The sequence below is a fragment of the Brachionichthys hirsutus genome, chromosome 7 (genome assembly GCF_040956055.1).
Source record: "Brachionichthys hirsutus isolate HB-005 chromosome 7, CSIRO-AGI_Bhir_v1, whole genome shotgun sequence".
In the NCBI taxonomy this organism is placed as follows: domain Eukaryota; kingdom Metazoa; phylum Chordata; class Actinopteri; order Lophiiformes; family Brachionichthyidae; genus Brachionichthys; species Brachionichthys hirsutus.
The window spans coordinates 1,138,595-1,549,258 of NC_090903.1; the positions used below are offsets into that span (position 1 = coordinate 1,138,595).

Genomic DNA, 410,664 nt, shown 5'->3' on the forward strand with positions numbered 1-410,664 from the left:
CCTCCTCAAGTCTCTATCGAACTGCTGTGGAAGGAAACAAATCAGTTTCTTCAGCATTGAAAGGACGAGCTGAAAGTTCGTATGTTTGTATAATAATGTAGACTATAAATTAAAAGGTGAATTAAAATTATTTCTGGTAAAATTGGTTGTGCACCTTGACATGTATCATCATTGAGTCCAAGTAACATTTATTGTGTGGTGTGTGCCTCAACAGGAAATGATCCACAGTAACGCCTTTATCTATTGTCCATGGATTCAGCTACAAGCTAATGCTAACAAGGAATAGAAGTCTCCATACCCTGGACCCAGACCATCCCAGCAGAGCGAAGGCATAATGATCCATCGGTGGCGAGACCAAGTCCACCCGCACTGCCCGCCAGCCCCTGCTGTCCCATTCGTCTTTGTGGAGACCCTTGTCCACATGGCTGCTCTCCAGCCGCATGATCAGGAAGCACTTTGCAAACTGGTCCATGGCCGTGAACCTTTGACCGGGAGGGTTTGACGTGTTAAAGGTGGAGGGCTGGTAGTCACAGTAGAGTAGGATGCCCTGGTAGACAGAAAGAAGATGCTCTGTTTCTTGGTCACAATATAACCCACAAACTAAACATGAGAAATACATTCGAGTTTCAAGAAGAAACCTCTAGAAAGGTTTTGCGATTATGGCCAATGCTGCTAGTAATGATACTCGGTACAACTGTACGAGGTAAGGAAGGCGATCAGGGCTTTCGTAATGTGGTAAGTCCCCTGGAACGTCTGTCGAACACTCATTCCAGCCACTTTCAGTAAAATGAACACAATAAAAAAAAAAAAAAAAAAAACGGGAAGCATAAATATAGAATCAGTAAAGCTCTTAAGGCTACAATCTCACGTCGCCTCAAATGGCAATGATTAAAGTCTTTTCAGTCGCTCTTTAAAGGTGGGCAGTGAAGGGGACTGCCTGATGTGCGTTGGTCACAGAGAACTCTCTGTCCCCTCTGAACCGCCGCTTCGACCTCGAGACCTCGAGCAACGACTGATCTGGGGCGTCGACCCGGGATGTAGGGGTGAAGAAGCTCAGAGAGGTGCGAGGGGGCGAGATCATTTTAAAGTAATAAATCACTAATATCAGTAATTAAAGAAACATCGAACTCTTCTAAGATTCTGTGAGAGGGAGCAAACGCTTGGCATTTTAGCTTTAAAAGCACTAAATGAGCAAAAGTACAAGCAGCTAAAGCAGAAAAGCTACTCTGACAGACACACAAAACAGTTGCCAGATCTGCAAACAGGTCAAAACGTCCGGATACAGAGAGGAGACACGCGGCAACCGGCCGTGGTTGTGTGCAAGCCAGGGTTATAATAGTTTTGGATTTTTAATTATAGTTTAGTTTTAGTTAGTTTTGAATTTGTTTTCTCTAATTCAGTTAGTTTTAGTTAGTTTTTAGAGTGGATTTGTTAGTTTTTATTAGTTTTAGTTTTGTTTTTATTCGTTTAATTTAGTTTTTATTAGTTTTAGTTTTTCATACTTTGTGTTATTTGTCAGACGCAGGATTAAAAAATAATAAAATAATACAACTCAACAAAAGATAACATAAAATAATTTATATTTTATATATAACAGTCCGCAGCATAGCTGCTAACGTGCTACAATCTCGCAGTTAGCTTTCTTGTTTCTCTCCGTCGTAATAAACACATCCCACATGGGGCTGGAGCGCTCGGCGTTTCCTGCCGGCTTCCGTCGGTAGTGACGTCACCAACCCGATTCTCAACGAGCAGTGACGGGAACAGCCGGACGGAGCCGCTGGCTCACGTAAAACTCCTCGAGCAAAATAAATCAATTTCAAAATCGATAAAGACGAAAACGAAGGGATTAGTGTCTTTAATTTTTATTAGTTTTAGTTAGTTTTGTGAACGGACAATACCGTTTTAGTTAGTTTTAGTTTTCTCTTTTAATTTTAGTTTTTATTTAGTTCAGTTAACGAAAATGTTTTTTCAATTCTAGTTTTCGTTTTTTCGTTAGTTTTCGTTAACTATAATAACCCTGGTGCAAGCATCAGCAGCCGAGATCCTTCGTTGTTCGCACGCCGGATGGAAGAGTCCACGGGAGGAACAGGAAACATCTGCTGAAGACGAGGGAGAGGGAGTTCCCACCTACATGGCAGTCGAGACAAACAACGCTAACTATGATGCAGACTGTGAAAATACAGAGGTCCTCCCAGAGACTGCTGCTGATGCTGGACCGGTGCAGTCACGTCTGTATCGTACGCGTTCTGGGAGACAAGTCAAGCTTCCAGCTGGATACAGAGACTAAACGTAGATGTGTCACACAGTTTGAGTAAAACATGCTTAGGTTATGTTGTTAAGGACTCGAATATGGTGAATTTTTACCCTCGCCGAAGGGGAGGCGAGGGTATTGCAATTGGGTGCGTTTGTTTGTCTGTCCGAGCGCATAACTCAAAAACTAGGAACCCAATCGACTTGAAATTCTTACACAAGCAAGCTTCTGTCCGTGGCTCGGTCCTCCCCGAGAATGGCGTTGATCCGGATCTGGATCCAGATTCTAGAATTATTTTTACATCTGGAATTGTGCCTGTGCTGTAAACTGCCACTTTAAGAGGGAGGGACACGAATGGCATGATGGGAAAAAGAGTCCAGAAGGAGTCTTGTAGTACGTTCCGGAGCAGCAAGCTAGAGCAGGTTTGGCCCCTCTGATCCGGAAGCCCTGTTTACTGTCTCACAAGATCCAATAGTCTATTGGAGGCGGGGTCTGCAGTCTCTGATTGTCTTTCTAGTTTTTATTCGTTTTCTTTGTGGTAGTAAAGCACTGCTGTTTGTATTATAAGGTAGATGATAGAATGCAACACAAGGAGTTAGTTTTTGTGTGTTATTGAAATGAAATGAAATACTTTATTCATCATTATCTGTCCGACACACAATGAAATCGCGTTTTCACCCTAGAACAACGGGCCCCTTGAAACAACCACACACTAACACGTCATCAAAGGAGAGGGAGTAGAGCCGTTAGCGGGGACGGTGCCTTGCTCAAGGGCACCTCGGCAGTGCTCTGGAGGCTCCAGTCACCAACACACACTCCACATTCCGCCAGAGCTGGGACTCAAACCGGGGAAGCGGTGGACTTCTGCGCTTCCCAGCCCAGGGACCAGCCCAGGGACCAGCCCAGGGACCAGCCCAGGGACCAGCCCAGGGCCCCACCCAGGGCCCCACCCACTGAGCCACTGCCGCCCCTAAGTATTTGTAGTACTTAAGCTGTTTGAATGACTGGGTTGAAATGAACGAGGTTTAGGGTAAGTACAAGAAAACAAAAAAAGAACTTAAGAGGGATGTAATGTATTCTGTGAGTTTGTGTAGCGCCTGCCCAAATGTAAATGTGCTTCACGGAAGTCGGTGAATAAAGACGGGGTTGTTCAGTCTATAACGGTGTCCGAGTCACACGATATACGATAAACACTGTCCAGAGAACTCTTTCTTCCGTTTTTGTGCTTTGGGCATCAAACCAATAGCCTGCTGATTGCATGGGTTGGGGAGAAATCACATTTTGCTCATGTGTGTCCTCGATATTGTTTGAGCGCAAACAGAAATAGAACAACACGCAACAACTTACTTGCTGCGTCAGTCGATCAACAAGGTTGCGTAGCAGACTCTCCTCCTGCCCCAGTTCAGGCGTGGTCACGATGAAGTCCACATCGTGACCAAACTCCTTCCCCCTGTAGGTAAAGACATTGCGTTAAATGAGATCCACAGCAGGGCCTTGGTGCCCCCACCCTGAAAGCACTAGTGCTCCGCTGACACTGCGTGAGGCTGTGAACGCCTCATCGATTTGTAATCCTCCCCTCAACAAAACCGCTTTAAAACGTATCAGCTGTCCTCTCAATGAGGCTCATGTCGGGGGCGTTTCCCTCGGAGGTGGGTCACAGCTGCCCGCGAGTCCTGGAACTTCTGTTTTGCTGTGCATGACGGCGCTGAATGGATCGATTTCAAGAGATACACATGATGTGCATTTCAATTCTTTTACAAAAGATGTGGTCGAGAAAGACGAGGCAATAAGAGACTGCACGTCGTGCTGAAAATGAAAGCCATGCGCACGTTGGTGCTGAGCGTTTGGTCATCCGGGTCGCTCCGGTGGCCGTCCGCTGCTGCAGCAGAACCAGCTCCCAGAACTCCCAGAGTGGCGAGTCAGCACCGACAACCAATGCTTGTATTCCACGCTGTGAGAAGTGTGGAGCCATTCCGGGTTGCTCCTGATTTAATACGCATGTCAAAGTCAATTGTTGATCAAAAAATGAATGTAACCAAATTCTGTCAAACACAAACTATAATTTTCTAATGATAACCAAAACGAAAAGGTGGTCCAATACTCGGTGGCTGCTTTTAGTCTCGTAGCTTTTGTTTATTTGACAAAATAAAATACAAATAAAATACAGAGATGCAAAATTAAAAGCACCAAGGGCTCTTAGAAGGACCTGAATGGAAGACGGTGCACCTCATGTTTGGAGCAGGGTTAGCGCTGTCGCCTCGCAATAACAGGGAGCCAGGTTCGTATCCCAGCTGTGCTGAGTTTGGATGTTCTCCCCGTGTCTGCGTGGCTTTTATCCAGGTTCTCTGCTTTCCTCCAAAAACATGCAATTTCGGTGAATTGATTACTCCAAATCGTCCGTAGCGTGTGCGTGAATGGCTGTGGGTCTATGTGTGTGGGCCCGCGGTGCATTCTGGGTGGACCCCGCCTCTCGCCCACAGCAAGCTGGGATAGACTCCAGCAAGCAGAAGAAGATGGATGGACTGATACACACGCGCACACACACACACACACACACTACCGTTCAAAGGTTTGTGCATCCAGACAAACTACTTGAGATTTTTTTAATATATATTTTTTTCTCTACTGTGTGACAAAAGAGAATGTGACCATCTTTAAAAAATAAATAAATGCTGGACTACTTTAGCTAACATGTTAACACTGAAGTGAGGAGACACGTCTCGTACCTGCGAAAGCCACCCGTCAGTGTTAGCAGAGCGTCCGGTGTGATGGCGTGGACCGCTCGCTGGATCACGCTCGTCAGTGCTCGGGCCTCTGCTTGACTGACAGCCCTGGAGATGTCTCCATAATGCAGGAAGCCTGCAGGGAACAGGGGGCGTGGTCATTAGTGCCGGAGCGGCCATCCGTCACTGCTGTTTGCTGTGGGGGAAAGCGAGGCAGCGTGAATTAGAAGGACCATCTGCAGCAGACACTAGTGATGTGTGTGGCTGTGCACGTCTGCAGCAGACACTAGTGATGAGTGTGGCTGTGCACGTCTGCAGCAGACACTAGTGATGTGTGTGGCTGTGCACGTCTGCAGCAGACACTAGTGATGCGTGTGGCTGTGCACGTCTGCAGCAGACACTAGTGATGCGTGTGGCTGTGCACGTCTGCAGCAGACACTAGTGATGCGTGTGGCTGTGCACGTCTGCAGCAGACACTAGTGATGCGTGTGGCTGTGCACGTCTGCAGCAGACACTAGTGATGCGTGTGGCTGTGCACGTCTGCAGCAGACACTAGTGATGCGTGTGGCTGTGCACGTCTGCAGCAGACACTAGTGATGCGTGTGGCTGTGCACGCCTGCAGCAGACACTAGTGATGTGTGTGGCTGTGCACGTCTGCAGCAGACACCATTGATGCGTATGGCTGTGCACGGCTGCAGCAGACACTAGTGATGCGTGTGGCTGTGCACGTCTGCAGCAGACACCAGTGATGCGTGTGGCTGTGCACGTCTGCAGCAGACACTAGTGATGCGTGTGGCTGTGCACGTCTGCAGCAGACACTAGTGATGCGTGTGGCTGTGCACGTCTGCAGCAGACACTAGTGATGTGTGTGGCTGTGCACGTCTGCAGCAGACACTAGTGATGCGTGTGGCTGTGCACGGATGCAGCAGACACTAGTGATGCGTGTGGCTGTGCACGGCTGCAGCAGACACTAGTGATGCGTGTGGCTGTGCACGCCTGCAGCAGACACTAGTGATGCGTGTGGCTGTGCACGTCTGCAGCAGACACTAGTGATGCGTGTGGCTGTGCACGGCTGCAGCAGACACTAGTGATGCGTGTGGCTGTGCACGTCTGCATCAGACACTAGTGATGCGTGTGGCTGTGCACGTCTGCAGCAGACACTAGTGATGCGTGTGGCTGTGCACGTCTGCAGCAGACACTAGTGATGCGTGTGGCTGTGCACGTCTGCAGCAGACACTAGTGATGCGTGTGGCTGTGCACGGCTGCAGCAGACACTAGTGATGCGTGTGGCTGTGCACGTCTGCAGCAGACACTAGTGATGTGTATGGCTGTGCACGTCTGCAGCAGACACTAGTGATGCGTGTGGCTGTGCACGTCTGCAGCAGACACCATTGATGCGTATGGCTGTGCACGTCTGCAGCAGACACTAGTGATGTGTGTGGCTGTGCACGTCTGCAGCAGACACTAGTGATGTGTGTGGCTGTGCACGTCTGCAGCAGACACTAGTGATGCGTGTGGCTGTGCACGTCTGCAGCAGACACTAGTGATGTGTGTGGCTGTGCACGTCTGCAGCAGACACTAGTGATGCGTGTGGCTGTGCACGGCTGCAGCAGACACTAGTGATGCGTGTGGCTGTGCACGGCTGCAGCAGACACTAGTGATGCGTGTGGCTGTGCACGCCTGCAGCAGACACTAGTGATGCGTGTGGCTGTGCACGTCTGCAGCAGACACTAGTGATGTGTGTGGCTGTGCACGTCTGCAGCAGACACTAGTGATGCGTGTGGCTGTGCACGTCTGCAGCAGACACTAGTGATGCGTGTGGCTGTGCACGTCTGCAGCAGACACTAGTGATGCGTGTGGCTGTGCACGTCTGCAGCAGACACTAGTGATGCGTGTGGCTGTGCACGTCTGCAGCAGACACCATTGATGCGTATGGCTGTGCACGCCTGCAGCAGACACCATTGATGCGTATGGCTGTGCACGTCTGCAGCAGACACCAGTGATGCGTGTGGCTGTGCACGTCTGCAGCAGACACTAGTGATGCGTGTGGCTGTGCACGTCTGCAGCAGACACTAGTGATGTGTGTGGCTGTGCACGTCTGCAGCAGACACTAGTGATGCGTGTGGCTGTGCACGTCTGCAGCAGACACTAGTGATGCGTGTGGCTGTGCACGGCTGCAGCAGACACTAGTGATGCGTGTGGCTGTGCACGGCTGCAGCAGACACTAGTGATGCGTGTGGCTGTGCACGCCTGCAGCAGACACTAGTGATGCGTGTGGCTGTGCACGTCTGCAGCAGACACTAGTGATGCGTGTGGCTGTGCACGGCTGCAGCAGACACTAGTGATGCGTGTGGCTGTGCACGTCTGCATCAGACACTAGTGATGCGTGTGGCTGTGCACGTCTGCAGCAGACACTAGTGATGCGTGTGGCTGTGCACGTCTGCAGCAGACACTAGTGATGCGTGTGGCTGTGCACGTCTGCAGCAGACACTAGTGATGCGTGTGGCTGTGCACGGCTGCAGCAGACACTAGTGATGCGTGTGGCTGTGCACGTCTGCAGCAGACACTAGTGATGTGTATGGCTGTGCACGTCTGCAGCAGACACTAGTGATGCGTGTGGCTGTGCACGTCTGCAGCAGACACCATTGATGCGTATGGCTGTGCACGTCTGCAGCAGACACTAGTGATGCGTATGGCTGTGCACGTCTGCAGCAGACACTAGTGATGCGTATGGCTGTGCACGGCTGCAGCAGACACTAGTGATGCGTGTGGCTGTGCACGTCTGCAGCAGACACTAGTGATGTGTGTGGCTGTGCACGTCTGCAGCAGACACTAGTGATGCGTGTGGCTGTGCACGGCTGCAGCAGACACTAGTGATGCGTGTGGCTGTGCACGGCTGCAGCAGACACTAGTGATGCGTGTGGCTGTGCACGCCTGCAGCAGACACTAGTGATGCGTGTGGCTGTGCACGTCTGCAGCAGACACTAGTGATGTGTGTGGCTGTGCACGTCTGCAGCAGACACTAGTGATGCGTGTGGCTGTGCACGTCTGCAGCAGACACTAGTGATGCGTGTGGCTGTGCACGTCTGCAGCAGACACTAGTGATGCGTGTGGCTGTGCACGTCTGCAGCAGACACTAGTGATGCGTGTGGCTGTGCACGTCTGCAGCAGACACTAGTGATGCGTGTGGCTGTGCACGGCTGCAGCAGACACTAGTGATGCGTGTGGCTGTGCACGTCTGCAGCAGACACTAGTGATGCGTGTGGCTGTGCACGTCTGCAGCAGACACTAGTGATGCGTGTGGCTGTGCACGGCTGCAGCAGACACTAGTGATGCGTGTGGCTGTGCACGCCTGCAGCAGACACTAGTGATGTGTGTGGCTGTGCACGTCTGCAGCAGACACCATTGATGCGTATGGCTGTGCACGTCTGCAGCAGACACTAGTGATGTGTGTGGCTGTGCACGTCTGCAGCAGACACTAGTGATGCGTGTGGCTGTGCACGTCTGCAGCAGACACTAGTGATGCGTGTGGCTGTGCACGTCTGCAGCAGACACTAGTGATGCGTATGGCTGTGCACGTCTGCAGCAGACACTAGTGATGCGTATGGCTGTGCACGTCTGCAGCAGACACCATTGATGCGTATGGCTGTGCACGTCTGCAGCAGACACTAGTGATGCGTATGCCTGTGCACGTCTGCAGCAGACACTAGTGATGCGTATGGCTGTGCACGTCTGCAGCAGACACTAGTGATGCGTGTGGCTGTGCACGTCTGCAGCAGACACTAGTGATGCGTGTGGCTGTGCACGTCTGCAGCAGACACTAGTGATGTGTGTGGCTGTGCACGTCTGCAGCAGACACTAGTGATGCGTGTGGCTGTGCACGCCTGCAGCAGACACTAGTGATGTGTGTGGCTGTGCACGTCTGCAGCAGACACCATTGATGCGTATGGCTGTGCACGCCTGCAGCAGACACCATTGATGCGTATGGCTGTGCACGTCTGCAGCAGACACTAGTGATGCGTGTGGCTGTGCACGTCTGCAGCAGACACTAGTGATGTGTGTGGCTGTGCACGTCTGCAGCAGACACTAGTGATGTGTGTGGCTGTGCACGGCTGCAGCAGACACTAGTGATGTGTGTGGCTGTGCACGGCTGCAGCAGACACTGTAGATACAGTAGAACTGATGGCTCTGTTTTTGATTTCATTTGTTTCATTTTGTCTTTTCCTTCCTTCGGGACAGAAAGAGCTGCACCTCAAAATGATGGATGCCCAGAAATAATATGGCCATTCAATTGTAAAATAATATTTGTATTATTCTTTAATATCTAATTATTATTATTTCATTATAATTAAATACTTCATAATGTCGTTTTCCAGCAGAATGACTTGGTCTGTGGACCTGACTGGTTGGAGAGGTGCTGGTTTGCCACCTGAGTGCTGCCAAGGTGCCCCTGAGCAAGGAACCAAAGCTTAGAAGCTGCTCCCTGGGTGCCGCTACATAGCTTGTCCATGTCTCTCTCTCCATTCATTAATGGAGAGAGATTAATAAATCTCTCTCCATTAGGATTAATAAAGGGAACGTTCATTGTATTTCTGTGTGTGTGTGTGTGTGCGTGTGTGTGTGTGCGCTGGCAGGATCTAACAACAAAATATAGAACAGGAACAAGCCTTTTGCAACATGAAGCGTATTTTACACGCAGGCTCTGCATCACGCATTTGAAATGGTTTTCCTGGAGCCCTGTTGCTGTATCCATCCCAACGATCCTTACACGGACCAACACGTCTCCCCGGAGGCCCGAGGAGGCCCGAGGACGCTTCACGGGAACAGCAGGCGATGATCTCTACTACTGCTGCCTACTAGCTTGTGTTTTCAGTGTGAACACGCTCCTGCCCTGCCTGTAACAGGAACAGGGAGTCTCATGCAGGAATGAAAAGGTTGTGCACAAGCCCCCGGGAAAGGTGCTGCAAATGCAAACTCCACTAGAGCTTGGGGGGGGGTGCTGATGTACCATTTTGTTGCATCCGGTTGAGACGAATGCTGCTGTTGTCCAGAATGCTGCTGAAGGAGCGGAGTCCTCTGCGGAACCACTTCTCGGCCGTTTTCGGTCCCACCCCGAACACACTTGTGAACAGCTGGGAGGAAATGAGGTGAAACGCGCTCTGGAATGAGGTCTTCTCAGAAGGTATTCAAAGCAGCGAAGAGTTACTTCAGTGTCCTTGAGAAAGAGCACCGAGTTGTGTTCCAACGGCTCACCTTGAGCGTCTGATACCTCTCATCAGATCGGACCGTCTCCACTTCAACCGAACGGCCGTGTTGAAGAATCTCCTGGAAAGCATCACAGTGATCCATCAGCCCCAAATCAACAGGCTGCTCCAACTGCCATGAACCAATCAAAGAACAGCAAAGGAAGAGCTTGTTGGGCTCATGTTCCCAGTGTTTGGTGATTAAGGTGTGAAAGTTAAGCCTGAGATGAGGTCGTTAAATTCACTGCCAAAAACAGACCAAGAAGCCGAAACTCAAGAAACGGGAAATATTCCAATAAGTTTTTCTTATAGTGTCTTTCACTGGAGTGACATGAAGGAGGGGTGGACGGCTGGACCTCAGGACGCAAGAGAGAGACAGGGAGACAGTTTTCACTTCTCTACTTCTCTACTTTAAGGAGACATATTCTACCGTTTCTCCACAAGTTAACGCAGGTCCCAGACACTGACATGAAACAGATGCTGCAGGACAGCGTCCCTCATTTCTGTCTCAAACAGATGCTGCAGGACAGCGTCCCTCATTTCTGTCTCAAACAGATGCTGCAGGACAGCGTCCTTCTTTTCTGTCTCAAACAGATGCTGCAGGACAGCGTCCCTCATTTCTGTCTCAAACAGATGCTGCAGGACAGCGTCCCTCATGTCTGTCTCAAACAGATGCTGCAGGACAGCGTCCCTCATGTCTGTCTCAAACAGATGCTGCAGGACAGCGTCCCTCCTTTCTGTCTCAAACAGATGCTGCAGGACAGCGTCCCTGATGTCTGTCTCAAACAAATGCTGCAGGACAGCGTCCCTCATGTCTGTCTCAAACAAATGCTGCAGGACAGCGTCCCTCATGTCTGTCTCAAACAGATGCTGCAGGACAGCGTCCCTCATTTCTGTCTCAAACAGATGCTGCAGGACAGCGTCCCTCGTTTCTGTCTCAAACAGATGCTGCAGGACAGCGTCCCTCCTTTCTGTCTCAAACAGATGCTGCAGGACAGCGTCCCTCATTTCTGTCTCAAACCGCTCTGCCAGAAACGTTCTAAACCCGGAAGCAAAAGTACATTCATAGCGAGTACGTTACCATGGTAACCGTGAGGGACGTTTTTAGCACACAATAAACCATTTTTGCCAGATTCGTTTCATGCAGGAGACAGAGGGACTGTCTCTACACACACACACACACACACACGGCACGATGACGGAAATAATCTCAGGACGGAATAAAAACGCTTTGAATCATCCATCCATCTTCAAACCGATTATCCAGGGGGGGGTCGCGGGGGCAGCAGCCTGAGAGGAGCGGAGATACTCCGTACTCTGACGGAGAGTCCAGCCCCCCTACGGAGGAAGATCATTTCAGCCGCTTAGTCTCGTAACCACAGGAGAGGGTAGGAACGGAGATCGACCTGTAAATGGAGCGAGTCGGTGTCTGTCTCTGTCTATGTCTCTGTCTCTGTCTATGTCCCGCTCCACACAGCCGTCTCGTTCTGGTTGCTTCAGTGGCCAGCTGTGTTCTGGGCTTGACTTGGCGATGCCATCAGAGACCTTGCTCTGACCGACAACAAGGATCTTCACTATTCTCTAGTTTAAGATCACTCCAGTCCAGAAGCGGGAAGGGAATGTTGCATGAGATCCTGAAGTGTGTGACGGTGTGTGAGACGGGGTGTGGAGGTTGGATTTCTGTGGCTCCCAGTAGGAGTGGGAGGGAATGAAAAGGCAAAAAGAGCTTTAAAGAAGGGGGGAGTAGAAATGCACGCCCAGATTAGCAAGACAGAGGCAAAGGGAATAATCTGGGAAAAGGCTAGGTGGGATGGAACTTCACCTTGCAGAGAGGTACCAGGCAGGGCTTCCCACTCTCTCCTTTGTTATTTGCAATATTTATTGAACCTCTAGCAGCAGCAGTGCGGCAAAACACCAGGATCAAGGGAATCAACGCTGCGGTGTCAGAACACAAAATCAATTTATATGCTGATGACGTCTTGCTTTATTTGCAAGAACCCTCGGCTTCGCTGCAGGAAGTATTCAAGTTGATAGCTAAATGTTCACAACTTTCAGACTATTCCATCAATTGGACAAAATCAACATTACTTCCCATTACAGAAAAGTCATGGAACCCTGCAGACCAGGACCCAAACTACTCCTTTCCTACGGGCGATTTAAAATACCTGGGCATAAATATTTCACCTAAACTCTCTGAGTTAACCCGATTAAACTTCACCCCACTTCTGGATAAAATCAGCAGTGACCTGAAGCGTTGGAATAACCTCCCGATATCCCTTTTGGGAAGAATAGCCACCATCAAAATGAAAATTTTACCACAAATAAATTATTTATTTTCAATGATTCCGTTTAAACCAACTTCCAACTGCTTCCAGTCGTTGGATTCAGCCATCACTAAATTCTACTGGAAAAATAAAAAAGCAAGAATTAGTCTATCTACCATTCAGAGGAGTAAATCTAAAGGAGGCCTGGAAGCCCCAAATTTTATGAATTATTACCTGGCTAACCAGCTACAATATCTTGTACTATGGATGCACCCGAATAGAGACTCTAATTACTGGTTAGAATTGGAACAGAAGGACTGCGAGGATATTAGACTCGCAGATCTCCCCTTTATCACAACAACCATTAAACGGCATAACTGTTTTAAAAACCCGATGATTTCTTCCACCTTGTCCGCCTGGTGGAAAGCGTTAGAAGTTACAAATTCTAAACTGGAACCCTGCATGTTCTCTCCAATCTGGAATAACCCTGACTTTCAGGCTAGCAATCAACCTTTCCATGTAGGTATGTGGGAACAGAAGGGAATCTCTCAACTCCATCATCTCTTTCATGACAATACGTTTATGTCATCTACAAAATTGTTCCAAAAATATGAACTCGGAAGCGGAAATTTCCTTTACTATCTTCAGGTAATGAATACAATTAAGAAAAGAATTCCAACGCTCCGGGGCCCGCCTCAGCCACCTGTATTTGTTATGGAAGTCACAAAGATTTCCCCGACAGTTAAAAAGACCCTTTCTAAGATTTATAAACTCCTCTCAAGCACAGATACGTTACTTCTTCCCATCTCAAAATGGGAGACGGATCTGTCACGAACCTTAGATCATGACTTTTGGACACAAATCTGTGAAAATGCATTTAAAATGACAAAACACAGAAATCTTCAACTCATCCAGTATAAGATCCTTCATAGAACACACATTCAATATATGATGAAGAAAATGGGCTTCTCTGAATCTGACATCTGTTCTCAATGCTCCCAAAATACTGCTGACACTTATTTCCATGCCCTATGGTTGTGCTCACCCGTCCAGGATTTCTGGGTCGCAGTATCACATAGACTGTCGTCCATCTTGGATTGTACGTTCCCTTTATCTCCGATCACTTGTCTACTCGGTGACTTGGCAGAAATCGTTATTTCACAGAAACATACGCACCCCACACTCGCAGCCCTCGCCATCGCCAAGAAAACAATCCTCGTTAACTGGAAAAATAAACAGTCTTTAAACATCAACCATTGGTTGAATCTCCTCATAGAACACATATCAATGGAGAAAATCTCTGCTTCCAAAAAAATAAATAAAAAATATTTGAAATATTTTACAGAAAGTTGGTCTCCTTTTATTAAATCATTAAATATAAATATTGCAACCTGATTCTGCCTGCTAGCGAAAGCCACCACAACGATGTAAATGGTGATGCTGCTTACATGTTTGTTTTTTTGCATGACTCATCTTGTTTCTGTTTTCATTTAGGAACCCGGTTTCTGTCTCCAGGACCGAGTGGACCTCAGAAGTACATCACCTCCCAGCCATTCTAACTTTCTATGTTTCAGCTCCAGTCTCCAGCTCAATGTTCTTCACACAAGGATGGTTGATCTCCGGGGCTGTTGCATGCTGGGCTAACTCTTCAGGGGCTGTCCCCCGTGGCTTGATATGTGCAGCCCGGCCCCTCTGGTCTCTGCTGGGTGGCGCATGCGTCTCGGGCGGCCGCCGGTGTTCCCCTAGGTTCCCATACCAGGGTGCTGGCCTATGCGTTCGGGATGGCACTGAGCTGGCGCAGTCTGTCACTCCTCTGCTGGTGGTAGCGGCCCGGGTCCGGCTGGTGACCTAGGCGTGGCCATGGCCCCCTCACCTCCCCTCCCTCCTCTCTGACCTCTCTCCTCCGCCCTCCCCGTCCCCCGCTCACCCTCTTCTCCTTAGTCCCGTCTCCTGTCCTGCCTCCCCCCTCTCCCCTCTCCCTTCTCCTTCGCCTCCTCTTCCCTCCCCGCGTAGTCTTCCCCTTTAACACCTCTCCTATTCCGGCATCCTGCCTCCCGCCGGGGCCTCCTGGCGTTGGTGGGGTGTCGGGCCGGCCCCCTGGTTTGTGCCCCCGGCCTGTCTCTCGGACCTTCCCTCTGCCTGCCCCTTGTGTTCCGTCTGCCTGCCTGGATTCCCCGGTTTGTGACCCCTGCCTGTCTCTTGGACTTTCCTTGTGCCTGCCCCCTCTGAGCTGTCTGCCTGCCTGTCCTACACGCCAATAAAAGTCATTTTGTATTTCCACTCATCTGCCTCGCATTTGGGTCCTACCCTGCCCCAGGCCATGACAAAAATAGTCAATGCAGCTCTGCCCTCAGTCCCCTCAATCCCTGCATACCTGAATAAACACCTCCACAGATTTAGTGACACCCACAGCCACAACACTAGAGGGAGCTCAAACAACAACCTGATTACCCCCTCCTATAGGACTAACATGGGTAAATCATCTTTTTACAATACTGCCCCCTAAGGGTGGAACTGTTTGACTCCTGCCCTCAAAACATGCACCTCTTTGGCCTCCTTCAAAACGGCCCTAAAAATACACCTTTCAGGGGGACAGAAACGGAGATAGTCATCACGACTCTCTCCGGATCAACCCCCCCCCCCCCCCCTTTTTGAGTAATTTATTTTTATTTTATTGGTATTGTTAAATGTCGATGATTTATGTACGAAGGACTTTCAACGGAAACAAGACCGCAAGGGCTTTTTAGAAATGCTCCTCTTAGACAGGATGTTTGACTGTACTTGTACTGTAATACATGCTACTGTGTGACTGTACTTGTACTGTAATACATACTACGGTTTGACTGTACTTGTACTGTAATACATGCTACTGTGTGACTGTACTTGTACTGTAATAAATGCTACTGTTTGACTGTACTTGTACTGTAATACATGCTACTGTTTGACTTTATTCGTACTGTAACACATACTACTGTTTGGCTGTACTTGTACTGTAATACATACTACTGTTTGACTGTACTTGTACTGTAATACATGCTACTGTTTGACTTTATTCGTACTGTAACACATACTACTGTTTGGCTGTACTTGTACTGTAATACATGCTACTGTTTGACTGTACTTGTACTGTAACACATACTACTGTTTGGCTGTACTTGTACGCTAACATTCTATCTCATAAATATATTCATCATCATCATGGGGGGTTATGGATAGGGGTTGTGGTGTTACGGATAGGGGGTTAGGGTTAGATATAGGGGATGGGGGGGTTATGGATAGGGGTTGTGGTGTTACGGATAGGGGGTTAGGGTTCGGGGACCAACGGGTGTTTGGACTGCTTCAATTCAGGGCAAATATTGATTCCCATCTTATCATTTCAAAGCATGAAAGTTACTTACAAACATATAAAAGTTGTGTGTTGAGAGGTTATCCATCTAGTAAATGCATTATTTATTATTTGCATGTCCAGATGAATAATGAGCTAAACCGTTGCCTTACATCCATGACTGCTTTAGCGTGCTCCCCCAGGCAGGGCAGGTTGTGAGTGGCGTCCAGGCTTTGCACCACCCAGGGCAGGCTTTTCAGGACAGATGCAGCTCTCCTGAAGCCCAGGCACCGGCCATCCAATTCGTTGAATTCATAGCTCTCTGCCAGCACTTCAAAAGCATCCTAGAAGTGGAGATAGGCAGTAGCGGGTTAAAGGAGTACCTTTACAGCAAGAAGAAAAACAAATACCCACCTGTAAGGTATGGTGTACTACGCATTATGAGGTTATCTTAGTAAAGTACTGGAACAAAAGAAAGTGGGAATCCGAGCTCAGAGGTGTTTAATCCATTGACAGACGCTCTGACAAGTAGAGGAGTTCCTCTGGACATTCTTTGTCGCTCTGTCCTGTCTTTGTCCAGTCGGACATGCAACCTGTCCTTCTGGATGACTTGCTATCATCAATAGTTAATGATTACAGTAGATCCAATGAAGGAAAAAAAGGCTAACTTGACAAATGAGGAAATCATTTGTCAAGGATCTCAGAGCATTTTGGTGTCTTTCAATGCTTCGGTGTTAAAGCCCACGGCTTTACTACACTGAACAAAGATCTAAACTCCACACTTTAGTTCCTGCTCCCACTTTCCTTGAGCTGAACTCAAAGCTCTAAAATATTTTCGATACATAAAAGAGCATTTCTCTCAAAACATTTTTACAAATATGTCTAAATCTGTTTAAGTGAGCGCGTCTCCTTTGCAGAGATAATTCCTCCCACCTCACAGGTGGCGCTGATGAGACAACATGAATATCACACAGGTGTAGCCACAATGAAAGGGCACTCTGAAATCACCAATCACCCTGTGGAACTCCATATTTAACTTCTGTGTACGTAGAAGATTTATCATGAACACGTACAAACTGAAATCTATCAGATAAATATAATCTAAAGATCCTCTAACCGTGTAGAACCTGGACCTGTGGCCCTCAACACTGATGTCCATATCGCTAGCATTAGCATTTATAGTTTTTGTACACTGTACACTGAGTGTTAGGTTCTGTCCAAGGTTTCTGCCTGTTAAAGGGAAGTTTTTCTTGCCTCCGTCTCCAAAGTTCTTGCTCTTGTGGGTCAAGTTGGGTTCTGTCTTTCCCTGCTAATCCTTTAAAGTGCCTTGAGACGACTTCCTGTTGTTATCTGGTGCTGTAGAAATAAAACTGAATTGAACTGAATTCTCAGACTTCAATTTTAGTCGGTGGGCAAAGTTTCCATCACTGCCATCATGCCGTCTTTGAACTACTCCTGGGTTTTTTCCTGGTCTTTATGTGATGCCCATATTAACAGTTGCACATCCACTGATCCAGGCTCACGCATCAACGCTGCGTCTGTCTTGCAGCATTCTGCTCTAGCGTGTAATGCCTCTCAGGCTCTGCTTTATCTCCGTCAGTGATACCTGCTCCGTGTTCTTCTCCCTGCTATTTCTATTAATACAGACAAGGTGCAAAAATATGCAAAGCAGTGGTGGTATTCTAAACAGAAATGAAGAAAAACACAAATGCAACACAACATTGCATTTGTATTGAGAAAGGATGTTCAGGCAAATTTTCAGCAAACGCTTTTCTGTCTAATCAGGAAGCCGGAGAGGTGGCTGTCTGGGGATGGTGGCTTAATCACAGGGATAGAGGAATGCAGTGGGGGTGCTAAATATGGAGTTACTGCTGTGGAAAGAAGGGATTAAAAACACTGCGAAGCTGCTCTCCCAAGGTGAAAAGCGTGTGGGCATTCCCATCTCGACAGGCCGTCCATGAGGACCGCATGCATGCAAACCGCTGGAGGTGAATTTCAGTCTGGGTGTGAAGCCATTGCCCCCACTGGACATCGCTGGTAAGTAAAGGCCTTATGAAGCAGATGCTTTACAGATACGTCTGATAGAAACACATGAGCAGTCTCCAAACTCCCACACAAACACACTCTGAGGTCACGTCACAATACTTCACATCTCAGTCCTCTGCTCTCAAAACTGTGAGCCAGCATCAAGACCGCTTAGAGAGAAGAGCAGCGTGAATGTTCCTCTCTATGCGACACTTCCTGTTAATCATCGAAGTGAAATTAAACAAAGTCAACGACTGATTCCCATACCAACAACTTAATACTCTATGATTTGGTACAGCACTTGTTTAGTGTGTAACGTGTAACGTGTGATTTCCCGGAGACAAAAATGACGTCTTGAAGGATTGTTTTCCTCCAGAGCCCAAGAATATTCCGTCTCCACTTCGAGGTCCTGTCCCACCCCTCCCTGCTAAACTGCCCAGCAGATGGTGGAGGGACACGTCTATCTTTGCTCGTTAAAGGTGTCACGTCCGTCGGCAGTCTGGCCCTGCCATGCGGCGCCTCGAGGCCGTGCCAGCTGCAGACGCCACTCATTTGCAGGTTAATGTCTTTTTGTGAAACTTGTGGCTGGTGAGTGAAGCCAGGCATCTAATTAGAGCAGAACAGATTGGAGGCATTTCATGCTGCAAAGCCAGAGCTAGCGTCCCCGGTGGACAAACGCAAATTTGTGTCCAGAGGTTAAATAGCAGCGTCTTACTGTGAAGATCTTGTTGTTGTTTTCGGTGGTCGTCCGTCTCTGGCAGGCATATTGAGACACAGCAACCACAGCAGTGGGCTGAGAGTCGTCCAGCAATGCAGGCAGAATGTCCTGTGTGCAAAAATAACCACAAACATCAACACAAGCAAACCAACACGTCGCCTCACAGCTCTTTCATTCCTTTTGCTTTGACAAATTGCTGCTTGCTTCAATGTGCACATTTCTGTGAGACCACCTGATTAGCACAGAGCTAGCACACTCGTCTCAGTCTGGATCTGGTGGCCTCCGAGTCCATTGCGCTACTGCTACAAATCTGCTGATGTGGTACAACTAAAAATGTGAGCACATTGTTTTAGTTTGCCAATTGGTAATTATAAATATTTTATAATTTAAACATTTGTATTTTTGATACAATGTTATTCTACGGTCACTTGCTTGGTATGGACAAACTGATGAGCACAGAAGTCCAATAAAAGAACTCCACTTGTTTTCAGATCGGGGAGGCCAGTCATCCCAATCATTCCCCTAAAAGTCTCACTGTCATTGTCCATGTGAGAGTTGAAGTCCCCCAAAAGAACAATGGAGTCCCGGGTCTGAGCACCAGTAACCCTCCCAGGATCGCCAAGAAGGCCGGGAACTCTGTTCTGCCATTTGGCGCGTAGGTCAATACAACAGTGAGACACCTGTCCCCGAGCCGAAGATACAGGGAAGTGACTGTTTCGTTCACTGGAGTAAACTGGAACACATGGCGGTAGAGTTGTGGGGCTACAACCAAACCCCCCATGAGGCTGCCGCCTCTCACCACCGGCAACACCAGAGAAACGTAGAGTCCAGCCCCTCTCTAGGTGTTTGGCTCCAGGGCCCAAGCTGTGGGTGGAGGTGAGCCAGACTGTATCTCGACCATGGAACTCCAACCTTTTTCGTGACATGTGCCAGTTTACAGTACAGTAGTCCCTCGATATAATGCGGTTCATTTTCCGCAACTTCGCTGCTTCGCTGAGTTTTTTAGTGCAATTTCAGATTTTTTTTTTGCCTTGAAACGGCACGTTCAAGTCGAAGGGGCGCGGTCGGAGGAACTGTGAAATACGCGCGAGTCGCTATTAATCATTTCTCATGTGTTCAACCTCGTAGGTTGATCATTAAAATTAAATTTGTTATTTCTAAAAGCTATCATGTTTATTTGTTAAGCGTTTGTTTAATAGCGCTCTTATTCTCTGTGTAAAAAGAGGCTTTTATTTTGTAGGAGCATAAACGTCACGTCCCTTTTGGGTTTTGTTTCTTCCTGTTGATACATGTAGCCGCTGCCGTTCCGCTGTGCTAAGCTATCCAATAAAGCAGCATGAGAGGCTAAAGACAGCACGAGTAGAATATTTGTTCTTCTGCACTCCAAGCGGCTCTTTCCTCGACCTGCACGCCTTAACATTATTAACAGGAAAACGTTTACTGTACGTACTATATATTTATATTTCTCAAACAAATGTTTAGTTCTGAAAACAGGTTTTGATCTTTGGTTTCATTCTATAATACTGAAACAATCTATTTAGATTAATGCCTGACTGTTAAAGGTGTATAAAGTGTGTGGTGAGGGGTTTTACAGCCTTAAAACATTTATGTACATGTATAATGAAAATTCTACTCTGATTTAGACTGTGAGACCTTGACTAGCCACATGAAAGATAAACTTGGGCGTGATGTTACCTGTCAAAAGATAGAAACTGTCCAAAGCCGGTTCAGTTCATTTAAAATAACTGCAGAGTGCAAAGAAGTGGGTGAAATGTACGATCCAGAGCTGTGGCCTGAAGGCACTTTGGTGCGCCGATTCTATGAGACACGCAAACCCAAGCCTACAGTGGAGCCAACAGCAGTGAGGAATGTGCCTTTAATGGGGGCTGGGGTGCTTGACGCCCAGTGCTAGCCACAGTGATGGTGGTCAGAGTTGTGTCACACAACCCACGAGGCTTGCGCCTGGGACAGACTGCTGGGGACAGAGCGCATCGTGCTGTTGTTGACCAGCTACTCGAGGCTACAGACATTCTCTGCCTGCAAGAGACATTTTTAGCCAAACAGGACCTTGATAAACTTAATTCTGTCCACTGTGATTTTCATGGAGCAAGGGAGTCCACAACGGATTTAGGCACTAGAATGGTGCGTGGTAGAATACCTGGAGGTGTGGCCATTCTGTGGCGCAAGAAATATGACCCAATGATCAGTATTATCAGATTAGAGGTGGACTGGTGTATTGCAATTAAGGTTGTGCATGATATGAATGTTTTTATCAATGTAAATGTTTATACCCCATATGACTGCTATAAAAATGAAGATGAATATATGACTAGATTGGCATTTTTAAACTCATATATTAAGGAATGCACATATGCAAATATATTTGTGATGGGTGATTTGAATGCAAACATCTCTGATGACAAATCTCTCTTTGGTCAGCACTTGATGCAGTTCTGTCATGACAGTAAACTGGTTCTTTCCAGCATGAAGCTCCTGCCTGTAGATAGTTATACTTACGTCAGTGAAGCATGGCACACAACATCCTGCCTGGATCATACCATGAAAGTCTGGAAATAGTGGAGATTTTGTATGGGTTGACTACTACTGATCACTTACCTGTCTCTGTGACGATAAATGTTGAGAACTTACCTGTCTGCAGCGGTTCAACAGAAGATGGCGCCAACAGGGTCAAAATTAATTGGACTAAACTATCAAAAGAGGATGCCCTGTTTTATTGTGGGAAGACAGATGCTCTCTTAAGGGAAGTCCAGCTACCCATGGATGCTGTTTTATGTTCAAATATTAACTGTGATGATATCACTCACTGTAATGACCTATGTGAAATGTACGATAGTATAGTGAGTGCTATATATGAGGCCAGTAGACCTCTACACACTCACCCCAGAAAGGCTGGAGCAAGTATGTAGCTGACCATCAAGAAGCCGCTAATACAGCTCATAGGGCCTGGGTTATAGCTGGTAGACCCAGACAGGGGCCAGACTTCGGGCGTAAGAAACATACTCATGCTAGATATAAATATGCAGTGCGCTTTGTTGGGAAGCATGAGCAAGCCTTAAGAGCTCATTCTATGGCTGAAAGCTTGCTGGGTAACAATGTCACTGAGTTCTGGAAAGAAGTAAAAGCTATAAATAGGGTCAAAGCAGTACTGCCATGCCACATTGAGGGTGTATCTGGTGCATCTGGACAACATAGCAGAGCGTGGAGGCAGCACTATGCAGCTCTGTTTAATTGTATTAAAAGTGAGCCCTATTGTGTTGGAAAGTTAAATGAGGAAGTGATTCATTTTGCTCCCGACGAGGTTTATCATGCTATAGAGCAGCTAGCTGATAACAAAGCTAGTGGCTAGGATAACATCACTGCAGAGCATCTTAAGTTAGCCGGCCCCAGAGTAGCAGCACTGCTGTCCATCTGCCTCGCAGGGCTGATGACACATGGTATACTGCCTGAAACCATGGAAACCATGCTGACAGGGACATTAGTGCCTGTCATTAAGGACAAGGCAGGTAAAATAGAGAGTTTGAACGACTACAGACCCATCGCCTTAGCCAGTACTCTTTCTAAGGTGTTAGAAAAGATGTTACTAGATCGACTGAGTGAGTTCATCAACACCACAGACAATCAGTTTGGTTTTAAATCTAAGCACAGCACAGATCTATGTATCTCTGCCTTGAAAGAAGCTGTTGAATCCTACAGAAGGCAGGGCTCTACAATGATCAAAGGGTTTATTGATGCTTCCAAGGCATTTGACAGGGTGAATCACCATAACCTGTTTACTAAACTCAAGCTTAGGGGTGTGCCCGGATGCATCACACGTATCCTGGTTTACTGGTATGCCAAACAACATATGCAGGTTAAATGGGGAAGCAACCTATCCTCACCCTTCAGTACAGGCAATGGAGTACGGCAGGGGGGGCTTCTGTCTCCAGCCCTGTTTAACCTTTACATGGATAACCTGTCCAAGCAGTTGGGGAAGTGTAAGACAGGTTGTCTGATCGGGGACACTCGGTTAAACCATCTGATGTACGCAGACGACTTGGCAATTATGTCCCCCAGTACTGTTGGGTTCCAGCAGCTGTTGGGTGTCTGCTCCGAGTATGGGGTTGAGTTTGATGTACAGTACAATGCAAAGAAGAGTGTGGTGTTGATATGTAGGACCAAGGAGGATCAGAAGCTGCACTTTCCAATGTTTTACCTGTCGGGGCAATCCCTCTGTGTATCTACCTGTGTGAAATACCTTGGGCACATCATAACAGACAAGATGGAGGACGATGCTGACATGTGTAGGCAGAGACGGAAGTGAACATGCTAGTCCGTAAATTCCTTTATTGTTCTGAGGATGTGAAAGTGAGCTTGTTTCGGGCTTCCTGCACGCCTCTGTACGCGGCCCCATGATGGGTCCGCTACGAGAAGGGGACCCTGCAAAAACTCCAGGTAGCATATAATGACTGCCTGAGGATACTGCTGAGGAAGCCCAGGAGCAGCGGTGCTAGAAAGCTCTTTTGTGACTCAGGACTGAGCTCTCTACAGGCCCTCTTGAGGAACCTGATGCTTAAGTTCATGTCCCGACTTGATGGGTCCTGAAACAGGTGCAGCTCGGTCAGATATCAGTCATATCTCTGGAAACGTTGGTATTGGTGTCTGTTAAGACTCTCCTGAATAAGATGATGTTTTGCTGTGTTTTTGTGTTGTATGTTTTTACTATTGGGTCTAGAGCCTGTAATAAAGTTTATATATATAATAATTGTAAAAAAAATAAAAGTTACTACATTGTGGATTTCACTTATTGCGGGTTGTTTTTGGAACGTAACCCCCGCGGAAAATGAGGGACTACTGTATACTCAAGCCTAGAGAGCCAACACTTCTTTAAATGATCTGTTGTTACAGTATTTTTGCAGTATTTAAACTTAACTACCAAGTCCCTTACTTGATTGTTATATGTAATAGATCGATTGGCAAGTTGTATTTGCATGCTTTTATTTTACTCAATGGGGTTTTTGAACTGCTCTTCATCTGAGCCGTCACACAGGACCTGTTTGCCATGGGAGACCCTACCAGTAGCAGAAGGCCCCTGACGACAAACCCCTGGGATCATTCGGGCGCTCAAACCAACCACTATAAGTACCACTGCATACACACTCCTACTGTATACACAAATATAGTACTATATACATAGTACTGCATATATAACACTTCCTATATACCTCCACTTCCTGAGGGTGCTCAGGAGGAACCACCTGGAGGAGAAGCTGCTGGTGGCCTTCTACAGAGCCCCCTGGAGAGCATCCTGGGTACTGCATCACGGTGTGGTACTGCATCACGGTGTGGTACTGCATCACGGTGTGGTACTGCATCACGGTGTGACACTGCATCACGGTGTAGTACTGCATCACGGTGTAGTACTGCATCACGGTGTGGTACTGCATCACGGTGTAGTACTGCATCACGGTGTGGTACTGCATCACGGTGTAGTACTGCATCACGGTGTGGTACTGCATCACGGTGTGACACTGCATCACGGTGTAGTACTGCATCACGGTGTGATACTGCATCACGGTGTAGTACTGCATCACGGTGTGGTACTGCATCACGGTGTAGTACTGCATCACGGTGTGGTACTGCATCACGGTGTAGTACTGCATCACGGTGTAGTACTGCATCACGGTGTGGTACTGCATCACGGTGTAGTACTGCATCACGGTGTGATACTGCATCACGGTGTAGTACTGCATCACGGTGTGGTACTGCATCACGGTGTAGTACTGCATCACGGTGTGGTACTGCATCACGGTGTAGTACTGCATCACGGTGTGGTACTGCATCACGGTGTGGTACTGCATCACGGTGTAGTACTGCATCACGGTGTGGTACTGCATCACGGTGTGGTACTGCATCACGGTGTAGTACTGCATCACGGTGTAGTACTGCATCACGGTGTGGTACTGCATCACGGTGTAGTACTGCATCACGGTGTAGTACTGCATCACAGTGTGGTACTGCATCACGGTGTAGTACTGCATCACGGTGTAGTACTGCATCACGGTGTAGTACGCCGCAGCGGAGAGGAAAACCCTGCAGAGAGTGATCAACACAGCCCAGAAGATCACCGGCCTCTCTCTGCCCCCCCTGGACTGTATCACCGGCTGCTCTCTGCCCCCCCCCTGGACTGTATCTCCGGCTGCTCTCTGCCCCCCCCCTGGACTGTATCTCCGGCTGCTCTCTGCCCCCCCTGGACTGTATTTCCGGCTGCTCTCTGACCCCCCCCCTGGACTGTATCGCCGGCTGCTCTCTGCCCCCCCTGGACTGTATCACCGGCTGCTCTCTGCCCCCCCCCTGGACTGTATCACCGGCTGCTCTCTGCCCCCCCTGGACTGTATCACCGGCTGCTCTCTGCCCCCCCTGGACTGTATCTCCGGCTGCTCTCTGCCCCCCCCTGGACTGTATCTCCGGCTGCTCTCTGCCCCCCCCCCTGGACTGTATCTCCAGCTCTCGCTACCTCAGCAGAGCTACAAACATTGTTAGAGACTCCTCCCACCCTGGACACACCTTGTTCAACCTGTTGCCCTCAGGGTGGCGCTACAGGTTGAACAAGAGCAGGACCAACAGACTCAGGGACAGTTTTATACCGAGAGCCATCAGCGCTCTAAACACCGATCAGCAGCGCTCCTAATCTCATTGTGTATCCACTACACAAGGACAATAAAGGCTTTCTATTCTATAAACTTACTACAACATATACAGATATATTACTCCATACATCCTATTACATAAATACTACTTTATACATAACTCTATTAAATAGCTTGATAGACGTCTGTAAATTCTTCCCTTCATCTGTCCCACTATGGTTGGTTAGAGTGAGCACACCTTGATGATGTGTTTGCTGTCCACCGTGACAGGCCCCCCCTGCCTCATGCTGTCAGTGAACCAACTGATGTCCAATACATGCATGTTGGGAAGATTCTTGGGGGCACTCTCCTTGAGCCACGTCCAAAGAGATGAAGCCTGGCTGCCCTCCGACACCACATGAGTGACATCATCACTGTAAAGGGAGAGGAAAATGCTGTCAGGGGGGGTTATATTGGGTCCAAGCAAAGATCCGGGAGAATCCGGAGAGAACCCACGCAGATGTAGAGGCTTGGAAATAGCAAGGCATGGGTTAAAATATTATTTGATAAGATTGATTAAAAACAGACAACCCTACAATTTTATTTTCTGTGAATAGCGTTATTTTCATGTATTCATTCATTTGGTTCCCATACAAGCTCTTTGGAGTTGCATGTAATTCCTACGCCGTCCAGTAGATGGCGCATAGCGCGCACTGGTAGAGAGTAGCGAAGGCACCTGTAGAGGAAGAACTATATCCTGTGTGTGAAGTAAACGCAGCTAACTAGAGTGTATCTGTCTATTCTTTATCACCAGCAGGCTGATTACTTCACTCACGTATGCCCTCTGAACCCCAGAGGAGCAACACAGACACGGGGAGAACCCGGAGAGAACCCACGCAGACACGGGGAGAACCCGGAGAGAACCCACGCAGACACGGGGAGAACCCGGAGAGAACCCACGCAGACACGGGGAGAACCCGGAGAGAACCCACGCAGACACGGGGAGAACCCGGAGAGAACCCACGCAGACACGGGGAGAACCCGGGGAGAACCCACGCAGACACGGGGAGAACCCGGAGAGAACCCACGCAGACACGGGGAGAACCCGGAGAGAACCCACGCAGACACGGGGAGAACCCGGAGAGAACCCACGCAGACACGGGGAGAACCCGGAGAGAACCCACGCAGACACGGGGAGAACCCGGAGAGAACCCACGCAGACACGGGGAGAACCCGGAGAGAACCCACGCAGACACGGGGAGAACCCGGAGAGAACCCACGCAGACACGGGGAGAACCCAGAGAGAACCCACGCAGACACGGGGAGAACCCGGAGAGAACCCACGCAGACACGGGGAGAACCCGGAGAGAACCCACGCAGACACGGGGAGAACCCGGAGAGAACCCACGCAGACACGGGGGGAACCCGGAGAGAACCCACGCAGACACGGGGAGAACCCGGAGAGAACCCACGCAGTCACGGGGAGAACCCGGAGAGAACCCACACAGACACGGGGAGAACCCAGAGAGAACCCACGCAGACACGGGGAGAACCCGGAGAGAACCCACGCAGACACGGGGAGAACCCGGAGAGAACCCACGCAGACACGGGGAGAACCCAGAGAGAACCCACGCAGACACGGGGAGAACCCGGAGAGAACCCACGCAGTCACGGGGAGAACCCGGAGAGAACCCACACAGACACGGGGAGAACCCAGAGAGAACCCACGCAGACACGGGGAGAACCCGGAGAGAACCCACGCAGACACGGGGAGAACCTGCAGACTCCTCACAGAATGGCCACAAGCCGGAGACGAACCAGCAACCATCTCGCTGTGAGGCAACAGTGCTTACCACTGCGCCACCGGGCCGCCCCCCCACAGGAAGCTCTACAATGAAATTCTGCAACCAAGTACCAAGCAAATATTAAATGTAAAATACAATTCTGAAAGAGAAAATAAACTTTGTCAACACTCTGGAACAGCACTAGAATTGTTTGAAACATGGTGAATGTTCTGCACTTGTATAGAGCTTTTTCCACCACCTCGCATGGCGCATGGTGCATGACTGCTGCCATGCGAGGTGCTGCCAGACCCACTGGGAGCAGTTTGGGGTTCAGTGTCTTGCCCAAAGGCACTTCGACGTGCAGACAGTCAGAGCTGGGATTCAAACCACCGACCTTCTGATCACTGGACGACCCACTCTACCAACCGCCCTGGTTGAATTGAATCAGGGCGGTTGGTAGGGTGGGTCGTCATCGCTATGTTCTTTGTATTTTTGAATGTTTTTGTACAGTTTGAGCCTTTGATGCTAATTAGCAGCAGTTCCTCGGTAAGTTGCTGCAAAATAAGACAAACAGTAACGGAATCGTTCAAAATGCACCCAAGCTCAGCCTCCAGTTAGATCAGGTTAGATGTTCTCCGGGGGCCACGTCAGCATTACGGCTGCCCTCAAAGGGCCAGTTGTAAATGTAACTAAATGTAATGTAATGTAAATAAAATGTAACTACTCCTTAACATGCTGCTAAATAACTGTATTTACTACTACATACTTAATTAAATGGTAAATATTACATATGCAATTGCATAGTTCTAAAAATATATCGATACCTTACTGCTGTAAAAATATCCGCCGAGGTTATGTAATCGCCGGCGTCTGTCTGTAATTTGTTCTTCAATATCTCCATTGATTACTGACCGATATTTAGGGAATTTAACACAGTCATGTGGGGGGGGGGGGGGGGCTCTATCTCACCACTGAATATCATCTGGGTCGGATCCAGAATGGAGTCAGCAACAAATATTTAATTTTAACATTAAAACCATTTACAGATTAGAAATCAGTTACAAATACACATCAACTCTGATTCACTTTTACTTTTCAGCATTTTACTAAAACAAATGTCTGCACAAAGCTCTCGGGGGCCACAAAAAATGACGTGGGGGGGGGCCACATTGGCCCCCGGGCCTTGAGTTTGACACATATGGTCTAGAGAATACTATGGAAGATTTACAAAAGGAATCACTAGCAAGAGAGGCACAGGAGGCCAGGTCAGGAAGGAATGGACACAAGAGGAAGCCGGAAACAACGAGACACAGGTGATGATGATGAGGGCAGGGAGACGGTGGGGTGAGAACACACGAGAGACAGGAAGTCAGAAACATGTGACTGAGAGGACAGGACGGGTCATGACATATGAAAATAACTGCCACCCATCCCTCTCTTCTTCCTTCCTTCCATCCCTCCATCCATCCACCCACTTGTACACAGCCTCAATCAGCTCGTCTACAGTGACTTTATCCTGCTTGCGGGATGCGGGTATTTCTGGATCCCATCCCAGCTGACATACGGGTGAGAGGCGGGGTACACCCCGGATGCGTTGCCAGCGCTTCGCCAGGCCACACATAGACAGACAACCACTCTCACACACACACACACACTATGGACAATGTCGAGAAATCAATTCACCAAAGCTGCATGCTTTTGGAGGAAACCGGAGAACCTGGAGAGAACCCACAAAGTCCACTCAGAAGGGAATCAAACCCAGGACCTTCATTCTGTGAGCCACCATGCATGCAGGGTGTGTGTGTGTGTGTGTGTGTGTGTGTGTGTGTGCCAGCCATGCAGCACAGCGGCGATGGCAGCATTCCCAGAAACGCAGCTTGTTCACACTTAGCTTGATTCAATTGTTTGAAACAGGAAGTAGAACGGCTGACCTCAAACTGACAATCGAATATCAGCTGCAGTTTGATAGCAACACTTCCTGGATCCAGTCGTACACTGATCCCTCTGTATAGTAAGACACACACACACACACACACACACACACACTCACACCTAAAGTCCTCCCAGCCCCAAACACAAGGCAGACTATTAAGAGCAGGATGCTCCGTGGTCCGTCTGAAGCCTCGGGAGGGGGTGGAGTCACGCTGTGGCGTTACAGGCCGCGTTCCTAGAAGATGTGAAATAGAACCGACCTCTACGACCTCAGGCAACTCCGAGACACGAGGTCAAGCACAACCAACTCCAGGCACACGTGTGTGTGTGTGTGTGTGTGTCCTGAACTCTGTAATACTGAGGGAGAAGAAATACATTAATACAAATGAGCCTTTTCTAATGTCCTCCAGGGATTACACACGGCTCAGCAGCTAAAGGAGAACATCCACATCAGGAGGCTGAGCGTCAGGCTGGAGTACTCATTGAGCTAGCAGTCTTCACCACCTGCCCATCATAGGGGCAAACGTGTGCAGATCTACCCCATGGCCCTTTGTGGAAGGGTGAGTAATCCCCGACATCCCTGAGGCACCTATGAATAAGCTCATGTATCTTGATTACATGCTCCGTCCTCCTGCACCGCGTCTCGACGTTCCAGAGGTGTGACGCTGCAGCGAAGGCTCTAAGGCAGTGGTCCCCAACCAGCGGGCCGCGGCCCGGTACTGGTCCGTGGCAGGAAAAAGGTTGGGGACCACTGCTCTAAGGCCTTTCTGAGCTCCATTCAGACAATGGAAAAGAAATACCGAGCTTTTTCCAACCTGAGGACGTCTTGCACAATGAAACCCTTGGACCTGGCCAGCCGGGTCAGAAAGCTTCTCCTGCTGCGGCCCATCTTCCTCTCCACCAGGTACAGCCGCACGTCCCCAAACTTCACCTCCTCGCCTGCGGGGGCTGCAGCCTCCTCTGGTCGCGGCCTTTTTCTGAGCATCTCTCTGCAGGTAGAATCCAAAGTGATTCTGCTCCTCGACCCTGGAACGCACCCACGATGGTGGAGCTGGAGCCGCCCGTTTCTTTGTTTGGCTCGGTGTCAGATAGAGATGGGTTTGGGTTGGAGGCAGGAAAAAGGCTCTGGCAGCAGGTGCGGAGGATTTGGTGTTTACTAAAAGCCACCTGGCAAGATGAAACGACTGACAAGGGGAACGTCGCACGCTGCTGGCGTGTCTTCGGTCGCCGAGAGAGAGACGCAGCGGAGGGAAGTAAACGGCACCTGATGCAGCTCTAAGGTCCCCTTTAGGGGGGGGGGGGGGAACTCACCCTCTCATTATGTCCAGATCAAGTTTCCTCCACAGCTTTAATTATGGGATGCGTTTCCCCTGAGCGCCACGGCCTCTGTGCAGCTATTGTAATGGGAAAGCCAGGAACTCTGACGCCCCCCCCGCATGCAGCGCTCCATAAAGCTCGGTGGGGCCTTTAGACTGTTTCACTTCCCTGCTTCCAGCGGGATACTTGCAGCTTCAGCCGCTGCCTCGGGTTGAAACAATGGCTGGGAAGTCACTGCGCTGTAATAATGCTTCAGTCGACCGCGGAGGAGTGACGTGATGATCTGGACCGGGGGGGGGGGGGGGGGGGCATCATTATCCCCGTCCTCTGTCGGCCACACTGAGTTTATGACACTGTTCTCATTAGCGCAGGCTTCTGGTGGTCAACAGGTGTCACAGAGCAGACTGGACTCATGGACTATTTACCGCAGCCATCAATCAGCCTTATATCAGGACGCCGGCGCCCACTCAACCTCAGGCTCAGCGTACGCCCTGAGATAGATGCTAGCTACAGCGCTATGCTGCAGCGTACGCCCTGAGATAGATGCTATAGCTACAGCGCTAGGCTGCAGCGTACGCCCTGAGATAGATGCTAGCTACAGCGCTATGCTGCAGCGTACGCCCTGAGATAGATGCTAGCTACAGCGCTATGCTGCAGCGTACGCCCTGAGATAGATGCTATAGCTACAGCGCTAGGCTGCAGCGTACGCCCTGAGATAGATGCTAGCTACAGCGCTATGCTGCAGCGTACGCCCTGAGATAGATGCTAGCTACAGCGCTATGCTGCAGCGTACGCCCTGAGATAGATGCTAGCTACAGCGCTATGCTGCAGCGTACGCCCTGAGATAGATGCTAGCTACAGCAATATGCTGCAGCGTACGCCCTGAGATAGATGCTAGCTACAGCGCTATGCTGCAGCGTACGCCCTGAGATAGATGCTAGCTACAGCGCTATGCTGCAGCGTACGCCCTGAGATAGATGCTAGCTACAGCGCTATGCTGCAGCGTACGCCCTGAGATAGATGCTAGCTGCAGCGCTATGCTGCAGCGTACGCCCTGAGATAGATGCTATAGCTACAGCGCTATGCTGCAGCGTACGCCCTGAGATAGATGCTATAGCTACAGCGCTATGCTGCAGCGTACGCCCTGAGATAGATGCTATAGCTACAGCGCTTGGCTGCAGCGTACGCCCTGAGATAGATGCTATAGCTACAGCTCTATGCTGCAGCGTACGCCCTGAGATAGATGCTAGCTACAGCGCTAGGCTGCAGCGTACACCCTAAGATAGATGCTAGCTACAGCGCTATGATGTAGCTTACACCCTAAGATAGATGCTAGCTACAGCGCTAGGCTGCAGCGTGCGCCCTAAGATAGATGCTAGCTGCAGCGCTATGCTGCAGCGTACGCCCTGAGATAGATGCTAGCTACAGCGCTATGCTGCAGCGTACGCCCTGAGATAGATGCTAGCTACAGCGCTATGCTGCAGCGTACGCCCTGAGATAGATGCTAGCTACAGCGCTATGCTGCAGCGTACGCCCTAAGATAGATGCTATAGCTACAGCGCTATGCTGCAGCGTACGCCCTGAGATAGATGCTATAGCTACAGCGCTATGCTGCAGCGTACGCCCTGAGATAGATGCTATAGCTACAGCGCTATGCTGCAGCGTACGCCCTGAGATAGATGCTATAGCTACAGCGCTTGGCTGCAGCGTACGCCCTGAGATAGATGCTATAGCTACAGCTCTATGCTGCAGCGTACGCCCTGAGATAGATGCTAGCTACAGCGCTAGGCTGCAGCGTACACCCTAAGATAGATGCTAGCTACAGCGCTATGATGTAGCTTACACCCTAAGATAGATGCTAGCTACAGCGCTAGGCTGCAGCGTGCGCCCTAAGATAGATGCTAGCTACAGCGCTAGGCTGCAGCGTGCGCCCTAAGATAGATGCTAGCTACAGCGTACGCCCTAAGATAGATGCTAGCTACAGCGCTATGCTGTAGCTTACGCCCTAAGATAGATGCTAGCTACAGTGTTAGGCTGCAGCGTACGCCGTAAAATACACTAAGTTTTTTAAAAAAACAAATAAGTACAGAACACATCACAGAAACAGCAGGAGTGGATACACAGATGTGTATCAGCAGCAGTAAAACTAATATAATCACGCAGTGCAAACAGAACAGTGCACGTTACCGGTAGTAAAATGTTCATGAGTCTTACAGCCGAGGGGAAGAAGCTGTTCTTGTGGCGGGAGGTTTGCCCTGAGGCACGATTTCTTCCAGACGTGTTTCAGTAGATGATTACAGACCTACCAAACGACGAAGGATTGACTGGATGGTTTATTTACCTGTTTTGGGTTGATAAGGACCCAAAATTATCACAATCGTGTAGAAACATGGGAAAAGTGAGTTTTTCATAACATGTCCGCTTTACAGTTCATATAAATATACAGAAAGTGCCGCTAATTAAACGCAAGCTAAGGTGCAGCTGTAATATTAGCGTGTGCAGTATGTGTTCGGTTCACTTTTACAGTCAACCCCTGAATCTGAATGCCAGCGTGGCTTCTCTGCATCATACAGAAAGCATCGACTTGGACAGACAGTCCACGATGAGGAGGACCTGCAGGACAGCATGATCTCACAGACCCGTTGGTGCTGGTGCTGTTGGGTTTCAATCCTGCCTCACACAAGGGCAGGCTGTCGAAGTCAACATTTATGTTTGCCTCTGAAAGCCTTAAATCAGCCTTCGTTTTTGAAAGCATTTTTTACACAATATATCTGTTAATATGCTGTGCATTTATATACATTCTGTATTTCACTTTGTTTGGCAGTAACTTCTGTTCCGCATCTTGACGGTTCATTCCAAGCATGTTGACCATGTGGCGCTAAGCATGTCATCAAGCAACAGGCGGTAGCATATCCATTTCCTGTCTGGTGAATGTGGATCTCAGTCTGCAGCTCGGACGGATCGCGTACCTGATCAGGTGTGGCAGAATGCATCATTAGTGAGGAAAGTATTCATGTCATGATACGCGGTGAGGACCCAGTCATTGAAAAAATCCGTTTCATGTGGTGACATCAAGTGGTTTCTTATCTCAGCCTGTTTTCTTTCTTAGGATTGATGAAAGGCGCTGAAGGACCAGGAATGAGAGCGCCACCTGTGCATTTAAGGCGCGCTTTGTGTCCATGTGTCTCATGGCTTGTCAGAATCAGAATCAGAATCAGAATCAGAATCAGAATCAGAATCAGAAACAGAATCAGAATCAGAACCAGAAGGTGTTTATTGTCAGTGAGGGTTCACAGACTCGGAATGTTTCTCGGTAAAGTCGTGCTACATGTAACAGTAATGACAAAATACACAAAACATACAAGTACACACACATCACAAAACAGCAGCATCGGGAGTGGATACACAGATGTGTACTAGCAGCATTAAAACTAGCGTAATCACGCAGTGCAAACAGAACAGTGCCGGTTATCGTCGGCAGCTTGAGTTTCCTCAGCTGCCGCAGGAAGTACATCCTCTGCTGAGCCTTCTTGATGAGGGAGCTGATGGTCGGCTCCCACTTGAGGTCCCGGGTGATGGTGGTGCCCAGGAAGCGGAAAGAGTCCACGATGGAGATGGGGGTAGGGGAGTATGTGAGGGCGAGGGGGGACGGTGGGGCAGAGTGCGATAGGCCCCGCCCACCGTCGCATAGCAATGGTCCAGCGTGTTCTCCTCTCTGGTGGGGCCTTTAATAAACTGTCTGTATTTGGGAAGTTCCTGGCTCAGATCTCCCTTGTTAAAATCTCCACGGACATTAACAAGAGAATCAGGGAAATCCGTTTCCGCGAGCGCACGTTGAGCCTCGTGCACGTCGGTGGCCGGCGGGATGTAAACAGCTGCCAGGATGAACGGAGCGAACTCACGCGGGGAGTAAAATGTTTTACAGCGAATGAAGAGATATTCCAGAGCAGGAGAACGGTGTTGGGCGGTCGCAGTCACGTCGGAGCACCAGCCGTTGTTGCTGTAGAAACAGACTCCGCCGCCTTTTGGCCTTACCGGAGAGCAGCGGGTCACGATCCGCTCGTAAGAGGCGGAAGTCCTCCAGCTGGAGCGCGCAGTCCGGGGTCTGTCCGCAAAGCCACGTCTCCGTAAAGCACAAAACAGAAGAAGAGGAAAAGTCCTTATTTCTCCTCATCAGCAGCGCCAGCTCGTCCATCTTGTTGCTGAGAGAACGGACGCTGGAGAGGAATATTCCAGATTAGTCGACTAATACTTTATCTTGGCTTTACGGTGTTCAGGTCACTCTCAGGAGGTGTGACATGGGGTCACATGGGTACTAGGCGGGGAGGGCGCAGGGCAGGAGTGCGCCATTGCCCTCCTCCGCATCCCCCGTCCGGCCCCACCTGCCCCAAACGCACAACATACATTTGTGTATAGCACTGGGTGTTCACACACTCACGGTGTTGGGACAGTTCCCCAGTCTGGGATCTGGGGAACTATATTATAAACAGGGTATGGGGGGGTTCAAATGTATTTTTTTTGGCCTTAACGCGGCATGTGGGGCCTTGGCGGGCGGGTGGTTGTGGGGGGCGTGGTGTTGGTGCTGGTGGGACGCCGGGCCGGCCCACTGTGCCCCGTGCCGCTGCGCTGGCCTAGGTTTCGTCGGCTGTGTTGGTGACGGTCGCCCCCGGGCCCTGTGCTGGTTCTTCTGCGTGTGGCTCTGGGGGGGCCCCGGGGGTCGTTCTCGGGTTGCTGTGGCTGCTTGGGGTGATCTGGGGGCTCATGCTGCCATCGTTGGGTCCGGGGTGGCTGCCCCGTTCTTAGGTGGAGGTTTCACGCATGCCAGGTCCACCACTCCAGCACCAATCAAAACTCGATCTGAGAGTTAACTCCGCCCACAGATCTCTGAGTCAGTGGAGGTTGCTGGTTCAGTGTTTGTGGCTCTCACTATGCTCTCTCTCTTCTTCCTCAGATCTGTGTACTTGGTGATCCAGACTTTCCTCTAGAGACGAATGTGAACCTGGTGTATTGGGACAACTCTTGGTGATGATTGGATGGAAGGGGTAGAATTAAGGAGCACAAATAAATCCATTGCACTCTCTCCTCAGAACACTGTGTATTTGTCACTTTTTGTTTGTCCATGTTGTGTGTTCACTGCGGTGTGCACAGCCCTCTACGGCGGTAAGCAGGTAATAAAACCAATAAAATAGGAATAGGCTAGTCTGCCAAGAGGGCAGGTGACGGTCACAATCACTATAAGAATAAAAAGCACAGAATCTAGCAGAGACTGACGTTGTGTACGTTGTTACTCTGGAGCACGAATGCAGACAAGGTAAAAAAAAAGGAGGTGTGAGAGTCGTTGCTCGCTGCGACTATCAGTTCCTCTTCTGTTTTCATCAAACAGCCGTGGTCTCTGGCAGTGGATTGTTACTTCCTGCTGCAAGACGCTTCTGAAGCCGCAGGTTGAACGCCACAGCCCCGTTAGAGAGGAACAAAACAGTCGCTGGAATAACCTCTTCGTTCTCTTTCATGATTGTGCTTCCCACACAAAAACACTTTTTAGATGCTCAATGTTGTGTATTTAATGTAGATTTATTACGTTTGTTTTGATTTAGTTGTTATGTTATCTATTTTGTTTTTTAGCCAGGTTCAAATAAGAGTATCAAATGGATACTACGTTTTCTGAAGGGATAACGTTTTTGCTTTGTTACCTTAAATTATCTAAATTAGCACGTTAAGTAAGACGTTGTTTCTAAGCACATCTAGTACCCTGTTGCAGGGATCCACTTCCTGTCACTCATGACCAGGCAGTCAGGTTCATGGAGTCCGAGTCACACCGACTGAGCAGCATAGATCAGCGTTGCTCTCCAAGCCGCTCTGCAGTGGAAGCTCAGTAAGAGGTGAAATATGTACCGCTGTGTGTACATTTCCTTGACTAAATACGCGTTTTAATACTTTCATCTTTTGTTCAGAACCAGCTACTTATCACCGGTAACTGACACGAGCCTCTCTGTGTCTCCACTCAAAGCTCCTCTCCTCCAGAAGAGGGACAACCGGAGGAGGACGAAATGGACATCGGTGAGATGCTGCCATCTGCTGACGGTCAGCTGCTGTCTTGCTTTCATAGAGCCTGTGATGAAAAGTGAACCATCTGAACAGAACTGAACTGACCTGGAGAAACAAGGAACGCAGCAGCAGTCAGATAGACTCAGAGAATAGAGATAGAGTGGGTGAAGAACCTGTCGGACAGAATCCTCAAAGAAGCGTAAAAGGACGTCCATTCCAGAGGACTGCATTTTGCCGTCCCACCAAGACAGATCCCGGTGGTAGACCTCATCACAGCAACAGAATCAGCCATCCGTGATAACAAGCTCGGAGATACAGAAGCAGAACAACTCAGAATCACTGCTACAGCCTGCATCCAACCTTCTGTGAGGAGTTTGCATGTTCTACGTGTCTGCGTGGGTTCTCTCCGGGTTCTCTCCGGGTTCTCCGGCTTCCTCCCACCTCCAAAGACATGCAGCCTAGGCTGATTGGTGACACTAAATATTCCGTAGGTGTGAGTGTGTGTGTGGCTGGTTGTCTGTCTCTGTGTTGCCCTCCGATGGACTGGCGGCTTGTCCAGGGTGTCCCCTGCCTCTCGCCCATTGACTGCTGGGATTGGCTCCAGCTTGGCCCGCGACCCGATAGCGGAATAAGGGGTTGGGACAATGAATGAATGTAAATACACTTCAAATACCATGTGTAATTACTGTGTTTAATGCAGTGATGTCACAGCAGAAGCCTGTCTGTGTTACATTAGTATTATAAGTAGTAGTAGTTGTTATTGTATTAGTATTGGTAGTAGTAGTAGTTGTTCTATTAGTAGTGGTAGTAGTAGTTCTTGTTCTATTAGTAGTAGTAGTTGTAGTGGTAGTAGTGGTAGTAGTATTGGTGGTAGTAGTTGTTGTAGTAGTTGTGTTAGTAGTAGTTCTTGTTCTATTAGTAGTAGTAGTTGTAGTGGTAGTAGTGGTAGTAGTATTGGTGGTAGTAGTTGTTGTAGTAGTTGTGTTAGTAGTAGTTGTTTTAATGGTCGTAGTAGTAGTAGTTGTTATAGTGGTAGTTGTTGTTGCTGTAGTAGTTGTTTTAATGGTGGTAGTAGTAGCAGTAGTAGTTGTTGTTTTAATGGTGGTGGTAGTAGTAGTAGCAGTAGTAGTTGTTTTAATGGTAGTAGTAGTAGTAGTTGTTGTTTTAATGGTAGTAGTAGTAGCAGTAGTAGTTGTTTTAATGGTAGTAGTAGTAGTAGTTGTTGTTTTAATGGTAGTAGTAGTAGTAGTAGTAGTTGTTTTAATGGTAGTAGTAGTAGCAGTAGTAGTTGTTTTAATGGTAGTAGTAGTAGTAGTTGTTGTTTTAATGGTAGTAGTAGTAGTAGTAGTAGTAGTTTTAATGGTAGTAGTAGTAGTAGTTGTTGTTTTAATGGTAGTAGTAGTAGCAGTAGTAGTAGTTGTTTTAATGGTAGTAGTAGTAGTAGCAGTAGTAGTAGTTGTTTTAATGGTAGTAGTAGTAGTAGTTGTTGTTTTGATGGTAGTAGTAGTAGTAGTAGTAGTAGTTGTTGTTTTAATGGTGGTAGTAGTAGTAGCAGTAGTAGTTGTTTTAATGGTAGTAGTAGTAGTAGTTGTTGTTTTAATGATAGTAGTAGTAGCAGTAGTAGTTGTTTTAATGGTAGTAGTAGTAGTAGTTGTTGTTTTAATGGTAGTAGTAGTAGTAGTAGTAGTTGTTTTAATGGTAGTAGTAGTAGCAGTAGTAGTTGTTTTAATGGTAGTAGTAGTAGTAGTTGTTGTTTTAATGGTAGTAGTAGTAGTAGTAGTAGTAGTTTTAATGGTAGTAGTAGTAGTAGTTGTTGTTTTAATGGTAGTAGTAGTAGCAGTAGTAGTAGTTGTTTTAATGGTAGTAGTAGTAGTAGCAGTAGTAGTAGTTGTTTTAATGGTAGTAGTAGTAGTAGTTGTTGTTTTAATGGTAGTAGTAGTAGCAGTAGTAGTAGTTGTTTTAATGGTAGTAGTAGTAGTAGCAGTAGTAGTAGTTGTTTTAATGGTAGTAGTAGTAGTTGTTTTAATGGTAGTAGTAGTAGTAGTTGTTGTTTTAATGGTAGTAGTAGTAGCAGTAGTAGTAGTTGTTTTAATGGTAGTAGTAGTAGTAGTTGTTGTTTTAATGGTAGCAGTAGTAGTAGTTGTTTTAATGGTAGTAGTAGTAGCAGTAGTAGTAGTTGTTTTAATGGTAGTAGTAGTAGTTGTTTTAATGGTAGTAGTAGTAGTAGTTGTTGTTTTAATGGTAGTAGTAGTAGTTGTTTTAATGGTAGTAGTAGTAGTTGTTTTAATGGTAGTAGTAGTAGTAGTTGTTTTAATGGTAGTAGTAGTAGTAGCAGTAGTAGTAGTTGTTTTAATGGTAGTAGTAGTAGTAGTTGTTGTTTTAATGGTAGTAGTAGTAGTTGTTTTAATGGTAGTAGTAGTAGTTGTTTTAATGGTAGTAGTAGTAGTAGTTGTTTTAATGGTAGTAGTAGTAGTAGTTGTTGTTTTAATGGTAGTAGTAGTAGTTGTTGTTTTAATGGTAGTAGTAGTAGTAGCAGTAGTAGTAGTTGTTTTAATGGTAGTAGTAGTAGTAGTAGTAGTAGTTGTTTTAATGGTAGTAGTAGTAGTAGTAGTTGTTTTAATGGTAGTAGTAGTAGTTGTTTTAATGGTAGTAGTAGTAGTAGTAGTAGTAGTTGTTTTAATGGTAGTAGTAGTAGTAGTAGTTGTTTTAATGGTAGTAGTAGTAGCAGTAGTAGTTGTTTTAATGGTAGTAGTAGTAGTAGTTGTTGTTTTAATGGTAGTAGTAGTAGTAGTAGTAGTAGTTTTAATGGTAGTAGTAGTAGTAGTTGTTGTTTTAATGGTAGTAGTAGTAGCAGTAGTAGTAGTTGTTTTAATGGTAGTAGTAGTAGTAGTTGTTGTTTTAATGGTAGTAGTAGTAGCAGTAGTAGTAGTTGTTTTAATGGTAGTAGTAGTAGTAGCAGTAGTAGTAGTTGTTTTAATGGTAGTAGTAGTAGTTGTTTTAATGGTAGTAGTAGTAGTAGTTGTTGTTTTAATGGTAGTAGTAGTAGCAGTAGTAGTAGTTGTTTTAATGGTAGTAGTAGTAGTAGTTGTTGTTTTAATGGTAGTAGTAGTAGTTGTTTTAATGGTAGTAGTAGTAGTAGCAGTAGTACTAGTTGTTTTAATGGTAGTAGTAGTAGTAGCAGTAGTAGTAGTTGTTTTAATGGTAGTAGTAGTAGCAGTAGTAGTAGTTGTTTTAATGGTAGTAGTAGTAGTTGTTTTAATGGTAGTAGTAGTAGTAGTTGTTGTTTTAATGGTAGTAGTAGTAGTTGTTTTAATGGTAGTAGTAGTAGTTGTTTTAATGGTAGTAGTAGTAGTAGTTGTTGTTTTAATGGTAGTAGTAGTAGTTGTTTTAATGGTAGTAGTAGTAGTTGTTTTAATGGTAGTAGTAGTAGTAGTTGTTTTAATGGTAGTAGTAGTAGTAGCAGTAGTAGTAGTCGTTTTAATGGTAGTAGTAGTAGTAGTTGTTGTTTTAATGGTAGTAGTAGTAGCAGTAGTACTAGTTGTTTTAATGGTAGTAGTAGTAGTTGTTGTTTTAATGGTAGTAGTAGTAGTAGCAGTAGTAGTAGTTGTTTTAATGGTAGTAGTAGTAGTAGTAGTAGTTGTTGTTTTAATGGTAGTAGTAGTAGTAGTAGAAGTTGTTTTAATGGTAGTAGTAGTAGCAGTAGTAGTAGTTGTTTTAATGGTAGTAGTAGTAGTAGTAGTAGTAGTTGTTTTAATGGTAGTAGTAGTAGTAGTAGAAGTTGTTTTAATGGTAGTAGTAGTAGCAGTAGTACTAGTTGTTTTAATGGTAGTAGTAGTAGTTGTTGTTTTAATGGTAGTAGTAGTAGTAGCAGTAGTAGTAGTTGTTTTAATGGTAGTAGTAGTAGTAGTAGTAGTAGTTGTTTTAATGGTAGTAGTAGTAGTAGTAGAAGTTGTTTTAATGGTAGTAGTAGTAGTAGTAGTTGTTTTAATGGTAGTAGTAGTAGTAGTAGAAGTTGTTTTAATGGTAGTAGTAGTAGTAGTAGAAGTTGTTTTAATGGTAGTAGTAGTAGTTGTCTCTCTTAAAACAACAATATATATACACAGAGAGAATGAGACAGAGAATCAAGCAAACAGTGCAAATCAGCAACAGCAGCACAGCGGGACAGGAACAGAGCGTCCCCAGTGGGACAGGAACAGAGCGTCCCCAGTGGGACAGGCACAGAGCGTCCCCAGTGGGACAGGCTCAGAGCGTCCCCAGTGGGACAGGCACAGAGCGTCCCCAGTGGGACAGGCTCAGAGCGTCCCCAGTGGGACAGGCACAGAGCGTCCCCAGTGAGACAGGCACAGAGCGTCCCCAGTGGGACAGGCTCAGAGCGTCCCCAGTGGGACAGGCACAGAGCGTCCCCAGCGGGACAGGCACAGAGCGTCCCCAGCGGGACAGGCACAGAGCGTCCATTCCGAGTCCCAGATCGCTACGAGGGAACGACTGCTTTCACAGCTCGGGGGAAGAAGCTGTTCCTGAGCCTCGCTGTGCTGCTTCTTATTGTCCTGAACCGCCTCCCTGATGGGGGCGGGACAAACAGTCTGTGGCCCGGGTGGGTGGGGTCTGTGGGTGGGACAAACAGTCTGTGGCCCGGGTGGGTGGGGTCTGTGGGCGGGACAAGCAGTCTGTGGCCCGGGTGGGTGGGGTCTGTGGGCGGGACAAACAGTCTGTGGCCCGGGTGGGTGGGGTCTGTGGGCGGGACAAACAGTCTGTGGCCCGGGTGGGTGGGGTCTGTGGCGATGCGTCTGGCCCTCCTCTGGACTCTGGAGGTGTAAACAGAGTCCAGATCAGGCAGACGGTGACCCACAATCCCCTGAGCTGTCCTCACCACCCGGGATAGGTCCTTCCTGTCCTGCGCCGTGCAGCTGCCGTCCCACACGGTCGCACTGAGACACAGGATGCTCTCTATCGTGGCCCGGTAGAAGTCTTCAAGCAGCACAGAGGAGAGTCCAGCCCGCTTCAGCTTCCTGAGGAAGAAGAGCCGTTGCTGGGCCTTCTTCACCAGGTGTCTGGTGTTGAGTGTCCAGGAGAGGTCAGAGGAGATGTGGATGCCCAGGAATTTAATGTTCTCTATCTATTGTGTCAAAGGCTGCACTGAGATCTAATAAAATAAGCAGAGACAAGTCCATTATCAGACGCTATTAAAGGTCATTGGTGACTTTAACTAATGCTGTCTCTGTGCTATGATGAGCTCTGAAACACGACTGGAAAACCTCAAATAACTGATTGTCTTGTAAGAATTCACACAGCTGACTGGAAACTGCTTTCTCTAGAAGCTTTGACAGGAATGGAAGGTTTGAAATTGGCCGATAGTTAGCCGAGACATCAGGATTCAACGTTGGTTTTTTGAGAAGCGGTTTAATGACTGCTGTTTTAAAAGACTTGGGTACATAGCCTGTGAGTAAAGATAGATTAATTATATTTAGCAAAGAAATTCTAATTGAGGGGAAGACTTCTTTAAGCAGACTCGTTGGGACCGGGTCTAGGAGACAAGTGCACGGTTTAGATGAGGCAACAGCCACACTTAGTTGCTGCAAGTTAATGGGGGTGAAACTATCCAAGAAACTATCAAGAGTAACAGTCGTATCTCTACTTCCATCACTCAGGGAGGGGTCAATGCCACACGAAGGCAGACGCTGATGAGGGATGGATCCAGGATGTCATGGGCCAGGACCTACGAACAGTCCTCCGGCCCAAACCCATACGAGTCCAGTAGGTACTGAATATCTCTACCAAATTCCGGGGCTTAAGTTCAAGTTGGGGCAAAAATGAGATGTGATGAAGTCGTCTGCTCATTTCCATTCATAGTTTATTCTGAACAAGCGCGGTCCAGACATACGGTGGCAGATTAGGCCGAGTCTCCGTTTGGGTCATTTCATCGAGCAAAAATTATTGTTTTGATTGATTCGTAGTCCTTGGTCAGAAATGTATTTCAATATAGCCAATAATATATAAAGAGTATCTTTATCTTATCTATCAAACGTGAACTATTTTCCTCATTTATTAGGCCCGAGCGCCTATCCTAGGCGTAAGGGGCTATTGCTTTTGCAACGCAGAAGACGACAAGTTGACGAGCGCAGCTCGTCAACCCTCGGCATCCAACTTTGCCATGCTGTTGAGGACGACCAACACACTCACGCACACACACACCGACACTCAACAACACACACGCACACACACAGACATCCACAAACACGAGTTGACAAGCGCAGCGAGTCAACCGTCGGGCGACCAACACACCCACGCCCACACACACGACACTCAACAGCACACATACAGACATTCTTCTTCTTTCTTTCTTTGTTCTGCTGTTTAAACAGCAATTTGACCCCCTGAACATGCTCGAAAACTCAATAATCAATCCTTACTGTCTGACGTAGTCTCTGACAGGAGAAGGAGAATGGCTGGACATGTACTCCGGCTGCAAAGGGAGAGACCAGCAAGTGTGGCAATGCGGGGGAAAGAGGAAGCGAGGGAGGCCAAAAAATACGTGGCGACGGACAGCCAAGGAAGACCTAAGTGAGATGGGGGTCACCTGGCATGGAGCAAGAAGCACATGGGGGGGGGGGGCTCGTCACCCAATGTTCCAATAGGAACAGGAGGAACTAAGTCCAAGTAAGTAAGTCAAGGGAGATTATATAAACTACTAAGAAAAATACCCAACACTAGTTATTATATCAACTTTGTTTTAAACTCTTTTGTGACCGTTGAGAGGGGCAGAACTGCAGTAAAACCAACAACTGCAAGCTGCTCAGAACATGTAAAAAAGGGCTCTCAGCGGTTCCAGGACCAGGTCTTCCTCTAGAGGGCACTGTGAGGTCCCACTCAGAAAAACAGCCTTTGGACAAAATGCTCTTTCTGTAAAGGCCAGTAAGATCTGGAACAGTCTTCCGCTCGCCATCAGAGAGCGTCCCACATTACAAACCTTCAAAACTCACCTCAAGCAGTGGTTGAAGGTAAACCAGGCCTGTAACCACTAGCTCTAAACCTTTTAGTACTGCGCTGTGTTTTTAATTTAACCTCTTGTTCTGCCGAGGAACTGCGGATGTAAATTAGCATTTTTGCTAAAATACAGCATATTTACATCTATTAGATACGTCTGTATAGATGTTCATTAATGTGCACTGTCCCTATCAAATAAATTAATGAATAAATAAATAAATAAGTAACTAATGCAGCATTTTACAAAAACAAATGTCTGACCACAGCTCTCGTGGGCCACAGAAAATGATGTGGCGGGCCGGATTTGGCCCCCGGGCCTTGAGTTTGACACATATGCTCTAAATGGATAAAGTCGTACTTATCAAATAGGAAACAAGCCACTTTAGTCAATGGAATGCAGTCCTCTTGCTTGGATTGTCCGCTAGGGGTCCCCCAAGGATCGATCCTGGGGCCCATTTTATTTTCCCTCTTTATTAATGATATGCCAAATGTTTGAAAGGGTGTGGACATGCAGTTATATGCTGATGATGCAGTGATCTATACATGTACATCTGAAGAAGCAGCTCAAACTCTCACATCAGCCTTAACCCGCATTCAGAATTGCTGTATTCAATTAAATATACAGGAAACTGTCTGTTTCTCTCTAAAAATGCCTCCAATATTGATCCAATATGTATCATGGAGTTCAAGAACTGCACTTAGCAAAATAATTTAGACTAATTTAGCCAGAATACAAAGACTATTGTTGAGACTTCAAAAGTGCCAAGTGAATGTGCAGTATAAGCCAGGTATAGAAATGCTATATATATATATATATATATATCCAGACTTTATCTGCCTGTGTTAGACTCACCTGACAAAGATATTGTAGCGCAACTGCACATGGTAATGTCCAACTTCCCGGTGTCTCATGAAAAGTTACAACCGTTTAAGACGGAGACGGGAAAAGATGCAACCTTAAGCAAACCTTTTGAAGCAGTACTACAAGGTAGGCCAGAAACAAAACGTCAAGTTCCGAAGGAGATTCAAGCTTATTGGAACGACTTTCTCTTTTTAAAGGAGAAAGGCTGATAGTTCCTGCATCATTGAGAGCAGACGTGCTGTTACTCATTCACGAGGGACACTCGGGTACTGAAAGCTGCAGGCGCAGAGCAAGAGAAGTACTCTTTTGACCCGGCATGTCTCAGTTCAGTTCAGTTCAGACAACTTTATTTATCCCAAGGGGCAATTCAGGTTACGCAGCCTAGCAGACCATCCAAACATCCACAAACATAATAGATAAATAAAATGGAATAGATAAAGACACTCAGTATGTTGACAATGCTCAGTAATGATGATTATAATGTATATTTAGAAGAGTTTAACAGTAACGGTTAGTTCTCCTACAGGGGGCGATAAAGCGGCGGCCTGAGGGCAGTAAGGTAAACTTGGAGCTCAGGATGTGGTCATGTTGGGAGATTATACATTTGGCTTTATTGATTAACGGATTTGGTGAGCAGTTGTGACGTGTGCAGTACAAATCAGAACTACTACATCCGCACAGTGTATCGTATGCAGTTCAGACACCAGATGGACAGAAGTACAGGGGGAACCGAACGTGTTTGAGGTTGTAAGATAATCAAAATGTGACTCAGCAAGGTGTAGTTACCTGTGCTGGTCCTCACAATGAACCTGAAGTGAGTACTCCGCCTCTAACGTCATACACAGCTAGTGGTCGTGTAATAAGTAGACCAAAAAGGCTTGTTGAAGAATAGCAGGTTGTGTAGTTAGTTTAGCAATACACTAGATACATAGTATATAGGAGAGATAACTGTTTGGCCATTTGTCAATTTCTTTGTTTGGTGTGAAGGTCGTGTTATTGTAAAAAACAACAAGAGGAGATATCAGGATATGTAACGCTGTGATGTCATTATAAGCTGTGACCACCAGGCGGGGCTAGTCAATAAAGAACACCAGAGGTTTCTGTAACAAATGACTGTGTGGTGTCAATACAAACAGTATTGTGATTCGTAACCCTGTGTTTTATGTTCCCTATTGTTTAGGGACCTGTTGAGGGACAACAGACAGAAATTAGCCTTTGGCTATGATCTGGCATATTTACGTATGTTTATATGTTCATTAATTTGTACTGACCCTATTTAAATGAAATAAATACATAAAGATTCTCCATCACTCTGCTCTGTTGACCCGAGGTACCTGAAGTCCTCTCCCTTCTTTACGTCTCTTCCTTGTAGCTTCACTGTCCCCCCTGGGACCTTCTCATTTACACACATGTACTCTGTTTTACTGCTGCTCACCTTCATCCCTCTCTTTTCTAGAGCAGACCTCCACTTCTCTAGATTCTCCTCTACCTGCAGATCACAATGTCATCTGCAAACATCATATTCAGAGGAGCTTCCTGTCTCACCTCATCTGTTAGTCTCTCCATCACCATGGCAAACTCTACAGCTTCCTCTCCGAGACACTTCCACACCTGCACAGGTACGTCCTACGGTCCAACTGCCTTCCCATTCTTCATCACCTTCATCACCTTTCTAGCTTCACTCGTGCTAATCTTCATCACTTCCTGTTCCACAACAGGTTCCTCTACTCCCCTTTGTTCTCTCTCATCTTCCTCATTCATTAATTCCTCTAAATACTTCTTCCATCTTCCTACACACTACTGACCTCTGTTTGACCTTTGACCTCTCTACTCTTCATCACTCTAACATGCTGAACATCCTTCCTGTCTCTACTCTTCATCACTCTAACATGCTGAACATCCTTCCTGTCTCTACTCTTCATCACTCTAACATGCTGAACATCCTTCCTGTCTCTACTCTTCATCACTCTAACATGCTGAACACCCTTCCTGTCTCTACTCTTCATCACTCTAACATGCTGAACATCCTTCCTGTCTCTACTCTTCATCACTCTAACATGCTGAACATCCTTCCTGTCTCTACTCTTCATCACTCTAACATGCTGAACATCCTTCCTGTCTCTACTCTTCATCACTCTAACATGCTGAACATCCTTCCTGTCTCTACTCTTCATCACTCTAACATGCTGAACATCCTTCCTGTCTCTACTCTTCATCACTCTAACATGCTGAACATCCTTCCTGTCTCTACTCTTCATCACTCTAACATGCTGAACATCCTTCCTGTCTCTACTCTTCATCACTCTAACATGCTGAACATCCTTCCTGTCTCTACTCTTCATCACTCTAACATGCTGAACATCCTTCCTGTCTCTACTCTTCATCACTCTAACATGCTAACCTCTTTTCCTGTCTACACTTCTGCACTTCCTGGTTCCACCACCAGGTCTCCTTATCTCCTCTCCTTCCTGTCTCCCTGATCACCTGAGCTGTTGTATTCCAGTCTTCTGGAAGTCTCTCTTGTCCACCCAGAGTCTGTCTCACCTCTCCCTGAAAGACACTCAACACTCTTCATTCTTCAGCCTCCACCACTTTGTCCTCTGCTCTGCCTTCGTCCTCTTCATCTTCTTCACCTAACTTAACTTAACTTAACATAAATATGGTAAAGGTTTTTGCCAAATACCAATTTGGTAGAATTGCCCATGTATATAAATACTAAACTAAAATAATTGTACACTTTACCATTGTTGTTGAAAGTGTGAGACGCAGGTGGAGGAGAGGAGGAAGACTGTGAATACACTTCGGCTTCTCAGCTCCACGCCCGGTAGCAATGTCAACTTTATTGGGAGCCATAATGAGGGTCAATTTAAGAAAGAAAAGCACAAGAAATAAGGGTGGCGAGGTGGCGCAGTGGGTAGCACTGTCACCAAAGGTTACAGGTTCGACTCCTTTTCGTGTGGCGTTTTTATCTTCTCCCGAGTCTGCGTGGCTTTTCTCTGGTTTCCTCCAAAAACATGCTATTTTGGTGAATTGATCACCCCAAATTGTCCGTAGGTGTTTGTGCGTGCGATGCGCTGGCGATGCGCCGGCGGTGCGCCGGCGATGCGCCGGCGATGCGCCGGCGATGCGCCGCCGATGCGCCGCCGATGCGCCGCCGATGCGCCGCCGATGCGCCGCCGATGCGCCGCCGATGCGCCGCCGATGCGCCGCCGATGCGCCGCCGATGCGCCGCCGATGCGCCGCCGATGCGCCGCCGATGCGCCGCCGATGCGCCGCCGATGCGCTGGCGGTGCGCCGCCGATGCGCTGGCGATGCGCTGGCGATGCGCTGCGGATGCGCTGGCGATGCGCTGCCGATGCGCTGGCGGTGCATTCCGGGTGTATAGCGCCCGGCGACAGCCGCGACCCGCAGGGCTCAAAGAACACGCGTTAGAAGAAGAGAGCAGGAAGATGAACGGCGTGCGACAACGCACAGCTGAAGGTGGTGCCTTCGGGTGTCCGTCCGTACACCCAAGTCAAAAGAAAACCTTACAAGTGTTTGTAAATGTGGAGTTCACGGGCCGAGGAGTTTGAGAACCGAGGTTCCGCTGAATGTGTACTGCTCTGTATTGATTTCTTATCGATCGAGATGATAGCTGGAATAAGGTAAATAAGTAAAGGCTGCTCCCTGTAAGCCAGCGGTGCCCAAAGTGTTCCAGGGAGGGCCGAGACACTCCAGGTCTCCTTTCAGCCGATCTCACCATTAAGGAGGTGTTGATGATTAGAATCACCTGCTTTAGTAACCGGCTGGAAGGAACGCCTGCAGCGTCTCGGCCCTTCCTGGACCATTTCCCCCCCCCCCCGCTGTGAGCATTGGTCTCACCCGCTGCTCTGCCTCGCTCAGGTGAGTACGCCTAAGGCGTTCCATTTATCTGATGTAACACACGCTAATAGCTACTTCTGAGAGATGCTTCGTTAGATATTGCAGTGAGCTGCAAAACCTCCCCTCCCTGTTTGAGGTTTCCGTGAGAAGACGGGGCAGAGCCACACACGTGAGGGCTGTAACAATAAGGCACGAAAAGCTCCTCTCACCCTGAACACCCTCAGCTGCTCCCGGTTACTGAGCAGGCTAAGTCCTGCTCTTCATAAATCACTCCGTGAATCAATGGCAGCTCATTTACACAAGCCAATGCAATTTAAATGCATTTTAATAGCTGACCTTAAGAGTCACTTCTCTGCATTGGCTGCGATTTTTATTTGAAGCATGTTGATTTTAGGCTGCAGAGCAAACCTTGCATGCGAAGGTGTGTGCGTGCAAAGTCAGAATCTGCCGTGCATTGCGTGTTTCTGCTGCTACAATCTAGTCCATCCAGTTTGGTGTGCTCTATTCAGCCTAACACACACACACACACACGCACACACGCACCTCTACCTGCTGACAGAAAGGAATGTAAACTGTAAGGCCTGTCAATGACACAGACACACAGAGCAGAAGAAACTTTTATGAATGGCAAAAAGCTTCACAAACCATTCATAAATCCATCTGAATATACGAGAACGGAGCGAACCACAACCCGAACTGCGACGAATATGTTTTCATGTTGATCTCTTGTGTGGAATATCAACCTGAAGAAAAGTGTTTTTCTCCTGGAACGGTTGCAGCATGCCAGTTGAATGCTCGGTCTGTCTGTGGGAGCCAATCCAAATACAAAGAGGAAGTGCATGTTCCTCCAGCCTGTAAGCGTTACCGAAGGCAGGAGGTGCTCATCCGAATAATAATAATAATAATAAGTAGTAATAAGAGTCAGAAGTAATCCAGAGTAACAGGGAAACAATACCTTTTTTCTTTTTCCTGCATTCGTGCTCCAGAGTAACAACGTACACAACGTCAGTCTCTGCTAGATTCTGTGCTTTTTATTCTTATAGTGATTGTGACCGTCACCTGCCCTCTTGGCAGCCTAGCCTATTCCTATTTTATTGATTTTATTACCTGCTTACCGCCGTAGAGGGCTGTGCACACCGCAGTGAACACACAACATGGACAAACACAAAGTGACAAATACACAGTGTTCTGAGGAGAGAGTGCAATGGATTTATTTGTGCTCCTTAATTCTACCCCTTCATCCAATCATCACCAAGAGTTGTCCCAATACACCAGGTTCACATTCGTCTCTAGAGGAAAGTCTGGATCACCAAGTTCTCAGGAGATCTGAGGAAGAAGAGGGAGAGCATAGTGAGAGTCACAAACACTGACCCAGCAACCTCCACTGACTCAGAGACCTGTGGGCGGAGTTAACTCTCAGATCGAGTTTTGATTGGTGCTGGAGTGGTGGATCTGGCATGCGTGAAACCTCCACCTAAGAACGGGGCAGCCACCCCGGACCCAACAATGGCAACATGAGCCCCCAGATCACCCCAAGCAGCCACAGCAACCCAAGAACGACCCCCGGGGCCCCCCAGAGCCACACGCAGAAGAAACAGCCCAGGGCCCGGGAGCGACCCCCGGGGCCCCCCCAGAGCCACACGCAGAAGAACCAGCCCAGGAACCGGGAGCGACCCCCGGGGCCCCCCCAGAGCCACACGCAGAAGAACCAGCCCAGGACCCGGGAGCGATCTACACCAACACAGCCGACGAAACCAAGGCCAGCGCAGCGGCACGGGGCACAGCGGGCCGGCCCGGCGTCCCACCAGCACCCAACACCACGCCCCCCACAACCACCCGCCCAAATTTTCTGTTTGACTGAAACCCGGCTGGGTCCTGAAGTTTATTTCAGCTTAAATGAAGCCACGCCTCCCAGTTATGTTAACTCTCACATTTCTGGAGACGCCGGCCGAGGAGGTGGAGTCGGAGCCATCTATGACTCGGAGCTCCAGATTAAGCCTAAACCTAAATTAAACTATGCCTCCTTTGAGAGTCTTATTCTTAGTCTGTCACTGCGGCTCAGAGAAGCAGCGGAGGGTCATCAGCGGGTTCGTGGGAGCCGCTGTCCGCGGTGCTGAAGCTGGGTCACCCAACTTCACCTCAAACAGAAGAGAAGAGAAGAGAATGCAGCCTTGTGGGTAGTGCGGCTAGCAGGAGCTAATGTAGCAATAGCAGTTTCTCCCTTGTGCCGGGTTGGTGGGTGAGGAGAAGGAGAAGGAGAAGTTCTTACGCTCCACAGGTAGGAGGTGAGTTAGAGGAGAAGGAGAAGTTCTTACGCTCCACAGGTAGGAGGTGAGTTAGAGGAGAAGGAGAAGTTCTTACGCTCCACAGGTAGGAGGTGAGTTAGAGGAGAAGGAGAAGTTCTTACGCTCCACAGGTAGGAGGTGAGTTAGAGGAGGAGAAGTTCTCAGTGCTCTCAGCTAAACGAAGGCCGAACTATTGTCCTGCTGCATTCTGGGTATTCCGATTTCATTTTTAAACTTCCTCTTCTCAATGTTGAGGACATTCAAAAGTAATTGGAATGTAAAGATAGAATAATAACAATAGGTCTTCAGGTCTGCAGGGCTTGTTGTTTACCTGTAGATAAATGACGTCATGACTTGTTGTTTACCTGTAGATAAATGACGTCATGACCTGTGTTATGGTTGTGAGGCAGGTGAGAACGGTTGGGAATCAGCCCCACAGACACAATGAGGTGTCATCCTCATCCTCATGATCCGAGTCCACCACGCAGCTGATCGGATCGAACCGGATCGGACCGGGATCGGACCGGATCGGATCGGCTCGGATCGGATGCGCCCGCTGGCTGACTCAGCAGAAATGACGAGGAGCACCTGAGCTGAGGTTAAACCTGTGCTCAGCTGCAACATGTTGCCTTCAGAGGGAGGGATGAGCCGTGGGTCACACCCTCCACATCAAACCTGCCCACTGTGGCGCGGCGCGGGCGCGGCGCGGGCACGGCGCGGGCACGGCGGCGCAGACGCGGCGGGGTCGGGACCGCTTTGGATCTGCCCGCTGGGATTTAAAGTCTTCAGGAAGCTTCGTTCGTTTTTATTTGTCCTTTTCACCCGACTTATGTCTAAACGCAAACACTTTGCGCCATTAATGCGCCTCTCATCATCACCCCTGCGCGCCTCTCCGGGATCTCCACCATGGAGGCGCTCCCCGCGCTAACCCTCAGAACGCTGTCCCTGGCGTGCGTCCTGCTCATGCTCTCCCTCCACCTGTGGCGGTGGCTCCGGCGGGGGTCGACCCGCCGCCCGCCGGGACCGATCGCCTGGCCGGTCGTCGGGAACGCCGCGCAGATGGGGAACGCGCCGCACTTGTACTTTGAGCGCCTGGAGAGGAAATACGGGAGCGTGTTCCAAATCAAGCTGGGCTGCCGGTCCGTGGTGGTCCTGAACGGGGACTCCATCAAGCAGGCGCTGGTCAAGCAGGGGCGGGACTTCGCCGGCAGGCCGGACTTCCCCTCGTTCCGCGTCGTGGGGAACGGGGACAGCATCGCGTTCAACACCAGCTCGGACTGGTGGAAGACGCACCGGAAGATGGCCCAGTCCGCCGTGCGCATGTTCTCCACCGGGAACCTGCAGACCAAGAAGTCTTTCGAGCGCCACATCCTCTGCGAGATCAAAGAGCTGCTGGAGGTGTTCGTGCGCGAAACGGGGGCGCAGAAGTATTTCCAGCCCCTGACCTATCTGGTGGTGTCCACGGCCAACGTCATGAGCGCGGTGTGCTTCGGGAGGCGCTACCTGTACGACGACGAGGAGTTCCAGCAGGTTGTGGGCAGGAACGATCAGTTCACCCAGACGGTGGGGGCGGGGAGCGTGGTGGACGTGATGCCCTGGCTCCAGGGCTTCCCAAACCCCATCAAAACCATGTCCGACAACTTCCGGAGGCTCAACCTGGAGTTCAGCGACTTCATCCGGGGTAAGGTAGCTGAACACAGAGCCTCGTTCCGGTCCAGCACCATCAGGGACCTGACGGACGGCGTCATCGCGGCGCTGGAGCACCTGAGTGACAAGACGGGGCAGGTGTTCCACAAGGACTACGTGTCGCCTGCGGTGGGGGACGTGTTTGGAGCAAGTCAAGACACTCTGTCTACTGCCCTGCAGTGGATCATCCTCATAATGGTCAGGTAAGCAGCCTCACTCATATATACACACGTATATACACGTACACGGTACATATACACACACGCAGTGTCGATGTGAGCCAGGCCGGGTCTCACCTGTGACTGCAGGTATCCCGAGGTGCAGGCGCGTCTCCAGCGGGAGGTGGATCGGGTGGTGACACGCAGCCGGCTCCCCTCCATCGAGGATCAGGCGGAGCTGCCGTACGTCATGGCGTTCATCCATGAGGTGATGCGATACACCAGCTTTGTCCCGCTCACCATCCCCCACTCCACCACCACAGACACGTCCATCATGGGCTACACCGTTCCCAAGGACACCGTCATCTTCATCAACCAGTGGTCCGTTAACCATGACCCAGCCATGTGGTCCACGCCAGAGCTCTTTGACCCAGATCGTTTTCTGGATCAGGACGGAGCCCTGAACAAGGACGCCGCCAGTAACGTGGCCATCTTCTCTCTGGGGAAGCGGCGGTGCATCGGGGAAGACCTGTCCAAACTGCACCTCTTCCTCTTCACGTCCCTGATCAGCCACCAGTGCCACATCACCGTGGACCCATCCAGGCCACCCAAACTGGACTACAACTATGGTCTTACTCTGAAGCCTTGGGCCTACTACATCGCCGTGTCTCTGCGTGATGATATGACGCTGCTGGAAGCAGCCACCAGGGAGCTCCACTGAGGGGAGCGTCCGTCTGCTCACGCCTGTGGACGGGACATTTTGAGACCTCAGGTTAACTTTCTACCACTTATCAACGACTGACATATTTTTCAGTGTTATTGGGAACCATTGTTGCATGTGCTGAGCTCGAGACATGGAAGCCCAGCCCAACGCGTGACGTTAGCATGCTGCGCTGCCTCATTAAAGGGGAGGAGTTTGGGATGGACGTTAGGAGGAATCTCATGAGTGAAAAGTTGAACTCATTAAACGTGTAGAGCTGTCATTCTTTCAAGTAACATTTTCTTATCTTAAGAAAAGTATCTCCAAAATCCCAGATGTTCCCAAATTGTATTTCACCACCGCTCATTGCTGTTTGTTCATTTTGTTCATATTTAATATCAGAATGGCAGCAAGACCCAACAGACTATTAATTAAACCAACCTATCCTTCACTGTCCTTCTTATTGTCTCATCTCTAATCCTGTCCAATCTGGTCACTCCCAAGAAGAACCTCGGCATCTTCATCTCCTCCACTTCTAGCTCCGCCTGTCTTTAGCTCAGAGACACTGTCTCAAAGCCGTCCATCATGTCTGCTCTCCGTGTCTGCGTGGGTTCTCTCCGTGTCTGCGTGGGTTCTCTCCGTGTCTGCGTGGGTTCTCTCCATGTCTGCGCGGGTTCTCTCGAGTCTGCGCCCGTTATCTGTGTGTCTGCGGGGGTGCGCTCCGTGTCTACGCGGGTTCTCCAGTGTCTGCGCCGGTTATCTGTGTGTGAATGAATGAATATATTTATTAGATAGAATGTTAGAGTACAAGTACAGTCACACAGTAGCATGTATTACAGTACAAATAAAGTCAAGCATCCTGTCTAAGAGGAGCATTTCTAAAAAGCCCTTGCGGGCTTGTTTCCGTTGAAAGTCCTTCGTACATAAATCATCCACAATTAACAATACAAATTTGACAATACAAATAAAAATAAAACCAATATTCATAACTCAATTGATGCAAAGTAACATTAGAAAAACAAAAATAAAATGATTTTACACCGCCGATGCAAACTAACAATAAATCTAAAATAAATTACACCACTGATGCAGAACGACAATGAATGACAATAAATTACATAAATTACAATAAATTACTAAGGCAGTTAATATGTGCAACGTAGGCGGACAAAAAAAAGGGGGGGGGGGGGGGGGGGTTGATCCGGAGAGAGTCGTGATGACTATCTCCGTTTCTGTCCCCCTAAAAGGTGTATTTTTAGGGCCGTTTTGAAGGAGGCTAAAGAGGTGCATGTTTTGAGGGCAGGAGTCAAACAGTTCCACCCCTGGGGGGCAGTATTGTAAAAAGATTTTTTTTCATTCATTTTCTAACCGCTTATTCCGCTATCGGGTCGCGGGTCAAGCTGGAGCCAATCCCAGCAGTCAATGGGCGAGAGGCAGGGGACACCCTGGACAAGCCGCCAGTCCATCGCAGGGCAACACAGAGACAGACAACCAGCCACACACACACTCACACCTACGGGCAATTCAGCGTCACCAATCAGCCTAGGCTGCATGTTTCTGGAGGTGGGAGGAAGCCGGAGAACCCGGAGAGAACCCATGCAGACACGGGGAGAACCCGGAGAGAACCCACGCAGAACATGCAAACTCCTCACAGAATGGCCACGAGCTGGAGACGAACCTGCTACCATCTCGCTGTGAGGCAACAGTGCTTACCACTGCGCCACCGAGCCGCCTATTGTGAAAAGATGATTTACCCATGTTTGTCCTACAGGAGGGTGTAATCAGGTTGTTGTTTGAGCTCCCTCTAGTGGTGTGGCTGTGGGTGTCACTAAATCTGTGGAGGTGTTTATTCAGGTATGCAGGGATTGAGGGGACTGAGGGCAGAGCTGCATTGACTATTTTAAATGCCAATCCCATTTTGAGTTGTTTAACCCTGTCTTCTACCCTGAGCCATTTTAGGCTAGCAAAATGTCCAGGAAGTAGGTGGGTCATGGGCCCCAGATTGAGGAGTAGCCGAATCAGTTTGTTTTGGGAAGTTTGGAGCCTGGTTTTCAGGGACATTTTGATGTTGGAATACCAGGAGGTGCTAGCATAGTCAAAGAGGGGCTGAACGAGTGCTGCAGCAAGCGTCCGGAGAGCACTTGTGTTGTACTTTCAATCAATGGATGATAGATAGATAGATGGATAGATGATAGATATTGCATATTAAGCAGACACTAACTAAACTAATAGAAGTTATATTAGTAATCATTTGTCTCTTTGAAGTCAGTAAACAATCTGCCTGAACTCTGGGCTCGCTGCCATGTCAGGTGGCAGCGAGCAGGAAGAGCCCGTTTCTCGCCTGACAGGAAGTTCAGCCCACTTCCGTGAGTGCGTGCCGAACGCAGATGGAGCTGCACCAGGTGACTCCAGATCCGCCTGGCTGTGCTCCATTCTCACGTTTTACAGGTCACAGAGAAAACAGCGCTCCACCGAAACAATGAGCCGCAGCGGAGAGACCGTCAACAGACATGAGAGGAACGGCAGAGGATCTTTATTGATGCTCCTGCTTCAGGTGGACGAGTTTTAATGACAGACATCAGCAAAGCAAAGGTCCCTCAGATACCGCACGGACACTGGTGGACTCCGGGGAGGTCAGGACATCTGGCAGACAACAAGCACCAGCATCTGGTGGTCTGTATCTGGAAGTGCTGTCGCCTCCCAACAAGAAGGTTCTCGGTTTGATGCCTTCTGTGTGGAGTTTGTATGTTCTCTCCGTGTCTGTGTGGGGTTTCTCCGGTTTCCCCCAAAAACAAGCAGCTGAGGTGAATCGATGGCTCCAAATTGTCCCGTAACCTGCAAAGCGGATAAAGCAGCTCTAGACGAGACATTTGAGGTGGTGTCCAATTGAGTTAATCTAACCCGTGGTGAAATGCTACGTAAACATTACATTGTGAGATGGAAATCCCTGAAATCGACGGGAGGAGCAGAGCAGGGAATACGGGCTCCGGAAGAAGTGCCTCCTTTTCCTGTGATTCATACGAACGTGGAGAGCAAACAGTGTCTCAGGCAGCATCTAAAGGCGTTAGTCTCGTCTGCACTGCTTTGGTTTTGTTCCTGAAACTTGGCATCTTTTTACCTGCACAGGTGCATCAGCATCAGGTGTCACTCTCAGAATGTCATTGAAGTGCTTGTGTGTGAGCCTTGAACGCATTTTAGTTTTATTGATCATTACTGACTAAATGGGCGGCTCGGTGGCGCAGTGGTAAGCACTGTTGCCTCACAGCGAGATGGTCGCAGGTTCGTCTCTGGCTTGTGGCCATTCTGTGAGGGGTTTGCATGTTCTCCCCGTGTCTGCGTGGGTTCTCTCCGGGCTCTCCGGCTCCCTCCCACCGCCAAAAACATGCAGCCTAGGCTGATTGGTGACACTAAATTGTCCGTAGGTGTGAGTGTGTGTGTGGCTGGTTGTCTGTCTCTGTGTTGCCCTGCGATGGACTGGCGGCTTGTCCAGGGTGTACCCCGCCTCTCGCCCATTGACTGCTGGGATTGGCTCCGGCTTGGCCCGCGACCCGAAAGCGGAATAGGCGGTTAGAAAATGAAATGAAATGATGACTGACTGAATGTGTTCTCAAAGGTAGGTCGCCCCAAACGTGCACAGTTCTTTGCAGCAGGGCTGCTCGTTTGGGGTTCCTGCAATAGATCAATAGATACTGATCAAATGGGTCCAGCCCTACGGAGGCTAATCTGCCCTTCAGATCTGCGTCACATTGCAGATCAATTATTTCTAGCTGGATGTCGACACATCAGAAGCTTTACCTGTGAAAGGTGAGCAGAAACAGGAAGTTCTGTCTCAGGTTCACCAAATACCTGAAACGTCTCTCAGTCTGGTCTTTGTCCCGTTTCACACACGTCTCTCAGGCAGGGGACATGAGCAGGATCTCCCACAAAGTCAGCTACCATGTGCTGTTTGGTCTGTCTCAGTGATGTGTGTCTTCTACTCTGACCAAAACAATGCGCCCCCTAGCAGATAATTCTGGAAAAGCATTTACTGTAATTTAAATATATATTTAATTTTTTTCCAAAATTCATCCTGCGGGCCTGACAGAACCTCCTTGCGGCCCGGTTCCGGGACACCCCTGGTTTAGACTCTCTTCTTTTTTCTCCCCGTCTTCAGTTGCCATTGAACCCCCTGTTATGACAAAATCCCATGAGGTGTCCAGAGTTTTAGTTTTTCTTTCTGGTAGTGCAAAATGAAAAAATTCCCAACTGCAGCAGCTTTGTGACGACTTCAATGTAAAATAACGGGACAAAAAGTCGCTAAAAGATCACACATTCTAACAAGAATTAACAAATTTCTGCTTTTTCAACAGAAAGGTGACGTCTTTTCTCATCTACTGTCCAGCCAAGCCAAACAGGCTGTGTTCTTGACAAATACCTGTCTGGCGATAGTATGGCAACCAAGGTGATCAAAAAAGTCAATCAAAGAACAAGGTTTTTGGGCAGAATGTCTGCTTTTGTCTCCGGACGCTTGCTGGAGCCCTCGTTCAGCCCCTCTTTGACTATGCTAGCACCTCCTGGTATTCAAACATCAAAGTGTCCCTGAAAACCAGGCTCCAAACCTCCCAAAACAAACTGATTTGGCTACTCCTCAATCTGGGGCCCATGACCCACCTTCTTCCTGGACATTTTGCTAGCCTAAAATGGCTCAGGGTAGAAGACAGGGTTAAACAACTCAAAATGGGTTTGGCATTTAAAATAGTCAATGCAGCTCTGCCCTCAGTCCCCTCAATCCCTGCATACCTGAATAAACACCTCCACAGATTTAGTGACACCCACAGCCACAACACTAGAGGGAGCTCAAACAACAACCTGATTACCCCCTCCTATAGGACTAACATGGATAAATCATCTTTTTACAATACTGCCCCCCAAGGGCGGAACGGTTTGACTCCCGCCCTCAAAACATGCACCTCTTTGGCCTCCTTCAAAACGGCCCTAAAAATACACCTTTCAGGGGGACAGAAACGGAGATAGTCATCACGACTCTCTCCGGATCAAACCCCCCCCCCCCCCCTTTTTTTGTCCACCTACGTTGTCTTTTTTAATTTATTGTTATTTTGCATCAATTGAGTAATTACCCTCGCCAAAGGGAAGGCGAGGGTATTGCAATTGGGTCTGTTTGTTTGTTTGTCTGTCTGCTCACATAACTCAAAAACTAGCATCCCAATCGACTTGAAATTTTTACACAAGCAAGGTTCTGTCCGTGGCTCGGTCCTCCCCGAGAATGGCTTCGATCCGGATCTGGATCCAGATTCTAGAATTATTTTAATGATTCTTTAACATTACAAGATAGGGCACTTTTTAACATTTGTCTTCATTTTTTCAAAACATATGGCGGTATGGATCTGAAAAAAAATCAGACATAAGTACTCCTTAAAGGTCTATGACCATGACTAATTTCGTCCGGATCCGGATCACAATCCGGATCTGAGAGCTCATTTCCGTTCTAAAATCTGCATTAAAACCTCATTTTTGTAGCTAGAGACTTCACATTTGGTGTGAACACTCATAGTTCATTCTAGTTTCATGTATGTTACAGTTGTAGTTGAATTTTGTCCCGTTCCGGAGCAGCAAGCTAGAACAGGTTTGGCCCCTCTGATCCGGAAGCCCCGTTTACTGTCTCACAAGATCCAATAGTCTATTGGAGGCGGGGTCTGCAGTCTCTGATTGTTCATTCTAGTTTAATATTAGTTTTATCTTTATTGTTAAATGTCGATGGTTTATGTACGAAGGACTTTCAACGGAAACAAGACCGCAAGGGCTTTTTAGAAATGCTCCTCTTAGACAGGATGTTTGACTGTACTTGTACTGTAATACATGCTACTGTTTGACTGTACTTGTACTGCTATAACATTCTATCTAATAAATATATTCATCATCATCATCAAGAATAGAACGCCTTTATTGTCCTTGTATAGTGGCGACAATGAGATTAGGAGCGCTGCTCCGTCTGGTATTTAGTAACAATAAAGAGATAGGCTCGGCAAGTAGGCGGGGCTGTCAGTGATCCAATGGCAGAGCAGGAGACGGTGGCTGCCTTTCAGACCTTTGCGGAGGGAGATTAGATCGGTTTCATATGTAGAAATCGGCGCCGATCGTTTGCTGCATCCCCACGAAATACACGACCAATTTGATCAATAATTGGATAAAAGTTGGTTGCCCCTTCGGGCAGCCTGCATAAGTTAGTGACTGGCTGATATGAGCGCCGACATGCCCCAGGCAGCCGGGTGGACGCCTGTAACCCGGGTTTGGGCTTCCAAACGTCACGACCTGCGACCTTAACGGCTCCGACATCACATGTGGGACCTGCGTTGACACTCAGAACCAGCATGGATGCCTTCCAAACTGTGCTGGTGTTGCCACCTGTCCAGGCACTCTTTGCTTTGCTTTGACTTCATATTCCACAATGAGGTTCAGGAGCGATTCTGCCTCCGTCGGTCCACAAGAACCAGCCTGGCGCCAAGAGAGACAGAGCGTTCTGATTGGACAGGGCTTGGGGAACTACGCCGCCGCTTGGTTCGGGATGCTTAACAACGCATTTATGATGTGGTTTCATGTGGATGGAGTTTTTAAAAACAAGGTCGCTCCAAGCGGGGGGGGGGGGGGGGTTTACTTGTGTACACTGCCTCAGATACACGTGAACTGCGTCATGTTTAAGGGCTGCGCTCTGGTACAAATGAGCCATTGAAAAGAGAACTATAAAGGTCTCTGAGCTTGAATTCAACAAAACTGTAAATGAGTAGTTGCTTTCAAACCCTTTGAAATGGCGGTGCTACATATCTGCTCGCTTTTATGTATTGAACTACACAAATAAACATTTTGGGCCAATAATTTCTATTTCCCCTCTGGTGTTATGACATCATACTGATTATGTAATGAATAGACAATGCCCTTTTCAGGCAGCCGCCACTGCTCAGTGTGAAGTCATAGCCAGCCTCATCATGGGTTCCCGTCCCAACTCACACAACCTTGTACATAGTATTGATGATGGAAATGTCTCCACAAATCTGCAGATGGAGGAGACAGTCCATGATTTCAAAGATCTACTGGAAGTTTCTCAACATGCCAAACTGAACCTTCAATGCAGTCTGGCCAGCGCTGAGGAAAAAAGCAAAGGAGACCAAATCTGAAAGGTGCAGCCTCCAAATTCTTGATGAGTCGTATCTTTTAGGTCAGCATGCACAGACATCTAGATCAGATGCAATCACACATGGAGACACAAAATGTCCCTGCAAACAAATGGAACATGTTTACAGCTGTGGCTTTAATTTAATCAGGCAAAGAAAGATGGCCTTTTCTCCACTGTACAAACAAACACCTGTCATCATTCGAGAGGCAGCTTCGAGAGCGGCTATACTATGTGGGAAAAAAGGCTCGAACATGACTGGACTGGTAGGAGGTTTGACTGAATCTGGTCCAATAACAAAATCACAAATGTCCTGGCACAAACTCTGCAGCCTGGAGGAAAGGGTTAGAAAGGGTTAAAAGTCCACAGTCACTGATAATCAAGCAGGATGCTGCTTGTTACTTCAAAGGTTTGGGGTCACCCAGGTCATTTCATAGCTTCTCTAAGCAGCTAAACTGTGTTCAGCTCTGCTAGCATGATTTCTACTCATCGGCCTTCTGACGCAATGAGCGAACAGATTGTAGCATCAGAACCCTGCAGTGATGCTGCTGGAGATGGGCCTCGATACACCAACGTAGATGTTGCACCAACAACCAGACATCTGCAGCTAGTTTACCACGTTAGCAATGTAGAGAGTATTTCTGAGTAGTTTAAAGTTGGTCGGTGGCGCAGGTCGTCCTATGATCGAGAGGTTGGCGGTTCGATTCTGGGCTCTGGCACATTTGTGCACTGCCGTCGTGTCCTTGGGCAAGACACTTCACCCACATTGACTGTGTGAATGTAGTGAGCGAGTGAATGTCGGTGGAGGTCATGAGTGCCGATGCCGCAGATTGGCAGCCTCGCTCCCGTCAGTCTGCCCCTGGGCAGCTGTATCTGCCCCAAGCAGGGCAGATGTGGCTACAATAGTAGCTTCACCCCCACCAAGTACAGAGTGAATGAATGATGCACAATGTGAACCGTCTTTGAGTGTCCAGAAAAGCGCTAAATAAGACCAACGCATCATTACTATTGACATCTTTTTTTAAGTGACTCCAAACTTTTGAACGGTCGTGTCTGTCTCTAGTTCAAAAACAGTAACGTTTGATCACGTTTGCACATCACAAACATTGTCTGTCATAAATGGAAATTAAAGGAATACAGCAACACAAATAAATACAACAAGCAGACAACGGCAGCAGTGCAAATGTAATCAGACCATAAGCATCAACCGTTCATTCATAGAACTCGATTCTTACTTTGTACTTCCTTGTAATAGTCACATATACAGGTACGTACAAATTCACTTTAAACCCACTCTTCCAAAACTAAATCCTTGTTCTATTTCATAACTGATTAAGTGAGTTCAAACACAAACAAACAAAGTAGACAGGAATGCAGAAAAGCCTGTTGAAGCGTCGGGTTTACATCGTGATCAGAGGCATTCGTTAAACTAACGAGGCGAGAACCACACGCCTCCACCTGTCCAACAGGAAACGGATGAAAACACCGCGTGGGTCTATGTGCGTCACTCGTTGCACATATGTTGTGTAAAAGATCCTTCTATAAATAGTACCTTTAAAACGACAAAAGACCAATAAAAAGACATTTAAAATCTGCCTCTCAAACACTAAGCAGGAAATAAAGCATACAAATAAGTGCCTGGCATATAAATGCACATGAATTCAAAGTGTATTAAAATTTAAACGACCTCTAAATACCAACTATAACCTCTCTCGCTCACACACACACACATTCCAAAAGGAATGTCCTAGTGCTCTCGTCCCACTCCGAGCACTGGGCAGAGTATGTCCAGTTCCTTCTGGGCCTCTTCATCCTAATGAAAAGAGGATTCTTTTAGAATAAAATACTTCTTATTATTGTTAATGGATTCCAGAGAGACAGAACTTCTGCTGGAACTTGAGCAGGACATGAGCGAGCGCTACCTCTGTGGATGCAGCCTTCATTGAACAAGCAGATTCACACATCTTCCTGGCCTTGTGGTTCTGGCCCAGGTCTCTATAGCACTGCCAACAAAGTGTGCCGTCAATGCGCTGAACAGGATGACACAAAGCCAGACGCAGGTCATGCTCACCGACCTTCGCTAGAAACACACAGTTGAGTTTGGAATATCCTGGCTGGATCTCCTCGACCTGCACAAAGAAAAAACTAATCAGCATTTGAAGACAATTAGTATCTGTTTGCATGTTAGCCTACATCTTTATCAATAATATAAACTGAACATACATGAACAGTAATTTCAGCATTTGATTAAGATGTAGAAATATTTATTATTTTTTGTGGACTGTTCAAATTTGAGTCAAACTGCCCAATCACAGTACCTTGAGAAAATTCATCAACGCTTCTTCGATTGTAGCACTTGGAGGCTCTCCAAAGAGAGTAGCAGCGACTTTCCTCTCAAGCCATGTCAACTGAGACACCTGCAAAATAGTCCAACACCTCAAGTCGAGGGACAGCTCTGCACATAAAAAGCAGCACATCAAGCATCTCACAACAAATGACATCGGAAGAGGCGGAACCGCGAGAGGTCGACCCAAAAGCTCAACTGAAGCGGCCGAAAAAGCCGTTGGGAACAGAAATCATATTGCAACAAGAGTTTCCTCAGCATTTCTGCTTCAGGGAGGAAGCGGCTCGGTGGGTTCAAAAAGAAATAAAGAAGAGCAGAAAGAAATCAACTGGACTTGCTCAAGTTTGATTAAAGACTTTTCACCTTCATCCAAGAGGCTTCTTCAGTTCTGAGAGACTGGTAGAGAGTTTAGATACTTATACTACTCTTGGAGGGTCCAGATACTTAGGTCGCTTTCACACCGTCGCTGTTTGGTCCCCTTTAAACGGACCAGAGTTCATTTCCTCAGATGGTCCACTTCCTTTGGGAAGGTGTGAAAGCTCGTCCAAACTCTGGTCCGCCTGAAAACGGGGGTATCGATTCACGAGCAAGAGAAACCTGCTTTGTTTCGTTAGTTTCGTGAGCAGTGTGAAAGCTCACCGGAGGAAACGCAGGACCAAATGCACGTAGCGACGCTACGTATAGTGATGCTACACGTAGCGACGCTACGTATAGTGATGCTACGTATAGTGATGCTACGTATAGTGATGCTACGTATAGTGATGCTACGTATAGTGACGCTACACGTAGCGACGCTACGTATAGTGATGCTACGTATAGTGATGCTACGTATAGTGATGCTACGTATAGTGACGCTACACGTAGCGACGCTACGTATAGTGATGCTGCACGTAGCGACGCTACATATAGTGATGCTACGTATAGTGACGCTACACGTAGCGACGCTACGTATGGTGATGCTACATATAGTGACGCTACATGTAGTGACGCTACATGTAGTGACGCTACATGTAGTGACGCTACATGTAGTGACGCTACATATAGCGACGCTACATATAGTGATGCTACATATAGCGACGCTACATGCGTTATAATACTTTAATCTTTTGTTCAGAACCAGCTACGTATCACCGGTAACCGACACGACTTCTCCCTGCAGCTCCACGGAGCTTTAACACAGGCAAGCGTGAGCGTAGAAACTGGACGGTCATTGGATGAATGCTGGGCTTTGTCCCGCCCATCAGCATCTCTGGGGCATGGTGATTGGATGATCTGTCTGAGGCAGTGATTTTGATTGACAGTGAAATCAGCGAAGCATTTCCAAGCGTTTCATTCCGTTGTTCTGAACTGATCCGGAGACGTTACGGATCCCCAGAGACTTTGTGTTTGTTAGAAACGACTGGTGTTGTGTAACATTCATGATTTAGGCCAGAACAAAATGAGATTCCCTACTTGGATAAGCAGCAGCCGCCTGGCGCACTCCAAACCAAAACAAACATGGGAGAGGGCGGGACTTCCCCTTCTACTTTGTCCAATCGACGAGCGCCCCTTTCAGCCATGTGACGCTGCTCAGGAAATTTACTTTGTGTTAGAAACCACAGTGTGAACGCAGACCTTTCATAAATTATAAATGCAACAATGTTGGGACTTTCAGCTCCCCAATCGAACCGAGTCCTCTTGGGCCAGTGTGAAAACGAAATGACTTGTGCTGCAGTGGGTGGTGAGAATCAAAAGGATTCCCACCACCCACTGATACTGGTCGGTGTGTCAACCAACCTTAAGCAAGTCCAGCTGATTCTGTTTTTCTGTCTTCTTGAGCACAAATGAATGCATTTATCATTTACATACAGTAAATTATTAAAACTAGGGCTGGGGCACACACTACTACACTTTCTTCTTGTCCCGTGAGGGGTCGCCACAGCAAATAAATGTTCTCCACTTCACCCTGTCCTTTGCATCATGGCTGTCCTCACCACTGTCTTGTAGACCTGTCCCTTCGTCCTATCACAGAGCACACCTGATACTTTCCTCCCCCCGTTCCAGCCTGCCTGCACACAATTCTTCATGTGGGGCGACGGTGGCGCAGTGGTTGAGAGTGTCGTCCTACGACCGAGAGGTTGGCGGTTCGATACCCGGCTCAGGCACATGTGTACACTGTCGTTGTGTCCTTAGGCAGGACACTTCGCCCGCATTGCCCGGGCGCATGCGCACGCTGCGACCAGCAGCAGAGTGTAACTGCTGTAAGCCAAATCTACCTCTGGGTACCTGTTAAGACACCTCCTTTCCACATTCTCTCCATCACTCTGCTCTGTGTACCTGAAGTCCTCTCCCTTCTTTACATCTATTCCTTGTAGCTTCACTGTCCCCCCTGGGACCTTCTCATGTACTCTGTTTTACTCCTGCTCACCTTCATTCCTCTCTTTTCTAAAGCAGACCTCCACTTCTCTAGATTCTCCTCTACCTGCAGATCACAATGTCATCTGCAAACATCATATTCAGAGGAGCTTCCTGTCTCACCTCATCTGTTAGTCTGTCCATCACCATGGCAAACTCTACAGCTTCCTCTCCTAGACACTTCCACACCTGCACAGGTACGTCCTACGGTCCAACTGCCTTCCCATTCTTCATCACCTTTCTAACTTCACTCGTGCTAATCTTCATCACTTCCTGGTCCACAACAGGTTCCTCTACTTCCCTTTGTTCTCTCTCATTTTCCTCATTCAGGTTATTGTATGTCCTCTGTTTGACCTTTGACACCTACCTTTGCCTTGCGTCTCATCTCCCTGTACTCCTGTTTACTCTCTTCTGTCCTCTCAATGTCCCACTCCCTTCGTCCTCCTCTTCTTCTTCACCACTAGAGTAATCTTCCTCACCAGCAGCCTATGTTGGCTGGCTACAGTCTCTCCTACCACGACCTTACAGTCACCGACCCCCTTTAAACTGCTCCGTCTACACTAGATGTCGTACACCTGGTGCTCCTCCCTCCACTCTTGTAGGTCACCCTATGTTCTAGTCTCTTCTGGAAACAAGTGTCCCCCCCCCCACACACATGTTGTAAAGCTCTTTTTTTTTGTGACAGAATCGTATCATTAGTTTTTAACAAAAACGACTAGATCAAAATAAATTCTTAGTTGCATCAACAATAACTGCATGCACTGTAAAAAAAATAGAGTAGAAACAAAATCAGTAAAGGGAGGCAGGCCACAGATAGCTCAGCCACCATAAATATACTGTTGGTCTTTGTGGAGAGATGGATGAGATATGTGTATGTTGGTAGGAACACGTACAGCATAGCACCAGCGGCCCAACAAGTAGTAGGACATGGGGTCCTGTGGCTTTAGCTCGATGGCTTTATCCAAATGATCCTGGGAGGGAGACAGACAGACAGACTCACTGTACATTCATGGCATGGCTGCTGTTTCCACTGCTTGATGTTCTGATCTGATCCGTCCTGCTTCACCAACCCACAAGTATTTGACAAACACCTCTCACACACGCGATCTGGCTGCCACACACCCTCCCTCTCTCTTTTCCATTCTACCTGTCTCTATTCAGATGCGTTCTTATTTCTTTCCTCCCCAGCATCTCATCTCAAGGAGACAGAATGTTATGTGGGTGTTTGCCAACAACTTACCTTAAATATATATCCGTTCTTTATCTTGTTCTGTATAGTATCATATTCTGCCATAATTCCACACATGATGGCAAACCTGCAGAGAAATGTTTTTTGTTGTAAAGTTGTGTATAGATGTCTGATGTTTTCACTGTGTTCAAGAAGTCAGTGACCACCATCACTGCAGTACTTTGTCTGCTTTGTACTTAATTCAACATGAATTTTAGGAATCACACTGATAGCAACTATACAGAAGTCAAGTATTGACATTTGGCACTCAGTCACAATGAGAAACCTAACAAATAAATATTATCTATATAGAAATAAATTAAAATCTAAGTGATATCAAGACATTTCTTTTTTCTTCTCATGAAAAGCAGCTCGACTGCCTCTTTATTGTACAGGAATATAGAAAACAGCAACACTCCTCATTGGACAACATCTGCAGAGATCAATCACTGTGACACTGTGGGTGTGGAGAGGGGTGAGCTGATCAAAGCCTTTTCGTCACCAGGCCGCTGTAATCCTGCTTGTGTTCTGTCAGAGCCAAACAGAACCAGCTCAACAACTCCATGCATGACAATAGAGTCGATTATCAACCTCCGGCCTTGGGTGTCCTGGTACCACGTGCACTAATTGACAGCCATGTGATCAAACAAGGAGTTCGTTATGGACAAACTGTGACTAGCACAGAAGTCCAATACCAGAACACCACTCGCGTTCAGATCGGGGAGGCCGTTCATCCCAATCACCCCTCTGTCATTGTCTCTCCAACTTTCTACCTGTGTCTATCTCTCTTTGAGTCTTAGGTTCTATTCAAGGTTTCTGCCTTTTAAAGGGAAGTTTTTCCTGGCCTCTGTCTCCAAAGTGCTTGCTTTTGTCTGAAAAGTTGGGTTCTATAATTTCCTGCAGATCTTTCCCTGCAACACCTGTAAAGCGCCTTGAGATAACTTTCTGTTATGAGCTGGCACTATAGAAATAAAAATGTATCGAATTGAGGGACGGACACATACAAAGGTCAAGCAGTATGAAGGACTGCCACGTACAAAGGTCAACAAGCATGGACTGCCACGTACAAAGGTCAACAAGCATGAAGGACCGCCACGTACAAAGGTCAACAAGCATGAAGAACCGCCACGTACAAAGGTCAACAAGCATGAAGGACCGCCACATACAAAGGTCAACAAGCATGAAGGACTGCCACGTACAAAGGTCAACAAGCATGAAGGACTGCCACGTACAAAGGTCAACAAGCATGAAGGACTGCCACGTACAAAGGTCAGCAAGCATGAACTGCCACGTACAAAGGTCAACAAGCATGAAGGACTGCCACGTACAAAGGTCAACAAGCATGAAGGACTGCCACGTACAAAGGTCAACAAGCATGAAGGACTGCCACGTACAAAGGTCAACAAGCATGGACTGCCACGTACAAAGGTCAACAAGCATGAAGGACTGCCACGTACAAAGGTCAACAAGCATGGACTGCCACGTACAAAGGTCAACAAGCATGAAGGACTGCCACGTACAAAGGTCAACAAGCATGGACTGCCACGTACAAAGGTCAACAAGCATGAAGGACCGCCACGTACAAAGGTCAACAAGCATGAAGGACTGCCACGTACAAAGGTCAGCAAGCATGAAGGACCGCCACGTACAAAGGTCAACAAGCATGAAGGACTGCCACGTACAAAGGTCAACAAGCATGAAGGACCGCCACGTACAAAGGTCAACAAGCATGAAGGACTGCCACGTACAAAGGTCAGCAAGCATGGACTGCCACGTACAAAGGTCAACAAGCATGAAGGACCGCCACGTACAAAGGTCAACAAGCATGAAGGACTGCCACGTACAAAGGTCAACAAGCATGAAGGACCGCCACGTACAAAGGTCAACAAGCATGAAGGACTGCCACGTACAAAGGTCAGCAAGCATGGACTGCCACGTACAAAGGTCAACAAGCATGAAGGACCGCCACGTACAAAGGTCAACAAGCATGAAGGACCGCCACGTACAAAGGTCAACAAGCATGAAGGACTGCCACGTACAAAGGTCAACAAGCATGGACTGCCACGTACAAAGGTCAACAAGCATGAAGGACTGCCACGTACAAAGGTCAGCAAGGTTTATCCAAAGGTTCCTTCATTGTAGTTGTGTTATTCAAGTTGAATAATGTGTGCTGAGTAAGATTTGTTTCTCCAGTAGCTCCCAGACTTGAGGAGAGCGTCCTTCTTTGGGGCAACACCAGTATTACTTTACTTGATGACGTTTTGCTTTACAATTGAAATTACATCTTTAGTACCAGAGAGAGGTATATATATACTGTACTGGAAAATAAAGACTTCAGCTGACAATTTTTCAAGCTCTAACTGAACAAAAAAACATTGAAATGAAAAAGTATGCGTACATTGATATTTTTAATCTTCATAACTACTTAATTGAAGGGCAGTGTTGGAAATTTAAAGGATAAAACAATTATTAGATACATCATACATATGGCATGAGTGTTCTGTAGACAAAGACAGATGAGCTGTGTGTGAAATCACAACCCATAAAGAACTATGTTTGCTTCCTTAGGTTAATGCAGGGTGTGACCACACATCTACCGGTTGGCATTGATGAGTGGAAAGCTCCAGAAAATTACAGGGGCAGAGCTACTATCTGAGCTTTGAGCTTCTGAAGATACAACAACTCCGTTTGTCCACGACTGATTCCACAGTCTCTTGGTGAAGGCAGCAGAAAGAGAACCTCCTAACTGGATCTACACCGTCCACATGGTGATCTGGATCATCATTAAAAGGCTCTAGACTGTTCTTGGTATCTTTATACATGAAAAGTCAAAGTCAATCAGATTTTTGAACCAATAAATGGGTTTTCAGTGTTAAAATGTTATATTCTTTCCTGATTCCATTCTGCATCCGATCCCAATTCCATAAGCATTAGTCAATAATCAACCGAGATATTGAGGAATACATTTTGAATACATTGACTGCAATGTTACATAAAAATTCAAAGTGATCCATAATCCAGGATCTCTTGTGGACAATCACCAACATTTAATCGACTTTCATCTAAATCCGTCCAGACCTTTTTGAGTTATCTTGCGAACAGACAGACAGACAAACTCTGGCGATGACATAACCTCCGCCTCGCCTCGGCGAAGGTTATGCCTGAAATGTAATCATCCTTAAAAGGTTCTGCCATCTATTCTGTCAAAGGTTGATGCAATTCATTAAATGTGACGAGTGTTGAAATAAGGAGCATGATTAGGTGAGGTCTATGGGAGGTTGCTCAACATCCAGATTACCTCAACAAATATACTTACATCCCTCTGATTGGCCAAGTCAAACACTATTTAGTGGGCAGCAACTCCGACAATGTTTACTGGTTGTGTGTTGACTGAAAATTGGCCAGAGCCTCACATGTTTGGACCAGCTTTTAATAGTTTGGGTTTATCTCTGCGCTCGGTCTTCCAGTGTGGAGTTAAGTCTGGATTGAGTTTGTATTCATGATGTTATTTCATCTCCTCTCCTTATGTCAGATTTCCATTACAATGTTTGAGCATGGCATTTTGGTATTTTCATTGTTGGAGACAGCGCTGGGCTTTCAATGGAGAGGAGAAACAAGCAAGGGAAGGTAGTAGAAGTTGGGACATGACGATGTAAAGGTGGGTCTCGCCTGAGGGTTCAACATGGTGCTGTTTATTTTTTCCTTTCTTCCCCGAGTTAAAATACTACCTCTCTTTAAGTGTCTAGCTCAAGGGACGGAACATTTCAAGAGGAGGAACTGTGGGTGGTGGAAAACATGACAGACAGAAGATGACTGAAGGATAGACATTGTGCAAGGTCACTTCGTGTTTTTATAGTGGCTGAGGCGAGCCCCCCGCTGTACTGAGCAAAGACAAAACAGCCGAGTGCAGCTGCCACGCGGAAACAGATTGATTTCAGCCATCAACACCAAACATAGAACCCTCATTCACGACAAGGGGACACGGCAGGACACCAGGTCCTAACACAGAACCCTCATTCAGGACAAGGGGACACGGCAGGACACCAGGTCCTAACACAGAACCCTCATTCACGACAAGGGGACACGGCAGGACACCAGGTTCTAACACAGAACCCTCATTCACGACAAGGGGACACGGCAGGACACCAGGTTCTAACACAGAACCCTCATTCACGACAAGGGGACACGGCAGGACACCAGGTTCTAACACAGAACCCTCATTCACGACAAGAGGACACGGCAGGACACCAGGTTCTAACACAGAACCCTCATTCAGGACAAGGGGACACGGCAGGACACCAGGTTCTAACACAGAACCCTCATTCACGACAAGAGGACACGGCAGGACACCAGGTTCTAACACAGAACCCTCATTCAGGACAAGGGGACACAGCAGGACACCAGGTTCTAACACAGAACCCTCATTCACGACAAGAGGACACGGCAGGACACCAGGTTCTAACACAGAACTCTCATTCAGGACAAGGGGACACGGCAGGACACCAGGTTCTAACACAGAACCCTCATTCACGACAAGAGGACACAGCAGGACACCAGGTTCTAACACAGAACCCTCATTCAGGACAAGGGGACACGGCAGGACACCAGGTTCTAACACAGAACCCTCATTCACGACAAGAGGACACAGCAGGACACCAGGTTCTAACACAGAACCCTCATTCAGGACAAGGGGACACGGCAGGACACCAGGTTCTAACATAGGAAGAAAAAAGAGGAGGGACTCAAAGAACTCAAGGACAGCCTGTGCGTATGAGAACGTGTGCAGATTGACGACACGTAGCCGACAGCAGGGTGAAGTGTTTTCTCTGTATGGCATATGGGAATTGCGAGTCCAAAGGTTTACCCACCCCTGGGTTAACAGGAAGTGCTGCAACCTGCATCCAGTGACGCATCAAACAAGCCTCCGATCAGGAAGACGGTGAGGAACAAAATCAGAAGGATGCAAGACGGAGAAAAGAAAAACAAAGACGTTCTGCAAACACAGCAGAATGGGGTTCAGAAAGTTTTCTGATTCAAGTCAAACAATCAATGACTTTATAAATCTACTGTTTGTTACATATTAATATTCTCATCTGCCACAATAATGTAATGAATTTAGAATTTAAAAAATAGATTATTTCGATTAATCATTTATGATCTGTAATTAATCGCTCAAGTTTTATAATCGCTTGACAGCACTAGTGGCAAATACAAGAATACGATCACATCTCACAGCTGCCGGTACTAAACAATCACCGTCGCAAAAGCAAGCCATGTAAACACAATTTGTGTTTTATGACATATACCCAGGTCCAGCGGCGCGCTGAGCAGAGAACGCTTTAAAGAATATGCATATGCTGTAAAACGTGCAGGGATTTATAAAGGACAAGCAGTAGCGTGATACTTGAAATTGGAGATGTGTAAAACTGGTTTGGCACAACAGAGTTTGTGGGTCATGAAACTTTTAAGACTTGTGGAACATTCAGACAAAGGACTTGGTAAATATCCAATTATAGCTGCGTGCGAGGCCTTCAGCCAGCGAGGTCGCACCTTCCCAGGGACGCTGAGAATGACTGCGCTGCGTCAGTCAACAAGCTGTCTCACTGCGTAAATGTAACACACTACAACAATAACTGCGTTTGCTTTCGTGCAAGCAGCAGGTCATTCATGCAGAAGCAGATGAAGAGTCGAGCAGACGGAACACATAATAGTACCGTAGTAGACGACAGTCATCACCATTCTAGCCAGACAATTTCTACAGACACATTTTAGTTTAAAAAGTTACATTAAAACCCGTTTCCTCTTCTCGCTCCGCTGGCTCCACATTTCAAATTCAAGTTTCAGGAAATGTGGGGACTTTTACCAGGAACAGCTGATTCACCATATTTGTCTGACTCAATTCAATTCAGTTTTATTTCTATAGCGCCAGATCACAACAGGAAGTCGTCTCAAGGCACTTTACAGGATTAGCAGAGAAAGACAGAACCCAACTTGACCCACAAGAGCAAGAACTTTGGAGACGGAGGCAAGAAAAAACTCCCCTTTAACAGGCAGAAACCTTGGACAGAACCTAGGCTCATGGTGGACGGCCATCTGTCTGACCGGCTGCGTTGCGAGAGAGAGAGAGAGAGAGAGAGAGAGAGAGAGAATGACAGAGAGGGGAGGGGGGAATGACAGAGAGAGCGAGAAAGAATGACAGAGCGACAGAGACAGAGAGCAGACAACCGCATAATGTAACAGAGGCTGCTGAACGAGATACTGACTAAAGAGCTGCTACATAAAGCTATCAATGCTAATGCTAGCGATATGGACCTGTTCGATGAACCACAGTGAAAAAACAGAAATGTTGGGGTGACAGATCAGTCTCTGTAATCACACCCAGACTCTGGAACAAGCCCCCCCCCCCCCCTCATAAACACCTTCTCTCACCAGGATCTTTTGAAATCAAAGATTTTTAAAACGGCCTTTAACACCTCGCAGTGATGTCACATTTCTTCCAGTTTATTTTATAGACAGTATATAGGTGCCTACTTCTATATTTCTATTGCTGTCTCTACTTTATTTCATTGGTCTTAAATGATAGTTCTTAAGTTTGGCCACCCCCCTTTAAAGGGCTATACAAGTACATTTTGACTGATCAATTGACTGACTGATGTATTCATGGCTGGAATAGTGATGCCGATTGTACCAGATACAGCTTTAAAACCAATGCAACGCCAACGAAAGGATGCAGCACCACTTCCTGTCAGCTCCACGATTCAGTATTGAGCATGTGCGCCATCGTTGTAGAGGATTTGTTTTTTTAAATGGAAAATCAAGTTTCCCAACCGTATCTATTTATTTCCATTCATGACTTGTCCTTAATTAGTGTCCTGTGTAATTCAGATCATGTGCACCCTGATTCCTCTGTTCTCTGGAGAATGATTAGGGGCCCGTTGTACTCACTCGGGGGTGTTTGCAATGCAACATTTCATTTCAACATTTTTATTTGTACAAAACCCATAAAAAAACTGCAATTTCAACCAGGAAAATTCTGGTCCATGAAATATTCTTTAATTTTACACAATGATAAGTTGCCTTCAAAAAAACGTGCACTTAAAAGGTCTTACTGATAATGTGCAACTCAACTGCTTGTCCTGTACGTCTGTGCGGGAACAGGTCACCTTGGACACATTTACATTCCTACAAATCGTCTACTCTAATTGGTGAAAACAGAAAACGAGCGTCGTCCATCGAGGTTACTGTGTCGTTTACGCAGTGGGAAGCCAAACATCTGAGGAAGGTCTCAGATTACAGACTACGGTTTGATTTGATGCACATTTTGAAATTATTCTTAAGCTCAACCGCCGCCAAGGAGGTTCTGTTTTTGATGGCATTTGTCTGTTTGTTAGCAGGAATCTGGAAAAACCACTGGATGTATCTTGATGAATAGAACTCTGAAGATGTGTCTTGGTCTAACTTAGATCCCATTAAATTCCTGTATTTGACTGATTTACCTGTGAAATGACAGCTCTTCAGACGAGGTGTGAAAGTAGCTTTACCGAGCGACAGCCTGTGAGGAGACAACGGAAACCTACCACTGATGGCTCTCAGCACACGTCGGGTTCAGGCGCACCGCCTCCTCGCCAACCTTCTTCCCTACAAAGAAGAAACAAAAACAACATAAAATCAACACATGCACTACATCCTGCATGCTCTTGACCACATTACAAAGACAGTGTGGCTAAGAAGAGGCAAGATGCTGTGGTCATTGAGGCCACAAAATCAGATGTACATCAAATCAGATAACATCACACCATAGACCAATCAGCAGCAGCAATGAAGTGCAACCCAAGAGGGGGGCTCAGTTTCAAATCCCCCATCAGTCAGCGTAAAGTGTCTCATCGCATTTAAATATGATGTCTCTTGCTGCCAACAGGTTTGACACTGACCTGATAACAGGCAGTCCAATGGTGGAACGGGTACAGACAAGCAGGTCAATCGAGTCTGAACTACAATAGGATCGAAAAACAGGATTATGGTGCACAGACAAAGTTGATCCCAACTTTTGAAGAGCTTTTAGAAGGTCAAAGTTATACCTCGGGGTAGTGTTGTAGTCGAAACCCCACCAACGGAGACCAGGACATTACAGAGACTGGAGAGCATCGAGACCGAGACCTTTGGAGGTCGAAATCAAGACCAAGACCGAGAACTTTGGAGGTCGAGACCAAGACCTTTAGAGGGCGAGGCCGAGACCAAGACCTTTGGAGGGCGAGGCCGAGACCAAGACCTTTGGAGGGCGAGGCCGAGACCAAGACCTTTGGAGGCCGAGACCAAGACCTTTGGAGACCGAGGCCTTTGGAGGTTGAGACTGAGCCCGTATATATCAAAGAAAAGGTTGTTTTTTTTTTTTACATGATGATGAATATATATTTTTTTATTAGATAGAATGTTACAGTACAAGTACAGTCACACAGTAGCATGTATTACAGTACAAGTACAGTCACACAGTAGCATGTATTACAGTACAAGTACAGTCACACAGTAGCATGTATTACAGTACAAGTACAGTCAAACATCCTGTCTAAGAGGAGCATTTCTAAAAAGCCCTTGCGGTCTTGTTTCCATTGAAAGTCCTTCGTACATAAATCATCGACATTTAACAATACAAATAAAACTAATATTAAATTACTCAATTTTGAGTTGTTTAACCCTGTCTTCTACCCTGAGCCATTTTAGGTTAGCAAAATGTCCAGGAAGAAGGTGGGTCATGGGCCCCAGATTGAGGAGTAGCCCAATCAGTTTGTTTTGGGAAGTTTGGAACCTGGTTTTCAGGGACACTGGATGTTGGGATACCAGGAGGTGCTAGCATAAATTAACCAGGTAAGTTAATTGAGAATTAATTATCTTTTGCAATAACTTGAAACTTGTATTTATGCTGTATATATAATGAACAAATAAAAGAAAAAAAAAATCAGTGACACCCTGAAGTGGATACTGATTGGCTGTCATTGCGTTTGGGCTAGTTTAGCACGAGCTGATTGGCTCCCATTGTCGGTGGGCGGGATAAGGTGAGAAGCGGAGAGGAATGCGAAGCACCCAGTCATGAGTGCAGCTACAGCTAACGTTAGCAGCATAGGTATTAGCATCTTAGCGAGCCTTAGTGAAGCTCTTCTCCAAGCTAAACTGGAGGAGACGCCCCGCGTCTGCTCAGAGTAGCTGCTACGTCTCTGTAGCCTGCCACAAGAGATTGATTGATCAGTTCAGCACTTTATTCTGTGATGATGAACGACGGCGTTATTGATGTGCTAACTTCGAGCTCTGTGATTGATGGGTATGTGTTATTTTATATTATCCGAAGCAGAGGAAAAGCAACAAGTTCAGCGTTCAATACTTGTATTGATAAATAGTATCCGAAGTCTATTGGAGCAGCGTTAAGCCCAACAACAAACCTGCAGCCAAACACACCCGGGCTCAATCTAAATGGTCGACTCGGCACCGCGGGACATAAGGGAGTCTTCAATAATAATCAAAGCTAATGTGTGTGTCTGTCCTGCCTTCTCCACAGTGTATCTGTGCGTATTACTGCATCTTCTAGCACTTTTATTAGCAGTATGGTCTTTTTAAACTGAACCAATTCCAGAATAACAATAAATATTCTCTTCTGCACGCTAGGATCCTCTGCTTCCTGACAGGCTGCAATTTGGATGTGATTGGTTGCAGTGAGACGTGGCATGTACCTAAACAAAACATTAATAACAGTAAAATGGTATCAGGAGTTACCCGATCATTACCCTATTGTATCGTTTCTTGACTTTACCTTTGAGCCTTCTCGCACATGTCCTCAAATGAAAAGGAAAATACTAAATGAAGCTCCATGCGATGTCGAAGTGAAGTTATGGATCAGGATATACAACAGCACTGATGGTGAAGTTATGGATCAGGATATATAACAGCACTGATGGTGAAGTTATGGATCAGGATATATAACAGCACTGATGGTGAAGTTATGGATCAGGATATATAACAGCACTGATGGTGAAGTTATGGATCAGGATATATAACAGCACTGATGGTGAAGTTATGGATCAGGATATATAACAGCACTGATGGTGAAGTTATGGATCAGGATATACAACAGCACTGATGGTGAAGTTATGGATCAGGATATATAACAGCACTGATGGTGAAGTTATGGATCAGGATATATAACAGCACTGATGGTGAAGTTATGGATCAGGATATATAACAGCACTGATGGTGAAGTTATGGATCAGGATATATAACAGCACTGATGGTGAAGTTATGGATCAGGATATATAACAGCACTGATGGTGATTCCATCCAGCGGACTCTCCCTGTAAGGACTGTCTGCTGAACAACCACTCAAAACGCATGGCTCTCTCAGGGCATATTAAAATCTATTCAGCACAAAACTAGACTAATGATACATAAGAATCCCGAGCATTTATAATAAACATTAATACACTAATTCTAGAAACAAACTCACACACATTATTAGAAAGAGTAACCTCTCATAAATGCTGCACAGGATGACTAAGAAACAAAGTCTTAAACCGAGGCCAAAACACGCCTCTGCTCCCTGAAATGACGCAAACCTCGCAAATAAACTCAATTACTTTGTTGCCTCCGTCGGGGAAAACTAGCCAGTAAAATGAGCCAACCTCAGGGTGTCTCCTTTAGCACCTTTTATGAGGTAACTACTCTAACTCTTTATTTCTGAATCCACCTGACTGGAATCACTGTGAGCATGAGCAGCTCATATTCAGCTGGGAGTGATGAAACCTCAAGTGAAATCTTCAAACGCAGTGTTGATGGATAAAGTACAGTATTCTGATTCTGACAGTAGCGACACTCAACTCTGGCACGCCTGGCTAAGGAGGTAAAGAATCAGATTTAGTACATTACCAGCTTCCGCGTGGCTCTTCTTCTCCTCCAAAGTTGAGCTTGTGTCATGAACGTCACAGTAAGCTCGGGTCAGCCGCCAAAGAAACGCTGAGATCTGTCCAAACTACAGAATCACAGCAAAACGTTAAGACACAATGTTTAGCACTGGATTCCAGAATTGTTGTCACCTGTCAATCTTTGCATCTTTGCAGAGTCACACACCTCCTCTCTCTGTTCCAAAAGGATGTGGAGGCTTTCCCTTTTGTCAGAGTCAGTGCCCTTATGCAAACTGTCGGTCCTCTCGAGGAGGACAGACAGCCTGTCCACAGACCCTTCCCCACCGGTCTGTTCTGCATCACTCTGGTCTTCATCTTCAGAGTCTGTCAGTGCAGTCAAATACCTGAGCGCAGACAGAGTCACAGTGTGGGTCAAACACCCGTCGCTTCAATTAGCCGTCATCATGTCCAACTCCATCCATCCCTTTTCTTTCACCGCTTCATCGGTAACCGGGTCGTGCCGGAGCCTATCCCAGCAGTCTGCTGGCGAGAGGCAGGGTACACCCTGGACGAGCCGCCAGTTCATCGCAGGGCGATGGACAGACAGTCATTCATGCACACGCTCATGCCGACGGACAGCCCGGCGTAACAGTTGTCCTAAGGTGCATGTTTTCCCATCGAGTATCCCTCCTCACGCGCCGCTGAGGGAAACCCCTCCGCTGCAGAGGCTTTCACTTCCATCAAATCTTGCCTTAATCATTTTTACAAGCTTCGCTCTGCCAGCTGCTGATTCTAAAGGCTTGAACTGTTTACACACAGCTGACGCAGGGTTAGTGCGAGGGTGTTGAGAAATATTAGCTTTTAACTCATTGAGTGCCAGCCATTTTCAGCTCAGCTATATACTGAGTGCCCCAGTTTCTGCAAATTTTTCCTGATATTCCAAGCCCCACAGAATATTCTTTACTACGACTATGCATACACCGAAGGATTAAAGTCTCTTCTTTCATTAGAAACAACAATTGTGTTCCTACCATTTTCCGTTCTGGAGTTATTGGCCGCTGAAGAGAGGCAGATTTCAATGTCAGTGAATGTTTGGGTTTAAAAACAAACGTCTTTAGACGTCAATGGCACTCAGAGTCAAGAAACTCTTGATGTCTTCCATTTTCTCTAGAACACATGGAGATGTCTTTGTGAGTGAGGAGCACAATACCATTACGTGTTTTATGGCGCCCTTCCAACTAGAAAGTAAGTAGGTATGTGAAAACATCATCAGCTAACAACAAGGAAACGCAGCTCCTGGTATCGGTAAAAATGAAAGACACGGAGAAGGGTTCAAATACGAAAAGCCCAAATGATGCGTTGGCAGCAGCAGCATGTGCGTCATTGTTGGTTCAGGGAATATTTTCGGCAGTGAGCCATGGTTATGTGTCAGAGCGGGCCACAGACAGAAACAGTGTGGACCCCGGAGGCGACTTCCATGACTCCAACCCACAATATACACTGTGAAACCTGAGTTCTGCGTCTACAGGAGTAATATGGGATGCACTTCAATACATTTGAAGTGCATCAAGTTGCTTGAATTGTTTTTCAATCCTTGAACTACAATTTTTACAATCAAATAATACATTAAATTAAATAACATCAATAAATAAATAATAATCAATTAAAATTGATCAGCAACATTAACTCAGGACCACAAAATATAAAACACTTTAACCTACAAAACCAAAATGAAAAAATAATTGTGCTGATTTTCTTTTAGCAAAATAAGGAAGTCAACTCTTCCCTCGTCTCCCACCGGAGTCACGGTGACGCCAAGTGCTACGTACGCTACGTACGCTACGTACACTACGTACGCTACGTACGCTACGTACACTACGTACGCTACGTACGCTACGTACGCTACGTACGCTACGTACACTACGTACACTACGTACGCTACGTACACTACGTACGCTACGTACACTACGTACGTTACGTACACTACATACGCTACGTACACTACGTACGCTACGTACACTACGTACGCTACGTACACTACGTACGCTACGTACACTACGTACGTTACGTACACTACGTACGCTACGTACACTACATACACTACATACGCTACATACGCTACGTACACTACATACGCTACGTACACTACGTACGCTACGTACACTACGTACGCTACATACGTTACGTACACTACGTACGCTATGTACACTACATACACTACATACGCTACATACGCTACGTACACTACATATGCTACGTACACTACATACGCTACGTACACTACATACGCTACATACGCTACGTCATATTTCCTCGTCTTGGCTTTTGATTGACGATCCTTTGTTTTATCGTCTCCGTCTCTCTCCACGCTGTCTCTTGAGGGTTTGTTTACAACTTCTCTTCATATCGCCTGCTCTGTGCTGTGTGTGCGGCGCGCCACCACAGAGCTAATACTCCCTGCACTCACTCTGACAATCAGGGCGCCACTGCCAACTACTGGAGTGGATGTGCAATTACATTTTAATCTAGTACGGCAAAAAAAGAACGTTCTCCGCGGTCACAGGCGCCCCCCCCCCCCCGACATCGCACCGCGCCCCCCTAGGGGGTCGCGCCCCATTTGAGAACCACTGGACTAATGCAACACGAAATATTAATATGCTGCTGGTGCTACCATCTCAGAGGGCTCACTCTGTTCCACAGCATAACTCCAGATCTGATCAAAAGTAATAACAATAACGATCCATATATATGTGTCCTGATCGGGAGCTAACATCCAATTCCGATCCGAGTCCACAAGCTTGTGATCGGTTCCGATTTCCAATCACGAGATCAGATCATCCTCCTCCTCTCTACGTCCTTCCTACTTCGTCTCTCATTACATTGTAATAGACGGTGATGACCCACCCAAAAACGGCAGCACTGCCCCCAACAGGGCTGGATGTCGTCATTACAGTCTGGGAGAGGTCTGATATTCACTGAGGACATGCGCAAAAAACCTTCTTCTGCCCCACTCATGAAAAACGGTTTGGACCTCTTCTCTCGCTGCTGATGCACCAGTCTTCCTCCTCTTCGAGCCACAGTAACCCAGCAGCATCCCGTGGGTTAACACGGCTGCAGGCGGTTGTTGTTCCACCGATCCAGTATGAATTTCTTATTTACGTTGATTCGCTTGTTTGATTTTGCAATTTTTACGCCAGATGCCATCTTTGAGGCAACTCTCTGCATTTATCCGGGCTTGAGACCAGCACAAGGTCGAAACTAGCAATGCTACGATAGCTCCTGCTAACTACCACGAGACTGCATTAAACTAAATTACTCAAACAGGTTCTAATTTTGTGTTATTTTACTGGTACATTTTACCGAACGCTAGAAGGGTCGAGCTCAAAGCTTTACCAAGACCCAACAGTCCCATTTAATCCTTTTAGACCCTAATCTAAATTCCAGCAAGACAGAACGTGTCTTGATAGAATTTGTTCAGTACACAGTTTTGATAAGGAAAATAAAAAAATACTAAATCATGGGTCCATATTTTTATCCAGAGCTTTTCCAAAATTACTTTTGGCACATGTCACCCTCATATCCAGCATCATGGTAATTATTTTATGCAGTATCATAATGCAGTATTATTTATGCAGTTAAAGTTTGGTGTTGCTGGAAATGATCATTTGCCAAATATGCTCCCGATAAAAAAACTATTCCATATAGACAGCCCAATGATGAAATATCGATTAGTTTCAACACAACAATCAAATTAGGAAACAATTTGAGCGGAAGGATACGAAGCAGTGGTGGTCGTGGGTTCCAGAGGAAACGGCACATGGACGAGGGTAGTCAGTGGTAAAGATGCATATGCGCCATAATCAGCTCGATAAACGGCCCCGATAAAAGGCTTTCAATAACGGGCTACAGAGGTGTGAGCGTCTGGGACATGAACGATGGAGCAACATGGACCATGATGCTTTCTGGATAATGAAAAGAAGAAGCAGTAATGTCCTTGAGCTACAACATGGTGTGAATAAACTCAGTGGGAACTGTTCTAGGAATTACAAGTTCCTACAAGACACTTTAAAATGAGGCTTCTGACAGCTTGGCACGCAGACAGTGTGATTGATGGGTCTCCTTACCTGCAGCGAAGCCGTTCAGAGGAAGCTATTGTGACACATCGGGTGCGAATAAACAGCTGGAACTTTTAACCTTTCAGTGGCTGCGTGGCTCTACTCATCCCCTACTGCGACCTCTGGTCCATTACTTTGTCACTGTGTCACAGATTTACTGTTCTGCTCAAGTAATGCTTAATAACTGCTTGATCATTGACCAACAGTGACCAAGCTTAACTATCTGGGAGGTAGTAACACATATTTTAATGAAGAAGCTGCAGTGATGTGGCTACAACAACATTCTGTCTGTTGCAATCAGCGCTGGAGGCGTTTCCTGCTCGTGTGCATCTACCCTTCTTTACGACGGAGCAGGCCAATCTGTTTACAGCCCGACTAAATCTACTAAATCCTTCACAGATTTCAGTTCAGCACACTGCATTAAGCAGATGCAATTTATCAAATAGAGCTGAAAAAAAAACGTATTTTATAAATAAACATGTTGAACTACAATCTGTGTTTAGCACTAAGAAATGAATGCACGAATCGTACTAATCCTAACGGCACTCAAACAGCTTATCTTTAGAGAATCAGAACCAGAAGGTGCTTATTGTCAGTGAGGGTTCAGACTAGGAACGTTTCTCTGTGAAGTCGTGCTACATGTAACAGCAATGACAAAATACAAAAACCATACAAGTACAGACACATCAACAGCAGCAGGAGTGGATACACAGATGTGTATTAACAAACATGCAATAACTATTACTCAACCTGTAGCTTCCCAATCCTTAATGGGATATTGTGGGGAGATCATTTGGTCCAAAGGCATCCAAACATGACAAACAGATGCAAAGAACATTTTAAAGGGATTTACGTGCCTTTTAGGGTAAGGGATGTAGCTGTTCCTCCGGGGAACACTACGCGTTCCCCAAGGCGGTGGCTGTTCTTCACACGATGCCCCACTCTCTTTGTTAGAGCTCTAACAAAAAACAGGATGGCAGGAGGGGATATTTAACGTCTGAGAATTAAGTGCGTTTTTATGCAGAATTACTGGGGGTGTAACGGTACACTAAAATATAAATCTGGTTCGGTTCGGTTAATTTTCAGTACAAAAAAGTAGTTTTTTGTACCTTCAGGTAGCCCCCCTGAAGGCGGGCTACCCTATCATCGACCGCGGTAAATGCCAAAGCCCCGGCCGGCGCCTCTCACCAGCGGCAACCCCAGAGTGCTTAAATGCTTTAATGCTTTTCCAGAATTATCCGCTAGGGGGCGCACTGTTTTGGTCAGAGTAGAAGACACACATCACTGAGACAGACCAAACAGCACATGGTCGCTGACTCTGTGGGAGATCCTGCTCATGTCCCCTGCCTGAGAGACGTGCGTGAAATGGGACAAAGACCAGACTGAGAGACGTTTCAGGTATTTGGTGAACCTGAGACAGAACTTCCTGTTTCTGCTCACCTTTCACAGGTAAAGCTTCTGATGTGTCGACATCCAGCTAGAAATAATTGATCTGCAATGTGACGCAGATCTGAAGGGCAGATTAGCCTCCGTAGGTCTGGACCCATTTGATCAGTATCTATTGATCTATTGCAGGAACCCCAAATGAGCAGAACTGTGCACGTTTGGGACGACCTACCTTTGAGAACACATTCAGTCAGTAATGATCAATAAAACTAAAATGCGTTCAAGGCTCACACACAAGCACTTCAATGACATTCTGAGAGTGACACCTGATGCTGATGCACCTGTGCAGGTAAAAAGATGCCAAGTTTCAGGCCCAAAACCAAAGCAGTGCAGACGAGACTAACGCCTTTAGATGCTGCCTGAGACGCTGTTTGCACTGAAAGAACGCAGCTCTGTGAAGAAGAGTCCTTCCTGTGCTGATTTAATGTTAGTGAACAGCTTCAGGAGCAGAGAGCATGCTGGGATGCTGCTGTTCATGCAGCTCTGTGAAGAAGAGTCCTTCCTGTGCTGATTTAATGTTAGTGAGCTTCAGGAGCAGAGAGCATGCTGGGATGCTGCTGTTCATGCAGCTCTGTGAAGAAGAGTCCTTCCTGTGCTGATTTAATGTTAGTGAACAGCTTCAGGAGCAGAGAGCATGCTGGGATGCTGCTGTTCATGCAGCTCCATGCATGCTCAGCATGCATTGTGTGCGTGTTTCATGTATGAAGGTCACACAAGCTGAAGTTTACAGGACAGGTGAATACTTCCTTCCTTACACATTTAATAGTACTCTCTTTAGTTGTAAGCTGTAGGCAGGGATTCCATTTAGATTTGATATGCACATGTGTAAATGTTTAAAAAGCACTTTCTTTATGAGTCTCATTTCATCTTAAAGTGCGTTACTATATTTAAGTTCTGTGCCTTCGTACAATCAATGGGATCCGCTGCAACGCAGACGTGTGAATGATAAATAAATTACACGATTCTGTAAAGAAATCTGAGGTGTTTCATGAAATGTTTGGTAAAAGAATAGTTCATTAAATATCACGTTTTTCCTGATGTTTTTGTACTTCTTTATACTAAAACAAAGGAAAGACGTGACATTTTTGCTATTTATAGCTGAATATGCTACAATTTTAACGGTCCGGCCCACAAGACTCCAGGAGGGGGTCCCGGTGACCCGCGTCCGGGCGAGGAAAACTCTGGACCATTCATTTGTTTGATCATGGGGGGTTTGTGAGCTACCCTTTGTCTGGTCCCGCCCCTAGGACCTGTTTGACATGGGCGACCCTAGTAGGGGCATAAAGCCTCCGACACCTGAGCGCCGAGGATCACTGGGACACGCAAACCCCTCCACCACGGTAAGGGAGGGATCTTAGAATCACTTGTTGATAATATTATCCACACATTCAGTCAATGGCAGCCATTAAAGCTACAACATTCTGACTCACACCGATACCGTACGAAACAATAACATCAAGAAAAATCTGCTCACTAAATCTTTTTGTTTGAGGCTTCAGAATCAGTTTATTGCCATCGATTGATGATTGATGATTCACAGACGAGGATTTGTGTTGGTGTGATTGTGCAACAAAACGCAACTACAGCGCTATGCTATAGAGGGTATGCCATAAAATACACTTGTGTATATAATTACTACAGGCCTGTATAAATCTGGAAAATAAAACGTTTAACGCAGCCACCCAACCCGGCCGACAGTGTTAACACTTCTACTGCTCGGCCTTCACCACAGCGCAGGGCAGAGAGCAGCAGCAGCGTTTATCCATAATGAAGCTCATTAAATAAAAAGCACAAGAACGGCCACCATTTAAAAACGGGATTGTATGTACATGTGTGGTGGATTCATTTGACTATTTTTCTAATAACACAAACAAGATGCAGGTGTCTTGGAAGAAACATCAATATTGTCACCTGTTACATGCTGCTAAATTATTCATTCATTCGTGGATGCCTCTGAAACATCAAAGAGCAACCAGTCAAAAGGCTAACTCAGAGGGTGAACAGTCAGAATCCGAGTCAGGATCCGAGTCAGGCGTGAGGTGTTCAGCCCTCTGGACACGACTCGTTTTCTCTCGCTGTCTTTATCGTCTCTTCGACCGGGTGGCAATCTTTAAACTCTATAAACTACAAAACTTTGAATGGAAACAAACCCAAGAATGTGGCTCGGGCTGAAGTGGGAGGTGTCTGCCATCTGCTGGTGTAAAGTAGTAACTGCATAACTGTATTCAATACTGTTCTATATCCAACTTGCACACAGTTAAAAATGACTATTAAGATAGGCAGCTCAGTGTGTGAGTGCAAGTGCGGCTTAGGTCCGCGCCCCTCCACCGGAGAGAGAGCGAGTGAGAGAGAGAGAGAGAGAGAGAGAGCGCCAGAGATGTGTGCGAGAGTTGCGAGGCTGAAATACGTAACCGTGTACATAAAGCCTGAGCTACTCAGCTAGTCTGGCGTGTCCCTTTAGCAGTGCTACCCTTTCGTTTAACCCCGGAGGAAGAAGCAGCCTTCCGCCCTGGAGAGGGGAGATCTCCCCCCGTGTCTCCCAACCACGGTTCAGAGACATCTAGAACAGTAGTGAACAGTCACCAGGGCGCTAATCGGCTCCTCGTTACCGAGGATTGCCGACAGACTCGCTCATAGTGACCCCCTTTGGTTGGTACGGTCATAGAGATGCCACATTCTAGTATTTTACTAAATAACTGAATATCATGTGTCTTAAAGCTCACCCTCCTTCACTCTCTGCTTCCTCTGAGCTCAGGCTCCAGACTCTGGCAGTGGCAGCGGGGCCCGCAGCCCTCTTCCTTCGGGTTGGAGTGGTCCTGTGGAGAGGGCTGGCCCGACGCGCCTCACGACGTCCACTCAGCTCGTCCCTGACATGGTCCTGCAGTGCTGGAAGAGCGTTCTTCAATGATTTCATCTCATCCTTCAGCTCAGACACACATTGGATCAGGGCCTCAAGACGCTGCAGCACCTCGGCCTGACCCGTCTGCAGGCAGGGACCGTCAACCACCACAACGCCGGCGCTCTGCTCATCGGCGTGATTGAGGGACAACCCTGGCCCTAAGACTTTTCGTCTTGACCCAAAGCCCCGATAAAGTGCCACAGCCAAACTGATACCGGCCACTCCAGCCAAAGCTCCCAGAACCAGCACCTTGCCCTCTGCCTGGGACATCCTGCAGGGACAGAAAGAAAACCCAGACTAATGATTTTTGAATTTGAATGGTATAGTAACGTTTAAGGTCACCATTACCAATAAATCCAAGTGTTTTGATTTTGATGTTGGAAATGCATCGAAAATAGTTGCCCAGGGGAGAGCAACCCCCCTCTAGCTCTCTATCACTGTCCATGTGAGCCGTCTTGGTTGACGTGCCTCTGTAACATCGCATGGCATTATGGGACGGTGCTTCTGCATTGGCAGACTAGGATGGTGGTTTTCCCTTCTCAAGAAGGGGGACAGGAGGGTGTGCTTCAAACACAGGGGCGTCAGGTTTCTTAGCCTCCCAGGGAAAGTCTATTCCAGGGTGCTGTAGAGGAAATTAGGGTTAGGGTTAGATCGCATCCCTCGTGGTATCTTGTGGGGGGGGGTGCTTCGGGAGTCTGGGGTCCGGGGGCTTTGCTTCGGGCTGTCTGGTCCATCTACATCCTCAACCACACCAGCCTAAGCAGGGAAGCCCAGACTTCCCTCTCCCCGGCCACGTCTTCCAGCTCTTCCTGGGAAGATCCCGAGGCGTTCCCAGGCCAGCCGAGAGACAGTCTTCCAGTGTGTCCTGGGTCTTCCCCGTGGTCCCCTACAGGTGAGGGCATGTCCCACCTGTATGAGGCCACAGAGAGGCACCCAGGAGGCATCCTAAATAGGTGTCTGAGCCGCCTCATCTGGCTCCTCTCAACGCGGAGGAGCAGCGGCTCTACTCCGAGCTCCTCCCGGATGACTGAGCTTCTCACCCGATCTCTAAGGGAGAGCCCCGCCCCCCTACGGAGGAAGTTCATTTCAGCCGCTTGTACCCGCGATCTTGTTCTTTCGGTCACTACCCAAAGCTCGTGACCGTAGGTGAGGGTAGGAACGGAGACCGACCGACAGGTGAGGGTAGGAACGGAGACCGACCGGCAGGTGAGGGTAGGAACGGAGATCGACCCCCAGGTGAGGGTAGGAACGGAGATCGACCCCCAGGTGAGGGTAGGAACGGAGACCGACCAGCAGGTGAGGGTAGGAACGGAGATCGACCGGCAGGTGAGGGTAGGAACGGAGATCGACCGACAGGTGAGGGTAGGAACGGAGATCGACCCCCAGGTGAGGGTAGGAACGGAGATCGACCGGCAGGTGAGGGTATGAACGGAGACCGACCGGCAGGTGAGGGGAGGAACGGAGACCGACCGACAGGTGAGGGTAGGAACGGAGATCGACCGGCAGGTGAGGGTAGGAACGGAGATCGACCCCCAGGTGAGGGTAGGAACGGAGATCGACCGACAGGTGAGGGTAGGAACGGAGACCGACCAGCAGGTGAGGGTAGGAACGGAGATCGACCCCCAGGTGAGGGTAGGAACGGAGATCGACCGGCAGGTGAGGGTATGAACGGAGACCGACCAGCAGGTGAGGGTAGGAACGAAGATCGACCGGTAAATCGAGAGCTTCGCCTTTCGGCTCAGCTCTCTCTTCACCATGACGGATCTGTGCAGAGTCCGCATCACTGCAGACGCTGCACCGATCCGTCTGTCGATCTCTCGCTCCATTCTTCCCTCACTCGTGAACAAGACCCCGAGGTACTTGAACTCCTCCACTTGGGGCAGGATCTCCTCCCCGACCTGGAGGGTGCACTCCACCCTTTTCCGACTGAGAACCATGGCCTCGGATTTGGAGGTGCTGATTCTCATCCCGGCCGCTTCACATGCGGCTGCGAACCGATCCAGTGAGAGCTGGAGGGCGTGGCCTGATGAAGCCAACAGGATCACATGAGGATCACATGAGGATCACATGATCTCATGAATGACGACGGTGAGGAAGGAATTACTCGCACAAGAAGAAGAAGATTCAGAAAATGAAGAAGAGTTATTGGGCGGAGTCGTTCAGGAGTGAATCAATTGTAAATCCATGCCTGCTATAACAGCAGCGGACCACTAGATGTCCCCAGCAGGACCTTTAGTCGAGGCTTTGGAGATTGGAATCTTTATTCGGAAGCTTCCCAAGGCTTCATCCTTGGGGAGATGGGGACTCGCGTGGGGACTCTGTCTGTCCCCTGCTGCAGAACTCTGTCTGTCCCCTGCTTCAGAACTCTGTCTGTCCCCTGCTTCAGAACTCTGTATGTCCCCTGCTTCAGAACTCTGTATGTCCCCTGCTTCAGAACTCTGTATGTCCCCTGCTTCAGAACTCTCTGTCTGTCCCGGCTGCAGAACTCTCTGTCTGTCCCCTGCTTCAGAATTCTGTCTGTCCCCTGCTGCAGAACTCTCTGTCTGTCCCCTGCTGCAGAACTCTCTGTCTGTCCCCTGCTGCAGAACTCTGTCTGTCCCCTGCTTCAGAACTCTGTCTGTCCCCTGCTGCAGAACTCTGTCTGTCCCCTGCTGCAGAACTCTCTGTCTGTCCCCTGCTGCAGAACTCTGTATGTCCCCTGCTGCAGAACTCTGTATGTCCCCTGCTGCAGAACTCTCTGTCTGTCCCCTGCTGCAGAACTCTGTCTGTCCCCTGCTTCAGAACTGTGTCTGTCCCCTGCTTCAGAACTCTGTCTGTCCCCTGCTTCAGAACTCTGTCTGTCCCCTGCTGCAGAACTCTCTGTCTGTCCCCTGCTGCAGAACTCTGTATGTCCCCTGCTGCAGAACTCTGTATGTCCCCTGCTGCAGAACTCTCTGTCTGTCCCCTGCTGCAGAACTCTGTCTGTCCCCTGCTTCAGAACTGTGTCTGTCCCCTGCTTCAGAACTCTGTCTGTCCCCTGCTTCAGAACTCTGTCTGTCCCCTGCTGCAGAACTCTGTCTGTCCCCTGCTTCAGAACTCTGTATGTCCCCTGCTGCAGAACTCTCTGTCTGTCCCCTGCTGCAGAACTCTCTGTCTGTCCCGGCTGCAGAACTCTCTGTCTGTCCCCTGCTTCAGAACTCTGTCTGTCCCCTGCTGCAGAACTCTCTGTCTGTCCCCTGCTGCAGAACTCTCTGTCTGTCCCCTGCTGCAGAACTGTGTCTGTCCCCTGCTTCAGAACTCTGTCTGTCCCCTGCTTCAGAACTCTGGTAACATCGGAGTTCTGGAGGGGAATGTCCCCACGCGAGTCCCCATCTCCCCAAGGATGAAGCCTTGGGAAGCTTCCGAATAAAGATTCCAATCCCCAAAGCCTCGACTAAAGGTCCTGCTGGGGACATCTAGTGGTCCGCTGCTGTTATAGCAGGCATGGATTCACAATTGATTCACTCCTGTCTGCTGCAGAACTGATCGTCTTCACGGAAACAGAATCGATGGCTGATCAGCGTCTCCGTGGAAACGTTCTAATCCCGTATTCAGAGTGGCCGGTTGACCGAGCGCGTCCTCCGCGGGGGGGGGGGGGGGGGGGGCTGTTTAGATGTCTGTCTTGTTGCTAGCTAAAAGTGGTAACCGTGGAGATAAAACCCGAAACAAAGTCTCCCGTCATCGAGTACTAGTACTACTGTAAAGTACTACCTTTACCTCAGACCACAGGATGGACACACGGTCTCCGGGCGTGGACTCCGACGGGACAGGTGAGACAGCCGACACTGGTGCAACCCTCAAAACACGCCGTGTGGCGTCCGGCGGCGGAATAAAGGTTCCGGGTCTTTTTCTGTTTTATTACTGCATGAATACTAGTGATGAATACTCTCTCTGGATTGTATTCATCACTAGTATTATTACAGCATGAATACTAGTGATGGATACTCTCTCTGGATTGTATTCATCACTAGTATTATTACAGCATGAATACTAGTGATGGATACTCTCTCTGGATTGTATTCATCACTAGTATTATTACAGCATGAATACTAGTGATGGATACGCTCTCTGGATTGTATTCATCACTAGTATTATTACAGCATGAATACTAGTGATGAATACTCTCTCTGGATTGTATTCATCACTAGTATTATTACAGCATGAATACTAGTGATGAATACTCTCTCTGGATTGTATTCATCACTAGTATTATTACAGCATGACTACTAGTGATGAATACTCTCTCTGGATTGTATTCACCACTAGTATTATTACAGCATGAATACTAGTGATGAATACTCTCTCTGGATTGTATTCACCACTAGTATTATTACAGCATGAATACTAGTGATGAATACTCTCTCTGGATTGTATTCATCACTAGTATTATTACAGCATGAATACTAGTGATGAATACTCTCTCTGGATTGTATTCATCACTAGTATTATTACAGCATGAATACTAGTGATGAATACTCTCTCTGGATTGTATTCATCACTAGTATTATTACAGCATGACTCAGCAGTCAGTGAGTTCAAGGCAAGGAGCTCACATAGAGGTCATAAAGGGACCGACAGTCTTCTGTCTCATCAATAGCAACTTATTTTGTGTTAAAGATATAAACTATTCATGTGTAGTAGTATAATAGTACACATCTATTAGCTTTCTCTATCAAGGCCTACCTGTTCTTCGGTCCAGAGCGTCCCGCTGGAACCGTGACTGTTATCAGCCTTGGACCTGCCGTGATTAACGGGGGCGTCTTATTCCGTCGAACCAACCCGTGTTTGTTTATTTAGACACGAGCTGGTGATTTCTGTCAGCCTATAATGCCAACGCAGGGCGTTCAGTTCAACTCAGTTTTATTTCTGTAGCACAGATCACAACAGGAAGTTGTCTCAAGGAAAGACAGAACCCAACTTGACTTGGTCAGGATAATATAAATGAGAAAAAAAAATTTTTTTTAATTAAATTAAATTAAACTAACAATAGTTATAATTCATAGCCCCAACGGGCGCCCTTTCCTCATGCTCTGCCTAGAAAATAAAAAACAAACAAATACAGAAAAAAATAAAAAACAACCCCCCCCCCCCCCCCCCCCCCCGTTGTTTGTCATTCTTGGTATGACCTGAAACACAATGCCTTGACCATCCAAGGAGAGGGGGGGGAGGGGGCGATCTATCAGTGCGCACCTCAGCTAGACCGTGACGGTTGCTGCTGCAGAGAGGAGCTTCTCCAAACTAAAGCTTATAAAAACTTACCTGAGATCCACGATGTCACAAGAGCGTCTCAATGGACTTGCTTTAATAAGCATAAATCATGAGCTTTCAAGACAGGTATCATTTGATGATACCATCGATGCCTTTGCCGCAAGGAAGTCCAGACGTGTAACATTTTAAATGTAAGCTATAATGCAAAATTATTTGCTCTGTATCTGTTTTGCATTGTTTGTGTGGAAGCTGTCAGGACTTTTAATTTCCTCTTAATCTGAACAGTAACCCTGTTTTATTTCTGTTTATTTATTTTATTTTATTATTTGTATTGTATAGCGTGTGCTAGTTGTTTTGAAGAATAATTAAACTTTTAAGGTCCGTCATATGGCTGTTATTAATGTTTTATATATATAATGTTTGCCGTGTATGGGGGGGGGGGGGGGGGGGGGTTGCAAAATCATAATCTCGCCTAGGGCACCAAAATGGCTAGGGCCGTGTCTGTCAGTGTGAAGGCTTGTGTGTCCCGGTGACTGGTCCAAGATGAACCCCGCCTCCCACCCATTCTCAGCTGTGATAGGCTCCAGGCCCACGGGACCAGGAAATGAGATGCAGGCGAAGTCATGAGAATCATTATACAGTCAAATAAATGCTCAAACACGCCCCGTTATTTAACTGTGTGTTTGAGCATGAGTAACTAAACCCTACTTCAACATAGGCCCCGTTAATGTACCGCAGGAATACCCCATCAGGCGGTCCTCAGTTGTGTGTAACAAAAACACCAAGTGATCAGAGAATGTAATATAAAAGGCTTTAGAGAATGAAGACAGGCCTGAACCATGTTGAAGATCAAAGAGAAACACAGATCACACCAATGGATCACACGAGGACAGGCGCAGCATCGTCCCCACCCAATCGGGTTGTCTCCTGTCTGTTCACCAGGACAAGATGCAAATAGAACTGAAACAACTTCAAAGCAAAGTGTGTTTGGGGTGGCTCCGCCTCTCGCCCACGACGAGCCGGGAAAGGCTCCAGCGTCTCCCGGGACCCACAAATGGACGGACGGACGGACGGACGGATGTTTCAATACAAACATGACTTTGCTTTTATTGATTTATTTTTATTTTTTTGCTTTTGCCAATTGTTATTTGTCATTGTGACTTAATAGAGATTCATGACAACTATGATCCACAGAGTAAATTCAATTAAATTGTATTTCTATAGCTCCAGGGGAGGGAGAGAGAGAGAGAGAGAGAGAGAGAGAGAGAGAAGGGGCGGAGTGACTGGCTTCAGAATGGGATCAGAACTGAGAACCAGCTGTCCAGCAGACACCGGGGGCAGAGCAGTGGCGACATGCCTGAGCGCTAACAGAGCCTTCAGGAGGGCAACGGAAGAACCCGCGAGGAAGGAGCAGCACCTCCTCATCATCGTATCTGAGGTGGGTGGGACCAGCAGCATGTTTCATTTCACACTGAGCGGTTCCAGGAGCCGGGCCTGGAGCCGGGCCTGGAGCCGGGCCTGGAGCCGGGCCTGGAGCCGGGACTGGAAGACATGCTTCAGCAACACGTTCTCCACGGCAGACGCCGTCAGTGTGCCGGTCCTCGCCGGCGGCATGCGCCCCTGAGCTCCTCGGATCCGCCCGGCTCTCCTCTACGGAGGAGTTTCTGCCCAGACTCTGGGAGGACGGCGTTTTATCTGTGGACATTCCCGTTTCCTGCTCCTCTCTGCCAAGGATAACTCTGGCGAGTGCCGGTGATGATTGCGGGTATCTCGAGGGGAATGAGCAAGAATAAATACTCCACCCTGCCAGGCCCAGAAAAACCGGGCCTTTGCCTGTAATTGAGTTTCCAGTGGATTCTTTGGGGCGGCCATTGCCCTCTGTGGCATTTGCTTTTTATAACCGTCCCACAGAGGGGGTCTCGCTGCTATTCGGGGGGGTGACAGAAGTCAGAGCCGTGCTTAGACGTTAGAAGTACAGTTTGGAATGTGGAATAACTTTCACTGGGAGTATCTTTGAAGAGGCGGCGGGAGGAGTGGAAGATGGCTCCGCCCACTGCAGATGTTATAGCAACCGTTACAGTTTAGCTTAGCACAGCTAAATGCCAGCACAGTCACCCCTCCAGGAGGAACGTGCACAGATGCACAGTTCTATTTTAAAGATGGGGAAAGTCACATGGAGGCGCCTTCTGAACAGCTGCTCTCATCATAGAGTGCTTTGAGGGGGGCGAGCACGTGTCCAGGCTCCGCCTCTCAGAATGTACCGGCCCATTTATATTACGCGTACGTTCAGAAATACCCAGGCCGATCGGGGGCAGTTTTAGTTTAGTTACTAGATACCATCTGCCCCCCACAGTCCAACTTTCATCACCTCAGTCCCTCATCCAAGCGTGAAACGATGACGCAACGATCCCCTTTAAAGGCGGGGGGCGCTCCGGAGCGCTGCTAGCCAGAGAGCTCTGACCCAGCGACGCCGTTTCCCTTGCTATGCTTGGACCGCTGCCCAGGCAACGACTTTAGGAAGGAAGGTGCCATCAAGGCTGACCGTGCTCGCCCCTCTCCCAAAGGGGGCTGCAGGTCTGGCCTGGAGACCAGAAGGTCATGAACTATTACCGGCCTGCAAAGTCACGAGGATCAACACGGAGGTCCTGAGCTCTGCTCAGTGACTCAGTCCATCTGGACTTACTTAAGCGGAATAAATCATACGCCCATGTCGGTCGGCTGGTCGGTTGGCTGGTCGGTTGGCTGGTTGGTTGGCTGGTCGGTTGGCTGGTCGATTGGCTGGCTGGTTGGTTGGTTGGTTGGCTGGTTGGTGGGCTGGTCGGTTGGCTGGTCGGTTGGCTGGTTGGTTGGCTGGTTGGTGGGCTGGTCGGTTGGCTGGTCGGTTGGCTGGTCGGTTGGCTGGTCGGTTGGCTGGTCTATTGGCTGGCTGGTTGGTTGGTTGGTTGGCTGGTTGGTGGGCTGGTTGGTTGGCTGGTCGGTTGGCTGGTCGGTTGGCTGGTCGATTGGCTGGTCGGTTGGCTGGTTGGTTGGCTGGTCGGTTGGCTGGTCGGTTGGCTGGTCGGTTGGCTGGTTGGTGGGCTGGTTGGTTGGCTGGTCGGTTGGCTGGTTGGTTGGCTGGTTGGTTGGCTGGTCGGTTGGCTGGTCGGTTGGCTGGTCGGTTGGCTGGTTGGTCAGAGTATTTGACGTCGCTGTACAGAATGTACTGCAGTGAACGTAGTGGTGGGGCGGAGCCTGGGGTAGGACAGTCGGCTCTATAGCGTCTCATTCCAGCTAGCGTAGATAGCGTAGAGTCCGTCCTAATTCTGCAGCTGTCGTTGGAGAAGACTGCCGGAGGGATACAGACAATAATGATTCATTCCTATCTATGTGTGTTTGATGGGTACTAAATGTGCTTGTAACTGCAACTTGCTATAGACGCTTAGCGTAGCAGCCTGTTAGTGCCATGCTAGCCATGCTAGCTTTCAACATGCTAGCCGTGTTCTGCATCTCTGTTTGCCATGGCTTAAATAGCCCTGCAGTTTCTATGAGGGTTACGGAGAAGATCTTTGTATTTCACGTCCTACACAGTTAACACCGAGGCCCAGGGGGCTGCGTGAGGTCATATGAGGTCATAGAGGTCATAGAGGTCAGATGAGGTTAGATGAGGTCATATGAGGTTAAATGAGGTCAGATGAGGCTGCATGAGGCTTTCTATTGAGTGACTGTTGGTTTCTGTCGGATGTCTCTCTGCTCCCGTTGGTTTCTGTCAGATGTCTCTCTGCTCCTGTTGGTTTCTGTTGGATGTCTCTCTGCTCCCGTTGGTTTCTGTCGGATGTCTCTCTGCTCCCGTTGGTTTCTGTCGGATGTCTCTCTGCTCCTGTTGGTTTCTGTTGGATGTCTCTCTGCTCCCGTTGGTTTCTGTTGGATGTCTCTCTGCTCCCGTTGGTTTCTGTTGGATGTTTCTTTGCTCCTGTTGGTTTCTGTCGGATGTCTCTCTGCTCCCGTTGGTTTTTGTCGGATGTCTCTGCTCCCATTGGTTTCTGTTGGATGTCTCTCTGCCCCCGTTGGTTTCTGTCGGTGGGCTGCAGATGGAATGTGTAGCAGACGCTCTGACAGTCGCTGCTGCTTCACTCGCAAGTAAATATGTCTATAAATGGGCAAGCGAGCCTCACTGCTGCACAGCACTCTCTCTCTCTCTCTAGCACTCTCTCCTTCCCTCTAGAGCGCTCTCTCACTCTCTCTCTCTCTCTCTCTCTTTCTAGCTCTCTCTCTCTCTCTCTCTCTCTCTAGCGCTCTCTCTTTCTCTCTCATGCTCTCTTTCTAGTACTCTCTCGCTAGCGCTCTCTTGCTCTCTTTCTCTCTCTCTCTTACTCTCTTTCTCCCTCTCTCTCTTGCTCTCTCTCGCTGTCTCTCTCTCTCTAGCTCGCTACCTCTCTCTCTCTTGCTCTCTCTCGCTGTCTTTCTATCTCTCTCTCTCTCTTACTCTCTCTCTCTCTACCTCTCTCGCTCTCTCTCTCTTCCTCTGAACTCCCAACCCAGCGGTCGTGTTCTGAGAATAAGGGTCTTTTGCTCTTCCAGATCCAGAGTCTGGACTTGTGCTGGTCGGCAGATATCTATTGAACTATTCTCCAGAAAATGTATCTGTGCTTGTTTCACTTTAGAAGAACATTCCTGAAGAACATTCCTGAAGAACATTCCTGACCTATTTGTCTCTGATTTCAGGAACGTGGACGTTTGATCATCCCTGCTCCTTATTGGAATCCTTTTTCGCGATCAATGCTGCAATTACTGAGAACATTTTTGCGTCCTGAAGGCCCATTTTTTGGAGGATGTAACAGAGTTCCTCGGCGTCTCTGTCCGGGGCACCTGAGATCTCTTCCACAGACACAGTGATGCCAGCGAAAGCTCCGATCTACCTGAAAGCCACCAGCAGCAAAAAGGGAAAGAAATGTCGCCTCAGAGATATTCTGTCCCCAGACATGATCAGTCCACCACTGGGGGACTTTCGCCACACTATCCACATTGGCAAAGGCGGGGAGGGCGATGCCTTCGGTGATATGTCTTTTCTTCAAGGGAGGTATGAACTCCTTCCTGGAAAGGGAGACGTCCTCCCTCATTACGACATCCAAAGTGACTTCCTGAGAGCCGACAGCGCTGGTGACGCTTCGCTTGTTGAGACCCCGTCTCCAGTGCTCAAAAATGCCATTTCCCTCCCAACTATTGGTGGCTGCCAGGCCCTGACGCTCCCCCTGATGCCCTCGTCGGTGTTCTCCATGCCGCCAGAACCCATGGCGGACATCACCAGGGCCACAGCTCACATGAAAGCTGCCGGCCCAGAGGAGGTAGACATCCTGCTGTTGCACTCCATGGATGTCTTCAGCGGTGAGCCTTCATCCTCAGCAGATCTTCAGTCAAGGCCAGACGTCCTCCTGGATTTGCTGGAGAGCACAGACATGTCCAATCCCAGAGCCATTTCAAAAGCCAACAAAATGTACAAATGTGAAGCCAGGTTGGACGAGCCATTGTCCTACTGCGTCAATGGTCACAACAAGGGTGCCATGGAAACCAACGGAAGCCTGACAAGCAACAGCAGCAGTGACAGCTGGAACAGCTGGAATGGTAAAGGTCCCTTACGCAACAATAGCTGCAGCAGCAGGCCTCTCAGAGGTCACGGACTCTTAAACGGAGAGCTGGCCGTAGGGTTCAAGCGGCAGCTCGCCATGTGCAGTGGAGAGTGGGTGGACCGGGACCGGGACCAGGGGGTGCAGGAGGGACGCAGCTGTCATTTTCAGGCTAGCTTTTCCAAAGAGAAGAGCAGATGCCAGGATTCCCTTGCCCAGATTACGGGGTCATTCCTCTCCCTTGAACTTGATCTGGGTCCATCCATCCTGGATGAGGTGCTCAACATCATGGATAAAACCGCAGTGAAGAGCTGGCCTTGAGCTGCGAGCAGGAGCCCCAGCAGGAGCCCCAGCAAGAGCCCCAGCAGGAGCCCAAGCAGGAGCCCCAGCAAGAGGCCCAGCAGGAGCCCCAGCAGGAGCCCAAGCAGGAGCCCCAGCAGGAGCCCCAGCAGGAGCCCCAGCAGGAGCCCCAGCGAGAGGCCCAGCAAGAGCCCCAGCAGGAGCCCAAGCAGGAGCCCCAGCAAGAGGCCCAGCAGGAGCCCCAGCAGGAGCCCCAGCAAGAGGCCCAGCAGGAGCCCCAGCAGGAGCCCAAGCAGGAGCCCCAGCAAGAGGCCCAGCAGGAACCCCAGCAGGAGCCCCAGCAAGAGCCCCAGCAGGAGCCCAAGCAGGAGCCCAAGCAGGAGCCCCAGCAGGAGCCCCAGCAGGAGCCCCAGCAGGAGCCCCAGCAGGAGCCCCAGCAGGAGCCCCAGCAGGAGTCCCAGATGCGTGTCTGAGATCCTGATGTTTCTGATGTTCCTGATGTTCCCGATGTTCCCGATGTTCCTGATGTTCCTGATGTTCCCGATGTTTCCGATGTTCCTGATGTTCCTGATGTCCCCGATGTTCCCGATGTTCCTGATGTTCCCGATGTTCCCGATGTTTCTGATGTTCCTGATGTTCCCGATGTTGCCGATGTTCCTGATGTTCCTGATGTTCCCACCACACACATGATGGATGGATTATTACAGTCTTTGTTTCTCTGGGAATTGTTGAACTTCTGAGACTTGAAGCGTTTTTAACGAGACATTCTCATTTTGTCATTTCAAACAACCGAACGCTACTTATTTGTGTTTTTACATCCTAAGAACAAATAAATGGATTTTGTCTTTCGGCTTCTTGTGGGTAATGTCTCTCTCTCTCCAGCACTCTCTCTAGTGCTCTCTCTCTCACCCTCGACCTCTGAACGCATCGCTCAGTCTTTATTTCAAGCGCTACTTGTTAAAAAGCACAATCTTTTAATAAGATAGTCCATGAATGCTTCATCGATGATGACAGTGATTGTTGTTTTTCACTGCAGCTTCAAGAGGAAGGTGACACTAATAATTATGTCATGCTACTTAGCAAAGCAAACGTTAATCATATCCGACAATCCGACGCAAGCCGCTGCAAATCGCACAGTCCTACGAGCACGAGGAAGCACCCGAGAGGGTTCATTCCAGAATGGAGAGGATGAGGGGAGGACTAATGCTGGAGGTCAGCGGTCCAATCCCACAGGAAGGCCAGCAGAACGGATTCCCTCTCTCCCGTCTGACATTCCTGGCATTCCGCGTTCCTGCCATGCTGTGGGAGCGTCAGCAGCCCTCCTCTGCCCAACCAGGCGCCGGCTCCATCTGCTTGCATGAGGAGAGGACGGGCCTGTGGAATGCAGACCCCCCCCCCCAACAGATTAAGTGAAGGGAGTCTAGGAGACAAAGTCACAGTAAGGGTAAGTCACCTCCAGAAGACTAAAGTCCTAACATCCAGAATCAATTCTGATCATTTTATTCATCTAATTTCACTTTTATTATCGAGCAGAATTCCTCAGAGGCCTAAGAAAGTCCGTAAAGCAGAAGATGTGAGAGGAGACTGGAACAGTTCCCTAGACGAAGGTGGAAGGAAGGTGCAGCGTTAGTGCTGGGAGTGTGGCGGTACCGATCTGAGACCGTTGCCGTGGAGATGGTTCCCGTCCCCGCGCCTGCAGAGTTCCGTCGTCGAACCCATGGCAGCCTTCTTCTTGACAGACCGCAAGCAAACCCCTTTGAACATGAAACATGTTGGGTAACACATTCAGGTGTTTGTCGGGAGCTGTTGGACACAGAATACAAGGAAATATAAAGATCCAGTACTCAACGGATGTTAAACTGCTCCCATGTTCCCCTCAGCACTGCAGGCGAAGTACAGAAAGACGTTTTGGTGTGAGAGCAACCAGTTCGCTCTGCACTGGTCCTTTAAAGAGGCCTGTCAGGTGTGGACAGGTGACGGGGGTCCCAGCATCTCGCCGTGACCCCCACAGACTCCCAGACAGAACAATGTCCCACTCCCAGTCATATTTATCAGCTTATTTGAACCTCTTTTGTGATCAATAAGTGTCACACTTCTAAAACCATTGAGCGGTTAAACTGGTGGAACTGGATTTGGAATCTCTCCTGCATGAGGTGGGGGAGGAGGTATTTGTTTGTTTAGTAGTTTACAAAATTACAAATAACAGCCAACTGGTTTCTCCAAAATATGTTGAAGCCAGTCGAGGAGGAAAATGTTCAATCTGGAGCGGGTCCAAGGCGCCTTTCTAACCCCACCTCTGGAGCGGGTCCAAGGCGCCTTTCTAACCCCACCTCTGGAGCGGGTCCAAGGCGCCTTTCTAACCCCACCTCCTCGCTCCACTGGCGACATCGTCAGCGCACACATGACGCCCAACACTCAAAAGTGGATGAGTCGTCGGTTTATTCATTCATCATTCATTTGTATTTGTATCGTGCATTTCATACACGGCTGGAGCTCGATGTGCTTTACAGAAAACTAGAGTTACAATTAAGAACAAATAAAGTTGGAAAAAAGAATCTAGAAAATTAGAGCAAAACCAGCAACAAAAGATACAAAATGAGTAGTGTAAAAATAGTAATTTATAATAAAAGGATGAATAAAATATTACGTTTAAGAATTCACCCACCAGCATGTAAAAAGGTACGTTTTTAACCTGCGTTCAAAGTCACCGGGAAGCCTCGCGGTGAATCACCATTTCGCCGTTTTACCTCTGGGCTCAACTATCTGACCTGAGTCGATCGATCTCAGAGCTCTGCTGGGTTTATGTTCAGTTAACATGTCATTACTGTTGGGCCTAAACCATTTAATGCCTGATAGACCAGAAACAAAACCTGACTGGGAGCCGGTGTAAAGACTTCAGAACTGGAACGATATGTTCAGATCCCTTTGTTCTGGTCAACACTCGAGCTGTTTAATGCTCTTATGGGAGAGTCCAGTCAGAAGACCATGACAGTCGTCGAGTCTACTTCTCTTGGTCTGTTTTAGACATGAATTGGATTGTAGTCCCCTGGGGACAGTGCCAGGTAGATCTGTGCGTCATTAGCATAGGTATGATAGTTAGCATTTGAGTCCTGGATAATTTGACCCAAAGGCAGCATAAGCTAAACAGAAGTGGTCCGAGAACTGACCCTTGGGGAATTCCATGTGCTATAGCTACTTGATTGGATTTTCAATGGTCACAAAATGGTCACTTCCAATGGTCACAAAATAACTCTAGTTGTATAAGCCTATTCCTGCTATTGGTATTGGTATGATCTAATCACGTATTCATTTATATTTACATTAATGAGATATTCATATGAATTATTTTTTGCACCTAACCCTGTCCCAGCTGGAGGCGGGCCTCGGCTTGTCCATGCACTAACTTCTCCTGTCTCAGCTCATTCCGGTCACCTGTGCTCCTCGTCTCTCATCAGCCCTGACACTACATATACTCGGCTCTAGGGCTGGAACGGTACACTAAAATTTCATTTAGGTTCGGTTCGTTATATTTTCGATACAAAAAAGGCAGAAAAAATAACTTAAAATGCTTTTATTTCAAAAAATGCAAACAATAGAATTTGTATAAATAAATAAAATCGACACATTTGGTTGATATTTCAAATACATTAGACTGAGTTTTTAAAACTATTGTATTGTAACAATTTAAAAAATCTTAATAAAATTATAAATAAACAAGTTAAAACTGTAAACTTGGCAGCAACAGCCTGCTAAGTGGATTCTAACTGGGATTGTCTTCCTTTGGAACCGTCCTGTTCGTTCTGACCACCCGGTTGGTGACCTCGGTCTCACTGCCTGCCCCCCATCTGGATTTGTCTGCTGTTTTGGACTGACTACCCGGTTTCTGATAATAAAGCTCAGTTATTGGATTTATCCTCTTCTGTTGTGCAATTGGGTTTTTACCTGCCTTGGTCTGTGACAATACCAATTACGGGCTTCTTTTACCAGAACTGCAGCCATATTTTAATTACCCTGTCTCTGTTTGCAATGCATTCTGGGATTTGTCTACCACGACCCTCTACTCCTCTACTTTGATTCTGCATCTGAAAACACTTCATTTGGAAGCCCAGCTGAAGGGCTGCATGACCACAACCGTTCCATCCCCGACAAGACACCCGAAAAGCTTCCCCACACAGGAAGAAGTCAAATGGGCTGGGACTGCTACATCGCCTCATACATGCTACATACGTGTATACAAAGGGAAGTATGTGAACCGAACCGAGTCAATGCCCTAGAGGTGATGGCAATCCGGGTGGGGCAGACAATCATGCCTACAAAATAATACAGAGACCACAGAATGACAGGAAACATGAACTTTGGGTGCTTGAGGGCATCAGAACCAATATATTGCTCCCCATAGGTTAGAACTAGCGCACACAGCAGCAGCAGCCAAGATGAACAGCTGTTGCTTCAAGGGTGGAGTACGCCCCCCCCCCCCCCCCCCCAGCAGATCAGGCTCCTTGGTTTCCTGAGCTCAGGTGAATAAGCTTTGGCCCAAAGGAAGCATCGCTCAGACCCAGCCTGCCTTGCCGTCCTTCCTGATCTGCTCACAGGTTGGTGAAGGAGCCCCTCCCATCTGGACCTCAGCAGAGGACTGGGAATCTTTCATATGTTGCTTCCGTGCTGGCTGCCCTCGATGGAGGCAGCAAGGGCATGAGCACCTGGATAAACCCCCGACCGTCTCCACCTGCTTTACATTTACGGCGCAAGCAGAACCTCAGACCGGGCCTGAGGGCAAGATCTGAGAATGGGGGTGGCTTTTCTTAGAAATGTTATTCATCATTTCTCCTGTAACAAATTGGAAGGCTGTTATTTAATTGGGAGCCCGAGCTGTGTTGAGCAAGTTACTCAAGATCAGTAATATATTACTTATTACTAATTACTTGCTGAAAAAAGTAATTACATTACTTTACTTATTCCTCCCTGCCAAAAGTAACTAGTTACATATTACTTTAAGTTACTTTTTTCTTCTCGCCCTCAATAATTTCCTCCTTTCTCCCCTAAAGTCTCACTTTGCATGTTCAACATTAGAAGATGTTTATTCTCCTCTTTTCTACATTTTAACTTCTCATTGTTGGTTTAACTCCAAACAGGTTCCTGAACACACGACATGATGAGACCTGAACACACGACATGATGAGACCTGAAGACACAACATGAGACCTGAACACACGACATGATGAGACCTGAACACACGACATGATGAGACCTGAACACACGACATGATGAGACCTGAACACACGACATGAGACCTGAACACACGACATGATGAGACCTGAACACACAACATGATGAGACCTGAACACACGACATGATGAGACCTGAACACACGACATGATGAGACCTGAACACACGACATGAGACCTGAACACACGACATGATGAGACCTGAACACACGACATGAGACCTGAACACACGACATGATGAGTCCTGAACACACGACATGATGAGACCTGAACACACGACATGAGACCTGAACACACGACATGAGACCTGAACACACAACATGATGAGACCTGAACACACGACACGATGAGACCTGAACACACGACATGATGAGACCTGAACACACGACATGAGACCTGAACACACGACATGATGAGACCTGAACACACGACATGATGAGACCTGAACACACAACATGATGAGACCTGAACACACGACATGAGACCTGAACACACGACATGATGAGACCTGAACACACGACATGATGAGACCTGAACACACGACATGACGAGACCTGAACGCACGGCACGATGAGACCTGAACACACGACAAGACGAGACCTGAACACACGACATGAGACCTGAACACACGACATAAGACCTGAACACACAACATGATGAGACGTGAACGCAAGACATGATGAGACCTGAACACACGACATGAGACCTGAACACACGACATGATGAGACCTGAACACACGACATGAGACCTGAACACACAACATGATGAGTCCTGAACACACGACATGATGAGACCTGAAGACACAACATGATGAGACCTGAACACACGACATGAGACCTGAACACACGACATGATGAGACCTGAACACACGACATGATGAGACCTGAACACACGACATGATGAGACCTGAACACACGACATGATGAGACCTGAACACACGACATGATGAGACCTGAACACACGACACGATGAGACCTGAACACACGACATGATGAGACCTGAACACACGACATGATGAGACCTGAACACACGACATGAGACCTGAACACACGACATGATGAGACCTGAACACACGACATGAGACCTGAACACACGACATGATGAGACCTGAACACACAACATGATGAGACCTGAACACACGACATGAGACCTGAACACACGACATGATGAGACCTGAACACACGACATGATGAGACCTGAACACACGACATGACGAGACCTGAACGCACGGCACGATGAGACCTGAACACATGACAAGACGAGACCTGAACACACGACATGAGACCTGAACACACGACATAAGACCTGAACACACAACATGATGAGACGTGAACGCAAGACATGATGAGACCTGAACACACGACATGAGACCTGAACACACGACATGATGAGACCTGAACACACGACATGAGACCTGAACACACAACATGATGAGTCCTGAACACACGACATGATGAGACCTGAAGACACAACATGATGAGACCTGAACACACGACATGAGACCTGAACACACGACATGATGAGACCTGAACACACGACATGATGAGACCTGAACACATGACATGATGAGACCTGAACACACGACATGATGAGACCTGAACACACGACACGATGAGACCTGAACACACGGCACGATGAGACCTGAACACACGACAAGATGAGACCTGAACACACGACATGAGACCTGAACACACGACATAAGACCTGAACACACGACATGATGAGACGTGAACACACGCCACGATGAGACCTGAACACACGACATGAGTCCTGAGCACACGACACGATGAGTTATGGTTATGGTTAGGTTAAGGTTTAGGTTATGGAGAGAATAATCCAGGAGCAAATCAATCGCTACCTCGCCGAGCATAACCTGCTCTTTGAATTCCAATCGGGCTTCAGAACATCCCACTCCACTGACACATGTCTCATACATCTGACCGACTACATCAAGCGTGAAGTAGACTCGGGCAAATACTGCGGCATGGTCATGCTGGACCTCCAGAAGGCCTTTGGCACCGTTAACCATTCAATCCTATTGAATAAACTAAGGGCGATTGGTTTTGATAGCACATCAACAAACTGGATGAAATCGTACCTTGAGGGACGAGAACAAATGGTGGACATACACGGAACCTTGTCCTCGTCCCTCCCGGTGAGCTGTGGGGTTCCTCAAGGCAGCATTCTAGGGCCGTTACTGTTCCTCCTATACATTAACGACATGAATGCTGCCTGTAACTGCAAATTGTTCCTGTTTGCTGATGACTCAGCACTCCTGATTTTGGGAGAGGACAAAGTGCAGGTTGAGGAAGCTCTCAGCTCTGAGGTCACCAGAATCCGTACTTGGCTTACGGATAACAAACTGTCACTACATCTTGGTAAAACCAAATCTATTCTTTTTGGGTCTAAACACTCTCTACGTGAGATAAATGTTAATGATTTCAAGGTCACAGTCGATAATACAGTAATCTCGAGCAGAGAAGAGGTTACCTATTTGGGCTGTGTTCTTGACAAATACCTGTCTGGTGATAGTATGGCAACTAAGGTGATCAAAAAAGTCAATCAGAGAACAAGATTTTTGGGCAGAATGTCTGCTTTTGTCAACAGAAGTGCTCTCCGGACTCTTGCTGGAGCCCTAAAAGGATTTCTGGGGAAACTGACAGACAAAGAGTGGGATGGTCCGTGTGACGCCCACTAAGTGTGGTCACATACTTTTGTTTTTGTTTAACAATTCGAACTGCAGATATTTGGTGGTGGGGTTTAAGGTGCAGCACCTATCCGTCACCACAAGATGGAGGCTCCGGTTTGTGAGGTGAGGTTTTGGGGCGCTGGTTTCGTGCTTCCGGTCAGGCGACGAGCAGAGGCAAGACGCCGGAATAGCCTCTGTCTCCGTCTCATTCTGTTGAATATTTGCAGGTTTGTTGAGTTCCACAAACATCACAAATGAGCTCAGATGAAGCCCACAGCATGTACCGCCGTTGGTAATACGTCATGGTTAATGGTCGAGTCTGTTTTGTTGTCGAAATACAAGTTTTAATTTTGCTTAAACAAGCTAATACCTCGTGCTAGTTGTTAGCCATTAGTAACATGCCCAGAGAGGACTGTACCCGCTAGCTTAAACATGCTAATGTTTCACGCTAGTTTGGTAGCCTTTGATTAAATTAATCTTGTGATTATTTAGCTATTTCAGCTCACGATATAATGTACTTATTTCCTTCGTCCTTTATATTGTTGGTTTGGTTAATAAATGTAGTTTTATTTAGATACAGTAGTACCTCAGCTTACGAATGTCTCTACATCCGAAAGTTTCAGGTTACGAAGTATCTGAATGGGAAAATATTGCCTCTCGTTACGAAGGCGTTTCAGGATACGAAGTCAAAAATAGCTGCTCGTAGCTGCTCTGCCATTGGCTATCGCCTAAAATCTGCCTGGCAACCCGTTGCGTATGCGTGTATCCCAGCATGCTATTCGTGTCCCCCTCGTGTCACCCGGAAAAAGTGTTGACAAGTCGGGCTATTGCTCATTATGATGACGTCTGCCTCGCACATTTCCGACGGATTGTCAAAAGCCGGCAAAAGCAGACGTCATTGGATCAGTTTTTCAAGAAACGCGAGGCAGAAAACACCGCAAAGGACCAGTAAACAAAGAGGACAAAAAGTAACAGCTAACAGGTAGATTAATATTTTAAAAAAATATCATACTTTTGCGGGGCTTGGAACGGATTAGTGCATTTACATTCAAAATGCGTCTCTACTTACGAAGTTTTCACGTTACGAAGCTACTCCCAGAACGGATTAAATTCGTAAGTAGAGGTACCACTGTATATAAATTGGTTAAATATATAAAAGTGAAGTCTAGGGCCAGACTTGCATTGACAATGTCAAATTGACATTTAGAGGTAACAAACCAAACGTTAGTCAAACAATCAGTGTATTAATGTGTAAGAGGATTGGATTGTTTAGTTAAGAATTCGTGACTGTTTGTCAGACCTCATACCTGTCAACCTCCATGGCCTTACAAAATAAAAAATAATCGTACACCATATTTTTTTTCAAAATGCGTTTATTTATGTGCATAGTTGGACATTATGATACAGTTTAACATTTGATATTTTACACTTGTTTTGTTCTATTCTTCTATACACACGAAGTACATGCTTAATAAATTATGTAAAGGAGCAAAATGAGCATCCATTGATCGATAGTTTGAGACGTCTACGTTTTTGGCGTGGCTCTTTGTATCAAAATGCGTATTTAAATCATAGAAACCGGAGGCAGCTATTTTCACGTCTTTTTTGCAAGCAAAACAAAGCGAATATTCCACACCTTAATTCGAAGCTTGTATCAATCCCTCGTATCGTCCTAACATTTGCTCCCACTCTGTGATGTTTGCCTCTTCCATTTAACTTAATTCAGGTTTGGACATCGCGACTTGATTGTATCCAAAAAATAGTTTAAAACCACGTTGTACTGTGCTTCCGCTCTGTTCAGTGATCGGAATGATGCAATTTGAAATACCGAGGCGGCACACGCATGCGGACAGTAGGAATACGGAATGGAGGCTAGCGCGGCAAACTCGTTCGATTTGCCGTTTCTTGCTATTCGGTGCATACCGGACGGTGCTGTAACGGTTCACGTTCTGACAGTGTTCGTAATTCCTACTCTGCAAAGAGTCAGTGAAGGCATCCATGGAGGAGGGGTGTGTGTGTGTGTGTGAGTCCTGCGAGGAGGGTTCTGTTAGCGGCCGGGTTACGGCCGACAGTGACCGATTTACCGTAATAAAACGCTTGCTGCGAGAACATCTCGTCCTTATTTCAGCGCCTGACGGACGCTACAGTACCCATCACTTACAAATTTGTGTTTCTCGGTACAGATTTTCTTCTACGCCGTCCACGTCTTAAAATGCATAAAAAACGTACTTTGTACGGCAAAAACATACTGGTTGACAGGTATGAGACCTGGATGTAAAAATCCTTACGATTGAAAATTGTATGTTTTATGTATAATTACATAAGTAAAAGTGAGTCGATGAGCAGAGAGCCAAGACGCCAGAATAACCTTTGTCTCTGTCTCATTCTTTTGAATATTTGCAGACACAATCCCTCCAATCCTTCCCCAAATAAATATTCTAAACTGGCAGCAGTGGTCAACCGGCCCGACACCTGCTACATCTGCAGTCAGGGACCGGTGATAAGAAGACTGAAGGACGTCTTCTGGATATGGGCTCTGATATAAAGTCGTGGCTGACTCAGTGTATCAAACAGTTCTGGAACAAGCTCCAAAAATGTGTGATAAAATCACAATGACATCACAAAGGTCAGGGACCAGCCTTGTTGATTTAGAGGAAGTCCAAGAAGCGCTGGATGAAGTCCTCCCACCGGTCCTGGCCTCAACAATGGGCGTTCCAGAGGTGGTTGAGATATTGACTCCATACGAGATATCACGTCTGGTGTCCAAAGAAGTGATGAAGAGCTTAAGCAGCAGCCCCAAAGAAGCTGCAAACAGCGGGCAGGAGGCAGCAGAAGGTCCCAGCGGCACGCAGGTCTCCATCATGCGGCACTTCAGAAAGCTCCTGCAGAGATTTGCTCAGAAGAGTCGCAAATTTCTTTGCTGGAAGAAAGAGGAAGAGTCGGCAGCGAAGGACCTCGTCTCTCCGGAAGGATCTGAGCCTGAGGACTCCATGATGGGAGATCTGATCCCTTCAGAATCTACCATCAACAATGCCGTCGATAAAGCTGTCCTGGCGATCCAAAAACATTACGAGAACAAGGACAAGATCGCCAGTGAACCCACAGAAGGCGAGAAGGAAATTCCTTCAGAGATACCAGAGGCCCCTGCCATCATGGAAGGGGGGGTGCCTTTGGTACCTGAGGAGGTGGAAGATCTCACCACAGCAAGGGTCTGTGGTCCAGAAGACAGGAGCAATGTCCGAACTGCATCGTCGCCGGAAGGCTTGGAGAAGCAGTGTCGCTGGATCGTCACGGTGCTTCTCTCAAGGATCTTCCAGGGCAAGAGCATTCCTGTAACGGACATGATGGAGATCAAGGACATGATGACGAGTGTGCTTGTCTCCAGTATCCAGGAGTCGTCCATCACTCTGGAGATGGACACGAAGCAGGTCGAGAAGCTCGCCAGACGTGTCCTTAAGAAGTTATGCAAACTGATGGGCAACCATTTGACAGTTTGCATGAACATGATGGGGAAGAGGACGGGAATTTATAAGATCGTCATCGACACCCTGATCAGATGTCTGGAGAAGAGAAGGAGACCGAACCCATTTGTTCGGGTCATTCGGTCTGTTTGTGGCCTCTTTCGCAGGTCCAAGAGCTCCAAAGGGCCATCCAAGTCCTGATGAGACGTTTGTGGCGTGTGCCCCCGCTTCCCCGGCTTGCAGGTCATAGGTGTTGCAGCGCCTAGGACAGCTGGCTATGGGTGAGAGGCGGGGTGCACCCTGAACAAGTCGCCAGGGCACTGATACCGGACTGACTACAGATGAGTCCTTGTGGAGACTCTCCTCTGACCTCCCATTCTCTCTCTCAACACAGCCAGTCAGACAGATGGCCGTCCCCATGAGCTTAGGTTCTGTCCAAGGTTTCTGCCTGTTAAAGGGCAGTTTTTCCTTGCCTCCGTTGCCAAAGTGCTTGCTCTTGTGGGTCAAGTTGGGTTCTGTCGTTTCCACGTAACGATCATCCCTGGCTGTCTCCCAAAGACAGGTCTCCTGAGGTTCCAAACTTCATTTATTACAAAATACAACAAAATTACACTCAATAAAACACGCGCATCTGGGTAAAACAATCCCGCCAAAGCGGTCAAAACCTGCATGCCCTTCCGGGTCAATACCTGTGTACCGCCCGATTGGCCCTGCCTTACTTTCTGGCACAGCGCCACACAGTGCACAACACAGGAAACGCATTCCATCACGCATTTGGCTTCTATACTCTAGCCTATTCTTATTCCTGCTATATCCTATACTGAGCTTCTTAATCTCCCCCTTCAGTCTCTCCCACCACCTCCCTATGTCCTCCTCATACATGACCTCACCCTTTCTCAATCGTATACATCCTCTCACACGCTCCTTATACTTTTCATCCTTCAACATCATTCCATTCATACACCAGACTCCTCCCCCTCTACTCTCACGTCCCCGCCCCAAGCTAAAACCCAACACCATGTGATCGCTCAGTGCATTCATTTTGTACTCAATTTTCCCTATTTCCCCTTCTATGCTCCTCGTGCGCAGTACAAAGTCTATCCTGCTCTGCCTCAACCCACCTTGCACCACCTGTGCCCTCGAAAACTCCCTCCCCTTCGGGTTCCTCTCCCTCCACACATCAACCAGATCATTCACTCTCATCACTTCATTCAGCACGCCTCTCGTGGAATCACTCCTGAAGTCCACACTCGCACACGCATCCAGTCTCCCCCTCCACACATTAAAATCACCCACAATCATACAATTCTCTCCACACATCCCTCCCAGTCTCTCAAAAAAGCCTCTCCTCACTTTCTCCTCATTCGGCGCGTACACATTCACCAGCTTGTACTCCCTGCCCATGTACTCAAAGGTGATCCCGATCGCTCTCCCGTCACCGTCATCCACGCATTTGTTCACCCTCTCAATAACCCCCCTCTTTACCAAAATCGCTACCCCTCACCCCCCCAGTTGTTTACAAACATTTCTCCCATCCATTCCCTTTCAGCCTCCCTCGCGCACTCCCCATCCCAGTGAGTTTCTTGTAAACAGATGATGTCACTTGCGCACATGCTTATGGCTCGGTACCGCCTCTCCCTCCCTCTCAGCCCATTCCCGTTGAAAGAAGATATTGTTAATGTAACTGGATGATTGGGGTTAATTGGGCAGGCAGGTGTGGGAGGGAGCACCTGTGGCCCATTTACCACTGATTGGGGAGGGGGGGGGCGTATATAGGTGCTTCCCCTCCCTCGTTCCAGCGTCCTCCTTTACGTTTTCCCCGTCTCGAAGGCAGGCCGGTCGTAGGCTGTCACTGCTTGTCTCTCCTTTTCCTCTGTTAGTTTTGTTCGTAAATTGTTTTAAGGATGTTTTTAGAGTGTTAATAAATGTTTTGAATTGTTGAATGCCGTGCTGGTCATCACCGTGAGCGGACCTGTGGGTGGGGAAACCCGCTAAAACGAGCTGGGAACCAAAGGAACAAATTAAATAGATCTTCCGGTTGAACGTCCTGAAGTGGCGTTGTCGGCTTTGGCAGCAATCGTTTGGCCCCGTATGCCCAACGCTACATTAACATCACGTGAAAACAAAATAAAAAACTAAACCTCACGGTGCCGGTTTGAGCTTGCATCGAGCCTTATTCCTTCCCCTGCTGCCCAGCGGTCTCTTCCTGCTCGTCCTGACGTCCTCCGTGTCGTCTTCCCCGCTGTCCGTTATGTCTGAACACTCAGCGCGGCCGTCCTTCTCCTTGTCCCGTGGGGTAGACCTCGTACTCATCAGTGTCCTTTTTTCCTCTCCTCCAACCCTCGCGCCGCTGCTCCGCTTCTCCGTCTCCAGCGCGCCATCGCGCTCTCACCCGCACCGCCGTCTCCCTCTCTCCGCTTTGCCACCTCTCCTCCTCTCCTCTCCTCTGCTCCTCCGTCCTCTCTCGCCAGTCCTTCACTCCCGCCCCTCCTCCGTCGTCTCCTCTCTCCTCTCCGCTCACTTCCCCGTCCTCCTCCATCTGCTCAACTCCTCCTTCGTCAGCTACCTCTGCCGCTTGCTCCTCTCTGCTGTCCTGCTCCGCGCCTTCTCCTTCTCCCTCTCTCTCTCGCCGCCCCCTCTCCTCGCCACAGTCCCGTGCGTAATGGCCGGTCCGGCCGCACCGAAAGCACTTAAACTCAGGGCAGTCCCTGAAGATGTGCCCCGGCTTGATGCAGAGTCTGCACACCCGTGCCTGTCGGTCGTGAATCACCCTAAAGTGCTCTGTGCCTCCCAGCGTGTTGAATTTTGTTGAATACGGCAGCGATCTCACTTCCTCGGTGAACTTTACGCGGAGGAAGCGCGTGCCGTCCGCCACCTCCGTTCCCGGCCACATCCTCCGCTTGATCGCGGACACCGGCTTCACCCCCCACTCCGTCAGCTTGTCCCGTATCTGCTGGTCCGTGACGTACACCGGTAGGTTTAGAAAGGACACCACCATCACGCTGCTGTTAATCTCCTGCCCCGTCACCGTCACGCTGCCGCACATGAGCCCGTCCAATACAGAGTTCTTCCCCTCCGCCGTCGCCATCGTGAGCTCAAACTTTCCGGGCCATCTCTGCCGACACCCCTCAACCACCCCGCACTCACTCCTCACCGCCTTCAACAAATCCATCACCGTGACACCCTCCTCTCCCTCCACGATTGCGAGCACCGTCAGATCTTTGTGATAGCGCTCCTCGCCAGATGTTTGTCCGTTACGCATGCCTTCGTCTGCGTCATTCCGTTTATCCCCCATGCTGACAGTCCGAGTTGAATCCGCCCCTAACACCAACAGGTGCCAGGGGGGGCCGAAAACAACACAAATATAAGTTGTTTCTCAAATAAAACAATTTTGGTATTAGGAAGTTAAACTTCCAGCGCCCCGTCACTCCTGTCAGTCTGCTTGCTCGCACACACACACGCCCCCTTCGCTGCGCACGCGCACTCGGTCCCGTTCAGAGTGGACCCTCTCCAAAAGGATTCAAAGTCGCAGAAAGGAATCGAACCCAGAACCTTCCTGCTGTTAAGCAACAGCACTGACCGCTACGCCACTAACACTGGACAAATACCTGAGGAGTCGTCCCAGGAGCTTAGCGCACTTGCTGAGCTTCTCTTCCTGCTTAGCAATGCTAGCCCCGCCTTCACTGCGATCCAGCCAATAGAACGCGGAGATACTGTCAATGAGGAGGAGTGCTAGAGTGGGCTTCGATGAGAAGGTGGTCTCCAGGAAGTGGAGGGTGAGGAGGAGCTGGGAGGAGGAGGAGCAGTGGACGACCAGGAGGCGGGACAGACTTGAACGTAGCACCATCTCATCTGAGCTGACTGAGGGAGAGCCGGTCGAGCGAGCTACACAGAGAGGGAGAGAGAGAGAGAGAGAGAGCTGAGATCCTCGTATGCAAGCAGCGCCCTCTAGAGGCTGCAGAGCTCACCTGCAGCCAAACATCCATTCATTATCAACAGATGATCAATCATGCGAGGTCACGTGACGTCCTTCATCCTCGGGGAACAGACGCGCCTCCAGACGAGCAAACAGCTGCAGACACACAGCCGATCAGCGGTCACACCCCAGCACGCGCGCGCACGCACGCACGCGCTCACGCGCACGCACGCACGGCACGAGCACACGCCTTTCTTTTTAAACTACTTTTAAACGTTGGGGATGCTGCTGCTAAAGTCAGTCCGTGAAGGCCGGCTCTGGTCTGCTGATGATGACGATGATGAAGATGATAGGGTGGGTTATTTAGACTTGCAGTCATCGATAATAATAAAACACTTTAATATCTGCTGTATTGATCATTGCAAGTAACTGATCAAGCCAAAGTACGTGAAGAAATACGTTTAAAGCTATAAAGCTAGCATGTTTCTCAGCACCGTCAAGCGATGACGTAACTAAAAAGCGGTTTATCTCCGGTTCGACGAGACTGCAGCGGTGAACACACCGGTACTCTGATTACTTCCGGGGGGTAAAGTAACGTGTAACGGTCTGACCTGAACGCCACTCTGTCATTCCACTCGAGCTTCGCCTTCAAACCTCGAAGCGAAGCCGCGTCAGTCCACTTCCGGGTTCTTCCGTTTTTACCGCCGAAGCAGAGGAGCAGCATGATTGGATGACACGTTTCATCCGAGGCCTCTTCAGCTCTGATTGGCTGTTGGGGTTCCGTCCCGCCTTAACGGGCGTTACCGTAATGACTGCGACGCGCGCGGCCACATTCTTTAAACTACTGTATTGGGACGCTGCGATGAAATATAAACGTTATCCTACGACTTATTAAAACACGAAACATATTAAAGGTGAGAACATTTATTTTACGGAGGAAAACAAGTAATTAAAAAGTACAAAAAAAGTACAAAAAAAGCTTCACGTAGTAAAAATATCTGTAAACGAACTCGCCCACGTTGATGACGTCAGAGGCAGGCTGGTCAGTTTATTTCTGTTGAACAATAAATACACATTTCTTCCTGACACTAAATCAACCATCGAGTACCAAGGGGCTTCTGTCACAGATTGAAAATACGATAGAAAATATATAAATACATGAAAATAACCATTTTGTGTTTGCAGTGTTTGGGTTCTGAGCTGCAGACAGCAGCTTCACTCGTCTTAAACTGATAAGAAACAAATACTATCAGTGCAAAATGATCATCTGTTCAATAAATCCTCCTCTCGAGGATCGTCATGAGCAACTACAGCTCCCACAATGCTTTGAGGGATGTAAACAATGTAGAATGGTTCCATGTACTCATTAAATACTGCCATTTGAAATACAACCTCAGAGGAATGTGAACAGACCCAAAGAGGACAAACAGAACCTTTGACCCATTCATAAATAATCAACCAATCACAGGCGCTGTAGTCGGACGCAGCAGGGACAGACGGCCCGTCTGCCTCGCAGCGGTATCGTCTGAGGCTCCACCCCCAGCTTGGCTCTTCTTCTGTGGTTTTCTGCCCTGTTGAAATTCCCTGACTCTCTCCTGATTGGTTGTTAATGAGCCATGTGACAGCTCTGACTCCAGAAGGTATCTGATTGGTGGACCCACCTTCTTCCTCCTCGGCCTCTGAGGCCCTGTCACCTCCTCCTTCACCTGCGTCTGAGGAGTGGTCACATGGGCGCTCGGTGGCCAATCGCAGAAAAGCAAAGGAAGATGGGGGGACTCAGAAGCTGAGGTGGAAGCACCAGGAGGAGGAGGAGGAGGAGCAGGGCGATGTCACGGCTGGAGCTGTCAGTGAGGAGGAGGTGCACCTGCTGTGTGACACTGGATTTTAATCAGCTGCGTCAGCATCACTTGCAGGTCTCTGTAACCATAGAAACGGGGTCAGATGCCGAGCTGAATGGGAACGTCGTTAGCTGCTGCGTTAACCGGATGCTAAAATTAAAATCCAATTATTAGTTTGCAGCTTTTTACGAAACAAAGTTACACAAATTCACATCCAGGTCAAAACCATCAACAGGAAACGGTTTGGTGTGGCTTCCTGAGGGACAATAAACCGACCAATCACAACAGCTTCAGACGTAAACACTGGCGACGCTCGTCCCGTCTGTGTCGGCAGGATTTATGAGCTACACTCACCTCAAGAGCAACAGAACCGGAAGACTGATGAGGGGAGGAGGGAGGGAGAGAGGAAGGGGTAGCAGAGAGAGAGAGGGAGAGGTAGCAGAGAGACAGAGGGAGAGAGAGGGTGAGGTAGCAGAGAGAGAGAGGTAGCAGAGAGGGAGAGAGGTAACAGAGAGAGAGAGGTAGCAGAGAGAGAGAGAGGTAACAGAGAGAGGGAGAGGTAGCAGAGAGAGGGAGAGGTAACAGAGAGAGAGAGGTAGCAGAGAGAGAGAGAGGTAACAGAGAGAGAGAGGTAGCAGAGAGAGGGAGAGGTAGCAGAGAGAGAGAGAGGTAGCAGAGAGAGGGAGAGGTAACAGAGAGAGAGAGGTAGCAGAGAGAGAGAGAGGTAACAGAGAGAGAGAGAGGAAGGGAGAGGGTGAGGTAGCAGAGAGAGAGAGAGGTAGCAGAGAGAGGGAGAGGTAGGAGAGAGAGAGAGGTAGCAGAGAGAGAAAGGTAGCAGAGAGAGAGAGAGGTAGCAGAGAGAGGGAGAGGTAGGAGAGAGAGAGAGGTAGCAGAGAGAGAGAGGTAGCAGAGAGAGAGAGAGGTAGCAGAGAGAGAGAGAGGTAGCGGAGAGAGGGAGAGGTAGGAGAGAGAGAGAGGTAGCAGAGAGAGAGAGGTAGCAGAGAGAGAGAGAGGTAGCAGAGAGAGGGAGAGGTAGGAGAGAGAGAGAGGTAGCAGAGAGAGAGAGGTAGCAGAGAGAGAGAGAGGTAGCAGAGAGAGAGAGAGGTAGCAGAGAGAGGGAGAGGTAGGAGAGAGAGAGAGGTAGCAGAGAGAGAAAGGTAGCAGAGAGAGAGAGGTAGCAGAGAGAGGGAGAGGTAGGAGAGAGAGAGAGGTAGCAGAGAGAGAGAGGTAGCAGAGAGAGAGAGAGGTAGCAGAGAGAGAGAGAGGTAGCGGAGAGAGGGAGAGGTAGGAGAGAGAGAGAGGTAGCAGAGAGAGAGAGGTAGCAGAGAGAGAGAGAGGTAGCAGAGAGAGGGAGAGGTAGGAGAGAGAGAGAGGTAGCAGAGAGAGAGAGGTAGCAGAGAGAGAGAGAGAGGTAGCAGAGAGAGGGAGAGGTAGATCCCTGCTTGGTGGATCCGAGCAGCAGAAGGTAAACTTCTCTTTCATCTGTTCTGTTCTTCATTTAAAGTCGTTTCCATGACGATCATCGAGGTTCGTCCTTCAGGTTCGCTGCAGGCGAGACGATCACCTTGACTGCCCTGAGGGCGGAGGAGGAGGAGTCCGTTTGGGTCTGGACCAGGGGTGGGCAAACTTTTTGACATGCGGGCCACATTGGGTTTGAAATTTTGACAGAGGGGCCGGGCCAGGAGCTTTTGGATGAGTGTTTGGCCCAGATATACTAAAGCGCTGCGTGTAGTGTGCAAACCTCATAGCACAGTACACACACAGATAAATGTACAACCCGCTTTACTAACAGTGTGTACGAAGGACTGCGTCTTTCAAATGTGCAAAATAGCCCTAATCCAGGTAGTACGTTTGTCTCAATGAATATGCAAGATGCAGCATTTACACATATTTTGGCACAACAGTGTGAGGAGAAATGTAAATAGATTAAAATAGAACAACAGTGTGAGGAGAAATGTAAATAGATTAAAATAGAACAACAGTGTGAGGAGAAATGTAAATAGATTAAAATAGCACAACGGTGTGAGGAGAAATGTAAATAGATTAAAATAGCAATGACACTGATCTGTCAAACCTGGTGGTTGCATCTGTTTTTAATAAATTTCACTTGAAGGCGTAAAGTTAAATAAACCAACATTTATTGAAAAAAGATGATCACTTTCAACATTCAAAACATATCAAAACACAAAATACTAAATCTCAATCATTCCTGCTGCACTCATTGTTGTTCCACTGCTGTGCATAAATGTGCACTTCATTAAAAGACGCACGTTCAAACTTTCCAGATGCATTTTCTTTCACAACAGAACATACAAACTCACCAATTTCAGTGGGAACAGTGTTATTGGTCTCCCTTTTTTGCCAGTGCATCAAAGTCTGGAGTTATTTTTGCTGTTCTATTCTCAGGATAGATCTGAGATGTTGGTCCGTTAACTTGGATCTGTGACGGGCTTTATTGATCATGACGCTGAACGTCTGCTCACACACGGAGGTCGAGCCAAACAACACCAGCACCTTCTGTGCCGTCCTCCGGAGGTTTGGAAACGTGGCTTCGTTAAGTGAGGCATAAAAGTCATTCATGTTAAGAGACTTGAACTTATCCTTTGAGGCGGAGTCGGACTGAAGATCGATCAGTTCCAGCTGCAGCTCATGCGGTGCGGTTTCAGGGTCTTGTGACGGGACGGGACACCAGCAATGGGGGAAACAAAACTAAAAGCAGAGCAATACGCTACAAGCCACCGATGGTCAGTTATGATTTTGAATTTTTTGGCCATTGGACAAGTTCGGCGGGCCGTATTGAAAAGCATAACAGGCCATGGTTTGCCCATGTCTGGTCTGGACGGTGGTCCTGTTAGCGGCCGCGGGCCACCTGGTGGCAGGACGCTGAACTTCTTCTAATAACGCTAACAAGGGTCCGATCGGCCCGGCCGCGGCGCCACGCCTCGTTGGTCCTGCAGGTTTCACCCTGAAACGGGAGGACGAGCAGAAAGTTTCGCGAGAAGCTCCGTCCGTTGCCACGGCAACGAGTATGTGTGAAACACAAAGTGATGATGAGTGGGAGGTTAAACCCTCAGGATTGCCTCACAGGACGGAGGCTTCGTATCCTCATTATCAGGAAGCATCATGAGGTCGTCCAGTCCTGGTTCTGAACCGGTTCTGGTTCCGTATAAATGATTGATTTCCTTCAACTCAGGCGTCTGATTGGCTTCCATCCCAATGACGACATGAAATCTTCATCCTCTCCGAGTCACTGCCATCGTCTTCCTCTTCTGGGAGTCAGATTGAAAACGATGTCGTCTCTGAAGCATCTCTAAAGAAGCGATTCGGGCCGACCAATCGGAGGGCTGTAATGTGTCACATGGCCTTTAGGACCTGCTGTACCTGCTTTTACCTGCAGTGGAGGCGGTGCTAAAGGAAACCTGCGACTTTTAACGGAGAGGAAAACCGTTTCCAATCAGAGGCTTTGGCAACGGCGCCCAGATCCCGCTGGGATCAATAAAGTGTTCTGATACGGATATCATCATAGTTACTATCGTTCATAGTTACTATCGTTCATAGTTACTATCGTTCATAGTTACTATTGTTCAAAGTTACTATCGTTCATAGTTACTATCGTTCATAGTTACTATCGTTCATAGTTACTATCGTTCATAGTTACTATAGTTCCTAGTTACTATCGTTCCTAGTTACTATCGTTCCTAGTTACTATCGTTCATAGTTACTATTGTACATAGTTACTATAGTTCATAGTTACTATCGTTCATAGTTACTATAGTTCATAGTTACTATAGTTCATAGTTACTATAGTTCATAGTTACTATCGTTCATAGTTACTATAGTTCATAGTTACTATAGTTAATAGTTATGGTCCTATCATTCATAGTTACTATCGTTCATAGTTAAAATAGTTCATAGTTACTATCGTTCATAGTTACTATCGTTCATAGTTAAAATAGTTCATAGTTACTATCGTTCATAGTTACTATTGTTCATAGTTACTATCGTTCATAGTTACTATTGTTCATAGTTACTATCGTTCATAGTTACTATAGTTCATAGTTACTATAGTTCATAGTTACTATCGTTCATAGTTACTATCGTTCATAGTTACTATAGTTCATAGTTACTATCGTTCATAGTTACTATCGTACATAATTACTATCGTTCATAGTTACTATAGTTCATAGTTACTATTGTTCATAGTTACTATCGTTCATAGTTACTATTGTTCATAGTTACTATAGTTCATAGTTGCTATCGATCATAGTTAATATAGTTCATAGTTACTATCGTTCATAGTTACTATCGTTCATAGTTACTATCGTACATAATTACTATCGTTCATAGTTACTATAGTTCATAGTTACTATAGTTCATAGTTACGGTAATATCGTTCATAGTTACTATCGTTCATAGTTACTATAGTTCATAGTTACTATTGTTTCTGTTTTTCTTTTCTTTATACAGCAGCATTGTAGAGTTTGCACTGCTGTTTTAATACGCAGCAAGCAGGAGTTGGTCCTAATCTGAGTCATCAAACACATGCTGGCCAAAGGTTGGGAGAGGGATGTTCAAAATCGAGGGTGGGATGCCAAGAAGTGGGCATGGAAGGTCAACAACAATGGAAGGTGCAAAGTTGATAGTTGGGGGTGTCAGATTGGAAGCTGAATTTGCAAGACCACTTCTTGAGGGTTTGGTCTCTTCAGGGCTGTCCTCACACACTCTCTTCTGCCTCGGCTGATGTTCGTCTTCAGTTTCGTCTTCCCTGTTGCGCTTCGTGCCTCTTTTCTGAGGAAGTTCTTCCAGGAGTCCGACAGCTTTGGGCTCCTGAGGGGAGTCGCCAGAAACAGCAGCAACAAGCTGGTCAAGAAAGCCATCAGTATTGTAAAGGAATGCGAAAGCTTGTGACTTGTTAGGGAAGAGATCAAGAAGTTCCTGCGGGAAGACTTCAAGAAGATCCGGAGGGAAGAGGTTATCATCTTCAGCCTCTTCTTCATCGACCATGGATTCAGGGCTGTCCTCACACACTCTCTTCTGCCTCGGCTCACATTCGTCTTCGGTTTCGTCTTCCCTGCTGCGCTTCGTGCCTCTTTTCTGAGGAAGATCTTCCAGGAGTGTAACAGCTTGGGGATCCTGAGGGGATTCATCTGGACCATCAGCAGCAAACTTGTCATGGTGAGGTTGCTGCTCAACAATTGAGGGTCCGAAGTTGATATTTAGGGGTGCCAGATTGGAAGCTGAATTTGCAAGACCACTTGTTGAGGGTTTGTTCTCTTCAGGGCTGTCCTCACACACTCTCTTCTGCCTCGGCTCACATTCGTCTTCGGTTTCGTCTTCCCTGCTGCGCTTCGTGCCTCTTTTCTGAGGAAGATCTTCCAGGAGTGTAACAGCTTGGGGATCCTGAGGGGATTCATCTGGACCATCAGCAGCAAACTTGTCATGGTGAGGCTGCTGCTCAACAATTGAGGGTCCGAAGTTGATATTTAGGGGTGCCAGATTGGAAGCTGAATTTGCAAGACCACTTGTTGAGGGTTTGGTCTCTTCAGGGCTGTCCTCACACACTCTCTTCTGCCTCGGCTGACGTTCGTCTTCAGTTTCGTCTTCCCTGCTGCGCTTCGTGCCTCTTTTCTGAGGAAGATCTTCCAGGAGTCCGACAGCTTTGGGCTCCTGAGGGGAGTCGCCAGAAACAGCAGCAACAAGCTGGTCAAGAAAGCCATCAGTATTGTAAAGGAATGTGAAAGCTTGTGACTCGTTAGGGAAGAGATCAAGAAGTTCCTGCGGGAAGACTTCAAGAAGATCCGGAGGGAAGAGGTTATCATCTTCAGCCTCTTCTTCATTGATCATGGATTCAAATCCTTCCTCTGTGCTTTCAAAAGGATTGTCAAAAACTTCTATGTCTGCATCATAACTTCCCTCATCAATGTAGAAAAGCTCATCTAATTGTGGAGGATCTTGAACAGGAAGCATAGGGAGCATGCCTGGAGGGACAAAAAAAAAAGCAGATGTATTTATTAACAAAAAAATAGGAAATATTTAGGATTAACTAAGCATCAATATGAATGTGCATCGTGAAAATGTGCATATAATGTGCATATCACTAAGCAACTGACACAAAAGTCATCTTCTATATAGTTCCTCTGCCCCTGTATTTTGGTGGATATTATTGGATGCGACCTTCGTGTGTAACTTGAATGATACCCGTTATTTACTTAATACTTCTCACCGTATTGAGAGAAATGTCATTGTAAAGATAAAATGGGAGGCTAGTGTTCAAACACAAAACCGACATATCCTACTGCTTCAGTGGTTGCACGGAAATTCCCTACACTAATCAAGAGAAGTCGTTGCCATTTCCTCTCGAACGCACTCGCCAAGGATGTACCCTAACGCCGTTGTTATTTGCACTTGCCCTGGAGCCATTAGCAATTAGCGTAGCAGAAAACCAATTCAATCAGACCTATCTCTATTGGAATACACCATAAGATATCACTCTATGCGTTGCAATTTTTGTGTGTGACCCTGAGCATTCTGTCCCACATTTACTGGAAAGTAGTCAACTCTTTCGGGGCTGTATCCGGATATACTATAAACTGGCAGAAGAGTGAACTCGTAGCATTTGGAGCTGATGTGGATCCTGTTTTTATAGATTCCACTCAATTGAAAATGTCAAACACTGCTAAATATTTAGGAATAAAAATCACAAAAAATTCTAAATTGCTTTTTCAAGATAATTTAAAGGAAAGACGAGATGCTTTGGGGAAAAAAAGTCGATAAATGGAGAATTAGTTAGTGTTGATTTTACAGACGTAATGAGAAATGAACAGAAGGCCTTTTAATTTCAGAATAAAAATGTCTCACCTTCTTGAACATTGACAAAATGCTGTTCGTCTATTGGCTGCAGCCATTCCTCGTCTTCGCATGGTATGTTGGGGCTCATTTTACTTGCTGATAAAGAAGGATCCCAAACCAAAAGCAACAGCTCTCTGTGCTCAGCGGTGTTGTAAATATACCCTTGAACGAGCACCATCAAAACTTTTTACTTTGATCACTATTTAACACCACAAATGCTTTGAACTCTCCCCACAGCTTTGAAATGTGAAAAAGAAGTTGTGATTGGTGGATTGTTGTTATGACAAATTTATTAGCACCCATTTCCAAATTACAAGGGATTATTCAATTTTTCTGCTTCTTCCTCTTTACTCCTCCTTTCTTCTCGGTTTCACCAAAGGATTTCACCGCATTCAGATCAGTATTCTGTTGTTGGACTTCTGTGCTAGTCACAGATTATCCATAACTTTCAATGGTTGTGAAAACAGTACAATGTTACAATTCAACAACCTATTAAACTTTCTTACGCATTCTTTTGAAACATCAATATTTGATGCCGTTCAGCTTAATGGAGCGTCTTGATGTGACAGTTATGAGGACATGAAGTCCTTCCTTACATCACAGATGCTTTTGGACTTTGTGCTGGCGACATTCTTGATGGTGCTTTTCCTCCTGAGGCCAAAGGACACTTGAAATGCAGACTTATCAGGCCAGAGGACACTTGTACCGTCAGCCCTCGGTACACTTCGGAGGGAATGTGCACCAGTCTGTCATGGCTCAGACATGTCATGGAATGCAATCTAATACATTTGTTCCAGTGTTTGATGACAGTGGATCGTTCTTGAAGCCACGGGCCCGTGCACCCACCATGTATCAGTTAACCCAATGTGATGCTTTATATGTGATTAATCTATGTGTGTCTATTACAAAGTATGTAGCGATAAAGAAACTAAGCGTGTTCAAGCAACCTGTGTATTGTGAGCGTGCTGCATAACTCAAATATCTAACAGTCCCCCTGCTCAGGTGGCCCGAACAGGTCACCTCACTAATGTAGGGAATTTCCGTATTTAGATGGGATTCCACAAAGTAATTACATGCCGACACCACTAGGAACGCACTACACTTTTGTTATTGTAATGACTGATTTCAATTGAACGCATCACAACAGTGATGTCACACAACACAGATAAACATGGGATTAGATTGGCTGGGGCGGGACCCCCACCTGGAGGGGGCCAGACTCATGGACATTGAAAGATGCGGACGCAGAGGGCGGCCCTTTGTTCGGACCTGAGACTCACACACGGAGCAGGATTGAATCTCAGCGCTGATACCTGAACCAACTTGTATTGATCTGCATATTATATAAATATCTTAATCATGACCCAAATCCTCTTTATTGACCACGCACCCACACGGAGAAGAAGAACCGGGGAGGGTTAAGGTAAACTCTAACACTAACCTATATGTGACGGCAAGATCCGTGGTGCCCTCCCCCCCAAGGGCGTTAGCGCGGACCCCAAACCAGGGCAGTGGAGAGTGTGCAGACAAAATGGAAATCAACAGTGACTTGTTCATAGCGTAAAGGTGGGAGCTAATCCCCCCTACGGGCCTCAAAGGGGACCATGGGAAGCTTGCATAGCAAGGAGCTGTGGTAACTAATACAGACCACCAACAATAATACCGCCACAATCCGTCACATCAGCAAAGAGCACACAGTTATCAACAACACCCCCCCCCCCCAAGCAAACAGCATTATCATGTATTAGCATTAACACCAAAAAGCGTGAAATGTAGACCCCAGCCCTAGGTGTGAGGTAGGGTGACCAGATCATCACCAGACAAATGTGGGACAGCGGGTCTGTATCAGTGGGACAAAGGAGGGACACTTCCTAGATGCCAAACAATGATATTATATCCAGACATGTGATATATTTTGTGTAATTAAGTGTCCCTCAGTATAAATTAAGTTTTGCATTTAAAGAACAACGCATTTGACTTTTTCCGAAGTCCATCCATCCATCTTCTTCCGCTTATCCGGGGCCGGGTCGCGGGAGCAGCAGCCTAAGCAGGGAAATCCAGACTTCCCTCTCCCCGGCCACTTCCTCTAGCTCTTCCGGGGGGATCCCAAGGCGTTCCCAGGCCAGCCAAGAGACATAGTCTCTCCAGCGTGTCCTGGGTCTTACCCGTGGTCTCCTTCCGGTGGGACGTGCCCTGAACACCTCACCAGGGAGGCGTTCAGGAGGCATCCTAAATAGGTGTCCGAGCCACCTCATCTGGCCCCTCTCAACGCGGAGAAGCAGCGGCTCTACTCCGAGCTCCTCCCGGATGACTGAGCTTCTCACCCTTCTCTAAGGGAGAGCCCAGCCACCCTACGGAGGAAGCTCATTTCAGCCACATGTACCCGAGATCTTGTTCTTTCGGTCACTACCCAAAGCTCGTGACCATCGGTGAGGGTAGGAACGGAGATTGACCGGTAAATTGAGAGCTTCGCCTTTCAACTTAGCTCTCTCTTCACCATGACAGATCTGTGCAGGGTCCGCATCACTGCAGACGCTGCACCGATCCGTCTGTCAATCTCTCGCTCCATTCTTCCCTCACTCGTGAACAAGACCCCGAGGTACTTGAACTCCTCCACTCAGGGCAGGATCTCTTCCCCGACCTGGAGGGTGCACTCCACCCTTTTCCGGCTGAGAACCATGGCCTCGGATTTGGAGGTGCTGATTCTCATCCCGGCCGCTTCGCATGCGGCTGCGAACCAATCCAGTGAGAGCTGGAGGGCACGGCCTGATGAAGCCAACAGGATCACATCGTCTGCAAAAAGCAGCGATCCAATCCTGAGGTCACCAAACCGAACCCCCTCAACGCCCTGGCTGCACCTAGAAATTCTGTCCATAAAAGTTACGAACAGAATCGGTGACAAAGGGCAGCCCTGGCGGAGTCCAACCCGCACTGGAAATAGGTCCGACTTATTGCCAGCAATGCGGACCAAGCTCTGGCACCGGTCATATAGGGAGCGGACACCCCGTATGAGGGGGTCCGACACCCCATACTCCTGAAGCACGCCCCACAGGACTCCCCGAGGGACACGGTCAAATGCCTTCTCCAAATCCACAAAACACATGTGGACTGGTTGGGCAAACTCCCATGCACCCTCAAGGACCCTGCCGAGGGTGTAGAGCTGGTTCACAGTTCCACGGCCAGGATGAAAACCACATTGCTCCTCCTGAATCCAAGGTTCGACTATCCGGCGGACCCTCCTCTCCAGTACCCCTGAATAGACCTTACCGGGGAGGCTGAGGAGTGTGATCCCTCTGTAGTTGGAACACACCCTCCGGTCCCCCTTTTTATAAAGAGGGACCACCACCCCGGCCTGCCAATCCAGAGGCACTGCCCCCGATGTCCATGCAATGTTGCAGAGTCGTGTCAACCATGACAGCGCTACAACATCCAGAGCCTTAAGGGACTCCGGGCGGATCTCATCCACCCCTGGGGCCTTGCCACCGAGGAGCTTTTTAACTACCTCGGCAACCTCGGCCCCAGAGATAGAGGAGCTCACCCCCAAGTCCCCAGGCCCTGCTTCCTCACTGGAAGGCATGTCGGTGGGATTGAGGAGGTCTTCGAAGTAGTCCCTCCACCAATCTACGACGTCTCGAGTCAAGGTCAGCAGCGCACCATCCCCACCATACACAATGTTGACCGTGCACTGCTTCCCCCCTCCTGAGACGCCGGATGGTGGTCCAGAACCTCTTCGAAGCCGTCCGGAAGTCATTTTCCATGGCCTCACCGAACTCCTTCCATGCCCAGGTTTTTGCCTCAGCAACCGCGGAAGCTGCGCCCCGCTTGGTCGGTTGGTACCTGTCAGCTGCCTCCGGAGTCCCACAGGCCAAAAGGGCCTGATAGGACTCCTTCTTCAGCTTGACGGCATCCCTCACCACCGGTGTCCACCAAGAGGTCTTGGGATTGCCGCCACGACAGGCACCGACCACCTTACGGCCACAGCACCGATCGGCCGCTTCAACAATGGAGGCACGAAACATAGTCCACTCGGACTCAAAGTCCCCTGCCTCCCCCGGTACATGGTCGAAGCTCTCCTGGAGGTGGGAGTTAAAACTCCTTCTGACAGGAGATTCTGCCAGACGTTCCCAACAGACCCTCACAATAGGTTTGGGCCTGCCAGGTCTGTCCGGCATCCTCCCCCACCATCGGAGTTGGCTTACCACCAGGTGATGGTCGGTTGACAGCTCCGCCCCTCTCTTCACCCGATTGTCCAAGACATGCGGCCGCAAGTCCGGTGAGACAACTACAAAGTCAATCATCGAACTGCGGCCTAGAGGTCCTGGTGCCAAGTGCACATATGGACACCCTTATGCTTGAACATGGTGTTTGTTATGGACAATCTGTGACGAGCACAGAAGTCAATAACAAAACACCACTCGGATTCCGATCAGGGGGGCCATTCCTCCCAATCACACCCCTTCAGGTCTCACTGTCATTGCCAACATGGGCGTTGAAGTCCCCCAACAGAACGAGGGAATCCCCAGAAGGAGCACTCTCCAGTACCCCCTCCAAGGACTCCAAAAAGGGTGGATACTCTGAACTGCTGTTTGGACCATAGGCACAAACAACAGTCAGGATCCGTCCCCCCACCCGAAGGCGGAGGGAAGCTACCCTCTTGTTTATTGGAGTAAACTCCAACATACAGGCACTGAGCCGGAGGGCAATAAGTATTGCCACCCCTGCCCGGCGCCTCTCACCAGTGGCAACTCCAGAGTGGAAGAGAGTCCAACCCCTCTCAAGAAGAGTGGTTCCGGAGCCCTTGCTGTGTGTCGAGGTGAGGCCAACTATATCCAGTCGGAACTTCTCAACCTCGCACACCAGCTCAGGCTTCTTCCCCGCCAGAGAGGTGACGTTCCACGTCCCTAGAGCTAGTTTCTGGGGCCGAGGGTCGGACCGCCAAGGTCCCTGCCGCCCAGCTCACATCGCACCCGACCCCTCTGGTCCCTCCTATGGGTGGTGAGCCCACAGGAGTTTTTTTCTTTTTTTTTTTCTTTTTTTTCCGAAGTCTTTTATTTATAAAACCTCTTGAAAAAACATGTAAATAAATATTCCACAAAGAATGGGGCTATCAGTTGTTTTTATTGTTTGTAATCTTGTGTTGTTTTAACAGGTACAATTATATATAAAACTAATGTAAACAGTAGGTCTCCCATCCCCAGTCAGAACCGCTGCTGCAGGATGATTTCAGAACGGGCTGAGAATCCCCTTGAGTTGCTTCTACCAGGAATAAACCTGTTCCCGGTCACCGGTTTAGGAGCAGCTACGTTCTTTAGCGGATTGTTCCATATTTTAGTGGATTGATCCATGTTTTAGGGCAGTGGTCCCCAACCACCGGGCCGCGGCCCGGTACCGGTCCCTGAGGCATTTGTTACCGGGCCGCACAGAAAGAATAAATAATGTATACAATTTCCGTTGTATCGATTATTAAAATTAAAATTTTGAAAAACGACCAGATTTTTGCCAACATAACATTTACCTGTGAATTTTCATGCTTTACGAGATACATTACTCAAAACAGACGTGAACTAGCGAAAATTAAATTCAAAAACAAAGGTCTTTGGAGAGCTTCTTTGCAAAAGGGAAAGTCCAATTGACACCAAATTCCTGAGTGGAACTTGACAGCACTCTGGCTGGGCTGAGTCAGCAGCCTGATAATGATTCCCTGAATCATTCAGACGACATATAAACCTGTATGACGAGTGTCTCAGCTGAGCATTAAGGGTGTTAACCCCTACCCCACAGAACATCTCACTGGCACTGGACCATCTGGGCTTCCTGAGAAGTATCCGCATGCAGTCATTGTACGCAACCTTTAATTAACTTCTGTAGGCTGGCCTATTTGTACCTGACCCACAAGGGGGCAGTATAGAGCGTAGTACAGGGGTGGGCAAACTTTTTGACGTGCGGGCCACATTGGGTTTGAAATTTTGCCCGAGGGGCCGGGCCAGGAGCATTTGGATGAGTGTTTGGCCCAGATATACTAAAGCGCTGCGTGTAGTGTGCAAACCTCATAGCACAGTAAACACACAGATAAATGTACAACCCGCTTTACTAACAGTGTGTACAAAGGACTGCGTCTTTCAAATGTGCAAAATAGCCTTTATCCAGGTAGTACGTTTGTCTCAATGAATATGCAAGATGCAGCATTTACACATATTTTGGCACAACGGTGTGAGGAGAAATGTAAATAGATTAAAATAGCAATGACATTGTGATCTGTCAAACCTGGTGATTGCATCTGTTTTTAATAAATTTTACTTGAACACGTAAATAAATCAACATTTATTGAAAAAAGATGATCACTTTCAACATTCAAAACATATCAAAACACGAAATACTAAATCTCAATCATTTCTGCTGCACTCATTGTTGTTCCACTGCTGTGCGTAAATGCGCACTTCATTAAAAGAACGGGATTTATTGATCATGACGCTGAACGTCTGCTCACACACGTAGGTCGAGCCAAACAGCAGCATATTCTGTGCCGTCCTCCGGAGGTTTGGAAACGTTGCTTCGTTAAGTGAGGCATGAAAGTCATTCAGGTTAAGAGACTTGAACTTATCCTTTGAGGCGGAGTCGGACTGAAGATCGATCAGTTCCAACTGCAGCTCCTGCGGTGCGGTTTCAGGGTCTTGTGACGGGACGGGACACCAGCTGAAGTGATGCGTCAATTTTTTTTAAATCAGAGAAGCGACGGCAGAACTCCCGTTCTTGCATTGATTGCTTGCTGGCGTAGTTTGCATGCTTTGTGGCAAAGTGACGGCTGATATTATATTCTTTAAAACCCGCAACGGCTTCTTGGCATATCAGACATGCAGCCGTAGATCGGATTTCGGTGAAAAGAAATCTTGTTGTCCGCTCTTTATTAAACACTCGGCCCTCACCGTCTACTTTGCTTTTCTTTGATCCGCTCATTTCTACAGACGGGGTCAGAGAGTAATGGGGAAAAAGAAACTAATGCAAATGTAACCGGGTGATTGGAGTTAATTGGGCAGGCAGGTGTGGGAGGGAGCACCTGTGGCCCATTCACCACTGATTGGGGGGGGGGGGGCGTATATAGGTGCTTCCCCTCCCTCGTTCCAAGTCCTCATTTTGTGTTTCCCCGTCTCGAAGGCAGGTTGGCCGTACAGACTGTCACTGCCGTGTCTCTCCTTTTCTTTTGTTAGTTTTGTTTTTAGAGTGTAAATAAATGTTTTGAATTCCTAATGCTGTGCTGGTCATCCCTGTGAGCGGACCTGCGGGTGGGGAAACCCGCTAAAGCGAGCTGGGGACCAAAAGGAAAAACTATATCTTTGGGGGCAGGTCCTAAAGTGGCGTTGTTGGCGACCGTCGATTAGCCCCGTATTCACCACGTCACACAAAGAATAAGTCGCTACACGCCACCGCGGTTGTCAGTGCGCCATCTGCTGGTGAAACACGGGTATTGCAGGGACAAAATGAAAGTTATGATTTTGAATTTTTTGGTAATTGGACAAGTTCGGCGGGCCGTATTGAAAAGCATAACGGGCCGTGGTTTGCCCATGTCTGGCGTAGTACAATCAGCCCTGAAGAGGGTGACCTTAACCTCTTCAGAGCAGAAACTACATCTCCTCCTCAGCATGTTGGCCTGCACGTGCAGCACACGCTGCTGTCTATATCATCATCATCATCATCATCATCATCACCTCGTCAGCATACATAGAATTAATAATCAGGGCGTCACCAAAAATACATCCAGTATTAATGTTGTGTAGGAATTAAAGCAGGGGTTCTCAAATAGTGGGGCGCGGACGATGCCAGGGGGGGGGGGCGCGTATAACCATCTGAGGAGCATGTTTTTCTTTTGCTGGTGTACAAGAGTGTAATTGTACATACACTACTAATATTTCAAAATGTATTTATGTAATTTGATTTAGTTGCCTGGCATTTGTATTTTATTTAATTGCCCTGTATTTTGGTTTAGTCCTCTGCCCTTTTCTTCTCTGGTTTTGGTTTAGTCCTCCGACCTTCTTTGGTTTTCTGGAGGCTCTGCTATAAAAACTCGGGCCCCGCCCCTTCCGCTTCCTCTCATGAACACCTCATGTTGAGGAAGGTAGGCTATTTTAGTATCTGTTGTTATCGTCTATTTTAAAGTTATTTTTATCTTCATTTTAGCATTTATTTGTATCCTATGTTGTGATTAACTATATATTTTACTGTTATGTTTGTCAATTTTGTGTATGTTTCATAGATTGGAGCTGGATGACTTTTGGGGCTAATTTTATTTTATCCTACTTTTATATCCTGCCAGGTATGTTTATTTTCTCATTGTGGCTCTCATGAACACCTCATGTTGAGGAAGATTGGGGCTGGATGACTTTTGGGGATAATTTTATTTTATCCTACTTTTATATCCTGCCAGAAATAAATGGGTGTCGCCCCCCCAAGATCCCACTGTGTCCCGAGTCCACTTTCTCCACCACGACAGAGCAAATAAGACACAACGCAGAAGTAAACCACACTGGTTACACCTGCACCATCCTGGGCCACCTAGAGGAAGTACAAGCGGTGTATCCAGTTCCGGTTCAAAGCCCTGTAAACATATCTGAGAAGCCTGATGGTGGCAGTGGTATTGAGGTCCAGGTAAATGAAGTTACCACCAACACCCAGTCTCAGACTAAGCCATCTCAGTGGGATCCCCCGGTTAAACTTGATCATCTCAGTCCCGACCAGCAAGTAGTGGCCCATGGTGTTAAGCTCACCCCTCACAAGTGTGATGTGTTTAAGAGGCAGGTTTGGTTCCTTGGACGGATGGTGTCAGAGCAGGGGTACACAATGGATCCCGCCGAAATAGCTCCTTTCCAGGCGCTCAAAGAGAAACCTCCAAAAACTGTAGGTGAGCTAAGCCGAGTCATGGGTTTCCTATCATACTACTGGTCGTACATTCCAAATTTCTCTAAGATTGCCATGCCGCTTTACCAGCTCCTAAAACTGCCCCTTGATCAGCCGCCACCACCGATGTGCAGAACAAAGAGTAAAAAGGTTGATGCAAAACACAAAGGGCGACCACCCCCTCGCACACCTATAGAATGGACTGAGAGTTGCCAAGGGATTCTGAACCAGCTCACAGACTGTTTAACAGAGCCACCCATCTTGGGGTATCCAGATTTCACACAGCCATTTATACTCCACTGTGATGCCTCTCAAGATGGCCTAGGAGCCGTATTGTACCAGCACCAAGCAGGCAAACTGAGAGTAATGGCCTACAGCTCACGCACACTCACACCCCCGGAAAAGAACTATCACATGCATTCTGGAAAGCTAGAATTATTAGCTTTGAAGTGGGCGATATGTGAATGCTTTCGTGACTATCTATATTATGCCTCTCATTTTATTGTTTACACAGACAATAACCCCTTAACGTACATTCTCACCACGGCAAAACTAAATGCTACAGGCCACCGCTGGGTAGGGGAACTGGCCGACTTCAATTTCACAATCAGATACAGGCCTGGAAAAAGAAATGCCGATGCAGATGGCCTATCCAGGTTGCCTCTTGATATAAACCAGTACATGGCACAGTGCATGGCTGAGGTGAAACAGGATGTCATGAAAGCAGCTGCTGACAGTGTTTGTTTGCAGAAAAGGAGCACAGGTCCAGAGAACTACATCATCAGTGAGAATGCCATCAGTCTCGTCCAAGATCCTGTGCCCCCACCAGACAAGACTCTCACGCAAGCTGAAATCAGGGCCAGCCAAGAAAAGGACTCTGTCATTGGGCCGGTCCTGCGCTGCAAAATCTGTGAGTACCAACCCAAAGGCCAAGTTTTAAGAAAAGAACCACCAGATGTAAAAATACTATTGAGACAGTGGAAGAAACTCCATTTGAATGAGGATGGTGTCCTTTACCGGCGAGTCAATGATCGAGACCAGCTCCTCCTCCCAAAAGAACATCGCAACACTGTTTTTAGAGAACTGCACAAAGAGATGGGTCACCTTGGGGCAGAAAGGACTTTGGGACTGATAAGAGACAGATTATACTGGCCAAGAATGCAAAAAGATGTGGAACATTTTGTGATGCATGCTTGTGAGTGTCTGAAAAGGAAACGCCCCAATAGAGCAAACAAAGCCCCGCTGACGTCGATTACCACAACTTACCCATTTGAACTTGTGTCAATTGACTTTTTGCATTTGGAGACGTGCAAACATGGGTATGAATATATCCTGGTGGTAATGGATCATTTTACCCGCTTTGCAGAAACATTTGCGACGAAAAACAAGTCAGCGAAGACTGTGGTGGACAAAATCTTTAATCACTTCGCGTTAAAATATGGTTTTCCAGTGAGAATCCACCACGACATGGGCCGAGAATTTGAAAACCAACTGTTTGCTCAGCTTCAGAAAGTCAGTGGTCTCCGTGGCTCCCATACAACACCGTACCATCCGCAGGGGAACGGGCAAGTGGAGCGTTTCAACAGGACCCTGCTCTCCATGTTGAGAACCCTCACGAAGAGTGAAAAAGCGGACTGGAAAGAGTCACTGGCAAAGGTCGTACATGCTTATAACTGCACTAAGAGTGAAGCTACTGGGTTCTCTCCATACTACCTGCTTTTTTGCCGCACTCCGAGACTCCCAATAGACATCCTGTTCAACCTGCCCGACCGGGAACAACAAGGCAGCTACGAAGAGTATGTACAAAAGTGGCGGACGCAGATGAGCGAAGCCTATCAGATTGCGTCAAAAGCAGCGCGGAAAGAAGCTCTAAGGGGCAAACACTACTATGATCAAAAGGCATATGGTGTCCAGCTGTATCCAGGAAACAGAGTACTCCGCAACGTCAGAGAGAGAGGAGGGCCCGGAAAAATCCGCTCATACTGCGAAGATGCTGTGTACGAGATAGTTGCCCAGAAACGTCCTGACCTGCCTGTTTATGAAATAAAACCAGAGCAAGGAGGTAAAAGCCGTACAGTACACAGAAACCTGCTCCTCCCATGTGACAACTGACCTGTTGAAAAACATACCGACAATCAGCAGACCCAACACAAGTACTAACAATGTACTAACCAGGCCCGTGCCCGCTTGGCTTCCAAGATCTGATGAGATTGGGCACTCCCAGGCAGGTATGGCCGTGAGCTGGAGTACCGTATAGAAAACAAAGTAAATATAGATTTGTCACAATTTTAAACAACTTCAGCAACAAAGGCAACTTTCTTTAACCAGACAACGACAACACATTTTTACACAATCAGTCGTCAAGCCCTGAATTCCATGATCGCATTCATCCCAGGTAGATTTTTTTTTCTTTAAATCCAAAATTCTGACCAATTTAAAAGCTCACAGCACCTGGTATTCCAAGTGAGTCTCCCGCACATGTACTAACCAGGCCCGTGCCCGCTTGGCTTCCAAGATCTGATGAGATTGGGCACCCCCAGGCAGGTACGGCCGCGAGCTGAACGGCTGTGTAGAAAACATGGTATTTATAGATTTATCACAATTTTCAACAACTTCAGCAACAAATGCAACTTTCTTTAACCAGACAACTAAAACACATTTTTATACAATCAGTCATCAAGTCCTGAATTCCATGATCGCATTCATCCCAGGTGGTTTTTTTTTTTTAAATCCAAAATTCTGACCAATTTAAAAGCTCACAGCACCTGGTATTCCAAGTGAGTCTCCTGCACATGTTCTAACCAGGCCCACACCCGCCTGGCTTCCAAGATCTGATGAGATTGGACACTCCCAGGCAGGTATGGCCGTGAGCTGGAGTACGTTATAGAAAACATAGTATATATAGATTTGTCACAATTTTAAACAACTTCAGCAACAAAGGCAACTTTCTTTAACCAGACAACTAAAACACATTTTTCTACAATCAGTCGTCAAGTCCTGAATTCCATGATCGCACTCATCCCAGGTAGATTTTTTTTTTTAAATCCAAAATTCTGACCAATTTAAAAGCTCACAGCACCTGGTATTCCAAGTGAGTCTCCTGCACATGTACCAGCCAGGCCCGCGCCTGCTTGGCTTCCAAGATCTGACGAGATTGGGCACTCCCAGGCAGGTATGGCCGTGAGCTGGGGTACGGTATAGAAAACATAGTATATATAGATTTGTCACAATTTTAAACAACTTCAGCAACAAAGGCAACTTTCTTTAACCAGACAACTAAAACACATTTTTCTACAATCAGTCGTCAAGTCCTGAATTCCATGATCGCATTCATCCCAGGTAGATTTTTTTTCTGTCAATTCAAAATTCTGACCAATTTAAAAGCTCACAGCACCTGGTATTCCAAGTGAGTCTCCTGCACATGTACTAACCAGGCCCGTGCCTGCTTGGCTTCCAAGACCTGACGAGATTGGGCACTCCCAGGCAGGTATGGCCGTGAGCTGGGGTACGGTATAGAAAACATAGTATATATAGATTTGTCACAATTTTAAACAACTTCAGCAACAAAGGCAACTTTCTTTAACCAGACAACTAAAACACATTTTTCTACAATCAGTCATCAAGTCCTGAACTCCATGATCGCATTCATCCCAGGTAGATTTTTTTTCTGTCAATTCAAAATTCTGACCAATTTAAAAGCTCACAGCACCTGGTATTCCAAGTGAGTCTCCTGCACATGTACTAACCAGGCCCGTGCCTGCTTGGCTTCCAAGATCTGACGAGATTGGGCACTCCCAGGCAGGTATGGCCGTGAGCTGGAGTACGGTATAGAAAACATAGTATATATAGATTTGTCACAATTTTAAACAACTTCAGCAACAAAGGCAACTTTCTTTTACCAGACAACTAAAACACATTTTTCTACAATCAGTCGTCAAGTCCTGAATTCCATGATCGCATTCATCCCAGGTAGATTTTCTTTCTGTCAATTCAAAATTCTGACCAATTTAAAAGCTCACAGCACCTGGTATCCCAAGTGAGCCTCCTGCACATGTACTAACCAGGCCCGTGCCTGCTAGGCTTCCAAGATCTGATGAGATTGGGCACTCCCAGGCAGGTATGGCCGTGAGCTAGAGCACGGCATAGAAAACATAGTATATATAGATTTGTCACAATTTTAAACAACTTCAGCAACAAAGGCAACTTTCTTTAACCAGACAACGACAACACATTTTTCTACAATCAGTCGTCAAGTCCTGAATTCCATGATCGCATTCATCCCAGGTAGATTTTTGACCAATTTAAAAGCTCACAGCACCTGGCATTCCAAGTGAGTCTCCCGCACATGTACTAACCAGGCCCGTGCCTGCTTGGCTTCCAAGATCTGACGAGATTGGGCACTCCCAGGCAGGTATGGCCGTGAGCTGGAGTACGGTATAGAAAACATAGTATATATAGATTTGTCACAATTTTAAACAACTTCAGCAACAAAGGCAACTTTCTTTTACCAGACAACTAAAACACATTTTTCTACAATCAGTCGTCAAGTCCTGAATTCCATGATCGCATTCATCCCAGGTAGATTTTCTTTCTGTCAATTCAAAATTCTGACCAATTTAAAAGCTCACAGCACCTGGTATCCCAAGTGAGCCTCCTGCACATGTACTAACCAGGCCCGTGCCTGCTAGGCTTCCAAGATCTGATGAGATTGGGCACTCCCAGGCAGGTATGGCCGTGAGCTAGAGCACGGCATAGAAAACATAGTATATATAGATTTGTCACAATTTTAAACAACTTCAGCAACAAAGGCAACTTTCTTTAACCAGACAACGACAACACATTTTTCTACAATCAGTCGTCAAGTCCTGAATTCCATGATCGCATTCATCCCAGGTAGATTTTTGACCAATTTAAAAGCTCACAGCACCTGGCATTCCAAGTGAGTCTCCCGCACATGTACTAACCAGGCCCGTGCCTGCTTGGCTTCCAAGATCTGATGAGATTGGGCACTCCCAGGCAGGTATGGCCGTGAGCCGGAGTACAGTATAGAAACATAGTATATATAGATTTGTCACAATTTTAAACAACTTCAGCAACAAAGGCAACTTTCTTTAACCAGACAACTAAAACACATTTTTCTACAATCAGTCGTCAAGTCCTGAATTCCATGATTGTATTCATCCCAGGAAGATTTTTTTCTTTAAATTCAAAATTCTGACCAATTTAAAAGCTCACAGCACCTGGTATCCCAAGTGAGTCTCCCGCACATGTACTAACCAGGCCCGTGCCTGCTTGGCTTCCAAGATCTGATGAGATTGGGCACTGCCAGGCAGGTATGGCCGCAAGCCGGAGTACGGTATAGAAAACATAGTATATATAGATTTGTCACAATTTTAAACAACTTCAGCAACAAAGTCAACTTTCTTTAACCAGACAACTAAAACACATTTTTCTACAATCAGTCGTCAAGTCCTGAATTCCATGATCGCATTCATCCCAGGTAGATTTTTTTTCTGTCAATTCAAAATTCTGACCAATTTAAAAGCTCACAGCACCTGGTATTCCAGGTGAGTCTCCTGCGCATGTACTAACCAGGCCCGTGCCTGCTTGGCTTCCAAGACCTGATGAGATTGGGCACTCCCAGGTAGGTATGGCCGTGAGCTAGAGGGCGTCATAGAAAACATAGTATATATAGATTTGTCACAATTTTAAACAACTTCAGCAACAAAGGCAACTTTCTTTAACCAGACAACGACAACACATTTTTATACAATCAGTTGTCAAGTCTTGAATTCCATGATCGCATTCATCCCAGGTAGATTTTTTTTCTTTAAATCCAAAATTCTGACCAATTTAAAAGCTCACAGCACCTGGTATCCCAAGTGAGTCTCCTGCACATGTACTAACCAGGCCCATGCCTGCTTGGCTTCCAAGACCTGATGAGATTGGGCACTCCCAGGTAGGTATGGCCGTGAGCTTGAGGGCGTCATAGAAAACATAGTATATATAGATTTGTCACAATTTTAAACAACTTCAGCAACAAAGGCAACTTTCTTTAACCAGACAACGACAACACATTTTTATACAATTAGTCGTCAAGTCCTGAATTCCATGATCGCATTCATCCCAGGTAGATTTTTTTTCTGTCAATTCAAAATTCTGACCAATTTAAAAGCTCACAGCACCTGGTATTCCAAGTGAGTCTCCTGCGCATGTACTAACCAGGCCCATGCCTGCTTGGCTTCCAAGATCTGATGAGATTGGGCACTCCCAGGCAGGTATGGCCGTGAGCCGGAGCACAGTATAGAAAACATAGTATATATAGATTTGTCACAATTTTAAACAACTTCAGCAACAAAGGCAACTTTCTTTAACCAGACAACTAAAACACATTTTTCTACAATCAGTCGTCAAGTCCTGAATTCCATGATCGCATTCATCCCAGGTAGATTTTTTTCTTTAAATCCAAAATTCTGACCAATTTAAAAGCTTGCAGCACCTGGTATTCCAAGTGAGTCTCCTGCACATGTACCAACCAGGCACATGCCCGCTTGGCTTCCAAGATCTGATGAGATTGGGTACTCCCAGGCAGGTATGGCCGTGAGCCGGAGCACAGTATAGAAAACATAGTATATATAGATTTGTCACAATTTTAAACAACTTCAGCAACAAAGGCAACTTTCTTTAACCAGACAACTAAAACACATTTTTCTACAATCAGTCGTCAAGTCCTGAATTCCATGATCGCATTCATCCCAGGTAGATTTTTTTCTTTAAATTCAAAATTCTGACCAATTTAAAAGCTCACAGCACCTGGTATTCCAAGTGAGTCTCCTGCACATGTACTAACCAGGCCCGTGCCTGCTTGGCTTCCAAGATCTGACGAGATTGGGCACTCCCAGGCAGGTATGGCCGTGAGCTGGAGTACGGTATAGAAAACATAGTATATATAGATTTGTCACAATTTTAAACAACTTCAGCAACAAAGGCAACTTTCTTTTACCAGACAACTAAAACACATTTTTCTACAATCAGTCGTCAAGTCCTGAATTCCATGATCGCATTCATCCCAGGTAGATTTTTTTTCTGTCAATTCAAAATTCTGACCAATTTAAAAGCTCGCAGCACCTGGTATCCCAAGTGAGCCTCCTGCACATGTACTAACCAGGCCCGTGCCTGCTAGGCTTCCAAGATCTGATGAGATTGGGCACTCCCAGGCAGGTATGGCCGTGAGCTAGAGCACGGCATAGAAAACATAGTATATATAGATTTGTCACAATTTTAAACAACTTCAGCAACAAAGGCAACTTTCTTTAACCAGACAACGACAACACATTTTTCTACAATCAGTCGTCAAGTCCTGAATTCCATGATCGCATTCATCCCAGGTGGATTTTTGACCAATTTAAAAGCTCACAGCACCTGGCATTCCAAGTGAGTCTCCCGCACATGTACTAACCAGGCCCGTGCCTGCTTGGCTTCCAAGATCTGATGAGATTGGGCACTCCCAGGCAGGTATGGCCGTGAGCCGGAGTACAGTATAGAAACATAGTATATATAGATTTATCACAATTTTAAACAACTTCAGCAACAAAGGCAACTTTCTTTAACCAGACAACTAAAACACATTTTTCTACAATCAGTCATCAAGTCCTGAATTCCATGATTGCATTCATCCCAGGAAGATTTTTTTCTTTAAATTCAAAATTCTGACCAATTTAAAAGCTCACAGCACCTGGTATTCCAAGTGAGTCTCCCGCACATGTACTAACCAGGCCCGTGCCTGCTTGGCTTCCAAGATCTGATGAGATTGGGCACTCCCAGGCAGGTATGGCCGCAAGCTGGAGTACAGTATAGAAAACATAGTATATATAGATTTGTCACAATTTTAAACAACTTCAGCAACAAAGGCAACTTTCTTTAACCAGACAACTAAAACACATTTTTCTACAATCAGTCGTCAAGTCCTGAATTCCATGATCGCATTCATCCCAGGTAGATTTTTTTTCTGTCAATTCAAAATTCTGACCAATTTAAAAGCTCACAGCACCTGGTATTCCAGGTGAGTCTCCTGCGCATGTACTAACCAGGCCCGTGCCTGCTTGGCTTCCAAGATCTGATGAGATTGGGCACTCCCAGGCAGGTATGGCCGTGAGCTAGAGGGCGTCATAGAAAACATAGTATATATAGATTTGTCACAATTTTAAACAACTTCAGCAACAAAGGCAACTTTCTTTAACCAGACAACAACAACACATTTTTATACAATTAGTCGTCAAGTCCTGAATTCCATGATCGCATTCATCCCAGGTAGATTTTTTTTCTGTCAATTCAAAATTCTGACCAATTTAAAAGCTCACAGCACCTGGTATTCCAAGTGAGTCTCCTGCGCATGTACTAACCAGGCCCATGCCTGCTTGGCTTCCAAGATCTGATGAGATTGGGCACTCCCAGGCAGGTATGGCCGTGAGCCGGAGCACAGCATAGAAAACATAGTATATATAGATTTGTCACAATTTTAAACAACTTCAGCAACAAAGGCAACTTTCTTTAACCAGACAACTAAAACACATTTTTCTACAATCAGTCGTCAAGTCCTGAATTCCATGATCGCATTCATCCCAGGTAGATTTTTTTCTTTAAATCCAAAATTCTGACCAATTTAAAAGCTTGCAGCACCTGGTATTCCAAGTGAGTCTCCTGCACATGTACCAACCAGGCACATGCCCGCTTGGCTTCCAAGATCTGATGAGATTGGGTACTCCCAGGCAGGTATGGCCGTGAGCCGGAGCACAGTATAGAAAACATAGTATATATAGATTTGTCACAATTTTAAACAACTTCAGCAACAAAGGCAACTTTCTTTAACCAGACAACTAAAACACATTTTTCTACAATCAGTCGTCAAGTCCTGAATTCCATGATCGCATTCATCCCAGGTAGATTTTTTTCTTTAAATTCAAAATTCTGACCAATTTAAAAGCTCACAGCACCTGGTATTCCAAGTGAGTCTCCCGCACATGTACTAACCAGGCCCGTGCCCGCTTGGCTTCCAAGATCTGATGAGATTGGGCACTCCCAGGCAGGTATGGCCGTGAGCTGGAGTACAGTATAGAAAACATAGTATATATAGATTTGTCACAATTTTAAACAACTTCAGCAACAAAGGCAACTTTCTTTAACCAGACAACTAAAACACATTTTTCTACAATAAGTTGTCAAGTCCTGAATTCCATGATCGCATTCATCCCAGGAAGATTTTTTCCTTTAAATTCAAAATTCTGACCAATTTAAAAGCTCACAGCACCTGGTATTCCAAGTGAGTCTCCTGCACATGTACTAACCAGGCCCGTGCCTGCTTGGCTTCCAAGATCTGATGAGATTGGGCACTCCCAGGCAGGTATGGCCGTGAGCTAGAGCACATCATAGAAAACATAGTATATATAGATTTGTCACAATTTTAAACAACTTCAGCAACAAAGGCAACTTTCTTTAACAAGACAAGTACAACACATTTTTATACAATCAGTCGTCAAGTCCTGAATTCCATGATCACATTCATCCCAGGTAGATTTTTTTTCTTTAAATTCAAAATTCTGACCAATTTAAAAGCTCGCAGCACCCGGTATTCCAAGTGAGTCTCCTGCACATGCACTAACCAGGCCCATGCCCGCTTGGCTTCCAAGATTTGATGAGATTGGGCACTCCCAGGCAGGTATGGCCGTGAGCTGGAGTACAGTATAGAAAACATAGTATATATAGATTTGTCACAATTTTAAACAACTTCAGCAACAAAGGCAACTTTCTTTAACCAGACACCTAAAACACATTTTTCTACAATCAGTTGTCAAGTCCTGAATTCCATGATCGCATTCATCCCAGGAAGATTTTTTTCTTTAAATTCAAAATTCTGACCAATTTAAAAGCTCACAGCACCTGGTATTCCAAGTGAGTCTCCTGCACATGTACTAACCAGGCCCGTGCCTGCTTGGCTTCCAAGATCTGGCGAGATTGGGCACTCTCAGGCGGGTATGGCCGTGAGCTGGAGTACAGTATAGAAAACATAGTATATATAGATTTGTCACAATTTTAAACAACTTCAGCAACAAAGGCAACTTTCTTTAAGCAGACAACTAAAACACATTTTTCTACAATCAGTCGTCAAGTCCTGAATTCCATGATTGCATTCATCCCAGGAAGATTTTTTTCTTTAAATTCAAAATTCTGACCAATTTAAAAGCTCACAGCACCTGGTATTCCAAGTGAGTCTCCCGCACATGTACTAACCAGGCCCGTGCCTGCTTGGCTTCCAAGATCTGATGAGATTGGGCACTCCCAGGCAGGTGTGGCCGTGAGCCGGAGTACAGTATAGAAACATAGTATATATAGATTTGTCACAATTTTAAACAACTTCAGCAACAAAGGCAACTTTCTTTAACCAGACAACTAAAACACATTTTTCTACAATCAGTTGTCAAGTCCTGAATTCCATGATCGCATTCATCCCAGGAAGATTTTTTTCTTTAAATTCAAAATTCTGACCAATTTAAAAGCTCACAGCACCTGGTATTCCAAGTGAGTCTCCTGCACATGTACCAACCAGGCACATGCCCGCTTGGCTTCCAAGATCTGATGAGATTGGGTACTCCCAGGCAGGTATGGCCGTGAGCCGGAGCACAGTATAGAAAACATAGTATATATAGATTTGTCACAATTTTAAACAACTTCAGCAACAAAGGCAACTTTCTTTAACCAGACAACTAAAACACATTTTTCTACAATCAGTCGTCAAGTCCTGAATTCCATGATCGCATTCATCCCAGGTAGATTTTTTTTCTGTCAATTCAAAATTCTGACCAATTTAAAAGCTCACAGCACCTGGTATTCCAGGTGAGTCTCCTGCGCATGTACTAACCAGGCCCGTGCCTGCCTGGCTTCCAAGATCTGACGAGATTGGGCACTCACAGGCAGGTATGGCTGTGAGCTGGAGTACAGTATAGAAAACATAGTATATATAGATTTGTCACAATTTTAAACAACTTCAGCAACAAAGGCAACTTTCTTTAACCAGACAACGACAACACATTTTTATACAATCAGTTGTCAAGTCTTGAATTCCATGATCGCATTCATCCCAGGTAGATTTTTTTTCTTTAAATCCAAAATTCTGACCAATTTAAAAGCTCACAGCACCTGGTATCCCAAGTGAGTCTCCTGCACATGTACTAACCAGGCCCATGCCTGCTTGGCTTCCAAGACCTGATGAGATTGGGCACTCCCAGGTAGGTATGGCCGTGAGCTAGAAGGCGTCATAGAAAACATAGTATATATAGATTTGTCACAATTTTAAACAACTTCAGCAACAAAGGCAACTTTCTTTAACCAGACAACGACAACACATTTTTATACAATTAGTCGTCAAGTCCTGAATTCCATGATCGCATTCATCCCAGGTAGATTTTTTTTCTGTCAATTCAAAATTCTGACCAATTTAAAAGCTCACAGCACCTGGTATTCCAAGTGAGTCTCCCACACATGTACTAACCAGGCCCGTGCCCGCTTGGCTTCCAAGATCTGATGAGATTGGGCACTCCCAGGCAGGTATGGCCGTGAGCTGGAGTACAGTATAGAAAACATAGTATATATAGATTTGTCACAATTTTAAACAACTTCAGCAACAAAGGCAACTTTCTTTAACCAGACAACTAAAACACATTTTTCTACAATCAGTTGTCAAGTCCTGAATTCCATGATCGCATTCATCCCAGGAAGATTTTTTCCTTTAAATTCAAAATTCTGACCAATTTAAAAGCTCACAGCACCTGGTATTCCAAGTGAGTCTCCTGCACATGTACTAACCAGGCCCGTGCCTGCTTGGCTTCCAAGATCTGGCGAGATTGGGCACTCCCAGGCAGGTATGGCCATGAGCTAGAGCACATCATAGAAAACATAGTATATATAGATTTGTCACAATTTTAAACAACTTCAGCAACAAAGGCAACTTTCTTTAACCAGACAACTAAAACACATTTTTCTACAATCAGTCATCAAGTCCTAAACTCCATGATCGCATTCATCCCAGGTAGATTTTTTTTCTGTCAATTCAAAATTCTGACCAATTTAAAAGCTCACAGCACCTGGTATTCCAAGTGAGTCTCCTGCACATGTACTAACCAGGCCCGTGCCTGCTTGGCTTCCAAGATCTGACGAGATTGGGCACTCCCAGGCAGGTATGGCCGTGAGCTGGAGTACGGTATAGAAAACATAGTATATATAGATTTGTCACAATTTTAAACAACTTCAGCAACAAAGGCAACTTTCTTTTACCAGACAACTAAAACACATTTTTCTACAATCAGTCGTCAAGTCCTGAATTCCATGATCGCATTCATCCCAGGTAGATTTTTTTTCTGTCAATTCAAAATTCTGACCAATTTAAAAGCTCGCAGCACCTGGTATCCCAAGTGAGCCTCCTGCACATGTACTAACCAGGCCCGTGCCTGCTCGGCTTCCAAGATCTGATGAGATTGGGCACTCCCAGGCAGGTATGGCCGTGAGCTAGAGCACGGCATAGAAAACATAGTATATATAGATTTGTCACAATTCTAAACAACTTCAGCAACAAAGGCAACTTTCTTTAACCAGACAACGACAACACATTTTTCTACAATCAGTCGTCAAGTCCTGAATTCCATGATCGCATTCATCCCAGGTGGATTTTTGACCAATTTAAAAGCTCACAGCACCTGGCATTCCAAGTGAGTCTCCCGCACATGTACTAACCAGGCCCGTGCCTGCTTGGCTTCCAAGATCTGATGAGATTGGGCACTCCCAGGCAGGTATGGCCGTGAGCCGGAGTACAGTATAGAAACATAGTATATATAGATTTATCACAATTTTAAACAACTTCAGCAACAAAGGCAACTTTCTTTAACCAGACAACTAAAACACATTTTTCTACAATCAGTCGTCAAGTCCTGAATTCCATGATTGCATTCATCCCAGGAAGATTTTTTTCTTTAAATTCAAAATTCTGACCAATTTAAAAGCTCACAGCACCTGGTATTCCAAGTGAGTCTCCCGCACATGTACTAACCAGGCCCGTGCCTGCTTGGCTTCCAAGATCTGATGAGATTGGGCACTCCCAGGCAGGTATGGCCGCAAGCTGGAGTACAGTATAGAAAACATAGTATATATAGATTTGTCACAATTTTAAACAACTTCAGCAACAAAGGCAACTTTCTTTAACCAGACAACTAAAACACATTTTTCTACAATCAGTCGTCAAGTCCTGAATTCCATGATCGCATTCATCCCAGGTAGATTTTTTTTCTGTCAATTCAAAATTCTGACCAATTTAAAAGCTCACAGCACCTGGTATTCCAGGTGAGTCTCCTGCGCATGTACTAACCAGGCCCGTGCCTGCTTGGCTTCCAAGATCTGATGAGATTGGGCACTCCCAGGCAGGTATGGCCGTGAGCTAGAGGGCGTCATAGAAAACATAGTATATATAGATTTGTCACAATTTTAAACAACTTCAGCAACAAAGGCAACTTTCTTTAACCAGACAACAACAACACATTTTTATACAATTAGTCGTCAAGTCCTGAATTCCATGATCGCATTCATCCCAGGTAGATTTTTTTTCTGTCAATTCAAAATTCTGACCAATTTAAAAGCTCACAGCACCTGGTATTCCAAGTGAGTCTCCTGCGCATGTACTAACCAGGCCCATGCCTGCTTGGCTTCCAAGATCTGATGAGATTGGGCACTCCCAGGCAGGTATGGCCGTGAGCCAGAGCACAGCATAGAAAACATAGTATATATAGATTTGTCACAATTTTAAACAACTTCAGCAACAAAGGCAACTTTCTTTAACCAGACAACTAAAACACATTTTTCTACAATCAGTCGTCAAGTCCTGAATTCCATGATCGCATTCATCCCAGGTAGATTTTTTTCTTTAAATCCAAAATTCTGACCAATTTAAAAGCTTGCAGCACCTGGTATTCCAAGTGAGTCTCCTGCACATGTACCAACCAGGCACATGCCCGCTTGGCTTCCAAGATCTGATGAGATTGGGTACTCCCAGGCAGGTATGGCCGTGAGCCGGAGCACAGTATAGAAAACATAGTATATATAGATTTGTCACAATTTTAAACAACTTCAGCAACAAAGGCAACTTTCTTTAACCAGACAACTAAAACACATTTTTCTACAATCAGTCGTCAAGTCCTGAATTCCATGATCGCATTCATCCCAGGTAGATTTTTTTCTTTAAATTCAAAATTCTGACCAATTTAAAAGCTCACAGCACCTGGTATTCCAAGTGAGTCTCCCGCACATGTACTAACCAGGCCCGTGCCCGCTTGGCTTCCAAGATCTGATGAGATTGGGCACTCCCAGGCAGGTATGGCCGTGAGCTGGAGTACAGTATAGAAAACATAGTATATATAGATTTGTCACAATTTTAAACAACTTCAGCAACAAAGGCAACTTTCTTTAACCAGACAACTAAAACACATTTTTCTACAATCAGTTGTCAAGTCCTGAATTCCATGATCGCATTCATCCCAGGAAGATTTTTTCCTTTAAATTCAAAATTCTGACCAATTTAAAAGCTCACAGCACCTGGTATTCCAAGTGAGTCTCCTGCACATGTACTAACCAGGCCCGTGCCTGCTTGGCTTCCAAGATCTGATGAGATTGGGCACTCCCAGGCAGGTATGGCCGTGAGCTAGAGCACATCATAGAAAACATAGTATATATAGATTTGTCACAATTTTAAACAACTTCAGCAACAAAGGCAACTTTCTTTAACAAGACAAGTACAACACATTTTTATACAATCAGTCGTCAAGTCCTGAATTCCATGATCACATTCATCCCAGGTAGATTTTTTTTCTTTAAATTCAAAATTCTGACCAATTTAAAAGCTCGCAGCACCTGGTATTCCAAGTGAGTCTCCTGCACATGCACTAACCAGGCCCATGCCTGCTTGGCTTCCAAGATTTGATGAGATTGGGCACTCCCAGGCAGGTATGGCCGTGAGCTGGAGTACAGTATAGAAAACATAGTATATATAGATTTGTCACAATTTTAAACAACTTCAGCAACAAAGGCAACTTTCTTTAACCAGACACCTAAAACACATTTTTCTACAATCAGTTGTCAAGTCCTGAATTCCATGATCGCATTCATCCCAGGAAGATTTTTTTCTTTAAATTCAAAATTCTGACCAATTTAAAAGCTCACAGCACCTGGTATTCCAAGTGAGTCTCCTGCACATGTACTAACCAGGCCCGTGCCTGCTTGGCTTCCAAGATCTGGCGAGATTGGGCACTCTCAGGCGGGTATGGCCGTGAGCTGGAGTACAGTATAGAAAACATAGTATATATAGATTTGTCACAATTTTAAACAACTTCAGCAACAAAGGCAACTTTCTTTAAGCAGACAACTAAAACACATTTTTCTACAATCAGTCGTCAAGTCCTGAATTCCATGATTGCATTCATCCCAGGAAGATTTTTTTCTTTAAATTCAAAATTCTGACCAATTTAAAAGCTCACAGCACCTGGTATTCCAAGTGAGTCTCCCACACATGTACTAACCAGGCCCGTGCCTGCTTGGCTTCCAAGATCTGATGAGATTGGGCACTCCCAGGCAGGTGTGGCCGTGAGCCGGAGTACAGTATAGAAACATAGTATATATAGATTTGTCACAATTTTAAACAACTTCAGCAACAAAGGCAACTTTCTTTAACCAGACAACTAAAACACATTTTTCTACAATCAGTTGTCAAGTCCTGAATTCCATGATCGCATTCATCCCAGGAAGATTTTTTTCTTTAAATTCAAAATTCTGACCAATTTAAAAGCTCACAGCACCTGGTATTCCAAGTGAGTCTCCTGCACATGTACCAACCAGGCACATGCCCGCTTGGCTTCCAAGATCTGATGAGATTGGGTACTCCCAGGCAGGTATGGCCGTGAGCCGGAGCACAGTATAGAAAACATAGTATATATAGATTTGTCACAATTTTAAACAACTTCAGCAACAAAGGCAACTTTCTTTAACCAGACAACTAAAACACATTTTTCTACAATCAGTCGTCAAGTCCTGAATTCCATGATCGCATTCATCCCAGGTAGATTTTTTTCTTTAAATTCAAAATTCTGACCAATTTAAAAGCTCACAGCACCTGGTATTCCAAGTGAGTCTCCCGCACATGTACTAACCAGGCCCGTGCCCGCTTGGCTTCCAAGATCTGATGAGATTGGGCACTCCCAGGCAGGTATGGCCGTGAGCTGGAGTACAGTATAGAAAACATAGTATATATAGATTTGTCACAATTTTAAACAACTTCAGCAACAAAGGCAACTTTCTTTAACCAGACAACTAAAACACATTTTTCTACAATCAGTTGTCAAGTCCTGAATTCCATGATCGCATTCATCCCAGGAAGATTTTTTCCTTTAAATTCAAAATTCTGACCAATTTAAAAGCTCACAGCACCTGGTATTCCAAGTGAGTCTCCTGCACATGTACTAACCAGGCCCGTGCCTGCTTGGCTTCCAAGATCTGATGAGATTGGGCACTCCCAGGCAGGTATGGCCGTGAGCTAGAGCACACCATAGAAAACATAGTATATATAGATTTGTCACAATTTTAAACAACTTCAGCAACAAAGGCAACTTTCTTTAACAAGACAAGTACAACACATTTTTATACAATCAGTCGTCAAGTCCTGAATTCCATGATCACATTCATCCCAGGTAGATTTTTATTCTTTAAATTCAAAATTCTGACCAATTTAAAAGCTCGCAGCACCTGGTATTCCAAGTGAGTCTCCTGCACATGCACTAACCAGGCCCATGCCTGCTTGGCTTCCAAGATTTGATGAGATTGGGCACTCCCAGGCAGGTATGGCCGTGAGCTGGAGTACAGTATAGAAAACATAGTATATATAGATTTGTCACAATTTTAAACAACTTCAGCAACAAAGGCAACTTTCTTTAACCAGACACCTAAAACACATTTTTCTACAATCAGTTGTCAAGTCCTGAATTCCATGATCGCATTCATCCCAGGAAGATTTTTTTCTTTAAATTCAAAATTCTGACCAATTTAAAAGCTCACAGCACCTGGTATTCCAAGTGAGTCTCCTGCACATGTACTAACCAGGCCCGTGCCTGTTTGGCTTCCAAGATCTGGCGAGATTGGGCACTCTCAGGCGGGTATGGCCGTGAGCTGGAGTACAGTATAGAAAACATAGTATATATAGATTTGTCACAATTTTAAACAACTTCAGCAACAAAGGCAACTTTCTTTAAGCAGACAACTAAAACACATTTTTCTACAATCAGTCGTCAAGTCCTGAATTCCATGATTGCATTCATCCCAGGAAGATTTTTTTCCTTAAATTCAAAATTCTGACCAATTTAAAAGCTCACAGCACCTGGTATTCCAAGTGAGTCTCCCGCACATGTACTAACCAGGCCCGTGCCTGCTTGGCTTCCAAGATCTGATGAGATTGGGCACTCCCAGGCAGGTGTGGCCGTGAGCCGGAGTACAGTATAGAAACATAGTATATATAGATTTGTCACAATTTTAAACAACTTCAGCAACAAAGGCAACTTTCTTTAACCAGACAACTAAAACACATTTTTCTACAATCAGTTGTCAAGTCCTGAATTCCATGATCGCATTCATCCCAGGAAGATTTTTTTCTTTAAATTCAAAATTCTGACCAATTTAAAAGCTCACAGCACCTGGTATTCCAAGTGAGTCTCCTGCACATGTACTAACCAGGCCCATGCCTGCTTGGCTTCCAAGATCTGGCGAGATTGGGCACTCTCAGGCGGGTATGGCCGTGAGCGGGAGTACGGTATAGAAAACATAGTATATATAGATTTGTCACAATTTTAAACAACTTCAGCAACAAAGGCAACTTTCTTTAACCAGACAACTAAAACACATTTTTCTACAATCAGTCGTCAAGTCCTGAATTCCATGATTGCATTCATTCCAGGAAGATTTTTTTCTTTAAATTCAAAATTCTGACCAATTTAAAAGCTCACAGCACCTGGTATTCCAAGTGAGTCTCCCGCACATGTACTAACCAGGCCCGTGCCTACTTGGCTTCCAAGATCTGATGAGATTGGGCACTCCCAGGCAGGTGTGGCCGTGAGCCGGAGTACAGTATAGAAACATAGTATATATAGATTTGTCACAATTTTAAACAACTTCAGCAACAAAGGCAACTTTCTTTAACCAGACAACTAAAACACATTTTTCTACAATCAGTCGTCAAGTCCTGAATTCCATGATTGCATTCAACCCAGGAAGATTTTTTTCTTTAAATTCAAAATTCTGACCAATTTAAAAGCTCACAGCACCTGGTATTCCAAGTGAGTCTCCCACACATGTACTAACCAGGCCCATGCCTGCTTGGCTTCCAAGATCTGATGAGATTGGGCACTCCCAGGCAGGTATGGCCTTGAGCTGGAGTACAGCATAGAAAACATAGTATATATAGATTTGTCACAATTTTAAACAACTTCAGCAACAAAGGCAACTTTCTTTAACCAGACAACTAAAACACATTTTTCTACAATCAGTCGTCAAGTCCTGAATTCCATGATCGCATTCATCCCAGGTAGATTTTTTTTCTGTCAATTCAAAATTCTGACCAATTTAAAAGCTCACAGCACCTGGTATTCCAAGTGAGTCTCCTGCGCACGTACTAACCAGGCCCGCGGCTGCCTGGCTTCCAAGATCTGACGAGATTGGGCACTCCCAGGCAGGTATGGCCGTGAGCTGGAGTACAGTATAGAAAACATAGTATATATAGATTTGTCACAATTTTAAACAACTTCAGCAACAAAGGCAACTTTCTTTAACCAGACAACTAAAACACATTTTTCTACAATCAGTTGTCAAGTCCTGAATTCCATGATCGCATTCATCCCAGGAAGATTTTTTTCTTTTAATTCAAAATTCTGACCAATTTAAAAGCTCACAGCACCTGGTATTCCAAGTGAGTCTCCTGCACATGTACTAACCAGGCCCGTGCCTGATTGGCTTCCAAGATCTGACGAGATTGGGCACTCTCAGGCGGGTATGGCCGTGAGCCAGAGCACAGCATAGAAAACATAGTATATATAGATTTGTCACAATTTTAAACAACTTCAGCAACAAAGGCAACTTTCTTTAACCAGACAACTAAAACACATTTTTCTACAATCAGTCGTCAAGTCCTGAATTCCATGATCGCATTCATCCCAGGTAGATTTTTTTCTTTAAATCCAAAATTCTGACCAATTTAAAAGCTTGCAGCACCTGGTATTCCAAGTGAGTCTCCTGCACATGTACCAACCAGGCACATGCCCGCTTGGCTTCCAAGATCTGATGAGATTGGGTACTCCCAGGCAGGTATGGCCGTGAGCCGGAGCACACCAGTATAGAAAACATAGTATATATAGATTTGTCACAATTTTAAACAACTTCAGCAACAAAGGCAACTTTCTTTAACCAGACAACTAAAACACATTTTTCTACAATCAGTTGTCAAGTCCTGAATTCCATGATCGCATTCATCCCAGGAAGATTTTTTCCTTTAAATTCAAAATTCTGACCAATTTAAAAGCTCACAGCACCTGGTATTCCAAGTGAGTCTCCTGCACATGTACTAACCAGGCCCGTGCCTGCTTGGCTTCCAAGATCTGATGAGATTGGGCACTCCCAGGCAGGTATGGCCGTGAGCTAGAGCACATCATAGAAAACATAGTATATATAGATTTGTCACAATTTTAAACAACTTCAGCAACAAAGGCAACTTTCTTTAACAAGACAAGTACAACACATTTTTATACAATCAGTCGTCAAGTCCTGAATTCCATGATCACATTCATCCCAGGTAGATTTTTTTTCTTTAAATTCAAAATTCTGACCAATTTAAAAGCTCGCAGCACCTGGTATTCCAAGTGAGTCTCCTGCACATGCACTAACCAGGCCCATGCCTGCTTGGCTTCCAAGATTTGATGAGATTGGGCACTCCCAGGCAGGTATGGCCGTGAGCTGGAGTACAGTATAGAAAACATAGTATATATAGATTTGTCACAATTTTAAACAACTTCAGCAACAAAGGCAACTTTCTTTAACCAGACACCTAAAACACATTTTTCTACAATCAGTTGTCAAGTCCTGAATTCCATGATCGCATTCATCCCAGGAAGATTTTTTTCTTTAAATTCAAAATTCTGACCAATTTAAAAGCTCACAGCACCTGGTATTCCAAGTGAGTCTCCTGCACATGTACTAACCAGGCCCGTGCCTGCTTGGCTTCCAAGATCTGGCGAGATTGGGCACTCTCAGGCGGGTATGGCCGTGAGCTGGAGTACAGTATAGAAAACATAGTATATATAGATTTGTCACAATTTTAAACAACTTCAGCAACAAAGGCAACTTTCTTTAAGCAGACAACTAAAACACATTTTTCTACAATCAGTCGTCAAGTCCTGAATTCCATGATTGCATTCATCCCAGGAAGATTTTTTTCTTTAAATTCAAAATTCTGACCAATTTAAAAGCTCACAGCACCTGGTATTCCAAGTGAGTCTCCCACACATGTACTAACCAGGCCTGTGCCTGCTTGGCTTCCAAGATCTGATGAGATTGGGCACTCCCAGGCAGGTGTGGCCGTGAGCCGGAGTACAGTATAGAAACATAGTATATATAGATTTGTCACAATTTTAAACAACTTCAGCAACAAAGGCAACTTTCTTTAACCAGACAACTAAAACACATTTTTCTACAATCAGTTGTCAAGTCCTGAATTCCATGATCGCATTCATCCCAGGAAGATTTTTTTCTTTAAATTCAAAATTCTGACCAATTTAAAAGCTCACAGCACCTGGTATTCCAAGTGAGTCTCCTGCACATGTACCAACCAGGCACATGCCCGCTTGGCTTCCAAGATCTGATGAGATTGGGTACTCCCAGGCAGGTATGGCCGTGAGCCGGAGCACAGTATAGAAAACATAGTATATATAGATTTGTCACAATTTTAAACAACTTCAGCAACAAAGGCAACTTTCTTTAACCAGACAACTAAAACACATTTTTCTACAATCAGTCGTCAAGTCCTGAATTCCATGATCGCATTCATCCCAGGTAGATTTTTTTCTTTAAATTCAAAATTCTGACCAATTTAAAAGCTCACAGCACCTGGTATTCCAAGTGAGTCTCCCGCACATGTACTAACCAGGCCCGTGCCCGCTTGGCTTCCAAGATCTGATGAGATTGGGCACTCCCAGGCAGGTATGGCCGTGAGCTGGAGTACAGTATAGAAAACATAGTATATATAGATTTGTCACAATTTTAAACAACTTCAGCAACAAAGGCAACTTTCTTTAACCAGACAACTAAAACACATTTTTCTACAATCAGTTGTCAAGTCCTGAATTCCATGATCGCATTCATCCCAGGAAGATTTTTTCCTTTAAATTCAAAATTCTGACCAATTTAAAAGCTCACAGCACCTGGTATTCCAAGTGAGTCTCCTGCACATGTACTAACCAGGCCCGTGCCTGCTTGGCTTCCAAGATCTGATGAGATTGGGCACTCCCAGGCAGGTATGGCCGTGAGCTAGAGCACACCATAGAAAACATAGTATATATAGATTTGTCACAATTTTAAACAACTTCAGCAACAAAGGCAACTTTCTTTAACAAGACAAGTACAACACATTTTTATACAATCAGTCGTCAAGTCCTGAATTCCATGATCACATTCATCCCAGGTAGATTTTTATTCTTTAAATTCAAAATTCTGACCAATTTAAAAGCTCGCAGCACCTGGTATTCCAAGTGAGTCTCCTGCACATGCACTAACCAGGCCCATGCCTGCTTGGCTTCCAAGATTTGATGAGATTGGGCACTCCCAGGCAGGTATGGCCGTGAGCTGGAGTACAGTATAGAAAACATAGTATATATAGATTTGTCACAATTTTAAACAACTTCAGCAACAAAGGCAACTTTCTTTAACCAGACACCTAAAACACATTTTTCTACAATCAGTTGTCAAGTCCTGAATTCCATGATCGCATTCATCCCAGGAAGATTTTTTTCTTTAAATTCAAAATTCTGACCAATTTAAAAGCTCACAGCACCTGGTATTCCAAGTGAGTCTCCTGCACATGTACTAACCAGGCCCGTGCCTGTTTGGCTTCCAAGATCTGGCGAGATTGGGCACTCTCAGGCGGGTATGGCCGTGAGCTGGAGTACAGTATAGAAAACATAGTATATATAGATTTGTCACAATTTTAAACAACTTCAGCAACAAAGGCAACTTTCTTTAACCAGACAACTAAAACACATTTTTCTACAATCAGTCGTCAAGTCCTGAATTCCATGATCGCATTCATCCCAGGTAGATTTTTTTCTTTAAATTCAAAATTCTGACCAATTTAAAAGCTCACAGCACCTGGTATTCCAAGTGAGTCTCCCGCACATGTACTAACCAGGCCCGTGCCCGCTTGGCTTCCAAGATCTGATGAGATTGGGCACTCCCAGGCAGGTATGGCCGTGAGCTGGAGTACAGTATAGAAAACATAGTATATATAGATTTGTCACAATTTTAAACAACTTCAGCAACAAAGGCAACTTTCTTTAACCAGACAACTAAAACACATTTTTCTACAATCAGTTGTCAAGTCCTGAATTCCATGATCGCATTCATCCCAGGAAGATTTTTTCCTTTAAATTCAAAATTCTGACCAATTTAAAAGCTCACAGCACCTGGTATTCCAAGTGAGTCTCCTGCACATGTACTAACCAGGCCCGTGCCTGCTTGGCTTCCAAGATCTGATGAGATTGGGCACTCCCAGGCAGGTATGGCCGTGAGCTAGAGCACACCATAGAAAACATAGTATATATAGATTTGTCACAATTTTAAACAACTTCAGCAACAAAGGCAACTTTCTTTAACAAGACAAGTACAACACATTTTTATACAATCAGTCGTCAAGTCCTGAATTCCATGATCACATTCATCCCAGGTAGATTTTTATTCTTTAAATTCAAAATTCTGACCAATTTAAAAGCTCGCAGCACCTGGTATTCCAAGTGAGTCTCCTGCACATGCACTAACCAGGCCCATGCCTGCTTGGCTTCCAAGATTTGATGAGATTGGGCACTCCCAGGCAGGTATGGCCGTGAGCTGGAGTACAGTATAGAAAACATAGTATATATAGATTTGTCACAATTTTAAACAACTTCAGCAACAAAGGCAACTTTCTTTAACCAGACACCTAAAACACATTTTTCTACAATCAGTTGTCAAGTCCTGAATTCCATGATCGCATTCATCCCAGGAAGATTTTTTTCTTTAAATTCAAAATTCTGACCAATTTAAAAGCTCACAGCACCTGGTATTCCAAGTGAGTCTCCTGCACATGTACTAACCAGGCCCGTGCCTGTTTGGCTTCCAAGATCTGGCGAGATTGGGCACTCTCAGGCGGGTATGGCCGTGAGCTGGAGTACAGTATAGAAAACATAGTATATATAGATTTGTCACAATTTTAAACAACTTCAGCAACAAAGGCAACTTTCTTTAAGCAGACAACTAAAACACATTTTTCTACAATCAGTCGTCAAGTCCTGAATTCCATGATTGCATTCATCCCAGGAAGATTTTTTTCCTTAAATTCAAAATTCTGACCAATTTAAAAGCTCACAGCACCTGGTATTCCAAGTGAGTCTCCCGCACATGTACTAACCAGGCCCGTGCCTGCTTGGCTTCCAAGATCTGATGAGATTGGGCACTCCCAGGCAGGTGTGGCCGTGAGCCGGAGTACAGTATAGAAACATAGTATATATAGATTTGTCACAATTTTAAACAACTTCAGCAACAAAGGCAACTTTCTTTAACCAGACAACTAAAACACATTTTTCTACAATCAGTTGTCAAGTCCTGAATTCCATGATCGCATTCATCCCAGGAAGATTTTTTTCTTTAAATTCAAAATTCTGACCAATTTAAAAGCTCACAGCACCTGGTATTCCAAGTGAGTCTCCTGCACATGTACTAACCAGGCCCATGCCTGCTTGGCTTCCAAGATCTGGCGAGATTGGGCACTCTCAGGCGGGTATGGCCGTGAGCGGGAGTACGGTATAGAAAACATAGTATATATAGATTTGTCACAATTTTAAACAACTTCAGCAACAAAGGCAACTTTCTTTAACCAGACAACTAAAACACATTTTTCTACAATCAGTCGTCAAGTCCTGAATTCCATGATTGCATTCATTCCAGGAAGATTTTTTTCTTTAAATTCAAAATTCTGACCAATTTAAAAGCTCACAGCACCTGGTATTCCAAGTGAGTCTCCCGCACATGTACTAACCAGGCCCGTGCCTACTTGGCTTCCAAGATCTGATGAGATTGGGCACTCCCAGGCAGGTGTGGCCGTGAGCCGGAGTACAGTATAGAAACATAGTATATATAGATTTGTCACAATTTTAAACAACTTCAGCAACAAAGGCAACTTTCTTTAACCAGACAACTAAAACACATTTTTCTACAATCAGTCGTCAAGTCCTGAATTCCATGATTGCATTCAACCCAGGAAGATTTTTTTCTTTAAATTCAAAATTCTGACCAATTTAAAAGCTCACAGCACCTGGTATTCCAAGTGAGTCTCCCACACATGTACTAACCAGGCCCATGCCTGCTTGGCTTCCAAGATCTGATGAGATTGGGCACTCCCAGGCAGGTATGGCCTTGAGCTGGAGTACAGCATAGAAAACATAGTATATATAGATTTGTCACAATTTTAAACAACTTCAGCAACAAAGGCAACTTTCTTTAACCAGACAACTAAAACACATTTTTCTACAATCAGTCGTCAAGTCCTGAATTCCATGATCGCATTCATCCCAGGTAGATTTTTTTTCTGTCAATTCAAAATTCTGACCAATTTAAAAGCTCACAGCACCTGGTATTCCAAGTGAGTCTCCTGCGCACGTACTAACCAGGCCCGCGGCTGCCTGGCTTCCAAGATCTGACGAGATTGGGCACTCCCAGGCAGGTATGGCCGTGAGCTGGAGTACAGTATAGAAAACATAGTATATATAGATTTGTCACAATTTTAAACAACTTCAGCAACAAAGGCAACTTTCTTTAACCAGACAACTAAAACACATTTTTCTACAATCAGTTGTCAAGTCCTGAATTCCATGATCGCATTCATCCCAGGAAGATTTTTTTCTTTTAATTCAAAATTCTGACCAATTTAAAAGCTCACAGCACCTGGTATTCCAAGTGAGTCTCCTGCACATGTACTAACCAGGCCCGTGCCTGATTGGCTTCCAAGATCTGACGAGATTGGGCACTCTCAGGCGGGTATGGCCGTGAGCCAGAGCACAGCATAGAAAACATAGTATATATAGATTTGTCACAATTTTAAACAACTTCAGCAACAAAGGCAACTTTCTTTAACCAGACAACTAAAACACATTTTTCTACAATCAGTCGTCAAGTCCTGAATTCCATGATCGCATTCATCCCAGGTAGATTTTTTTCTTTAAATCCAAAATTCTGACCAATTTAAAAGCTTGCAGCACCTGGTATTCCAAGTGAGTCTCCTGCACATGTACCAACCAGGCACATGCCCGCTTGGCTTCCAAGATCTGATGAGATTGGGTACTCCCAGGCAGGTATGGCCGTGAGCCGGAGCACACCAGTATAGAAAACATAGTATATATAGATTTGTCACAATTTTAAACAACTTCAGCAACAAAGGCAACTTTCTTTAACCAGACAACTAAAACACATTTTTCTACAATCAGTTGTCAAGTCCTGAATTCCATGATCGCATTCATCCCAGGAAGATTTTTTCCTTTAAATTCAAAATTCTGACCAATTTAAAAGCTCACAGCACCTGGTATTCCAAGTGAGTCTCCTGCACATGTACTAACCAGGCCCGTGCCTGCTTGGCTTCCAAGATCTGATGAGATTGGGCACTCCCAGGCAGGTATGGCCGTGAGCTAGAGCACATCATAGAAAACATAGTATATATAGATTTGTCACAATTTTAAACAACTTCAGCAACAAAGGCAACTTTCTTTAACAAGACAAGTACAACACATTTTTATACAATCAGTCGTCAAGTCCTGAATTCCATGATCACATTCATCCCAGGTAGATTTTTTTTCTTTAAATTCAAAATTCTGACCAATTTAAAAGCTCGCAGCACCTGGTATTCCAAGTGAGTCTCCTGCACATGCACTAACCAGGCCCATGCCTGCTTGGCTTCCAAGATTTGATGAGATTGGGCACTCCCAGGCAGGTATGGCCGTGAGCTGGAGTACAGTATAGAAAACATAGTATATATAGATTTGTCACAATTTTAAACAACTTCAGCAACAAAGGCAACTTTCTTTAACCAGACACCTAAAACACATTTTTCTACAATCAGTTGTCAAGTCCTGAATTCCATGATCGCATTCATCCCAGGAAGATTTTTTTCTTTAAATTCAAAATTCTGACCAATTTAAAAGCTCACAGCACCTGGTATTCCAAGTGAGTCTCCTGCACATGTACTAACCAGGCCCGTGCCTGCTTGGCTTCCAAGATCTGGCGAGATTGGGCACTCTCAGGCGGGTATGGCCGTGAGCTGGAGTACAGTATAGAAAACATAGTATATATAGATTTGTCACAATTTTAAACAACTTCAGCAACAAAGGCAACTTTCTTTAAGCAGACAACTAAAACACATTTTTCTACAATCAGTCGTCAAGTCCTGAATTCCATGATTGCATTCATCCCAGGAAGATTTTTTTCTTTAAATTCAAAATTCTGACCAATTTAAAAGCTCACAGCACCTGGTATTCCAAGTGAGTCTCCCACACATGTACTAACCAGGCCTGTGCCTGCTTGGCTTCCAAGATCTGATGAGATTGGGCACTCCCAGGCAGGTGTGGCCGTGAGCCGGAGTACAGTATAGAAACATAGTATATATAGATTTGTCACAATTTTAAACAACTTCAGCAACAAAGGCAACTTTCTTTAACCAGACAACTAAAACACATTTTTCTACAATCAGTTGTCAAGTCCTGAATTCCATGATCGCATTCATCCCAGGAAGATTTTTTTCTTTAAATTCAAAATTCTGACCAATTTAAAAGCTCACAGCACCTGGTATTCCAAGTGAGTCTCCTGCACATGTACCAACCAGGCACATGCCCGCTTGGCTTCCAAGATCTGATGAGATTGGGTACTCCCAGGCAGGTGTGGCCGTGAGCCGGAGTACAGTATAGAAACATAGTATATATAGATTTGTCACAATTTTAAACAACTTCAGCAACAAAGGCAACTTTCTTTAACCAGACAACTAAAACACATTTTTCTACAATCAGTTGTCAAGTCCTGAATTCCATGATCGCATTCATCCCAGGAAGATTTTTTTCTTTAAATTCAAAATTCTGACCAATTTAAAAGCTCACAGCACCTGGTATTCCAAGTGAGTCTCCTGCACATGTACTAACCAGGCCCATGCCTGCTTGGCTTCCAAGATCTGGCGAGATTGGGCACTCTCAGGCGGGTATGGCCGTGAGCGGGAGTACGGTATAGAAAACATAGTATATATAGATTTGTCACAATTTTAAACAACTTCAGCAACAAAGGCAACTTTCTTTAACCAGACAACTAAAACACATTTTTCTACAATCAGTCGTCAAGTCCTGAATTCCATGATTGCATTCATTCCAGGAAGATTTTTTTCTTTAAATTCAAAATTCTGACCAATTTAAAAGCTCACAGCACCTGGTATTCCAAGTGAGTCTCCCGCACATGTACTAACCAGGCCCGTGCCTACTTGGCTTCCAAGATCTGATGAGATTGGGCACTCCCAGGCAGGTGTGGCCGTGAGCCGGAGTACAGTATAGAAACATAGTATATATAGATTTGTCACAATTTTAAACAACTTCAGCAACAAAGGCAACTTTCTTTAACCAGACAACTAAAACACATTTTTCTACAATCAGTCGTCAAGTCCTGAATTCCATGATTGCATTCAACCCAGGAAGATTTTTTTCTTTAAATTCAAAATTCTGACCAATTTAAAAGCTCACAGCACCTGGTATTCCAAGTGAGTCTCCCACACATGTACTAACCAGGCCCATGCCTGCTTGGCTTCCAAGATCTGATGAGATTGGGCACTCCCAGGCAGGTATGGCCTTGAGCTGGAGTACAGCATAGAAAACATAGTATATATAGATTTGTCACAATTTTAAACAACTTCAGCAACAAAGGCAACTTTCTTTAACCAGACAACTAAAACACATTTTTCTACAATCAGTCGTCAAGTCCTGAATTCCATGATCGCATTCATCCCAGGTAGATTTTTTTTCTGTCAATTCAAAATTCTGACCAATTTAAAAGCTCACAGCACCTGGTATTCCAAGTGAGTCTCCTGCGCACGTACTAACCAGGCCCGCGGCTGCCTGGCTTCCAAGATCTGACGAGATTGGGCACTCCCAGGCAGGTATGGCCGTGAGCTGGAGTACAGTATAGAAAACATAGTATATATAGATTTGTCACAATTTTAAACAACTTCAGCAACAAAGGCAACTTTCTTTAACCAGACAACTAAAACACATTTTTCTACAATCAGTTGTCAAGTCCTGAATTCCATGATCGCATTCATCCCAGGAAGATTTTTTTCTTTTAATTCAAAATTCTGACCAATTTAAAAGCTCACAGCACCTGGTATTCCAAGTGAGTCTCCTGCACATGTACTAACCAGGCCCGTGCCTGATTGGCTTCCAAGATCTGACGAGATTGGGCACTCTCAGGCGGGTATGGCCGTGAGCCAGAGCACAGCATAGAAAACATAGTATATATAGATTTGTCACAATTTTAAACAACTTCAGCAACAAAGGCAACTTTCTTTAACCAGACAACTAAAACACATTTTTCTACAATCAGTCGTCAAGTCCTGAATTCCATGATCGCATTCATCCCAGGTAGATTTTTTTCTTTAAATCCAAAATTCTGACCAATTTAAAAGCTTGCAGCACCTGGTATTCCAAGTGAGTCTCCTGCACATGTACCAACCAGGCACATGCCCGCTTGGCTTCCAAGATCTGATGAGATTGGGTACTCCCAGGCAGGTATGGCCGTGAGCCGGAGCACACCAGTATAGAAAACATAGTATATATAGATTTGTCACAATTTTAAACAACTTCAGCAACAAAGGCAACTTTCTTTAACCAGACAACTAAAACACATTTTTCTACAATCAGTTGTCAAGTCCTGAATTCCATGATCGCATTCATCCCAGGAAGATTTTTTCCTTTAAATTCAAAATTCTGACCAATTTAAAAGCTCACAGCACCTGGTATTCCAAGTGAGTCTCCTGCACATGTACTAACCAGGCCCGTGCCTGCTTGGCTTCCAAGATCTGATGAGATTGGGCACTCCCAGGCAGGTATGGCCGTGAGCTAGAGCACATCATAGAAAACATAGTATATATAGATTTGTCACAATTTTAAACAACTTCAGCAACAAAGGCAACTTTCTTTAACAAGACAAGTACAACACATTTTTATACAATCAGTCGTCAAGTCCTGAATTCCATGATCACATTCATCCCAGGTAGATTTTTTTTCTTTAAATTCAAAATTCTGACCAATTTAAAAGCTCGCAGCACCTGGTATTCCAAGTGAGTCTCCTGCACATGCACTAACCAGGCCCATGCCTGCTTGGCTTCCAAGATTTGATGAGATTGGGCACTCCCAGGCAGGTATGGCCGTGAGCTGGAGTACAGTATAGAAAACATAGTATATATAGATTTGTCACAATTTTAAACAACTTCAGCAACAAAGGCAACTTTCTTTAACCAGACACCTAAAACACATTTTTCTACAATCAGTTGTCAAGTCCTGAATTCCATGATCGCATTCATCCCAGGAAGATTTTTTTCTTTAAATTCAAAATTCTGACCAATTTAAAAGCTCACAGCACCTGGTATTCCAAGTGAGTCTCCTGCACATGTACTAACCAGGCCCGTGCCTGCTTGGCTTCCAAGATCTGGCGAGATTGGGCACTCTCAGGCGGGTATGGCCGTGAGCTGGAGTACAGTATAGAAAACATAGTATATATAGATTTGTCACAATTTTAAACAACTTCAGCAACAAAGGCAACTTTCTTTAAGCAGACAACTAAAACACATTTTTCTACAATCAGTCGTCAAGTCCTGAATTCCATGATTGCATTCATCCCAGGAAGATTTTTTTCTTTAAATTCAAAATTCTGACCAATTTAAAAGCTCACAGCACCTGGTATTCCAAGTGAGTCTCCCACACATGTACTAACCAGGCCTGTGCCTGCTTGGCTTCCAAGATCTGATGAGATTGGGCACTCCCAGGCAGGTGTGGCCGTGAGCCGGAGTACAGTATAGAAACATAGTATATATAGATTTGTCACAATTTTAAACAACTTCAGCAACAAAGGCAACTTTCTTTAACCAGACAACTAAAACACATTTTTCTACAATCAGTTGTCAAGTCCTGAATTCCATGATCGCATTCATCCCAGGAAGATTTTTTTCTTTAAATTCAAAATTCTGACCAATTTAAAAGCTCACAGCACCTGGTATTCCAAGTGAGTCTCCTGCACATGTACCAACCAGGCACATGCCCGCTTGGCTTCCAAGATCTGATGAGATTGGGTACTCCCAGGCAGGTATGGCCGTGAGCCGGAGCACAGTATAGAAAACATAGTATATATAGATTTGTCACAATTTTAAACAACTTCAGCAACAAAGGCAACTTTCTTTAACCAGACAACTAAAACACATTTTTCTACAATCAGTCGTCAAGTCCTGAATTCCATGATCGCATTCATCCCAGGTAGATTTTTTTCTTTAAATTCAAAATTCTGACCAATTTAAAAGCTCACAGCACCTGGTATTCCAAGTGAGTCTCCCGCACATGTACTAACCAGGCCCGTGCCCGCTTGGCTTCCAAGATCTGATGAGATTGGGCACTCCCAGGCAGGTATGGCCGTGAGCTGGAGTACAGTATAGAAAACATAGTATATATAGATTTGTCACAATTTTAAACAACTTCAGCAACAAAGGCAACTTTCTTTAACCAGACAACTAAAACACATTTTTCTACAATCAGTTGTCAAGTCCTGAATTCCATGATCGCATTCATCCCAGGAAGATTTTTTCCTTTAAATTCAAAATTCTGACCAATTTAAAAGCTCACAGCACCTGGTATTCCAAGTGAGTCTCCTGCACATGTACTAACCAGGCCCGTGCCTGCTTGGCTTCCAAGATCTGATGAGATTGGGCACTCCCAGGCAGGTATGGCCGTGAGCTAGAGCACACCATAGAAAACATAGTATATATAGATTTGTCACAATTTTAAACAACTTCAGCAACAAAGGCAACTTTCTTTAACAAGACAAGTACAACACATTTTTATACAATCAGTCGTCAAGTCCTGAATTCCATGATCACATTCATCCCAGGTAGATTTTTATTCTTTAAATTCAAAATTCTGACCAATTTAAAAGCTCGCAGCACCTGGTATTCCAAGTGAGTCTCCTGCACATGCACTAACCAGGCCCATGCCTGCTTGGCTTCCAAGATTTGATGAGATTGGGCACTCCCAGGCAGGTATGGCCGTGAGCTGGAGTACAGTATAGAAAACATAGTATATATAGATTTGTCACAATTTTAAACAACTTCAGCAACAAAGGCAACTTTCTTTAACCAGACACCTAAAACACATTTTTCTACAATCAGTTGTCAAGTCCTGAATTCCATGATCGCATTCATCCCAGGAAGATTTTTTTCTTTAAATTCAAAATTCTGACCAATTTAAAAGCTCACAGCACCTGGTATTCCAAGTGAGTCTCCTGCACATGTACTAACCAGGCCCGTGCCTGTTTGGCTTCCAAGATCTGGCGAGATTGGGCACTCTCAGGCGGGTATGGCCGTGAGCTGGAGTACAGTATAGAAAACATAGTATATATAGATTTGTCACAATTTTAAACAACTTCAGCAACAAAGGCAACTTTCTTTAAGCAGACAACTAAAACACATTTTTCTACAATCAGTCGTCAAGTCCTGAATTCCATGATTGCATTCATCCCAGGAAGATTTTTTTCCTTAAATTCAAAATTCTGACCAATTTAAAAGCTCACAGCACCTGGTATTCCAAGTGAGTCTCCCGCACATGTACTAACCAGGCCCGTGCCTGCTTGGCTTCCAAGATCTGATGAGATTGGGCACTCCCAGGCAGGTGTGGCCGTGAGCCGGAGTACAGTATAGAAACATAGTATATATAGATTTGTCACAATTTTAAACAACTTCAGCAACAAAGGCAACTTTCTTTAACCAGACAACTAAAACACATTTTTCTACAATCAGTTGTCAAGTCCTGAATTCTATGATCGCATTCATCCCAGGAAGATTTTTTTCTTTAAATTCAAAATTCTGACCAATTTAAAAGCTCACAGCACCTGGTATTCCAAGTGAGTCTCCTGCACATGTACTAACCAGGCCCATGCCTGCTTGGCTTCCAAGATCTGGCGAGATTGGGCACTCTCAGGCGGGTATGGCCGTGAGCGGGAGTACGGTATAGAAAACATAGTATATATAGATTTGTCACAATTTTAAACAACTTCAGCAACAAAGGCAACTTTCTTTAACCAGACAACTAAAACACATTTTTCTACAATCAGTCGTCAAGTCCTGAATTCCATGATTGCATTCATTCCAGGAAGATTTTTTTCTTTAAATTCAAAATTCTGACCAATTTAAAAGCTCACAGCACCTGGTATTCCAAGTGAGTCTCCCGCACATGTACTAACCAGGCCCGTGCCTACTTGGCTTCCAAGATCTGATGAGATTGGGCACTCCCAGGCAGGTGTGGCCGTGAGCCGGAGTACAGTATAGAAACATAGTATATATAGATTTGTCACAATTTTAAACAACTTCAGCAACAAAGGCAACTTTCTTTAACCAGACAACTAAAACACATTTTTCTACAATCAGTCGTCAAGTCCTGAATTCCATGATTGCATTCAACCCAGGAAGATTTTTTTCTTTAAATTCAAAATTCTGACCAATTTAAAAGCTCACAGCACCTGGTATTCCAAGTGAGTCTCCCACACATGTACTAACCAGGCCCATGCCTGCTTGGCTTCCAAGATCTGATGAGATTGGGCACTCCCAGGCAGGTATGGCCTTGAGCTGGAGTACAGCATAGAAAACATAGTATATACAGATTTGTCACAATTTTAAACAACTTCAGCAACAAAGGCAACTTTCTTTAACCAGACAACTAAAACACATTTTTCTACAATCAGTCGTCAAGTCCTGAATTCCATGATCGCATTCATCCCAGGTAGATTTTTTTTCTGTCAATTCAAAATTCTGACCAATTTAAAAGCTCACAGCACCTGGTATTCCAAGTGAGTCTCCTGCACATGTACTAACCAGGCCCGTGCCTGTTTGGCTTCCAAGATCTGGCGAGATTGGGCACTCTCAGGCGGGTATGGCCGTGAGCTGGAGTACAGTATAGAAAACATAGTATATATAGATTTGTCACAATTTTAAACAACTTCAGCAACAAAGGCAACTTTCTTTAAGCAGACAACTAAAACACATTTTTCTACAATCAGTCGTCAAGTCCTGAATTCCATGATTGCATTCATCCCAGGAAGATTTTTTTCCTTAAATTCAAAATTCTGACCAATTTAAAAGCTCACAGCACCTGGTATTCCAAGTGAGTCTCCCGCACATGTACTAACCAGGCCCGTGCCTGCTTGGCTTCCAAGATCTGATGAGATTGGGCACTCCCAGGCAGGTGTGGCCGTGAGCCGGAGTACAGTATAGAAACATAGTATATATAGATTTGTCACAATTTTAAACAACTTCAGCAACAAAGGCAACTTTCTTTAACCAGACAACTAAAACACATTTTTCTACAATCAGTTGTCAAGTCCTGAATTCCATGATCGCATTCATCCCAGGAAGATTTTTTTCTTTAAATTCAAAATTCTGACCAATTTAAAAGCTCACAGCACCTGGTATTCCAAGTGAGTCTCCTGCACATGTACTAACCAGGCCCATGCCTGCTTGGCTTCCAAGATCTGGCGAGATTGGGCACTCTCAGGCGGGTATGGCCGTGAGCGGGAGTACGGTATAGAAAACATAGTATATATAGATTTGTCACAATTTTAAACAACTTCAGCAACAAAGGCAACTTTCTTTAACCAGACAACTAAAACACATTTTTCTACAATCAGTCGTCAAGTCCTGAATTCCATGATTGCATTCATTCCAGGAAGATTTTTTTCTTTAAATTCAAAATTCTGACCAATTTAAAAGCTCACAGCACCTGGTATTCCAAGTGAGTCTCCCGCACATGTACTAACCAGGCCCGTGCCTACTTGGCTTCCAAGATCTGATGAGATTGGGCACTCCCAGGCAGGTGTGGCCGTGAGCCGGAGTACAGTATAGAAACATAGTATATATAGATTTGTCACAATTTTAAACAACTTCAGCAACAAAGGCAACTTTCTTTAACCAGACAACTAAAACACATTTTTCTACAATCAGTCGTCAAGTCCTGAATTCCATGATTGCATTCAACCCAGGAAGATTTTTTTCTTTAAATTCAAAATTCTGACCAATTTAAAAGCTCACAGCACCTGGTATTCCAAGTGAGTCTCCCACACATGTACTAACCAGGCCCATGCCTGCTTGGCTTCCAAGATCTGATGAGATTGGGCACTCCCAGGCAGGTATGGCCTTGAGCTGGAGTACAGCATAGAAAACATAGTATATATAGATTTGTCACAATTTTAAACAACTTCAGCAACAAAGGCAACTTTCTTTAACCAGACAACTAAAACACATTTTTCTACAATCAGTCGTCAAGTCCTGAATTCCATGATCGCATTCATCCCAGGTAGATTTTTTTTCTGTCAATTCAAAATTCTGACCAATTTAAAAGCTCACAGCACCTGGTATTCCAAGTGAGTCTCCTGCGCACGTACTAACCAGGCCCGCGGCTGCCTGGCTTCCAAGATCTGACGAGATTGGGCACTCCCAGGCAGGTATGGCCGTGAGCTGGAGTACAGTATAGAAAACATAGTATATATAGATTTGTCACAATTTTAAACAACTTCAGCAACAAAGGCAACTTTCTTTAACCAGACAACTAAAACACATTTTTCTACAATCAGTTGTCAAGTCCTGAATTCCATGATCGCATTCATCCCAGGAAGATTTTTTTCTTTTAATTCAAAATTCTGACCAATTTAAAAGCTCACAGCACCTGGTATTCCAAGTGAGTCTCCTGCACATGTACTAACCAGGCCCGTGCCTGCTTGGCTTCCAAGATCTGACGAGATTGGGCACTCTCAGGCGGGTATGGCCGTGAGCTGGAGTACGGTATAGAAAACATAGTATATATAGATTTGTCACAATTTTAAACAACTTCAGCAACAAAGGCAACTTTCTTTAACCAGACAACTAAAACACATTTTTCTACAATCAGTCGTCAAGTCCTGAATTCCATGATTGCATTCATCCCAGGAAGATTTTTTTCTTTAAATTCAAAATTCTGACCAATTTAAAAGCTCACAGCACCTGGTATTCCAAGTGAGTCTCCCGCACATGTACTAACCAGGCCCATGCCTGCTTGGCTTCCAAGATCTGATGAGATTGGGCACTCCCAGGCAGGCATGGCCGTGAGCCAGAGCACGTCATAGAAAACATAGTATATATAGATTTGTCACAATTTTAAACAACTTCAGCAACAAAGGCAACTTTCTTTAACCAGACAACTAAAACACATTCTTCTACAATCAGTCGTCAAGTCCTGAATTCCATGATCGCATTCATCCCAGGTAGATTTTTTTTCTGTCAATTCAAAATTCTGACCAATTTGAAAGCTCACAGCACCTGGTATTCCAAGTGAGTCTCCTGCGCATGTACTAACCAGGCCCGTGCCTGCTTGGCTTCCAAGATCTGACGAGTTTGGGCACTCCCAGGCAGGTATGGCCGTGAGCTGGAGTACAGTATAGAAAACATAGTATATATAGATTTGTCACAATTTTAAACAACTTCAGCAACAAAGGCAACTTTCTTTAACCAGACAACGACAACACATTTTTATACAATCAGTCGTCAAGTCCTGAATTCCATGATCGCATTCATCCCAGGTAGATTTTTTTTCTGTCAATTCAAAATTCTGACCAATTTAAAAGCTCACAGCACCTGGTATTCCAAGTGAGTCTCCTGCGCATGTACTAACCAGGCCCGTGCCTGCTTGGCTTCCAAGATCTGACGAGTTTGGGCACTCCCAGGCAGGTATGGCCGTGAGCTGGAGTACAGTATAGAAAACATAGTATATATAGATTTGTCACAATTTTAAACAACTTCAGCAACAAAGGCAACTTTCTTTAACCAGACAACTAAAACACATTTTTCTACAATCAGTTGTCAAGTCCTGAATTCCATGATCGCATTCATCCCAGGAAGATTTTTTCCTTTAAATTCAAAATTCTGACCAATTTAAAAGCTCACAGCACCTGGTATTCCAAGTGAGTCTCCTGCACATGTACTAACCAGGCCCGTGCCTGCTTGGCTTCCAAGATCTGATGAGATTGGGCACTCCCAGGCAGGTACGGCCGTGAGCTAGAGCACATCATAGAAAACATAGTATATATAGATTTGTCACAATTTTAAACAACTTCAGCAACAAAGGCAACTTTCTTTAACAAGACAAGTACAACACATTTTTATACAATCAGTCGTCAAGTCCTGAATTCCATGATCACATTCATCCCAGGTAGATTTTTTTTCTTTAAATTCAAAATTCTGACCAATTTAAAAGCTCACAGCACCTGGTATTCCAAGTGAGTCTCCTGCACATGCACTAACCAGGCCCATGCCTGCTTGGCTTCCAAGATCTGATGAGATTGGGCACTCCCAGGCAGGTATGGCCGTGAGCTGGAGTACAGCATAGAAAACATAGTATATATAGATTTGTCACAATTTTAAACAACTTCAGCAACAAAGGCAACTTTCTTTAACCAGACACCTAAAACACATTTTTCTACAATCAGTCGTCAAGTCCTGAATTCCATGATTGCATTCATCCCAGGAAGATTTTTTTCTTTAAATTCAAGATTCTGACCAATTTAAAAGCTCACAGCACCTGGTATTCCAAGTGAGTCTCCCGCACATGTACTAACCAGGCCCGTGCCTACTTGGCTTCCAAGATCTGATGAGATTGGGCACTCCCAGGCAGGTGTGGCCGTGAGCCGGAGTACGGTATAGAAACATAGTATATATAGATTTGTCACAATTTTAAACAACTTCAGCAACAAAGGCAACTTTCTTTAACCAGACAACTAAAACACATTTTTCTACAATCAGTTGTCAAGTCCTGAATTCCATTATCGCATTCATCCCAGGAAGATTTTTTTCTTTCAATTCAAAATTCTGACCAATTTAAAAGCTCACAGCACCTGGTATTCCAAGTGAGTCCAGCACCTGGTATTCCAAGTGAGTCTCCTGCACATGTACTAACCAGGCCCGTGCCTGCTTGGCTTCCAAGATCTGGCGAGATTGGGCACTCTCAGGCGGGTATGGCCGTGAGCTGGAGTACGGTATAGAAAACATAGTATATATAGATTTGTCACAATTTTAAACAACTTCAGCAACAAAGGCAACTTTCTTTAACCAGACAACTAAAACACATTTTTCTACAATCAGTCGTCAAGTCCTGAATTCCATGATTGCATTCATTCCAGGAAGATTTTTTTCTTTAAATTCAAAATTCTGACCAATTTAAAAGCTCACAGCACCTGGTATTCCAAGTGAGTCTCCCACACATGTACTAACCAGGCCCGTGCCTACTTGGCTTCCAAGATCTGATGAGATTGGGCACTCCCAGGCAGGTGTGGCCGTGAGCCGGAGTACAGTATAGAAACATAGTATATATAGATTTGTCACAATTTTAAACAACTTCAGCAACAAAGGCAACTTTCTTTAACCAGACAACTAAAACACATTTTTCTACAATCAGTCGTCAAGTCCTGAATTCCATGATTGCATTCAACCCAGGAAGATTTTTTTCTTTAAATTCAAAATTCTGACCAATTTAAAAGCTCACAGCACCTGGTATTCCAAGTGAGTCTCCCGCACATGTACCAACCAGGCCCATGCCTGCTTGGCTTCCAAGATCTGATGAGATTGGGCACTCCCAGGCAGGTATGGCCTTGAGCTGGAGTACAGCATAGAAAACATAGTATATATAGATTTGTCACAATTTTAAACAACTTCAGCAACAAAGGCAACTTTCTTTAACCAGACAACTAAAACACATTTTTCTACAATCAGTCGTCAAGTCCTGAATTCCATGATCGCATTCATCCCAGGTAGATTTTTTTTCTGTCAATTCAAAATTCTGACCAATTTAAAAGCTCACAGCACCTGGTATTCCAAGTGAGTCTCCTGCGCACGTACTAACCAGGCCCGCGGCTGCCTGGCTTCCAAGATCTGACGAGATTGGGCACTCCCAGGCAGGTATGGCCGTGAGCTGGAGTACAGTATAGAAAACATAGTATATATAGATTTGTCACAATTTTAAACAACTTCAGCAACAAAGGCAACTTTCTTTAACCAGACAACTAAAACACATTTTTCTACAATCAGTTGTCAAGTCCTGAATTCCATGATCGCATTCATCCCAGGAAGATTTTTTTCTTTAAATTCAAAATTCTGACCAATTTAAAAGCTCACAGCACCTGGTATTCCAAGTGAGTCTCCTGCACATGTACTAACCAGGCCCGTGCCTGCTTGGCTTCCAAGATCTGACGAGATTGGGCACTCTCAGGCGGGTATGGCCGTGAGCTGGAGTACGGTATAGAAAACATAGTATATATAGATTTGTCACAATTTTAAACAACTTCAGCAACAAAGGCAACTTTCTTTAACCAGACAACTAAAACACATTTTTCTACAATCAGTCGTCAAGTCCTGAATTCCATGATTGCATTCATTCCAGGAAGATATTTTTCTTTAAATTCAAAATTCTGACCAATTTAAAAGCTCACAGCACCTGGTATTCCAAGTGAGTCTCCCGCACATGTACTAACCAGGCCCGTGCCTACTTGGCTTCCAAGATCTGATGAGATTGGGCACTCCCAGGCAGGTGTGGCCGTGAGCCGGAGTACAGTATAGAAACATAGTATATATAGATTTGTCACAATTTTAAACAACTTCAGCAACAAAGGCAACTTTCTTTAACCAGACAACTAAAACACATTTTTCTACAATCAGTCGTCAAGTCCTGAATTCCATGATTGCATTCAACCCAGGAAGATTTTTTTCTTTAAATTCAAAATTCTGACCAATTTAAAAGCTCACAGCACCTGGTATTCCAAGTGAGTCTCCCGCACATGTACCAACCAGGCCCATGCCTGCTTGGCTTCCAAGATCTGATGAGATTGGGCACTCCCAGGCAGGTATGGCCTTGAGCTGGAGTACAGCATAGAAAACATAGTATATATAGATTTGTCACAATTTTAAACAACTTCAGCAACAAAGGCAACTTTCTTTAACCAGACAACGACAACACATTTTTATACAATCAGTCGTCAAGTCCTGAATTCCATGATCGCATTCATCCCAGGTAGATTTTTTTTCTGTCAATTCAAAATTCTGACCAATTTAAAAGCTCACAGCACCTGGTATTCCAAGTGAGTCTCCTGCGCATGTACTAACCAGGCCCGTGCCTGCTTGGCTTCCAAGATCTGACGAGTTTGGGCACTCCCAGGCAGGTATGGCCGTGAGCTGGAGTACAGTATAGAAAACATAGTATATATAGATTTGTCACAATTTTAAACAACTTCAGCAACAAAGGCAACTTTCTTTAACCAGACAACTAAAACACATTTTTCTACAATCAGTTGTCAAGTCCTGAATTCCATGATCGCATTCATCCCAGGAAGATTTTTTCCTTTAAATTCAAAATTCTGACCAATTTAAAAGCTCACAGCACCTGGTATTCCAAGTGAGTCTCCTGCACATGTACTAACCAGGCCCGTGCCTGCTTGGCTTCCAAGATCTGATGAGATTGGGCACTCCCAGGCAGGTATGGCCGTGAGCTAGAGCACATCATAGAAAACATAGTATATATAGATTTGTCACAATTTTAAACAACTTCAGCAACAAAGGCAACTTTCTTTAACAAGACAAGTACAACACATTTTTATACAATCAGTCGTCAAGTCCTGAATTCCATGATCACATTCATCCCAGGTAGATTTTTTTTCTTTAAATTCAAAATTCTGACCAATTTAAAAGCTCACAGCACCTGGTATTCCAAGTGAGTCTCCTGCACATGCACTAACCAGGCCCATGCCTGCTTGGCTTCCAAGATCTGATGAGATTGGGCACTCCCAGGCAGGTATGGCCGTGAGCTGGAGTACAGCATAGAAAACATAGTATATATAGATTTGTCACAATTTTAAACAACTTCAGCAACAAAGGCAACTTTCTTTAACCAGACACCTAAAACACATTTTTCTACAATCAGTCGTCAAGTCCTGAATTCCATGATCGCATTCATCCCAGGAAGATTTTTTTCTTTAAATTCAAAATTCTGACCAATTTAAAAGCTCACAGCACCTGGTATTCCAAGTGAGTCTCCTGCACATGTACTAACCAGGCCCGTGCCTGCTTGGCTTCCAAGATCTGGCGAGATTGGGCACTCTCAGACGGGTATGGCCGTGAGCTGGAGTACGGTATAGAAAACATAGTATATATAGATTTGTCACAATTTTAAACAACTTCAGCAACAAAGGCAACTTTCTTTAACCAGACAACTAAAACACATTTTTCTACAATCAGTCGTCAAGTCCTGAATTCCATGATTGCATTCATCCCAGGAAGATTTTTTTCTTTAAATTCAAGATTCTGACCAATTTAAAAGCTCACAGCACCTGGTATTCCAAGTGAGTCTCCCGCACATGTACTAACCAGGCCCGTGCCTACTTGGCTTCCAAGATCTGATGAGATTGGGCACTCCCAGGCAGGTGTGGCCGTGAGCCGGAGTACGGTATAGAAACATAGTATATATAGATTTGTCACAATTTTAAACAACTTCAGCAACAAAGGCAACTTTCTTTAACCAGACAACTAAAACACATTTTTCTACAATCAGTTGTCAAGTCCTGAATTCCATTATCGCATTCATCCCAGGAAGATTTTTTTCTTTCAATTCAAAATTCTGACCAATTTAAAAGCTCACAGCACCTGGTATTCCAAGTGAGTCCAGCACCTGGTATTCCAAGTGAGTCTCCTGCACATGTACTAACCAGGCCCGTGCCTGCTTGGCTTCCAAGATCCGGCGAGATTGGGCACTCTCAGGCGGGTATGGCCGTGAGCTGGAGTACGGTATAGAAAACATAGTATATATAGATTTGTCACAATTTTAAACAACTTCAGCAACAAAGGCAACTTTCTTTAACCAGACAACTAAAACACATTTTTCTACAATCAGTCGTCAAGTCCTGAATTCCATGATTGCATTCATTCCAGGAAGATTTTTTTCTTTAAATTCAAAATTCTGACCAATTTAAAAGCTCACAGCACCTGGTATTCCAAGTGAGTCTCCCGCACATGTACTAACCAGGCCCGTGCCTACTTGGCTTCCAAGATCTGATGAGATTGGGCACTCCCAGGCAGGTGTGGCCGTGAGCCGGAGTACAGTATAGAAACATAGTATATATAGATTTGTCACAATTTTAAACAACTTCAGCAACAAAGGCAACTTTCTTTAACCAGACAACTAAAACACATTTTTCTACAATCAGTCGTCAAGTCCTGAATTCCATGATTGCATTCAACCCAGGAAGATTTTTTTCTTTAAATTCAAAATTCTGACCAATTTAAAAGCTCACAGCACCTGGTATTCCAAGTGAGTCTCCCGCACATGTACCAACCAGGCCCATGCCTGCTTGGCTTCCAAGATCTGATGAGATTGGGCACTCCCAGGCAGGTATGGCCTTGAGCTGGAGTACAGCATAGAAAACATAGTATATATAGATTTGTCACAATTTTAAACAACTTCAGCAACAAAGGCAACTTTCTTTAACCAGACAACTAAAACACATTTTTCTACAATCAGTCGTCAAGTCCTGAATTCCATGATCGCATTCATCCCAGGTAGATTTTTTTTCTGTCAATTCAAAATTCTGACCAATTTAAAAGCTCACAGCACCTGGTATTCCAAGTGAGTCTCCTGCGCACGTACTAACCAGGCCCGCGGCTGCCTGGCTTCCAAGATCTGACGAGATTGGGCACTCCCAGGCAGGTATGGCCGTGAGCTGGAGTACAGTATAGAAAACATAGTATATATAGATTTGTCACAATTTTAAACAACTTCAGCAACAAAGGCAACTTTCTTTAACCAGACAACTAAAACACATTTTTCTACAATCAGTTGTCAAGTCCTGAATTCCATGATCGCATTCATCCCAGGAAGATTTTTTTCTTTAAATTCAAAATTCTGACCAATTTAAAAGCTCACAGCACCTGGTATTCCAAGTGAGTCTCCTGCACATGTACTAACCAGGCCCGTGCCTGCTTGGCTTCCAAGATCTGACGAGATTGGGCACTCTCAGGCGGGTATGGCCGTGAGCTGGAGTACGGTATAGAAAACATAGTATATATAGATTTGTCACAATTTTAAACAACTTCAGCAACAAAGGCAACTTTCTTTAACCAGACAACTAAAACACATTTTTCTACAATCAGTCGTCAAGTCCTGAATTCCATGATTGCATTCATTCCAGGAAGATATTTTTCTTTAAATTCAAAATTCTGACCAATTTAAAAGCTCACAGCACCTGGTATTCCAAGTGAGTCTCCCGCACATGTACTAACCAGGCCCGTGCCTACTTGGCTTCCAAGATCTGATGAGATTGGGCACTCCCAGGCAGGTGTGGCCGTGAGCCGGAGTACAGTATAGAAACATAGTATATATAGATTTGTCACAATTTTAAACAACTTCAGCAACAAAGGCAACTTTCTTTAACCAGACAACTAAAACACATTTTTCTACAATCAGTCGTCAAGTCCTGAATTCCATGATTGCATTCAACCCAGGAAGATTTTTTTCTTTAAATTCAAAATTCTGACCAATTTAAAAGCTCACAGCACCTGGTATTCCAAGTGAGTCTCCCGCACATGTACCAACCAGGCCCATGCCTGCTTGGCTTCCAAGATCTGATGAGATTGGGCACTCCCAGGCAGGTATGGCCTTGAGCTGGAGTACAGCATAGAAAACATAGTATATATAGATTTGTCACAATTTTAAACAACTTCAGCAACAAAGGCAACTTTCTTTAACCAGACAACTAAAACACATTTTTCTACAATCAGTCGTCAAGTCCTGAATTCCATGATCGCATTCATCCCAGGTAGATTTTTTTTCTGTCAATTCAAAATTCTGACCAATTTAAAAGCTCACAGCACCTGGTATTCCAAGTGAGTCTCCTGCGCACGTACTAACCAGGCCCGCGGCTGCCTGGCTTCCAAGATCTGACGAGATTGGGCACTCCCAGGCAGGTATGGCCGTGAGCTGGAGTACAGTATAGAAAACATAGTATATATAGATTTGTCACAATTTTAAACAACTTCAGCAACAAAGGCAACTTTCTTTAACCAGACAACTAAAACACATTTTTCTACAATCAGTTGTCAAGTCCTGAATTCCATGATTGCATTCATCCCAGGAAGATTTTTTTCTTTAAATTCAAAATTCTGACCAATTTAAAAGCTCACAGCACCTGGTATTCCAAGTGAGTCTCCTGCACATGTACTAACCAGGCCCGTGCCTGCTTGGCTTCCAAGATCTGACGAGATTGGGCACTCTCAGGCGGGTATGGCCGTGAGCTGGAGTACGGTATAGAAAACATAGTATATATAGATTTGTCACAATTTTAAACAACTTCAGCAACAAAGGCAACTTTCTTTAACCAGACAACTAAAACACATTTTTCTACAATCAGTCGTCAAGTCCTGAATTCCATGATTGCATTCATTCCAGGAAGATATTTTTCTTTAAATTCAAAATTCTGACCAATTTAAAAGCTCACAGCACCTGGTATTCCAAGTGAGTCTCCCGCACATGTACTAACCAGGCCCGTGCCTACTTGGCTTCCAAGATCTGATGAGATTGGGCACTCCCAGGCAGGTGTGGCCGTGAGCCGGAGTACAGTATAGAAACATAGTATATATAGATTTGTCACAATTTTAAACAACTTCAGCAACAAAGGCAACTTTCTTTAACCAGACAACTAAAACACATTTTTCTACAATCAGTCGTCAAGTCCTGAATTCCATGATTGCATTCAACCCAGGAAGATTTTTTTCTTTAAATTCAAAATTCTGACCAATTTAAAAGCTCACAGCACCTGGTATTCCAAGTGAGTCTCCCGCACATGTACCAACCAGGCCCATGCCTGCTTGGCTTCCAAGATCTGATGAGATTGGGCACTCCCAGGCAGGTATGGCCTTGAGCTGGAGTACAGCATAGAAAACATAGTATATATAGATTTGTCACAATTTTAAACAACTTCAGCAACAAAGGCAACTTTCTTTAACCAGACAACTAAAACACATTTTTCTACAATCAGTCGTCAAGTCCTGAATTCCATGATCGCATTCATCCCAGGTAGATTTTTTTTCTGTCAATTCAAAATTCTGACCAATTTAAAAGCTCACAGCACCTGGTATTCCAAGTGAGTCTCCTGCGCACGTACTAACCAGGCCCGCGGCTGCCTGGCTTCCAAGATCTGACGAGATTGGGCACTCCCAGGCAGGTATGGCCGTGAGCTGGAGTACAGTATAGAAAACATAGTATATATAGATTTGTCACAATTTTAAACAACTTCAGCAACAAAGGCAACTTTCTTTAACCAGACAACTAAAACACATTTTTCTACAATCAGTTGTCAAGTCCTGAATTCCATGATCGCATTCATCCCAGGAAGATTTTTTTCTTTAAATTCAAAATTCTGACCAATTTAAAAGCTCACAGCACCTGGTATTCCAAGTGAGTCTCCTGCACATGTACTAACCAGGCCCGTGCCTGCTTGGCTTCCAAGATCTGACGAGATTGGGCACTCTCAGGCGGGTATGGCCGTGAGCTGGAGTACGGTATAGAAAACATAGTATATATAGATTTGTCACAATTTTAAACAACTTCAGCAACAAAGGCAACTTTCTTTAACCAGACAACTAAAACACATTTTTCTACAATCAGTCGTCAAGTCCTGAATTCCATGATTGCATTCATCCCAGGAAGATTTTTTTCTTTAAATTCAAAATTCTGACCAATTTAAAAGCTCACAGCACCTGGTATTCCAAGTGAGTCTCCCGCACATGTACTAACCAGGCCCATGCCTGCTCGGCTTCCAAGATCTGATGAGATTGGGCACTCCCAGGCAGGCATGGCCGTGAGCCAGAGCACGTCATAGAAAACATAGTATATATAGATTTGTCACAATTTTAAACAACTTCAGCAACAAAGGCAACTTTCTTTAACCAGACAACTAAAACACATTTTTCTACAATCAGTCGTCAAGTCCTGAATTCCATGATCGCATTCATCCCAGGTAGATTTTTTTTCTGTCAATTCAAAATTCTGACCAATTTGAAAGCTCACAGCACCTGGTATTCCAAGTGAGTCTCCTGCGCATGTACTAACCAGGCCCGTGCCTGCTTGGCTTCCAAGATCTGACGAGTTTGGGCACTCCCAGGCAGGTATGGCCGTGAGCTGGAGTACAGTATAGAAAACATAGTATATATAGATTTGTCACAATTTTAAACAACTTCAGCAACAAAGGCAACTTTCTTTAACCAGACAACGACAACACATTTTTATACAATCAGTCGTCAAGTCTTGAATTCCATGATCGCATTCATCCCAGGTAGATTTTTTTTCTTTAAATCCAAAATTCTGACCAATTTAAAAGCTCACAGCACCTGGTATCCCAAGTGAGTCTCCTGCACATGTACTAACCAGGCCCATGCCTGCTTGGCTTCCAAGATCTGATGGGATTGGGCACTCCCAGGCAGGTATGGCCGTGAGCTAGAGCACATCATAGAAAACATAGTATATATAGATTTGTCACAATTTTAAACAACTTCAGCAACAAAGGCAACTTTCTTTAACCAGACAACTAAAACACATTTTTCTACAATCAGTCGTCAAGTCCTGAATTCCATGATCGCATTCATCCCAGGTAGATTTTTTTTCTGTCAATTCAAAATTCTGACCAATTTGAAAGCTCACAGCACCTGGTATTCCAAGTGAGTCTCCTGCGCATGTACTAACCAGGCCCGTGCCTGCTTGGCTTCCAAGATCTGACGAGTTTGGGCACTCCCAGGCAGGTATGGCCGTGAGCTGGAGTACAGTATAGAAAACATAGTATATATAGATTTGTCACAATTTTAAACAACTTCAGCAACAAAGGCAACTTTCTTTAACCAGACAACGACAACACATTTTTATACAATCAGTCGTCAAGTCTTGAATTCCATGATCGCATTCATCCCAGGTAGATTTTTTTTCTTTAAATCCAAAATTCTGACCAATTTAAAAGCTCACAGCACCTGGTATTCCAAGTGAGTCTCCTGCGCATGTACTAACCAGGCCCGCGCCTGCTTGGCTTCCAAGATCTGACGAGATTGGGCACTCTCAGGCGGGTATGGCCGTGAGCTGGAGTACAGCATAGAAAACATAGTATATATAGATTTGTCACAATTTTAAACAACTTCAGCAACAAAGGCAACTTTCTTTAACCAGACAACTAAAACACATTTTTCTACAATCAGTCGTCAAGTCCTGAATTCCATGATCGCATTCATCCCAGGTAGATTTTTTTTCTGTCAATTCAAAATTCTGACCAATTTAAAAGCTCACAGCACCTGGTATTCCAAGTGAGTCTCCTGCGCACGTACTAACCAGGCCCATGCCTGCTTGGCTTCCAAGATCTGATGACATTGGGCACTCCCAGGCAGGTATGGCCGTGAGCTGGAGTACAGTATAGAAAACATAGTATATATAGATTTGTCACAATTTTAAACAACTTCAGCAACAAAGGCAACTTTCTTTAACCAGACAACTAAAACACATTTTTCTACAATCAGTCGTCAAGTCCTGAATTCCATGATTGCATTCATCCCAGGAAGATTTTTTTCTTTAAATTCAAAATTCTGACCAATTTAAAAGCTCACAGCACCTGGTATTCCAAGTGAGTCTCCCGCACATGTACTAACCAGGCCCGTGCCTGCTTGGCTTCCAACATCTGATGAGATTGGGCACTCCCAGGCAGGTATGGCCGTGAGCTGGAGTACAGTATAGAAAACATAGTATATATAGATTTGTCACAATTTTAAACAACTTCAGCAACAAAGGCAACTTTCTTTAACCAGACAACGACAACACATTTTTATACAATTAGTCGTCAAGTCCTGAATTCCATGATCGCATTCATCCCAGGTAGATTTTTTTTCTGTCAATTCAAAATTCTGACCAATTTAAAAGCTCACAGCACCTGGTATTCCAAGTGAGTCTCCTGCGCATGTACTAACCAGGCCCATGCCTGCTTGGCTTCCAAGATCTGATGAGATTGGGCACTCCCAGGCAGGTATGGCCGTGAGCCGGAGCACAGTATAGAAAACATAGTATATATAGATTTGTCACAATTTTAAACAACTTCAGCAACAAAGGCAACTTTCTTTAACCAGACAACTAAAACACATTTTTCTACAATCAGTCGTCAAGTCCTGAATTCCATGATCGCATTCATCACAGGTAGATTTTTTTCTTTAAATTCAAAATTCTGACCAATTTAAAAGCTCACAGCACCTGGTATTCCAAGTGAGTCTCCCGCACATGTACTAACCAGGCCCGTGCCCGCTTGGCTTCCAAGATCTGATGAGATTGGGCACTCCCAGGCAGGTATGGCCGTGAGCTGGAGTACAGTATAGAAAACATAGTATATATAGATTTGTCACAATTTTAAACAACTTCAGCAACAAAGGCAACTTTCTTTAACCAGACAACTAAAACACATTTTTCTACAATCAGTTGTCAAGTCCTGAATTCCATGATCGCATTCATCCCAGGAAGATTTTTTCCTTTAAATTCAAAATTCTGACCAATTTAAAAGCTCACAGCACCTGGTATTCCAAGTGAGTCTCCTGCACATGTACTAACCAGGCCCGTGCCTGCTTGGCTTCCAAGATCTGATGAGATTGGGCACTCCCAGGCAGGTATGGCCGTGAGCTAGAGCACATCATAGAAAACATAGTATATATAGATTTGTCACAATTTTAAACAACTTCAGCAACAAAGGCAACTTTCTTTAACAAGACAAGTACAACACATTTTTATACAATCAGTCGTCAAGTCCTGAATTCCATGATCACATTCATCCCAGGTAGATTTTTTTTCTTTAAATTCAAAATTCTGACCAATTTAAAAGCTCACAGCACCTGGTATTCCAAGTGAGTCTCCTGCACATGCACTAACCAGGCCCATGCCTGCTTGGCTTCCAAGATCTGATGAGATTGGGCACTCCCAGGCAGGTATGGCCGTGAGCTGGAGTACAGTATAGAAAACATAGTATATATAGATTTGTCACAATTTTAAACAACTTCAGCAACAAAGGCAACTTTCTTTAACCAGACACCTAAAACACATTTTTCTACAATCAGTCGTCAAGTCCTGAATTCCATGATCGCATTCATCCCAGGAAGATTTTTTTCTTTAAATTCAAAATTCTGACCAATTTAAAAGCTCACAGCACCTGGTATTCAAAGTGAGTCTCCTGCACATGTACTAACCAGGCCCGTGCCTGCTTGGCTTCCAAGATCTGGCGAGATTGGGCACTCTCAGACGGGTATGGCCGTGAGCTGGAGTACGGTATAGAAAACATAGTATATATAGATTTGTCACAATTTTAAACAACTTCAGCAACAAAGGCAACTTTCTTTAACCAGACAACTAAAACACATTTTTCTACAATCAGTCGTCAAGTCCTGAATTCCATGATTGCATTCATCCCAGGAAGATTTTTTTCTTTAAATTCAAAATTCTGACCAATTTAAAAGCTCACAGCACCTGGTATTCCAAGTGAGTCCAGCACCTGGTATTCCAAGTGAGTCTCCTGCACATGTACTAACCAGGCCCGTGCCTGCTTGGCTTCCAAGATCTGGCGAGATTGGGCACTCTCAGGCGGGTATGGCCGTGAGCTGGAGTACGGTATAGAAAACATAGTATATATAGATTTGTCACAATTTTAAACAACTTCAGCAACAAAGGCAACTTTCTTTAACCAGACAACTAAAACACATTTTTCTACAATCAGTCGTCAAGTCCTGAATTCCATGATTGCATTCATTCCAGGAAGATTTTTTTCTTTAAATTCAAAATTCTGACCAATTTAAAAGCTCACAGCACCTGGTATTCCAAGTGAGTCTCCCGCACATGTACTAACCAGGCCCGTGCCTACTTGGCTTCCAAGATCTGATGAGATTGGGCACTCCCAGGCAGGTGTGGCCGTGAGCCGGAGTACAGTATAGAAACATAGTATATATAGATTTGTCACAATTTTAAACAACTTCAGCAACAAAGGCAACTTTCTTTAACCAGACAACTAAAACACATTTTTCTACAATCAGTCGTCAAGTCCTGAATTCCATGATTGCATTCAACCCAGGAAGATTTTTTTCTTTAAATTCAAAATTCTGACCAATTTAAAAGCTCACAGCACCTGGTATTCCAAGTGAGTCTCCCGCACATGTACCAACCAGGCCCATGCCTGCTTGGCTTCCAAGATCTGATGAGATTGGGCACTCCCAGGCAGGTATGGCCTTGAGCTGGAGTACAGCATAGAAAACATAGTATATATAGATTTGTCACAATTTTAAACAACTTCAGCAACAAAGGCAACTTTCTTTAACCAGACAACTAAAACACATTTTTCTACAATCAGTCGTCAAGTCCTGAATTCCATGATCGCATTCATCCCAGGTAGATTTTTTTTCTGTCAATTCAAAATTCTGACCAATTTAAAAGCTCACAGCACCTGGTATTCCAAGTGAGTCTCCTGCGCACGTACTAACCAGGCCCGCGGCTGCCTGGCTTCCAAGATCTGACGAGATTGGGCACTCCCAGGCAGGTATGGCCGTGAGCTGGAGTACAGTATAGAAAACATAGTATATATAGATTTGTCACAATTTTAAACAACTTCAGCAACAAAGGCAACTTTCTTTAACCAGACAACTAAAACACATTTTTCTACAATCAGTTGTCAAGTCCTGAATTCCATGATCGCATTCATCCCAGGAAGATTTTTTTCTTTAAATTCAAAATTCTGACCAATTTAAAAGCTCACAGCACCTGGTATTCCAAGTGAGTCTCCTGCACATGTACTAACCAGGCCCGTGCCTGCTTGGCTTCCAAGATCTGACGAGATTGGGCACTCTCAGGCGGGTATGGCCGTGAGCTGGAGTACGGTATAGAAAACATAGTATATATAGATTTGTCACAATTTTAAACAACTTCAGCAACAAAGGCAACTTTCTTTAACCAGACAACTAAAACACATTTTTCTACAATCAGTCGTCAAGTCCTGAATTCCATGATTGCATTCATCCCAGGAAGATTTTTTTCTTTAAATTCAAAATTCTGACCAATTTAAAAGCTCACAGCACCTGGTATTCCAAGTGAGTCTCCCGCACATGTACTAACCAGGCCCATGCCTGCTCGGCTTCCAAGATCTGATGAGATTGGGCACTCCCAGGCAGGCATGGCCGTGAGCCAGAGCACGTCATAGAAAACATAGTATATATAGATTTGTCACAATTTTAAACAACTTCAGCAACAAAGGCAACTTTCTTTAACCAGACAACTAAAACACATTTTTCTACAATCAGTCGTCAAGTCCTGAATTCCATGATCGCATTCATCCCAGGTAGATTTTTTTTCTGTCAATTCAAAATTCTGACCAATTTGAAAGCTCACAGCACCTGGTATTCCAAGTGAGTCTCCTGCGCATGTACTAACCAGGCCCGTGCCTGCTTGGCTTCCAAGATCTGACGAGTTTGGGCACTCCCAGGCAGGTATGGCCGTGAGCTGGAGTACAGTATAGAAAACATAGTATATATAGATTTGTCACAATTTTAAACAACTTCAGCAACAAAGGCAACTTTCTTTAACCAGACAACGACAACACATTTTTATACAATCAGTCGTCAAGTCTTGAATTCCATGATCGCATTCATCCCAGGTAGATTTTTTTTCTTTAAATCCAAAATTCTGACCAATTTAAAAGCTCACAGCACCTGGTATCCCAAGTGAGTCTCCTGCACATGTACTAACCAGGCCCATGCCTGCTTGGCTTCCAAGATCTGATGGGATTGGGCACTCCCAGGCAGGTATGGCCGTGAGCTAGAGCACGTCATAGAAAACATAGTATATATAGATTTGTCACAATTTTAAACAACTTCAGCAACAAAGGCAACTTTCTTTAACCAGACAACTAAAACACATTTTTCTACAATCAGTCGACAAGTCCTGAATTCCATGATCGCATTCATCCCAGGTAGATTTTTTTTCTGTCAATTCAAAATTCTGACCAATTTGAAAACTCACAGCATCTGGTATTCCAAGCAAGTCTCCTGCACATGTACTAACCAGGCCCGTGCCTGCTTGGCTTCCAAGATCTGATGACATTGGGCACTCCCAGGCAGGTATGGCCGTGAGCTGGAGTACAGTATAGAAAACATAGTATATATAGATTTGTCACAATTTTAAACAACTTCAGCAACAAAGGCAACTTTCTTTAACCAGACAACTAAAACACATTTTTCTACAATCAGTCGTCAAGTCCTGAATTCCATGATTGCATTCATCCCAGGAAGATTTTTTTCTTTAAATTCAAAATTCTGACCAATTTAAAAGCTCACAGCACCTGGTATTTCAAGTGAGTCTCCCGCACATGTACTAACCAGGCCCGTGCCTGCTTGGCTTCCAAGATCTGATGACATTGGGCACTCCCAGGCAGGTATGGCCGTGAGCTGGAGTACAGTATAGAAAACATAGTATATATAGATTTGTCACAATTTTAAACAACTTCAGCAACAAAGGCAACTTTCTTTAACCAGACAACTAAAACACATTTTTCTACAATCAGTCGTCAAGTCCTGAATTCCATGATTGCATTCATCCCAGGAAGATTTTTTTCTTTAAATTCAAAATTCTGACCAATTTAAAAGCTCACAGCACCTGGTATCCCAAGTGAGTCTCCTGCACATGTACTAACCAGGCCCATGCCTGCTTGGCTTCCAAGATCTGATGAGATTGGGCACTCCCAGGCAGGTATGGCCGTGAGCTGGAGTACGGTATAGAAAACATAGTATATATAGATTTGTCACAATTTTAAACAACTTCAGCAACAAAGGCAACTTTCTTTAACCAGACAACTAAAACACATTTTTCTACAATCAGCCGTCAAGTCCTGAATTCCATGATCGCATTCATCCCAGGTAGATTTTTTTTCTGTCAATTCAAAATTCTGACCAATTTAAAAGCTCACAGCACCTGGTATTCCAAGTGAGTCTCCTGCGCATGTACTAACCAGGCCCGCGCCTGCTTGGCTTCCAAGATCTGACGAGATTGGGCACTCCCAGGCAGGTATGGCCGTGAGCTGGAGTACAGTATAGAAAACATAGTATATATAGATTTGTCACAATTTTAAACAACTTCAGCAACAAAGGCAACTTTCTTTAACCAGACAACTAAAACACATTTTTCTACAATCAGCCGTCAAGTCCTGAATTCCATGATCGCATTCATCCCAGGTAGATTTTTTTTCTGTCAATTCAAAATTCTGACCAATTTAAAAGCTCACAGCACCTGGTATTCCAAGTGAGTCTCCTGCGCATGTACTAACCAGGCCCGCGCCTGCTTGGCTTCCAAGATCTGACGAGATTGGGCACTCCCAGGCAGGTATGGCCGTGAGCTGGAGTACAGTATAGAAAACATAGTATATATAGATTTGTCACAATTTTAAACAACTTCAGCAACAAAGGCAACTTTCTTTAACCAGACAACTAAAACACATTTTTCTACAATCAGTTGTCAAGTCCTGAATTCCATGATCGCATTCATCCCAGGAAGATTTTTTTCTTTTAATTCAAAATTCTGACCAATTTAAAAGCTCACAGCACCTGGTATTCCAAGTGAGTCTCCTGCACATGTACTAACCAGGCCCGTGCCTGCTTGGCTTCCAAGATCTGACGAGATTGGGCACTCTCAGGCGGGTATGGCCGTGAGCTGGAGTATGGTATAGAAAACATAGTATATATAGATTTGTCACAATTTTAAACAACTTCAGCAACAAAGGCAACTTTCTTTAACCAGACAACTAAAACACATTTTTCTACAATCAGTCGTCAAGTCCTGAATTCCATGATCGCATTCATCCCAGGTAGATTTTTTTTCTGTCAATTCAAAATTCTGACCAATTTGAAAACTCACAGCATCTGGTATTCCAAGCGAGTCTCCTGCACATGTACTAACCAGGCCCGTGCCTGCTTGGCTTCCAAGATCTGATGACATTGGGCACTCCCAGGCAGGTATGGCCATGAGCTGGAGTACAGTATAGAAAACATAGTATATATAGATTTGTCACAATTTTAAACAACTTCAGCAACAAAGGCAACTTTCTTTAACCAGACAACGACAACACATTTTTATACAATCAGTCGTCAAGTCCTGAATTCCATGATCGCATTCATCCCAGGTAGATTTTTTTTCTGTCAATTCAAAATTCTGACCAATTTAAAAGCTCACAGCACCTGGTATTCCAAGTGAGTCTCCTGCGCATGTACTAACCAGGCCCGTGCCTGCTTGGCTTCCAAGATCTGACGAGTTTGGGCACTCCCAGGCAGGTATGGCCGTGAGCTGGAGTACAGTATAGAAAACATAGTATATATAGATTTGTCACAATTTTAAACAACTTCAGCAACAAAGGCAACTTTCTTTAACCAGACAACGACAACACATTTTTATACAATCAGTCGTCAAGTCTTGAATTCCATGATCGCATTCATCCCAGGTAGATTTTTTTTCTTTAAATCCAAAATTCTGACCAATTTAAAAGCTCACAGCACCTGGTATCCCAAGTGAGTCTCCTGCACATGTACTAACCAGGCCCATGCCTGCTCGGCTTCCAAGATCTGATGGGATTGGGCACTCCCAGGCAGGTATGGCCGTGAGCTAGAGCACGTCATAGAAAACATAGTATATATAGATTTGTCACAATTTTAAACAACTTCAGCAACAAATGCAACTTTCTTTAACCAGACAACTAAAACACATTTTTCTACAATCAGTCGTCAAGTCCTGAATTCCATGATCGCATTCATCCCAGGTAGATTTTGTTTCTGTCAATTCAAAATTCTGACCAATTTGAAAACTCACAGCATCTGGTATTCCAAGCGAGTCTCCTGCACATGTACTAACCAGGCCCATGCCTGCTTGGCTTCCAAGATCTGATGACATTGGGCACTCCCAGGCAGGTATGGCCGTGAGCTGGAGTACAGTATAGAAAACATAGTATATATAGATTTGTCACAATTTTAAACAACTTCAGCAACAAAGGCAACTTTCTTTAACCAGACAACTAAAACACATTTTTCTACAATCAGTCGTCAAGTCCTGAATTCCATGATTGCATTCATCCCAGGAAGATTTTTTTCTTTAAATTCAAAATTCTGACCAATTTAAAAGCTCACAGCACCTGGTATCCCAAGTGAGTCTCCCGCACATGTACTAACCAGGCCCATGCCTGCTTGGCTTCCAAGATCTGATGAGATTGGGCACTCCCAGGCAGGTATGGCCGTGAGCTGGAGTACGGTATAGAAAACATAGTATATATAGATTTGTCACAATTTTAAACAACTTCAGCAACAAAGGCAACTTTCTTTAACCAGACAACTAAAACACATTTTTCTACAATCAGCCGTCAAGTCCTGAATTCCATGATCGCATTCATCCCAGGTAGATTTTTTTTCTGTCAATTCAAAATTCTGACCAATTTAAAAGCTCACAGCACCTGGTATTCCAAGTGAGTCTCCTGCGCATGTACTAACCAGGCCCGTGCCTGCTTGGCTTCCAAGATCTGACGAGTTTGGGCACTCCCAGGTAGGTATGGCCGTGAGCTGGAGTACAGTATAGAAAACATAGTATATATAGATTTGTCACAATTTTAAACAACTTCAGCAACAAAGGCAACTTTCTTTAACCAGACAACGACAACACATTTTTATACAATCAGTCGTCAAGTCTTGAATTCCATGATCGCATTCATCCCAGGTAGATTTTTTTTCTTTAAATCCAAAATTCTGACCAATTTAAAAGCTCACAGCACCTGGTATCCCAAGTGAGTCTCCTGCACATGTACTAACCAGGCCCATGCCTGCTTGGCTTCCAAGATCTGATGGGATTGGGCACTCCCAGGCAGGTATGGCCGTGAGCTAGAGCACGTCATAGAAAACATAGTATATATAGATTTGTCACAATTTTAAACAACTTCAGCAACAAAGGCAACTTTCTTTAACCAGACAACTAAAACACATTTTTCTACAATCAGTCGTCAAGTCCTGAATTCCATGATCGCATTCATCCCAGGTAGATTTTTTTTCTGTCAATTCAAAATTCTGACCAATTTGAAAACTCACAGCATCTGGTATTCCAAGCGAGTCTCCTGCACATGTACTAACCAGGCCCGTGCCTGCTTGGCTTCCAAGATCTGATGACATTGGGCACTCCCAGGCAGGTATGGCCGTGAGCTGGAGTACAGTATAGAAAACATAGTATATATAGATTTGTCACAATTTTAAACAACTTCAGCAACAAAGGCAACTTTCTTTAACCAGACAACTAAAACACATTTTTCTACAATCAGTCGTCAAGTCCTGAATTCCATGATTGCATTCATCCCAGGAAGATTTTTTTCTTTAAATTCAAAATTCTGACCAATTTAAAAGCTCACAGCACCTGGTATCCCAAGTGAGTCTCCCGCACATGTACTAACCAGGCCCATGCCTGCTTGGCTTCCAAAATCTGATGAGATTGGGCACTCCCAGGCAGGTATGGCCGTGAGCTGGAGTACGGTATAGAAAACATAGTATATATAGATTTGTCACAATTTTAAACAACTTCAGCAACAAAGGCAACTTTCTTTAACCAGACAACTAAAACACATTTTTCTACAATCAGCCGTCAAGTCCTGAATTCCATGATCGCATTCATCCCAGGTAGATTTTTTTTCTGTCAATTCAAAATTCTGACCAATTTAAAAGCTCACAGCACCTGGTATTCCAAGTGAGTCTCCTGCGCATGTACTAACCAGGCCCGTGCCTGCTTGGCTTCCAAGATCTGACGAGTTTGGGCACTCCCAGGCAGGTATGGCCGTGAGCTGGAGTACAGTATAGAAAACATAGTATATATAGATTTGTCACAATTTTAAACAACTTCAGCAACAAAGGCAACTTTCTTTAACCAGACAACGACAACACATTTTTATACAATCAGTCGTCAAGTCTTGAATTCCATGATCGCATTCATCCCAGGTAGATTTTTTTTCTTTAAATCCAAAATTCTGACCAATTTAAAAGCTCACAGCACCTGGTATCCCAAGTGAGTCTCCTGCACATGTACTAACCAGGCCCATGCCTGCTTGGCTTCCAAGACCTGATGGGATTGGGCACTCCCAGGCAGGTATGGCCGTGAGCTAGAGCACGTCATAGAAAACATAGTATATATAGATTTGTCACAATTTTAAACAACTTCAGCAACAAAGGCAACTTTCTTTAACCAGACAACTAAAACACATTTTTCTACAATCAGTCGTCAAGTCCTGAATTCCATGATCGCATTCATCCCAGGTAGATTTTTTTTCTGTCAATTCAAAATTCTGACCAATTTGAAAACTCACAGCATCTGGTATTCCAAGCGAGTCTCCTGCACATGTACTAACCAGGCCCGTGCCTGCTTGGCTTCCAAGATCTGATGACATTGGGCACTCCCAGGCAGGTATGGCCGTGAGCTGGAGTACAGTATAGAAAACATAGTATATATAGATTTGTCACAATTTTAAACAACTTCAGCAACAAAGGCAACTTTCTTTAACCAGACAACTAAAACACATTTTTCTACAATCAGTCGTCAAGTCCTGAATTCCATGATTGCATTCATCCCAGGAAGATTTTTTTCTTTAAATTCAAAATTCTGACCAATTTAAAAGCTCACAGCACCTGGTATTCCAAGTGAGTCTCCCGCACATGTACTAACCAGGCCCATGCCTGCTTGGCTTCCAAGATCTGATGAGATTGGGCACTCCCAGGCAGGTATGGCCGTGAGCTGGAGTACGGTATAGAAAACATAGTATATATAGATTTGTCACAATTTTAAACAACTTCAGCAACAAAGGCAACTTTCTTTAACCAGACAACTAAAACACATTTTTCTACAATCAGCCGTCAAGTCCTGAATTCCATGATCGCATTCATCCCAGGTAGATTTTTTTTCTGTCAATTCAAAATTCTGACCAATTTAAAAGCTCACAGCACCTGGTATTCCAAGTGAGTCTCCTGCGCATGTACTAACCAGGCCCGTGCCTGCTTGGCTTCCAAGATCTGACGAGTTTGGGCACTCCCAGGCAGGTATGGCTGTGAGCTGGAGTACAGTATAGAAAACATAGTATATATAGATTTGTCACAATTTTAAACAACTTCAGCAACAAAGGCAACTTTCTTTAACCAGACAACGACAACACATTTTTATACAATCAGTCGTCAAGTCTTGAATTCCATGATCGCATTCATCGCAGGTAGATTTTTTTTCTTTAAATCCAAAATTCTGACCAATTTAAAAGCTCACAGCACCTGGTATTCCAAGTGAGTCTCCCGCACATGTACTAACCAGGCCCATGCCTGCTCGGCTTCCAAGATCTGATGAGATTGGGCACTCCCAGGCAGGCATGGCCGTGAGCCAGAGCACGTCATAGAAAACATAGTATATATAGATTTGTCACAATTTTAAACAACTTCAGCAACAAAGGCAACTTTCTTTAACCAGACAACTAAAACACATTTTTCTACAATCAGTCGTCAAGTCCTGAATTCCATGATCGCATTCATCCCAGGTAGATTTTTTTTCTGTCAATTCAAAATTCTGACCAATTTGAAAGCTCACAGCACCTGGTATTCCAAGTGAGTCTCCTGCGCATGTACTAACCAGGCCCGTGCCTGCTTGGCTTCCAAGATCTGACGAGTTTGGGCACTCCCAGGCAGGTATGGCCGTGAGCTGGAGTACAGTATAGAAAACATAGTATATATAGATTTGTCACAATTTTAAACAACTTCAGCAACAAAGGCAACTTTCTTTAACCAGACAACGACAACACATTTTTATACAATCAGTCGTCAAGTCTTGAATTCCATGATCGCATTCATCCCAGGTAGATTTTTTTTCTTTAAATCCAAAATTCTGACCAATTTAAAAGCTCACAGCACCTGGTATCCCAAGTGAGTCTCCTGCACATGTACTAACCAGGCCCATGCCTGCTTGGCTTCCAAGATCTGATGGGATTGGGCACTCCCAGGCAGGTATGGCCGTGAGCTAGAGCACGTCATAGAAAACATAGTATATATAGATTTGTCACAATTTTAAACAACTTCAGCAACAAAGGCAACTTTCTTTAACCAGACAACTAAAACACATTTTTCTACAATCAGTCGTCAAGTCCTGAATTCCATGATCGCATTCATCCCAGGTAGATTTTTTTTCTGTCAATTCAAAATTCTGACCAATTTGAAAACTCACAGCATCTGGTATTCCAAGCGAGTCTCCTGCACATGTACTAACCAGGCCCGTGCCTGCTTGGCTTCCAAGATCTGATGACATTGGGCACTCCCAGGCAGGTATGGCCGTGAGCTGGAGTACAGTATAGAAAACATAGTATATATAGATTTGTCACAATTTTAAACAACTTCAGCAACAAAGGCAACTTTCTTTAACCAGACAACTAAAACACATTTTTCTACAATCAGTCGTCAAGTCCTGAATTCCATGATTGCATTCATCCCAGGAAGATTTTTTTCTTTAAATTCAAAATTCTGACCAATTTAAAAGCTCACAGCACCTGGTATTTCAAGTGAGTCTCCCACACATGTACTAACCAGGCCCGTGCCTGCTTGGCTTCCAAGATCTGATGACATTGGGCACTCCCAGGCAGGTATGGCCGTGAGCTGGAGTACAGTATAGAAAACATAGTATATATAGATTTGTCACAATTTTAAACAACTTCAGCAACAAAGGCAACTTTCTTTAACCAGACAACTAAAACACATTTTTCTACAATCAGTCGTCAAGTCCTGAATTCCATGATTGCATTCATCCCAGGAAGATTTTTTTCTTTAAATTCAAAATTCTGACCAATTTAAAAGCTCACAGCACCTGGTATCCCAAGTGAGTCTCCTGCACATGTACTAACCAGGCCCATGCCTGCTTGGCTTCCAAGATCTGATGAGATTGGGCACTCCCAGGCAGGTATGGCCGTGAGCTGGAGTACGGTATAGAAAACATAGTATATATAGATTTGTCACAATTTTAAACAACTTCAGCAACAAAGGCAACTTTCTTTAACCAGACAACTAAAACACATTTTTCTACAATCAGCCGTCAAGTCCTGAATTCCATGATCGCATTCATCCCAGGTAGATTTTTTTTCTGTCAATTCAAAATTCTGACCAATTTAAAAGCTCACAGCACCTGGTATTCCAAGTGAGTCTCCTGCGCATGTACTAACCAGGCCCGCGCCTGCTTGGCTTCCAAGATCTGACGAGATTGGGCACTCCCAGGCAGGTATGGCCGTGAGCTGGAGTACAGTATAGAAAACATAGTATATATAGATTTGTCACAATTTTAAACAACTTCAGCAACAAAGGCAACTTTCTTTAACCAGACAACTAAAACACATTTTTCTACAATCAGCCGTCAAGTCCTGAATTCCATGATCGCATTCATCCCAGGTAGATTTTTTTTCTGTCAATTCAAAATTCTGACCAATTTAAAAGCTCACAGCACCTGGTATTCCAAGTGAGTCTCCTGCGCATGTACTAACCAGGCCCGCGCCTGCTTGGCTTCCAAGATCTGACGAGATTGGGCACTCCCAGGCAGGTATGGCCGTGAGCTAGAGCACGTCATAGAAAACATAGTATATATAGATTTGTCACAATTTTAAACAACTTCAGCAACAAATGCAACTTTCTTTAACCAGACAACTAAAACACATTTTTCTACAATCAGTCGTCAAGTCCTGAATTCCATGATCGCATTCATCCCAGGTAGATTTTGTTTCTGTCAATTCAAAATTCTGACCAATTTGAAAACTCACAGCATCTGGTATTCCAAGCGAGTCTCCTGCACATGTACTAACCAGGCCCGTGCCTGCTTGGCTTCCAAGATCTGATGACATTGGGCACTCCCAGGCAGGTATGGCCGTGAGCTGGAGTACAGTATAGAAAACATAGTATATATAGATTTGTCACAATTTTAAACAACTTCAGCAACAAAGGCAACTTTCTTTAACCAGACAACTAAAACACATTTTTCTACAATCAGTCGTCAAGTCCTGAATTCCATGATTGCATTCATCCCAGGAAGATTTTTTTCTTTAAATTCAAAATTCTGACCAATTTAAAAGCTCACAGCACCTGGTATCCCAAGTGAGTCTCCCGCACATGTACTAACCAGGCCCATGCCTGCTTGGCTTCCAAGATCTGATGAGATTGGGCACTCCCAGGCAGGTATGGCCGTGAGCTGGAGTACGGTATAGAAAACATAGTATATATAGATTTGTCACAATTTTAAACAACTTCAGCAACAAAGGCAACTTTCTTTAACCAGACAACTAAAACACATTTTTCTACAATCAGCCGTCAAGTCCTGAATTCCATGATCGCATTCATCCCAGGTAGATTTTTTTTCTGTCAATTCAAAATTCTGACCAATTTAAAAGCTCACAGCACCTGGTATTCCAAGTGAGTCTCCTGCGCATGTACTAACCAGGCCCGTGCCTGCTTGGCTTCCAAGATCTGACGAGTTTGGGCACTCCCAGGTAGGTATGGCCGTGAGCTGGAGTACAGTATAGAAAACATAGTATATATAGATTTGTCACAATTTTAAACAACTTCAGCAACAAAGGCAACTTTCTTTAACCAGACAACGACAACACATTTTTATACAATCAGTCGTCAAGTCTTGAATTCCATGATCGCATTCATCCCAGGTAGATTTTTTTTCTTTAAATCCAAAATTCTGACCAATTTAAAAGCTCACAGCACCTGGTATCCCAAGTGAGTCTCCTGCACATGTACTAACCAGGCCCATGCCTGCTTGGCTTCCAAGATCTGATGGGACTGGGCACTCCCAGGCAGGTATGGCCGTGAGCTAGAGCACGTCATAGAAAACATAGTATATATAGATTTGTCACAATTTTAAACAACTTCAGCAACAAAGGCAACTTTCTTTAACCAGACAACTAAAACACATTTTTCTACAATCAGTCGTCAAGTCCTGAATTCCATGATCGCATTCATCCCAGGTAGATTTTTTTTCTGTCAATTCAAAATTCTGACCAATTTGAAAACTCACAGCATCTGGTATTCCAAGCGAGTCTCCTGCACATGTACTAACCAGGCCCGTGCCTGCTTGGCTTCCAAGATCTGATGACATTGGGCACTCCCAGGCAGGTATGGCCGTGAGCTGGAGTACAGTATAGAAAACATAGTATATATAGATTTGTCACAATTTTAAACAACTTCAGCAACAAAGGCAACTTTCTTTAACCAGACAACTAAAACACATTTTTCTACAATCAGTCGTCAAGTCCTGAATTCCATGATTGCATTCATCCCAGGAAGATTTTTTTCTTTAAATTCAAAATTCTGACCAATTTAAAAGCTCACAGCACCTGGTATCCCAAGTGAGTCTCCCGCACATGTACTAACCAGGCCCATGCCTGCTTGGCTTCCAAAATCTGATGAGATTGGGCACTCCCAGGCAGGTATGGCCGTGAGCTGGAGTACGGTATAGAAAACATAGTATATATAGATTTGTCACAATTTTAAACAACTTCAGCAACAAAGGCAACTTTCTTTAACCAGACAACTAAAACACATTTTTCTACAATCAGCCGTCAAGTCCTGAATTCCATGATCGCATTCATCCCAGGTAGATTTTTTTTCTGTCAATTCAAAATTCTGACCAATTTAAAAGCTCACAGCACCTGGTATTCCAAGTGAGTCTCCTGCGCATGTACTAACCAGGCCCGTGCCTGCTTGGCTTCCAAGATCTGACGAGTTTGGGCACTCCCAGGCAGGTATGGCCGTGAGCTGGAGTACAGTATAGAAAACATAGTATATATAGATTTGTCACAATTTTAAACAACTTCAGCAACAAAGGCAACTTTCTTTAACCAGACAACGACAACACATTTTTATACAATCAGTCGTCAAGTCTTGAATTCCATGATCGCATTCATCCCAGGTAGATTTTTTTTCTTTAAATCCAAAATTCTGACCAATTTAAAAGCTCACAGCACCTGGTATCCCAAGTGAGTCTCCTGCACATGTACTAACCAGGCCCATGCCTGCTTGGCTTCCAAGATCTGATGGGATTGGGCACTCCCAGGCAGGTATGGCCGTGAGCTAGAGCACGTCATAGAAAACATAGTATATATAGATTTGTCACAATTTTAAACAACTTCAGCAACAAAGGCAACTTTCTTTAACCAGACAACTAAAACACATTTTTCTACAATCAGTCGTCAAGTCCTGAATTCCATGATCGCATTCATCCCAGGTAGATTTTTTTTCTGTCAATTCAAAATTCTGACCAATTTGAAAACTCACAGCATCTGGTATTCCAAGCGAGTCTCCTGCACATGTACTAACCAGGCCCGTGCCTGCTTGGCTTCCAAGATCTGATGACATTGGGCACTCCCAGGCAGGTATGGCCGTGAGCTGGAGTACAGTATAGAAAACATAGTATATATAGATTTGTCACAATTTTAAACAACTTCAGCAACAAAGGCAACTTTCTTTAACCAGACAACTAAAACACATTTTTCTACAATCAGTCGTCAAGTCCTGAATTCCATGATTGCATTCATCCCAGGAAGATTTTTTTCTTTAAATTCAAAATTCTGACCAATTTAAAAGCTCACAGCACCTGGTATTCCAAGTGAGTCTCCCGCACATGTACTAACCAGGCCCATGCCTGCTTGGCTTCCAAGATCTGATGAGATTGGGCACTCCCAGGCAGGTATGGCCGTGAGCTGGAGTACGGTATAGAAAACATAGTATATATAGATTTGTCACAATTTTAAACAACTTCAGCAACAAAGGCAACTTTCTTTAACCAGACAACTAAAACACATTTTTCTACAATCAGCCGTCAAGTCCTGAATTCCATGATCGCATTCATCCCAGGTAGATTTTTTTTCTGTCAATTCAAAATTCTGACCAATTTAAAAGCTCACAGCACCTGGTATTCCAAGTGAGTCTCCTGCGCATGTACTAACCAGGCCCGTGCCTGCTTGGCTTCCAAGATCTGACGAGTTTGGGCACTCCCAGGCAGGTATGGCTGTGAGCTGGAGTACAGTATAGAAAACATAGTATATATAGATTTGTCACAATTTTAAACAACTTCAGCAACAAAGGCAACTTTCTTTAACCAGACAACGACAACACATTTTTATACAATCAGTCGTCAAGTCTTGAATTCCATGATCGCATTCATCGCAGGTAGATTTTTTTTCTTTAAATCCAAAATTCTGACCAATTTAAAAGCTCACAGCACCTGGTATTCCAAGTGAGTCTCCCGCACATGTACTAACCAGGCCCATGCCTGCTCGGCTTCCAAGATCTGATGAGATTGGGCACTCCCAGGCAGGCATGGCCGTGAGCCAGAGCACGTCATAGAAAACATAGTATATATAGATTTGTCACAATTTTAAACAACTTCAGCAACAAAGGCAACTTTCTTTAACCAGACAACTAAAACACATTTTTCTACAATCAGTCGTCAAGTCCTGAATTCCATGATCGCATTCATCCCAGGTAGATTTTTTTTCTGTCAATTCAAAATTCTGACCAATTTGAAAGCTCACAGCACCTGGTATTCCAAGTGAGTCTCCTGCGCATGTACTAACCAGGCCCGTGCCTGCTTGGCTTCCAAGATCTGACGAGTTTGGGCACTCCCAGGCAGGTATGGCCGTGAGCTGGAGTACAGTATAGAAAACATAGTATATATAGATTTGTCACAATTTTAAACAACTTCAGCAACAAAGGCAACTTTCTTTAACCAGACAACGACAACACATTTTTATACAATCAGTCGTCAAGTCTTGAATTCCATGATCGCATTCATCCCAGGTAGATTTTTTTTCTTTAAATCCAAAATTCTGACCAATTTAAAAGCTCACAGCACCTGGTATCCCAAGTGAGTCTCCTGCACATGTACTAACCAGGCCCATGCCTGCTTGGCTTCCAAGATCTGATGGGATTGGGCACTCCCAGGCAGGTATGGCCGTGAGCTAGAGCACGTCATAGAAAACATAGTATATATAGATTTGTCACAATTTTAAACAACTTCAGCAACAAAGGCAACTTTCTTTAACCAGACAACTAAAACACATTTTTCTACAATCAGTCGTCAAGTCCTGAATTCCATGATCGCATTCATCCCAGGTAGATTTTTTTTCTGTCAATTCAAAATTCTGACCAATTTGAAAACTCACAGCATCTGGTATTCCAAGCGAGTCTCCTGCACATGTACTAACCAGGCCCGTGCCTGCTTGGCTTCCAAGATCTGATGACATTGGGCACTCCCAGGCAGGTATGGCCGTGAGCTGGAGTACAGTATAGAAAACATAGTATATATAGATTTGTCACAATTTTAAACAACTTCAGCAACAAAGGCAACTTTCTTTAACCAGACAACTAAAACACATTTTTCTACAATCAGTCGTCAAGTCCTGAATTCCATGATTGCATTCATCCCAGGAAGATTTTTTTCTTTAAATTCAAAATTCTGACCAATTTAAAAGCTCACAGCACCTGGTATTTCAAGTGAGTCTCCCGCACATGTACTAACCAGGCCCGTGCCTGCTTGGCTTCCAAGATCTGATGACATTGGGCACTCCCAGGCAGGTATGGCCGTGAGCTGGAGTACAGTATAGAAAACATAGTATATATAGATTTGTCACAATTTTAAACAACTTCAGCAACAAAGGCAACTTTCTTTAACCAGACAACTAAAACACATTTTTCTACAATCAGTCGTCAAGTCCTGAATTCCATGATTGCATTCATCCCAGGAAGATTTTTTTCTTTAAATTCAAAATTCTGACCAATTTAAAAGCTCACAGCACCTGGTATCCCAAGTGAGTCTCCTGCACATGTACTAACCAGGCCCATGCCTGCTTGGCTTCCAAGATCTGATGAGATTGGGCACTCCCAGGCAGGTATGGCCGTGAGCTGGAGTACGGTATAGAAAACATAGTATATATAGATTTGTCACAATTTTAAACAACTTCAGCAACAAAGGCAACTTTCTTTAACCAGACAACTAAAACACATTTTTCTACAATCAGCCGTCAAGTCCTGAATTCCATGATCGCATTCATCCCAGGTAGATTTTTTTTCTGTCAATTCAAAATTCTGACCAATTTAAAAGCTCACAGCACCTGGTATTCCAAGTGAGTCTCCTGCGCATGTACTAACCAGGCCCGCGCCTGCTTGGCTTCCAAGATCTGACGAGATTGGGCACTCCCAGGCAGGTATGGCCGTGAGCTGGAGTACGGTATAGAAAACATAGTATATATAGATTTGTCACAATTTTAAACAACTTCAGCAACAAAGGCAACTTTCTTTAACCAGACAACTAAAACACATTTTTCTACAATCAGCCGTCAAGTCCTGAATTCCATGATCGCATTCATCCCAGGTAGATTTTTTTTCTGTCAATTCAAAATTCTGACCAATTTAAAAGCTCACAGCACCTGGTATTCCAAGTGAGTCTCCTGCGCATGTACTAACCAGGCCCGCGCCTGCTTGGCTTCCAAGATCTGACGAGATTGGGCACTCCCAGGCAGGTATGGCCGTGAGCTGGAGTACAGTATAGAAAACATAGTATATATAGATTTGTCACAATTTTAAACAACTTCAGCAACAAAGGCAACTTTCTTTAACCAGACAACTAAAACACATTTTTCTACAATCAGTCGTCAAGTCCTGAATTCCATGATCGCATTCATCCCAGGTAGATTTTTTTTCTGTCAATTCAAAATTCTGACCAATTTGAAAACTCACAGCATCTGGTATTCCAAGCGAGTCTCCTGCACATGTACTAACCAGGCCCGTGCCTGCTTGGCTTCCAAGATCTGATGACATTGGGCACTCCCAGGCAGGTATGGCCATGAGCTGGAGTACAGTATAGAAAACATAGTATATATAGATTTGTCACAATTTTAAACAACTTCAGCAACAAAGGCAACTTTCTTTAACCAGACAACGACAACACATTTTTATACAATCAGTCGTCAAGTCCTGAATTCCATGATCGCATTCATCCCAGGTAGATTTTTTTTCTGTCAATTCAAAATTCTGACCAATTTAAAAGCTCACAGCACCTGGTATTCCAAGTGAGTCTCCTGCGCATGTACTAACCAGGCCCGTGCCTGCTTGGCTTCCAAGATCTGACGAGTTCGGGCACTCCCAGGCAGGTATGGCCGTGAGCTGGAGTACAGTATAGAAAACATAGTATATATAGATTTGTCACAATTTTAAACAACTTCAGCAACAAAGGCAACTTTCTTTAACCAGACAACGACAACACATTTTTATACAATCAGTCGTCAAGTCTTGAATTCCATGATCGCATTCATCCCAGGTAGATTTTTTTTCTTTAAATCCAAAATTCTGACCAATTTAAAAGCTCACAGCACCTGGTATCCCAAGTGAGTCTCCTGCACATGTACTAACCAGGCCCATGCCTGCTTGGCTTCCAAGATCTGATGGGATTGGGCACTCCCAGGCAGGTATGGCCGTGAGCTAGAGCACGTCATAGAAAACATAGTATATATAGATTTGTCACAATTTTAAACAACTTCAGCAACAAATGCAACTTTCTTTAACCAGACAACTAAAACACATTTTTCTACAATCAGTCGTCAAGTCCTGAATTCCATGATCGCATTCATCCCAGGTAGATTTTTTTTCTGTCAATTCAAAATTCTGACCAATTTGAAAACTCACAGCATCTGGTATTCCAAGCGAGTCTCCTGCACATGTACTAACCAGGCCCGTGCCTGCTTGGCTTCCAAGATCTGACGACATTGGGCACTCCCAGGCAGGTATGGCCGTGAGCTGGAGTACAGCATAGAAAACATAGTATATATAGATTTGTCACAATTTTAAACAACTTCAGCAACAAAGGCAACTTTCTTTAACCAGACAACTAAAACACATTTTTCTACAATCAGTCGTCAAGTCCTGAATTCCATGATTGCATTCATCCCAGGAAGATTTTTTTCTTTAAATTCAAAATTCTGACCAATTTAAAAGCTCACAGCACCTGGTATCCCAAGTGAGTCTCCCGCACATGTACTAACCAGGCCCATGCCTGCTTGGCTTCCAAGATCTGATGAGATTGGGCACTCCCAGGCAGGTATGGCCGTGAGCTGGAGTACGGTATAGAAAACATAGTATATATAGATTTGTCACAATTTTAAACAACTTCAGCAACAAAGGCAACTTTCTTTAACCAGACAACTAAAACACATTTTTCTACAATCAGCCGTCAAGTCCTGAATTCCATTATCGCATTCATCCCAGGTAGATTTTTTTTCTGTCAATTCAAAATTCTGACCAATTTAAAAGCTCACAGCACCTGGTATTCCAAGTGAGTCTCCTGCGCATGTACTAACCAGGCCCGTGCCTGCTTGGCTTCCAAGATCTGACGAGTTTGGGCACTCCCAGGCAGGTATGGCCGTGAGCTGGAGTACAGTATAGAAAACATAGTATATATAGATTTGTCACAATTTTAAACAACTTCAGCAACAAAGGCAACTTTCTTTAACCAGACAACGACAACACATTTTTATACAATCAGTCGTCAAGTCTTGAATTCCATGATCGCATTCATCCCAGGTAGATTTTTTTTCTTTAAATCCAAAATTCTGACCAATTTAAAAGCTCACAGCACCTGGTATCCCAAGTGAGTCTCCTGCACATGTACTAACCAGGCCCATGCCTGCTTGGCTTCCAAGATCTGATGGGATTGGGCACTCCCAGGCAGGTATGGCCGTGAGCTAGAGCACGTCATAGAAAACATAGTATATATAGATTTGTCACAATTTTAAACAACTTCAGCAACAAAGGCAACTTTCTTTAACCAGACAACTAAAACACATTTTTCTACAATCAGTCGTCAAGTCCTGAATTCCATGATCGCATTCATCCCAGGTAGATTTTTTTTCTGTCAATTCAAAATTCTGACCAATTTGAAAACTCACAGCATCTGGTATTCCAAGCGAGTCTCCTGCACATGTACTAACCAGGCCCGTGCCTGCTTGGCTTCCAAGATCTGATGACATTGGGCACTCCCAGGCAGGTATGGCCGTGAGCTGGAGTACAGTATAGAAAACATAGTATATATAGATTTGTCACAATTTTAAACAACTTCAGCAACAAAGGCAACTTTCTTTAACCAGACAACTAAAACACATTTTTCTACAATCAGTCGTCAAGTCCTGAATTCCATGATTGCATTCATCCCAGGAAGATTTTTTTCTTTAAATTCAAAATTCTGACCAATTTAAAAGCTCACAGCACCTGGTATCCCAAGTGAGTCTCCCGCACATGTACTAACCAGGCCCATGCCTGCTTGGCTTCCAAAATCTGATGAGATTGGGCACTCCCAGGCAGGTATGGCCGTGAGCTGGAGTACGGTATAGAAAACATAGTATATATAGATTTGTCACAATTTTAAACAACTTCAGCAACAAAGGCAACTTTCTTTAACCAGACAACTAAAACACATTTTTCTACAATCAGCCGTCAAGTCCTGAATTCCATGATCGCATTCATCCCAGGTAGATTTTTTTTCTGTCAATTCAAAATTCTGACCAATTTAAAAGCTCACAGCACCTGGTATTCCAAGTGAGTCTCCTGCGCATGTACTAACCAGGCCCGTGCCTGCTTGGCTTCCAAGATCTGACGAGTTTGGGCACTCCCAGGCAGGTATGGCCGTGAGCTGGAGTACAGTATAGAAAACATAGTATATATAGATTTGTCACAATTTTAAACAACTTCAGCAACAAAGGCAACTTTCTTTAACCAGACAACGACAACACATTTTTATACAATCAGTCGTCAAGTCTTGAATTCCATGATCGCATTCATCCCAGGTAGATTTTTTTTCTTTAAATCCAAAATTCTGACCAATTTAAAAGCTCACAGCACCTGGTATCCCAAGTGAGTCTCCTGCACATGTACTAACCAGGCCCATGCCTGCTTGGCTTCCAAGATCTGATGGGATTGGGCACTCCCAGGCAGGTATGGCCGTGAGCTAGAGCACGTCATAGAAAACATAGTATATATAGATTTGTCACAATTTTAAACAACTTCAGCAACAAAGGCAACTTTCTTTAACCAGACAACTAAAACACATTTTTCTACAATCAGTCGTCAAGTCCTGAATTCCATGATCGCATTCATCCCAGGTAGATTTTTTTTCTGTCAATTCAAAATTCTGACCAATTTGAAAACTCACAGCATCTGGTATTCCAAGCGAGTCTCCTGCACATGTACTAACCAGGCCCGTGCCTGCTTGGCTTCCAAGATCTGATGACATTGGGCACTCCCAGGCAGGTATGGCCGTGAGCTGGAGTACAGTATAGAAAACATAGTATATATAGATTTGTCACAATTTTAAACAACTTCAGCAACAAAGGCAACTTTCTTTAACCAGACAACTAAAACACATTTTTCTACAATCAGTCGTCAAGTCCTGAATTCCATGATTGCATTCATCCCAGGAAGATTTTTTTCTTTAAATTCAAAATTCTGACCAATTTAAAAGCTCACAGCACCTGGTATTCCAAGTGAGTCTCCCGCACATGTACTAACCAGGCCCATGCCTGCTTGGCTTCCAAGATCTGATGAGATTGGGCACTCCCAGGCAGGTATGGCCGTGAGCTGGAGTACGGTATAGAAAACATAGTATATATAGATTTGTCACAATTTTAAACAACTTCAGCAACAAAGGCAACTTTCTTTAACCAGACAACTAAAACACATTTTTCTACAATCAGCCGTCAAGTCCTGAATTCCATGATCGCATTCATCCCAGGTAGATTTTTTTTCTGTCAATTCAAAATTCTGACCAATTTAAAAGCTCACAGCACCTGGTATTCCAAGTGAGTCTCCTGCGCATGTACTAACCAGGCCCGTGCCTGCTTGGCTTCCAAGATCTGACGAGTTTGGGCACTCCCAGGCAGGTATGGCTGTGAGCTGGAGTACAGTATAGAAAACATAGTATATATAGATTTGTCACAATTTTAAACAACTTCAGCAACAAAGGCAACTTTCTTTAACCAGACAACGACAACACATTTTTATACAATCAGTCGTCAAGTCTTGAATTCCATGATCGCATTCATCCCAGGTAGATTTTTTTTCTTTAAATCCAAAATTCTGACCAATTTAAAAGCTCACAGCACCTGGTATCCCAAGTGAGTCTCCTGCACATGTACTAACCAGGCCCATGCCTGCTTGGCTTCCAAGATCTGATGGGATTGGGCACTCCCAGGCAGGTATGGCCGTGAGCTAGAGCACATCATAGAAAACATAGTATATATAGATTTGTCACAATTTTAAACAACTTCAGCAACAAAGGCAACTTTCTTTAACCAGACAACTAAAACACATTTTTCTACAATCAGTCGTCAAGTCCTGAATTCCATGATCGCATTCATCCCAGGTAGATTTTTTTTCTGTCAATTCAAAATTCTGACCAATTTGAAAACTCACAGCATCTGGTATTCCAAGCGAGTCTCCTGCACATGTACTAACCAGGCCCGTGCCTGCTTGGCTTCCAAGATCTGATGACATTGGGCACTCCCAGGCAGGTATGGCCGTGAGCTGGAGTACAGTATAGAAAACATAGTATATATAGATTTGTCACAATTTTAAACAACTTCAGCAACAAAGGCAACTTTCTTTAACCAGACAACTAAAACACATTTTTCTACAATCAGTCGTCAAGTCCTGAATTCCATGATTGCATTCATCCCAGGAAGATTTTTTTCTTTAAATTCAAAATTCTGACCAATTTAAAAGCTCACAGCACCTGGTATTTCAAGTGAGTCTCCCGCACATGTACTAACCAGGCCCATGCCTGCTTGGCTTCCAAGATCTGATGAGATTGGGCACTCCCAGGCAGGTATGGCCGTGAGCTGGAGTACGGTATAGAAAACATAGTATATATAGATTTGTCACAATTTTAAACAACTTCAGCAACAAAGGCAACTTTCTTTAACCAGACAACTAAAACACATTTTTCTACAATCAGCCGTCAAGTCCTGAATTCCATGATCGCATTCATCCCAGGTAGATTTTTTTTCTGTCAATTCAAAATTCTGACCAATTTAAAAGCTCACAGCACCTGGTATTCCAAGTGAGTCTCCTGCACATGTACTAACCAGGCCCGCGCCTGCTTGGCTTCCAGGATCTGACGAGATTGGGCACTCCCAGGCAGGTATGGCCGTGAGCTGGAGTACAGTATAGAAAACATAGTATATATAGATTTGTCACAATTTTAAACAACTTCAGCAACAAAGGCAACTTTCTTTAACCAGACAACTAAAACACATTTTTCTACAATCAGCCGTCAAGTCCTGAATTCCATGATCGCATTCATCCCAGGTAGATTTTTTTTCTGTCAATTCAAAATTCTGACCAATTTAAAAGCTCACAGCACCTGGTATTCCAAGTGAGTCTCCTGCACATGTACTAACCAGGCCCGCGCCTGCTTGGCTTCCAAGATCTGACGAGATTGGGCACTCCCAGGCAGGTATGGCCGTGAGCTGGAGTACAGTATAGAAAACATAGTATATATAGATTTGTCACAATTTTAAACAACTTCAGCAACAAAGGCAACTTTCTTTAACCAGACAACTAAAACACATTTTTCTACAATCAGCCGTCAAGTCCTGAATTCCATGATCGCATTCATCCCAGGTAGATTTTTTTTCTGTCAATTCAAAATTCTGACCAATTTAAAAGCTCACAGCACCTGGTATTCCAAGTGAGTCTCCTGCGCATGTACTAACCAGGCCCGTGCCTGCTTGGCTTCCAAGATCTGACGAGTTTGGGCACTCCCAGGCAGGTATGGCCGTGAGCTGGAGCACAGTATAGAAAACATAGTATATATAGATTTGTCACAATTTTAAACAACTTCAGCAACAAAGGCAACTTTCTTTAACCAGACAACGACAACACATTTTTATACAATCAGTCGTCAAGTCTTGAATTCCATGATCGCATTCATCCCAGGTAGATTTTTTTTCTTTAAATCCAAAATTCTGACCAATTTAAAAGCTCACAGCACCTGGTATCCCAAGTGAGTCTCCTGCACATGTACTAACCAGGCCCATGCCTGCTTGGCTTCCAAGATCTGATGGGATTGGGCACTCCCAGGCAGGTATGGCCGTGAGCTAGAGCACGTCATAGAAAACATAGTATATATAGATTTGTCACAATTTTAAACAACTTCAGCAACAAAGGCAACTTTCTTTAACCAGACAACTAAAACACATTTTTCTACAATCAGTCGTCAAGTCCTGAATTCCATGATCGCATTCATCCCAGGTAGATTTTTTTTCTGTCAATTCAAAATTCTGACCAATTTGAAAACTCACAGCATCTGGTATTCCAAGCGAGTCTCCTGCACATGTACTAACCAGGCCCGTGCCTGCTTGGCTTCCAAGATCTGATGACATTGGGCACTCCCAGGCAGGTATGGCCGTGAGCTGGAGTACAGTATAGAAAACATAGTATATATAGATTTGTCACAATTTTAAACAACTTCAGCAACAAAGGCAACTTTCTTTAACCAGACAACTAAAACACATTTTTCTACAATCAGTCGTCAAGTCCTGAATTCCATGATTGCATTCATCCCAGGAAGATTTTTTTCTTTAAATTCAAAATTCTGACCAATTTAAAAGCTCACAGCACCTGGTATTCCAAGTGAGTCTCCCGCACATGTACTAACCAGGCCCATGCCTGCTTGGCTTCCAAGATCTGATGAGATTGGGCACTCCCAGGCAGGTATGGCCGTGAGCTGGAGTACGGTATAGAAAACATAGTATATATAGATTTGTCACAATTTTAAACAACTTCAGCAACAAAGGCAACTTTCTTTAACCAGACAACTAAAACACATTTTTCTACAATCAGCCGTCAAGTCCTGAATTCCATGATCGCATTCATCCCAGGTAGATTTTTTTTCTGTCAATTCAAAATTCTGACCAATTTAAAAGCTCACAGCACCTGGTATTCCAAGTGAGTCTCCTGCGCATGTACTAACCAGGCCCGTGCCTGCTTGGCTTCCAAGATCTGACGAGTTTGGGCACTCCCAGGCAGGTATGGCCGTGAGCTGGAGTACAGTATAGAAAACATAGTATATATAGATTTGTCACAATTTTAAACAACTTCAGCAACAAAGGCAACTTTCTTTAACCAGACAACGACAACACATTTTTATACAATCAGTCGTCAAGTCTTGAATTCCATGATCGCATTCATCCCAGGTAGATTTTTTTTCTTTAAATCCAAAATTCTGACCAATTTAAAAGCTCACAGCACCTGGTATCCCAAGTGAGTCTCCTGCACATGTACTAACCAGGCCCATGCCTGCTTGGCTTCCAAGATCTGATGGGATTGGGCACTCCCAGGCAGGTATGGCCGTGAGCTAGAGCACATCATAGAAAACATAGTATATATAGATTTGTCACACTTTTAAACAACTTCAGCAACAAAGGCAACTTTCTTTAACCAGACAACTAAAACACATTTTTCTACAATCAGTCGTCAAGTCCTGAATTCCATGATCGCATTCATCCCAGGTAGATTTTTTTTCTGTCAATTCAAAATTCTGACCAATTTAAAAGCTCACAGCACCTGGTATTCCAAGTGAGTCTCCTGCACATGTACTAACCAGGCCCGTGCCTGCTTGGCTTCCAAGATCTGACGAGTTTGGGCACTCCCAGGCAGGTATGGCCGTGAGCTGGAGTACAGTATAGAAAACATAGTATATATAGATTTGTCACAATTTTAAACAACTTCAGCAACAAAGGCAACTTTCTTTAACCAGACAACTAAAACACATTTTTCTACAATCAGCCGTCAAGTCCTGAATTCCATGATCGCATTCATCCCAGGTAGATTTTTTTTCTGTCAATTCAAAATTCTGACCAATTTAAAAGCTCACAGCACCTGGTATTCCAGGTGAGTCTCCTGCACATGTACTAACCAGGCCCGTGCCTGCTTGGCTTCCAAGACCTGATGAGATTGGGCACTCCCAGGTAGGTATGGCCGTGAGCTAGAGGGCGTCATAGAAAACATAGTATATATAGATTTGTCACAATTTTAAACAACTTCAGCAACAAAGGCAACTTTCTTTAACCAGACAACGACAACACATTTTTATACAATCAGTTGTCAAGTCTTGAATTCCATGATCGCATTCATCCCAGGTAGATTTTTTTTCTTTAAATCCAAAATTCTGACCAATTTAAAAGCTCACAGCACCTGGTATCCCAAGTGAGTCTCCTGCACATGTACTAACCAGGCCCATGCCTGCTTGGCTTCCAAGACCTGATGAGATTGGGCACTCCCAGGTAGGTATGGCCGTGAGCTAGAGGGCGTCATAGAAAACATAGTATATATAGATTTGTCACAATTTTAAACAACTTCAGCAACAAAGGCAACTTTCTTTAACCAGACAACGACAACACATTTTTATACAATTAGTCGTCAAGTCCTGAATTCCATGATCGCATTCATCCCAGGTAGATTTTTTTTCTGTCAATTCAAAATTCTGACCAATTTAAAAGCTCACAGCACCTGGTATTCCAAGTGAGTCTCCTGCGCATGTACTAACCAGGCCCATGCCTGCTTGGCTTCCAAGATCTGATGAGATTGGGCACTCCCAGGCAGGTATGGCCGTGAGCCGGAGCACAGTATAGAAAACATAGTATATATAGATTTGTCACAATTTTAAACAACTTCAGCAACAAAGGCAACTTTCTTTAACCAGACAACTAAAACACATTTTTCTACAATCAGTCGTCAAGTCCTGAATTCCATGATCGCATTCATCCCAGGTAGATTTTTTTCTTTAAATCCAAAATTCTGACCAATTTAAAAGCTTGCAGCACCTGGTATTCCAAGTGAGTCTCCTGCACATGTACCAACCAGGCACATGCCCGCTTGGCTTCCAAGATCTGATGAGATTGGGTACTCCCAGGCAGGTATGGCCGTGAGCCGGAGCACAGTATAGAAAACATAGTATATATAGATTTGTCACAATTTTAAACAACTTCAGCAACAAAGGCAACTTTCTTTAACCAGACAACTAAAACACATTTTTCTACAATCAGTCGTCAAGTCCTGAATTCCATGATCGCATTCATCCCAGGTAGATTTTTTTCTTTAAATTCAAAATTCTGACCAATTTAAAAGCTCACAGCACCTGGTATTCCAAGTGAGTCTCCCACACATGTACTAACCAGGCCCGTGCCCGCTTGGCTTCCAAGATCTGATGAGATTGGGCACTCCCAGGCAGGTATGGCCGTGAGCTGGAGTACAGTATAGAAAACATAGTATATATAGATTTGTCACAATTTTAAACAACTTCAGCAACAAAGGCAACTTTCTTTAACCAGACAACTAAAACACATTTTTCTACAATCAGTTGTCAAGTCCTGAATTCCATGATCGCATTCATCCCAGGAAGATTTTTTCCTTTAAATTCAAAATTCTGACCAATTTAAAAGCTCACAGCACCTGGTATTCCAAGTGAGTCTCCTGCACATGTACTAACCAGGCCCGTGCCTGCTTGGCTTCCAAGATCTGGCGAGATTGGGCACTCCCAGGCAGGTATGGCCATGAGCTAGAGCACATCATAGAAAACATAGTATATATAGATTTGTCACAATTTTAAACAACTTCAGCAACAAAGGCAACTTTCTTTAACCAGACAACTAAAACACATTTTTCTACAATCAGTCATCAAGTCCTAAACTCCATGATCGCATTCATCCCAGGTAGATTTTTTTTCTGTCAATTCAAAATTCTGACCAATTTAAAAGCTCACAGCACCTGGTATTCCAAGTGAGTCTCCTGCACATGTACTAACCAGGCCCGTGCCTGCTTGGCTTCCAAGATCTGGCGAGATTGGGCACTCCCAGGCAGGTATGGCCGTGAGCTGGAGTACAGTATAGAAAACATAGTATATATAGATTTGTCACAATTTTAAACAACTTCAGCAACAAAGGCAACTTTCTTTAACCAGACAACTAAAACACATTTTTCTACAATAAGTTGTCAAGTCCTGAATTCCATGATCGCATTCATCCCAGGAAGATTTTTTCCTTTAAATTCAAAATTCTGACCAATTTAAAAGCTCACAGCACCTGGTATTCCAAGCGAGTCTCCTGCACATGTACTAACCAGGCCCGTGCCTGCTTGGCTTCCAAGATCTGACGAGATTGGGCACTCCCAGGCAGGTATGGCCGTGAGCTGGAGTACGGTATAGAAAACATAGTATATATAGATTTGTCACAATTTTAAACAACTTCAGCAACAAAGGCAACTTTCTTTTACCAGACAACTAAAACACATTTTTCTACAATCAGTCGTCAAGTCCTGAATTCCATGATCGCATTCATCCCAGGTAGATTTTTTTTCTGTCAATTCAAAATTCTGACCAATTTAAAAGCTCGCAGCACCTGGTATCCCAAGTGAGCCTCCTGCACATGTACTAACCAGGCCCGTGCCTGCTAGGCTTCCAAGATCTGATGAGATTGGGCACTCCCAGGCAGGTATGGCCGTGAGCTAGAGCACGGCATAGAAAACATAGTATATATAGATTTGTCACAATTCTAAACAACTTCAGCAACAAAGGCAACTTTCTTTAACCAGACAACGACAACACATTTTTCTACAATCAGTCGTCAAGTCCTGAATTCCATGATCGCATTCATCCCAGGTGGATTTTTGACCAATTTAAAAGCTCACAGCACCTGGCATTCCAAGTGAGTCTCCCGCACATGTACTAACCAGGCCCGTGCCTGCTTGGCTTCCAAGATCTGATGAGATTGGGCACTCCCAGGCAGGTATGGCCGTGAGCCGGAGTACAGTATAGAAACATAGTATATATAGATTTATCACAATTTTAAACAACTTCAGCAACAAAGGCAACTTTCTTTAACCAGACAACTAAAACACATTTTTCTACAATCAGTCGTCAAGTCCTGAATTCCATGATTGCATTCATCCCAGGAAGATTTTTTTCTTTAAATTCAAAATTCTGACCAATTTAAAAGCTCACAGCACCTGGTATTCCAAGTGAGTCTCCCGCACATGTACTAACCAGGCCCGTGCCTGCTTGGCTTCCAAGATCTGATGAGATTGGGCACTCCCAGGCAGGTATGGCCGCAAGCTGGAGTACAGTATAGAAAACATAGTATATATAGATTTGTCACAATTTTAAACAACTTCAGCAACAAAGGCAACTTTCTTTAACCAGACAACTAAAACACATTTTTCTACAATCAGTCGTCAAGTCCTGAATTCCATGATCGCATTCATCCCAGGTAGATTTTTTTTCTGTCAATTCAAAATTCTGACCAATTTAAAAGCTCACAGCACCTGGTATTCCAGGTGAGTCTCCTGCGCATGTACTAACCAGGCCCGTGCCTGCTTGGCTTCCAAGATCTGATGAGATTGGGCACTCCCAGGCAGGTATGGCCGTGAGCTAGAGGGCGTCATAGAAAACATAGTATATATAGATTTGTCACAATTTTAAACAACTTCAGCAACAAAGGCAACTTTCTTTAACCAGACAACAACAACACATTTTTATACAATTAGTCGTCAAGTCCTGAATTCCATGATCGCATTCATCCCAGGTAGATTTTTTTTCTGTCAATTCAAAATTCTGACCAATTTAAAAGCTCACAGCACCTGGTATTCCAAGTGAGTCTCCTGCGCATGTACTAACCAGGCCCATGCCTGCTTGGCTTCCAAGATCTGATGAGATTGGGCACTCCCAGGCAGGTATGGCCGTGAGCCAGAGCACAGCATAGAAAACATAGTATATATAGATTTGTCACAATTTTAAACAACTTCAGCAACAAAGGCAACTTTCTTTAACCAGACAACTAAAACACATTTTTCTACAATCAGTCGTCAAGTCCTGAATTCCATGATCGCATTCATCCCAGGTAGATTTTTTTCTTTAAATCCAAAATTCTGACCAATTTAAAAGCTTGCAGCACCTGGTATTCCAAGTGAGTCTCCTGCACATGTACCAACCAGGCACATGCCCGCTTGGCTTCCAAGATCTGATGAGATTGGGTACTCCCAGGCAGGTATGGCCGTGAGCCGGAGCACAGTATAGAAAACATAGTATATATAGATTTGTCACAATTTTAAACAACTTCAGCAACAAAGGCAACTTTCTTTAACCAGACAACTAAAACACATTTTTCTACAATCAGTCGTCAAGTCCTGAATTCCATGATCGCATTCATCCCAGGTAGATTTTTTTCTTTAAATTCAAAATTCTGACCAATTTAAAAGCTCACAGCACCTGGTATTCCAAGTGAGTCTCCCGCACATGTACTAACCAGGCCCGTGCCCGCTTGGCTTCCAAGATCTGATGAGATTGGGCACTCCCAGGCAGGTATGGCCGTGAGCTGGAGTACAGTATAGAAAACATAGTATATATAGATTTGTCACAATTTTAAACAACTTCAGCAACAAAGGCAACTTTCTTTAACCAGACAACTAAAACACATTTTTCTACAATCAGTTGTCAAGTCCTGAATTCCATGATCGCATTCATCCCAGGAAGATTTTTTCCTTTAAATTCAAAATTCTGACCAATTTAAAAGCTCACAGCACCTGGTATTCCAAGTGAGTCTCCTGCACATGTACTAACCAGGCCCGTGCCTGCTTGGCTTCCAAGATCTGATGAGATTGGGCACTCCCAGGCAGGTATGGCCGTGAGCTAGAGCACATCATAGAAAACATAGTATATATAGATTTGTCACAATTTTAAACAACTTCAGCAACAAAGGCAACTTTCTTTAACAAGACAAGTACAACACATTTTTATACAATCAGTCGTCAAGTCCTGAATTCCATGATCACATTCATCCCAGGTAGATTTTTTTTCTTTAAATTCAAAATTCTGACCAATTTAAAAGCTCGCAGCACCTGGTATTCCAAGTGAGTCTCCTGCACATGCACTAACCAGGCCCATGCCTGCTTGGCTTCCAAGATTTGATGAGATTGGGCACTCCCAGGCAGGTATGGCCGTGAGCTGGAGTACAGTATAGAAAACATAGTATATATAGATTTGTCACAATTTTAAACAACTTCAGCAACAAAGGCAACTTTCTTTAACCAGACACCTAAAACACATTTTTCTACAATCAGTTGTCAAGTCCTGAATTCCATGATCGCATTCATCCCAGGAAGATTTTTTTCTTTAAATTCAAAATTCTGACCAATTTAAAAGCTCACAGCACCTGGTATTCCAAGTGAGTCTCCTGCACATGTACTAACCAGGCCCGTGCCTGCTTGGCTTCCAAGATCTGGCGAGATTGGGCACTCTCAGGCGGGTATGGCCGCGAGCTGGAGTACAGTATAGAAAACATAGTATATATAGATTTGTCACAATTTTAAACAACTTCAGCAACAAAGGCAACTTTCTTTAAGCAGACAACTAAAACACATTTTTCTACAATCAGTCGTCAAGTCCTGAATTCCATGATTGCATTCATCCCAGGAAGATTTTTTTCTTTAAATTCAAAATTCTGACCAATTTAAAAGCTCACAGCACCTGGTATTCCAAGTGAGTCTCCCACACATGTACTAACCAGGCCCGTGCCTGCTTGGCTTCCAAGATCTGATGAGATTGGGCACTCCCAGGCAGGTGTGGCCGTGAGCCGGAGTACAGTATAGAAACATAGTATATATAGATTTGTCACAATTTTAAACAACTTCAGCAACAAAGGCAACTTTCTTTAACCAGACAACTAAAACACATTTTTCTACAATCAGTTGTCAAGTCCTGAATTCCATGATCGCATTCATCCCAGGAAGATTTTTTTCTTTAAATTCAAAATTCTGACCAATTTAAAAGCTCACAGCACCTGGTATTCCAAGTGAGTCTCCTGCACATGTACCAACCAGGCACATGCCCGCTTGGCTTCCAAGATCTGATGAGATTGGGTACTCCCAGGCAGGTATGGCCGTGAGCCGGAGCACAGTATAGAAAACATAGTATATATAGATTTGTCACAATTTTAAACAACTTCAGCAACAAAGGCAACTTTCTTTAACCAGACAACTAAAACACATTTTTCTACAATCAGTCGTCAAGTCCTGAATTCCATGATCGCATTCATCCCAGGTAGATTTTTTTCTTTAAATTCAAAATTCTGACCAATTTAAAAGCTCACAGCACCTGGTATTCCAAGTGAGTCTCCCGCACATGTACTAACCAGGCCCGTGCCCGCTTGGCTTCCAAGATCTGATGAGATTGGGCACTCCCAGGCAGGTATGGCCGTGAGCTGGAGTACAGTATAGAAAACATAGTATATATAGATTTGTCACAATTTTAAACAACTTCAGCAACAAAGGCAACTTTCTTTAACCAGACAACTAAAACACATTTTTCTACAATCAGTTGTCAAGTCCTGAATTCCATGATCGCATTCATCCCAGGAAGATTTTTTCCTTTAAATTCAAAATTCTGACCAATTTAAAAGCTCACAGCACCTGGTATTCCAAGTGAGTCTCCTGCACATGTACTAACCAGGCCCGTGCCTGCTTGGCTTCCAAGATCTGATGAGATTGGGCACTCCCAGGCAGGTATGGCCGTGAGCTAGAGCACACCATAGAAAACATAGTATATATAGATTTGTCACAATTTTAAACAACTTCAGCAACAAAGGCAACTTTCTTTAACAAGACAAGTACAACACATTTTTATACAATCAGTCGTCAAGTCCTGAATTCCATGATCACATTCATCCCAGGTAGATTTTTTTTCTTTAAATTCAAAATTCTGACCAATTTAAAAGCTCGCAGCACCTGGTATTCCAAGTGAGTCTCCTGCACATGCACTAACCAGGCCCATGCCTGCTTGGCTTCCAAGATTTGATGAGATTGGGCACTCCCAGGCAGGTATGGCCGTGAGCTGGAGTACAGTATAGAAAACATAGTATATATAGATTTGTCACAATTTTAAACAACTTCAGCAACAAAGGCAACTTTCTTTAACCAGACACCTAAAACACATTTTTCTACAATCAGTTGTCAAGTCCTGAATTCCATGATCGCATTCATCCCAGGAAGATTTTTTTCTTTAAATTCAAAATTCTGACCAATTTAAAAGCTCACAGCACCTGGTATTCCAAGTGAGTCTCCTGCACATGTACTAACCAGGCCCGCGCCTGTTTGGCTTCCAAGATCTGGCGAGATTGGGCACTCTCAGGCGGGTATGGCCGTGAGCTGGAGTACAGTATAGAAAACATAGTATATATAGATTTGTCACAATTTTAAACAACTTCAGCAACAAAGGCAACTTTCTTTAAGCAGACAACTAAAACACATTTTTCTACAATCAGTCGTCAAGTCCTGAATTCCATGATTGCATTCATCCCAGGAAGATTTTTTTCCTTAAATTCAAAATTCTGACCAATTTAAAAGCTCACAGCACCTGGTATTCCAAGTGAGTCTCCCGCACATGTACTAACCAGGCCCGTGCCTGCTTGGCTTCCAAGATCTGATGAGATTGGGCACTCCCAGGCAGGTGTGGCCGTGAGCCGGAGTACAGTATAGAAACATAGTATATATAGATTTGTCACAATTTTAAACAACTTCAGCAACAAAGGCAACTTTCTTTAACCAGACAACTAAAACACATTTTTCTACAATCAGTTGTCAAGTCCTGAATTCCATGATCGCATTCATCCCAGGAAGATTTTTTTCTTTAAATTCAAAATTCTGACCAATTTAAAAGCTCACAGCACCTGGTATTCCAAGTGAGTCTCCTGCACATGTACTAACCAGGCCCATGCCTGCTTGGCTTCCAAGATCTGGCGAGATTGGGCACTCTCAGGCGGGTATGGCCGTGAGCGGGAGTACGGTATAGAAAACATAGTATATATAGATTTGTCACAATTTTAAACAACTTCAGCAACAAAGGCAACTTTCTTTAACCAGACAACTAAAACACATTTTTCTACAATCAGTTGTCAAGTCCTGAATTCCATGATCGCATTCATCCCAGGAAGATTTTTTCCTTTAAATTCAAAATTCTGACCAATTTAAAAGCTCACAGCACCTGGTATTCCAAGTGAGTCTCCTGCACATGTACTAACCAGGCCCGTGCCTGCTTGGCTTCCAAGATCTGATGAGATTGGGCACTCCCAGGCAGGTATGGCCGTGAGCTAGAGCACATCATAGAAAACATAGTATATATAGATTTGTCACAATTTTAAACAACTTCAGCAACAAAGGCAACTTTCTTTAACAAGACAAGTACAACACATTTTTATACAATCAGTCGTCAAGTCCTGAATTCCATGATCACATTCATCCCAGGTAGATTTTTTTTCTTTAAATTCAAAATTCTGACCAATTTAAAAGCTCACAGCACCTGGTATTCCAAGTGAGTCTCCTGCACATGCACTAACCAGGCCCATGCCTGCTTGGCTTCCAAGATCTGATGAGATTGGGCACTCCCAGGCAGGTATGGCCGTGAGCTGGAGTACAGTATAGAAAACATAGTATATATAGATTTGTCACAATTTTAAACAACTTCAGCAACAAAGGCAACTTTCTTTAACCAGACACCTAAAACACATTTTTCTACAATCAGTCGTCAAGTCCTGAATTCCATGATCGCATTCATCCCAGGAAGATTTTTTTCTTTAAATTCAAAATTCTGACCAATTTAAAAGCTCACAGCACCTGGTATTCGAAGTGGGTCTCCTGCACATGTACTAACCAGGCCCGTGCCTGCTTGGCTTCCAAGATCTGGCGAGATTGGGCACTCTCAGACGGGTATGGCCGTGAGCTGGAGTACGGTATAGAAAACATAGTATATATAGATTTGTCACAATTTTAAACAACTTCAGCAACAAAGGCAACTTTCTTTAACCAGACAACTAAAACACATTTTTCTACAATCAGTCGTCAAGTCCTGAATTCCATGATTGCATTCATCCCAGGAAGATTTTTTTCTTTAAATTCAAAATTCTGACCAATTTAAAAGCTCACAGCACCTGGTATTCCAAGTGAGTCTCCCGCACATGTACTAACCAGGCCCGTGCCTACTTGGCTTCCAAGATCTGATGAGATTGGGCACTCCCAGGCAGGTGTGGCCGTGAGCCGGAGTACGGTATAGAAACATAGTATATATAGATTTGTCACAATTTTAAACAACTTCAGCAACAAAGGCAACTTTCTTTAACCAGACAACTAAAACACATTTTTCTACAATCAGTTGTCAAGTCCTGAATTCCATTATCGCATTCATCCCAGGAAGATTTTTTTCTTTCAATTCAAAATTCTGACCAATTTAAAAGCTCACAGCACCTGGTATTCCAAGTGAGTCCAGCACCTGGTATTCCAAGTGAGTCTCCTGCACACGTACTAACCAGGCCCGTGCCTGCTTGGCTTCCAAGATCTGGCGAGATTGGGCACTCTCAGGCGGGTATGGCCGTGAGCTGGAGTACGGTATAGAAAACATAGTATATATAGATTTGTCACAATTTTAAACAACTTCAGCAACAAAGGCAACTTTCTTTAACCAGACAACTAAAACACATTTTTCTACAATCAGTCGTCAAGTCCTGAATTCCATGATTGCATTCATTCCAGGAAGATTTTTTTCTTTAAATTCAAAATTCTGACCAATTTAAAAGCTCACAGCACCTGGTATTCCAAGTGAGTCTCCCGCACATGTACTAACCAGGCCCGTGCCTACTTGGCTTCCAAGATCTGATGAGATTGGGCACTCCCAGGCGGGTGTGGCCGTGAGCCGGAGTACAGTATAGAAACATAGTATATATAGATTTGTCACAATTTTAAACAACTTCAGCAACAAAGGCAACTTTCTTTAACCAGACAACTAAAACACATTTTTCTACAATCAGTCGTCAAGTCCTGAATTCCATGATTGCATTCAACCCAGGAAGATTTTTTTCTTTAAATTCAAAATTCTGACCAATTTAAAAGCTCACAGCACCTGGTATTCCAAGTGAGTCTCCCGCACATGTACCAACCAGGCCCATGCCTGCTTGGCTTCCAAGATCTGATGAGATTGGGCACTCCCAGGCAGGTATGGCCTTGAGCTGGAGTACAGCATAGAAAACATAGTATATATAGATTTGTCACAATTTTAAACAACTTCAGCAACAAAGGCAACTTTCTTTAACCAGACAACTAAAACACATTTTTCTACAATCAGTCGTCAAGTCCTGAATTCCATGATCGCATTCATCCCAGGTAGATTTTTTTTCTGTCAATTCAAAATTCTGACCAATTTAAAAGCTCACAGCACCTGGTATTCCAAGTGAGTCTCCTGCGCACGTACTAACCAGGCCCGCGGCTGCCTGGCTTCCAAGATCTGACGAGATTGGGCACTCCCAGGCAGGTATGGCCGTGAGCTGGAGTACAGTATAGAAAACATAGTATATATAGATTTGTCACAATTTTAAACAACTTCAGCAACAAAGGCAACTTTCTTTAACCAGACAACTAAAACACATTTTTCTACAATCAGTCGTCAAGTCCTGAATTCCATGATTGCATTCAACCCAGGAAGATTTTTTTCTTTAAATTCAAAATTCTGACCAATTTAAAAGCTCACAGCACCTGGTATTCCAAGTGAGTCTCCCGCACATGTACCAACCAGGCCCATGCCTGCTTGGCTTCCAAGATCTGATGAGATTGGGCACTCCCAGGCAGGTATGGCCTTGAGCTGGAGTACAGCATAGAAAACATAGTATATATAGATTTGTCACAATTTTAAACAACTTCAGCAACAAAGGCAACTTTCTTTAACCAGACAACTAAAACACATTTTTCTACAATCAGTCGTCAAGTCCTGAATTCCATGATCGCATTCATCCCAGGTAGATTTTTTTTCTGTCAATTCAAAATTCTGACCAATTTAAAAGCTCACAGCACCTGGTATTCCAAGTGAGTCTCCTGCGCACGTACTAACCAGGCCCGCGGCTGCCTGGCTTCCAAGATCTGACGAGATTGGGCACTCCCAGGCAGGTATGGCCGTGAGCTGGAGTACAGTATAGAAAACATAGTATATATAGATTTGTCACAATTTTAAACAACTTCAGCAACAAAGGCAACTTTCTTTAACCAGACAACTAAAACACATTTTTCTACAATCAGTTGTCAAGTCCTGAATTCCATGATCGCATTCATCCCAGGAAGATTTTTTTCTTTAAATTCAAAATTCTGACCAATTTAAAAGCTCACAGCACCTGGTATTCCAAGTGAGTCTCCTGCACATGTACTAACCAGGCCCGTGCCTGCTTGGCTTCCAAGATCTGACGAGATTGGGCACTCTCAGGCGGGTATGGCCGTGAGCTGGAGTACGGTATAGAAAACATAGTATATATAGATTTGTCACAATTTTAAACAACTTCAGCAACAAAGGCAACTTTCTTTAACCAGACAACTAAAACACATTTTTCTACAATCAGTCGTCAAGTCCTGAATTCCATGATTGCATTCATTCCAGGAAGATTTTTTTCTTTAAATTCAAAATTCTGACCAATTTAAAAGCTCACAGCACCTGGTATTCCAAGTGAGTCTCCCGCACATGTACTAACCAGGCCCGTGCCTACTTGGCTTCCAAGATCTGATGAGATTGGGCACTCCCAGGCAGGTGTGGCCGTGAGCCGGAGTACAGTATAGAAACATAGTATATATAGATTTGTCACAATTTTAAACAACTTCAGCAACAAAGGCAACTTTCTTTAACCAGACAACTAAAACACATTTTTCTACAATCAGTCGTCAAGTCCTGAATTCCATGATTGCATTCAACCCAGGAAGATTTTTTTCTTTAAATTCAAAATTCTGACCAATTTAAAAGCTCACAGCACCTGGTATTCCAAGTGAGTCTCCCGCACATGTACCAACCAGGCCCATGCCTGCTTGGCTTCCAAGATCTGATGAGATTGGGCACTCCCAGGCAGGTATGGCCTTGAGCTGGAGTACAGCATAGAAAACATAGTATATATAGATTTGTCACAATTTTAAACAACTTCAGCAACAAAGGCAACTTTCTTTAACCAGACAACTAAAACACATTTTTCTACAATCAGTCGTCAAGTCCTGAATTCCATGATCGCATTCATCCCAGGTAGATTTTTTTTCTGTCAATTCAAAATTCTGACCAATTTAAAAGCTCACAGCACCTGGTATTCCAAGTGAGTCTCCTGCGCACGTACTAACCAGGCCCGCGGCTGCCTGGCTTCCAAGATCTGACGAGATTGGGCACTCCCAGGCAGGTATGGCCGTGAGCTGGAGTACAGTATAGAAAACATAGTATATATAGATTTGTCACAATTTTAAACAACTTCAGCAACAAAGGCAACTTTCTTTAACCAGACAACTAAAACACATTTTTCTACAATCAGTTGTCAAGTCCTGAATTCCATGATCGCATTCATCCCAGGAAGATTTTTTTCTTTAAATTCAAAATTCTGACCAATTTAAAAGCTCACAGCACCTGGTATTCCAAGTGAGTCTCCTGCACATGTACTAACCAGGCCCGTGCCTGCTTGGCTTCCAAGATCTGACGAGATTGGGCACTCTCAGGCAGGTATGGCCGTGAGCTGGAGTACGGTATAGAAAACATAGTATATATAGATTTGTCACAATTTTAAACAACTTCAGCAACAAAGGCAACTTTCTTTAACCAGACAACTAAAACACATTTTTCTACAATCAGTCGTCAAGTCCTGAATTCCATGATTGCATTCATCCCAGGAAGATTTTTTTCTTTAAATTCAAAATTCTGACCAATTTAAAAGCTCACAGCACCTGGTATTCCAAGTGAGTCTCCCGCACATGTACTAACCAGGCCCATGCCTGCTCGGCTTCCAAGATCTGATGAGATTGGGCACTCCCAGGCAGGCATGGCCGTGAGCCAGAGCACGTCATAGAAAACATAGTATATATAGATTTGTCACAATTTTAAACAACTTCAGCAACAAAGGCAACTTTCTTTAACCAGACAACTAAAACACATTTTTCTACAATCAGTCGTCAAGTCCTGAATTCCATGATCGCATTCATCCCAGGTAGATTTTTTTTCTGTCAATTCAAAATTCTGACCAATTTGAAAGCTCACAGCACCTGGTATTCCAAGTGAGTCTCCTGCGCATGTACTAACCAGGCCCTTGCCTGCTTGGCTTCCAAGATCTGACGAGTTTGGGCACTCCCAGGCAGGTATGGCCGTGAGCTGGAGTACAGTATAGAAAACATAGTATATATAGATTTGTCACAATTTTAAACAACTTCAGCAACAAAGGCAACTTTCTTTAACCAGACAACGACAACACATTTTTATACAATCAGTCGTCAAGTCTTGAATTCCATGATCGCATTCATCCCAGGTAGATTTTTTTTCTTTAAATCCAAAATTCTGACCAATTTAAAAGCTCACAGCACCTGGTATCCCAAGTGAGTCTCCTGCACATGTACTAACCAGGCCCATGCCTGCTTGGCTTCCAAGATCTGATGGGATTGGGCACTCCCAGGCAGGTATGGCCGTGAGCTAGAGCACGTCATAGAAAACATAGTATATATAGATTTGTCACAATTTTAAACAACTTCAGCAACAAAGGCAACTTTCTTTAACCAGACAACTAAAACACATTTTTCTACAATCAGTCGTCAAGTCCTGAATTCCATGATCGCATTCATCCCAGGTAGATTTTTTTTCTGTCAATTCAAAATTCTGACCAATTTGAAAGCTCACAGCACCTGGTATTCCAAGTGAGTCTCCTGCGCATGTACTAACCAGGCCCATGCCTGCTTGGCTTCCAAGATCTGACGAGTTTGGGCACTCCCAGGCAGGTATGGCCGTGAGCTGGAGTACAGTATAGAAAACATAGTATATATAGATTTGTCACAATTTTAAACAACTTCAGCAACAAAGGCAACTTTCTTTAACCAGACAACGACAACACATTTTTATACAATCAGTCGTCAAGTCTTGAATTCCATGATCGCATTCATCCCAGGTAGATTTTTTTTCTTTAAATCCAAAATTCTGACCAATTTAAAAGCTCACAGCACCTGGTATCCCAAGTGAGTCTCCTGCACATGTACTAACCAGGCCCATGCCTGCTTGGCTTCCAAGATCTGATGGGATTGGGCACTCCCAGGCAGGTATGGCTGTGAGCTAGAGCACGTCATAGAAAACATAGTATATATAGATTTGTCACAATTTTAAACAACTTCAGCAACAAAGGCAACTTTCTTTAACCAGACAACTAAAACACATTTTTCTACAATCAGTCGTCAAGTCCTGAATTCCATGATCGCATTCATCCCAGGTAGATTTTTTTTCTGTCAATTCAAAATTCTGACCAATTTGAAAGCTCACAGCACCTGGTATTCCAAGTGAGTCTCCTGCGCATGTACTAACCAGGCCCGTGCCTGCTTGGCTTCCAAGATCTGACGAGTTTGGGCACTCCCAGGCAGGTATGGCCGTGAGCTGGAGTACGGTATAGAAAACATAGTATATATAGATTTGTCACAATTTTAAACAACTTCAGCAACAAAGGCAACTTTCTTTAACCAGACAACGACAACACATTTTTATACAATCAGTCGTCAAGTCTTGAATTCCATGATCGCATTCATCCCAGGTAGATTTTTTTTCTTTAAATCCAAAATTCTGACCAATTTAAAAGCTCACAGCACCTGGTATCCCAAGTGAGTCTCCTGCACATGTACTAACCAGGCCCATGCCTGCTTGGCTTCCAAGATCTGATGGGATTGGGCACTCCCAGGCAGGTATGGCCGTGAGCTAGAGCACGTCATAGAAAACATAGTATATATAGATTTGTCACAATTTTAAACAACTTCAGCAACAAAGGCAACTTTCTTTAACCAGACAACTAAAACACATTTTTCTACAATCAGTCGTCAAGTCCTGAATTCCATGATCGCATTCATCCCAGGTAGATTTTTTTTCTGTCAATTCAAAATTCTGACCAATTTGAAAACTCACAGCATCTGGTATTCCAAGCGAGTCTCCTGCACATGTACTAACCAGGCCCGTGCCTGCTTGGCTTCCAAGATCTGATGACATTGGGCACTCCCAGGCAGGTATGGCCGTGAGCTGGAGTACAGTATAGAAAACATAGTATATATAGATTTGTCACAATTTTAAACAACTTCAGCAACAAAGGCAACTTTCTTTAACCAGACAACTAAAACACATTTTTCTACAATCAGTCGTCAAGTCCTGAATTCCATGATTGCATTCATTCCAGGAAGATATTTTTCTTTAAATTCAAAATTCTGACCAATTTAAAAGCTCACAGCACCTGGTATTCCAAGTGAGTCTCCCGCACATGTACTAACCAGGCCCATGCCTGCTCGGCTTCCAAGATCTGATGAGATTGGGCACTCCCAGGCAGGCATGGCCGTGAGCCAGAGCACGTCATAGAAAACATAGTATATATAGATTTGTCACAATTTTAAACAACTTCAGCAACAAAGGCAACTTTCTTTAACCAGACAACTAAAACACATTTTTCTACAATCAGTCGTCAAGTCCTGAATTCCATGATCGCATTCATCCCAGGTAGATTTTTTTTCTGTCAATTCAAAATTCTGACCAATTTGAAAGCTCACAGCACCTGGTATTCCAAGTGAGTCTCCTGCGCATGTACTAACCAGGCCCTTGCCTGCTTGGCTTCCAAGATCTGACGAGTTTGGGCACTCCCAGGCAGGTATGGCCGTGAGCTGGAGTACAGTATAGAAAACATAGTATATATAGATTTGTCACAATTTTAAACAACTTCAGCAACAAAGGCAACTTTCTTTAACCAGACAACGACAACACATTTTTATACAATCAGTCGTCAAGTCTTGAATTCCATGATCGCATTCATCCCAGGTAGATTTTTTTTCTTTAAATCCAAAATTCTGACCAATTTAAAAGCTCACAGCACCTGGTATCCCAAGTGAGTCTCCTGCACATGTACTAACCAGGCCCATGCCTGCTTGGCTTCCAAGATCTGATGGGATTGGGCACTCCCAGGCAGGTATGGCCGTGAGCTAGAGCACGTCATAGAAAACATAGTATATATAGATTTGTCACAATTTTAAACAACTTCAGCAACAAAGGCAACTTTCTTTAACCAGACAACTAAAACACATTTTTCTACAATCAGTCGTCAAGTCCTGAATTCCATGATCGCATTCATCCCAGGTAGATTTTTTTTCTGTCAATTCAAAATTCTGACCAATTTGAAAGCTCACAGCACCTGGTATTCCAAGTGAGTCTCCTGCGCATGTACTAACCAGGCCCATGCCTGCTTGGCTTCCAAGATCTGACGAGTTTGGGCACTCCCAGGCAGGTATGGCCGTGAGCTGGAGTACAGTATAGAAAACATAGTATATATAGATTTGTCACAATTTTAAACAACTTCAGCAACAAAGGCAACTTTCTTTAACCAGACAACGACAACACATTTTTATACAATCAGTCGTCAAGTCTTGAATTCCATGATCGCATTCATCCCAGGTAGATTTTTTTTCTTTAAATCCAAAATTCTGACCAATTTAAAAGCTCACAGCACCTGGTATCCCAAGTGAGTCTCCTGCACATGTACTAACCAGGCCCATGCCTGCTTGGCTTCCAAGATCTGATGGGATTGGGCACTCCCAGGCAGGTATGGCTGTGAGCTAGAGCACGTCATAGAAAACATAGTATATATAGATTTGTCACAATTTTAAACAACTTCAGCAACAAAGGCAACTTTCTTTAACCAGACAACTAAAACACATTTTTCTACAATCAGTCGTCAAGTCCTGAATTCCATGATCGCATTCATCCCAGGTAGATTTTTTTTCTGTCAATTCAAAATTCTGACCAATTTGAAAGCTCACAGCACCTGGTATTCCAAGTGAGTCTCCTGCGCATGTACTAACCAGGCCCGTGCCTGCTTGGCTTCCAAGATCTGACGAGTTTGGGCACTCCCAGGCAGGTATGGCCGTGAGCTGGAGTACGGTATAGAAAACATAGTATATATAGATTTGTCACAATTTTAAACAACTTCAGCAACAAAGGCAACTTTCTTTAACCAGACAACGACAACACATTTTTATACAATCAGTCGTCAAGTCTTGAATTCCATGATCGCATTCATCCCAGGTAGATTTTTTTTCTTTAAATCCAAAATTCTGACCAATTTAAAAGCTCACAGCACCTGGTATCCCAAGTGAGTCTCCTGCACATGTACTAACCAGGCCCATGCCTGCTTGGCTTCCAAGATCTGATGGGATTGGGCACTCCCAGGCAGGTATGGCCGTGAGCTAGAGCACGTCATAGAAAACATAGTATATATAGATTTGTCACAATTTTAAACAACTTCAGCAACAAAGGCAACTTTCTTTAACCAGACAACTAAAACACATTTTTCTACAATCAGTCGTCAAGTCCTGAATTCCATGATCGCATTCATCCCAGGTAGATTTTTTTTCTGTCAATTCAAAATTCTGACCAATTTGAAAACTCACAGCATCTGGTATTCCAAGCGAGTCTCCTGCACATGTACTAACCAGGCCCGTGCCTGCTTGGCTTCCAAGATCTGATGACATTGGGCACTCCCAGGCAGGTATGGCCGTGAGCTGGAGTACAGTATAGAAAACATAGTATATATAGATTTGTCACAATTTTAAACAACTTCAGCAACAAAGGCAACTTTCTTTAACCAGACAACTAAAACACATTTTTCTACAATCAGTCGTCAAGTCCTGAATTCCATGATTGCATTCATCCCAGGAAGATTTTTTTCTTTAAATTCAAAATTCTGACCAATTTAAAAGCTCACAGCACCTGGTATTTCAAGTGAGTCTCCCGCACATGTACTAACCAGGCCCATGCCTGCTTGGCTTCCAAGATCTGATGAGATTGGGCACTCCCAGGCAGGTATGGCCGTGAGCTGGAGTACGGTATAGAAAACATAGTATATATAGATTTGTCACAATTTTAAACAACTTCAGCAACAAAGGCAACTTTCTTTAACCAGACAACTAAAACACATTTTTCTACAATCAGTCGTCAAGTCCTGAATTCCATGATTGCATTCATCCCAGGAAGATTTTTTTCTTTAAATTCAAAATTCTGACCAATTTAAAAGCTCACAGCACCTGGTATTCCAAGTGAGTCTCCCGCACATGTACTAACCAGGCCCATGCCTGCTTGGCTTCCAAGATCTGATGAGATTGGGCACTCCCAGGCAGGCATGGCCGTGAGCCAGAGCACGTCATAGAAAACATAGTATATATAGATTTGTCACAATTTTAAACAACTTCAGCAACAAAGGCAACTTTCTTTAACCAGACAACTAAAACACATTTTTCTACAATCAGTCGTCAAGTCCTGAATTCCATGATCGCATTCATCCCAGGTAGATTTTTTTTCTGTCAATTCAAAATTCTGACCAATTTGAAAGCTCACAGCACCTGGTATTCCAAGTGAGTCTCCTGCGCATGTACTAACCAGGCCCGTGCCTGCTTGGCTTCCAAGATCTGACGAGTTTGGGCACTCCCAGGCAGGTATGGCCGTGAGCTGGAGTACAGTATAGAAAACATAGTATATATAGATTTGTCACAATTTTAAACAACTTCAGCAACAAAGGCAACTTTCTTTAACCAGACAACGACAACACATTTTTATACAATCAGTCGTCAAGTCCTGAATTCCATGATCGCATTCATCCCAGGTAGATTTTTTTTCTGTCAATTCAAAATTCTGACCAATTTAAAAGCTCACAGCACCTGGTATTCCAAGTGAGTCTCCTGCGCATGTACTAACCAGGCCCGTGCCTGCTTGGCTTCCAAGATCTGACGAGTTTGGGCACTCCCAGGCAGGTATGGCCGTGAGCTGGAGTACAGTATAGAAAACATAGTATATATAGATTTGTCACAATTTTAAACAACTTCAGCAACAAAGGCAACTTTCTTTAACCAGACAACTAAAACACATTTTTCTACAATCAGTTGTCAAGTCCTGAATTCCATGATCGCATTCATCCCAGGAAGATTTTTTCCTTTAAATTCAAAATTCTGACCAATTTAAAAGCTCACAGCACCTGGTATTCCAAGTGAGTCTCCTGCACATGTACTAACCAGGCCCGTGCCTGCTTGGCTTCCAAGATCTGATGAGATTGGGCACTCCCAGGCAGGTATGGCCGTGAGCTAGAGCACATCATAGAAAACATAGTATATATAGATTTGTCACAATTTTAAACAACTTCAGCAACAAAGGCAACTTTCTTTAACAAGACAAGTACAACACATTTTTATACAATCAGTCGTCAAGTCCTGAATTCCATGATCACATTCATCCCAGGTAGATTTTTTTTCTTTAAATTCAAAATTCTGACCAATTTAAAAGCTCACAGCACCTGGTATTCCAAGCGAGTCTCCTGCACATGCACTAACCAGGCCCATGCCTGCTTGGCTTCCAAGATCTGATGAGATTGGGCACTCCCAGGCAGGTATGGCCGTGAGCTGGAGTACAGTATAGAAAACATAGTATATATAGATTTGTCACAATTTTAAACAACTTCAGCAACAAAGGCAACTTTCTTTAACCAGACACCTAAAACACATTTTTCTACAATCAGTCGTCAAGTCCTGAATTCCATGATCGCATTCATCCCAGGAAGATTTTTTTCTTTAAATTCAAAATTCTGACCAATTTAAAAGCTCACAGCACCTGGTATTCGAAGTGAGTCTCCTGCACATGTACTAACCAGGCCCGTGCCTGCTTGGCTTCCAAGATCTGGCGAGATTGGGCACTCTCAGACGGGTATGGCCGTGAGCTGGAGTACGGTATAGAAAACATAGTATATATAGATTTGTCACAATTTTAAACAACTTCAGCAACAAAGGCAACTTTCTTTAACCAGACAACTAAAACACATTTTTCTACAATCAGTCGTCAAGTCCTGAATTCCATGATTGCATTCATCCCAGGAAGATTTTTTTCTTTAAATTCAAAATTCTGACCAATTTAAAAGCTCACAGCACCTGGTATTCCAAGTGAGTCTCCCGCACATGTACTAACCAGGCCCGTGCCTACTTGGCTTCCAAGATCTGATGAGATTGGGCACTCCCAGGCAGGTGTGGCCGTGAGCCGGAGTACAGTATAGAAACATAGTATATATAGATTTGTCACAATTTTAAACAACTTCAGCAACAAAGGCAACTTTCTTTAACCAGACAACTAAAACACATTTTTCTACAATCAGTTGTCAAGTCCTGAATTCCATTATCGCATTCATCCCAGGAAGATTTTTTTCTTTCAATTCAAAATTCTGACCAATTTAAAAGCTCACAGCACCTGGTATTCCAAGTGAGTCCAGCACCTGGTATTCCAAGTGAGTCTCCTGCACACGTACTAACCAGGCCCGTGCCTGCTTGGCTTCCAAGATCTGGCGAGATTGGGCACTCTCAGGCGGGTATGGCCGTGAGCTGGAGTACGGTATAGAAAACATAGTATATATAGATTTGTCACAATTTTAAACAACTTCAGCAACAAAGGCAACTTTCTTTAACCAGACAACTAAAACACATTTTTCTACAATCAGTCGTCAAGTCCTGAATTCCATGATTGCATTCATTCCAGGAAGATTTTTTTCTTTAAATTCAAAATTCTGACCAATTTAAAAGCTCACAGCACCTGGTATTCCAAGTGAGTCTCCCGCACATGTACTAACCAGGCCCGTGCCTACTTGGCTTCCAAGATCTGATGAGATTGGGCACTCCCAGGCGGGTGTGGCCGTGAGCCGGAGTACAGTATAGAAACATAGTATATATAGATTTGTCACAATTTTAAACAACTTCAGCAACAAAGGCAACTTTCTTTAACCAGACAACTAAAACACATTTTTCTACAATCAGTCGTCAAGTCCTGAATTCCATGATTGCATTCAACCCAGGAAGATTTTTTTCTTTAAATTCAAAATTCTGACCAATTTAAAAGCTCACAGCACCTGGTATTCCAAGTGAGTCTCCCGCACATGTACCAACCAGGCCCATGCCTGCTTGGCTTCCAAGATCTGATGAGATTGGGCACTCCCAGGCAGGTATGGCCTTGAGCTGGAGTACAGCATAGAAAACATAGTATATATAGATTTGTCACAATTTTAAACAACTTCAGCAACAAAGGCAACTTTCTTTAACCAGACAACTAAAACACATTTTTCTACAATCAGTCGTCAAGTCCTGAATTCCATGATCGCATTCATCCCAGGTAGATTTTTTTTCTGTCAATTCAAAATTCTGACCAATTTAAAAGCTCACAGCACCTGGTATTCCAAGTGAGTCTCCTGCGCACGTACTAACCAGGCCCGCGGCTGCCTGGCTTCCAAGATCTGACGAGATTGGGCACTCCCAGGCAGGTATGGCCGTGAGCTGGAGTACAGTATAGAAAACATAGTATATATAGATTTGTCACAATTTTAAACAACTTCAGCAACAAAGGCAACTTTCTTTAACCAGACAACTAAAACACATTTTTCTACAATCAGTTGTCAAGTCCTGAATTCCATGATCGCATTCATCCCAGGAAGATTTTTTTCTTTAAATTCAAAATTCTGACCAATTTAAAAGCTCACAGCACCTGGTATTCCAAGTGAGTCTCCTGCACATGTACTAACCAGGCCCGTGCCTGCTTGGCTTCCAAGATCTGACGAGATTGGGCACTCTCAGGCGGGTATGGCCGTGAGCTGGAGTACGGTATAGAAAACATAGTATATATAGATTTGTCACAATTTTAAACAACTTCAGCAACAAAGGCAACTTTCTTTAACCAGACAACTAAAACACATTTTTCTACAATCAGTCGTCAAGTCCTGAATTCCATGATTGCATTCATTCCAGGAAGATTTTTTTCTTTAAATTCAAAATTCTGACCAATTTAAAAGCTCACAGCACCTGGTATTCCAAGTGAGTCTCCCGCACATGTACTAACCAGGCCCGTGCCTACTTGGCTTCCAAGATCTGATGAGATTGGGCACTCCCAGGCAGGTGTGGCCGTGAGCCGGAGTACAGTATAGAAACATAGTATATATAGATTTGTCACAATTTTAAACAACTTCAGCAACAAAGGCAACTTTCTTTAACCAGACAACTAAAACACATTTTTCTACAATCAGTCGTCAAGTCCTGAATTCCATGATTGCATTCAACCCAGGAAGATTTTTTTCTTTAAATTCAAAATTCTGACCAATTTAAAAGCTCACAGCACCTGGTATTCCAAGTGAGTCTCCCGCACATGTACCAACCAGGCCCATGCCTGCTTGGCTTCCAAGATCTGATGAGATTGGGCACTCCCAGGCAGGTATGGCCGTGAGCTGGAGTACAGTATAGAAAACATAGTATATATAGATTTGTCACAATTTTAAACAACTTCAGCAACAAAGGCAACTTTCTTTAACCAGACAACTAAAACACATTTTTCTACAATCAGTTGTCAAGTCCTGAATTCCATGATCGCATTCATCCCAGGAAGATTTTTTTCTTTAAATTCAAAATTCTGACCAATTTAAAAGCTCACAGCACCTGGTATTCCAAGTGAGTCTCCTGCACATGTACTAACCAGGCCCGTGCCTGCTTGGCTTCCAAGATCTGACGAGATTGGGCACTCTCAGGCGGGTATGGCCGTGAGCTGGAGTACGGTATAGAAAACATAGTATATATAGATTTGTCACAATTTTAAACAACTTCAGCAACAAAGGCAACTTTCTTTAACCAGACAACTAAAACACATTTTTCTACAATCAGTCGTCAAGTCCTGAATTCCATGATTGCATTCATCCCAGGAAGATTTTTTTCTTTAAATTCAAAATTCTGACCAATTTAAAAGCTCACAGCACCTGGTATTCCAAGTGAGTCTCCCGCACATGTACTAACCAGGCCCATGCCTGCTCGGCTTCCAAGATCTGATGAGATTGGGCACTCCCAGGCAGGCATGGCCGTGAGCCAGAGCACGTCATAGAAAACATAGTATATATAGATTTGTCACAATTTTAAACAACTTCAGCAACAAAGGCAACTTTCTTTAACCAGACAACTAAAACACATTTTTCTACAATCAGTCGTCAAGTCCTGAATTCCATGATCGCATTCATCCCAGGTAGATTTTTTTTGTCAATTCAAAATTCTGACCAATTTGAAAGCTCACAGCACCTGGTATTCCAAGTGAGTCTCCTGCGCATGTACTAACCAGGCCCGTGCCTGCTTGGCTTCCAAGATCTGACGAGTTTGGGCACTCCCAGGCAGGTATGGCCGTGAGCTGGAGTACAGTATAGAAAACATAGTATATATAGATTTGTCACAATTTTAAACAACTTCAGCAACAAAGGCAACTTTCTTTAACCAGACAACGACAACACATTTTTATACAATCAGTCGTCAAGTCTTGAATTCCATGATCGCATTCATCCCAGGTAGATTTTTTTTCTTTAAATCCAAAATTCTGACCAATTTAAAAGCTCACAGCACCTGGTATCCCAAGTGAGTCTCCTGCACATGTACTAACCAGGCCCATGCCTGCTTGGCTTCCAAGATCTGATGGGATTGGGCACTCCCAGGCAGGTATGGCCGTGAGCTAGAGCACGTCATAGAAAACATAGTATATATAGATTTGTCACAATTTTAAACAACTTCAGCAACAAAGGCAACTTTCTTTAACCAGACAACTAAAACACATTTTTCTACAATCAGTCGTCAAGTCCTGAATTCCATGATCGCATTCATCCCAGGTAGATTTTTTTTCTGTCAATTCAAAATTCTGACCAATTTGAAAGCTCACAGCACCTGGTATTCCAAGTGAGTCTCCTGCGCATGTACTAACCAGGCCCGTGCCTGCTTGGCTTCCAAGATCTGACGAGTTTGGGCACTCCCAGGCAGGTATGGCCGTGAGCTGGAGTACAGTATAGAAAACATAGTATATATAGATTTGTCACAATTTTAAACAACTTCAGCAACAAAGGCAACTTTCTTTAACCAGACAACGACAACACATTTTTATACAATCAGTCGTCAAGTCTTGAATTCCATGATCGCATTCATCCCAGGTAGATTTTTTTTCTTTAAATCCAAAATTCTGACCAATTTAAAAGCTCACAGCACCTGGTATCCCAAGTGAGTCTCCTGCACATGTACTAACCAGGCCCATGCCTGCTTGGCTTCCAAGATCTGATGGGATTGGGCACTCCCAGGCAGGTATGGCCGTGAGCTAGAGCACGTCATAGAAAACATAGTATATATAGATTTGTCACAATTTTAAACAACTTCAGCAACAAAGGCAACTTTCTTTAACCAGACAACTAAAACACATTTTTCTACAATCAGTCGTCAAGTCCTGAATTCCATGATCGCATTCATCCCAGGTAGATTTTTTTTCTGTCAATTCAAAATTCTGACCAATTTGAAAGCTCACAGCACCTGGTATTCCAAGTGAGTCTCCTGCGCATGTACTAACCAGGCCCGTGCCTGCTTGGCTTCCAAGATCTGACGAGTTTGGGCACTCCCAGGCAGGTATGGCCGTGAGCTGGAGTACGGTATAGAAAACATAGTATATATAGATTTGTCACAATTTTAAACAACTTCAGCAACAAAGGCAACTTTCTTTAACCAGACAACGACAACACATTTTTATACAATCAGTCGTCAAGTCTTGAATTCCATGATCGCATTCATCCCAGGTAGATTTTTTTTCTTTAAATCCAAAATTCTGACCAATTTAAAAGCTCACAGCACCTGGTATCCCAAGTGAGTCTCCTGCACATGTACTAACCAGGCCCATGCCTGCTTGGCTTCCAAGATCTGATGGGATTGGGCACTCCCAGGCAGGTATGGCCGTGAGCTAGAGCACGTCATAGAAAACATAGTATATATAGATTTGTCACAATTTTAAACAACTTCAGCAACAAAGGCAACTTTCTTTAACCAGACAACTAAAACACATTTTTCTACAATCAGTCGTCAAGTCCTGAATTCCATGATCGCATTCATCCCAGGTAGATTTTTTTTCTGTCAATTCAAAATTCTGACCAATTTGAAAACTCACAGCATCTGGTATTCCAAGCGAGTCTCCTGCACATGTACTAACCAGGCCCGTGCCTGCTTGGCTTCCAAGATCTGATGACATTGGGCACTCCCAGGCAGGTATGGCCGTGAGCTGGAGTACAGTATAGAAAACATAGTATATATAGATTTGTCACAATTTTAAACAACTTCAGCAACAAAGGCAACTTTCTTTAACCAGACAACTAAAACACATTTTTCTACAATCAGTCGTCAAGTCCTGAATTCCATGATTGCATTCATCCCAGGAAGATTTTTTTCTTTAAATTCAAAATTCTGACCAATTTAAAAGCTCACAGCACCTGGTATTTCAAGTGAGTCTCCCGCACATGTACTAACCAGGCCCATGCCTGCTTGGCTTCCAAGATCTGATGAGATTGGGCACTCCCAGGCAGGTATGGCCGTGAGCTGGAGTACGGTATAGAAAACATAGTATATATAGATTTGTCACAATTTTAAACAACTTCAGCAACAAAGGCAACTTTCTTTAACCAGACAACTAAAACACATTTTTCTACAATCAGCCGTCAAGTCCTGAATTCCATGATCGCATTCATCCCAGGTAGATTTTTTTTCTGTCAATTCAAAATTCTGACCAATTTAAAAGCTCACAGCACCTGGTATTCCAAGTGAGTCTCCTGCGCATGTACTAACCAGGCCCGCGCCTGCTTGGCTTCCAAGATCTGACAAGATTGGGCACTCTCAGGCGGGTATGGCCGTGAGCTGGAGTACAGCATAGAAAACATAGTATATATAGATTTGTCACAATTTTAAACAACTTCAGCAACAAAGGCAACTTTCTTTAACCAGACAACTAAAACACATTTTTCTACAATCAGTCGTCAAGTCCTGAATTCCATGATCGCATTCATCCCAGGTAGATTTTTTTTCTGTCAATTCAAAATTCTGACCAATTTAAAAGCTCACAGCACCTGGTATTCCAAGTGAGTCTCCTGCGCACGTACTAACCAGGCCCATGCCTGCTTGGCTTCCAAGATCTGATGACATTGGGCACTCCCAGGCAGGTATGGCCGTGAGCTGGAGTACAGTATAGAAAACATAGTATATATAGATTTGTCACAATTTTAAACAACTTCAGCAACAAAGGCAACTTTCTTTAACCAGACAACTAAAACACATTTTTCTACAATCAGTCGTCAAGTCCTGAATTCCATGATTGCATTCATCCCAGGAAGATTTTTTTCTTTAAATTCAAAATTCTGACCAATTTAAAAGCTCACAGCACCTGGTATTCCAAGTGAGTCTCCCGCACATGTACTAACCAGGCCCGTGCCTGCTTGGCTTCCAACATCTGATGAGATTGGGCACTCCCAGGCAGGTATGGCCGTGAGCTGGAGTACAGTATAGAAAACATAGTATATATAGATTTGTCACAATTTTAAACAACTTCAGCAACAAAGGCAACTTTCTTTAACCAGACAACGACAACACATTTTTATACAATTAGTCGTCAAGTCCTGAATTCCATGATCGCATTCATCCCAGGTAGATTTTTTTTCTGTCAATTCAAAATTCTGACCAATTTAAAAGCTCACAGCACCTGGTATTCCAAGTGAGTCTCCTGCGCATGTACTAACCAGGCCCATGCCTGCTTGGCTTCCAAGATCTGATGAGATTGGGCACTCCCAGGCAGGTATGGCCGTGAGCCGGAGCACAGTATAGAAAACATAGTATATATAGATTTGTCACAATTTTAAACAACTTCAGCAACAAAGGCAACTTTCTTTAACCAGACAACTAAAACACATTTTTCTACAATCAGTCGTCAAGTCCTGAATTCCATGATCGCATTCATCACAGGTAGATTTTTTTCTTTAAATTCAAAATTCTGACCAATTTAAAAGCTCACAGCACCTGGTATTCCAAGTGAGTCTCCCGCACATGTACTAACCAGGCCCGTGCCCGCTTGGCTTCCAAGATCTGATGAGATTGGGCACTCCCAGGCAGGTATGGCCGTGAGCTGGAGTACAGTATAGAAAACATAGTATATATAGATTTGTCACAATTTTAAACAACTTCAGCAACAAAGGCAACTTTCTTTAACCAGACAACTAAAACACATTTTTCTACAATCAGTTGTCAAGTCCTGAATTCCATGATCGCATTCATCCCAGGAAGATTTTTTCCTTTAAATTCAAAATTCTGACCAATTTAAAAGCTCACAGCACCTGGTATTCCAAGTGAGTCTCCTGCACATGTACTAACCAGGCCCGTGCCTGCTTGGCTTCCAAGATCTGATGAGATTGGGCACTCCCAGGCAGGTATGGCCGTGAGCTAGAGCACATCATAGAAAACATAGTATATATAGATTTGTCACAATTTTAAACAACTTCAGCAACAAAGGCAACTTTCTTTAACAAGACAAGTACAACACATTTTTATACAATCAGTCGTCAAGTCCTGAATTCCATGATCACATTCATCCCAGGTAGATTTTTTTTCTTTAAATTCAAAATTCTGACCAATTTAAAAGCTCACAGCACCTGGTATTCCAAGTGAGTCTCCTGCACATGCACTAACCAGGCCCATGCCTGCTTGGCTTCCAAGATCTGATGAGATTGGGCACTCCCAGGCAGGTATGGCCGTGAGCTGGAGTACAGTATAGAAAACATAGTATATATAGATTTGTCACAATTTTAAACAACTTCAGCAACAAAGGCAACTTTCTTTAACCAGACACCTAAAACACATTTTTCTACAATCAGTCGTCAAGTCCTGAATTCCATGATCGCATTCATCCCAGGAAGATTTTTTTCTTTAAATTCAAAATTCTGACCAATTTAAAAGCTCACAGCACCTGGTATTCGAAGTGAGTCTCCTGCACATGTACTAACCAGGCCCGTGCCTGCTTGGCTTCCAAGATCTGGCGAGATTGGGCACTCTCAGACGGGTATGGCCGTGAGCTGGAGTACGGTATAGAAAACATAGTATATATAGATTTGTCACAATTTTAAACAACTTCAGCAACAAAGGCAACTTTCTTTAACCAGACAACTAAAACACATTTTTCTACAATCAGTCGTCAAGTCCTGAATTCCATGATTGCATTCATCCCAGGAAGATTTTTTTCTTTAAATTCAAAATTCTGACCAATTTAAAAGCTCACAGCACCTGGTATTCCAAGTGAGTCTCCCGCACATGTACTAACCAGGCCCGTGCCTACTTGGCTTCCAAGATCTGATGAGATTGGGCACTCCCAGGCAGGTGTGGCCGTGAGCCGGAGTACAGTATAGAAACATAGTATATATAGATTTGTCACAATTTTAAACAACTTCAGCAACAAAGGCAACTTTCTTTAACCAGACAACTAAAACACATTTTTCTACAATCAGTTGTCAAGTCCTGAATTCCATTATCGCATTCATCCCAGGAAGATTTTTTTCTTTCAATTCAAAATTCTGACCAATTTAAAAGCTCACAGCACCTGGTATTCCAAGTGAGTCCAGCACCTGGTATTCCAAGTGAGTCTCCTGCACACGTACTAACCAGGCCCGTGCCTGCTTGGCTTCCAAGATCTGGCGAGATTGGGCACTCTCAGGCGGGTATGGCCGTGAGCTGGAGTACGGTATAGAAAACATAGTATATATAGATTTGTCACAATTTTAAACAACTTCAGCAACAAAGGCAACTTTCTTTAACCAGACAACTAAAACACATTTTTCTACAATCAGTCGTCAAGTCCTGAATTCCATGATTGCATTCATTCCAGGAAGATTTTTTTCTTTAAATTCAAAATTCTGACCAATTTAAAAGCTCACAGCACCTGGTATTCCAAGTGAGTCTCCCGCACATGTACTAACCAGGCCCGTGCCTACTTGGCTTCCAAGATCTGATGAGATTGGGCACTCCCAGGCGGGTGTGGCCGTGAGCCGGAGTACAGTATAGAAACATAGTATATATAGATTTGTCACAATTTTAAACAACTTCAGCAACAAAGGCAACTTTCTTTAACCAGACAACTAAAACACATTTTTCTACAATCAGTCGTCAAGTCCTGAATTCCATGATTGCATTCAACCCAGGAAGATTTTTTTCTTTAAATTCAAAATTCTGACCAATTTAAAAGCTCACAGCACCTGGTATTCCAAGTGAGTCTCCCGCACATGTACCAACCAGGCCCATGCCTGCTTGGCTTCCAAGATCTGATGAGATTGGGCACTCCCAGGCAGGTATGGCCTTGAGCTGGAGTACAGCATAGAAAACATAGTATATATAGATTTGTCACAATTTTAAACAACTTCAGCAACAAAGGCAACTTTCTTTAACCAGACAACTAAAACACATTTTTCTACAATCAGTCGTCAAGTCCTGAATTCCATGATCGCATTCATCCCAGGTAGATTTTTTTTCTGTCAATTCAAAATTCTGACCAATTTAAAAGCTCACAGCACCTGGTATTCCAAGTGAGTCTCCTGCGCACGTACTAACCAGGCCCGCGGCTGCCTGGCTTCCAAGATCTGACGAGATTGGGCACTCCCAGGCAGGTATGGCCGTGAGCTGGAGTACAGTATAGAAAACATAGTATATATAGATTTGTCACAATTTTAAACAACTTCAGCAACAAAGGCAACTTTCTTTAACCAGACAACTAAAACACATTTTTCTACAATCAGTTGTCAAGTCCTGAATTCCATGATCGCATTCATCCCAGGAAGATTTTTTTCTTTAAATTCAAAATTCTGACCAATTTAAAAGCTCACAGCACCTGGTATTCCAAGTGAGTCTCCTGCACATGTACTAACCAGGCCCGTGCCTGCTTGGCTTCCAAGATCTGACGAGATTGGGCACTCTCAGGCGGGTATGGCCGTGAGCTGGAGTACGGTATAGAAAACATAGTATATATAGATTTGTCACAATTTTAAACAACTTCAGCAACAAAGGCAACTTTCTTTAACCAGACAACTAAAACACATTTTTCTACAATCAGTCGTCAAGTCCTGAATTCCATGATTGCATTCATTCCAGGAAGATTTTTTTCTTTAAATTCAAAATTCTGACCAATTTAAAAGCTCACAGCACCTGGTATTCCAAGTGAGTCTCCCGCACATGTACTAACCAGGCCCGTGCCTACTTGGCTTCCAAGATCTGATGAGATTGGGCACTCCCAGGCAGGTGTGGCCGTGAGCCGGAGTACAGTATAGAAACATAGTATATATAGATTTGTCACAATTTTAAACAACTTCAGCAACAAAGGCAACTTTCTTTAACCAGACAACTAAAACACATTTTTCTACAATCAGTCGTCAAGTCCTGAATTCCATGATTGCATTCAACCCAGGAAGATTTTTTTCTTTAAATTCAAAATTCTGACCAATTTAAAAGCTCACAGCACCTGGTATTCCAAGTGAGTCTCCCGCACATGTACCAACCAGGCCCATGCCTGCTTGGCTTCCAAGATCTGATGAGATTGGGCACTCCCAGGCAGGTATGGCCGTGAGCTGGAGTACAGTATAGAAAACATAGTATATATAGATTTGTCACAATTTTAAACAACTTCAGCAACAAAGGCAACTTTCTTTAACCAGACAACTAAAACACATTTTTCTACAATCAGTTGTCAAGTCCTGAATTCCATGATCGCATTCATCCCAGGAAGATTTTTTTCTTTAAATTCAAAATTCTGACCAATTTAAAAGCTCACAGCACCTGGTATTCCAAGTGAGTCTCCTGCACATGTACTAACCAGGCCCGTGCCTGCTTGGCTTCCAAGATCTGACGAGATTGGGCACTCTCAGGCGGGTATGGCCGTGAGCTGGAGTACGGTATAGAAAACATAGTATATATAGATTTGTCACAATTTTAAACAACTTCAGCAACAAAGGCAACTTTCTTTAACCAGACAACTAAAACACATTTTTCTACAATCAGTCGTCAAGTCCTGAATTCCATGATTGCATTCATCCCAGGAAGATTTTTTTCTTTAAATTCAAAATTCTGACCAATTTAAAAGCTCACAGCACCTGGTATTCCAAGTGAGTCTCCCGCACATGTACTAACCAGGCCCATGCCTGCTCGGCTTCCAAGATCTGATGAGATTGGGCACTCCCAGGCAGGCATGGCCGTGAGCCAGAGCACGTCATAGAAAACATAGTATATATAGATTTGTCACAATTTTAAACAACTTCAGCAACAAAGGCAACTTTCTTTAACCAGACAACTAAAACACATTTTTCTACAATCAGTCGTCAAGTCCTGAATTCCATGATCGCATTCATCCCAGGTAGATTTTTTTTGTCAATTCAAAATTCTGACCAATTTGAAAGCTCACAGCACCTGGTATTCCAAGTGAGTCTCCTGCGCATGTACTAACCAGGCCCGTGCCTGCTTGGCTTCCAAGATCTGACGAGTTTGGGCACTCCCAGGCAGGTATGGCCGTGAGCTGGAGTACAGTATAGAAAACATAGTATATATAGATTTGTCACAATTTTAAACAACTTCAGCAACAAAGGCAACTTTCTTTAACCAGACAACGACAACACATTTTTATACAATCAGTCGTCAAGTCTTGAATTCCATGATCGCATTCATCCCAGGTAGATTTTTTTTCTTTAAATCCAAAATTCTGACCAATTTAAAAGCTCACAGCACCTGGTATCCCAAGTGAGTCTCCTGCACATGTACTAACCAGGCCCATGCCTGCTTGGCTTCCAAGATCTGATGGGATTGGGCACTCCCAGGCAGGTATGGCCGTGAGCTAGAGCACGTCATAGAAAACATAGTATATATAGATTTGTCACAATTTTAAACAACTTCAGCAACAAAGGCAACTTTCTTTAACCAGACAACTAAAACACATTTTTCTACAATCAGTCGTCAAGTCCTGAATTCCATGATCGCATTCATCCCAGGTAGATTTTTTTTCTGTCAATTCAAAATTCTGACCAATTTGAAAGCTCACAGCACCTGGTATTCCAAGTGAGTCTCCTGCGCATGTACTAACCAGGCCCGTGCCTGCTTGGCTTCCAAGATCTGACGAGTTTGGGCACTCCCAGGCAGGTATGGCCGTGAGCTGGAGTACAGTATAGAAAACATAGTATATATAGATTTGTCACAATTTTAAACAACTTCAGCAACAAAGGCAACTTTCTTTAACCAGACAACGACAACACATTTTTATACAATCAGTCGTCAAGTCTTGAATTCCATGATCGCATTCATCCCAGGTAGATTTTTTTTCTTTAAATCCAAAATTCTGACCAATTTAAAAGCTCACAGCACCTGGTATCCCAAGTGAGTCTCCTGCACATGTACTAACCAGGCCCATGCCTGCTTGGCTTCCAAGATCTGATGGGATTGGGCACTCCCAGGCAGGTATGGCCGTGAGCTAGAGCACGTCATAGAAAACATAGTATATATAGATTTGTCACAATTTTAAACAACTTCAGCAACAAAGGCAACTTTCTTTAACCAGACAACTAAAACACATTTTTCTACAATCAGTCGTCAAGTCCTGAATTCCATGATCGCATTCATCCCAGGTAGATTTTTTTTCTGTCAATTCAAAATTCTGACCAATTTGAAAGCTCACAGCACCTGGTATTCCAAGTGAGTCTCCTGCGCATGTACTAACCAGGCCCGTGCCTGCTTGGCTTCCAAGATCTGATGACATTGGGCACTCCCAGGCAGGTATGGCCGTGAGCTGGAGTACAGTATAGAAAACATAGTATATATAGATTTGTCACAATTTTAAACAACTTCAGCAACAAAGGCAACTTTCTTTAACCAGACAACTAAAACACATTTTTCTACAATCAGTCGTCAAGTCCTGAATTCCATGATTGCATTCATCCCAGGAAGATTTTTTTCTTTAAATTCAAAATTCTGACCAATTTAAAAGCTCACAGCACCTGGTATTTCAAGTGAGTCTCCCGCACATGTACTAACCAGGCCCATGCCTGCTTGGCTTCCAAGATCTGATGAGATTGGGCACTCCCAGGCAGGTATGGCCGTGAGCTGGAGTACGGTATAGAAAACATAGTATATATAGATTTGTCACAATTTTAAACAACTTCAGCAACAAAGGCAACTTTCTTTAACCAGACAACTAAAACACATTTTTCTACAATCAGCCGTCAAGTCCTGAATTCCATGATCGCATTCATCCCAGGTAGATTTTTTTTCTGTCAATTCAAAATTCTGACCAATTTAAAAGCTCACAGCACCTGGTATTCCAAGTGAGTCTCCTGCGCATGTACTAACCAGGCCCGCGCCTGCTTGGCTTCCAAGATCTGACAAGATTGGGCACTCTCAGGCGGGTATGGCCGTGAGCTGGAGTACAGCATAGAAAACATAGTATATATAGATTTGTCACAATTTTAAACAACTTCAGCAACAAAGGCAACTTTCTTTAACCAGACAACTAAAACACATTTTTCTACAATCAGTCGTCAAGTCCTGAATTCCATGATCGCATTCATCCCAGGTAGATTTTTTTTCTGTCAATTCAAAATTCTGACCAATTTAAAAGCTCACAGCACCTGGTATTCCAAGTGAGTCTCCTGCGCACGTACTAACCAGGCCCATGCCTGCTTGGCTTCCAAGATCTGATGACATTGGGCACTCCCAGGCAGGTATGGCCGTGAGCTGGAGTACAGTATAGAAAACATAGTATATATAGATTTGTCACAATTTTAAACAACTTCAGCAACAAAGGCAACTTTCTTTAACCAGACAACTAAAACACATTTTTCTACAATCAGTCGTCAAGTCCTGAATTCCATGATTGCATTCATCCCAGGAAGATTTTTTTCTTTAAATTCAAAATTCTGACCAATTTAAAAGCTCACAGCACCTGGTATTCCAAGTGAGTCTCCCGCACATGTACTAACCAGGCCCGTGCCTGCTTGGCTTCCAACATCTGATGAGATTGGGCACTCCCAGGCAGGTATGGCCGTGAGCTGGAGTACAGTATAGAAAACATAGTATATATAGATTTGTCACAATTTTAAACAACTTCAGCAACAAAGGCAACTTTCTTTAACCAGACAACGACAACACATTTTTATACAATTAGTCGTCAAGTCCTGAATTCCATGATCGCATTCATCCCAGGTAGATTTTTTTTCTGTCAATTCAAAATTCTGACCAATTTAAAAGCTCACAGCACCTGGTATTCCAAGTGAGTCTCCTGCGCATGTACTAACCAGGCCCATGCCTGCTTGGCTTCCAAGATCTGATGAGATTGGGCACTCCCAGGCAGGTATGGCCGTGAGCCGGAGCACAGTATAGAAAACATAGTATATATAGATTTGTCACAATTTTAAACAACTTCAGCAACAAAGGCAACTTTCTTTAACCAGACAACTAAAACACATTTTTCTACAATCAGTCGTCAAGTCCTGAATTCCATGATCGCATTCATCACAGGTAGATTTTTTTCTTTAAATTCAAAATTCTGACCAATTTAAAAGCTCACAGCACCTGGTATTCCAAGTGAGTCTCCCGCACATGTACTAACCAGGCCCGTGCCCGCTTGGCTTCCAAGATCTGATGAGATTGGGCACTCCCAGGCAGGTATGGCCGTGAGCTGGAGTACAGTATAGAAAACATAGTATATATAGATTTGTCACAATTTTAAACAACTTCAGCAACAAAGGCAACTTTCTTTAACCAGACAACTAAAACACATTTTTCTACAATCAGTTGTCAAGTCCTGAATTCCATGATCGCATTCATCCCAGGAAGATTTTTTCCTTTAAATTCAAAATTCTGACCAATTTAAAAGCTCACAGCACCTGGTATTCCAAGTGAGTCTCCTGCACATGTACTAACCAGGCCCGTGCCTGCTTGGCTTCCAAGATCTGATGAGATTGGGCACTCCCAGGCAGGTATGGCCGTGAGCTAGAGCACATCATAGAAAACATAGTATATATAGATTTGTCACAATTTTAAACAACTTCAGCAACAAAGGCAACTTTCTTTAACAAGACAAGTACAACACATTTTTATACAATCAGTCGTCAAGTCCTGAATTCCATGATCACATTCATCCCAGGTAGATTTTTTTTCTTTAAATTCAAAATTCTGACCAATTTAAAAGCTCACAGCACCTGGTATTCCAAGTGAGTCTCCTGCACATGCACTAACCAGGCCCATGCCTGCTTGGCTTCCAAGATCTGATGAGATTGGGCACTCCCAGGCAGGTATGGCCGTGAGCTGGAGTACAGTATAGAAAACATAGTATATATAGATTTGTCACAATTTTAAACAACTTCAGCAACAAAGGCAACTTTCTTTAACCAGACACCTAAAACACATTTTTCTACAATCAGTCGTCAAGTCCTGAATTCCATGATCGCATTCATCCCAGGAAGATTTTTTTCTTTAAATTCAAAATTCTGACCAATTTAAAAGCTCACAGCACCTGGTATTCGAAGTGAGTCTCCTGCACATGTACTAACCAGGCCCGTGCCTGCTTGGCTTCCAAGATCTGGCGAGATTGGGCACTCTCAGACGGGTATGGCCGTGAGCTGGAGTACGGTATAGAAAACATAGTATATATAGATTTGTCACAATTTTAAACAACTTCAGCAACAAAGGCAACTTTCTTTAACCAGACAACTAAAACACATTTTTCTACAATCAGTCGTCAAGTCCTGAATTCCATGATTGCATTCATCCCAGGAAGATTTTTTTCTTTAAATTCAAAATTCTGACCAATTTAAAAGCTCACAGCACCTGGTATTCCAAGTGAGTCTCCCGCACATGTACTAACCAGGCCCGTGCCTACTTGGCCTCCAAGATCTGATGAGATTGGGCACTCCCAGGCAGGTGTGGCCGTGAGCCGGAGTACGGTATAGAAACATAGTATATATAGATTTGTCACAATTTTAAACAACTTCAGCAACAAAGGCAACTTTCTTTAACCAGACAACTAAAACACATTTTTCTACAATCAGTTGTCAAGTCCTGAATTCCATTATCGCATTCATCCCAGGAAGATTTTTTTCTTTAAATTCAAAATTCTGACCAATTTAAAAGCTCACAGCACCTGGTATTCCAAGTGAGTCCAGCACCTGGTATTCCAAGTGAGTCTCCTGCACATGTACTAACCAGGCCCGTGCCTGCTTGGCTTCCAAGATCTGGCGAGATTGGGCACTCTCAGGCGGGTATGGCCGTGAGCTGGAGTACGGTATAGAAAACATAGTATATATAGATTTGTCACAATTTTAAACAACTTCAGCAACAAAGGCAACTTTCTTTAACCAGACAACTAAAACACATTTTTCTACAATCAGTCGTCAAGTCCTGAATTCCATGATTGCATTCATTCCAGGAAGATTTTTTTCTTTAAATTCAAAATTCTGACCAATTTAAAAGCTCACAGCACCTGGTACTCCAAGTGAGTCTCCCGCACATGTACTAACCAGGCCCGTGCCTACTTGGCTTCCAAGATCTGATGAGATTGGGCACTCCCAGGCAGGTGTGGCCGTGAGCCGGAGTACAGTATAGAAACATAGTATATATAGATTTGTCACAATTTTAAACAACTTCAGCAACAAAGGCAACTTTCTTTAACCAGACAACTAAAACACATTTTTCTACAATCAGTCGTCATGTCCTGAATTCCATGATTGCATTCAACCCAGGAAGATTTTTTTCTTTAAATTCAAAATTCTGACCAATTTAAAAGCTCACAGCACCTGGTATTCCAAGTGAGTCTCCCGCACATGTACCAACCAGGCCCATGCCTGCTTGGCTTCCAAGATCTGATGAGATTGGGCACTCCCAGGCAGGTATGGCCTTGAGCTGGAGTACAGCATAGAAAACATAGTATAATATAGATTTGTCACAATTTTAAACAACTTCAGCAACAAAGGCAACTTTCTTTAACCAGACAACTAAAACACATTTTTCTACAATCAGTCGTCAAGTCCTGAATTCCATGATCGCATTCATCCCAGGTAGATTTTTTTTCTGTCAATTCAAAATTCTGACCAATTTAAAAGCTCACAGCACCTGGTATTCCAAGTGCGTCTCCTGCGCACGTACTAGCCAGGCCCGCGGCTGCCTGGCTTCCAAGATCTGACGAGATTGGGCACTCCCAGGCAGGTATGGCCGTGGGCTGGAGTACAGTATAGAAAACATAGTATATATAGATTTGTCACAATTTTAAACAACTTCAGCAACAAAGGCAACTTTCTTTAACCAGACAACTAAAACACATTTTTCTACAATCAGTTGTCAAGTCCTGAATTCCATGATCGCATTCATCCCAGGAAGATTTTTTTCTTTAAATTCAAAATTCTGACCAATTTAAAAGCTCACAGCACCTGGTATTCCAAGTGAGTCTCCTGCACATGTACTAACCAGGCCCGTGCCTGCTTGGCTTCCAAGATCTGACGAGATTGGGCACTCTCAGGCGGGTATGGCCGTGAGCTGGAGTATGGTATAGAAAACATAGTATATATAGATTTGTCACAATTTTAAACAACTTCAGCAACAAAGGCAACTTTCTTTAACCAGACAACTAAAACACATTTTTCTACAATCAGTCGTCAAGTCCTGAATTCCATGATTGCATTCATCCCAGGAAGATTTTTTTCTTTAAATTCAAAATTCTGACCAATTTAAAAGCTCACAGCACCTGGTATTCCAAGTGAGTCTCCCGCACATGTACTAACCAGGCCCATGCCTGCTCGGCTTCCAAGATCTGATGAGATTGGGCACTCCCAGGCAGGCATGGCCGTGAGCCAGAGCACGTCATAGAAAACATAGTATATATAGATTTGTCACAATTTTAAACAACTTCAGCAACAAAGGCAACTTTCTTTAACCAGACAACTAAAACACATTTTTCTACAATCAGTCGTCAAGTCCTGAATTCCATGATCGCATTCATCCCAGGTAGATTTTTTTTCTGTCAATTCAAAATTCTGACCAATTTGAAAGCTCACAGCACCTGGTATTCCAAGTGAGTCTCCTGCGCATGTACTAACCAGGCCCGTGCCTGCTTGGCTTCCAAGATCTGACGAGTTTGGGCACTCCCAGGCAGGTATGGCCGTGAGCTGGAGTACAGTATAGAAAACATAGTATATATAGATTTGTCACAATTTTAAACAACTTCAGCAACAAAGGCAACTTTCTTTAACCAGACAACGACAACACATTTTTATACAATCAGTCGTCAAGTCTTGAATTCCATGATCGCATTCATCCCAGGTAGATTTTTTTTCTTTAAATCCAAAATTCTGACCAATTTAAAAGCTCACAGCACCTGGTATCCCAAGTGAGTCTCCTGCACATGTACTAACCAGGCCCATGCCTGCTTGGCTTCCAAGATCTGATGGGATTGGGCACTCCCAGGCAGGTATGGCCGTGAGCTAGAGCACGTCATAGAAAACATAGTATATATAGATTTGTCACAATTTTAAACAACTTCAGCAACAAAGGCAACTTTCTTTAACCAGACAACTAAAACACATTTTTCTACAATCAGTCGTCAAGTCCTGAATTCCATGATCGCATTCATCCCAGGTAGATTTTTTTTCTGTCAATTCAAAATTCTGACCAATTTGAAAACTCACAGCATCTGGTATTCCAAGCGAGTCTCCTGCACATGTACTAACCAGGCCCGTGCCTGCTTGGCTTCCAAGATCTGATGACATTGGGCACTCCCAGGCAGGTATGGCCGTGAGCTGGAGTACAGTATAGAAAACATAGTATATATAGATTTGTCACAATTTTAAACAACTTCAGCAACAAAGGCAACTTTCTTTAACCAGACAACTAAAACACATTTTTCTACAATCAGTCGTCAAGTCCTGAATTCCATGATTGCATTCATCCCAGGAAGATTTTTTTCTTTAAATTCAAAATTCTGACCAATTTAAAAGCTCACAGCACCTGGTATTTCAAGTGAGTCTCCCGCACATGTACTAACCAGGCCCGTGCCTGCTTGGCTTCCAAGATCTGATGACATTGGGCACTCCCAGGCAGGTATGGCCGTGAGCTGGAGTACAGTATAGAAAACATAGTATATATAGATTTGTCACAATTTTAAACAACTTCAGCAACAAAGGCAACTTTCTTTAACCAGACAACTAAAACACATTTTTCTACAATCAGTCGTCAAGTCCTGAATTCCATGATTGCATTCATCCCAGGAAGATTTTTTTCTTTAAATTCAAAATTCTGACCAATTTAAAAGCTCACAGCACCTGGTATCCCAAGTGAGTCTCCTGCACATGTACTAACCAGGCCCATGCCTGCTTGGCTTCCAAGATCTGATGAGATTGGGCACTCCCAGGCAGGTATGGCCGTGAGCTGGAGTACGGTATAGAAAACATAGTATATATAGATTTGTCACAATTTTAAACAACTTCAGCAACAAAGGCAACTTTCTTTAACCAGACAACTAAAACACATTTTTCTACAATCAGCCGTCAAGTCCTGAATTCCATGATCGCATTCATCCCAGGTAGATTTTTTTTCTGTCAATTCAAAATTCTGACCAATTTAAAAGCTCACAGCACCTGGTATTCCAAGTGAGTCTCCTGCGCATGTACTAACCAGGCCCGCGCCTGCTTGGCTTCCAAGATCTGACGAGATTGGGCACTCCCAGGCAGGTATGGCCGTGAGCTGGAGTACAGTATAGAAAACATAGTATATATAGATTTGTCACAATTTTAAACAACTTCAGCAACAAAGGCAACTTTCTTTAACCAGACAACTAAAACACATTTTTCTACAATCAGCCGTCAAGTCCTGAATTCCATGATCGCATTCATCCCAGGTAGATTTTTTTTCTGTCAATTCAAAATTCTGACCAATTTAAAAGCTCACAGCACCTGGTATTCCAAGTGAGTCTCCTGCGCATGTACTAACCAGGCCCGCGCCTGCTTGGCTTCCAAGATCTGACGAGATTGGGCACTCCCAGGCAGGTATGGCCGTGAGCTGGAGTACAGTATAGAAAACATAGTATATATAGATTTGTCACAATTTTAAACAACTTCAGCAACAAAGGCAACTTTCTTTAACCAGACAACTAAAACACATTTTTCTACAATCAGTTGTCAAGTCCTGAATTCCATGATCGCATTCATCCCAGGAAGATTTTTTTCTTTAAATTCAAAATTCTGACCAATTTAAAAGCTCACAGCACCTGGTATTCCAAGTGAGTCTCCTGCACATGTACTAACCAGGCCCGTGCCCGCTTGGCTTCCAAGATCTGACGAGATTGGGCACTCTCAGGCGGGTATGGCCGTGAGCTGGAGTACGGTATAGAAAACATAGTATATATAGATTTGTCACAATTTTAAACAACTTCAGCAACAAAGGCAACTTTCTTTAACCAGACAACTAAAACACATTTTTCTACAATCAGTCGTCAAGTCCTGAATTCCATGATCGCATTCATCCCAGGTAGATTTTTTTTCTGTCAATTCAAAATTCTGACCAATTTGAAAACTCACAGCATCTGGTATTCCAAGCGAGTCTCCTGCACATGTACTAACCAGGCCCGTGCCTGCTTGGCTTCCAAGATCTGATGACATTGGGCACTCCCAGGCAGGTATGGCCATGAGCTGGAGTACAGTATAGAAAACATAGTATATATAGATTTGTCACAATTTTAAACAACTTCAGCAACAAAGGCAACTTTCTTTAACCAGACAACGACAACACATTTTTATACAATCAGTCGTCAAGTCCTGAATTCCATGATCGCATTCATCCCAGGTAGATTTTTTTTCTGTCAATTCAAAATTCTGACCAATTTAAAAGCTCACAGCACCTGGTATTCCAAGTGAGTCTCCTGCGCATGTACTAACCAGGCCCGTGCCTGCTTGGCTTCCAAGATCTGACGAGTTTGGGCACTCCCAGGCAGGTATGGCCGTGAGCTGGAGTACAGTATAGAAAACATAGTATATATAGATTTGTCACAATTTTAAACAACTTCAGCAACAAAGGCAACTTTCTTTAACCAGACAACGACAACACATTTTTATACAATCAGTCGTCAAGTCTTGAATTCCATGATCGCATTCATCCCAGGTAGATTTTTTTTCTTTAAATCCAAAATTCTGACCAATTTAAAAGCTCACAGCACCTGGTATCCCAAGTGAGTCTCCTGCACATGTACTAACCAGGCCCATGCCTGCTTGGCTTCCAAGATCTGATGGGATTGGGCACTCCCAGGCAGGTATGGCCGTGAGCTAGAGCACGTCATAGAAAACATAGTATATATAGATTTGTCACAATTTTAAACAACTTCAGCAACAAATGCAACTTTCTTTAACCAGACAACTAAAACACATTTTTCTACAATCAGTCGTCAAGTCCTGAATTCCATGATCGCATTCATCCCAGGTAGATTTTTTTTCTGTCAATTCAAAATTCTGACCAATTTGAAAACTCACAGCATCTGGTATTCCAAGCGAGTCTCCTGCACATGTACTAACCAGGCCCGTGCCTGCTTGGCTTCCAAGATCTGATGACATTGGGCACTCCCAGGCAGGTATGGCCGTGAGCTGGAGTACAGTATAGAAAACATAGTATATATAGATTTGTCACAATTTTAAACAACTTCAGCAACAAAGGCAACTTTCTTTAACCAGACAACGACAACACATTTTTATACAATCAGCCGTCAAGTCCTGAATTCCATGATCGCATTCATCCCAGGTAGATTTTTTTTCTGTCAATTCAAAATTCTGACCAATTTAAAAGCTCACAGCACCTGGTATTCCAAGTGAGTCTCCTGCGCATGTACTAACCAGGCCCGTGCCTGCTTGGCTTCCAAGATCTGACGAGTTTGGGCACTCCCAGGCAGGTATGGCCGTGAGCTGGAGTACAGTATAGAAAACATAGTATATATAGATTTGTCACAATTTTAAACAACTTCAGCAACAAAGGCAACTTTCTTTAACCAGACAACGACAACACATTTTTATACAATCAGTCGTCAAGTCTTGAATGCCATGATCGCATTCATCCCAGGTAGATTTTTTTTCTTTAAATCCAAAATTCTGACCAATTTAAAAGCTCACAGCACCTGGTATCCCAAGTGAGTCTCCTGCACACGTACTAACCAGGCCCATGCCTGCTTGGCTTCCAAGATCTGATGGGATTGGGCACTCCCAGGCAGGTATGGCCGTGAGCTAGAGCACGTCATAGAAAACATAGTATATATAGATTTGTCACAATTTTAAACAACTTCAGCAACAAAGGCAACTTTCTTTAACCAGACAACTAAAACACATTTTTCTACAATCAGTCGTCAAGTCCTGAATTCCATGATCGCATTCATCCCAGGTAGATTTTTTTTCTGTCAATTCAAAATTCTGACCAATTTGAAAACTCACAGCATCTGGTATTCCAAGCGAGTCTCCTGCACATGTACTAACCAGGCCCGTGCCTGCTTGGCTTCCAAGATCTGATGACATTGGGCACTCCCAGGCAGGTATGGCCGTGAGCTGGAGTACAGTATAGAAAACATAGTATATATAGATTTGTCACAATTTTAAACAACTTCAGCAACAAAGGCAACTTTCTTTAACCAGACAACTAAAACACATTTTTCTACAATCAGTCGTCAAGTCCTGAATTCCATGATTGCATTCATCCCAGGAAGATTTTTTTCTTTAAATTCAAAATTCTGACCAATTTAAAAGCTCACAGCACCTGGTATCCCAAGTGAGTCTCCCGCACATGTACTAACCAGGCCCATGCCTGCTTGGCTTCCAAAATCTGATGAGATTGGGCACTCCCAGGCAGGTATGGCCGTGAGCTGGAGTACGGTATAGAAAACATAGTATATATAGATTTGTCACAATTTTAAACAACTTCAGCAACAAAGGCAACTTTCTTTAACCAGACAACTAAAACACATTTTTCTACAATCAGCCGTCAAGTCCTGAATTCCATGATCGCATTCATCCCAGGTAGATTTTTTTTCTGTCAATTCAAAATTCTGACCAATTTAAAAGCTCACAGCACCTGGTATTCCAAGTGAGTCTCCTGCGCATGTACTAACCAGGCCCGTGCCTGCTTGGCTTCCAAGATCTGACGAGTTTGGGCACTCCCAGGCAGGTATGGCCGTGAGCTGGAGTACAGTATAGAAAACATAGTATATATAGATTTGTCACAATTTTAAACAACTTCAGCAACAAAGGCAACTTTCTTTAACCAGACAACGACAACACATTTTTATACAATCGGTCGTCAAGTCTTGAATTCCATGATCGCATTCATCCCAGGTAGATTTTTTTTCTTTAAATCCAAAATTCTGACCAATTTAAAAGCTCACAGCACCTGGTATCCCAAGTGAGTCTCCTGCACATGTACTAACCAGGCCCATGCCTGCTTGGCTTCCAAGATCTGATGGGATTGGGCACTCCCAGGCAGGTATGGCCGTGAGCTAGAGCACGTCATAGAAAACATAGTATATATAGATTTGTCACAATTTTAAACAACTTCAGCAACAAAGGCAACTTTCTTTAACCAGACAACTAAAACACATTTTTCTACAATCAGTCGTCAAGTCCTGAATTCCATGATCGCATTCATCCCAGGTAGATTTTTTTTCTGTCAATTCAAAATTCTGACCAATTTGAAAACTCACAGCATCTGGTATTCCAAGCGAGTCTCCTGCACATGTACTAACCAGGCCCGTGCCTGCTTGGCTTCCAAGATCTGATGACATTGGGCACTCCCAGGCAGGTATGGCCGTGAGCTGGAGTACAGTATAGAAAACATAGTATATATAGATTTGTCACAATTTTAAACAACTTCAGCAACAAAGGCAACTTTCTTTAACCAGACAACTAAAACACATTTTTCTACAATCAGTCGTCAAGTCCTGAATTCCATGATTGCATTCATCCGAGGAAGATTTTTTTCTTTAAATTCAAAATTCTGACCAATTTAAAAGCTCACAGCACCTGGTATTCCAAGTGAGTCTCCCGCACATGTACTAACCAGGCCCATGCCTGCTTGGCTTCCAAGATCTGATGAGATTGGGCACTCCCAGGCAGGTATGGCCGTGAGCTGGAGTACGGTATAGAAAACATAGTATATATAGATTTGTCACAATTTTAAACAACTTCAGCAACAAAGGCAACTTTCTTTAACCAGACAACTAAAACACATTTTTCTACAATCAGCCGTCAAGTCCTGAATTCCATGATCGCATTCATCCCAGGTAGATTTTTTTTCTGTCAATTCAAAATTCTGACCAATTTAAAAGCTCACAGCACCTGGTATTCCAAGTGAGTCTCCTGCGCATGTACTAACCAGGCCCGTGCCTGCTTGGCTTCCAAGATCTGACGAGTTTGGGCACTCCCAGGCAGGTATGGCTGTGAGCTGGAGTACAGTATAGAAAACATAGTATATATAGATTTGTCACAATTTTAAACAACTTCAGCAACAAAGGCAACTTTCTTTAACCAGACAACGACAACACATTTTTATACAATCAGTCGTCAAGTCTTGAATTCCATGATCGCATTCATCCCAGGTAGATTTTTTTTCTTTAAATCCAAAATTCTGACCAATTTAAAAGCTCACAGCACCTGGTATTCCAAGTGAGTCTCCCGCACATGTACTAACCAGGCCCATGCCTGCTCGGCTTCCAAGATCTGATGAGATTGGGCACTCCCAGGCAGGCATGGCCGTGAGCCAGAGCACGTCATAGAAAACATAGTATATATAGATTTGTCACAATTTTAAACAACTTCAGCAACAAAGGCAACTTTCTTTAACCAGACAACTAAAACACATTTTTCTACAATCAGTCGTCAAGTCCTGAATTCCATGATCGCATTCATCCCAGGTAGATTTTTTTTCTGTCAATTCAAAATTCTGACCAATTTGAAAGCTCACAGCACCTGGTATTCCAAGTGAGTCTCCTGCACATGTACTAACCAGGCCCGTGCCTGCTTGGCTTCCAAGATCTGACGAGTTTGGGCACTCCCAGGCAGGTATGGCCGTGAGCTGGAGTACAGTATAGAAAACATAGTATATATAGATTTGTCACAATTTTAAACAACTTCAGCAACAAAGGCAACTTTCTTTAACCAGACAACGACAACACATTTTTATACAATCAGTCGTCAAGTCTTGAATTCCATGATCGCATTCATCCCAGGTAGATTTTTTTTCTTTAAATCCAAAATTCTGACCAATTTAAAAGCTCACAGCACCTGGTATCCCAAGTGAGTCTCCTGCACATGTACTAACCAGGCCCATGCCTGCTTGGCTTCCAAGATCTGATGGGATTGGGCACTCCCAGGCAGGTATGGCCGTGAGCTAGAGCACGTCATAGAAAACATAGTATATATAGATTTGTCACAATTTTAAACAACTTCAGCAACAAAGGCAACTTTCTTTAACCAGACAACTAAAACACATTTTTCTACAATCAGTCGTCAAGTCCTGAATTCCATGATCGCATTCATCCCAGGTAGATTTTTTTTCTGTCAATTCAAAATTCTGACCAATTTGAAAACTCACAGCATCTGGTATTCCAAGCGAGTCTCCTGCACATGTACTAACCAGGCCCGTGCCTGCTTGGCTTCCAAGATCTGATGACATTGGGCACTCCCAGGCAGGTATGGCCGTGAGCTGGAGTACAGTATAGAAAACATAGTATATATAGATTTGTCACAATTTTAAACAACTTCAGCAACAAAGGCAACTTTCTTTAACCAGACAACTAAAACACATTTTTCTACAATCAGTCGTCAAGTCCTGAATTCCATGATTGCATTCATCCCAGGAAGATTTTTTTCTTTAAATTCAAAATTCTGACCAATTTAAAAGCTCACAGCACCTGGTATTTCAAGTGAGTCTCCCGCACATGTACTAACCAGGCCCGTGCCTGCTTGGCTTCCAAGATCTGATGACATTGGGCACTCCCAGGCAGGTATGGCCGTGAGCTGGAGTACAGTATAGAAAACATAGTATATATAGATTTGTCACAATTTTAAACAACTTCAGCAACAAAGGCAACTTTCTTTAACCAGACAACTAAAACACATTTTTCTACAATCAGTCGTCAAGTCCTGAATTCCATGATTGCATTCATCCCAGGAAGATTTTTTTCTTTAAATTCAAAATTCTGACCAATTTAAAAGCTCACAGCACCTGGTATCCCAAGTGAGTCTCCTGCACATGTACTAACCAGGCCCATGCCTGCTTGGCTTCCAAGATCTGATGAGATTGGGCACTCCCAGGCAGGTATGGCCGTGAGCTGGAGTACGGTATAGAAAACATAGTATATATAGATTTGTCACAATTTTAAACAACTTCAGCAACAAAGGCAACTTTCTTTAACCAGACAACTAAAACACATTTTTCTACAATCAGCCGTCAAGTCCTGAATTCCATGATCGCATTCATCCCAGGTAGATTTTTTTTCTGTCAATTCAAAATTCTGACCAATTTAAAAGCTCACAGCACCTGGTATTCCAAGTGAGTCTCCTGCGCATGTACTAACCAGGCCCGCGCCTGCTTGGCTTCCAAGATCTGACGAGATTGGGCACTCCCAGGCAGGTATGGCCGTGAGCTGGAGTACAGTATAGAAAACATAGTATATATAGATTTGTCACAATTTTAAACAACTTCAGCAACAAAGGCAACTTTCTTTAACCAGACAACTAAAACACATTTTTCTACAATCAGTTGTCAAGTCCTGAATTCCATGATCGCATTCATCCCAGGAAGATTTTTTTCTTTAAATTCAAAATTCTGACCAATTTAAAAGCTCACAGCACCTGGTATTCCAAGTGAGTCTCCTGCACATGTACTAACCAGGCCCGTGCCTGCTTGGCTTCCAAGATCTGACGAGATTGGGCACTCTCAGGCGGGTATGGCCGTGAGCTGGAGTACGGTATAGAAAACATAGTATATATAGATTTGTCACAATTTTAAACAACTTCAGCAACAAAGGCAACTTTCTTTAACCAGACAACTAAAACACATTTTTCTACAATCAGTCGTCAAGTCCTGAATTCCATGATCGCATTCATCCCAGGTAGATTTTTTTTCTGTCAATTCAAAATTCTGACCAATTTAAAAGCTCACAGCACCTGGTATTCCAAGTGAGTCTCCTGCGCACGTACTAACCAGGCCCATGCCTGCTTGGCTTCCAAGATCTGATGACATTGGGCACTCCCAGGCAGGTATGGCCGTGAGCTGGAGTACAGTATAGAAAACATAGTATATATAGATTTGTCACAATTTTAAACAACTTCAGCAACAAAGGCAACTTTCTTTAACCAGACAACTAAAACACATTTTTCTACAATCAGTCGTCAAGTCCTGAATTCCATGATTGCATTCATCCCAGGAAGATTTTTTTCTTTAAATTCAAAATTCTGACCAATTTAAAAGCTCACAGCACCTGGTATCCCAAGTGAGTCTCCCGCACATGTACTAACCAGGCCCATGCCTGCTTGGCTTCCAAAATCTGATGAGATTGGGCACTCCCAGGCAGGTATGGCCGTGAGCTGGAGTACGGTATAGAAAACATAGTATATATAGATTTGTCACAATTTTAAACAACTTCAGCAACAAAGGCAACTTTCTTTAACCAGACAACTAAAACACATTTTTCTACAATCAGCCGTCAAGTCCTGAATTCCATGATCGCATTCATCCCAGGTAGATTTTTTTTCTGTCAATTCAAAATTCTGACCAATTTAAAAGCTCACAGCACCTGGTATTCCAAGTGAGTCTCCTGCGCATGTACTAACCAGGCCCGTGCCTGCTTGGCTTCCAAGATCTGACGAGTTTGGGCACTCCCAGGCAGGTATGGCCGTGAGCTGGAGTACAGTATAGAAAACATAGTATATATAGATTTGTCACAATTTTAAACAACTTCAGCAACAAAGGCAACTTTCTTTAACCAGACAACGACAACACATTTTTATACAATCAGTCGTCAAGTCTTGAATTCCATGATCGCATTCATCCCAGGTAGATTTTTTTTCTTTAAATCCAAAATTCTGACCAATTTAAAAGCTCACAGCACCTGGTATCCCAAGTGAGTCTCCTGCACATGTACTAACCAGGCCCATGCCTGCTTGGCTTCCAAGATCTGATGGGATTGGGCACTCCCAGGCAGGTATGGCCGTGAGCTAGAGCACGTCATAGAAAACATAGTATATATAGATTTGTCACAATTTTAAACAACTTCAGCAACAAAGGCAACTTTCTTTAACCAGACAACTAAAACACATTTTTCTACAATCAGTCGTCAAGTCCTGAATTCCATGATCGCATTCATCCCAGGTAGATTTTTTTTCTGTCAATTCAAAATTCTGACCAATTTGAAAACTCACAGCATCTGGTATTCCAAGCGAGTCTCCTGCACATGTACTAACCAGGCCCGTGCCTGCTTGGCTTCCAAGATCTGATGACATTGGGCACTCCCAGGCAGGTATGGCCGTGAGCTGGAGTACAGTATAGAAAACATAGTATATATAGATTTGTCACAATTTTAAACAACTTCAGCAACAAAGGCAACTTTCTTTAACCAGACAACTAAAACACATTTTTCTACAATCAGTCGTCAAGTCCTGAATTCCATGATTGCATTCATCCCAGGAAGATTTTTTTCTTTAAATTCAAAATTCTGACCAATTTAAAAGCTCACAGCACCTGGTATTCCAAGTGAGTCTCCCGCACATGTACTAACCAGGCCCATGCCTGCTTGGCTTCCAAGATCTGATGAGATTGGGCACTCCCAGGCAGGTATGGCCGTGAGCTGGAGTACGGTATAGAAAACATAGTATATATAGATTTGTCACAATTTTAAACAACTTCAGCAACAAAGGCAACTTTCTTTAACCAGACAACTAAAACACATTTTTCTACAATCAGCCGTCAAGTCCTGAATTCCATGATCGCATTCATCCCAGGTAGATTTTTTTTCTGTCAATTCAAAATTCTGACCAATTTAAAAGCTCACAGCACCTGGTATTCCAAGTGAGTCTCCTGCGCATGTACTAACCAGGCCCATGCCTGCTCGGCTTCCAAGATCTGATGAGATTGGGCACTCCCAGGCAGGTATGGCCGTGAGCTGGAGTATGGTATAGAAAACATAGTATATATAGATTTGTCACAATTTTAAACAACTTCAGCAACAAAGGCAACTTTCTTTAACCAGACAACTAAAACACATTTTTCTACAATCAGTTGTCAAGTCCTGAATTCCATGATCGCATTCATCCCAGGAAGATTTTTTTCTTTAAATTCAAAATTCTGACCAATTTAAAAGCTCACAGCACCTGGTATTCCAAGTGAGTCTCCTGCACATGTACTAACCAGGCCCGTGCCTGCTTGGCTTCCAAGATCTGACGAGATTGGGCACTCTCAGGCGGGTATGGCCGTGAGCTGGAGTACGGTATAGAAAACATAGTATATATAGATTTGTCACAATTTTAAACAACTTCAGCAACAAAGGCAACTTTCTTTAACCAGACAACTAAAACACATTTTTCTACAATCAGTCGTCAAGTCCTGAATTCCATGATCGCATTCATCCCAGGTAGATTTTTTTTCTGTCAATTCAAAATTCTGACCAATTTGAAAACTCACAGCATCTGGTATTCCAAGCGGGTCTCCTGCACATGTACTAACCAGGCCCGTGCCTGCTTGGCTTCCAAGATCTGATGACATTGGGCACTCCCAGGCAGGTATGGCCATGAGCTGGAGTACAGTATAGAAAACATAGTATATATAGATTTGTCACAATTTTAAACAACTTCAGCAACAAAGGCAACTTTCTTTAACCAGACAACGACAACACATTTTTATACAATCAGTCGTCAAGTCCTGAATTCCATGATCGCATTCATCCCAGGTAGATTTTTTTTCTGTCAATTCAAAATTCTGACCAATTTAAAAGCTCACAGCACCTGGTATTCCAAGTGAGTCTCCTGCGCATGTACTAACCAGGCCCGTGCCTGCTTGGCTTCCAAGATCTGACGAGTTTGGGCACTCCCAGGCAGGTATAGCCGTGAGCTGGAGTACAGTATAGAAAACATAGTATATATAGATTTGTCACAATTTTAAACAACTTCAGCAACAAAGGCAACTTTCTTTAACCAGACAACGACAACACATTTTTATACAATCAGTCGTCAAGTCTTGAATTCCATGATCGCATTCATCCCAGGTAGATTTTTTTTCTTTAAATCCAAAATTCTGACCAATTTAAAAGCTCACAGCACCTGGTATCCCAAGTGAGTCTCCTGCACATGTACTAACCAGGCCCATGCCTGCTTGGCTTCCAAGATCTGATGGGATTGGGCACTCCCAGGCAGGTATGGCCGTGAGCTAGAGCACGTCATAGAAAACATAGTATATATAGATTTGTCACAATTTTAAACAACTTCAGCAACAAATGCAACTTTCTTTAACCAGACAACTAAAACACATTTTTCTACAATCAGTCGTCAAGTCCTGAATTCCATGATCGCATTCATCCCAGGTAGATTTTTTTTCTGTCAATTCAAAATTCTGACCAATTTGAAAACTCACAGCATCTGGTATTCCAAGCGAGTCTCCTGCACATGTACTAACCAGGCCCGTGCCTGCTTGGCTTCCAAGATCTGATGACATTGGGCACTCCCAGGCAGGTATGGCCGTGAGCTGGAGTACAGTATAGAAAACATAGTATATATAGATTTGTCACAATTTTAAACAACTTCAGCAACAAAGGCAACTTTCTTTAACCAGACAACTAAAACACATTTTTCTACAATCAGTCGTCAAGTCCTGAATTCCATGATTGCATTCATCCCAGGAAGATTTTTTTCTTTAAATTCAAAATTCTGACCAATTTAAAAGCTCACAGCACCTGGTATCCCAAGTGAGTCTCCCACACATGTACTAACCAGGCCCATGCCTGCTTGGCTTCCAAGATCTGATGAGATTGGGCACTCCCAGGCAGGTATGGCCGTGAGCTGGAGTACGGTATAGAAAACATAGTATATATAGATTTGTCACAATTTTAAACAACTTCAGCAACAAAGGCAACTTTCTTTAACCAGACAACTAAAACACATTTTTCTACAATCAGCCGTCAAGTCCTGAATTCCATTATCGCATTCATCCCAGGTAGATTTTTTTTCTGTCAATTCAAAATTCTGACCAATTTAAAAGCTCACAGCACCTGGTATTCCAAGTGAGTCTCCTGCGCATGTACTAACCAGGCCCGTGCCTGCTTGGCTTCCAAGATCTGACGAGTTTGGGCACTCCCAGGCAGGTATGGCCGTGAGCTGGAGTACAGTATAGAAAACATAGTATATATAGATTTGTCACAATTTTAAACAACTTCAGCAACAAAGGCAACTTTCTTTAACCAGACAACGACAACACATTTTTATACAATCAGTCGTCAAGTCTTGAATTCCATGATCGCATTCATCCCAGGTAGATTTTTTTTCTTTAAATCCAAAATTCTGACCAATTTAAAAGCTCACAGCACCTGGTATCCCAAGTGAGTCTCCTGCACATGTACTAACCAGGCCCATGCCTGCTTGGCTTCCAAGATCTGATGAGATTGGGCACTCCCAGGCAGGTATGGCCGTGAGCTAGAGCACGTCATAGAAAACATAGTATATATAGATTTGTCACAATTTTAAACAACTTCAGCAACAAAGGCAACTTTCTTTAACCAGACAACTAAAACACATTTTTCTACAATCAGTCGTCAAGTCCTGAATTCCATGATCGCATTCATCCCAGGTAGATTTTTTTTCTGTCAATTCAAAATTCTGACCAATTTGAAAACTCACAGCATCTGGTATTCCAAGCGAGTCTCCTGCACATGTACTAACCAGGCCCGTGCCTGCTTGGCTTCCAAGATCTGATGACATTGGGCACTCCCAGGCAGGTATGGCCGTGAGCTGGAGTACAGTATAGAAAACATAGTATATATAGATTTGTCACAATTTTAAACAACTTCAGCAACAAAGGCAACTTTCTTTAACCAGACAACTAAAACACATTTTTCTACAATCAGTCGTCAAGTCCTGAATTCCATGATTGCATTCATCCCAGGAAGATTTTTTTCTTTAAATTCAAAATTCTGACCAATTTAAAAGCTCACAGCACCTGGTATCCCAAGTGAGTCTCTGTCGGGGTAATTCCCTGACACACTGTAAGAAATAATTTAAACGCGCACAAAATGAATCAGGCAGACAAACGTTGATACTTTACCGGTAAGGGGGACCTTGCTCGCCCAGCAGCTGCGATCAAGAGACCTCCTTCCGGGCCCTCAGAGACCTTTTATTCACACAGTAAAAGTAGGTGGTTCCCAAGTATTTAAATAGATCCCTACCCCCTAAGGACAAAGGGAATGTTTCCTATGGGAAAACCTCGTGGCCTCCGCCATCTTAACAAGTTTACAATGAAAATAAAACAATAACTCTAACATTTCCCTCCTGGAATTTTCATTTCACATGGCCTAATATTTATACTGTAACATCCTTATCTCTATGGTTACTACAAAACATTCGGTGTTAACTAAACATGCTTCAAACACTATACTAGAACTAAACTATCAGAAAACAATGATAAAAAAGAATCAGTACAATCAAAAACAATACCTGAGTTATTACATTCATAACCGGAGTTCTTACAATCATACCTGAATCAGGGCGGAAAGCGAAAAACCCGTATTTGCAGATTTCTTTCAAACGGGAAAATTCTTTCCGAACCCAGCTGCATCTGCGATTATCTTTAAAGACACCTAATACAGGATATGAAACACTCTCATGGTTATATCTTGATACACATTTCAAACATCATATTCATCCTCATCTTCGACTTCTCTTGTAGCTAACAATACAGCATACTCCTCTCGCATTGCTACGTTAAGAGCTTCACACTTCTCAGTCATCATTACATTTGTCACAGCATTTACCATCCTCGTTACCATTGCTCTCAAACAGGGAAGAATACAAACGGAAAAAACAAAGAATAAAATCAATACAAAAATGAATGGCATCAAAATTTTTAACAGAACACTTTTCCATGATCCGAGTGTTAGCCATTCGAATGGGTCGAATCCTTTATTTACAAAGTCCTGACTCTGAGCATTACGGATGTTCTTCATGGTTTGGATAGCTTCAGCAATTACCTGTCCGTCACCAGCATTATCAGGAATGTAAGTGCAGCACGAGTCGTTTAACAAAGCACAAACTCCTCCTTGTGCTGCGGTCATTAAGTCGAGAACCATCCTGTTTTGCAAAACCATCAGACGCACGCTGTTCATCTCCTCATCATTAGCTTCCCAAGCTTTAATGCTGGCATTTATAAATAGTCCAATTCTGTAATCCATTGTTTCTACTCTTAACATTATCTTTCCTACCCCTAAATTTGGAAAAAGTGAAAGGATTAGTTTGTTGCTGGTGCTCCACAGTTTAAACTCGTCTGGAACATTTGAACCCCAAATTGAATCGTGCGATGTCACAGCTGGTACAGAGAATGCTCTTCTCTTCCGACTTTTAGAATTAAAAGCTGAGATTACTTTATGACGTTCTTCTAGTCACACATCTCTAGACAAACATTCAAACAGATTACACTTTGGAATATGCAAACTGTTCTTGGTGTTAGGTCAGTCTCGTTCTCGTTCCTTGTCCATCAGCAAATCTTCTTGAAAGTGATTCAGCTTCACTGTCAGTGTTCTTGTCCTGCGTTACACTGTGAGGGTCTCTTCCTCACGGATCTTAAAATGAGTGTGATTCAATCTCTCACCACCTCTCTCTGATCAGACTTCCTGTCTGCATCTCTGGATCAGTTCGGCAAGAGACGTTTCCTCCTGCAGTGCAACGGATGGATTCAGGAAGAACTCTGGATGTTCACGTCTCGTTGGTGTCGTCAGCATGACCCTGAGTGGTCCTCCGTTCCTCGGTCCGGACCGTCTGCTGCTTCCTGATGGTTTCCATGAAGACAACACCAAACACGCTTAGTAGATTCGCCCTCCTGTCGGGACAAAGAAAAACTTCGGCAGATCATTTGCTCTCTGGACATCGTTCAGAAAGAGTGTGCTTCATCTTTTCACTCAACGCTTCCTCTTCACCAAATCGATGTACTGCATGCAGGCTTTTGGTTTCTTCCGTGCATTGGCCAAACCTCATCCTAGCCTTCTCTACACTAGCCTAGCGCTCTGATATACAGTGACATCTGATCTGCGTGTTGTTTCACATCTTACCACCTGATTCACAAAATCATCACCGTTATAACTAGTTATTATGGCTACTGGAACAGCATTTAGTGATTCTACACACATACATACAGCAAACAATTTTTTTTTTAGTATTATTTCTATTCTTCCAGAGTAATTATTGAAACCGTATGTGGTGAAATATTGGTTCACCAAGTTTACCATCCCTCCTTTTGAGACATGTGTAACACCATGACTCAATATTGCTGCCCATCTGTAAAGTGATTTCGGAAGAATAGGTTTATTTTCAGGTGACATAAATACTTCTTCAATAATTTTTGCCCCTTTATTTTCCCACAATTTTTGTTCAGTCTTTGGCGCTGTGGATTGCATATCAACAAGAATGATTTTATCAATTACCTCATCATCCAAAAGACACTGATCCTCAGGAAACATTTTTAATGCTGCTTGTTTAGCCGCTTTGTCAGCTAACCTGTTTCCTGCAGACACGGGATCCGTTCCTGTGGTGTGGGCTGCACATTTACATACAGCCACTGCTTTTGGTAACTGAATTACTTTTAACAGCTGATTTAAAAGATCAGAATGTGTCACCGGTTTACCCATTGCAGTTTTCATACCTCTATTCTGCCAATGCTGCGCAAACACATGTAAAGAAGCAAATGCATATTGTGAGTCCGTGTAAATTGTCACCCTTTTATTTTTGAACATTTTGCATGCTTCAATCAACGCCGTCAATTCTGCTGCTTGAGCAGAATAATGTTTAGGTAATGGTTCAGCTTTCAATACCTTGGTTTGTGAAACAATAGCATAGCCAGTTGCATTCGTCCCATCTGGGTTTTTCTTTGATGAACCATCTACATAGACTATTTCTGAGTCTGATATGGGTACATTTTTCAAATCCGACCTTGGCAAGACTGTGTGCTGAGTTTCCTCAACACAGTCATGTTTTTCTCCATCCTCCTCAGTCGGCATCAATGTTGCTGGATTTAACACTGTACAACGCTTTACTTCCAAATTGGGTTGTGAAAGTAACACATTTAAACACATCAGATGTCTTGCTGGAGACAGAAATGACATTTTTGTTTGTAAAAGCAAGATTGAAACCGAGTGAGGAACAAGGAGTGTCAGATCATGAAACAACACCACCTCAGCAGATGATTGTACTGCCATTGCAGCCGCTATTACTGCACGAACGCAAACGGGTGTAGCTGCTGCTACCGCGTCGAGTTTTGTGGAATAAAAAGCAACTGGTCTCAACTTATCCCCATGTTTTTGCAAAAGCACTGATGCCATGTACCTGTCTTTACAATCTACAGTTTGTACAAAAGGTTTGTCATAGTCTGGAAGAGCCAGCACTGACGTTCCCACTAAACACTGTTTCAAATTGCAAAATTCGTCCTCAGCGTCTTTTGTCCACTTTATTTTGTCAGTCATCGTCATCGGTGTACCATAAATCAATTCTTGCAGCAAAGCTGATCTTTCTGCATAGTTTGGAACCCAGGCTCTGCAATAATTACAAAGACCTAAAAAAGACATCATCTGTTTTTTTGTCAAAGGTTTTGGCGCTGACAAAATGGCTGCTTTCCTGTCGCTATTTATGTGTCTTCCTTGTGCGGATAAAATGTGACCTAAATAGGACACTTGCTCTGCACAGATCTGCAGCTTTTTAGGATTTACCTTGTTACCTGTTTCGGCCAAATATTGCAATAATGCAATGGTGTCAATTCTACACTGCTCTTCTGTCTCCGACGCTAAAAGAATGTCATCTACATAGACGAGAATTTGTGAACCTTTAGGTGGAACAAAAGATGCAAGGCAGTTTCTTATAGCTTGTGAAAAAATTGTTGGACTTTCACAATAACCCTGAGGTAAACGTGTGTAGGTGTACCTCTTTCCTTCAAAAGTGAATGCAAACCAAAATTGACTGTCTTTATGAATTGGAATTGAAAAGAATGCATTACTCAAATCCACTACAGTGAAAACCTTCGCTTTTGGGTTTAAATCATTCAGCAATGTGTGTGGATCTGGAACTACTGGTGCTCTTTGAATCACTACTGCATTTACTGCTTGCAAATCTTGTACCATCCGCCAGCCGGTGGATGGTGGTGCCTTTCTCACTGGAAAAATAGGTGTGTTACATGGTGAATCAGGACACTCAACTAACACCCCAGACTGAAGTAATTCTTTAATTACTGGTCTAATTCCTTCAATCGCATCTGGTTTAAGAGGATATTGCTTTCTACATGGCCTGTATTCTGTTTTTGGTCTAATAACAACAGGTTGGCTATTTTTTAAAAGTCCTACATCTGTTGGACTCTTTGTCCACAAAGTGGATGGCAATGTTTTTAGCAACGCTTCACTTTCCTCTGATAACAGTGCTAGTCATTCAGATTCTTGTTCCACGAGATGGACAGTAGGGGTCGCCCTTGCTATCCATCCCAGGTTGAATTTCCACCATTTTGTGGAAGGACTGAAAAGAGATCCATCACCTTGTTTTTTCCAATCTCTAACGCTTGCTGCTCTGGTTGCCAGATTACCCAAATCATTCCATTCTATCATGGTTGTTTTTGCTAATGATATGTGTGGAACTTGCCACTGTGTCATCAAATTGTTTGCTTCTGAACCTAAAGTAACCAAGGCAAAAGCAGTGGATCTCTTGTCAGTGACCAATTCAGAAAGAATCATCGTCTGCGGACCAAGTCTATTGAACACTTCATCATATTTTGGATCTGTGCCTGGAGTGTCTTTATTTCTTAATGTCACATGTAAATCCTCTGTGGTCATTACATGTTGTTCATCAGATAAGAAAGTTGTAGCTTTTTGTAGCAAAGCATCTGTTGTTTTAGCCGGTGAATTTGAATTCAAATCTAGAGTCCAGTGATAATGAGGAATATACGGCGAACACTGTACAAACAGGTCACTGGGATCCTCCAAACGCAACACTTTCATCATCCCATTACAACCCGGTGCCACAGCTAGCCGCATAGACCACATTTCCTCTCTGCCTAACAGATTAAAAGGACAGTTAGATGCTAAAACTACAGTGGTTGTTGTTCTGATTCCTGTCTCAGGATCCTGTAGTAACAATGGTTGTGACATAAATTGTTTTTCAATTTGCCCGTTTGCTGATCTGACCTGAATCACGTCGCGTGATGTTTTAACTCCAGGAACTGATTGTTTTAGAACTGTCTTGCAGGCACCTGTATCACACAGAAACACGACGGGTTTTCCCTTTACAAAGAGAGTCACTACTGGTTTATCTTGAGTCTCAGAAATCATGAGATGTTCCAAATTAAGAATTAATTCACCGTCTGTTTCATCCGTTGTTTCATGTGTGAGTGCAGCTGGCTGCGAGACCTCCTGCTTTTCTTTTGGGCTGGCTAGTCATGCTGAAAAGTTCCTTCCATCATTTCTTCTTGCATGACAGGTTCTTGCATTATGTCCTCTTTGGTTGCAGTTCCAGCACCTGTTGTCTTCTTCTGGATTCCTTTCTCTCCAACTTGCTTCTCGTCCATCTTGTCTCCGACCTCTTCCACGACTGCGACCTCGTCCTCGGTCTCGTCTGTCGTGTCCTCCAAAATAATACACTTCCTCTGCATCCTCTTCAACTTCTTGCCAGAACACGTCATTCTTCACTCTTGTCTTCTTCTTGTTGGCAGTCACTTTTTCAGCATGAATAGCCCAAGTCATGAACTGACTTATAGTTTGAGTCGCCATCCCTACATTATTTTTTGTTAACCAGTGTCCGATTTCTGTTTTGCAATTCTGGAGAATAGCATTTTTTAGCTGCTGTTGAAACGGTCCCTGCTCATTATTATCATTGTTAAGGCCACTATTCTGAGCAAAAACCTTTTCCATTCTGTAACGGAAATCTTCCACAGATTCATCATCTTTTTGTTTAGTTTGACTTATCACGCTGTAATCTGCTCTCTTTCTGAACTGCTCTCTTATTTGATTTTCTAGAATCCGAATTCGCTGTTGTAGCTCATGGCTTCTAGCTGGTAATGGCTGTCCATCATCAGTGGGATCCCAATTTCCTCTAATCTTGTGCCAATCTTTTCCCAGGGCTGCCATGAAAGATTGTTGCACCTCAATGCCATTAAGCCAATATGACTCTACGATTTGACGCATTCCCTCCAAGAATCCTTCAGCGTCTTCTTTCGGAGAGGGGATGCCTTCTACAGTTTTTTTTACATCTGTTGCGGTCCATGTCCTATAGACTCTCATTATTCTATCACCAGGATTATGTCCATCCCATGCTGGATTGGGCACTTCTATAAGTGGGTGCAAATCAAATGTTGCCTTTATTCTATCTCCCTCGTCTTCCTCATCTTCTCCGGAGTCCCTTTTAAAGTTACACTTCTGCTCTCTCTTAGATTTTTCATTTGAACGCAGATCATACCCGTTTTGCTGTTTAATCTGATCCTGCACTTCCTCATTTATTTGCTTATATATAGGTGGGGGAGTTGACTGTCCCCCCGCAGCTCCTTCAAATGGCGGAGACGAAGCCTGCAGTCTTCGCCTCGCCCCTCCCTCATTATCTTCCTGACGAACATAATTAATGTCTTTTTGGTCTTCACCTTTTTTGTTGTTTTTTGAATTTACCAACCCTTCTCTTCTGTTAAGCGCCTCAGTAATCCACAATTCTAAGTGGTGCAAACCTTCAACTTCCTCCCTCTCTGGATCATTTTTAGTTCTAACCTTCATGCGAACCCGCAGCTCCCTCAACGGTTCTACCTTTAAATGACCAGTGAATCCATAAGTTGCTTTCCAGTGTTTAACATGCTCAGAAGAAGCAGGGTAGCGATAATTCATGTATTTTTCATCCCCTGTTGGGATCTGTTGCTCGCTAACAACAGGCTCTTTTTCTTTTTTCCCGTTACAAATCCCCATTATGCTAACTACAGAGTGTGGTTTATCAAAATACAAAGTTCTCACGGACCAATATTCAGATTCTGAACAGCAAGCTAGCCAGATGAGGCCTCAAATTCAGCCTTTCACCGGAGCTTTTGCTCAGAACTAAAATTGTTTTCGATGTAATTGATAACCACCTAGATTCCTCATAAGCCAAAACAATATCAATAGCAGATCAGATCAGACAGATGCACCAATAATGTTCAGACTTCACTCACACAAAACACGTGTGCACACACATACACCCACGCTACTTGTCGTTACACTCAATGGCCATGCTCGATTTAGGACTCCGTTCTACGCGGTCCAAGGCTTATTATACTTTAATAACCTGCTTCCTGCCTGTCTGTTTTCAGAGCAGGGGGATTAAGAAGAATCCGCGTCCTGCCTGCTCTAAGAACAGCCGAGATTTATGACCGCTACGGATCAAGGGCTTATTCGCTGATAACCCGGATTTAAGAAATCTCCACCAATTTCTATGGCTAGCGTAAACGCCACCAGTTTTAGGATCTAGTGACCCAAGGGGTATTCGACGATAACCTAATTACACTTCCACAGATAACGTTTAAGACGAAACCCGTCTACGTAACCGACAAGCACGCGCCGCGCGCGCGACCTAAAACGTGCGTTCACAGCACCAACACACACACACACACACAAGTTTGTCTTACCTTTTTTTAAAAGGTGCGCAGGATTGCTGTTCGGCCTCGTCAAACCATCCGTCGCCGAACCGAAAGAGGAAGGCTGGCCAGCGAAGAAGTTGCTCCACCGGACTTTAGATTCACTCCGTCGGAGCGCGTGCACGTTCAGTTTCCTCGCCGCGGCTCGAAGACGTCGGTTATATTGAGCACCGGCACGTCGAAGGACCAATTTATGTCGGGGTAATTCCCTGACACACTGTAAGAAATAATTTAAACGCACACAAAATGAATCAGGCAGACAAACGTTGATACTTTACCGGTAAGGGGGACCTTGCTCGCCCAGCAGCTGCGATCAAGAGACCTCCTTCCGGGCCCTCAGAGACCTTTTATTCACACAGTAAAAGTAGGTGGTTCCCAAGTATTTAAATAGATCCCTACCCCCTAAGGACAAAGGGAATGTTTCCTATGGGAAAACCTCGTGGCCTCCGCCATCTTAACAAGTTTACAATGAAAATAAAACAATAACTCTAACAGTCTCCCGCACATGTACTAACCAGGCCCATGCCTGCTTGGCTTCCAAGATCTGATGAGATTGGGCACTCCCAGGCAGGTATGGCCGTGAGCTGGAGTACGGTATAGAAAACATAGTATATATAGATTTGTCACAATTTTAAACAACTTCAGCAACAAAGGCAACTTTCTTTAACCAGACAACTAAAACACATTTTTCTACAATCAGCCGTCAAGTCCTGAATTCCATTATCGCATTCATCCCAGGTAGATTTTTTTTCTGTCAATTCAAAATTCTGACCAATTTAAAAGCTCACAGCACCTGGTATTCCAAGTGAGTCTCCTGCGCATGTACTAACCAGGCCCGTGCCTGCTTGGCTTCCAAGATCTGACGAGTTTGGGCACTCCCAGGCAGGTATGGCCGTGAGCTGGAGTACAGTATAGAAAACATAGTATATATAGATTTGTCACAATTTTAAACAACTTCAGCAACAAAGGCAACTTTCTTTAACCAGACAACGACAACACATTTTTATACAATCAGTCGTCAAGTCTTGAATTCCATGATCGCATTCATCCCAGGTAGATTTTTTTTCTTTAAATCCAAAATTCTGACCAATTTAAAAGCTCACAGCACCTGGTATCCCAAGTGAGTCTCCTGCACATGTACTAACCAGGCCCATGCCTGCTTGGCTTCCAAGATCTGATGAGATTGGGCACTCCCAGGCAGGTATGGCCGTGAGCTAGAGCACGTCATAGAAAACATAGTATATATAGATTTGTCACAATTTTAAACAACTTCAGCAACAAAGGCAACTTTCTTTAACCAGACAACTAAAACACATTTTTCTACAATCAGTCGTCAAGTCCTGAATTCCATGATCGCATTCATCCCAGGTAGATTTTCTTTCTGTCAATTCAAAATTCTGACCAATTTGAAAACTCACAGCATCTGGTATTCCAAGCGAGTCTCCTGCACATGTACTAACCAGGCCCGTGCCTGCTTGGCTTCCAAGATCTGATGACATTGGGCACTCCCAGGCAGGTATGGCCGTGAGCTGGAGTACAGTATAGAAAACATAGTATATATAGATTTGTCACAATTTTAAACAACTTCAGCAACAAAGGCAACTTTCTTTAACCAGACAACTAAAACACATTTTTCTACAATCAGTTGTCAAGTCCTGAATTCCATGATCGCATTCATCCCAGGAAGATTTTTTTCTTTAAATTCAAAATTCTGACCAATTTAAAAGCTCACAGCACCTGGTATTCCAAGTGAGTCTCCTGCACATGTACTAACCAGGCCCGTGCCTGCCTGGCTTCCAAGATCTGACGAGATTGGGCACTCTCAGGCGGGTATGGCCGTGAGCTGGAGTACGGTATCGAAAACATAGTATATATAGATTGGTCACAATTTTAAACAACTTCAGCAACAAAGGCAACTTTCTTTAACCAGACAACGACAACACATTTTTATACAATCAGTCGTCAAGTCTTGAATTCCATGATCGCATTCATCCCAGGTAGATTTTTTTTCTTTAAATCCAAAATTCTGACCAATTTAAAAGCTCACAGCACCTGGTATCCCAAGTGAGTCTCCTGCACATGTACTAACCAGGCCCATGCCTGCTTGGCTTCCAAGACCTGACGAGATTGGGCACTCCCAGGCAGGTATGGCCGTGAGCTAGAGCACGTCATAGAAAACATAGTATATATAGATTTGTCACAATTTTAAACAACTTCAGCAACAAAGGCAACTTTCTTTAACCAGACAACGACAACACATTTTTATACAATCAGTCGTCAAGTCCTGAATTCCATGATCGCATTCATCCCAGGTAGATTTTTTTTCTGTCAATTCAAAATTCTGACCAATTTAAAAGCTCACAGCACCCGGTATTCCAAGTGAGTCTCCTGCGCATGTACTAACCAGGCCCGTGCCTGCTTGGCTTCCAAGATCTGACGAGTTTGGGCACTCCCAGGCAGGTATGGCCGTGAGCTGGAGTACAGTACAGAAAACATAGTATATATAGATTTGTCACAATTTTAAACAACTTCAGCAACAAAGGCAACTTTCTTTAACCAGACAACGACAACACATTTTTATACAATCAGTCGTCAAGTCTTGAATTCCATGATCGCATTCATCCCAGGTAGATTTTTTTTCTTTAAATCCAAAATTCTGACCAATTTAAAAGCTCACAGCACCTGGTATCCCAAGTGAGTCTCCTGCACATGTACTAACCAGGCCCATGCCTGCTTGGCTTCCAAGATCTGATGAGATTGGGCACTCCCAGGCAGGCATGGCCGTGAGCTAGAGCACGTCATAGAAAACATAGTATATATAGATTTGTCACAATTTTAAACAACTTCAGCAACAAAGGCAACTTTCTTTAACCAGACAACTAAAACACATTTTTCTACAATCAGTCGTCAAGTCCTGAATTCCATGATCGCATTCATCCCAGGTAGATTTTTTTTCTGTCAATTCAAAATTCTTACCAATTTGAAAACCCACAGCATCTGGTATTCCAAGCGAGTCTCCTGCACATGTACTAACCAGGCCCGTGCCTGCTTGGCTTCCAAGATCTGATGACATTGGGCACTCCCAGGCAGGTATGGCCGTGAGCTGGAGTACAGTATAGAAAACATAGTATATATAGATTTGTCACAATTTTAAACAACTTCAGCAACAAAGGCAACTTTCTTTAACCAGACAACGACAACACATTTTTATACAATCAGTCGTCAAGTCTTGAATTCCATGATCGCATTCATCCCAGGTAGATTTTTTTTCTTTAAATCCAAAATTCTGACCAATTTAAAAGCTCACAGCACCTGGTATCCCAAGTGAGTCTCCTGCACATGTACTAACCAGGCCCATGCCTGCTTGGCTTCCAAGATCTGATGAGATTGGGCACTGCCAGGCAGGTATGGCCGTGAGCTAGAGCACGTCATAGAAAACATAGTATATATAGATTTGTCACAATTTTAAACAACTTCAGCAACAAAGGCAACTTTCTTTAACCAGACAACTAAAACACATTTTTTTACAATCAGTCGTCAAGTCTTGAATTCCATGATCGCATTCATCCCAGGTAGATTTTTTTTTCTGTCAATTCAAAATTCTGACCACTTTGAAAACTCACAGCATCTGGTATTCCTAGCGAGTCTCCTGCACATGTACTAACCAGGCCCGTGCCTGCTTGGCTTCCAAGATCTGATGACATTGGGCACTCCCAGGCAGGTATGGCCGTGAGCTGGAGTACAGTATAGAAAACATAGTATATATAGATTTGTCACAATTTTAAACAACTTCAGCAACAAAGGCAACTTTCTTTAACCAGACAACTAAAACACATTTTTCTACAATCAGTTGTCAAGTCCTGAATTCCATGATCGCATTCATCCCAGGAAGATTTTTTTCTTTAAATTCAAAATTCTGACCAATTTAAAAGCTCACAGCACCTGGTATTCCAAGTGAGTCTCCTGCACATGTACTAACCAGGCCCGTGCCTGCCTGGCTTCCAAGACCTGACGAGATTGGGCACTTTCAGGCGGGTATGGCCGTGAGCTGGAGTACGGTATAGAAAACATAGTATATATAGATTTGTCACAATTTTAAACAACTTCAGCAACAAAGGCAACTTTCTTTAACCAGACAACTAAAACACATTTTTCTACAATCAGTCGTCAAGTCCTGAATTCCATGATTGCATTCATCCCAGGAAGATTTTTTTCTTTAAATTCAAAATTCTGACCAATTTAAAAGCTCACAGCACCTGGTATTCCAAGTGAGTCTCCCGCACATGTACTAACCAGGCCCGTGCCTGCTCGGCTTCCAAGATCTGATGAGATTGGGCACTCCCAGGCAGGTATGGCCGTGAGCTAGAGCATGTCATAGAAAACATAGTATATATAGATTTGTCACAATTTTAAACAACTCCAGCAACAAAGGCAACTTTCTTTAACAAGACAAGTACAACACATTTTTATACAATCAGTCGTCAAGTCCTGAATTCCATGATCACATTCATCCCAGGTAGATTTTTTTTCTTTAAATTCAAAATTCTGACCAATTTAAAAGCTCACAGCACCTGGTATTCCAAGTGAGTCTCCTGCACATGTACTAACCAGGCCCATGCCCGCTTGGCTTCCAAGATCTGATGAGATTGGGCACTCCCAGGCAGGTATGGCCGTGAGCTGGAGTACAGTATAGAAAACATAGTATATATAGATTTGTCACAATTTTAAACAACTTCAGCAACAAAGGCCACTTTCTTTAACCAGACAACTAAAACACATTTTTCTACAATCAGTCGTCAAGTCCTGAATTCCATGATCGCATTCATCCCAGGTAGATTTTTTTTCTGTCAATTCAAAATTCTGACCAATTTGAAAACTCACAGCATCTGGTATTCCAAGCGAGTCTCCTGCACATGTACTAACCAGGCCCGTGCCTGCTTGGCTTCCAAGATCTGATGACATTGGGCACTCCCAGGCAGGTATGGCCGTGAGCTGGAGTACAGTATAGAAAACATAGTATATATAGATTTGTCACAATTTTAAACAACTTCAGCAACAAAGGCAACTTTCTTTAACCAGACAACTAAAACACATTTTTCTACAATCAGTTGTCAAGTCCTGAATTCCATGATCGCATTCATCCCAGGAAGATTTTTTTCTTTAAATTCAAAATTCTGACCAATTTAAAAGCTCACAGCACCTGGTATTCCAAGTGAGTCTCCTGCGCATGTACTAACCAGGCCCGTGCCTGCCTGGCTTCCAAGATCTGACGAGATTGGGCACTCTCAGGCGGGTATGGCCGTGAGCTGGAGTACGGTATCGAAAACATAGTATATATAGATTTGTCACAATTTTAAACAACTTCAGCAACAAAGGCAACTTTCTTTAACCAGACAACTAAAACACATTTTTCTACAATCAGTCGTCAAGTCCTGAATTCCATGATTGCATTCATCCCAGGAAGATTTTTTTCTTTAAATTCAAAATTCTGACCAATTTAAAAGCTCACAGCACCTGGTATTCCAAGTGAGTCTCCCGCACATGTACTAACCAGGCCCGTGCCCGCTTGGCTTCCAAGATCTGATGAGATTGGGCACTCCCAGGCAGGTATGGCCGTGAGCTAGAGCATGTCATAGAAAACATAGTATATATAGATTTGTCACAATTTTAAACAACTTCAGCAACAAAGGCAACTTTCTTTAACCAGACAACTAAAACACATTTTTCTACAATCAGTCGTCAAGTCCTGAATTCCATGATCGCATTCATCCCAGGAAGATTTTTTTTCTTTAAATTCAAAATTCTGACCAATTTAAAAGCTCACAGCACCTGGTATTCCAAGTGAGTCTCCTGCACATGTACTAGCCAGGCCCATGCCTGCTTGGCTTCCAAGATCTGATGAGATTGGGCACTCCCAGGCAGGTATGGCCGTGAGCCGGAGCACAGTATAGAAAACATAGTATATATAGATTTGTCACAATTTTAAACAACTTCAGCAACAAAGGCAACTTTCTTTAACCAGACAACTAAAACACATTTTTCTACAATCAGTCGTCAAGTCCTGAATTCCATGATTGCATTCATCCCAGGAAGATTTTTTTCTTTAAATTCAAAATTCTGACCAATTTAAAAGCTCACAGCACCTGGTATTCCAAGTGAGTCTCCCGCACATGTACTAATCAGGCCCGTGCCTGCTTGGCTTCCAAGATCTGATGAGATTGGGCACTCCCAGGCAGGTATGGCCGTGAGCCGGAGTACAGTATAGAAACATAGTATATACAGATTTGTCACAATTTTAAACAACTTCAGCAACAAAGACAACTTTCTTTAACCAGACAACTAAAACACATTTTTCTACAATCAGTCGTCAAGTCCTGAATTCCATGATTGCATTCATCCCAGGAAGATTTTTTTCTTTAAATTCAAAATTCTGACCAATTTAAAAGCTCACAGCACCTGGTATTCCAAGTGAGTCTCCCGCACATGTACTAACCAGGCCCATGCCTGCTTGGCTTCCAAGATCTGATGAGATTGGGCACTCCCAGGCAGGTATGGCCGTGAGCTGGAGTACAGTATAGAAAACATAGTATATATAGATTTGTCACAATTTTAAACAACTTCAGCAACAAAGGCAACTTTCTTTAACCAGACAACTAAAACACATTTTTCTACAATCAGTCGTCAAGTCCTGAATTCCATGATCGCATTCATCCCAGGTAGATTTTTTTTCTGTCAATTCAAAATTCTGACCAATTTAAAAGCTCACAGCACCTGGTATTCCAAGTGAGTCTCCCGCACATGTACTAACCAGGCCCGTGCCTGCTTGGCTTCCAAGATCTGATGAGATTGGGCACTCCCAGGCAGGTATGGCCGTGAGCTGGAGTACAGTATAGAAAACATAGTATATATAGATTTGTCACAATTTTAAACAACTTCAGCAACAAAGGCAACTTTCTTTAACCAGACAACTAAAACACATTTTTCTACAATCAGTTGTCAAGTCCTGAATTCCATGATTGCATTCATCCCAGGAAGATTTTTTTCTTTAAATTCAAAATTCTGACCAATTTAAAAGCTCACAGCACCTGGTATTCCAAGTGAGTCTCCCGCACATGTACTAACCAGGCCCGTGCCCGCTTGGCTTCCAAGATCTGATGAGATTGGGCACTCCCAGGCAGGTATGGCCGTGAGCTGGAGCACAGTATAGAAAACATAGTATATATAGATTTGTCACAATTTTAAACAACTTCAGCAACAAAGGCAACTTTCTTTAACCAGACAACTAAAACACATTTTTCTACAATCAGTTGTCAAGTCCTGAATTCCATGATCGCATTCATCCCAGGAAGATTTTTTTCTTTAAATTCAAAATTCTGACCAATTTAAAAGCTCACAGCACCTGGTATTCCAAGTGAGTCTCCTGCACATGTACTAACCAGGCCCGTGCCTGCTTGGCTTCCAAGATCTGACGAGATTGGGCACTCCCAGGCAGGTATGGCCGCGAGCTAGAGCACGTCATAGAAAACATAGTATATATAGATTTGTCACAATTTTAAACAACTTCAGCAACAAAGGCAACTTTCTTTAACCAGACAAGTACAACACATTTTTATACAATCAGTCGTCAAGTCCTGAATTCCATGATCACATTCATCTCAGGTAGATTTTTTTTCTTTAAATTCAAAATTCTGACCCATTTAAAAGCTCACAGCACCTGGTATTCCAAGTGAGTCTCCTGCACATGTACTAACCAGGCCCATGCCTGCTTGGCTTCCAAGATCTGATGAGATTGGGCACTCCCAGGCAGGTATGGCCGTGAGCTGGAGTACAGTATAGAAAACATAGTATATATAGATTTGTCACAATTTTAAACAACTTCAGCAACAAAGGCAACTTTCTTTAACCAGACAACTAAAACACATTTTTCTACAATCAGTTGTCAAGTCCTGAATTCCATGATCGCATTCATCCCAGGAAGATTTTTTTCTTTAAATTCAAAATTCTGACCAATTTAAAAGCTCACAGCACCTGGTATTCCAAGTGAGTCTCCTGCACATGTACTAACCAGGCCCGTGCCTGCTTGGCTTCCAAGATCTGACGAGATTGGGCACTCTCAGGCGGGTATGGCCGTGAGCTGGAGTACAGTATAGAAAACATAGTATATATAGATTTGTCACAATTTTAAACAACTTCAGCAACAAAGGCAACTTTCTTTAACCAGACAACTAAAACACATTTTTCTACAATCAGTTGTCAAGTCCTAAATTCCATGATTGCATTCATCCCAGGAAGATTTTTTTCTTTAAATTCAAAATTCTGACCAATTTAAAAGCTCACAGCACCTGGTATTCCAAGTGAGTCTCCCGCACATGTACTAACCAGGCCCGTGCCTGCTTGGCTTCCAAGATCTGATGAGATTGGGCACTCCCAGGCAGGTATGGCCGTGAGCTAGAGCGTGTCATAGAAAACATAGTATATATAGATTTGTCACAATTTTAAACAACTTCAGCAACAAAGGCAACTTTCTCTAACAAGACAAGTACAACACATTTTTATACAATCAGTCGTCAAGTCCTGAATTCCATGATCACATTCATCCCAGGTAGATTTTTTTTCTGTCAATTCAAAATTCTGACCAATTTAAGAGCTCACAGCACCTGGTATTCCAAGGGAGTCTCCTGCACATGTACTAACCAGGCCCACGCCTGCTTGGCTTCCAAGATCTGATGAGATTGGGCACTCCCAGGCAGGTATGGCCGTGAGCTGGAGTACAGTATAGAAAACATAGTATATATAGATTTGTCACAATTTTAAACAACTTCAGCAACAAAGGCAACTTTCTTTAACCAGACAACTAAAACACATTTTTCTACAATCAGTTGTCAAGTCCTGAATTCCATGATCGCATTCATCCCAGGAAGATTTTTTTCTTTAAATTCAAAATTCTGACCAATTTAAAAGCTCACAGCACCTGGTATTCCAAGTGAGCCTCCTGCACATGTACTAACCAGGCCCGTGCCTGCTTGGCTTCCAAGATCTGACGAGATTGGGCACTCTCAGGCGGGTATGGCCGTGAGCTGGAGTACGGTATAGAAAACATAGTATATATAGATTTGTCACAATTTTAAACAACTTCAGCAACAAAGGCAACTTTCTTTAACCAGACAACTAAAACACATTTTTCTACAATCAGTCGTCAAGTCCTGAATTCCATGATTGCATTCATCCCAGGAAGATTTTTTTCTTTAAATTCAAAATTCTGACCAATTTAAAAGCTCACAGCACCTGGTATTCCAAGTGAGTCTCCCGCACATGTACTAACCAGACCCGTGCCTGCTTGGCTTCCAAGATCTGATGAGATTGGGCACTCCCAGGCAGGTATGGCCGTGAGCCAGAGTACAGTATAGAAACATAGTATATATAGATTTGTCACAATTTTAAACAACTTCAGCAACAAAGGCAACTTTCTTTAACCAGACAACTAAAACACATTTTTCTACAATCAGTCGTCAAGTCCTGAATTCCATGATTGCATTCATCCCAGGAAGATTTTTTTCTTTAAATTCAAAATTCTGACCAATTTAAAAGCTCACAGCACCTGGTATTCCAAGTGAGTCTCCTGCACATGTACTAACCAGGCCCGTGCCTGCTTGGCTTCCAAGATCTGACGAGATTGGGCACTCTCAGGCGGGTATGGCCCTGAGCTGGAGCATGGTATAGAAAACATAGTATATATAGATTTGTCACAATTTTAAACAACTTCAGCAACAAAGGCAACTTTCTTTAACCAGACAACTAAAACACATTTTTCTACAATCAGTCGTCAAGTCCTGAATTCCATGATTGCATTCATCCCAGGAAGATTTTTTTCTTTAAATTCAAAATTCTGACCAATTTAAAAGCTCACAGCACCTGGTATTCCAAGTGAGTCTCCCGCACATGTGCTAACCAGGCCCGTGCCTGCTTGGCTTCCAAGATCTGACGAGATTGGGCACTCTCAGGCGGGTATGGCCGTGAGCTGGAGTACGGTATAGAAAACATAGTATATATAGATTTGTCACAATTTTAAACAACTTCAGCAACAAAGGCAACTTTCTTTAACCAGACAACTAAAACACATTTTTCTACAATCAGTCGTCAAGTCCTGAATTCCATGATCGCATTCATCCCAGGAAGATTTTTTTCTTTAAATTCAAAATTCTGACCAATTTAAAAGCTCACAGCAACTGGTATTCCAAGCGAGTCTCCCGCACATGTACTAACCAGGCCCGTGCCTGCTTGGCTTCCAAGATCTGACGAGATTGGGCACTCCCAGGCAGGTATGGCCGTGAGCTGGAGTACAGTATAGAAAACATAGTATATATAGATTTGTCACAATTTTAAACAACTTCAGCAACAAAGGCAACTTTCTTTAACCAGACAACGACAACACATTTTTATACAATCAGTCGTCAAGTCTTGAATTCCATGATCGCATTCATCCCAGGTAGATTTTTTTTCTTTAAATCCAAAATTCTGACCAATTTAAAAGCTCACAGCACCTGGTATCCCAAGTGAGTCTCCTGCACATGTACTAACCAGGGCCATGCCTGCTTGGCTCCCAAGATCTGATGAGATTGGGCACTCCCAGGCAGGTATGGCCATGAGCCAGAGCATGTCATAGAAAACATAGTATATATAGATTTGTCACAATTTTAAACAACTTCAGCAACAAAGGCAACTTTCTTTAACCAGACAACTAAAACACATTTTTCTACAATCAGTCGTCAAGTCCTGAATTCCATGATCGCATTCATCCCAGGTAGATTTTTTTTCTGTCAATTCAAAATTCTGACCAACTTGAAAACTCACAGCATCTGGTATTCCAAGCGAGTCTCCTGCACATGTACTAACCAGGCCCGTGCCTGCTTGGCTTCCAAGATCTGATGACATTGGGCACTCCCAGGCAGGTATGGCCGTGAGCTGGAGTACAGTATAGAAAACATAGTATATATAGATTTGTCACAATTTTAAACAACTTCAGCAACAAAGGCAACTTTCTTTAACCAGACAACTAAAACACATTTTTCTACAATCAGTTGTCAAGTCCTGAATTCCATGATCGCATTCATCCCAGGAAGATTTTTTTCTTTAAATTCAAAATTCTGACCAATTTAAAAGCTCACAGCACCTGGTATTCCAAGTGAGTCTCCTGCACATGTACTAACCAGGCCCGTGCCTGCTTGGCTTCCAAGATCTGACGAGATTGGGCACTCTCAGGCGGGTATGGCCGTGAGCTGGAGTACGGTATAGAAAACATAGTATATATAGATTTGTCACAATTTTAAACAACTTCAGCAACAAAGGCAACTTTCTTTAACCAGACAACTAAAACACATTTTTCTACAATCAGTCGTCAAGTCCTGAATTCCATGATCGCATTCATCCCAGGAAGATTTTTTTCTTTAAATTCAAAATTCTGACCAATTTAAAAGCTCACAGCACCTGGTATTCCAAGTGAGTCTCCTGCGCACGTGCTAACCAGGCCCGCGCCTGCTTGGCTTCCAAGATCTGATGAGACTGGGCACTCCCAGGCAGGTATGGCTGCGAGCTAGAGCACATCATAGAAGACATAGTATATATAGATTTGTCACAATTTTAAACAACTTCAGCAACAAAGGCAACTTTCTTTAACAAGACAAGTACAACACATTTTTATACAATCAGTCGTCAAGTCCTGAATTCCATGATCACATTCATCCCAGGTAGATTTTTTTTCTTTAAATTCAAAATTCTGACCAATTTAAAAGCTCACAGCACCTGGTATTCCGAGTGAGTCTCCCGCACATGTACTAACCAGGCCCGTGCCCGCTTGGCTTCCAAGATCCGATGAGATTGGGCACTCCCAGGCATGGAATTGCCGTGAGCTGGAGTACAGTATAGAAAACATAGTATATATAGATTTGTCACAATTTTAAACAACTTCAGCAACAAAGGCAACTTTCTTTAACCAGACAACTAAAACACATTTTTCTACAATCAGTCGTCAAGTCCTGAATTCCATGATCGCATTCATCCCAGGAAGATTTTTTTCTTTAAATTCAAAATTCTGACCAATTTAAAAGCTCACAGCACCTGGTATTCCAAGTGAGTCTCCTGCGCACGTGCTAACCAGGCCCGCGCCTGCTTGGCTTCCAAGATCTGATGAGACTGGGCACTCCCAGGCAGGTATGGCTGCGAGCTAGAGCACATCATAGAAGACATAGTATATATAGATTTGTCACAATTTTAAACAACTTCAGCAACAAAGGCAACTTTCTTTAACAAGACAAGTACAACACATTTTTATACAATCAGTCGTCAAGTCCTGAATTCCATGATCACATTCATCCCAGGTAGATTTTTTTTCTTTAAATTCAAAATTCTGACCAATTTAAAAGCTCACAGCACCTGGTATTCCGAGTGAGTCTCCCGCACATGTACTAACCAGGCCCGTGCCCGCTTGGCTTCCAAGATCCGATGAGATTGGGCACTCCCAGGCATGGAATTGCCGTGAGCTGGAGTACAGTATAGAAAACATAGTATATATAGATTTGTCACAATTTTAAACAACTTCAGCAACAAAGGCAACTTTCTTTAACCAGACAACTAAAACACATTTTTCTACAATCAGTCGTCAAGTCCTGAATTCCATGATCGCATTCATCCCAGGAAGATTTTTTTCTTTAAATTCAAAATTCTGACCAATTTAAAAGCTCACAGCACCTGGTATTCCAAGTGAGTCTCCTGCACATGTACTAACCAGGCCCGTGCCTGCTTGGCCTCCAAGATCTGACGAGATTGGGCACTCTCAGGCGGGTACGGCCGTGAGCTGGAGTACGGTATAGAAAACATAGTATATATAGATTTGTCACAATTTTAAACAACTTCAGCAACAAAGGCAACTTTCTTTAACCAGACAACTAAAACACATTTTTCTACAATCAGTCGTCAAGTCCTGAATTCCATGATTGCATTCATCCCAGGAAGATTTTTTTCTTTAAATTCAAAATTCTGACCAATTTAAAAGCTCACAGCACCTGGTATTCCAAGTGAGTCTCCCGCACATGTACTAACCAGGCCCGTGCCCGCTTGGCTTCCAAGATCTGATGAGATTGGGCACTCCCAGGTAGGTATGGCCGTGAGCTGGAGTACAGTATAGAAAACATAGTATATATAGATTTGTCACAATTTTAAACAACTTCAGCAACAAAGGCAACTTTCTTTAACCAGACAACTAAAACACATTTTTATACAATCAGTCGTCAAGTCCTGAATTCCATGATCACATTCATCCCAGGTAGATTTTTTTTCTTTAAATTCAAAATTCTGACCAATTTAAAAGCTCACAGCACCTGGTATTCCAAGTGAGTCTCCTGCACATGTACTAACCAGGCCCATGCCTGCCTGGCTTCCAAGATCTGATGAGATTGGGCACTCCCAGGCAGGCATGGCCGTGAGCTGGAGTACAGTATAGAAAACATAGTATATATAGATTTGTCACAATTTTAAACAACTTCAGCAACAAAGGCAACTTTCTTTAACCAGACAACTAAAACACATTTTTCTACAATCAGTTGTCAAGTCCTGAATTCCATGATCGCATTCATCCCAGGAAGATTTTTTTCTTTAAATTCAAAATTCTGACCAATTTAAAAGCTCACAGCACCTGGTATTCCAAGTGAGTCTCCTGCACATGTACTAACCAGGCCCGTGCCTGCTTGGCTTCCAAGATCTGACGAGATTGGGCACTCTCAGGCGGGTATGGCCGTGAGCTGGAGTACGGTATAGAAAACATAGTATATATAGATTTGTCACAATTTTAAACAACTTCAGCAACAAAGGCAACTTTCTTTAACCAGACAACTAAAACACATTTTTCTACAATCAGTCGTCAAGTCCTGAATTCCATGATCGCATTCATCCCAGGAAGATTTTTTTCTTTAAATTCAAAATTCTGACCAATTTAAAAGCTCACAGCACCTGGTATTCCAAGTGAGTCTCCTGCGCACGTGCTAACCAGGCCCGCGCCTGCTTGGCTTCCAAGATCTGATGAGACTGGGCACTCCCAGGCAGGTATGGCCGCGAGCTAGAGCACATCATAGAAGACATAGTATATATAGATTTGTCACAATTTTAAACAACTTCAGCAACAAAGGCAACTTTCTTTAACAAGACAAGTACAACACATTTTTATACAATCAGTCGTCAAGTCCTGAATTCCATGATCACATTCATCCCAGGTAGATTTTTTTTCTTTAAATTCAAAATTCTGACCAATTTAAAAGCTCACAGCACCTGGTATTCCAAGTGAGTCTCCTGCACATGTACTAACCAGGCCCATGCCTGCCTGGCTTCCAAGATCTGATGAGATTGGGCACTCCCAGGCAGGCATGGCCGTGAGCTGGAGTACAGTATAGAAAACATAGTATATATAGATTTGTCACAATTTTAAACAACTTCAGCAACAAAGGCAACTTTCTTTAACCAGACAACTAAAACACATTTTTCTACAATCAGTTGTCAAGTCCTGAATTCCATGATCGCATTCATCCCAGGAAGATTTTTTTCTTTAAATTCAAAATTCTGACCAATTTAAAAGCTCACAGCACCTGGTATTCCAAGTGAGTCTCCTGCACATGTACTAACCAGGCCCGTGCCTGCTTGGCTTCCAAGATCTGACGAGATTGGGCACTCTCAGGCGGGTATGGCCGCGAGCTGGAGTACGGTATAGAAAACATAGTATATATAGATTTGTCACAATTTTAAACAACTTCAGCAACAAAGGCAACTTTCTTTAACCAGACAACTAAAACACATTTTTCTACAATCAGTCGTCAAGTCCTGAATTCCATGATTGCATTCATCCCAGGAATATTTTTTTCTTTAAATTCAAAATTCTGACCAATTTAAAAGCTCACAGCACCTGGTATTCCAAGTGAGTCTCCCGCACATGTACTAACCATGCCCGTGCCTGCTTGGCTTCCAAGATCTGATGACATTGGGCACTCCCAGGCAGGTATGGCCGTGAGCCGGAGCACAGTATAGAAACATAGTATATATAGATTTGTCACAATTTTAAACAACTTCAGCAACAAAGGCAACTTTCTTTAACCAGACAACTAAAACACATTTTTCTACAATCAGTCGTCAAGTCCTGAATTCAATGATTGCATTCATCCCAGGAAGATTTTTTTCTTTAAATTCAAAATTCTGACCAATTTAAAAGCTCACAGCACCTGGTATTCCAAGTGAGTCTCCTGCACACGTACTAACCAGGCCCGTGCCTGCTCGGCTTCCAAGATCTGACGAGATTGGGCACTCTCAGGCGGGTATGGCCGTGAGCTGGAGTACGGTATAGAAAACATAGTATATATAGATTTGTCACAATTTTAAACAACTTCAGCAACAAAGGCAACTTTCTTTAACCAGACAACTAAAACACATTTTTCTACAATCAGTCGTCAAGTCCTGAATTCCATGATTGCATTCATCCCAGGAAGATTTTTTTCTTTAAATTCAAAATTCTGACCAATTTAAAAGCTCACAGCACCTGGTGTTCCAAGTGAGTCTCCCGCACATGTACTAACCAGGCCCGTGCCTGCTCGGCTTCCAAGATCTGACGAGACTGGGCACTCTCAGGCGGGTATGGCCGTGAGCTGGAGTACGGTATAGAAAACATAGTATATATAGATTTGTCACAATTTTAAACAACTTCAGCAACAAAGGCAACTTTCTTTAACCAGACAACTAAAACACATTTTTCTACAATCAGTCGTCAAGTCCTGAATTCCATGATTGCATTCATCCCAGGAAGATTTTTTTCTTTAAATTCAAAATTCTGACCAATTTAAAAGCTCACAGCACCTGGTGTTCCAAGTGAGTCTCCTGCGCACGTACTAACCAGGCCCGCGCCTGCTTGGCTTCCAAGATCTGACGAGATTGGGCACTCCCAGGCAGGTATGGCCGTGAGCTGGAGTACAGCATAGAAAACATAGTATATATAGATTTGTCACAATTTTAAACAACTTCAGCAACAAAGGCAACTTTCTTTAACCAGACAACTAAAACACATTTTTCTACAATCAGTTGTCAAGTCCTGAATTCCATGATCGCATTCATCCCAGGAAGATTTTTTTCTTTAAATTCAAAATTCTGACCAATTTAAAAGCTCACAGCACCTGGTATTCCAAGTGAGTCTCCTGCACATGTACCAACCAGGCCCGTGCCTGCTCGGCTTTCAAGATCTGACGAGATTGGGCACTCTCAGGCGGGTATGGCCGTGAGCTGGAGTACGGTATAGAAAACATAGTATATATAGATTTGTCACAATTTTAAACAACTTCAGCAACAAAGGCAACTTTCTTTAACCATACAACTAAAACACATTTTTCTACAATCAGTCGTCAAGTCCTGAATTCCATGATTGCATTCATCCCAGGAAGATTTTTTTCTTTAAATTCAAAATTCTGACCAATTTAAAAGCTCACAGCACCTGGTATTCCAAGTGAGTCTCCCGCACATGTACTAACCAGGCCCGTGCCTGCTTGGCTTCCAAGATCTGATGAGATTGGGCACTCCCAGGCAGGTATGGCCGTGAGCTGGAGTACAGTATAGAAAACATAGTATATATAGATTTGTCACAATTTTAAACAACTTCAGCAACAAAGGCAACTTTCTTTAACCAGACAACTAAAACACATTTTTCTACAATCAGTTGTCAAGTCCTGAATTCCATGATTGCATTCATCCCAGGAAGATGTTTTTCTTTAAATTCAAAATTCTGACCAATTTAAAAGCTCACAGCACCTGGTGTTCCAAGTGAGTCTCCCGCACATGTACTAACCAGGCCCGTGCCTGCTCGGCTTCCAAGATCTGACGAGACTGGGCACTCTCAGGCGGGTATGGCCGTGAGCTGGAGTACGGTATAGAAAACATAGTATATATAGATTTGTCACAATTTTAAACAACTTCAGCAACAAAGGCAACTTTCTTTAACCAGACAACTAAAACACATTTTTCTACAATCAGTCGTCAAGTCCTGAATTCCATGATTGCATTCATCCCAGGAAGATTTTTTTCTTTAAATTCAAAATTCTGACCAATTTAAAAGCTCACAGCACCTGGTGTTCCAAGTGAGTCTCCTGCGCACGTACTAACCAGGCCCGCGCCTGCTTGGCTTCCAAGATCTGACGAGATTGGGCACTCCCAGGCAGGTATGGCCGTGAGCTGGAGTACAGTATAGAAAACATAGTATATATAGATTTGTCACAATTTTAAACAACTTCAGCAACAAAGGCAACTTTCTTTAACCAGACAACTAAAACACATTTTTCTACAATCAGTTGTCAAGTCCTGAATTCCATGATCGCATTCATCCCAGGAAGATTTTTTTCTTTAAATTCAAAATTCTGACCAATTTAAAAGCTCACAGCACCTGGTATTCCAGGTGAGTCTCCTGCACATGTACTAACCAGGCCCGTGCCTGCTCGGCTTTCAAGATCTGACGAGATTGGGCACTCTCAGGCGGGTATGGCCGTGAGCTGGAGTACGGTATAGAAAACATAGTATATATAGATTTGTCACAATTTTAAACAACTTCAGCAACAAAGGCAACTTTCTTTAACCATACAACTAAAACACATTTTTCTACAATCAGTCGTCAAGTCCTGAATTCCATGATTGCATTCATCCCAGGAAGATTTTTTTCTTTAAATTCAAAATTCTGACCAATTTAAAAGCTCACAGCACCTGGTATTCCAAGTGAGTCTCCCGCACATGTACTAACCAGGCCCGTGCCTGCTTGGCTTCCGAGATCTGATGAGATTGGGCACTCCCAGGCAGGTATGGCCGTGAGCTGGAGTACAGTATAGAAAACATAGTATATATAGATTTGTCACAATTTTAAACAACTTCAGCAACAAAGGCAACTTTCTTTAACCAGACAACTAAAACACATTTTTCTACAATCAGTTGTCAAGTCCTGAATTCCATGATCGCATTCATCCCAGGCAGATTTTTTTCTTTAAATTCAAAATTCTGACCAATTTAAAAGCTCACAGCACCTGGTATTCCAAGTGAGTCTCCTGCACATGTACTAGCCAGGCCCGTGCCTGCTTGGCTTCCAAGATCTGACGAGATTGGGCACTCTCAGGTGGGTATGGCCGCGAGCTGGAGTACGGTATAGAAAACATAGTATATATAGATTTGTCACAATTTTAAACAACTTCAGCAACAAAGGCAACTTTCTTTAACCAGACAACTAAAACACATTTTTCTACAATCAGTCGTCAAGTCCTGAATTCCATGATTGCATTCATCCCAGGAAGATTTTTTTCTTTAAATTCAAAATTCTGACCAATTTAAAAGCTCACAGCACCTGGTATTCCAAGTGAGTCTCCCGCACATGTACTAACCATGCCCGTGCCTGCTTGGCTTCCAAGATCTGATGAGATTGGGCACTCCCAGGCAGGTATGGCCGTGAGCCGGAGTACAGTATAGAAACATAGTATATATAGATTTGTCACAATTTTAAACAACTTCAGCAACAAAGGCCACTTTCTTTAACCAGACAACTAAAACACATTTTTCTACAATCAGTCGTCAAGTCCTGAATTCAATGATTGCATTCATCCCAGGAAGATTTTTTTCTTTAAATTCAAAATTCTGACCAATTTAAAAGCTCACAGCACCTGGTATTCCAAGTGAGTCTCCTGCACATGTACTAACCAGGCCCGTGCCTGCTTTGCTTCCAAGATCCGACGAGATTGGGCACTCTCAGGCGGGTATGGCCGTGAGCTGGAGTACGGTATAGAAAACATAGTATATATAGATTTGTCACAATTTTAAACAACTTCAGCAACAAAGGCAACTTTCTTTAACCAGACAACTAAAACACATTTTTCTACAATCAGTCGTCAAGTCCTGAATTCCATGATTGCATTCATCCCAGGAAGATTTTTTTCTTTAAATTCAAAATTCTGACCAATTTAAAAGCTCACAGCACCTGGTATTCCAAGTGAGTCTCCCGCACATGTACTAGCCAGGCCCGTGCCCGCTTGGCTTCCAAGATCTGATGAGATTGGGCACTCCCAGGTAGGTATGGCCGTGAGCTGGAGTACAGTATAGAAAACATAGTATATATAGATTTGTCACAATTTTAAACAACTTCAGCAACAAAGGCAACTTTCTTTAACCAGACAACTAAAACACATTTTTCTACAATCAGTTGTCAAGTCCTGAATTCCATGATCGCATTCATCCCAGGAAGATTTCTTTCTTTAAATTCAAAATTCTGACCAATTTAAAAGCTCACAGCACCTGGTATTCCAAGTGAGTCTCCTGCACATGTACTAACCAGGCCCGTGCCTGCTTGGCTTCCAAGATCTGATGAGACTGGGCACTCCCAGGCAGGTATGGCCGCGAGCTAGAGCACGTCATAGAAAACATAGTATATATAGATTTGTCACAATTTTAAACAACTTCAGCAACAAAGGCAACTTTCTTTAACCAGACAACTAAAACACATTTTTCTACAATCAGTCGTCAAGTCCTGAATTCAATGATTGCATTCATCCCAGGAAGATTTTTTTCTTTAAATTCAAAATTCTGACCAATTTAAAAGCTCACAGCACCTGGTATTCCAAGTGAGTCTCCCGCACATGTACTAACCAGGCCCGTGCCTGCCTGGCTTCCAAGATCTGATGAGATTGGGCACTCCCAGGCAGGTATGGCCGTGAGCTGGAGTACAGTATAGAAAACATAGTATATATAGATTTGTCACAATTTTAAACAACTTCAGCAACAAAGGCAACTTTCTTTAACCAGACAACTAAAACACATTTTTCTACAATCAGTCGTCAAGTCCTGAATTCCATGATCGCATTCATCCCAGGTAGATTTTTTTCTGTCAATTCAAAATTCTGACCAATTTAAAAGCTCACAGCACCTGGTGTTCCAAGTGAGTCTCCTGCGCACGTACTAACCAGGCCCGCGCCTGCTTGGCTTCCAAGATCTGACGAGATTGGGCACTCCCAGGCAGGTATGGCCGTGAGCTGGAGCAGAGTATAGAAAACATAGTATATATAGATTTGTCACAATTTTAAACAACTTCAGCAACAAAGGCAACTTTCTTTAACCAGACAACTAAAACACATTTTTCTACAATCAGTTGTCAAGTCCTGAATTCCATGATCGCATTCATCCCAGGAAGATTTTTTTCTTTAAATTCAAAATTCTGACCAATTTAAAAGCTCACAGCACCTGGTATTCCAAGTGAGTCTCCTGCACATGTACTAACCAGGCCCATGCCTGCCTGGCTTCCAAGATCTGATGAGATTGGGCACTCCCAGGCAGGCATGGCCGTGAGCTGGAGTACAGTATAGAAAACATAGTATATATAGATTTGTCACAATTTTAAACAACTTCAGCAACAAAGGCAACTTTCTTTAACCAGACAACTAAAACACATTTTTCTACAATCAGTTGTCAAGTCCTGAATTCCATGATCGCATTCATCCCAGGTAGATTTTTTTCTGTCAATTCAAAATTCTGACCAATTTAAAAGCTCACAGCACCTGGTGTTCCAAGTGAGTCTCCTGCGCACGTACTAACCAGGCCCGCGCCTGCTTGGCTTCCAAGATCTGACGAGATTGGGCACTCCCAGGCAGGTATGGCCGTGAGCTGGAGCAGAGTATAGAAAACATAGTATATATAGATTTGTCACAATTTTAAACAACTTCAGCAACAAAGGCAACTTTCTTTAACCAGACAACTAAAACACATTTTTCTACAATCAGTTGTCAAGTCCTGAATTCCATGATCGCATTCATCCCAGGAAGATTTTTTTCTTTAAATTCAAAATTCTGACCAATTTAAAAGCTCACAGCACCTGGTATTCCAAGTGAGTCTCCTGCACATGTACTAACCAGGCCCATGCCTGCCTGGCTTCCAAGATCTGATGAGATTGGGCACTCCCAGGCAGGCATGGCCGTGAGCTGGAGTACAGTATAGAAAACATAGTATATATAGATTTGTCACAATTTTAAACAACTTCAGCAACAAAGGCAACTTTCTTTAACCAGACAACTAAAACACATTTTTCTACAATCAGTTGTCAAGTCCTGAATTCCATGATCGCATTCATCCCAGGAAGATTTTTTTCTTTAAATTCAAAATTCTGACCAATTTAAAAGCTCACAGCACCTGGCATTCCAAGTGAGTCTCCTGCACATGTACTAACCAGGCCCGTGCCTGCTTGGCTTCCAAGATCTGACGAGATTGGGCACTCTCAGGCGGGTATGGCCGTGAGCTGGAGTACGGTATAGAAAACATAGTATATATAGATTTGTCACAATTTTAAACAACTTCAGCAACAAAGGCAACTTTCTTTAACCAGACAACTAAAACACATTTTTCTACAATCAGTCGTCAAGTCCTGAATTCCATGATTGCATTCATCCCAGGAAGATTTTTTTCTTTAAATTCAAAATTCTGACCAATTTAAAAGCTCACAGCACCTGGTATTCCAAGTGAGTCTCCCGCACATGTACTAACCATGCCCGTGCCTGCTTGGCTTCCAAGATCTGATGAGATTGGGCACTCCCAGGCAGGTATGGCCGTGAGCCGGAGTACAGTATAGAAACATAGTATATATAGATTTGTCACAATTTTAAACAACTTCAGCAACAAAGGCAACTTTCTTTAACCAGACAACTAAAACACATTTTTCTACAATCAGTCGTCAAGTCCTGAATTCAATGATTGCATTCATCCCAGGAAGATTTTTTTCTTTAAATTCAAAATTCTGACCAATTTAAAAGCTCACAGCACCTGGTATTCCAAGTGAGTCTCCCGCACATGTACTAACCAGGCCCGTGCCTGCCTGGCTTCCAAGATCTGATGAGATTGGGCACTCCCAGGCAGGTATGGCCGTGAGCTGGAGTACAGTATAGAAAACATAGTATATATAGATTTGTCACAATTTTAAACAACTTCAGCAACAAAGGCAACTTTCTTTAACCAGACAACTAAAACACATTTTTCTACAATCAGTCGTCAAGTCCTGAATTCCATGATCGCATTCATCCCAGGTAGATTTTTTTCTGTCAATTCAAAATTCTGACCAATTTAAAAGCTCACAGCACCTGGTGTTCCAAGTGAGTCTCCTGCGCACGTACTAACCAGGCCCGCGCCTGCTTGGCTTCCAAGATCTGACGAGATTGGGCACTCCCAGGCAGGTATGGCCGTGAGCTGGAGCAGAGTATAGAAAACATAGTATATATAGATTTGTCACAATTTTAAACAACTTCAGCAACAAAGGCAACTTTCTTTAACCAGACAACTAAAACACATTTTTCTACAATCAGTTGTCAAGTCCTGAATTCCATGATCGCATTCATCCCAGGAAGATTTTTTTCTTTAAATTCAAAATTCTGACCAATTTAAAAGCTCACAGCACCTGGTATTCCAAGTGAGTCTCCTGCACATGTACTAACCAGGCCCATGCCTGCCTGGCTTCCAAGATCTGATGAGATTGGGCACTCCCAGGCAGGCATGGCCGTGAGCTGGAGTACAGTATAGAAAACATAGTATATATAGATTTGTCACAATTTTAAACAACTTCAGCAACAAAGGCAACTTTCTTTAACCAGACAACTAAAACACATTTTTCTACAATCAGTTGTCAAGTCCTGAATTCCATGATCGCATTCATCCCAGGAAGATTTTTTTCTTTAAATTCAAAATTCTGACCAATTTAAAAGCTCACAGCACCTGGCATTCCAAGTGAGTCTCCTGCACATGTACTAACCAGGCCCGTGCCTGCTTGGCTTCCAAGATCTGACGAGATTGGGCACTCTCAGGCGGGTATGGCCGTGAGCTGGAGTACGGTATAGAAAACATAGTATATATAGATTTGTCACAATTTTAAACAACTTCAGCAACAAAGGCAACTTTCTTTAACCAGACAACTAAAACACATTTTTCTACAATCAGTCGTCAAGTCCTGAATTCCATGATTGCATTCATCCCAGGAAGATTTTTTTCTTTAAATTCAAAATTCTGACCAATTTAAAAGCTCACAGCACCTGGTATTCCAAGTGAGTCTCCCGCACATGTACTAACCATGCCCGTGCCTGCTTGGCTTCCAAGATCTAATGAGATTGGGCACTCCCAGGTAGGTATGGCCGTGAGCTGGAGTACAGCATAGAAAACATAGTATATATAGATTTGTCACAATTTTAAACAACTTCAGCAACAAAGGCAACTTTCTTTAACCAGACAACTAAAACACATTTTTCTACAATCAGTTGTCAAGTCCTGAATTCCATGATCGCATTCATCCCAGGAAGATTTTTTTCTTTAAATTCAAAATTCTGACCAATTTAAAAGCTCACAGCACCTGGTATTCCAAGTGAGTCTCCTGCACATGTACTAACCAGGCCCGTGCCTGCTTGGCTTCCAAGATCTGATGAGACTGGGCACTCCCAGGCAGGTATGGCCGCGAGCTAGAGCACGTCATAGAAAACATAGTATATATAGATTTGTCACAATTTTAAACAACTTCAGCAACAAAGGCAACTTTCTTTAACCAGACAACTAAAACACATTTTTCTACAATCAGTCGTCAAGTCCTGAATTCCATGATCACATTCATCCCAGGTAGATTTTTTTTCTTTAAATTCAAAATTCTGACCAATTTAAACGCTCACAGCACCTGGTATTCCAAGTGAGTCTCCTGCACATGTACTAACCAGGCCCATGCCTGCCTGGCTTCCAAGATCTGATGAGATTGGGCACTCCCAGGCAGGCATGGCCGTGAGCTGGAGTACAGTATAGAAAACATAGTATATATAGATTTGTCACAATTTTAAACAACTTCAGCAACAAAGGCAACTTTCTTTAACCAGACAACTAAAACACATTTTTCTACAATCAGTCGTCAAGTCCTGAATTCCATGATTGCATTCATCCCAGGAAGATTTTTTTCTTTAAATTCAAAATTCTGACCAATTTAAAAGCTCACAGCACCTGGTATTCCAAGTGAGTCTCCCGCACATGTACTAACCATGCCCGTGCCTGCTTGGCTTCCAAGATCTGATGAGATTGGGCACTCCCAGGCAGGTATGGCCGTGAGCCGGAGTACAGTATAGAAACATAGTATATATAGATTTGTCACAATTTTAAACAACTTCAGCAACAAAGGCAACTTTCTTTAACCAGACAACTAAAACACATTTTTCTACAATCAGTCGTCAAGTCCTGAATTCAATGATTGCATTCATCCCAGGAAGATTTTTTTCTTTAAATTCAAAATTCTGACCAATTTAAAAGCTCACAGCACCTGGTATTCCAAGTGAGTCTCCCGCACATGTACTAACCAGGCCCGTGCCTGCCTGGCTTCCAAGATCTGATGAGATTGGGCACTCCCAGGCAGGTATGGCCGTGAGCCGGAGTACAGTATAGAAACATAGTATATATAGATTTGTCACAATTTTAAACAACTTCAGCAACAAAGGCAACTTTCTTTAACCAGACAACTAAAACACATTTTTCTACAATCAGTCGTCAAGTCCTGAATTCAATGATTGCATTCATCCCAGGAAGATTTTTTTCTTTAAATTCAAAATTCTGACCAATTTAAAAGCTCACAGCACCTGGTATTCCAAGTGAGTCTCCCGCACATGTACTAACCAGGCCCGTGCCTGCCTGGCTTCCAAGATCTGATGAGATTGGGCACTCCCAGGCAGGTATGGCCGTGAGCTGGAGTACAGTATAGAAAACATAGTATATATAGATTTGTCACAATTTTAAACAACTTCAGCAACAAAGGCAACTTTCTTTAACCAGACAACTAAAACACATTTTTCTACAATCAGTCGTCAAGTCCTGAATTCCATGATCGCATTCATCCCAGGTAGATTTTTTTCTGTCAATTCAAAATTCTGACCAATTTAAAAGCTCACAGCACCTGGCATTCCAAGTGAGTCTCCTGCACATGTACTAACCAGGCCCGTGCCTGCTTGGCTTCCAAGATCTGACGAGATTGGGCACTCTCAGGCGGGTATGGCCGTGAGCTGGAGTACGGTATAGAAAACATAGTATATATAGATTTGTCACAATTTTAAACAACTTCAGCAACAAAGGCAACTTTCTTTAACCAGACAACTAAAACACATTTTTCTACAATCAGTCGTCAAGTCCTGAATTCCATGATTGCATTCATCCCAGGAAGATTTTTTTCTTTAAATTCAAAATTCTGACCAATTTAAAAGCTCACAGCACCTGGTATTCCAAGTGAGTCTCCCGCACATGTACTAACCATGCCCGTGCCTGCTTGGCTTCCAAGATCTGATGAGATTGGGCACTCCCAGGCAGGTATGGCCGTGAGCCGGAGTACAGTATAGAAACATAGTATATATAGATTTGTCACAATTTTAAACAACTTCAGCAACAAAGGCAACTTTCTTTAACCAGACAACTAAAACACATTTTTCTACAATCAGTCGTCAAGTCCTGAATTCAATGATTGCATTCATCCCAGGAAGATTTTTTTCTTTAAATTCAAAATTCTGACCAATTTAAAAGCTCACAGCACCTGGTATTCCAAGTGAGTCTCCCGCACATGTACTAACCAGGCCCGTGCCTGCCTGGCTTCCAAGATCTGATGAGATTGGGCACTCCCAGGCAGGTATGGCCGTGAGCTGGAGTACAGTATAGAAAACATAGTATATATAGATTTGTCACAATTTTAAACAACTTCAGCAACAAAGGCAACTTTCTTTAACCAGACAACTAAAACACATTTTTCTACAATCAGTCGTCAAGTCCTGAATTCCATGATCGCATTCATCCCAGGTAGATTTTTTTCTGTCAATTCAAAATTCTGACCAATTTAAAAGCTCACAGCACCTGGTGTTCCAAGTGAGTCTCCTGCGCACGTACTAACCAGGCCCGCGCCTGCTTGGCTTCCAAGATCTGACGAGATTGGGCACTCCCAGGCAGGTATGGCCGTGAGCTGGAGCAGAGTATAGAAAACATAGTATATATAGATTTGTCACAATTTTAAACAACTTCAGCAACAAAGGCAACTTTCTTTAACCAGACAACTAAAACACATTTTTCTACAATCAGTTGTCAAGTCCTGAATTCCATGATCGCATTCATCCCAGGAAGATTTTTTTCTTTAAATTCAAAATTCTGACCAATTTAAAAGCTCACAGCACCTGGTATTCCAAGTGAGTCTCCTGCACATGTACTAACCAGGCCCATGCCTGCCTGGCTTCCAAGATCTGATGAGATTGGGCACTCCCAGGCAGGCATGGCCGTGAGCTGGAGTACAGTATAGAAAACATAGTATATATAGATTTGTCACAATTTTAAACAACTTCAGCAACAAAGGCAACTTTCTTTAACCAGACAACTAAAACACATTTTTCTACAATCAGTTGTCAAGTCCTGAATTCCATGATCGCATTCATCCCAGGAAGATTTTTTTCTTTAAATTCAAAATTCTGACCAATTTAAAAGCTCACAGCACCTGGCATTCCAAGTGAGTCTCCTGCACATGTACTAACCAGGCCCGTGCCTGCTTGGCTTCCAAGATCTGACGAGATTGGGCACTCTCAGGCGGGTATGGCCGTGAGCTGGAGTACGGTATAGAAAACATAGTATATATAGATTTGTCACAATTTTAAACAACTTCAGCAACAAAGGCAACTTTCTTTAACCAGACAACTAAAACACATTTTTCTACAATCAGTCGTCAAGTCCTGAATTCCATGATTGCATTCATCCCAGGAAGATTTTTTTCTTTAAATTCAAAATTCTGACCAATTTAAAAGCTCACAGCACCTGGTATTCCAAGTGAGTCTCCCGCACATGTACTAACCATGCCCGTGCCTGCTTGGCTTCCAAGATCTGATGAGATTGGGCACTCCCAGGTAGGTATGGCCGTGAGCTGGAGTACAGCATAGAAAACATAGTATATATAGATTTGTCACAATTTTAAACAACTTCAGCAACAAAGGCAACTTTCTTTAACCAGACAACTAAAACACATTTTTCTACAATCAGTTGTCAAGTCCTGAATTCCATGATCGCATTCATCCCAGGCAGATTTTTTTCTTTAAATTCAAAATTCTGACCAATTTAAAAGCTCACAGCACCTGGTATTCCAAGTGAGTCTCCTGCACATGTACTAGCCAGGCCCGTGCCTGCTTGGCTTCCAAGATCTGACGAGATTGGGCACTCTCAGGTGGGTATGGCCGCGAGCTGGAGTACGGTATAGAAAACATAGTATATATAGATTTGTCACAATTTTAAACAACTTCAGCAACAAAGGCAACTTTCTTTAACCAGACAACTAAAACACATTTTTCTACAATCAGTCGTCAAGTCCTGAATTCCATGATTGCATTCATCCCAGGAAGATTTTTTTCTTTAAATTCAAAATTCTGACCAATTTAAAAGCTCACAGCACCTGGTATTCCAAGTGAGTCTCCCGCACATGTACTAACCATGCCCGTGCCTGCTTGGCTTCCAAGATCTGATGAGATTGGGCACTCCCAGGCAGGTATGGCCGTGAGCCGGAGTACAGTATAGAAACATAGTATATATAGATTTGTCACAATTTTAAACAACTTCAGCAACAAAGGCCACTTTCTTTAACCAGACAACTAAAACACATTTTTCTACAATCAGTCGTCAAGTCCTGAATTCAATGATTGCATTCATCCCAGGAAGATTTTTTTCTTTAAATTCAAAATTCTGACCAATTTAAAAGCTCACAGCACCTGGTATTCCAAGTGAGTCTCCTGCACATGTACTAACCAGGCCCGTGCCTGCTTTGCTTCCAAGATCCGACGAGATTGGGCACTCTCAGGCGGGTATGGCCGTGAGCTGGAGTACGGTATAGAAAACATAGTATATATAGATTTGTCACAATTTTAAACAACTTCAGCAACAAAGGCAACTTTCTTTAACCAGACAACTAAAACACATTTTTCTACAATCAGTCGTCAAGTCCTGAATTCCATGATTGCATTCATCCCAGGAAGATTTTTTTCTTTAAATTCAAAATTCTGACCAATTTAAAAGCTCACAGCACCTGGTATTCCAAGTGAGTCTCCCGCACATGTACTAGCCAGGCCCGTGCCCGCTTGGCTTCCAAGATCTGATGAGATTGGGCACTCCCAGGTAGGTATGGCCGTGAGCTGGAGTACAGTATAGAAAACATAGTATATATAGATTTGTCACAATTTTAAACAACTTCAGCAACAAAGGCAACTTTCTTTAACCAGACAACTAAAACACATTTTTCTACAATCAGTTGTCAAGTCCTGAATTCCATGATCGCATTCATCCCAGGAAGATTTCTTTCTTTAAATTCAAAATTCTGACCAATTTAAAAGCTCACAGCACCTGGTATTCCAAGTGAGTCTCCTGCACATGTACTAACCAGGCCCGTGCCTGCTTGGCTTCCAAGATCTGATGAGACTGGGCACTCCCAGGCAGGTATGGCCGCGAGCTAGAGCACGTCATAGAAAACATAGTATATATAGATTTGTCACAATTTTAAACAACTTCAGCAACAAAGGCAACTTTCTTTAACCAGACAACTAAAACACATTTTTCTACAATCAGTCGTCAAGTCCTGAATTCAATGATTGCATTCATCCCAGGAAGATTTTTTTCTTTAAATTCAAAATTCTGACCAATTTAAAAGCTCACAGCACCTGGTATTCCAAGTGAGTCTCCCGCACATGTACTAACCAGGCCCGTGCCTGCCTGGCTTCCAAGATCTGATGAGATTGGGCACTCCCAGGCAGGTATGGCCGTGAGCTGGAGTACAGTATAGAAAACATAGTATATATAGATTTGTCACAATTTTAAACAACTTCAGCAACAAAGGCAACTTTCTTTAACCAGACAACTAAAACACATTTTTCTACAATCAGTCGTCAAGTCCTGAATTCCATGATCGCATTCATCCCAGGTAGATTTTTTTCTGTCAATTCAAAATTCTGACCAATTTAAAAGCTCACAGCACCTGGTGTTCCAAGTGAGTCTCCTGCGCACGTACTAACCAGGCCCGCGCCTGCTTGGCTTCCAAGATCTGACGAGATTGGGCACTCCCAGGCAGGTATGGCCGTGAGCTGGAGCAGAGTATAGAAAACATAGTATATATAGATTTGTCACAATTTTAAACAACTTCAGCAACAAAGGCAACTTTCTTTAACCAGACAACTAAAACACATTTTTCTACAATCAGTTGTCAAGTCCTGAATTCCATGATCGCATTCATCCCAGGAAGATTTTTTTCTTTAAATTCAAAATTCTGACCAATTTAAAAGCTCACAGCACCTGGTATTCCAAGTGAGTCTCCTGCACATGTACTAACCAGGCCCATGCCTGCCTGGCTTCCAAGATCTGATGAGATTGGGCACTCCCAGGCAGGCATGGCCGTGAGCTGGAGTACAGTATAGAAAACATAGTATATATAGATTTGTCACAATTTTAAACAACTTCAGCAACAAAGGCAACTTTCTTTAACCAGACAACTAAAACACATTTTTCTACAATCAGTTGTCAAGTCCTGAATTCCATGATCGCATTCATCCCAGGTAGATTTTTTTCTGTCAATTCAAAATTCTGACCAATTTAAAAGCTCACAGCACCTGGTGTTCCAAGTGAGTCTCCTGCGCACGTACTAACCAGGCCCGCGCCTGCTTGGCTTCCAAGATCTGACGAGATTGGGCACTCCCAGGCAGGTATGGCCGTGAGCTGGAGCAGAGTATAGAAAACATAGTATATATAGATTTGTCACAATTTTAAACAACTTCAGCAACAAAGGCAACTTTCTTTAACCAGACAACTAAAACACATTTTTCTACAATCAGTTGTCAAGTCCTGAATTCCATGATCGCATTCATCCCAGGAAGATTTTTTTCTTTAAATTCAAAATTCTGACCAATTTAAAAGCTCACAGCACCTGGTATTCCAAGTGAGTCTCCTGCACATGTACTAACCAGGCCCATGCCTGCCTGGCTTCCAAGATCTGATGAGATTGGGCACTCCCAGGCAGGCATGGCCGTGAGCTGGAGTACAGTATAGAAAACATAGTATATATAGATTTGTCACAATTTTAAACAACTTCAGCAACAAAGGCAACTTTCTTTAACCAGACAACTAAAACACATTTTTCTACAATCAGTTGTCAAGTCCTGAATTCCATGATCGCATTCATCCCAGGAAGATTTTTTTCTTTAAATTCAAAATTCTGACCAATTTAAAAGCTCACAGCACCTGGCATTCCAAGTGAGTCTCCTGCACATGTACTAACCAGGCCCGTGCCTGCTTGGCTTCCAAGATCTGACGAGATTGGGCACTCTCAGGCGGGTATGGCCGTGAGCTGGAGTACGGTATAGAAAACATAGTATATATAGATTTGTCACAATTTTAAACAACTTCAGCAACAAAGGCAACTTTCTTTAACCAGACAACTAAAACACATTTTTCTACAATCAGTCGTCAAGTCCTGAATTCCATGATTGCATTCATCCCAGGAAGATTTTTTTCTTTAAATTCAAAATTCTGACCAATTTAAAAGCTCACAGCACCTGGTATTCCAAGTGAGTCTCCCGCACATGTACTAACCATGCCCGTGCCTGCTTGGCTTCCAAGATCTGATGAGATTGGGCACTCCCAGGCAGGTATGGCCGTGAGCCGGAGTACAGTATAGAAACATAGTATATATAGATTTGTCACAATTTTAAACAACTTCAGCAACAAAGGCAACTTTCTTTAACCAGACAACTAAAACACATTTTTCTACAATCAGTCGTCAAGTCCTGAATTCAATGATTGCATTCATCCCAGGAAGATTTTTTTCTTTAAATTCAAAATTCTGACCAATTTAAAAGCTCACAGCACCTGGTATTCCAAGTGAGTCTCCCGCACATGTACTAACCAGGCCCGTGCCTGCCTGGCTTCCAAGATCTGATGAGATTGGGCACTCCCAGGCAGGTATGGCCGTGAGCTGGAGTACAGTATAGAAAACATAGTATATATAGATTTGTCACAATTTTAAACAACTTCAGCAACAAAGGCAACTTTCTTTAACCAGACAACTAAAACACATTTTTCTACAATCAGTCGTCAAGTCCTGAATTCCATGATCGCATTCATCCCAGGTAGATTTTTTTCTGTCAATTCAAAATTCTGACCAATTTAAAAGCTCACAGCACCTGGTGTTCCAAGTGAGTCTCCTGCGCACGTACTAACCAGGCCCGCGCCTGCTTGGCTTCCAAGATCTGACGAGATTGGGCACTCCCAGGCAGGTATGGCCGTGAGCTGGAGCAGAGTATAGAAAACATAGTATATATAGATTTGTCACAATTTTAAACAACTTCAGCAACAAAGGCAACTTTCTTTAACCAGACAACTAAAACACATTTTTCTACAATCAGTTGTCAAGTCCTGAATTCCATGATCGCATTCATCCCAGGAAGATTTTTTTCTTTAAATTCAAAATTCTGACCAATTTAAAAGCTCACAGCACCTGGTATTCCAAGTGAGTCTCCTGCACATGTACTAACCAGGCCCATGCCTGCCTGGCTTCCAAGATCTGATGAGATTGGGCACTCCCAGGCAGGCATGGCCGTGAGCTGGAGTACAGTATAGAAAACATAGTATATATAGATTTGTCACAATTTTAAACAACTTCAGCAACAAAGGCAACTTTCTTTAACCAGACAACTAAAACACATTTTTCTACAATCAGTTGTCAAGTCCTGAATTCCATGATCGCATTCATCCCAGGAAGATTTTTTTCTTTAAATTCAAAATTCTGACCAATTTAAAAGCTCACAGCACCTGGCATTCCAAGTGAGTCTCCTGCACATGTACTAACCAGGCCCGTGCCTGCTTGGCTTCCAAGATCTGACGAGATTGGGCACTCTCAGGCGGGTATGGCCGTGAGCTGGAGTACGGTATAGAAAACATAGTATATATAGATTTGTCACAATTTTAAACAACTTCAGCAACAAAGGCAACTTTCTTTAACCAGACAACTAAAACACATTTTTCTACAATCAGTCGTCAAGTCCTGAATTCCATGATTGCATTCATCCCAGGAAGATTTTTTTCTTTAAATTCAAAATTCTGACCAATTTAAAAGCTCACAGCACCTGGTATTCCAAGTGAGTCTCCCGCACATGTACTAACCATGCCCGTGCCTGCTTGGCTTCCAAGATCTAATGAGATTGGGCACTCCCAGGTAGGTATGGCCGTGAGCTGGAGTACAGCATAGAAAACATAGTATATATAGATTTGTCACAATTTTAAACAACTTCAGCAACAAAGGCAACTTTCTTTAACCAGACAACTAAAACACATTTTTCTACAATCAGTTGTCAAGTCCTGAATTCCATGATCGCATTCATCCCAGGAAGATTTTTTTCTTTAAATTCAAAATTCTGACCAATTTAAAAGCTCACAGCACCTGGTATTCCAAGTGAGTCTCCTGCACATGTACTAACCAGGCCCGTGCCTGCTTGGCTTCCAAGATCTGATGAGACTGGGCACTCCCAGGCAGGTATGGCCGCGAGCTAGAGCACGTCATAGAAAACATAGTATATATAGATTTGTCACAATTTTAAACAACTTCAGCAACAAAGGCAACTTTCTTTAACCAGACAACTAAAACACATTTTTCTACAATCAGTCGTCAAGTCCTGAATTCCATGATCACATTCATCCCAGGTAGATTTTTTTTCTTTAAATTCAAAATTCTGACCAATTTAAACGCTCACAGCACCTGGTATTCCAAGTGAGTCTCCTGCACATGTACTAACCAGGCCCATGCCTGCCTGGCTTCCAAGATCTGATGAGATTGGGCACTCCCAGGCAGGCATGGCCGTGAGCTGGAGTACAGTATAGAAAACATAGTATATATAGATTTGTCACAATTTTAAACAACTTCAGCAACAAAGGCAACTTTCTTTAACCAGACAACTAAAACACATTTTTCTACAATCAGTCGTCAAGTCCTGAATTCCATGATTGCATTCATCCCAGGAAGATTTTTTTCTTTAAATTCAAAATTCTGACCAATTTAAAAGCTCACAGCACCTGGTATTCCAAGTGAGTCTCCCGCACATGTACTAACCATGCCCGTGCCTGCTTGGCTTCCAAGATCTGATGAGATTGGGCACTCCCAGGCAGGTATGGCCGTGAGCCGGAGTACAGTATAGAAACATAGTATATATAGATTTGTCACAATTTTAAACAACTTCAGCAACAAAGGCAACTTTCTTTAACCAGACAACTAAAACACATTTTTCTACAATCAGTCGTCAAGTCCTGAATTCAATGATTGCATTCATCCCAGGAAGATTTTTTTCTTTAAATTCAAAATTCTGACCAATTTAAAAGCTCACAGCACCTGGTATTCCAAGTGAGTCTCCCGCACATGTACTAACCAGGCCCGTGCCTGCCTGGCTTCCAAGATCTGATGAGATTGGGCACTCCCAGGCAGGTATGGCCGTGAGCTGGAGTACAGTATAGAAAACATAGTATATATAGATTTGTCACAATTTTAAACAACTTCAGCAACAAAGGCAACTTTCTTTAACCAGACAACTAAAACACATTTTTCTACAATCAGTCGTCAAGTCCTGAATTCCATGATCGCATTCATCCCAGGTAGATTTTTTTCTGTCAATTCAAAATTCTGACCAATTTAAAAGCTCACAGCACCTGGCATTCCAAGTGAGTCTCCTGCACATGTACTAACCAGGCCCGTGCCTGCTTGGCTTCCAAGATCTGACGAGATTGGGCACTCTCAGGCGGGTATGGCCGTGAGCTGGAGTACGGTATAGAAAACATAGTATATATAGATTTGTCACAATTTTAAACAACTTCAGCAACAAAGGCAACTTTCTTTAACCAGACAACTAAAACACATTTTTCTACAATCAGTCGTCAAGTCCTGAATTCCATGATTGCATTCATCCCAGGAAGATTTTTTTCTTTAAATTCAAAATTCTGACCAATTTAAAAGCTCACAGCACCTGGTATTCCAAGTGAGTCTCCCGCACATGTACTAACCATGCCCGTGCCTGCTTGGCTTCCAAGATCTGATGAGATTGGGCACTCCCAGGCAGGTATGGCCGTGAGCCGGAGTACAGTATAGAAACATAGTATATATAGATTTGTCACAATTTTAAACAACTTCAGCAACAAAGGCAACTTTCTTTAACCAGACAACTAAAACACATTTTTCTACAATCAGTCGTCAAGTCCTGAATTCAATGATTGCATTCATCCCAGGAAGATTTTTTTCTTTAAATTCAAAATTCTGACCAATTTAAAAGCTCACAGCACCTGGTATTCCAAGTGAGTCTCCCGCACATGTACTAACCAGGCCCGTGCCTGCCTGGCTTCCAAGATCTGATGAGATTGGGCACTCCCAGGCAGGTATGGCCGTGAGCTGGAGTACAGTATAGAAAACATAGTATATATAGATTTGTCACAATTTTAAACAACTTCAGCAACAAAGGCAACTTTCTTTAACCAGACAACTAAAACACATTTTTCTACAATCAGTCGTCAAGTCCTGAATTCCATGATCGCATTCATCCCAGGTAGATTTTTTTCTGTCAATTCAAAATTCTGACCAATTTAAAAGCTCACAGCACCTGGTGTTCCAAGTGAGTCTCCTGCGCACGTACTAACCAGGCCCGCGCCTGCTTGGCTTCCAAGATCTGACGAGATTGGGCACTCCCAGGCAGGTATGGCCGTGAGCTGGAGCAGAGTATAGAAAACATAGTATATATAGATTTGTCACAATTTTAAACAACTTCAGCAACAAAGGCAACTTTCTTTAACCAGACAACTAAAACACATTTTTCTACAATCAGTTGTCAAGTCCTGAATTCCATGATCGCATTCATCCCAGGAAGATTTTTTTCTTTAAATTCAAAATTCTGACCAATTTAAAAGCTCACAGCACCTGGTATTCCAAGTGAGTCTCCTGCACATGTACTAACCAGGCCCATGCCTGCCTGGCTTCCAAGATCTGATGAGATTGGGCACTCCCAGGCAGGCATGGCCGTGAGCTGGAGTACAGTATAGAAAACATAGTATATATAGATTTGTCACAATTTTAAACAACTTCAGCAACAAAGGCAACTTTCTTTAACCAGACAACTAAAACACATTTTTCTACAATCAGTTGTCAAGTCCTGAATTCCATGATCGCATTCATCCCAGGAAGATTTTTTTCTTTAAATTCAAAATTCTGACCAATTTAAAAGCTCACAGCACCTGGCATTCCAAGTGAGTCTCCTGCACATGTACTAACCAGGCCCGTGCCTGCTTGGCTTCCAAGATCTGACGAGATTGGGCACTCTCAGGCGGGTATGGCCGTGAGCTGGAGTACGGTATAGAAAACATAGTATATATAGATTTGTCACAATTTTAAACAACTTCAGCAACAAAGGCAACTTTCTTTAACCAGACAACTAAAACACATTTTTCTACAATCAGTCGTCAAGTCCTGAATTCCATGATTGCATTCATCCCAGGAAGATTTTTTTCTTTAAATTCAAAATTCTGACCAATTTAAAAGCTCACAGCACCTGGTATTCCAAGTGAGTCTCCCGCACATGTACTAACCATGCCCGTGCCTGCTTGGCTTCCAAGATCTGATGAGATTGGGCACTCCCAGGTAGGTATGGCCGTGAGCTGGAGTACAGCATAGAAAACATAGTATATATAGATTTGTCACAATTTTAAACAACTTCAGCAACAAAGGCAACTTTCTTTAACCAGACAACTAAAACACATTTTTCTACAATCAGTTGTCAAGTCCTGAATTCCATGATCGCATTCATCCCAGGAAGATGTTTTTCTTTAAATTCAAAATTCTGACCAATTTAAAAGCTCACAGCACCTGGTATTCCAAGTGAGTCTCCTGCACATGTACTAACCAGGCCCGTGCCTGCTTGGCTTCCAAGATCTGATGAGACTGGGCACTCCCAGGCAGGTATGGCCGCGAGCTAGAGCACGTCATAGAAAACATAGTATATATAGATTTGTCACAATTTTAAACAACTTCAGCAACAAAGGCAACTTTCTTTAACCAGACAACTAAAACACATTTTTCTACAATCAGTCGTCAAGTCCTGAATTCCATGATCACATTCATCCCAGGTAGATTTTTTTTCTTTAAATTCAAAATTCTGACCAATTTAAACGCTCACAGCACCTGGTATTCCAAGTGAGTCTCCTGCACATGTACTAACCAGGCCCATGCCTGCCTGGCTTCCAAGATCTGATGAGATTGGGCACTCCCAGGCAGGCATGGCCGTGAGCTGGAGTACAGTATAGAAAACATAGTATATATAGATTTGTCACAATTTTAAACAACTTCAGCAACAAAGGCAACTTTCTTTAACCAGACAACTAAAACACATTTTTCTACAATCAGTCGTCAAGTCCTGAATTCCATGATCGCATTCATCCCAGGTAGATTTTTTTCTGTCAATTCAAAATTCTGACCAATTTAAAAGCTCACAGCACCTGGTGTTTCAAGTGAGTCTCCTGCGCACGTACTAACCAGGCCCGCGCCTGCTTGGCTTCCAAGATCTGACGAGATTGGGCACTCCCAGGCAGGTATGGCCGTGAGCTGGAGCAGAGTATAGAAAACATAGTATATATAGATTTGTCACAATTTTAAACAACTTCAGCAACAAAGGCAACTTTCTTTAACCAGACAACTAAAACACATTTTTCTACAATCAGTTGTCAAGTCCTGAATTCCATGATCGCATTCATCCCAGGAAGATTTTTTTCTTTAAATTCAAAATTCTGACCAATTTAAAAGCTCACAGCACCTGGTATTCCAAGTGAGTCTCCTGCACATGTACTAACCAGGCCCGTGCCTGCTTGGCTTCCAAGATCTGATGAGACTGGGCACTCCCAGGCAGGTATGGCCGCGAGCTAGAGCACGTCATAGAAAACATAGTATATATAGATTTGTCACAATTTTAAACAACTTCAGCAACAAAGGCAACTTTCTTTAACCAGACAACTAAAACACATTTTTCTACAATCAGTCGTCAAGTCCTGAATTCCATGATCACATTCATCCCAGGTAGATTTTTTTTCTTTAAATTCAAAATTCTGACCAATTTAAACGCTCACAGCACCTGGTATTCCAAGTGAGTCTCCTGCACATGTACTAACCAGGCCCATGCCTGCCTGGCTTCCAAGATCTGATGAGATTGGGCACTCCCAGGCAGGCATGGCCGTGAGCTGGAGTACAGTATAGAAAACATAGTATATATAGATTTGTCACAATTTTAAACAACTTCAGCAACAAAGGCAACTTTCTTTAACCAGACAACTAAAACACATTTTTCTACAATCAGTCGTCAAGTCCTGAATTCCATGATCGCATTCATCCCAGGTAGATTTTTTTCTGTCAATTCAAAATTCTGACCAATTTAAAAGCTCACAGCACCTGGTGTTCCAAGTGAGTCTCCTGCGCACGTACTAACCAGGCCCGCGCCTGCTTGGCTTCCAAGATCTGACGAGATTGGGCACTCCCAGGCAGGTATGGCCGTGAGCTGGAGCAGAGTATAGAAAACATAGTATATATAGATTTGTCACAATTTTAAACAACTTCAGCAACAAAGGCAACTTTCTTTAACCAGACAACTAAAACACATTTTTCTACAATCAGTTGTCAAGTCCTGAATTCCATGATCGCATTCATCCCAGGAAGATTTTTTTCTTTAAATTCAAAATTCTGACCAATTTAAAAGCTCACAGCACCTGGTATTCCAAGTGAGTCTCCTGCACATGTACTAACCAGGCCCATGCCTGCCTGGCTTCCAAGATCTGATGAGATTGGGCACTCCCAGGCAGGCATGGCCGTGAGCTGGAGTACAGTATAGAAAACATAGTATATATAGATTTGTCACAATTTTAAACAACTTCAGCAACAAAGGCAACTTTCTTTAACCAGACAACTAAAACACATTTTTCTACAATCAGTTGTCAAGTCCTGAATTCCATGATCGCATTCATCCCAGGAAGATTTTTTTCTTTAAATTCAAAATTCTGACCAATTTAAAAGCTCACAGCACCTGGCATTCCAAGTGAGTCTCCTGCACATGTACTAACCAGGCCCGTGCCTGCTTGGCTTCCAAGATCTGACGAGATTGGGCACTCTCAGGCGGGTATGGCCGTGAGCTGGAGTACGGTATAGAAAACATAGTATATATAGATTTGTCACAATTTTAAACAACTTCAGCAACAAAGGCAACTTTCTTTAACCAGACAACTAAAACACATTTTTCTACAATCAGTCGTCAAGTCCTGAATTCCATGATTGCATTCATCCCAGGAAGATTTTTTTCTTTAAATTCAAAATTCTGACCAATTTAAAAGCTCACAGCACCTGGTATTCCAAGTGAGTCTCCCGCACATGTACTAACCATGCCCGTGCCTGCTTGGCTTCCAAGATCTGATGAGATTGGGCACTCCCAGGCAGGTATGGCCGTGAGCCGGAGTACAGTATAGAAACATAGTATATATAGATTTGTCACAATTTTAAACAACTTCAGCAACAAAGGCAACTTTCTTTAACCAGACAACTAAAACACATTTTTCTACAATCAGTCGTCAAGTCCTGAATTCAATGATTGCATTCATCCCAGGAAGATGTTTTTCTTTAAATTCAAAATTCTGACCAATTTAAAAGCTCACAGCACCTGGTATTCCAAGTGAGTCTCCCGCACATGTACTAACCAGGCCCGTGCCTGCCTGGCTTCCAAGATCTGATGAGATTGGGCACTCCCAGGCAGGTATGGCCGTGAGCTGGAGTACAGTATAGAAAACATAGTATATATAGATTTGTCACAATTTTAAACAACTTCAGCAACAAAGGCAACTTTCTTTAACCAGACAACTAAAACACATTTTTCTACAATCAGTCGTCAAGTCCTGAATTCCATGATCGCATTCATCCCAGGTAGATTTTTTTCTGTCAATTCAAAATTCTGACCAATTTAAAAGCTCACAGCACCTGGTGTTCCAAGTGAGTCTCCTGCGCACGTACTAACCAGGCCCGCGCCTGCTTGGCTTCCAAGATCTGACGAGATTGGGCACTCCCAGGCAGGTATGGCCGTGAGCTGGAGCAGAGTATAGAAAACATAGTATATATAGATTTGTCACAATTTTAAACAACTTCAGCAACAAAGGCAACTTTCTTTAACCAGACAACTAAAACACATTTTTCTACAATCAGTTGTCAAGTCCTGAATTCCATGATCGCATTCATCCCAGGAAGATTTTTTTCTTTAAATTCAAAATTCTGACCAATTTAAAAGCTCACAGCACCTGGTATTCCAAGTGAGTCTCCTGCACATGTACTAACCAGGCCCATGCCTGCCTGGCTTCCAAGATCTGATGAGATTGGGCACTCCCAGGCAGGCATGGCCGTGAGCTGGAGTACAGTATAGAAAACATAGTATATATAGATTTGTCACAATTTTAAACAACTTCAGCAACAAAGGCAACTTTCTTTAACCAGACAACTAAAACACATTTTTCTACAATCAGTTGTCAAGTCCTGAATTCCATGATCGCATTCATCCCAGGAAGATTTTTTTCTTTAAATTCAAAATTCTGACCAATTTAAAAGCTCACAGCACCTGGCATTCCAAGTGAGTCTCCTGCACATGTACTAACCAGGCCCGTGCCTGCTTGGCTTCCAAGATCTGACGAGATTGGGCACTCTCAGGCGGGTATGGCCGTGAGCTGGAGTACGGTATAGAAAACATAGTATATATAGATTTGTCACAATTTTAAACAACTTCAGCAACAAAGGCAACTTTCTTTAACCAGACAACTAAAACACATTTTTCTACAATCAGTCGTCAAGTCCTGAATTCCATGATTGCATTCATCCCAGGAAGATTTTTTTCTTTAAATTCAAAATTCTGACCAATTTAAAAGCTCACAGCACCTGGTATTCCAAGTGAGTCTCCCGCACATGTACTAACCATGCCCGTGCCTGCTTGGCTTCCAAGATCTGATGAGATTGGGCACTCCCAGGTAGGTATGGCCGTGAGCTGGAGTACAGCATAGAAAACATAGTATATATAGATTTGTCACAATTTTAAACAACTTCAGCAACAAAGGCAACTTTCTTTAACCAGACAACTAAAACACATTTTTCTACAATCAGTTGTCAAGTCCTGAATTCCATGATCGCATTCATCCCAGGAAGATTTTTTTCTTTAAATTCAAAATTCTGACCAATTTAAAAGCTCACAGCACCTGGTATTCCAAGTGAGTCTCCTGCACATGTACTAACCAGGCCCGTGCCTGCTTGGCTTCCAAGATCTGATGAGACTGGGCACTCCCAGGCAGGTATGGCCGCGAGCTAGAGCACGTCATAGAAAACATAGTATATATAGATTTGTCACAATTTTAAACAACTTCAGCAACAAAGGCAACTTTCTTTAACCAGACAACTAAAACACATTTTTCTACAATCAGTCGTCAAGTCCTGAATTCCATGATCACATTCATCCCAGGTAGATTTTTTTTCTTTAAATTCAAAATTCTGACCAATTTAAACGCTCACAGCACCTGGTATTCCAAGTGAGTCTCCTGCACATGTACTAACCAGGCCCATGCCTGCCTGGCTTCCAAGATCTGATGAGATTGGGCACTCCCAGGCAGGCATGGCCGTGAGCTGGAGTACAGTATAGAAAACATAGTATATATAGATTTGTCACAATTTTAAACAACTTCAGCAACAAAGGCAACTTTCTTTAACCAGACAACTAAAACACATTTTTCTACAATCAGTCGTCAAGTCCTGAATTCCATGATTGCATTCATCCCAGGAAGATTTTTTTCTTTAAATTCAAAATTCTGACCAATTTAAAAGCTCACAGCACCTGGTATTCCAAGTGAGTCTCCCGCACATGTACTAACCATGCCCGTGCCTGCTTGGCTTCCAAGATCTGATGAGATTGGGCACTCCCAGGCAGGTATGGCCGTGAGCCGGAGTACAGTATAGAAACATAGTATATATAGATTTGTCACAATTTTAAACAACTTCAGCAACAAAGGCAACTTTCTTTAACCAGACAACTAAAACACATTTTTCTACAATCAGTCGTCAAGTCCTGAATTCAATGATTGCATTCATCCCAGGAAGATTTTTTTCTTTAAATTCAAAATTCTGACCAATTTAAAAGCTCACAGCACCTGGTATTCCAAGTGAGTCTCCCGCACATGTACTAACCAGGCCCGTGCCTGCCTGGCTTCCAAGATCTGATGAGATTGGGCACTCCCAGGCAGGTATGGCCGTGAGCTGGAGTACAGTATAGAAAACATAGTATATATAGATTTGTCACAATTTTAAACAACTTCAGCAACAAAGGCAACTTTCTTTAACCAGACAACTAAAACACATTTTTCTACAATCAGTCGTCAAGTCCTGAATTCCATGATCGCATTCATCCCAGGTAGATTTTTTTCTGTCAATTCAAAATTCTGACCAATTTAAAAGCTCACAGCACCTGGCATTCCAAGTGAGTCTCCTGCACATGTACTAACCAGGCCCGTGCCTGCTTGGCTTCCAAGATCTGACGAGATTGGGCACTCTCAGGCGGGTATGGCCGTGAGCTGGAGTACGGTATAGAAAACATAGTATATATAGATTTGTCACAATTTTAAACAACTTCAGCAACAAAGGCAACTTTCTTTAACCAGACAACTAAAACACATTTTTCTACAATCAGTCGTCAAGTCCTGAATTCCATGATTGCATTCATCCCAGGAAGATTTTTTTCTTTAAATTCAAAATTCTGACCAATTTAAAAGCTCACAGCACCTGGTATTCCAAGTGAGTCTCCCGCACATGTACTAACCATGCCCGTGCCTGCTTGGCTTCCAAGATCTGATGAGATTGGGCACTCCCAGGCAGGTATGGCCGTGAGCCGGAGTACAGTATAGAAACATAGTATATATAGATTTGTCACAATTTTAAACAACTTCAGCAACAAAGGCAACTTTCTTTAACCAGACAACTAAAACACATTTTTCTACAATCAGTCGTCAAGTCCTGAATTCAATGATTGCATTCATCCCAGGAAGATTTTTTTCTGCAAATTCAAAATTCTGACCAATTTAAAAGCTCACAGCACCTGGTATTCCAAGTGAGTCTCCCGCACATGTACTAACCAGGCCCGTGCCTGCCTGGCTTCCAAGATCTGATGAGATTGGGCACTCCCAGGCAGGTATGGCCGTGAGCTGGAGTACAGTATAGAAAACATAGTATATATAGATTTGTCACAATTTTAAACAACTTCAGCAACAAAGGCAACTTTCTTTAACCAGACAACTAAAACACATTTTTCTACAATCAGTCGTCAAGTCCTGAATTCCATGATCGCATTCATCCCAGGTAGATTTTTTTCTGTCAATTCAAAATTCTGACCAATTTAAAAGCTCACAGCACCTGGTGTTCCAAGTGAGTCTCCTGCGCACGTACTAACCAGGCCCGCGCCTGCTTGGCTTCCAAGATCTGACGAGATTGGGCACTCCCAGGCAGGTATGGCCGTGAGCTGGAGCAGAGTATAGAAAACATAGTATATATAGATTTGTCACAATTTTAAACAACTTCAGCAACAAAGGCAACTTTCTTTAACCAGACAACTAAAACACATTTTTCTACAATCAGTTGTCAAGTCCTGAATTCCATGATCGCATTCATCCCAGGAAGATTTTTTTCTTTAAATTCAAAATTCTGACCAATTTAAAAGCTCACAGCACCTGGTATTCCAAGTGAGTCTCCTGCACACGTACTAACCAGGCCCATGCCTGCCTGGCTTCCAAGATCTGATGAGATTGGGCACTCCCAGGCAGGCATGGCCGTGAGCTGGAGTACAGTATAGAAAACATAGTATATATAGATTTGTCACAATTTTAAACAACTTCAGCAACAAAGGCAACTTTCTTTAACCAGACAACTAAAACACATTTTTCTACAATCAGTTGTCAAGTCCTGAATTCCATGATCGCATTCATCCCAGGAAGATTTTTTTCTTTAAATTCAAAATTCTGACCAATTTAAAAGCTCACAGCACCTGGCATTCCAAGTGAGTCTCCTGCACATGTACTAACCAGGCCCGTGCCTGCTTGGCTTCCAAGATCTGACGAGATTGGGCACTCTCAGGCGGGTATGGCCGTGAGCTGGAGTACGGTATAGAAAACATAGTATATATAGATTTGTCACAATTTTAAACAACTTCAGCAACAAAGGCAACTTTCTTTAACCAGACAACTAAAACACATTTTTCTACAATCAGTCGTCAAGTCCTGAATTCCATGATTGCATTCATCCCAGGAAGATTTTTTTCTTTAAATTCAAAATTCTGACCAATTTAAAAGCTCACAGCACCTGGTATTCCAAGTGAGTCTCCCGCACATGTACTAACCATGCCCGTGCCTGCTTGGCTTCCAAGATCTGATGAGATTGGGCACTCCCAGGTAGGTATGGCCGTGAGCTGGAGTACAGCATAGAAAACATAGTATATATAGATTTGTCACAATTTTAAACAACTTCAGCAACAAAGGCAACTTTCTTTAACCAGACAACTAAAACACATTTTTCTACAATCAGTTGTCAAGTCCTGAATTCCATGATCGCATTCATCCCAGGAAGATTTTTTTCTTTAAATTCAAAATTCTGACCAATTTAAAAGCTCACAGCACCTGGTATTCCAAGTGAGTCTCCTGCACATGTACTAACCAGGCCCGTGCCTGCTTGGCTTCCAAGATCTGATGAGACTGGGCACTCCCAGGCAGGTATGGCCGCGAGCTAGAGCACGTCATAGAAAACATAGTATATATAGATTTGTCACAATTTTAAACAACTTCAGCAACAAAGGCAACTTTCTTTAACCAGACAACTAAAACACATTTTTCTACAATCAGTCGTCAAGTCCTGAATTCCATGATCACATTCATCCCAGGTAGATTTTTTTTCTTTAAATTCAAAATTCTGACCAATTTAAACGCTCACAGCACCTGGTATTCCAAGTGAGTCTCCTGCACATGTACTAACCAGGCCCATGCCTGCCTGGCTTCCAAGATCTGATGAGATTGGGCACTCCCAGGCAGGCATGGCCGTGAGCTGGAGTACAGTATAGAAAACATAGTATATATAGATTTGTCACAATTTTAAACAACTTCAGCAACAAAGGCAACTTTCTTTAACCAGACAACTAAAACACATTTTTCTACAATCAGTCGTCAAGTCCTGAATTCCATGATCGCATTCATCCCAGGTAGATTTTTTTCTGTCAATTCAAAATTCTGACCAATTTAAAAGCTCACAGCACCTGGTGTTCCAAGTGAGTCTCCTGCGCACGTACTAACCAGGCCCGCGCCTGCTTGGCTTCCAAGATCTGACGAGATTGGGCACTCCCAGGCAGGTATGGCCGTGAGCTGGAGCAGAGTATAGAAAACATAGTATATATAGATTTGTCACAATTTTAAACAACTTCAGCAACAAAGGCAACTTTCTTTAACCAGACAACTAAAACACATTTTTCTACAATCAGTTGTCAAGTCCTGAATTCCATGATCGCATTCATCCCAGGAAGATTTTTTTCTTTAAATTCAAAATTCTGACCAATTTAAAAGCTCACAGCACCTGGTATTCCAAGTGAGTCTCCTGCACATGTACTAACCAGGCCCATGCCTGCCTGGCTTCCAAGATCTGATGAGATTGGGCACTCCCAGGCAGGCATGGCCGTGAGCTAGAGTACAGTATAGAAAACATAGTATATATAGATTTGTCACAATTTTAAACAACTTCAGCAACAAAGGCAACTTTCTTTAACCAGACAACTAAAACACATTTTTCTACAATCAGTTGTCAAGTCCTGAATTCCATGATCGCATTCATCCCAGGAAGATTTTTTTCTTTAAATTCAAAATTCTGACCAATTTAAAAGCTCACAGCACCTGGCATTCCAAGTGAGTCTCCTGCACATGTACTAACCAGGCCCGTGCCTGCTTGGCTTCCAAGATCTGACGAGATTGGGCACTCTCAGGCGGGTATGGCCGTGAGCTGGAGTACGGTATAGAAAACATAGTATATATAGATTTGTCACAATTTTAAACAACTTCAGCAACAAAGGCAACTTTCTTTAACCAGACAACTAAAACACATTTTTCTACAATCAGTCGTCAAGTCCTGAATTCCATGATTGCATTCATCCCAGGAAGATTCTTTTCTTTAAATTCAAAATTCTGACCAATTTAAAAGCTCACAGCACCTGGTATTCCAAGTGAGTCTCCCGCACATGTACTAACCATGCCCCTGCCTGCTTGGCTTCCAAGATCTGATGAGATTGGGCACTCCCAGGCAGGTATGGCCGTGAGCCGGAGTACAGTATAGAAACATAGTATATATAGATTTGTCACAATTTTAAACAACTTCAGCAACAAAGGCAACTTTCTTTAACCAGACAACTAAAACACATTTTTCTACAATCAGTCGTCAAGTCCTGAATTCAATGATTGCATTCATCCCAGGAAGATTTTTTTCTTTAAATTCAAAATTCTGACCAATTTAAAAGCTCACAGCACCTGGTATTCCAAGTGAGTCTCCCGCACATGTACTAACCAGGCCCGTGCCTGCCTGGCTTCCAAGATCTGATGAGATTGGGCACTCCCAGGCAGGTATGGCCGTGAGCTGGAGTACAGTATAGAAAACATAGTATATATAGATTTGTCACAATTTTAAACAACTTCAGCAACAAAGGCAACTTTCTTTAACCAGACAACTAAAACACATTTTTCTACAATCAGTCGTCAAGTCCTGAATTCCATGATCGCATTCATCCCAGGTAGATTTTTTTCTGTCAATTCAAAATTCTGACCAATTTAAAAGCTCACAGCACCTGGTGTTCCAAGTGAGTCTCCTGCGCACGTACTAACCAGGCCCGCGCCTGCTTGGCTTCCAAGATCTGACGAGATTGGGCACTCCCAGGCAGGTATGGCCGTGAGCTGGAGCAGAGTATAGAAAACATAGTATATATAGATTTGTCACAATTTTAAACAACTTCAGCAACAAAGGCAACTTTCTTTAACCAGACAACTAAAACACATTTTTCTACAATCAGTTGTCAAGTCCTGAATTCCATGATCGCATTCATCCCAGGAAGATTTTTTTCTTTAAATTCAAAATTCTGACCAATTTAAAAGCTCACAGCACCTGGTATTCCAAGTGAGTCTCCTGCACATGTACTGACCAGGCCCGTGCCTGCTCGGCTTGCAAGATCTGACGAGATTGGGCACTCTCAGGCGGGTATGGCCGTGAGCTGGAGTACGGTATAGAAAACATAGTATATATAGATTTGTCACAATTTTAAACAACTTCAGCAACAAAGGCAACTTTCTTTAACCAGACAACTAAAACACATTTTTCTACAATCAGTCGTCAAGTCCTGAATTCCATGATTGCATTCATCCCAGGAAGATTTTTTTCTTTAAATTCAAAATTCTGACCAATTTAAAAGCTCACAGCACCTGGTATTCCAAGTGAGTCTCCTGCACATGTACTAACCAGGCCCATGCCTGCTTGGCTTCCAAGATCTGATGAGATTGGGCACTCCCAGGCAGGTATGGCCGTGAGCTGGAGTACAGTATAGAAAACATGGTATATATAGATTTGTCACAATTTTAAACAACTTCAGCAACAAAGGCAACTTTCTTTAACCAGACAACTAAAACACATTTTTCTACAATCAGTTGTCAAGTCCTGAATTCCATGATCGCATTCATCCCAGGAAGATTTTTTTCTTTAAATTCAAAATTCTGACCAATTTAAAAGCTCACAGCACCTGGTATTCCAAGTGAGTCTCCTGCACATGTACTAACCAGGCCCGTGCCTGCTTGGCTTCCAAGATCTGACAAGATTGGGCACTCTCAGGCGGGTATGGCCGTGAGCTGGAGTACGGTATAGAAAACATAGTATATATAGATTTGTCACAATTTTAAACAACTTCAGCAACAAAGGCAACTTTCTTTAACCAGACAACTAAAACACATTTTTCTACAATCAGTCGTCAAGTCCTGAATTCCATGATTGCATTCATCCCAGGAAGATTTTTTTCTTTAAATTCAAAATTCTGACCAATTTAAAAGCTCACAGCACCTGGTATTCCAAGTGAGTCTCCCGCACATGTACTAACCATGCCCGTGCCTGCTTGGCTTCCAAGATCTGATGAGATTGGGCACTCCCAGGCAGGTATGGCCGTGAGCTAGAGCATGTCATAGAAAACATAGTATATATAGATTTGTCACAATTTTAAACAACTTCAGCAACAAAGGCAACTTTCTTTAACAAGACAAGTACAACACATTTTTATACAATCAGTCGTCAAGTCCTGAATTCCATGATCACATTCATCCCAGGTAGATTTTTTTTCTTTAAATTCAAAATTCTGACCAATTTAAAAGCTCACAGCACCTGGTATTCCAAGTGAGTCCCCTGCACATGTACTAACCAGGCCCATGCCTGCTTGGCTTCCAAGATCTGATGAGATTGGGCACTCCCAGGCAGGTATGGCCGTGAGCTGGAGTACAGTATAGAAAACATAGTATATATAGATTTGTCACAATTTTAAACAACTTCAGCAACAAAGGCAACTTTCTTTAACCAGACAACTAAAACACATTTTTCTACAATCAGTTGTCAAGTCCTGAATTCCATGATCGCATTCATCCCAGGAAGATTTTTTTCTTTAAATTCAAAATTCTGACCAATTTAAAAGCTCACAGCACCTGGTATTCCAAGTGAGTCTCCTGCACATGTACTAACCAGGCCCGTGCCTGCCTGGCTTCCAAGATCTGATGAGATTGGGCACTCTCAGGCGGGTATGGCCGTGAGCTGGAGTACGGTATAGAAAACATAGTATATATAGATTTGTCACAATTTTAAACAACTTCAGCAACAAAGGCAACTTTCTTTAACCAGACAACTAAAACACATTTTTCTACAATCAGTCGTCAAGTCCTGAATTCCATGATTGCATTCATCCCAGGAAGATTTTTTTCTTTAAATTCAAAATTCTGACCAATTTAAAAGCTCGCAGCACCTGGTATTCCAAGTGAGTCTCCCGCACATGTACTAACCATGCCCGTGCCTGCTTGGCTTCCAAGATCTGATGAGATTGGGCACTCCCAGGCAGGTATGGCCGTGAGCCGGAGCACAGTATAGAAACATAGTATATATAGATTTGTCACAATTTTAAACAACTTCAGCAACAAAGGCAACTTTCTTTAACCAGACAACTAAAACACATTTTTCTACAATCAGTCGTCAAGTCCTGAATTCCATGATCGCATTCATCCCAGGTAGATTTTTTTTCTGTCAATTCAAAATTCTGACCAATTTAAAAGCTCACAGCACCTGGTGTTCCAAGTGAGTCTCCTGCGCACGTACTAACCAGGCCCGCGCCTGCTTGGCTTCCAAGATCTGACGAGATTGGGCACTCCCAGGCAGGTATGGCCGTGAGCTGGAGTACAGTATAGAAAACATAGTATATATAGATTTGTCACAATTTTAAACAACTTCAGCAACAAAGGCAACTTTCTTTAACCAGACAACTAAAACACATTTTTCTACAATCAGTTGTCAAGTCCTGAATTCCATGATCGCATTCATCCCAGGAAGATTTTTTTCTTTAAATTCAAAATTCTGACCAATTTAAAAGCTCACAGCACCTGGTATTCCAAGTGAGTCTCCTGCACATGTACTAACCAGGCCCGTGCCTGCTCGGCTTCCAAGATCTGATGAGATTGGGCACTCTCAGGCGGGTATGGCCGTGAGCTGGAGTACGGTATAGAAAACATATTATATATAGATTTGTCACAATTTTAAACAACTTCAGCAACAAAGGCAACTTTCTTTAACCAGACAACTAAAACACATTTTTCTACAATCAGTCGTCAAGTCCTGAATTCCATGATTGCATTCATCCCAGGAAGATTTTTTTCTTTAAATTCAAAATTCTGACCAATTTAAAAGCTCACAGCACCTGGTATTCCAAGTGAGTCTCCCGCACATGTACTAACCAGGCCCCTGCCTGCTTGGCTTCCAAGATCTGATGAGATTGGGCACTCCCAGGCAGGTATGGCCGTGAGCTGGAGTACAGTATAGAAAACATAGTATATATAGATTTGTCACAATTTTAAACAACTTCAGCAACAAAGGCAACTTTCTTTAACCAGACAACTAAAACACATTTTTCTACAATCAGTTGTCAAGTCCTGAATTCCATGATCGCATTCATCCCAGGAAGATTTTTTTCTTTAAATTCAAAATTCTGACCAATTTAAAAGCTCACAGCACCTGGTATTCCAAGCGAGTCTCCTGCACATGTACTAACCAGGCCCGTGCCTGCTCGGCTTCCAAGATCTGACGAGATTGGGCACTCTCAGGCGGGTATGGCCGTGAGCTGGAGTACGGTATAGAAAACATAGTATATATAGATTTGTCACAATTTTAAACAACTTCAGCAACAAAGGCAACTTTCTTTAACCAGACAACTAAAACACATTTTTCTACAATCAGTCGTCAAGTCCTGAATTCCATGATCGCATTCATCCCAGGTAGATTTCTTTTCTGTCAATTCAAAATTCTGACCAATTTAAAAGCTCACAGCACCTGGTGTTCCAAGTGAGTCTCCTGCGCACGTACTAACCAGGCCCGCGCCTGCTTGGCTTCCAAGATCTGACGAGATTGGGCACTCCCAGGCAGGTATGGCCGTGAGCTGGAGTACAGTATAGAAAACATAGTATATATAGATTTGTCACAATTTTAAACAACTTCAGCAACAAAGGCAACTTTCTTTAACCAGACAACTAAAACACATTTTTCTACAATCAGTTGTCAAGTCCTGAATTCCATGATCGCATTCATCCCAGGAAGATTTTTTTCTTTAAATTCAAGATTCTGACCAATTTAAAAGCTCACAGCACCTGGTATTCCAAGTGAGTCTCCTGCACATGTACTAGCCAGGCCCGTGCCTGCTTGGCTTCCAAGATCTGACGAGATTGGGCACTCTCAGGTGGGTATGGCCGCGAGCTGGAGTACGGTATAGAAAACATAGTATATATAGATTTGTCACAATTTTAAACAACTTCAGCAACAAAGGCAACTTTCTTTAACCAGACAACTAAAACACATTTTTCTACAATCAGTCGTCAAGTCCTGAATTCCATGATTGCATTCATCCCAGGAAGATTTTTTTCTTTAAATTCAAAATTCTGACCAATTTAAAAGCTCACAGCACCTGGTATTCCAAGTGAGTCTCCCGCACATGTACTAACCATGCCCGTGCCTGCTTGGCTTCCAAGATCTGATGAGATTGGGCACTCCCAGGCAGGTATGGCCGTGAGCCGGAGTACAGCATAGAAACATAGTATATATAGATTTGTCACAATTTTAAACAACTTCAGCAACAAAGGCAACTTTCTTTAACCAGACAACTAAAACACATTTTTCTACAATCAGTCGTCAAGTCCTGAATTCAATGATTGCATTCATCCCAGGAAGATTTTTTTCTTTAAATTCAAAATTCTGACCAATTTAAAAGCTCACAGCACCTGGTATTGCAAGTGAGTCTCCCGCACATGTACTAAGCAGGCCCGTGCCTGCCTGGCTTCCAAGATCTGATGAGATTGGGCACTCCCAGGCAGGTATGGCCGTGAGCTGGAGCACAGTATAGAAAACATAGTATATATAGATTTGTCACAATTTTAAACAACTTCAGCAACAAAGGCAACTTTCTTTAACCAGACAACTAAAACACATTTTTCTACAATCAGTTGTCAAGTCCTGAATTCCATGATCGCATTCATCCCAGGAAGATTTTTTTCTTTAAATTCAAAATTCTGACCAATTTAAAAGCTCACAGCACCTGGTATTCCAAGTGAGTCTCCTGCACATGTACTAACCAGGCCCGTGCCTGCTCGGCTTCCAAGATCTGACGAGATTGGGCACTCTCAGGCGGGTATGGCCGTGAGCTGGAGTACGGTATAGAAAACATAGTATATATAGATTTGTCACAATTTTAAACAACTTCAGCAACAAAGGCAACTTTCTTTAACCAGACAACTAAAACACATTTTTCTACAATCAGTCGTCAAGTCCTGAATTCCATGATTGCATTCATCCCAGGAAGATTTTTTTCTTTAAATTCAAAATTCTGACCAATTTAAAAGCTCACGGGACCTGGTATTCCAAGTGAGTCTCCTTCACATGGACCAACCAGGCCCGTGCCCGCTTGGCTTCCAAGATCTGACGAGATTGGGCACTCCCAGGCAGGTATGGCTGTGAGCTGGAGTACAGCATAGAAAACATAGTATATATAGATTTGTCACAATTTTAAACAACTTCAGCAACAAAGGCAACTTTCTTTAACCAGACAACTAAAACACATTTTTCTACAATCAGTCGTCAAGTCCTGAATTCCATGATCGCATTCATCCCAGGTAGATTTTTTTTCTTTAAATCCAAAATTCTGACCAATTTAAAAGCTCACAGCACCTGGTATTCCAAGTGAGTCTCCTGCACATGTACTGACCAGGCCCACGCCTGCTCGGCCTCCAAGATCTGATGAGATTGGGCACTCCCAGGCAGGTATGGCCGTGAGCTGGGGTACAGTATAGAAAACATAGTATATATAGATTTGTCACAATTTTAAACAACTTCAGCAACAAAGGCAACTTTCTTTAACCAGACAACTAAAACACATTTTTCTACAATCAGTCGTCAAGTCCTGAATTCCATGATCGCATTCATCCCAGGTAGATTTTTTTCTTTAAATCCAAAACTCTGACCAATTTAAAAGCTCACAGCACCTGGTACTCCAAGTGAGTCTCCCGCACACGCACTAACCAAGCCCATGCCTGCTTGGCTTCCAAGATCTGACGAGATTGGGCACTCCCAGGTAGGTATGGCCGTGAGCCGGAGTACAGCATAGAAAACATAGTATATATAGATTTGTCACAATTTTAAACAACTTCAGCAACAAAGGCAACTTTCTTTAACCAGACAACTAAAGCACATTTTTCTACAATCAGTCGTCAAGTCCTGAATTCCATGATCGCATTCATCCCAGGTAGATTTTTTTTCTGTCAATTCAAAATTCTGACCAATTGAAAAGCTCACAGCACCTGGTAATCCAAGCGAGTCTCCTGCACATGTACTCACCAGGCCCATGCCTGCTTGGCTTCCAAGATCTGACGAGACTGGGCACTCCCAGGCAGGTATGGCTGTGAGCTGGAGTACAGTATAGAAAACATAGTATATATAGATTTGTCACAATTTTAAACAACTTCAGCAACAAAGGCAACTTTCTTTAACCAGACAACTAAAACACATTTTTCTACAATCAGTCGTCAAGTCCTGAATTCCATGATCGCATTCATCCCAGGTAGATTTTTTTCTTTAAATCCAAAATTCTGACCAATTTAAAAGCTCACAGCACCCGGTATTCCAAGTGAGTCTCCTGCACACGTACTAACCAGGCCCACGCCTGCTTGGCTTCCAAGATCTGATGAGATTGGGCACTCCCAGGCAGGTGTGGCCGTGAGCTGAGTGCCTACATAGAAAACATGGTATTTATAGATTTGTCACAATTTTAAACAACTTCAGCAACAAAGGCAACTTTCTTTAACCAGACAACTAAAACACATTTTTCTACAATCAGTCGTCAAGTCCTGAATTCCATGATCGCATTCATCCCAGGTAGATTTTTTTTCTTTAAATCCAAAATTCTGACAAATTTAAAAGCTCACAGCACCTGGTATTCCAAGTGAGTCTCCTGCACATGTACTGACCAGGCCCACGCCTGCTTGGCCTCCAAGATCTGATGAGATTGGGCACTCCCAGGCAGGTATGGCCGTGAGCCGGAGCACGGTATAGAAAACATAGTATATATAGATTTGTCACAATTTTAAACAACTTCAGCAACAAAGGCAACTTTCTGTAACCAGACAACTAAAACACATTTTTCTACAATCAGACGTCAAGTCCTGAATTCCATGATCGCATTTATCCCAGGTAGATTTTTTTCTTTAAATCCAAAATTCTGACCAATTTAAAAGCTCACAGCACCCGGTATTCCAAGTGAGTCTCCTGCACATGTACTAACCAGGCCCATGCCCGCTTGGTTTCCAAGATCTGATGAGATTGGGCACTCCCAGGCAGGTATGGCCGTGAGCCGGAGCACAGTATAGAAAACATAGTATATATAGATTTGTCACAATTTTAAACAACTTCAGCAACAAAGGCAACTTTCTTTAACCAGACAACTAAAACACATTTTTCTACAATCAGTCGTCAAGTCCTGAATTCCATGATCGCATTCATCCCAGGTAGATTTTTTTCTTTAAATCCAAAATTCTGACCAATTTAAAAGCTCAAGGGACCTGGTATTCCAAGTGAGTCTCCTTCACATGTACCAACCAGGCCCGTGCCCGCTTGGCTTCCAAGATCTGACGAGATTGGGCACTCCCAGGCAGGTATGGCTGTGAGCTGGAGTACAGCATAGAAAACATAGTATATATAGATTTGTCACAATTTTAAACAACTTCAGCAACAAAGGCAACTTTCTTTAACCAGACAACTAAAACACATTTTTCTACAATCAGTCGTCAAGTCCTGAATTCCATGATCGCATTCATCCCAGGTAGATTTTTTTTCTTTAAATCCAAAATTCTGACCAATTTAAAAGCTCACAGCACCTGGTATTCCAAGTGAGTCTCCTGCACATGTGCTGACCAGGCCCGCACCTGCTCGGCCTCCAAGATCTGATGAGACTGGGCACTCCCAGGCAGGTATGGCCGTGAGCTGGGGTACAGTATAGAAAACATAGTATATATAGATTTGTCACAATTTTAAACAACTTCAGCAACAAAGGCAACTTTCTTTAACCAGACAACTAAAACACATTTTTCTACAATCAGTCGTTAAGTCCTGAATTCCATGATCGCATTCATCCCAGGTAGATTTTTTTTCTGTCAATTCAAAATTCTGACCAATTTAAAAGCTCACCGGACCTGGTGTTCCAAGTGGGTCTCCTGCACATGTACTAACCAGCCCCATGCCTGCTTGGCTTCCAAGATCTGACGAGATTGGGCACTCCCAGGCAGGTATGGCCGCGAGCCGGAGTACAGTATAGAAAACATAGTATATATAGATTTGTCACAATTTTAAACAACTTCAGCAACAAAGGCAACTTTCTTTAACCAGACAACTAAAACACATTTTTCTACAATCAGTTGTCAAGTCCTGAATTCCATGATCGCATTCATCCCAGGAAGATTTTTTTCTTTAAATTCAAAATTCTGACCAATTTAAAAGCTCACAGCACCTGGTATTCCAAGTGAGTCTCCTGCACATGTACTGACCAGGCCCACACCTGCTTGGCTTCCAAGATCTGATGAGATTGGGCACTCCCAGGCAGGTATGGCCGTGAGCTGAACGAGTATATAGAAAACATGGTATTTATAGATTTGTCCAATTTTCAACAACTTCAGCAACAAATGCAACTTTCTTTAACCAGACAACTAAAACACATTTTTCTACAATCAGTCGTCAAGTCCTGAATTCCATGATCGCATTCATCCCAGGTAGATTTTTTTTCTGTCAATTCAAAATTCTGACCAATTTAAAAGCTCACAGCACCTGGTATTCCAAGTGAGTCCCCTGCAAATGTACTAACCAGGCCCACGCCTGCTTGGCTTCCAAGATCCGACGAGATTGGGCACTCCCAGGCAGGTATGGCCGTGAGCTGGAACGCAGCATAGAAAACATAGTATATATAGATTTGTCACAATTTTAAACAACTTCAGCATCAAAGGCAACTTTCTTTAACCAGACAACTAAAACACATTTTTCTACAATCAGTCGTCAAGTCCTGAATTCCATGATCGCATTCATCCCAGGTAGATTTTTTTCTTTAAATCCAAAACTCTGACCAATTTAAAGGCTCACAGCACCTGGTATTCCAAGTGAGTCTCCTGCACACATACTAACCAGGCCCATGCCTGCTTGGCTTCCAAGATCTGATGAGATTGGGCAGTCCCAGGCAGGTATGGCCGTGAGCCGGAGCGCGGTATAGAAAACATAGTATATATAGATTTGTCACAATTTTAAACAACTTCAGCAACAAAGGTAACTTTCTTTAACCAGACAACTAAAACACATTTTTCTACAATCAGTCGTCAAGTCCTGAATTCCATGATCGCATTCATCCCAGGTAGATTTTTTTCTTTAAATCCAAAATTCTGACCAATTTAAAAGCTCACAGCACCCGGTATTCCAAGTGAGTCTCCTGCACACGTACTAACCAGGCCCATGCCTGCTTGGCTTCCAAGATCTGATGGGATTGGGCACTCCCAGGCAGGTGTGGCCGTGAGCTGAGTGCCTACATAGAAAACATGGTATTTATAGATTTGTCACAATTTTAAACAACTTCAGCAACAAAGGCAACTTTCTTTAACCAGACAACTAAAACACATTTTTCTACAATCAGTCGTCAAGTCCTGAATTCCATGATCGCATTCATCCCAGGTAGATTTGTTTTCTTTAAATCCAAAATTCTGACCAATTTAAAAGCTCACAGCACCCGGTATTCCAAGTGAGTCTCCTGCACATGTACTAACCAGGCCCATGCCCGCTTGGCTTCCAAGATCTGATGAGATTGGGCACTCCCAGGCAGGTATGGCCGTGAGCCGGAGCACAGTATAGAAAACATAGTATATATAGATTTGTCACAATTTTAAACAACTTCAGCAACAAAGGCAACTTTCTTTAACCAGACAACTAAAACACATTTTTCTACAATCAGTCGTCAAGTCCTGAATTCCATGATCGCATTCATTCCAGGTAGATTTTTTTCTTTAAATCCAAAACTCTGACCAATTTAAAAGCTCACAGCACCTGGTATTCCAAGTGAGTCTCCTGCACATGTACCAACCAGGCCCGTGCCCGCTTGGCTTCCAAGATCTGACGAGATTGGGCACTCCCAGGCAGGTATGGCTGTGAGCTGGAGTACAGCATAGAAAACATAGTATATATAGATTTGTCACAATTTTAAACAACTTCAGCAACAAAGGCAACTTTCTTTAACCAGACAACAAAAACACATTTTTCTACAATCAGTCGTCAAGTCCTGAATTCCATGATCGCATTCATCCCAGGTAGATTTTTTTTCTTTAAATCCAAAATTCTGACCAATTTAAAAGCTCACAGCACCTGGTATTCCAAGTGAGTCTCCTGCACTTATACTGACCAGGCCCACGCCTGCTCAGCCTCCAAGATCTGATGAGACTGGGCACTCCCAGGCAGGTATGGCCGTGAGCTGGGGTACAGTATAGAAAACATAGTATATATAGATTTGTCACAATTTTAAACAACTTCAGCAACAAAGGCAACTTTCTTTAACCAGACAACTAAAACACATTTTTCTACAATCAGTCGTCAAGTCCTGAATTCCATGATCGCATTCATCCCAGGAAGATTTTTTTCTTTAAATTCAAAATTCTGACCAATTTAAAAGCTCACAGCACCTGGTATTCCAAGTGAGTCTCCTGCACATGTACTGACCAGGCCCACACCTGCTTGGCTTCCAAGATCTGATGAGATTGGGCACTCCCAGGCAGGTATGGCCGTGAGCTGAACGACTATATAGAAAACATGGTATTTATAGATTTGTCCAATTTTCAACAACTTCAGCAACAAATGCAACTTTCTTTAACCAGACAACTAAAACACATTTTTCTACAATCAGTCGTCAAGTCCTGAATTCCATGATCGCATTCATCCCAGGTAGATTTTTTTTCTGTCAATTCAAAATTCTGACCAATTTAAAAGCTCACAGCACCTGGTATTCCAAGTGAGTCCCCTGCAAATGTACTAACCAGGCCCACGCCTGCTTGGCTTCCAAGATCCGACGAGATTGGGCACTCCCAGGCAGGTATGGCCGTGAGCTGGAACACAGCATAGAAAACATAGTATATATAGATTTGTCACAATTTTAAACAACTTCAGCATCAAAGGCAACTTTCTTTAACCAGACAACTAAAACACATTTTTCTACAATCAGTCGTCAAGTCCTGAATTCCATGATCGCATTCATCCCAGGTAGATTTTTTTCTTTAAATCCAAAACTCTGACCAATTTAAAAGCTCACAGCACCTGGTATTCCAAGTGAGTCTCCTGCACACGTACTAACCAGGCCCATGCCTGCTTGGCTTCCAAGATCTGATGAGATTGGGCACTCCCAGGCAGGTATGGCCGTGAGCCGGAGCGCGGTATAGAAAACATAGTATATATAGATTTGTCACAATTTTAAACAACTTCAGCAACAAAGGTAACTTTCTTTAACCAGACAACTAAAACACATTTTTCTACAATCAGTCGTCAAGTCCTGAATTCCATGATCGCATTCATCCCAGGTAGATTTGTTTTCTTTAAATCCAAAATTCTGACCAATTTAAAAGCTCACAGCACCCGGTATTCCAAGTGAGTCTCCTGCACATGTACTAACCAGGCCCATGCCCGCTTGGCTTCCAAGATCTGATGAGATTGGGCACTCCCAGGCAGGTATGGCCGTGAGCCGGAGCACAGTATAGAAAACATAGTATATATAGATTTGTCACAATTTTAAACAACTTCAGCAACAAAGGCAACTTTCTTTAACCAGACAACTAAAACACATTTTTCTACAATCAGTCGTCAAGTCCTGAATTCCATGATCGCATTCATTCCAGGTAGATTTTTTTCTTTAAATCCAAAACTCTGACCAATTTAAAAGCTCACAGCACCTGGTATTCCAAGTGAGTCTCCTGCACATGTACCAACCAGGCCCGTGCCCGCTTGGCTTCCAAGATCTGACGAGATTGGGCACTCCCAGGCAGGTATGGCCGTGAGCTGGGGTACAGTATAGAAAACATAGTATATATAGATTTGTCACAATTTTAAACAACTTCAGCAACAAAGGCAACTTTCTTTAACCAGACAACTAAAACACATTTTTCTACAATCAGTCGTCAAGTCCTGAATTCCATGATCGCATTCATCCCAGGTAGATTTTTTTCTTTAAATCCAAAATTCTGACCAATTTAAAAGCTCACAGCACCTGGTATTCCAAGTGAGTCTCCTGCACTTGTACTGACCAGGCCCACGCCTGCTCAGCCTCCAAGATCTGATGAGATTGAGCACTCCCAGGCAGGTATGGCCGTGAGCTGGGGTACAGTATAGAAAACATAGTATATATAGATTTGTCACAATTTTAAACAACTTCAGCAACAAAGGCAACTTTCTTTAACCAGACAACTAAAACACATTTTTCTACAATCAGTCGTCAAGTCCTGAATTCCATGATCGCATTCATCCCAGGAAGATTTTTTTCTTTAAATTCAAAATTCTGACCAATTTAAAAGCTCACAGCACCTGGTATTCCAAGTGAGTCTCCTGCACATGTACTGACCAGGCCCACACCTGCTTGGCTTCCAAGATCTGATGAGATTGGGCACTCCCAGGCAGGTATGGCCATGAGCTGAACGAGTATATAGAAAACATGGTATTTATAGATTTGTCCAATTTTCAACAACTTCAGCAACAAATGCAACTTTCTTTAACCAGACAACTAAAACACATTTTTCTACAATCAGTCGTCAAGTCCTGAATTCCATGATCGCATTCATCCCAGGTAGATTTTTTTTCTGTCAATTCAAAATTCTGACCAATTTAAAAGCTCACAGCACCTGGTATTCCAAGTGAGTCCCCTGCAAATGTACTAACCAGGCCCATGCCTGCTTGGCTTCCAAGATCTGATGAGATTGGGCACTCCCAGGCAGGTATGGCCGTGAGCCGGAGCGCGGTATAGAAAACATAGTATATATAGATTTGTCACAATTTTAAACAACTTCAGCAACAAAGGTAACTTTCTTTAACCAGACAACTAAAACACATTTTTCTACAATCAGTCGTCAAGTCCTGAATTCCATGATCGCATTCATCCCAGGTAGATTTTTTTCTTTAAATCCAAAATTCTGACCAATTTAAAAGCTCACAGCACCCGGTATTCCAAGTGAGTCTCCTGCACACGTACTAACCAGGCCCATGCCTGCTTGGCTTCCAAGATCTGATGAGATTGGGCACTCCCAGGCAGGTGTGGCCGTGAGCTGAGTGCCTACATAGAAAACATGGTATTTATAGATTTGTCACAATTTTAAACAACTTCAGCAACAAAGGCAACTTTCTTTAACCAGACAACTAAAACACATTTTTCTACAATCAGTCGTCAAGTCCTGAATTCCATGATCGCATTCATCCCAGGTAGATTTGTTTTCTTTAAATCCAAAATTCTGACCAATTTAAAAGCTCACAGCACCCGGTATTCCAAGTGAGTCTCCTGCACATGTACTAACCAGGCCCATGCCCGCTTGGCTTCCAAGATCTGATGAGATTGGGCACTCCCAGGCAGGTATGGCCGTGAGCCGGAGCACAGTATAGAAAACATAGTATATATAGATTTGTCACAATTTTAAACAACTTCAGCAACAAAGGCAACTTTCTTTAACCAGACAACTAAAACACATTTTTCTACAATCAGTCGTCAAGTCCTGAATTCCATGATCGCATTCATTCCAGGTAGATTTTTTTCTTTAAATCCAAAACTCTGACCAATTTAAAAGCTCACAGCACCTGGTATTCCAAGTGAGTCTCCTGCACATGTACCAACCAGGCCCGTGCCCGCTTGGCTTCCAAGATCTGACGAGATTGGGCACTCCCAGGCAGGTATGGCTGTGAGCTGGAGTACAGCATAGAAAACATAGTATATATAGATTTGTCACAATTTTAAACAACTTCAGCAACAAAGGCAACTTTCTTTAACCAGACAACTAAAACACATTTTTCTACAATCAGTCGTCAAGTCCTGAATTCCATGATCGCATTCATCCCAGGAAGATTTTTTTCTTTAAATTCAAAATTCTGACCAATTTAAAAGCTCACAGCACCTGGTATTCCAAGTGAGTCTCCTGCACATGTACTGACCAGGCCCACACCTGCTTGGCTTCCAAGATCTGATGAGATTGGGCACTCCCAGGCAGGTATGGCCGTGAGCTGAACGACTATATAGAAAACATGGTATTTATAGATTTGTCCAATTTTCAACAACTTCAGCAACAAATGCAACTTTCTTTAACCAGACAACTAAAACACATTTTTCTACAATCAGTCGTCAAGTCCTGAATTCCATGATCGCATTCATCCCAGGTAGATTTTTTTTCTGTCAATTCAAAATTCTGACCAATTTAAAAGCTCACAGCACCTGGTATTCCAAGTGAGTCCCCTGCAAATGTACTAACCAGGCCCACGCCTGCTTGGCTTCCAAGATCCGACGAGATTGGGCACTCCCAGGCAGGTATGGCCGTGAGCTGGAATGCAGCATAGAAAACATAGTATATATAGATTTGTCACAATTTTAAACAACTTCAGCATCAAAGGCAACTTTCTTTAACCAGACAACTAAAACACATTTTTTTACAATCAGTCGTCAAGTCCTGAATTCCATGATCGCATTCATCCCAGGAAGATTTTTTTCTTTAAATTCAAAATTCTCACCAATTTAAAAGCTCACAGCACCTGGTACTCCAAGTGAGTCTCCTGCACATGTACTAACCAGGCCCATGCCTGCTTGGCTTCCAAGGTCTGATGAGATTGGGCACTCCCAGGCAGGTATGGCCGTGAGCTGAACGACTATATAGAAAACATGGTATTTATAGATTTGTCCAATTTTCAACAACTTCAGCAACAAATGCAACTTTCTTTAACCAGACAACTAAATCACATTTTTCTACAATCAGTCGTCAAGTCCTGAATTCCATGATCGCATTCATCCCAGGTAGATTTTTTTTCTTTAAATCCAAAATTCTGACCAATTTAAAAGCTCACAGCACCTGGTATTCCAAGTGAGTCTCCTGCACATGTACTGACCAGGCCCACGCCTGCTTAGCCTCCAAGATCTGATGAGATTGGGCACTCCCAGGCAGGTATGGCCGTGAGCCGGAGCACAGTATAGAAAACATAGTATATATAGATTTGTCACAATTTTAAACAACTTCAGCAACAAAGGCAACTTTCTTTAACCAGACAACTAAAACACATTTTTCTACAATCAGTCGTCAAGTCCTGAATTCCATGATCGCATTCATCCCAGGTAGATTTTTTTTCTGTCAATTCAAAATTCTGACCAATTTAAAAGCTCACGGCACCTGGTATTCCAAGTGAGTCCCCTGCACATGTACTGACCAGGCCCGTGCCCGCTTGGCTTCCAAGATCTGACGAGATTGGGCACTCCCAGGCAGGTATGGCTGTGAGCTGGAGTACAGCATAGAAAACATAGTATATATAGATTTGTCACAATTTTAAACAACTTCAGCAACAAAGGCAACTTTCTTTAACCAGACAACAAAAACACATTTTTCTACAATCAGTCGTCAAGTCCTGAATTCCATGATCGCATTCATCCCAGGTAGATTTTTTTTCTTTAAATCGAAAATTCTGACCAATTTAAAAGCTCACAGCACCTGGTATTCCAAGTGAGTCTCCTGCACTTGTACTGACCAGGCCCACGCCTGCTCAGCCTCCAAGATCTGATGAGATTGGGCACTCCCAGGCAGGTATGGCCGTGAGCTGGGGTACAGTATAGAAAACATAGTATATATAGATTTGTCACAATTTTAAACAACTTCAGCAACAAAGGCAACTTTCTTTAACCAGACAACTAAAACACATTTTTCTACAATCAGTCGTCAAGTCCTGAATTCCATGATCGCATTCATTCCAGGAAGATTTTTTTCTTTAAATTCAAAATTCTGACCAATTTAAAAGCTCACAGCACCTGGTATTCCAAGTGAGTCTCCTGCACATGTACTGACCAGGCCCACACCTGCTTGGCTTCCAAGATCTGATGAGATTGGGCACTCCCAGGCAGGTATGGCCATGAGCTGAACGAGTATATAGAAAACATGGTATTTATAGATTTGTCCAATTTTCAACAACTTCAGCAACAAATGCAACTTTCTTTAACCAGACAACTAAAACACATTTTTCTACAATCAGTCGTCAAGTCCTGAATTCCATGATCGCATTCATCCCAGGTAGATTTTTTTTCTGTCAATTCAAAATTCTGACCAATTTAAAAGCTCACAGCACCTGGTATTCCAAGTGAGTCCCCTGCAAATGTACTAACCAGGCCCATGCCTGCTTGGCTTCCAAGATCTGATGAGATTGGGCACTCCCAGGCAGGTATGGCCGTGAGCCGGAGCGCGGTATAGAAAACATAGTATATATAGATTTGTCACAATTTTAAACAACTTCAGCAACAAAGGCAACTTTCTTTAACCAGACAACTAAAACACATTTTTCTACAATCAGTCGTCAAGTCCTGAATTCCATGATCGCATTCATCCCAGGTAGATTTTTTTCTTTAAATCCAAAATTCTGACCAATTTAAAAGCTCACAGCACCCGGTATTCCAAGTGAGTCTCCTGCACACGTACTAACCAGGCCCATGCCTGCTTGGCTTCCAAGATCTGATGAGATTGGGCACTCCCAGGCAGGTGTGGCCGTGAGCTGAGTGCCTACATAGAAAACATGGTATTTATAGATTTGTCACAATTTTAAACAACTTCAGCAACAAAGGCAACTTTCTTTAACCAGACAACTAAAACACATTTTTCTACAATCAGTCGTCAAGTCCTGAATTCCATGATCGCATTCATCCCAGGTAGATTTGTTTTCTTTAAATCCAAAATTCTGACCAATTTAAAAGCTCACAGCACCCGGTATTCCAAGTGAGTCTCCTGCACATGTACTAACCAGGCCCATGCCCGCTTGGCTTCCAAGATCTGATGAGATTGGGCACTCCCAGGCAGGTATGGCCGTGAGCCGGAGCACAGTATAGAAAACATAGTATATATAGATTTGTCACAATTTTAAACAACTTCAGCAACAAAGGCAACTTTCTTTAACCAGACAACTAAAACACATTTTTCTACAATCAGTCGTCAAGTCCTGAATTCCATGATCGCATTCATCCCAGGTAGATTTTTTTTCTTTAAATCCAAAATTCTGACCAATTTAAAAGCTCACAGCACCTGGTATTCCAAGTGAGTCTCCTGCACATGTACTGACCAGGCCCACGCCTGCTTAGCCTCCAAGATCTGATGAGATTGGGCACTCCCAGGCAGGTATGGCCGTGAGCCGGAGCACAGTATAGAAAACATAGTATATATAGATTTGTCACAATTTTAAACAACTTCAGCAACAAAGGCAACTTTCTGTAACCAGACAACTAAAACACATTTTTCTACAATCAGTCGTCAAGTCCTGAATTCCATGATCGCATTTATCCCAGGTAGATTTTTTTCTTTAAATCCAAAATTCTGACCAATTTAAAAGCTCACGGGACCTGGTATTCCAAGTGAGTCTCCTTCACATGTACCAACCAGGCCCGTGCCCGCTTGGCTTCCAAGATCTGACGAGATTGGGCACTCCCAGGCAGGTATGGCTGTGAGCTGGAGTACAGCATAGAAAACATAGTATATATAGATTTGTCACAATTTTAAACAACTTCAGCAACAAAGGCAACTTTCTTTAACCAGACAACTAAAACACATTTTTCTACAATCAGTCGTCAAGTCCTGAATTCCATGATCGCATTCATCCCAGGTAGATTTTTTTTCTTTAAATCCAAAATTCTGACCAATTTAAGAGCTCACAGCACCTGGTATTCCAAGCGAGTCTCCTGCACATGTACTGACCAGGCCCACGCCTGCTCGGCCTCCAAGATCTGATGAGATTGGGCACTCCCAGGCAGGTATGGCCGTGAGCTGGGGTACAGTATAGAAAACATAGTATATATAGATTTGTCACAATTTTAAACAACTTCAGCAACAAAGGCAACTTTCTTTAACCAGACAACTAAAACACATTTTTCTACAATCAGTCGTCAAGTCCTGAATTCCATGATCGCATTTATCCCAGGTAGATTTTTTTCTTTAAATCCAAAATTCTGACCAATTTAAAAGCACACAGCACCCGGTATTCCAAGTGAGTCTCCTGCACATGTACTAACCAGGCCCATGCCCGCTTGGCTTCCAAGATCTGATGAGATTGGGCACTCCCAGGCAGGTATGGCCGTGAGCCGGAGCACAGTATAGAAAACATAGTATATATAGATTTGTCACAATTTTAAACAACTTCAGCAACAAAGGCAACTTTCTTTAACCAGACAACTAAAACACATTTTTCTACAATCAGTCGTCAAGTCCTGAATTCCATGATCGCATTCATCCCAGGTAGATTTTTTTTCTGTCAATTCAAAATTCTGACCAATTTAAAAGCTCACGGCACCTGGTATTCCAAGTGAGTCTCCTGCACATGTACTGACCAGGCCCACGCCTGCTTGGCTTCCAAGATCTGACGAGATTGGGCACTCCCAGGCAGGTATGGCCGTGAGCCGGAGTACAGTATAGAAAACATAGTATATATAGATTTGTCACAATTTTAAACAACTTCAGCAACAAAGGCAACTTTCTTTAACCAGACAACTAAAACACATTTTTCTACAATCAGTCGTCAAGTCCTGAATTCCATGATCGCATTCATCCCAGGAAGATTTTTTTCTTTAAATTCAAAATTCTGACCAATTTAAAAGCTCACAGCACCTGGCATTCCAAGTGAGTCTCCCGCACATGTACTGACCAGGCCCACACCTGCTCGGCTTCCAAGATCCGATGAGATTGGTCACTCCCAGGCAGGTATGGCCGTGAGCTGAATGGCTATATAGAAAACATGGTATTTATAGATTTGTCCAATTTTCAACAACTTCAGCAACAAAGGCAACTTTCTGTAACCAGACAACTAAAACACATTTTTCTACAATCAGTCGTCAAGTCCTGAATTCCATGATCGCATTCATCCCAGGTAGATTTTTTTTCTTTAAATCCAAAATTCTGACCAATTTAAAAGCTCACAGCACCTGGTATTCCAAGTGAGTCTCCTGCACATGTACTAACCAGGCCCACGCCTGCTTGGCCTCCAAGATCTGATGAGATTGGGCACTCCCAGGCAGGTATGGCCGTGAGCCGGAGCACAGTATAGAAAACATAGTATATATAGATTTGTCACAATTTTAAACAACTTCAGCAACAAAGGCAACTTTCTGTAACCAGACAACTAAAACACATTTTTCTACAATCAGTCGTTAAGTCCTGAATTCCATGATCGCATTCATCCCAGGTAGATTTTTTTTCTGTCAATTCAAAATTCTGACCAATTTAAAAGCTCACGGCACCTGGTATTCCAAGCGAGTCTCCTGCACATGTACTAGCCAGGCCCATGCCTGCTTGGCTTCCAAGATCTGACGAGATTGGGCACTCCCAGGCAGGTATGGCCGTGAGCCAGAGTACAGCGTAGAAAACATAGTATATATAGATTTGTCACAATTTTAAACAACTTCAGCAACAAAGGCAACTTTCTTTAACCAGACAACTAAAACACATTTTTCTACAATCAGTCGTCAAGTCCTGAATTCCATGATTGCATTCATCCCAGGTAGATTTTTTTTCTGTCAATTCAAAATTCTGACCAATTTAAAAGCTCACAGCACCTGGTATTCCAAGTGAGTCTCCTGCACATGTACTGACCAGGCCCACACCTGCTTGGCTTCCAAGATCTGATGAGATTGGGCACTCCCAGGCAGGTATGGCCGTGAGCCAGAGTACAGTATAGAAAACATAGTATATATAGATTTGTCACAATTTTAAACAACTTCAGCAACAAAGGCAACTTTCTTTAACCAGACAACTAAAACACATTTTTCTACAATCAGTCGTCAAGTCCTGAATTCCATGATCACATTCATCCCAGGAAGATTTTTTTCTTTAAATTCAAAATTCTGACCAATTTAAAAGCTCACAGCACCTGGTATTCCAAGTGAGTCTCCTGCACATGCACTAACCAGGCCCATGCCTGCCTGGCTTCCAAGATCTGATGAGATTGGGCACTCCCAGGCAGGTATGGCCGTGAGCCGGAGTACAGTATAGAAAACATAGTATATATAGATTTGTCACAATTTTAAACAACTTCAGCAACAAAGGCAACTTTCTTTAACCAGACAACTAAAACACATTTCTCTACAATCAGTCGTCAAGTCCTGAATTCCATGATCGCATTCATCCCAGGTAGATTTTTTTTCTGTCAATTCAAAATTCTGACCAATTTAAAAGCTCACAGCACCTGGTATTCCAAGTGAGTCTCCTGCACATGTACTGACCAGGCCCACACCTGCTTGGCTTCCAAGATCTGATGAGATTGGGCACTCCCAGGCAGGTATGGCCGTGAGCTGAACAACTATATAGAAAACATGGTATTTATAGATTTGTCCAATTTTCAACAACTTCAGCAACAAATGCAACTTTCTTTAACCAGACAACTAAAACACATTTTTCTACAATCAGTCGTCAAGTCCTGAATTCCATGATCGCATTCATCCCAGGTAGATTTTCTTTCTGTCAATTCAAAATTCTGACCAATTTAAAAGCTCACAGCACCTGGTATTCCAAGTGAGTCTCCTGCAAATGTACTAACCAGGCCCACGCCTGCTTGGCTTCCAAGATCCGACGAGATTGGGCACTCCCAGGCAGGTATGGCCGTGAGCTGGAATGCAGCATAGAAAACATAGTATATATAGATTTGTCACAATTTTAAACAACTTCAGCATCAAAGGCAACTTTCTTTAACCAGACAACTAAAACACATTTTTTTACAATCAGTCGTCAAGTCCTGAATTCCATGATCGCATTCATCCCAGGAAGATTTTTTTCTTTAAATTCAAAATTCGCACCAATTTAAAAGCTCACAGCACCTGGTACTCCAAGTGAGTCTCCTGCACATGTACTAACCAGGCCCATGCCTGCTTGGCTTCCAAGGTCTGATGAGATTGGGCACTCCCAGGCAGGTATGGCCGTGAGCTGAACGACTATATAGAAAACATGGTATTTATAGATTTGTCCAATTTTCAACAACTTCAGCAACAAATGCAACTTTCTTTAACCAGACAACTAAAACACATTTTTCTACAATCAGTCGTCAAGTCCTGAATTCCATGATCGCATTCATCCCAGGTAGATTTTTTTCTTTAAATCCAAAACTCTGACCAATTTAAAAGCTCACAGCACCCGGTATTCCAAGTGAGTCTCCTGCACATGTACTAACCAGGCCCATGCCTGCTTGGCTTCCAAGATATGATGAGATTGGGCACTCCCAGGCAGGTGTGGCCGTGAGCTGAGTGCCTACATAGAAAACATGGTATTTATAGATTTGTCACAATTTTAAACAACTTCAGCAACAAAGGCAACTTTCTTTAACCAGACAACTAAATCACATTTTTCTACAATCAGTCGTCAAGTCCTGAATTCCATGATCGCATTCATCCCAGGTAGATTTTTTTTCTTTAAATCCAAAATTCTGACCAATTTAAAAGCTCACAGCACCTGGTATTCCAAGTGAGTCTCCTGCACATGTACTGACCAGGCCCACGCCTGCTTAGCCTCCAAGATCTGATGAGATTGGGCACTCCCAGGCAGGTATGGCCGTGAGCCGGAGCACAGTATAGAAAACATAGTATATATAGATTTGTCACAATTTTAAACAACTTCAGCAACAAAGGCAACTTTCTGTAACCAGACAACTAAAACACATTTTTCTACAATCAGTCGTCAAGTCCTGAATTCCATGATCGCATTTATCCCAGGTAGATTTTTTTCTTTAAATCCAAAATTCTGACCAATTTAAAAGCTCACGGGACCTGGTATTCCAAGTGAGTCTCCTTCACATGTACCAACCAGGCCCGTGCCCACTTGGCTTCCAAGATCTGACGAGATTGGGCACTCCCAGGCAGGTATGGCTGTGAGCTGGAGTACAGCATAGAAAACATAGTATATATAGATTTGTCACAATTTTAAACAACTTCAGCAACAAAGGCAACTTTCTTTAACCAGACAACTAAAACACATTTTTCTACAATCAGTCGTCAAGTCCTGAATTCCATGATCGCATTCATCCCAGGTAGATTTTTTTTCTTTAAATCCAAAATTCTGACCAATTTAAGAGCTCACAGCACCTGGTATTCCAAGCGAGTCTCCTGCACATGTACTGACCAGGCCCACGCCTGCTTGGCTTCCAAGATCTGACGAGATTGGGCACTCCCAGGCAGGTATGGCTGTGAGCTGGAGTACAGCATAGAAAACATAGTATATATAGATTTGTCACAATTTTAAACAACTTCAGCAACAAAGGCAACTTTCTTTAACCAGACAACTAAAACACATTTTTCTACAATCAGTCGTCAAGTCCTGAATTCCATGATCGCATTCATCCCAGGTAGATTTTTTTTCTTTAAATCCAAAATTCTGACCAATTTAAGAGCTCACAGCACCTGGTATTCCAAGCGAGTCTCCTGCACATGTACTGACCAGGCCCACGCCTGCTCGGCCTCCAAGATCTGATGAGATTGGGCACTCCCAGGCAGGTATGGCCGTGAGCTGGGGTACAGTATAGAAAACATAGTATATATAGATTTGTCACAATTTTAAACAACTTCAGCAACAAAGGCAACTTTCTTTAACCAGACAACTAAAACACATTTTTCTACAATCAGTCGTCAAGTCCTGAATTCCATGATCGCATTCATCCCAGGTAGATTTTTTTTCTGTCAATTCAAAATTCTGACCAATTTAAAAGCTCACGGCACCTGGTATTCCAAGTGAGTCTCCTGCACATGTACTGACCAGGCCCATGCCTGCTTGGCTTCCAAGATCTGACAAGATTGGGCACTCCCAGGCAGGTATGGCCGTGAGCCGGAGTACAGTATAGAAAACATAGTATATATAGATTTGTCACAATTTTAAACAACTTCAGCAACAAAGGCAACTTTCTTTAACCAGACAACTAAAACACATTTTTCTACAATCAGTCGTCAAGTCCTGAATTCCATGATCGCATTCATCCCAGGAAGATTTTTTTCTTTAAATTCAAAATTCTGACCAATTTAAAAGCTCACAGCACCTGGCATTCCAAGTGAGTCTCCCGCACATGTACTGACCAGGCCCACACCTGCTCGGCTTCCAAGATCCGATGAGATTGGTCACTCCCAGGCAGGTATGGCCGTGAGCTGAATGACTATATAGAAAACATGGTATTTATAGATTTGTCCAATTTTCAACAACTTCAGCAACAAAGGCAACTTTCTGTAACCAGACAACTAAAACACATTTTTCTACAATCAGTCGTCAAGTCCTGAATTCCATGATCGCATTCATCCCAGGTAGATTTTTTTTCTTTAAATCCAAAATTCTGACCAATTTAAAAGCTCACAGCACCTGGTATTCCAAGTGAGTCTCCTGCACATGTACTAACCAGGCCCACGCCTGCTTGGCCTCCAAGATCTGATGAGATTGGGCACTCCCAGGCAGGTATGGCCGTGAGCCGGAGCACAGTATAGAAAACATAGTATATATAGATTTGTCACAATTTTAAACAACTTCAGCAACAAAGGCAACTTTCTGTAACCAGACAACTAAAACACATTTTTCTACAATCAGTCGTTAAGTCCTGAATTCCATGATCGCATTCATCCCAGGTAGATTTTTTTTCTGTCAATTCAAAATTCTGACCAATTTAAAAGCTCACGGCACCTGGTATTCCAAGCGAGTCTCCTGCACATGTACTAACCAGGCCCATGCCTGCTTGGCTCCCAAGATCTGACGAGATTGGGCACTCCCAGGCAGGTATGGCCGTGAGCCAGAGTACAGCGTAGAAAACATAGTATATATAGATTTGTCACAATTTTAAACAACTTCAGCAACAAAGGCAACTTTCTTTAACCAGACAACTAAAACACATTTTTCTACAATCAGTCGTCAAGTCCTGAATTCCATGATTGCATTCATCCCAGGTAGATTTTTTTTCTGTCAATTCAAAATTCTGACCAATTTAAAAGCTCACAGCACCTGGTATTCCAAGTGAGTCTCCTGCACATGTACTGACCAGGCCCACACCTGCTTGGCTTCCAAGATCTGATGAGATTGGGCACTCCCAGGCAGGTATGGCCGTGAGCCAGAGTACAGTATAGAAAACATAGTATATATAGATTTGTCACAATTTTAAACAACTTCAGCAACAAAGGCAACTTTCTTTAACCAGACAACAAAAACACATTTTTCTACAATCAGTCGTCAAGTCCTGAATTCCATGATCACATTCATCCCAGGAAGATTTTTTTCTTTAAATTCAAAATTCTGACCAATTTAAAAGCTCACAGCACCTGGTATTCCAAGTGAGTCTCCTGCACATGCACTAACCAGGCCCATGCTTGCCTGGCTTCCAAGATCTCATGAGATTGGGCACTCCCAGGCAGGTATGGCCGTGAGCCGGAGTACAGTATAGAAAACATAGTATATATAGATTTGTCACAATTTTAAACAACTTCAGCAACAAAGGCAACTTTCTTTAACCAGACAACTAAAACACATTTCTCTACAATCAGTCGTCAAGTCCTGAATTCCATGATCGCATTCATCCCAGGTAGATTTTTTTTCTGTCAATTCAAAATTCTGACCAATTTAAAAGCTCACAGCACCTGGTATTCCAAGTGAGTCTCCTGCAAATGTACTAACCAGGCCCACGCCTGCTTGGCTTCCAAGACCCGACGAGATTGGGCACTCCCAGGCAGGTATGGCTGTGAGCTGGAATACAGCATAGAAAACATAGTATATATAGATTTGTCACAATTTTAAACAACTTCAGCAACAAAGGCAACTTTCTTTAACCAGACAACTAAAACACATTTTTCTACAATCAGTCGTCAAGTCCTGAATTCCATGATCGCATTCATCCCAGGAAGATTTTTTTCTTTAAATTCAAAATTCTGACCAATTTAAAAGCTCACAGCACCTGGTATTCCAAGTGAGTCTCCTGCACATGTACTAACCAGGCCCGTGCCTGCTTGGCTTCCAAGATCTGATGAGATTGGGCACTCCCAGGCAGGTATGGCCGTGAGCCGGAGCACAGTATAGAAAACATAGTATATATAGATTTGTCACAATTTTAAACAACTTCAGCAACAAAGGCAACTTTCTTTAACCAGACAACTAAAACACATTTTTCTACAATCAGTCGTCAAGTCCTGAATTCCATGATCGCATTCATCCCAGGTAGATTTTTTTCTTTAAATCCAAAATTCTGACCAATTTAAAAGCTTGCAGCACCTGGTATTCCAAGTGAGTCTCCTGCACATGTACCAACCAGGCACATGCCCGCTTGGCTTCCAAGATCTGATGAGATTGGGTACTCCCAGGCAGGTATGGCCGTGAGCCGGAGCACAGTATAGAAAACATAGTATATATAGATTTGTCACAATTTTAAACAACTTCAGCAACAAAGGCAACTTTCTTTAACCAGACAACTAAAACACATTTTTCTACAATCAGTCGTCAAGTCCTGAATTCCATGATCGCATTCATCCCAGGTAGATTTTTTTCTTTAAATCCAAAATTCTGACCAATTTAAAAGCTTGTAGCACCTGGTATTCCAAGTGAGTCTCCTGCACATGTACTGACCAGGCCCGTGCCTGCTTGGCTTCCAAGATCCGACGAGACTGGGCACTCCCAGGCAGGTATGGCCGTGAGCTGAGTGACCACATAGAAAACATAGTATATATAGATTTGTCACAATTTTAAACAACTTCAGCAACAAAGGCAACTTTCTTTAACCAGACAACTAAAACACATTTTTCTACAATCAGTCGTCAAGTCCTGAATTCCATGATCGCATTCATCCCAGGTAGATTTTTTTTCTGTCAATCCAAAATTCTGACCAATTTAAAAGCTCACAGCACCTGGTATTCCAAGTGAGTCTCCACTAGAATAGACTCCAAACAAAAACCAGTAATATCTGCATTAACTCATGTGGTTCACTCCAGACTGACAGGTTGTTGGTCGCTAATTGTTTTAACAGCTTTTTCACCACTGTTGCCCCCTGTTGGTCAGCAAACTCCCCCCGCATTCAGGTCTGTACGGTTCTGACCATACCCAAACTCACTATGAGAAGCTAGGTGCTAAAAAGGACACTTTCTCTTTCACACCTGTCACTACTGTTGATGTGCTAAAAAACTAATTGCCCTTCGACCTAACAAGGCCACAGGCCTCGACAACATACCCACCCAGTTCCTCAGAGACGCAGCTGTCTCTATCGCCCCCGTGGTAACCCATTTGACAAATTTATCCATCAATCAGTGCCACGTCCCACAGGAACTCAAGACGGCGCGGGTTATCCCTCTGTATAAAAAAGGAAACAAATTAGAACCTGGCAACTACCGCCCTGTTTCCATCCTTTGCTCCATCTCAAAGGTTATGGAGAGAATAATCCAGGAGCAAATCAACCGCTACCTCGCCGAGCATAACCTCCTCTTTGAATTCCAATCGGGCTTCAGAACATCCCACTCCACTGACACATGCCTTATATATCTGACCGACTACATCAAGCGTGAAGTAGACTCGGGCAAATACTGCGGCATGGTCATGCTGGACCTCCAGAAGGCCTTTGACACCGTTAACCATTCAATCCTATTGAATAAACTAGGGGCGATTGGTTTTGATAGCACATCAACAAACTGGATGAAATCGTACCTAGAGCAGAGCCATTTTGGTGCCCTAGGCAAAATTATGATTTTGTGCCCCCCATACACGGCAAACATTATATATATAAAACATTAATAACAACAGCCATATGGCAGACCTTAAAAGTTTAATTATTCTTCAAAACAACTAGCACACTCTATACAATACAAATAATAATAAAATAAAATAAATAAATAAATAAATAAACAGAAATAAAACAGGGATACTGTTCAGATTAAGAGGAAATTAAAAGTCCTGACAGCTTCCACACAAACAATGCAAAACAGATACATAGCAAATAATTTTGCCATGATAGCTTACATTTAAAATGTTACACGTCTGGACTTCCTTGCAGCAAAGGCATCGATGTACAAATGATACCTGTCTTGAAAGCTCATGATTTATGCTTATTAAAGCAAGTCCATTGAGACGCTCTTGTGACATCGTGGATCTCAGCTAAGTTTTTATAAGCTTTAGTTTGGAGAAGCTCCTCTCTGCAGCAGCAACTGTCACGGTCGAGCTGAGGTGCGCACTGATAAATCGCCCCCTCCCCCCTCTCCTTGGATGGTCAAGGCATTGTGTTTCAGGTCATACCAAGAATGACAAACAACGGGGGGGGGGGGGGTTGTTTTTAATTTTTTCTGTATTTGTTTGTTTTTATTTTCTAGGCAGAGCATGAGGAAAGGGCACCCGTTGGGGCTATAAATTATAACTATTATTAGTTTATTTTATTTTCTATTTTTTTTTAATTTCTTTTAATTTTTTTTTTCGAGACTTGGAGTGGCGCCCCCTCCAGCTGGTGGCGCCCTAGGCAACCGCCTAGTTCGCCTATGCCTAGAGCCGGTTCTGACCTAGAGGGACGAGAACAAATGGTGGACATAAACGGAACCTTGTCCTCGTCCCTCCCTGTGAGCTGTGGGGTTCCTCAAGGCAGCATTCTGGGGCCGTTACTGTTCCTCCTATAAATTATCGACATGAATGCTGCCTGTAACTGCAAATTGTTCCTGTTTGCTGATGACTCAGCACTCCTGATTTCTGGAGAGGACAAAGTGCAGGTTGAGGAAGCTCTCAGCTCTGAGGTCACCAAAATCCGTACTTGGCATACCGATAACAAACTGTCACTACATCTTGGTAAAACCGAATCTATTCTTTTTGGGTCAAGACACTCTCTAAGTGAGATAAATGTTAATGATTTCAAGGTCACAGTCGATAATACAGTAATCTCGAGCAAAGAAGAGATTACCTATTTGGGCTGTGTTCTTGACAAATACCTGTCTGGTGATAGTATGGAAACTAAGGTGATCAAAAAAGTCAATCAGAGAACAAGATTTTTGGGCAGAATGTCTGCTTTTGTCAACAAAAGTGCTCTCCGGATGCTTGCTGGAGCCCTCGTTCAGCCCCTCTTTGACTATGCTAGCACCTCCTGGTATTCCAACATCAAAATGTCCCTGAAAACCAGGCTCCAAACCTCCCAAAACAAACTGATTCGGCTACTCCTCAATCTGGGGCCCATGACCCACCTACTTCCTGGACATTTTGCTAGCCTAAAATGGCTCAGGGTAGAAGACAGGGTTAAACAACTCAAAATGGGATTGGCATTTAAAATAGTCAATGCAGCTCTGCCCTCAGTCCCCTCAATCCCTGCATACCTGAATAAACACCTCCACAGATTTAGTGACACCCACAGCCACAACACTAGAGGGAGCTCAAACAACAACCTGATTACCCCCTCCTACAGGACCAACATGGGTAAATCATCTTTTTACAATACTGCCCCCCAAGGGTGGAATGGTTTGACTCCTGCCCTCAAAACATGCACCTCTTTGGCCTCCTTCAAAACGGCCCTAAAAATACACCTTTCAGGGGGGCAGAAACGGAGATAGTCATCACGACTCTCTCTGGATCAACCCCCCCTCCACCCCCTTTTTTGTCCACCTACGTTGCACATATTAAGTGTCTTTGTAATTTATTATTATTTTAATTTATTGTAATTTATGTAATTTATTTTCATTTTGCATCTGTGGTGTAATTTATTTCAAATTTATTTTTAGTTTGCATCTGTGGTGTAAAATTATTTTTATTTTTCTAATGTTATTTTGCATCAATTGAGTAATTTAATATTGGTTTTAGTTTTATTTGTATTGTTAAATGTCAACGATTTATGTACTAAGGACTTTCAACGGAAACAAGACCGCAAGGGCTTTTTTGAAATGCTCCTCTTAGACAGGATGTTTGACTGTACTTGTACTGTAATACATGCTACTGTGTGACTGTACTTGTACTCTAACATTCTATCTAATAAATATATTCATCATCATCCCACCTCTACACTAAACTCTCCTGTTACTCCTACTGCACACTTCACTGCTGTCCTACATGTCCTGCATACTTCTCTGCCACCCCAGACTTCCTCATGCAATACAACAGTACCTCATGCAGTACTACAGTACCTCATGCAGTACCACAGTTCCTCTCTGGACACCCTGTCCTAGGCTTTCTCTAGATCTACAAAGACACAATGCAGCTCCTTCTGACCTTCCCTGTACTTCTCCATTGCTAGCCTCAATGCTAACATCGCGTCTGTGGTACTTTTCATCAGCATGAAGCAATACTGCTGCTCACAAATACTCACTTCTGTCCTTAGTCTAGCCTCAAACACCTTTTCCCATAACTTCATCGTATCTCATCAGCTTTATCTCTCTATACAACTCTGTGTGTCTCCCTTCTTGGAAATGGACACCAGAACACTTCTCCTCCGTCAGATGACCTCTGTTTGACCTTTGACCTCGACCTTTGCCTTGCATCTCGTCTCCCTATACTCCTGTCTACTCTCTTCTGTCCTCTCAATGTCCCACTTCTTCATTGTTAACCCTCTGGATGCTGCTGGGGGTCGTCGTTAACCCTCTGGACGCTGCTGGGGGTCGTCGTTAACCCTCTGGATGCTGCTGGGGGTCGTCGTTAACCCTCTGGATGCTGCTTGGGGTCGTCGTTAACCCTCTGGACGCTGCTGGGGGTTGTCGTTAACCCTCTGGACGCTGCTGGGGGTCGTCGTTAACCCTCTGGACGCTGCTGGGGGTCGTCGTTAACCCTCTGGACGCTGCTGGGGGTCGTCGTTAACCCTCTGGATGCTGCTGGGGGTCGTCGTTAACCCTCTGGATGCTGCTTGGGGTCGTCGTTAACCCTCTGGACGCTGCTGGGGGTTGTCGTTAACCCTCTGGACGCTGCTGGGGGTCGTCGTTAACCCTCTGGACGCTGCTGGGGGTCGTCGTTAACCCTCTGGATGCTGCTGGGGGTCGTCGTTAACCCACGGGACGCTACTGGGGGTCGTCGTTAACCCTCTGGATGCTGCTGGGGGTTGTCGTTAACCCTCGGGACGCTGCTGGGGGTCGTCGTTAACCCTCTGGACGCTGCTGGGGGTCGTCGTTAACCCTCTGGATGCTGCTGGGGGTCGTCGTTAACCCTCTGGACGCTGCTGGGGGTCGTCGTTAACCCTCTGTACGCTGCTGGGGGTCGTCGTTAACCCGGGCCCCGACCAATCCGGTATGACTTTCTTATTTAAGGTTGAATTAATGTTTAAATCAGCAACGATTTGGCCCCGATGCCGTTCCGGATGCAACCCTCTGCATTTATCCGGGCTGGGAACCGGCTCAAGGGAGAAACTAGCAATGCTACGCTAGCTTCTGCTAACAGCACATCCCATGCTACCCAATTCTCAATGTTTCCAGCATCATTAGGAAAATGGAAATTTATCTCATGAGCCTAAGTTGGTGTTTATTTTGAAGAACGTTCCACTTTGGTGACGTCTTCTTTCTCCTGCAGTATTTCAGCAGCATCTGCCACATCATTGAGAACCACGGGAGGAACCTTCTGGTGCTGGTCGACAGCCAGAGTCACACCAAGGATGCCACCAGACTGCACTACCTGCTGACGCCCTGAGTGGGACTCAACGTGGTCAAGTTTGTGTGGAATAGCATGGGCGGGGTTTTCAACGTTGTTTTTCTGTCTCCAGTTTTACAGTGTATTAAAATGAACCTCCTTAAGTTTCTTTGTGTCCACGGTTGCAGATCCTGGTGGAACAGGACACGGGTCCCTCTCAACTTCATAAAATATGAACTTGTACTGTCCTAAATAAATACATCTATGCATTTAATTATTTTTTTAATTCTATGTATTTATTTTTGTTCTACTTGGAATAAAACAAATTAAAGTGATGCATCCATGGGAATATTGTGAATATTATTCAAATAAAAGTATTTTCAAATGCTGCATAACGTCATTCATTTATTCTGTGGTCAGCAGGTAACGTTTTAATACTCAAAACGTTCTCGCCTAAATCTGGATGAGATACACGGTTCTACATCTGTACATCATCTACATCACGCACACACACACGCGCGCGCACACACACGCACACACACACACACACACACGCACGCGCACACACACGCGCACACACACACACGCGCACACACACACACACGCACGCGCGCACACACACACACACGCGCACACACACACACACACGCACACACACGCACACACACACGCACACACACACACGCGCACACACACACACACACGCGCACACACACGCACACACACACACGCGCACACACACACACACGCGCACACACACACACACGCACACACACGCGCACACACACGCGCGCACACACACACACACACACACACGCACACACACACGCACACACACACACGCGCACACACACACACACACGCGCACACACACACACACACGCGCACACACACGCACACACACACACGCGCACACACACACACACGCGCACACACACACACACGCACACACACGCGCACACACACGCGCACACACACGCGCACACACACACACACACACACACCCCTCCCCGCTGTTCTGGGAACAGGGATTATGGCTTCATCAGGTTGAGATTGTCAAAAGCTCCGGCCGAAGGCGACGTAACGGAAACATAAATCCGCCGTTCAGAGTGCAAGTAAAAGACGAGTTTATCATTTCAGGTCCGACGAGGAGACAAGAACATATACCTTACTAAATAATATACATCAAAGACTTTAAGCAGAACTGGTCCAACGAAGCGGTAATAAATAGACGTGCTGAGTGCTGGGTTCAAACACACAGTTCTGGTTCCGGTTCGAGAACCTTCACTACGCAGCCCGACCCGACACCCTGATCCAGGAAGGGTTCCAGCCAGTTCATCTTGGGCTCCACAGCGGGCCTGAGACCCGAGAGGCTGGGAGTCACAGCTTCCGTTCTCCTTTGGTTCTGATCCGTTCCAGTCTGTGACGTCTCAGATTTCAGTCTGGCGACTTCCACTCCATCAGATGTCGCTGCCGATGGAGAGTCCACGCTTCCCGACTCGTCAAGACCCGGCCGCAAAACCAGCAGCGAAAGCGGGCCGCGGCGGCGCCGCCCGGAGAGCGCCTCCCCACGACTTCATACTTCTTCCCGCTCAGCCTGCGGAGCTTCAGCTTCAGCAGGAAGCGCTCCTGCACGCCGTTCTCGCTGCGCCCCGTGGAACCCGGCAGGACGTCTGCTGGCGCCGCCGCCTCGGCTGAGAGCGCGCTGGCGGTTCTCCGTGAGAGCACCACCCGCTGCACCGCCCCCCTGTACCTGCTGATGACCTCCATGATCCGGGCGACCTCGGGGACGTCGGCGTCCGGATGGTTCAGAACCACGACCGGCTGCTGTCCCGCCGGACGCTTCACCCGCTGGTACGGGTCCACGGCCACGAGCTTCAGGGTCCTCTCCAGGGCCTTGGGGGCTGGTTGCCACGGACACCCAGCGGGCGCTGGGGGGGGGCTGCGGAGGTGTGTCCCCCCCACCCCCCCCACACTCGGGTTGGGAAGGAGTGGAAGGTTCGAGTCTTCAGAGTTTCTCTGACCTGAAAAAACGTAACATTTAGATTCATTTCAAAACCGAACATTTAAATATGCCCCCCTACCTTCAGTGTGGGCCTCAGGGGGCGGGCCCTCGTTGGCCACGCCCCCCAGGACGACTGCCCCAGCAGCTGAGCCACTGAAGCCCCGGAGTGGCTCTTCTTGGCGTGATGATGTCACGCTCTTGGCCACGCCTCCGTCCGTCCCGTCGGGCCTGGCTGGCGGTGTGGAGGCGGGGTCAGTGCAGTGGAGAATGCGTGCCACCCCCTCCCCCGCCGCGCCGCCACACATGGCGCCCCCTCCGGAGGGAGACAAAGCGCTTTGAGGACCCCGCTGCTTCGATCCGACCTTTCCTCCTCGCTTTGGGGTTTTGGTTGTTGGTCCGACCCTGTGAATGGATTCCTGCTCGTTGCCGTCCCTTTTCCACCTCGCCTCGGGGGGGCGCTGGATCCGATCCCCCCGTTCACGGGTGCGTCCCGGAGACTCTCTCTGGACTGGACCGGAGACGTCCCTTTCTAGCTTTGGTGCACTTGCAGGATGGTTCAGGTCTGCCGGGCGTCCGTTTCGCTCAGCGCTTTGCCGGGACCACGCCTCCTTGGTCACGGCGTACGTTGCCACGGTGATCATGGTCGAGGTCTCGCTGCTCTCCGACCTCGGGAGACAATTGAAGTCTTTCACGAGGACGCTTTGAAGCGCCTCGGCCCACCCGTGGTCCCCCGTGTCTGCAGTCACCAGGAACCGCCGCGCCTCCTCCAGCGTTCGCTGCGGGTTCGACAAGGGGCAGTATCTATCCCAGAGCCCCGCCCCCGGCAGAGACAGGCCGTCTTCGCTCAGCCGGGACACGTCCCCAACTGCACTCGTCATTGTTGGACCTGGATCAGCTGGCTTCCTCTCCATGGCCTTCATCTCGCTGGTCTTCCTCGTCTTCCTCTGGTCACCGTCTTTAACGCGTTTCTTCATCGAGGACTTCTGAGAGGCCTCGTGGTCAGAGCGCCGACCCGACGCCGGGGGGGCCGCGTTCTGCCTGAGCTCCCTCACGCCCCCCGTGGAGAACCTCTGGCACGCTCTACAGGAGTACGAGTCCCCTGGGCGTGACGTGTCGCCAGGTGGGCGCTGGGCGGCGTCCGTGCGTTTCAGGACGTGAACCTGAAGGGAGGAGAACTCGTGCGTTCTAAAAGTGCACGTGTGGCAGGAGACGGCCAGCGGGCGCCCTTCGTGTTTGTCCTCTGAATGTGTCCCAATGTCCAGGCCGTCCCGGCCCTGGGGGCATGCGAGCCTGAGCGTGGCGGTGCTGTCGTCCTCCGAGGACGGCGCCGGCTGTGCTCGGGTCACGCCCCTCTTATCTGCTCTGGGCCTCGCTTATCTTCCCGCTGCACAGCAGGGGGCTGAGCGGCCGGCCTCCTGGCACGCCAAGCCCCCGTCCCCTTGGTGACGTCCCATTTGTTACCTGCCTGACAGGGAACCGGTCCGATCTCCGGATCCAGATTCTCCAGGTTCCTGAAAGTCCACAAAAGAGTTGAATGAGCAGCGGCTTCAGGTCCGAGGACGAAGCGCTCGCTGGACGGCTCCGCTAGCAGGACCACAGAAGAACTGCTGGATGGGTCTGGATGAGTAGAACTCTGGAGACGGGTCTGACTTAGGTCCATTAAGTTCGGAGAGGGACCCGGATCCCGTCTGGGTACAAAAACATCTGGATTCTCCCATTTACTATAATGGAGGCTTTAAAAAAATAATATCTTGTAATATCTGCATTAAATTCAGTCACCAAGAATCAGAGTCATAAAGGGGTCCGACCTGAACCACCATGGAACACGGTCTGGTTCTGATCCAGAATGAGGTCAGGAACAAATATTACATTTTAACATTAAACCATTTATGGATTCAAGAATCAGTTAAAAATAAAATCAGCTCTGGTTCACTTTTACTTTTCATGTTGGTGTATAAAGATACCAGAACAATCTAGAACCTTCTGGTGCCGATCCAGATCACCGTGTGGACGGTGGAGATCCAGTTAGGAGGGGAACGAGCTGCTTGGGGGAGGTCGAAGCCCCCCTAAAATAGGTCCAACGACGCCACTGTCTGTGAGTGAGTTCTAGTTTTATAATTTGACAGTCGATCCGTAAAGCGTCCTCAGTCCCAGCTCCTCCTCCTCCTGCTCCTCCTCCTCCTGCTCCTCCTCCTCCTCATCCTGCTCCTGCTCCTGCTCCTCCTCCTGCTCCTCCTTCTCCTGCTCCTCCTCCTGCTCCTCCTCCTGCTCCTCCTTCTCCTGCTCCTCCTCCTGCTCCTCCTCCTGCTCCTCCTTCTCCTGCTCCTCCTCCTGCTCCTCCTCCTGCTCCTCCTCCTCCTGCTCCTCCTCCTGCTCCTCCTTCTCCTGCTCCTCCTCCTGCTCCTCCTCCTGCTCCTCCTTCTCCTGCTCCTCCTCCTGCTCCTCCTGACAGCCCACCTGTTGCTGGCTGGACGCGGGAGCAACAACTCCATGCAGACACACCTGGCTCAAACACCTGAACGCCTGACAGCGACGCATCCGTTCCGCGTTCGAGTCCCGCAGCACCGGGGACCAGTTTGCTTTGAGCCTGTTTGTGGCAGCGCCGCCATCAAGCGCAGCGCAGCGCGGCGCGGCAGAGCGACGCGTCGCAGCGTTTATTACCTGAAGTGACGCGGCGCGGCGGAGCGATGCGTCGCAGCGTTTATTACCTGAAGTGACGCGGCGCGGCGCGGCGGAGCGACGCGTCGCAGCGTTTATTACCTGAAGTGACGCGGCGCGGCGCGGCGCGGCGCGGCGCGGCAAAGGCGAACAACTTGAAGTGCAGCGGAGACGAAGTTCCGCCCGAACCGGACTTCACCTGCGCGCCGCGTCCAACATCACGGGAGCGCGCGCTGCTCCGGGTTTACCTTCTTCCGCGGAGCCTGACAGCTCAGCGAGCGGCTGCCATGATGCTTCATCCGGGGACTTCAGCCCGAGCCGCTTTAGCCTTTAGCCTTTAGCCTCCTCCGCCGGCCCTCGTCACGTGACTCCTGAACCGCAGCATGCATAAAGTATATATAAAGTACACAGCACTGTATCTGTCCCACAGTACAATGCAGCACCTTAAAGTATATATAAAGTACACAGAAACTGTCCCACAGTACAATGCAGCATATTAAAGTATATATAAAGTACACAGCACTGTATCTGTCCCACAGTACAATGCAGCATCTTAAAGTATATATAAAGTACACAGTAACTGTCCCACAGTACAATGCAGCATATTAAAGTATATATAAAGTACACAGCACTGTATCTGTCCCACAGTACAATGCAGCATCTTAAAGTATATATAAAGTACACAGTAACTGTCCCACAGTACAATGCAGCATCTTAAAGTATATATAAAGTACACAGCAACTGTCCCACAGTACAATGCAGCATCTTAAAGTATATATAAAGTACACAGAAACTGCATCTGTCCCACAGTACAATGCAGCATCTAAAAGTATATATAAAGTACACAGAAACTGTCCCACAGTACAATGCAGCATCTTAAAGTATATATAAAGTACACAGAAACTGTCCCACAGTACAATGCAGCATCTTAAAGTATATATAAAGTACACAGCAACTGTCCCACAGTACAATGCAGCACCTTAAAGTATATATAAAGTACACAGAAACTGTCCCACAGTACAATGCAGCATCTTAAAGTATATATAAAGTACACAGAAACTGCATCTGTCCCACAGTACAATGCAGCACCTTAAAGTATATATAAAGTACACAGAAACTGTCCCACAGTACAATGCAGCATCTTAAAGTATATATAAAGTACACAGAAACTGTCCCACAGTACAATGCAGTATCTTAAAGTATATATAAAGTACACAGAAACTGTCCCACAGTACAATGCAGCATCTTAAAGTATATATAAAGTACACAGAAACTGTCCCACAGTACAATGCAGCATCTTAAAGTATATATAAAGTACACAGCACTGTATCTGTCCCACAGTACAATGCAGCATCTTAAAGTATATATAAAGTACACAGTAACTGCATCTGCCCCACAGTACAATGCAGCACCTTAAAGTATATATAAAGTACACAGTACACGCTGCCTGGATGCGTCTTGGCCGATTGAGGACAGAAACAGACCTGCAGGTCCCATAAACCGGCTGATTGATTACCGGTCTTCACATCTCTGCCCCCCCCCCCCCATCCAGCGGGGGTCTGTGTGGACTTTGGGTTCTCCCCGTGTCTGATTGGGTTCTCTCCAGGTTCTCCTCTCCGGGTCCAGATCTACAGCACGACATGATGATTTCATTCTACGTTTGATAAGAAGACTAAAAAACAGCCTGAGGAATCCGTCAATAGCTGTTTGACCGACGGGGACGAGACAGCGTACAGGTCAACCTGACACCGAATGTCCACAAGACAAAGGAACTGATCATGGACTTCAGGGAGGACAGGCCAGCCCCCGCCCCCCCCGTCATCGATGGAGCACGTGTGGACAGAGTCTCCACCTTCAGGTTTCTGGGGGCCCACATCTCCAGCTCCTTGTCCTGGTCCAACACCAAGACCTCGGTGAAGAAGAGAAGAAGAGGCTCCACCCCCTCCGGGCCCTCAGGAGGAGCAACTTGGACCAGAAGCTGCTGCTGGCCTTCAGTGTTCAGTGGAGAGTGTACTGACTTACTGCCTGGGGGTCTGGTACACACACACAGTACACAGTACAGAGTACACACAGTACAGAGTACACAGTACACTAGCTCCACTGTGGAGAAGAGGAAGTCAGTGCAGAGGGTCGTCAACACGGCCCAGAAAATCATCGGGGGCCCTCTGCCCTCCGTGGAGGACATCGCCAAATCTGCCTAAACAGATCCAGGGCCATCACAGGAGACCCCCCCCCCCCCCGCCCATCACCGGAGACCCCCCCACCCATCACAGGAGACACCCGCCCATCACCGGAGACCCCCCCGCCCATCACAGGAGACCCCTCACGCCCCGCCCATCACAGGAGACCCCCCCGCCCATCACCGGAGACCCCCCCACCCATCACAGGAGACCCCCCCCACCCCGCCCCGCCCATCACCGGAGACCCCCCCCCCCCCCCCCCATCACCGGAGACCCCTCACCCCCCCTTCACTATTTATTGTACTTGTGCCGAGCCTACTTAATTTTATTGCATCACTGTGTGAAATGATAATAAAGTGCTCTTCTATTCTATTCTACTCTAAAACTCTAAATTTGTATTTAAACTCTATTTTTTAAGAACAATGAAATGTAATTCCATGAAACAAGAAAGCAAGTTATTGATGCTGAAGCACAAAGAGAAGACCGACTATATTTAATAACTAATAATAATATAGTTATTTATCTGTGATCAGCTCTTTGTTCTGGCTGCATGTTGGACAATGTCCTCCGTCCTCAGGTGGGACGAGAGACAGACTCCGAGCAAACTTGAGTTCAGAAAACGTTTGGATCCACCAAGAGTCCAGTATCTATGACGTCATAGTGCACGGATTCTGATTGGTTCCGGGGGGACGTTCCGTGGAGCCAAACGGACTTTAACATTCGTCCCGCAGTTCCAGCTCGTATGACGTCACTTAAAACAGATTCCACGCGGACCTCCCGCGGCTTCTTCCCCATTGGCTGTCCGTGAAGCGTTCACGGAACCTCACCGGCGGCACCGCGGAGTTCGGGCGACTCGTTTACTTCCGGGAGGCTGTCGGGCGGTGCGAGCCGCAGCGCGCGCGCACCGACACGGCGCCGGTTCGCAGACATGGAGCTGGACGAGCAGTGGTGGAAAGGACACCTCGCTGCGGACATCTACCGGGCGCTGCGACGCAAAGTGAGTGACGTCACGGCCCCGCCGCGTTACACGCCGTCCCGCGTCAATGAGGTTTAAAGAAGTGCATCAGATCAGGAGACGTTTCGGACCCGCAATAGAGCTTCTAGAGACGCATACCTGCAGCCCTCACGCTCACCTCACCCACGGCTCACCCCGCTATCACCCGCCTCACCCCTCTATCACCCGCCTCACCACTCTATCACCCGTCTCACCCCTCTATCACCTGACTCACCCCTCTATCACCCGTCTCACCCCTCCATCACCCGCCTCACCCCTCTATCACCCGCCTCACCCCTCTATCACCCGCCTCACCCCTCCATCACCCGCCTCACCCCTCCATCACCCGACTCACCACTCTATCACCCGCCTCACCCCTCTATCACCCGTCTCACCACTCTATCACCCGTCTCACCCCTCTATCACCGGCCTCACCCCTCTATCACCCGTCTCACCACTCTATCACCCGTCTCACCCCTCTATCACCCGTCTCACCCCTCCATCACCCGCCTCACCACTCTATCACCCGTCTCACCACTCTATCACCCGTCTCACCCCTCTATCACCCGTCTCACCCCTCTATCACCCGACTCACCACTCTATCACCCGTCTCACCCCTCTATCACCCGTCTCACCCCTCTATCACCCGTCTCACCCCTCTATCACCCGTCTCACCACTCTATCACCCGTCTCACCCCTCTATCACCCGTCTCACCCCTCTAGTCGACAGAGACTTTGCATCATTCGGGAAAATGATGACGAAAAATAGCACTATCTCTCTGCAGGGGATGGATCTCATCCACTTGGATGGGTGAGGCATGGGTGAGTCCTTGGTGAGGTCTTGGTGAGGCTAATTAAATGGCAGTGCGGTGGACTCTTCCTCCCCTGAGCAGGAATTAGACGGCACACTCGTCTTCCTTTACTATGCACATGTGATTATAACCCTGCTCCCAGACGAGCTGACCGAGAGACACAGGTGAAGCCGTAACCTGTGACGCACCTGATGGTCCAGCTTCTTGTGTCGTCGCATTCTTTTATCAGTCTTAATCTGGAAAATGTTCTTTAAACAGCCCCCCCCCCCCCAGCGGTCACCAGTAACCAGTGGAGCCCGTAGAGCCAAAGACCGCACCTTCCCTGGTACAGGACCAGTGGACTGGACAAGTCCTTTGTCCCTCAGGACATCATTCTGTACAACTGCTCAATTGAGGGGAGGAGTAACAGGGGGGGGGGAGGCAGTAGCTAATAGCCAATAGAGTATATAACTGTGTACAACATACATACCCATTTATTTATTGCGAGAGTGTATGCGTATTTATGTTTCGATAACTGTGCTGCTAACTGATGCTGCTGGAACCTTGATTTCCTTGGAGGAGTCTTACCAAGGGATTAACAAAGATCCAGCTAGCTAGTTAGCTAGTTAGCTATTTGTCTGCTATTTGTACCACGAGATCTGAAACCCAACGTGTCGTCCAACAGGAGCTCACGCTGCCGTCCTACGCAGGCCAGTCCCCTAAGCTCAACTTGAGGCGCTACTTTGCAGACCTTGTGGCCATCGTCAGCAACCGCTTCAGGCTGTGTCCTGCAGCCAGACACCTCGCTGTGTACCTGCTGGACCTGTTCATGGACCGCTACGATGTCACGGTGCAACAGCTCCACATGGTCTCGTTCTCATGTCTGCTTCTGGCCAGTAAGTTCTGGACTGAGCTCATGCTGTGTAACGTGACTGTTTGGTCTCCTGGTGTGACCCTTTACCCCTCACTGCAGGCAAATTTGAGGAAAGGGAGGACCGGGTGCCCAAGCTGGAGAACCTGAACAGCCTGGCCTGCATGAGCTCCATGAACCTGGTCCTGACGAAGCAGGGGTTGCTTCACATGGAGCTGATCTTACTGGAAACCTTCCAGTGGAACTTGTACCTCCCTACAGCTGCTCATTTCATAGAATACTACCTGTCCACTGCTGTCCATGAGGGAGACCTTCATGACGGCTGGCCAATGGCCTGCTTGCAGAAGACCAAACTGTACATGGCAAAGTACGCTGACTACTTCCTGGAGGTTTCCTTACAAGGTACACTTTGTTTCACAAGAAGGTGTGACCTCAACAAAATCACAGCAGGTGGTCACATGGAGGTCTTTGGCACCTTGAGAAATGCTTCACTTTTCTCATTCATTGTGTTCATGTGATGTGAGAGACGGGGACTTTGACATCAGACGGCCCTTGTCTCTCTCTGCAACTGGGCTGGACCCAACCGTCCCTCTGGTCTCATCCTCCATCCTCAGGGCTGTTACTGCAGCAGCAGAAGCGGTGGGGCAACAAGCGTCCCGTTTCAGTGATGCCTGAAGCAGGCTGGGTGGCGGCTCGGGCCTTACCTCACGACAGCTTAGTCTTCTGTAAACTACGATACTACGGTGGAAGGACTGTGCCTATCTCTGGCTGTATCCGTCCATCCATCCGTCCGTGTGATCTTCTGGGGGCTGCAGGTGTAGTTCGGGTGTGACCTGCTCCATCCTCTGAGTAGAAGCGGGGGCCGGAGAGAGTTGATGTAGGTCACATGTGTCAAACCTGTCCAGTGGAGGGCCGAGACACTCCAGGTTTTCTTTCCAACCATCTCTCCAGCAGCTGATCTCACTAATGAGTTCCTCTCTCAAATCGGAGGTGTTGATAATTACAATCACCTGCTTCATTGGCCGGCTGGAAGGAAAACCTGTCTCAGCCCTCCACCGGACGGGTTTGACACCCCTGATGTAGGTGAGGTCTTGGGTAGCAACTACAGCTAAGACCACTGCATACGGTCAAAAGCACGGCTTCCTTGAGTTGAGGCAGGATTTCCCTGGAGATATAATTTGGCAGCAGCTTGCCATGTACGAGTCACACCTATAGTAGTAGACTGAATGTAGTTTATGCTGAGAGCAGCAGGGACAGCCGTCGGATGCAGGGAGGACCGCTGAGATGTGCATTTTAAAAACCGTATGACCTTCCATAAGTTATGAAATATCTAACTACATCAGAATCAGAAGTAATTTGTCAATGAGGGTTCACAGATTAGGACTTTTTCTCGGTGAAGTCTTGCAACATGTAACAGTAATGACAATAATAGATGCTAGCTACAGCGCTAGGCTGTAGCGTACGCCCTAGATTAGATGAAGTTACAAAGAACATACGAGTACAGAACACATCACAAAAACAGCAGCATCAGGAGTGGATACACAGATGTGTATTAACAGCAGTAAAACTAGTGTAATCACACAGTGCAAACAGAACAGTGCAAGTTACCGGTAGTAAAATGTTCATGAGTCTTACAGCCGAGGGGAAGAAGCTGTTCTTGTGGCGGGAGGTTCTGGTCCGGATGGACCGTAGCCTCCTGCCTGAGGGGAGAGGGTCAAAGAGTCCATGTCCAGGGTGAGAAGGGTCGGCTGTGATCCGACCTGCACGCCTCCGAGTCCTGGAGACATGCAGGTCCTGGAGCGATGGCAGCTTGCAGCCGATCACCTTCTCCGCAGCACGTACAATGCGCTGCAGTCTGTGTCTGTCCCTGGTGGTGGCGCCAGCGTACCACACGGTGATGGAGGAGGTGAGGACGGACTCCACGATGGAGGTGTAGAACTGCACCAACATCTGGGTCGGCAGCTTGAGTTTCCTCAGCTGCCGCAGGAAGTACATCCTCTGCTGAGCCTTCTTGATGAGGGAGCTGATGGTCGGCTCCCACTTGAGGTCCCGGGTGATGGTGGTGCCCAGGAAGCGGAAAGAGTCCACGATGGAGATGGGGGTAGGGGAGTCTGTGAGGGCGAGGGGGGACGGTGGGGCTGTGAGAGGGCTGGGGAGGTGGGGGGGAGTGTGTCTGGAGGCCTTTGATGAGGTGCCCTCCCTGTTGTGGGGTGACTGGAGAGTCCTGGGGGCGCGGTGGAGGGCTGGGCGATTGAAGCGGCAGCAATGCATGTTCAAATGTTTTACATTACGTTATGTAAACGGTTTGTTGGGTGTATTTCTACGGGGCGTGACGCAGGACGCTGCAGCTGAACTGCAGAGCGCCACGTTTCTCCAGCACAAATCCTGGTCTGATATCCGGCCATCATCAGGGGCTCTCTGCTGCACGCTGGGTAACCCACGCCGGGTCTGGACTGCAGTCGTGCGCACAATGTGGCTTCATTGTGAAGGAAGCAAGCCCTTCTGAACTCTTCCCGTCTTTTGCTTCCACTGTTCCAGCGGTTCTTTCAAACATGTTGCTACTCTCAAATTTAAAATTGGCAGGTTACTAAAAAACAATCATGTTCTCAGTGATATTTCCCATTGTCCCAATGTCTTTGGCTTCGACGTGGGGGACAGAATGAGGACGTATGGTGCCCTAGTGGAGGACAGCCGGATTCCTGGTCCACTGCTTCTCGTGATGGACGACTGTTTTCTCTCTCCTCTCAGATCATGTGTTTCTGTGTTTTGCTCCATCGCTGGTGGCTGCGTCATGCGTCGCCACCTCCCGTCTCACCCTCCACCTGTCCCCAACATGGCCGCCCAGGCTACATCGACTAACAGGCTACACATGGGAGAACCTGGTCGTGTGTGCTGAGAAGCTCCTCGTGTATGTATCTGTCTGTACACGCACACGCCACTGTTAAACACTCGATGTCCTGCACGCCACACTTTCACAGCAGAGGACGCATATCACCTGGTCTCCTCTTGAAATGAATCCAGAATCCTTTGTCCGACTATGTTGGACCGAACGACTGGAACCTGGTTTACTCGCCATGCTAACAATGCTGCTAAGCTAGTCGACTGAACTCTTAACTCTTTGCTAATTTTGCCCTATTTTCCAAGGCCTACACAATATTGTGTACAATGACTATGTACACAAGACTAATGTCTCTTCTTTCATCAGAAACACAAACTGCGTTCCTTCCGTTTTCCATTCACACCAAATTCGTGAAAAAAAGAAAACACTGATTTCACCAAAATCTGCGTTTTCCAACAGAAAACGGAGAAAACTAGCTTTTTGTTCAGAGACACATTTCTGGCTGATAGATTTCATTATTTATAATTTTTTTATTATTGCTTTCGTGACATCACACATCAACAGTTGTTTACTTCTAGATAACAACAACACTTAGCACATTTATTTACGAACAATACATCAACTGCACAGCCCGCTTCGGCAGCGCTCGACTCTTCAACTCCGTGATTCCACCGTGATCGTCAGCTTCGTTTTGAAGAACTGAAACAGAAACGGTTGCTTTCTTCTTCTTACTGTGACTCAAGCGCCACCGTATCAGCAGCTTATAGTTCTTAGATCGCTTCCGCGCTGCCATTAACCCTCCACGCGGTGACGCGCTGAATCACATCCGGGCACTTTAATTAGCATGTGAGAACATTAGTGTGCTGCATTTCTTGTGAGGTGTTAAATATGATCACATCTAATATTTCTTTGCCTCTTAATATTCCCTGCGCGCCGACATCGATGCCGTGGCGTCGCGTCTCAGGTTGCCGAGCCCTGCGCTAACAGGGCCTGTTTCCGTCTGTCCAGCGCTCATGACAGTGACGTCAAAGAGGCCAACAAGCAGAAGTGCCAGCAGCCCGGTCCGCAGCAGCAGGTCCAGTCAATGTACCACAGTTCAGCCCAGTACCTTCAGCGGCCCAGCATGCAGCAGCCGGGCCTGGGGGCTGCCTCCGAGCTCAGCCACTCCGCCAGCCTGCAGGCCCCAACTGGCGCCCAGTATCCCGGCTCACAGGCCATCGCTACCTCCATGGACCCAAAGTCCAGCAGGGCTTACCAAGTCAGCTTGCACTACTCGTGTGCTGCTCCGTGCCTCGGCAGATGATGGAATGATCTGCTTCCCGACAGCGTAACAGACCATCCTACAGGCAGACCAACGCTTTTAATTTGAAGGAACATGGTGAGATCGGTGCAGCACTTTGGACCACAAGCGCTACGCAATGTGCACTGGCCTTCATTTCCTGACGTGTGCATTAGGAAACTGTTTGATTTAAGGTTTGAAGTATGAATGTTGTGAAGCGGCTGGAGGCAGTTTCAGCCTCTCCAACCACTGATGTTATAATTTAGCTGCAGACCCAAAGTCTAACTCGGAGGTAGAAACGGCACTCGGGCCCAGCGCTGTGGCCTTCGTCAAAGTCAAAGCGCCATTTAGTTTTGTGTTCGAAATAAGGCAGCACAGTTTGTGCTGTTATTCTGTTTGGTTTGCTTTTTTGTTGAATAGCATTTGTAATGTGAGAAAAGAAAAAGTACTTCTCTAAATGCGAGTTTAGGATTCCTGTCAGTGCTGTGCACATTGGTAGTTTTAAATAAACATGATCTGTGTTGAACTGAGATGTTCGTGTTACTTTCTGTAATACTGCCAAAAATAATCTAATTAGTAGAATGAAATCTAGAGACATGGGTGACTATGGATGGAGTGAAAAAACAAGCTAATTTAAAGACTCCATGAAAAGACTATAAAGTAATGCAGCCACCGCTGGCGCACTCCAAAACAAACATGGGAGAGGGCGGGACTTCCCCTTCTACCTTGTCCAATCGACTAGCGCCATTTTCAGCCACGCGACGCTGCTCTGAAAGTTCACTTTGCAAAGAAATCAGTGTGAAAGCGGACCTTTCAACTAATTATAAATGCAAGAATTTGCTCCCATTCGAACCGAGTCCTCTTGGTGCAGTGTGAAAATGGCCTCACACCGCCGCTGTTTGCTCCCCTTTAAATGGACCAGAGTTCCTTTTCTCAGATCCGCTCCATTTGGGTTGGTGTGAAAGCGATCTGGACTCTGGAGAGGATCGAAAAAGTCCGCATGAAAACGTGGGTCTCGGTTCCCTTGCAAGAGAACCCTGCTCCGTTCCGTGAGCAGTGTGAAAGCTCACTGGAGCAAACGCAGGACTAAACGTACGTAGTGACGCTACGCGGTGCATCTCCGGTAGAGGAAGTACAGCGAGTACTCCAAGCTGCTCTGCAGGGGAAGCTCAGTTACCAGAAAAAACACAAGTGGTGAAATATGTAATGCTGTGTGTAGATTTCATTAACTAACTAGAAAACGACAATCAGAGACTGCAGACCCCGCCTCCGAAAGACTATTGGATCTTGTGAGACAGTAAACAGGGCTTCCGGATCAGAGGGGCCAAACCTGCTCTAGCTTGCTGCTCCGGAATGTACTACAAGCCATCTTCTGGACTCTTTTTCCCATCATGCCATTCGTGTCCCTCCCTCTTAAAGTGGCAGTTTACAGCACAGGCACAATTCCAGATGTAAAAATAATTCTAGAATCTGGATCCAGATCCGGATCAACGCCATTCTCGGGGAGGACCGAGCCACGGACAGAACCTTGCTTGTGTAAAAATTTCAAGTCGATTGGGTTACTAGTTTTTGAGTTATGCGCTCGGACAGACAAACGCACCCAATTGCAATACCCTCGCTTCCGCTTCGGCGAGGGTAAATATGCGTTATAATACTTTAATCTTTTGTTCAGAACCAGCTACGTATCACCGGTAACCGACACGATTTCTCCCCGCAGCTCCATGGAGCTCTAACCGAGGCAAGCGTTAGCGTAGAAACTGGACGGTCATTGGATGAATGCTGGGCTTTGTCCCGCCCATCAGCATCTCTGGGGCATGGTGATTGGATGATCTGTCAGAGGCCTCTGTGATTGACAGTAAAACAAGCAAATCAGCGATCTTGAAGCATAAAAAGTATGTTTTTAATTCCATTGTTCTGAACTGACCCGGAGACTTTACGGATCCCCACTGACTTTGTATTTGTTAAAAACGACTAGACGGACCGGAGACGCTGGGCCCTCTGCTCCTTGGTCCCATCTTCTGTCCTGCCTCCCCCTCTCCCCTCTCCCCGCCTCTCCTCTTCAGGCATCCTGCCTCCCGCCGGGGCCTCACGGCTGCCTCTCCTTCCTGGGGTCTGAATTATGGGGGCTGGGTGGGATGCATCAGGGGCGGTGCTCGATCCTGGCTCTATGCATGGTTGGGCCTTCTGGCACCTGTGGGTGGGATGGTTGAGGTTGGGGGCACTATGGTCAGGCTCCCTCCCCCCGCCTGGTTGGTCGGGTCCTTGTGTACCGCGCCTCTTAACGCACCACCTTAGCACAACACAGCACTTTTGTGAATACACACATAGGGTGCTTGGGGGGCCTGGTGCCGGGGGGCGGTCCACAATTTTTGGCCTTGGCACGGCATGCGGGGCCTTGGCGGGCTGGGCTTGGGGCTCAGGATTGGTGGGCCGGCCTTTTGCTCCCTCCTCTCCGTCCCAGGGAATAATACTCTCCCCCCAAATGGCTGGATATGGGTCAGGTTGAGCTGAAGCCCCTGCGTTGCCTACGCCCATTCCCCAGATGAAAAGGTGAATCTTAACGGAAACTATTTAATTCTGCCTTTTTATTATATAATTTAAATTAGAAAATATATTTTTGGAATATTGGCTGAAACAGAATTAATAAATAAAGATATAAAACTTTTTTATTTATTACTTTTGCACAAGTGTATTGTGTATATGTATTTTTCTTCTAATGCTGCACTGTTTCAACACATTTTTCTCTGTTGTATTTATATTTATTTATGTAGAGAACAAAAAAATAAATGTTTTCCCTTTGAGAACTCCTGATCTTTCACTCTTTTCCCTCAATAGCATTTGTTATTTCCGTGTTTCAATCAGCCGTTTTAGCAGCATCAATCCGTAGCAGGTGAACCTTGTATTCAAAAGTATATTTCTATGCACCTTCTGTGCAGCTGACTCAGTGACTCAAATGACTCGATTCACTTTAGTGAGTGACTCATTTAAACTCGATTCAGTAAAAAGAATCGGGTTTACCATCACGACTTTGAACTCTGACCCGTCACCCAGGACCTGTTCGGCCACTCAAACTCCCCCCAAACGATAAGCTGGCAGTTCAAGGGGGAGAACATAATAATAAATGAATAAATAAAAGCTCCGCTGGAGGAATTCTTCGGAGTGACGCTGCAGCCACGTCGGAAACATCGAACCAAACATTACTGACCATTTCTTTCCCCTTCCCCTTCCTTCCGCTTCTAACGTGCATTTTCATTGGCTCTCACAGATACCTGCAGCCAATCAGCCTCCGCCTGTCATGGAGGAAGGAATAAATGCAAGATGGCTCCTCATATAAAAACAGTCATCTGGGATGCCCTCATCGTGCGACTAAATAACTCTTTACACGTTATTCGGTTAACATATTTATCCTCGACGGCTTCTGAGGGTTAGCTTTAGCTGTAGTTTGACGTGCGGCTGGTCTTTGGGAGTTTCTTTAAGAGAAGATACCGAAGAGAATAAGGTGGACTGTCTCTGCTCGGCAGGCAGAGTCGGGGCGGCCAGGATCACCACTGGGCCTCGGCTAGCTAGCGGTTGTTGCTAAATAGCTAATGACTTCAGTTATCTTCGGCATTGTGACGCTAGCAGCAGAGAGAGCACAGCCTCAGAATACTGTCTTCCTGCTGCGGGACGTGAGCAGTCATTCCGTCGCCGGTCATGGCTGTTTCAAGGTAAGATCATCTTGGGTTCACTCGGTTTAATCTGCACGGGGTTTCTAAAGAATTAGCCATTAAACCCGCTAATCCCTAAGAGCATTCCTTTTGGCAAAGCTATGGCGGCGACCGGCTGAAGTCAACCAGCTAGCTAACTAGTTGTAGCATTGTGGTGTAAGGCTAACGTGAAGTCTACCAGCTAGCTGTAACATTGTGGTATGGTGTAAGGCTAACGTGAAGTCAACTAGCTAGCTGTAACATTGTGGTATGGTGTAGGGCTAACGTGAAGTCAACTAGCTAGCTGTAACATTGTGGTGTGGTTTAAGGCTAACGTGAAGTCTACCAGCTAGCTGTAGCATTGTGGTATGGTGTAAGGCTAACGTGAAGTCTACCAGCTAGCTGTAGCATTGTGGTATGGTGTAAGGCTAACGTGAAGTCTACCAGCTAGCTGTAGCATTGTGGTATGGTGTAAGGCTAAAGTGAAGTCAACTAGCTAGCTGTAACGTTGTGGTGTGGTTTAAGGCTAACGTGAAGTCTACCAGCTAGCTGTAGCATTGTGGTATGGTGTAAGGCTAACGTGAAGTCTACCAGCTAGCTAACCAGCGGTAACGTTGTGGTGAAAGGCTAACTGTGCAGTAGACGTGTCTGCAGTTCTGCTGAGGTATTGCTGGTACCTGGGCTCAGGCTCTTACTATAATCTGCTCTACTTTATTTATACGTTGCCTGTGACCTCAACACAACGTGTTTGTGCACAGCCAAACATCGGTCATCAATAATGTCAAATATTTAGTCCGTGTAGGTGTGGGAATGGGGTACAACATGGGGGCGGTGTGGGAATGGGGTAGGACGTGGTGACGGTGTGGGAATGGGGTACAACATGGGGACGGTGTGGGAATGGGGTACGACGCGGGGACGGTGTGGGAATGGGGTACGACGCGGGGACGGTGTGGGAATGGGGTACAACATGGGGACGGTGTGGGAATGGGGTACGACGCGGGGACGGTGTGGGAATGGGGTACGACGCGGGGACGGTGTGGGAATGGGGTACGACGCGGGGACGGTGTGGGAATGGGGTACGACGCGGGGACGGTGTGGGAATGGGGTACGACGCGGGGGCGGTGTGGGAATGGGGTACGACGCGGGGACGGTGTGGGAATGGGGTACGACGCGGGGGCGGTGTGGGAATGGGGTACGACGTGGGGACGGTGTGGGAATGGGGTACGACATGGGGGCGGTGTGGGAATGGGGTACGACGCGGGGGCGGTGTGGGAATGGGGTACGACGCGGGGGCGGTGTGGGAATGGGGTACGACGTGGGGACGGTGTGGGAATGGGGTACGACATGGGGGCGGTGTGGGAATGGGGTACGACGCGGGGGCGGTGTGGGAATGGGGTACGACGCGGGGGCGGTGTGGGAATGGGGTACGACGCGGGGACGGTGTGGGAATGGGGTACAACATGGTGATGCCACCAATAGAAAACTGGTTTAATACAGATCTTGAGTTACTGAATAGACTTCTTGTCTTTAAAGGAATGGAAATGATGCTCTATAAAACATCTGCTGGTAGACGCATGATTCCAGATGTTGGGATGGGTCGAGGTAATGGTGGTCTCGTGAGACCAGGATGAACTGAGTCGTGGCGATGTCACCGTCCCTACTTCCAGAGGCTGCTGACAAACCGGAGGTTCAGGAATCTGGTTTGACATTGTTAGAAAGTTTCTGTTGTTGATGCTCTCTGTGGGGCAGGTGGAGGTAAATACTCGGGTCGGGGTTGGGTTCGGTCCACTTCTGTACCGTTTGGTTATATTTGATGCGTCTTTCTCATTAAATGTATTACTAGCGTGAGCTAAAGGCAAGTGGAGAAATCCAAAGTTGTTGACAGAAAATGTGGAGAAGTTCATCTCTGCAGCCAAAAACGTTCAGCTTGAATAGCTAGTAGTAGTACTAGTGGTAGTGGTAGTTACATTTGTCATATTCAGGCTGTTGCTGCTAAGTGTTCAAAGTTTACAGTTTTAACTACTTAAAATTTTCAAATTGTTACAATACAATAGTTTTAAAAACTCAAATGTATTTGAAATATCACCCAAATGGTTCGCTTTTATTTATTTATACAAGTTCTATTGTTTGCATTTTTTAAATGAAAGGATTTTAAGTTATTTTCTTTCTGCCTTTTTCGTACCAAAAATGAGCCGAACTGAAATGGCATTTTAGTACGGTTACATCGCTGAACTCGATGGAACCGCCTAAAGAACCTTTACTGCCATTTCTGCAACTCATTGGAGAGGGACCTTGTCTACGTGGAGACAAAGCCGCTGTTCTGGCCTGGTAGGCTAGTGGGCTGGTGGGCCGGTGGGCTGGTGGGCTGGTAGGCTGGTGGCCTGGTGGGCTGGTAGGCTGGTAGGCTGGTGGCCTGGTAGGCTGGTGGGCTGGTGGCCTGGGCAGCATGATGGAGAACGTTCACTAGATGCCCCTCGGCGTTGGGTTGGGCTGATGAATCCATCAGAGCGTTGGATCGTCGACGCCTTTTGATTCTCTCTATCTTGTAACGTTTGGACAGTAAAATGTCCTCGTGGGGATTCAACAGACGCTTGAAGGTTCTGGCTGATTCACGAGTCTTAAAGCTCTGAGGTGCCCCCCCCCCCCTTGTCGTTTGCCCCTCCAGGCTGGATCGCTTGTTCATCCTGCTGGACACCGGAACGACGCCGGTAACCAGGAAAGCAGCGGCCCAGCAGCTCGGGGAAGTGGTCAAGCTGCATCCACAGGAGCTCCACAACCTCTCGTCAAAGGTGTCTGACTGCTTTGTCCAAACGGGGGGGGCGTCGAGGTCCTGTAGATTCTGTGGCTGTTTCCTCCTCCTCCCTCCGCTGTAACGGCCTACTTCCTGTCCATGCAAGGTGCTGACCTACCTGAGGAGCCCCAACTGGGACTCCCGTATTGCTGCGGGTCAAGCTGTGGAGGCCATCGTGAGGAATATTCCTGAGTGGGACCCCACCCCCACGCCGACGGAAGGTGAGCCCCCAGATCGATTCACGCGGCACTGGATGGGTTACAGAATCTATCAATATTTCTTTTGCACTAAAATGATTGAGATTTTTTTTAACTCACTCAATGCCAGCAGGTTTTGCTCCTTTTTTCAAGACCCCCAGAATGTTTAGTCCTGACGAGTCAAACAAGGAACGTACCAGAGGAAAGATTAAAGTCTCCTCTTTCATCAGAACGGCATTGAATGAGTTAATAGATCCCGTCTGTTAAATGTAGTTGCATAATTGTTTGGGAAGGATGGGCTAACGCTAACGCAGCTAACGCCACTGCTTCCTCGTTACACGGTATCTCCGAAGGGAAGCACGTTTGAGTTTTTATTCTTTGCATTCATGCCCACTGCCACCGGGTCACGCACACACACGCACACACACACACGCGCACGCACGCACGCACGCACACACAGACGCAGACATGCTGTCAGTAACTGATAACTGCAGAGAGTCGCGTCAGGAACGGCATCCGGTGAAAAACAAGCTAATGCTGGCGTGGGTTAACCCACGGGACGCTGGATTACTGTGGGTCGAAGACAGAGATGAAGAGGGGGAAGACGGGTGCATGTTCATCATGTTAGAGTGATGAAGAGTAGAGACAGGGACTATATCGGTAGAAGGATGCTGAGGATGGAACTGCCAGGGAACAGGACTAGAGGACGACCCAGGAGAAAGACATGGACGTAGTGAGGGGGGACATGAGGGTGGCTGGTGTTGGGGAGGACGATGCGAAGGACAGGACTAGAGGACGACCCAGGAGAAGAGACATGGACGTAGTGAGGGGGGACATGAGGGTGGCTGGTGTTGGGGAGGACGATGCGAAGGACAGGACTAGAGGACGACCCAGGAGACGAGACATGGACGTAGTGAGGGAGGACATGAGGGTGGCTGGTGTTGGGGAGGACGATGCAAAGGACAGGGCTGGAGGACGACCCAGGAGAAGAGACGTGGACGTAGTGAGGGGGGACATGAGGGTGGCTGGTGTTGGGGAGGACGATGCAAAGGACAGGACTAGAGGACGACCCAGGAGAAGAGATGTGGACGTAGTGAGGGGGGACATGAGGGTGGCTGGTGTTGGGGAGGACGACGCAAAGGACAGGACTAGAGGACGACCCAGGAGAAGAGACATGGACGTAGTGAGGGGGGACATGAGGGTGGCTGGTGTTGGGGAGGACGATGCGAAGGACAGGACTAGAGGACGACCCAGGAGAAGAGACATGGACGTAGTGAGGGGGGACATGAGGGTGGCTGGTGTTGGGGAGGACGATGCGAAGGACAGGACTAGAGGACGACCCAGGAGACGAGACATGGACGTAGTGAGGGAGGACATGAGGGTGGCTGGTGTTGGGGAGGACGATGCAAAGGACAGGGCTGGAGGACGACCCAGGAGAAGAGACGTGGATGTAGTGAGGGGGGACATGAGGGTGGCTGGTGTTGGGGAGGACGATCCAAAGGACAGGGCTGGAGGACGACCCAGGAGAAGAGACATGGACGTAGTGAGGGAGGACATGAGGGTGGCTGGTGTTGGGGAGGACGATGCAAAGGACAGGACTAGAGGACGACCCAGGAGAAGAGACATGGACGTAGTGAGGGAGGACATGAGGGTGGCTGGTGTTGGGGAGGACGATGCAAAGGACAGCGTTTCAGGCAGTCTGCGTTGTGAACATTGATTTCTACCGTGTTCATCGAGGGGTTAATGACTGCACCGTGTTTGTCTGCTGTTGGACCACAGTGGGGTTGTCCAACACGTCGGTGGGACATGAAGTGGTTCTCGTCGCTTCCACGACTGAACCCACGGGACTGTTTGCTTCCTGTAGAGTCCTGTGAGGACGAGTCTCCTGAAGACTCGTCCTGTGACCGGTTGACCTTCTACCACTTTGACATCTCCCGCCTGCTCAAGCACGGGGCGTCTCTCCTGGGGTCTGCGGGGGCGGAGTTTGAGCTGCAGGATGATAAAACTGGTAGGTGACATATCAGTCCAGACCCTCTCCGGGTCGCATGCGCGTAATAACCCCCCCCCCCCCCCGACTGTGGGTTGTTTTCAGGAGAAATGGACCCAAAGGAACGTCTGGCCCGACAAAGAAGGCTTCTCCAGAAGAAGCTGGGTCTGGACATGGGAGCTGCTCTCGGCATGGACACGGAGGAGCTGTTCAATGATGAGGACCTGGACTGTGGGCTGGGAGGACAGGCGAGCAAAGCCCCCACTGGGGGCGGCTCCCGCAGCCACACGGTGGGTCGTCCGGTCCTGGACTCCGGTCCTGGACTCCGGTCCTGGGCTCGATCGTTGAATCGTCCTTTCCCATATAAAAATCACTGAATGAATCCGTTCCGGCATCGAGAAACACTCAAATCAACGTTAATAACGAGGGAAACGCGTTTTAGTACACAATGTGGTTTTATGAGTTTTACCTTCGAGACAGACGATGGTGCTAACAGCGGTGAGGGGGGGGTTGTACACTATGGGGACACTTTATGCAGCACCGGTAATTGTACCTTACACGTACTCTTACATAAACTTTTGATCCATCACAGATTATAAGGAATACTCACAGATACCATCTGCAAGGTACTCGCGCCTCGAAGCAGAATACTGGCTCGGGTGTCTCGGTGTTGCCGTGTCCCTCTGGTCCCTCCTCAACGCCACACCTGTGTCTCTCGTCTCTCAGCCCCTCCAGGCCGCTGAGCTGATTGACTCGGAGTTCCGGCCAGGCATGAGCAGTCGTCAGAAGAACAAGGCCAAGAGGATGGCCAAGCTGGTGGCCAAGCAACGATCCAGAGACATGGATCCCAACGAGAAGAGGTGAGCGTCCAACGCGTCCAAGTGGACAGGACGCCTTTATGCTCGGTTAATAATCCAAGCTTTGTGCTCTCCGCCGTTCAGTAACGACAGCTTTGAGGGTGAGCCTGAAGAGAAACGGAGGAAAACCACCAATATCGTTATTGATCAGCCAGCAACAGAGAATAAAGTCTTAATCGACAATGTTCCGGAGTCCCCGAGTGTCCTGGAGGAGGTAAGAGACTGTCATTGCTGTCGGGCTGTGGACATGCTCGCGTAGATCCAGTTCCGACTCATCTGAGGTGTCGGCGTTCTTCTGCAAGGGAAGTTCGGCTTCCCCTGAAACGCCGATGTAGGCCGAGTTGGAGCTGAAGCGGGTCGCCCGACTCCGTTTTGGTCCATTCTCAAACTCTCCTGTAGAAGCCGAGGCTCCGTTCACTTCAACGGGACTGCGTGGAAGTCTTTCTGATTGTCATTGGATCAATGCCCCAGCGGGTGGGCCCGGGCGCTGGTCTCCCGCATGATGACTGGAGGATCGGTTGAGGGTTTGAATCCTTTCTGATCTGCGTTGGGACCGCAGGCCTGCTGTGCGTTTGCATGTTTGAGTGGAGTTGAAAGAACTGCGAGTCATTTCTCGGCGAGGTTTCCGACCCGCTTCCGCGTACCTTAAACACACTCGCCGTTTCAGCCCAACATAATTCCACCGTTGCCTTGCTGGCGTTTAACATCGGTGACTCTCCCCTCTGACGGGCCATCGCCGGTGTTCTTGTGAAGTCACCGGAGTCTTTGATTGGTGGTTGGTTCGGCAACCCCTGAGCAGATTTCCGTTAGACTTGGTTGGAGGGTCAGTCAGGGGCCAGAACAGACTTCAGTCCAGTCTGGGGTGTCGATCCAGGATTAGTTTGTTTGTTTTTACAAAGTGCAAGATGTAGCATTTCTCTAGATCTTCGTTACTTCAGGAATAACGATGGGTCGAGATTTAAAACTCTGATTTGTTTGAGTGAATCCCAATGAAACTGTTGGTAGAGCAGGTGGTTGAGCGGGTCGTCCTATGATCGAGAGGTTGGCGGTTCGATTCCCTGGTCCGGCATGTGTGTTCACTGTCGTTGTGTCCATGGGCAAGACACTTCACCCACATTGCCTGTGTGAATGTGGTGAGCGAGTGAATGTCGGTGGAGGTCAGGAGGGCCGATGGTGCTTCTCTGTCTGCCCCGGGGCAGCGGTGGCTACAACGGTAGCTTCACCCCCACCAAGTATCGAGTGAATGAATAATGTAAAGCGTCTGAGTGTCCAGAACAGCGCTCTATAAGACCAACGCATTATTATTGTTGTTACCGAGTGGCATTGTGGGTAATGACGTGTCCTTTGTCCTGGCTTCTCATTTAGACAAGCGAGTGGCCCCTGGAGAGCTTCTGTGAGGAGCTTTGCAACGACCTCTTCAATCCCTCATGGGAGGTAAACACTCAGCAACCTTTAGTTACATTACACACACACCTTTAGTTACATTACACACGCACCTTTAGTTACATTACACACGCAACCTTTAGTTACATTACACTCAGCAACCTTTAGTTACATTACACACGCAACCTTTAGTTACGTTACACTCAGCAACCTTTAGTTACATTACACACACACCTTTAGTTACATTACACACGCACCTTTAGTTACATTACACACGCACCTTTAGTTACATTACACACGCAACCTTTAGTTATATTACACTCAGCAACCTTTAGTTACATTACACACGCACCTTTAGTTACATTACACTCAGCAACCTTTAGTTACATTACACTCAGCAACCTTTAGTTACATTACACACACACCTTTAGTTACATTACACACGCAACCTTTAGTTACATTACACACGCACCTTTAGTTACATTACACACACACCTTTAGTTACATTACACACGCACCTTTAGTTACATTACACACGCAACCTTTAGTTACATTACACTCAGCAACCTTTAGTTACATTACACACGCAACCTTTAGTTACGTTACACTCAGCAACCTTTAGTTACATTACACACACACCTTTAGTTACATTACACACGCACCTTTAGTTACATTACACACGCACCTTTAGTTACATTACACACGCAACCTTTAGTTACATTACACTCAGCAACCTTTAGTTACATTACACACGCACCTTTAGTTACATTACACACGCAACCTTTAGTTACATTACACTCAGCAACCTTTAGTTACATTACACTCAGCAACCTTTAGTTACATTACACTCAGCAACCTTTAGTTACATTACACACGCACCTTTAGTTACATTACACACGCACACCTTTAGTTACATTACACACACACCTTTAGTTACATTACACACACACCTTTAGTTACATTACACACACACCTTTAGTTACATTACACACGCACACCTTTAGTTACATTACACACACACCTTTAGTTACATTACACACACACCTTTAGTTACATTACACACGCACCTTTAGTTACATTACATACGCACCTTTAGTTACATTACACACGCACCTTTAGTTACATTACACACGCACCTTTAGTTACATTACACACGCACCTTTAGTTACATTACACACGCACCTTTAGTTACATTACACACGCACCTTTAGTTACATTACACACGCACCTTTGGTTACATTACACACACACCTTTAGTTACATTACACACGCACCTTTAGTTACATTACACACGCACCTTTAGTTACATTACACACGCACCTTTAGTTACATTACACACGCACCTTTAGTTACATTACACACACACCTTTGGTTACATTACACACACACCTTTAGTTACATTACACACGCACCTTTAGTTACATTACACACGCACCTTTAGTTACATTACACACGCACCTTTAGTTACATTACACACGCACCTTTAGTTACATTACACACGCAACCTTTAGTTACATTACACACGCACCTTTAGTTACATTACACTCAGCAACCTTTAGTTGCATTACACACACACCTTTAGTTACATTACACTCAGCAACCTTTAGTTGCATTACACACACACCTTTAGTTACATTACACACACGCAACCTTTAGTTACATTGCACACGCAACCTTTAGTTACAGGGCGTGTGTGTGCACGGCACGCAGTCGAATGAGCCACTGGCGTCTTACTGGTCTTTCCTACGCCTGAAGGTTCGTCATGGTGCAGGAACTGGTCTAAGGGAAATCCTCAAGTCCCACGGTGCTGGGGGGGGGAAGCTGCTGGGGAGCACTGCAGAGCAGGTACGCCCCCACCAGCGTCCCTCGCATGTCTGAGAGCTCTCTGAGAGCTCGCCGAGCGCTCAGCGGCTGCTCTTGTGCTGCAGATGTTGCGGCAGCATCAGGAGTGGATCGAGGACCTCGTCATCCGGCTGCTTTGCGTCTTCGCTCTGGACCGCTTTGGAGACTTCGTGTCCGATGAGGTAGGTCTGGAGAACCGAGGATCCAGCCCGCTGCCCCCTTACTGTGAGGCCACAGCGCTAACCACTCCACCACCGCGCTGCCTGAATGAGTTCAAAAACGTAGTAGAACCTTTTTGTGCTGGTGTCATTCCAGCATGTCTGCTCTTGTTCCTGGTGTAGCTCCTCCCTCTGACCTCATTCATCACCACTGGCTGTTCCAGTGGTGGCCCAGTGGTGGCGCTGTGGCCTCACAGCAAGGTCACAGCTTTGAATCCAACTTCCTTTCTGTGAGGAGTTGGCATGTTCTCCCCGTGTCTGCGTGGGTTCTCTACGGGTTCTCCCCGTGTCTGCGTGGGTTCTCTACGGGTTCTCCCGTGTCTGCGTGGGTTCTCTCCGGGTTCTCCCCGTGTCTGCGTGGGTTCTCTACAGGTTCTCCCCGTGTCTGCGTGGGTTCTCCCCGTGTCTGTGTGGGTTCTCCCCGTGTCTGCGTGGGTTCTCTACGGGTTCTCCCCGTGTCTGCGTGGGTTCTCCCCGTGTCTGTGTGGGTTCTCTACGGGTTCTCCGGCTTCCTTCACCACCAAAAACATGCAGCTTAGGTGAACTGGCGGCTTGTCCAGGGTGTTCCCCGCCTCTCGCTCACTGACTGCTGGGATAGGCTCCAGCATGACCCGTGACCCGGTAACGGGAAAATGAATGTTCCGGGATGAAGGCAGCAACTTCTGGGGTTCTAACAGCCAATCAGAGCAGAGCAGAAAGCGCCTCTCAGCACCTGAGGGATTGATCCGCCGCCCGCTTGCAGTGACTTGGTACGGAATCAATGATCGGGTCTGAAGACGGCATCAATAACACGGTCAGGTTGTTCACGCAGCTTCCCCGGTTTGTAGTCCTGAAGATGTTTGCCTTTCTCGTTCAAGCATTTGTTCTACTTCTTGATCAAGCTGTGGTAAAACCATCGGCGACTGTAAGGGTGCGTTCCCACTGCGCCAAGAGGACTCGGTTTCTTTGGGAGCAAATTCCTGCATTTATAATTCGCTGAAAGGTCTGCGTTCACACTGCGCCAAGAGGACTCGGTTCCTTTGGGAGCAAATTCCTGCATTTATAATTCGCTGAAAGGTCTGCGTTCACACTGTGATTTCTTCACGGAACGAACTTCCTGAGCAGCGTCGCGTGGCTGAAAGGGCGCTCGTCGATTGGACAAAGCAGGAGGGGAAGTCCCGCCCTCTCCCATGTTTTTTTTTTTGAGTGCGCCGTTACGGCTGCTGCTCCTTTAGGGAGGGACTGTCATTGAGTTCTGGCCTAAATCATAAATGTTACACAACGCTAGTCGTTTTTAACAAACACAAAGTCTCTGGGATCCGTAAAGTCTCCGGATATTATAACGCATATTTAGTTAATGAATTCTACACACAGCAGTGCATATTTCACCACTTTTATTTTTTTTGGAGCGGCTTGGAGTACTCGCTGTACTTCCTCTTCCGGAGACGCACCGCGTAGCGTCACTACGTACGTTGCTCCGTCCTTTGCTCCGCCGAAGCGGACTTTTTTGATCCTCTCCAGAGTCCGGATGCGCGTTCCCACTGGCCCAAACGGAGCGGATTATCCGAGAAAAGGAACTCTGGTCCGTTTAGAAGGGAGCAAACTGCGCAGTGGGAACGCACCCTGAGTACAGTGGAACCTCGGTTCTCCAACTGAGTCGAAATGCCTCAGAAGTCCAACAAATGTTCTGATTCTGAACACACGAGAGGAGCCGAGGTGAGTGAAGGCGGAGTCTGACCCGGGTAGGGTTCGGGGCCGAGTACTTGTTTTGTCTCTTAGTCATGGATCTAAAGAAAGGCAGCAGTAAAAGTACTGGAACAGAAAAGAGGAAAGCAGAGAGAACATCTGTTGAACTGACGTCTGGGATCTCACGGCAGGACGGGGTGCAGAAATCAGAGATTTAGACTTTACTGTAGAAAACGGAGCTCAAACCCAGGAGGACCGTTACCCGGTCGTTTCATGGAGGACTCCCCCCCCCTCCCCCTCCCTCCCGACAGACTTGTTGGATTTACTTTTATTCTGCTTTTGTTTTTCCTGCCGTTCACACTTCTTCGTGTTTCCTGTTTGTCGGTGACCTCGTGGCAGAGCAGAAGGAGACGCCGGCTCACTTTCAGACCTTTGAAGTAGATGAGATCGCTTTCAGACGTGGGAATCCCTCGTCTTTCCGCCGTGCCCACGTTGTTGTCGTTGTTGTTGTTGTTGTTGTCGTTGAAAGTACGGTTGTTTGACTCTTGTTTTTAAGATGGCTCTGTTTTGGGTTAGCCGGACGGATTACGGTCAACGCCGTAGCGTTCCGAACCCAGCCCGCTCTGACTCGCTGCTCTACGGCCGAGTCTTGATGCTCTCCTTCTCCTCGACCGTGTCCAGGTCGTGGCCCCCGTCAGGGAGACGTGTGCCCAGGCCCTCGGTGTGGCCCTTCGCCACATGAAGGAAGTTGCTGTTTCCATGACCGTTGACGTCCTGCTGAAGCTGCTCGAAGACGACCAGTGGGAAGCCCGCCATGGCGGCCTGCTCGGGATCAAGTACGCGCTGGCTGTCCGGCAGGTACCGCCATAAGCTGTCCCGTTAGCCGTAGCGTAGCAAGTGTTTGATTTGAGCGGCGTGCACACAGGAAGGGTGGGGGCTCTGTTCGGATGGACATGTGTCTGTCTCGTAGGACCTGATCTCCGTTCTGCTGCCCCGGGTGCTCCCTGCCGTCACCGGGGGCCTGCAGGACCTGGACGACGACGTCAGGGCGGTGGCCGCCTCGGCCCTCATCCCCGTGGTGGCCGGCTTGGTCCAGCTGCTGCCCAGTAAGGTCAGCAGGCTCACCCAGACGTTGCCTTTGTGCCGCTTTGTTTCACCAGGTGAAGCCGAGTGACGTCACACAGGATTCAAAAGACGTGTAATCCAACGCGGGGACGTCGTTAAACGCGAGTTAAAAACAAACGCCAGGTTAGAACACGGGGGCAATGCCCCACGGACGGGTGGAGAAAGGCGACGCCTACAGGAAGTCATCCTGCAGATTGTTCTGGATTAGCACGTCTTGGATTTAGTGAACTCAATCTCGTGGTGGTGTCAGTAAAAGTATAAAAAGCAAAGCGCAGCCCCCCCACACGAGACCCGATGGTGCCTTTCAGGTTCCCTTCATCGTCAACACGCTTTGGGATGCGCTGTTGGACCTGGATGACCTCACTGCTTCGACCAATAGCATCATGACGCTGCTGTCCTCGCTGCTCGTCTACCCGCAGGTTCGCCAGTGCAGGTGAGTCCCGGGGAGCGTGACGGGCCGGACGGAGGCGGGGTCTGTTTCTATTGATCAGAACTAGAGTCCAGCCGCTCCTCTGGCTGCTGGCATCGTGCGTTCCGCGGCGTTGCAGCACGGCCCTTTCCCGGGACGCGTGTTCTTCCCGTCTTGGTCTCTGTCCCAGCATGCAGCAGTCACTAACGGTCCTGGTCCCTCGCGTCTGGCCGTTCTTGAGACACACCATATCGTCGGTGAGGCGGGCGGCGCTGGAAACGCTCTTCACGCTGCTGTCTAAAGCCGACCAGGTGGAGTGTTTGGTCCCCGTGTTTCTGTCGGTGACGTTGTTCTTGTAGCGCCGCCTGACGGCCGGTTCTCTGTTCCACAGTGCGTACACAAGAGGGAGCCCTGCCCCCCCCCGAGCTGCTCGCTGTGGATCAACCCCATCCTGCAGGATATGCTCCGACACATCTTCCAGGCCTGCATCCTGGAGAGCAGCGAGGAGATCCTTGAGCTGGTCCAGAAGGTGCGTTGTCTGGGTCACGCTAGCCCCATCGGCGCCGGCGAGGCTCTCCGGCTGATCCTGATCCTGATCCGTGTGCAGGTCTGGATGGAGCTGCTGGCCCGGGCCCCCCAGCAGTACGTGGTAGCAGCCAGCTGTCCCTGGATGGGGGCCTGGCTCTGCCTCATGATGCAGGCCTCCCAGATTCCCATAGACCTGAACATGCTGCTCGAAGTGAAGACCCGCTCCAAGGTACCGCGCTTGATTCATGACGGGGGGGGGGGGGGGGGGCAGCCTCCTTCTGGCGCTGATGTTAGTGAGTGAACGTTGAGGGAAGTCCCTCAGGAGGGCTACAGATCCATACACAGCTCAGGGACCTCACTGGGGTTGCTAGGCGACAGCAGTGGCGTGGAGGAGGAGCTAAGAGTCCAGAAGAGAAGTTCAGCCCGATCAGGAAGGGATAAATGCAGAGTAGCAGCTGTGTCTGAGTCGAGCTTTATTGATGATTGATAGAGACCTTTGATCTGTGGTCCTTTAATATCAGGCTTGTGTTGATGCGGCAGGATAAATCTGCTACAAAGGCACGTCAGGCGACCAATCAGGTGAAGGAAACGGTCCAGGAATACATGGCGGGCGCCGAGACGGTGGCGGAGGAGCCGGCGACGCGGGACTACGTCGTGATTCGTGCTCGCCTCACGGCTGCCAAGTAGGCGTCGCAAGCAGGAAGTAGTTTCTCTCCGTAAAGCGCTCCAGGTCGACCAATGAGCTTCGTCGCTCCGCTCTGACCCCCCCCCCAGGTTGCTGGGGGCTCTGTGTCGGTGCATCTGTGACCCTCAGCTCAACGCCGTGTCTCAGGACATCCGACCCGCTGAGTCTCTGGGTCAGCTGCTGCTGTTCCACCTCAACTCCAAGTCGGCCCTGCAGCGCGTCTCCGTGGCGCTGGTTCTCTGTGAGTGGGCTGCGCTGCGGAAGGTGAGCCGACGGGGGCGTGGCCTCCCCTGCGTTATAATAGCAGCACGTCTATTACGGTCAAACTGGCCTAGCTCCGCTTTGGACGGGTTGTCTGAGGAGGCGAGGAACGTTTCTCGTTTCTCAAATCAACTGTTATAATTGCTGTTTTGTGTTTTGTATTTGATTAACTGTTAAAAGAATAATGTTTTTGGGACCCCAGGAAGATTAGCAACCGCGTTGGTGGAAGCTAACGCGGATCTTCCATAAATAAACCAGTAGACTGAGGTACAGATTTTCCCATTTACTTATAATTGAGGCTTTTTCTCAAACTCATATCTTGTAAAACCTGCAATAAATTCGCTCCACCATGGAACGTGTCTTCTGGTTCTGATCCAGAATGAGGTCAGGAACAAATATTACATTTGGACATTAAACTCCATTAGGGAAGGTTGCTATGGCGACTGTTGCTGCAGGTTGATTTCTGCCCTGCACAGCTGGAGGCGTCGTTGAACTGAACGTTCCACGTCTCACCTGATCAGCTGCTGCCTCTCTGCACGGTTCTCTGCCAGAACCTCGACCCTGGTTCCTCGGTACTTTCAGGTTCTACGTGTCCTCCTGTATTCCCTTGTTCTATTTTTAATACCTGAGGAAACGGGTCCAGGTGAAATCGGGGTGAACCTTCACAACGAAGCGATTTGGTTTCTGGACCCTTTCATAATGTCTCCGATGAGGAGGTTCTGTTTCTGCTGGTCTTCACGGAGACTCTGTGGAGTCGGTAGAGCACAAACGGCTTTGTTGCATCTTCAGAAGCTCTGGATTTAGATCCAGAGGAACCCCCCACTGCTGAAAGTGTAACCCTAAACTACTGACATCGATGCGAGTCCAATATCTAGAGGAACCTCCGACTGGAGAACGTGAATGAAGACGTTGTTCGGTGTGAATAACGGCGCGGTTCTGGTTCTGGTTCTGAGCTCCGAGTGCTTTTCTCATTGTAGCGTTTCACAGAGCCGGACGTTGAGGGGTTAATCGGGCTGCTTCCGTTCCAGGATTGCGAGGCGGTGTCGGCGATGGTGCTGCCCCGCCTGCTGGCCGTTCTGTCCGAGCAGCTGTACTACGACGAGATCGCCATCCCCTTCACGCGCATGCAGAACGAGTGCAAGCAGCTCGTTGCGCTGCTGGCCGAGTCCAACGCGGACCTGCAGCGCCTCGACTGCAGCGTCTTTACCATCGATCAAGCTACCGACCTGGTGAGTGCAGCCCGCCCCGCCCCGCCCCGCCCCGTCGCTCGCCCTAAACCTGAATGACACGAGAGAGATGATTCCCTTTAAGACGTTCACGGTGTCTAAGATGCTTTCTGAGACGGGATCCGTCTCAATATCCTGCCGACTGTTTCTATCAATCAATTGTGCTGCTGTTGTGTTGCCACGGCGATCACATAAAGCAGCATGCTAGGTGCTATTGTAGCATGTAGCGTAAGATGATCCCACAAGAGGACATTTGTATGCTCCAGATAAACGTGCTGATTGTGAAGGCTGGTTATTGAGTGTCCTGACTGGCTTGCAGTCTGTTCTGATTGTGAAGGCTGATTATTGAGTGTCCTGACTGGCTTGCAGCCTGTTCTGATTGTGAAGGCTGATTATTGAGTGTCCTGACTGGCTTGCAGCCTGTTCTGATTGTGAAGGCTGATTATTGAGTGTCCTGACTGGCTTGCGGTCTGTTCTGATTGTGAAGGCTGATTATTGAGTGTCCTGACTGGCTTGCAGCCTGTTCTGATTGTGAAGGCTGATTATTGAGTGTCCTGACTGGCTTGCAGCCTGTTCTGTTGTGAACACGAGGACTGGATGTGCTTTGTCCATCTGTCCCAGTAACGGTGCGTAGTTTGAATCCCGGGTTCTGCCTCTGTCCCCTAGGTGACCACCCTCTTCGCGGAGTCGACGGCGGGCCTGGACGTGACCTCCGACCCGTGGCAGGCCCTGGACGGCAAACGGCAGCAGGCTCAGGCGACGGTGACGGAGACCGGCGCCGAGTGGCAGCAGCTGCACCTGCGGGTCCACATGGTGGCCGCCTGCGCCGTGGTCAACCTGCAGGCGCTCCCCGACAAGCTCAACCCGCTGGTCAGGCCTCTGATGGAGGCCGTGAGGCGGGAGGAGAACGCGCTGCTCCAGGGCCACGCGGCCGCCTTCGTAGCCAAGCTGCTGCAGCAGTGCTCCGTGCGCTCGCCGTGCCCCAACCCCAAAATCATTAAGAACCTCTGCGCCTCGGCCTGCGTCGACTCGGTGGCCACGCCCTCGGCGGCTTGCCCGGTGCCCCCCACGCAGGAAACCGCTAAAGGTCAGTCTTTAGGTCGGTGTTCAGCACTGAGGTGGACGCCTTCACGCCATTGGCTGTCTCTCTGATGCCGTCAGGCGGTGGATTGGAGAAAGACGGCATGCATCACATGGTCAACAAAACCCGGGGGATCATAACCCTGTACCGGCACCAAAGAGCAGCGTTCGTCATCACCAGTAAGAGGGGGCCGGCCCCCAAAGCACCGAAGATGCCCCCCACGGACCTTCCTCCGGGCAGCACCATCAGCAGCGATAACGACGAGGTACTGCTGCGTTCCCGCTTCCTGTCCGTCAGCAGGTCGGACGTCTTTGTCCAACGGCGTGTCTGTTCCAGGGCAAGAAGCCGCTTCTGATCCAGAGACGGGGGGCGGAGTTCTGCCTCACCACCGTCGCCAGGTACTTCGGTGCGGACCTCGCCGAGTCTCTGCCGTACCTGTGGGAGAACACGGTGGGACCGCTGAGAGCCGCGGTGACCCAGGGCCAGCGTATCGGTATGTGGGCCGGGGGACCGGCGCCGGGACCTGTTAGTGGTGGATTCTCCTGCACCGACTCTACCTCGACGACTCGGAGCACCTTGGAATCAAAGCCATTGATCTGTTGCAGAGAGGGTTAGCTCGCATTCACGTTGGGTCGGCCATCGGTGCCGGCAAACTACAAACACCGAAACGCAAAACCGTAGAGTCAAGAAACGCGTTGTTTTTGTGCAGAATGCTGTTTTAAGGGTACTTGATGCACTGATTTTAGGCTTTACTACTGTATCGTGTGTAAACAGTACCCACTCAGTATTGATGCCGTGCAAAGTACACAGAGCAGGTTTTCCACTACTTTTTCTGGATCTTTTTGCAGATGTGTTTTGCGTTTCGGCCATCGGTGTGTGATTTAAGTCCTCAGAAACACACGAGCGTTGCTTTAGTGCTTTAGACTTGAAAGCTGTTCACACATCTGGAAGCAGCTGGATGGAAGGCCAGCTCAGTGACTCTAAAACAGGGGTGGGCAAACTTTTTGACTCGCGGGCCACAATAGGTTCTAAAATTTGACAGAGGGGCCGGACCAAGAACAGATGGATGGAGTGTTTGTGTGAGCTAATATAAATGACACATGAAAGCTATTGCATTAAAGGATTTGGCCTTTTACAGGTAGCATTACAGAGAAAATGTCAAATGAATGAGGTTTAATTATAATACAATTTTATTTAGTGATATAATTTGGACAAGTTTGGCGGGCCGGATTAAAAAGACCAACGGGCCGCATATGGCCCCCGGGCCTGGGTTTGCCCATGCCTGCTCTAAAAGGTAGTCGCCACGCAACCCCTAATTCACTAATCAATACAGTGATCCCATTCCTATCGGGATGATTGCCTTTCAAAACCCACTCAGCTGGGGAAACTCGTGAAGTAGAGGCGGGGCCACTGTTAGGCCGCTGTAAGCGGCATCGATGGCGCCGTGCCCGACGCCATCCTCGGACTACCGGAGCACGCGTTGACCCGTCTCGACCCCGCGTAGACGCAGGCTAAGCGTGCTAAAGTCTGCGCTAGTGAGGCTGTGGAGCTTGTTGGAAGTCGAGGAGGCCGATAACCGATATTCATTCGCAGTAAAAGTTAAAATATTGGCATCAAAATTTAGAATAATGCAAAGTCAAACAAAAGTAAACAAACAACTCAATAGTTAATTAATTAATCACATCAGCCGTCGGATTAATAAAAAAGGCTGATGCCGAATATCAGCCGTTTAGAGAATGACGGGGGTCACGAAAACAGAATATTGGAAATTTAACATTTATTATTTACCACAAAATATCACGATATAGCGAAAATATCACAAGATCAGATAAAGTCCCGATGTACTGATGGAGCAAGAGGAGAATGGCTAGTGGGCCAGCTCGCCTGACCTGAACCCTGTGGAGAATCTGTGGCGTCAAGAGGAAGATGAGGGACTCGGAGCCCACAATATAGACGAGATGAAGGTGGCTGTCAAAGCAGCCGCTCCACAGGGCGCAGTGATTCGTACCCTCGGGGCGCCGGCCTCGGGGTGCCGGCCTCGGGGCGCCGGCCTCGGGGCGCCGGCCTCGGGGCGACGGCCTCGGGGCGACGGCCTCGGGGTGATGGTTTTCGATCTCACGGTGGAACCTCGGTTCTCCAACAGGATTCGTTCCGTGACGATGTTTGAAAACCGAAACTCTATTTCCCATCATAAATAATATGAACTAGATGAATCCGTTCCTACGCAGCAGATAAATGTCCGTTTCCATGGCTACAGGTATATTAATGTGTAACTATGTGTATCTAAACAGAAAACACATAAGTGTGAGTAGTACGAAAAACAAAATCTTTGTAAGGTAATTAAACACAATTTTGTATCATTCACCATTTTGGCTGCGGCGTCGGGAGGGAGGGGGAGGGGCAGAAGGAAGGGGGAGTGGTTATTCCTTTGAAAGAGTCCTCCTCCGTGAAAGGACTGGTTAACTGTCCTGGGTTTGTTTCCTTCTCTAGCGCAGTTTTCTTGACGAGTCTAAATCGCTGATCTCTCGGATCCAGAGAGGCAGCGAACGAGAACGTCGTGAAACGTCTTCACCGTCGTTCTCCTGCTTCAGGTCGGCTAGACTCCGCCTTCGTTCGCGTGTCTCCGGTTCACCTCGGCTGCTCTGTTCTAACGTCCAGAACCGAGGTTCCACTGTAAATCCTGTTTGATTGTTGAAATATTTTGAGACGTATTTTTCATTTTCATGAGCCATGATTCTGGAAATTTAAAAAAAGCTTGAAATGTTTCAATTTATCTCTAATAAGTTTCATAGTTAGAATTAAATCGCTTAAAACCCTTTTCCGTGATATTAAAAAAATAAATAAAATAATTCTAGATGTACCTGCGCGCTATAATTTCTCTCAAAAGTAGTCTGCTGACGAGCAATCCCTTGTACTTGTACACATTGTAGGTCAACGCACTCTTCCACAAGTTGTCCCCAAACTACACCAAGCTAATGATGCTAATTCAGTTTTGTAGTTTTGTGATTCCAGGACGCTGCTCTCATTGAGGTAGCTCGATGGAGAGCGGACGTCCCAATCTCACGTGACCTTCGGCCGACGCCGACGTGCTCCTTGTTGTGTGTGAGGTGGCGTGTGCGTTTGACCCTGAGGTCACTGACGCTAATGAGCGCATGGTCCTTCGGCCTGAGCTTCAGGAGACGTCTGCCCTGTGCTCTCCGTCCACACGCTGTCTCCTGTGTGTCCCAGAGAGGCAGGTCCAGCTGGACAGAGGCGACGCTGCAGCTCAGGAACTGGTCAACTCCCTCCAGGTGCTGGAAGTCATGGCTGGAGCCATGGACGCGGCGCTCAGCCCGCTGGTGAGACCGCTTCCTGAAGTCTCATTGCTGATCAGAGATCTGCTGACCTTAAACGTGACGTTGTTCGTTGGGCTGTCTCTAAATGGACCTCTCTCTCTCTGTCCAGCTGATGGAGCACCTGCCCCATCTGTTCACCTGCCTGCAGCACCCGTACACTGCAGTGCGTCACATGGCGGCGCGCTGTGTGGGCGTGTTCAGTAGGATAGCCACGCTGGAGACCATGAACCGCTTCCTGGAGTGTGTGCTCCCCTGGCTGGCTGCCATTGAAGACTGCACCAAACAGGAAGGCGCCGTCGAGGCGTTGGCCTGTATCCTCCGACTTCCTGTGTTTGATGGGCCGCTTGAGACGAGTGGGCGTGGCTGCAGCGGGGGAGCCGAACCCGTGCTGCCGCCTGCGGCGTTGTGTCCTTGACTCGCGTCCCCTCAGGTGTCATGGAGCAGCTGGACGTGGACATTGTCCCCTACATCGTGCTGCTGGTCGTGCCGGTGCTGGGCTGCATGAGTGACCCCAGCGACAGCATCCGCTTCATGGCCACGCAGTGCTTTGCCACGCTCATCCGCCTGCTGCCCCTGGAGGTAGGGGCAGCCCGACCGGCTTCAGGGTACCCGACCGTGCATCACAACCGCTAAAACCAACTGTTGATCATTAGGCAGGGATCCCGGACCCTCCAGCTATGTCCGCTTACCTGGTCCTGCAGAAGGCCAGAGAACGCCACTTCCTGGAACAACTACTGGACGGCAAAAAGCTGGAGCGCTACAAGATCCCTGTGCCTATTAAGGCTGAGCTCAGGAAGTACCAGCAGGTGAGCCGTCTCTGCAGGGCGTGTCCGAGCTCTGTTGCTGCACACAGAGGCGACTGTCACTGACCTCTGAGTGCTGCGGGCGGTAGGGGGCGTGGCTCGTTCACCGTTGGCGGTGCAGAAGGACGATGGGGCTGTGCTCGTCCTTGTTCCTCCTCACACATGGAGAACTGCGTCTTCGTCTTCTTGCAGGACGGAGTGAACTGGCTGTCCTTCCTGAACAAGTACAAACTGCATGGGATCTTGTGTGATGACATGGGCCTCGGCAAGACGCTGCAGTCCATCTGCATTCTGGCCGGAGACCATTACCAGAGGTACGAACGGCACGGGCTCCGGGGTGGCGCACAAAGACTCTGAGGTAGCGTGCACGTTAACCAGCAGTAGCTCGGTCCATAGGGACCGGTTCACCTCCTCGTCACGGGTTCAGGTGCCCTGGAGCAAGGCACCGGACAAAGTGCAGGCTGCCCTGCGGTAGAGAAGGACCACATAATGCTGATTGAAAGACTCTGTCGCCATAGCGATAGCCACCCTGTCCACTCCAATGCCAGTCCAGGAAGAGATGCCTCTCTTCGTGAGCTGAGGGATCCGTTTCGTCTTCAGGCTCTGGTCTGGTGGTCCTGGGTGAACCCCGCAGTCTACTGGTCCTTCAGGCGGGGTATATATATTAACCCTGATCCACAGGGGCCGCCCTAGAGGGGGGGTCTCCTCCCGTAAACACACGCAATAGGGTGGCGTGTCGTCCTCCGGCAGCAGGCCCTCAGGCCCCGGTGGCTTTGTCGGGGACCTACGGGTGTGTCACTTGCCTAAAGACGTTTGAAACGGTGGAGGCTCTGGAGTTGCACCAGCCCAGGTGCGTTCGTGCCGTCAGGGTAGCCTTTGAAGTGCTGAGGCAGCAGGTTGGGGTTCAGCACCCGTCACACCGACTGGGACTAGAACTTCAGACCCAGACCGCGGCCGGTCTATCTCGAGTTCGCATCATTACTGTCTGAAACACGTTGCGGTTGAACGTCTTGCTGACGTGTTGACTGTCCTGCAACAGAGACTTCATAACGCACCTGTGGGAGGCTGAATGGACGCCTCGGTGAACGTGGTGCTGGTCCACCCTGAGCGCTGTAATCGGGGTGGGGGGGGGTTCCTCTTCACTCACCGTTGGAACAGGCCATCTTTGCTGAACTGAACTCGGCCTCCGTGTTGTCTCTGCAGGGCTCAGACCAAAGCCCCGGACTGCGTCCTCATGCCGTCTCTGGTGGTGTGTCCTCCCACGCTGACGGGCCACTGGGTCGACGAGGTCGGCAAGTTCTGCTCCAAAGAGTTCCTCAGCCCGCTGCATTACACCGGACCGCCGGCGGAGCGCATACGGTGAGGCTCGTTTGCCGCGGTGTGAAGCTTGACAGGAAATGAACAGCTTTGTAATCGTGGGCGAGGGGACCAGCCCGCCGTCCTGGGACACATCGCCCCCCCCTGGTTCCTCAGAGCAGAGCATGGATAACGGGAAGTGTAATATCTCACACATGCTTTGTAGGATGCATCTCGGCATGTTCTTAAATGAAGTCCTAGATTTCCGTGTTTGTGTTCCCCTTTCTGGTTCTGGTCCTGGTTATTCCCCTGCTGGCTTGGGTTATTCCCCTTTCTGGTCCTGGTTAGTCCCCTTTCTGGTTGTTCCCCTGCTGCTTGGGTTATTCCCCTTTCTGGTTATTCCACCTCTTGGCTTGGGTTATTCCCCTTTCTGGTTCTGGTTCTGGTTATTCCCCTTTCTGGTTCTGGTCCTGGTTATTCCCCTTTCTGGTTGTTCCCCTTCTGGCTTGGGTTATTCCCCTTTCTGGTTCTGGTCCTGGTTAGTCCCCTTTCTGGTTGTTCCCCTTCCGGCTTGGGTTATTCCCCTTTCTAGTTCTGGTTATTCCCCTTTCTGGTTGTTCCCCTTCTGGCTTGGGTTCATGTTCCTGCTGATGGGTTGAGCCTCTCTTCTGCTCCAGGTTGCAGCATCAAGTAAAGAAACACAATCTGATCGTAGCATCCTACGATGTTGTACGGAATGACATCGACTTTTTCAGGTGCGTGTCCGACATCGGTCTTCGTGTCTTGGGGGCATCGTTTGGTTTTTTAATTTTTGTCTTCTCCAGAAACATCAAATTTAATTACTGTATCCTTGACGAGGGTCACGTGATCAAGAATGGGAAGACCAAACTGTCAAAAGCCATTAAGCAGTTGGCTGCCAACTTCCGACTCATCCTGTCGGGGACGCCCATACAGGTACGTCGCCATGGTGACGGTTGGTCTGTGGAGTGTTGCCTTGTTGAGTGTTCTGTTTCACCCGTCTCCAGAATAATGTCCTGGAGCTCTGGTCGTTGTTTGACTTCCTAATGCCGGGCTTCCTCGGGACGGAGCGCCAGTTTGCTGCTCGCTATGGAAAACCAATCTTGGCTAGTCGTGATGCCAAAAGTTCTTCGCGGGAGCAAGAGGCAGGTACGTGGGCTCCCCGTCTTCTCCTTCCTCCTGGAATAGTTCCCGATGTCGTTTCACATTCAGACGGGGACTGTGGTCGGTGTTGATTTGTCCCCCTAGGCGTCCTGGCGATGGAGGCGCTTCACCGACAGGTGCTTCCGTTCCTTCTGAGGAGGATGAAAGACGATGTCCTGCAAGATCTTCCACCCAAGATAATTCAGGACTATTACTGCAGCCTGAGTCCTCTGCAGGTACTCCGCCCCGCCAGGGTGGCTAAAAAGTACTCGGGTGGAATGACGACATTTACTTCCAGATGCAACCAGTCCAGATGGCCGTCCACCATGAGCCTTAGGTTCTGTCCAAGGTTTCTGCCTGTTCAGGGAAGTGCTTCCTTGCGTCCGTCTCCAAAGTTCCTGCTCCTGTGGGTGAAGTTGGGTTCTGTCTGTCCCTGAGGCTACTTCCTAAAGACGGCCCCCTGCCGTGACGGTCAGGGGAGTCCCACTCGGCCACGCCCTTTTATTGGTCCCCTGTTCAGGGGTTGAACTGGGACCTTGCAATGATGACGGACGTGAGCAGACTCTTCGTCTCTGCCCAGGTCCACCAGCCGAAGCCAGATGTTTTATTTGTTCCATGATCCGCCCTTGTTCAGAGTCAACCTGCCGGTACCTTGTGGGCAGGTGTCGGCTTTAAGCACCGCCCACTTCCTGTTTAACCCACTGTAAAGGCATTTTACTCTGGCGTGCACTAAAACCTTTCCGAACGCCGGAACCTGAATGCATCCGGTTACTTTCTGCAGGTTCAGCTTTATGAAGACTTCGCAAAGTCCCGGGCCAAGGTCGGTGTGGAGGACAGCGTCTCTGCTGCGTCCACCGTGGAGGAGGACAAGCCTAAACTGAAGGCCACCGGCCATGTCTTCCAGGTACAGCGCACAGATCCCACCACGCTGCAGCGTGTTTGTGTGATCGCTGGGTTCCGTGTGTCCTCCTGTGAGACGGCCTCTGTGTCCACAGGCCCTGCAGTACCTGCGGAAGCTGTGCAACCATCCCAGCCTGGTCCTGACCGCGCAGCATCCCGAGTACCAGCGAGTCGCCGAGCAGCTGGCCCAACAGAACTCCAGCCTGAGGGACATCCAGCACGCGCCCAAACTGTCTGCCCTGAAGCAGGTGAGGGCCGGCGTCTCGGGGCCGGCGTCTCGGGGCCGGCGTCTCGGGGGCCGGCGTCTCCGGCCGTAGCGCTCGCGTCTCCGCCGTCTGTCTCGTGCCGTAGCGCTCGTGTCTTGTCTGTTTCCAGTTGCTGCTGGATTGCGGTCTCGGAGACGGCGGCGTCTCAGAAGGCGGGACCGCGGCGGTGGTGGCTCAGCATCGCGTGCTAATTTTCTGCCAGTTAAAGAGCATGCTGGACATTGTGGAGCAGGACCTGCTGAAGCCCAAACTGTCCTCCGTCACCTACCTGAGGCTGGACGGCAGCGTGCCGGCCGGCCTGCGCCACGCCATCGTGTCCAGGTCGGTGGATTTGGGACGCGTCTTCCAGCACGGCGCCTACTAGCTGCCGCCTCCTGCCACTGCTTGTCCTCCCTCAGGTTTAACAACGACCCCTCCATCGACGTGCTGCTGCTCACCACCCATGTCGGGGGTCTGGGTCTGAACCTGACGGGGGCGGACACCGTGGTGTTCGTGGAACATGACTGGAATCCCATGAGGGACCTGCAGGCCATGGACCGCGCCCACAGGATAGGACAGGTACCGCTCGGACCGCGCCCGGTGTCTGTTTAGCGGTCCGGTCTGTGTGACCCCAAGGAGCCACCGTACTTCATGCCCTGCAGTTCAAACGGACGCCGGAATACTGCAGCGGAGTATATTTGACGTTTGTAATGTACTTGCTGTGGTATCTGCGGCTGCAGCGCTGCACCGATGCGTCCCGCGTGTTGGACGCGTGACGCCAGTGTTTGTCTCTGCAGAAACGGGTCGTGAACGTGTACCGGCTGATCACGCGCGGAACGCTGGAAGAGAAGATCATGGGTCTGCAGAAGTTCAAGATGAGCATCGCCAACACGGTCATCAGCCAAGACAACGCCAGCCTGCAGAGCATGGGCACGGAGCAGGTCCTCAACCTGTTCACCCTGGACAAGGTGAGACCCCGGGGGGGCCCCCTGGAGCCCCCCCCGCGCTGCTGAGCATCTTGTCCTGTGTTTCAGGGTGAGACGGAAGAGACCTCGCCGGCGACCTCGGAGAAAGCCTCCATGAAGTGTGTGCTGGAAGGCCTGGGGGAGCTGTGGGACCAGCAGCAGTACGACACCGAGTACAACCTGGACAGCTTCATGCACTCCCTGAAGTAGCGCTGCCCCCCCCCCCCCAGGGGGAGCTGTGGGACCAGCAGCAGTACGACACCGAGTACAACCTGGACAGCTTCATGCACTCCCTGAAGTAGCGCTGCCCCCCCCCCAGGGGGAGCTGTGGGACCAGCAGCAGTACGACACCGAGTACAACCTGGACAGCTTCATGCACTCCCTGAAGTAGCGCTGCCCCCCCCCCGGCCAGAGGCCGCCCTGCTGGTTGCTGGTTGCAGGGCGTCTTCAGAGCTGAAGCGCCGCTGAGCGTAACCATGGCGACGCACGCGTTACACCCGCGTCGTTCGGGATTGTCCCTCCCCAACGACGCCTTTTTAAAACCCCCCTCCCCCCCTCCATCCACGGACACGTCCCGTTTAAGCACAACAAAGGGACGCCAGGACGATTGATGAGCTCGCTGGACAGCAGCTTTCATCGGGCCACGCCCCCTGACCTCCGGGAGCGTCCACCCCCCCGGATGGTGCGCATCATGTCCAGCTTCGCCACACGGGTGGAGGGACGGCGAAGCGGCGTTGGACTGCACTCGGGGCTCCTGAAACTTGCCGCAAGTGTTTTAAAAAGGACAGATTGTACATATTTCTGTAGTTTTTGTTCATGATTGTGGGATTCTAATAAATTCTGCAGCTCTTTTGAATGATGTGTCTCCACCCTGGATGTCCCCCTAAGACATGGTGGACTGGAATATATCAATGAGTATGTATATTGCAATGTTGGCGCAGTACAAGTACAGTCACACAGTAGCATGTATTACAGTACAAGTACAGTCAAACATCCTGTCTAAGAGGAGCATTTCTAAAAAGCCCTTGCGGTGATTTACCCATGTTAGTCCTGTAGGAGGGGGTAATCAGGTTGTTGTTTGAGCTCCCTCTAGTGTTGTGGCTGTGGGTGTCACTAAATCTGTGGAGGTGTTTATTCAGGTATGCAGGGATTGAGGGGACTGAGGGCAGAGCTGCATTGACTATTTTAAATGCCAATCCCATTTTGAGTTGTTTAACCCTGTCTTCTACCCTGAGCCATTTTAGGCTAGCAAAATGTCCAGGAAGAAGGTGGGTCATGGGCCCCAGATTGAGGAGTAGCCGAATCAGTTTGTTTTGGGAAGTTTGGAGCCTGGTTTTCAGGGACACTTTGATGTTGGAATACCAGGAGGTGCTAGCATAGTCAAAGAGGGGCTGAACCAGTGATAAACTTTCTTTTATCCATTCTTCATCCATCCGTTCACGTTCTTCTCCTAAAGCTCTTCTATTATGCTCTGTGTGCTTCAAACACGCTGCAGGTCCCAACAATTAGCGCGGTCACAGGGAAAACGTGGACTGGAGTTTCAGTGATGTGGGCATTCTCTATAGGAACAGGTGGAACGGGTTCTCTACCTTGCGTCATGAAGTGAGGGGAAACAGATCCATGATCAGATTTAAGTCAGGTTACATGTTTATTTAAACTCATGTCAGCATTTTTTGCACACTGAAAAAGATATATAGATTTATATATAAAATAGAAATTAGGTTTATATATATCCATCCATCCATTTTCTACCGCTTATCCGGGGGGGTCGCGGGGGCAGCAGCCTAAGCAGGGAAACCCAGACTTCCCTCTCCCCGGCCACTTCCTCTAGCTCTTCCGGGGGGATCCCGAGGCGTTCCCAGGTCAGCCGAGAGACATAGTCTCTCCAGCGTGTCCTGGGTCTTCCTCGTGGTCTCCTCCCGGTGGGACGTGCCCTGAACACCTCACCAGGGAGGCGTTCAGGAGGCATCCTGAACAGATGCACCTCATCTGGCTCCTCTCAACGCGGAGGAGCAGCGGCTCTACTCCGAGCTCCTCCCGGATGACTGAGCTTCTCACCCTATCTCTAAGGGAGAGCCCAGCCCCCCTACGGAGGAAGCTCATTTCAGCCGCTTGTACCCGGGATCTCGTTCTTTCGGTCACTACCCAAAGCTCGTGACCACAGGTGAGGGTAGGAACGGAGATCGACCAGCAGGTGAGGGTAGGAACGGAGATCGACCGGTAAATCGAGAGCTTCGCCTTTCGGCTCAGCTCTCTCTTCACCATGACGGATCGGTGCAGAGTCCGCATCACTGCAGACGCTGCACCGATCCGTCTGTCGATCTCTCGCTCCATTCTTCCCTCACTCGTGAACAAGACCCCGAGGTACTTGAACTCCTCCACTTGGGGCAGGATCTCCTCCCCGACCTGGAGGGTGCACTCCACCCTTTTCCGACTGAGAACCATGGCCTCGGATTTGGAGGTGCTGATTCTCATCCCGGCCGCTTCACATGCGGCTGCGAACCGATCCAGTGAGAGCTGGAGGGCACGGCCTGATGAAGCCAACAGGATCACATCGTCTGCAAACAGCAGCGATCCAATCCTGAGGTCACCAAACCGAACCCCCTCAACACCCTGGCTGCACCTAGAAATTCTGTCCATAAAGGTTATGAACAGAATCGTTGACAAAGGGCAGCCCTGGCGGAGTCCAACCCGCACTGGAAATAGGTCCGACTTATTGCCAGCAATGCGGACCAAGCTCTGGCACCGGTCATATACGGAGCGGACACCCCAAATGAGGGGGTCCGACACCCCATACTCCCGGAGCACCCCCCACAGGACTCCCCGAGGGACACGGTCGAATGCCTTCTCCAAATCCACAAAACACATGTGGACTGGTTGGGCAAACTCCCATGCACCCTCAAGGACCCTGCCGAGGGTGTAGAGCTGGTCCATAGCTCCACGGCCAGGACGAAAACCACATTGCTCCTCCTGAATCCGAGGTTTGACTATCCGGCGGACCCTCCTCTCCAGTACCCCTGAATAGACCTTACCAGGGAGGCTGAGGAGTGTGATCCCTCTGTAGTTGGAACACACCCTCTGGTCCCCCTTCTTATAAAGAGGGACCACCACCCCGGTCTGCCAATCCAGAGGCACTGCCCCCGATGACCATGCAATGTTGCAGAGTCGTGTCAACCATGACAGCCCTACAACATCCAGAGCCTTAAGGGACTCCGGGCGGATCTCATCCACCCCTGGGGCCTTGCCACCGAGGAGCTTTTTGACTACCTCGGCAACCTCGGCCCCAGAGATAGAGGAGCTCACCCCCGAGTCCCCAGGCCCTGCTTCCTCACTGGAAGGCATGTCGGTGGGATTGAGGAGGTCTTCAAAGTAGTCCCTCCACCGATCTACGACGTCTCGAGTCGAGGTCAGCAGCGCACCATCCCCACCATACACAGTGTTGACTGTGCACTGCTTCCCCCTCCTGAGATGCCGGATGGTGGCCCAGAACCTCTTCGAAGCCGTCCGGAAGTCGTTTTCCATGGCCTCACCGAACTCCTCCCATGCCCGGGTTTTTGCCTCAGCAACCGCGGTAGCTGCACTCCGCTTGGTCTGTCGGTACCTGTCAGCCGCCTCCGGAGTCCCACAGGCCAAAAGGACCTGGTTGGACTCCTTCTTCAGCTTGACGGCATCCCTCACCACCGGTGTCCACCAAGAGGTCTTGGGATTGCCGCCACGACAGGCACCGACCACCTTACGGCCACAGCACCGATCGGCCGCTTCAACAATGGAGGCACGAAACATAGTCCACTCGGACTCGATGTCCCCTGCCTCCGCCGGTACATGGTCGAAGTTCTCCCGGAGGTGGGAGTTAAAACTCCTTCTGACAGGAGATTCTGCCAGACGTTCCCAACAGACCCTCACAATACGTTTGGGCCTACCAGGTCTGTCCGGCATCCTCCCCCACCATCGGAGTTGGCTCACCACCAGGTGATGGTCGGTTGACAGCTCCGCCCCTCTCTTCACCCGAATGTCCAAGACATGCGGCCGCAAGTCCGGTGAGACGACTACAAAGTCGATCATCGAACTGCGGCCTAGGGTGTCCTGGTGCCAAGTGCACATATGGACACCCTTATGCTTGAACGTGGTGTTCGTTATGGACAATCTGTGACGAGCACAGAAGTCCAATAACAAAACACCGCTCGGATTCCGATCAGGGGGGCCATTCCTCCCAATCACACCCCTCCAGGTCTCACTTTCATTGCCAACATGGGCGTTGAAGTCCCCCAACAGAACGAGGGAATCCCCAGAAGGAGCACTCTCCAGTACCCCCTCCAGGGACTCCAAAAAGGGTGGATACTCTGAACTGCTGTTTGGACCATAGGCACAAACAACAGTCAGGTTCCGTCCCCCCGCCCGAAGGCGGAGGGAAGCTACCCTCTCATTTATTGGCGTAAACTCCAACATACAGGCACTGAGCCGGGGGGCAATAAGTATTGCCACCCCTGCCCGGCGCCTCTCACCAGTGGCAACTCCAGAGTGGAAGAGAGTCCAACCCCTCTCAAGAAGGGTGGTTCCGGAGCCCTTGCTGTGTGTCGAGGTGAGGCCAACTATGTCCAGTCGGAACTTCTCAACCTCGCACACCAGCTCAGGCTCCTTCCCCGCCAGAGAGGTGACGTTCCACGTCCCTAGAGCTAGTTTCTGGAGCCGAGGGTCGGACCGCCAAGGTCCCCGCCTTTGGCTGCTGCCCAGCTCACATCGCACCCGACCCCTCTGGTCCCTCCTATGGGTGGTGAGCCCACGGGAGGAAGGTCCCACGTAGCTTCTTCGGGCTATGCCCAACCGGGCTCCATGGGTGAAGACCCGGCCAGGCGCTCGCCATCGTGCCCCACCCCCAGGCCTGGCTCCAGGAGGGGGCCCCGGTGACCCGCGTCCGGGCAAGGGAAGCCCAGGACCAATTTTTTTTATTCGTCATGAGGGTTTTTTGAACCACCCTTTGTCTGGTCCCTCCCCTAGGACCTGTTTGCCATGGGTGACCCTACCAGGGGCATATAGCCCCGGACAACTGAGCTCCTAGGATCACTGGGACACGCAAACCCCTCCACCACGATAAGGTGGCAGCTCAGGGAATATATATATATATATATTATAAAACAACCCAAAATGACTCAGGTGGGCTGAAGCCCCCCTAGAATAGGCCTAACGACACCACTGCCCCGGAGCATCTGTCAGGGGTAAAACTGGCCTCTGAAATAACTGCTGCTCCAGCCAAGGGTGCTGCTGAAGATCCTCCAGGGTGGCCTGCCTCCCAGAGTTCCCACTGAAACAGGTATTCCTGAAGTCCTGGCACTCTGAGGTTGAGAGGGAACAGAAAGCGTAGATGTGGTTGAGACCAGCGAGAGCGACGTCATCATGATGACCTGATACATTTACGGTTCGTATGTTGTCTTACCCTCGGTCATGTTGTTATACATGCTGCTGATGGACGAGTCATCTATGCACGTCTCCAAGTCCAACATGGTGTCGTCAAGGACCTCGCCTAACTGCCTGACGGTCCAGAACGTGGCCGTGTCTGCCATCGTTGTGCGGTTATCTGGAAGGTGCGGAGACGGACGATGTGGACAGATGGATGGACAGCAAGAGGAGACGATGGATGATTTAGCAGTCAGCAAACGTCCAATAAACCGTGTCTTACCCACGAAGGCGCTGCAGCCGAAATCAATGAGTCTCACGCGAGGGCCACCGGCCCGGGGCTCGACAAGGATGTTGTCCGTTTTGATGTCGAAGTGGACAACACCCTTTGACTGCATTTCAATGGCAGCGGCCACCAGCTGCCTCATGATGTCCTGAGGTGAGAATGGACAAAGGGAAGATTCGGGTGAGGGAAGAAGGGGGCGTGCTGCGTTTGCACTTTGATTTGAACATAGATGTGACGGTTTAAGGGAGGTTTGAGGAAAGGTTTAGCCTTACCTGAGCCTGATGTTCTGCGAGAGGTTTCTCTGCGTAGGCCATCAAGGTCTGGCAGGGCTCCGGTCGCTCTATGACCAGGATCACCTGGTCATCCAGGCGGAACCAGTCGATCAGCATCACACACGGTGATTTCCCCACTGATGCCGACCCGCCTGCCAGTCGCTGCATGATCAGCACCTCCGACGGAACATTCTTTATGAACTAGGGGGAGAAAATGACTCATAATTAGCATAAACGTGCAGATGTAGTTCTGTGTGGTCCCAACCAGCAGCACAGTGAAACGGATTCACACATGCTAAAGAAATAGCATAAGTTAGCATGCTAAAAACCATGTTGCTGAGGAACTTCAGAACGGCGCAGCGGCCGCTGTGTTGAGGCGAACCCAAGTAGAAATGTTCACCTTGTGACGATGCAGCGCTACTGAACATGTGCTATTGTTAGCTGTAGCTGCTGCTACAGGAGACACTGAACACTCCTCAGGTTTAAGGTACAGAGAAGTTAGGATTTAGTTAGTACTGAAATAATTCAGTCACTGTGTTGTTAACAGCATGAAGACATTTAACATTACTTACGAAGTTTGTTAACATCTTGTCCCGATGGATGTGTTTGATGGCCACCTAAGAGACAGAATGAACAGTTTGTTAAACTGTAAACGGAGGGATTAATATGTGTGTGTGCGTGCGTGCGTGTGCGTGTGCGTGTGCGTGTGTGTGTGTGGGTGTGGGTGTGCGTGTGCATGTTCATACTTACTGGCAAGTTATCAGAGCGACGATGGCCAGCAAAGACCCGTCCAAACTCTCCACCACCGAGGAACTTTAGCTGCAGGTATTTTGACTCAAAGTCTTCTACACACACAAAGAGAGAAATGTTTACGTGTGGAGAACAAATCATCGTCTTCGCATTCACCCACGGCTGAAACCGCGGGTTACTGAATTTACATTTTATTAACGTCTACTGTTTTGCATTCTAGAAGTGTGAAAATGGTAAATTATTTAATTAGTTTCCTTCTCGTTGTAAAAAAAGAGCATTTTTATTCGGAACAAAGAAACGGGGGGTTTGACATGTCGTGTTGAGAAAGTGTTGCTAACGTGGTAAGTGTGTAGCCCGGAGCTCGTCTGTGTTCACATCCAAATAAAAGCTGTTCTTTAAAACGGTCAGCTCACCTCTGCTGGAAATGCTTGAGGAGGACTCTTTCTCCTTCTCCTCAGTCAGCCTGACCTCCTCCACGGAATCTGTGGAGTCCTCCCCAGTAAGGTCGACGATGGCTCTCAGCCTCTTACTGGGTGGCTGGATCGACCAGTTACTGGAGGCCTTTCTCTTGGACCCAGGAGTCTGCACCTCACTCAGGCTGGAGTCCTCCCCAGTAAGGTCGACGATGGCTCTCAGCCTCTTACTGGGTGGCTGGATCAACCAGTTACTGGAGGCCTTTCTCTTGGACCCAGGAGACGGCTCCTCACTCAGGCTGGAGTCCTCCCCAGTAAGGTCGACGATGGCTCTCAGTCTCTTCCTGGGTGGCTGGATCGACCAGTTACTGGAGGCCTTTCTCTTGGACCCAGGAGTCTGCTCCTCACTCAGGCTGGAGTCCTCCCCAGTAAGGTCGACGATGGCTCTCAGCCTCTTACTGGGTGGCTGACTGGCTGGTTCGCCAGATGATGAGTGGTCATTTCTGGCCTTTCTCTTCGTCCCAGGCCCCCTCTGGGGCTCGGTGGTGGTGTCTAGAAATAAAATAAACCATGATCTTGTTAAACTGGATGTTTGAACTTTATTATTATTGTTGATTTTTTTTTCCTGGTATGTTTAAATTGAGGGACAGAAAGTGGGAAACATATTATTAATGCTTTAAATTGTCTTCTTGAGGTGAACGTGTTCCCATCCGAAGGAGCAGAAACAAAACAAACTTCCAATCCTTCATTCACGGGCCCTAAACCCTCTGATCACGTGACAGGATACAGTACAGGTCTGTATTCAGACATAAGTCAACAATACTATGATTTTGATCAGAAATATATTTGTCAATAATATTTACAACATCAGATAAAAAAGAGAAATCACTTGGTCAAACAGTCCAGGACTTACAACTCACCTGAATCACTCTCTGAGCAAATAGAAACGTCTTTGTTTGATCTTGAAACCATTTTTAAATGTTTCTCTCAACTTTCTGTCAACAGTGAATAATTAATGTCTCTCAACAATAATTTCTAAACTGAAGGACGAATCAAAGAGGCCAGTAACAGGACGCTTATATACCTGGATTGTCTGTACTGTTTAAGATCAAAGCAGACTGGGCTTTTTGGAGATTAAAACAAAATATTGCTTTGTAGACTTCAAAGCACTTTTTCGTTACTCTGAAGTGTGCATGCGCCACGGTGCACGCTCGTTGTCGCAGGCTTTCTTTGCTATTACTTTATTTATTTCTCTATATAACTGTTAATATATATATTTGTTTTGATCCACACATATGCAGGTATGAAGGTTTGTAGTCTTTTTGTTCGCTCTGGATCTTCTTTCCCTCCCCGTCAGCAGAGCGCATCGACTCCGCGTCGGGACCGCGTGGAGCTGGACCCGGCCGGCATCGTTCATAGACCGGCAGACGTCCCGGAAGAGCTACGGAGAAAGAGGAACCAGAGGAGGAGAGAAACCAGGAGGAGACAACGGACGGGGTGTGAGCTGGCGTCTCATCCGGGGTGTACCCCCCCCCCCCCCCCCACCTCTCACCTGCAGCCAACTGAAATAGGCTCACCAGGCCCGCAATGAATGAAGATGAATGAGTGAATAAATAAATAGTACAAGGTTAAAGTATGCGGCAGGAAATAATAAATTAGACAAATGGTTGATTTAATAAAAAATACACCACAGAAATTAAACAGTAAAAAAAAGGCCATGGCAGCGAATCACACACACACACAAACACCCACACACACACACACACACACACACACCCACACACACACACACACACACACACAGCTGGTTCGCATCAGTTTATGCAGTGGAAATGGCTTGTTGATGGTTAACATCACATCAAAACATTTTTAAAAGACCTTATGATTAACAATTGAAAGCATACATCTGATAAGATATTAAAATTGTATTTTTAATACTGCAAAGCTTTATTTCTCTTTATTATGATCTTGGATTCTTATGCTTGTGATGTAGAACTGGAGTCATCTTTCTCTTGGTGGAAGATATAGAGGATGTATATATAAAGATATACATATTTCTGATGGTAAAATAATACCTAAATATTTCTTCTTCAATCAACATTTGATTGCTTGTGTTTGTTGCGTATTCAGCTGTTGTTTCATTTCCCCTCTATATATTTATAGAGCGACAGAGAGCAGGAACAGACAAAAACAAAATGTATAAAGCTATAAATGCTAATGCCAACCAATCAGGAAGCTGATTCCACAATAAAGGAGCTTGATAACTGAAAGCTCCGCCCCCCTGTCTGCTCTTGCACATTTTTGGAACCACGAGCAGGCCAGCATTTTGGGACCGCAGGGTCCTAGTGGGGCAATACGGGATAATCATCTCTGTAAGGTAAGGAGGGGCCTGGCCGGTGAGGGCTTTAAAAGTAAGTAGAAGGATTTTATACTCAATCCGTTCCCTAACAGGAAGCAGAGACGCCAGAACAGGGGAAATGTGTTCTCTCAGTCTGGTTCCTGTTAGAACACGAGCTGCTGCGTTCTGGATCAGCTGGAGATGTTTAATAGACCTTTTTGGGCAGCCGGACAGTAAGGAGTTGCAGTAGTCCAGTCTGGAAGTCACAAAAGCATGGACTATTTGTTCTGCATCTTTTCGGGTTAGTAGTATGCCTGACCTTTGAGATATTCAGAAGGTGAAAGAACGCAGTCCTTGAAATATGCTTTATCTGGGACTGAAAGGACAGGTCCTGATCAAAGATTACCCCCAGATTCTTGACAGTGGTGCTGGTGGACACTGAGACGCCATCTAGTTCAACTACAACACTAGAACAAACATTTCTGAGATGCTTTGGCCCAAGAACCAGAACCTCAGTTTTATTTAGATTTAATAACAGGAAGTTCTCGGTCATCCAGGAGTTAATGTCCTTAAGGCACGTCTGAAGTCTAACCGACTGATCGACTTTGTCTGGCTGAACTGACAGGTATAATTGAGTATCGTCTGCATAGCAGTGGAAATTTATGCTATGTTTCTTAATAATGTTACCTAAGGGAAGCATATACAGCGTGAACAGAATATGTCCAAGCACTGAACCCTGTGGAACTCCATATTTAACTTCAGTGTACGTAGAAGATTCATCATGAACACGTACAAACTGAAATCTATCAGATAAATATGATCTAAACCAGTTCAATGCAGATCCTCTAACACCAACAGATTGTTCCAGCCTCTGTAACAGAATCTGATGATCTATTGTGTCAAAGGCTGCACTGAGATCTAATAAAATAAGCAGAGACAAGTCCATTATCAGACGCTATTAAAGGTCATTGGTGACTTTAACTAATGCTGTCTCTGTGCTATGATGAGCTCTGAAACACGACTGGAAAACCTCAAATAACTGATTGTCTTGTAAGAATTCACACAGCTGACTGGAAACTGCTTTCTCCAAAAGCTTTGACAGGAATGGAAGGTTTGAAATTGGCCGATAGTTAGCCGAGACATCAGGATCCAATGTTGGTTTTTTGAGAAGCGGTTTAATGACTGCTGTTTTAAAGACTTGGGTACATAGCCTGTGAGTAAAGATAGATTAATTGTATTTAGCAAAGCAATACTAATTGAGGGGAAGACTTCTTTAAGCAGACTCGTTGGGACCGGGTCTAGGAGACAAGTGCACGGTTTAGATGAGGCAACAGCCACACTTAGTTGCTGCAAGTTAATGGGGGTGAAGCTATCCAAGTAACTATCAAGAGTAACAGTCGTATCTCTACTTCCATGCCTCAGGGAGGGGTCAATGCCACACGAAGGCAGACGCTGATGAATGACGTCCCTAATAGATTCGATTTTGGTACTGAAGAAGTTCATGAAATCTTCAGACCTGTCGGAACAGAAGGGTCAACAGAGCTGGCGCTTTGTGTTAGCCTAGCTACGGTGTCAGAGAGAAACCTTGGATTAGATTTGTTCTCTTCTATTAGAGATGAGTAATATGCTGCTCTAGCTCTGTGTTTGCCTAGCTACGGTGTCAGAGAGAAACCTTGGATTAGATTTGTTCTCTTCTATTAGATGAGTAATATGCTGCTCTAGCTTTGTGTTAGCCTAGCTACGGTGTCAGAGAGAAACCTTGGATTAGATTTGTTCTCTTCTATTAGAGATGAGTAATATGCTGCTCTAGCTTTGTGTTAGCCTAGCTACGGTGTCAGAGAGAAACCTTGGATTAGATTTGTTCTCTTCTATTAGAGATGAGTAATATGCTGCTCTAGCTTTGTGTTAGCCTAGCTACGGTGTCAGAGAGAAACCTTGGATTAGATTTGTTCTCTTCTATTAGAGATGAGTAATATGCTGCTCTAGCTTTGTGTTAGCCTAGCTACGGTGTCAGAGAAACCTTGGATTAGATTTGTTCTCTTCTATTAGATGAGTAATATGCTGCTCTAGCTTTGTGTTAGCCTAGCTACGGTGTCAGAGAGAAACCTTGGATTAGATTTGTTCTCTTCTATTAGAGATGAGTAATATGCTGCTCTAGCTTTGTGTTAGCCTAGCTACGGTGTCAGAGAGAAACCTTGGATTAGATTTGTTCTCTTCTATTAGAGATGAGTAATATGCTGCTCTAGCTTTGTGTTAGCCTAGCTACGGTGTCAGAGAGAAACCTTGGATTAGATTTGTTCTCTTCTATTAGAGATGAGTAATATGCTGCTCTAGCTTTGTGTTAGCCTAGCTACGGTGTCAGAGAGAAACCTCGGATTAGATTTGTTCTCTTCTATTAGAGATGAGTAATATGCTGCTCTAGCTTTGTGTTAGCCTAGCTACGGTGTCAGAGAGAAACCTTGGATTAGATTTGTTCTCTTCTATTAGAGATGAGTAATATGCTGCTCTAGCTTTGTGTTAGCCTAGCTACGGTGTCAGAGAGAAACCTTGGATTAGATTTGTTCTCTTCTATTAGAGATGAGTAATATGCTGCTCTAGCTTTGTGTTAGCCTAGCTACGGTGTCAGAGAGAAACCTTGGATTAGATTTGTTCTCTTCTATTAGAGATGAGTAATATGCTGCTCTAGCTTTGTGTTAGCCTAGCTACGGTGTCAGAGAGAAACCTCGGATTAGATTTGTTCTCTTCTATTAGAGATGAGTAATATGCTGCTCTAGCTTTGTGTTAGCCTAGCTACGGTGTCAGAGAGAAACCTCGGATTAGATTTGTTCTCTTCTATTAGAGATGAGTAATATGCTGCTCTAGCTTTGTGTTAGCCTAGCTACGGTATAAAAGAGAAACCTTGGATTAGATTTGTTCTCTTCTATTAGAGATGAGTAATATGCTGCTCTAGCTATGTGTTAGCCTAGCTACGGGGTCAGAGAGAAACCTCGAATTTGCATGTTTTTGGTGGTGGGAAGAAGCCGGAGAACCCTGAGAGAACCCACGAAGACGTGGGGAGAACATGCAAACTTGAAAGAGGAAACAGATCTGAAGTGGATATGAACAGAGAATGTTTTAGGACATTTGGATCAGTTTTCATCATTAAATTTACAGGGGGGGGGCAATAATTGTTGCAGAGTGTCTGTGAAGAAATGTGAAGAAACAAAATAATAAATCATTAATAAATCATTTAATCTGAACATAAAACACAAAACAGTTTTAATAAATAGCTCAAATAATTCCAGTTACATCCATCGCAGCAGAACCAGTCGCCTGGCTGCAGACACAACCGTGGCGTCATGGAAGAGAAGGTAAACGAAAGGCAAACAGGAAAGTGCTGGGAGGAGACCGGAGAGCAAAGAGGGCGGGTTCCATCGGTAGGACACAGGACTCCTTTCTGTCCACACAAGCCAACATCAGAACATGTTCCAGAAACCGGAGCAGCAGGATTCCCAGTCTCTTCTTGGTTCAACCATTTGTCCCAGAGCTGGAGTCTTTACGTCCGGACCTGGACTTCCTCCCCGTACATGTCCAGTCGATTCACCTTCAGCCCTGTAGAACGACACAAACGCACACTCCTGTGTCTTAGTGAAGACCGTTGCCGCCGACGACGGTGGGGAAGGACAACATTCACAGCGATGTCAGCGCCGCCATTACATTTAAATCACAGCACAAAGCATGCTAAAGATAATAGTTTAAGACTCTCGAAGGCTTCTTAGTGAAAACATATTCTGCCCACAGCACGACAATGACCTTTGATCCCCGACCCTCTCAGGTGATCACACCGACGTTCGACTACTCGGTCGTGTAACGTAAAACACAAACGACAAGCTTAGCTTCCTTCTTAAAACGCGTTTCAAGGAAGTAATGTATGGAGACGTTTACAAAATATCCGCTAAGCTAATATCAATCAAAAGCTGAGGCGATTCATTGGATCACATGATATCTCAGTAAATACAGCATGTGAGGATTTATTCTATCTGGCGCCATCTTGTGGTCATTGTGTCGACGCAGCCACAATATTGGAGTCAGGTGGCTGTCAGCTGAGCACACTGGTGAAAGCTTGTCTCTGTCTCTGTCTCTGTCTCTGTCTCTGTCTCTGTCTCTGTCTCTGTCTCTGTCTCTGTCTCTGTCTCTGTCTCTGTCTCTGTCTCTGTCTCTGTCCCTGTCCCTGTCCCTGTCCCTGTCCCTGTCCCTGTCTCTGTCTCTGTCTCTGTCTCTGTCTCTGTCTCTGTCACTGTCACTGTCCCTGTCCCTGTCCCTGTCCCTGTCCCTGTCTCTGTCCCTGTCCCTGTCCCTGTCCCTACCTGAAATGGTTATCTGCTGGCTCTTGAACTGGATGTTGATGCTGGGGTTCTCGTCAGGCTCATGGTGCCTTTCAGGCTGGGAAGCTTCTGTGGGTTGATCTTGCCGACGTGACAAAACACAAAACATAGAGACACCAGCTGGTAACAATCACTGAATGCAGGTGAGCATCAAGCTACGTTGGGTCTACGGGGGTCTACAACAATCGATATACACGCCATCCTTCTGTCAGCCGTGTTCTAAGTGCCTTTGTGACTGGGTCAAAGGTGTATGTTCCCTGGGAGGGGTTGAGGTTGGCATTGAGGACACCCCGGGGTGCCCATGGTCTGTTTGGGTCCCGGGGTCAAGTCAAAACGCCCCTGCGAGCTCCCCCCCCCGGGAGGTGATGTTGTGCTTGACGTACAGAGGGCTTGCTACCAGGCTGAACATGAAAGAGGACAGAAAGAAACACACGGATGACGAGAGAATCCTTCAAACAGCCTGGATAGCGCGGCTTTAGATGAAACGCGTGGATCTACCGCAGACAGCTGGTAGAATCACTGACTCGTGAGAGCAGCCGGAGGTTTCCATCGGGCGGGGCGAAGGAGAGGATTCGCTTGAACCGGACACAAGGGTGGAAACTGACGTCATCCAGGAGTCGAGGATTCTGGGGAGGTCGAGGACCAGGATGGTTCGGGGCGAGTAAAATAGATCTGCTGGTTGCCATGGTGTCGTTTCTACTCTTAAAGTGTTTGGATGATAAGAACTTGACATAAAAAGAATCCAGATTAAATAAGATTATTTACGTATTGTTTGATCGGCGAGGGGGGGGGGGGGGGCGAGGGGAGGGGGGCGAGGGGAGGGCGGCGTTTCCAGGAAGACAAACATCAAGTCAACAAACATGTTTCTGCCACAAATAAATTGCTGATGTCAGCAAAATGGGTCATAACCAACAGCGTAATGATCATTTTGGTCCAGATGAACACCTGATTGATCGATTAGCGTCTATCTCCCCCACCACGGTCATGACCCTCGCCGAAGGGGAGGCGAGGGTCATGCATTGGGTCCGTTTGTCTGTCTGTCTGTTTGTCTGTCTGTCTGTTTGTCTGTTTGTTTGTCTGTTTGTTTGTTTGTCTGTTTGTTTGTTTGTCTGTTTGTTTGTCTGTTTGTCTGTCCGAGCGCATAACTCAAAAACTAGGAACCCAATCGACTTGAAATTCTTACACAAGCAAGGTTCTGTCCGTGGCTCGGTCCTCCCCGAGAATGGCGTTGATCCGGATCTGGATCCAGATTCTAGAATTATTTTTACATCTGGAATTGTGCCTGTGCTGTAAACTGCCACTTTAAGAGGGAGGGACACGAATGGCATGATGGGAAAAAGAGTCCAGAAGGAGTCTTGTAGTACGTTCCGGAGCAGCAAGCTAGAGCAGGTTTGGCCCCTCTGATCCGGAAGCCCTGTTTACTGACTCACAAGATCCAATAGTCTATTGGAGGCGGGGTCTGCAGTCTCTGATTGTCTTTCTAGTTGTTGCTGCATTTCACTCCGTCGGCGCGGTCAGCTGTCAAACAGCTGATTGCTTGCAGCATGGGCGCTGCCGAGGCCGGTGGGAGTTGTAGTTTTTCCACTAATGCAGAGGCAAGTAACAAAGCGCTGTCCGAACATTGTTACGTTAAATAAAATATGAATGAACTCGGAATATTTTAAAATCCACGTTGACCGTGAAGTAAAACAAATCGTTCTGGCTTTCACGCCAAATTAAACTACATTTCCCGTGAAAAGGGAAGAGCGTCTTCGCGGCGGTTGTTTCTTCTGATGACGTAATTACGCACGACCCTGTCGCGCTTTTCCTCGGACACTGACAATCAGCAGAGTCGCGACGTTCTCGGCCGCATCGACGACGAGCGAGGCCGGAGGACGCACAGCTGCTGTCGTTGGTCGCTCGGAGAGGGCTGCTGTCTCGACCAACCGGCCACGCGACCAACATGGCCGCGGACGGCTGCTGCTCCGCCCGATGATCGGCTCGCTCGGCCCGTGCAGCTAGCGAGCGTTAGCTAGCAGCTAAGCTACGCGGCAGCGACTCCGTTTTAAATGCTTCTCTTTTCGCAGCGTCGTTAATCTACTCCGCTCGCAGGACACCGGGAACATGTCGGAGCAGGGCCCGGAGGCCGCGCAGCACAACTCGGACAGGTGAGTCCAGGTGTGCGGCTAGCACACGTTTAAAGTCTAATCATCGTTTACTAAACGTGTCTTCCTGACCGGGTCGCGCTGGAGCTCATCCCAGCAGTCAACGGGCTAGAGGCGGGGCTACACCCTGGACAAGCCGCCAGTTCAGAATCAGAATCAGAATCAGAATCAGAATCAGAAGGTGTTTATTGTCAGTGAGGGTTCAGACTAGGAACGTTTCTCTGTGAAGTCGTGCTACATGTAACAGTAATGACTAAATACACAAACCATACAAGTATAGACACATCAACAGCAGCAGGAGTGGATACACAGATGTGTATTAGCAGCAGTAGAACTAGTGTAATCACGCAGTGCAAACAGAACAGTGCAAGTCGTGTCGTGTGTTCGGGTCTCATCGTGCGTTCGGGTCTCATCGTGTCGTGCGTTCGGGTCTCATCGTGTCGTGCGTTCGGGTCTCATCGTGCGTTCGGGTCTCATCGTGCGTTCGGGTCTCGTCGCGTGTTCGGGTCTCGTCGCGTGTTTGGGTCTCATCGTGTGTTCGGGTCTCATCGTGTGTTCGGGTCTTGTCGTGTCGTGTGTTCGGGTCTTGTCGTGTCGTGTGTTCGGGTCTCATCGTGTGTTTGGGTCTCATCGTGTGTTCGGGTCTTGTCGTGTCATGTGTTCGGGTCTCGTCGTGTCGTGTGTTCGGGGCTCGTCGTGTCGTGTGTTCGGGGCTCGTCGTGTCGTGTGTTCGGGTCTCGTGTCGTGTGTTCGGGGCTCGTCGTGTGTTCGGGGCTCGTCGTGTGTTCGGGTCTCGTCGTGTCGTGTGTTCGGGGCTCGTCGTGTGTTCGGGTCTCGTCGTGTCGTGTGTTCGGGGCTCGTCGTGTCGTGTGTTCGGGGCTCGTCGTGTGTTCGGGGCTCGTCGTGTCGTGTGTTCGGGTCTCGTCGTGTGTTCGGGTCTCGTCGTGTGTTCGGGTCTCGTCGTGTGTTCGGGTCTCGTCGTGTCGTGTGTTCGGGTCTCGTCGTGTCGTGTGTTCGGGTCTCGTCGTGTGTTCGGGGCTTGTCGTGTCGTGTGTTCGGGGCTCGTCGTGTCGTGTGTTCGGGGCTCGTCGTGTGTTCGGGGCTCGTCGTGTGTTCGGGTCTCGTCGTGTCGTGTGTTCGGGGCTCGTCGTGTGTTTGGGTCTCATCGTGTGTTCGGGTCTCGTCGTGTGTTCGGGTCTCGTCGTGTCATGTGTTCGGGTCTCGTCGTGTCGTGTGTTTGGGTCTCGTCGTGTGTTCGGGGCTCGTCGTGTCGTGTGTTCGGGTCTCGTCGTGTCGTGTGTTCGGGTCTCGTCGTGTCGTGTGTTCGGGTCTCGTCGTGTCGTGTGTTCGGGGCTCGTCGTGTCGTGTGTTCGGGTCTCGTCGTGTCGTGTGTTCGGGGCTCGTCGTGTCGTGTGTTCGGGGCTCGTCGTGTCGTGTGTTCGGGGCTCGTCGTGTCGTGTGTTCGGGTCTCGTCGTGTGTTCCGGTCTCGTCGTGTCGTGTGTTCGGGTCTCGTCGTGTCGTGTGTTCGGGGCTCGTCGTGTCGTGTGTTCGGGGCTCGTCGTGTCGTGTGTTTGGGTCTCGTCGTGTGTTTGGGTCTCGTCGTGTGTTCGGGTCTCGTCGTGTGTTCGGGGCTCGTCGTGTCGTGTGTTCGGGTCTCGTCGTGTGTTCGGGGCTCGTCGTGTCGTGTGTTTGGGTCTCGTCGTGTGTTTGGGTCTCGTCGTGTGTTTGGGTCTCGTCGTGTGTTCGGGTCTCGTCGTGTGTTCGGGTCTCGTCGTGTGTTCGGGGCTCGTCGTGTCGTGTGGAGTAAAATATTGATCGGATGCACCGTGTTCATGGACCCTAATAATATTGATCCGATCAGGACTTGTTCGTGTTCATGCATCACACTTTCAATCAGAATGAAATATTTTGACATGCGGAATTTATACCGGAAATAGTAGAAGAAGAAGCCGCAGCAACTTCCGTTGTAAACAAAAGATGGCTCCGCCCTTTCCTGCTCGAAACGTCGGCGCTATTTCTTGCGTTTTTCCCGTTTGCGCTGCTACTCTCCTCCTTTAATGTCTCCGGTAACGTGTTTGTCTCAGATATTGATCGGTTCTGTCTTTCGCTCGCTCTGCTTCAGCTAGCTTCCGGGAATAGCATTAGCGCGTTTAGCTGACGTCACAGATGTGCGCAGTAAAGGCGGGTTGTGCCGATAGGTCGGAATAAGAGCTTTCATGCACCCTGATCGGATCATCGATTGGTGTAAACCACCCCTCTCGATCGGGACAGAATCTTGATTGGGTCAGACTAATCCGATTCGGGTGTGTACATGCAGCGTTTTTATTCTGATCAGGCTTTTAACCTGATTAAATGTGTCCAGTGAGAAGTTACAAAGAGAAGAAACATCTGCAGAGTGAGACTTTAGGGGAGGAAGACGAGGGCGGGAAGAAAAAGTAACTTAAAGTAATAAGTAACTAGTTACTTTGGGCAGGGAGGAATACGCAAAGTACTTGCTTTTCCCAGCGAGTAGTGAGTAATGTACTACTGTCCCTCTAGGAGCTGCTGGGTGTGTTTCGCCACCGACGAGGACGACCGCGCCGCAGAGTGGGTGCGGCCCTGCCGCTGCCGGGGCTCCACCAAGTGGGTCCACCAGGCCTGCCTGCAGCGCTGGGTGGACGAGAAGCAGCGGGGCAACAGCATGGCGCGGGTGGCCTGCCCACAATGCAATGCAGAATACCTCATCGTCTTTCCCAAACTGGGTGGGTTCAGCGGGCGCTCGTTCTGCTTTCAGCGCCGCCCGGGCGGGGCGGGGCTGAGCGGGGCGGGGCTTACCTGATCGCCGGCGTCCGTCCGGTAGCAGGATATGAAACGTTCGCTAACGTTACCGTCAATGGAGATTCAAAATGTGTTCCTCACTATCGGTTGATTATTGATCAGTGTTTCTGGAATTTGAGACAGTCATGTAGGTGGGGGGGGGGGGGGGGTGATCCAGACTTTCATCTGGATCACATCCAGTAATAACATATTACATTTTAACATTAAACCCATTTATGGATTCAGGAATCAATTAAAGATACACATCAACTCTGATTCACTTTAACTCTTCATGTTGGTGTGTAAAGATACCAGAACAATCTAGAACCTTCTGGAGCTGATCCAGATCACCATGTGGACGCTGTAGATCCAGTTAGGAGGGGGGTGAGCTGCTTGGGGGAGGTCTGTGCTCCGAGTGCTCCTCTAGTTTATTTTATTTGTTAGCGTTTGTAGTTCTTTTAGTTAGTTGGTTGTATATTTGTCTACGACCTCCACTTCTGTAGACGGGAAGCTGGTGCCCAGCTAGCAGAGGCTGACTGCTGTACGGCCTTTGGCAAGTACTTATGGGTAACCTAAGTACTGCTGGTGGGCTTAGAGACAGTGGTGAGGACAGCCATGATGGACGGCTTAGAGACAGTGTCTCTGAGTAAAGGACAGGAGGCGGAGCTAGAAGTGGAGGAGATGAAGATGCTGAGGTTCTCCTTGGGAGGGACCAGGTTGGACAGGATTAGAAATGAGACAATAAGAGGGACAGTGAAGGTTAGACGCTTTGGAGACAAGGTCAGAGAGGACAGACTTTGATGGTTTGGACATGTCCAGAGGAGAGACAGGGACTATATCGGTAGAAGGATGCTGAGGATGGAACTGCAGGGAACAGGACTAGAGGACGACCCAGGAGAAAAGACATGGACGTAGTGAGGGAGGACATGAGAGTGGCTGGCGTTGGGGAGGACGATGCAAAGGACAGGACTAGAGGACGACCCAGGAGAAGAGACATGGACGTAGTGAGGGAGGACATGAGAGTGGCTGGTGTTGGGGAGGACGATGCAAAGGACAGGGTGAAGTGGAGAAGGTTGGGTTGCTGTGGCGACCCCTCAGGGGACAAGACGAAGCGTCTCCTCTTGACGGCTGGGTCCCCGATCGTATTTAGTTCTTTCCCTGACGGCCGTTATTGATAACGATGTGGACGGTATTGATCACCGTCACCGGGCGGGGCCTGGCGTGTTGCCTGGAGACGAGCTGCTCTGACTGTCTGTCCCCACCACCAGGTCCCGTCGTCTATGTGCTGGACCTGGCCGACCGGCTCATCTCTAAGGCCGGCCCCTTCGCCGCTGCCGGCGTCATGGTGGGTTCCATCTATTGGACGGCTGTCACCTACGGAGCAGTCACCGTCATGCAGGTAGGACCAGTGGCCCCGCCCAACAGGCTCTGGTAAAGGGTGTGTTGTAAACTAGCCTGAGCCCTGGATGAGTTGCTGGAGGTCAGAGGTCACGCCCTCATTTTAGGTGCAGCTGGGGAACAGCAGAGACTTCTGGGTCCGTTACCTGTCGGTGACATCACGGCAGGACCGTACACACACACGCACACACACACACACACACGCACGCACACGCTCACACACACACACACACGCACGCGAACGCACACACGCACGCACGCACGCACGCACGCACGCACACACACACGCACGCACGCACGCACACACACACGCACACACACACACACGCTCTCACACACACACGCACGCGAACGCGCACACACACACACACACACGCACGCGAACGCACACACACACACGCACGCACGCACGCACGCACGCACACACACACGCTCTCACACACACACGCACGCGAACGCGCACACGCACGCACGCGAACGCACACACACACACACACACACACGCACGCACGCGAACGCGCACACACACACACACACACGCACGCGAACGCACACACACACACACACGCACGCACGCACGCACGCACACACACACGCTCTCACACACACACGCACGCACACGCTCACACACACGCACGCACGCACACACACACGCACACACACACGCACACACACACGCTCACACGCACACGCACACACACACGCACACACACACACATGCACACACACACGCTCACACACACGCACACACACACGCTCACACACACACGCACGCACACACACATGCACACGCACACGCACACACGCACGCACTCGCACACACGCACGCACACACGCTCACACACACGCGCACACACACGCACACACGCACGCTCACACACACACACGCACGCACGCACGCACACACACACACACGCTCACACACACACTCTGTGGCTGATAATCAATAGGTGGTGGCTGCAGAGAGCTGGTCAAATGCATCAGAAGGATCAATACCCCCACTGCTCATACAAATACAAAAATATAAAACAAGATTCAAACACAAATAAATAAAAGCTCTCTGCTCTTATTTCTTTATTTCACAGCAACAAATGTTATTCAAATGAGGGGGCGGAGTTAAGTATTGGCCTATTGGCTTATTCCGGCTTGCTCTGGTGGGTTCTGTCGTTCCCTGCTCCACCTGTAGAGGGCCTTGCCATCGCTTCCTGTTCTGATCTGCTGTGACCCCGCCCCCTCTCCAGGTGGTGGGTCACAAGGAGGGGCTGGATGTCATGGAGCGGGCCGACCCCCTCTTCCTGCTCATTGGCCTGCCCACCATCCCCGTCATGCTGATCCTCGGGAAGATGGTCCGCTGGGAGGACTACGTCCTGCGTCTGTGGAGGAAGTACTCCAGCAAGCTGCAGACGCTCGGCAGCGTCTTCCCAGGTGAGGACGTCCACCAGGGACAGCGCGTCCTCGCGGGGTCCGCCGTGCAGCCACACGGCCGTCCACCAGGGACACACGGAGCCCATAATACTAGGAGACGTATTAGTCTCGAGTCCAAGCTGGCGTCCCCCACCGATCACATGGACAACGTGATCTGGTGGACGGAGAGGGAGCGTCTCCCTCTTGTGTCTCTGCTCGTTAGAGCGGCCGTCCTTTCAGGTACAAGTACACATCCGTGTTTCAGCTGGCTCCCGTCTTTGCAGGGCTCGGCTGTCCTGTCCCGCGTGTCCCGGCGGAGGCCAGCCCCCTCGCCGACCACGTGTCGGCCACGCGGATCCTGTGCGGCGCTCTGGTCTTCCCCACCATCGCCACCATCGTGGGGAAGCTCATGTTCAGCAGCGTCAACTCCAACCTCCAGAGGACCATCCTGGTGGGTGCAGGCTAAGCTCCTCCCACATGCGGCGTGGGGTCAGGACTCTCCAGGTGGAGGGAGTAATAACGTTGTTACGACTATCCGGTCGTACCGCTCAGAGACACACACGCACACACACACACGCTACTGACAATTTGTCCCCATGCAGACACGGGGAGAACGTACCAACACCACACAGACGTATTTGAACTCGGTACCTTGTTGCAGCGAGGCGACTGCGCCAACCACTGCGCCAGAGCTAATGGTTAGCTGTGTAATAACTATTAAATGATTATTACAACAAGTTGTGATCTCAATAATCACTTCAGTTCATCATGTTCACGTTTCTCTACTTCACAAAACTCCGGGTTCTCGTCTTTGGGTCCCGGGTTCTCGTCTTTGGGTCCCGGGTTCTCGTCTTTGGGTCCGGGGTCCTCGTCTTTGGGTCCGGGTTCTCGTCTTTGGGTCCGGGGTCCTCGTCTTTGGGTCCGGGGTTCTCGTCTTTGGGTCCTGGGTTCTCGTCTTTCGGTCCGGGGTTCTCGTCTTTGGGTCCCGGGTTCTCGTCTTTCGGTCCGGGGTCCTCGTCTTTAGGTCCGGGGTTCTCGTCTTTGGGTCCCGGGTTCTCGTCTTTGGGTCCGAGGTCCTCGTCTTTAGGTCCGGGGTTCTCGTCTTTGGGTCCTGGGTTCTCGTCTTTCGGTCCGGGGTCCTCGTTTTTGGGTCCGGGGTTCTCGTCTTTCGGTCCGTGGTTCTCGTCTTTGGGTCCCTGGTTCTCGTCTTTCGGTCTGGGGTTCTCGTTTTTGGGTCCTGGGTTCTCGTCTTTCGGTCCGGGGTTCTCGTCTTTGGGTCCCGGGTTCTCGTCTTTAGGTCCGGGGTTCTCGTCTTTGGGTCCGGGGTTCTCGTTTTTGGGTCCGGGGTTCTCGTTTTTGGGTCCGGGGTTCTCGTCTTTTGGTCCCGGGTTCTCGTCTTTGGGTCCGGGGTTCTCGTCTTTTGGTCCCGGGTTCTCGTCTTTTGGTCCGGGGTTCTCGTCTTTGGGTCCGGGGTTCTGGGTCTCTGTGTGGAAGCAGTGTTGAGGGCTTCGTTTTTAAAGCCCCTCCTTCCCTTGTCTTTCACCTGTAAGGTGCCTTGAGATGACTTCCTGGTGTGGTAGAAATGAAACGACTTGGAGTGGACTACATGGATCAGGGTGCCGGGGGCCACCGGGGGCCACCGGGGGCCACGTGAAGCTGTTCTGTTTCCTGGAGGGCTCAGACTGTGTTTATGGGTGTTGTGTGACGGTTGTGGGGGATCCGAACCCGTGCTGAAGCCCTCTTTGCTTTTCCAGGGAGGAATCGCTTTCGTTGCCATCAAGGGGGCGTTCAAGGTCTACTTCAAACAGCAGCAGTACTTGAGGCAAGCCCACCGCAAGATCCTCAACTTCCCCGAGCAGGAGGAGGCCTGAGGCGGTCCTGGACCTCGGGGGCGAGCCACGGCCCCCTCTGGAGGGGAGGAGGGACACCAGCGGTCGGACTTTACTTCCCCCAGCGAGGGTCCGGATGCTTCTGAGACGATGAAGACCTGGCGGTGGCGTGTCCGTCCCCATCGGACGCATCCCGCTGACTTGTTCCCGCTGACTTGTTCCTGTCACACAAGTCCCGCTTCGACCTGCTGCGGGTCAGGAAGGACGCCAGCAGGTCCGCGTAGAGACGAGTCCTTGTCCTCCGTGCCGCAGACCGGCCAACGTTGTTGTTGTTGTTTTGAACGGAATGTGTGTAAGATAATAAAATGTGGGTTCAGTTCCTTCCACATCAAAGAGCGGCGTGTTCCTGTGGAGGCTCCGCCTCCATGACCTCGGGGTGCTGGGACAGGAATGAGAGGAGGCGGGACCTGATGACATCACAGCTGGTGCCTGAATGAAGAATCAACTTGAACCGCTTCGTCCTTTGATGAAAGGCCTTCTGTGTGCGGCGCCAGAGGTTTGGGTTTAATGGTAATACTTAAGACAAATACTTCACGCGTATAATCTGAATCCATGCTAAGCTGGCTCTAACAATGCGTTGGTTTTATACAGACCTACTTGGTGGTGAAGCTACTGCTGACCACTGCTGCCCCCGGGGCAGCAGTATCTGCCCCGGGGTAGGTAGACATTTGTTTGTGTGCGTGTTTATGCTGATTGTGAACTTCTGATGCTCACTGTAGCACCCCCATGCCACCACAAGAAGGCGACATTTTGTCCCCGATGTGGCAAAAATAAAACTTTACACGAACGTTGACACCGTCGGTCACGCCCACTCGTCCGTCGCCTCGGATACTGTCCAATATGTCTTCTGTAAGTTGAGACATTTGATCTGTCTCCCATGATTCGGCTACGCTGAACACGTCAGTACTACCCATCAGTACTATCACTGTACAGTACTATCACCACACGTCAGTACTACCCATCAGTACTATCACTATACAGTACTATCACCACATGTCAGTACTACCCATCAGTGCTATCACCACATGTCAGTACTACCCATCAGTACTATCACTACACGTCAGTACTACACATCAGTACCAACACTACGCAGTACTATCACTACACAGTACTATCACTATGCAGTACTACCAATACACGTCAGTACTACCCATCACTACTAATCAAAAGCCCCCGGCGGAATCAAACCAGGGACCTTGTTGCTGTGGGAGGACGGTGGTGCCCCCTGGTGGTACCCACCTCAGGTGCTGCTTCTGGGGCTGGACAGGTGAACGGAAACCAGTCGGCCACTTCACCCAATGACGAGCCACATGTTCACCTTTTCAGCCTTTTAAACTCGTTTTGGAAATATCTAGTCTAGCGGATCTGGATCCACATCTTTAGAGGAGACATTAAAACTCTCTTTCCCATGTTTCTACTCGATTCTGGTGATTCTGGGTCCTGATCAACCTAAAACAGGTAAACAAAGCATCCAGTCAATCCTCCACAGCCTGGGTCAGTCTGGAAGAGATCCCTCTCACTGTGTGAGACAGACATGAGGGACGCTGTCCTGCAGCATCCGTTTGAGACAGACATGAGGGACGCTGTCCTGCAGCATCTGTGTGAGACAGAAATGAGGGATGCTGTCCTGCAGCATCTGTTTGAGACAGACATGAGGGACGCTGTCCTGCAGCATCTGTTTGAGACAGAAATGAGGGACGCTGTCCTGCAGCATCTGTTTGAGACAGAAATGAGGGACGCTGTCCTGCAGCATCTGTTTGAGACAGACACGAGGGACGCTGTCCTGCAGCATCTGTTTGAGACAGAAATGAGGGACGCTGTCCTGCAGCACCTGTTTGAGACAGAAATGAGGGACGCTGTCCTGCAGCATCTGTTTGAGACAGAAATGAGGGACGCTGTCCTGCAGCATCTGTTTGAGACAGACATGAGGGACGCTGTCCTGCAGCATCTGTTTGAGACAGAAATGAGGGACGCTGTCCTGCAGCATCTGTTAGAGACAGAAATGAGCGACGCTGTCCTGCAGCATCTGTTTGAGACAGAAAAGAGGGGCGCTGTCCTGCAGCATCTGTTTGAGACAGAAATGAGGGACGCTGTCCTGCAGCATCTGTGTGAGACAGAAATGAGGGATGCTGTCCTGCAGCATCTGTTTGAGACAGACATGAGGGACGCTGTCCTGCAGCATCTGTTTGAGACAGACATGAGGGACGCTGTCCTGCAGCATCTGTTTGAGACAGAAATGAGGGACGCTGTCCTGCAGCACCTGTTTGAGACAGAAATGAGGGACGCTGTCCTGCAGCATCTGTTTGAGACAGAAATGAGGGACGCTGTCCTGCAGCATCTGTTTGAGACAGACATGAGCGACGCTGTCCTGCAGCATCTGTTTGATACAGACATGAGGGACGCTGTCCTGCAGCATCTGTTTGAGACAGAAATGAGGGACGCTGTCCTGCAGCATCTGTGTGAGTCAGACATGAGGGACGCTGTCCTGCAGAATCTGTTTGATACAGAAATGAGGGACGCTGTCCTGCAGCATCTGTTTGAGACAGAAATGAGGGACGCTGTCCTGCAGCATCTGTGTGAGTCAGACATGAGGGACGCTGTCCTGCAGAATCTGTTTGATACAGAAATGAGGGACGCTGTCCTGCAGCATCTGTTTGAGACAGAAATGAGGGACGCTGTCCTGCAGCATCTGTTTGAGACAGAAATGAGGGACGCTGTCCCGCAGCATCTGTTTGAGACAGAAATGAGGGACGCTGTCCTGGAGCATCTGTTTGAGACAGAAATGAGGGACGCTGTCCTGCAGCATCTGTTTGAGACAGAAATGAGGGACGCTGTCCTGCAGCATCTGTTTGAGACAGAAATGAGGGACGCTGTCCTGCAGAATCTGTTTGAGACAGACATGAGGGACGCTGTCCTGCAGCATGTTTGAGACAAAAATGAGGGACGCTGTCCTGCAGCATCTGTTTGAGACAGAAATGAGGGACGCTGTCCTGCAGCATCTGTTTGAGACAGAAAGGAGGGACGCTGTCCTGCAGCATCTGTTTGAGACAGAAATGAGGGACGCTGTCCTGCAGCATCTGTTTGAGACAGAAATGAGGGACGCTGTCCTGCAGCATCTGTTTGACCAAAGACCGTCCCAGATATTTCATATCAGCATCTGTTAACTTGTGGAAAAAGAGTCGACGATGGCCGAGTCATCAGAGGACTCCTGAAGACGGCAGACGGGGGCGAATAGGAAGGGAGCGAGAACAGTTCCCTGAGGTGTCCCAGTATTCCTGATCACCTTAAACATTGTTGCTTGGAGCTAAAGGCTGGCAGGAATGAGACGTCGACGGCAGACTGATAAAAGCGTTTATTTCAATCGATCACTGGTGATCAAACAGCATCAGGCACCCTGAGACGTCTGCAAAACGCGGTACTAATAAAACTCCCCCGCCACCCAAACGAGCCCCTCCAAGGGTCCCCCGAACCGCACGTGGACCTGCTACTGAACCCGGTCCAGCACGCAGGGAGGGGGAGACCAGGGTCCGGTCTCTGTTGCTGCCGCGCCGGGTCTACGGTCCTCATCACACACACTCAGATGAACGTCTTCCTGCCGGGGGGGGGCGTGGTCGGTTGGGGCGCCGCCCACCCCGCCGTGCTCACAGCTTGGCCGCCATGCAGTTGATGTGAGGTTTGACCAGAGGGAAGAGAGGCAGGCTCCTCTTGAACTCGGTCATATCCTGGATCAACGTGGGCTGCAACAAGACCAGAGCGGCAGTCAGGCGGATCTCGTACCAACGCCACATGCTGTTTCCATGGCAACCATTAGCCGTGCGCCGTCAGGGTCCGTTTGTGGTTCGGTTTTCAGCAGGACCCTGGTTTTATTAGTAGCACCAATAGGAGCAGGTCTACAGAGACCCAACAGTACAGAACCAGATCCTTACCGGAGGCAGGGGGGGGGCGGGGGCCAAGGTGACATCATTCTGGGCGGGAAACTCCCCCACAACTGGACCTGGTAAACAAAGAGCCTCGTTCATGCTAACTGATGCTACATGAGTTAGCCCAGGACTCGGGGCGTGGCCAGTCAGACAGATCAAAGGGAAAAACACGGAGGAAAGTGGCCTCAGAGAACCGAACCACCACGAGGACGGGACACTCACAGGCGTCCGTCTCTCTGGACAGGACGTGCACAGACACCTTGTGCCTCTTCGGGGCGCCGACCATCAGTCGATCCTGCAGGGACAGACGCATTCA

General features: G+C 45.3%; 9 protein-coding genes and 606 pseudogenes across 10 annotated transcripts in view; 6 read left to right on the top strand and 609 right to left on the bottom strand.

The window, feature by feature from the left end:
• The window catches only part of dntt (deoxynucleotidyltransferase, terminal), a 37,784-nt gene extending 7,908 nt beyond the window's left edge, over positions 1 to 29,876 (bottom strand). The window contains exons 1-10 of the mRNA XM_068741136.1: positions 29,707 to 29,876; positions 25,435 to 25,609; positions 18,547 to 18,657; positions 15,980 to 16,150; positions 10,228 to 10,299; positions 9,983 to 10,106; positions 4,978 to 5,110; positions 3,599 to 3,701; positions 299 to 547; positions 1 to 24 (exon numbers count right to left, since the gene is read on the bottom strand). The exon at positions 1 to 24 is cut by the window's left edge and continues 60 nt beyond it. Of these exons, the coding sequence (XP_068597237.1) occupies positions 1 to 24; positions 299 to 547; positions 3,599 to 3,701; positions 4,978 to 5,110; positions 9,983 to 10,106; positions 10,228 to 10,299; positions 15,980 to 16,150; positions 18,547 to 18,657; positions 25,435 to 25,609; positions 29,707 to 29,876 (1,332 nt within the window). The remainder of the gene's footprint in view (positions 25 to 298; positions 548 to 3,598; positions 3,702 to 4,977; positions 5,111 to 9,982; positions 10,107 to 10,227; positions 10,300 to 15,979; positions 16,151 to 18,546; positions 18,658 to 25,434; positions 25,610 to 29,706) is intronic.
• Positions 29,877 to 51,208: 21,332 nt separating this feature from the next.
• cyp1b1 (cytochrome P450, family 1, subfamily B, polypeptide 1) lies at positions 51,209 to 52,810 on the top strand. The gene is made up of 2 exons (XM_068741002.1): positions 51,209 to 52,134; positions 52,240 to 52,810. The coding sequence occupies exons 1-2, from the start codon at positions 51,209 to 51,211 to the stop codon at positions 52,808 to 52,810; spliced, it is 1,497 nt and encodes a 498-aa protein (XP_068597103.1).
• Positions 52,811 to 61,004: 8,194 nt separating this feature from the next.
• LOC137895863 (regulator of microtubule dynamics protein 2) lies at positions 61,005 to 85,533 on the bottom strand. Its single transcript, XM_068741388.1, has 10 exons — positions 85,088 to 85,533; positions 77,030 to 77,207; positions 76,829 to 76,931; positions 73,498 to 73,558; positions 65,933 to 66,008; positions 65,586 to 65,663; positions 62,273 to 62,371; positions 62,030 to 62,083; positions 61,877 to 61,957; positions 61,005 to 61,767 (listed from the first exon to the last, which is right to left on the bottom strand). Exons 1-10 carry the CDS (start codon positions 85,531 to 85,533, stop codon positions 61,702 to 61,704), a joined length of 1,242 nt encoding a protein of 413 aa, XP_068597489.1. The 3' UTR covers positions 61,005 to 61,701.
• A 6,318-nt stretch (positions 85,534 to 91,851) lies between these two features.
• On the top strand, positions 91,852 to 96,423 carry cdc42ep3 (CDC42 effector protein (Rho GTPase binding) 3). Of its 2 annotated transcripts, none has more exons than XM_068741310.1 (2): positions 91,852 to 91,927; positions 95,191 to 96,423. In XM_068741310.1, the coding sequence occupies exon 2, from the start codon at positions 95,361 to 95,363 to the stop codon at positions 96,408 to 96,410; it is 1,050 nt and encodes a 349-aa protein (XP_068597411.1). In that variant the 5' UTR covers positions 91,852 to 91,927; positions 95,191 to 95,360; the 3' UTR covers positions 96,411 to 96,423. The 2 variants fall into 2 exon arrangements, with proteins under 2 accessions (XP_068597411.1, XP_068597412.1); XM_068741311.1 differs by lacking the exon at positions 91,852 to 91,927 and adding an exon at positions 94,061 to 94,605.
• LOC137895981 (uncharacterized) lies at positions 96,420 to 97,239 on the top strand (the record flags this gene model as incomplete). Its single annotated transcript, XM_068741510.1, has 1 exon — positions 96,420 to 97,239. A coding segment is annotated over one exon (660 nt), but the record flags the coding sequence as incomplete, so codon positions are not given.
• A 34,457-nt stretch (positions 97,240 to 131,696) lies between these two features.
• On the bottom strand, positions 131,697 to 131,815 carry LOC137897105 (5S ribosomal RNA; annotated as a pseudogene).
• A 509-nt stretch (positions 131,816 to 132,324) lies between these two features.
• LOC137896621 (5S ribosomal RNA) lies at positions 132,325 to 132,443 on the bottom strand (annotated as a pseudogene).
• Positions 132,444 to 132,639: 196 nt separating this feature from the next.
• On the bottom strand, positions 132,640 to 132,758 carry LOC137896340 (5S ribosomal RNA; annotated as a pseudogene).
• Positions 132,759 to 132,954: 196 nt separating this feature from the next.
• On the bottom strand, positions 132,955 to 133,073 carry LOC137897084 (5S ribosomal RNA; annotated as a pseudogene).
• Positions 133,074 to 133,269: 196 nt separating this feature from the next.
• On the bottom strand, positions 133,270 to 133,388 carry LOC137897255 (5S ribosomal RNA; annotated as a pseudogene).
• Positions 133,389 to 133,563: 175 nt separating this feature from the next.
• LOC137896339 (5S ribosomal RNA) lies at positions 133,564 to 133,682 on the bottom strand (annotated as a pseudogene).
• A 196-nt stretch (positions 133,683 to 133,878) lies between these two features.
• Positions 133,879 to 133,997, bottom strand: LOC137897256 (5S ribosomal RNA; annotated as a pseudogene).
• A 175-nt stretch (positions 133,998 to 134,172) lies between these two features.
• Positions 134,173 to 134,291, bottom strand: LOC137897776 (5S ribosomal RNA; annotated as a pseudogene).
• A 194-nt stretch (positions 134,292 to 134,485) lies between these two features.
• LOC137896958 (5S ribosomal RNA) lies at positions 134,486 to 134,604 on the bottom strand (annotated as a pseudogene).
• Positions 134,605 to 134,800: 196 nt separating this feature from the next.
• LOC137897074 (5S ribosomal RNA) lies at positions 134,801 to 134,919 on the bottom strand (annotated as a pseudogene).
• Positions 134,920 to 135,115: 196 nt separating this feature from the next.
• On the bottom strand, positions 135,116 to 135,234 carry LOC137897199 (5S ribosomal RNA; annotated as a pseudogene).
• A 196-nt stretch (positions 135,235 to 135,430) lies between these two features.
• LOC137896557 (5S ribosomal RNA) lies at positions 135,431 to 135,549 on the bottom strand (annotated as a pseudogene).
• Positions 135,550 to 135,744: 195 nt separating this feature from the next.
• On the bottom strand, positions 135,745 to 135,863 carry LOC137897340 (5S ribosomal RNA; annotated as a pseudogene).
• Positions 135,864 to 136,058: 195 nt separating this feature from the next.
• LOC137897096 (5S ribosomal RNA) lies at positions 136,059 to 136,177 on the bottom strand (annotated as a pseudogene).
• A 196-nt stretch (positions 136,178 to 136,373) lies between these two features.
• On the bottom strand, positions 136,374 to 136,492 carry LOC137897456 (5S ribosomal RNA; annotated as a pseudogene).
• A 175-nt stretch (positions 136,493 to 136,667) lies between these two features.
• Positions 136,668 to 136,786, bottom strand: LOC137897777 (5S ribosomal RNA; annotated as a pseudogene).
• A 194-nt stretch (positions 136,787 to 136,980) lies between these two features.
• On the bottom strand, positions 136,981 to 137,099 carry LOC137896413 (5S ribosomal RNA; annotated as a pseudogene).
• Positions 137,100 to 137,295: 196 nt separating this feature from the next.
• On the bottom strand, positions 137,296 to 137,414 carry LOC137897539 (5S ribosomal RNA; annotated as a pseudogene).
• Positions 137,415 to 137,610: 196 nt separating this feature from the next.
• On the bottom strand, positions 137,611 to 137,729 carry LOC137896675 (5S ribosomal RNA; annotated as a pseudogene).
• A 195-nt stretch (positions 137,730 to 137,924) lies between these two features.
• On the bottom strand, positions 137,925 to 138,043 carry LOC137897341 (5S ribosomal RNA; annotated as a pseudogene).
• A 195-nt stretch (positions 138,044 to 138,238) lies between these two features.
• Positions 138,239 to 138,357, bottom strand: LOC137897687 (5S ribosomal RNA; annotated as a pseudogene).
• Positions 138,358 to 138,552: 195 nt separating this feature from the next.
• On the bottom strand, positions 138,553 to 138,671 carry LOC137897723 (5S ribosomal RNA; annotated as a pseudogene).
• A 196-nt stretch (positions 138,672 to 138,867) lies between these two features.
• Positions 138,868 to 138,986, bottom strand: LOC137897410 (5S ribosomal RNA; annotated as a pseudogene).
• A 195-nt stretch (positions 138,987 to 139,181) lies between these two features.
• LOC137896635 (5S ribosomal RNA) lies at positions 139,182 to 139,300 on the bottom strand (annotated as a pseudogene).
• A 195-nt stretch (positions 139,301 to 139,495) lies between these two features.
• LOC137896298 (5S ribosomal RNA) lies at positions 139,496 to 139,614 on the bottom strand (annotated as a pseudogene).
• Positions 139,615 to 139,808: 194 nt separating this feature from the next.
• Positions 139,809 to 139,927, bottom strand: LOC137896799 (5S ribosomal RNA; annotated as a pseudogene).
• A 196-nt stretch (positions 139,928 to 140,123) lies between these two features.
• Positions 140,124 to 140,242, bottom strand: LOC137897072 (5S ribosomal RNA; annotated as a pseudogene).
• A 196-nt stretch (positions 140,243 to 140,438) lies between these two features.
• On the bottom strand, positions 140,439 to 140,557 carry LOC137897200 (5S ribosomal RNA; annotated as a pseudogene).
• A 196-nt stretch (positions 140,558 to 140,753) lies between these two features.
• LOC137897483 (5S ribosomal RNA) lies at positions 140,754 to 140,872 on the bottom strand (annotated as a pseudogene).
• Positions 140,873 to 141,067: 195 nt separating this feature from the next.
• On the bottom strand, positions 141,068 to 141,186 carry LOC137896768 (5S ribosomal RNA; annotated as a pseudogene).
• Positions 141,187 to 141,382: 196 nt separating this feature from the next.
• LOC137897108 (5S ribosomal RNA) lies at positions 141,383 to 141,501 on the bottom strand (annotated as a pseudogene).
• Positions 141,502 to 141,697: 196 nt separating this feature from the next.
• Positions 141,698 to 141,816, bottom strand: LOC137897453 (5S ribosomal RNA; annotated as a pseudogene).
• A 175-nt stretch (positions 141,817 to 141,991) lies between these two features.
• Positions 141,992 to 142,110, bottom strand: LOC137897778 (5S ribosomal RNA; annotated as a pseudogene).
• A 194-nt stretch (positions 142,111 to 142,304) lies between these two features.
• LOC137896414 (5S ribosomal RNA) lies at positions 142,305 to 142,423 on the bottom strand (annotated as a pseudogene).
• Positions 142,424 to 142,619: 196 nt separating this feature from the next.
• Positions 142,620 to 142,738, bottom strand: LOC137897540 (5S ribosomal RNA; annotated as a pseudogene).
• Positions 142,739 to 142,934: 196 nt separating this feature from the next.
• On the bottom strand, positions 142,935 to 143,053 carry LOC137896794 (5S ribosomal RNA; annotated as a pseudogene).
• A 195-nt stretch (positions 143,054 to 143,248) lies between these two features.
• LOC137897342 (5S ribosomal RNA) lies at positions 143,249 to 143,367 on the bottom strand (annotated as a pseudogene).
• A 195-nt stretch (positions 143,368 to 143,562) lies between these two features.
• LOC137897689 (5S ribosomal RNA) lies at positions 143,563 to 143,681 on the bottom strand (annotated as a pseudogene).
• Positions 143,682 to 143,876: 195 nt separating this feature from the next.
• On the bottom strand, positions 143,877 to 143,995 carry LOC137897736 (5S ribosomal RNA; annotated as a pseudogene).
• Positions 143,996 to 144,191: 196 nt separating this feature from the next.
• On the bottom strand, positions 144,192 to 144,310 carry LOC137897277 (5S ribosomal RNA; annotated as a pseudogene).
• A 195-nt stretch (positions 144,311 to 144,505) lies between these two features.
• Positions 144,506 to 144,624, bottom strand: LOC137896636 (5S ribosomal RNA; annotated as a pseudogene).
• A 195-nt stretch (positions 144,625 to 144,819) lies between these two features.
• Positions 144,820 to 144,938, bottom strand: LOC137896764 (5S ribosomal RNA; annotated as a pseudogene).
• A 194-nt stretch (positions 144,939 to 145,132) lies between these two features.
• LOC137896801 (5S ribosomal RNA) lies at positions 145,133 to 145,251 on the bottom strand (annotated as a pseudogene).
• Positions 145,252 to 145,446: 195 nt separating this feature from the next.
• On the bottom strand, positions 145,447 to 145,565 carry LOC137897690 (5S ribosomal RNA; annotated as a pseudogene).
• A 195-nt stretch (positions 145,566 to 145,760) lies between these two features.
• On the bottom strand, positions 145,761 to 145,879 carry LOC137897748 (5S ribosomal RNA; annotated as a pseudogene).
• Positions 145,880 to 146,075: 196 nt separating this feature from the next.
• LOC137897278 (5S ribosomal RNA) lies at positions 146,076 to 146,194 on the bottom strand (annotated as a pseudogene).
• Positions 146,195 to 146,389: 195 nt separating this feature from the next.
• On the bottom strand, positions 146,390 to 146,508 carry LOC137896877 (5S ribosomal RNA; annotated as a pseudogene).
• Positions 146,509 to 146,703: 195 nt separating this feature from the next.
• On the bottom strand, positions 146,704 to 146,822 carry LOC137896299 (5S ribosomal RNA; annotated as a pseudogene).
• Positions 146,823 to 147,016: 194 nt separating this feature from the next.
• On the bottom strand, positions 147,017 to 147,135 carry LOC137896501 (5S ribosomal RNA; annotated as a pseudogene).
• Positions 147,136 to 147,330: 195 nt separating this feature from the next.
• Positions 147,331 to 147,449, bottom strand: LOC137896741 (5S ribosomal RNA; annotated as a pseudogene).
• A 194-nt stretch (positions 147,450 to 147,643) lies between these two features.
• LOC137897715 (5S ribosomal RNA) lies at positions 147,644 to 147,762 on the bottom strand (annotated as a pseudogene).
• Positions 147,763 to 147,958: 196 nt separating this feature from the next.
• LOC137897223 (5S ribosomal RNA) lies at positions 147,959 to 148,077 on the bottom strand (annotated as a pseudogene).
• A 195-nt stretch (positions 148,078 to 148,272) lies between these two features.
• Positions 148,273 to 148,391, bottom strand: LOC137896556 (5S ribosomal RNA; annotated as a pseudogene).
• A 195-nt stretch (positions 148,392 to 148,586) lies between these two features.
• LOC137897343 (5S ribosomal RNA) lies at positions 148,587 to 148,705 on the bottom strand (annotated as a pseudogene).
• Positions 148,706 to 148,903: 198 nt separating this feature from the next.
• On the bottom strand, positions 148,904 to 149,022 carry LOC137897759 (5S ribosomal RNA; annotated as a pseudogene).
• A 196-nt stretch (positions 149,023 to 149,218) lies between these two features.
• LOC137897279 (5S ribosomal RNA) lies at positions 149,219 to 149,337 on the bottom strand (annotated as a pseudogene).
• Positions 149,338 to 149,532: 195 nt separating this feature from the next.
• LOC137896637 (5S ribosomal RNA) lies at positions 149,533 to 149,651 on the bottom strand (annotated as a pseudogene).
• Positions 149,652 to 149,846: 195 nt separating this feature from the next.
• On the bottom strand, positions 149,847 to 149,965 carry LOC137896530 (5S ribosomal RNA; annotated as a pseudogene).
• Positions 149,966 to 150,159: 194 nt separating this feature from the next.
• LOC137896802 (5S ribosomal RNA) lies at positions 150,160 to 150,278 on the bottom strand (annotated as a pseudogene).
• A 195-nt stretch (positions 150,279 to 150,473) lies between these two features.
• Positions 150,474 to 150,592, bottom strand: LOC137897691 (5S ribosomal RNA; annotated as a pseudogene).
• A 195-nt stretch (positions 150,593 to 150,787) lies between these two features.
• LOC137897772 (5S ribosomal RNA) lies at positions 150,788 to 150,906 on the bottom strand (annotated as a pseudogene).
• Positions 150,907 to 151,102: 196 nt separating this feature from the next.
• Positions 151,103 to 151,221, bottom strand: LOC137897280 (5S ribosomal RNA; annotated as a pseudogene).
• A 195-nt stretch (positions 151,222 to 151,416) lies between these two features.
• Positions 151,417 to 151,535, bottom strand: LOC137896878 (5S ribosomal RNA; annotated as a pseudogene).
• Positions 151,536 to 151,730: 195 nt separating this feature from the next.
• On the bottom strand, positions 151,731 to 151,849 carry LOC137897692 (5S ribosomal RNA; annotated as a pseudogene).
• Positions 151,850 to 152,044: 195 nt separating this feature from the next.
• Positions 152,045 to 152,163, bottom strand: LOC137897784 (5S ribosomal RNA; annotated as a pseudogene).
• Positions 152,164 to 152,359: 196 nt separating this feature from the next.
• Positions 152,360 to 152,478, bottom strand: LOC137897281 (5S ribosomal RNA; annotated as a pseudogene).
• Positions 152,479 to 152,673: 195 nt separating this feature from the next.
• LOC137896879 (5S ribosomal RNA) lies at positions 152,674 to 152,792 on the bottom strand (annotated as a pseudogene).
• A 195-nt stretch (positions 152,793 to 152,987) lies between these two features.
• On the bottom strand, positions 152,988 to 153,106 carry LOC137896300 (5S ribosomal RNA; annotated as a pseudogene).
• Positions 153,107 to 153,300: 194 nt separating this feature from the next.
• Positions 153,301 to 153,419, bottom strand: LOC137896502 (5S ribosomal RNA; annotated as a pseudogene).
• Positions 153,420 to 153,614: 195 nt separating this feature from the next.
• Positions 153,615 to 153,733, bottom strand: LOC137896742 (5S ribosomal RNA; annotated as a pseudogene).
• Positions 153,734 to 153,927: 194 nt separating this feature from the next.
• LOC137897716 (5S ribosomal RNA) lies at positions 153,928 to 154,046 on the bottom strand (annotated as a pseudogene).
• Positions 154,047 to 154,242: 196 nt separating this feature from the next.
• On the bottom strand, positions 154,243 to 154,361 carry LOC137897224 (5S ribosomal RNA; annotated as a pseudogene).
• Positions 154,362 to 154,556: 195 nt separating this feature from the next.
• Positions 154,557 to 154,675, bottom strand: LOC137896558 (5S ribosomal RNA; annotated as a pseudogene).
• A 195-nt stretch (positions 154,676 to 154,870) lies between these two features.
• LOC137897344 (5S ribosomal RNA) lies at positions 154,871 to 154,989 on the bottom strand (annotated as a pseudogene).
• A 198-nt stretch (positions 154,990 to 155,187) lies between these two features.
• Positions 155,188 to 155,306, bottom strand: LOC137897796 (5S ribosomal RNA; annotated as a pseudogene).
• Positions 155,307 to 155,502: 196 nt separating this feature from the next.
• On the bottom strand, positions 155,503 to 155,621 carry LOC137897282 (5S ribosomal RNA; annotated as a pseudogene).
• Positions 155,622 to 155,816: 195 nt separating this feature from the next.
• LOC137896638 (5S ribosomal RNA) lies at positions 155,817 to 155,935 on the bottom strand (annotated as a pseudogene).
• Positions 155,936 to 156,130: 195 nt separating this feature from the next.
• Positions 156,131 to 156,249, bottom strand: LOC137896531 (5S ribosomal RNA; annotated as a pseudogene).
• Positions 156,250 to 156,443: 194 nt separating this feature from the next.
• On the bottom strand, positions 156,444 to 156,562 carry LOC137897104 (5S ribosomal RNA; annotated as a pseudogene).
• Positions 156,563 to 156,756: 194 nt separating this feature from the next.
• Positions 156,757 to 156,875, bottom strand: LOC137896505 (5S ribosomal RNA; annotated as a pseudogene).
• A 195-nt stretch (positions 156,876 to 157,070) lies between these two features.
• Positions 157,071 to 157,189, bottom strand: LOC137896743 (5S ribosomal RNA; annotated as a pseudogene).
• Positions 157,190 to 157,383: 194 nt separating this feature from the next.
• On the bottom strand, positions 157,384 to 157,502 carry LOC137897717 (5S ribosomal RNA; annotated as a pseudogene).
• A 196-nt stretch (positions 157,503 to 157,698) lies between these two features.
• LOC137897225 (5S ribosomal RNA) lies at positions 157,699 to 157,817 on the bottom strand (annotated as a pseudogene).
• A 195-nt stretch (positions 157,818 to 158,012) lies between these two features.
• On the bottom strand, positions 158,013 to 158,131 carry LOC137896559 (5S ribosomal RNA; annotated as a pseudogene).
• Positions 158,132 to 158,326: 195 nt separating this feature from the next.
• Positions 158,327 to 158,445, bottom strand: LOC137897345 (5S ribosomal RNA; annotated as a pseudogene).
• Positions 158,446 to 158,643: 198 nt separating this feature from the next.
• LOC137897807 (5S ribosomal RNA) lies at positions 158,644 to 158,762 on the bottom strand (annotated as a pseudogene).
• A 196-nt stretch (positions 158,763 to 158,958) lies between these two features.
• LOC137897283 (5S ribosomal RNA) lies at positions 158,959 to 159,077 on the bottom strand (annotated as a pseudogene).
• Positions 159,078 to 159,272: 195 nt separating this feature from the next.
• On the bottom strand, positions 159,273 to 159,391 carry LOC137896639 (5S ribosomal RNA; annotated as a pseudogene).
• A 195-nt stretch (positions 159,392 to 159,586) lies between these two features.
• Positions 159,587 to 159,705, bottom strand: LOC137896532 (5S ribosomal RNA; annotated as a pseudogene).
• Positions 159,706 to 159,899: 194 nt separating this feature from the next.
• On the bottom strand, positions 159,900 to 160,018 carry LOC137896804 (5S ribosomal RNA; annotated as a pseudogene).
• Positions 160,019 to 160,213: 195 nt separating this feature from the next.
• LOC137897693 (5S ribosomal RNA) lies at positions 160,214 to 160,332 on the bottom strand (annotated as a pseudogene).
• A 195-nt stretch (positions 160,333 to 160,527) lies between these two features.
• On the bottom strand, positions 160,528 to 160,646 carry LOC137897819 (5S ribosomal RNA; annotated as a pseudogene).
• Positions 160,647 to 160,842: 196 nt separating this feature from the next.
• LOC137897284 (5S ribosomal RNA) lies at positions 160,843 to 160,961 on the bottom strand (annotated as a pseudogene).
• A 195-nt stretch (positions 160,962 to 161,156) lies between these two features.
• On the bottom strand, positions 161,157 to 161,275 carry LOC137896880 (5S ribosomal RNA; annotated as a pseudogene).
• A 195-nt stretch (positions 161,276 to 161,470) lies between these two features.
• Positions 161,471 to 161,589, bottom strand: LOC137896302 (5S ribosomal RNA; annotated as a pseudogene).
• Positions 161,590 to 161,783: 194 nt separating this feature from the next.
• On the bottom strand, positions 161,784 to 161,902 carry LOC137896506 (5S ribosomal RNA; annotated as a pseudogene).
• Positions 161,903 to 162,097: 195 nt separating this feature from the next.
• Positions 162,098 to 162,216, bottom strand: LOC137896745 (5S ribosomal RNA; annotated as a pseudogene).
• A 194-nt stretch (positions 162,217 to 162,410) lies between these two features.
• LOC137897718 (5S ribosomal RNA) lies at positions 162,411 to 162,529 on the bottom strand (annotated as a pseudogene).
• A 196-nt stretch (positions 162,530 to 162,725) lies between these two features.
• On the bottom strand, positions 162,726 to 162,844 carry LOC137896881 (5S ribosomal RNA; annotated as a pseudogene).
• A 195-nt stretch (positions 162,845 to 163,039) lies between these two features.
• LOC137896303 (5S ribosomal RNA) lies at positions 163,040 to 163,158 on the bottom strand (annotated as a pseudogene).
• A 194-nt stretch (positions 163,159 to 163,352) lies between these two features.
• Positions 163,353 to 163,471, bottom strand: LOC137896507 (5S ribosomal RNA; annotated as a pseudogene).
• A 195-nt stretch (positions 163,472 to 163,666) lies between these two features.
• LOC137896746 (5S ribosomal RNA) lies at positions 163,667 to 163,785 on the bottom strand (annotated as a pseudogene).
• A 194-nt stretch (positions 163,786 to 163,979) lies between these two features.
• On the bottom strand, positions 163,980 to 164,098 carry LOC137897719 (5S ribosomal RNA; annotated as a pseudogene).
• A 196-nt stretch (positions 164,099 to 164,294) lies between these two features.
• Positions 164,295 to 164,413, bottom strand: LOC137897227 (5S ribosomal RNA; annotated as a pseudogene).
• Positions 164,414 to 164,608: 195 nt separating this feature from the next.
• LOC137897624 (5S ribosomal RNA) lies at positions 164,609 to 164,727 on the bottom strand (annotated as a pseudogene).
• Positions 164,728 to 164,922: 195 nt separating this feature from the next.
• Positions 164,923 to 165,041, bottom strand: LOC137897732 (5S ribosomal RNA; annotated as a pseudogene).
• Positions 165,042 to 165,237: 196 nt separating this feature from the next.
• On the bottom strand, positions 165,238 to 165,356 carry LOC137896371 (5S ribosomal RNA; annotated as a pseudogene).
• A 196-nt stretch (positions 165,357 to 165,552) lies between these two features.
• LOC137896372 (5S ribosomal RNA) lies at positions 165,553 to 165,671 on the bottom strand (annotated as a pseudogene).
• Positions 165,672 to 165,866: 195 nt separating this feature from the next.
• LOC137897818 (5S ribosomal RNA) lies at positions 165,867 to 165,985 on the bottom strand (annotated as a pseudogene).
• Positions 165,986 to 166,181: 196 nt separating this feature from the next.
• LOC137896260 (5S ribosomal RNA) lies at positions 166,182 to 166,300 on the bottom strand (annotated as a pseudogene).
• Positions 166,301 to 166,495: 195 nt separating this feature from the next.
• On the bottom strand, positions 166,496 to 166,614 carry LOC137896747 (5S ribosomal RNA; annotated as a pseudogene).
• Positions 166,615 to 167,147: 533 nt separating this feature from the next.
• LOC137897870 (5S ribosomal RNA) lies at positions 167,148 to 167,266 on the bottom strand (annotated as a pseudogene).
• Positions 167,267 to 167,460: 194 nt separating this feature from the next.
• Positions 167,461 to 167,579, bottom strand: LOC137896986 (5S ribosomal RNA; annotated as a pseudogene).
• Positions 167,580 to 167,775: 196 nt separating this feature from the next.
• On the bottom strand, positions 167,776 to 167,894 carry LOC137897229 (5S ribosomal RNA; annotated as a pseudogene).
• Positions 167,895 to 168,089: 195 nt separating this feature from the next.
• LOC137897625 (5S ribosomal RNA) lies at positions 168,090 to 168,208 on the bottom strand (annotated as a pseudogene).
• A 195-nt stretch (positions 168,209 to 168,403) lies between these two features.
• On the bottom strand, positions 168,404 to 168,522 carry LOC137896748 (5S ribosomal RNA; annotated as a pseudogene).
• A 194-nt stretch (positions 168,523 to 168,716) lies between these two features.
• On the bottom strand, positions 168,717 to 168,835 carry LOC137896987 (5S ribosomal RNA; annotated as a pseudogene).
• A 196-nt stretch (positions 168,836 to 169,031) lies between these two features.
• Positions 169,032 to 169,150, bottom strand: LOC137896374 (5S ribosomal RNA; annotated as a pseudogene).
• Positions 169,151 to 169,345: 195 nt separating this feature from the next.
• LOC137897831 (5S ribosomal RNA) lies at positions 169,346 to 169,464 on the bottom strand (annotated as a pseudogene).
• A 196-nt stretch (positions 169,465 to 169,660) lies between these two features.
• On the bottom strand, positions 169,661 to 169,779 carry LOC137896261 (5S ribosomal RNA; annotated as a pseudogene).
• A 195-nt stretch (positions 169,780 to 169,974) lies between these two features.
• On the bottom strand, positions 169,975 to 170,093 carry LOC137896926 (5S ribosomal RNA; annotated as a pseudogene).
• Positions 170,094 to 170,288: 195 nt separating this feature from the next.
• Positions 170,289 to 170,407, bottom strand: LOC137896749 (5S ribosomal RNA; annotated as a pseudogene).
• A 533-nt stretch (positions 170,408 to 170,940) lies between these two features.
• Positions 170,941 to 171,059, bottom strand: LOC137896750 (5S ribosomal RNA; annotated as a pseudogene).
• A 194-nt stretch (positions 171,060 to 171,253) lies between these two features.
• Positions 171,254 to 171,372, bottom strand: LOC137896988 (5S ribosomal RNA; annotated as a pseudogene).
• Positions 171,373 to 171,568: 196 nt separating this feature from the next.
• LOC137897230 (5S ribosomal RNA) lies at positions 171,569 to 171,687 on the bottom strand (annotated as a pseudogene).
• A 195-nt stretch (positions 171,688 to 171,882) lies between these two features.
• LOC137897626 (5S ribosomal RNA) lies at positions 171,883 to 172,001 on the bottom strand (annotated as a pseudogene).
• Positions 172,002 to 172,196: 195 nt separating this feature from the next.
• On the bottom strand, positions 172,197 to 172,315 carry LOC137896751 (5S ribosomal RNA; annotated as a pseudogene).
• A 194-nt stretch (positions 172,316 to 172,509) lies between these two features.
• Positions 172,510 to 172,628, bottom strand: LOC137896989 (5S ribosomal RNA; annotated as a pseudogene).
• Positions 172,629 to 172,824: 196 nt separating this feature from the next.
• On the bottom strand, positions 172,825 to 172,943 carry LOC137897231 (5S ribosomal RNA; annotated as a pseudogene).
• A 195-nt stretch (positions 172,944 to 173,138) lies between these two features.
• Positions 173,139 to 173,257, bottom strand: LOC137897627 (5S ribosomal RNA; annotated as a pseudogene).
• Positions 173,258 to 173,452: 195 nt separating this feature from the next.
• Positions 173,453 to 173,571, bottom strand: LOC137896753 (5S ribosomal RNA; annotated as a pseudogene).
• A 194-nt stretch (positions 173,572 to 173,765) lies between these two features.
• On the bottom strand, positions 173,766 to 173,884 carry LOC137896991 (5S ribosomal RNA; annotated as a pseudogene).
• Positions 173,885 to 174,080: 196 nt separating this feature from the next.
• LOC137897232 (5S ribosomal RNA) lies at positions 174,081 to 174,199 on the bottom strand (annotated as a pseudogene).
• A 195-nt stretch (positions 174,200 to 174,394) lies between these two features.
• Positions 174,395 to 174,513, bottom strand: LOC137897628 (5S ribosomal RNA; annotated as a pseudogene).
• Positions 174,514 to 174,708: 195 nt separating this feature from the next.
• On the bottom strand, positions 174,709 to 174,827 carry LOC137896884 (5S ribosomal RNA; annotated as a pseudogene).
• Positions 174,828 to 175,023: 196 nt separating this feature from the next.
• LOC137896375 (5S ribosomal RNA) lies at positions 175,024 to 175,142 on the bottom strand (annotated as a pseudogene).
• A 196-nt stretch (positions 175,143 to 175,338) lies between these two features.
• Positions 175,339 to 175,457, bottom strand: LOC137897547 (5S ribosomal RNA; annotated as a pseudogene).
• A 196-nt stretch (positions 175,458 to 175,653) lies between these two features.
• LOC137896377 (5S ribosomal RNA) lies at positions 175,654 to 175,772 on the bottom strand (annotated as a pseudogene).
• Positions 175,773 to 175,968: 196 nt separating this feature from the next.
• Positions 175,969 to 176,087, bottom strand: LOC137897815 (5S ribosomal RNA; annotated as a pseudogene).
• A 196-nt stretch (positions 176,088 to 176,283) lies between these two features.
• On the bottom strand, positions 176,284 to 176,402 carry LOC137896695 (5S ribosomal RNA; annotated as a pseudogene).
• Positions 176,403 to 176,597: 195 nt separating this feature from the next.
• Positions 176,598 to 176,716, bottom strand: LOC137896762 (5S ribosomal RNA; annotated as a pseudogene).
• Positions 176,717 to 176,912: 196 nt separating this feature from the next.
• LOC137896912 (5S ribosomal RNA) lies at positions 176,913 to 177,031 on the bottom strand (annotated as a pseudogene).
• Positions 177,032 to 177,226: 195 nt separating this feature from the next.
• On the bottom strand, positions 177,227 to 177,345 carry LOC137897694 (5S ribosomal RNA; annotated as a pseudogene).
• A 195-nt stretch (positions 177,346 to 177,540) lies between these two features.
• Positions 177,541 to 177,659, bottom strand: LOC137897842 (5S ribosomal RNA; annotated as a pseudogene).
• Positions 177,660 to 177,855: 196 nt separating this feature from the next.
• Positions 177,856 to 177,974, bottom strand: LOC137896262 (5S ribosomal RNA; annotated as a pseudogene).
• Positions 177,975 to 178,169: 195 nt separating this feature from the next.
• On the bottom strand, positions 178,170 to 178,288 carry LOC137896533 (5S ribosomal RNA; annotated as a pseudogene).
• A 534-nt stretch (positions 178,289 to 178,822) lies between these two features.
• LOC137896754 (5S ribosomal RNA) lies at positions 178,823 to 178,941 on the bottom strand (annotated as a pseudogene).
• Positions 178,942 to 179,135: 194 nt separating this feature from the next.
• Positions 179,136 to 179,254, bottom strand: LOC137896992 (5S ribosomal RNA; annotated as a pseudogene).
• A 196-nt stretch (positions 179,255 to 179,450) lies between these two features.
• On the bottom strand, positions 179,451 to 179,569 carry LOC137897233 (5S ribosomal RNA; annotated as a pseudogene).
• A 195-nt stretch (positions 179,570 to 179,764) lies between these two features.
• Positions 179,765 to 179,883, bottom strand: LOC137897630 (5S ribosomal RNA; annotated as a pseudogene).
• Positions 179,884 to 180,078: 195 nt separating this feature from the next.
• Positions 180,079 to 180,197, bottom strand: LOC137896885 (5S ribosomal RNA; annotated as a pseudogene).
• A 196-nt stretch (positions 180,198 to 180,393) lies between these two features.
• Positions 180,394 to 180,512, bottom strand: LOC137896378 (5S ribosomal RNA; annotated as a pseudogene).
• A 196-nt stretch (positions 180,513 to 180,708) lies between these two features.
• LOC137897548 (5S ribosomal RNA) lies at positions 180,709 to 180,827 on the bottom strand (annotated as a pseudogene).
• Positions 180,828 to 181,023: 196 nt separating this feature from the next.
• On the bottom strand, positions 181,024 to 181,142 carry LOC137897355 (5S ribosomal RNA; annotated as a pseudogene).
• Positions 181,143 to 181,337: 195 nt separating this feature from the next.
• LOC137897243 (5S ribosomal RNA) lies at positions 181,338 to 181,456 on the bottom strand (annotated as a pseudogene).
• A 195-nt stretch (positions 181,457 to 181,651) lies between these two features.
• On the bottom strand, positions 181,652 to 181,770 carry LOC137897881 (5S ribosomal RNA; annotated as a pseudogene).
• Positions 181,771 to 181,966: 196 nt separating this feature from the next.
• Positions 181,967 to 182,085, bottom strand: LOC137897647 (5S ribosomal RNA; annotated as a pseudogene).
• A 196-nt stretch (positions 182,086 to 182,281) lies between these two features.
• Positions 182,282 to 182,400, bottom strand: LOC137897648 (5S ribosomal RNA; annotated as a pseudogene).
• A 195-nt stretch (positions 182,401 to 182,595) lies between these two features.
• On the bottom strand, positions 182,596 to 182,714 carry LOC137897631 (5S ribosomal RNA; annotated as a pseudogene).
• Positions 182,715 to 182,910: 196 nt separating this feature from the next.
• Positions 182,911 to 183,029, bottom strand: LOC137897459 (5S ribosomal RNA; annotated as a pseudogene).
• A 196-nt stretch (positions 183,030 to 183,225) lies between these two features.
• On the bottom strand, positions 183,226 to 183,344 carry LOC137896379 (5S ribosomal RNA; annotated as a pseudogene).
• Positions 183,345 to 183,540: 196 nt separating this feature from the next.
• Positions 183,541 to 183,659, bottom strand: LOC137896766 (5S ribosomal RNA; annotated as a pseudogene).
• Positions 183,660 to 183,855: 196 nt separating this feature from the next.
• LOC137897328 (5S ribosomal RNA) lies at positions 183,856 to 183,974 on the bottom strand (annotated as a pseudogene).
• A 195-nt stretch (positions 183,975 to 184,169) lies between these two features.
• Positions 184,170 to 184,288, bottom strand: LOC137896359 (5S ribosomal RNA; annotated as a pseudogene).
• Positions 184,289 to 184,484: 196 nt separating this feature from the next.
• On the bottom strand, positions 184,485 to 184,603 carry LOC137897083 (5S ribosomal RNA; annotated as a pseudogene).
• A 196-nt stretch (positions 184,604 to 184,799) lies between these two features.
• Positions 184,800 to 184,918, bottom strand: LOC137897549 (5S ribosomal RNA; annotated as a pseudogene).
• A 196-nt stretch (positions 184,919 to 185,114) lies between these two features.
• Positions 185,115 to 185,233, bottom strand: LOC137897379 (5S ribosomal RNA; annotated as a pseudogene).
• Positions 185,234 to 185,428: 195 nt separating this feature from the next.
• On the bottom strand, positions 185,429 to 185,547 carry LOC137896917 (5S ribosomal RNA; annotated as a pseudogene).
• Positions 185,548 to 185,743: 196 nt separating this feature from the next.
• On the bottom strand, positions 185,744 to 185,862 carry LOC137896380 (5S ribosomal RNA; annotated as a pseudogene).
• A 196-nt stretch (positions 185,863 to 186,058) lies between these two features.
• Positions 186,059 to 186,177, bottom strand: LOC137896425 (5S ribosomal RNA; annotated as a pseudogene).
• Positions 186,178 to 186,373: 196 nt separating this feature from the next.
• Positions 186,374 to 186,492, bottom strand: LOC137897380 (5S ribosomal RNA; annotated as a pseudogene).
• Positions 186,493 to 186,687: 195 nt separating this feature from the next.
• Positions 186,688 to 186,806, bottom strand: LOC137896492 (5S ribosomal RNA; annotated as a pseudogene).
• A 196-nt stretch (positions 186,807 to 187,002) lies between these two features.
• Positions 187,003 to 187,121, bottom strand: LOC137896458 (5S ribosomal RNA; annotated as a pseudogene).
• A 196-nt stretch (positions 187,122 to 187,317) lies between these two features.
• On the bottom strand, positions 187,318 to 187,436 carry LOC137896886 (5S ribosomal RNA; annotated as a pseudogene).
• A 196-nt stretch (positions 187,437 to 187,632) lies between these two features.
• On the bottom strand, positions 187,633 to 187,751 carry LOC137896381 (5S ribosomal RNA; annotated as a pseudogene).
• Positions 187,752 to 187,947: 196 nt separating this feature from the next.
• Positions 187,948 to 188,066, bottom strand: LOC137897550 (5S ribosomal RNA; annotated as a pseudogene).
• A 196-nt stretch (positions 188,067 to 188,262) lies between these two features.
• On the bottom strand, positions 188,263 to 188,381 carry LOC137897383 (5S ribosomal RNA; annotated as a pseudogene).
• Positions 188,382 to 188,576: 195 nt separating this feature from the next.
• LOC137897048 (5S ribosomal RNA) lies at positions 188,577 to 188,695 on the bottom strand (annotated as a pseudogene).
• A 195-nt stretch (positions 188,696 to 188,890) lies between these two features.
• Positions 188,891 to 189,009, bottom strand: LOC137897882 (5S ribosomal RNA; annotated as a pseudogene).
• A 196-nt stretch (positions 189,010 to 189,205) lies between these two features.
• Positions 189,206 to 189,324, bottom strand: LOC137897649 (5S ribosomal RNA; annotated as a pseudogene).
• A 196-nt stretch (positions 189,325 to 189,520) lies between these two features.
• On the bottom strand, positions 189,521 to 189,639 carry LOC137897651 (5S ribosomal RNA; annotated as a pseudogene).
• A 196-nt stretch (positions 189,640 to 189,835) lies between these two features.
• LOC137897384 (5S ribosomal RNA) lies at positions 189,836 to 189,954 on the bottom strand (annotated as a pseudogene).
• A 195-nt stretch (positions 189,955 to 190,149) lies between these two features.
• LOC137896361 (5S ribosomal RNA) lies at positions 190,150 to 190,268 on the bottom strand (annotated as a pseudogene).
• Positions 190,269 to 190,464: 196 nt separating this feature from the next.
• Positions 190,465 to 190,583, bottom strand: LOC137897085 (5S ribosomal RNA; annotated as a pseudogene).
• A 196-nt stretch (positions 190,584 to 190,779) lies between these two features.
• On the bottom strand, positions 190,780 to 190,898 carry LOC137896430 (5S ribosomal RNA; annotated as a pseudogene).
• Positions 190,899 to 191,094: 196 nt separating this feature from the next.
• On the bottom strand, positions 191,095 to 191,213 carry LOC137897385 (5S ribosomal RNA; annotated as a pseudogene).
• Positions 191,214 to 191,408: 195 nt separating this feature from the next.
• Positions 191,409 to 191,527, bottom strand: LOC137896918 (5S ribosomal RNA; annotated as a pseudogene).
• A 196-nt stretch (positions 191,528 to 191,723) lies between these two features.
• Positions 191,724 to 191,842, bottom strand: LOC137896382 (5S ribosomal RNA; annotated as a pseudogene).
• A 196-nt stretch (positions 191,843 to 192,038) lies between these two features.
• LOC137897551 (5S ribosomal RNA) lies at positions 192,039 to 192,157 on the bottom strand (annotated as a pseudogene).
• Positions 192,158 to 192,353: 196 nt separating this feature from the next.
• Positions 192,354 to 192,472, bottom strand: LOC137897386 (5S ribosomal RNA; annotated as a pseudogene).
• Positions 192,473 to 192,667: 195 nt separating this feature from the next.
• On the bottom strand, positions 192,668 to 192,786 carry LOC137896503 (5S ribosomal RNA; annotated as a pseudogene).
• Positions 192,787 to 192,982: 196 nt separating this feature from the next.
• LOC137896459 (5S ribosomal RNA) lies at positions 192,983 to 193,101 on the bottom strand (annotated as a pseudogene).
• A 196-nt stretch (positions 193,102 to 193,297) lies between these two features.
• LOC137896887 (5S ribosomal RNA) lies at positions 193,298 to 193,416 on the bottom strand (annotated as a pseudogene).
• A 196-nt stretch (positions 193,417 to 193,612) lies between these two features.
• LOC137896383 (5S ribosomal RNA) lies at positions 193,613 to 193,731 on the bottom strand (annotated as a pseudogene).
• Positions 193,732 to 193,927: 196 nt separating this feature from the next.
• On the bottom strand, positions 193,928 to 194,046 carry LOC137897554 (5S ribosomal RNA; annotated as a pseudogene).
• Positions 194,047 to 194,242: 196 nt separating this feature from the next.
• Positions 194,243 to 194,361, bottom strand: LOC137897387 (5S ribosomal RNA; annotated as a pseudogene).
• A 195-nt stretch (positions 194,362 to 194,556) lies between these two features.
• LOC137897244 (5S ribosomal RNA) lies at positions 194,557 to 194,675 on the bottom strand (annotated as a pseudogene).
• Positions 194,676 to 194,870: 195 nt separating this feature from the next.
• Positions 194,871 to 194,989, bottom strand: LOC137897883 (5S ribosomal RNA; annotated as a pseudogene).
• Positions 194,990 to 195,185: 196 nt separating this feature from the next.
• LOC137897652 (5S ribosomal RNA) lies at positions 195,186 to 195,304 on the bottom strand (annotated as a pseudogene).
• Positions 195,305 to 195,500: 196 nt separating this feature from the next.
• LOC137897654 (5S ribosomal RNA) lies at positions 195,501 to 195,619 on the bottom strand (annotated as a pseudogene).
• A 196-nt stretch (positions 195,620 to 195,815) lies between these two features.
• LOC137897460 (5S ribosomal RNA) lies at positions 195,816 to 195,934 on the bottom strand (annotated as a pseudogene).
• A 196-nt stretch (positions 195,935 to 196,130) lies between these two features.
• On the bottom strand, positions 196,131 to 196,249 carry LOC137896570 (5S ribosomal RNA; annotated as a pseudogene).
• Positions 196,250 to 196,445: 196 nt separating this feature from the next.
• LOC137897555 (5S ribosomal RNA) lies at positions 196,446 to 196,564 on the bottom strand (annotated as a pseudogene).
• A 196-nt stretch (positions 196,565 to 196,760) lies between these two features.
• LOC137897454 (5S ribosomal RNA) lies at positions 196,761 to 196,879 on the bottom strand (annotated as a pseudogene).
• Positions 196,880 to 197,074: 195 nt separating this feature from the next.
• Positions 197,075 to 197,193, bottom strand: LOC137896363 (5S ribosomal RNA; annotated as a pseudogene).
• A 196-nt stretch (positions 197,194 to 197,389) lies between these two features.
• On the bottom strand, positions 197,390 to 197,508 carry LOC137896384 (5S ribosomal RNA; annotated as a pseudogene).
• Positions 197,509 to 197,704: 196 nt separating this feature from the next.
• LOC137897556 (5S ribosomal RNA) lies at positions 197,705 to 197,823 on the bottom strand (annotated as a pseudogene).
• A 196-nt stretch (positions 197,824 to 198,019) lies between these two features.
• Positions 198,020 to 198,138, bottom strand: LOC137897389 (5S ribosomal RNA; annotated as a pseudogene).
• Positions 198,139 to 198,333: 195 nt separating this feature from the next.
• On the bottom strand, positions 198,334 to 198,452 carry LOC137896920 (5S ribosomal RNA; annotated as a pseudogene).
• Positions 198,453 to 198,648: 196 nt separating this feature from the next.
• Positions 198,649 to 198,767, bottom strand: LOC137896386 (5S ribosomal RNA; annotated as a pseudogene).
• A 196-nt stretch (positions 198,768 to 198,963) lies between these two features.
• LOC137897558 (5S ribosomal RNA) lies at positions 198,964 to 199,082 on the bottom strand (annotated as a pseudogene).
• A 196-nt stretch (positions 199,083 to 199,278) lies between these two features.
• Positions 199,279 to 199,397, bottom strand: LOC137897390 (5S ribosomal RNA; annotated as a pseudogene).
• Positions 199,398 to 199,592: 195 nt separating this feature from the next.
• Positions 199,593 to 199,711, bottom strand: LOC137896515 (5S ribosomal RNA; annotated as a pseudogene).
• Positions 199,712 to 199,907: 196 nt separating this feature from the next.
• Positions 199,908 to 200,026, bottom strand: LOC137896460 (5S ribosomal RNA; annotated as a pseudogene).
• Positions 200,027 to 200,222: 196 nt separating this feature from the next.
• Positions 200,223 to 200,341, bottom strand: LOC137897559 (5S ribosomal RNA; annotated as a pseudogene).
• Positions 200,342 to 200,537: 196 nt separating this feature from the next.
• LOC137897391 (5S ribosomal RNA) lies at positions 200,538 to 200,656 on the bottom strand (annotated as a pseudogene).
• Positions 200,657 to 200,851: 195 nt separating this feature from the next.
• Positions 200,852 to 200,970, bottom strand: LOC137897893 (5S ribosomal RNA; annotated as a pseudogene).
• Positions 200,971 to 201,166: 196 nt separating this feature from the next.
• Positions 201,167 to 201,285, bottom strand: LOC137896838 (5S ribosomal RNA; annotated as a pseudogene).
• Positions 201,286 to 201,481: 196 nt separating this feature from the next.
• Positions 201,482 to 201,600, bottom strand: LOC137897645 (5S ribosomal RNA; annotated as a pseudogene).
• A 196-nt stretch (positions 201,601 to 201,796) lies between these two features.
• LOC137896387 (5S ribosomal RNA) lies at positions 201,797 to 201,915 on the bottom strand (annotated as a pseudogene).
• Positions 201,916 to 202,111: 196 nt separating this feature from the next.
• On the bottom strand, positions 202,112 to 202,230 carry LOC137897560 (5S ribosomal RNA; annotated as a pseudogene).
• Positions 202,231 to 202,426: 196 nt separating this feature from the next.
• On the bottom strand, positions 202,427 to 202,545 carry LOC137897392 (5S ribosomal RNA; annotated as a pseudogene).
• A 195-nt stretch (positions 202,546 to 202,740) lies between these two features.
• Positions 202,741 to 202,859, bottom strand: LOC137896527 (5S ribosomal RNA; annotated as a pseudogene).
• A 196-nt stretch (positions 202,860 to 203,055) lies between these two features.
• LOC137896388 (5S ribosomal RNA) lies at positions 203,056 to 203,174 on the bottom strand (annotated as a pseudogene).
• A 196-nt stretch (positions 203,175 to 203,370) lies between these two features.
• On the bottom strand, positions 203,371 to 203,489 carry LOC137897561 (5S ribosomal RNA; annotated as a pseudogene).
• A 196-nt stretch (positions 203,490 to 203,685) lies between these two features.
• LOC137896367 (5S ribosomal RNA) lies at positions 203,686 to 203,804 on the bottom strand (annotated as a pseudogene).
• A 196-nt stretch (positions 203,805 to 204,000) lies between these two features.
• Positions 204,001 to 204,119, bottom strand: LOC137897071 (5S ribosomal RNA; annotated as a pseudogene).
• Positions 204,120 to 204,315: 196 nt separating this feature from the next.
• On the bottom strand, positions 204,316 to 204,434 carry LOC137897201 (5S ribosomal RNA; annotated as a pseudogene).
• Positions 204,435 to 204,630: 196 nt separating this feature from the next.
• LOC137897031 (5S ribosomal RNA) lies at positions 204,631 to 204,749 on the bottom strand (annotated as a pseudogene).
• A 195-nt stretch (positions 204,750 to 204,944) lies between these two features.
• On the bottom strand, positions 204,945 to 205,063 carry LOC137897347 (5S ribosomal RNA; annotated as a pseudogene).
• Positions 205,064 to 205,258: 195 nt separating this feature from the next.
• LOC137897509 (5S ribosomal RNA) lies at positions 205,259 to 205,377 on the bottom strand (annotated as a pseudogene).
• Positions 205,378 to 205,572: 195 nt separating this feature from the next.
• Positions 205,573 to 205,691, bottom strand: LOC137896769 (5S ribosomal RNA; annotated as a pseudogene).
• Positions 205,692 to 205,887: 196 nt separating this feature from the next.
• LOC137896534 (5S ribosomal RNA) lies at positions 205,888 to 206,006 on the bottom strand (annotated as a pseudogene).
• Positions 206,007 to 206,201: 195 nt separating this feature from the next.
• Positions 206,202 to 206,320, bottom strand: LOC137897542 (5S ribosomal RNA; annotated as a pseudogene).
• A 196-nt stretch (positions 206,321 to 206,516) lies between these two features.
• On the bottom strand, positions 206,517 to 206,635 carry LOC137897457 (5S ribosomal RNA; annotated as a pseudogene).
• Positions 206,636 to 206,810: 175 nt separating this feature from the next.
• Positions 206,811 to 206,929, bottom strand: LOC137897780 (5S ribosomal RNA; annotated as a pseudogene).
• A 194-nt stretch (positions 206,930 to 207,123) lies between these two features.
• Positions 207,124 to 207,242, bottom strand: LOC137896415 (5S ribosomal RNA; annotated as a pseudogene).
• A 196-nt stretch (positions 207,243 to 207,438) lies between these two features.
• Positions 207,439 to 207,557, bottom strand: LOC137897541 (5S ribosomal RNA; annotated as a pseudogene).
• Positions 207,558 to 207,753: 196 nt separating this feature from the next.
• Positions 207,754 to 207,872, bottom strand: LOC137897151 (5S ribosomal RNA; annotated as a pseudogene).
• A 195-nt stretch (positions 207,873 to 208,067) lies between these two features.
• Positions 208,068 to 208,186, bottom strand: LOC137897348 (5S ribosomal RNA; annotated as a pseudogene).
• A 195-nt stretch (positions 208,187 to 208,381) lies between these two features.
• On the bottom strand, positions 208,382 to 208,500 carry LOC137897695 (5S ribosomal RNA; annotated as a pseudogene).
• Positions 208,501 to 208,695: 195 nt separating this feature from the next.
• LOC137897855 (5S ribosomal RNA) lies at positions 208,696 to 208,814 on the bottom strand (annotated as a pseudogene).
• A 196-nt stretch (positions 208,815 to 209,010) lies between these two features.
• On the bottom strand, positions 209,011 to 209,129 carry LOC137897286 (5S ribosomal RNA; annotated as a pseudogene).
• Positions 209,130 to 209,324: 195 nt separating this feature from the next.
• Positions 209,325 to 209,443, bottom strand: LOC137896911 (5S ribosomal RNA; annotated as a pseudogene).
• A 195-nt stretch (positions 209,444 to 209,638) lies between these two features.
• On the bottom strand, positions 209,639 to 209,757 carry LOC137896775 (5S ribosomal RNA; annotated as a pseudogene).
• A 194-nt stretch (positions 209,758 to 209,951) lies between these two features.
• LOC137896805 (5S ribosomal RNA) lies at positions 209,952 to 210,070 on the bottom strand (annotated as a pseudogene).
• A 195-nt stretch (positions 210,071 to 210,265) lies between these two features.
• On the bottom strand, positions 210,266 to 210,384 carry LOC137897696 (5S ribosomal RNA; annotated as a pseudogene).
• A 195-nt stretch (positions 210,385 to 210,579) lies between these two features.
• Positions 210,580 to 210,698, bottom strand: LOC137897867 (5S ribosomal RNA; annotated as a pseudogene).
• A 196-nt stretch (positions 210,699 to 210,894) lies between these two features.
• On the bottom strand, positions 210,895 to 211,013 carry LOC137897287 (5S ribosomal RNA; annotated as a pseudogene).
• A 195-nt stretch (positions 211,014 to 211,208) lies between these two features.
• LOC137896974 (5S ribosomal RNA) lies at positions 211,209 to 211,327 on the bottom strand (annotated as a pseudogene).
• A 195-nt stretch (positions 211,328 to 211,522) lies between these two features.
• Positions 211,523 to 211,641, bottom strand: LOC137896304 (5S ribosomal RNA; annotated as a pseudogene).
• Positions 211,642 to 211,835: 194 nt separating this feature from the next.
• On the bottom strand, positions 211,836 to 211,954 carry LOC137896508 (5S ribosomal RNA; annotated as a pseudogene).
• A 195-nt stretch (positions 211,955 to 212,149) lies between these two features.
• On the bottom strand, positions 212,150 to 212,268 carry LOC137897879 (5S ribosomal RNA; annotated as a pseudogene).
• Positions 212,269 to 212,464: 196 nt separating this feature from the next.
• Positions 212,465 to 212,583, bottom strand: LOC137896264 (5S ribosomal RNA; annotated as a pseudogene).
• A 195-nt stretch (positions 212,584 to 212,778) lies between these two features.
• LOC137897128 (5S ribosomal RNA) lies at positions 212,779 to 212,897 on the bottom strand (annotated as a pseudogene).
• Positions 212,898 to 213,092: 195 nt separating this feature from the next.
• Positions 213,093 to 213,211, bottom strand: LOC137896755 (5S ribosomal RNA; annotated as a pseudogene).
• A 533-nt stretch (positions 213,212 to 213,744) lies between these two features.
• Positions 213,745 to 213,863, bottom strand: LOC137896850 (5S ribosomal RNA; annotated as a pseudogene).
• A 194-nt stretch (positions 213,864 to 214,057) lies between these two features.
• On the bottom strand, positions 214,058 to 214,176 carry LOC137896993 (5S ribosomal RNA; annotated as a pseudogene).
• Positions 214,177 to 214,372: 196 nt separating this feature from the next.
• LOC137897234 (5S ribosomal RNA) lies at positions 214,373 to 214,491 on the bottom strand (annotated as a pseudogene).
• Positions 214,492 to 214,686: 195 nt separating this feature from the next.
• On the bottom strand, positions 214,687 to 214,805 carry LOC137896994 (5S ribosomal RNA; annotated as a pseudogene).
• Positions 214,806 to 215,001: 196 nt separating this feature from the next.
• Positions 215,002 to 215,120, bottom strand: LOC137897235 (5S ribosomal RNA; annotated as a pseudogene).
• Positions 215,121 to 215,315: 195 nt separating this feature from the next.
• Positions 215,316 to 215,434, bottom strand: LOC137897632 (5S ribosomal RNA; annotated as a pseudogene).
• A 195-nt stretch (positions 215,435 to 215,629) lies between these two features.
• Positions 215,630 to 215,748, bottom strand: LOC137896756 (5S ribosomal RNA; annotated as a pseudogene).
• A 194-nt stretch (positions 215,749 to 215,942) lies between these two features.
• Positions 215,943 to 216,061, bottom strand: LOC137896995 (5S ribosomal RNA; annotated as a pseudogene).
• Positions 216,062 to 216,257: 196 nt separating this feature from the next.
• On the bottom strand, positions 216,258 to 216,376 carry LOC137897236 (5S ribosomal RNA; annotated as a pseudogene).
• A 195-nt stretch (positions 216,377 to 216,571) lies between these two features.
• Positions 216,572 to 216,690, bottom strand: LOC137897073 (5S ribosomal RNA; annotated as a pseudogene).
• A 195-nt stretch (positions 216,691 to 216,885) lies between these two features.
• LOC137896888 (5S ribosomal RNA) lies at positions 216,886 to 217,004 on the bottom strand (annotated as a pseudogene).
• Positions 217,005 to 217,200: 196 nt separating this feature from the next.
• LOC137896270 (5S ribosomal RNA) lies at positions 217,201 to 217,319 on the bottom strand (annotated as a pseudogene).
• Positions 217,320 to 217,515: 196 nt separating this feature from the next.
• Positions 217,516 to 217,634, bottom strand: LOC137897562 (5S ribosomal RNA; annotated as a pseudogene).
• A 196-nt stretch (positions 217,635 to 217,830) lies between these two features.
• Positions 217,831 to 217,949, bottom strand: LOC137897865 (5S ribosomal RNA; annotated as a pseudogene).
• A 196-nt stretch (positions 217,950 to 218,145) lies between these two features.
• On the bottom strand, positions 218,146 to 218,264 carry LOC137897621 (5S ribosomal RNA; annotated as a pseudogene).
• A 196-nt stretch (positions 218,265 to 218,460) lies between these two features.
• On the bottom strand, positions 218,461 to 218,579 carry LOC137896389 (5S ribosomal RNA; annotated as a pseudogene).
• A 196-nt stretch (positions 218,580 to 218,775) lies between these two features.
• Positions 218,776 to 218,894, bottom strand: LOC137897563 (5S ribosomal RNA; annotated as a pseudogene).
• A 196-nt stretch (positions 218,895 to 219,090) lies between these two features.
• Positions 219,091 to 219,209, bottom strand: LOC137897393 (5S ribosomal RNA; annotated as a pseudogene).
• Positions 219,210 to 219,404: 195 nt separating this feature from the next.
• Positions 219,405 to 219,523, bottom strand: LOC137896889 (5S ribosomal RNA; annotated as a pseudogene).
• A 196-nt stretch (positions 219,524 to 219,719) lies between these two features.
• LOC137896271 (5S ribosomal RNA) lies at positions 219,720 to 219,838 on the bottom strand (annotated as a pseudogene).
• Positions 219,839 to 220,034: 196 nt separating this feature from the next.
• Positions 220,035 to 220,153, bottom strand: LOC137897564 (5S ribosomal RNA; annotated as a pseudogene).
• Positions 220,154 to 220,349: 196 nt separating this feature from the next.
• On the bottom strand, positions 220,350 to 220,468 carry LOC137897866 (5S ribosomal RNA; annotated as a pseudogene).
• A 196-nt stretch (positions 220,469 to 220,664) lies between these two features.
• Positions 220,665 to 220,783, bottom strand: LOC137897622 (5S ribosomal RNA; annotated as a pseudogene).
• A 196-nt stretch (positions 220,784 to 220,979) lies between these two features.
• LOC137896390 (5S ribosomal RNA) lies at positions 220,980 to 221,098 on the bottom strand (annotated as a pseudogene).
• A 196-nt stretch (positions 221,099 to 221,294) lies between these two features.
• On the bottom strand, positions 221,295 to 221,413 carry LOC137897565 (5S ribosomal RNA; annotated as a pseudogene).
• Positions 221,414 to 221,609: 196 nt separating this feature from the next.
• Positions 221,610 to 221,728, bottom strand: LOC137897395 (5S ribosomal RNA; annotated as a pseudogene).
• Positions 221,729 to 221,923: 195 nt separating this feature from the next.
• Positions 221,924 to 222,042, bottom strand: LOC137897894 (5S ribosomal RNA; annotated as a pseudogene).
• Positions 222,043 to 222,237: 195 nt separating this feature from the next.
• On the bottom strand, positions 222,238 to 222,356 carry LOC137897733 (5S ribosomal RNA; annotated as a pseudogene).
• Positions 222,357 to 222,552: 196 nt separating this feature from the next.
• Positions 222,553 to 222,671, bottom strand: LOC137896391 (5S ribosomal RNA; annotated as a pseudogene).
• Positions 222,672 to 222,867: 196 nt separating this feature from the next.
• On the bottom strand, positions 222,868 to 222,986 carry LOC137896393 (5S ribosomal RNA; annotated as a pseudogene).
• A 195-nt stretch (positions 222,987 to 223,181) lies between these two features.
• LOC137897890 (5S ribosomal RNA) lies at positions 223,182 to 223,300 on the bottom strand (annotated as a pseudogene).
• A 196-nt stretch (positions 223,301 to 223,496) lies between these two features.
• Positions 223,497 to 223,615, bottom strand: LOC137896307 (5S ribosomal RNA; annotated as a pseudogene).
• A 195-nt stretch (positions 223,616 to 223,810) lies between these two features.
• LOC137896913 (5S ribosomal RNA) lies at positions 223,811 to 223,929 on the bottom strand (annotated as a pseudogene).
• Positions 223,930 to 224,124: 195 nt separating this feature from the next.
• Positions 224,125 to 224,243, bottom strand: LOC137896757 (5S ribosomal RNA; annotated as a pseudogene).
• Positions 224,244 to 224,776: 533 nt separating this feature from the next.
• LOC137896851 (5S ribosomal RNA) lies at positions 224,777 to 224,895 on the bottom strand (annotated as a pseudogene).
• A 194-nt stretch (positions 224,896 to 225,089) lies between these two features.
• On the bottom strand, positions 225,090 to 225,208 carry LOC137896996 (5S ribosomal RNA; annotated as a pseudogene).
• A 196-nt stretch (positions 225,209 to 225,404) lies between these two features.
• Positions 225,405 to 225,523, bottom strand: LOC137897237 (5S ribosomal RNA; annotated as a pseudogene).
• Positions 225,524 to 225,718: 195 nt separating this feature from the next.
• On the bottom strand, positions 225,719 to 225,837 carry LOC137897633 (5S ribosomal RNA; annotated as a pseudogene).
• A 195-nt stretch (positions 225,838 to 226,032) lies between these two features.
• Positions 226,033 to 226,151, bottom strand: LOC137896758 (5S ribosomal RNA; annotated as a pseudogene).
• Positions 226,152 to 226,345: 194 nt separating this feature from the next.
• LOC137897816 (5S ribosomal RNA) lies at positions 226,346 to 226,464 on the bottom strand (annotated as a pseudogene).
• Positions 226,465 to 226,659: 195 nt separating this feature from the next.
• On the bottom strand, positions 226,660 to 226,778 carry LOC137897635 (5S ribosomal RNA; annotated as a pseudogene).
• Positions 226,779 to 226,973: 195 nt separating this feature from the next.
• On the bottom strand, positions 226,974 to 227,092 carry LOC137896890 (5S ribosomal RNA; annotated as a pseudogene).
• Positions 227,093 to 227,286: 194 nt separating this feature from the next.
• LOC137896394 (5S ribosomal RNA) lies at positions 227,287 to 227,405 on the bottom strand (annotated as a pseudogene).
• Positions 227,406 to 227,601: 196 nt separating this feature from the next.
• On the bottom strand, positions 227,602 to 227,720 carry LOC137897566 (5S ribosomal RNA; annotated as a pseudogene).
• Positions 227,721 to 227,916: 196 nt separating this feature from the next.
• On the bottom strand, positions 227,917 to 228,035 carry LOC137896395 (5S ribosomal RNA; annotated as a pseudogene).
• Positions 228,036 to 228,231: 196 nt separating this feature from the next.
• Positions 228,232 to 228,350, bottom strand: LOC137897567 (5S ribosomal RNA; annotated as a pseudogene).
• A 196-nt stretch (positions 228,351 to 228,546) lies between these two features.
• LOC137896396 (5S ribosomal RNA) lies at positions 228,547 to 228,665 on the bottom strand (annotated as a pseudogene).
• A 196-nt stretch (positions 228,666 to 228,861) lies between these two features.
• On the bottom strand, positions 228,862 to 228,980 carry LOC137897570 (5S ribosomal RNA; annotated as a pseudogene).
• A 196-nt stretch (positions 228,981 to 229,176) lies between these two features.
• Positions 229,177 to 229,295, bottom strand: LOC137897396 (5S ribosomal RNA; annotated as a pseudogene).
• A 195-nt stretch (positions 229,296 to 229,490) lies between these two features.
• Positions 229,491 to 229,609, bottom strand: LOC137897895 (5S ribosomal RNA; annotated as a pseudogene).
• Positions 229,610 to 229,805: 196 nt separating this feature from the next.
• LOC137896806 (5S ribosomal RNA) lies at positions 229,806 to 229,924 on the bottom strand (annotated as a pseudogene).
• Positions 229,925 to 230,120: 196 nt separating this feature from the next.
• LOC137896697 (5S ribosomal RNA) lies at positions 230,121 to 230,239 on the bottom strand (annotated as a pseudogene).
• Positions 230,240 to 230,434: 195 nt separating this feature from the next.
• LOC137896763 (5S ribosomal RNA) lies at positions 230,435 to 230,553 on the bottom strand (annotated as a pseudogene).
• Positions 230,554 to 230,749: 196 nt separating this feature from the next.
• LOC137897269 (5S ribosomal RNA) lies at positions 230,750 to 230,868 on the bottom strand (annotated as a pseudogene).
• A 195-nt stretch (positions 230,869 to 231,063) lies between these two features.
• LOC137897697 (5S ribosomal RNA) lies at positions 231,064 to 231,182 on the bottom strand (annotated as a pseudogene).
• Positions 231,183 to 231,377: 195 nt separating this feature from the next.
• On the bottom strand, positions 231,378 to 231,496 carry LOC137897902 (5S ribosomal RNA; annotated as a pseudogene).
• A 196-nt stretch (positions 231,497 to 231,692) lies between these two features.
• On the bottom strand, positions 231,693 to 231,811 carry LOC137896265 (5S ribosomal RNA; annotated as a pseudogene).
• Positions 231,812 to 232,006: 195 nt separating this feature from the next.
• LOC137896914 (5S ribosomal RNA) lies at positions 232,007 to 232,125 on the bottom strand (annotated as a pseudogene).
• A 195-nt stretch (positions 232,126 to 232,320) lies between these two features.
• Positions 232,321 to 232,439, bottom strand: LOC137896759 (5S ribosomal RNA; annotated as a pseudogene).
• Positions 232,440 to 232,972: 533 nt separating this feature from the next.
• Positions 232,973 to 233,091, bottom strand: LOC137896852 (5S ribosomal RNA; annotated as a pseudogene).
• A 194-nt stretch (positions 233,092 to 233,285) lies between these two features.
• Positions 233,286 to 233,404, bottom strand: LOC137896997 (5S ribosomal RNA; annotated as a pseudogene).
• A 196-nt stretch (positions 233,405 to 233,600) lies between these two features.
• Positions 233,601 to 233,719, bottom strand: LOC137897238 (5S ribosomal RNA; annotated as a pseudogene).
• Positions 233,720 to 233,914: 195 nt separating this feature from the next.
• On the bottom strand, positions 233,915 to 234,033 carry LOC137897636 (5S ribosomal RNA; annotated as a pseudogene).
• Positions 234,034 to 234,228: 195 nt separating this feature from the next.
• On the bottom strand, positions 234,229 to 234,347 carry LOC137896761 (5S ribosomal RNA; annotated as a pseudogene).
• A 194-nt stretch (positions 234,348 to 234,541) lies between these two features.
• LOC137897817 (5S ribosomal RNA) lies at positions 234,542 to 234,660 on the bottom strand (annotated as a pseudogene).
• Positions 234,661 to 234,855: 195 nt separating this feature from the next.
• LOC137897637 (5S ribosomal RNA) lies at positions 234,856 to 234,974 on the bottom strand (annotated as a pseudogene).
• Positions 234,975 to 235,169: 195 nt separating this feature from the next.
• On the bottom strand, positions 235,170 to 235,288 carry LOC137896891 (5S ribosomal RNA; annotated as a pseudogene).
• Positions 235,289 to 235,482: 194 nt separating this feature from the next.
• Positions 235,483 to 235,601, bottom strand: LOC137896398 (5S ribosomal RNA; annotated as a pseudogene).
• Positions 235,602 to 235,797: 196 nt separating this feature from the next.
• LOC137897571 (5S ribosomal RNA) lies at positions 235,798 to 235,916 on the bottom strand (annotated as a pseudogene).
• A 196-nt stretch (positions 235,917 to 236,112) lies between these two features.
• Positions 236,113 to 236,231, bottom strand: LOC137896399 (5S ribosomal RNA; annotated as a pseudogene).
• A 196-nt stretch (positions 236,232 to 236,427) lies between these two features.
• On the bottom strand, positions 236,428 to 236,546 carry LOC137897572 (5S ribosomal RNA; annotated as a pseudogene).
• Positions 236,547 to 236,742: 196 nt separating this feature from the next.
• LOC137896869 (5S ribosomal RNA) lies at positions 236,743 to 236,861 on the bottom strand (annotated as a pseudogene).
• A 195-nt stretch (positions 236,862 to 237,056) lies between these two features.
• Positions 237,057 to 237,175, bottom strand: LOC137897896 (5S ribosomal RNA; annotated as a pseudogene).
• A 196-nt stretch (positions 237,176 to 237,371) lies between these two features.
• On the bottom strand, positions 237,372 to 237,490 carry LOC137896807 (5S ribosomal RNA; annotated as a pseudogene).
• A 196-nt stretch (positions 237,491 to 237,686) lies between these two features.
• Positions 237,687 to 237,805, bottom strand: LOC137896698 (5S ribosomal RNA; annotated as a pseudogene).
• A 195-nt stretch (positions 237,806 to 238,000) lies between these two features.
• Positions 238,001 to 238,119, bottom strand: LOC137896765 (5S ribosomal RNA; annotated as a pseudogene).
• Positions 238,120 to 238,315: 196 nt separating this feature from the next.
• LOC137897388 (5S ribosomal RNA) lies at positions 238,316 to 238,434 on the bottom strand (annotated as a pseudogene).
• Positions 238,435 to 238,629: 195 nt separating this feature from the next.
• Positions 238,630 to 238,748, bottom strand: LOC137897699 (5S ribosomal RNA; annotated as a pseudogene).
• Positions 238,749 to 238,943: 195 nt separating this feature from the next.
• Positions 238,944 to 239,062, bottom strand: LOC137896266 (5S ribosomal RNA; annotated as a pseudogene).
• A 196-nt stretch (positions 239,063 to 239,258) lies between these two features.
• LOC137896267 (5S ribosomal RNA) lies at positions 239,259 to 239,377 on the bottom strand (annotated as a pseudogene).
• A 195-nt stretch (positions 239,378 to 239,572) lies between these two features.
• On the bottom strand, positions 239,573 to 239,691 carry LOC137896916 (5S ribosomal RNA; annotated as a pseudogene).
• A 195-nt stretch (positions 239,692 to 239,886) lies between these two features.
• LOC137897142 (5S ribosomal RNA) lies at positions 239,887 to 240,005 on the bottom strand (annotated as a pseudogene).
• Positions 240,006 to 240,538: 533 nt separating this feature from the next.
• On the bottom strand, positions 240,539 to 240,657 carry LOC137896955 (5S ribosomal RNA; annotated as a pseudogene).
• A 194-nt stretch (positions 240,658 to 240,851) lies between these two features.
• Positions 240,852 to 240,970, bottom strand: LOC137896998 (5S ribosomal RNA; annotated as a pseudogene).
• Positions 240,971 to 241,481: 511 nt separating this feature from the next.
• Positions 241,482 to 241,600, bottom strand: LOC137897638 (5S ribosomal RNA; annotated as a pseudogene).
• A 195-nt stretch (positions 241,601 to 241,795) lies between these two features.
• Positions 241,796 to 241,914, bottom strand: LOC137896892 (5S ribosomal RNA; annotated as a pseudogene).
• A 196-nt stretch (positions 241,915 to 242,110) lies between these two features.
• Positions 242,111 to 242,229, bottom strand: LOC137896400 (5S ribosomal RNA; annotated as a pseudogene).
• Positions 242,230 to 242,425: 196 nt separating this feature from the next.
• On the bottom strand, positions 242,426 to 242,544 carry LOC137897573 (5S ribosomal RNA; annotated as a pseudogene).
• Positions 242,545 to 242,740: 196 nt separating this feature from the next.
• Positions 242,741 to 242,859, bottom strand: LOC137897398 (5S ribosomal RNA; annotated as a pseudogene).
• Positions 242,860 to 243,054: 195 nt separating this feature from the next.
• On the bottom strand, positions 243,055 to 243,173 carry LOC137897245 (5S ribosomal RNA; annotated as a pseudogene).
• Positions 243,174 to 243,368: 195 nt separating this feature from the next.
• LOC137897884 (5S ribosomal RNA) lies at positions 243,369 to 243,487 on the bottom strand (annotated as a pseudogene).
• Positions 243,488 to 243,683: 196 nt separating this feature from the next.
• Positions 243,684 to 243,802, bottom strand: LOC137897655 (5S ribosomal RNA; annotated as a pseudogene).
• A 196-nt stretch (positions 243,803 to 243,998) lies between these two features.
• LOC137897656 (5S ribosomal RNA) lies at positions 243,999 to 244,117 on the bottom strand (annotated as a pseudogene).
• A 195-nt stretch (positions 244,118 to 244,312) lies between these two features.
• LOC137897868 (5S ribosomal RNA) lies at positions 244,313 to 244,431 on the bottom strand (annotated as a pseudogene).
• Positions 244,432 to 244,627: 196 nt separating this feature from the next.
• LOC137897461 (5S ribosomal RNA) lies at positions 244,628 to 244,746 on the bottom strand (annotated as a pseudogene).
• Positions 244,747 to 244,942: 196 nt separating this feature from the next.
• On the bottom strand, positions 244,943 to 245,061 carry LOC137896401 (5S ribosomal RNA; annotated as a pseudogene).
• Positions 245,062 to 245,257: 196 nt separating this feature from the next.
• LOC137897574 (5S ribosomal RNA) lies at positions 245,258 to 245,376 on the bottom strand (annotated as a pseudogene).
• Positions 245,377 to 245,572: 196 nt separating this feature from the next.
• LOC137897399 (5S ribosomal RNA) lies at positions 245,573 to 245,691 on the bottom strand (annotated as a pseudogene).
• Positions 245,692 to 245,887: 196 nt separating this feature from the next.
• Positions 245,888 to 246,006, bottom strand: LOC137896402 (5S ribosomal RNA; annotated as a pseudogene).
• Positions 246,007 to 246,202: 196 nt separating this feature from the next.
• Positions 246,203 to 246,321, bottom strand: LOC137897546 (5S ribosomal RNA; annotated as a pseudogene).
• A 196-nt stretch (positions 246,322 to 246,517) lies between these two features.
• On the bottom strand, positions 246,518 to 246,636 carry LOC137897400 (5S ribosomal RNA; annotated as a pseudogene).
• Positions 246,637 to 246,831: 195 nt separating this feature from the next.
• On the bottom strand, positions 246,832 to 246,950 carry LOC137896921 (5S ribosomal RNA; annotated as a pseudogene).
• Positions 246,951 to 247,146: 196 nt separating this feature from the next.
• On the bottom strand, positions 247,147 to 247,265 carry LOC137896403 (5S ribosomal RNA; annotated as a pseudogene).
• A 196-nt stretch (positions 247,266 to 247,461) lies between these two features.
• On the bottom strand, positions 247,462 to 247,580 carry LOC137897575 (5S ribosomal RNA; annotated as a pseudogene).
• Positions 247,581 to 247,776: 196 nt separating this feature from the next.
• LOC137897401 (5S ribosomal RNA) lies at positions 247,777 to 247,895 on the bottom strand (annotated as a pseudogene).
• A 195-nt stretch (positions 247,896 to 248,090) lies between these two features.
• LOC137896539 (5S ribosomal RNA) lies at positions 248,091 to 248,209 on the bottom strand (annotated as a pseudogene).
• A 196-nt stretch (positions 248,210 to 248,405) lies between these two features.
• On the bottom strand, positions 248,406 to 248,524 carry LOC137896461 (5S ribosomal RNA; annotated as a pseudogene).
• A 196-nt stretch (positions 248,525 to 248,720) lies between these two features.
• Positions 248,721 to 248,839, bottom strand: LOC137896893 (5S ribosomal RNA; annotated as a pseudogene).
• A 196-nt stretch (positions 248,840 to 249,035) lies between these two features.
• Positions 249,036 to 249,154, bottom strand: LOC137896368 (5S ribosomal RNA; annotated as a pseudogene).
• A 196-nt stretch (positions 249,155 to 249,350) lies between these two features.
• On the bottom strand, positions 249,351 to 249,469 carry LOC137897576 (5S ribosomal RNA; annotated as a pseudogene).
• Positions 249,470 to 249,665: 196 nt separating this feature from the next.
• Positions 249,666 to 249,784, bottom strand: LOC137897402 (5S ribosomal RNA; annotated as a pseudogene).
• Positions 249,785 to 249,979: 195 nt separating this feature from the next.
• On the bottom strand, positions 249,980 to 250,098 carry LOC137897246 (5S ribosomal RNA; annotated as a pseudogene).
• Positions 250,099 to 250,293: 195 nt separating this feature from the next.
• On the bottom strand, positions 250,294 to 250,412 carry LOC137897885 (5S ribosomal RNA; annotated as a pseudogene).
• A 196-nt stretch (positions 250,413 to 250,608) lies between these two features.
• On the bottom strand, positions 250,609 to 250,727 carry LOC137897657 (5S ribosomal RNA; annotated as a pseudogene).
• A 195-nt stretch (positions 250,728 to 250,922) lies between these two features.
• Positions 250,923 to 251,041, bottom strand: LOC137897639 (5S ribosomal RNA; annotated as a pseudogene).
• A 196-nt stretch (positions 251,042 to 251,237) lies between these two features.
• LOC137896699 (5S ribosomal RNA) lies at positions 251,238 to 251,356 on the bottom strand (annotated as a pseudogene).
• Positions 251,357 to 251,551: 195 nt separating this feature from the next.
• Positions 251,552 to 251,670, bottom strand: LOC137896922 (5S ribosomal RNA; annotated as a pseudogene).
• A 196-nt stretch (positions 251,671 to 251,866) lies between these two features.
• Positions 251,867 to 251,985, bottom strand: LOC137896404 (5S ribosomal RNA; annotated as a pseudogene).
• A 196-nt stretch (positions 251,986 to 252,181) lies between these two features.
• Positions 252,182 to 252,300, bottom strand: LOC137897577 (5S ribosomal RNA; annotated as a pseudogene).
• A 196-nt stretch (positions 252,301 to 252,496) lies between these two features.
• Positions 252,497 to 252,615, bottom strand: LOC137897403 (5S ribosomal RNA; annotated as a pseudogene).
• Positions 252,616 to 252,810: 195 nt separating this feature from the next.
• Positions 252,811 to 252,929, bottom strand: LOC137896550 (5S ribosomal RNA; annotated as a pseudogene).
• A 196-nt stretch (positions 252,930 to 253,125) lies between these two features.
• Positions 253,126 to 253,244, bottom strand: LOC137896333 (5S ribosomal RNA; annotated as a pseudogene).
• Positions 253,245 to 253,439: 195 nt separating this feature from the next.
• Positions 253,440 to 253,558, bottom strand: LOC137897640 (5S ribosomal RNA; annotated as a pseudogene).
• Positions 253,559 to 254,069: 511 nt separating this feature from the next.
• LOC137896659 (5S ribosomal RNA) lies at positions 254,070 to 254,188 on the bottom strand (annotated as a pseudogene).
• A 196-nt stretch (positions 254,189 to 254,384) lies between these two features.
• LOC137897578 (5S ribosomal RNA) lies at positions 254,385 to 254,503 on the bottom strand (annotated as a pseudogene).
• Positions 254,504 to 254,699: 196 nt separating this feature from the next.
• LOC137897404 (5S ribosomal RNA) lies at positions 254,700 to 254,818 on the bottom strand (annotated as a pseudogene).
• Positions 254,819 to 255,013: 195 nt separating this feature from the next.
• On the bottom strand, positions 255,014 to 255,132 carry LOC137896930 (5S ribosomal RNA; annotated as a pseudogene).
• A 196-nt stretch (positions 255,133 to 255,328) lies between these two features.
• On the bottom strand, positions 255,329 to 255,447 carry LOC137896405 (5S ribosomal RNA; annotated as a pseudogene).
• A 196-nt stretch (positions 255,448 to 255,643) lies between these two features.
• Positions 255,644 to 255,762, bottom strand: LOC137897886 (5S ribosomal RNA; annotated as a pseudogene).
• Positions 255,763 to 255,958: 196 nt separating this feature from the next.
• LOC137897405 (5S ribosomal RNA) lies at positions 255,959 to 256,077 on the bottom strand (annotated as a pseudogene).
• Positions 256,078 to 264,733: 8,656 nt separating this feature from the next.
• LOC137896406 (5S ribosomal RNA) lies at positions 264,734 to 264,852 on the bottom strand (annotated as a pseudogene).
• Positions 264,853 to 265,048: 196 nt separating this feature from the next.
• Positions 265,049 to 265,167, bottom strand: LOC137897887 (5S ribosomal RNA; annotated as a pseudogene).
• Positions 265,168 to 265,363: 196 nt separating this feature from the next.
• LOC137897407 (5S ribosomal RNA) lies at positions 265,364 to 265,482 on the bottom strand (annotated as a pseudogene).
• A 195-nt stretch (positions 265,483 to 265,677) lies between these two features.
• LOC137896830 (5S ribosomal RNA) lies at positions 265,678 to 265,796 on the bottom strand (annotated as a pseudogene).
• A 196-nt stretch (positions 265,797 to 265,992) lies between these two features.
• Positions 265,993 to 266,111, bottom strand: LOC137896876 (5S ribosomal RNA; annotated as a pseudogene).
• Positions 266,112 to 266,307: 196 nt separating this feature from the next.
• Positions 266,308 to 266,426, bottom strand: LOC137896565 (5S ribosomal RNA; annotated as a pseudogene).
• Positions 266,427 to 266,622: 196 nt separating this feature from the next.
• On the bottom strand, positions 266,623 to 266,741 carry LOC137896631 (5S ribosomal RNA; annotated as a pseudogene).
• A 196-nt stretch (positions 266,742 to 266,937) lies between these two features.
• LOC137897464 (5S ribosomal RNA) lies at positions 266,938 to 267,056 on the bottom strand (annotated as a pseudogene).
• Positions 267,057 to 267,252: 196 nt separating this feature from the next.
• On the bottom strand, positions 267,253 to 267,371 carry LOC137897830 (5S ribosomal RNA; annotated as a pseudogene).
• A 197-nt stretch (positions 267,372 to 267,568) lies between these two features.
• Positions 267,569 to 267,687, bottom strand: LOC137897359 (5S ribosomal RNA; annotated as a pseudogene).
• A 195-nt stretch (positions 267,688 to 267,882) lies between these two features.
• Positions 267,883 to 268,001, bottom strand: LOC137896902 (5S ribosomal RNA; annotated as a pseudogene).
• A 195-nt stretch (positions 268,002 to 268,196) lies between these two features.
• Positions 268,197 to 268,315, bottom strand: LOC137896676 (5S ribosomal RNA; annotated as a pseudogene).
• A 196-nt stretch (positions 268,316 to 268,511) lies between these two features.
• On the bottom strand, positions 268,512 to 268,630 carry LOC137896717 (5S ribosomal RNA; annotated as a pseudogene).
• Positions 268,631 to 268,826: 196 nt separating this feature from the next.
• Positions 268,827 to 268,945, bottom strand: LOC137897408 (5S ribosomal RNA; annotated as a pseudogene).
• A 195-nt stretch (positions 268,946 to 269,140) lies between these two features.
• LOC137896832 (5S ribosomal RNA) lies at positions 269,141 to 269,259 on the bottom strand (annotated as a pseudogene).
• A 195-nt stretch (positions 269,260 to 269,454) lies between these two features.
• LOC137897701 (5S ribosomal RNA) lies at positions 269,455 to 269,573 on the bottom strand (annotated as a pseudogene).
• Positions 269,574 to 269,769: 196 nt separating this feature from the next.
• LOC137897711 (5S ribosomal RNA) lies at positions 269,770 to 269,888 on the bottom strand (annotated as a pseudogene).
• A 195-nt stretch (positions 269,889 to 270,083) lies between these two features.
• On the bottom strand, positions 270,084 to 270,202 carry LOC137897623 (5S ribosomal RNA; annotated as a pseudogene).
• Positions 270,203 to 270,396: 194 nt separating this feature from the next.
• Positions 270,397 to 270,515, bottom strand: LOC137896563 (5S ribosomal RNA; annotated as a pseudogene).
• A 196-nt stretch (positions 270,516 to 270,711) lies between these two features.
• Positions 270,712 to 270,830, bottom strand: LOC137896967 (5S ribosomal RNA; annotated as a pseudogene).
• A 195-nt stretch (positions 270,831 to 271,025) lies between these two features.
• LOC137897702 (5S ribosomal RNA) lies at positions 271,026 to 271,144 on the bottom strand (annotated as a pseudogene).
• Positions 271,145 to 271,339: 195 nt separating this feature from the next.
• Positions 271,340 to 271,458, bottom strand: LOC137897824 (5S ribosomal RNA; annotated as a pseudogene).
• Positions 271,459 to 271,654: 196 nt separating this feature from the next.
• Positions 271,655 to 271,773, bottom strand: LOC137896319 (5S ribosomal RNA; annotated as a pseudogene).
• A 195-nt stretch (positions 271,774 to 271,968) lies between these two features.
• On the bottom strand, positions 271,969 to 272,087 carry LOC137897642 (5S ribosomal RNA; annotated as a pseudogene).
• Positions 272,088 to 272,282: 195 nt separating this feature from the next.
• LOC137896978 (5S ribosomal RNA) lies at positions 272,283 to 272,401 on the bottom strand (annotated as a pseudogene).
• Positions 272,402 to 272,597: 196 nt separating this feature from the next.
• On the bottom strand, positions 272,598 to 272,716 carry LOC137896259 (5S ribosomal RNA; annotated as a pseudogene).
• A 195-nt stretch (positions 272,717 to 272,911) lies between these two features.
• On the bottom strand, positions 272,912 to 273,030 carry LOC137896475 (5S ribosomal RNA; annotated as a pseudogene).
• Positions 273,031 to 273,225: 195 nt separating this feature from the next.
• Positions 273,226 to 273,344, bottom strand: LOC137896434 (5S ribosomal RNA; annotated as a pseudogene).
• A 194-nt stretch (positions 273,345 to 273,538) lies between these two features.
• On the bottom strand, positions 273,539 to 273,657 carry LOC137896571 (5S ribosomal RNA; annotated as a pseudogene).
• Positions 273,658 to 273,852: 195 nt separating this feature from the next.
• Positions 273,853 to 273,971, bottom strand: LOC137897088 (5S ribosomal RNA; annotated as a pseudogene).
• A 195-nt stretch (positions 273,972 to 274,166) lies between these two features.
• Positions 274,167 to 274,285, bottom strand: LOC137897000 (5S ribosomal RNA; annotated as a pseudogene).
• A 196-nt stretch (positions 274,286 to 274,481) lies between these two features.
• Positions 274,482 to 274,600, bottom strand: LOC137897275 (5S ribosomal RNA; annotated as a pseudogene).
• Positions 274,601 to 274,796: 196 nt separating this feature from the next.
• LOC137897409 (5S ribosomal RNA) lies at positions 274,797 to 274,915 on the bottom strand (annotated as a pseudogene).
• A 195-nt stretch (positions 274,916 to 275,110) lies between these two features.
• Positions 275,111 to 275,229, bottom strand: LOC137897643 (5S ribosomal RNA; annotated as a pseudogene).
• A 195-nt stretch (positions 275,230 to 275,424) lies between these two features.
• On the bottom strand, positions 275,425 to 275,543 carry LOC137897247 (5S ribosomal RNA; annotated as a pseudogene).
• A 196-nt stretch (positions 275,544 to 275,739) lies between these two features.
• LOC137897371 (5S ribosomal RNA) lies at positions 275,740 to 275,859 on the bottom strand (annotated as a pseudogene).
• Positions 275,860 to 276,054: 195 nt separating this feature from the next.
• On the bottom strand, positions 276,055 to 276,173 carry LOC137897248 (5S ribosomal RNA; annotated as a pseudogene).
• Positions 276,174 to 276,369: 196 nt separating this feature from the next.
• Positions 276,370 to 276,489, bottom strand: LOC137897372 (5S ribosomal RNA; annotated as a pseudogene).
• A 195-nt stretch (positions 276,490 to 276,684) lies between these two features.
• LOC137897016 (5S ribosomal RNA) lies at positions 276,685 to 276,803 on the bottom strand (annotated as a pseudogene).
• A 195-nt stretch (positions 276,804 to 276,998) lies between these two features.
• LOC137896842 (5S ribosomal RNA) lies at positions 276,999 to 277,117 on the bottom strand (annotated as a pseudogene).
• A 196-nt stretch (positions 277,118 to 277,313) lies between these two features.
• LOC137896725 (5S ribosomal RNA) lies at positions 277,314 to 277,432 on the bottom strand (annotated as a pseudogene).
• Positions 277,433 to 277,627: 195 nt separating this feature from the next.
• On the bottom strand, positions 277,628 to 277,746 carry LOC137897644 (5S ribosomal RNA; annotated as a pseudogene).
• Positions 277,747 to 277,941: 195 nt separating this feature from the next.
• On the bottom strand, positions 277,942 to 278,060 carry LOC137897214 (5S ribosomal RNA; annotated as a pseudogene).
• A 196-nt stretch (positions 278,061 to 278,256) lies between these two features.
• Positions 278,257 to 278,375, bottom strand: LOC137896726 (5S ribosomal RNA; annotated as a pseudogene).
• Positions 278,376 to 278,570: 195 nt separating this feature from the next.
• Positions 278,571 to 278,689, bottom strand: LOC137896324 (5S ribosomal RNA; annotated as a pseudogene).
• A 195-nt stretch (positions 278,690 to 278,884) lies between these two features.
• Positions 278,885 to 279,003, bottom strand: LOC137897319 (5S ribosomal RNA; annotated as a pseudogene).
• Positions 279,004 to 279,197: 194 nt separating this feature from the next.
• Positions 279,198 to 279,316, bottom strand: LOC137896814 (5S ribosomal RNA; annotated as a pseudogene).
• A 195-nt stretch (positions 279,317 to 279,511) lies between these two features.
• On the bottom strand, positions 279,512 to 279,630 carry LOC137897215 (5S ribosomal RNA; annotated as a pseudogene).
• Positions 279,631 to 279,825: 195 nt separating this feature from the next.
• LOC137897744 (5S ribosomal RNA) lies at positions 279,826 to 279,944 on the bottom strand (annotated as a pseudogene).
• A 195-nt stretch (positions 279,945 to 280,139) lies between these two features.
• LOC137897313 (5S ribosomal RNA) lies at positions 280,140 to 280,258 on the bottom strand (annotated as a pseudogene).
• Positions 280,259 to 280,453: 195 nt separating this feature from the next.
• On the bottom strand, positions 280,454 to 280,572 carry LOC137896990 (5S ribosomal RNA; annotated as a pseudogene).
• A 195-nt stretch (positions 280,573 to 280,767) lies between these two features.
• LOC137897217 (5S ribosomal RNA) lies at positions 280,768 to 280,886 on the bottom strand (annotated as a pseudogene).
• A 195-nt stretch (positions 280,887 to 281,081) lies between these two features.
• On the bottom strand, positions 281,082 to 281,200 carry LOC137897745 (5S ribosomal RNA; annotated as a pseudogene).
• Positions 281,201 to 281,395: 195 nt separating this feature from the next.
• Positions 281,396 to 281,514, bottom strand: LOC137897213 (5S ribosomal RNA; annotated as a pseudogene).
• Positions 281,515 to 281,709: 195 nt separating this feature from the next.
• Positions 281,710 to 281,828, bottom strand: LOC137896358 (5S ribosomal RNA; annotated as a pseudogene).
• A 195-nt stretch (positions 281,829 to 282,023) lies between these two features.
• On the bottom strand, positions 282,024 to 282,142 carry LOC137897107 (5S ribosomal RNA; annotated as a pseudogene).
• A 195-nt stretch (positions 282,143 to 282,337) lies between these two features.
• Positions 282,338 to 282,456, bottom strand: LOC137896641 (5S ribosomal RNA; annotated as a pseudogene).
• A 194-nt stretch (positions 282,457 to 282,650) lies between these two features.
• LOC137896336 (5S ribosomal RNA) lies at positions 282,651 to 282,769 on the bottom strand (annotated as a pseudogene).
• A 195-nt stretch (positions 282,770 to 282,964) lies between these two features.
• LOC137896956 (5S ribosomal RNA) lies at positions 282,965 to 283,083 on the bottom strand (annotated as a pseudogene).
• Positions 283,084 to 283,278: 195 nt separating this feature from the next.
• Positions 283,279 to 283,397, bottom strand: LOC137896463 (5S ribosomal RNA; annotated as a pseudogene).
• A 195-nt stretch (positions 283,398 to 283,592) lies between these two features.
• Positions 283,593 to 283,711, bottom strand: LOC137896677 (5S ribosomal RNA; annotated as a pseudogene).
• A 195-nt stretch (positions 283,712 to 283,906) lies between these two features.
• On the bottom strand, positions 283,907 to 284,025 carry LOC137897747 (5S ribosomal RNA; annotated as a pseudogene).
• A 195-nt stretch (positions 284,026 to 284,220) lies between these two features.
• Positions 284,221 to 284,339, bottom strand: LOC137896727 (5S ribosomal RNA; annotated as a pseudogene).
• A 195-nt stretch (positions 284,340 to 284,534) lies between these two features.
• LOC137897749 (5S ribosomal RNA) lies at positions 284,535 to 284,653 on the bottom strand (annotated as a pseudogene).
• Positions 284,654 to 284,848: 195 nt separating this feature from the next.
• On the bottom strand, positions 284,849 to 284,967 carry LOC137896730 (5S ribosomal RNA; annotated as a pseudogene).
• A 195-nt stretch (positions 284,968 to 285,162) lies between these two features.
• Positions 285,163 to 285,281, bottom strand: LOC137896274 (5S ribosomal RNA; annotated as a pseudogene).
• Positions 285,282 to 285,476: 195 nt separating this feature from the next.
• LOC137896642 (5S ribosomal RNA) lies at positions 285,477 to 285,595 on the bottom strand (annotated as a pseudogene).
• Positions 285,596 to 285,789: 194 nt separating this feature from the next.
• On the bottom strand, positions 285,790 to 285,908 carry LOC137896678 (5S ribosomal RNA; annotated as a pseudogene).
• Positions 285,909 to 286,103: 195 nt separating this feature from the next.
• LOC137897750 (5S ribosomal RNA) lies at positions 286,104 to 286,222 on the bottom strand (annotated as a pseudogene).
• A 195-nt stretch (positions 286,223 to 286,417) lies between these two features.
• Positions 286,418 to 286,536, bottom strand: LOC137896731 (5S ribosomal RNA; annotated as a pseudogene).
• A 195-nt stretch (positions 286,537 to 286,731) lies between these two features.
• Positions 286,732 to 286,850, bottom strand: LOC137896275 (5S ribosomal RNA; annotated as a pseudogene).
• Positions 286,851 to 287,045: 195 nt separating this feature from the next.
• On the bottom strand, positions 287,046 to 287,164 carry LOC137897240 (5S ribosomal RNA; annotated as a pseudogene).
• A 195-nt stretch (positions 287,165 to 287,359) lies between these two features.
• LOC137896464 (5S ribosomal RNA) lies at positions 287,360 to 287,478 on the bottom strand (annotated as a pseudogene).
• A 196-nt stretch (positions 287,479 to 287,674) lies between these two features.
• LOC137896948 (5S ribosomal RNA) lies at positions 287,675 to 287,793 on the bottom strand (annotated as a pseudogene).
• Positions 287,794 to 287,988: 195 nt separating this feature from the next.
• Positions 287,989 to 288,107, bottom strand: LOC137896643 (5S ribosomal RNA; annotated as a pseudogene).
• Positions 288,108 to 288,301: 194 nt separating this feature from the next.
• On the bottom strand, positions 288,302 to 288,420 carry LOC137896679 (5S ribosomal RNA; annotated as a pseudogene).
• Positions 288,421 to 288,614: 194 nt separating this feature from the next.
• LOC137896681 (5S ribosomal RNA) lies at positions 288,615 to 288,733 on the bottom strand (annotated as a pseudogene).
• A 195-nt stretch (positions 288,734 to 288,928) lies between these two features.
• On the bottom strand, positions 288,929 to 289,047 carry LOC137896276 (5S ribosomal RNA; annotated as a pseudogene).
• Positions 289,048 to 289,242: 195 nt separating this feature from the next.
• Positions 289,243 to 289,361, bottom strand: LOC137896644 (5S ribosomal RNA; annotated as a pseudogene).
• A 194-nt stretch (positions 289,362 to 289,555) lies between these two features.
• On the bottom strand, positions 289,556 to 289,674 carry LOC137896683 (5S ribosomal RNA; annotated as a pseudogene).
• A 195-nt stretch (positions 289,675 to 289,869) lies between these two features.
• On the bottom strand, positions 289,870 to 289,988 carry LOC137897751 (5S ribosomal RNA; annotated as a pseudogene).
• Positions 289,989 to 290,183: 195 nt separating this feature from the next.
• LOC137896732 (5S ribosomal RNA) lies at positions 290,184 to 290,302 on the bottom strand (annotated as a pseudogene).
• A 195-nt stretch (positions 290,303 to 290,497) lies between these two features.
• On the bottom strand, positions 290,498 to 290,616 carry LOC137896278 (5S ribosomal RNA; annotated as a pseudogene).
• Positions 290,617 to 290,811: 195 nt separating this feature from the next.
• LOC137897173 (5S ribosomal RNA) lies at positions 290,812 to 290,930 on the bottom strand (annotated as a pseudogene).
• Positions 290,931 to 291,125: 195 nt separating this feature from the next.
• LOC137897109 (5S ribosomal RNA) lies at positions 291,126 to 291,244 on the bottom strand (annotated as a pseudogene).
• Positions 291,245 to 291,439: 195 nt separating this feature from the next.
• On the bottom strand, positions 291,440 to 291,558 carry LOC137896646 (5S ribosomal RNA; annotated as a pseudogene).
• A 194-nt stretch (positions 291,559 to 291,752) lies between these two features.
• On the bottom strand, positions 291,753 to 291,871 carry LOC137896337 (5S ribosomal RNA; annotated as a pseudogene).
• Positions 291,872 to 292,066: 195 nt separating this feature from the next.
• LOC137896957 (5S ribosomal RNA) lies at positions 292,067 to 292,185 on the bottom strand (annotated as a pseudogene).
• A 195-nt stretch (positions 292,186 to 292,380) lies between these two features.
• On the bottom strand, positions 292,381 to 292,499 carry LOC137896465 (5S ribosomal RNA; annotated as a pseudogene).
• Positions 292,500 to 292,694: 195 nt separating this feature from the next.
• On the bottom strand, positions 292,695 to 292,813 carry LOC137896684 (5S ribosomal RNA; annotated as a pseudogene).
• Positions 292,814 to 293,008: 195 nt separating this feature from the next.
• On the bottom strand, positions 293,009 to 293,127 carry LOC137897752 (5S ribosomal RNA; annotated as a pseudogene).
• Positions 293,128 to 293,322: 195 nt separating this feature from the next.
• Positions 293,323 to 293,441, bottom strand: LOC137896733 (5S ribosomal RNA; annotated as a pseudogene).
• A 195-nt stretch (positions 293,442 to 293,636) lies between these two features.
• LOC137897753 (5S ribosomal RNA) lies at positions 293,637 to 293,755 on the bottom strand (annotated as a pseudogene).
• Positions 293,756 to 293,950: 195 nt separating this feature from the next.
• On the bottom strand, positions 293,951 to 294,069 carry LOC137896734 (5S ribosomal RNA; annotated as a pseudogene).
• A 195-nt stretch (positions 294,070 to 294,264) lies between these two features.
• LOC137896280 (5S ribosomal RNA) lies at positions 294,265 to 294,383 on the bottom strand (annotated as a pseudogene).
• Positions 294,384 to 294,578: 195 nt separating this feature from the next.
• On the bottom strand, positions 294,579 to 294,697 carry LOC137896647 (5S ribosomal RNA; annotated as a pseudogene).
• A 194-nt stretch (positions 294,698 to 294,891) lies between these two features.
• Positions 294,892 to 295,010, bottom strand: LOC137896685 (5S ribosomal RNA; annotated as a pseudogene).
• A 195-nt stretch (positions 295,011 to 295,205) lies between these two features.
• LOC137897754 (5S ribosomal RNA) lies at positions 295,206 to 295,324 on the bottom strand (annotated as a pseudogene).
• Positions 295,325 to 295,519: 195 nt separating this feature from the next.
• On the bottom strand, positions 295,520 to 295,638 carry LOC137896735 (5S ribosomal RNA; annotated as a pseudogene).
• Positions 295,639 to 295,833: 195 nt separating this feature from the next.
• Positions 295,834 to 295,952, bottom strand: LOC137896281 (5S ribosomal RNA; annotated as a pseudogene).
• Positions 295,953 to 296,147: 195 nt separating this feature from the next.
• LOC137897241 (5S ribosomal RNA) lies at positions 296,148 to 296,266 on the bottom strand (annotated as a pseudogene).
• A 195-nt stretch (positions 296,267 to 296,461) lies between these two features.
• LOC137896466 (5S ribosomal RNA) lies at positions 296,462 to 296,580 on the bottom strand (annotated as a pseudogene).
• A 196-nt stretch (positions 296,581 to 296,776) lies between these two features.
• Positions 296,777 to 296,895, bottom strand: LOC137896949 (5S ribosomal RNA; annotated as a pseudogene).
• A 195-nt stretch (positions 296,896 to 297,090) lies between these two features.
• LOC137896649 (5S ribosomal RNA) lies at positions 297,091 to 297,209 on the bottom strand (annotated as a pseudogene).
• A 194-nt stretch (positions 297,210 to 297,403) lies between these two features.
• On the bottom strand, positions 297,404 to 297,522 carry LOC137896686 (5S ribosomal RNA; annotated as a pseudogene).
• Positions 297,523 to 297,717: 195 nt separating this feature from the next.
• LOC137896282 (5S ribosomal RNA) lies at positions 297,718 to 297,836 on the bottom strand (annotated as a pseudogene).
• A 195-nt stretch (positions 297,837 to 298,031) lies between these two features.
• LOC137896650 (5S ribosomal RNA) lies at positions 298,032 to 298,150 on the bottom strand (annotated as a pseudogene).
• A 194-nt stretch (positions 298,151 to 298,344) lies between these two features.
• LOC137896687 (5S ribosomal RNA) lies at positions 298,345 to 298,463 on the bottom strand (annotated as a pseudogene).
• A 195-nt stretch (positions 298,464 to 298,658) lies between these two features.
• On the bottom strand, positions 298,659 to 298,777 carry LOC137897755 (5S ribosomal RNA; annotated as a pseudogene).
• A 195-nt stretch (positions 298,778 to 298,972) lies between these two features.
• On the bottom strand, positions 298,973 to 299,091 carry LOC137896736 (5S ribosomal RNA; annotated as a pseudogene).
• Positions 299,092 to 299,286: 195 nt separating this feature from the next.
• LOC137896283 (5S ribosomal RNA) lies at positions 299,287 to 299,405 on the bottom strand (annotated as a pseudogene).
• Positions 299,406 to 299,600: 195 nt separating this feature from the next.
• On the bottom strand, positions 299,601 to 299,719 carry LOC137897174 (5S ribosomal RNA; annotated as a pseudogene).
• A 195-nt stretch (positions 299,720 to 299,914) lies between these two features.
• Positions 299,915 to 300,033, bottom strand: LOC137896467 (5S ribosomal RNA; annotated as a pseudogene).
• A 196-nt stretch (positions 300,034 to 300,229) lies between these two features.
• On the bottom strand, positions 300,230 to 300,348 carry LOC137896950 (5S ribosomal RNA; annotated as a pseudogene).
• Positions 300,349 to 300,543: 195 nt separating this feature from the next.
• On the bottom strand, positions 300,544 to 300,662 carry LOC137896708 (5S ribosomal RNA; annotated as a pseudogene).
• A 195-nt stretch (positions 300,663 to 300,857) lies between these two features.
• Positions 300,858 to 300,976, bottom strand: LOC137896469 (5S ribosomal RNA; annotated as a pseudogene).
• A 196-nt stretch (positions 300,977 to 301,172) lies between these two features.
• LOC137896951 (5S ribosomal RNA) lies at positions 301,173 to 301,291 on the bottom strand (annotated as a pseudogene).
• Positions 301,292 to 301,486: 195 nt separating this feature from the next.
• On the bottom strand, positions 301,487 to 301,605 carry LOC137897756 (5S ribosomal RNA; annotated as a pseudogene).
• A 195-nt stretch (positions 301,606 to 301,800) lies between these two features.
• LOC137896737 (5S ribosomal RNA) lies at positions 301,801 to 301,919 on the bottom strand (annotated as a pseudogene).
• Positions 301,920 to 302,114: 195 nt separating this feature from the next.
• LOC137896284 (5S ribosomal RNA) lies at positions 302,115 to 302,233 on the bottom strand (annotated as a pseudogene).
• A 195-nt stretch (positions 302,234 to 302,428) lies between these two features.
• LOC137896651 (5S ribosomal RNA) lies at positions 302,429 to 302,547 on the bottom strand (annotated as a pseudogene).
• Positions 302,548 to 302,741: 194 nt separating this feature from the next.
• On the bottom strand, positions 302,742 to 302,860 carry LOC137896688 (5S ribosomal RNA; annotated as a pseudogene).
• A 195-nt stretch (positions 302,861 to 303,055) lies between these two features.
• On the bottom strand, positions 303,056 to 303,174 carry LOC137897757 (5S ribosomal RNA; annotated as a pseudogene).
• Positions 303,175 to 303,369: 195 nt separating this feature from the next.
• On the bottom strand, positions 303,370 to 303,488 carry LOC137896738 (5S ribosomal RNA; annotated as a pseudogene).
• Positions 303,489 to 303,683: 195 nt separating this feature from the next.
• Positions 303,684 to 303,802, bottom strand: LOC137896285 (5S ribosomal RNA; annotated as a pseudogene).
• Positions 303,803 to 303,997: 195 nt separating this feature from the next.
• LOC137897175 (5S ribosomal RNA) lies at positions 303,998 to 304,116 on the bottom strand (annotated as a pseudogene).
• A 195-nt stretch (positions 304,117 to 304,311) lies between these two features.
• Positions 304,312 to 304,430, bottom strand: LOC137896470 (5S ribosomal RNA; annotated as a pseudogene).
• Positions 304,431 to 304,626: 196 nt separating this feature from the next.
• Positions 304,627 to 304,745, bottom strand: LOC137896952 (5S ribosomal RNA; annotated as a pseudogene).
• Positions 304,746 to 304,940: 195 nt separating this feature from the next.
• On the bottom strand, positions 304,941 to 305,059 carry LOC137896652 (5S ribosomal RNA; annotated as a pseudogene).
• Positions 305,060 to 305,253: 194 nt separating this feature from the next.
• On the bottom strand, positions 305,254 to 305,372 carry LOC137896689 (5S ribosomal RNA; annotated as a pseudogene).
• A 195-nt stretch (positions 305,373 to 305,567) lies between these two features.
• On the bottom strand, positions 305,568 to 305,686 carry LOC137896286 (5S ribosomal RNA; annotated as a pseudogene).
• A 195-nt stretch (positions 305,687 to 305,881) lies between these two features.
• Positions 305,882 to 306,000, bottom strand: LOC137896653 (5S ribosomal RNA; annotated as a pseudogene).
• A 194-nt stretch (positions 306,001 to 306,194) lies between these two features.
• Positions 306,195 to 306,313, bottom strand: LOC137896690 (5S ribosomal RNA; annotated as a pseudogene).
• A 195-nt stretch (positions 306,314 to 306,508) lies between these two features.
• LOC137897758 (5S ribosomal RNA) lies at positions 306,509 to 306,627 on the bottom strand (annotated as a pseudogene).
• Positions 306,628 to 306,822: 195 nt separating this feature from the next.
• LOC137896707 (5S ribosomal RNA) lies at positions 306,823 to 306,941 on the bottom strand (annotated as a pseudogene).
• A 195-nt stretch (positions 306,942 to 307,136) lies between these two features.
• Positions 307,137 to 307,255, bottom strand: LOC137896287 (5S ribosomal RNA; annotated as a pseudogene).
• Positions 307,256 to 307,450: 195 nt separating this feature from the next.
• On the bottom strand, positions 307,451 to 307,569 carry LOC137897176 (5S ribosomal RNA; annotated as a pseudogene).
• A 195-nt stretch (positions 307,570 to 307,764) lies between these two features.
• Positions 307,765 to 307,883, bottom strand: LOC137896471 (5S ribosomal RNA; annotated as a pseudogene).
• Positions 307,884 to 308,079: 196 nt separating this feature from the next.
• Positions 308,080 to 308,198, bottom strand: LOC137896953 (5S ribosomal RNA; annotated as a pseudogene).
• A 195-nt stretch (positions 308,199 to 308,393) lies between these two features.
• Positions 308,394 to 308,512, bottom strand: LOC137897760 (5S ribosomal RNA; annotated as a pseudogene).
• Positions 308,513 to 308,707: 195 nt separating this feature from the next.
• On the bottom strand, positions 308,708 to 308,826 carry LOC137896739 (5S ribosomal RNA; annotated as a pseudogene).
• Positions 308,827 to 309,021: 195 nt separating this feature from the next.
• LOC137896288 (5S ribosomal RNA) lies at positions 309,022 to 309,140 on the bottom strand (annotated as a pseudogene).
• A 195-nt stretch (positions 309,141 to 309,335) lies between these two features.
• LOC137896784 (5S ribosomal RNA) lies at positions 309,336 to 309,454 on the bottom strand (annotated as a pseudogene).
• Positions 309,455 to 309,648: 194 nt separating this feature from the next.
• On the bottom strand, positions 309,649 to 309,767 carry LOC137896691 (5S ribosomal RNA; annotated as a pseudogene).
• A 195-nt stretch (positions 309,768 to 309,962) lies between these two features.
• On the bottom strand, positions 309,963 to 310,081 carry LOC137897761 (5S ribosomal RNA; annotated as a pseudogene).
• A 195-nt stretch (positions 310,082 to 310,276) lies between these two features.
• On the bottom strand, positions 310,277 to 310,395 carry LOC137897357 (5S ribosomal RNA; annotated as a pseudogene).
• A 195-nt stretch (positions 310,396 to 310,590) lies between these two features.
• LOC137896438 (5S ribosomal RNA) lies at positions 310,591 to 310,709 on the bottom strand (annotated as a pseudogene).
• Positions 310,710 to 310,904: 195 nt separating this feature from the next.
• LOC137896667 (5S ribosomal RNA) lies at positions 310,905 to 311,023 on the bottom strand (annotated as a pseudogene).
• Positions 311,024 to 311,218: 195 nt separating this feature from the next.
• On the bottom strand, positions 311,219 to 311,337 carry LOC137896654 (5S ribosomal RNA; annotated as a pseudogene).
• Positions 311,338 to 311,533: 196 nt separating this feature from the next.
• On the bottom strand, positions 311,534 to 311,652 carry LOC137897532 (5S ribosomal RNA; annotated as a pseudogene).
• A 195-nt stretch (positions 311,653 to 311,847) lies between these two features.
• LOC137896628 (5S ribosomal RNA) lies at positions 311,848 to 311,966 on the bottom strand (annotated as a pseudogene).
• Positions 311,967 to 312,161: 195 nt separating this feature from the next.
• Positions 312,162 to 312,280, bottom strand: LOC137897131 (5S ribosomal RNA; annotated as a pseudogene).
• A 195-nt stretch (positions 312,281 to 312,475) lies between these two features.
• Positions 312,476 to 312,594, bottom strand: LOC137897763 (5S ribosomal RNA; annotated as a pseudogene).
• Positions 312,595 to 312,789: 195 nt separating this feature from the next.
• Positions 312,790 to 312,908, bottom strand: LOC137896619 (5S ribosomal RNA; annotated as a pseudogene).
• Positions 312,909 to 313,103: 195 nt separating this feature from the next.
• On the bottom strand, positions 313,104 to 313,222 carry LOC137897594 (5S ribosomal RNA; annotated as a pseudogene).
• Positions 313,223 to 313,417: 195 nt separating this feature from the next.
• LOC137896853 (5S ribosomal RNA) lies at positions 313,418 to 313,536 on the bottom strand (annotated as a pseudogene).
• A 196-nt stretch (positions 313,537 to 313,732) lies between these two features.
• LOC137897764 (5S ribosomal RNA) lies at positions 313,733 to 313,851 on the bottom strand (annotated as a pseudogene).
• Positions 313,852 to 314,046: 195 nt separating this feature from the next.
• On the bottom strand, positions 314,047 to 314,165 carry LOC137897110 (5S ribosomal RNA; annotated as a pseudogene).
• A 195-nt stretch (positions 314,166 to 314,360) lies between these two features.
• Positions 314,361 to 314,479, bottom strand: LOC137896655 (5S ribosomal RNA; annotated as a pseudogene).
• A 194-nt stretch (positions 314,480 to 314,673) lies between these two features.
• On the bottom strand, positions 314,674 to 314,792 carry LOC137897448 (5S ribosomal RNA; annotated as a pseudogene).
• Positions 314,793 to 314,987: 195 nt separating this feature from the next.
• LOC137896823 (5S ribosomal RNA) lies at positions 314,988 to 315,106 on the bottom strand (annotated as a pseudogene).
• A 510-nt stretch (positions 315,107 to 315,616) lies between these two features.
• LOC137897148 (5S ribosomal RNA) lies at positions 315,617 to 315,735 on the bottom strand (annotated as a pseudogene).
• Positions 315,736 to 315,930: 195 nt separating this feature from the next.
• Positions 315,931 to 316,049, bottom strand: LOC137897362 (5S ribosomal RNA; annotated as a pseudogene).
• Positions 316,050 to 316,245: 196 nt separating this feature from the next.
• Positions 316,246 to 316,364, bottom strand: LOC137897221 (5S ribosomal RNA; annotated as a pseudogene).
• A 195-nt stretch (positions 316,365 to 316,559) lies between these two features.
• On the bottom strand, positions 316,560 to 316,678 carry LOC137897888 (5S ribosomal RNA; annotated as a pseudogene).
• A 196-nt stretch (positions 316,679 to 316,874) lies between these two features.
• Positions 316,875 to 316,993, bottom strand: LOC137896566 (5S ribosomal RNA; annotated as a pseudogene).
• A 195-nt stretch (positions 316,994 to 317,188) lies between these two features.
• LOC137896848 (5S ribosomal RNA) lies at positions 317,189 to 317,307 on the bottom strand (annotated as a pseudogene).
• A 1,139-nt stretch (positions 317,308 to 318,446) lies between these two features.
• Positions 318,447 to 318,565, bottom strand: LOC137896450 (5S ribosomal RNA; annotated as a pseudogene).
• Positions 318,566 to 318,760: 195 nt separating this feature from the next.
• LOC137896364 (5S ribosomal RNA) lies at positions 318,761 to 318,879 on the bottom strand (annotated as a pseudogene).
• A 195-nt stretch (positions 318,880 to 319,074) lies between these two features.
• Positions 319,075 to 319,193, bottom strand: LOC137896370 (5S ribosomal RNA; annotated as a pseudogene).
• Positions 319,194 to 319,388: 195 nt separating this feature from the next.
• On the bottom strand, positions 319,389 to 319,507 carry LOC137896824 (5S ribosomal RNA; annotated as a pseudogene).
• Positions 319,508 to 319,703: 196 nt separating this feature from the next.
• LOC137897534 (5S ribosomal RNA) lies at positions 319,704 to 319,822 on the bottom strand (annotated as a pseudogene).
• A 195-nt stretch (positions 319,823 to 320,017) lies between these two features.
• Positions 320,018 to 320,136, bottom strand: LOC137896580 (5S ribosomal RNA; annotated as a pseudogene).
• A 196-nt stretch (positions 320,137 to 320,332) lies between these two features.
• On the bottom strand, positions 320,333 to 320,451 carry LOC137897322 (5S ribosomal RNA; annotated as a pseudogene).
• A 195-nt stretch (positions 320,452 to 320,646) lies between these two features.
• Positions 320,647 to 320,765, bottom strand: LOC137896451 (5S ribosomal RNA; annotated as a pseudogene).
• Positions 320,766 to 320,960: 195 nt separating this feature from the next.
• LOC137896365 (5S ribosomal RNA) lies at positions 320,961 to 321,079 on the bottom strand (annotated as a pseudogene).
• Positions 321,080 to 321,274: 195 nt separating this feature from the next.
• On the bottom strand, positions 321,275 to 321,393 carry LOC137897849 (5S ribosomal RNA; annotated as a pseudogene).
• A 196-nt stretch (positions 321,394 to 321,589) lies between these two features.
• Positions 321,590 to 321,708, bottom strand: LOC137897535 (5S ribosomal RNA; annotated as a pseudogene).
• A 195-nt stretch (positions 321,709 to 321,903) lies between these two features.
• LOC137896564 (5S ribosomal RNA) lies at positions 321,904 to 322,022 on the bottom strand (annotated as a pseudogene).
• A 195-nt stretch (positions 322,023 to 322,217) lies between these two features.
• On the bottom strand, positions 322,218 to 322,336 carry LOC137897106 (5S ribosomal RNA; annotated as a pseudogene).
• A 195-nt stretch (positions 322,337 to 322,531) lies between these two features.
• On the bottom strand, positions 322,532 to 322,650 carry LOC137896673 (5S ribosomal RNA; annotated as a pseudogene).
• A 195-nt stretch (positions 322,651 to 322,845) lies between these two features.
• LOC137896729 (5S ribosomal RNA) lies at positions 322,846 to 322,964 on the bottom strand (annotated as a pseudogene).
• Positions 322,965 to 323,159: 195 nt separating this feature from the next.
• LOC137897734 (5S ribosomal RNA) lies at positions 323,160 to 323,278 on the bottom strand (annotated as a pseudogene).
• Positions 323,279 to 323,474: 196 nt separating this feature from the next.
• On the bottom strand, positions 323,475 to 323,593 carry LOC137897537 (5S ribosomal RNA; annotated as a pseudogene).
• Positions 323,594 to 323,788: 195 nt separating this feature from the next.
• On the bottom strand, positions 323,789 to 323,907 carry LOC137896581 (5S ribosomal RNA; annotated as a pseudogene).
• A 195-nt stretch (positions 323,908 to 324,102) lies between these two features.
• On the bottom strand, positions 324,103 to 324,221 carry LOC137896452 (5S ribosomal RNA; annotated as a pseudogene).
• Positions 324,222 to 324,416: 195 nt separating this feature from the next.
• LOC137896366 (5S ribosomal RNA) lies at positions 324,417 to 324,535 on the bottom strand (annotated as a pseudogene).
• Positions 324,536 to 324,730: 195 nt separating this feature from the next.
• LOC137897591 (5S ribosomal RNA) lies at positions 324,731 to 324,849 on the bottom strand (annotated as a pseudogene).
• Positions 324,850 to 325,044: 195 nt separating this feature from the next.
• On the bottom strand, positions 325,045 to 325,163 carry LOC137897821 (5S ribosomal RNA; annotated as a pseudogene).
• A 196-nt stretch (positions 325,164 to 325,359) lies between these two features.
• LOC137897014 (5S ribosomal RNA) lies at positions 325,360 to 325,478 on the bottom strand (annotated as a pseudogene).
• Positions 325,479 to 325,674: 196 nt separating this feature from the next.
• On the bottom strand, positions 325,675 to 325,793 carry LOC137896855 (5S ribosomal RNA; annotated as a pseudogene).
• Positions 325,794 to 325,988: 195 nt separating this feature from the next.
• LOC137896674 (5S ribosomal RNA) lies at positions 325,989 to 326,107 on the bottom strand (annotated as a pseudogene).
• Positions 326,108 to 326,302: 195 nt separating this feature from the next.
• LOC137896740 (5S ribosomal RNA) lies at positions 326,303 to 326,421 on the bottom strand (annotated as a pseudogene).
• Positions 326,422 to 326,616: 195 nt separating this feature from the next.
• Positions 326,617 to 326,735, bottom strand: LOC137897735 (5S ribosomal RNA; annotated as a pseudogene).
• A 196-nt stretch (positions 326,736 to 326,931) lies between these two features.
• On the bottom strand, positions 326,932 to 327,050 carry LOC137897538 (5S ribosomal RNA; annotated as a pseudogene).
• A 196-nt stretch (positions 327,051 to 327,246) lies between these two features.
• On the bottom strand, positions 327,247 to 327,365 carry LOC137897822 (5S ribosomal RNA; annotated as a pseudogene).
• A 195-nt stretch (positions 327,366 to 327,560) lies between these two features.
• On the bottom strand, positions 327,561 to 327,679 carry LOC137897356 (5S ribosomal RNA; annotated as a pseudogene).
• Positions 327,680 to 327,875: 196 nt separating this feature from the next.
• LOC137897170 (5S ribosomal RNA) lies at positions 327,876 to 327,994 on the bottom strand (annotated as a pseudogene).
• A 195-nt stretch (positions 327,995 to 328,189) lies between these two features.
• LOC137896357 (5S ribosomal RNA) lies at positions 328,190 to 328,308 on the bottom strand (annotated as a pseudogene).
• A 196-nt stretch (positions 328,309 to 328,504) lies between these two features.
• LOC137897662 (5S ribosomal RNA) lies at positions 328,505 to 328,623 on the bottom strand (annotated as a pseudogene).
• Positions 328,624 to 329,132: 509 nt separating this feature from the next.
• On the bottom strand, positions 329,133 to 329,251 carry LOC137897889 (5S ribosomal RNA; annotated as a pseudogene).
• A 196-nt stretch (positions 329,252 to 329,447) lies between these two features.
• LOC137896787 (5S ribosomal RNA) lies at positions 329,448 to 329,566 on the bottom strand (annotated as a pseudogene).
• A 196-nt stretch (positions 329,567 to 329,762) lies between these two features.
• Positions 329,763 to 329,881, bottom strand: LOC137896453 (5S ribosomal RNA; annotated as a pseudogene).
• Positions 329,882 to 330,076: 195 nt separating this feature from the next.
• Positions 330,077 to 330,195, bottom strand: LOC137897002 (5S ribosomal RNA; annotated as a pseudogene).
• Positions 330,196 to 330,391: 196 nt separating this feature from the next.
• On the bottom strand, positions 330,392 to 330,510 carry LOC137896454 (5S ribosomal RNA; annotated as a pseudogene).
• Positions 330,511 to 330,705: 195 nt separating this feature from the next.
• LOC137896290 (5S ribosomal RNA) lies at positions 330,706 to 330,824 on the bottom strand (annotated as a pseudogene).
• Positions 330,825 to 331,019: 195 nt separating this feature from the next.
• On the bottom strand, positions 331,020 to 331,138 carry LOC137897593 (5S ribosomal RNA; annotated as a pseudogene).
• A 194-nt stretch (positions 331,139 to 331,332) lies between these two features.
• LOC137897135 (5S ribosomal RNA) lies at positions 331,333 to 331,451 on the bottom strand (annotated as a pseudogene).
• A 196-nt stretch (positions 331,452 to 331,647) lies between these two features.
• On the bottom strand, positions 331,648 to 331,766 carry LOC137897823 (5S ribosomal RNA; annotated as a pseudogene).
• Positions 331,767 to 331,961: 195 nt separating this feature from the next.
• On the bottom strand, positions 331,962 to 332,080 carry LOC137897469 (5S ribosomal RNA; annotated as a pseudogene).
• A 196-nt stretch (positions 332,081 to 332,276) lies between these two features.
• On the bottom strand, positions 332,277 to 332,395 carry LOC137896273 (5S ribosomal RNA; annotated as a pseudogene).
• Positions 332,396 to 332,591: 196 nt separating this feature from the next.
• Positions 332,592 to 332,710, bottom strand: LOC137897171 (5S ribosomal RNA; annotated as a pseudogene).
• A 196-nt stretch (positions 332,711 to 332,906) lies between these two features.
• LOC137896569 (5S ribosomal RNA) lies at positions 332,907 to 333,025 on the bottom strand (annotated as a pseudogene).
• Positions 333,026 to 333,534: 509 nt separating this feature from the next.
• LOC137897892 (5S ribosomal RNA) lies at positions 333,535 to 333,653 on the bottom strand (annotated as a pseudogene).
• Positions 333,654 to 333,849: 196 nt separating this feature from the next.
• Positions 333,850 to 333,968, bottom strand: LOC137897765 (5S ribosomal RNA; annotated as a pseudogene).
• A 196-nt stretch (positions 333,969 to 334,164) lies between these two features.
• Positions 334,165 to 334,283, bottom strand: LOC137896455 (5S ribosomal RNA; annotated as a pseudogene).
• A 195-nt stretch (positions 334,284 to 334,478) lies between these two features.
• Positions 334,479 to 334,597, bottom strand: LOC137897411 (5S ribosomal RNA; annotated as a pseudogene).
• Positions 334,598 to 334,793: 196 nt separating this feature from the next.
• LOC137896797 (5S ribosomal RNA) lies at positions 334,794 to 334,912 on the bottom strand (annotated as a pseudogene).
• Positions 334,913 to 335,107: 195 nt separating this feature from the next.
• LOC137896277 (5S ribosomal RNA) lies at positions 335,108 to 335,226 on the bottom strand (annotated as a pseudogene).
• Positions 335,227 to 335,421: 195 nt separating this feature from the next.
• On the bottom strand, positions 335,422 to 335,540 carry LOC137897350 (5S ribosomal RNA; annotated as a pseudogene).
• A 12,950-nt stretch (positions 335,541 to 348,490) lies between these two features.
• On the top strand, positions 348,491 to 354,360 carry ccnj (cyclin J). The gene is made up of 5 exons (XM_068741419.1): positions 348,491 to 348,559; positions 350,033 to 350,243; positions 350,321 to 350,620; positions 352,967 to 353,126; positions 354,066 to 354,360. The coding sequence occupies exons 1-5, from the start codon at positions 348,491 to 348,493 to the stop codon at positions 354,358 to 354,360; spliced, it is 1,035 nt and encodes a 344-aa protein (XP_068597520.1).
• A 4,542-nt stretch (positions 354,361 to 358,902) lies between these two features.
• Positions 358,903 to 383,961, top strand: btaf1 (BTAF1 RNA polymerase II, B-TFIID transcription factor-associated). Its single transcript, XM_068741511.1, has 38 exons — positions 358,903 to 359,446; positions 360,654 to 360,811; positions 360,920 to 361,034; positions 362,875 to 363,018; positions 363,103 to 363,287; positions 363,724 to 363,857; positions 363,939 to 364,068; positions 365,220 to 365,288; positions 366,993 to 367,082; positions 367,166 to 367,261; positions 369,644 to 369,820; positions 369,933 to 370,073; positions 370,396 to 370,520; positions 370,687 to 370,807; positions 370,906 to 371,025; positions 371,104 to 371,253; positions 371,565 to 371,707; positions 371,799 to 371,973; positions 372,999 to 373,199; positions 373,863 to 374,283; positions 374,358 to 374,542; positions 374,614 to 374,770; positions 377,506 to 377,615; positions 377,722 to 377,923; positions 378,043 to 378,191; positions 378,266 to 378,418; positions 378,608 to 378,729; positions 379,619 to 379,774; positions 380,389 to 380,466; positions 380,536 to 380,665; positions 380,737 to 380,878; positions 380,978 to 381,108; positions 381,654 to 381,776; positions 381,868 to 382,020; positions 382,148 to 382,359; positions 382,437 to 382,596; positions 382,815 to 382,985; positions 383,052 to 383,961. The coding sequence occupies exons 1-38, from the start codon at positions 358,903 to 358,905 to the stop codon at positions 383,190 to 383,192; spliced, it is 6,114 nt and encodes a 2,037-aa protein (XP_068597612.1). The 3' UTR covers positions 383,193 to 383,961.
• A 14,650-nt stretch (positions 383,962 to 398,611) lies between these two features.
• Positions 398,612 to 407,220, top strand: marchf5 (membrane-associated ring finger (C3HC4) 5). Its single transcript, XM_068741140.1, has 6 exons — positions 398,612 to 398,943; positions 401,480 to 401,682; positions 403,006 to 403,136; positions 404,377 to 404,560; positions 404,824 to 404,990; positions 406,294 to 407,220. Exons 1-6 carry the CDS (start codon positions 398,900 to 398,902, stop codon positions 406,408 to 406,410), a joined length of 846 nt encoding a protein of 281 aa, XP_068597241.1. The 5' UTR covers positions 398,612 to 398,899; the 3' UTR covers positions 406,411 to 407,220.
• Positions 407,221 to 409,770: 2,550 nt separating this feature from the next.
• ide (insulin-degrading enzyme) overlaps positions 409,771 to 410,664 on the bottom strand; it is a 30,085-nt gene continuing 29,191 nt past the window's right edge. Inside the window, exons 22-24 of the mRNA XM_068741512.1 lie at positions 410,571 to 410,658; positions 410,355 to 410,422; positions 409,771 to 410,165 (exon numbers count right to left, since the gene is read on the bottom strand). Coding sequence (XP_068597613.1) covers positions 410,070 to 410,165; positions 410,355 to 410,422; positions 410,571 to 410,658 — 252 coding nt within the window. The 3' untranslated portion in view covers positions 409,771 to 410,069. The remainder of the gene's footprint in view (positions 410,166 to 410,354; positions 410,423 to 410,570; positions 410,659 to 410,664) is intronic.

What these genes read in the sequence shown, in the direction of transcription:
- cyp1b1 (XM_068741002.1), top strand. Translation starts at nt 51,209, where the DNA reads ATGCTCTCCCTCCACCTGTGGCGGTGGCTCCGGCGGGGGTCGACCCGC. An exon ending in ATCATCCTCATAATGGTCAG is followed by an intron (nt 52,135 to 52,239) that starts GTAAGCAGCCTC and finishes CTGTGACTGCAG; the next exon opens with GTATCCCGAGGTGCAGGCGC.
- LOC137895863 (XM_068741388.1), bottom strand. Translation starts at nt 85,533, where the DNA reads ATGTCCCAGGCAGAGGGCAAGGTGCTGGTTCTGGGAGCTTTGGCTGGA. An exon ending in GAAGCAGAGAGTGAAGGAGG is followed by an intron (nt 77,208 to 85,087) that starts GTGAGCTTTAAG and finishes GTCTGCGCTCAG; the next exon opens with GTATTTGACTGCACTGACAG. An exon ending in CGTTGATGAATTTTCTCAAG is followed by an intron (nt 62,084 to 62,272) that starts GTACTGTGATTG and finishes TTCTTTGTGCAG; the next exon opens with GTCGAGGAGATCCAGCCAGG.
- cdc42ep3 (XM_068741310.1), top strand. Translation starts at nt 95,361, where the DNA reads ATGCCAGCGAAAGCTCCGATCTACCTGAAAGCCACCAGCAGCAAAAAG.
- ccnj (XM_068741419.1), top strand. Translation starts at nt 348,491, where the DNA reads ATGGAGCTGGACGAGCAGTGGTGGAAAGGACACCTCGCTGCGGACATC. An exon ending in ACCGGGCGCTGCGACGCAAA is followed by an intron (nt 348,560 to 350,032) that starts GTGAGTGACGTC and finishes GTCGTCCAACAG; the next exon opens with GAGCTCACGCTGCCGTCCTA. An exon ending in CTCATGTCTGCTTCTGGCCA is followed by an intron (nt 350,244 to 350,320) that starts GTAAGTTCTGGA and finishes CCCTCACTGCAG; the next exon opens with GCAAATTTGAGGAAAGGGAG.
- btaf1 (XM_068741511.1), top strand. Translation starts at nt 358,903, where the DNA reads ATGGGGACGGTGTGGGAATGGGGTACGACGCGGGGACGGTGTGGGAAT. An exon ending in GGGGGCGGTGTGGGAATGGG is followed by an intron (nt 359,447 to 360,653) that starts GTACGACGCGGG and finishes TAAAGCTCTGAG; the next exon opens with GTGCCCCCCCCCCCCTTGTC. An exon ending in GCAGCCTGAGTCCTCTGCAG is followed by an intron (nt 381,109 to 381,653) that starts GTACTCCGCCCC and finishes TACTTTCTGCAG; the next exon opens with GTTCAGCTTTATGAAGACTT.
- marchf5 (XM_068741140.1), top strand. Translation starts at nt 398,900, where the DNA reads ATGTCGGAGCAGGGCCCGGAGGCCGCGCAGCACAACTCGGACAG. An exon ending in CATCGTCTTTCCCAAACTGG is followed by an intron (nt 401,683 to 403,005) that starts GTGGGTTCAGCG and finishes CCCCACCACCAG; the next exon opens with GTCCCGTCGTCTATGTGCTG. An exon ending in GAGCAGTCACCGTCATGCAG is followed by an intron (nt 403,137 to 404,376) that starts GTAGGACCAGTG and finishes CCCCCTCTCCAG; the next exon opens with GTGGTGGGTCACAAGGAGGG.